At 39.0% G+C, this 538,660-nt stretch overlaps 2 protein-coding genes and 1 long non-coding RNA gene across 4 annotated transcripts; all 3 read right to left on the reverse strand.

Moving 5' to 3' along the window:
• Positions 1–2,630: 2,630 nt before the first annotated feature.
• Positions 2,631–356,388, reverse strand: VAV3 (vav guanine nucleotide exchange factor 3). Its single transcript, XM_045478481.1, has 27 exons — positions 356,071–356,388; positions 272,528–272,644; positions 196,162–196,220; positions 193,859–193,924; positions 186,921–187,029; positions 184,829–184,921; positions 182,581–182,649; positions 180,350–180,453; positions 178,822–178,921; positions 174,666–174,761; positions 171,507–171,575; positions 169,687–169,773; positions 165,263–165,348; positions 163,624–163,756; positions 163,126–163,235; positions 127,360–127,461; positions 126,953–127,053; positions 115,251–115,276; positions 109,372–109,417; positions 68,216–68,352; positions 44,952–45,017; positions 38,886–38,920; positions 32,466–32,582; positions 31,816–31,903; positions 25,665–25,794; positions 5,517–5,668; positions 2,631–4,864 (listed from the first exon to the last, which is right to left on the reverse strand). Exons 1-27 carry the CDS (start codon positions 356,272–356,274, stop codon positions 4,823–4,825), a joined length of 2,544 nt encoding a protein of 847 aa, XP_045334437.1. The 5' UTR covers positions 356,275–356,388; the 3' UTR covers positions 2,631–4,822.
• An 11,430-nt stretch (positions 356,389–367,818) lies between these two features.
• On the reverse strand, positions 367,819–386,583 carry LOC123600041. 2 transcript variants are annotated; one of them, XR_006713442.1, is made up of 5 exons: positions 386,483–386,583; positions 385,362–385,454; positions 384,237–384,529; positions 383,506–383,575; positions 367,819–368,507 (listed from the first exon to the last, which is right to left on the reverse strand). It is a non-coding gene; the product is annotated as an uncharacterized LOC123600041 (long non-coding RNA). The 2 variants fall into 2 exon arrangements; XR_006713443.1 differs by lacking the exon at positions 367,819–368,507 and adding an exon at positions 376,590–376,676.
• Positions 386,584–506,342: 119,759 nt separating this feature from the next.
• LOC123600042 (tripartite motif-containing protein 64-like) lies at positions 506,343–506,894 on the reverse strand. Its single transcript, XM_045482423.1, has one exon. It carries the CDS (start codon positions 506,836–506,838, stop codon positions 506,353–506,355), a length of 486 nt encoding a protein of 161 aa, XP_045338379.1. The 5' UTR covers positions 506,839–506,894; the 3' UTR covers positions 506,343–506,352.
• Positions 506,895–538,660: the final 31,766 nt, after the last annotated feature.

Raw genomic sequence — 538,660 nt, forward strand, 5'->3', positions numbered from 1 at the left:
GTGCCTCAGTTGGTTAAACATCCGACTTCGGCTCAGGTCATGATCTCACAGCTCGTGAGTTTTGAGCCTTGTGTCGGGGCTCTGTGCTGACAGCTCAGAGCCTGGAGCCTGCTTCGGATTCTGTGTCTCCTTCTCTCTGCCTCTCTCCCCACTCATGCTTGGTCTGTCAAAAATAAACATTAAAAAATTAAAAATAAAGCACAGGATGAGACTTTTGTGTACATTCTCTTTCTTCACTGAGGCCTCTCAACATCTGAGTTACTATATTTGTGCAGGATTCTCACACAGAGTCGTGACACGGAGGCTTTTCTTTCCAGGAAGCAACTTTATTCGTGCAGTCACTGCTCAGTTGGGATTTGTACCCAAAGAACTGAGCCCTGAATGCCACGTGGTGTAGTTTTTTGTATTGCTTTACTTCTTTGTCTCCCATATATGGTAATATACAAAAAAGCAGTCTGATATTGTGGTCTCATGTTACAAGGTCTTGAGGAATGTCATGTATGCACATAACCAGGTTGCCTTAAAGTGTTTTGTTTTTTGTTTTTCATTCCTTAGGGAGGGGACCCTACCACAGTTGCATTGTGCCTAGAAACTCTGGAACTCTCTGACAGAGTCAGAGTCTAGAATGCTTTAAATTTTGTGTAGGTCTTGTGTCACTGTTTCCCCAATCCTGATTGATGGCATCTAACTAGAGACAGGATTCCTTTTTGATCTTCTTTCTAGGATTTGTCCACTAGTTACAATAAGGAACCTTCCAAAGTCTGCCAGAGGTGAGTACATAACATTTCTCATCAGAGTCCACCCAATCCCAGAAAACTAGTTTCAGTGAGAAATGAAGTGACTAATGGACTGACTCTAAATGATTATGAGCTGGGTGAAAATTCCATTTTCCTAGTGAAAATAATGTGGAGCTATTAAACTCAACTTCTGAGATTGTTTGTGGGTTTGCATATTAATCTTCCTGAACACACACCTTTTATTCCATCTATAATTTGAATAAGCTCAAAATTAAACCATGCCTATGAAACAAAGCATTAGCTCCAATATTCAAAATAAAAGCTGAGTACTTTACAGTTCATAAAGGGAAGGAGACTTCTTGAGTACTCACCATGTGCCAGGCTCTTTGCTGGCATCCTTTTCACATGTTATGGTTTATCCTTCGTATTTATTCCTTTATTATAGACAATTGATTTCAGAAGAGTCAATGGCAGAGCTGGGGTTTGAACCCAGATCTGATGGATGCTAAAACTCCTACTCTTCCTAGGATATCAAATGGCTGAATTTCCTTCCTGGAGAGACTAATTTAGAATCTGCAGAGTTATGCTCCCTAATCCAATAAATGAGCCTGAATTATGTTAAAGGAATTCAAAGATTAATATGGCAACTACCCAAATCTGCCAGCAAATCCGCCTGATGACAACAGTGATGATAATGATGACAAAAATGGTTCAGAACAGGTCAGGCATTCTTTCACTTTATAGATATAACCTCAGTTGAGTCTCACAACCATCCTGTGAAACAGGTGCCATTGTTATACTGATTGGCTGAGGCCCTGTGTGGCCGGGATGGGATGTGCACCCATATGCAGTCTGATGTGTGGGGCCAAGCTCCTACCGCTCTTCTATACTGCTGTCAAATAGAGCAAGCACCAAGAGACTGATTCTAATTATCCACATATTTAACTCAACTACTTGATGGAAGACAAAATACAGGAATGTTATAAAGCATATGTTCCCATGTCAACGAATAAACACTGGGGGAATGAATTCTCAATGGTGGTGAGGATGGTGACAATTTGATGGAAGGTCTAAGAGACACGAAATGTTAGTATGTCGAAGAGAAAAACCAGACACCAAAGACTCTGAGTAAAGAGCATGAGAGCTGGATAACGCACTGTACTACAAGGAAATCGGGGGATTTTGTATTTCTGAGCACAGTTGTGCTGGTGATGTCAGGCCATACTACTACTGTGTACTCCTGGAACAAGCCTTTCCTGGCCCTTACAACAGGCTCCCACCCTCTCCTGAGCCAGCCTGCCCCCACCACTGAGGACAGTCCTCAGGCCTGCTCTGCCAAAGGAAACTTGCCTCCGTGCCTTTCTGGTTTAGCAGTTTGCTATTTTCTGTGCAAAATTTGAATCAAGACAGAAAAAAAACAAAAGTCAATCTCTGACATAGTCTCTCTAGGGAATATGTGTTGGAGGCTTTCTTTTACAAGGCAAAAACAGGCAAATGTTTCTAAGAGTAGTAGTGGCTATTCAGGCTCTGAGGCCGGACTGCCTATGTTGGAAGGAACCTCAGTCCTGACACTTACCAGCTGTATGATCTGGGTCAAGTTGCCACCTCTCATGATGCCTCAGTTTCTTCATATGAAAAATGGAGATAATAGGGGGTTCCACCTTCTGGAGTTGTTGTTAGTCCACACAAAACATTTAGAACAGTGTGTGGCACATAGTGAACACATCAGTAGATATTATTTGCCACTACTTGAGTATATCTTGTAGGTTCATAACTTTCAGATTTCATAAATCTGATCAAAATTAGGGCTTCCATTCCCTTGTTGATTATGAGGTAGATGTTGAATTATGGAATTGTTCAATAGACTCTTCAACTCTCAAGAAATCAATGTAATGCAAGTAGTAACTATTTTATTGACATATTTACAAAATATTACAAACTGAAATACCACTCTAATTCACCATATTACACAATGGCTGCATACAGGCAAGACAAAGCATATGGAAGAAACGTTTACTTCTGTCTTTGGTATTAGAAATCTACACAAATCCGCAGCATTTAAAATTTCCAATACAAAGTATTAAACACAGACAAAGATGTAGTTGGCAATGTCATGAAAAGGGGCTCTAATGTCCTCTGCTAGGAAACCCCCCAGGTCTATGAAATGCAACAGGAAAAGCAAACACCATTTGTAAGGGAGGGAGTCTCTTGGCTAAAATAACAATAAAAGAAACAATATAGGCTACAGTACTATACATAGGAGTATTTCAATTTGTGTGAAGTGACTTTCTCCGTAACAACATTTGGCTGACAGTAACAGACAAAACATTCCCAAGACACAGGATCGCAGGTAAGACTTCATAGGAAAGAATCCATTCTGAGAGTACACCTTGAGGGTATAACTTTACTGTACAGAACATTTTATAAAATTCATTTTTGTGATCATTTACACATATACAAAAACTTAACTGGTTTTAGCAAATAATTTTTCTAAAACACAATCACAGTTTACATAATTCTGAGGTAAAGGTCCTGAATCTATCTTTTGAGAAGTCCTAGCTCACGAGGGTCTCTGAAGGGGGATATGTCCTACTGAACATTAAGTTCTGACATTAAAGTGGGTTGGGGAGAGGGCAGGTCACACCTACCTACCTCATTTCAGAGATGATCCAGAATTTCAGAACTGAATGTCCCTAGTTTGGCTCTATTACATTAATGCTTCTCATGTTTTGTTTGGTTGTCTTCAAACATGAAACACTCTGAATCTTGTCAGAACAAGACTTCTGCTATGGAGAAAATATTTCATCAGCAAAGGGCCAAGTTAGTGTCTTAACCTGACTGTCTTGACTAAGGACTCTGTATGTCCCAGGAAGAACATATTTAACCTCCTCACATAAAAAGTAAAGGCTTGGTCAAATGCACTGCAAAACAGATCTTCCCACCAGTTAACGGACACCCCCCAAGGGGCCTGCAGGTGGGAAGATCCTAGTAAAAGGCTGGGAGCCCACAGTGAATAAGACTAGAAAAGTCTTAGTGACCCTCCTGTCCCAGAAATGCATATAGGACCCAGCTGGGCTTCCCTATCAAAATCCTCACCAAAGTTGTCTGTGCTACTGTAAATACTCCAGGAAAATGTGAGATTCATCAAATATGTCCTTTTTTGGGGGGGGGGGAGTTTATGTTAATAGATGTTGCTTCCATAAAATGACTTACAATCAGTTATAGCCCTTGATCTGTTTCTGTAAACAATGCCACCTTTCCCAGGTTACTTGAAATTACCCAGAACATACCCAGCCAAGATTATTTCATAGAGTGAATTACACATTTCCAAAATAACTCTATGAAATCATGAAGGCTGTGAAAATTTAATATGAAGACACTCTTTTATGTGCTTTTTTTTATATGAAGAAGTTTGCAAATATAATCAGAACATCAAATGAATAATTAAAACCCCTCTGGGATATATCACTTATGAAGCAAACCTGAGCGTTTGCCTCCTCTGTTTTATCATGAGTAACATCTGGGGGTAAAAGTGTCTGCCAGGTGATGAGTCACCTTGTGAGGCAATTTAAGACAAGGAGTGCTGGACCTTTCCCGGAAGCTGCCCAAAAAGCGAGACTCTGATTTTTCCTCATGCTGGGAAAAGCAAAATTAAACTTCGGCTTCTTTGTACCATCAAAGATTCTGGTGAATGGCACGTGAGAAGAAAGTAAATGTGTGTCCACCATTTACTGATAGCTGGCGTTCATGGTGCCTGACCACACATGGTAAAAAGAAATACGAACCAATGTGTTTGCAGGGCTCTTTTGGGAAAAAAAAAAAAAAGCTTTTGGCTGTGCCCTAGTCCCCGACAATGACAGACTGGCAGGCTGTTTCTTGCACAGCTCTAGGCAAGCCATTAATCTGTCAGTACCAGCATCTTTAGAAATCCCAGCATTAAGACTTAGGAGGGGAAAAGGAGGGAGGATGTTGAATAGCCAGAAATGTGGCTTTTTAAACACTTCAGTTAATTCACAATGCTGTGCAGGCTTCTGTTTATCCCTTCTCTGAAAGTTCTGGTGCAGGGTGTAACGCTGGAGTGGAATTTATTCATCCTCTTCCACATACGTGGATGGAAACCAGCCCACCTAAAAAAGAAAAGCAACCAACATAGCAACATGACTTCACATCTGGCATTTCAAAGGGCTCTACAAATAGAGCATTTAGTTTTTATAACACCCCGATTAAACTGGGGTTTTATGGCCACTGTAGGTAAAGGAGATTGATTTAACTGCCCTAGAAGCCCGACAGAATGAGTGATGGAGACAGAGGAATAAAAGAAGCCTAAAGAGTGTTCTAATGTGCTAGCACACAAATATGTAAATTAAGTGTACTAAGGGGCTCTACTATTTAACGCTTCCTATTTCTGCTATAGAACAGGATACAAAGGGGTACTATGTCCCCATTCTTTCCAATTTAGATCAGCAGCTCTTATAAATATTCTATGTTCCACATAAAATTTATGCTCTGAGGCTTATGGACTAAAAAGTACGGAAATGTTCCTCAATCCTTTTCCAAATAGGAAGCCATCAAACCTGCCTAGGTGAACTTTATTTATGCCACAATCATATTCATTCAACATCTTTTTCTTGAGTGTCTATTTTCAGTGAGGAAACACCACCACTCTCCAGAGCCTTGGCTCTGTGGGGTGAAGGCTTCTCCCCAGCCCCACGGCGGGTGCCCACGACAGCCCGGTCCCCTTCCTTCACCCGCACAAGCACATCGAGAGGGACAGCTCACCCTGCCATTTACTTCTCCTCTCCACCAGCCATTTGCACTCATCTTTGTGTAAATCTTCACCACGTCTCCTTTCAGCAAGGACAATTCTCGCATGTCTCTGGCACAGAAGTCATACCGAGCAACGGCGATGCCCAGCACTTTTGGACTTAGCACTGGAAAGAAATGATGGTGAGTCAGCAGTGATCTGTGGTCCCACGACCACCAGAGCCTAATCAGATGAATGTTATAGATGCAATCCAAATGCACAGCCATGATTTCACTACAGACTAGTGATAATGGTGGAGGACCTTGAAAGCAGCAGAGTTGCTGTTTCAATTCAGTCTGGTGTGGTCACGTTCATTTCAGGCAGTTTAAAGAACCGCTGTTCTGTTTCATTCTTCATCAGAACCCCAAAACAGGGACTAGCTTTTGTTAAAAAAAGAAAAGAACCTAAAATTACCAGCATGCATTCCCTACAGATGGCACAATGATCTATTTCTAACTAGAACCTCTAAGGTCAAAGGTTTACATTTTTATCTCATAATCTCTCCAACTAAGACTTAAAACAACCAAGACTTAAAACAACCAAATGCTTTGCTCTGAAATTCTCCTATTGAATCCATGTCATTGTCATTACTTCTAGTTAAAAGGCTCTTCCTTCCCCAACCAGCCCTTTTTGGTTAAAACTTCTTGGGGACAAACTCAATTGTTGCTTCATATAGAGTTTCACTATGTGAAGAAGCTTCAGTCAGGTTTCACTGAAAGAATGCATAAACACCATCAACTTATCCTCTTTCTTTCAAACAAATACTGTAGGTACAGAAAACCTTTACTGAAGGAATGAAGTGCTAACTTACTCCTTGTCCTAACCCACCCTGCCCCGAAAGAAAAACTCTATTCAAGCTGTACATTTTTTCTTCTCTAGTGTTTTATAACACATTTCATATTAACTTCTCTACCTGTTGCTCCTTGGGGTTATAAAGTGTTTTCAATTATATGTGCAGTGATTCTGAGAATCACTCACCTGGGAACGGTAGGACTTTATAAACCTTAAATGGGAGAGGAACACAAGTGTAAGAAAAACAAATAGGAAATGCCATCCATCTGTATTTTTAACTGTTCCTGGTGCCCAGGCAGCTGCGGTTATGACCTGCATTACCCTGGAAGAGCTTGCCCACGTGGAGACAGGGATCTCTAGCCTATTATTCAGGGCTCTGCAATGACAGGGTTTTTTTTTAGTCTCCAGGTGTCCATCATAAGATAAACGAATAGCAATGCTGTAGATTTCAGAACTGTAAAGGGAGTAAAAATGGGTCATTTTATTTTACTGTTCAGACACAAACCACTTTAATAGTTTTCTTACTGAAAACCGTCCCATTACCGGGGCGCTACTCTTAGAGTTGGCGCACATAAAGACACCCCTGTGACGGAAAAACCAATCATCACCTTAACTGTGTGACCTTGCGCAGGTCTTTTAACCCTTGAGGCCACACTTTTCTCACCTATAAAATGAAAACTCTATGCTAGATGACTTCCAAGGTCTTTCTAGTACTAAATGTTATGATTCCATTGGGACTTACAGGTTAATTTTTAAAAATCTGTAAGAAAACATACTTGACCTAGCCATAATGTACTCCCCTACATGTCACATCAACAGCCATTAAATTCTCAGACTAATGACTGAAATCAAGATCAGAATGCCCACACACAAACTGATGTGCACAGTCATCCTTCCAAGCAACATGAAATATGTTTTACTTTTATATTTGGAGACAAAGTTGGGATTGGGTTCTATTTATTTTCTTAATGGGAATAAGTAAGCATTGGCTTTTCTCAGCTAAAATTTCTGATCCTCAAGAAAACTAATGATTTTATAGAGTGTTTCATCTCCCGCTTTATACTTTCAGCCCTCAACCCTTTCCAACCTCTCCCCAAAAGACAAAACAAAAAAATGTCTAACGGAAATACATAACACGAGCACACACACAAAACCAGGAGAGTGAAATGTCATGACAGACAGTGACTATGACAGAGAAGAGGAAACTGCATGGTGGGAATGGGACTCTAGGGGCTATTTGTGAGAAGATGCATCTACATGAGAAGCTACACATAGAAGTCAAAGTATTTTATTTGCAAACAGAAGCAAGTTGAAAAGACATATAAAAGCAGTAAAGCAGTACCTGACCAGAAAGGAGTAGAAGAAGGGGGAACAAAGCTGTAGTCTGGAGGAGTTACAAAAGAAAACCCACAGAACAAAGAAGGGGCTTAGAGAAAGAAAAAGAGAGAAGCAAAAGAGCATTTAGGTAATGGCAAAAAATCTCAACACGGCTATTTCGTTGTCTATAATCCTAAGAAAATGGTCACATCAAATTTGGAGTATTAAGCTTCACTTTCACCCACTTCTCTCCTATCACCATTTCTAAATGAAGGACAAGCCAGATTTTTACATTTTGATTGACACTAGTTCTGAAATTTAGAGCTATCCCTTTAGTGGTGAACACAGCATACCCACTCTACCATGGTGCCATCTTTGAACCCCTCCCATCCAAGGATGGCCTTCTTTTGATGTGATACACAATTCCCACTTTGCTACACCAGTGGAAAAGAGGAGACTGTAAATTCTTAATGTAAAATATGCTTCACATCAAAACTGATATAAACAAGTAAGAGCCTACATAGAATAGGGTCAAGGAAACATGCAGAGCCCATAGGAAAGTCAAGGAAACACTCATACAATTTGTTAGAAACCATCCCCAACCCCTAACCAAGCATGCACATGCTAATTTATTACCACAAATAAAATGTAAATCACTTCAAATCTTACCATACCTGGACAAGTAAATACATCCGGAAATTTTGGGAATGTATGGAAAAGTTCTATGCAAAAACTCTACCCTCAGAAGCTTTTTACTTTACTTTTAATAATAAAAGCTAATAATCATCAAATGGTTCTGAAGTGTTAAATGTCCTGCTCAATGTTTTATATTCAATATTTAATTTAGCCATCACAACAATTCAAAGAGGAAGGTACTAATACCACTTTCCTTTGATAGTTTTAGAATAACCTAGATTCAAACCTAGGCAGTATGACTTTGGGGTCCAGGCTCATAACTGCTGCATTGCTCTGCATCTAGCACTCTGCTTCAGGTACCTCCATAAGCAGTTATAAAACTCTACCTGTTAATATCATGGTGCCATTGCAAAGGAAAAGAAAGGCATGGTTATAAATTTTCTTCCAATATTTATTCTCCCCCTTCATCCCTGCAATAGGTTATCTGGCCAGGCCAAGTTTGCCCAAAAGGAAGACTTCATTTCTCTGTCTTTATGCAGGTCTATGCAACTATATGACTAAGTTCTTGCCACTACGATATAATAAGCAAGGGTGTTGGAAGGTGTCCTGTGGTACCTTCCCTGGCAGGGCAGCTGGCACATGAATTCACCTTTCTTTTTGGTTGTTCATTCTACCCTGCTGTATGGAATTTACAAGCTACCATCTGGGTCCGTAAGAAAGGCCTCGCTTTAAGGACAGTAGCTCATGAGCTTCAGGGAAGCTGGAGTTCTGAAGATTTTATGGAAGAGGTGACCTGCCCTTTCCCCCAGCCTTGGTCTGGCCACTTTCAGGTTTTTATGAGAATGAGAAATAAATGTCTATCCTGTTTAAGCCAATGTTTTCTCGGATTTCTGTTACTTGTACCTGGACCTAATCTAAACTGTAACAAAAGTTTCTATAACCGAGGAGGAGGTGAAAGTGGGCTAAACAAACTGCAATGCATCCATATAACCTTGCAATACAGATTGTCTCTTTCAGACCATTGACTGATTTCATAGCCACAGAATTCTCCCAAAGTTAATACTCTTGTCAGGAAGGGCTTCTTTGATACCTGGGAACAGTCGTAACTCATTAAAGGGATCCTCAGATCCTATTTAAGTAGACTGGCTGTGGGAATTGGAGGAGATTCAGTTGCTCTTGCAACCATGGACTATGGATCTCTCATATAAGACACTTTCCTCATGAATGTCCTTACATATTTACTTTTAACCTACCCTGAAGTATATCCTTGTTGATAATCAAGGCTCTCTTCTAATCCATTACATCTCCCACATTACATTATTTTTGTTTTAAAACTCAGTGATACATGCCATTACAACTAATTTTACAATGTGCTCAATTCATTTATTGCCATGCAACATAACTGGTTTAATTTCCTTGAGATGTTATACACACTATTAGAGACAAGAGGGGATGCCATCTCTAATGAGAAAAATGGCTCACATCTAACTGTATCTTGACAATCTGCAAGATTCCTATCCCATGTTTGTGAGAACTTAAATTAGAACCCCCATTCTACACATTCCTTCTGGCAGGTACTAGAATTTTCTCCTTGGACTGCTTTCTAAGTGTCCATCCTTCACTATCTCTCTGGGACTATTTATCCATAAAGTAATAAAAAAAGACTGCATTTCTCCAAAATTTCTAATGAAGATAATTTAAGTCAGCAGTCTGAACTATAACAAGAGATAAGTTAGCTCTAGAAGGAAGATATAAGAAATCAATGAAAACACAATTAAATGAAATTTAAATAATCTCAATAGGTAGATACATTAGATCAGATAACCTGTCTCTACTTTAAAAATATCTAACATTCCTGAAGTGATATGGATAATACCTCACTATGCAGAGTGAACTTGAATCTGTTTCAGATACACAGTATCAGTGTGCTACCTTCTCTCTTATCTAACCCTCAAAGCCTTATAAGCACTGGCACTCATGTCAAATAGCTACAGTTGGAATCTTCCTCAATCTTATCTAAAATATTATAATCTTAGCTGAATGGTAGCTATTCCCCCAGGGTTAGGCCTTGGCTCCTCTACTGGCTTCAATGGGAACTAATTTTTTTCCCCAGTGAAGGGAACAGATTTTAAGATATGCCTTGGCTCCTCATCTGAATTCCAGTCTGTGATTTCAGATATTTTCATGACACTGCCATGAAGGACAACCACTATCTCCGATGCAACCTGCCTGAAACCAAAGTCATGATCCCCCACCCCATAACCTAGCTCAACCCTCCACATTTTTTTTTCAATGACTCTTGTGTTCTTTGCAAACTACCCTTGCAAAGTCAGTATGCTTTTTGCCTCTTCCTGTTCACTCTCTTCTTCCTCCGAAATATGAAGTTATTCCTTCACCAAATTCTCAGCTCCATCATTCCAACCCAGGTACTTACGCCATTTCTAAACTAAGACAACTGCCTCCCAGTTGGTCTTTTTGCTTTCAACATTTTTTCCATTCTATATGAAATACTGCCTCTCAGCTACTCACAATAGACAAGGATTCATCATTCCTTTCCCCAGATTAGGAAATCCAAACTCTTGCCCTGAATTCCATGGCTACTTATAGTCTGGCTGTTTTCTGTCTTTCTAACCAAATATTCCATCATTTTCTCATATAAATTCTTTACCCCTAGACCAGCTGGTGGGCATGCACACCAAGGCCCTCAGTATTGGTTTCTTTCTCGAATGTTTCTCCTCCATCTTGCCTCTGCTAACCTTAACCTCCTTGTCTCCAAGGCTCTGCTCAGGCCCTTTCCAGGAGTCTTCCATGACCAATCCCAACACTTGTCCTCTTCCCTATTCTTTCTAGTCATCTCTAGGCACTTACATCGTGGCACTCCCTGGCTCTACCGTTTAATTATTGCATGTGCTCCTGTGTTCTATCTCCAAAAAGTTGTTGATTCTGGAGAGCAGAGGCTAACTCTTACACTGCTTCTGCTTCTCCACAGGATCGGGCCCAGTGCTAAGCACTGAAGCTGCTGAATGGACAAGTGTCTCAGCAGGATATTTAATTTTGCAAGCTCCTTATGTCTCCTCTTCCTGTTCATTTAGCTCATCTTCTGCACACTTAACTGCCCAAAAAGACCTCCAACAAAAGCCAGCACAACACAAAGAAAAGAATGTGAAATATTTTCAGGTTTTATTCCCCAGGATCTCTGAGAACCATAATCTATTGATGATATTCTTACAATAACTAATTTTTTCTGAGATGCTGAACAGCTATTAAATACTGTACATCTCTTGGCATTAAGCATAGTGTATGCCTGAGGAATCCTCTTAGGGGTAAAAGGTTAATAAGTTTCTCCTACCACCCAGTGTATAGCTTTCAGCCAAATATTTTAAAAATTGGTAGGGATGCTTTCTAGTTTTCTATACATCGTAGCATGACTTACTGTTGCCATTCTTCCTATACATTAATTTTCATTGCCTTTGGGTCCTTAATTCTCAAAAGCTGCCAAAATAGCATCTGAATGTCTTGCATCTACAGAGACAAGAGTATAAAACAACATGTTTCCCTTGGAAAGTATGGGTTTAAATATAGATGTAAATGATGTCAGAATAAAGTATTTGATAAAAATTTTTTTTTGCAGAACGGCTTAACCTGCAAAACATATTTACATCCTTACCGAGAACATATCCACCTATTTCGAAACATATATAGAAATACATGTTTTCTTCATCAAACTCCTTCTCTCATACCAAGATGCCGCTAATTGAAGAATTATTGGCAGGTGCATATCCTGGAATGGAACTAGAAAGAGCCGAGTAACAGTGTATTCAAATGACGATGTTGGGGGAATGATTATCTCCCATTCCTTTCACTTCCCGGGCTCATACTCACTTCACCACCTAGTATTATAGATAGCCTATCTGCTAGTACATCACATCATTTTGGGAAGCTTCTTGAGAGAAACAACTCTTTTTATTCATATCTGTATCCTCTGAGACAATGTTAAGTCTATGTTGAGACCATTATCATTGAGTAGTCATTCGCAAACTGCAAGCTTTAATTAAGGGCCTAACTTCCCTCCTTTCTCAAACACTTTGAGCTCCTTATTAGCACAAACAAAGGAGAAGTTTACTCAGAGAGACCAACACATTCAGGCTGGTCTCTCTGGCTATTTTTCACACGATACCTGGTGCTCAGTTGGGCTAACATTGATGGGGCATTATGAAGTGAATGGCTCATACTTTAGTGACTTAATATTCCTCATTAGGAACTACTAAGGATGCAGTCAAATATTATTTATCAACTTTTCCAAGTTAAACAAAACCTAAAGTACAAACATTCTCTAACTGAAACAGAAGTTACCTGTTAATAAACTGGGAATAGAAACTATAAATCATTAGTGAATATTATTCAGTTCTGAGACTTGACTGACAAGACAGAACCACCGAACACAGAAGTGTATCAGTTAAGAAAAGAAGAACAGAGAGTTTAGTGTAGAATAAAAAGTGCTAGAGAATTGATACTTGATGCCTATACTTTTGTGGCAAGGCTAGTGAAACGTTGCTTTGAAGTTTTAGCTCTTCTTGATTAGGCCATTCATGTTCATGAGCAAATGAAAATCTACTCAACTTTCACTAATATTTGAAATGTATACCCTGTGGAGGCCAAGCTCAGTCAACACTCTTCCTTAAGATACTGGTTATCGAATCACAAAGTATTTTTGAACTACCACTTAATCAAGTATTACATGTATAACTGAATATGAGCCTAAGCATTTGCTAATTATTTTCTGAGACAGACATTGCCTAACACTCAGCTTTAAGTTGTAACAACCACAAGTGTTCACATTCACTTATGTAAAAAGAAGCTGTCAGTAAAGAGATCGGCAATGGTGCTACCATCAATAGAGTGATCTCTGGGAGTTTGCTGCGCAGCAGTGGCCTGGAGGAGAACCATGTTCCTATGTGGGACACTGTGACGAGCGATCCAGTAGATTCTTTTTACCAAGGCTGTCTACAGATGGCCTAGCAGCAGAGAACATGCTGAGAATTTAATGAATGTTTAATTTAAATTTGTGGTCCTTAACCTGGTTTTATTTTAGAACTTAGCCATGCCTTAGACATAGTGTCAAAGACTTGCTTCCCTGCCAAAGTTTATAATGTTTACTGTACATCTTATATATTGTCACTGAAAAAAAACTAAATAATTTAGATTGGTTTCATTTCATTGAATGCTGACATCTGGCAAATAGACCAATTTCCCTTAACCTGAAATCCAAAATTATAACAAGGAAAACTTAGGTCTAGAAATCCTGGAAAAAAAAAAAAAGAAGTCTGTAGTCAAGACTGCATAGTGTAAGCATAGAAAGCCAGTATCAAGAAAAAGATGAGTATAAGGCCTTTCCTGTTGTTACAGAAAATTAGACCATTTGACATTTCTAGGAATTTCGGATTATTTATAGACATCTAGATTATCAAAACATGAACTTAACTCTAACTCCTTAGTCTTTAAAGATAATTGGTAGAGGGGCACATGGGTGGCTCAGTTGGTTAAGTGTCTGACTTCGGCTCAGGTCATGATCTCATGGTTCATGATTTTGAGCCCTGCACTGGGCTCTGTGCTGGCAGCTCAGAGCCTGGAGCCTGCTTCAGATTACGTGTCTCCCTCTCTCTCTCTGCCCTTCCCCAACTCGTGCTCTGTCTCTCTCTCTCTTAAAAATAATCATTAAAAAAAAAAATTGGTAGACGTTTATTAAGCAACTGCTGATGAGTATTGTGCTAAGGTGCTATTGGAGATACAACAATAAGAACATCTGACTTCAAAAGAGCTTACAGATTGGTGAAAAGACAGACACATACAGAAATGATACAGAGATAGGGAAACCATTCATTTTGGATTAAGAATGTTAGGACTACACTTTAGGCTTCATCTGAGCCTCTCATTAAAAACAAAAACAAAAACAAAAAAAAACCTCCAGTCTTCCACTTGCTCAGGTCAAGAGCTTAGTTACCCTTGTGTCTTCTCTTGCTATTCAATTTCACATCCAGTGCAAATATCCTGTTGGATCACCTTCAGAATGTATCACCTATGCGGCTACACGTTGGTTCAAGTTGCTACCATCTCTTAGCTGAGGAGCCGCATGAGCCTCCTCACTGGTCTAGGGAGGCTTCTACCTTGTCCCGCATGTCTCCATGGTCTTTTGTCAACACAGAAGCCAAAATAATCCTATTAATACTTAAGGTTCAAATCATGTCTCTCCTTTGCTTAGATCCACCAGCAGCCTCTCATTTCCTCCAGGCTAAAAGCTAAAGTCCTAAAAAGCAGCACATGGTCTGGCTTCCCTTACCTGTCCTTCTGCTCTGGCCACATTGCACATGTCATGTCATATATGCTTTCTTTGCATTGGCTATTCCCTCTCACTTTTGTCTTTACTCAAGTGTTACCTTCACAATGAGGATTACTTTGATGCCCCATAAAAGAGTCATGGACATACATCACTAGTGCTTTGTGGCACAGAGAGAAAACAGGCTTTATTGGCCAGGGGGGATGACATGTAGGCAGAGAAGTAGGTAGAGTGCACCTCAAATTCCCGTTGTCCTATTGCTTAGGTTGGGCACGGATAGTCTGCACACACCATGGTCAAAGCTTCCAGCAGCCTGCTCTACAGACTGATAGGGTATTTATGCAACCTTATAATAACAGAAATTCCCTGTTATGGACTGAATGTTTGTGCTCCCCCTTTCTCCAAACTCATATGCTGGTATTAGGAAGTGGGGCTTTTGGGAGGTGCTTAGGTCATGAGGATAGAACCCTAATGAATGAGATTAATGCTCTTATTAAAGAGATCCCACAGAGTTCCCTCGCCCCCTTCCACCATGTGAAGATACGTGGTGTCTTCTATGAACCAGGAAACAGGCTCTCAGCAGATACTGAATCTGCTGGCACCTTGATCTTGGACTTCCCAGATTCCAGAGCTGTGAGCAATACATTTCTGTTGCTCATCAGCCATTCGGTCTATGTTATTTTGTTATAGCAGACTGAACAGACTAAGACACTGGTCATGTGAATGGCCTCGTTAGGGGAGCTTCTGGAGCAAGTGGCTGGTGTCAACCTCTTCTAATGTTGAGAAAACTCAGAACTGTTGAGCCAGCTTTCCGCTAAGCTACCAAAAGGAGGAAAAATGAGCCCCTTCTTATCTTCCTCATCTTCCTCCCATTCCCCAGTTAAAATAGTAAATCATCTCTAGCACTCCTGAGTACCATCGCCCTGTATATTATTTTTCCAGGGCACTGACCAACTTCTTTTTTTTTTTTTTAAATAGGACTCCTTGATTTACTTTAACGTTTATTTTATTTTTGGGACAGAGAGAGACAGAGCATGAACGGGGGAGGGGCAGAGAGAGAGGGAGACACAGAACCGGAAACAGGCTCCAGGCTCTGAGCCATCAGCCCAGAGCCTGACGCGGGGCTCGAACTCACGGACCGCGAGATCGTGACCTGGCTGAAGTCGGACGCTCAACCGACTGCGCCACCCAGGCGCCCCAGACCAACTTCTAATGTACTATATAATTTATTTTTACCTATTATCTGCCTTCCCCACTAGTGTGTAAGTTCCACAAAGGCAGAGACGTTTGTTTTTTTCACTCCTGTGCATCTCCAGCAATTTGAACAAGGCCCTCCCTACAGTAAGCTCCCAATAAAGATCTGTTGAATGAATGAATGTGGGGATCTATGGCGGGGGTTACTGGTGAGAAGAGATGAGGAAAGTTCTTGGATTCATCCAAATAGAAGTGTATCCTATGAGAAGGAAGGAGAAAGGGAAGAGGGAAATTAACAGAGAAGACTGAACTTTAAATAGAAAGGCAGCCTTGAATAGAGAAAAATCTGAACCAGCAAGTCAGTTAATATAGGAGGTTTTATGCTCAATTTTGACAAATTTGAGTGCATCCATAGCAGGCTGGCCAGGATGGTAACAGATTTGGCCACCAACAACTGAGAGTTCAAGCAAAGCCTGAGGATGATCTCTCAGGAATGTCATAAAAGGTACTTGTTTGGGGGTGCCTGGGAGCTCAGTCAGTTGAGCATCTGAGTTCGGCTCAGGTCATGATCCTGCGGTTCTGTGAGTTTGAGCCCTGCATCAGGCCCTGTGCTGACAGCTCAGAGCCTGGAACCTACTTTGGATTCCGTGTCTCTTTCTCTCTCTCTCTGACCCTCCCCAGCTTGCTCTCTCTCACTCTCAAAAGTAAATAAACATTTAAAAAAAATTTTTTTAAAAAGTACTTGTTTGAAAAAACCTTGACCAGGGCCAATATGGCTGTTAAGTTTAAGGAGCCTAGATACCAAGTACCCCTCTGCACCCCCATCTATCATTCAGACATTAAGCTAAATTTTATGTCACACTTAAGGGGTATGTGTGATACAGTACATGGTACAAATAGATGCTCATACATATTGAACGCAGAAAGGAACGAATGAAAGGAAAACCTAGTCACTTCCGTACTTAATTTCTCACGCTATTGGGAAAGAAGAGAGTTACAGAATTAAGACCTGCTACCTTATGCAGATTTGGAATGGGATCAGTGGGGTATCAAGAAAAGAGAGCTCTCAGCATTGTACCTCAAAGCTGGGAGCCTCATCCAAATTTTAGGACGGAAAAGAAGGAATTCTTCTCAATTTAGATAAGCTGCTGCTTGTTTTTCAGGAAAAAGAGATGAGAAAGACTACAGCCTTTGATCAGAGCTGCCATGGGAGGGTACTCTAGTCAGGGGACAGCACGTACATTGAGACTAGTTTTTAATTTAGAATATAAGGTCTATGGGGAGAGACAGTATAAAAGATGAAAAATATTAAAACATAAGGACTACTTTTTGAGCTTTTAAACATTAAACAAGATGGCTTTCACTGAGGTTATCTGAATCTGTAGAATTTCTATCTGCAAGCTATATTTCTGGAGGGACCCTGGGTACTGGCTACTAATTTTTAAAGCTATCAGGTTTGGGATAAAAATGCCTTATAGTAGCTAGTAAAGCTCTCAAAGTAAGTAAATAAAAAAGAGAAGTCCAGCATGACCTGATAACGAAGATGTGCAACTATAGTTGATCAGTTTCCCAAGAACAGTAAATTCTGTGGACATCATAGACACGCTGAGGAAAAAGAATTTTAGAATGTCCGCCATTTGTTGTAGCTCCTTTAGCCCATAGAAGGGAGTGGATACTGGGAGAATGTAGCTGAAGCCCAGGGAATGGCAGTAAGAAATCCAAGTCCCAAGGAGAAGAGCTTTATAAATGCATTAAAACATGTCAAATGAGGCTAAGGTAGCATTTCACACTGGACAGCAGTATTGGAAGTGGTGGCAGGAGTAGCGGGCACAGGAAGAGCTAAAGCATACAGAACTACCCACGTGCCAGACATTGTTCTAGGTACTTGACATATACCAACTCTTTTAAGGCTCATCAAATGGGCTTTAAACACTATGAGCCAGTATTGCATGATGAAGTAAACTAGGGAAACTGTCCCTTTCCTGTGTCATACAAGCAGCACTTGTGGGGTATCTGTTTGACAAAGGAAGCCTCTCATGACACTTCTTTTGGAGCTATTGCTTCACAGAATCACTGGAGACATTAATCTAATGTATGTAATAGGTCTTTGAAAACCACCGTATTCTATTAATCACAAAATTATTAAATATCAGAATTATTAGGTTCTCATTGTGTATCAAATATTTTATATGAAGGAAGTTTCAGACATAAGTCTTGGAAACTCTCATTGGCTAGACGCGCGTTCTCTTAGGAAGACAGTGCATTTTACTGCAGGAATGTTACGATCCATTTAAAACACTTGATTGTATTAAGGTAATGGTTCCCTTCTAACCCCCATCTACTGACTGCCTGTCTACCCTAATAATTTAAGTCCTCTTACCATGCTAACTTATAGACAACTGATAAATAATAAGCTATAAACAAACAAAATAAGGATGGAAAATTTAAAAATTTTTAAATTTTAAATTTTTAAAAATTTAAAATTTTAAATTGATTAAATTTTAAAATGGAAATTTTAAATTGATACTATGAGGTTGTAATGGGTTTGAATGGTTCCAAAAGACACGTCTACCTAGAACCTCTGAATATGATCTTATTTGTAAAATGGGTCTTTGTAGATATAAGCTAAGGATCTCCAGATGAGATCATCTCACATTCAAGTGGCCTCTAACTGCATTAGGGTGGGCTGTGAATGCAATGACAAGTATCTTTATAAGATACAAGAAAAGGGCAGGACACACAGAGGAGAAGGTAATGTGAAGACAAGGCAGAGACTGGAATCAAGTCTCTATAAGCCACGGGATGCCAGAGATTCCCAGTGGTCACCTGGAAACTATAAAAAAAAAAAAAAATACATAGAATGGATTCTACTTCAGAGCCTTTAGTAGAAACCAATCCTGCCAACACTTTGGTTTAAAATTTCTGGTCTCCAGGACTGTGACAGAGTAAATTTCTGTTTTTCTAAGCCACCCAGTTTATAGTAATTTTTATGGCAGCCCAAGGAAACTATTATAATAGGATTAAAACAAACATTTACATTATCAGAATAAAATTGAATCAAACCCAAATGCCAAGTGATCAGGGAAAGGGAGGACAAAAGACGGAGCATAAGATAAGGAGATCAGAAAATAAGGGTAGGTGAAAATGGGTATGTTGAATTACAAGCACAAGAAGGTAAAAACTAAATTAAGTGGATGTTTGAGGAGTTTGTATGTAAGAGGTAATAAATATTGTCCACTGTTATACTGTGATTAAACTAATAAATGGTAACTAAGGCATTGTCAGGATGTTTCAGGAATTATCAGAAATACAAAAGCTATATTATGCATACTGAGTTAAATATGAGTGATGCAAATTGTTTAAGTTTCTAACACAGTGTCTAAAATGAAGCTCATGCGCCTTGTCAGATGGTTAGTTGAATAATGGGGACACACGTGTGGAAGGAAAGAGACCACACCAGGGCAAAGCCACGCAGGCTCTGGCTCTTTGTCCTGCAAGGTCATTTGTATGGTCCCAGTGACCAAAGATTTTGTTGACTTCTGAGGGACTGCTATAGTATTTGTCCCCAAAAGGAACATACTGGTGTATATTTTATTTTCAAACTGACCTATTTACCCATGATTTTTCAAATATCAACTACACATAGTGCTTTAATACTTGCTATTGTCTCCCATGGACCTTATTTTCTGACTTCATTTATTTAGTCCTCTCTGAACACATGTTTCATGAAAGGCACTGTGCAAAGTGCAATTTGAGAATGAGGAGCAAAGAAGTCTGGTTCCTAAGGCTTGAGGGAACATAACACCAGAAGAAATCATTTAACCTATATAAAAATAATACTATATTCTATGTAAAGTATGAAACGAATGTGTTAATGATTCATAAAGCTCTATCTTCAACCCAGACCACTCCTTCTGGTGCCCACTGCCTACTGAACCATCGAGTATGCACAGGTAACTAAAACATCATGCAAAACTGAATGTTTTATCTTTTTCTCTATTCCTCTTATGTCTCTTCTGTTTCCTGGTCAGTCAGTGGCTTCACCATTTGCCAGTCGTCCAAGGCAAGTACTTGTGTTTCATGCTTGTACTACTGCTACCTCAATTCTCTTATCCAATCAATTCAACCTCCAGAAGATACCCAAATCTGCCACAGTTCTGTTCCACTTTGAACTCTGTCCAAACGAGCTTCATTCCTCTCTTAGATATCTGTAATAACTTCCTAACTCACCTCTGTTCTGTCCATGCTCCCTTCCAAGCCACTCTCATGGAGTAGATAGTGGTCTTTTAAAACAATGTAAACCAGTTCATATCATTTTTTGTTTATAAAGCTCAATACATTCCCGTTGTAGATATCAGAATGCACCTGCTATGCTCCAAACATGTTGGCCTTCCAATTCCTTAAACATACTACATTATTTCCTGATTAAGGGCCTTCACACAAGCTACCTCTCTACTGTGGAGTTTTCCTACTCTCTGCTACCTCACACCCTTTACACAGATCCTTTACATTTCACCTAGATGTCACTTTTTCTCAATGTCCTTCCCGGACACTGCAGGTTAAGTAGGCCCTCTTATCATACACTTTCATCTGTGCTTCTGTCTCACAAGACTTGTCAAAATTTCTGATGATTTTGTGAAGTTGTCTTCTGCTTGTCCCTGTCCACCAAACTGTCCATCTTATTTACTATTGTAACTCCAGCATGTGGCACAGGGCCTGGCACATGGTAAGTGGCTATGTAAATATTTATTCGATAAAAGAATAAATGAATAAGCAAATACAGTAAGGTCATATGTAAAGAATACATGGTTTCAAATATGACCTACTTAGTATTCTACATACCCCCAAATCCGTGTCCCAAGCTCCCCTTGCACCTAGAGCGGGGGGGAAAAGCAGGATGCTGCTGCCATTTTCTCTCAATCTTGTTACAGCTAATGGGACGATCTCTCCATTTAAAAATTTTAATGCTGAAATTATTCATCCTTACAGTAGCAAGAATAACATGAAGAATTCCCATATACTTTTCACTCAAACTCCTCAAATGCTAACATTTTACCATGATTGTTTTATCAATCTCTATTATTCTTCCTGAACCATTTTAGAATACACTGAAGACATAATGCCCTTTACCTCTAAATACTTCAGTGTGTATTTTCTAAAGCCAAAGACATTTGCTTCTCATATATAATCATGGTACAATTATCAGCAAAAACCTAACACTATTACTTAATCTAGAAACTTGAAAATTTGTTAACTGTCCTATGCATGTCCTTACAGCAAAAATAAATAAGTAAATAAAAATTATTTTTCAGGCACAGGATTTAATCCAATACATGCTGTGTGTACTCGTCTCTTCAGTCTCCTTACTTAAACTGAAACAACTCCTCAGTCTTTGTCTTTTAGGATGTTAACAGTTTTGAAGCATACAGGGCAATTATTTTGTAGACTGTCTTTCAAATTGGGTTTGTCTGACGTTTCCTCACAATTAGCTTCAACATATGCCTTGTGAGGGCAGGAATACTACCAAAGTGATACTGTATATTTCTTAGAACATCACATTATGAGGCACAAGTGATCTACTTCTTCTAGATCAAGTAGATGTTAACATTGATCACTTGATTAAGGTGCTTCTATTTTTCCCTTTGTTACTAACAAGTTCTTGTGAGAAGATACTTTGAGATTATGTGAATATAGGAATAACCAATTTTTTTTTTTTAAATTAGCCAGCTCTTCTCTATGGTCCAACTAATTCTCCCTAAATAAGAACTTGGGGAAATGTTTAACATCTCCTTATGGGTCATGAAATAGCTAATCATGCAACTTCTCCTAGTGTAATGGTCTATCAACATTCTTCCTTGCCTCCTTCTCTCATGCATACAAAGAAAGAAACCTAGGATGCTATTTCTTAAAGCACATAATAAAATATCTAATCTCATTCATCATTCATCAGATGAGAAAGCTGAATTCCAGACAGGCTAAGTGACTTGCCTAAGGTCAGACAGCTACTCAGTAGCAGACCTGAAAATAATTAAGTGCTCATTGTAGAGCATGAAAGGCAAAAGTCAGTTCAGTGCCCTTCAAATACATAAGCCTTACAGATATACTGGATGTGTTCTAAGCCAGACTTTCTGTGCCAGTTTTTGGCAAGTAAGATCCACAGGACAGAGCAGAACATCTTCCATGGAGTCACTGCAATTTCTAGGGAAAATTGCTATGCCCGAGTTCTCTGTGTTTTCTTTCTTTGTCACTTTCTTTTCTCTTGGCCACATTCATAAGTCATTTCAAAGGCAAAAATAAAGTCTCAGAGCCCTGGGAGAGAGCATTGCCTACAATGGGATCCTCACCTAGAAATGTTATATGCTTCTTGCCCAATCTGGACTCCTGTTTAATTCTGACCAGTATCTTTTTGTATGTTATTCTGCATTTGCGTGAGATAGTTCTGCTGTCATCTTATCATGTTTTACAAACTTGAAAAATAGTTGGTAATTTACCCAAGAATATTCTAACCTGGACTTGTATGGAAGCAAGCAGCCTCTTCTACAATGCCCTTGAACTTTCTTTTCCAAGGTGACTGTACTATTTCAGGAAAAAAAAAAAAAAAAGCAGGTTGCAGGAGCTGGAACTCTAATCTTAACCTCTACCCAGAACGTAGGGTGGACCTAGGCATTAGCTTGCCTGCTCTGCTTCCTCCAAAATCTTTTAGATGTAATGAAGAGGTCAGGGCACTGTCCAATCCAGTATCCCAAGGCAATACTTCCTGGTAAAAATTATTTCTAGATAATATGTAGCAGCATAGCCAAAGCTATGAACAGAGGTGAGGACTATAAAGACAACGTGCAAAATCTTTAGGTGGTGTTCTTCCTTCCCCCTTCTGAGAAGTAGGGTATGCAGAAAAATAGAAGCAGTGTTTTAATGAAGGGTTAACTCTCAACCAGGATCTGGTATATAATAGGCAAGGTATATTTGAATATCATAAAAGCAAAGATGTGAATTTCTATGAATTATAATTAGTAACTCAACTCAGAAATGTAGGAAAATGTTGCTGTGTGAGGAGTTACTAGTAGTGATGGTGGTGTTAGTAGTCATAGAATCAGTTGTAGTGGATATTTATTGAGTTTTTACCATGTACCAGCACTATGCTAAATGCTTTACAACTCCTCATTTAACTCTGAGAACCATCTTAGTATTCTTCCTGTTTTATACAAAAGTGAGCATAAAGTAAATAAAACACAGGGAGAGTATCATAAATTTGATCTAAGATTATAACCATGCTGCACGGTAATGACCGAATAATCTTGGAGTCCAGACCACTGTACCCTTATTTCTGACTGACATACTAACTTACTCCCTCCTTTCTTTCTGGTAAGTTTGTAAATGAGATATTCCCTGACCACCCTATATAAAAACAGCAAACTCCCATATTCCACACTTGGCTGAGTGTCCCCATTAAAACAGAAGCTCAGGGGCGCCTGGGTGGCTCAGTCGGTTGAGCGTCCGACTTCAGCTCAGGTCACGATCTCACGGTCCATGAGTTCGAGCCCCGCGTCGGGCTCTGGGCCGATGGCTCAGAGCCTGGAGCCTGCTTCCGATTCTGTGTCTCCCTCTCTCTCTGCCTCTCCCCCGTTCGTGCTCTGTCTCTCTCTGTCTCAAAAATAAATAAACGTTAAAAAAAAAAAACAAAAACCAAAAAACAAAAAAACAGAAGCTCCAGAAGGGCAGAGACTTGTCTTCTCAACTGCTGTATCCCAGTACCTAGAACAGTGCCTTGTCTGGGTCAGGTATTTAATGTCTATCTGTTGAAGGAATGAATAAATGGCTAACTGATAAACAAAACCAAACCCTGACAAAGATTAATTTTAAATGAAGATCTGCTTTTACTTCTTGACCTTCTTGTGCAGGTTTCTGTGTGACCTGCCCGAGTCTTTTAAGAACACCAGGCTTGGAGTATTTGAACACATAGCTCTATTTGTTGAAAAATTTCCTGTAGCTCTCATTGATGTTCAAAATCGTTCTGTTGGCTATTCTCTTTTTGTTTAAAAAAGAAAAAAAAAAAAGGCAAAATGTCTATAACTTCATTCCTAGTAGCTAAATAAGTCTGAGCATTAAATACTTTGTTGAACCCTAGAGACAAATTTTAGATTAGGCAACTCCGCTCATTGCTGGACAACATCCTCTGAACACCTACACGTGCCGAGCACAGAGAAAGTGCTGGGAGGAACCATGCAGGGCAATACGCGGGCTAATGACCTTCCACTAAGATGGGACATCTGCTCTCCCTGATTGCCAACCTCTCCCACCTTGGCTTTCTAGAACTAAGGGAACTCAAACAGGATTTTTAGTATAATTGACCTCCTTGGCAACATTTGTTATCTCCTGCTGCTAGCAAGGCAAAGTAAAGGACTAGTAGGAAATTATACTTTTCACGTAGGGAAAAATATCATTAACTTTGGTAGTCTTAAGAAATTTGTAGGAAAACACTAGACCAAAATACAGAAAGGTAACTTTGAATAGGTGTTTAAAGTTTCAAGATAAACTGTGCTCTATTTTTTATTTAAATTTTTTTTTCAACGTTTATTTATTTTTGGGACAGAGAGAGACAGAGCATGAACGGGGGAGGGGCAGAGAGAGAGGGAGACACAGAGTCGGAAACAGGCTCCAGGCTCCGAGCCATCAGCCCAGAGCCTGACGCGGGGCTCGAACTCCCGGACCGCGAGATCGTGACCTGGCTGAAGTCGGACGCTTAACCGACTGCGCCACCCAGGCGCCCCAACTGTGCTCTATTTTTATTACACAAGTTTGGATCATTTATTACCAATCCTTGTGAAGAGAACAACTATTCAGTTATTCAAATAAAAAAACCTGTTAGTTGATGTGACAAATTATTTGTATATTTACTTATATACAAGTGTATGAGATTTTACTGATGTTGTTAGAGTCCTGTGAGTGTTACCTGTTTGCTTTTCAGTTTCTGCTTTCGGGGCGGTGGGGCAGGTGTTGTGTGGGGGGCGGGGAGAGCTAAAGTTATATTGCACGACGTAATTCTTTTTTCCAATACCTCTGGATATTCCTGTTTTGCTTAGGATATTCTAAGAGTAATAAAATTGTATCCATTTCTCCTCCAAAAGAATGTTACTTAGAAAAATAATAATATAAGGGAAGAAAATCACACTTCCTTCATAGAGTTTTTCATCACAATGTTCTCTTTACATGCTGCATCTATCTCCAGGAAGATTATGTGACATTAAATGAGGATGAGAAAACAGTTTTGACTTGAACTCACACTCCAACTATAACATGCTAATCTTTTATGATTAGCTGTGGCACAGAGTTCATGCTGCAAGAAAGTGGCTTGGTTATACTTGTAAATACTGGCATCAGAGGAAACATGCTTTATCCATTTCAAAATTCTGAAAGTAATCACTGAAAGAGAACCATAAACAGATTTGGGATACCAGGTGAGAAGGGAGAGCTGCACACCAGCCTTTCTTAAATACTGTTAAACAGCATTATGACCACAAACATGTAGGAGTTAAAAAGTTTGGCTAATATAAATATCACCGAAAAGCATGAAACTTACATATTAACATACCCTTTACATTTCTAAACACAAATGTGACTTTTAATTTGGCACAAAAAGCTATGTCTAGACATGTTCATACACCTGTTGGTTCATCTGATTTTGCTTAGCTCCAAAAAACCAACAAAAACAAAACAAAACAAAACAAACTCTGGCTAAATACATCAGTGTATTAACTGGCTATATTTCAAAATTTGGAATAAAGATGTTTAATGTTACTGTGCCTCCAATCCTTATGTGACAGCAAATTGTATTCTTAATGGCAGTACTCACAGCTGTGGCCTGCTCTATTACCCCTCTGTCCAGCTGAATGTTCTGGCTCCTTGTATGGAAACTGTAGGGTCGTATCCAAGGTTCTAAAACCTTCTTTAAGAGAATGATGCTTGTAGTACTCCACAAGTTCCTTTAGGATAAAAGATTTGAAGATTATTTTTGATAAGGATAGTTTTGATTTCAAACACCTGAACATGAACACATAATTATATACAACATAAGGATGATCGAGTTAATGCCAAATTTTCAGTAAGTATATGGAAGGGTAAGTAAATGATAGTCTCTCCCTGCTTTCTGGATGTACATGACATCTAACAAGTAACTGTCCTTGTAACTCAGGCCACTGATAATATGAGTTACCTTTTATTGTTGTTCATGGATAGAGAACATCCTGTTAGTCTTCAGTCAGATGTGGTAAATGAAAAGAAATCATACTAACCTTCAATTTCAGAACAGTAATTATTGTTCTTATTTATATAATACTTGTTTTTCTAAACAAAAATGAAGGGACAGCTGTTTGCTGAATATATAGCAATTTCTAGTTTCCTGCATTTCTTTTTTTTTGTTTGTTTGTTTTTTTTTCAACGTTTATTTATTTTTGGGACAGAGAGAGACAGAGCATGAACGGGGGAGGGGCAGAGAGAGAGGGAGACACAGAATCGGAAACAGGCTCCAGGCTCTGAGCCATCAGCCCAGAGCCTGACGCGGGGCGCGAACCCACGGACTGCGAGATCGTGACCTGGCTGAAGTCAGACGCTCAACTGACTGCGCCACCCAGGCGCCCCAAGTTTCCTGCATTTCTTTCAACGTAGCAGGAAAACAAACTTTGATTCTAAATGTTCTTTTCCCATGGTAAACTCAAGTTCATAAACCACAAATGCTACTTGACATTATTTCTGGCTTACAATGAAGCATTAGTGCCCTTCCATAGCTCTGCATATCAACTGCTACTTACAGAGGTCAATGATGTAGTACTTTCCATTTTCCCTTATACCTAATTTTCCTTAAATGCACCCAAGCCTAATATAATAACCATCCACCATGTCCCATGCTAAAATTTCAGGAAATTTCTAAGACGTCAGTTTCATAGACTCTGCACAAATCTGAATCTCTCTACTTTAATCAGAAAATGAATAATAATTCATAATGAAAAAATAAATATTACTGGGTAATACTGTAGGTATTATAATGTTTCTTAGAAATACCTGGCATGAAAAGCAAAATCACTTTTAACCTTATTATTCATTACGTCTATTACTGTTTAGAACAAATACGGTAAAAGGAACTCATTTCCTCTAAAACCCATACTGTCATCAACTCAGTACCTCCATTCAGTGGTGATGTTCAAAGTTTCCAAAACAAATCAACTGAGCCAAAAATCACTCAAAAGAAGTCAAAAAGAATCATCAATGATTTATATCATTTATGATTTACATTATTTTTTACTAAACTCAGATAAGTTGTGGAATGAATTGTGAGGGGAGTTCCAGAGGTCACAAAGATTATGAAGGTAAAGCTACTGCCCTCTAGGACTGTTCACTGTTGAAGGAAAGTTAGGGGTTATGGGCACCCAAAGGTAAGAGAGAGAATTTCCTTTTGTGAGCCCAGGGGAGAGGTTGAGGGAACAGTTCATGATAGAAGTAGCCTGGCTTAAACTGAAGAACAGGCAAAATTTCAGAAGCCAGGAAGGAGGGAAAGATTATTTTAAGTAGAGTAGTCAGGCTGGAAACAGACATAAAGGTGACTGAGTAAAGGCCACATTCATAAATCAAAAGCAACAAGGTTCAACTGAAGCACTGGATAAAGCAAATGAAGATTCTTCAACTCCCACATCTGTAAAATGGGGATAATAAGCCATTTCACAGACTATAGTAAAGAATGTAGAAAGTGCCTGGTACATGTGAATAATCGTAACAGCTCCCATGAGCCCATGTGCCAAGCTTCTCACAATCTCCACACAGTTAACAAGAGCAAGGCTGAGTCCTCACTGATACTCAAATCTCAACTTGGGCAAGGTTGTCCAGCTGATGTCTGTCTCCAAAGCCTGTGCTCTTAACTACATCATACTATTAGCAAGTAGTGCCTGGCAAATGTTAATATACAAAAATGGAGGCAAAAGGGAAGGAGCATTTGCCAAGTGTCCATGATGTACCAAGAACTTCGTTTTCTGAGATCTAAGATGCTAGGGTTTTAGGCACTTTATCACTATTTATAGATATATGGAAATCTATTCATCTATCTACATATGTTTCTTCTTTCTTTTTTGAGCCCAAATTATGGGGTCCTTGATGAAGCGAAGGCATCTGGAATCTGACTGACTTAAAAAGAAAAAGAATCAAAATACCAGACAGAAGTTTATATCCTCAATGTGGCTTCAATGGTCAGAAAATGGCCTTCTTTATAATGTTTTTAAAAAATAAAAGGCAAAATTTTGTAAGGTCTCTGCAAGAACTGTACATATATATTGTGTTGCTGATGCAAATGACATCAAAGCAGTGTTCTCTTAGTCTTATTATTTAAATTGAGTAAAATGTGTTTTTTCTTTAACAAAAATATTAAAATAAACCTGAAAGTAACTCTAAGCCAATAAGATGAATTTCAATGTAATTTTGTTATAAATACTATGAATTTTATGCATTATATTATGGATTAGGATGAATTAAAGCTTATGTGAAGTTGGCTAGAAACCACGGAATTATCGCGCTGAAAAGGACTTGGTGATCATTTCATACCTAACCATCTCCAAATTTTATGGAAGGAGGAAAAAAATGACTTTTCCAAGGCCTAAGGGTCATGCGGCTTGGTAAGCTACAGATACTCTTTTATCACTTCACTAAGCATGGAAGAGATTTTAGCTCCACACTTACAGTCTTATGAGGGTAAATCTTCCTACATGTTTCTAACTGGGTAGAATTAAATTGTGCCACCATGGGTCTTTTCCAATTTATGCCTTTATGCTTTCTGTATTTTAGTCTAATCCACCCTTGCTTTAGCAGTCATTGACCTTCAGGTACTACAAGTAAATAAGAAGACTCTAAACAAAAGAAATCGCTAAGCTTTCCTTATCTCGCACTGACACAGCAGTGTCAACAATTCAAGCCTCTCTGAAAAATAATGAGTGAGAGAGCCCATCATTCCAATTACCAAGGAAACAGGCAATGGAGCTGATTTATAAACAGCATTTGGACATGGATTGTCTGGCATACATGAAAATTAGAACAAAATTAATGCCTTGTAATCTGGATATAGAAATTCATTTAGAATTTGAATTTAATGACTAAGAAAAACAAAGATTTTGATTAGCCAAGCTATTGAAACCCAAGGGGAAAGCTTCGGTCACAACCACCTAAGGTCAATCTTCTCTTTAAGAAACTGGTTAATTTAAAACAAGTTCTGGAGTCTGCTTGCATTTCACATCCTTTCCAAATTAAAATTTAATTCCAGGCCCTAGTAAGTTTCACAGGTAGAAGAATACAACTTTACCACCCATAATGGGAGGATACTGAACTATTCTCAAGAAGCAACTCAAACGCACAGACCATTATGTACTTTTAATGGAAACTGTATTGTATGACACCAACATGACAAAAGATCATTCCTTGAAGTTGTATGGGCCTGATTTAGAGAAGCCTCTATATTGCTGGAGTGAAATCAAAGGTGCCTATTAATTCTCTCTCTCCTTCTAAAGGGGCTGCTTACTAAAAGCGGACCCATTCCTGCTGATCAAATATCCATGTGGCGTTTCTGAGTTGAGGTTTAAAGGACAGCAACTACTGTGAGGTTCTTGCTACAGATGGATTTGCGAATCTGAAAGCTGCTTTAGAACAGTGGAGTCATTTTGAATTCTACAACAACGTAACGACTTCACAAGGTAAGGTCTCCATATAAGTTTGTTCAGCAAATGAACAGAAACAAAGGCGAGGGGCGGCTCCAGACTAGTTCCACTGTTTAGCAGTTTTTACAGTTATTTGCTAAACCTGACAAAGGGTTTGCCCAAGACAGAGTTTTCAGCTCCTTATCTTTCTTTTTACAATTATATCCCTTTGCTAATAGTTTTTAGTTTTGTTGGAGCTATGCTATTAATTGACTTCCCTTCCTTTAACCACTGTGCTATATGCTTCCTTACAGAAGGTGCATTCCTCTGGATATGGAGGAAAAGAAAAACTATGTATGTGTCTCTAGCAATGGCATTTCTGATATTTTATACCTACCATGTAAGGCAGAGTTTGCTTTAGCTCTGCGACAGTACTCTTAATTCCCTTTCCAGAACATCACTGCAGAAACTTTCACTACTCTCTGGTGCACATTATTTGAATTCTGAGGCTCTGTTGCTTATACTAGAATCACAGCTTTGTATGTAGATAGGAACTCGAGGACCTATGTCTGCTAATCCAGGTCATGAAGTATTTACTGGCTTTTTACTTCAAACCTTAGCTGCTGATGAACTTTCTAGAGCTGAACCCAGGGACACAAAGCTGAATTGATTGGCCCTTTCCAGTGACTATTCCTTTCATCCTCTTTGCTGGTCTCCTCGGATGGGAGTTCCTTTTGTTTCTTTCAAAGTCGGCGAAGCTGGTATTCATCTTTGGCCCTACAGCATTTTTTTTTTTAAGTCTCACGTATTAACTATAATACCGTGGAGCAGCCTCATTATCATCCATGGAAGTTCTGCAGGTGAAGACTCAAGCCAGTATGTCTCGCAGCGATGTGGAGACCCCCTGTGCATGCTTTCATCATGTCTCAGCTGGGGCTGCCATTCATTATTTGTGCACCCACTTGCCACCTCCCTCCTAAGGTTTTCATTTTAGGAAAAACCTCCTCAGGTCCAGTTCTCTCTCTGCTCAGCCTGCCTGTTCCAACAGAACGTAAGTCACTTCCAGCAGGGAGGATGCCTGCATCTTGGCTACTAATTTGACAGGGCTCACATTTTCCAGGACATAATCTTGATGCCGATCCTTAACTTGTGAATTGGAAATGTGATATTTATGTCCAGAGAGGTTTTCTGACTTTTCTTTCAACTCAAGACACTTCCATTTCTTTAAAACATGAATCCCTGTATCCCCGTCTTGAAGCAGTTCTAAATTTTTAGATAAGGCTTTCAAGCTGGCCTATTTTGTAAGACTCTCTTACGTTCAGTCTTCAACTTTAATGTTTAACATCTGCAAAGTGCTTTGAGATGTTTTCCGGAGGATGCAGAATGTATCATTTGATTGATGGTTCAATCAATGAGTGGTCCTTCCCAAAGTTACTCAAAGTACTTACAAGTACGTTTACAAATGCATCCTGTATCTCGTGTCCAAATTCTTCATTATTTCAAGAAACTCTCAAACTTGAGAAACAGACCTGAGACCACTTTTAAGGAACTTTGAACTTTTTCTTTACTGTCAGCAATGCCTATATTGTGCCATATACACACTGTCTTTATGACATACATAATATTATGCGCTAATAAAATTACTAAGTTGTACTTTTTTAAATTGTAAGACTAAAGTAATCTTTGTTCATTTGAAGCAACTTGGTAATATACTATTTCAATTTAAATATATAATGCCTATGATATGACAACTGTTGTTTGGTAAAAATGTTACCCTGTTAATATTTAATTTTCCAAGGTAATGAAGCAGAACTATGGCTCAGATGATTTAAAATAGCAGAAAATACAAAAAGCTTTTCCATTTGACATTATATTGCGTTTTGCATGAAATGAACCAGTGAGAGGTATTTCACCAATTACAATTTTTTGGTTATTATTAAAAATACCTTCCTTTGCCCAAATGAAGAGATAGAGGCAGAGAAAGGAAGAGGAGAAAAGATGCGTATGTGAAGATCTGCTCTGTCAAACACAAGGCAAAACACAAATAACAAAGTAGAGTCAATTTGTCTGATGCTCTAAGAATCATAAATAGTGTGGAACTCTGAAATATTACCTAAAACCTGCAAACTTAATTTACAGTGAAAAATGAGTGGGGCAATATACAACTTAATTGGAATTCTTAAAATTGGAATTTTCAGGATTCTGTTGCAAAATTACAGAATTTTCTTTAAACAACTTTCAGTGCATAAGATTTCTAAGAAATGATAGAATTAAACTGACCTTTCTAATAAGAGCAAAATAAGGACTACAGATTGAAAAGAACTAATCAATGCTTACCATTAAACTTTTAAATTTTCTATTTTCTGCAATGTGAAAAAAGCCATCTCTTGTTAAAATCTTGATGTGCTTTGCTTCATTATTGTACCTGTGGGCAACGAATAACGTATGAATATAAATGTGTTTTTAATCAGTAGAAATCAATAATTACCAGAGGGCATGCCCCAATAAAATTATAGGAATTAATTCTGAAGACAAAATATATACCTATGCCAATACACTGGCGACAGCTAATTAACAAAATATATTTACTAGATTGTTTGAAGATACAACCAATATTTGAAGTGGGGGGGGGGGTGTTAGATTTGACCAACCATTATGCCCAATTTATTAATTTCGAGAATATAGAAAAACAAAATAAAACAAAATCTAGTAATATCTATTTTTAGAATTTATAAGAAATAGACACACATCAAATCACCAAAATACAATGTTATGAAAGAAATCTAATATGTCAATTAGCAGTCTATAACACTTAATACTGTTTTTCTAACAGATATTTTCAAGTATTAATGAACTGTCTGGATGGATACATTATTTCAGCTGCAATTAGAACCTTGGTTTTTAACTTTAGTGTTATACATGTCAGATGGTCTATGCAATTATGAAAACAGGAAATCTATTTCTGTAAAAGGACTTGTCCTACTTACTTAATGCTAATTGCATATTCTCCTGACTCTTTGGTCCTGTGTCTCACAAGGTAAGTACTATTTACCCTATTAATAAGTTCAGTCTCTGCCTGCAATCTTTCCATTGCTCCAGCATACCTGAAAGAAAGAATGACACAGAAAAGTTGGGTAACGTACCTGGAACAGACAGAAGCTAAAATTAGGTATCTGTCAGGATTTTCATTTAGTGGCAGATCTGAGTTGTTTTTAACTTTACTTCTACACTAATTACATTGCTTCAAAAATAATGCAGAAAAAAAAGTCCTTTAATAAGAGAAAAACAAATGGTCTACAAAGTTAACCACGGTGAAGTGAATAGTGCCTAACACATGGTAAGCACCCAGTTAGTAAATAATTATCAAATAATAAATGGGACAAGAAAGGAGTGAGTAGGTATTGAGTTAGAGATTTATAGGTGGTTTGAGAACAAGAAGGAAAAAGACTTGTAGGGAGAGACTATCATGCATAGGACATACACACATGCACACACGTGTACACACTTACACACACACACACACACACATGCACACCCAGGACCCTCTGAACTTTCACCTTTTCTATATATAGTATGAAATTAAACCTACTTTGGCATCCTTTTAAGAAAATTCCAGTAACAATTTATTTAAAAAATTTTTAAACGTTTATTTATAATTAAGAAACAGAACATGAGCAGGGGAAGGGCAGAGAGAGGAGGAGACACAGAATCCAAAGCAGGCTCCCGGCTCTGACCTGCCAGCACAGTGCCGGATGTGGGGCTTGAACTCACGAACCATGAGATCATGACCTGAGCCGAAGTTGGACACTTAACCGACTGAGCCACCCAGGTGCCCCAGTAACAATTTATTTTTAAACAATTACTTTGGGGGATATAAGATTAATGCTTATGGTCCACAGTTTGGATAACCAATTTGCTTAAGAACTTAGTTGTAAGTAAAATTTAATTTTAAAAACCTTTTTTTTTTTTTTTTTTTTTTTTTGAGAGAGAGAGAAAGAGTGTGTGTGCAGGCACACGAGCAGGGGAGGAGCAGAGAGAGAATCTTGAGCAGGCTCCACGCCCAGCATGGAGCCCTCCATGGGGCTTGATCTCAAAACCATGAGATCATGACCTAAACCAAAATCAAGCGTCAGACACTCAAGTGAATGAGCCACCCAGGCACCCCTAAAATTTAATTTTAAAAGATAGTTATTTTCAATACCAGAATTTAATTCTTCCTAAACTATCTTCATCTTAAACATACCCAAATTCCATAACAGTAACAGTTATAGTAAAAGGCCCAAATTCAATGTTAAAATACTCTTTAGTGACCCGTTCACATCAAATATAGGTTTTACATATTTGCACAATATAGAGACTTTGGACAATAAAAGTCAAAAGGAAAAATTTTATGTTTCCACTGGCTCTCTTTCAAAACTTCATGAGTTAATATTCCAGAAAATTCTGTCATTCACTTACAGACTCGGATAACTTGGTATAAACACCTGCCTTTAACTCACACAAAAGTTTGTTGATGGAGGATATGTGAGATTTTCACCAAGTACAGAAGCAGAGCTGAGGGCATTTTATGCAGATGGTACCTTGGGTTAAGAGCAGTTATGATAACCCATGAACTATGAGTGCCTGGTAAGATCTGGTCACTCTTCAATCTTATCTCTCACAACCCCCTTCTTCACTAGTCTCTAGCCTTCTTTCAGGTCCAGAAATTCACCAACCGCTTTTTGATCTTAAGAATCTTCTCAGAGACTGTATTCTTGCCTGGAAAACTCACTCCACACACATTCCTTCTTATCATATAAGCTCAGAGTGAGGTCTTCTCTCACCATCCCATCTGAAGAATGTTGTCCTGCAACTCACATATTCCACTCCATGATTCTTATTACACTATCCTAATTTCTTTCATAGCACTTATCATAATTAGCATATAGTATATGCATTACTATCAAAGTAACACAGAAACAGTTTTAAAAATGCAATCTGTACAATAATAATGAAAAAACAGCATTACCCCATCTTAGCAGCTTTCTATCCCAAGTTCCATTTCAAAAGCATTTTATCAATTTTTTTATTTGTGCTTGCATATTTCTAAATAATATCATCAGACTACAATTTCTTAAATTATCAATTTTTAAGTGTCAGGAATGAAACTCCTTTCTCTTCCTTTCAGGCTCATTCTGTCAGTGTTGTTCCTCACTCTTCCTTTTGTAACCTCTACAAAGCCAAGCCATCATCTGGCTCAGTTTTGTCATGTTTGCATATTCAAAGAACACCTGACTCCAAAAAATAATTCAAGTTTTTGTTGGCTCAGGCTTTGTCTTACAAAATCTTTTCAAATTCTCCAAGAGAATGATAAACTCCTCAATGATACACTTCTCAACACCATATACTGAACCTGTCCATTTTTTATCATATGGAGACATTCATTTCTTCTGAGCCCTCCACCCTCTTGTTCTAATCCATATTACTTGTTCTCTAAACCTGCTCAATTATTATAGTACCGGGACATCCCTTTGCTCTCATTTCCTGGATTCCGTATTTCCCTCTTTTTGGTTTATTAGCCCATCCTTCAGCTTCCTATAAATGGATGCATGGGTTGTAATAATACTCAGAAAGCCTCACATCTAGAAAAATATTTTTATTTTACTTAATACAGAATTTGCCTGGGTATAGAATTCTAGGCGAGAAATTACTTAGCTTCTCAAATTTTGAGGCATTGTCCTATTGTCTTCTAACTTGGAATTCATTGCCATTCTATGTGATCTGATCTCTTTTTGTCCCTGAAAGCTTTCAGACTGTTTTCTCTATATTGCAAATTTCAAGATAATATGCCTTCAAGTTATGTACCATACATTTTAGTTCGATATTATCCTTAACTCTCAGTAACATCTTTGACTTGCAGCCATATATCCTTCAGTTCTAGGAAATTTCTGTCGTTTCTTTGATAATTGCTGCTCTCAGTTTTCTCTTTCTGGAGTTCTCACTAAATTAATGCTGTCCTTGCTGGATCAATTGTCTAACTTCTCTATCTTTTCTCCCATATTATCTATTTCTTTAATTTTCTGGAAGATTTGCTCAACTTTGTTTTCCAACTCCTCTACTCAATATTTAATTTAGAAGAGCTCTTTCTTGCTGTCTGATTTTTCCTTTTATAGCACATCCAGCTCATTTCCATGGATATATTGTCATCTCTTAATTCTGAGAATATAAATTAAAGGTTTTAAAAACACATCTTTCTACTGCTCATTCTAATGTCTGTGTTTTTCCTGGTTTCTTTTTCCCATTTAATCTATTTGTTTTCTAGTTCAAAGCTTTTCTCAAGTATCTGGTTGCTCTTTGTCATTTGCTTACATTTAGGAGAGAGACATCTCTGTGGGGACAGGAAGCACCAAATTAGACTTGCCAGGTAGGAACCTAATCATTTGGCAAGAACCTAATTTCACGGGGCAGGATAATATCCAAATGATTTTAGGTTTTTTGTTTTGTTTTGTTTTCCACTGAGTCTATTCAGTTTCTTTAGAGAAAAATCTTCCAGATCCTGTCTGGATGCAAGGAAAGGTAGTCTGCATGTATGAGACCCAGGTGTCACAGTACTGGAACTGAGCTATACAAAGGAACTGGGCATCCTCATCAGTCAGTATGGAGACCTTCCTTAATTTGACCACTCTGTTTGCAGTATACCATCTCTCCCAATCTCTGCTGGGATTGCTCTAAGTGTAAGCCCTACATGGCTCAATTTTTCCATATAATATACCTTCTAACTTCAGTGTCTCTTGCTCGGGTAGGGGGAAAACAGTTGTCTGACTACTTTGGAGAATGGGGTAAGGAACCTTGGCATCTGTATCCTGTTCTTCATATGGATTTCAGACAGTTCCCTGGTTTTAAGCCCCACACCTCATTCCTGCCTACATGATACCACCCACAAAATCAGATCACATACAAAGAATGAGAAATCAAAATGGCATTGGGGTGGAAGTTAGAAAACAACAGAGCAATACCTTAAGATTTAAAATGCAAAATGATTTTTCACCTAGGTTTCTATACCCAGGCAAATGAAGATAATCACCTTTTCTGTTTTATTTCATGGCCAACCCAGGAGACAAAGTTTACCTTGTGAGAACAAGTTGTTTTTACATGGACATGTAATGAACAGACAAGGTAATTGGTGAAAGCCAACTTCTTAATGACTTGAGAACCACGTCATCATTCAGTATAATTTTCTCTAAATGGTTTAGTTTTTCCAAAACTGAAGGTTCCATTTTCCAATATACTTGACCATTTTGTTCCCTAGCAGAAAGCATTTCACATGAAATTGTCTGCTTAGTGTGAATAAATTGTCCAAGTTTCCCAAGAAAAAGAAAAAAAAATTTTAATTTTACTACGAAATGTCTTTATTTGCTCCTATATTCAAGGCTCTTCCCTCATCTGAACATCTTCATTTTTTTTTTAATCCTTCAGGACAATACCATTTTCTTTTTCTTTCTTTCTTTCTTTCTTTCTTTCTTTCTTTCTTTCTTTCTTTCTTTCTTTCTTTCTCTCTCTCTCTCTCTCTCTCTCTCTCTTTTTCTTTCTTAATGTTTATTTTTGAGAGAGAGAGACAGAGTGCAAGCAGGGGAGGGGCAGAGAGAGAGGGGGACACAGAATCTGAAGCAGGCTCCAGGCTCTGACCTGTCAGCACAGAGCCTGACGCAAGGCTCAAACTCATGAACTGTGAGATCATGACCTGAGCTGAAGTCAGAGGTTTAACCGACTGAGCCACCCAGGTGCCCCGCAACAATACCATCTTCTAACTGGTTATATTTTCAGAATTTTACATACTGGCAAGAGTGCATTTTAAAACAAAGGGTTCAAAAGCTAATCTCCTGCGCCCTGAATGGTTCCAAGGTAACTTATCGGTTTATTTCAAAAAATCCATGCCTTAGTATTTATCTCTAACATCATTACCCTTGTAACTATTGTCTAGTTATGTGAAAAATAGTAGAAGAGAAGGAAGTTCATCATCACACTCTCATGATTTTACCAGTTCTCGGTGTTGTTCACTTTGATTATCCCCACTATTAGCTCTGTTCTCCAAATCGAATTCCTGCCAGGACTATGGTTTTTAATGCCATGTAGTTCTGACCTCAAATTTGTCTTAAACTAAGTAAAAACGTAGTAAAGATTCCCAGTTCTATCACAAGCCTGCTATAATTTCTTCAGCAAGCTCAGTGCTGAAGCCCAGGGAGGAGGTCGAGAAAACATAATAGCTACAGAGGACAGCCATGATGATGGAGGACACAGCAAGAGGGCTGATGGGAAGAATCCCACACTTGGGCCAGTGTAGTTCTATAGCAACCGGGCATTTTCTATGCTTTGGTTATATAATACAAAACAATCAAAACACAGAAAAATCAGGCAACTCAGGTGTTCTATCTACACCTGCAAACTGAACTAGTACTATATACTCTCAGAATATCTCATTTATATACATACACTATTACCTAATTTGGATGCATATATTTTGTATCAAGAAGAGGAAAACAGATGCAGTCATTTTAAGAGGAGCCAAACACAGAATTTAGGGAAACAAACATAAATAAGTAAATAAACCCACGTTTTGTACTTGGACAGGCAGTATGGCAATGTACAGATGGGATCCCTTGGAATCCTGGCTCTACTGCTTACTAGTTGCAGAGTCTTAACCTTTGTTTCCTCACTGTAAAGATAGTAACAACCTTCCTCATAAAGATATTGGAAAACAAAAATGAAACATGTAAAATACTAAGCACACAGCAGGTACTTGGTATATATTAGCTATTATATGATGATCATAACTATTCTGGATCCTAAATACATTTTTTCCAGTTGAAGATATCACTTCCACTTAAACTCATCATGTCTAAAAAGTAATAACCACTATCTTCTCTGCTTCCTTATTTCTATTAGTGAGAAGGCTAGCCTCTACGTGGTAAATGGGCTTCATGTAAACACAAAACTTTAGACATGGATACATCTTGTTCCTCTTATATTACAATTTAGGATCTACTGTCCTTTCTGGGCTAATTTTTAGTTTCAGACAATGGAAGTATGTCTTTTTCTCTGCTTCATGGAATCTACTCTTCTAAAATACAAGATACATAGTTGCCAACGTTCCATTCCTTTCTGTGGCTGTTATAAGCTTTGAATTTACAATCAAATACGTGTATGCATACACACACATGCACACACACACACACACACACACACCACTTTGATGAAATTATGGAAAGGTGAGCAATATATAAATTCATTATGGTGTTTTGTTGTATCTGAAAACACCTTTAGCCAGGACAATAGAAATGGAATGTGGTTTAGTACCCCTACATTTAAGGCATCCTCAAGCTAAGGGTATGGTATTTCAACTTAGCTACATAAACATTTCTAATACTTACCAGGGTTGGCAAGAATAATCTACTGGTTTGGGGACCTGAGATATAAAAAGGCAAAAAAATAGATTAAGTTTACTTAAGGGAAGCTTTTAGAAATCAATCATTAATTCCGTTCAGCTGACTCAGCTCTATAAAACCCTAAATAGCACACTCCTGGAACTATCCATCGGCAATTTTATACAGAGTGAATCATAGTATGTGTCAGATAAGTAGAAAATAATTCATTTCACTTTAATTCATTCTTTCATTCATTTTACCGCCACTGTACCTCCAAGAGGAGAGATAACAGGAAAAATATGAATTGGAAGCCGTTGGTATTTATTATTAAGGCAGTTCAATCCTATCATAGCAAATTAAAATGAAAATGTTAGGAAAACCAAATAGCACTCGGCTTTCCCAGAAAACAGGCAAAATAAACAATATATATTGGAAATAGACTCATATCACAAATTCTAAATTCTGATTTTGAAAACATTTTGATGCTGAAAAGTCATGGGAAATATTCATTTTTCCTTCGTCTATGGAGATTTGCAAAAGCGAAAAATGTTACATTTTTCTACACAAATGAAGACAGAAAAAGAAAAAAAACCTTCTAGTTGCTGATTGCAACCAGAAAATGAAAAAAGCCAAATAAGGTATGTTAATATTCAAGGAATAAGAAAGAAAATACATACTATTAGAGGGCAACAAAGTTTATAAATTCCTAAGAAAGGACAAGGAGTATAGATAGTTTGTTTTGTATTTAGAGATTTTTCATGAATCATCTGAGTCTTTGATGTATACATCCCATAGTATTCCTGGGCCTTTTTATATTAGGTGATTAAAAATACTATTATCCTTGGGGCGCCTGGGTGGCGCAGTCGGTTAAGCGTCCGACTTCAGCCAGGTCACGATCTCGCGGTCCGTGAGTTCGAGCCCCGCGTCGGGCTCTGGGCTGATGGCTCAGAGCCTGGAGCCTGCTTCCATTCTGTGTCTCCCTCTCTCTCTGCCCCTCCCCCATTCATGCTCTGTGTCTCTCTGTCCCAAAAATAAATAAACGTTGAAAAAAAAAATTTTTTAAAAAATACTATTATCCTTAATTTGCAACAGAGTTCTGATCAATGTAAATATGTCTCTTAGCTATGTCAGTTTTCATAAAGGGTTGTTACTATTTTGACCTTCCAAGATAATAGTTATATATAACAAAATTATCTTTCTGGACAGAACATCTCCAAAGTTATTAATATTTAAATATTTCTATACTGTGGATCACATTTTTAATGTCATCACCATATAAAATCCTGATACACAGAATATAATATACTACACCCATTCAAATCCTGCAAATATTTTTCTTATACGAGATGTTTTCACAAACAGTAATCAATCTTCAACGATTTCTCTTTAGATGATAAGATATACATGGCTTCTGAAACCTGAGGGAAAAGTAGTTCCTCCTTCCTTCTCCCTCTTTGTACCCTTTAAATTCATGTTTAGTCCTAAACCAATCTTTCTCCCTAGAGAGAAGAAACAAAAACCAAAACAACAAAACTCTCGCTCTTCTGTGAGTGTATTCTGATGTGTGAAGCACCAGGACTATCTTCTCAGCAATGATCCCCATAACCAGGGTGGGATCCTGTGTTTTTCCATCTGTCATAGGTCCTCCCCACTTCTTTTTTGGGACCCTTTCTTATATAAAACTATAGATGATTTTCTTCTGGATATTTTCCTATCTTTGAATATATTCTCATCTTTGACCATTTTTCCTGAATGCTTTTTTCTACCTTCATCACTGGCTGTTTACACTGTCAAACTTTGGCTATGGTCATACAGTTTTTAAAAATATTATACTGGGAATATAGCACACATGTAAAGTAATATATATAAGATATGTACTTCTTCCAGAAGTACATCTTATAGAAGTTAGATGGGACAGTTAGAAGTGAACTTTCTGTGTTTGTTTGGCTGGAAATGTCATTACTTCATCCTAATGGAGGAAGATAGATTTCTAAGTTAACTAATTTCCTATCAAAACTTTGAACATATTATTCTTATTGCTTCAGATATTCAAGTCTCACATTATAGAATCTCCATTTGGTTTTCTTTTCAATGGTTCCTATTTCTCTGCTGAGGTGTTCCTGTGCATTCATAATGAACATACTTTCCTTTATGTCCTTGAACTTAGTTATAACTGCTTTAAAAATCTTCTCCTGTAATTCCGTCATTTGGGACATCTCAAGGTTGTTCTCTCTTGATTGCCTTTTCTTTTTTGAGTATAGTTTGTGTTTTCCTGATTCTTTATGCATTGAGTAGTTTTGAACAATATCTGGGACAATTTGAACAATATGCTGTAGAAGTTCCGGATTCTGTGATGCTTCTACAAAGAGTGTGATTTTTCTTAAAGCGGGCAGTTAACTTGGCTGAACTCCAACTGCAAACTCTCTCCCCTGTGGTGACTGGCAGATGAATTCTCAGTGTAGTTCTTGCAGCCTGAACTGAGATCCTTGGGAGTCTGTACCACATGGCAAAACTGAGGCAAAGCTTATAACACAGAACTTGAGGTTCCTCCCTCTTTGACACTGTCCTTTCTAAGATTTCCTGCCTCCCTTTCCCCTTTGTTTCCTTCGAACTCCACACTCTGCTTCTTCAAGTCAGTGATGCTGTGAGGTTTCTATCTGAAGTTTAGCTCCCCTGCATAGCACAGCCCAGCCCAGTATCTGTCCTCAAGCCAGTCATAAAACCAGGAAACTAACCTAGCATCATCCCCTTTTTCTGAGTGTCAACTCTTCTCTTAGCCAGTGCCTTCAGATTGTTTTTGTTTTAGTATCTTGCCTGGGGTTTATAGTTGTTTTCTGTTGGAGGATTGATCCAAAAGGGGCTACTGGACAATTACCAAAAATGGAAAATTTTATTGCCTTCATTATTGCTGTTGTTAGATATGAGTCAAATGATCAACCCTTTATAGGTAATCTGCATTCTCTTTAAGGTTGGTTTTAATATTTTCTCCTTATTTTAGATGTTCTCAAGTTTCACTAAAATGCATCTAGCTGTTGTTTAATTTTATATATCCTTCTTGACTCTTAAGATTGGTTTTATTGTAAGTTCTGGAATATTTTCAGCCATTACTTATTTGAATAGTGCTTTTATTTTAATGTTTATTTTTGAGAGAGAGAGAGAGAGAGAGACAGACAGACAGACAAACAGAGCACAAGCAGGGGAGGAGCAGAGAGAGGGAGACACAAAATTTGAAGCAGGCTCCAGGCTGTCAGCACAGAGCCCGATGCGGGGTTTGAATTCACAAACCATGAACCCATGACCTGAGCAGAAGTCAGATGCTTAACTGACTGAGCCACCCAGGCACCCCTTGAATGTTGCTTTTTCACAATCATCTCTATTCTCTCTTTCAATAACATGCATATGAAATTTATCATTCCATTCTCTGTTAGATTTCCATTTCTTAATCTCTCTGGACTACTCATTGAGAAGTTTCTTCAGATTTGTCTTCCAATTTTCTATCCGATTGTGTCTAACATATGATGTAATGTTTCCATTAAAGTATTCATTTCACTTATTCTGTCTGATTCTTTGTGAAATATATCCAGTTAACTTAGTGACCTGTTCTCTTCTTAGACTTTTATTCTCTTATTTCTTCAGCCATATTAAATATAAAAATTTGAACTTCATATCTGATAATTACAGTATCTGCTGTCTTTGTGTGTCTAATTCTGAATTTTATTTTTCCTGCTGAACTTTGCTTAAGATGGTTTCTTTAATTAGGAATTTGATGATCCCATGTTGTGAACTTATATTCCCTAGGACTGTATCGATAGAAATCCTTTGAGGACCATGTGCAATGAGGCTCCAATCCAGAAACAATCTGCACCTGTATTGGAAACAATCAACGTGGAATCATTTTAAACTGTTTGTAGCTTACAGTTATTTAGGTCACAGAGCTGGTATGAATTCAAGCCCCACACCTGGGTGGTTTTTGGATCTAAGGCTAGGAATTCTTAGGGGAGACTGCTTTCTTTTTTCTTCCTAACCGAGGTCCAGGATGAGGAAAGGCATATCTTCCTCTATGGAACTGTTTTCTTCTTGTTCATCCACTGAGGACTCCTGGAGTCACAGAGATACCCAAATTTGCACTGTGCTGCAGCTCCAGGTTTGGTCTCCAGGTACCGTATTACCAGAAATAAAATTGTTTCATTTATGCTCCTGTGTTTTTCTCAGTTCTAACCTTCTCTTTGAACATTTGAAGAAACTAGCATAGCACATACAGAAGAATAACTCTTGAACTCAGAATGGAATATTCCATTCCCTGATAAACAAAATGTCCCAGGGTCAAAAGAGATACCACCTTCTAAACTCTTTCAATCTATCCTTCCTCCCATCTCTCCTCCTACTAATCTTCACCTAACATATCCTACCACCAACGAATGAATCTATAATTGTATTAAGCAAGCACTAAAATTTTAATAACTATTTATTAACTTTGAGCTATAAAACAGCATTTAGCTAGTAGCCCCATCCATAATTATGTATTCCTCTACAACTCCTTACCAGCTTTAAATTCTAAATGCGTTTTTCCTTCTAGTAACTGAGTCACCAAATACCATTAAATATAAGCTGATATAATTACTGTCTACCATTGTTAATTACCTAGGTTCAGCTAGGAACTTTGGCTTGCTTTTTCACCCCTTTGTTCATCCATACAACAAAATGTATTAAATATCTACTTATGTGCCAGAATATTCCTAAAGTAAAAATTCAAATGTTCATTTTATGCCTTATGTAAAAGGCTATACAAGCATAATAGCACTTGGTATATGAAATGTTTAATATTCTTGATTTGATGTCTTTAGGTTCCCAAACATCTTAATGTTAGAATGTAGGAGATTTCCTGCTACCTGCCTACATATAAATATCATTGTTTTAAGTATAGGAATCCTAAATCTTGTTCATACAAGCAACAGAAAACTAACTAAAAACTCATTTTACTTACACAATTAAATAAGAGTGGTATCAAAGTTCAACAGTTTTTAAAGATTATTGGATAAAAAAAACATGTGACATTAGATCACAGAATCAATAGAATAGCAAATGCTTTTTGGTTCCCTTCACTTTTGAAATTAATGAAGCTGGAATGAGTAGAGTGAATTAGTCTACAGACTACATTCTGAAATAAAGGATGGCAGACATGCACATTTATAATATTAAAGAGAGTCTGTAAATATAGAAAGGATTGAAATATTACAGCAAGCGAGATAATTTAAGGATAGTTTTCTTTAACCATTAACTCCATTATATTAGTAAAGGAATTTCATTTACTTCAAGCCATTATGAACTTCAAAAGTTTCATAGAAAAATCCACCCTAAACACCATATTATGATAAAATAATGTCACCTTAAACAGAAACTTATAAATCTAATAAGGTACCAGAGAGTACATTTTATGTTATACTCATCCATAATATTTGAGTAAATACTCATTCATTCTCCTTGTATCTAATGACATCCGAAAATGCCATTATGACATTAAAGAAATAGTAATGACAAACTAAAGCACAGAAAAACGTATTTAGAGATTTGATTAAAGATTTTGTGGACCTTCATGCTTTCTATTATGCTTTCAAACACACTAGTTGAAGTATAATATCTCTCTATAACCCAAAATGGCTAGGAATAAATTAAATCTCACCTCCATGGAAACTAACTAAAAAATAAAATAAAATAAAATAAAATAAAATAAAATAAAATAAATCTCATCTCCATGGAAAGGGGGAAAATGCATCTAATCTGTAGCTTTGGTTTATTCTTTCTAACACCCCACAGAAGTTTAATTTTGTAAATTCTACTGTTAAATTTTCCCCTTGCATATACCATTAAAAAGTATCTTTAATGGAGTGGAATCATAGTGATTTTAGAATTTTTAATAACATTGACCATGCATTCAAACTTGAAATAATATGATCCCTCTAGAAAACATTAATAAAATTATTGAGTGACAAGATTGTATCCTTTGTACATTCTTGCACAATTAATTATAGCATCAAAACCAGAAAAAAATGGAAAGAAAATACTCATACTTACACAGGGGCAAGGCTTGACAGCATCACTTGGAAAAAATCCAACCTCTCCAGATGCTAAATTTCTACCCTAAATTAGGGGGGAAATACCAGTGTTGAGAACCCACTTACCACAAATGATAATCTCATAATGCTGTATACATAGTGTTGTTACTCAGAGTTCTGAAAATTACTTACGTGTTTTATCCAGTCCTAAGCATTTATTTACTTATTATGGCTCAGGAAGAAAAGCAGAAGTAGAGAGATTTTGAAATTAAACTCTATATATTGTTTTACATGATAATTTTAAAATAAGAATTCAAGTTTGACTTTCCAAACTACCATTCAATCTTACTCACTTTACACTCCTCAATCGTATATAGAGAGAATAGCATATTTGATTTTTCTATTTTGTATTCACTAATACAAGTAGATACATTGGTTTTGTGCAGGCTCACAATTAATTAGAGATGTGATTTAAATGGTTACTATTGGTATCTTTAACAGAACTCCTAAGAGTTCTCCAATAAGACAGGAGACATTTCAAGACTTATGGAAAACAACATGATTTGACGTTTTAGGTGGTTTTCAGATTTAGGAGAAAGGCCAGGGCACTGATCAAGAAAAGAGGACAATTAAGATGTTAGAGGAAAGAATATGTAAAAATGACACTGTAAATGAGAAAAGGGAGGAAAGAAATTGGCAGAATAAGGAAAACATAAGCACTGAATGGACAAAAAAAATACTTAAGAATTTACTCTTGGAGACCCTTTATCAAATCCCTCTTTTAAAAATAACTCATCAGGGAATGTAAATTGGTAGAGACAGTGTAGAAAACAATATTGATTTTCTTCAAAAGATTAAAAAAAAAAAGTACCATATGATCCAGTAATTCCACTACTGGGTATTAACCCAAAAAACCCCAAAACACTAATTTGAAAAGATATATGCACCCCTAGGCTTATTCCAGTATTATTTACAATAGCCGAGATATGGAAGCAACCCAAGTGTCCACTGATAGATGAACGGATAAAGAAGATGTGGTGTATGCATACAATGAGATATTACTCAGACATAAAAACGGATGAGATCTGGCCATCTTCGGCAGCAAATTAAGTCACAGAAAGACCAACACCATATGATTTCACTTATGTAGACTCTAAATAAACAAATGAACAAACAAAAAGCAGAAATAAACCCATAAATACAGAGAACAAATTGGTCATTGCCAGTGGGAACAGGGTAGAGGGATGGGGATGGGCAAGTCACCAGAATACAAGGTACAACATAGAGAACACGGTCAATGGTATTGTAGTTGTGCTGTACGGTGACAGATGGTAGCACAGCGCAACATACAGACCTGTCAAATCACTATGTTGCACACCTGAAACAACGTAACATTCTATTTTACTTCACACACAAAGAATCTCATGACACTAAACCTACAGTTGTTTCCCTTCTCCGGAAAGACAAATTATACTCAAAACACAGGGTGACAATCAGAACATGGAATTTAAAAGTGCTTGGGAGATTACTTCTCCTTGTCTAAAAATTGGGCTTATTTTTATTTGCTATTTAACAATTGCCCTATTCTCAGTAATGCAGATGAGTAAATAGCATTATGACTGGATGTCACATGCTCAGTTATTTTTGACAAAGAAAAGTAACAAAATATGATAAAACATTTCCCCCCTGAAGCAGTATCCCTTTGTGCCTAGACAGCTTGGCTATGAGGTTGCTGAGAAAATTTTACAAAGTGGGAATACAGAGTTAAAGAAAATGAGGAGGAGGAAGAAAAGAAGAAAAGGGAAGAGGCAGGAAGGGAGTGGGGAAGAAAGGGGAAGTGTAGTTGAAAAGGGGAAGGGTGAGGTTAGGACAAAGAGAAATCAATTAAATAAGCAAAGAAAAGATGTTAATTTGGGCAAGTTTCTAAAACTGTATTGCACTTGTGTATCAGGGAAAAGGTAAGTGAACAAGTGGAATATTCATTTATTCAACAAATACAGTATCTAATATTAATTTGGTTAGGCACTGAGGAAAATGCACAATTTCATAGGTCAGTTTCTGTTTCCCCTATATTTTCAGAGGAAAGATACGTATACACATAATTATAATATAAGGTTGAAAGGGCGAAACACTGTTAGGTGCAGAAGAGAGGCTATGGAAATTGGAGAGATGTTTTCAATATTTGCCTGAAAGCTGCATGGAAGAGGGAGGGGGAATACGCACATAAAATGTGCAGGGTTTGAATGAATAGAGATGGAAATGGAGGAAAACATTCCAAAAACAAAATAAAGCATGAGAAAGGCATAGGGATATGAAAATACAGGTTGTGCATAGGAAAAGCAAATGGAGTCTAATAATGGCTTATACTCATTGGACCCTTTCTGTATGCTACACACTGCTCTGAGCATTTCATAATCCTTACAATGATTCTTTGTGATAGGCCCAATTACTATCCCCATTTTATGGGTGAGGAAAATGAGGCACAGAGAAGTTAAATGATCACCCCATGATCACAGAGCCAGAAAGTGACAGAACCAGATTTCAAATTCAGATGTTCTAAGTTCAGAGCTCAGCACTGACTCTCTACACAAGCATTAGACTCATAGAGGAGGACAGAGGAAAATAGAGCTAAAAGGTTGCAGGGAGCCAGTTTGACGGAGACATCTGAATTTATCACTGGTGAGGGGGTTTCCATGAAGGGGTTATGTGTTGTAGAAGAAGTACACTGGCATCCATGTGCAAGATGGGCATGGCTTGGTAGGTGAGAATATCATTAGAGGACTGTATCATGGTGAGAGAGAAAGGGGACCTTTGCTGGAGACATTACTGCACCACAGTCTGTGGGGCTTGCCTGAGGAGTGGGTGAGGAAGAGAAGACCATGGGAGTTAAAAACCAGGGGGAAAGTCAAGAATGGAAGTGATGATATAATCCATCCGAACACATAACCTGGATTTAATGGCAATTATACAGAGGGGAAACTTAAAGTCAATGGAGCAGGAGTGTCATGGTGGAAACTGTAGATAGAAGAAGATAGAAAACAGAACTTAAAGGAATTAGTGTAACCAGGAGGCAGGAAGGATGCACCAGAGGGAGGAGAGTCACAGACTAGAGGGTGATGAGAACACAGTAGCTCTAAGGTTGGAATGAAGTGTCACTCTCATTTGACTGCATCCTCTGAGTGCTTTATTTATTTTAGGCATGACACAGAGGTACAAGTAAACAAGTATGATATGTGGGGGGCTGTATGCCTTGCCAGACCTTTTTACATAAATGCACTGCAATGCTACTTGAGTACAATATATACGGGTATGTGTGTGGGAGCCATACACAGGAGAAGACTCAGAAGAGAAAAGGATAAGGGTGACTGTTTAAAAAGTAAAATAAGAGTGCACTAAGGGAAATAAGTCCATTTTGCAGGGGAGAAGCCAAAGAGAGAGCTTTATGATGGTCTTTCAAAACTGTAGTTGAAGATAAATCAACAAGATGGAAAATGATAGCTATTGTAAGAATGGTGAACTGTCAATTCACATTCTTCATCAGAAAAAGAACAAATGGTCTCATCTATGGAAAGTAAAGAGAAGCAGAGATATTTTGTGACAGCGCCTGTTGGCCAACATAATCCCACTTATTTCCCCAAAACAAAACTAACACAGGGTCCCCCAAATATAGAATGATACTTGGACTTATTCCTCCACCAAAGCTTGGTGCACACACTAATCTGTCATCTCTTCTCTAAAACCATCATCAGTCTGCAGGTGCAGATGTAATCTCACCCTGTTCTACTGCACCTTCACATACTAGGACTGCTATACCACCACATGGATGTCATTCTTGCTCTGCATGGTCTTCTCCATTACTCGACTGAATTCTTTGAAACCAGGACAATATCTTCATCATTTTTTTCTTTTACAAGAGAGTGCCAAATGCATAGTAAGCATTTAACAAATGTCTATAATTTGAGGTATTTCTCAATCTGATAGTCCCATGTCAATGAGTAGCATGACCTCCAAATCCTCTTAGCTGAAAAGAATAAAACACACCACACTTTCCTTTTATACTGTCAAGCACTGAGCAGCATTAAACTGTTTCTATATGAAAATATTCTTATAGTGGCATTGCTTGACCTGTCTCTGACATTTTATGTAAGTACACACTGTGTTGAAGAAGGCAATGCATAAAATAGAGAGAAAGGAGGCAAGAACACAAAGAATGCAAGAGTAAAAGACACAGTAACGAATTTTATAGTTTCTGAAGATGCATGGACTGGTGCCCCTTTTTTGTCTTTCTTCCTTTGTAAAACCAAGAGTTCTACCTGAAAAGCATGAATGGGAACTCTAACTGTCCTAGACAGTAGGGGAAGGGGCATAGTTGTGTAAGAAATGTTCTAAAACTAGGGTGAACATGCAATTTTCTGCCCAAACCAGGATCTTTTGAGAGGAAAGGGTAGTGATTAATAATGATGTCAGGACACAAGGTATAAATTGGGACCGTTATGGGTAAACCAGGACATATGGTTACTGTATCAACAACCATTTTGTTCTTTTTCACTGCATTTCAAGAACATGACTGGAGTTCTCTCAGGAGGGGGAAATTTTCACTCAACAGACTACCAAGGTCATTCTGAATTGTTCTTTCCTTAATGAAATGCCTTAGCATAGCAATGCAGGTTACATTTCTTTAATGGTCTTAGGTTTCCCTGAGATGACAAAGAAGTGAGAGATAATTTAACATATCTTAACACATGAATAAAACTGCATTTCCTCACTAATTCCTATGAGATGTCAGTTTTAGCTATGGGAGAGAATATGAGCTGTATTCAATGATTTTCCACTTATTAAGGTAATAACCATCCTACAACATTTGGAAGATTTAAAAACAAAGTAATGTGTAGGAGGAGTGTCTTTGCTTCCCTGGTGGATGTGTGTGGGATGTACATTGATAATTCATTAATGCCAATGGGTGGAGAAGCTGTCAATCCCCTACGCGTGGATGGAACACCAGACTGTTGCGATGAAATAAACCATTTTCAAAGCCAATGATTTTGTGCACTTTATGTGATGATCCATTTATGAAATTTTTACTAACTTTGATGAGAGGCATGCAGCTGAATTTTCTTCTTCTTTACATTCTGGTGTGGGCACTGTATTCTGGGTCAGAAAATCAACCTGTCGTTCCTTTTATGCCTCTTACAAATGCCAGGGATAGGACATCTTTCAGTTATCCTCCTGTCTGACATTCGTTCCTGGGAGTCCCTTAACTTCTTCAAGGTCAATTTGAAAACATTCCTGTTTCATTGCTACATGTCATCTGACGTACCATACAGTGCTGTCTTCATATGCATTTTTTCTGCAGGGCATTCTCTAAATTACGTGATGTGACTTTTGTAAATCTAACACAGTACAGATTAGTTAATTCTTAAGAACATATTTTCTTTGGAAAGTACTTGAGAAAACACGTCATGGGCTATACACAGTAAGAAAAGATGTACTTTTATAATTTTTATTAAATAAAAGTAGAGCAGACACAAAATACTATTGACATTTCATAAAATAATGCCTTCTGTCCTGAAAAGCGAGCAGCTTCCTTTACAAAAATGTGTTAAACTAGAATTATTGACAACTTTCTCTGAAATTCCTGAATATCACAAATGTAAATGCACATTCAGACACTTCCTTACTTCTAGCTGAAACTTTTTCATTTTTAGGTTATAGGTCATTTTTCCCCAACAAGAATCCACAGTGAACCATAACGAATTAAAAGGACTTTAAATTTGCTCATAGAAAGGTATTTACATCTACCCGTACAGAGTAAAACATTAATGTATGCTAGCAAGGCACAGCTAAAGCTACCTTTTTAAAACCCATAGACAAGGATGGCTTAAAATGATAGAGGATATCCTCCAAAAATCTTAATCGTAAATTGCTTGGCTCCTAACTTTGCAAAAAAGGAGCAAGAATTGCTTTAAGAAAAATACAGTGTCTTTTCCCTGTGGCTCATTTATCCCCTTAATACCACCTGGATTGGAGCTTTAATGCACTCCTGGAATAGCACTGAACAATTTGAAACAGATGTGGAAAGCTGAATTTAAAAGGGACAGATTAATGGTTATTTATGAAAGATTGGAAATTTTCCCCAGTTACAATGCCCTAAACACTTTCAACGTATGCATGAAGCTGCTGTGGAGATTACTAAGCAATTTATCACACATGGGTAAATGGCCAGAGCAACTGTCACCCTACCCAGTCCTCTCTCGCTGTCAGAAATGTACAGTCTGAGTATGTGGGGGAAGAAAACAGACAGGGTAGCCATGAATTGTGGGAATATAGGCAAATACACAAATTAATTTACTGACCAGATGGATGGAAAGATGACGGATAGCTTGTACCACACACTATTTTTGCAATTATCCTGACAGGCTTTGTGAGTACATGCAAAGGACAGGAAAAGGAGAGAAGACCAGGACAAAGATCCTGTCTGAAACTGACCTTTGGTTAAGGGGCCATCTGCGATCCTAGCTGCCATCATACTGTAACAATTGTTATCAGTTAGATATACACCAGTGCTAGTTCTTGGAAAACACAGAAAGTCATTACCACACAGTAGGGATGTGGCACTGGAAGAGGTCATTCTCTCTCCAGCTCTGCTATAAAAAAAACAACTGTGTAACCTTAGGCAAATCTCAGTGGTAAAACAAGAATGATGACAAGATCTGCCACACATGCCTCACTAGGGTAATACAAAGATCAAAGAATTAACATGTGCGAAAGCACTTGATGAATGCTAAAAATAACAATTTTCTATTTTTTCCCCACAATACTGCTTTTTGATTATTCCCAATCAATTTTCTCAGGTCAAAAGTTTTTTTTTTTGTTGGCTATTCATGTGTTATTACCACAGAAATGCCTAGCCTAGTGAATAGTCTCACCATCCTCCTTATACTTAAGACAGTTTGCTAGGCCACAAGTAACACAGATTCTCAAAATCTTGAACCATAAATACTACATTCAGAGAGTCCATTTCTTTATCTCAAATGTGCCCATGTTTTCTTCCAAGTACACACATTCTTTTATCATTAACTGTTTCTTACCTGATGAGTAAGGTATGCATTTTTCCACCAGTGAACAACTTGAAAATTTGCCAAGCATAATGCATAGGGTTATACTGAATGGTCATTACAATGATTTCCAAAATACTCATGCACGCACATAAGAACAAAACCACAGCCATGTGTTTTTATCATTAGCTAGTCAAAAGAGAATAGGATCTTTAACTGTTGTCCAATGCATACACTTCCAAAGTTTTTCAAAAGACTATATAAAATTCATATTCCTAGCCTTGTTCATTTGCAGTTAAGCGGCTGTCATGGGCTGAGAATTCCGAATAACTTTTAAAAGCTTGCATCTTGGTCTAGGATCTTTGAAATTAAATTTACCTCCAATCTGTAAGGGTTTATAATTGCATCGAATCATCAAAACATACGACAAAAGCCTCGATTATATGTGATGTCTTTTTGAATGCATGCAAAATTGTTTGTGTTTACTACATCACTGAGATTTTGGCAGAAGGAAGTGTCAAAAACTCTAAAAAAATTTTAAAGTTGTGAAATGTACACTAAGAAAAAACCCCACTAAAAAGCCATAAGCTATATTTCTACACTTATTATATGTGAGATGAATGTAACAGCAGCTTGAGACTTTGCAGAACATTTTTCTTGTTATCCAAAAAATGTATTCTATGGGGTTCCTGGATTTCTCTAGCAGGGAAGGGAACTCTCTTGTTTTGGGCGTCTTGAGGCTTTTCCTCTAAAGTCTCACTAGGTAAGATATTGTACATGATGTAATCCTGAACCAAAATCTTGTAACTCTGATTTTCTGGTCAATTAAACAAGAGAATATCTTTGATGAAATTAAAAAAAAAATTTTAGCAAGCAAAAACCAATCTGCATGTAGGTAAGCCAAATCCTAAGTGGTTACTTAATACAAAATCTGGATAGAAGAACAAGGTTCTACCACATCTTGGAAGAAATTCTATTTGGGGAGAAGCCATATAACTGAAAAAGTAAACCAGGCTTGACAAAGGTCCAAAATACAGAAAATTGTTTTTCTTGGCAAACTACTAATGGATGTTTTCTTATCCTTGGTGATTTTAGTCCTAAGTAATCACGAAGCACCATCCACGTCAAATGGTCATGGCGGCATTAGATATTTTTCTCCTAAGTAATTTTCTACTAAGAATTAGATATTTTAAAAGAATTTCCTTTCTACTAAGAACAAAATTACTGCTACAATGAAAAGTGTACTGACTACCTAATATGTGTGAGGCATTATGCTACATCCTAGGGGATTAAAAATGAATAAACTTGGTTACCATCTTCAAGGATCTCATTCAGATAATGTTTCCTTAATTAGCTTTGCTCTGGTTATTTTCGTAGATTTTTGCAGAATTCTGGATTAGAGAAAAAAACCTATGAGGTAATAATTTTATATGCATAGACAGTTGGGAGTCTGATGTTCTATTCCTATTCTTCTGATCCTTGAGTAAGTCATTTAACCTTTCATGGCTTCAATATTCTCCTCTGTGAAATGACAGAGTTTGACCCAAGGATTTCTGAGGTGTCTTTTACCACCAAAGTGCTTTGCTTATATGAGCACTTTTCCTAAGTCCCTATAGTTCTCCAGTCAGTTACTGTTACCAAGACGTATTTGATCCACAAATTTTTAATTAGGAATAGTATGTCAGTAATTTAATCTGATTACACTTATTTATAGAAGATAACGACATTTCAGGTCCTAAATGACTTTCATTTTAACTTGGTGTAAAGTCCTCTATTTTCCACGGTACACAGGATTGACTTTTTAGAAATTACATTCATTCATTCACTCTTCAGGAATTCAAATTACCATGAATAATTAAAATCCAATATGTTATAATTTGACAAATTATTTGAAACATAGCCTTAAGGCCACATGCCTGTGTACACTCTATTGAAACCACTCGTGCTGTCAAATCAACAGTTATATCAGATGTAATTTCAGATTGATGGTCCACTGAAGGTATTCTGTGATTGAAACACTTGTAGTAATTACGGCAGAATGCCGCTTATATGGTAATAAAATAATGGAAGAAAAAGTACACAACAGAATTTCTCAGAACTGTCCCCTTAATGATGTTACTTTCTATTGGGATAAAAAGGAGGTAATACTTCACGGTCTAAACTTCTCCTTAGACAGCAGTGTCCTCCTCCAGGTAGATTATAACCTACATTTTGCCCTGTACCAAACACAGGAAAAGTACAAGTTAAGAGCTGTTAACTAAAAATGCCCATCTTGAGAATTAACAATTAGGACCTCACCTACTTTGTCAGGAGGTTTGCCAATTCCCACAATACAGTGTGTATACTTGGAAACATTCCTGCAAACTCAGTTTATGATCTATTCAATCAAAGCCAGTTGGCATTCACCCAGGGACAATGTTTCTTACGGGCCTTCACTAATGTCTATTATCGTCTATAATCATCTCTCCCAGGCCTCCCCTGTTCTATTACAGTCACGCTCTGCCTTTTTCTTCTTCCCTGTAATTAGGGACTCTGATTTAATGCAATATTTTGAGGTAAACACCTGTCAAAATAAAGGTCTCATGACTGCATGACATACTATTACCAAATAAACTGTACTATTTTCACATAGCTTTTTAACCCCTACATCCACAATTTCAATTCTGCCTTGGCTTCTCCTGATTTTATAGAAGGGACGGACAAGTGCTGAGAGGCAGTTTAGAAGCAAAGCCAAGTTTAACTGGGGAATACCTTAAAATTGTGCTCTGGCACTGCTTAAAAAGGTATCACTAAGATGACCAAGACCAAGTTTGGGATTTCACAAAGAAATGCTCTGCAGTAGGAACCTGAGTGGGGAAAAACAGTTCCCAGAGATGTTTATTCTATGGATTACAATGACAAAGCAATGAGCCTTTTGGTGTCAAGAATCAGTTTTCTTCACAAAGATTTTTATTCTTTAAAAAAATTTTTGTCTGTGTTCTTATTTGCCTCTGATTATGATGCAGCCTAACACCCGAATTTTACGTCAGGAGAAAAAAATAGTTTTAGAAAATTCTATCGTAGCTAATAGTCTTGTGTGATCTAGAAGAAATCCATAAAGTCTTCATGTAGAGCAAAGGAGAAGTCTCCTTTGAAATGATTTGGCTACTATAAAGTTGCAGGGAGAGATGTTGGGAAAAAACACCTACTAACTCCATTCCACTGTAGCTCTCTTTCTGAGCCTTGGAGGATTTCTGGGCAGGCCTGGGTTACAGGACAGATTGCTTAAGGCTCTCAGCACAAAAGGTCAATACTTCCTACAGTTGAGTCCACAAGTAAGCAAACTATTCCCTAAGCCAAGTTTGTTTTCTGTAAACCCCTGTTCAGTTTCCTTCTCAATCTCCTTCACTCTCCTTGGGCTATCTTAGGCCTTCCTCATCCAACCTTGCTCTGAGTAAAGGGCTCATGATCTTACCTATTTGTTTACATTAACTATTCCCTTCAGAATTTATCACTTGTGCTTTTATATTTAATTATGAGTCAAAAGTTTAATACGTGATTAAAGAAATTTCAGGAATTGGGTACAGAAATTGGGAGGGCAGAGTAGTCGTCTATGAGCTTATATATGTTAGTAGGACTCTTCATATTAAACATGGGGAAGATAAATTTTTTTAATTAAAAAAAAAACAATTTTCCCACTTATGGAAAATGAAGTATATCTATCAACATCATTAGCCATACAGAAATACACTTTTTCTTCTTTTCAATTTTCTTTCAAGTTTACTTCCTATGATTTTTACAAAACCCTTGTGCGTCATTTAAGTACTAAAATCTCCATTTTATAGATGAGGAATTTGAGGACATAAGGTTAAATAGCTTTAAGACTATTCTGAGAGAACAAAGATAAATTTAAATCTGACAAGATGAATGAATATTTTAATCGTCTTTCAGATAACATCATAAAGTGTAATTTGGGTTCATAAACAATAAATTTGAAAACTTGTAAATAACATATTATAGAAATAGCAGCTCTGAACAGCTTTATTCATGGACTGAATGCCTACTTTATGCTCAACACTAAAGATATGAAAGCCATAGTTCCGATCTTTCTAGGGTGCTCTAACCAGGCAGGGAGAAGAATGAACAGACCATAAAGACACACTAAAAGTGTTACGATAGAAGCTCTCTGGTTCAGAGAAGACCTCAAAGGAGGTAACCTCAAAATCGAGCTTGATGATAAAGAAGGATTTAGCTAAGAGAGTGGGAGGTAGAAGGGAAAATTCAGGCAGAATGTAAACTATGAATCAATGGCTAAAGGTTTGAAAAAAAACATGTCTCCTATGAAAAAGATTCCTCCCAATTGAACCCTTATTTTTTTCCAGGTTAAAATGAGGAAAATATATCTGTTAAAAAATTGGATTGTCTGAACACTAAATATAGTAGGCATATGGGAAGTAAAATTTCTTGACATGGTAAACTAAGACAATGGTCCACCTGCTGCATGCAAACTTGACCATGACCACTGTGCTTGAGGGCTAAGATGATAGCAAAGGGGAATTTAACACCTTCTTGCCCGTGGCCAAGTCAAGAACCACCCTTCTCCCAGGCTCCTTGCCTATGGAGGCAGTATGAGTAGGAATGCTTCCCTGTGGAGAATCTCCCAAGCTTTCTCCAAGCTTTATTTATTGTCTGACTTTTTAGTTTTTCTTCTGAGGCAAAGAGTTAAAAAAAAAAATTAAAAAAGGAAGAACTTCTACATAAAGGAATGTTGTATTTCCTAATTGTTCTACCAAAAAAGAACTAAACTGCCTCTAAAAATCTGTTTTCTTTAGAGGTGTTAAAAATTATAACTGTCTCTCCCAAAACAAAGGTAGGATAGTCTAACAAACAGAACTAAGGCAGGAGACAACAAGTCTGAAACAGAGTCTAATTTTAATTCTACAAATGCCATCTTACATAGATGGATGACAAATCTGGCCCTTTAAAACCACAATTCTAATTTACCCTCTTTATGGAGATTTCTGTGAATTAATCAGAAGGTGTGTAAAAACATTTTCACTTCTTAGAATAAAGATCATGTAGATGCATGATTTGCAAGTGTGAAGTATCACAACTATTTTCTAGGTTATTTAACTTTCATTGTGGATAAAAATGTATATTTTTGGCACACTGATTACAGTTCTACTTCTTATAATTGCTTTTTGGTTCCAATTAGCTTACAAAATTCTCCCTGTGGAACATTTGGGTATTCATAAATGACAAAGGAGCAAATAAAACCCCATGAAATAGCACAGGATCCTCATTGTTTCATAAGCTTTATTCTAAGAAGAAAATACTTAAAACTCTCTATTGTAAAAAAAAAAAAAATCTAAAAACAAAAACAAAACCCATAGATGGCATGGCATGATTTTACATTTGTTTGTTTCTTTCTCTTGCCCTCTCTTCCTCTCTAGTAAGTTTAATCTGTATCTCTCCTGTGGAAAATAAAACTTTTAATAGGAACAGTCTCTTTTCAGCATGAAGGATGTTCTCCTTAGCCATTAAATCCTTATTATCACATACTGAAATCACTTAAAGCAACAGGTTTATGATCAGTTCAGTGACATGATCAGAATGGTTCCATATGTCCTTACTCTCCATAAAAACTATGCCTTACACCTGCAGTAGGAAACATACTCTAAATGGCCAATTTCCTACTTTACATTCATTTCACTTGAAGATAATTTTATAGAACTTTCAAGGAAAGAGAAAGAAGACAACAAAGATGACAAGAAAAAGCTGCCAAAATGAATCCCTTCAAAGACAGAACAGAGAATATTTTTACAGCTCAATTGTCAACTCATTGTTTGAAAGAAGTTATAATGAAAACGCAGATACCCACTCAGTTCGATAGCATTAGAAATTACTGTTGTTATAATAATAATACAGACTAGACTCTAATAGCTATTCATAGAAAGTTCCTGATAGAGGGTGGAGGATAATTTGTATTCTCTGGATACAGAGTATGTAGAAAACATGACAGTCTACAATAAAATCCAACTTTCTACCCTAATGAGTGAAGTAACTCACTTGAAAAAACAGACAACAGTTTAGTTTAAAAAGCATAATTTCTTGAAAATTTCCAAATAAGCCAAAGCGCTTATCTAGTACAAAAGACATTTTTGAAATTAAAATGCAAAGCCACTGTAACAACCCAGTAACTAATCTAGACTGTTATCCACAGTTTTAACTTTACATATATTTGTAACAATATGATGACAAACCCATTAATATAAAGCTCAACATGGAAACCAGCTGCATCACCTGTCCTGAGCTTTTATCATTCCTTAGGTCATTAAGCCACAAGGTTAGGAAACTTTTTTTGCGATCATCCCAGTACAGAACACAAAGTCAGACACATAGTAAGCATTTTGTTAGTATCTGGATGAATGAATAATAGAAGCTACTGTTTAATGAGCACTGGGCTAGACCTCTTTCATATATTATTTATTTTATTCTGTATGCATTTTATAGATGATAAAACTGAGGGTAATCTATTTAAGGTCATACTGCCAAAAGATGGCAAGGTCAGTATACACATACATACATACATACACACATACACACACAATATAGGAGTCCCATCCTTTGGGATGCAAACCATAAAGTACTTATCTTCTTTGAATATGAATACTGACAAATTAAAGTACATGGATCCACTGTAAGCACACCTACAAACTCTCATGACTTCAAAGGACCAAACCAGCAGTATTCTTTATACATTTAGACCCCGAAAGGAGGAAATATTTTTGTTTAGCATTTTTTTAAAACATGTCATTCTGAATCATGCCACTGAGTAAGGGTACATTCAGACCAGGTTCCTTTATGTACCTTCCATATGTACTATCTATAAAACAAAAGCTGATTTTATCATGATGGCTTTAGAGATGGCAAGATGTGAAGTACCTGTTGAATCAAAGAAAACACTTCTATCAAGTTCAGTACGAAGTTTGTTCAAATATATTTTAGTTGTATACTAATTCTTTGAAAATGCTCCCTTTATTTGGTAACTATCAGACACCAAGTATTGAGTTCACTATAAACCTTATCTTCTAGTTACGTTTAATAATTTGGTTTGCTATCAATGGCCAAAGATTAAACTGGGAATGCCATAACTTCATGGAATTAATTGGATCACCCTGGTCAATGTCTTACATGAAATTTTATCTAAGGTTCTAAAGAAACTACTCATTACTGGATTCAAAGCAAACCAACAGTACCCCAATTTCTGGAAATGGGGTTGTGTGTTGACATTATTGCAAAGCCTCAGGTGACTCAGAATGGTGAGCAGTGACTCAGAATGGTGAGCAGTGCTCTGGTCCAGCCCCATCATGTAACAAATGAAGAAACTAAGCCATATAGTGATGGTATAACTTGACCCAAGCCATACAGTTACTTGGCTACAGCTGCATGACCCGAATCGGGTTTTCCCACAGTGCCACTGCTTCTTTCACTAAGAATTTGTTGATTAAATTAGAATGTGTTGGCTAAAAAAAAAACAAAAAACAAAAAAAACCCTTTGATGGCTTAGAAGTACACATAAGACAATTTTGACTCATGCGACATCCTTGTTGAAAACATTAGATGAACTTTTAGCTTATCTCTGAAAATTCAAACAGACTGCTAGCTCCCAGCCAGCATGAATGGATCTTCTAAAGACAGGAGACATAATGTCGAACCAATAATTGGAGTTGATAATTGAATCATGAACAGTGTCTGAGTACTGACTATAGAGTTGACACTCAATATATATTTGCTGATCTGAAATAAATGTGCTAATTGTTTTGCTCTGTTCTAGACATTAGCCTTACTTGTTCCTATCAGACATCTTCCTCTCAACAGACATATGCATGCATTTTGTTATCCAATGGTCTCATTTCTCTTACAATTTTTCTGAGAGCTTCCAAAGTCATTGTACCCATCACACCAGAAAAGCTTCATGCTTCCAGGCTGCTGACAGGAAATGACAAATAATAATGTCTTTCTTATGGTCTAAAAAGAATAGGAGGCAATACAATTTAGTAAAGAGGGCTTCCACGTAAGGAGCGTGCAAGTCAACACTCTGCCCTAACAAGTAAAAGGCTGAACAGATTGAAAAAAAATCAACAATTCTTCTTAGATCCCTAAGAGAGGGGAGGACACAGGACAAATGTCAGCCCCCAGGACTGGAGAGATGGATAGGTGAATACAGGGAGTCACAGCTTGCCAAAGCAGAGCCTCACTAGCAGAAATTGCTGTGGGATTCGGTGCCAGCACTGGGGTAGCAAAACCTGAACTTAAATTGACAAATTGCTGGAGGCTCAGTGCTCACAGCTCTGAGAGTTAAAATTCCAGGGGGGATCAGTCTTAGGGGAGCCCCACAATATTTTAAGACTATGCTTAGGAGCTCAGTCAGATTCCTATAGTAAATATGGGAGAATAATCCCCTCAGTTTCTGGCAAAAGGGAAAAAGCACGCCGCTCTCTGGAGAAACTAGTTAAGGGGAGCCTGATCTCCTGGGGTGTTAACACATCCAACTGACCTGGGGAAAGGCTCACTCTAGCCATCCTGTCCCACCATCACAGGGAGAAAAAAGTTGAGAAACAGCACTTGTGAAGTTCATTGTCCAGAGGCATAGGCTTACTAAAAGACTGACACCTAATCATAGGGCCACAGAATACTTCCCCTCCCCCTCCATCTCACCACCACATCCCTAAGTCCTCTAGACAGCAGCTCCTTTCACCCAGCACATCATGTCTGGTTATGAAGAAAAAATTGCAAGGAACACCAACAGGCAAAAAACACAACCTGAAGAGACATGGAAAGCATCTGAAGCAGACATTCAGGAATGTTAGAATTATCAGACTGGCAGTTTAAAACAAACACAATTAATATGCTAAGGCCTCTAAAGGAGAAAGTGGACAAGATGTAACAATAGAGGGGCAATGTGAGCAGCGAGGTAGAAATCCTAAGAATGAACCAAAAACAAATGCTAGAAATAAACAACAACAACAACAACAACAACAATACTGTAACAGAAATGAAGAATGCTTTCTATGGGCTTAATAGCAGAATGGACATAGCCAAGCAAACAATCTCTGACCTTGAGATTATCTCAATAGTAACTGTCAAAGTGAGAAACAAAGAGGAAAAAAAAAACAACTGAGAAAAACAACAGAATATTCAAGACTTGGGAACAACTACAAAAGATGTAATATGTACATAATGGGCATATCAGAAGAAGAAACAAAGAGAAGAAATACCTGAAACAATAATGACTGAGATTTGTTAAAATTAATGTCAGACACGAGACCCAAGATTCAGGAAGTTCAGATGATAGTAAGCAGGATAAATGCCAAAAAACCCACCTGAGCATATCAGTTTCAAACTACAGAAACCCAAAGTACAAATCCTTAAAGATGCCAGACAAGCAATAACAAAAACACCTTACATATAAAGGAACAATGATGTATAGACTTCTCCTTGGAAACCATGCAAGCAAGAAGAGAGTGATGTGAAATAGTTAAGTCTGAGAGAAAAAAACCCCACCAATATAGAATTCTCTACCTTACAAAATTATTCTTCAAAACTGGGGAAAAAATAAAGACCTTCTCAGGCAAACAAAAACTGCAGGAATTTGTTGCCAGTAGACCTGCCTTGCAAGAATGTTCAAAGATGCTCCTTAGAGAGAATGAAAACCTATTGGTCAGGAACACAGATCTACTTAAAAAAAGGAAGATTCTCAAAGAAAAAATAAGTGAAGGTAAAAATAAAAACTATTTTCTTATTTTTAATTGATCTAACAGATAACAGTTTGTTCAAAAGAATAACAGTGGCAATGTATTCAATTATGTATGCTCATATCTATATATGCTTTCATATTACATACCTGATATGTATGTACATGCTATGTATGTTTGCATATAAGTGACATTCATGATAGCAATGATACAAGGGACAGGAGGGAGGAATTTGGATTACTCTGTTATTATAAGGTATGCACACTACCAGGAAGTGGTATAGTGCTATTTGAAACTGGACTTGGATTAGTTGTAATTTTATATAGTAACCTCTAGGGAAACCACTATAAAAATTAAAAAGAAGTATAACCGATATGCTAAGAAAGAAAACACAATCATATAAGATGATCAGTTTAAACCACCAAAGGCAGAAAAAGAGTAGAAGACAAAAAAGAATAATGAATAAGGTAGGTAGTAATCCAATATTTCAATAACTGCTTTGAATGGCAATGGTCTAAATGCACCCAAAAGACAGAGATTGTGAATGGCTCAAAAAACATGACCCAACCATATGCTGCCTCCAAAAAACACACATGCTTTGTGTTCATCATTCCTACACACCCGTGTCTGTCTCTCTCCACCAGTTCAAACAGAGCCTTCTCTGCATAACCCTTCCTGTCTTATGTATCCTCTTATTCCTATTGCCAGGCAAAAGTGGACAGAATTCTCTTTTATTCCTTTCTTATAATAATAATGACAACGAGAGCACTGACGACTAATGTTCCTTATACATTTTTTTATGTACAAAGTACAGTTCTAGGCTTACTTTAATATATTAACACATACAGTGCAAATGGAAATTCTATAAAATGAATACTATTATTACCCCATCTTATAGATGAGTGAATTGAGGCACTGAGAGGTTAAATATTGCACAAAGTCACACAGCTAGGAACCTGGCAGAGCTGGAATTTGAACCTAGGAATTCTTGCCTGAGTCCAAGTTCTTAAAAAGTACACTCTACTGCTTCTTTTAAAGGCATGTTATTTCTGATTAAGGTGTGTTTATTCACAACGCCTCCATTTAGGTTAAGAAATGTGAATTCTACATGGTCAGAAGCAAGACACTGCAAAACTTTAACAAGGAATTATATGTAATCGCATCTGAACTTTGCTGTGGTGTGCAGGATAACCAGGGTAAATGAAGTCTGGAGGGGAGAAGATCAGTTAGGAGGTGATCTCAGATGTCATGTAGCAGTTGATTAGAGTAAAAACTAGGCTGTGACAACAGAGATGAAGAGGACAAAACGCACTGAAAGTGATTTAGAAGGTACAATGAGAAGCATTTGATGATAAAAGAGATGTGGAAAGGGATGAGAGAGGGGGAGGAGAATATACAAAGATTTCAGACCTTATTATAGGATGGTGGTAGATTGAATGGTGATGCCCTTAATTGTTAAGAATATAGAACCAAGCTTGTGTGGCTCAGTTGGTTAAGTGTCTGACTCTTGGTTTTGGCTCAGGTCATGATCTCACAGTTCATCAGATGGAGTCCCACATCCATTTCTGCACTGACAGTGCAGAGCCTGCTTGGGATTCTCTCTCTCCCTATCACTCACCCACTCACACACCCAGCCCCCACCTCTGCTTATAGGCTCACTCTCTCTCTCAAAAAAAGAAGGATATAGAATATTTGAACAACACTATCAATTACTTTGACTTAATTGGCATTTGTAGAATATCCTAACCCACTCACCACCCAAAAAAGAAGAAAACATATTCTTTTCAAGTGTACACAGAACATTTATCAAGATATACCATATTTTGGGTCATAAAACAATTCCTAGTAAACTTAAAATTATTTAAGTCTTACAAACTACACTCTGTTATGATATGGAGCTAAATTAAAAATTAAAAAGAGAAATATATCTGGGAATCCCCAAATATTTGGAAACTAAGTAATGCACTTCTAAATGACTCAGAAGAAGAAAGTGAAAAAGTGAAATACTAGTAAGTATTTCAACATCAACAAAAATGAAAATGCAACACACACAAAAATTTTTTAGGTATCAGAAAAAGAACTTACAAATTTATAGCACTAAATGCCTATATTAGAAAAGGGAGTTCTCAAACCAATGAGTACCTTAAAAGACGAGAAAAATAAGAACATCTTAAACCCAAAATCAGAAGAAAGGGAGTAATAAAGAACAGAGAAGAAATCAGTGAAATAGGAAGCAGAAAAACAATAGAACCAATGAAACAAAACCTTGTTGTATGAGATCAATAAAATTCATAAGCGACGAATTAAACTGATTAGAAAAAAAAAAGCAAAGAAATAAATTACCTATGTTAGACATGAGAGGTGACATCACTATAGATTCTACACAAAAAATACCAAAGCTCACTCAAAAAAGAAATAGATAGCTCACATAGACATATATTTACTAAGGAAACTGAATTTGTAATTAAAAAAAAAAAATCTTCCTGCAAAGGAAATTCCAGACCTAGATAGCTTCCCTAATAAATTCTATAAAATACTTTAGGAAAAAAAAATGCTGATTCTATTCATCGAGTGTTAAACTATCACCAAACCTGGACAAAGACATTACAAGAAAATAACAATAAATAAAAAGGACAATATATCATTACCAGTTGGGGTTTATCTCTGGAAAGCAAGATTGGTTTGACATCTGAAAAATCAATCAGTGATTCACCATATTAACAAGCTTAAAAATGATAAAATCATTTCTACTGATGCAGAAAGAACATTTGGCAAAATCCAACATGAATTACTGATTAAAAACCAAAAAATCTTTCAACAAACTAGGTCTAGCATGGAACATCTTCAACTGGACAAAGGGTACATACCTAATGGTAAAGAACTTAATGCTTCCCCCCCTCCCCAAGATCAGAAATAAAGCAAGTATACCTTTTCCATAATTCTAGTCAACATTTCCTGGAGATTCTAGCCATTGTCACAAGGCAGGAAAAAGAAATAGAAAGCATCCAGATTTCAAAGGAAGAAATAGAACTCTGTTTATTCACTGACACTGTGTGTCTATTTAAAAAAAATCTACTAGAATTTATAGAAAAAATTTCCTGTGAATTTAACAAGTTTGCAGGATAAAGATCAATTTATAAAAATCAATTATATTTCTACACACTAGCAATAAACAAAAATTGAAATTTAAAACCATAATTTACAATAGTATCAAATAAAATATGAAATAGAGATAAATATGACAAAAGATATGTATATCCTTCCTTCACTGTAACAACTATAAAGCACTGCTGAGAAATCAAAGACCTAAATAAATGACAGATATACCACATTGAATGGTCAGAAGACTCAATATTGTTAAGATGTCAGTTTTCTTATATTGATCTATAATTCAACACAATCTCAATCAAAATCCTAGAAAGCTTGTATTGGTGAAACTGACAAGATGTTTCTAAAACCATATGAAATACAAAGCACCCAGAAGGGTCAAAACACCTTTGGAAAAAAAGAAAAGACATATCATCTACCCACATTCCCCTTTCAGTATTTACTTAAAAATGAGACCATATGTCCATACAAAGACTTATACTTGAAAGTTCATAGAAGCTTAATTTGTAATAGCCAAAAACTGGTAATATCATGAAATCCATCAGTAGGCTAAAGGATACATAAATTGTGCTATATCCATACAGGGAATAATAATAAGCAATAAAAAGAAAAAAACTTCATCCACTTAGCATAATTTCCTCCAAGTTCTTCCAAGATTTTACAAATGGCAGGATTTCCTTCTTTTGGAAGTCAAATAATATCCCATTGTGTATACATACCACATTTTATTTATCCATTAACCTACTGAGGGACATTAGGATACTTCCATGTCTTGGCTATGTCTACATGAAGAATCTAAAATAGTCAAACTCATAAAAATAGAGAACAGAATGGTGGTTGCCAGGGGCTGATGGAAAGTGGAAATGGGAAAAGTTTAGTCCAAGGGCACGAAGTTTAAGTCATGCAAGATGAATAGGTCCTAGAGATCTACTGCACAGCATAGAGTCTGTATTTAATAATACGGCATTATATACTTAAAAATTTGCTAAGTGGCTAGATGGTAATTATTCTTATCACAAAAATAAATAAAGAGGGCAGGGTGAAACTTTTGGAGGTAAAGGATAGATTTATGGCATAAATTGTGGTGATGGCCTCAAGGATTTATACTTATCTCCAAGCTTGTCAAGTTGCTTACATTAAATATGTATAGCTTTTTGTATGCCAATAATACAATCGATAAGTCAGTTTTTAAAAATAAGAGCCATTAGGGTGCCTGGGTGGCTCAGTTAAGTGTCTGACTTTGGCTCAGGTCATGACCTCACAGTTAGTGAGTTTGAGCTCCACGTCGGGCACTGTGCTGACAGCTCAGAGCCTGGAGCCTGCTTTGGATTCTGTGTCTCCATCTCCCTCTGCCCCTCCCCTGTTCGTACCCTGTCTGTCTGTCTGTCTGTCTCTCTCTCTCTCTCAAAAATAAGTAAACATTAAAAAACATTTTTTTAATAAGAATGATCTTACACAAAGCAACATGGTTTAATCTCAAAGAAGCCATACAAAAAAGAATGTACTATATGATGTACTATACAACATTAAAAAAAAATTCAAACTCATAGTCTGAAAGCAGAACAGTACTTGCCTGGGGACTGAGGAAGGACAACAGGTAGAGGCAAGAAGGAGAAATTACAAAGGGGCACACAAAAACTTTGGGGGCTGATTTTTATCATCTTGATCAGTGACATTTTGATTTGTACATTCATTTGTCAAAACATATCAAATTGTACACTTTAAATAAGTGCACTTTATTATATATTGCAACACTGTTGTTTTTTTAAGTGGCATTAGTGATCCAAGAAGTAGTTTCTGCAGCAGACTATATTATAAACAGGGTAGAAGGAGGGAGAAACCAAGTATAGGCTACTCTCTCAAGAAGCTTAGCTTTTTTATTAATGTTTATTAATTTTTGAGAGAGAGAGAGCGCAAGCACAAGCAGGAGAGGGGCAGAGAGAGAGGGAGACACAGAATCCAAAGGAGGCTCCAGGCTCTGAGCTGTCAGCACATGGCCCGAGGCGGGGCTCAAACTCACAAATGGTGAGATCGTGACCTGAGCCCGAAGTCTGATGCTCAACCAACTGAGCCACCCAGGTGCTCCAAAGCTTAGCTCTGAGAATAGAAGAGGGAGACTAACATAACCAGACAGAAGTTGAGTAAATGTATTTTAAGACGGGAGGAGCATATTTATTTGTCATAGAAAAGGAGCTAGTGGAGAGAATGAAGTTGAAAATGTAGGAATTAAGAACCAGCTGATGAAATGTGGGATGAAACACCCAAGAAGGAAAATAAGTCTTGAATAAGAGAAACCTTACAGGTACACATGTAGGTATGTTTTGAGGGTGGGATGTGCAGGACTGGACTGAAGAGTTAGTAGAATTTCAGTCTGACATTCTCTCTTCCTGTTTGGGGAAGGATGAGGTATGAGAGGGGTAGGATATTAAGAAGAGTGGAGTTTTGGAAAAGTCATTGGCCACAGCATTGGCTACAGTGGTTGTAGATAAATGTTCAATCTAGGGGCATTCATCTATAACAAGATGGCAGACCATAAAATAGTTTCAAGCAAAGAAAATAGCCATCATTTATACAGGTGTACAATGCATTATTATCTACCAGTCCTTCCCTACTCTCTCTCTCTCTCTCTCTCCCCCTGGCCAAATTTCACTCATGTGTGCTAATCTTTCTGTTGAGCTCATGCCCCTTACCCTCAGCACACAACAGATTTTTAACCAACTCTTTAATTTTGCTGGGAAATATTTCTAACACACATGAAGATACAGAATACTTTAATGAACAGCAATGTCCTACCATCTAGCTTTAACAACTCTTAACACTAGCCCGTATTTTCCTCAGTTAACACCATCCTTAAACCCAATATAGGCTTACCGGACAAGAGAGATTTCATCTCCAGCAAACATCAACATGCTCACTTACTTTTCACATTTCATACATTTCATGAATAATGCCCAGAGCACCTCTGAGAACGTCAGGTATTTCTGTGGGTAGGCACAAATCAAGTATGGCCAGAAATGGCCACTGGCAAGCTAATTAGGTAGTTCCCTTGAAATGAACTGTTAATATGTTAAAGCAGTGCAAATTAGATCACACCCACAGGTCCCAGGTTTGGAAAAAATGCTCTGGCAAAGTATGAATTTTTAATAAAAATGGTAATTATGATCCACAGCACTGATCCTATTTTTCTTTAGCGTTCTAATGTTCACTGCCACTTTGGCATTGGTAAATATGAGGAAGGCTAATCAAAGATATTTTCCCCCACATCATGTAAAATTTCTGAAGCTAAAAGCATGCAATCAATTCCTAAAGACAAGAGCTTTATTCTTTAAGCAGTAATAAATCATCGAGTAAAACAAAAACAAACACTGTAATGTGGATAGTACCTGCCAAAACAGACTGTGTGCGTCTCCTCTCAGAAGTTCAACTGTATCCCCTGCCTGGATATGTAACGGGGGTCCTTCATGAAGAGCCGGGGGTGGTGTCCCAGTATAGTTCTTAATGACCTGCATCTTTGGTAAACCTGAAAATAAGCAACACAACTTTTGGAATTGAAAGAATAATGACGCGTGAAGTCCAAATGTACTTTAAAATAAAAACAAGGCCATCATTAACATTAAAAAGTTGTAATAGCAACAAAGGCCAAGTAAACATGTGAAGTAACTACAATGGAATGCTTTTGAACTTTCTCATTATTTGAGAAAGTAATGGAATAAGACACATATTTATCCCCTGATCCCTTACATACTTTTCCTCTCCCTCACCATCCATCTCTTCGTAGTTGAAAAAATATTTCTTTCAGCCGATGCCTGCTTCATAAAAAACACATCACGTACAGTTTAATGGAAAAGAATCAATTTTTTCATCAACTCTATCCTTTCTGCCTATTACTTTCCTCTTGGGCATTGGCTGATTTCATCACTGAGGAGGCTCACCCTTTCTGTGTATGCATCACATTGCCCAGTATAAGGCTCATATCTTAAGGTTATCTTTGTAATTCAAAAGCAAAAATGTGATGGATGTGCCACTGCAATACTTAAGACATTTATATGGAGAAATTCTTCAGGCTCAAATTTAGGTTTGCAAAACAGACCCAATAAAGGGAACATGTCTAAGCCAATAGCATCAACAACACTTGAAATCCACATCTGTCCTTTTTCTTTGTATTTCTCAGAATGTGCAATGAAGGCCTCAGTTCAATATTTCATTTCTGAGAACAGCAGCTTCAATTGCACACAGGCCTAAATGTACCAGTATTGGTCACAAATGGACAACTTCACAGTCACCTTTTCATTTAGAGATGAAATGCTCCCTCCTGTGAGACGGGACACTCATAAACATGATATTTGGTGCACATTCAGGAACTTAAGCCATTGCCTATTACACTTGAAGATTTTTTATTCTAACGATTGACCACAGGGAAGTTGTAACTACCTGGAAACACCACGCTCAATAGAGTAGGAGGATGCATGATGGTCATTCAGTTCCAGATGCCCAAGTTACCTCAAAAATGTTGTTCAAGTTACACAGATCTCAGTATCTACATGAAATGCTTCCACAAACAATTTCATGAAGTCCTCACTATCCTTTTTCAACAACCACCCCAGATGGGAGGAAACAGTGTGACCATAAACTAAACAGAACTGAAAAGCTTTAGTCAACACTTTCCTTATCAACCCATCAGGCAGAAGGGCTGAAAAGAATTGGGCCCTTCACCCCAATTTAGCTGCTATAACTGCTGAGACATGTAGCAAGTTACTACATCTTCCCTTTGCTTCAGTTCTTGTGCCACAGAACCCCTGAAGGGATGGTGCTAATCCCACATCTCTCATGGAGTGTTTCCCTACCAGATGCAAGAAGGCAGCACCCGTACACAAAGAGCAGACTTTATTGTCTTTCCCAAAAAACAACACTTGACAGGAGAACTCTCGTCAGTCAAGTGTTTATCAGACTTGCTCTCAACACACTGTAGATGCCTTGAGTATAGAAAGAGCTTATTTTATACTTTCTATTAAGTTGCTATTGTTTATTTTACATGAAACCTAAATATCACATGCACATTTAGAAGTTCAATATACGGAAGAAGATGCACCCTGAAGTTGAATCTGGTTTGCAAGTTAGTTATTCCATGTTAGGGGGCCAAAGTCATGGTTAGCCTCAGTTTTACTGAGCATTTCTAGATCAAGGAAAGCATTTCATTTAGTATGCTCCCTTGATAATTTTGTTTTTACGCCAATTTTAAAATAAAGGCTGAAGACAAGAAACGGGAGTTTTTAAACCTGAAGTAACTGATGTGGCCTCAAATACTGGGCCCAGTGAAGTTCTCAGAAGGGCTCTGGCCTTCTCTGCAGTTGTCTCCTTGGCCAAGACCCACAGGGACAAAATGAAGCAGTGCCCGACGGACACAACAGTTCTGTTATTGCCAACATGCTCAAGTTAGTCATTCTTAAGAAAATGGTTGAAAATGCATAAAGTATTTAGGGGAAAAAATTAAGTTTGATGACATTTCACCAACCAAATATAAATTGGGGATTAACATATGGAATACCCAGGCTACAAAGAAGACTGTGAAATACAAGGCATGGAACAATGCTGCCTTATTTATCCTTTTTGACAGACTACAATGCCCATTACATATGACCTAGTAAAACCATATTTAAAATTTAAAGTATTACATATATTAATATACTGTGGCCAAGAAATGAGATCTTAGTGTCTTAAAACTTACTTATAAATAAGTAGTCCTTGAAATGATGAACTTGGTTTTTACAGTCTTACTGCTAGTTTTTTCATTTACTGTGTTTTTCTGCTATAACTTTCTTCTTGGCTATGAGCTTCATTTTAGAAGTTCATCCAGTAGTACACCAACACAGGGTATGTTACTGACTTTACTCCTAAAGCAAAATTGTGTGACCTTTGCCAAGAATTATGGTTGAGCCCAGGTAATAGTGAAAAAGACATTGCTACTAGCCTGAATTCAGCCATAAGTGACTTTCAAAATACAGCATTAATTTGATTCATATTTTTTGTGTGGGGATGAGTTAGGAGTTTACAATGGAATTTATATTTTTTAGTCATTTGTTAGAATAATTTCTGGCTATTTATTTCTGATAGGTCAGCACTTCCCATTTCAGGATGATCTGTCATCAGGACAATAGGGCTGTAGAGATCAAAGAATACAAGGGATAGAGGAAGGCCACTGTGACATGATGAATTCTGATACCTTGCCCCCTGCCTCTGATGTCTGAATATAAGAGGAGTTCTACAATACTGGTAGTACGAATGGTTTATTCCTTTCCTTTTATTGAAAAAAAAAAAAAAAAAAGACATGGTAACATTGCTAAGAAGGTGAATATAATCCCATTAATGGATAGATAAAAGTGCGATTAAAATAAGAATAGAGAGTGGGTTAAACTTCATGTCAGCACTCAACCATCAATATAATTGTTAACACAATCTCTCGCCACAGCAGGCATCACACACACCTCATAAATGAGATCAAGAATGGAGAAGAAATTAGATTTACAGATACTCATATTTCAAATAGCCATTTAGTGTTGATTTAGTGTAGGTTTTCTTCTCTCCCCGTAAAATATTCCTGACAAGTTTTGACCTTTCTTTAAAACGTCCAGCACAGAACATTCACTACACGTCCTTATGACAACTTATTGTTGTGTGTAGTTTATTAACAAACTCTATCTAAAATTTACTCTAAAATCTCTGTAACTTCTCTCTATTGACCTTCCTCCTTCCATCTAGAATTATGCAGAAGGTGGTAAATCTGCTTTTTATAGATTAGCCTTTCAAAATTTGTTTAGGCTTAAAATCCCTAGTTACTCATGTTTTCCTTTAGTTATCCATGTTTCCAGGAATTCTGAGATGCAACATGTTACAAAACTACAAAAGTGGAGGATAGTTTCCCTCATTAACTCTGGCCAATCAGAAACAACCAAAAGCTATTCTAAAAACTGATTTTAAAAATATAAATTCCATTCATTATATTGTCAAATCACAACTCATCCCAGAAAGCTGCCTCTTTCTTCTTGGGTAAACACAGACCGTTGTTGTTTAGTTTCTTTCTGCTCCAGAAAAGCATTTATAATGACTATGTTGTTATAGTTACAGGGCTACTTAGCAAAGTCTGAAAATTAAAAATGACTCTACCTTCAGATATTAAATGTGAAATAATCATATGTAATTTCAACATATACAGTTAAGCAACCTTGGAAGTTCCCAAAACTTTATATAATCTGTTATCTTTATCTAAAGGAATATAATTAAAATGGCTAAGACAAAATTAGATCTCCTGCCAAATGTCATTTTGGCTTGTTTCATTCCCTACAACAAATGCTTTGCTGCACAGCTCACTACGTTGCTGATATATAAAGTTCGGACAGTTTTACCCTTTAACTTTTGTTCATACTACTCATTATACTTAGTCTTAAATCAGACAAGGTCCCCAAGTCATCTTATGCATGAAGAATTAACAAACTGAAGAATCAGCAATACTTAAATTATGATTATATTCCAGTAATAGTCATCAGGTTCTAGTCAAATAAAACTGAAGCCAATATAATTACATGGAATACTAGAGTTTTCCAAAACAATATGGCAGTGAAAGGGCATCTGAATGAAGCAAGATTTCCTTTCAAATCTCAACTCAATGCAACTAAGAGTGACACATGCCAAGAAATTAAAAAAAAAAAAAATTAAGTTAATTCTAAGTAGAATCCTATTAGAAAGTTTGCCATAAATAAACCATTTCTCTAGTAATTCTCACATAAACCATCAAACTTCAATGAACTTAGCCTACTATATTACTATCAACCTCTTGGCTTCTAAGAAGAGTGATGGCTACAATATAGATTAGTATTTACACACGATGCTGATATCACTCCCCTAATGCAAAGGGCTTCCCCAAGGCAAAAACTTAGAGGTGAGTGCAGTGTACCAGATAAATGGGCTGTCAGTAATGTGCTGGCCTTTCACCTCTGAGGCCTAATTTAAAATCTAAACATAGCCACATTAAAAAATAATTAGTTTTACAAGATGTCAGAGAATGTAGCTGGTTTACCTGGGAAGCTGGTTACAAGCATAACATATTCATTCATTCCTTCAACATCCTGAATGCCACATAAGTTCTGGGCATGGTGGTTTGACAACAGAGCAAGGACACGCTTCCTGCCCTCAATGAGCCTATCATCTACTGAACAGGCAGGTGAACTCAAATACACTATAATTAGGCTTGGTCTCTTGTCCAGTGGGGCATTTTTCAAAATGAGCCTGTCAATAAAGTTTCCAGAGAGTTGTTTTTTTTTTTTTTGAAAAGCCTTCAGTAGGACCCTGAAATATGTATTTTATGTTTCTGTATGTTTCCTAGGTGTGGTTTCCAAATCCTAGCCAGGTTTGGAAATCATATTTTTGTGGGTACGTAAGCAATTCACCATGACCAGCCACCACTGGTTCCAAGCTTGCTTTTGACAAAGCTACAGTGAAGTAAGTGCTGTCTGGCACCCTGCCAGCTCAATCCTCTTTAAGTTAACATCTGGGCTCTTCCTGATAGAAGTTCCTAATCTAACCATCGCATCTGAGGAGCAGGCTGTGCAGAATGAACAGCCAGCAAGTTAGGTAGCTAGGATGCTGGGCTTCCCTGCCCGCCACACCTCCTTGGGCCCTTTCCTACTAACCAGTGCACTGTTCATTCATGGGTTGGTCTTCACAGAGAAGCAAAAGGAGCCTCATAATGGAAACCATCTGTTAACAACGGAAACAGACGATTTGGCGGAAAACAAACCGGTCTGAAGAACTAATTGTTCACAAAGGGAACACACCCCCATCAATGATTTCAAAAATTTTCACCCAGAGAAGGCTACTCTTTCCTTTTATAAACAATGATGAGTCAGATGAAGGAAACAGCATTGTCATCGCTCATACAAAAACAAGGATCAGATAAAGATATGTTTCTCCAACCTTATAAACACTGACTAGTCACCCTTTGGCACTACCTATAGGAATATTAGTAAATCAAAGGTTAAAGATAGAAACATCTTTTGAAAGTTCCCCCCCACACTTATTAAAAAGATTTTATAGGCTACCAAATATAAAAAGCACTACACAATTGCATGTGTTATTGTAAAATCCATGCAAATTTAATATTCTGTTCCATCAAATATGTACATTTCAGTAAGAAATGTTTCCCTAAAATCCTTAAATAAGGTCAAAGCTCTACAAGAATGTGCCAAGTATTTGTCAGAACTCTCAAAAACAACCACCCCTTAGGGGTGTGAGGAGTCCAGTTGAAAAACATAGACTGAATTAACTCCACCATCTTCTTTAAAGCTAGAAAAAGAACACAATCACACGATTTCAAAGTAAGAACATTACCACCTACTCCAACCACCTCATTTTCTACCTTATAAAACTAAGATTCAAAGTGGTCAATAAAAATGTCTGAAGTCAAAAAGCCAGCTAGAAGCAGAACTGGAACCAGAACCTGTATTCACCAACTGCTAGTTCAGTCCTCCTGGTTGAAGATGAGTAATTCTCTACAACCAGCAGGGAACAGGACTATGGCAGAAAACAGGTCTCCTATACAGACTGATATACGTTTGGGGGTCATCTAAACCCTGCTGGGTGTCCAGAGTTATCATGGGAAGCAGGAAGAGAGGAGGCAGAACTGCCCTTCAAGTGGGGAAAGATTGTGAGCTCTCCACGATAAGGTGAATTCTAGGAGGAAGTAGTAAGTCCCACTGGTACGTTCTAAAGACAGAGCTTCAAATCTCAATGCCAACAACAAAATGCACTGGACTCGACAATCCGTGGTGCTCTCTGTGCCTGACACGTCCACATGCAGTTCTGTGGCTCTGTGGACAAGTGGCCACGTGCAATTCTTTGTGCAGAAAGTTTTAATCACTTCAACCACATCATTCTGCTATTCTGACCACACCTGAGTGCATCGGGGAGGGTGATTAAACCAAAGGTTACGATAAATTGGCTGAATATGTGACGTGCCAGTGGCTGAGGAGGCTGCTAGAAGGGAGACAGTCCCAAGGGACAGTCCTCACTGGAAGGTAAGAAACAAGACAATCATGTTTGCTCCTCAGTCTGAAATCAAATAAATGTGTAACTATTGCTCAAAACCAGTGATGTTTCATAGGAGGAGGATAGCTGTGTATCTACATTTGAATGTGGAAAAATTTTTGTTGATATTCCTTTTCACTGGGGCCAAAGATCAACAACCAACACATCTACATAAGAATATACATATACAGAAAACATTGTCCCCTTCTCAGGAACGTTCTTTCTTGACACTATTGATAGTAAGGAGAGGGACAGAGAAGAGAAACTACACTGTATTGTATATTCTCTTGAAATACCAGTGTTCTGACAGTGGGAACTCTGTACACTAGCATGAATAGTGACTCTATCAAAGAAAGTTCTTAGGATATTTTAGTCAAACACTTTCACTTACATATGAAACAACTCAAGTCCAGTTGCACATAGCTAGCTAAAAGCCAAAAATGGTGTTCTCAACACGCATCTATCACCTAGTAAGGGTGTAATGCTGGGTTGACTAGGAAAAATAAGGGAAGATTCTAGAAAGGTTACACATGATTATTTCAGATCTTAATATTTAATGAATAAAACACTACCTTCCCCAAGGAAGCTGGGAAAGAATCAGATTCAAAATATTCCAGTTGAGTGGGCCTTGGGTGGCGAAGTCAGTTAAGTGTCTGACTCTTGATCTAGGCTTGGGTCATGATCTCACAGTTTGTGAGATTGAGCCCCATGTAGGGCTCTGCACTGACAGTGCAGAGCCTGCTTGGGATTCTCTCTCTCCCTCTCTCTCTCTCTGTACCTCCTCTGCTTGTGTGTGCATGTAGTCTCTCTCTCTCTCTCTCACAAAATAAATAAACATTAAAAATTTTTTTTTAATATTCCCCTGGGAATGCTAGTAAGCAACAGCAGACCCTTCAAACTGTTCCAGGAAGTTCAGAGATTCCATTTCAAAATCTCTACAGCCTTGCAATTATAATGGGAGTATATATTCTACCTCCTTCCTATAAATTGGGAATACTAAAAAAATAAGATACTAGCTTATAAATTTTTGTCTTTTATAATCTTCTAATTTAAGATATTTGGAAATGTTAAGTAGAATATACTGAGTTCAGGGACAGTGTAGGTTTTGTTTGTTTTTTTGCCGATCAAAATCTTCATTTTCCCCCCATCTCCCATCGATTCAAAATCTATTCTCTTCCTGGTCTCACCCCCCACCCCCAACTCCCCATTGTTCTTACTTTCCTTAAGGTTAGCCGTATCCTCTCCCTGAATTTTTAGCTTCCTATCTTTTTTTGTACATAAAAAGCTTCTTTCATCAACCTAAGGTATCAGAATTATGGTTTCAACTTGTTCAAATTTAGCATAATAAGCTATTTAAATAATTAGACATACGGTTGCTTGCAATCATCTGAAAAATAATAAAAATTAAATAGAACCCACATCCTAAGGATATAATAAAAATATAATAGTAGTAATTATTAAAATTTAGACTGTGGACCTTCAAAGAAAAATAAAAATACAAATGTCAAAATATTAAGAAATTGTGCCAAGAAGTTATGAATCGTCTAGAAGGCAGTTACACTGGTAAAAACAGAATTATGCATAGAAAACATACCAAAATAGAACTTTTAGTTCTGCCTTACTTCTCGATACACCAATGACACTTAACACAAAGTTCATATGCAATTACAGTTTACAAAAATACCTGAATATAACACATCATCCACTAATAGGACACTTAATTCTAAAACCAAACCATGGATTTCTCACTAACTTTATACAACATGAAAAATGACTGACCCTAAAAATGACCTTCTCCTGAGTTCTTGGACAGAGTCTGATCATTTCACTTATGTGTTTCTTGCTCCTCAATTAAGACAAACTCCCCCAGATAATGAATAAAACTTCTCTTTCCTTGCCAACATCTTGGTGTTATATACTGGATTGAACCATAGGAACTGGCTGCTGTTGAGTGTTTCTGAAGTACAAAAAGGCAATTTTTGACAGCTTAACCCAATATGTGCCAAAATATTATTTTTTAATATAAATGCATCGAATACCTAATATCAACAAAGTTAGAGCAAAAAGGTCCTACTGAGCTCAAGTATGGCAAAAGCTGGCATAACTCTGGGCAGAAAAGAAATCTGTATTTGGGCATTGGCTCTCTGAAGCAACATTAATTAGTAACTCTGTTAAGTAAATTCAATCAACATTTGTTAAGGCCTCTGTTTCCATCTCCCTTGGAGCTATAACTCTTTTGAAAAACCTAGTTACAGAATTTGTTTTCAGGTTTCAATAGTAAGGATATCCCAGTTTGCCCTTTGAGACTAGGGAGTAAAATCTGTGACAGCAGAGTTCCTATTTTTTTTTTCTGTAACTTTCTTTTTATCTCTATATAGAATAAATATATTTTATTCATTATAAAATCCCAAAATAATTATTTTTGTCTTTAGAGTAGACACTGTCTAAATCATTCATCTTTCTTTTATTAACCCTACTCACAGTGCTTAGCATGTGGTTAAAACTTGGTGACAAGGAGTGATTTAGTTTTCAGGAGAAATTTATACTTCATGAGAGTGTTAATTTTAAAATAAAGCTATGTGCTAAAAACTAGTATTTCTTTTTTATTATCTTAAAGTATTTAACAATTTATAATATTTGTTCTTACAAGCACTTTGATTTAACCACTGAGAAACCTAAGTTGTGGCAGTAACTTGTGCTTTTTAGTTACCAAATTTAATTAAACATCCAAGAGGGTATCACAGTAAACACATAGTTAAAAAAAAAAAATCCAGAGTGTCCACCTAAGCAACAGAAACAGTACACATTTCAAATTCTGAGATTTCTATAGGGGTTATTTCCTCAAACAGATAAACTCATAAGCTACTCCTCCAGGACACCAGATATATCAAGCTTTCCATTGTCTTCCAAATGCTTTTTCTGTCTCCTAAACAGAAAGATCCTTATAGAACACACCTTTGTTTTGGTCAAATTTTACTAAGACCAAATACAATGATTTTGCACAAAACTTGAGAAAATAAGTTTGAAAATCTTTTGAGAAGTTACAAGTACTTTCCTATGAATATGTTACTTTGGAGTTTAGAGCTATTTAAAACATGTTCATCTGTAAGTTTGGTTGGTTCCTTAACTTATTGTGAGTTGTTTCATTTAGTCCTGAAATATGAGAAATATTAGGGCTGCAATAATTACTAAGAGATAAGGTCCCTTCCCTTAAGGCACTTAGCATCTTGTAGGGATAGAGAGGAATACATACACTCTTACACAGTGTGATGTTGTTGTGCAAGTGCTCAGAGAAGACTTCTGGAAGAAAGAGACTCTAGGCTGAAACCAAAGTGTAAGTAGGCATCAGCCGGATATAGGGAGGGTATATAAATCTCTCCATTTTGGAGAGGCATAAACCTTTTGCTTGAATGACTTTCTTCAGCAGGACTGCACAATCCACCTAGATGGGTAAAGACAGGTTGACTCAGACATAAGCAGAAGACTGGCTCACATGTTGGGCCATGGAAACAAAGCTGATTAGCCAAGGGAGAAAACACAGGAGGGGACTGACCAATAGAAAGGTGGCAGAGGGGTCAATGAGCAGGAGGCCTCAAAGATTGGGGTGAGAGAGTGAGATACTTGAATTTAATGTTTCAGAAATGGAACAATTATGGGTGATGACAGGGCCCAAGGAGAGGCTGTGGCGATGTATGACTGAAATGGAGAAGGAGCAGAGGTCCCTAGAGATGAAAAGTCAGTGTCAGGTAAATTAAGGAGGCTGAGGTTTGGATGAGTCACCTACAATGTGAAGTCACCCAGGTTGGATACAGTAGGTTCTTTTTGTGTGGAAGATAAACTAGGGAGAGGAGCCCAAAGGAGAGGGCAATATGCATAATGGTCAAGAAGATAGGTTTTCTGTCAAAGAGGTCTAAGGTTGAATGCCATAAACACTTCATTTATACGTCTGGAAGATGGGTATATTAATATACTAATGAGGCTTTTGTGAGATAATTATGTATGTAGCATTTAGCACACTGCCTGCCACATGATATGGGTCAATGGATGGTTGGCCCTTAACTGGGTCTATGCAACCATTTTTGTTATAAATTACTTACATTGACCTAGTTTGCATAAGAAAGTTAGGTCCAGTGTTCCCTCTATGCCTAATAATGTTGCAGAAAATAAGAAAATATTTACATGTAAAAATAATATCAAATAATCTTCACACAAAATACTTTAATTTCAATGTAATTACTAAAAATTGTAGTAGTTAAAACTGTGTAGCATTAGAATAGGGATAGAGAAATAGACCAACGGAAAAAATAAGAGGACCTAGACCAAGTCAGATGAAATAAAGATGCAATGTGAAAAAACACAACTGTAAAGCTTTTAGAAGACAATATATCTAACCATTCTTAAGATATTGGGTAGAAAAAGATTTCTTACACAAGAAACAAAAGCACATAATGAAGATCAATAAATCTGTCCCCATTAAAATTTAAAACTCTGAAGAAGAAGCCATTAAAAAAGATGCATACATTGATATAAGCAAAGGATGAGGACTTCAAATGTCTAAAGGACTCCTAAAAATCAGAAGAATATAAACAGAGCAGTGGAAAAATGTGAAAAGAATATGGATGGCTAATTACACATGTGTGAAAAGATGCTCATTGTCGGGTATTTATTTTGGGGGGAGAAATCAAAATGATGAAACAGCAATTTATACTCTTTATATTGGCAAAATATTGCAAATCAGTAACACTAAGCATTGTTGAAGATTTAAGGAAATAGGAACTTTTTGAACAGGATCTAACAAATAGCAAAATGTTAATATCCATTTACTCTTGTTTCTTCAGATTGCATAAATCTTGTGCCTTTTATCATTTACTCTTAATAGTAAGCACATCTGCATCTATCGTATTATTTTGCCATGTCTGCAATGTTTCACAGATGTATTCTTAAATTTTATTTAACGCTTCTTTATCTAATAATATACTACTTTGAAGAGTTTTAAATGACCTTAAGTAGTTTATCGTATATTTATCAAGAATGCTATAAGAAACACAGATAAACCATATTTTTAGTGACTTACAAATTAGCAAACACAACTTGCTATGCATTGAAATACTGCTGTTGCTACTCTGTACTTTATATAAATCTTCATTATTTGATGATATCTGGATTTGTTGAATGCAAGAGAAGGTGCTGAACTCTTAATGAATGGGAGTTCCTATTACATAGAAATTAGCCTAGCTCCCTGTGCTGGCTGCAATGCCCTTTGTCCTCTGTGTCTCTGGTTACCTGTGGCAGTCCTTCAATAAAGCTCTCAGCAAGGGTCGCCATGGAGATCAGAAAATGAGTCATCATCACTCCTGCATACAAGCCTAACCTTACTCATCTCTATTCCTTGAATAATTAAAGTTAAGACTTCAGCTTATGAAGCAAAACCATCTAACAAAGGTTAGGCCAATATGGTACAAAGGTGATATTTACAAGCAAATTCCACATCTATAGAGTCATGGCCTAAAAAATAAAAAATAAAAAATAAATTTAAGCAGAATTTCAAATTTCATAGCCTATGTTCTCTGTACTTTCCCTTTCTGCCTATCTCAGGTAATAATGAGTGTTACAGAAGAGGGCGGCCAAGAAAGAACTGTTATACACAGGGACTTAATCCTTCCTGACATTTTGCCCTGAGACTTGCTTCTGGGTATAAATTCTCTGAGACACCACAGTGGTTCATATAACCTTGAACATATTACTTTTGATCTCGGCATGACACTGCCACAGAGGTCATCTGAAGTTTCACACAGCTACAGGAGGTACAGCAAAACACATGATTCAATGCAAAGATCATGACAGAATATTTTTTGTGTGTGATTCATACCACACATCTTATGATGAAAGTGTAAGTGTATTAAGTGTAAACATGAAACACAACTGAAAATTCAAACATTGTCTTCATGCTTGTTGTTTGCTGATAATTCCAGGTGCTTCACAGGTACTAATGAAAATGTACACCCAGTAACTTAAATGCTTGGCTTATTGGTACAATCACATGATAGAAACTGCTAACAACTTGCTGTTAGTACAGTCCCACAGGACAAATATAACTAGAAAAGCTTCCGTTAGGATCCCAGTTTTTATTCTGGCATAATATTTATATGAGGATGTATTTCATTAATGTCATTTTGCCTCAATTCTTCTGGGCACAATACTTCAAAACATCTTTTTAATAGAAAACACACTCCTCTTCAGATAAATGGCCTCAATAAAGTTACTAACATGTAAATATGGAAAATACCATTGTAAAACATATAGCTAGAGATTAAAAGGTTTGATGTGTTACTTCCGCAAAACTATACATACGAAATGAGATCAGATAAATTCAAAGAAATTCACTTTTGTAAAGAAATAAAGGGCTATAGAGGCTCATGTCAAAAAGAAGAACCACTTACACTTCTAAGCATCCTATAGATTCCAGCTCTTCACAATATCCATAAAACAAACAAAAAACACCTGGAATTCGGAAGTTTCTCTGATCAGGAATATTGACAATCCAACTGCTTGAGGAAGTGCTCACATTTTTATGTAAATATAACTATATATAAATACATAGATACAAAAATGTTTTCTATTTTCACGTAACATTCTTGGAATCTCTAGAAATGTATCCCAATTTAGTCTTATTTGTTAAGGAAATACTTACTAAGCAGCTATGTATCAGCTACTGTGTTAGGTCTTAGGGATACATGACTACCTGCTTTTTGTCCCTGTTGGTTTCTTTTCTCTATCTTCCCGAGCTTACTCTCTCTCTTAGTTTCAGGCTCTAGTATGTTGAACTTTGCAATGCTTAGAAAGGGGAATTCCTTTCTTTGCAGACCTTTTCCACACAGCTATTCTTCACATAACAGCATCGATGGTGAACACCACTTTTGAGATGCTAAAGTTGGAGGTATCTTTTTTTTTGCTAGGCTGAGTTATAAAATTGTTATTTTCATGTTAATTTTCATGAGGGGGAAGGCATTTGAAGGTTTATACATAGCTCCCTTGGTTTTGAAACAAGGTAAATCGAAAAGAAACCAACTCATGTGCCAGTTTTTCTAGACACCCATCCATCTCTTCACAGAAAGACACAAGCGCACACCAAGCCACCACAATCACTGGTGGTCGTACAGCTTCCTTCTTAAATGCAGGGTAGCTCTCACTTTACATCCATTTCCCCCTTTATGAAACTCATCATTCACTATGGCTACAAGGTAAAGGAGACCCTAAGGAGGTAATTTATTTGTTGGTGCTTTGGCTTTTCAGCTTCTGTTTGTCCATCTAAGATATGTTTATCCTTTATTTATTATTTAAAAAAAAATCTTCTAATGCTTACTTTGTGCTTAGAATGGAAGTAATAAACTAGATAGCTATGTCCTTGTCCTCACAAAAATTAGAATCTGACAGACAAAAAAAAATTATACAGGCAATTATAATAAAGCATTATGAGTTTTGTGGTAAAAAAATTCCAAGTATTATGGAAGCAAAAAGCAAGTGAACATGATATCATCAAGGTAATCTCATCAGGAGAGGTACCTACAATGGGGAGAAAACACCATTACTAAAAGAACTTGCCAATAGGACTATAGTTATGTAATGTGATATGGATGAAATTTTTTCATTAAGAAATGGGACTTTAAAAATTCCTCTTATTAAAATTACAAAAACCTATGGAATTTTAAATAAAAGTTAATTTCTAGAACATTAAGATTATCTTTCAAATATTCATTCCAATACAGTTTATGCTATAAAATAACTGAAAACAATTTAAAAGAATGGCAATAGGGAATTGGTTAAATTAAATCTAGGGTTCATCTTTATAATTAAATAGCAAGCTGGAATTTAAAAATAATGTTATAGAAGACGACTTAGAAATGTGGAATTATGTTCAAGTATGTTCTTGAGGCAGGGAAAAGCATATTACAAACCAGCAGTATATGCAATAAGACCTCATTTATGTTTTAAAAGGCAGTACACAGAAACTGAAGAAAGTCTGGGAAGACACATGTTAAATAGTAGTTACATTATGTAGTTACATTAAGTAGTTACATTAAGTTACAAAATTATGAGAACTTGTTGATTATCTAAATTTTCTACAGGCAACATGTTTCTTTTGTAAGATTCCTTAATTAACGTTTTTGTTGCTGTCATTAAACAAAATCCTTCAGTAACATCCTGGTTGCCTACAAAGTCAAGTCCCAAACTCCTTGTCCTGATCTTAACAGAAGTACAACCCAGTGCTCTCCTACCATGCCATTGCAAATTGCCAGCCCCCAGTCAGTACTTCACCCCTTTGTGACTCAGAACAAGCATCCTCCCCTGGGTGAGCCTGGCAGACCGATGGCACATTGGTGCAAGGAAAAAGCGGCCCTTCCTCTGGGAAGGCATGTTCCCATGCCAGGACCTTCAAGGCACTAAGGAATGCCGGTTGGCCCTTCCTCAGCCTGCTCCCTTCACTGGGCATCTTTGTGGCATGCTCACCTGCTGCCCCAGCCTTGCCGCTTCCCCACTCCCCATCATGCATGCAAGGTGCTGTCTACCTTCCTCTGCCGAGTAGCCCATGTACTCCCACAACACAGGGTCCCACTGATCCTTCCAGTTCTGTGATCCTTCTGGGATCACTCCAGTCCCTTCTGGGTGCCAACTCTAGATTGCCCTTCCCACCTACCCGGCAGAGATTTCCCTTGGTTCCACTGTGTTTCCATAACCTTTTGAATTACTCTTATAGAAATGATTGAATATAAATTGTGCATTATTATGTCTCCTCCCCACATAATTATAAACTTCACAAGGTCAGAGACCAACGAATTATCCCACTGACTATTCTTAGTATGGTGTGTGGTACCCAATAGTCTCTCAATAAATGTCTGCTGAATACATGAAAGGCTGTATGAATGTTCATTAAAAAACAAATTTCAGGGGAGTGTGGGTGGCTCAGTCAGTTGAGCACCTGACTTTGGCTCAGGTCATGATGTCACAGTTCGTGAGTTCAAGCCCCACATCAGGCTCGCTGCTGTCAGCCTGTCAGTGCAGAGCCTGCTTCAGATCCTCTGTCCCTCTCTCTCTGCCCCTCCCCTGCTTATACTCTGCTCTCTCAAAAAATAAATAAAAATATTTTAAAAAACAAATTAAAAAATAATTTGATAAAAAATTATTAATGTATTTCTTGACTAACTCTGCTTATACAAATATAATGGCAATCAGGGCCATTTTGTAAATTATACGTACTGTCAAATTCTCTATTTCAACTGAGGCACGGCTTTAGACTATACAGCCTTAGAACACAGATCACGACAACTATAGTCCTAGCCTATACCTAACATACTCTGGAACTCAGTAATAACCAATTTCTCTAACTGAATCTGCCAAGAAAAACAGAGTTGGCACACCAGACTGGTTGGGAGTATTTTTCTCTCCTAAATGAACAATAATTGTTTAGATTTTCAAGTCGTTATGTGCCTGTAAGCAAAAATTAAACATCTCTCAAAGCAAATTAAATTTTAATTAATAACATGAGTAACTACTTACATAATACAGATTTGAAATTTTAAAACCAGAGCACTGTATTTAAACTGATTGTATCATTTAAAAAATTTAAAAAAATGAGTTGGTATGTTTCTTTCCAGCACTGATCCACTTTGCAAAATAAGACTGTTGACAAATTTACATTCCCACTAGTTATTATGAATTCACCTCGTCTCCTTTCTCCAATTAAAATCATATTTTAAGATATAATAAATTGTTTTTAAAAAGGTTATAGCTAGGGCTGGAACTTTAGAGTAGCTCCAAAAACATGCATAGAAAACTATCTTCTCAATTCTTACTCCACTCAGTTTGGCTTTTTCCTTAAAGGACTTCTGTAGGAGGAAAAAAATATGTCCACGAAGTAGAAACAGCAAGGTAGCTGGGACCTAAGTTATCTCAGAGCTTTCTAGAGCCCAAATGCTGCCGTTCCTCAATGATCAATGTTTCGGAGGTCCAATAGTTATCTTTGCTATGTTAGTAAAAGCACTGAGAGTTGAACGATTTATTCAAGGCCACTGGTCTTAAAGTTTCTTATGTCCCCAATCCAGCCAGACTGACAGGTTATATGATGAGGTCTTAGCAAGAACATTTATTACCACAAAGGAAGCTCTGTGATATTGTATGCTTTAGAGAAAAATGCTAACAGAAGCATCTTCTCTGTGTGCCGAATGGGTAGAAAAAGACCTATTAGTCATAGAAATAACGGGCAAGGAAATGAAGCTAAAAGTTTCAAACTCTACCCAACTACTGTTTAAAACACTGGCAGTCAAAAGCACTTTCAGAATGAGGCAGATGTCAATCAGAAAGCAAGAATTCCCCAATCCCGAGTGAGGCTCTATTTATAGCAATGACACACCCATCTGCTTCCCAGGCTATCAGAGCTAACTTGGTCTTGCTGAAGACTCTCTGGGTTTTTCAACTATTGTTCTTAATAAACCTAATCCTATTTTAAATATGCTAAGGAATTTATGTTTTAAAGACATCTGTGGTAACTATTTTATGAACCAAGGAAAGCATTTATAATTGAGATATCTGTTACTAAAGTTCACCCAGTTAGTTAAGATCCATTGGAAACCCAAGGCAAAGTTTATTCAAGGACTTCAAAATATGCTTTCTATTCAAATGGAATTTGAATATGTGAACTTTTATCTTTTTTAAAAAGTCTCAGGTGAACCTGGGTTATCAAAAAACTTTCACGATAAAAAAGTTGAGAAATGCATTGTCCTTAATCAAGTATTTCTGGTGGAAAAAAATACTCTTAAAATAAATATGCATAATATTTCATTGGAGGGGCTTTGAAAATATCTCTGGGTCCCCTGTTACCTCTCTAAGCTTAAACTTTCTCTAGATTTTTGAAATCTAGGGAGATCTGGATTGAAAAATAAGCACGGGGAAAAACATGACTGTATAAATTCCTCTTTCACCAAACATATTAAAGTTAGAAGAGAGGGATAGGCAGAATTACATGCAACATGATTCAAGATAATTGCCAATAAAGTGGTCAGAGCTTCAAAAAAAATTGCCAATTTGCAAAATGAAGAGTTTGCTAGTGTTTTACTTCTGCTGAAAAATTTGATTGTCTTGCCTTTCTGTACCGGCAAATTCCCTTCTATAATTCCAGTAAATAGTGTTATAGTCATATTCTACCGCAGCTATTATAGATCCTAAATGAAACTCCTATTGTTTCAATTTGGCTCTGAGTGGTTGATATTAGAGACAAATGATTTTCACTTGAAGATTCTTGCAAAACTATCAAAATACCACTTTATAAACATGTCTGTGTTCTATATTGCTGTGGGCTTAGAATCTTTTATTCATTGTTCTTGTGTTCTGAAAAATAAATTAACAAAGTTAGTGTAGAATTACCATTATTCAAATGTAATACTTTTCACTTTTTATATACACTAATCAGAAAAGCAAGCATTTAATAAAAATAGGATCACTGGCCTCAATAGAAAACCATCTTCTTAACTTCCAAAGTATGTGTCTATATATAAATTCCTTAAGATATACAAATGTATGCATAGACGTATATGTGTACATGTGTATATATGTGTGTACATACATATATAAAAGTATACATCAGCTTATCATAGAAGTTAGAGGATTTGCACACCAGACACCAGTGTTCCCTTTGATAAAGTTGGACTTAACAATTCAGTTCAATACATATTTACTGAGTACCGACTATGTTCCAACTGCTACGGATAGAGGTCTGGAAAAGATGAGGTTCCAGATGTTAATTAAGGAGCTTGTAAAAATTTTTAGAAAGTAAACACATGTCCAGATCATTTCAAAAAACAAAAACATACTATGGCTTTGTTGTCATGGGAGAGGAACTCATATAGCACACCAGATACGAGGTACTAGAATATGGGCTTCTTGCAAGAGGGAATGACTGCACTGAGTTTAGACAGATAAATGAAAGAAAGAGGAGTAGGAGTTAACCAGATAAAGAAGTAGGGTAAGGTTATTTTGGCCAGAGGCAAGAACATGAGCCAAGACACAGAGGCAAGAAAGAATTCAGTGCATGTGGAAAATGACCAGATCTCTGCTACTGCAGAAGAGAAGAGCAGGAGTAAGTTCAGTGTGAACCGGACCTTGGGAGCCTTATATATTCAATACCCTGTCAACTGGTTCTGAGGATGGGCTAGAGTTTAAGCCAGAGAGGCCAGAGTCTCCTTTAGGTAAATCATTTTTCTGATAGTATGGAGGAGGCAATAAAGAAGTTGGGGTCAGAGGCAAGAGGAGCAGCTAAGAGACCATCATAATAGTCATAAGTTGACTAAAAATTTACAATTTACTAAATATCCATGGGGTGTATGTGGGACTGGAATAGGGAAAGCTGGGGGGTTGGGAGTCCATACCAGGTCAGATAATAAGGACTGCATTCTCTGGGGAGTATTTTAAAACAATAATAAAATGGACTAGAAGTCGGTTTGATTTTTCTTATCACCACAGACCAGCAATGCTAAGCAATATCAGTGATAAAATACTCCTCCCACCGCTGTGTGAACCACTCCCATTGCACCCATCCTCCTTGATGCTTAACTGCTGAACACTTTTGTGTGAGGGATCCTGCACTAAAACTATCTGAGGACTGTGAAGATATAAACCAGGTGCTCACCATTAAAGATGCTGTGGGTCTAGCGGGGTGATAAGGCACAGACCTTAATAACCAGAACTCACAAATATACTTTCTATAAATCTGTTTCTGGACAGTCACACCACAAGATCAGGGCTGGCAGCCAAACTAGTCTTATACTCCCTGATTGCACATGGCCATGTGAGGGCAGGACCAGTATCTTGCAGGTCACCACTGGGACACACATATTCCAACCTGATCCAGAGGGAGGGTGTGATCGTTCTATGTCAAGTCCTGCTGTGCTCCTACCACATTCCTCCCTGCTGAAAAGTCACAGAGTCAAAAGTTCATGGAAGCCTTTCCTATCTGTTTTGTACCCACACTAGCAATGCATAAATAAGGGAACAAAAGTCAATGGATATTATCTCTAAATGCAATTCTTCAAGGAAGGTGGTAATAACCTCGAGACAATGGCACATTTCAGAATCAAAGCTGGGAGGAGGAGAAGTATTTCTGGAGAAAGCTCTCAAGGTCTCTCACTCTGTTCGTAAGAAGCACCACATGCCCTGTGGAGAACTGGCTTTTGTGCCAGTGTTTTCTCCCCACACCTTCCTCTTCCTTCCACTTATCCTTCCTCTACACTACAGGGATAAATCTTGGAATAAAAAGAACAGGCATTAAAAATCACCAAATCTAACCCACCAGTTTTCCAGAGTAAAATAAAACTCGTAAAGTTAAATGACTTAAAAAGTCACACAACTGGCCGATGGCCATCAGGAATAACCGAGAAAGTGCTTATTCTCAAAGGCAGTAAAGAGACTTAATGCCTATTTGTCAAAAGCATAGGCCCTTGGAGAATACCAACGTGAACTGAAGGTGGTGTCTACAATTTGGAAAGGGGTGTGTGGGCCTCTAGGACTGTGATGGACACATGCAAGGCTGGTAAAATCCACAATGCCTGGACACACGCCACTACTTCAAGAGGCAGCACAGCAGATCACCATGGCTCCTGACTTCTCACTAGACCTTTTGTGCTTCTGGAGCAAGATCATTCCTTTGTAACTGTTCCCCCAGTATTTTCCCTCTCTCTTATAAGCCAGTAACTAACATCTTTGTTTTCTGGCCTTGGGGAACACTGCAGGGTAAAGAGCACAGGCTTTTAGAAATCACCAATTCTCCCTGCCTTCTGTAACATCTGAATTAGTGAAGAGAAGATACCGGGTAGGTCCCCGAGAGGAGGGGAAAGAACAGTCAATTTCTAACAAAACCAGCTAGTAGAGGGCCCAGTGTCCCCTGAGATAGTTGAGCTATACCTAGCTTCTCACCCTAAAAACGGGGCACTAAATGCCCAGCACACTGTCAGCTCTCTTTAAATACATATCTTTTAAATATTACAATTATTTCTATGCATAATACACTTCTACCACCATCTCAAGATAACTGAAAATATTTTCCTTAAAAAAAAAAATACTAGCTAAGACTTACATAGCACTTACCATGCGCCAGGCCCTAACAGCTCAATGTATATTAATTCATTTAAGCCTCCTGATAATCCTATAAAGTGAGTCTTACTGTGATCCCTCATTTTAAGGAAGAGGAAGTTAAAGCACAGAAGGGTTAAGGGACTTGAGCAAGGTCACAGGGCTGGCAAACGGTGCAGTCTGGATTGAATTCCAGGCAGCCTCGCTCTGGAATTCATGCACATTAAGTTTCACAAAAGCACGAGAAGCAAGACATGTGGGAGCTAGCAGCTTGTAGCACTGCCTCTGCTCTAATGGGACAAGATGCTTAAAAGCAGAACAAACAAGAGCACGGCATCGCCACCGGCCTCAGGAGTCTGGAGCCTGGGTCCCATCTCTACAGGTTCCAGCTTGCCTTCCACACCCACCCAGACCCAGGATCGTGAAGATAGAGGTGCTGACAGGAGCCATCATTCATTAAGTGTGTCGAAGGAGCCAGACATCATGCTAATGCTCTACAAATATACCAGCTCAGTTAATCTACACACAGCAATTCTGGAAGGTACATACAATATGACTCTATGCAACAGAAGGCAGACTGAGGCAAAAGAGGTTGACCAGCTTCCCAAGGGTGCACTGCTAAGTGGCAGAGCTAAGCACCGAGTTGGACAACACCAATGACGAAGCCTAATTTTTTAACCAGTTATATTTTCTGGGCTCCCACACACTGAATTTAAGATCATGCTTGTTATGGGACAATAATGCAGGAAATAAAATCCAACAAGGTCTCCACATCTGCCTAGAAGATGAGATGCAATTTTTATGTAAAATAGCGTAAACAGGTTGTAAGGAATTTTGCTGTAATTGAGGATTGAGACACTTGACTGATGATAGTTCACGTTAGGATTATATCCACACAGACATGACCAACAAGACGGATTAACAATCATCCTCTATAAATTATTTAAAATGCCAAAATCATGCTCAAACCCTGTTTTCTACACAAATCCTAATGAAGATATTAAGGAAAAAAGACAATATTTATAAAGAATAAACAGAAACAGCATTTATTACATTTGTTTGGGGTCATTTCCTGATATTTTCCTATGATCTTATTACCTAATTATATTAAAATCAAAGCAAAGACACACTAATGAAAGCTCTAGAATGCTGTAGGAAATGAGCTTCCTTTCTTGTCCAGAAATGGGAGTGACCCAAGGTTGGCAGGGACCTAAGAGGCCATCTCTGTGCCTCTTTGCCCCTGTTTGCCCCACTGAGGTCCTTCAGAGAAGCCCTTGATGGACTGTCAAATCACTTCAGGTGGGCCTCTCTCACCTGGGATACAGACATTGTCACGCAAGAGCAACGCCCTCCTGCCTAGGAGCCCTTACATCAAGGTCATATTCCTCCCTCCTAAGATTAGCAATTAAGAATGCTTATCCTTCTTTACTCTGACCAGGATTATTTCCCTGTAGCCTAACGCAGCTCACTTCATCCCTCCCCTGAGCACCTGGCATGATGCATGGCTGAGACTATTCTGGCTACAACATAAATCTCTTGATAAAATACACTAATTTTTAGTGGATTAACCGCCCACCCCCCAGCAAGACTCCTAAATGAGTTAAAAACATCTAATGCTTTAACTGGTTACGGAAACATATATATAAAATGTTTATTGTATTTTTATATAAAATATATAAAATTTTGGGGGCACCTGGGTGGCTCAGTCGGTTAAGCGTCTGACTTTGGCTCAAGTCATGATCTCGTGGTCTGTGGGTTCAAGCCCTGCGTCAGGCTCTGTGCTGACAGCTCAGAGCCTGGAGCCTGTTTCAGGTTCTGTGTCTCCCTCTTTCTCTGACCCTCCCCTGTTCATGCTCTCTCTCTCTGTCTCAAAAATAAATAAATTAAAAAAAAATTTTTTTAAATATATAAAATTTTTATGTGAACTCAGACACAGGCCTTAACCTCTCAGGGAAGCTTTCTTGTCTGTAAAAACAAGAATATCTACTCCACAGGTTTTGTTGCGCAAATTAAAAATAAAGTATATAAAAATTCTAGTACATGAATAAATAGCACTCTAATATTTATCCCTTGGTTACTTCACCAACATGCTGATGAACCTATAAATCACATCTAAAAATTTCAAGTTGTGACATACAATGAAATGTGTAGCATGAGAGATAAGCAAACCATCACCTTTTCCCTCATTGTAGAGAGAGAAGGAAAAACTGAGAGCAAGGTCCTGGGGTCTACGTGCAGATTGGAAAGGAGAGAAGTGACATTCAAGAAAGATTTATTGTCAAAGGAATGTCAACAGGTCAGTAGGAATTTCTAAGGCTTAATACTAACTTCGGTTTATATTTTTAAGTGAATCCTACCATGGGATTGGTACATGTTACATGGACTTTTTGGCTTCTAGCTGGCAGTGTCTTATTACAGAAACATCCTGGAACAATTAGTTCCCAAGCTACTTAGCAGAACATGTTTCTTTGAATTCTCTTCAACTCTTTTGCAATACGGGTGTGAGTCTCAAGATTTCAGATGGAGTCTGTGCTGACTATGCAAGGAATATCCCCAAGGAAGAAAGTCAAGCGCTGATAAGAAGGTCAAGAACAACACAGGAAAAAGAGACAGATGGGATAGGATGGTGTTCTTTAAAATTGAAGACAGAAAATAATTCTTGCCTACACTTTAATTCTACTTCATCTTACAAAAACCTCCTGCTGTGCTACTCTGCTCAACCTCTTCTTTCCAAACTATTTTGACTTTAAAAATGAACTAAGCTTTGCTACACATCCATATGATCTCTTCTTTATCCTTTACTGCTTTATGGGAGACAAAAAGAGCTCCCTGCCATTGTTGCCAGACCCGACCTTTACCTGTCTCCTGTGATCTTCCAAAGCCTCATGGCTGCATCTTCAGCAACAACCTTAGAAATGTTTGTTCTTCTTTCAGTTTTTAATGATGCTTTTAACAGAAGCCACAGAAATGAACAAGGGCATGTCTTCTAAAAGGGACAAGTAAGAAATCAACACTTCTCCATGGTGCCTAACAATTTCACCACAGATCCATTCTTACCCCCGATACTTGGTAGCAAACAGATTACAAACAAAGACAGAAGCCACCTTTTCTTGCACATGAGGATTTCCTTTTTTTTTTTTTCCTTCCCATTTATGATTGTCTAAATTTGTGCATCTAGGGGCGCCTGGGTGGCTCAGTCAGTTGAGCGTCAGGCTTCGGCTCAGGTCATGATCTCACGGTCCATGAGTTCGAGCCCCGCGTCGGGCTCTGTGCTGACAGCTCGGAGCCTGGAGCCTGTTTCGGATTCTGTGTCTCCCTCTCTCTGACCCTCCCCCGTTCATGCTCTCTGTCTCAAAAATAAATAAACGTTAAAAAAAAAATTAAATTTGTGCATCTGTTTTCTTACATGCAGCTTATATGGTTCCTTTCTTTTAGGCTGGCATTGCTTTCATCTATTGGCTCAATTCTGTAATACTCATTACTTTTTCTCATTTATAAATCATTTCTTTTTTAATTAGGAGACAGAAAAACAGATGTAAAGACAGTTACAAAGAAAGAGCAGTGAAATTTCCAGTGAATGGTAACAACTGCATGGCTGACCCTACAATTCCATCAAAAGCACTTATCAAACACATAACTCTAACATTGAGAGACTAAGATTTATGGCAAAAATAATGAAGATCTCACGACTTGGCACTGATTTTATCACACAGGTTAGTACATCATGACTAGATTTGGTTTTTCGATCCTGATTATCTCATTTGAGCCAAATGGTAACCCCGTGATGTACATAAGGTGACTATTTCCACTTTACATTTGAGAAACTGAAGCTATGAACTTGCCCAAAGATTTACACAGAAGCCTGGATTAAAAGCATATTTTCAAACCGCAGGCCCATATTGCTCTGTACCAGTGAGAGTAGGAATTTCTGTCACTGCCACTTATTGGCCAATCACCCTGTGTCAAGCACTGTGCCTGGAGTGTTCTGCATGTTATGACCACCTAGTCAGAAAGTTAACAAAACCAATAATCTGCATACAGATTTCCCTGATTCAGGAGTCCAAACTCCATCAATACCCTATATTGCTATGTACTACGCACACCCATTCTCACAGCATGTTAAACTTACATAACGTCATCACAAATTAAATAACAGCCAAATTAAAACCTTTTCAAATAAAGATAAAAAATTGAACATGGGTTTTTTTTTTTTTTTTTTGCCTTTCAAAAATGTTACTGAAAAAAATTGGCAAGAGACACGAAGTATGTTTGTTCTTGTGCTTCAATGATGATTAATGAACTCCTTTTTGGAGAAGGAAGATCTGCATTTGGCATTAATATTACAAACTTTTCCCATCCAGTAGCTTCTCTTTAGGTGGGAAAAGTGGTTACATAAGGCAGTGATTAATGAGATGCCACAAATGTTGATTTAGTTCCAGATACGGATTTTTTTTCCTCTCTCAAATCTAAATGCTTCACCAAAATTAATTTTAAGTCACACTACAAATATGAGTAAAGTGCGGATTCAAGTTGAAAATGTCTCATATGCTCAACCTGAGTCCATATGCTTTTTTTTCCCAATTTCTTCCTGTTTTTCTAGAAAAAAACATCCTCGAACAGTCTGAGATTCCAAGAAGGTGTTGCCATTTTGTATTTTCAAAACCAATGGCCAGATTCTGTTCTTGGATACTGCTTCAATTTAAATGGAAGATTCACAACTTTTTAAAAATGGGATCCCCAGAGCATAGCATTACATTTTTTAAATGGCAAGTTTCTTCCTCTAGGAGTTAAAAACTGTAATGTTAGCAATATAATAGGGGGTGGTAGTGGAGACATACATGAATATTTTTATTTTCATCCATCTAACCTGTCAATGTGCCCCAAACAAAGAAGAATTCTCCACCCCAAGAAGAAAAGTTCTGTCCTGATTTGAAGACATCACATGATTCCTTTGGGCCATTTAAAATACTAGGAAGAGGGGCACCTGGGTGGCTCAGTCTTGAAGCATCCGACTTCCACTCAGGTCATGATCTCATGGTTTGTGAGTTCAAGCCCCTTGTCAGGCACTGTGCTGACAGCTCAGAGCCTGGAGTCTGCTTCAGATTCTATGTCTCCCTCTCTTTCTCTCTGCCCCTTCCCTGCTTGTGCTCTGTCTCTCTCTCTCAAAAATAATAAAACATTAAAAAAAATTTTTTTTAAATATAACAGTAGGAAGCTACAAACAAAACTATTGATATCTGAAAATCCAGAGGCATGTTACCTGAACACATCATCAGGAGGAATATGCCAGATAGGATACTGAATTTGTTATTCTATCTGCTTACAACTGGATTCCCAAGGGAAGACTATTTATTAAACACTTAATGTTTTCATGGCATCATATAAAACTTTCCACATTGGAGCTCTAAAATACAGAATTTCCACATTGTTTTGAAAATAATATCTATAGCATCTTTCAAACAAAGAAGCTGAAATTTTCCTACTTTAATGAAAAATTATTCAAAACAAAAATCTTTTAAAATAGTAAGTCTAGTCACAGGCCCAGAAGCTGCTGTGTAAATTAACATGACCAGAGATCTGTAACATTAAGGAGGATGTAAATTTATAAAGGAAAAGGGAGCAATGGGAGGTGGGAGATACTCTGAACTCAAAACACAAAATATTTTTTCCTACTACTTCCAAAAAGGCTAGGAGAAGGAATATTAGTTTGTCATAGCTTACAAACAAAAAATGTTGAGTATCTCAATATTAAATACTTGTATTTGTTTCAAATACTATTCACTTATCATCTACACATTTTATGACAGATTTTGCACAAGATAATTATTTGAGCAAAAAATACATATATATTTACATATATAATAAAGCACAAAATAAAATGTATACAATATAAAATGGCTGTTAAGCAACATACAAAAAAAGGGTAAATTTAAATTTTGTAAAGCGTTGTACTGTGAATCCTTAAAATATTTTGATGTATATTTTGGAGCTGTTCACACAACTTTAATCTATTACTTACGTAAGAAGTCAAAAGACATAGGTTAAATGCTACATAAATTAATAAGACAAGAAGTATTTAACAGAATTCAGAAAGGGAGAACTTTCTGAGCACAAAATCAGAAAAAAAAAAGAATTCCATAAATATCAATAATTTTGACAGCAAATATTAAAACTTCATATAAAAATAACATAAGCCAGGTATCATTAATATTTATATAGTCTTACAAATAATCTTTACAAATAAATCTTTATTTGTAAAGATTATTTGTAAGACTATATCAATCCACTAAATCCTGAATAGAAAAATGGATAAGGTATAAACAGGTAATTCACAGAAGAGCAATATAAACATCCAATAAACATTAAAAAGGATCTATATTAATAGTAATCATATATCATAATAATTTACATTATATCAACTACAATGATATAAATAGTACTATGCTATTCCTTTCTCATCAAATGACTTAAAGTAAAAAGAAAAATACAGTGTCATTAAGCATAGGTTAAGACATGATCTCGTATGTCAAAAATGGTGGGGATATAATTCAATGTAAAGTTTCTAAAGGGCAATTTGGCAACATATATATCCTGAGTATAGGAATTCATTAAGTTTTGACCCAGAAATTACACTTCTGTGACTCCATTCTTAAACAGTAATAATCAGCCATATGGACAAATATATTCATGTATAAATACTCTTTAAATAGTATACATAAAAATGAAAATTAGACTATTGTCCAATAAGAAATGATTTTAAAACTACTTGATATTTTTAAGACTATTTAATGATTCAGTACACCCTTAACAGTATGGTTAGGATGATCTTTTCAACCAATCTTAGAAGACCATGTCCTCTAGCTGAAAGCCGCACTCTGCTCTTCAGAATAAAGTCAAATTTCTTGATGCAGAAATAAAGACCTTTACTCGGTTATTCTCATGGTACACAGCTCCCCCTTTTAAGCCCTAGCCATTCTGTGCTTCCTCCAACAAGGGGCCTTTGCTGGAGCTGTTCCCTCTTCCTGCAGCCTTCTTGTCTCCGTTCATATTCTGTCAATCCCCTACTCACATCCTTTCAGTTCACACATCATTCCCTGATGTCCACACATCTGAAACATGCACCCCTCTTAAGCATAGCCTCTGTATTATGCTGATCTCAAATCATACCTGATTACCTGATCTCAAATCTTACCTGATTACCTCATCTCAAATCTTCATGACACTGCTGTGTTAGGGAAAACACCTCTTATTCATCCCCGTAAATCTAACACTGTGCCTGCATACGTATCAAACGGTTGAATGAACAAGTGAATAAACAAATATGCTCATGACACAAAGTTAAGTGATAAAAGCAGAATACCATCTTGAAAATACAGACCTTTTATAAACATATGGTTACACACCAAGAAAATAAAAGTACTAGGAAAAATGTGTAACAAAATAACAACATAAAGGTGATTATCTGAGGGAGGGAATTCTAGGCAATTCATCCAGGAAGTTTTTCTGTACTTCCTTATATTTTCTGAATTTTTTAGAATCCTTCAAAATGCAAAACTCTATCAAACAAGATCAAGTGTTTTGTTTTTTTTTGTTTTTTTTTTTCAACGTTTATTTATTTTTGGGACAGAGAGAGACAGAGCATGAACGGGGGAGGGGCAGAGAGAGAGACAGAATCGGAAACAGGCTCCAGGCTCTGAGCCATCAGCCCAGAGCCTGACGTGGGGCTCGAACTCACGGACCGCGAGATCGTGACCTGGCTGAAGTCGGACGCTTAACCGACTGAGCCACCCAGGCGCCCCAAGTGTTTTGTTTTTTTAAGTCTGTGCTGTCTCACCTTTAAACTCAAAAAATAAACGGAAACAACATATAGAAAATGCATGAGATATGAGATACAAGAAAAATACCTGGACAACGAATGCCTATTGTATTTCTGTCACCAACTACAGCTACCCAAAACAATCTGAAGGCAGTTTTCTAGAAATGCACGATATTAAAAAATTATACATTCACTTAAATAATTAACTTCTTAAAATGGCTTTTAAAAAAAAGTCAAATGCACTCAAGTTTAATATTTAGACTGCCAGAAATTATTCTTTCCATTTCAAAACTGTTAAGCAGAGCGAGTTCCACCCAGCATGTTTCAGTGCCAGTGTCTACAGTTGTTTGTTTCAGAACCTCTAATTAGCTGCCTTATCTTCTGCTAGAGATTCTTCTGGTGCTAAGTTTTAATCATCCAAATTAATTGAAATACTGTAGCAATTTCAGATTAACATTTTCAAAATTAACAATGCATAAAATAAAATCACCCATAAATCTGCTTTGTAACAGCAGCCACTAATGAACTCTGCAAAACAGACCCGATCACACTGCTAATTTTCCACTGTACTATACAGCTGAACTCCAGGAAATAAGCTGTCCTCCATGCAAAAGCTGGCATAAAGTAGGGGACACAGAAGATCTCTAGAAGAGTGAGGTCTCTGGAGCCAAACTTTGCAATTAAGTCCTGGTACCAGCCAGGTGCTGTGTGACCTTGGGTAAATTACTTAAACCTCTCAGAGCTGAGGTTACTCCACTGAAAAATAGCAATATCTGAGTTTGTGGCAGACAGGCTAAGATGAAACTCAACAATCCCTGCTGATTAATAAATAATCCCTGCTGAACCCCAATAATACCTCCTGATATTCACAGACTTGTTAATCTCCTCCTCCAAATGTAGGCAGCACCTATGACTTGCCTCTAGCCAAGAAATAGGGGGTAGGATGTCATTTCCATGATTATGTTACATACGATTTGAATTTCCATCCTGCTTCCATCCAGACTCCATCACCTTCTTGCCTTGCACACTCTGATGAAGGAAATGGCCATGTTGGGGAGGCCCATGTGGCTAAGAACTGAGGACAGCCTCTGGCCAACAGTGAGCTAGGAATGGAGGAACTAATTCAACAGTCAAAAAGGAACTGAATCCTGCCAACAAGTATGTAAGCAAGCTGGGAAGTAGCTTTTTCCCAGTGAGCCTTCAGATCCTTCATATACAGCCCTAACATCCTGAGGGCTTGTGAGAAACCATATAGCAGGAGACCCAGCTAACTCATGCCCAGATTTCTGACCCACCGAAACCCTGAGGTAACAAATATGTACTGTTTTAAGCTGCTAAATTTATGGCAACTTGTTAGATAGCAATGGAAAATTAATACAGGAATGTTTAAGTATTAGTAATAACCATCATCACCACCATCATTTATAAAGCACTATGTGCTAAATCCCATTAATAAATGCTCTATTAGATCATATCATCTTTACAATGACATGAGGTCTGCTATTTGCCCCATTTTAGACAGGATAAAACAGGTTGACTTGCCCAAGACTGTACAACAGGTAAGCAGAGGGGCAGGACATAAGCCCAGATGTATGTCACTGCAGGGTCCTCGGCCCAAACCACTGCACAGGGCTGCCTCCAATGACTAAAAATGTTGATGTAGGTCAAAGTACCTAACACAGACAGAACTAGGAAGATTCTTCTTCCCTTTCTTCCCTCATTGTTCCTTTTTGCCAGAGGCAGGCTGTGGCTAACTTAATGCCTCAAGGGCTGCATTGTCTGCCTCTCCACCACTCTCACCCTATCCTTCCAATGGGTAAGGTTCCTTTCCTCCCATGTGCCTCCAAGGAACATGCTGTGTTAGGCCCCATTTCCTCAGTTCTCTAATCTAATGGACCAATCTACACTAACACTTGAGTAGAAAATGGTGGAGCGAAGGGATTACCTCCTTCTAAAAACATAGTACCTGCATCCAAAGGAGAATATCAAATGCATATATAGATACAGTGACAAGGTTACAAGAAGCTACTGGGAAAAAAGAAAGCTTCTTTTCTTTATACCCCTGCAAGTTAAAGCTATGAGTAGGGACGAGACTGGCAGAACTCCCCGCTTCCCATTTCAGGCCCATCCCTCCAGATTTACCTCTTTTGATACTAAGAAGACAATCAGAAGAGTGTACAAATGGAAAAAGGACAAAGTAGGAGAAGCAGAAAATCCAGCCATGGTATGCCCAAGGAGGAACATGTCTGACACTCGTACACAGTGACAGATGTACTGGCACACGCCTCAGAGAGACAGGAGATTCAGTTCCAGACCACCATGATAAAGTAACGCAACAGAGCCAAGCGAATCTCTGATTTCCCAGTGCGTATGAAAGTTGTGTTCACACCATACCAGAGTCTATTCAGTGTGCAAGAGCATTATGTCTGAACAAATCTATATACTTTAATTTTAGAATATTTTACTGCTAAAAATTGCTAACCACCATCTGAGCTCTTAACATGTCATCATGGTTTTGCTGGTGGAGGGTCTTGCCTTGATGTCGATGGCCACGGAGTGGTCAGGGTGGTGACTGCTGAAGGCTGGGGTGGCTGTGGCCATTTCTTCAACTAACACAGCAATGAAGTTTGCCTCCTCGATTGACTCTCCCTTTCACAAACAATTTCGATGCTGTTTGATAGCATTTTCCCCACGGTAGAACATCTTTCAAAGTGGGAGTCAATCTTCTCAAACCCTTGCACTGCATTATCAACTAAGGTTTATGGGATATTCTAAATCCTTTGTAATCATTTTAACATTCTTCATCAGGAGTAGATTCCATCTCAAGAAAACTCTCTGTTCATCCATCAACACTAGCTCCTCATCTCTTTGTGTTTGATCATGAAATTGCAGCAATTCACTCACATGTTCAGGCTCCATTTCTACTTCTAGTACTCTTGCTGTTTCCACTACATCTGCAGTTACTGCCTCCACTGAAGTCTTGACACCTTCAAATTCATCCATGAAGGTTGAAATAAACTTCTTCCAAGCTCCTGTTAATGTTGATAGTTTGACCTCTTCTCATGAATCATGAATGTTCTTAATAGTATCCTTTCCAGAAGGTTTTCAATTTACTTTGCCCAGATACATCAGAGGAATCACTATCACTATCTTATGTATTTCTTAAATAATAAGGCTGAACAGTCAAAATGAATCCTTGACCCATGAGTTGCAGAATGGATGTTGTGTCAGCAGGCACAAAAACAACACGAATCTTGTCACTCATTCCCATCAGAACTCTTGCATGACCAGATGCATTGTCAATGAGCAGTAAAATTATGAAAGGTATACTTTTTTCCTGAGCAATAGGTCTCAACAATGGGCGTAAAATATTCAGTAAACTAGGGTGCCTGGGTGGCTAAGTTGGTTAAGCATCAGACTTCAGCTCAGGTCATGGTCTCAACGCTTGGGCTCTGTGCTGACTGCTCAGAACCTGGAGCCTGCTTTGGATTCTGTGTCTTCTTCTCTCTCTGCCCCTCCTCTGTTTGTTCTTTCTCTCTCGCTCTCTCTCAAAAATAAATTTAAAAAAACCTTAAAAACATATTCAGTAAACCCTCTTGTAAAACAGATATGCAGTCATCCAGGCTTTGTTGTTCTCCTGACAGAGCCCAGAGTAAATTTAGCCTACTTCTTAAGGGCCCTAGGATTTTTGGAATGGTAAATTAACGTAGCTTCAATTTAAAGTTATCAGCTGCCTTCACGCCTAACAACCAAGTCAGCCTGTCCTTTCAAGCTTTGAAACCAGGCATTGACTTTTTCTAGTTATGAAGTCCTAGATGGTATCTTCCAATAGAAGCCTATTTCATCCAGGACGAAAATCTATTGTTTGTTGTATCCACCTTCACTCACTGTCTTAGCTAGACCTTCTGCATCACCTGCTGCAGCTCCGACATCAGCAGTTGCTGCTTCACCTTGTACTTCGATGCTATGGAAATGACTTCTTTCCTTAAACCTCATAAACCAAACTCTGCTAGCTTTCAACTTTTCTTCTGCGGCTTCCTCGCCTCTCTATTGAAGAGATGAGGGTTAAGGAGACTTAAGGTCTTGCTCTGGATTAGGGAAAGTTGTGGCTGGTTTGATCTTCTAATTCAGACCATTAAAACTTTATCCAGATCAGCAATAAGCCTGTTTCACCTTCTTATTATTCACGTGTTCACTGTAGCAGCACTTTTAATTTCCTTCAAGAACTTTTCCTTTACATCACAACGTGTCTAACTAATGCAAGAGCTCTAGTTTTTTACCTATCTGGGCTTTCCACATGCCTTCCTCTCTAAGCTTAATCATTTCTAGCTTTTGATTTCAAGTAAGATGTGTGGGACCCTTCCTTAGAGGCTATCATAGGGTTGTTACTTGACCTCATTGCAATATTGTTGTGTCTCAGGGAATAGGGAGGCCTGAGGAGAGGGAGAGCAATGGGGAACCGATGGTCAACGGAGCAGTCAGAAATAGACACATCTATCGATCAAGTTTGCTGTCTTTTATTTTTAATTTTTTTAAGTTTATTTGTTTTGAGAGAGAGAGAGAGAAGGGGGGAGGGGCAGTGGGAGAGGGGGAGAGAGAATCCCAAGCAGGCTCTGCTGACAGCACAGAGCCTGACACAAGTCTCGATCCCCATGAACCATGAGATTATGACCTAAGCCGAAATCGAGTCAGACGCTTAACCAACTGAGCTACCCAGGTGCCCCAAGCTTGTGGTCTTTTATAAGCATGGTTTGCAGCACCCCAAAACAACTCTAATAGTGACATCAAAGATCACTGACCACAGATCACCATGACAAATACAGTAATAATGAAAAAATTTTAAATATTGAAAGAATTACCAAAACATGACCCACAGACACGAAGTGAGCAGATGCTTTTGGAAAAATGGTTCCGGCAGACTTGCTCAATGCAGGGTTGCCACAAACCGTGAACTTGTGAAAAACACAGTATCTGGGAAGAGCAGTAAAGCAAAACACAATAAAACCAGATGTGCCCATACATTAAAGCCTGCTCAAACTCAACCTCTGCTTTTCCCCTCCACGATTCTCTCGTGAACATAGCCCTTCTTTCTTACCAAAAACAAATTTCACGTGGAAATCATCTTTTCTTTTTTCTTGTCTTCCTAGTTTGAAATGTGTGTCGCTTGACAATGCATACTGGGTGCTTAACGAACTGAGCTGACCCAAACCTAATAACAGACAGTTAACTTTATTTAAACATCTGCACTTTTGCCAAAATAAAATAAAATAAACATCTGTAGTTCCATATAAATTGTCTTTTCTTGATGTGCCTGTCAGATATTTTGCCTCCTTGTCTGTGTCCTTTGCTTCATATGAATTCTCCTTCATTTGCCCTCTCGGTCAACTATACCACTTATAACCTGCACGGCACATTTTGGTGGTTCATCATATACCACACAGTACACTGCTTGACATGTTATTTTTGTACATCTTACCTCTCCAACAAAACTCCAAGTTTCTCAAAGATGGGTTAACTTCCATCTATTTCTAATATCTACGCAGAAAAGAATGAATCCCAAAAGAAAAATTATCTGTAGAAAACAACTGTTAGTGGTGAACATAAATTCTTTTGTTTCAAATTAAAATTTTAAAACTCAACTTGATTTGAATATACTGAAAGATATATTTGCCAATGTGTCATTTTGATAGAAATTCCACAAACTGCCATCCAATATTCTAATTCACTTGCTAGTCATCCTATTTGTATATAAAACTACTATACAATTATAAGCCATTATCATATTAATGATTATTTTACCGATGTCCTGTTTTCCTGGTATCAGATATTATTTGTATCAATATTGTCATTTGAAGCCTATAGTTTTGACTTAACTGGTTCCTTCCATTTGCCTTACTTCAGACTAACACACTGGAACCAAGTTACTTGGTTCTCAGAGGACAATGACCCACAAGAAATTTCTCAAGTTTTTTTTGTGTGTGTGCACTTAGCCTTATATAGCACATTCTTTTTCTTTGGAAATTGAATATTATTTTATTACCAGGGCCATAGATATTGCAAAGGAAGCCCAAGACATCCTGACCTTCCAAGCAAGGAATACTTTATCAGTGATAAATGCTAAAAGCAGCTCACCACATTCAAGACTTCCTTTTTAGTGTATTTTTTCCAAGTATTTAATACATTATCTCCTGAAGACACGATTACTGTAACAGAAATTATAAATTACGGGGCATCTGGGTGGCTCAGTCGGTTCAGTGTCTGACTTCAGCTCAGGTCATGATCTCACAGCTTGTGATCTCCAGCCCCGCATCGGACTCGGTGCTGACAGCTCAGAGCCTGGAGCCTGCTTTGGATTCTGTGTCTCCCTCTTTCTCTGCCCCTCCCCTGCTCATGCTCTGTCTCTCTCTCAAATAAACAAATGTTAAAAAAACTTTTTTTAAAAAAGGAACTATAAATTAGAAGTGAATAAATGACCCAGAGGTAGGTTCTATATATACTTTTCCAAACGTTTTGTTGTTTCAATAATTACATTATTAATACTGTGTTTCCCACCTAAAACACCTTTGTGCATGTCTTCAAATATTCATCTCGCCTTGGTTCCTATGCTGGAGGTACCTGAGCAATGGAAAAAAAAAAAAAAAAACAACTTGGCAAGGTACCAGGTGCCAAAGCTGCCAGCCAATAGCAATAGTGACCCTTTGTGAGCTTTCCCTGAGACTCTAAGGGGCAAAACAAATCCTCTTCAAACCAAAAAGAGCTGTGAACATGGGACTATGATGCACACTATAGAAATCTGTCATCATTGTAAAGGGAATGAGAAAGGTACGAGGTGATCAATCGCCTTAGTGCAAAACTAGTCTTATCGTCTATAATTTAATAGAAGCTTGAGAACAAATCAACTGTTTTGAAAACCAGAGCAGGCTCCCAGCACTCATTCACAGCTTGGATTTCTCATTTCTGTGCAATGAATCTTAATCACTCACTGGGTTCTATTGTCCCAGCTTTCTCAAGTTCATTCTTTCAATGTGAAATATATTTTTACACATTTACAATTATGCTCCCAATATTTAGATTAGTATTTATATTTGATGAGAAATTAGTTTTAGGGGTGACAGAAAAGACAGAAGTAGGTCTGACTGATTAATATGGAAATATCAGAATCTATGGATATTTTATTATTTATTTATTATAGACAAAAGCTCATTTTTCTAAAGCCTTCAAGAATATACATCTGTCTCCCCCATGAGAAAGGAAAAAAAATGTATTTTTAGGTCTGTGAGTTTTAAAATCCTGGGCTGCTACTTTTCTTGTTAATGTTTTCTAGTTGGAAACTAAAAACACAAAATTTCCCTATTGAGCAAATTGACATTATGTTTAGAATCCAATCTAAAAGAAATCAATTATTCTGTTCAGATTTGGAATGAGTTCATCAATTGTTTGACATTAAAATATTAAGGAAAACTGTATTATTATAATTCAATACAATAAACCAGTGTAACAAAATTATTTATATAAATAAAAGCATATATAGACAACCCAGCCTAAAAGCAATATGAGCCCTCGTGAGCTTCTCTCTTCCAATTCCATTTGCTTCTTTGCACATACTACATAACTGGATTTGTTATATGTTTATCGGACTATTCACTGTTTTTATGGCAGTATGCCATAGCACAGTGAATCAGTATATAAAATAGTATATAATATTAAAATGTTTTCAAATGCACATTTATATATGCATTTATGCAATTAAGACTTTGCTCCTGTATCTATTCCTTCTTTAGGCAGACTATAAATTCCTTATAAAAAAGGGCCATGTTTTATAATTAATGATATTGCTGGTGCTTATTGTGATATAGGAAGCTGGTAATGAAAGAAAGATTTCTTGACATCCTTTCTTCATACAAGAAATAGAAATGGCATTACATATCAATCCTACCCACCTGAAAGAGAAAGTGACCATCTTTGAAGGGTCTCTGCTAAGAAACTGTAGGACATCTTCTCAGTGAATAAGAAAAGACAGTTTTTCCAAGCCACATGTTTCTCTTTGTAATCAAAAGTTACAATAAGCATATGAAAAGCACAGTTCTCAGAAAGAACTCTTTCATCATTTAAACCATTACCTGTTCATTTACTATTCAAGGTTATCATCAATCACATGGGTAACCTAAGATCAGAAAGACAATGTGAGCTACCTAAATATTTGCCATCTACTCCATCTACTCTTCAGGCAGCACTACCCAGAACATTGGCCTGATTTTTTTTTAAAGCCAGTGACTGCGGACTTAAATACAAGATGCAATGAGCTGCAAATAAGACAAAAACATGGGCTTGACCAAAAAGAACACATGTCCTGGAATACAGACTTGCCACATGCAAACAAAAATAAATCTTTCATCTTTCATACTTAGAAGGGAACGTTTAAAATTCAGTATTAAAATTTAATTAGTAACTTTGACCTTGAGTGCAACTTTTAGTGATAAATATTACACCAGTGCTCAGATTTTGAGATTTATGATCTCATGTTCTCGAAAAAGGCCTAGCACCTCCGTGTTCCTGAAATAATTGATCTGTCTCTTACAAGTGTTATTTTCCTGAAACCAACATCTGTCTTAGGAAGAAAAGTACAAACTGATGAAAATATCTGCTATATTTAAGATATCCAAAAGAGCTACCACAATTCGCATCTAACACATTACTATATTTATAAAAGCAGTCAAGATCATAAATTGGTAATTTTCTTAGCACACAATAGAAGACAAGAAAAAATAAACTGCAAAGCCATTTGCAAGTATTTCCCATAAAGATTAACCACAATTATTAATAAAGAGTCAATGTTTTATATGTGCTAACAACACACGATGCAAACCCATAGCTCACATTTTTCTTGGTTTGAGCAGAACCCCACAAACATGTTCTCAACTTGGGAGGTTTTTCTTTCTTTTGTTTCTATAATGCAATCACAAACACTATTCTAACTTCACCAAAAAACTCTCAACCACCAGTCTTGATTGTTTCTCTCTTTTTTTTTTTTAAATGTTTATTTATTTTTGACAGAGAGAGAGAGAGAGAGAGAGAGAGACAGACAGACACAGCATGAGCGGGGGAGGGGCAGAGAGAGAGAGGGAGACACAGAATCTGAAGCGGGCTCCAGGCTCCGAGCCGTCAGCACAGAGCCCGATGCGGGGCTCGAACTCACGGAGTAGGCGATCATGACCTGAGCCGAAGCCTGACGCTCAACCGACTGAGCCACCCAGGCGCCCCTGATTGTTTCTCTTCTTAAAGATACACAAAATATCATGGCCATCAGATAAGCAGGGAATACTGGCAAATCTGAAAGCAACTCTATTTATTTAACATCTAGCCTCAATGGAAGCTCAACATAAAAATCTGGGTCTGTGTGCAAAGAAATAACTGGCAAATATCACTGATTCTTCTATGCATGACAAAATGTCCGATATTAAGCTCCTTGCTCTACCATAAAGTAATTATTATAATAACTGCCACCCCTTATTATTTACTACATACTTGGGGCTGTTATAAAGTGCTTTATGCCTATTAACTCATGTAACAGTTATTACTCATGCTCACAACTCTGTAAGGTAGGTACTATTATTAGTATCCTTTCAATGAGGAAAGGACAGCAGAGAGAGGGGAAGAAATTGCCACAGGTCAACAGCAAGTGAGCACCTAAGCTGAGTCCCGAGTCACTGTGCCTCAGAGCCATGCTTCTTACCCCTAGATTATTCAATGCTCCGTTACTGTACTTGTGCACTTTGTCAGCAGGAGGAATTTATTTTATTATTTTTTTCAACGTTTTATTTATTTTTGGGACAGAGAGAGACAGAGCATGAACGGGGGAGGGGCAGAGAGAGAGGGAGACACAGAATCGGAAACAGGCTCCAGGCTCTGAGCCATCAGCCCAGAGCCCGAGGCGGGGCTCGAACTCACGGACCGCGAGATCGTGACCTGGCTGAAGTCGGACGCTTAACCGACTGCGCCACCCAGGCGCCCCTGTCAGCAGGAGGAATTTAAAAAGCAAGAGAGCCAACGCACGCACAAAAAGCATACAACAATTCATTAATTCACTTAACAAACACTTCTTAGGCACCTACCGCCCATATAACTATGCATTAAGTTCCTTTCCAAAACGAGAGGCCTTACAGTTAGTCAGTCTTTTGTACAAGCCACCCCAAGTGAGGCCCTGGAAAACACTAGATCACTAGATGTATTCTCACTCAGATATGTCAACTAAATCAGCTAGAAAAGATGAAAGGAATTTCCATGGTAAAAGCATGAGCAGCAAATAATGCCCCTTGCAAACAGTTTGTCCCTGCTGAGAAAGCCTCAATTTTACAGATTTCTCATTTAAACGTCTTGGAATGAATGTAAAAACTATGAAAATATGCTAAATGATACTCAAGACCAACTCAGTGCAGGGCAGTGATCAAGGAAGGGTTAACTTTGAACCAAAAAGCTAGCAACTTGCCAACAGAAAGAAACAAAGATGCACACATAACTCAGCCAGACATCAAAAGACACCTACAGAGAGAAACACTTGTTTTCACGTTAGCATCTACAACAAGCAAGATCAACGATTTGTTTTTGTTTTGTTTTGTTTTTTGTTTTCAAAAATGTAGAGAAACGAGAAAATGCTCATATATAATTACCATACCTAATGGAAAACTATATGATACACAATCTGTGTGTGTGTGGGTGTGTCTGCATGTTTCTACATGTTTCTTTCCCCTTACAAACATATCGGACCACATCTTTTGTATTTTTAAGTTTATTCTTCATGAAGTTCTAAAATCTGTGGACAATTAGGAATACCAGAGCCGCTGTACATATACAAAGCCATGAACTTGAGCATACACTATTATATTACTGGTCCACTTTGTTATACTTACCATCTGTGAATTCACTATACCTCTCTTTAGAAAAGCTAAGGGCTCCTAAAAATTCCATCTATAAAGTCAATTGTTAATAGTCAAATGTGTTCCTATTGACACATTACAGAAATGCATTTCCCTGGAAGAAAACAAATTAAAATGTCCACAGAAGAAAGAGAAAATATTTTTAAAATAACACTTGTAAAGGTTAGATCATTTTCTGAAATAAAAATAAATTACACCTCACACAAAATAAGAAGAAAAAAATCTGTTCACAGCCATGCACTCATACTAAATAGAACTGAAGAAGTCACTTCTAAATATTACTGCAGAATCCTCTGCAAAGGGTACTGTGTTGGGAATTTTGAACTATTAAAATAAACCAGAACACCTATTTTTTTTTTTAATGGCCTCAATTTTGTTCTGTAGTTAAAAGATTTAAACTGATCTCAGGACATAAGTGAGGCAATTTCTAGCCAGAGGCAACAAAGGTCCTATAAATCTTTTCCAACAGCTCATAAATTGGCATGGCTACCACGGGTGTGGTTTCAGTTAAAAGCTAGAATGCTTTGAAAGCTCAGGTTTACCACTAGGTGAATGCTGTTTATGATGAGAAAACAAAACACACAATCCAGATTATTTTCCAGCAAGGTTGCTTCATGCCCCACCTGATTTATTATCAAATTCATATATTTGGAATCCTTTGGCCATGAGTACCCTTTACCCACAATAGTAAGACCATTTACACAACAAACCTTTGGTAATTAAACTGAGGAAGGCATTGTTTAATGGGTGGAAAAATAATTATACTAAAATAATGATAAACCTCATGATGTTAAATAGAAAACAACTGTATGCTCTCTGCAGACAAATAATTGGTCTCAAAGGAGGATACTTGTTCACCAAGTCTTTAAATTCATTCTTCTATTATAAAATAGTACAGATGAAGGATGAAGAAAAGTATTTTCCCAAAAGAGGAGGGTACCAAAATTGTCTAGTTTATGAACTTCCTTCACCCCCTTAGAAAATGCTAATTTTGGGGGTGCCTGGGTGGTTCAGTCGGTTGAGCATCTGACTTCAGCTCAGGTCATGATCTCGCGGTTCATGGGTTCGAGCCCCGCATCAGGCTCTGTGCGGACAGTTCAGAGCCTGGAGCCTGCTTTGGATTCTGTGTCTCCCTCTCTCTCTGCCCCTCCCCTGCTCATGCTGTCTCCAACTCTCAAGAATAAACAAACATTAAACAAATTAAAAAAAACAAAAAAAAAAAAAAAAAAGAAAATGCTAATTTTTAAATGCTAGCTTGTTGGATGATTTTCTTTCCACATTTGGGAAGAAGGGGAGGGTGTTGGATATACTGGCATTAACCAGGGAGCCTGAAGCTGTTCAGCAAGTAAATACCCAGCTCAATGGCTGGTTCTTGAGTGCAGTACTGGTGGTTACTCATCACGTGAGCCTATCCCAGGAAGCACTGTCAGGTAAATGATTTACACAGTAGACTTGCACCTCCTGGTCACTCATCACATACCAAACTGCCAGGAACAAAGGCCAACAATCCGTCTGACCTTCTACAGCAATCCCCATATACTTTCATAATCACTTAACTGAAGTTATGACTACAGACAAGTAATCAAAAACACACCTGGATCCACCTGTCTCGGGTTTCTTCGTAGTCCATTGGTCCGTTTCTATGCAGAAAAGTGAAACAAAGCAAAACAAAGATTTTGCATTAGTAAAATTGTATTAATATGTGATACTTCGGAAGGCCAATAAATGTTTCACTTTTTCCATTTAAAAGTATGACTGAATTTGAGCGAAACGTGCTTCTACCGTGTTTGTAATTTAACATTTTTGTTTCTCTAATAAGTCTTTCACTTGAACATCTATAATTGATGTTGCTGATATAACACCACAGAAAAGATCTTTTCATTTGCCATCTCTGGGTATTATGGCACAAAAAAAATTTTTTTGGAAGTCATAGTGAACACAGGAATTATTAGAACAAAGCCCAAGTAGCTATTCTTGGTTGGAAAATGCTCCCAGCAAAGACATGTGATGTCTAAAACTCTAACTCAGCTATTTCTGAGGCCTGACAGGCCAGAGACTAGAGAAGATATACAACCTCAAAACCAAGATCTGAAGCTCTGACTTTAACAAACATTTAACTGAGAATGGTGTTTTAAATATGGTCACTTGCATCTCAATACTTTAAGAAATAAAACAGGCATGCAGCTTGTGAAACATGAAAGTTAATTTTTATCATAGAAAAGAAAGCCATATGAAAAATTGTGCATTACAAAAATTATAAATAAGATGCAAAACAAATTTTAAATGTTTGAAAATGCGTGGTTTTATGTTCCATTTCACAAATAATTAAATTCATTCCCACCTAATAAGTAATCTCACTAATTAATAAGGACTTATCACTTTTTACTATACAACTGGATGAAATGCTGAGTCTGTAACGACCACAAAATTTATATTTTTTTTCTCTCTGTGTTGGGGTTTTTGCCTGTGTTTGGAGGAGACTTGGGTTCATTCAGAGCACACGTGGCTTTGCTAAGCACATATTAACCATGGATTTTTCTTAGGGTTCTTCTTGTTGTTTTCATTCACAAGTTAAATGGGTGAAATAGGTTCTTACAGCCTTCCTGTCTCAAAGCTCATCGAGCAGACTTTCAGGATTCTCAAGGTGGGAGAAAACTGAAGAAATTTTTACAATTTTTGTTTTTAACCAAACTACTTTCACAATGGATTTGAAAAAGCCCAATATGATCCTTAAAATCAGCGGTGAACCTGTGTTGAGCAAGATGGGTAACTGTACTGGAAAAACTAGTATAAAGAGAACTGTTATAAGTGAGAAGAAAATGTCTCTCTGGGCTCTTGGTAGACAAGGCACAAAAAGGAGAAGCGTGAGAATCCAAGATTCATAGCTGATAATTTGGAAGAAAGCTGCTTTCAATGAAAATATCTGTTCTCCCTGAAATGTTGCAACATTTTGCAGAGCTCTCTCTATAAAGGACAATGACCACAACTGACAATACTTTCAACAGGAAAATATATAATGATGGATATCATGTTGCTACTTACTTCCTACATATCCCTTCACCTTCTTAATGTACAGTAGAAGCTGTCTTTCTGTGCTCTTATACCGTATACAATCAAAATGCTGGAGGCAAGAAAGGAATAAAACCTTAGGGCCTTATTCCTGGAATCCCCAAACTAGTACCATTTAAAAATCATAGATTTAAAATGTGGAAAAGAGCACTTGGGTTTAAGACCAATGCTATACTACCTGAAGTGAGGACTGAGATAGAGAATAATTTGCAACAACACAGATGGACCTAGATGGTATAATACTAAATGACGTAAGTCGGAGAAAGATAAAATACCATATGATTTCATTCACATGGGCAATTTAAAAACAAAAATGAACAAAGAAAAAAAGAGAAAATGAACATACAGATTGTTAAGTACAGAGAACAAACTGGTGGTTTCCAGAGGGGTGGTGGAGGTGGCTGAAATAAAGGGGATGAAGAGTACATTTATGTGGTGAACACTGAGTAATGAACAGGACTATGAATCGTTGCACTGTGCACCTGAAACTGATATAACACTGTATGAAAAAAACAATAGAGAAGGGAGCCTGGGAGGCTCAGTCAGTTAAGCATCTAACTCTTAACTTCAGCTCAGGTCATGCGCTGACAGTGTGGAGCCTGCTTGGGATTCTCTGTCTCCCTCTCTTTCTGCCTCTTCCCCTGCTCGTGTGCACACTCTATCCAAAAGAGAGAGAGTGAGAGAGAGAGATTGAACATGGTATAATTATTAAGAATATGGATTCTAGGGCCACCTGGGTGGCTTAGTCGGTTAAGCGGCCGACTTCACCTCAGGTCATGATCTCGCAGTCCATGAGTTCAAGCCCCGCATGGGGCTCTCTGCTGACAGCTCAGGCCTGGAGCCTGCTTCAGATTTGGTGTCTCCCTCTCTCTGCCCCTCCTCTGCTCACACTCTGTCTCTCTCAAATATAAATAAATATTTTAAAAAATTAAAAAAAAAAAAAAAAGAATATGGATTCCAGAATCAGACTGCCTGAGTTCCAGTTCAGAGCTTGTCACTTGGCACCTGCTGTTTGACTGTGAGCATCTCTGTGCCTCAGTTTTCTCACCTATAAAATGGGGATAATAATAGCAACTTCACAGCATTTGTAGTGAGAATTAAATGAGTCCTGTGAAATGCCTGGAACACTTCCAGCACACAGTTAAGTGACAACTTTACTGTTGTTGTTAATAATGATAATAACAATAATAATATCATCATCATCATTACTATTAACTTCATGGTATTTTGACTGTTTACATGCACACAAATTACAAACTGTTTTTCTAAAGTTATTGCCCTACTGCTTATGTTTTAGGTTTTTCCTCCTGAAAAATCAGTGACCCCGAAAACAAATTTTTCTACAGGAAGAATGAGTGTAATTATGATTTGTTGTATTGAAAAAAAATTTTTTTTCAGCTACTTATACCAAATGCCTTTGGAGATTTATTTTACTTTAAAAGCACCCAGGGGCTCCTGGGTGGCTCAGCTGGTTAAGCATCAGACTTCAGCTCAGTTGTGATCTCAGGGTTCGTGGGTTTGAGCCCCATGTCAGGCTCTGTGTTGACAGCTCAGAGCCTGGAGCCTGCTTTGGATTCTGTGTCCTCCTCTCTCTCTCTGCCCCTTCCCAGCTCATGCTCGGTCTCTCTCTCCAAAATAAACAAACATTAAAAAAAATTTTAAACAAAGCATCTAAAAACTATTCTACATTGTAAAAAAATTTGTAAATATTTAGCAGACCATAAACAATTTTAAAATGCTAATTTCAATTGTCATTCTGTCATATTCCATCCCACCTACTCCCCTCCCTCACCTATATTCTCAAAAGCTTGGACAGAGCTTTTGTCCCTAGCAGGGACAGGAGAGAAAACAGGAGTGCACACCTAGAGGCAATCCCTGGGAGCTGTCAAATGCAGCCCCATGAGATCAGGAGAAATGGTCTTTAGAACTTTCTCAATCTTCTTTGATCAAACTAGAAGGGGCAGGGGAGGGGACAACCAACCAACCTAATTTTAGAAGCATTTGAGTTATTTCTTGCTTCATTACCCATTACCTTGTCTTTCTCTAAAAGAAATACTTTTATCATCCAAGAATCTCTTCTTGCCTCTTGGGATAAACTTAATTCTCTGTTGATTTTACCAACAAAATAAGCAAAAGGTTCATTTGCTATGGAACTGGCTTTGGTTCCTCAGTTTTAAAAGTAAAAAAAAACAAAAACAAATTAAGGAATGGATTTAGAGTGCATATGTGTTAAAAAAGATAGGTAATAATAATCTTACTTCCCACAGCTGAAGGCAGCTTCTGAAGGCGCACTCCAGAATAGAACATGGGATGAACATGAAGAGGGCTCATGAAGGCCTACAGATCCTGTAGCTATTAAAAACTGACCTACCTTAAGAATAAAGTGTAAAATTAAAAATTACAAAGTCACAATCATAGCTACTGAAAGGGGAACAGAATAGGACTACAAACTGGTATATGGAGAGAAAGAACTTCAAGAGTGGGGAAACTACAGATGACAGAGCTTACAAAAGGGTTTTATTATTTACTACTAGGAAGACTCCTGAACATCATACAAGCCTCTGCCTCAGAGAATTAAACCACCCTCCACACAGTCTTGGTGGAAAAGCATAAAGTGAAAGATGCTTCTTAACGTTTTTTTGCTACATTTCTCCTTAAACCAAGTTAAGGTTTCCAAATAGATTGGGTAATATAAGAGCTTACTATAATTATGCACCCAAAATAAAGATGAGCAGAATCACACATTAAATAAAAATTGCACTTATTGTATTCAATACTTAAGCAAGTCGCAAAACCACTGATGCTGCATTAAAAAAAAGTCAACGTGAAAATTAATTCATTTCATAATAGGCTTCCGTGTCATTTTTTTAAAAGGATAAAATGCTTGGAGAGAATTATTTAGTATCATGTGAAAATTATTAACTACTTCTTATTAGCACACTTTCTGTAAATACACCCACTTCACATTACTTAAATAAAATCAAGTGAGATCATCTTCTTTGGAAAAAGTAATAATACATATAGCTAATAGGGTAAATGTAAAGTAATACTTCGTTCAAGTTCAGAGTTCTGTCTCAATAATCTAAGGAAGTGTGAGAATAAGAGAAAGCAGGCCACTTTCCAAAATCTTCATTGGCAGCATCCTTATAGTCCTGATGAAAAATCTGACCTGACAACTAAACAGTAAAAGAAATTTCACATTAATTAATTTTAGCCCTAGAAAAGCCTACATAAACGATTTTTATGATATTCCTTGATCTAGAGTCTAGACTAAAATTCTTAACTGAAACACTGAAGAAGTGCATATGAGCATCCCCATAGCACATTCTTGATACCCTATATGTGCAAATTATGCGCTTATGCAAAAGAGAAGCAGAAATAATTGCTTATTTAACCTTACTGTGCTTTTCATTATTTTCACAATATAAATGCCAGCCTACTAAAAAATATACCACCCTTAATGATACATAATTATTACATTAAAATAATTTTGTATAGAACATTTTTTTTGTCATTCTTTTACTCTGAAATTCTCAAATTACTGTACTTTTGATTCACATAACCAATCACATACATTTTATATTTTAATTTTCTCCGTGATACTATTTTTGGGAGGTCAGATGAGAAATCTGCTACTTTTGGTTAAAGGCCAAGGCAACGGTTGTCTGGAATCTGTCATATTTCTCATTCTTTCATATTTTTTTTAAATACCTTTATTCTGAGAGGTGACAGGGATCACACAGTTCTAAGCCATTAGACCTTAAACTGTGTTAAGCTGAAAGAAAATGCTATCAGATCTTGCTTTTGATCAATAAGACATGATACAAATCATGTTTGTGCTCAAATAGACAACTACTAGAAACATGAAACCACATTCTGAGATGAACGCTGTTAGAACTTTTCAGGACTAGAAAATGTTGGGCAGTCACGCAATGTTTCATGACAGGGACACATCTACCAACTCCCTGGGGTGAGGGCTACCTTCCTTCTGTGCTAGTAGGATCAAAGATATTTATTCCAAAGAAATGAATATAGTTGCATTAACTTTTACAAACCTCAGGGTTTTGTGGAATTCTGCAGGAAACTAGGGAAAAGTATCCCGATATTAGGGCCACACGTTGTTAGAGTATTTGAAATTTACCTGAATAAGTACCTAAGTATGATGTTCCATATCACACACATTCTTAAATATTCATTTTCCCTCTACCTAAGATCTCCAGACAGTGACTGAAAATTCCTCTGATTTAACCTGTGCATTTAATTCATAAGCACTTGATTTCTCTAGCTCTGTTTCTATCCATTTTAAGACACACATTTAGCATTCTAAAAGCTCAAGCTTGCTTAAGTTAACAAACAACCTGAAATGCAAAAGTTATATAAAAAAATTTTAAATGTTAATCTTACCTCCGGTGGTTTGAGCGTCCCTTGTTCTGAAACAAATGTAAAAATTGGCATTGTCAGTGTAAAGTTATTTTGTTTAGTTAGCAACCTTAGCTTGTTCTCTGCAGCTTGGTAAAACACTGCTGCTTTGTTTCCCTAACTAATACTTGTAATATATTTCCAGGGTCCCTCAGGCTGGGCTAGTAATTGTTTTGCAACCCAGGTTCTCTTGCCTTATTGGCTTGTCAGGAAAGTGACTCACAGTTCTAAATGACTTCTAGGTTATGCTTAACTTTTTCAATTGTTGATTAAGCAATGTCAATCCAACCACATAAAGCTCCTTGAAACAGAGGCTTGCACTAAATTTACATGCATGAGAAAAAGCTAGGTGGGAACCTTTCAACACACCTAGTTTTAAGTCTAAACGCACTAAGTTACAAAGGTATTTCATTGAGTATAACAACTGTGAATTTAACACTGTACAGTATTGCATATGAATTTTTTTTCATTAAGTGGCTGTAACTCATTTTTTTAATTTTTGGGGGGAAAGTTTAAAGATGGAAATAAAAAACTGACAGGATTCGACTCCAATGCTAATTTTTCCCTTTCATCTTTAGTTTCCTCGTCTGTAAGCAGAAAACAACAATCTACTCATTACATTTTAGTTCTTGAAAATGACTAACAGTTGTAAAGGACCCGGAGATCTGCAGGTGAGTACAGTGGCAGAAGGGTGAAGGGTTGTTCTGAAAGTAAAGGCAACACACTGCACGTGGACACCTGCTGGATATTTATGCTTCCTTTCTCCATACCCAAGAGCACCTACACACGTTATTGCTTTTCCAGGCTGTGATGGCAAACACCTTGTCATTTTGAGTCTATGCCTGACTGCTCCCATCCAAAATGATCTTCTAAAGAGGGATCTGAGAAGAAGAAGAAACTGAGGGAAACACCAGAAAAGAAAGGACAGGCCTAAATGAGAGCTTTGGAAGCTGTTTCAGTAAGACCATACAAGAAGTCCCACAACCCGAGTTCAAGGGGAAAATTCCAATCTGAACACCTGACTAGCTGCCACAAATTGCTTTACACAGGAAGCTGCCTGGGGCATGGAACAGAAGGTTGTTTTGTTTTGTTTTATAAAAGAGTACTTCTGATTAATGCAAATGGAAGACTCATGACCAAAGTCACCTTTCCATAGAAAAGTTAAGTGTGCACTCCCCTGTCAATTTCAAGCCCCACGCCACCAGCTTTCACAAATGACTGCCTTCTATGAAGGCATCTTTGCCAGGTTTGAAGTTGGCCTTTACAAAGGAGTATTCCTGGACAGAAAGCTATTTCACTTATTTTCCTCATTTAGAAATAAGCAATGTTTCAGAAGATAGACTGCCTAAGAGGTTTGTGGAAAGGGTCTCTATAGGTACCATTTGGCTGGATGCTGTGTCAAGACTAAGAACCCAGGTTAGGTGAACTTAGGTTCCTAAAAGCAGGTGTGACACCTGTTTTGCTGGTTTGACCAGATAGACTTATATTCCAGAATAGCCCTAAACTACTTTTTTTTTCTCCTACTGGTGCGTTAGAGAAAGAGCCTGAACTGAGAATCATAAACTGCAAGAAGCACCAAATGGGAGAGGAGTTTAAGTTTTCCATCTAAGGAGACTGAGAAAGGCTGGCTATTTCCAGATGTCCTCCAGAACGGAAAAACCTCAGATCTTTTGGGTTCAGTGTTCATAAATGAATATGCAACTTAATTTCAGTTCAAAATTACCATTTTTTTTCTGACTTTTTGCATATAAGTATTTTTAGGTCCTTGTGAGTAGGTCTTTTACAGCATGTTTTAAATGTATTATATTTTTGTATAAAACCTATGATCGCCGATGTGACAGTAAGTGAGACACTATGGTCCATGAGGGTCATCTGGTTGCTCCTCAGAAAGGGGAAAAGATGGCATCTAAGGTGGTCATCTAACTATGCAGACACTTGTACCTCTTTACCCAGAAACTAAGATCTAGGAATAGAAGACTCTCACTGACAGGCTCTTCACATTTTGTTATGTAGTCTGTAAGTTCAATGTGGCCAGCTCCCTGCATGAGTAAGCACCTATTACAGGACTCAAGAGAGTGAGAGGTCCCAGCAAGGCACACAGGTGACTGGTACAAAGCCAGAAGCAATCCAGACTGGGCTGACCACCTTACCCAATCTCTCTCTTTCATTTACGCACTTCCTGTTGGCTCCTGCTTTCTCTCTTTGATGTCTCATCAGCTTTCCTCGTAATTCTGATGAAATGTACTAAGAACTCCTCTACACAAAGCCTCTTCATTGTAATCCAAGTAGGAAAAATGGAAAAGAGGCTTTGTGCTGGATGTAACTCCAACTCTAAGGACCTGAGTTCTTATTTAGGGCTTACCTTTTCCTTGCCACCACTTCCTGTCCTCATGGCTACCGTATCTACCCTCTATACCCTGTCACCCAGGAAAGAGGCCCACTTCCTCCATAGAGTTGGTATGGAGAAGTTCACACTTTGATCTTCTCACACTGGGTCTAGCAGAGTGGCTCTTAAAAGTCTCAGCTTTTATTTACTTCTGTGTCATAGTAGGTTTCTGTAAATTTTCTAAGAATAGTGCAAAACCCAAAGGTCTTGAAATAACTCTTAGAACCTGTTTTAAGTTCAGCAATTCTTTTTTTTATTTATTTTTTTTAATTTAAAAAAAAAAAATTTTTTTTTTCAACGTTTATTTTTGGGACAGAGAGAGACAGAGCATCAACGGGGGAGGGGCAGAGAGAGAGGGAGACACAGAATCGGAAACAGGCTCCAGGCTCTGAGCCATCAGCCCAGAGCCCGACGCGGGGCTCGAACTCACGGACCGCGAGATCGTGACCTGGCTGAAGTCGGACGCCCAACCGACTGCGCCACCCAGGCGCCCCAAGTTCAGCAATTCTTATCTTATTACTTTTGTACTTACCCTAGTGGCCACAGCATTGAACTATTTGCCTCCTTTATAAACAAAATCTAAATTCTGATAACCATACTAATGCAACAGCTTGTTAACTTATACTAAAATAACAGTGATGAGAGAGGAAGACCCAACTGCCAAAATTGCTTTATACATTTTCAAAGTAAAGGCTCATTCTGGCTAGAAAAATAGAATAAGGGCCTCTTTCAATGAAATATTCTATGGAAAGGTTGCTTTAATTTTGAAGTCTCCAACACCATCTTCAATCTCCTCTTGATATGTACCCAAAACTACTATGGCAGGTACTTGGGTCCCTAAAAAAACACTTTGTGTGTCACAGTTCTGCATCAAGATCAAGATAATAAGGGCTGATGACCATCAAATCTATTTTAGCTGAATTCTGACCAAACAGAAAGGTTGCTGCTTGAGATCTGATGAAAAAGTCTTTCTTTCTGTCCTCTCTTTTTTCTCCTGGGAACTTCCTTAGGAGAGTAATTCAATTCTTCAAGTTTCCCAAAGTTTTTAATCCTCAACTTGTCTTTACCCCGCAGCCTATTCTCAGACTGCTATTGATCAAACTATAAAATGTTCTTACCCTTTCAAGAGCCTTTCTAGATGGTGACTCACAGGCCCTCAAGGGGTTTATACCTTGCATTCTTTCATCAAGTCCCGACTGGTTTAATGTAATTCAGAGAAGGGGTGTTACTGAGGTGCTTGGAGGCTTTGCAGAACTCCATCTTCAATGCCAGCACAGGGTTCACTGTGCATATTTGTGTAAAAGAATTGTTTTCCACCGAGGCTCTAGATTCACTTAATACAATTCATTTGTTTAAACAAAAAATTCAGTCCTATTATATTTGTTTTTCCAATACAAGTGGCTCTCAAAGCATACAATATTACACAATTTGCTCTCTTATCTGAAGTTCTATTTGTTAAGACTAAACAAATCAATGTCCAGTAAGATGGTTGGTCTCAAAAAAGGCCACAGAAAAGTAATAACCAGAATAGCTTTTGAAGGCGCCTTGTCATCATGGCTAACATGCTATTTTTGTCAAACATTAAAACTAAAAGACAGTTGAACTGATAAAATTTTGAAGTTAAACAAATGTTAAGTTCACCACTCAGATCTATAGCAATATTAGGAAGAAAAAAGTTTAAATACTTGCAAAGAGATTTTGATTTCAAGTCTTTTCAAGAGCTCTAACAGACCACATGATATTTTCCAGTTTACTTTAATAATCATTAGTATATCACTAAACTCACCCAAATAGTTAAGTGGAAGGAATAATAACCAACCATGAGAATAAAATTTTCTTGGTAAATTAAAAAAAGAGGGCTAATTTATGGGAAAGGCTTTAAGTCATATGAAGTAGAACCAAAGTCATTTTTTGGTAATGAAATCAATGACCAAGTCTCAGTTCATGTAAAAGCAGTCTGATAAAATGCCTAGTGGCACAAGGCTGAAATAAAACTATGCTCTAAGAGCTTACCTCTTATGATAAAATACTGCACTATTATTAATAAAAAAGGCATTTCAGATGCCTTTTGGGGTAGAGGTTCTAGGTAACAATCCTGCAGGTCTAAACCATTAGGATACCAAGGCAACTTCCTTGCAATTAGGAATGGCTATAGCAGCAGCAGGAGCAGGAGCTGGCCTAGATAAAAGAACGATTAAACAGAGAAGCAAATGGGGACCTGCTTTGGTTAAATATTAGAGCAGCTGAGGCTTGCATTCCCACTAAAGGAAAAGATGCATTAAACCAAAGTTTCTGCTCCAGCAATATTTGCCTTCCAGTGCGACTTTCTTTGTTTAAACTGAGAGGCTGCAAAGCAAGCTATTATTGATCAAAGTCAGAGTAAGAAGGGTTTAGCAGGGGAAAAACACAAGTGCTCCCAAAAGGTCGCAGTTTGGATGAGACCCTCTTGGTGGTGTGCTGTGAGAAAGAAATGCCATTCTAGAACTGCATCAGCTCTGCAGCGACTTGTTGAGAGAGTCTCATGTAATGGAGTCCATACCTATTCATTATTAAGGTTGGAAAGTTCTGGCAGCACACTTCAGAGGCCATGTACGTGTTGATCATTGAGGTTGCCATGGTGAATGTGAAGGCATCAACTCAAGTTCAGTGAAAATGAGAGAGGGAAATTGCCTGCTCTTCATATCCATGCAAATTCTCAAATGTTAAGACATAAACTAATCACCCAGCCTTCAAATTTGTTTCTAAGTTGCACAGTTTGTCTTATAAATACAAAACAGAAAACTAAAAACACCTTTTTAAAGTATTTCAAATGCACTTGAATTAATAATGTCATAGTTCAATATTAATATAAATGACTTACTTCATTCAGAAATGCACTGCATTTTTGCCAAGTAATTATTTCAAAGATGAATGAAAACTAGGTAAATTTAAGGGTGACAGAGCAAGAAACATAAAAGGTTTCTAAATTCAGGGAAGACAACATCCAAATAAGGCTTAAGTTCTACAAAAAGAAATGCCTAAGAGCTATTTCACATGCTGATTGGTTAGTGTCTAGCTACATCCAACACTATTAAAGATTGTATTGGAGCAGAGATATCCCTATCTGGGGAAAAGGGAATAACAACTTGAGGTTAAGCATCCTGACTTTGGACTTGGTACTAAGGGATGAATACAAAAGATGAGAAATATGTTCCCTACAGGAATGAACACATGCTCTACTAGAGGAAATGAAAAGTGCCCAAACCGTCCATGTATTCCACTACATTGTCTACCTCCCCATGTAATTAAGTTGAGGCTATGTAACTGTTTTTAACCAATACAGTGTGATTAAAAGGAAAAAAAAAGTGTTATTCATTTCAGTTTATGAGGTTTTAAGAACAGCTACTGGGAAGCCATGTGTTGAATTTGCAAAGTCCCAAGATGGAACCACCTCGGATCCCCAAGCCATTTCTTAGAAGGGAGCTACCTTGGAGGGCTTTGGAACTCACAGCCAAGAGTGCATGTGTGAAAAATCAATGTTTATGTAGTAAACCCAATGGGATTTGAAGTATTTTAGGAGTGTTTTAGTTGCTTAACAGCAAATACATAAAACCTACATACAAACTAATTAGAGAGCAATTTAATTCACACTACTGTTGGGTGGCTAAGGTGAGGTTAAATGATTGGCAAAGGGCTTGTAGAGGAAGTAAAGGAAGAATAGATCTTGGAACTGTTGGGAGAAAAGGGAGCGCATTTCAAGGAGAGGAAATAGTAAAACCCCAGCAAGAATTCTGAAAATGGGATTGACTGGATCAGGGAGTATACTTCCCTAGAAATTGAGACATTATTGTCATCAGGTGTTCTGTGATATGGTTCTGTTCCTCGCTACTTATTAACCTAACCTAGGCTCCCCTGTCAAAGGCCTGATGATTGATGCACAGAACATGAGCCTTTCCTTGCATAAATACTAGAAAGGAATGCAAAGGTCCTACCAAGTCTATCTTCAATTCTTAAAGTACCAGCCAGGGATTCAGAGAAGGTTTTCATTTCACTTATCCTTCATCGAGTTGGGCTCCAGTCTTTACAAGGGCAGAATCAAAACCTGTCCAATCTCCCACAGCCTCCTGTTTCTGGTTCCAACACTATAGTGATCCTCAGAGCCCAGAAACCCTAGTGCTATACTTCTACTCATTACACCATCCATCTGTTTGTCAGCCACTCATCACTTGTCACTCATACTTGTCACTGTCTGTCCACTCACTCATCCACCTACCATGGCTTTCCAAAGGTAAGGGCATCGCTTAAGTATGGTTCTTATCAGCGAGCAGCTCCAGTCTAACTGAAGTTTGGACACTACTCTGTAAGGAATGGAAAGTATAGGGAGCAGTAGAATCTTACAATCAGAATTGATTTTAATGAAGATCATGTTGGAAATCATATAGAAGGAGTATGACTGACAGCAAGGAGTTAGGAGACTTTTGCAGTTGTCCAAACAAATGACACTGAGATTTTTTTTTTAATCTATAGCAATACCCTATCAGTGGGTTCTAGAGAGCCTTAGGAGGAGAGCTAAGAACAATAGGCGAGTAAATGAAGATGAGAGAGGTGGGCACATCAAGGCACACATCCAGGTTCAGGTGAGTGCATGGATGCTGAACCTTTAACTAACACAAGGAGTAGGCAGAGGAAGCCTCTGTTAATGACTAACGAGGCTGGTTTTAGACATGTGAAATTTGAGGTCACTGCAGGACACCTGGGAAAGGAGATGGGAGAAGAAGATAGAAATTTTGAATCCAAAGTTCAGGAGAAAAGCCTTATGTGGAACTAGTGATTTATCTGCCTGGGTGTAGGTTATAGCTAATGCCAGGGAAATTAATCAGATAGCTAAAGGACAGCATGGGGGATGTGGTAGGATATGAAGGAAAGTGTCAAGGGGAATGGTTAAGAGTACTGAAGAATAGGGAAAACTCAAGTTAGGTAAGGCCTAGATTGTGATGACCAGTGTATTTGACAATTACAAGTAGAACGGAAGATTCTCTAACCTTCATCAACTCCTGGGCTACCGTGTCATTTTGTACAACTAGTCCCCCTTCTCCACCTGGACCAACGTTGAGAGAAAATGGCATGATCCACTTTCTGGAACTGCCTTCTACCCCAACTACCCAATGTTTATAATCTAACTATTCCTACTGGGCACAGCTTTCTGAGCTACAAGTAGCCTCCTGACTCATACTGAGCCTATCAGACTCTCTTTGTCTCCTAAGAATATAGTTAGACTACATTAAGCAATAGAGTTATAAAGGTCTGTAAAGTTGAGGTCAATCTCAAATCACCTAAGATAAAATTTTATGTGGGAACCTGGATTATCTAAGCATTTGTGTTTGCTGTAAATCAATACCATTGACTTGCTTTAAATTTAGCTGTTTAAATTTAGCTGATCCCACTCCCCCAAGTCAAGTTCTCCTGAAATGCTCTTCTCCAGAAAAAGCCCCATCCAAGTAAACTAGCTCTCCAGCCCTTGATACATCTTGTTCTCCCTCTTGCCCTCCTCCCCTACATCCACATTTCCCCCAATGTCATACCCATCATCGAAAACTATACTTTTGAACTAGTGTACTCTGTGCAAAACCTAAGCCAATGTTGATTCTCTGCTAGCTGGGAAACACCCATACATTCTAGCTTGCCCATGTCCTCAAAATTCTACCCATTTTACCACACTCACCAAGCTCAAACTCACACTCTATGTGCAGTTACTACCTACTACAGTGCAGGAAGGGGTGGGTTCGAGAACAGGATGTCATAACTTCCAACTTTTAGAGGGGCGTCTTTTTGGGAGTGGGGGGGGGACTGCTGACAGCTGTATCAGATTCCTCTTCACTCAGGATAAGCATGGCCCTTTAGTCATAGGGCTACCCACGAATGCTAATCTAGAGGCAAAACAGGGCAGCCTCCTGGGCAGGTTCTTAATACCTCACACCACTAATTAACAGACTAGGAGCATTCAATGCCATCAGTCTCTTAGAAATCTTGAGCAGGAAAGGATAGAAAGAGAGAATAAGACACAGTTGCATAAAACAGGAAAATGCAGGACAACTTTGAATGCAAGGCAGAAAACCAAGAGAGCAAGAGAATAATGTTTAAAACTCCAAGAAGTAAATTCAGACAGAGGCTTAAAATTTTTTTCCTGCTTTTGAGTACGATGAATTCTATAAAAGAGTTTAGAGGATGATGCTACCTTTAATCAAAGATATAGGTATAAATAACCATTATCTATAATCTGCAGGGCATGAACAGCCTTATTCTTAGTTACCTTGCTTTCATACTTTTATGACTCAGTTTTCTCATCTTAAAATAAGAGATCCTGGAACTGAAGGTGTCTAAATCTTCCAGCTCTGAGACAACCCATGGGGAAAGGGCAGGCATGGTCCTGGGGACGCCTGAATTTCTCACAGCACTTCAAAGCACTGAAACCTAAACATATTTGGTAGTTACTAATTTAACTAAATTCAGAAGTGTTTTTGCTAAAAAAAAAATTAAAAAATTGGAAAATCTCTCTTATACAAAAACCAAGCACATGATTTTAATCTGGTGGTTTACAAGGGTTAGGCACTGTGCATCTATCACATTTGCATATATCTTCACCACTAATTCACATGACTGGGAGCATAACTCAGGGGTAAAGAACAAACTCAGGAGCTGGACTGCCTGGACTTTCTTCACTCTATTGGTTAAGCAACTAAGGCAAGATACTTATTTCTCTATGCCTCAGTTTCTCCTATGTAAGAACAGCAGCAATGCCAACTTTAAAGGATCTGTATAGGTCTAAATGAGTTGACAGCAGTGATAAAACAGTACCTGGGACTTTGTATTTATTAAAAAAAAGATTTATTTTTTTTAACGTTTATTTATTTTTGAGACAGAGAGAGACAGAGCATGAACAGGGGAGGGTCAGAGAAAGAGGGAGACACAGAATCTGAAACAGGCTCCAGGGTCTGAGCTGTCAACACAGAGCCTGATGCAGGGCTCGAACTCACGGACCACGAGATCATGAGCTGAGCCGAAGTCGGACGCTTAACTGACTGAGCCACCCAGGCGCCCCCAAAAAAGGCTTTTAAAGGCTAGGTGTAATTATCCCCACCTTAGGAGGGAAGAAACAAAGACTTACGAAGGTTAAGTAAGTCACCCAGGTGGTAAGCTCTGGAGTGGGATTCAAACCAGACCAAGACTCCAGAGCTCATGGGCTTACTGCTATCACACACAGTCTCCCGGTCCAGAGGTACTCAGTGAAGGGCAGAGGATGCTGCAACTGTGAAGAGGAACAAACGGGGAATGCACCACTCTTGTATCTGCCTGACCAGGAGTTCCCAACTATTTCCTATTGACTTTTTTTTTTTTTAGTAAAAGTTGAAAATTTGAAGTCCTTTAGCATCACTTATTTATATCACTTCAAAGTTTGGTGCTCGCTATGTCTTCTATCCAAATTTTCTTCACATCATAAAAACAGCAGCAAAAATACAGATTAAGGCCATCCCTTTCAAAACAAACAAACAAACAAACAAACAAACAAACAAAAACCTGACTTCTCATCACAGCACCACGGATTAAACACTAAGCTTTTATTGTGCCCAGCACTGTGTTAGTAACATCAACATTATTCCATTTGATCTTCACGAGAATCCTCTAATTTCCATTTTACAGAAGAATAAACAAAATCTCATGCTTACGTAAAATTCCCAAGCTCATGTAGGTAACAAAAGGCAGAGCGAGATTTTCAACCATTTCTGCTTGACTCTCAACTACTGCCCTATACTCTTCCAGTAGAATGCAAGAACCATGCCAACTATGAGATCATTTTATATTCCTCACAGACTGAAACTCCTAAGACAGGGCTGGGGGGTTTACAAAAACACATTAGCCTACCATGCACACATAATATGTTAACTGTCCTCAAAGAGATTAAAGGAGGGAACAAATAAGGACAGAACAACAAAAATTTAAATAATAAGTTGTATCAGATGGTCAATTAAAGAATAACAATAATAATATATAACATTTCTGTTATATTTTACAACTCTGTAAACTGTTTCTGACCTTCAGAAAAATTAGTGGGTACTAATCTTGTCTCTTTGTCTTAGCAGACTTTGAGCACATTGCATGAACACTCTGATCCCCATCAGAAAATGGGAGGAGCTGTTCTGAGGATTGAACAGGTACGTGCAGGAAGGACCCAGCAGAGGGCCCTAACCAGACAGGCACAGTGCAGGTGCTCACCTAACTTTGGGATCCTTCTCGCGGCTGCCCATGCCTAGCACAGAGAGCTCATGGCTCACGGGAACCTTAAAAACCATCCACCGAAGGAGCAAAGTGAGAAGAATGTGCTGTGATCTTAGTCTCTAATGGAATTCACACCTTTTCTACAACTGCCCATTTTCTGAACTCAGCTCTGAAATGAGCTATTATTCTCTGTTTCACTCTTCTTCATATTATCCAAAATAATTCAATGTCCACCTTTTCCTTTGGGAAAATCAAAGGTTGACATGGCTACCTTTTGAACTCAAGCTGTTAAAGATCCCTTTCTTCTGTTCAAAAAGTTTTACTGATTTTGAAAGGTCTTATTGATAAAACACAAGAGAAACTCAGGGGAAAAGGACAAAGAGAAAGAAGAAGAAAGAGAAAGAATAAAGAGGCCAGAAAAGAAAGAGAAGGAAGAGAGCCCAAGAGGAGCAGGGAGAGGCAAAAGGCTATTGAATGCATAATTGCCAACAGCCTTAGCAACTGGCTCATGTAAGAATCATGGAGCATTATTTTTAAAAACCAAGGGGAAAATATTTACATGAAATCCAAAGGATATATGCTCTTTGTTGAATGCTGCAAAATGACAATGTATTCAATTCATTAATTCATGAATTAGTGTGTATGATGTTTACTTCTGGCATCATTAGCATTTCTGAGCTGAATATTTAAGAGAACAAGGGAGAAATTTAAGGACTAAAGACAGAAATGAAAAATAATTTTTTGTTTTTTTTATTCCACTTGTGTGCTTTGGCTTTATCTGTAAAGCAGTACTGAGATTCAGGGGCTGCGCTGAATGAAATGGGTGACACAAAACCTGCCAAGGCTCCCTTGCAGTCCTCTGCCCCCCAGGTATGTATAGAAGTCACAGGAATTTCAAGCAATTTTTTCTAATTGTCCGTATAAATGATAGTTTCAAAAGCAGGTATGTCACAATAAACACATATTAAGAGTAAATTAGGCCTTAATTATGTTTATCAAGGTTTATGTCCTAATTAAGAACAGAATGACAACAATAAACATGACTTACCAGCAGAATTAACTCTGCCACAATTGTCTACTCTTCCCAAACATTCTTTGTGTGCTCTCGCGCCACATTTAAAACATAAATAGCCTTGATAAAATGTTCCTCTGAAAGATAAAATTAGAGGGTGATATGTTAAAAGGTGCTAAGTTCTGCCTACAGGAAAGCACAAGCACGAGAAAGAAACTGAGGGAACATGATACTCTGTGAAGTCTTCTTAGCTGAGGGATGGGGCCTCCTGGGGCTTAGAAGGGAGTTCCTAGGTTCAACGCTGAGGAAAGATCTACTGACTCGAAACTGTTAAGGCAATTTCCCCACTTGAGAACATTTTGGCTGGTACATTAGAAAAGTCAGAGACACTGAGCAATTATACCAGCTCCTTTAAACTGAGAAACAGGACTGGGCAAGCCTACCTCAGGAGCATCTGGCAGACTTTGCAGGATGTAACCCGACTGAAGGTGTGCATCTTGAACTCATGGAAATTGGAGTCTGCGTAGTCTGGCCTTATGTTCGATCTATAAAAAGGAAAAGAAGGAACTTCTTCGAGAAAGTTTCACAACAAAATAGCAGTCATCTAAAACCGAGATTCATCAGCATTATGTTGGGTGGAGATCTGATTCAAGCAAAAAAGCTATTAAATATGCAATGTTTTCTAAGCCAAAAGTAGGCTTTGCATTAAAATATGCACTAAAATCTGGTTGTGTGCGAAGCAGCAACACGTAAGGATTTAAGCAAACTACTCCTCCTCAGAACTGAACTTTACAGAATGGCCACACGGGTCATCCTGCGAGGAAAAACACAAAAAAACATGCTGGATGTTCATGCTGCATGACAGATTCACCAGCCACGTCACTGAAATATAAACTAGATGGAGGGGGCAGGAGGAAAGAGAAAAGGGTGCCTCATTCCCACAGAGGCCATCTCTAGGTAAGCGGATGGTGTAATGACCTAGAAAAGTGAATAGTTTTATAAAACTTCTTGAAACAAAACATGAGTCCGATGTTTAAAAACTTCCTCAACAATTCACTTCCCGTGCAATCCAAATAAAAAATAAACAAAATTATTATGTTTTATATTTTACTTCTATTTTGTGCATATGCAAAAAATACATTAAGCATACCACAAACTACCATAACTGAGGTAACATAAAAAAATAATAAAAGTGACTCTGTGCCAACACTGTGACAACAACACGATGTTCATTACACCAACCCTAACTACTCAGCACTCATAACATCACTAATTTACAAACAAGGAAACTGAGGCTAACACTAAAATAAAGGAAACAGCAGAGTCGGACACCCCAGCCTAGGTCTGTTCTTTCTGCCCCAAAGCAACAACAGTACAAGCAGGAATTCAACAATATTCACCTTAATATAATTAGACTGTTGGAAAAAGTCAAACTTGGTCACTCCTAGAGGATTTTTTTATATTATTCACAATTTATGTCACAGAAGAAAACAGAAAAATTAGAAATGGACAAGTTAAAAAGCAGATACAAATCAGAGGTACACCGGAAAGCTAAGACTGTGCTCTCCAAGATGTTACAAGCAATTTGAGAGAGTGTAGGAAAAGTTTGAGATACTGATGAGCTAGGATTTCCCCTTTTATAGAATACAGCAACTCTCCACCACACAGAGGCTTGGTGTAATGAAGCATAACACAGGCGGGAGACCAGGCATCAATCTCCGAGGTACCAGGAGAAGCCTTATGAAAAAACATTCGCAAAGGCAATTGGAGTAGCAAGCAGTGATGCAGAAGTGTCAGAGAGGTCAGCTTTCCAATCCATCTGCTGAATATGAGCGTGCTAAAAATGAAATCAAATATTAGTGCCATCTGGGATTTCTCTGCTCCATGCTTCTGGTGACCTCACTTTTTAGGAAAATGTTCTGCTGCATGCTGAAAAGCATGGCCACTTCCATAGCGGTATTTTTGGGCACCTGATTAAAAATTATAGTTCTTCATGAATAGACAAGTAGAGAAAAGATAAGGGCCAAGAAACAAATCTCTTCACATTGTTCAGAAAACATTTGATTCTGGCACTGGAAAGAGCATCAAACCCCATTTCCTTAGCCAAGATGGCCTGTTGTTCATTTTTTTCTGAACATCAAGGTGATACAGTCATACGTGGATTGTCAAGTAACAGCTTCAGTCCTGGGAACTGGAAGAATTCATCAGGCTGGAGTTGTCATAGGTCTCCTTCGGAAACTAAGTGGGTTCCAATCAAGTAAGAATTTAATTAATTTTAGAAGCTTCCCTGGGACAGAGGTGCAACATCTTTCTCTAAGGGTCAACTCAAGTGATAGACAATCTTTCAACTATCAGTTAATTTCACCAACTAACCATGAAGAGCTGACTTTTCAGAAGACATAAGCTCAGAGGAGAATCACACTAAGAGGTTAAGAAGAAAAGTCTTACAATACAGAAAAAAAAAATTCTAAAAATGTTGTTAACAGTAGTCGCCATAAGTGAAATGAGACTTGAAATGGTAGGGTACATGGCAGGAAAGAAACGTTGGAATTCAAATTTAAAAAAAAAAACCGGAACTGCGTATTATTTTAAATTTAAAATCAAACACTCAAGAATAGACGTTAACTCTATGACCCCGAAACTGTTACTGGGGCACTATAGAATACAAAAGCATAGCTCAGTGCAGGAATCTGAAATTAGACCACCTGGGCTGAAGTCCTGACTTTCAAGTCACTAAACGCATGACCTTAGGCGAGTTAGTATGTGTAACACAGAAATACTAATAAAACCAAATTCACAAAGTGGGGTGATGTATGTAAAGTACATAGGACTCTGGCCCAGAGTTAGTGTTAAATAAGTATTGGCTACCATTTATGAACTGTTGATTCCAGATTCACAAAATAATGATGTGATCAAGACAGTGCTTTATGAGTTCTAAGAATCTCTTGGTAGTCTTGGGACCAGTCCCCAGAGGATTTCCATTCTGAGAATTTCATGCAGGAAGGCCATTATATGCTCAGTGTCCTTCAGACCAGGCATCTATATACAACTATTCAAGTACAATAAGAAATGGGGTTGCCCAGGAGAGGACATGTATGAAAAAGTCCAGGGTATTGGATGAAATCATATCAAGTGTCAACTGAAGAGAGATGTCAACACACATGGACACATGGACTCTGGGCTGCAAAAACCAAAGACAGTAAATTGGCTGGATGGGAAGAGTTGGAAAGGTATACTGGAATAGAAAAATATAGACAAACATCAGAACTATAGGTGGATAACAAAAGAAAAAAAATGATCCAAAGTGGCATTTATTGCAAACCAGGCACATTAACAGGCTCTTCACACAATTTTTTTACATTTACTTCTCACAAGAAACCTAGAAGGCAGGGTCATTCATTCATTTCATATTGATTAAGTACTCATCAGGTACACAGGACCTAAGGCCAGATAAAAAGAAGGATCCTTCCACCAGGGCCCAATGAGTTAAGAGGGCAGATATAAGAGATGAGTAAGAGAGGTTGGCAGGGGCCAAGGAAAGAGGTGAGATCTTATACAGAGATTAATACCACCTTTAGTTGACAAAAAAATAATAAAAATTAAAAAAAACCTCTGTGGCTACTATAAAGAGCATTCCTTGTAGTGAAGCAAGAGTGAACACAGCAAGACCATACAGGGTTGGGTTATCTACAGATGAGAACTGAGGATCAAATATTGGTTAGCTTACTTGTTCAGTCATGCAGCTCTACATAGAGGACGGACTCCATTTAAGTAACCTGTTTTGATACATGACAGTTTACTTATGAGAACCTGCACAGAATCTTGTAGATTTCTCAGTGAAATGTCCCCATTTCTTTTGCTTCATACATGGCCCATTATTAATACAATTAATCAGTCAATCAAAGGTCAGGTATACAATGCTCTCAGGCCACCTTTTAACTTGACATACTCTCCCTAGATCATCGCCTCTTCTCACCTGGCTTCATGCTATATTGAGGACCATGTGCCTCCCCTTAGCTTGGGTCTCTTCTCCATTCTCTGAATCTGCATTTCTAGTGGCTCCTCAGGCATCTCAAATGCAACACATACAACACACTGAACTCCACAACTTTCCTAACATATCGGATTCTGACCAAATTATGATTTTAATCCATCAACATTCACTCTATCTTCTAGCCTGGAATCTTCAAAGTTGCAATGAGTTTTTCCCTTTCCCTCATACCTTCTACATATTCATTTTCCTTTAACCCCTCCTCTGCTCCAATTTCTCCTCCCCCCAAACCATAACCAATTTCTGGTTTCTGACCTTAAACATACCTACTCAAAAATTCAGGTTCCATTCTTTCTCCTCACACCTAATTCAAGCCCTCAATATCTCTCAACTAAATTGTTAAAATGATCTTAATTATTCCATCTCCTACTTTCTCTTCCTACTTAAGGCCACGATCCATACTATTCCCAGAATTAACCTTCAAAAATTAAAAATATGGGAGCACCTGGGTAATTCAGTCAGTTAAGCATCTGACTTTGGCTCAGGTCATGATCTCACGGTTCATGAGTTAGAGCCCCGCATGGAGCTCTCTGTTGTCAGTGCAGAGCCTGCTTCCTCTCTTTCTCTCTCTCAAAAAATAAACATTAAAAAAATAATATATCACTCCTTTCCTTGAAGACTTCTGCTGGTTACTATTGCCTATGGAGACAAATGGCATACAAAGTGTTTTATGTTCTAGCGTGCCTCTTGTATGCCTCTTTTTCCCCACTCATAAGCCTTATACTAAGTTACACAGACCTTCTCACATTTCTTAAACATATTCTTCTCATCCATAATTCTGCACTTTTGTATTCCATTCATTCTGCCTAAAATGTTTCCCTCAACCTGCAGCTGTGAATGTACCTAGTTACTCATTTTTGACTAGATAAAAATGTGACTCCTTTGATAAAATCTTCTTTGAGTCCACCTGATAAAGACAATGATTATCAGGGCGCCTGGGTGGCTCAGTCGGTTGAGCATCTGATTCTTGATTTCCGCTCAGGTCACGATCCCAGGGTCATGGGATCGAGGCCCACATCAGGCTTCCCACTGAGCATGGAGCCTGCTTAGGATTCTGTCTCTCTCTCTGTCCATCTCCCCCACTCACACATTCTCTCTCTTTCTCTCTCTCAAAAAAAAAAAAAAAAAAAAAAAAGATGATCATTTCATCTGGGTTCCAAGTACTTTTCCAGCCCTCTACTATAGTACTTCATTGTATTGTAACCACTTATTATGTGTTTCCTACTACCAGAAAATTATTTCTGTGTTACTCATGTTTATATTGCCAGGGCCTACTTCAGTGTCTCACATTGAATACATATTGTTGTTGAATAAATCAAGGCTACTATCTATATATTCAATATTTACCACTTAAAGAGGAAAGAGCTAAAATAAAAAGCATACTTACTATCCCTAGAAAACCATCCACTGAGTTAAAGAAACAAAAACACACATCCATGAAATACCCAAAATATATAACTAAAGACAAAGGAAATACAAAGGAGATCAATTAGTGGCTACACTGGAGCAAGTCAGAAGAATAAGCAGTGCTTGGTAGATGAAAAGGGGAAAGTGACCCAAGTTTGGGGGAAAAACAAGATTGAAAGTTCAGAAATGAGTATCAGGTGTTCACAGAATGGTGGAGTGGTCAGGTTTACTACAGCATCTGTGACACCAACATGGTTAATTTTATGTGTCAGCTTGACTGGCCATTGGATACACAGATTTTTGGTCAAACATTTTTCCAAGTGTTTCTGTAAGAATGTTTTTGGATGAGCTTAACATTTAAAATGGGAAACTGAGCATTATCTTCAAGATATGTACTTACACCACACCTCTTTTTAAATAACATTTTAAAATACAGTAATTTATCTCATGAATAGCAGAACCAAAAAATGCCGTGGATCATCTCAACAGATGCCAAAAAAGACATTTAATAAAATGTACCATGTACTTCTGATGAAATTCTAAATAAATTAGATGCTGAGGGATACTTCCTTATAACATAATAAAGCATATCAAGCTAAAGACAATAAAAAAACGTATTTAATTTTAAACACTATCACTATCCTATTGAAGTTAAGCAAAGTTTGCTGATGTCAATTATATTATTCAACATTGCTCTCAAAGATCTGATCAATGTAATATGACAAAAATAAATTTGGAGGGATATTGTAAAAAAAAAAAAAAACACACACAGAATTATCATTTGGAGAGGACATTGTTGGGACAACTGGGAAACACCACAAGAAGAAATGCAAACTAATGAAACTAAGAAGCAGAAAAGACACATCAGTGGTATCTGGAAAAATGCATCTCTAAGCTTCCAACGTTCCCTAGCAGTGAAATGCAGGGACATGTGGGTTGTGTTTTCACACAGCAGAATTCCTTGAGACTCAAAGTTCAAGGATTTTTTCAGAGGCTGGTCACACACTCTGCCATCATGATCAGCCACAATCATTAAAAACCCCCAGAAGGAAAGGAGATGTTCACCATAAATCACATGGTGAAAAAAAAAAAAAAAAAAGAATGTAGGTAGGCTAGCACAGTGAAATTCAGTACCCTTGGCACACCAGATAACCTTACCACTTGGCACCACAGGGCACATTTCAAAACCTAAGTTCTCAGGTGGCAGCCAAGGGACAGCCAGGTAAGCAGACCCTTAAAACAACAGCAAACCCAAGCCTGCTGAGGTAACTCTTTGCTGCGTGAAAACATCCAAGAAAAATCCTAGCATGAAATGTTCAGGCTCTATAATAATAAAATTTAAAAATTAACTGAGGAAAATAAAAGTATTCAAGCAAATAAAAGCTGCATAACCCAAGTGCTGAATAAGAAGCTTGCATATTATAAACACACAATCTCTCAATTTATAAAGTTAAAACAATTCCTTTCCCCCAAACCAGCGTGCGCGCGCGCGCACACACACACACACACACACACTTTTTTCACTTGAGAAACGATTATCAAATTCAACTGGGAGAATAAACGTGTGAGGGTGATCAGGAAGATTTTAAAACCAAGACAAATTATTGTAGGCAAGTATGTGGGAAGTAATCTAAGAGACACTAAAATGTTTTTTAAAGGTTTGTTATTAGGGTGGGGCGCCTAGGTGACTCAGTTGGTTAAGCCTCTGACTTCAGCCTAGGTCATAATCTCGCCATTCTGAGTTTGAGCCCCGCATCAGGCTCTGTGCCGACAGCTCAGAGCCTGGAGTGTGCTTTGGATTCTGTGTCTCTCTCTCTCTCTCTCTCTCTCTCTCTCTCTCTCTCTGTCCCTCCCCTACTTGCACTCTGTCTCTCTCTCAAAAGTAAACATTAAAAAAATAATAAATAAAATAATAAAATAATAAAATTAAATTAAATTAAAAAATGAAATTAAAATAATAAAATAAAATAAAATAATAAAATAATAAAATAAAATAAAATAAAATAAAATAAAATAAAATAAAATAAAATAAAATAAAATAAAATAAAGGTTTGTCATTAGGGATGGCTGAGTTCAGGTCATGATCTCATGCTTCGGTTGACAGGGTCAAGCCCCACTTTGGACTTTGCGCTGATGGTGCAGAGCCTACTTAGGTTTCTCTCTCTCCCTCTCTCTGTCTCTCTCTCTCTCTGCCCCACCCCTGCTCTCACTCTCTCTCTCAAAATAAATGAACCTTTAAAAAAATACCTTATTAAAAAAATAAAGGGATGTTCTTAAATTTGTATGGAATTGACAACAAGACAAACAGAAAGACCAATAATACAGAAGACAGTCTTGGTGGGGATCAAGCATGTGCACACACTTGCTATGTGATTTTTGTGACAGTTTGTTCACTTATTTGCCTACTCAAAAAAATTAAAAACTTATTAAATACATAATATGTGCTAGGCAGTGGGGTAGAGTGATGAGAAGAAACAAGTCAAGTTTGTGCTTGTTTGGTATTGATGGGGAAAATAAGTATCTAAATAATTCCATAAACAACTATGAAACTAGAGGTGTGCCGAAGATAGTGTTAGGAAAACTTAACAGCTTGGAATGTGACCTTGTGAACAGATTACCACAGAAGGCTTTCCTACAGAAACAATGCTTGCACTGAGATCTGAAGATAATCAAGAATTCAGTAGGTGAAAGGAATAATGTGCTGGACAAAAAAAACACATTATAAATATATTTTAGAAAATGCATTCCCAGCTTTTTGAACAGATTAAGGAAATTACATTTCTACTACCTATTTTATAATGATATAAATTTTAAAGACTGATGTCATTTATTTAACAAATATGTATTACCTGCCTATGACATGCCACGAACACCGCCAGCAATAAGGAATTAGATGGACAACATTGCTGCCGTCATACAGCTTATTTCTACATTTGGATGTAAATTTTAGGCGGAAACTTGAAATTCTTTTTAAGAAAACAAAAACACAAAAGCAACTGAAAAAATATTGATGACTACGTAATCTTTAAATGTAAAAAAAAAGGCTGTATTTATTTTTAAAAACCAGAATTTTCCTTGAATCAAAAACAATTAAAAAAACAAAGTAGGAAAGTATCTCTAATATGTATAATAAAGGATTAATGTCCTTGCAATATATAAGTGTTCTTGAAAACGTATGAGAAAAAAAAAATGAATGGGGCGCCTGGGTGGCTCTGTCGGTTAAGCATCCGACTTTGGCTCAGGTCAGGATCTTGCAGTTTGTGGGTTTGAGCGCTGCCTCGGGCTCCATGCTGACAGCTGAGAACCTGGAGCCTGCTGCAGAGTCTGTGTCTCCCTCTCTCTCTGCCCCTCCTCTGTTCACGCTCTATCAAAATAAACACTTAAAAAAATTTTTTTAAAGAAAAATGAACACCCTAATTGAAAAATTAGCAAAAAAATTAACAGGGCAGTTTATTAAAAAAGAAACAAAACAATCAAATACATAAAACATGTTTGAGCTACTAGTAACCAAACAAAATGCAGATTTAAATAAGATACCATTTCACGTATCAAACTGGCAAAAAAAGACAAAGATAAAAGAAAACACATAATACTTAGTGCAGATGAAGCTACAGAATATCCAAAGGTTAACCTTAAAGATTTACTAACCCTTTGGCATAAATTTCTATTTATTAGACATAATCATGGAGCATTCATTATAACATTTTTAATAATTAAAAATGGAATTGATTTAATTAAAAAATAAGGAAACAGGGAAATTATAGCACATCTATGCAACCGAATACCGTAAAACAATCAGAAATGAAAACGTGAACATACATATTAGCCAAGAAAAGTATTTGCAATGTACTGTAGGAAAATAACTTATTACTAAACAGTATCCATAACTGTGATTTACATAACACTTAACTACTTGCTAACATACCTATGTGAAAATGAGAAAAAGAGGTAAAGGCATTATGCATGATTTTTTTAAAAGTTATCTGTGTTTTCCAAAGTTTCTACAGTGAACATGCATTATTCAATTTATTCTTTACATCTACCCTTTTTTGAAATGAAAAGAACAACAGAAATAACCACAACAATATGTACAAGCAAGTTGACTAAAGTACACAGATAATATGTCACTGAACAGGATCTGAGGCAAAGATGTGTCGCAAAGCCTCTGCTCTTAATCACTATGCTAAAAATATCACAAGGCAATTAAAAAGCAAAGACAAACAGAATTGTTTGCAACATATGTGAACATATTCTTGGTGTAAAAGGAGCCATTACAAATCAATGATACTATAATGATAAATTTGACCCATCGAAAACTTGGCAAAGGATACAACCAGGAAATTCATAAAGAAAAACAACTGATTGAGAAGCCTGTTCAGGCTTCAGTTTTTCTTTATGAAAATGTAAATGTAGAGCTATGGGTGCTCTGGAACATGGGAAGGCTACAGAAGCACACTGTTTAGAACAGTCATTCCTGGACACTAATTGCTTTGCTCTTCCCTTCTTGCCACACCGCCCCCTCCCCTCCTTAGGGATATGATTTTTGTGAGGCTACTTTCAGCCTATGAACCAACAGAGCTCATCATCTGTAAATATTTCCTTAAATGGAAGTATACATACTGTTAGGGCTTCAAAATGGCAGGCTAGCCCCAAGTATAAAAGCATAGCACTACAGCAGGAATTGAATTTTCTGGAAGAGGCAAGATGTTGCCCCATGAACTCCTGCAGACACAGTGACTGGCAGTTGTAGGCCCAGGAAAAGCTAGCTGAGTCGCATTTGTTCCTGCTCTATTTGCTATCAGTCACATCTTCTATCCCTGACTAATTAAACAGGATTCTATCCAAATTTCTTGAGTGTGGGGGTGGGGGGAGGAGGGTGAGATGTATTTTTTTTCTTGCTAATACATCACCCACTAGAAAACCCTGGTTTGCAAAACAGTAAAAATTAAAACATTTTGTTTATAATAGTGAATACCTGTAAATAAACTAAATATCCAATGATGAGGTATTGGGCAAATATATTGTGGTACCTCCACATAATGGAAGAATAATCAGCCATTTAACTGTATTCAAGAAGAGGTTTTACAAGAAAATACAAGTATAAAGGTATACTGTAAACAATACATATGTACATATGTATATTTCTGTTACTATAGAGGGTATAACACAGAAAAAAAGAGAAATTAGGACCATTTTAGAGTCTCATAGCATCACATAATGTTCCTTCACTGTACTTGTTTACAATATCAATTTTTACATTTATTGAATGATTATTTTATTAATGTTTCTCTTCCCCCAAATAATATAAGCTCCATGAGGCCGGGGCTCCATCAAATTGATTTAATCACTGTATCCCCAGCATCATACATGGCACCTAGCATAAACAGGCATTTAACAAATGCATTAAAGTTTAATGGAGGACAAAAGAAGATTAAAGATATAAGTGCAAAATGAAGTTAGTGTATAAAATATATTCCAAGATACAACCTATTGTTAAATACAGGTTACAAATTTAGTGCCAAACTTCCCAGAAACCAAAGCAAAGAGGAAAATAGGATAGCTTCTAAGATAAGTACACATATTTTCCTGGCACTACAGTGAAAGAAAAATCGCACTGATAGGTTTTCATAGAAGGGTTTTTCATAGAAGTGTGGTATGTAGCCAATGTCTTCAACAACATCCTTATATACACAAGTGTGCACCTGCCACTTCCACCTCTTCTTCCTATGAGCCCAGGTCATCATTCTAAAGTACAGCTCAGCAAAAGCAATTCTATGGGGGGCATCTTTCAGAACGTATTCCATCACATACCATCACTTAAAACAGTCCTCATCTCGCCTGAAGTCAGATATCAAGCTTTGGCTAGTCAAATATATTTCCAATATAACAATTACTAATTCCAAACATATGAAAATTATCTATAGAGAAGGCAAGCATTTGTGCCAAAACTTGAAATACTAGATCTAGAGGTACCAGTCCTTATAATTTCGAAGAAATTTCCATAACAAATACAAGGCTGTTACTATCTTAACTGATACTAGCTTATGCAACTCATTTCTCCAATGAGGACTGAAGATAGATCAGAAAATGCACAAATCCCACAGCTCAAAAGAGACCTAAAGTTGTATCAAATAGAGACCCCATTCCCCACTTAGTCCCCATGATGCAGGACAGATCACCAAGCTAGCTGGAAAATGGATCTAATTTAGGTTTTGGTATACTTTGAGATTTACCAACTAAAGAATATTAAGAACATGAGAACAGCATATCCACGTTGTTTTTGTAATGTCTCAAGTGATTCTGAATTCTCCAGTTCTAAAAAGGCATACTTAGAAGTCTTGGCAAAATATCAAAATATGATCATTTTATTACCTCAATGTAGGCTTTCCTATAAGATACCATTTTAAGAATTTCATTAAATTATGGGTTTTCCTTTCTTTTGTTACCATGAAAATTTTCAGAATATCCTATATTGTCAACTATCATATATTGTGAAAGTAAATCCACCAAAAAGCTAATAGATAAGTACAAATAAACTTATTCACACAATCTTTCGGTAAACAATACTAAATCCTTACTAGTTTTTTCATAATTTGTTCACTCAACACCACAGCATACTAATTACACTGCTAGCTATTGGAAAGGGCAATAAAATAAAAAACAAACAGGTTCTCCAAAAACCAAGTTAAAAAAATAGAGTTCAGAAGGGACACCTTCACCTATTCCTAAGGTTTCACAAAAGAGAAATTTATAAATCACATCCAAATCTTATTCTTTATATTCCAAATCACGTACAGTCTTTTATCTAGGGAAATGAATAGTTTCAAATACCAATAGTCTTATCTATTATATAGTGCACTTTTTTATTTCATTCCATGTTGACTTTATAGTAATTTTAAATATACATCCATCACTGAATTTGTGACATCTCAAGGAAAATATTGAACGAAATGTAAAGTCAGTTAAATCTATATTACGTTCAAAGTAGAAAAAATGTCAGACTACAAGTAATTTGGGTCTTTGTTGCAAACTTGATGTGTGGCTTTTGGCATATAACATCTTTCTATTTTTAGTCTCTTTGCTAATCAAAGAATTATATCTGTCATCCTTGCTATAGAAGGCCATGTGGGAGAAGGAAGGAGGATCACCAATTGTTGGTACCTATTCTATCATTCAGATTTGTCCTGAAAATAAAACATATATATACATATCATATTAACTTTTATTTATTAAATGAAAAGCATTATACAAATGCTGGATGGTACATCTATTCTTACTGTTATCGTTGGCTTAAATGACAACTATGTAGTGGAAAACCCAAAGGGCTCATAAACGCAGAAGAAAATCATGACCTACCCACACATATCCTGAATCAATGGAAATAAAGATTTTCTTGTAGTAGACATTTAATAAGCATATTAAAATTTATTTATTTAGTCATACATTCAACACATTAATTGAGTGCGTATTATATGCTAGTCACTTTCTAGAGCTGGGAATAGAACAGTGAATTTATCCACCCAAACAGTCACAGCTCTCCAGTTAATCTGGATTATCTTGCTTTAATTCTTCCATTAAAATATACTGTTTATACTCTTGATACTGAGTGAGTGAGAAAGGGAAAGAGAGAGGGGCCTACAGGCAGAGAGACTCTCAATTTTCAGGATTAAACACCAAGACATGTCCCACTGTATTAGGTATTCTATGTAAGGGATAGGTTTTAGGGAATTTGGATTTTCTCATTCTCTGGTCCAATAAATCTGTACCCTAAATTCAAACACTGAAGATAAAATGAATTAGGAGTACTGAGTTGGCATGGTGAATTTAAGTTCTTGTAGCACATTCTAAATTGTGGCTGATAATATGAAGTTTGCTGGTGAATGAATGTGTTTTATAAGCATACGGAAATGGAGATGCTATTGCTCCAAAGCAATACTGGGGAACAATAGAAGGAAATCTGAAAGATAATCTGACAAGCCTCATAGGGATTTCCTTTTCAAATTCTGTGATGATTATAGATGAAAACACCTTTTTTAATCATTTTAACTTTGCATTTCAAGTCTATGTTTTATACTAAACTCCACACACAAGTGTAAATTGAGCAGGATTTCAGTATAAATTTGGCATGAATTGAAGCTAGGATCTTTTATCAAAACCAAAACCTACACTCCACAAAAGTACTTTAAAACATTAAATATACTTATTAGAGGGAAAGGCATATTCATTATTAACACTACCGTGACAAAACAGATGACTGATAAAGGTTTTTAAGGTGGTTTGGTCTATTCTAGGCCCCGTGGAACTTCTGCATCATGAAGATGCCTGTCCTCTACCAGCTTGCCATAAAGACTCATGCATGCCATACTCACTCACTTGCCATAAAGACTCACATGGACAACTTGTGCAGGAGGGAAGAACTTGCACAGCACTTGGAGAATTATGTGAAAGCAGTCACAGAACAGCTTTGGGAGCAAAACACAAGAACTGGAGATAGGAGGACAGGTGGCTCATCAGAGTCCCCATTTCAGAGCAGGTGCAAGGAAAACTTTTATTAAAGTAGGAGAGAAGGGATTGGTGTTCCAAGTATAAGCTGGATAGAGTAAGGACTTGTTCAGGTGAACAGCTTGACAGTTGATGCCCCAAATTCTAGGGTGGACAAGAAAATCATTGATGGGTTCATGCTTCTAGACCAAATTTAGGCACCAAGAATTGAATCAGGGCACATGAAAACAGAAAGGTAACAAAAGTTATATAGATCTCGATAGGGGTGGGGGAGTGTACATTCAGTAGAATAACTAAAGTAAGATGATCTCAAGGTATGGGCTGCTGCTGTGTGTCCTTCCTTGTATTAAAGAACTTTCTGCAGCAGATCAGGGGCTACTGAGGCTGACAGATTAGAACCACATGGCCAATGACCTTTGCTAAGGTCTAGGACCTCGGGAAATGATTCAGCGTTCAAACTGGAAACAATGGATAAGTAGCACTGAGAAGGCAAGGCACTCCATTGTTGGGAACTAGTGCAGGATTAGCAGAATCAGAAAAAGGCTGGATAGGTAAGGAAAACAGAGGCTCCAGAGGGCAGCAAACACACTTGACCTTCAAGGAGAGAAACAAATTGGAAGCTGTGCTCTCCCCTTACGGCGGATGGGGAAACAGAAACACAAACGCATCGTTCTCCCCACAAGAGAAAACACAATGCTGCCCCTAATGGTATCAAGGCGACCTTCCAGGGAGGAAAAAAACTCATGCTTCTTCAGTCTATCCCCAAGACTGAAGAAAATCTGATGATGCCTTGACATCAAACAACACAAAATAATCAGGAAACCCAAGTAAACTCCTGGCTTCCTCCAGCCACAGAATGGCTGAGGGCTGCCCTTCACTACTACTTTACATCTCCAAGTATTTGGGTGATAGAATTTCCCAAATATTTCTGCAGAAAATGAATCCAAGCCTGCTATTACTCTCTGGGTGTCCCAAAGAACAGATAGCAAGAGGGAGACAGTGTTTTCTGTGGAGTCAGTTGTGCTTAGGAGTATCAGAATATGCAGAACGGCCCAAACACAGCCTCATTCTCCACCGTGAAGTATTAGATTGATCCTCTATTCCTGCCTTTGTGCTGAATTTTGGTTTCCCCCTGCTCCCTTCAAAACTAATTACATTAGAGAAACTCAGGGTAAAATATTCTGCAAAGCACACTTTTCTCACTATTCTTGTCAATGAACTTCAAATTGTACTGTGATTTGGGATTCTCTGTCCTACAGTCTCTATCCATTTTGAAATAATTTAAACTCCCAAATGAGGCCAAAGGCATACAGAACAGTGAAACTCAAGTAGCTACTCCTAAAACAAAAACAGTCTCACTGGCTTGAAATAGACACATGTGCCAGTCTACCTCAAAAACAAAAACAAAAAACACACAATCACCCTCAAAAAATATCAAGTCACTCCAGCAAATGGAGGCATCTCAAAAAAACATCTGAGCACCTTCCATGCTCTAACCAATGTGTAATAAATATACAATGAAATCCTGACCTTGAAGAGTTGTTTTGTGAGGGAAAGGGGACCTGCTTGAATATACAGAGTCTTCCAAACCCCAATGCTAGGTGAGGCCAGGGGTGAACAGCAGCATGAGGCACACCATCCTCCTTTACAAGTCCCTCCCATGGGCCTTGCTTCCCTTCTAGTCACAAGCATCATGGGCCTACATTACTGCCATAGCCTGTGGGCTCAGCCCAACTTATGCCTACGCCCTCAGGGTTCTCTTTCCATGCAGTCTGGGAAAGGGAAGCTGTAATCATCACCTAAGCTCCCAGTGAGTTCTCCACCGTTCGCAACCATCCTCCACATGCACTCCTGTTTCTTCTGTCAGCTTACAACTGGGTTCTCTCTCTGAGCCGAGTCCTTCAGATTGCCAGGTCAGTTAAGATAGGTAACTTGGTTCAATTTCCTTATATTCTCACAGATTGTGTTTTGGCCTCATGCATGAAAGCCTGTGGATGGCTCCCAGCCACAGCACAGCAACTCTGGCCAGAACCCTGGGCCTGCATTCATCTGGGAAGAGAAACTAAAACTGTTAGTATCAGCAACTTCTAAGTCCTTAAGATCTCTGGAGAATCGTGACACATGCTTTACTCATATTTTCTCATTCAACATCACAACAACTCAATGAAAAAAGCATTATCATCTCCATTTGCAGATTATGAAACTGAGGCTCAGAGAGCTTAAAGTTTGAGAGTCACCTAACTAGAAAATTTAAGTGTCGTGATTCAAATGTTGTCTATTGATTTCCAAAATTAATGCTTCTAACTTTTATCTTCTATGATCCTGAGTTTAACAGAAAAGAGAAAATCTTTAGGGGTCTTGGTTTTGGGGAACTTCCATCTGGCCCATGCCAGGATAATGATCAGAAGAGCAGCCCTAGCACATGGGGATGGTCCACAGCAGGGCATGGTCACATAAAAACCAGTGAGTTCAGAGCTCCAACCCCAGGATGTCCTCATTCTCACCATCCCTTTCCCTGTCCAATGCCAACTCCCAGAAAAAGGCATTCAGTATCACAAGGGGTCTCAGGGTAATGTTTAGCTTGGGAGCTGAAGCTACATCAGACTACAGGGCACACAGCAGCTTCATGTACCAGCTAATAACTTAGTAGGCCCAACTCATCCTTGAACCAGAGGGCACACTTGTACAACATTGCTGTCAGCCACAGTCGACGACAGGCTTGTTCCTTCCCAACCCCCAAAACAATTTGCGATCTTCCATTTTTCCATATTCATTAGTGGTGCCACCACGTTTTCAATGTTGTAAAGAAAGAACCCAAACAATATCTGGGGCACCTGGGTGGCTCAGTCAGTTAAGCACACAACTTTGGCTCAGGTCATGATCTCACGGTTTATGGGTTTGAGCCTCGTGTTGGGCTCTGCTGACAGCTCAGAGACTGGAGCCTGTTTCAGATTCTGTGCCTCCCTTCCTCTCTCTCTCTCTCTCTCTTTCTCTGCCCCTCCCCTGCTTATGTGCACTCTCTCTCTCTCAAAAATAAACATTAAAAAAAAGTAGCAAAACAATATCAACATGGAGCTGATATAAAAGTTTAATAAGTGAATACACACAAAAAACCCTGCACTGTGCCTGATACATGATAATACAGAATAAATGTTAGATAGTATTACTTTATTTAAATGTTATAACATTTAAATGCTGTAAGGTAGATATTATGTCTCCACTTTGTGATGTCCTAAATGAGGCTTAGAAAAGGAAGTTCAGCAACTTGCCCCAGCTCATGAAGCTATTAACGGGCGGAGCTCTGATTTGACTCTTTACAACCCAGAACTAAGGAGTTTGAAAATTATTATGTGGGTTATGAAGAGCAGCAGAAACATTTCAAATGGGAAAATTATATCTCTAACTATAGTATCCCATCATAAGCTCAAGAGACCCATTTATTCAAGGTATTTTAAAATGTTCATTTTGGTCTCAGCTTCAAACCATTGTCCCTGGTCATGACTATTCCTCCTTATTCCCACAACTCCAAGTCCTATCCATCCCTTAGCTTAGGCTCCATGCTTTGAGACCTTCCCAGATCACTGTAGCCCCTATAATCTTCTTTTCTCTAAAATTACATGGCACTTCCTCTTACATTGTTACTCAGTTTCTCCAGTCATTCTTTTATATGAACAGTATTTATTAAATGCCAAACATACATCAAGCACTGTGCTGGGGGTGGGAAGCATGGCCCCTGCCCTTAAGCTCCTTTCAATTTAGGATGAAGACACACAAAGAAGTAAAGTGTTCCCCAAAGGTATAAGATACAGTGGAGAATAAAGAAGAGATTGGTCAATCCTATAGTATAGACTGAAGGGAGGCAGGGCATGAGGGTGTGAAAAGAGAGCACCTGTCTTGGATCTGAGTCTTGAAAGATGAAAAGCTGTTCCCTTGTCGACCTCAGGAGAGGACAGGTCTCAGGCGAGTAAAGGACACTGTGATCAAAGGTCCAGAGGAATAAAGCAGGGTGGCATGTGCTGGCAGCCTGCAGGAGTTCAGTCTGGTTGCAGCACTCGAGTTGGGCATGGGCTGGACTGCAGATGCTGCTTGCATGTGCTCTAGGAGTCTGATCTTTTCTGTGGGCAGGGAGTGACCACATAAGGCCTGTGTGCACATAGCCAGATTATGTTGGCACGTTGGAAGGAAAACTCTGGCAGCTATGTCATAGAAAGGGTGAGACTAGAGCCAGGGAGATGGCTTCAGAGACTGCTGCAACAGGCTAGGCAGAGGAGTGTCAAGATGCAAACTGAGGCAGTGACACTGGGAATGAAAAACACAGTCGAAATCGAAGATAAAGCTCACAAGGGTCAGGGACGCAAGTTTAGAGATAAGTAATTTAGAAAGAACACTCTTATGAGCCTGTTAGGGCCTTCCAAGTGGCTGTGCAGGCAGCAGAAGGCCAGTGGAGAGGCTAACAGAAGCCCAAAAATAAATTATGAAGACTTTGTATTTCCCTTCTTCTGGATTCCACATAACTGGTGTCACCACTGGGCAGGGTCTTAGCCTCACAAGTGGTCATCTGAATCAAGGACTAATGATACTTCAATTGAACTTTCCTTAAAAATGACGAATGAGGGGCGCCTGGGTGGCACAGTCGGTTAAGCGTCTGACTTCAGCCAGGTGACGATCTCGCGGTCCGTGAGTTCGAGCCCCGCGTCGGGCTCTGGGCTGATGGCTCAGAGCCTGGAGCCTGTTTCCGATTCTGTGTCTCCCTCTCTCTCTGCCCCTCCCCCGTTCATGCTCTGTCTCTCTCTGTCCCAAAAATAAATAAACGTTGAAAAAAAAAATTAAAAAAAAATGACGAATGATAAATGGGAGCCTGCAATAAAATGTGAAGAAAAAGTGGGGAGGTTAACAAGCCACTCATGGCTTATGGACTTCAGACCAAACTTTAAAAATGCTGGTCATGCTGGGCAAATTTCAATAGCTAATCAGAGCCTGCTTCTTGGGTTTCCTGTGCAACTCTTTGGCTATAAAGGAATACTCTCACTCAATGATAATTTTATTGACACGCTCTTCCTTTCCCTTATAGCAACACGGCAACCATATTGTCCTGGGGAAGTATGTACTTTCAAATAGCAATTCTGATTAGATGAAGGCAAACACAAAAGTCATTTGAATTTAGGTTATTGCTGGACCAAAAAACCCCCAAAAAACAAAAAACAAAAAAACCCTCTAATGAAAGATTTTAATATATGCTATCAATATCCCTATCTCAAATAAATGATGATTTGTGACAGTCTACCTTCAGGGCTGTTGGAAAAAAAATCAATGATCTTTTTAAAATTCGAGCTCTGATATTTGCAAAGTGCTTTTGGTTTAGATGAGGAAAAGCACTAGAGGAGTACATAAATAGATAAATAAATCTATTAAAAAAAATTGCTCACAGAAGATAAACAAATCACCCCAAAGCAGAATTTTATTAAACTCTACTTAGGTCTGATCTTCACACAAAGCTACAATTCTCCCAGAAAGTCTCTCTGTGCTTTGACTGCAGGTACTGTGCGGATACTTTTCATGGAGCAGTGCTGACCACTAATGGCCGGTTAGCTCATTTTGGTTTTCCCAATCATGTCTCAGAACTGTCTCTGAAGAAGTCATTGATTAAAGTAATCAATCAATTCTCCACTCAATAATGCTCCGGCTTCTTCTGCTTTTAATATCAAAAAGCACTAAAAACTAGTAGTAATCAAGTTTCCTGGATCACACTCTATCTGTGCTTTTTGATCAAAGGTTCATAGATAATTTCTTTGGCTTTAAAAGATGACGTGTTCTACTGAATGAGCATAGACTATCAATCTCATTTCTTTATTAATTTTGAATGTAAGCAATGCCTTCATTTATAATTAAACTAAGTTAATTTTGAGTATTACTTTATCACCGCTGTATTTCCACAGAAGGAATAAGTCCTACTTATTGAATTTTCCTGGTGGTTTATAGACTAGATACACAGAATTTAAAGCATATCATCACCTTTAGGGCATGAAACATTCATCTTCCCAAAGAGATCACACTATCATCATCTAGTATGTACATCCACCCACACACACACACACACACACACACACACACACACACACACACAGAGTAATACCTATTTTTGTGAACCAAAAGAGAACAAGCACAAGAAAAAAAAATGTCATAACTGTTGGGTAGAAATAAAAGATGATGAGAGTACACTATTAATATTGTATCACATTGAGCTTCCACTCCTCCCCCATGTTCTTTATCCATTCAACAAGTCTTCAACATATTCAAGAAATAGGCTGCACAGAGTCCTACACAAGAGCAGAATTCTTAGTGATGTCAGAAAAGAATAGATCACAAATATTTTTAAACCCTCTCTTTAAGATGAATGAAGTTCTAGAGAAAAAAAGAGGATCTTTGCCTTGCCTGGGTCCTCTGGCCATGTTGGTGGTAGAACTTGGGTCCTTCCTTACCAATTTTCTGGTTGTCCAGCTGGTTGTCCAGCACTTGGTGAACTCCACTAAGTTGTCTTTTCCATTTGTTCTCCTTTTCTGTTTTTTGGATGCTGAATATGATCTCCACTATCAAATCTCAGAATCTTTAAACCTTCATTACTATTCATCACTAACATTATTCTCAGCTGTCTTACCTTTCCTCAAAATTATTAAAAATATTACTAAAGCATAAATTAATCATTAGGCATTTAACCTCCAAACACCTTTCTGAAACTAGGCTTATTGGTAATTTTACATAAGTGTGAATTCTCACTTTCCAAATAAATTTAAAAACCAACTGCAAATAGTCTACTAATAAACATTTAAAATTAATATTTGACTATTCCCCAACCAGTCAGGTATTCAGATTGTCAACCTATCTAGTACATTCAAAATGGCCAGCTAGCCATATTTTAAATTAAACATAAGCCCAGGGGATTTAGCTTTTGTGGGCTTTGCACATTTAGACTTGTGTCAATATCAAGAGTCAATACAAACCTAATACTAAAACACTCAATCTCTTATGTTGAAATTTTATAAAACCAAGGATTCTCTTAAAGCATCAATACCTTTTAGAGTCATTTTTAAACCCCCAAATAAACTCAGTCTAAGGGGAGTTTCATAATAATCGAATATGGAATTGCAAGTTAGACTGGGCAACACATTAAACAATTAAACAAGCAAGAAGTTTAATTAAATTTCTAATTCGCATTGGATTTCATTCTATCCTACAATTATAAGGTTTCAAGCCAGTATCAAGTATTCAGGAGTGCCCTGCTGAAAATATATCTGCAATGTCAATAGTGAGCAATATATTAATGTCAGATAGATGGTGGAATAATGGCTGTTATTGTTAAGATCACTGGAGGCTGGCTGACTTTTCCTTCTCCTCCTCTACCCCAAGTCCACTAGTCCCCAGACAGGGAAGTGGCAGCTTTTCCTGACAGAGATAATGGGAAAAGAGGTAAACTCCCTCATTTTATGGAAAAGGAACCTGATAAAAAGATTGTCCTTGAAAGAAGAGGAATTGCCAGGAATTGAAAAGGATGTGGGGTCTAGTATCAATCCTACCACTTGCCACTCCTGTGGCTTTGAACAAGTTCCTCTGTCGACAAAGTCACCCTAGATCCAATTGGATATGAAATTGGAGGTCATCCAGCACACAGACATTTAAGGGGGGGGGGGGGGAACAACCCACCATCTGTTAATTGATCTATCTGTCAAATGGCTGAGGCAAGAGAGGGGTGGGTGCTCTTGATCTTCGTGGTTCCAAAGTTAAGGCTCTTTATTACACTGCCCTAAAGTAAAACCTTCATGGCAAGAGCCTCACGTATATGGGCATGTATCATATGTAAACATGTATGTGTAGAATGTGTGTATGTGTATAATACAAAATGTTTCCAAATAAGCTGTACTGAGGAAAAGGCTTAGCATAGACTACTTACCAGCTTGCACAAGTTTAATGCCACGAGGAAAAAGAAGGCTCAGCTAAATAAACAGATGAAAAAGTATTTTCAAGACCAGAAACATTAACGCAAGCTTAGAGCTCGACGTACAGAGTCATCATTGTCACCAAGCATCATTTTAATCTTGAGACTTCCTATCTGGAAGGATTCAGAAGAGTTCCTAATTCATTATTCCAAGTCTGCATGGTATTTAGAAAATTGCTTTGTAGTGTTCCTTCTTAGTAGATCAAAGCCCTGTAAAACCATTTAGTTTTTTCTCAATCTGAAAGATGTTTAGGTCATGATAACTGGAAAATACAATGCAAACCCCTACTACAATTAAATAGGCCAGGAATAGTTTTGGCTTAGTAAACTACCTACAGCCTCAGATCTATTTTGTAGTGTATAAAGCACTATTTCCAAGCTATCTGGTTTTTAAAATGCACCAATAGCAACAGCATTAATTTAAAATACCAGTGTTCAATATGTCAAAGCTCAAATATTCTGAGAGGGAGCTTTAATGCGTATATATTATTAATGCACTATCAGAGAACAGATCCCTGAGTTGATTCTGACCAGTGAGTCATTAGAGACTACAAAAAAGCAAATTTGGAGTACGATAATAGATAGACAGAATTTTTTTCTGGGTGATCTCACTATCCAGGGGAGAAGAAACAAAGTACAAGAAGTTTGCAGCTTCAGGTTGGGGGATAGGAAAACAGACTTTAATAAAACATTGTTTTTATTCTTTACTAGCCACTTGGGCAAGAAACTCTTTAGAGAAAAGAACGGGAAAAGCATATCTTGAACCACGGTGGAAGCTCTATTATGAGCTGGGTGGCCCAGGTGGGTACTTATATCTCTGGTCCTTAGTTTTCTTATTTAAAAGAAAAAAAAAAAGGAGAGATAATTGTCACCATCATAACTTCCATGAAGATTTAATGAGACAAATATCAAAAAGCATAGCACTGTACTTGGAATACAATGTTAATGTCACTGAATATTAATTCTCTCATAGGATTGATGCAAGAGGGGAAGAATATAAAATAAGACAGTATTACTTTTATGAATTTTTCAATTTATAAAGCCCATTAATTTAGGGCACTTGTGACTTTTGACATTTTTCCCCTTTTCCTCAAAGGCCTGGCTACTTGGTGCAGATTGATTTTGCAAATATAAAGATGTGGATAGGACTAAAACCACGGCCCACTGGAATATTCTAATCACTTGTGAGGCAGATAATCTGAGCTCCCAAACTCAGTGTTTTCTTAGACAAAGGTGTTCAGAAGAAAGTGTGCTATTCTAAGAAGTAACAGAGAGGTCAGATGCTTCTGCTCAGTGCTTCAAATTGGGCTCTCCCCAGGAAGATGATTCAATGTTAGTCCAAAGTTCATCCTAAAGGAGAAAAATGACTGTTCTCACACTGTGCTCCTATCTCCAGTGACTTATGTAATGCACATCCAATGTTACCTCAGTACAAACACATATATTTAAAACTCATCTTAATCCACCCTGATAACTAACCAGGACTTAGTTTCAGACCACAGGTTTTTTTCTCCCCAATCCTCTTACCTCTAAAAGAGAATTTAGGGTTGCCTGGGTGGCTTAGTTGGTTAAGTGTCTGACTCTTGATTTCAGCTTAGGTCAGAATTTCACGGGTTCGTGAGTTTGAGTCCCACATCTGGCTCTGTGCTGACAGTGTGGGGCCTGCTTAAGGTTCTCTTTCTCTCCCTCTCCCTCTGCGCCCCCCCCTCCCAGAATACATACATAAACATAAAAAACTAAAAATAAAAAAGAATTTAAACTCTGAGACTAAAATCACATCATCTAGACAACTGGAAAAAGGAAACATCATCAAATTAAATCAAACAAAAACTTTGCATAGACTGTATTAAGCATGATTCTATAAGGTGACCAAAAATGTTGTTATACGTTAACTTGTAAATTAAGACTTAATTTACATTAAGGAAATTCTTTGAAGCCCAAATCATCCTTATACATTGTTAATAATATACACGATGTTATTATTTGATTCTGTAAAAATAACCAATTCTTATCCAATAGCATCACTACAAAATAAGGGGAAAGCATTTAAGTTCTAAATCATACTTTTCATCCAGTATGTGAATATACTACACAAAAATACCGCTTGCTTTTAAAACAAACTGAAGGAAACTTTCGTCTCTGGAGAACAACAGTAGGCATTCTTGTTATAAATGAGACAGCATGGGGTGAGGGAAAAAGCTCTGAATTGAGATTCAAGATCAGTCTCTGCCACTTGTTAACTAAAAAAGCACACACAAAACATTTAATCTCTATTTTTCTTTATTTTTTAAAGATAATACCTTCTGGCTATCTCACAGCATTCCTTAATCATCAAAGTATTATGGAAACTATAAAGCAGTATAAGAGTAAGGAATTATCCCTATATGCTACCAGACTCTAAATACTCTGACATGAAGGAATTAAAATCTGAAATCTTCCTTATAATTCTTAGAATCAGAAAAACATACTATGCATAATTCAATCAGAAGTCCCCAAATTGATTTCTCAATAACTTGGAGATAAAACTGTCTCATTTAGTTCTTCTGTGGGGATGTTAGCAGTTGGCATTGCACCCTGCCCATAATATTGGACTGAAATTCAGCATTAACTTACGCATAACTTTATACCTTTATATTAATCCAGGTTAGCATTCACCTCAACTAGTTAATGAAAGCATCTTTCGAAATTAAGTTTCTTTTCATTTAAGGTAAAGAATGTTTAAACCTTGAAGCTGGAGGAATAGCTACCTTCAAATGCCTGAAGGGTCACCACATAGAGGAAAGACACACGTTCTATTTGGGCCCAACAAGTGACATTACGAAATTATTCTCAAACAGGTTTCAACTCGTTGTAAGGAAGTGATTTCTACAATCAAAGGTAAGCAACGAGCAAATGAGTCCAGAAGTGGTGAGCTCATCACAAGAGGCATGTAAGCACAGACTACACTTGGAAAGAAATTGTAGGAAAGGGTTGAACACTAAATGGTTGGAATAGAGGAACACCAAACTCTTCTCAAAGTGTCCATCAAACAGTATGGTTTTTGAGGATCTTGATAATTATGAGCAGGTATTCAGAGTATATGAGAGAAAAATCACCTAGAACAAATTAATTTTTCTAAATTACATATCAGTGATATATGGCATTTTTTCCTAATTATTTAAAGTAAAATACATACACTCAACCTGTAATGACTTTTTCTGAATTAAGAGCAAAAACTTCAGTTGCCAATGCCTTTCTTAGATTCCCAGAAAGTCAGTAACTCTCAAAATTTTCCTGGTCGCATCACCTGCACTGGATTTTTCTCTGCTGAAATTTCCAATTCCATTCTCCTCACATCAAATAATGTGTGGCAATAAGCCAAGGGAGATAGGCTAGAGGAGTTCAATTTTTATTTATTTTTATTTTTTAAAGTTTCTTTATTGGGGGGGGGGAGGGACAGAGAGAGAGGGAGAAGGAGAATCCCAAGCAGGCTCCACACTGTCAGCAGGGAGCCTGACGCACGGCTGGATCTCAGGAACCCTGAGATCATGACCTGAGCTGAAATCAGGAGTCAGGCTCTTAACCAACTGAGCCACATAGATACCCCTCAAATAGGACTTTCTTATTTCTCCAACTACACTGCTATTGCTTACTGTCTTGTGAAGAGGAAAAACAAAGTTTCTTCTATTGCTTCCATTGTAAGGATAGCCAACCTTCTATCACTGTTTATTTTGTACTATAGAGCCCAAAGTAATAATTCCTATGATTTAATAATTTATCAAAAAAAATACCCTAAAGGTAGTACATATGACATTAACTATTAGGTTTAAATTTATAAATTAAAGCTTGCTCACTATTATAGAATTCACTAATTATGTCATTTTCTTAGAGGAAACCATGTATATACTTGCCTCGATACAATAAACAGTTCCAAAATAAACTTATTTTTTGCGTTATTCTCTACATTACCCAGACAAGCTGGAGTCAGCATAGTAACGACCACTGCCAGGTTCAACACTCCTGGTTGCACTATTATTCATATAAGGAGAAGGACAAAAGAAAAACACAATAGATCAAAGGGTCTGCAACAGAAGTTCAGGGAAACCAACATTAATTCAGCCTTTACAATGTTACTTGCATTTAGTTTTAACAGAATAATGCTTATTGGTTGGTGGAAATTTTGATATCTATCCCTTCTTCATGCCTATGATTTCTCCTTCTTTATAAGCATGGTCAGGGATGCCAGAAAAATGTCAAGCAAGTATTAAACATAACCAGGGGAGGAGGAGAGAGGTTGATCCCCACTAGGCAATAACAGAACAAGAATACTGTTTAATATTTACTAATGCTTTGTCATGCATGAAATGCTTTTACATGTTTCTGGATCAAACAGGCTACTGAAAGACTCCATTTAATGACAGCTGTGGTTTTTCTGAGCACTGTCCCGTGTCCTACTTCCTTTTATTGCTGCCAGGAAACTGCGGTTTAGTTCCCTACACTGACTTAACTGCCAATTTTGAAAGGTTATAGATAATACAACAGATTCAGGGAGAGTTGAGTTGGCTTCAACTTGGGAGATTAATGTGAATAGGTCAGTACCATAAGACTCAGTACAGCCCAGGGGTGATGGATCAAGTCAGCATGGGTCTCATATCCATAAACAAATTCTTCATATTAAAGACTTACAATGAAAGCCTTTTAAGAAGAAAAGGCTGTTTTTAGAGAAAATAACTTCTCCAAAAAACCAAAAATGTATGTGGATAGATAACACAGAGATGCTCTGCAGACTGCTATTTTTGTAGTATGTCTGTAAGGCTACCAGTTTCAAGTAGACCCCGACACGGGCTTTGGACACCCAGAAAATGCCAAAGAAGTGCCAACAAAGCCAAAATGTCACTCCCATATTTGGCTCATCCAAGAAGGCTCACCCTTGGGCCAACTCTTGACACCACCCTAGTCTTCCTTTGCCCCTTCTGGTTTTCTTGGTGTGCTCTCCAACGAGGAAATTTCAGAATAAATAACAAGCACAAACGTCAATACTGCTGGAAAGAAAATGCTCCAAGAGAACAAAGACCCATCACTTACTATAAAATTATCTCTGCTGATGTTGGTTGACTACTGGCCTGGATTCTTTGGGTCTCATAGTCCTTTCCAATAAACATTATAATAAAACCTAATGAAACCAGATACCCAAATAGGTGCAGTCTGCTTTTTGAGCATATATTTTTGATATTCATTTGGACAGAACAAAATAATGTCAAATACAGATAATTCGGTTTTGGTGGCTTAGAGAACATTTTGTAGCTAAATCATCATGATGGCCTAAACAGGAATTAGTGCTACTAAAAATTTTAAAAATAAAATAAAATAAAATAACACTACTACCAAAGGCCACAGGGTGGTTCCATTACAGCTGAGATCATTTAGTGGTAACACAGACTCACTACATTCCCTAGGCCTAATCATCATCTTTGGGCTGTAACACAGGGGTCACTAACTGCAGCTCATGAGCCAAATATGGCCCACCACCTGCTTTATTGGAACACACCACACATGTTCATTTATGTATCATCCATGGCTGTGCTACTACTGCAATGATAGAATTGAGTAATTGTGACAGAGACCATATGGTCCACAAAGTCTACCGTATTTACTTTCTGGCCCCTTACGAAAAAAAGTGGGTCGGTCCCTGTTCTAAGAGATGAAATTTGTAGTCCCAAAGGTACCTATTTATATATCTGAGAAGATCCAAACAGACCTCCTGATGAAGAAAATGGAGAAAAGGAGCGAGAGAAGAAAAGAAAAGGAGGAAGAAGTAACAGTACTACCATACTCGTGGTACCAGTAGTAGCAGCAGGAGTAGCAGCAGTAACTTGGGCTTGCTGTAGAAGTCTCTGACCTAGCTTCACGTAGATGGAAGAATCTCCCTCTAGGCAAAAGCATCAACAAAGTCAGTCTTTTAAATATGCGCAACAGAATGTCAAATTTGCTGTCGCAAATTTACTATTATATTATAAATATGGGTCACTCAACCAACCAATAGCAAAGGCCACCATCGCTTGAGACGCTCAGCAGATTTCTTAATCTTGAATTGATGTGATATAACACGGCTTTATTCCTTGAAATCCCAGGATGACTAGGGGAGGTGCACTCTCTCTGGCATGACTAGTCAGGCCTCATTGCAGAAGCAGTGAGCTCAGGATACCAGTCCACTACAGGGAGCAGTATATGGTGAGGAAGGTCATATTGAAGATGTCAACAAGACCAATAAAATGGCAGAGGGAAGAGGTGCATGAAATAAGCCTTCTTCATGACACCCGTGAGTATCACAAAATCTAGGCCATGACTGCGTTTCTTCTGGGTCAGAAGTTTGTACAGACAGAAATGTGAGGAAGTAGGTGGGCTTTGAGCACCTCAGACCCTAGAACTGGAGTTTGGGCCATGTTCTGCCCACCATCTCCCAGAGGCAAGGAGGCCCAGGTGGCATAGGTGGCATAGAACATTACATACTGTTCTGTACTTTTCAGCGTTAAGTATAGATTAGGTCAGCATTATGTGAAAGAGTCTAGGTAGTGTGAAAATTACCCATCTCAGTTGGTTAAGTTTTATCCAAAAATTGAGTCAGTCTGACGAAAAGAAAGATATATGGAAGGACAAAAAGAAACATAACCTGGAAGCATCAGGTTAGGTGGCTACAAAACTGCCTTCAGGAAATTGCAATCTCATTTTTTAATACTAATTTAAGAAAAAATTATTTTATGTGACATCAACTTCTAGTACTTCAAAAAATCTAATGCTGCTAGTGGAAAACATATGTTTTTCAGTATCTCCTAAGAATCCACGTTATAAAGCCTTCTTATCATACCAGAAAGTTTCTTTCCCTCAAGGGCTGTTGTGATATTTTGGCAGACAATATGAATTCCTTAACTCATCAAGTCTTTGTGGGGTTTTTTTAATTACCCTTATCAGAAAACTTGAGTCAAATTTCAAGTTTATAGTAAAAATATGATTATCCACTATGTGCTACAAGATGTGATAGGACCCCTCATGCATGTGAACAACACTGACAAGACGCCTGCCTTCTTGGTGTTTTTACCCAGGGGTAAATAGCCAGGAAATGGGCAGCTAGGTCTAAAGGTGATCTCACCAATCCAAGGGCCCAGGACTTGGTGCCTTAAAGGTACACATACAGAAACCACAATAACCAAAATGCAATTGCATTCTTTACTTAACATTTCAAAGAACTTTATAAAAGGGAATACAATTTGAATCCACAGGTATATATTTCAAAAGGTGCTTTTCCCTTCCCAAATTCCTCAAACTCCATAGCTATTCTAGAGCCTCATTCACACCAAAACCCCAAATTTTCTTTCCATTTCTGGAACCATGAAGCTTTCTTTTTTCCTTTCTCCCAGCATTAGCCAAGCAGTTCAATTTACCTTCTCTCTTAGTAAGCAGGAAAGAAATCCCTATTCTTTAGGAAGAGAAAAGACAGGCAAAATTGGGCAGGCAAATAGCAGATTCCCTTCAACAAACAGGGTGCAGAGGAGCAGAGTGAAAGCTATAAATACTACCCTTGGATAATTTCTGTAGGGCCATATAATTACAATTGTGAGAGAATACTGGAAAGGTAAGGTTACTAATTTAGCATTGTGGTCAGAAGAGACCTCTTTCACAAAGTCACATTTAAAGCTAAGATCTGTAGAATAAAAAACCAGCTAACCAAAGACCAAGAGGAAAGACCATCCTAGGTAGGAAAGCCTCAAGGGTGGTTGCCTGAGGCCTGTGCATTCTCCAGGAACTGAAATCCACCCAATCTAACTACAGCAAAAGGAACACAAGTGAAACTGATAAGAGATATGGCTGGAAGACAGGCAGGATAAAATCATGGAGGGCCTTCAGATCCTGGCAAGAATGTTGAGATTATAACAAGTGCTATACATAGCCAATGAAGGGTTTTAAGTAGGGCAAGACACAACTGGACCACCCTGAAGAGTAGACTAGTAAGGAGAGAGCAAGGAATGCAGAAGCTAATTAGAGATATGAAAGGCTTAGACCAGGGAGGTGAACATGAAGATTACAAGTGGTCAGATTCAATCTGTAGAGGTTGGTGAGATGTTGAACACATATGGAGGGAGAAGGGCAATTCCTAGGCTTCCTCTAGTTACACTTGAGTAAATGGGATTGGAAGAAAGGTATTATTTAGCTAGAAACATCAAGAGTTCAGTCTTTACATTCAATTCCTTATATATTTACTAAAAATTGTCACATTTATAAATTACACTATTTAAATTCAATTGCAATAGCTCCCTCATTGTTATATGCCCAGGGCTTCCAATAATATCTGTCAACAAGGCAAGTGCTAAGTACTTGTAGAATGAATGTAATTTCCTCCAGTAATTATCTCTCTGGTATTCAAAATATCTGAGCAACATCTTTAGATTAAAACAAATTTTATGTTTTTGAAGTTATGTTTGATAAGATATGATTTCATATTTAAAACGTAAAAAACACACTCATTGCTTTTAATAATACAAACTACAGAAGGTAAATTTCAAGAAAATATTCTTGTCTAGTAGATTCTAACTTTGAGGAAAATGTTTTGAAACATTGTTCTGTTTGACCTCTGATTATTTAAATTTTTCCTTTTAATTCTGTGGCATGTGTGCTTTTTATGGTGAGTGACCTCAAATTCCTTCTGGAAGTAAATGGGAGAATAAATTAGAAAGAAACACTGTAGCTCAGATCAAATGCGTTTTGTGCAGTTTAGTGGCTTGATTCTTGGCCCCTGACCCACCCTAGTTGGAGAGCACTCTTTTTCAGGGGTCCATCCTAGGAAACAAAGCTCAGGGGGCTGCGCTTCCAGACGACTAACAGGACAAGGCAGCCTGGCCCCAGAGCCTCTTCCTGGCTCTGTAATTTCCTTATCCCTTTCTCCTACTCTTCTCCCCACAACCAGAGTCTGAGCATTTAAGAGATAAATATCCTGGGCTAATCTTTGAGCACACGTTAATACCTCTCTGTTATTCTTCCTCTTGTGAAAACCATGTAGCATTGTACATATGGGACACAGTGAAGAAATCTTAGTGGGAATGATGGTATATTTATCTCTTAGAGAACTTTCTTTACTCAAAGGATTAAATATGAATTGTTAGAATTTCAAGAATTGGGTCAGTCCAAAGAAATTCCAAGCAACAGAACCTTGCAGTTCCCTTCAGTGAACACTCAGAGGCTGTTTAAGAATCTACCACTTTCTACCATTTGCGATGTTTTTTTCCACCTATTTTTTTCCCTCTTTCTCTTTCTTTAAAAAGCCTTTGTATTCTGTTATTCAATTTATTTATTTCATATTTTGCCCAACTTTGACTTATTTCTGGAACATTTAAGGAAACTGCCTGATCTTCTAGATCAGCGGGGGGGTTGAGGGAGAGGGAATAGAAAAAAGGAAACCTAGTTTTAGATAAAAGGATTTGAGTCCAGTTGCTTATTTTTAGCACCTTCATGGATAAAGACATGCTATGAACTGAGATCCTGAACTCTATTATAAATGATTTAACATTGAAGTTGTACAAATTTGGTCAAACACTCCTATGATTGCTAGTTTCCTGAACTATAAAGTGGGTATGACAACGTTTATCAATTTAAATCTAATAGGAGAAATTCTTAAAAACACATTGGGTATAAGGGATTCAGAGAAAACATATCCATAAGCTTCCTGACAGTATTTTGAAAACTGCTATAGACACATCCGTATTTTCCTGTATAATTATGAAAACTAGCTTAAGCTAATAAAAGTATTTGCCATCTTATTTCCAAGAAAACTAAAATGGAATTGTCAGAGACAATGATGAAAGCCCTTTTAGAAATAAGTAAGAATAAGCAATGTATATGTATCAGCCTCCTAAAGATTTAAATATGTTTTTCAGAGCATAGTCCCCCAGAAATATGACTTCCAACATCATCTGGTTCAGTAACTGCTCCAACAACCTCAACAGAAGTCAGTCCTGCTACCACTTCTCCTCACAGGAAGAAAAGAAAAAAACATTCTTCTCCCTGTCCCATCCAAGTGGATCACTGCTGCTTTTCTCTTTGTTCAGTCTTTCTTACAGAGGTTTGCCAAGTTCTGATGTGGTTCACTGCCGGAAGTGGTTATGGCCAAAGAAGGTCAGAGAACACAGCTACTGAGCAGGGACAGGGATGTGCTTGGGAAAGACACAGGCTGAGATTCAGGTCGCCTCTTGGGAGATGATTTGCGTTTACTGGATACTTACTGTTTATTGGTATTCAAACTTTTCTACGGTCTTTTATAATGTTCTAAATTAAAAACTATTTTAAACATCTTAAAGGTGATTTGCAATTTTTTAAAATAAAAATGATCCAATTATCCTATAAACAGCAGAATTGCCATCTTCTGTAAATAGAACTGGCAAGCATTTCATCAGTCTTAAAATATCACATCCCTTGATTTCCCACCACCCTCCTACCAATGCCTCCCTTTCCTTCTCTGAGCTCCTTAAAGCAGCACTCCAGAACGCTCTAGGAGGACCTATGTGTCCCATGTTAATGCTAAAGAGACTCGCAGAAGATGGCTTGTGGAGGTATCCAAGGCTTAGTGTTTTTCATGGGCTGTCATGAATGCTGCCAGATTTCTTAGTTTCCTTGGTTCTCCATAGCTTATAGATTAAGGGACTAGAACTTCAGATAATGGGTAAAATAGCAAAATTTGAACCATAGGTAGCATCTTAAGCTTCAGGACTTACCTAGATTATTCTATTGTCCTGAGCACAAGACAAGCAGGAGCTGTCTTACAAAGCTGGAAGCAGGGCTTTCCTGCATAAGGCGAGGAGGAAATAATGAAATATTCTGATGCTTTAGTAAAATCCTGACTAATTTTACTTTGCTGTAATTGGCACAATCACTCCTTATAGAAGCCCTCAACTTCGACTTTGAGCAATTCTCAAAAAAGGTACTTCCACCCTCTCACCATCTGCATGGGCAGTCAATGGAATTCTGAAATATAAACAGCCACTTGGATGTTTAATTATACTGTAGAAGTGCCTGGAAAATGAGCAAAGATTAAGACTCCCAGGGGGCACTTTGGTGGCTCAGTGGGTTGAGCATCTGACTCTTGGTTTTGGCTCAGGTCATGATCTCACGATCTGTGAGATGGAGCTCCTCCTTGGGCTGTGCATTGACAGTGCAAAGCCTGCTTAGGATTCTCTTTCTCTCTCTCTCTCTCTCTCTCTCTCTCTCTCTCTCTCTCTCTCTGCCCCTGCCCCACTCACACCCACATGCACCTGTGCACTCTCTCTCAAAATAAATAAACATAAAAAAAATAATCCCAGTTTCCCTGTGTGTGGTACAGCCATATTTATTGTGGTGGAACAATTTAAATCCATCCATACCTACCCCTATAAGTATACACCTATAAAGCAGTGATTGGTATTTATCTACAACTACAAATTTCTCCCGTCTTCCATATGAGAACCTGGAATCCCTAGCCAGGGACAGTCTCGCCTGGAATAAAGATTCTTTTTTTTGAAAGTTTATTTATTTGGGGGCGCCTAGGTGGCTCAGTCTGTTGAGTGTCCGACTTTAGCTCAGGTCGTGATCTCGCAGTTTGTGAGTTCGAGCCCCGTGTCGGGCTCTGTGCTGACAGCTCAGAGCCTGGAGCCTACTTCGGATTCTGTGTCTCCTTCGCTCTCTCCCCTCCCCCACTTGTGCTCTGTCTCTATCAAAAATAAATAAAATATAAAATCTTTTAAGTTTATTTATTTGGATAGAGAGAGAGCATACATGCAGGCGAGGGGCAGAGAGATAGAGAAAGTGAGAAAATCTCATGTAGGCTCCGCACTGTCAGTGAAGAGCCTGGTGCAGGGCTCAAACTCACAAACTGCGAGATCATGACCTGAGCTGAACTGAAGAGTTGGATGATTAAATGACTGAGCCACCCAGGTTCCCCTGGAATACAGATTCTATTTCCTAGGCTCCTTTGACAGATGTGGCCACATTACTAAGTTCTGGTCACTGTTAGCAAAAGAAGTTTGTGGCATATCTGCAAAGGATCCTTTTTTTTTTTTTTTTTTTTTTAATTTTTTCAACGTTTATTTATTTTGGGGACAGAGAGAGACAGAGCATGAACGGGGGAGGGGCAGAGAGAGAGGGAGACACAGACTCGGAAACAGGCTCCAGGCTCTGAGCCATCAGCCCAGAGCCCGATGCGGGGCTCGAACTCACGGACCGCGAGATCGTGACCTGGCTGAAGTCGGACGCTTAACCGACTGCGCCACCCAGGCGCCCCTGCAAAGGATCCTTAAAAGTGAGAGGTTACCTTCTCTTGCCTAGACTGTCTATTTTATAGGTGGAGCACCAGCAGCTACCTTGGACAACAAAGTGACCAACCTTGAGCATAGAAGCCAAATGCTGATAATGGAGAGCAGGAAGACCTAGGCCAGGTCCCTGATGATACCCCAGGGAGTCACCAGACCCCCTCTCACTACCTACCCAGATTTTTTACACAAAAGAAATAAAAACATCTTTCTTTCCGAACCTCTTTTACCAGTGTGAAGCTGATTAATGGAAACTGAACAAAATGTTAACTGATATGCCTGTCATATATAGTCCAAGGAGGCTGTCTGCTCTGGACAAGAAATTTAACTTTTCTCCTCTGCAGAAATTTCTTTACTCCTCTAAAGATTATACAGCCAAAGAGAACCCATAAGAAAATAGTAACCCTAGCATCATTCCCACAAAAGCAAAGGCTTGAGATCAGCTCTACTTTTGCCCATTGTCACCAACCCCAGGTAGACAATCTACCACTTGAAACCTCACTGAAACAACACACTAGGTTTATGATGTAGACCACTGCACATCAGAGACTGGGAAGAGGCCACTAACTTCATCATTTATGCCACAACCAAAGGGGTCCCTGTAGTATAGTCATGGCATAGATGCACATAACTACTAACTTTTCTTGTTTCATTATTGTAATTAATAATACATTATAAGGATGATAATGATATACTGGGACAATGCCTTTTGATTTTACAAGTCCTCATGGGTGTAGTAGGGTCTTAAATATAAAACAATATTAATAATAGTGACAACAATAGATATCACTTATTGTTCAGTGTCATATGACTACTGGGGTACTATTTGGCTAACACTCTGCCAGACACATATCTGGAATTCAAAATATTATTATCTTTACTTTACAGAGGAGGAAACCGAGGCTCTGAGAAATTAATCAATTTAGTTAAGACTATGTAGCCAGTTCATGGGGGTGATTAATGCTAAATCCAGAATTGTCTACGAGCTTAGAAATAATTTAGCAGCACAATCATTACTCTCAAAATGTTAGATAAAATAATCTTTAAAAAATCTGTTTTTCTCACTTCAGAACTACAATAAGACACTCTAATCTTACCTCCATTTTCCATTAACATGAGCATTTCTTAAAACAAAACAAAAGAACAAAAAGCCTGATAGAATTTGTCCACAAATGGTAAGCAGTGCTAGAATACAAATGAAGCAAATCACTAAAGGGTTTTTTTTTTTTTTCCTCCAGAATTTCACCTTTTGTTAACAGTTTCAATCTGAGGGTGACCTATATATATATTTCCATAACAAGGGTCACTATGTACCTTTTAATCCATGAACATCAAAACAAAAAGAAACCCCTATGATGGCATGTTCTTGTGTAATTACATCTCTTCATGCTCTTCCTTTTGAAACAGGTCGGACTTATTTCCCACCTCTTTCTTCAGCTTCCATTTTAATAAAAGAAAATAACACTGAAAGAAATCAAGCCCTTAAAACATTCATTGAATACATCAAGCAATTTATCTAGGACTCAAACAATAAATGAGTCAAACACAAGTGAGAGGAAGAAATGAATCTTTCTATTAAGAATAAGATATGTGTATGTTTGTGAGCTATCTCTATTTAAATAAAGATCTATATAAAAGATGGTAATCAAAAGTTTATCATTAGAATAGTTAATATTTTCATGGACTGCTGAAACCTAAAAAATTAAAATATGCTCATTAGAAGGAAGTCAAATAGAAGGCTAGAGCTCCCTCTCTCTTTTTCTTGAAGAAATTCACCAAAACCTCTTTCCTAGGAGACCCAAGTTATCAAGTAGACAGCTGAGTAGCACTCACACTGTTTCCACAGTCTCCATACACTCGCTACAAGCATTAGAGTACATTTACTGACAGTTCATTATTCGTAAGAGATTTAAGTAGCAGAAAAAGCACTTTTAAAAGTAGAAATACTCACAAAGCCATTTCAAACTGTTCCAGCCATTTTTTCTTTAAATCTTTTGTTTTGCAATAAAATTCTAACCCATTTTGTCCTTGGGTATGGATGAGGTAGAAGCCGTAAGACCACTGTTAAAATTAATATTCTGCAGGTTAATATGTACCATTCAGTAATAACATCATGCTTCCAAATTCACTAAAACACCACCATAATCATCCACAAACTTCTCATAACATATCAGCATACAGATTATAAGGAACCACATTTTTGTAGTTAACTTTACCTCCATCAGTTTCTACAACCAACACATTTTACTTGACCATCAAGGCATTAGAGATGATCATTATCAGTTGTGGGACTGTCTAATTATTTTTCACAGAGGCTTACTCCTAATAAATCTCTAGAAAGAAAAAAACACCTGCATTGATATGCCCTCTCATAGTAATGCATTAGCATGCTTTCCTGGAATATTCAAAGTTATGAGTAAATTACAGTAATTAATTTTCAAAACTTCACCTTTTTATTTTCTTTATCAGTTGTAGGATTGTTGGCTATTTTGTACTGCTGAAGATCTATTATTTCCTTCATTTCATAGTTATCGCCTTTCCTTTTACATACAATCACTGCCAAATCAAACAGGAAGATATGCCTGAGAGAGAGAGGGAGAGATTTCAAATGGTTTGGAAGCACGTATGTTAATTTTTCCCTGATAAAATGTAATTAAACCAACCCCAAATTTTTCCTTTGAGTTAATGACAAAGGCAGTGTTGCACATTGAAAAGAATGAACTGTGTCTGCCCCGGCACTACCCTTACTGAATGTAGGGCCTTAGTCTACCTCAGTTTCCCCATTTAAAACATACACAAAATTATAGTAAGAAAAGGCACGCTACAGAGCTGCTGTAAAGAACAACTGAGATTAGCCACAAAGCATTGTCCATGAGCAATTCTTCTTTTTTTTTTTCATTTAAAAGCTTAACATTTATAGAATACTGATGACAGCAATAGCAGTTAACTTATGATGTTCCTAGGAATCAGCCAGAAAAGTACTGACAAGTGTCCATCCCTTTGACAGAGATCACTCACTTAAAATAAATCCCCAGGACCATCTACTGAAGTATTATTTTCATCCTCATTGTATGAGGGAGGAAACTGAGGCTTAGCGAAGTTAATTGATTTGCTCAAGGTCACACTGCTTGTGAGGTGCAGAGCAAGATTCATACCCAGATCTAATTGTGGAATCTGCTCTTTTACCCTCTAGGTTGCTCCTCATGATTTTATGGACCACCTAAACCACAAATTGAGCAGTGTATGAGCAAAATGAAAACTAAAAAAATTATGATTAAATTTATGTGTTGATATTTCTCTTTCTTTTCAAAGATAATGTAATTGGGGGAGAACAACAAACTTTGTAATTCCTATTTCCAATACCAGTACTTGCATCTTTTCAAAAAGTCTCAGTAATTAATATGCATAGATCTTAAAAATAATAATGACAATGATACATTCATGTAGCTCTAATACTTGCATCACCTGCAAAGACAAATTTTCCTGGAGAGGCTAAAAAGTATCTATGTCTCCTGGGAACTACCTGTAGAGCCTGGGTATCAAGTTGGAAGTGAGAGCTGACACTGCCCCCTGCTGGCTGACTTTCTCATTGCAAAGATTCCAGAAAATGGCCTTTTCAACCAAATCAATCAGTTTAATAATCATACGTATATAATTTGGAATACCAGGCCAAGCTCACTAACCTGAATTTCCCTCAAGAATATTCACATATATTAATTGGTCCTCCCTTAGACTTCCTTCTTAGGACATTTTATATTTTTAAGTTAAAGTGTATACCAAAAAGAGAAGTCAAGCAATTGTATTTTTACAGTAGTTATCAATTGCTTTATCTCTACTCTCATCTTACTGTGTCCCTTGAGCCCCAGCTGACATTCTCTATTTGTCATATCCCTCTTAATAACTTAGACAAATCAACAGATACCAGAACCTAGAAACATATCTATGAGAAAATTGTAGAAAACCATAGGTTGGTCTGTCCCCTTGTTTTTCTTCTCCTTTTTCCCTCCCTTGTCCTGAAAGAACTGTTTTCTCAATCTTCTGATACTAACCACTTATTTTGAAAATAACTATTGCTCCTCTTTTCTCACCTTTCTTGCTTTGTATGCTTGTCTAGAGTGGTTATGCGAATTTCACCATCTCCCTGAGGTCGTCCAAAAAGCAAAACTGGTTGGTTCTAAAACATAAAATTTACATGTCTCAGTTTTTTTTTCTTTTTTGTAAACATATAAAAACAGAAAGAAATATTTGCTAGGGACAGCTACCTTATTACACTATAAGTTTTATCTTTTTGCATTTTTAGCATGCTTACTGCAAAAAGTTCAGGTCTATATGATACGCTTTCAAAACAGTCTGCCCTTGGACATCCTAGAAGGTACACTGAAAACATTAATTAATTTTATTTATAGTCTTAAGAGGAAAGTTAGCTCCCAAAAGCAAGAATTAACTGGAAGAATCAAAATCACAACAAAGATATACCAACTAATACTTATTAAGCACCCACTGTGTGCCAGACACTGTAGAAGATATAGGGCAAAATGTTCCCCATGCCCAGTGGGGGAAAAAATATTCACGGCAGTATATAATTATAGATGTGCAGTTGCCATGAAGAAAGAGTACAGGAAAAATGCATTGCCAGGGGCTTAATATGGTCAAGGGAGTCAAGGATGGCTTCCTTTAGCTAAGATCTCAAGAATGAAAAGTATGACTTAATGATTAAAAACAATGAACCATTTCCCCAGAGGCAAACAATAAAAACGTTAAGTATTTATGAACACCTACTGTATAAGGTGCTGAGGGAAAAAGAATTGACTGAAAATTATCACTAACATCAAGGGGATTACATTCTAATAAAGGATGCAGATAGGTAATTAATCAACTTGCTGCAAGAAAGTATAAAAATAGATGTTCCCTAGCAAACTCCCAAGATGTGTTTTGCAGAAATAGAAAACTCCATCCTAAAATTCATATGGAATCACAAGGGACCCTTAATAGGGGAACCAGTCTTGAAAAAGAACAAGGTCAGGGTCTTAGTCTTCCTGATTTCAAAACTTATTACAAAACTCTGGTAACAAAAACACTGTGGCACCTGCATAAAGACAGACTGCTAGACCAATGGAATAGAACATTTGGAAATAGGCCCTCATATATATATGGTCAAATGATTTTTGACAACAGTACCAAGACCATTCAATGGGGATAGGAGAGCCTTTCCAACAAATGATTCTGGGTAACTGGATATGCATAGGCAAAAGAATGAAGTTGGACCCTTACCTTGTACAATATACCAAATTGATCCAAGGGTTAAAAATATAAAACTCTTAGACAAAAACATAGGGGAAAATTTTTATGACATTAGATTTAGCAATGGTTTCTTAGATATACCACCAAAACCAACAAAAGAAAACCCAGTAAGTTAAAATTCTTTAAAATTAAAAATTTTGTGCAAAGGACAGTATCAACAGAGTGAAAAGGCAGCCTCCAGAATGATAGAGAATATTTGCAAACAAAATGTGTGATAAGAATTGATATCCAGAATATATAGAGAACTCCTATAACTCAACAAGCAACTCTTATCCAAAAACAGGCAAATAACTTTGTACATCTTTCTGCAGAGAGATATACAAATGGCCAATAAGTATATGAAAAGATATTCAATATCCCTAATCATTAGAGAAATACAAAATCAAAACCATAATAAGATACAACTTCATACACATTTGGATGGATATTAGTTTCAAAAGAAGAAAAAAGAAGAAAAGAACAAGTGTTGGTGTGGATTGGCATGTTCCACTTCTGGGTATATAACCAAAAAAAGTGAAAGCAGGGACTGGAGCGTGTATTTGCACACCCATGTTCATAGCAGTACTATTCACAACAGCCAAAAGGGGTAAGAAACCGAAGTGTCCACAGAGATGAATGGATAATCAAAATGTGAGGTATATACAACTAATGTTACACTTTAAAGCCTTAAAAAGGAAATTCTTTTAAAAAGAAATTCTGATACAAGCTACAAGGTTGAACACTGAAGACATTATGCTAAGTAAAATGCACCAGTCACAAAAGGACAAATATCACATGATTCCATTTATATGAGGTACCTAGAGTCGTCAAATTCACAAAGACAAAAAGTAAAATGGTGGTCGCCAGGGGCTGGGAGGAGGGGAGAATGGAGAGTTAGTGTCTAATGAGTACAGAACTTCAGTTTTACAAGATGAAGAGAGTTGTGGAGATGGACGGTGGTGATGGCTGGCTGCCCAACAACATGAATATATTTAATGTTACAAAACTATACACTTTAAAATGGTAAATGTCATATATATTTCACCACACACACACACACACACACAGAGCTGTCCAAGCAATGTGCTATGAAATTACAAAGAGAAAGTAATAATGGGAGATTATGGAAAGAATTATTTTAGTTGGACCTTGAAGGAATATGATAGGAAATAATGGGAAGACATTCTAGGCTCTGACATTATTATGATCAAAGGCAGAACTATAAAAATGTACAGCAAATTAGAGACCTTACAACACAGCAGGACACCTGCAAAGTAAAGTATGTGGGCAGGTATTAGCTGGATGAGTTCAGCAAAGTAGTTTCAGCCCAAATCATTGAGGGCTTTAAATATCATGCTAAGGATTGTTGACTGAATCCTGAAGGCAACAGCAAATACTGACAAGTTAGGGATAGAGAATGAACTGAGAAGTCCACCTTTTAGAAATGCAAGTTGGTGACGGGATGATGAGAGGCTTCCATGGTTGGAAAGGTGGCAGATGAGGTCCTGAAAGGAGAACATGACTATACATGTGAAAAGGAAGGCTCAAGATGTTTCAGAGAAAGCATCAGTAAAATTGCTCCACCAAGAAAAGTATCTTTCCTTCATTCATCCATCTCTGTTTTTGCTGCTCACAGCTTAATCCAGGCCTCTACCATCTCTCTTTTCTTTTTTAAATTATTTTTGTTTTATTTTATATTTGAGAGAGAGCAAGCACATGAGAGAGCAAGAGAGCGTGGGTGCATGAGTGAGCATGAGCAGGGAAAAGGCAGAGAGACAGAGACAGAATCTGAAGCAGGCTCCAGGCTCTGAGCTGTCAGCACAGAGCCCAACACGGGGCTCGAACTCACGGACCACCATCATGACCTGAGCCGAAGTTGGACACTTAACCAATTGAACCACTCAGGCGCCCCAAGACCATCTTGCTCTTGAAATCACCTCACAACTTTCCAGCAGGGTTTTCTTTAAATGTAAATCAGACTGAAACCTTTACTAGCTTCCCCCTGTAATGACTGTAAAATCCCAGCTCTGTGCCCTGGCCTACATTGCTGGGGGACATAGCTCTCCTCCCCCGCCTACCTCCTGCCCACCTCCCCCCCACTTCAGAGCCCATGATTTTTCTCCTCATTCACAATTCCCAACTCCTCTGGCCCATCTATGGCCATTTCATTTGCTATGGCTTCTGCCTGGAATCCTCTCCCCCAGATCACTGTACCACTGGCTTTCTTCTTATTCTTCAGGTTCAAGAGGCAAATGACTCCCTTCCCTTATGTTCAACTGTTTTGTATCTTAAAGTCCTCTTGTGAGTGAAGTCATATGATTTTTGTCTTTCTCTGACTAATTTCACTTAGCATAATACCCTCCAGTTTCATCCACGTAGTTGCAAATGGCAAGATTTCATTCTTTTTGATTGCTGAGTAATACTCCATTGTATATATATACCACATCTTCTTTATCCATTCATCCATCGATGGAAACAAAAATAATATAAAAATAGGGAGGGGGACAAAACAGAAGAGACTCATAAATATGGAGAACAAACTGAGGGTTACTGGAGGGGTTGTGGGAGGGGGGACGGGCTAAATAGGTAAGGGGCACTAAGGAATCTACTCCTGAAATCATTGTTGCACTATATGCTAACTAATTTGGATGTAAATTTTAAAAAATAAAAAATAAAATAAAAAAAAAAGAGACAAATGACTCAAGGAGTTTCTCTAATCATCTTATCTAAACTAGGATTCCCTTGATTATCCTCTGTTGCCCCACCCAGTTCACAGCAGGAATCTCCACAGAGCATTTTGAAAGTGTCTCCTCAATCAAGAGACCATGTTTTTCACAGTGAGAGCCCCAGCCCCAAGCCAGTGTCTGGCACACAGCAGTCACCCAGTAAATATAACTAAGATGAATAAATTAACAGGAAATCGGCCATGACTATGTATAGCGTAAGGGAAAGAAAAGAAAAAAATGCACTCTAATGTTTAGAATTTAGACTGCCAGGGGAAGAGGCATTGTGTGATTAAGGAGAGAGGGACAAGCAAGGGCAGAAAGTCCTGGGACACGATATACATATCACAGGTGCCACGGGAAATCCACGGGGATGCTGCCAAACAGGAATTGCAAAAAACCCTGAACAACAGAAACTTCAAGGTAAACTATCTTTGCTTCAAAAACAACTTGTAGAATTTCCTCTGATTTGTGGGTTAGGAAAGCTGGAAGGAATGGTAATTACATACCAGATTTTCTATAGATAGCTGAAACTGTTTAATTTCACGAAGGGTCTCATTATCTCTTTTCACTTCATTCACATATTGTGCCAAGTCCTAAAGAATAAAGGGAAGGGTACAAAAAGAAGTCACGCTAAGACTGGAAAAGAGATGCAAACTGTTTGAAAGAAAACACATCATTAATTTCATTAGTGGTAAAAGTAACCACCATAACTTTTCCATGACAATAAAAATGAATGACCCATCAATCAAAACTGCAACTCAAAAGCAATTTCAAAATGTCTGCAGTACAGCTGCGAAGACTAAAGAGTTGTCATTTGCCACACCTCGGAGAAGAGCAAGGATGAAAAACAAAAACAGACTATGACACGGTGCGGAACAAAAGGAAACTAGGTCAGGAGAATGCAAATTCCAAACACGTTAATAACTGACCTTGAGAGAATCACACTTTTACATGGGTTAGAATAAGGGTAACAATGCAATAATGAATGCTTAGCAGGGACAAAAAAGTAAAAGTTAGACAATGAATCCAGCTGGACCATTTTCTGCAACCAGTTAGTGTATTAGTTCCTGAGAGCATTCAGTCAAGTCAGCCAGTTCAATTTTAAAGAGTTAATGAAGGGGAAGAAAAGGAGAAGACAGAAACCCAAGGGCACTAAAATGGAGTCAAGCAAACAAACAATGCTGGACACGTTTCTCCATGGGCCTTCTTCACCTACTTTAAAATGTCTTTTCTCATATTTGAGGAAACATTAGCTAATCTTTCCATACTGTAAGTAGCTATTTTTATTACATGTGCTCTAGATTTTCCTGTTTTCTGGGTTTTCTTTTTTCTCTACCCTCTTAAATTCATCTGCAACAGCAGGAACAGAACTCTGACAAAAAGCAGTTCCTAACTTTGTTCTAAATGAAAGTCTGACGTTCCATAGGATGTATCTATTAACGATTTCTTTAAAAAGTGGAAATTTGGTATGAATTTCTAAAATAACAAATAGTTGTGCGATGTCTCCTAACGGGGTACTAAAATCAGCCCAATAGCGGAGCTAACACTGAAACTGGCACAGGGACATGGAGAAGTAATTAGCATTTTGCTCTATTGCTTCTGGGCCTTTTGGCTAAGATCAGGTACAGTAATTAGCATTGCTCTGATGACAGTCACATTGGCATTTTGTTCTTAAGAACAAATATTTGTTTATGTTTTAAGTTAGGGGCAAATATTTCTTTCAAAGTCAGAGTCCAGCACAAAATATAAACTGGGGTTTTACAGATCCCCCAGTATGTTTAAAAGTCTGCCTTTGTCCACTTGTAGTTCTTGATTTTCAGATTTACCTAGACATAGAAACCCAGACTGAAATCCATTTGTACTGATGCACAGCATCCACAAGGGTAAACCAGGCAGATATCCTCACTCGAGGAAAATAAGTCACACCACTGTTCTGAAGTCACCAGCTGACCTGCTGCTTACACAAGCCGACAGTTTTCTATTAGTAACCACAAAAAGAATGTGAAATAAAACCCTTATATTAAATCATTCCCAGTGGTTATAAAGGTTGTCATACTTTCATAAATAACAAGTTATTTTAATACACCTCTTGGTTTTATGTGTCTTTGTCTAACAATTAAATCCATGCAAGGGTATCTATTTCAGTTAAAAATATTCAGCTCTCCCCACCTAATACAAAACCATACAAATACATATACGCGCGCGTGCGCACACACACACACAATATACATTAGCATATCATACATATGTATTAGCGGTTTGTATTCTATCATTTTTTTGGGCAAGGATAAAAAACACAAAGAAGTTCATGGTACATTTGCCTTACCTTCATCGCATCAAGAGCCAGTTTCAGATTTGCCTTCTCCATAGGATCAGTGGTATGTTTGACCAGTTCCTATTTGAAAGATACAGTTTAGTGCTACTTTCATCAATTAAAACCAAAATATGAGAAACAGAACATTTAAAAACTAAACCATTTTTAATACTATTTGCATCATAATGTAATAAGTCTGATGTAATTTAACTAGGTTCTATTTTCATAAAAATATCTCTATCTGTAAGACCAACCAGACGGCAAAAGAACATGAGACGATGGTTGAAAACACTCTCCTTTCAAAGATGAACCTGATCTATCCCGCACGGTAACACTGACATCCTTCCCAAATGTCATGAAAGATCCTCTCATTGCCAACTGATTCTGATGTCTACTCCTCTCCCTTGGCTTTGGGGACAATTAGGATCACTTGTTGGCTGCTATTATTATTGTCTCTGAGTCCTTCTTAAATTTCTGCCTATTCACTAGTCTTTCATACTTTCTTCTTTATCTGTACCTTGGAAAGTTACTATTTCCTACATTTTCACCTTAGTCTTTTGTTATTCTTACTTTACTTATTCTACAAATTCTATCACAACCGTCGCCATAATGTCAACACACTCACTAATAAGACAATCACTCTCAAAGGAATGTGCTCAACCCAGAATTCATGGCTGAGTTCCAGACTCTTCCGTCCACCTACATAGTTCTACCTGGTTATCTCACAAGCCCATCTAACCCAACAACTCCCAACTTAGGGCACCTTCACCCACAACTCTCTTCTGGTTCCTGTTTACATTCTGTTGAATGAGGCACCTTCATCAGTAGAATCACTTAAGCCAAAACCTATAAAGTGTCCCAGGCACCCCTCTCTCATACTATGTTCTGCTGATACAGACTTTTATCTTTTCCCTGGAAACCATCCTCACTGCCACTACATTGGTGCAAGTCCTTACTCTTTTCACATGGGTCATTATAAATCAGCTTCTGATTAATCTTCTGACTTGTAGCCTCTCTGGACTACAAGCTATTTACTCTACTGACATCAAAGCTAGTTTCCTAATATATAAATCAGATCCTGTCTCTACCCTCTTTAGACTTCTGTAATGCCTGCAAAAGCTTCAGGTTGTTAACTACACCTCTTAGACCCTTCATGGTCTAAATTCTGCCAACCTCTCCCAACTTTTCTTTCCCACCCCAACAACTCCACCCAAACCACCTATATTCTATCCATACTAAATTAACTGCAATTCTCAAAATACATTCTAACGGCTGATTCCATTAAGCATGTGGTTTTGCTCCCCTTAGAAAGCCGTTCCTCTCTGATGCACCTAAAGGAACTCTTACTGTTTCCTGCACAGCCAGATCAAGAATCACTGTACAGCGAAGCTTTCTATGACAGAGGTCTCTACAAGTCCCCATCCTCCCCAGGCATAGTTAACTAGACCTTTATTTGTACTACCTCCATACTTTCTGCGTACCTATCATATCATACGGTACCTGGCAGCTTACACTTCATTTTCCCTACCTAAACAGTGAGCTTTATCAGTGCACGGGGGGAGGGGGTGCTGTTTAATATCATGAATGCCTAATCCTGTCTGTCAAACAGGGAGCCACTCAAAAATTTTTGCTGACTTCAATACCAATAATGTTTCTAGTTATAAAGAGGACCTACAGACATTAGATCTGTTAAGTATAAGGTTGTCCAAGTAATATTCTTTCACTTTGATTTTTGCTTTTCCTTTATCAAATAATGAGTGTAAATTATTCTCAAAGTTTCAAATTCTCCACTTTCATTCTGATTTTATAAATATGTAATTTCAAATCATAAAGCATTTCAAAAATTATTTCCCCACTAAAGTATAGCAGTAAGTAGGAAATGTTCAAATTAATATCACATTTATTCAAAAAATTTCTAAACATTAGATAAATACATTGTACACTATCAAGATGGAAAAACATTTGTAGAATTTTTAACTTCATATGGTATCCCAAATAAAAATTTTCCTATTTAAAAAAATTCATCACAGAACTAAACATTCTTTTGAAATTTAAAATAGAAAACAATCCAAGAGAAATTAAGGCAAAAGTCTGAATTTCAAAAAGGTATTGCCATATTTTATACTTCTGTAAGTCTAAAACTTTATAAATGACTAAGATAGATGTTTCTTGAAAACTGCACCTTTTAAATTCTTCATTTGCTATTTGACGATACCAAAGTTACAAAATAAATTATTAGCTTATTTTGGACATGTTTTTTAGTTCCATGATGTCTCAGAAACCGATTGCTTAAGTCTTCCTTATTATTTTTTCATAAAATCCAATTTGATTAAGTTGCTTTGAGTTTAGGTCTCATAAATGTTTTAATGTATTTTAAAGAAATAATCAGGGCTTGAATTCTTCTGATTTCTCAGTAGAACAAAAATAGAGATGACTAATAATTTTGCAACTACAGATCAAGAAATTTAATATACAAGATGTATAAAGCACGGCAGACTCAAAATTATATTTCACATACAGGTAGTAGATCTTTTTAAAATGACATTTTGCAAGCATCAGCAGAGTTGACAGACTAATACTGTGAGACATTTCCTTGGAGCAGAACTAATGAGCCTCCTGGTACAGCTATCAAATTAAATTTATAAGACTCTCCACCCTCATTAGAGGACTAACTGTGGAAACCATAAGCTTCGTGGTTATAAAAAGAATCACTTCAAAATAAATGTAGTCTTATTATAATTTACCCTAGCAGAAAGCAACAAAGAAGGTAACACAATTCTCTTCAGTTTATGGTTATAAGGCAAAAAGTCCAAAACACTTAACCTGCCAAAATTCAAGTGTATTACAACAGTGAGATTCTAATAAATGATTATAGCTAACCAAAGACTTGGTTAAAGGGATCTTTACATTTTGCCTTTTTCTCCCCCTAATTCTTTGGGGGCCAGTTCTGTTTGAAGGACACAAAATATGACTTTGTGGAAGATAACGAATGAATCTTTGCTAAAGGAAGAAAAAGTTTCCAGCTGTTCTGTTATTTCCCACTTAGCTATACTAATCATTGAAAATCATAGGGGGATATGGCCCCAAACATGGAGTATCTGGAGCATAATTGGTGCTTCATGAATATTTGGTTAAATGAATAAACAAAACAGATAGTTTTAAGTTACATACCTGGAGAAGAAGGTGATACTTTAAAACCCGTTGCATAGGAACCACAAGCAAATCTCGAAGAGTGAATTTTCCATTATTTGCTCTTTTGGAGCATTCCTAATGAAATGTTTTTTAAAAACTTTTTAAGAAAACTTTGCTTTATCAAAGGGAGTCATAAAGCCAACATTAAAAGATGCAGAGGCCATAAACAAAACTGTTATTATATAATAAATATTTTGTTGCTTTTATTAATAATTCTTTCTAAAAAATAGAAAGTATCTAATTAAAAAAAAAAACAACAACAAATAATCCTTGTAGCATTTCAACCCTAAAATGAATCATTAAGTACAACTGTTTTATGCAATGAAAATTATTTTTCCTAGTGGCCCTCTAGGGTCTTCCTCTACTTACCTTTATAGCTCTACCTTCCACCAACCACCCCCAGCTAGGCTGCGGGCCTGGCATCAAGAACAAGTCCCTACTTATCAAACTAGCCATGTGCCTTCGCCATGGCCATGACTTTGTTCATTCTCTTCTCTCCAACCGCCATGTGCTTTGTCCAGTTTCCAACAAAATTAATCATCCTCTTCAAGAACTATACATCTAAGCCTTTTGTAATAATCCCAATCAAAATTGTGCTCTCTGTACCTTGTGGACATTTTAATGATTGTTGTACATACTATCTTCCCCAATATATTCTGTCTTTTACAGCTTTAAGAATCTAGTGCTTGCTTAGTAAATATTTATTAAACTGAAGGAAATGGAATGATTGAGTCTAAAAATTTGCTAAAGTATAAACCTATTACTGAATTCAAACTTTCAAAAGCCTCAAATTTTAGGTTTTTTTTTTCATCTCACACTCTTCTTTCTTTAAAGTTGATCTAAAAATAGTACTGACTTGTGTTCACTCATCTGACATTAACTGTAACTTTAAGGAAAGTACTTTGAATTTGAAGTACTGAAGCCTGAATTCAAAGTTAGGCAACTCTTGGCTGTGTGACCTTGAACAAGTTGCTTTTCTGATTTTACTGTTTCTCACATATTTGTGATATAGTCTTAAAACAATAAAGTTCCATAAAATTATTATTATTAGTGAGAAACTAAATCCAAACTCCTCAGACAATTGTACATCCCAAACCAAGGAATTTTCCAGTTCATAAAGAGTTGTATTCAAGAAAACACTGCTTTGTTCATGGTTTGTTTCCCCTTTGCCCACACTTAACTTTTCTGGCACATGGAAGGATATATTATCAGGAGCTATAAAGTAAACACCATTAACTCTAATGACGATAGTGACTTAATGAGTATTTGACTACAGGTCTTAAGCAAGAACTGGGGACACATCGGGACATGTTAGCTCATGTCTTGTCAATTGCTGCAGTTCACTGGAAGAATAACTATTTCAACTGATTTCTTGCTTCTACAGATTATAGAGAGTTCTGGGTCATGGGTCTCAAATAGGAGGTTAAACTGTTAAGATTATTGTAATGAATGACTCTCATCGCCCCAGCTGCATTTCAAGCTCCTTAGAACTGAGGTTGTATCTTACACTTCGTGCATATATATGCCATCTTAACAGTGTTAGGAACAGAAATGTTATACATTTAAATTTTGCTTTGTTATGTTATGGAAGTCAGTTTAAAACTGTTGGGGAAATAATTAAGTTCCTTGAAGTTCTAAGTTACAGGCTCAGGAAGTAAAGAAACTAACATTGCAGGCATTTCCTACAACTGGGGGTCTAAGTTTGAGGTGTAAAATGCTTATTAGTATTGAAAGTAAATAAAGGGTAGAATAGAGTCTTCCAATACATCCGGCGACATGCTTAACCAAACTCCAATTTTAACTGAGAAGAAAATAAATGGAATCGGGATGAGCCAGCTTAGAGAACAAGATAAAGAGATTCTGTTACTGTTCGCCCTATGTTATCTTGGTTCCAAAGTAGAGAAGAAAAAGACAAAGACCAACAGGAGCAAAAATCACCACAAACTGAATACGCGAAGGAAGCAGAGACACCAAGAATAAGGCAGCTTCCCCTTTATCATACCAGGAGTTGCAGAGGACAGTCCCAGCAAAGAGTATCTGTTGAGGTGCCACAGTGTCTGATTAAATACTTGCCATTCAGGCCACTAGTCAGTAGTAGTACCTTTTCAGACAAAAAATGGGCAGCCAGCAGCCCCTCCCCCTGAGCTTTTCAAACTCAGCTTGAGGTTCTCTCTCTCCCTCAGATGGATAATGACCATAGAAAATATGTTCCTAGAGGCCCAGAGTATGTCATGTGTCATAGGGCAGGACTTTGACAGTGACTCTGAAAGAAGGGAAAAGAATATCCAAACAATACTGAGAGTACAATGGGAGTATGACTAACAACTTGTATACTCTCTTCTGGAGCCAGAACTTTATTTATTTATTTATATATATATATATATATATATATATATATATATATATATATATATATATATATATATATATATAAAGTTCTAATGGTAGAACTGATGGCATCTGTTCTAATGGTAGCTCTGTTATGAACTAGTTGTGTAAGTTGTAGAGTTTTATCTTACCATCATAATTTAATTGGAGTCAAGGTACTTTATAGCTCTATGCTTCTGAGGCTCTATTCTCCCAAGAGGAGCAGGAACCTTTTACACTAACAGGGTTATCAGGATGTTATTTAGTGGTGATTCAAGCCACCAGCAGACATAAGGTCCACATCATCAAAGGCTTATAAGAGCTAAGGAAAAATGATCCATGGTAGAGAGGACAGTTACCTGGTAGCCTGCTGATGTGTAAACTTTCTAACCACTAGTTCCCCGTTGTGAAAGTTATAAAATCATACCAAATATGCTAAAACAATGAAGGAGTTCTAATTGGAAAACCATCTGCCTCATTTTTTTCCCTTCATCGCCTGACCTCACTGCTGAATTGAGCAAAGACAGCAAAAGGGACACTACAGTGTCAAGTAAGGCAAACACAGCCATTTAAGAGTTGACTGTACGTTTGTACTCAACATTTAAGAAAATTCAAATATATGGATAACCTATTTGAGAAAATTACTCACTTAACACATCATCTTTTTCAAAAGTTCCCTAAAATTGCAAACTCCTATGAGAAAGAAAAATGATGTAAAAAAAAAAAAAAACTGACCATCATTTCCAGATTTATTTTCCATTGTTCCACGTGCTCTGTTTATTCTGGCCTACTCTCCATTTTTCAGACTTTTCCAGATTCATCTGGTCAGTCATGCTTATCTGGTCAGAATACTCTCCAGGGAATCTCACCTGTCAAAACTCCTCCCATTCCCTTGGGGACCTAAATCAAATACTACCTCTTCAGAGAAATCTTCCACATTCTACCTGTGCTGAGGTGATCACTCAATCTCACTCACGGAACGCTATCGATTACTGCTTGTCACATACAACTTAATCTTATTTGTGTCTGTCCTGTCTTTCTTCTTATGGGCAATATCCATACCCTTCCTATACACCTTATCTTAAATGTCTTACGTTTTTAATAAACATTTTTCATCTGCATGTACATTATCTCACATATATCTTACTTATCCTGTACTTCTTTCTACCTAGGTGACCCTGAGCAAATTACTCATAATCTCTCTCTGAACCTCAGGTTTCTCATCTGTAAGAGAAGAAAATTAATTGTACATATCTCATAGAGTCATGAGGACCTAATGACATAATGCATGTAAAACACAAAGCCAGAGTCTCAGATTTTACTATTATATTATTACTATCATATTATTTCATAGAGTCATTAAATATTTTATAAAACTGACATAACATTATGTTTAGAATACATGGAAAAACGTACTATTGCACTAATCTTGCAAAGAAATAGATCTATTTTTTCTTATTCTTTTTTTGAGTATAGTGGACATATAGTGTTACATAAGTTTCAGGTGTACAACTTAGTGATTTGACAAGTTTTTACATGATGCTATGTTCACAAGTGTAGCTACCCTCTGCCTCGTTACATTGTTATTACAATATCACTCACTGTATTTCTTATGCTGTGCCTTTTATTTCCAGGAATTATTTTTTCTGTAACTAGAAGCCTGTAAATCCTTCTCCCCCTCACCCATTTTGCCCATTCCCCACTCCCCTCCCCTTGCTTTTAGGTTTATCTTACTTTATTTCATAAGCTAACAAAAAATAAACAGTACCTCTAATTTCAGTTTTACATCTTCTTTTGTCTTAGAAATGTTGTCTAAACTAGAGATGGCCAACTCCACTCCACTACAGTACTGCCCATATATAACCAACCTGAAAGGGAAGAAGAGGAGAAATTTGTAGGACAAAAGAAATAAAGTAGAAGGGGAAGAGGCAGAATTACCATCATCTATTTAAAACCACAGTTAGGGAGAATCAAAGCAAATCTTACTTGTCCTGCATCTCTAGCTAGGTGACCCTGGGCAAATTACTTATCTCTCTGAGCCTCTGATTTCTTGTTTCTTTTTAACACAAATCACACATAGACTCATAATATGCTATTAAAAGGACTAATTTTTATTTCTAAATTTGAATGGGATTAATTTCCCATACATTTTTTCAGCAGGTAGATTTTACAAACTGGCTTGATAACTGTTTATGGTAAGTACACATGAATATCACAAAAACAAAATTAAAAATTTCTGTTTATGTTCCTACTAAAGATGAATGTTCTACTGTTTACCCATACTCAGAAAAATTTAACTCAATTTTATTGTCCTCACTAGTCATGACTCCACTCATCAATAAACCTAATCTTTCCTACTTTTTAATTAAGGAAAACACATTATCTGAAAATTGTGATTGAAGGAGCGACCTGAAGTGTGCTGGGTAGAAGGTACCTTGTACTACATGGAGTCTGAGCCTGCTTCAGGAACCGTAGCTCCTCAGTAATATAGGCACTTTGCAGAGAGGTTGGGTAATTTATCGTTTCTTTTAACTCTCCATTGGGGAAAAAGAAAACTACTCATAAGTTCATGTTTAACTGTTGTTGATGCAAAGCAATTCATTAGCCACTTCTTAGTAGTAGGAACTACAGTGCTTAATTTTAAGAGAGAGAATGATATCTTCAGTGAAATTCCTTGGTACTTTCATTAACGTGAGTTGTTCAGAAGAGGTTTTTTGTTTTTTTTTGTTTTTTTTTTTTTAGAAAGGGAAACTGCCTTCAGCCATGAATCTAATAATCCCAAATGGAGAATTATAAAATATGAGAGTTGGAACAAGCACTAGGCACCTGCTAATCTACCCCTAACATTTACAGATGGAGCAAAGGAAGCCAGAGAATTAAAATGACTTCCTGAAAACTACAGAACTCAGAGGTAAAAGGTCGATAACGTGAACTTCTGATTTGCAAGGCAAACATCTGGATCCTTTTCTTTCCCCCTTCCTTTTTCCTGATCCACATACAGAACTCAAACTACCACCCTGAGATTAACTGTCCTATGTTCTAGTTACTGCCCAGGTAGTAACTTAATGGACAGTAGAAATAGCTATTTATGAGCAATTTTACTTTTTTTTTTTTTAAGTAGGCTTCATGCCCAATGTGTCCAACTCATGACCCTGAGATCAAGACCCGAGTTTATATCAAGAGTCAGATGTTTAACTGACTCTTGAGCCACCAAGGTGCTTCCCAGAGGAATTTTAATACTAACCCTCACTATAATCACAAACTGATAGCCACAAAATTTAAAATTTAAAAGTTACCTTTCCTTGTAGTTAATGAAAACTTGATACAAGTTCTGGTCATTTTTATTTACAATGGAATCATGAATCTCTTGCATTAGGTTCCGATGAACTTTTACAAGTTCCTTAAGGAAAAAAATGTTAAAGGAAATTAGAAAACAGGACCAAAAATAAATCACCCCAAACCTAAAATCTCTACTGTTGCTAGACTTGTCATTCAAGGAAATGCTAATGCCCTCAAACTCTAAAGGGATGATACTAGGCCAGGAACTAACATTCCTACTAGGGATGATACTAGGGATGCTACTAGGGATGATAAAGAGAAAAGGAAGTGGAGGGGAAGAAGGGAGGAGAGAGAGGGGAAACAAAAAGGGAAGGAAAGAGAAGGGGACAGAAGAGGAGAGAGAGACAGACAAGCCATGTGCATGGGAAACAGCAATTTCAGATCTGACTTGAACTGTCACTGTCCTGTTGGGGAAAAAAAAATTATCTCACTACTTATTAAAGGGTAATTTATTCCTTGTATAAAAATATGTACAGCTCATTTTCATTATAGTCACTTTAACTTTTTAAATAAAACTATCCAAGTGCTTAATGTTTTATTGACGGGATAAAGTAATGATTCATGTCCTTGGGACATAAAAATGTAGATCTGTACTTTGGTCAATTAGTGGTGTCCTGGTGCTAAGCTAACAATAATCACACTAAATTACTTGAAACTAGACTACTAATGGCATAAATAAAGAGCAGATAAATTGTACTAGGCAGTTTACTAGAGCATCTCAGAAGTCAGAATTTTACCTTTTTCCTGATAAGCAAGTAATTTTCCGTCAGGCAGTAAATACACATCATAGCCAGAAAATGAGGAAATTCTAATCAAGGTGCCAATTCTCGCATTAGCTCTTCCCTGTACCTTGGTGCACACACCAACTTCACAGCATGCCCTTTCCTTAGAAGGATGGAAAGGAAACAGGAATATGCTGGCCCTGCCATTTTGCTGAAGAGCATGGAAAAGCCATAAGATTAAGGACTGTCAAAGAAGTCCTAAGTTACAGTGACCGTATTAAGGTGGTTCAAGATGCTCATCTTCCTAGAACGTGCAGTTTGTTTTATGCTAAACGTTCATCTCATATTGTGACCTTGTTCTTCCTGCTATGCTACAAATCAATGAGAATGTCTTCATCTGGCCATAATCGGGGACAAGGACAACAACCAGGTACGTGACTGATACACATCAAGACTGAATGCAACAGAACCAAAATAGCAGGAAACTTGCAGGTAAGACAAGCAAGCTTATGCATAAAAGCTTATATATAGTATACACAAACTATATATTAAAATCCGAGCCAGTTTTAAAGGTTTAAGAACTTGAATGTTGCCTAGCATGACCTCGGTTGGCATAGTATTTGGTCTGTTTCAATGCTTCTGCATAACTATACTCTAAGGATCATAAGATCATTGTAAGGTGCTCTGAAACCCAAAATGCTTACATAAATGTGAAGAAAAACACTTACAAATAACCACTAAAACGGATTTTAAAGTCATAAGGAAGTAGTGTATTTCAGAAATAGGAATTAAGGTTAGTACAACTGAAATCAGAGTAGAGGCAAGAAAGTGGAGGAAACGGATGCCCTCAGGACAGTGTATACAGGATGGGGTTGAGGGGCTGGCAGAATAGAGCAAGGAGTGGGACTGAAGGGGGCTCCCACAAGGCAAAGAGACAGTGGCACCAGGGATTATTTAACTAAGACTACCTCTTCTTGACAAGCAGTTAAGGATAATTTCATGAATCTTATCCACATGTTTTCAGCTTACATTCTGACTGACTTTGGTTGAAGATATGGTAAATCCCTTATTTCTAGAAAATAAGGATATAAGAACTCAAGAGGCAAAAAAGACTTAAAATTCTTTTATTTAAAAAGTTTTTTTTAATTTATTTTTTTAAAGTTTATTTACTTTGAAAAAGAGAGAGCAAGCTGGGGAGGGGCAGATAGAGGGATTGAGAATATCTCAAACAGGCTTCACACCCAGCGTGGAATCTGATGCAGGGCTCGAACCCACGAACCATGACATCATGACCTGAGCCAAAATCCAGAGTTGGACAATCAACCAACTGAGCCACCCAGGTGCCCCAAGATAGTTAAAACTCTTAAAGAATACAGGAGAATATTAAAATGGGAATCTAGAACCCATAAGATGATTGAGATTTTATAGTAATATACCACAATTTTAGCTAGTCTATTTTTACTTACAGGAATGTTGATGAATACTGAATCAAATTCTGCTGCTGTCAGAAATCTTTTTAGCGGTGCCATGAAATACTACAAGGATAGGACAGAGAAATAATAATTAAGCACAATTTATCCTAATCTATATAATAGTTTTTCATTAAGAAATGATCAATATTTATTGAAAGTCTATTGTTTATCTGTATAATGAATACCAAGAAAAAAGCAGAAACTATTTTCTCTATCTAAAAGATTTTATACTTAAACAGACATATAAAGACATAAACATAAGTTAATTCATTTAAAGTATAAAATAAAAGGTTTAGACAATGAATACTCCTGAAAGTAATAAAAAAAAGAACACTTTTGGCTGAATTGCCAAAAAAAAAAAAAAAAAAGGCAGTATTTTGGAGATACAGGACTGATACAAAATACTCTCAAATGCCTTGATCTTCCCCTTCATTCCTTGAGAATGTTAGTTCCTGGCCTACCATATCTCTTTCCATTACGACTCCCATGTCTGTTCTTGGCAATCTCAGTATCTGTGCAGATCATCCTTCCAATAGCCTGGCCTTTTAGATCCTTGACTGCCGGTAATCTTGTGCTCTATCCTAGCTCGGCTCTCTACTCTGGAGGTCATATTCCAAGACCTTCTCATTATCAACAACTACATAGGCTCTATAGCATTAATTTTAAGTAATCAACTCTCTGATCACTACCCCCTACCTTTATAGCTCATTCCTTTAAAGAATTCTTTAACCCCACCGGGTCTGCCAACCAACTGATCATTCTATATCTCTCATGTCCTCACTTCCTCCCCACCAAGTTTACACTCCATAAACCATCATGAGAATCACTTCCCTTACCCTTTCTTCTTCCAGCATGCTTTTCTGGAAGAACAAAAACCCTTGTTAAATCTAGCTTGCCATATATGTTGTGCCTATACCTAAGAAGTTAAATATGAACTAGATCAGTAGTCTAATTTTCAATTGAGCCTGTGATAATGCATAATCCTACATTTCCCTAGTCCATTTATTCCCCCTCTCTCCTAAACAACTCTGGAAAACCTTCAACTCTTTTCCTAAACATCCAGAACTATCTCCTTATTCTCATTTTCTTAACCTCTAAATGTAGAACTTGCCAGAGGTGGCCTCAAATCTCTCCTTCATCAACATTCATTCCCTAGGTAAATTCATACAGTACCACTGACCTTATAAGCCATTGTGTAATGATAATGGCCCCATCTATTTGTCAACCTCTCCCCTTAATGCCAGCCTCATGTATCTAACTCCCTCCTCAACACAGCCCCTTGGAAGCTAATAGATATTGCAAATGTAGAATGTCCCAACAGACTCGTGATTCCCAGACCTGTCCTCCTCAGCTCAGTAACCATCTTTACTACTCACACAACAACTATTCATGCTATAAGCCTAGCATTCTTGATTGCTCCCTTTCCCATATATCCTTCACCTAATTTATCATCTAATCTGCTCAGCTCTACTTTCAAAATGTATTCAGAATCTGACCATTCCCTACCAGCTCTACAAATACTGCCATGTTCTGTCAATCTGATTATTGCAATATCCTTCTAACTTTTCTCCCAAAAAGTCAGAATACGCTGTGAAGAAACTTACATTAGATCATGTCACTTCTACTCACACACTCCAGCTTTGAGCGAGGTGTTCTCTGTGCCCCCAACACGATACGGTAGCTCACCAGCTCTTTGCTCTCCCTGCTTCTCTTCACTCACGCTGCTTCAGACACCTGGACTACTGCTACTCCTTGAAACACACTGAACACTGTCTCATCTGAGGGCCTTTCTCCCAGGAACCATCATCTCTGGGATGTTGGCATGGCTTGCTCCCTCAATTTCCTTAGCTCTCTGCTAAAATGTGATCTTACTAAAGAGGCCTTCCAATACTGCTTTACATAAAATAATACCAGCCCACCCACATCACTCTCTGTCCTCTTTCCTTGACTGGTTTTTCTTCAGAGAATTTATCACCGCCTGGCCCACTTACTTGCTTAAATTATAAACCCTCCTATGAGACAGAAAGTGTCATGAGAACAAGAGTTTTGTTGTGTCTATTGATATATACTCAGTGCCTAGCACAGTGCCATTCAGATACTAAGAAATCAGTAACTAGTTGTGGAATAAGTAAGTCTGCTTGTTTTACTGAAAATTAGAAAGCATACAGAAGACACACTGAGTCTCATATATTAACTATAAAATGCACTATTTGGACATCAAAAATAATACCTGATAACTTACTTTTTCTATTGACTCCAACGTTTCTGTGTATTTTTCTTCTGTCTGCTTAATTTCTGCTAGGCAGCAACTTCGTATGTCATTTTCTGGACATTTCTGCAATTAGAGTTATAAAAAAAATTATTTAATCAAACACATGTATTAATTAATCTCTCTGGTAGTACAAAGAAAGAACTCAAAACTACTGATTTTCTTAAGCTTTCCATTTTAATAAAACACAACCAAAAGATCTATTTATGGCATTTAAGAAGTATCTGTTCTTAAAATTTTGAACAATGTAAATGAAAAAGGTTTAAATAATTAAAAATAAACTTCTGAGGATACACCCTCTTTATACTGAAAAAAAATCTCTTTCATTATAAATGTTATTCATTCTGGAAACATCACCCATGGTATCATATAGTGTTCTTAACGTACAGCGTACTTTACAAGTGCTGTAGAAATACTTGCAAAATATCAAAAGGACATTTGATAAATAAAAATCTTAAAATGCTTTTTGTGAAGAATTAACATTCTCGTGTTTGGCTCTTCCACTAGGTGTTAAGACTGGAGGTAGCAGAGCATAATATTAAGATGGAAGGTGTGGGCCTCAGGTAGAACTGGGCTCAAGTACCAGTTTTTCTGTAATTCGCTGGTTCTTGTGAATAAGTTACCTATTTTCTCCATGTCTCAGTCTTCTCCTCCACAAAACAGTGAGAACTACAGTTCCAACCCCAAGGAGCTGTAAATGAGCTATCCTGGTAGAGCACCTATAGCACCCTGAGAAGTACACAAGAAGGGCCCCATGCATTTAAATTATCACTGCTGTGAACCCTGCCCCATAGAAACAACCCAGCACTGTCAGCTGAATGAAGACTGTCCTTGGGAGACACACTCAAGACTTTGCTGGTACCCCGAGCAGATGATAATTATATTAGGAGATACAGATGATACCCTGTCACCTAAAAATAGTCAAAATACTGCCACAGGCAGCCTGTCGGCTCACACAGTGGGTTAAAGCTCATTCACTACCAAATATAGGCCAGGTAACTTGTTTCCATCCCACAGAAGCTACTCTCCCTATCTGGGGCACTGGACAACCCACCAGCCTTTTATCAAAGCCAAGACTACAAAGAGAGCTGAGGAAATTCATCACAGCACTAAAAAATCCCATACTACCACCTAGCTGATGAGGAAAGGGTTTTGTATAAAAAAAAAGATTAATAATGGGGTGCCTTGGTGGCTCAGTCAGTTAAGCGTCCGACTTCGGCTCAGGTCATGATCTCGCGGTTTGTGGGTTTGAGCCCCACATCAGGCTCTGTGCTAACAGCTCAGAGCCTGGAACCTGCTTTGGACTCTGTGTCTCCCTCTCTCTCTGCTCCTCCCCTGTTCATGCTCTGTCTCTCTCTCTCTCAAAAATAAATAAACATTAAAAAAATTTTTTTAAAGATTAATAAAAGCCTACACGACTGACCATTTTTTTTGTTTCAAATTATAGGTGAGAAAATAATTCAGAGTAATTCTTTCTGAATGTTTTAGATATTTTTGTGGTAGATTAACCTCTGTGTGTGCATACTGACTATGACAATACCTGAAACTAAATTTATAAAACAGTAAAAATACTAGGAAACCTATAATGAAACAAAAGTAAAAAATACCTCTTATCAACCCCCGAACAAATATGAAGAAATATTCTTTAACACATATTTTATGCTACATCAAATTTAAAGAAGATTAAACTGCTTTGTAAGAGAAGATTTCCTTTCATGATAAGAAGAATCCTTTCACAATTCCCTGAAATTACGTTCTACTGCCACTCTGGCACTATTTAGCTGGGTGGCATTTCTCTCTCAGACTTTCCTTCCTGACAAGTCCTGACAAGGACTAGACCAGAGATTCCCTCTGGCTGTTGTGAACTATAAAATGCTGGCTGTATGTGTCTCCAAATGCAGTAAATCATGATTATGTAGTTAAAAGCTAGCAAAGGTAAAAAGAAAACAAAAGCCTGTTCTAGCAGAAGTTACACAAATAATTTATATTAATTAGTCTTACAAGGAATCACTTTCCTAATAAAATACTCAAAGTAACTTTAACAATAAGGCAAGTGAGATCCTACGGCTTGATGTGCTTCCTCTGCCTTCATTAAGTCCTCATAGACTTCTCCACCTTCGTCTTCCCCATAAACACAGTCGTAGAGGCCTTCTTCATCTTCCACATGGGTTTCACTACAACAAAGGGTAGGATACTCAGGTCATTTTCTCTTATGCAGTAAATGCAACAGCTACATAGAGCCTAGTAGAAAACCCAGAGAGGAAATAAAACATAATTCATGGGAAGAGTCAAAAGGCTTTACATTACGGCTCTTTCCCTCCTAATGAGAACAATGCCAAACAACAGAATCCACCCAGGATGGCAGTGACAGCTAACATTCACTGGGTATTTACCATGTACAAGCACATAAATGATCACTCTGCACACACGACTTCATGTAGCTGGCCCAAGCCCAGTATTCACTACCTGTGCTATCAGGCATTACTATTTGATCCCTTATAGAGATAAGGAAGCTGAGAGAACTGAGGGTTATTTAACTTGCCCGTGGAAACACAGCTTGTCCATGGCAGATCCAGATTTAAAACTTAGTCTTACAGGGGTGCCTGGGTGGCTCACTCGGTTAAGCGTCCGACCTCGGCTCAGGTCATGATCTCGCGGTCTGTGAGTTCGAGCCCCACGTCACGCTCTGTGCTGAGCGCTCAGAGCCTGGAGCCTGTTTCCGATTCTGTGTCTGCCTCTGTCTATGACCCTCCCCCGTTCATGCTCTGTCTCTGTCTCTGTCTCAAAAATAAATAAAACATTAAAAAATAAATAAATAAAAAAGAGTCTCTTATAAAAAAATAAATAAATAAAATAAAACTTAGTCTTACATTCTAAATGTTTTCATTACTCTATCATATGGCCCACATTTTTCCTATTTCAAGGCCTGAGGTTGATCATATATATTAAGGGGTACAACATGGGGAACACAGGGGTGCTGGGGACAATCTCATAGTTTATAAATAGTCTTTTAAAAGCATCAGTTTCAGAACGCCTAGGTGGTTCAGTCGGTTAAGCAACTAACTCTTGATTTCGGCTCAGGTCACGATCTGACGGTTCTTGAGATCAAGCCCCGTGTTGGGCTCTGCACTGTCAGCGCAGAGCCTGCTTGGGATTCTCTCTCTCTACCCCTCTCCCACTTGTTCTCTTCCCCCTTCCAAAATAAGTAAACTTAAAAAAAAATAAGAAGAAAAGCATCAGTTTCTGCAGGGTTATTATTGCCAGTATCTAATGCAGTGGTTTTCCAACCACGCTCCATCCGGTCTACTCAGAGTATGTACAGGTCCCTGCGTCATCCAGATCCTACCATTATCTGTTTTATTTGCCTGTTTTCTATGTAAAAAAAATGGTTCCAAGGCCACAAGGCATTTGAAATCAGCTGATCTCCTCATAGTTGAAAAACATCCCAATTTTTAAAGCTTCCGTGGCACTTACACAGTAACTGACTGATGTATCTTTCCTAAATCCATCATATGATATTGTAAACCCATTCACTCAAAGTAGAAATAGCTGGTTGCACCTATCACATATTTTATTACTACTCAATTTTTTCCTTTCAGTTCAAGACTTCTATATATAGCTTCTATTCACTAATAATCCCAAAGAATTGAGATTAATACATTTAGACATGTTAGAAAGAAGCATTAACCTTTCTCTGAAAAAAAAAATCAACTCCTTCAATACTGCCAGCCCTTAGCACCTATCTTGGGCCTGTGCAGATAGAACAGTATAGAATTTATATGTACAAAAATAAGAACACTGTAACTGTAAATGTCACTCTACGACTTGGGAGCATTTTTCAAAATAGGTTCAATCACAAGGTTGTCTATGTTGTCATGAAGGATTATTTGGAAGCATTTGATAGGAATGAACTGTTTCAAACATTCAGAAGAAAGAAAGGCGCCTTAAGGGAGACTTATATGGTAGTAACAAATACGTCAGAGAAGTCTGCTTTCAGAAAAATTTGTTCTAGAGTTAGCGGTCTACCCAACCATTCACTCCACAGACATTTTCTAAGAACCTACTGAGGTCCAGACTCTTCAGTGCTAAGAATGCATAGATCAAGAAGATCTGAGGACTCTCCCATAGTCTAGTGTAGGTAACAGCATGTGAACACATAATTCTAGAAGTACAACAGAGCAGATGAATGCACAATGTAAGAGTAAGGGAAAGACTAACTCTGACTAAAGAAGTCCAGGAAGGCTTCACAACAGATATTACATCTGAACTGGATCTTGAATGTATTCATTTATTTAATAGGTATTTGCTAAATAAATACTACCATGTTCCAGGAGATATGGTTGTACACTAGGCAGACACAGTTTCTGCCCTCAGAGGTGACACATACTCAGTGAGGAGAAAGACATTCCAGAAAAGGACACTAACACGTGCAAAGGCAAAAGCTATGAAGAGCCTGGCAACATCATGAGTGGCATCTCATTCAGGTAAGTGAATGTGACCCCCAGAGGGACGAGCTAAAACCAACCTGAGAAAGGCAGTACACCCTGTAACCTCAACCTTACCTGGGCATTTGGGATACAAGAGGAGGTACAAGAGGAGGCTCTATACAGCAGGAGAGTGGAGGGAGGAAGAAGACACTAAGCCCCAAAATGAAACCCTGTGGGTAAGAGATAGCGAGAGCCATAACTAGAGTGAGTAAAGGCAAATGCGGAGAGAGAGAAAGACTGCATCAGGTGCAGTCAACCAGACTTGGCGACCAGTCAGAATTAGAGAGAGGGGGGAAAGGAGTGGAGGATGCCACTTAGCTTCCTACTTTGTAAAACTGGGCAGATGGCAAGTCACAGATAACAGGGGAGAGTTCAACCGGTCTGAACACTTTCTATAATGCAAAGGATAGGAAGGTTTGAGGAATCTATGAGGGAGCTAGGAAATGAAGGAAGAAGCTCTGCATCAAAGAGGACCTGTTCAACAAGAAGATAGGCTGTGAAATCCATTTCTCTGTTACTCCTAATCCCAGCTCTGCTGCCTTTGACCACCTCCTGCCCCCCCCCCCCACAATATACCTCATCTTGCTTAAGTGTTGCTTTTGACTATTTCCAGTGAGGGTAGAGGCACATACTGTATGAATACACATGGATTTTTCTTTAAGAATTGTAGGAGATAGGACATCTAAAGCACAAGCAACAAGATCTAAAAATAAACAAGCGGGACTGCATCAAACTAGAAAACTTCTGCACAGCAAAAGAAACCATCAACAAAGTGAAAAGGCAACCTATGGAGTAGGACAAAAATATTTACAAACCATCTATCTGATAAGCAACCCATACAACTCAAGAACAACAACAAAATAACCCAATTAAAAAATAGGCAAAGGATAGGACTAGACATTTCTCCAAAGACGATATATGAAGGGCCAACAGGTACGTGAAAAGATGCCCAACATCACTAGACATTAAGAAAATGCAACTTAAAACCACAACGTGATACCACCTCATGCCTGTTAGAATGGCCATCACCAAAAGACAAGAGATAAATGCTGGCGTGGATATGCAGAAAAGAAACCCTCATGCCCTGTTGGTGGGACTGTAAATTGGTGCCGTCACTGTGGAAAACAGTATGGAAGTTCTTCAAAAAATTAAAAATAGAAATACAATATGATCCAGCAATTCCACTTCTGGGATATATCCAAAGGAAACAAAAACACTAGTTCATAATGGTATCTGCGCCTTCATGTGCAGCATTATTTAGAATAACTAAGATATGGGAACAACCTAAGTGTCCACTGATTGATGAATGGATTAGGAAGTTGTGGTGTGTGTGTGTGTGTGTGTACATATATATACACACACACATATATATGTATATGTATATACATAAATTTGTATATATATGTATATATATCATCCACATATATATACATATACACACATATATAAGTATATATATAAATCTGTATATATATGTATATATATGTATACACACACATATATACATACACACACTGTAATATTCAGCATAAAAAATGAGGAAATTCTACCATTTAAAGTAACATGGATGGACCATGAGGGAATTATGCTGAATGAAATAAGTAAGACAGAGAAAGCCAAACACTGTGTGATCTCACTCCTGTGTGGAATCCAAAACAAAAACAAAACCAAACCAAAAAAAAAAAAAAAAAAACCTGTCATAGAAAAAGAGAGGAGATCAGACTTGGTGGGGATCAGAAGTGGAAGTGGGGGTGAGGGATAATTGGAGGAAAGTGATTAAAAGGTATAAAGTTCCAGCAATAAGGTAAATAAGTACTAGGGGTGGAATGTTCAACATGATGACTACAGCTAACACTGCTGCGTGGTATACAGAAAAGTTGTTAGGAGAGTAAACCTTAAGAGTTCTCATCACAAGGACAATTTTTTTTTTTACCTTTTTTCTTTCAATTGTGTCTATGTAAGTTGATAGGTGTTAGCTGACCCTACTGTGGCAATCATTTCATGATATATGTAAATAAAACTATATACTGTACTCCTTAAACTTACACAAGGATGTAGTTCAATTATTTCTCAATAAAACTGGAGAACAATTTTTAAAGAATCGTAGGAGTGACACACATGCATGTGTGTGCATGCAAATGCACCCACACACACACTCTCAAGATTGGGCTAGAATGGTTTGGGGTTATTTTTTACATTCAATCCCATACTAAGGGAGCTCTTCCTGCTAACAGTCTGGTCAATAATTCCTGACCTGTATAAAATGAAGCTGGGGGGAGTGGGAAAGGACACCTGTGATTCTTCCAGTGATCAACAATTCAACAATAATCTATGTTACTTCTCCCATGTCCAGGCCATTTATATATGGGCGAGAGTGACACCCTGATCATGAAGGTAGAAAAAGCAAAGACACTGTGCTGCCTAGCCACCTCACACCTTCATTTCGGCCTGTGTCTGTTTCTCTCCACGTGAGAAGAGAATGATTCCCACTGCAGTGTTTGTTCCAGGGGCTTCCCTTGGGGTGACTCACCCCCAAAAGTCAGAGTTAAGGATATGAGCCATAGAGATCTTAACAAAGCTAAGACTGAAAAGCAAGGTGTCATAGCAAACTCAAAAGCAAGCACCTGCAGGAATAACCATATTTAGACCTCCTACCACCAGATGGAAAGTTGAAGCAGGCTGCATCTCACAGAACATGAGCTGCTATCTCAGAGCAGCTGGATCAGGAACGCAGGTTTCTCCAAACTTAGCTAGGGATGCACCCTCACAGGGTTTATCCTGACAATCCACACAAAAAGATGGGGAAAAGCTAGGAAAATTAGTAGCTGTAAGCAACAATTGGCAGGGCTCAAAAAAGAACATCATAATAGCTCTAGAAATAATATAATCTTCCTAACATTTCAGAGGATTTGGTTATAATACCAGTAACCTTACAGTCACTTTATGAAGACTGTAGCCAATTCAATGAGATGATCAGCATCAATCTTGCTCAAGATCTGTGAGTTCTTAGAGGTGTTAACAAGAGATAAGAAACTATCCTTAATTCACATTTAAAATATAAGACTTCAAGGCCCATGCAAGTGAAACCTATTCTGGGAAGAGCAGCTCAGCAGCCATCCCAGAGTCTCCTGTCAGCACTGTCCTCTGCTCTTCTACAGGAAGTTCCCAGATGGGCAATTCAAGGTGCTTCCTGGGGTCACTGCCATGAGGAAGAGCCTCAGCTCTGGAGTAAGAACTGTTTGGGTTCAAATCCAAAGACTAAAATTTACTAGCTATGACCTTCAACAAGTTTCTTAGCTTTCCACAATTCAGTTTTCTCCTTCATAAATTGGGATACTAGGAACAACCTCATCGTGTGTGTATACCACAAAATAATGCATGTAACATGGTTATGGGCTCTCAATAAGCTCTTATTTATACAACTAAACAGCTTGGGCCTGAAGCATAATGCTGAAACAGTAGATGCTTAATGCAATTCTGCTTAGTCATTCAGAACACAAATATTTATCGAGGACCTACTATTCACCAGATGCTGTGTAAAGTTCTAGGACGACAGCCAAGAACAAGGTTAAGTCCCTGATCTCACCAAGTTGACCTTCGAACGAGGACGTGGACAACAAATGAAGCAAACAAAGATGGTCGCAGGCAGTAGTGATTGCCTTAAAACCACATAGCTAGGTAAAGGGCCCACAGCAATTTAGATGCAGTCGTCAGGAAGGCCTCTCTCTGGAGAGACATCCGAGCAAAAATGGCAAAGGTGACAGGTCAGCCATAAGGGCAGAAGGAGCAAGTGCAAAGGTCCTACAGCAAGAACAAGGTTGGAGTGCTAGTGTATTAGGATGGATTAATGGATGAATTTCCACAGAACCTGAATCCCTCCTGGAGCATAATATATTTCTTATTATAATTCTTTGCAAACAAGCCTGGTCTTTGTCATTAGTTCCTTGAGGGGTGGGGATCATGTCTTATATTTATTTGTAATCTGCACAAGTCACTCAATCAGCAGAAGATAATCAGGTGCAAAGGCCTTTGCCTTTCCTGACTATTAAATAATAAAACCCAAAAGGATTCTCTGTGCAGAACAAACACCATCTAATGAAACTCCCTAAATAACTCCAGCCCACACTAATCTCGCCCTTCCTTGAACAGACAAAGCACGCACTATCTGCCCTACAATTCTAGTAGATCCTGTTTCTTTGTCCTTGTTCCTTAATTGCCCACCCCAGTTTTACCCACCACCTCTAGTACGCCTTTGAGAAACTTCCAAATTCGACTTCATTGCAGTCTGTTTTCTTTACTTGTCTTAAGGACTGGCACGGTGTCGGGCACGCCATAGGAACTACAAAGTACGTTCTCTCGTGAAGCTTTCCATCACTAGTTTGAGGTGAATTCTTACACGTCTTAATCATTAAGCCACTTTTCCACTTCTGAAAGCTATTTTAACATCCATCGTTAAAATCCACCAAGAATGCAAAAACTGGCAGTGGTTTAATTTTGCTGAAGATGCCCAACATACTCTATTAAATCAGGAAGGCCTTTGTAAATGTCTTCATCATTAACACTTTCTTCTGTTGGGAAGGGCCTAGGAGAGAGGGAGAAGGGAGAAAAGGGTGAAATTATCAACAGCTAGGCTAGGCATTTACTTCTCACTAAATGCATGAGCTCAGCTGCCACCAAAGTGGTCAGGTCAGTCACCGTGTATAACACAACATCCTGGGGGTCTCCCAAAGTGCCTGTCCCGTGGCTGCCCAGGGAATCCCCCAGGAGGCTGTGACACCTGCTACCCCAAATTATCTGGAGCAATTACCAGTGGTCATCACAGTCACGTGAGCAGCTGTGGACATGCTAAGGTGCCCATCTGATGTGCCACACACCACTTACCTGCAGGCTCACCACAATGCAGCCACTTCAGCTCCCCAGTTCAGAGAACAGGCAGCCACCCAAGTGCCCCCGTGTTCAGCACCATCTCTTTTCACCTATGGAATCTGATCTGACTGACAGATAGTTTGGTAACAGTCATCTTCACGTGACTCAGCTCACCAAATATAGAGAAAAATTATTAGAAGACCAACATATCATGCCCTCAATATATGATTGATTCTCGCAGACTTCTCTACTTGGACAAGATATTTATGTTGTGTATTTTATTTTCATTTATTGGACAAAGGAGGAAACCCAGACCTTAGGAAGAGTAGGATGTTTTCTTTGTCCCCTATTAAAAGAAAAGCACTTTCATTTATTCCCTAATTCCTAGCCATTGACTTTCTTTTTTTGCCTACTGTACAATGAGCTTTTTCATAACACCCACATAATGCCCAAGTGCATGTCTAACACAGGCATCATTATACTATCATGCCAAAAGATTTACTTTCTTTACATGCAGCCAGCATGTCACATTTCACAAAAATAAGAGGATCCAACAAAATAATAAATGAGCACTAAGTGATAACTATATTTAATATACTGAAAAGCAGATTTTCATACTGCCTTATGGATTAATTGAATACTTAAGACATTTAAAGAAGCTACATTTTTCAAGTAAATTAAAATGTGAGAAATGCTAAAGTTTCAAAATACTTTTTTTTTAAATAAATTCCGGCACATTTGATTATGCTCTTATATGAAGTTCACTGCAGAAAACTTGAAAATATAGATAAGAATAATTAAGAAGGAAAGAAAAACCTTCTAATATATATGCTTTCAGAATCAAATATGCATAAATACATCAAAATAGAATCAGGCTATTGATTTCAAAATCTGTTTACATATAATGACATAAAATAAATATTAAGATGGAAAGATGAATCATGTAGAGCAAATTGCAAGGTGTTGAACATGTACGAAGCCTAGAGATTACTTCTGTAGGAAGCTGCCAAAGTCACAGCCCATTTCCAAAAAAAAGGGTACGCAGGGTATCCTCCCTGAGGTCATTAGGTTTTGTATCCAGGGAAGGGGCTGCCTAGTTACTGCTGATCAGTCCTGTAAAATGTGCTTATATCCTCTTCTTAAAACCTGAATGTGAGTTGGACACAGAAAAATAGAAGCAACAGAGGGAGAGAGACAGCATCACAGAGCCCCATAAAGGCTGGAGACTAAGGAATGGACCTCTGAGAAAACAAGGTAAAAAATGAGATCCATTCCATTTCTATGCGGCCTAGCTGTGTAGCTACTGAAACTTTCTATCATTAATGTTACTAAAAATATGATTTTCTGACTGATATAACTTGAGAATGTAGTAAACAGAAAAAGTCCAACATGATATACACATCTACATTTATTTCCATGCTTACTGACTGCATAATACTCCATTGCACAGAGATGGCACAATTAATTTAACCTATTTCCAACTTTTTCACTTAGTACCAATCCTCAACACATATCCTTGTACACATATTATTTTATATTTGTCTGATTTACTTTTTGAATTCCTAAAAGTTGTGAGTTATGGTTATGGACTATAGGAAATAAATGTACTACAACATCTTTTAAGTATGTATTTACTTGAGCATTTGTGTTTGTTTTGATGAATCGTATGTAATGAAATGAAATGTTGGAGGAAATTAAGAAAACAAAGAACCCTACCAGTAACAGTCAGTAGTGAATTGACAATGATGTTTAGCCAATGTATCTTATTCAACTCTATAAATAAGTTCTTACTTGCTCAATTGATTTCAAATGTGTAGTAGGCACTGAAATACCAGGCACTGTGTGTGCATGAATGAGATATGGTCCCTGTATGCAAAGTCCTTTACAAATAGTAACCATTCAGTAAATAATCATTACATTCATTGAGCAAATGAACACTTGAATCAAGCTTACCTGATTCCTGTGGCCAACGCTATAGGTGTGCGAGAAAGCCGTGACAGTGTTTCTATAACCTGAGAAAAAAAGGAAAGCGTTAATTAGACATGTACTTCGGGAAAGATAAGAATTTTTTTCAAAGATAATCTTACAATCTAAGATTAACTATGGCAGCAGAAATGTAAATTTGCAGATACCAACAAAAGTACAGAATGGGAAGAGCGGTTTCTGTAAATTATAAACTCCTGGGTTATAATCTGGTCCCTTCTTTAACTGTTACTCTAAGCAGATTGTTAAGCATCTGGTTTACAGTTTCCTTATCATTAAAGCAAGAAGTTAGATGAGGTAATACTAAAGGTCTTCTATCTCCACTTCTACAGAATCTGAAAGATCTTGTAAAGTTGTTCTGTCCAAGTACAGTAGCCACTGGCCACACGGACAAGCTATTTAAATGTTTCTTAGTTGTACTAGCCACATTTCAAGTGCCCAGTAGCCAAATCTGGCTAGTGGCTACTGTATTGCAATACACAGTCATCAAACATTTGCATCATCACAGAGAGTTCTACTGGAAAGCACTGCTATACAGCCAAGTGGTTTAGAGTGTGGGCTCTTGAGCTAGTTCAAACGAGTTCAAATCCTGACTTTACATTTCATTAGCCAAAAACCTCCAGCAAACTGCCTAACTACCCTAGGCTTCAGTTTTATCATCTGGATACTGCCTATAATCATAGTTAGGTAATTAATAATCATTAGGTTACTGTAAGAATTAAGAAGATAATACATGAAAACTGTTTAAATGATAGCTATTCTTTATAATTGCTAACTTTAAGAAAATTATTGAGTATTTTCAGAAAGAGTTTCCTAACCCCTTGACTATCTATCTATCTATCTATCTATCTATCTATCTATCTTAATGATTACTTATGAAGACCTTGGTACCTACGCCTAAATGTGCCCTGCTATAGTTTTAGAACCTAGTGATTTTACCCTTCCTTGCCACTTTTACACCTAAGATTATCTCACTCAAAGAGTTAGTGATGAACCCAAAGAGCTAAAATGTATTTTTTCTCATGAAACCTATTTCTATGATAACAGATATAATTTGTCCTAACTCTCAAAACTAAACAAAATTTAAAGAGGTTCTTCTATAAGTCCTATTCAAAATGAGGGGTGGGGAAGGCAAAAATCTCTCTCTGAGCTGAGTTCATCTTCTAATTCCTCAGTTCAAATACCAAGACCTACTAGCAACGTCTCAGTACGCCACAGAAGTCTCTTAAAGAGTATTAGCCACACGTGTACCTATCTCTTGCCTACTTCAGGAAGAAGTACACTGCTGAAGTTATAAACAGATAGTTCTGGAGCAAGAGAATCTGGTTGAGCCCTGGCTCACAGATTTTAGCTAAGCTCACCTTTCCTAAGCTCTATAAAATGTGGGTTAGGACAACTAACTACCAGCATCCCCATGGGGTTACTGAAAAGATTAAGTGAGATAATGCCCATCAAATGATTAACCCAGTAAAGGTGAACTTTTATTAGATAAAATTATCATTATAGACAAAGTTTAATTGAAAGACTATGCTATTTCTTCCTGGTTTAACTTTTTTGAACATCTGATATGAAAGCAAGACACAATCAGGTATCAATTAATTCCCCAAAATAAAGATAAAAGAATCTTCAGTGAATCTGTAAATTCAGAAGATCATGAATGAACAAATAAGTTTATCAAAATAAGCTAACTCAAAAATAACCATTTGCTAAAATTCCAAAATTATGCATTACTGAGAAATATCTAGCTTTTGGAAGATTCTGGAATAATCTAAGTAGTAGACACATGAATTAATAGTACTGTCAAATTTTAGCATCAACCTTATCCTGATGCACACCGTTTTAAACCTGTGGTGTGAAATCTGCTATCTGAAATTCTATTTTACGCTATGGTCCCAGCATTGCCATTACTCAGAAGAAAAACAGCAATAGCATTAGTATTAGGTATTTTACGTGATATATTTCACCACTGCTATTTAACATTATAATAGAAATATATTTTATTCTTTGAGATATTTTCTAAAATAACTATAATGTATCTAAAGGTAAGAATGTATTTTGTGTCCCTTTTCCCACCATTGGTACTATTCACAACCATCCCCATCCAAGGCCATTGAGTTTTGTGCACAATTGTCCGCCAGGGGGAGCCAAAAGACAGTCTATCACTTTAGTCCTGTATTACATGTTTATAAAGTACAAACATTTCTGAAAATCACCAAGATGAAATCAATTCCTATTATTTACTTAAAAGCATTACTTATTACCATTCGGTAATAGAAAAATAAAGATACAAATTCAGTGGACAGGAAGGATGGAAGAATAATACATAGCATGTCTTAAAGTAAATCTCTCAGGACCATCTCTCAGTTTTGAGTCTATCTGATCGTACATCAAGTCCATCCATTAATTCTAAGTTTAGCCAAAGCAAATAAGTCTGTTTAGTCAATGTAGTGTTTTTAGAACAGTGTGTATTCTATAAAGGTGGAGCATATCTGGATTTGGAATAGACAAGTATAAAAATTAATGCCAGATTCTCCTGACATTAGAAACATTCATTCAAGAATATTTACAAAAGAAAATATCCCCAAGGGCAGCAAGACTATTTTCCCTGAAATTTATTGATTTATAAATTGTTACCTCAACATAATATGAAATTACAGACATGAACTCACAAAGGGGTAACTAGTCAGAACATTTGCAAGTTAATAGGACAACCACCAACTACTAAATCCATGTTATTCCTTGTTTGTTAAGAAGAGCAGCATTTTTAAGGAAAGTAAAATACTTCCAGATAATATAAGTAACAGTTACTGTGGGAGGAAGGTGGAAGAGGTAAGAAGGGCTTCTATATGCTTGCTTTAGAAGGTGGGATTAGATCCCAAAATCTATGAAAGATCATTTATAAAGTTTAAAAAGGAAGATACCCAGGTCAAAACTGCATTTTTAGAAGATCATTCAGCACAGTGAAGGATAAACAGGAGTAGAAGGACATGGGATACAGACAAGGGGTCATGAGACCTGGGGGGGGGGGGGGGGTTCAATCATCCAGTTGAGAAATGAGAAGTCTACACGAGCAGCAGTTGAGATAGAGAAGAGGTGGAAATGGAAATGTGAGAAGTATTTAAGAAGAGTGGCTGATGTATTGTGGAGGCAAAGTGAAGAACTCAGGACAACCTGGATAAACCTTTAAAGTATAGAGGTGGCCAGCTCCAAAGCCATCTACTGGGATGCTCCTGAGCAGAACACTTATTCTGTGTCTCTCCTCATGCTGACCATGAACATCCTGAATTCAGACAGCCCATTCCCTCTACCACAGTCTTCTCTGACATCTCCCACTCCAGTCTGGGTCCTTTGTGTTCCCGTAGGACACAACTCTGCCCTCTACCTATCACCTTTGCTGTTTAAAACATCTGAAAAGGACTCATGTTTACTTAACACAGTAACACACAGAAGTTGTCTCCCCACTCCCACCATACACACACCTCTGCTTAAAGGGCACCAAAGCTAAAAATCTGGTGTGACTCCTGCACTATTCTGTTCCCTTTTCTTCATGATTATTATTTTAGGTAATATGTTTCTATTATACAGACTTTTCTACAACCTGAGTTTGTCATTTAGTAATATATCCCAGACAGCTGTGTCAACACATACAGATCTACCTCATTCACCTTAATGCTGTACAACATTACAGCATACGAGTGTAACAATGATTTGACCATTCTGCTGCCAATGAGCTTTCTCAACATTTGCCTATTAGAACAATGGTAGCATTACCATCCTTGCCAATTATCTCTTCAATTGTGTGCAGGTATTTCTAGAGGAAAGATTCTTAGACAAGATGAAGATGTCAAAAGTATAACCATTGCTCTTCAAAAACTTTTTATGCATTTATACACCGCTGAAGTGTATATTAAGATAACAAGGCACTCTAATGACCTATTTACTGTCTCTCCATTCAACAATGAACAACACCTCAAGGTAAGGGAACTCAAACTGCTTCTTCACTGTTCCACTCTTACCACCTAGCTCACAGCCAGGGTCATAACAACCACTTAACGCAAAAATATTTGTTGCTCAAACAAATGAATGACTAATACTTACCTTGCAAAATTGTTGCGAGGATTGGGGATAATATGTGTAAAAATATGTAAAGAGCTTAGCCTGGCACAAGCAGGGAATGAATGAATTGAAGAAGGAGCCCATTATGAAAATTAAATATTAAATATGAAAAAGAATTGCCTCTCTCCTCAAGTCTAGAGGCAGTATATACAGTGGCAACCCCTTCCCATCAAATTTCTCCCCTTAATGGTGATTTTAATTTAGTTTGAGCTCCTTACTTTTACCATCCCCATTAGTAAGTTTAAAAGCCATAAAAGTTTTCAATAAGAACTGTAAACTAATAAAGCTACCAATTTTAACTATTCTCTTCATGAGACTTTCAAGAAAATTCTTACTTTCTGCTTATCCAGCATATTCATGCTGTTGATAATGTAGTTTGTAATTAAAAGAAGTCATCCATGCAAAAGCAGTATGTTACAGTTACTTCTAAGTTCCTGAGTTAAGGAAGCCATGGCCATAGACAATAACCACAGACAGCCATAGGAACCAACACACACATCTGCCAAAAAGTGCTAGTTAATTGTGGATTTATCTACTTGAGTTCTCTACCTTGAAGTTTTACCTCTTAAACCTCTCCTTGGGGTGCCTGGGTGGTTCAGTTGGTGAAGCATCCAACTCTTAATTTCAGCTCAGGTCATGATCTCATGGTTCAAGCCCCACATTGGGCTCTGAGCTGACAGCACAGAGCCTGTTTGGGATCCAATCTCTCTGCCCCTCCCCTACTCATGCTCTCTCTCTTAAAATAAATAAACTTAAATATATATATGTGTGTGTGTGTGTATAATAAAACATATATATTATAATATATAAATATATTTATATCATATGCATACATATAATTATATATATATACACACACACACATATACATATATATACACATATATACATATATATACATACAGACATACTTCTCCCTGATCTAATGGAAAGGCTATTATCAAAATTCAGAAGCAGAGAGCTGAACTCAGCACAAGTTCCCAGGGAAGTGACACTTCAGGGAGGTGGGCTCTACAAGGCAATCTGGTGGCTGTAGACTTGAACCCCAAGTGCAAGACAAGCTTAGTCATTCAAGAAAGCTCTGTAGCACCAGAGCATCAAGTTATCATCCAGCAGCTGAAGCTATAGGCAGGAACGCCACATCATGGTTCTTCCAGGCTGAGAGTAAATGCCCCATGTGGTCATGGAGGAAAAGCTCAGAGGACATAACTCAGACAGAACTTGGCTGGGAGTGCTGGACTGAATAATTCAGACAGAAACACAGGCTTATAGACTCAATCAGGTGCAACCCAGAGACATGGTATTACCCAGGCACGCCAGACACCAGACTCTCAAAGAAGCCTAATTCTAAACCCAACCAGATGGTGACTATCAGACTAATATATTTTACCTTAAGCCTCCTAGGAAATCAACAGACCTCATTATCTTAATTTTCTTTGCAATTCTAATTTCACACAGTAAATTGCCCCATTAAGATACACTGCAGCTTAGTGTCATAGTTCTAGCAGCACATTTTACATCTTCCCTAAAACACCTGGTTGTTGCTTTGAATACTGTAGGATGCTGCTAGAAAATGTGTGGACCACCTCCCCTACAGGCAAAGCAAAGCGGAACAGCAAGATGAACTGAACAATATTTCTGTATCAAGAAGATTGTGCACCATGAGAAATGAAATTGAAGTGGACAAAGGAGTATCTATATGGGTTAAATGCATCCAAATTATGTATTGTTTGTGCAGGCCTTGGTAATGATCATAAAAGAAAGAATTAGTCTATACTTACTGTTTTGAAACCTCAAAAGTAAAGCCCTACAGAAAAAAAAAAGAACCTCCTTTTAGGAGGTTAGGGGACTCCTGGCCTGGTTAGGAGCACAAACTTAAGACTCAGATGTTCTAATGGAGATTAAAGAGTACACTAATCATGGTGAGCACTGAATAATGCATAGGATTGTTGAATCACTATTTGTACACCTGAAACTAATGTGACACTGTATGTTAACTATCCTAGAATTAAAATTAAAAACTTAATTAAAAAATCTGCTTGGCAGATAATTGAACTCTTCAAATGTTGCTTAAAAAAAAAAAAAAAAAAAAAGACCCAGATGTTCTGAGTTCAAATCTCAGCTCTGTCTCTCACTAGCTGGGTGGCCATGGGAGTTAAGCATATGCTCTGTGCCTTAGCTCCTTTACCTCTCTCAGTCTCTGTCTATAAAAAGCATATAAAAGGATGTCCCATACTTCTGCTATTTCCTAATGCCACTGTGGTCACTGTCATCATTAGTAAAATAACACATGGTCTTTGCAAAGCACTTCAGAAAACACAATGTGAGATATCTATCTCAAGTTAACACAGGATGTAACACGAAGCTTTCCAATGGCTGTGCATACATCTAAAAGGTTATACCTCTGTTCAAGTACATGATGGCCAGTGTCTAATACTTGCCAACAGTCACTAAGTTTATCTAACTATAGCATTCATTAGGTTCAAAAAAAAAAAAAAGATTGTGGATGGTAAATTTTTTTCCTTATTTATTCATTTTCTTCTCTCATATAATTAATTTTCCATGCAAATATTCAGAAAACAAAAACAAAAACTCCTGTCATGCAAAAGTAACTCTAAGAGCCCAAAAACAATCACACTTGACCTTGCCAAAGCAAATGTTAAAAAGAATGTCCCATGCCTAGTCAACTCATGAAGATAACACATAATAAGAACTATAATCACATACAGTTCACATAGAATTTAAAAAGCTCTAAGAAGTGACAGTACAAAGGGATGGGTTTAGAGAAGCTTTAGCATACATCTCCCCATAATCTCCATGCCTCATTGCCTCAAATAAATACAAAAATCCATGTAAGGAGGCTGTCATTTAATAGCAATTTCAAGACCAGTCCTTTGGTTAAACCTCACCCCCACAGGGCCACATCTCCTGTGGCCAAACTCCATCCAATACAGAAATTTTAAAGCTACCACATTTTATTCAATGGTTCTTAATTATTTTAAGTCATAGCTCCCTTTGAAGTACATTGAAAGTCCTTGGTTTTTTCCTTGGTGGTTGAAGTGGACCTGTGTGTATGTATGTGTATGTATGTGTATGTACGTGTGTGTGTCTGTGTGTGTGTGTGTGTGTGTGTGTATATATATATATATATATATATATATGTATATATATATATGTATATACACACCTACATAAGTATACACAACTCTGCATTTCATCTCAAGAAATCCAGGGATCTCTTGAAGACCATTCATGGATTTCCTAGACTCTTGTTCAACCTCCTTTGCCTATAAGGAAACCAAGGTCCAGCAAAATTAACTAGCTCGTTCAGGGTCAAAGAGCCAATAGCAGAATTGGTGTCATAACCCAGGTCCCCTCTCTTCTGTCCAGACTATTTCTCTTTCTACTTTACCACGCTGTATATAAATCCCCTGAATTTATTCAGTGAACATTTACTGAACACTCACTATAGGCTAGATATACCTGATACACTCCACATGTTGAAGGTAACAAAATAGAGATTATATACTTCCCCCTTTCAAAAAACCCACCATTCATTGGGAGGGAAAGAGCATATAGGTAGTAAGCAAAAACACAGACCTGGTATTACAAAGAACACCTGTAGCCCAGGGGAGAGAGCAAGGCCAGATGTCCCCCTCGGCCTGAAGGCTAGAGCAAGGATGGCTCAAAGGGCTTTTTAGAAAAGGTGACCTTGGAATACATCTTGAAAGGCAATCAGGAATTTCCCCGACTCTTTGTCTGCAGGTTAATAGAGAATTACCACCCTCTGAACCACCCACTCCATGAGAACACTTGCCTACTCAGAGCAGATTCACACGTACCTTACTGTCTGAGAAGCTTTTTGTAGTTGCCATTTCCTGAATAATATTTTTCTTACAGTGGGTATTTTGCAGGTTCCAAGAGATGACGTCATTAAGCAAAATTTTTTTAAATTTATTTTATTTTTTTAATTTACATCCAAATTAGTTAGCATATAGTGCAACAATGATTTCAGTAGATTCCTTAATGCCCCTTACCCATTTAGCCCATGCCCCCTCCCACAACCTCTCCAGGAACCCTCTGATTGTTCTCCATATTTAAGAGTCTCTTATGTTTTTGCCCCCTGTTTTTATATTTATATTAAGTGAAAAATTTTTTTCTAAACCAAATGGACCTGCACTTGTCTCAGGATCCATTTCTATACCACCATGGTCTTGCTGTCTGTGCATTCTGGGCCTCTGAGCTCTACCTCTAAGACCCCAAAAAGAGTACCTTTCCTTCAAACCTGCTTCCCCTTCCTATGCCCAGGGAGCCTACAGTCTCACTCCTGTCCCGACACTGGGAAATCTTTCAGACTTGTACTTGTCCTTCACACTGCACACCTAAATCCTATCACTTCATCCTTTTGCATCTCTCTCAGATCCAACTCCTTCTTTCTTCCACGTCTCTGGCTTATCCCAAGCTCTAATTCTTACTTCGTTTACTGGAACGGCCTTCCAATGTGTCTCCACGCCTTCAGCTTCACTCCCCTCAAACTCGTCTTCTACTCTGCTATCATACAGGCTGTGTGACACTTCAGAAGTGTCCATGCCATACACCACCACCAACTCCGTGTCTACCTTGAAATTCTTAAATGTTACCCCTCACGAAGAGATGAAGTCACCAGCACTGAGGAGTCTTCAGTAGATCTGATACACTCCCTATGCCCTTCCAGGCTCACCCTACTCTCCCCATACCTTCCATGTCTAGCCCTGCCCAACCACCTGGCTTGCTGTGCTCCAGAGATTCTAGAACCTTTCATAGAAACCCTACCAGAGCATAAAATTCATGTTACTACAATTCACAGATGGTGTCAAAATAAAAATATTTCTACTACAGCGTAGGCAGAAAAAAGGCAAACTGGCAGCAGCATTGTTAATTTTCTCCCACCAAGTAAAAGAAGCTGTAAGTAACTTTTCCCAAATGCTGTCTGAACCATCTTCTGGGTCCAAATACCAGAGATGAAACTTGGGATTCAGCAGTGCAGAATTAGCTGTCTGGAAGCACAGTATTTAGTTAGAAATCAGAACGAACACAAATATTCACTTTTCTCCTAAATTTACACTGGTGTGTTGCAGTATGTTGAACTTAGGAGGCAAATAATAAAGAATTAAATCGTTTGTACACAACTGTAAAACAAACGCTTTAGTTCTGAAAACATGGCCATATTTGCAAGTGATTTTCTGCCTCTAAGCAGAGCAGAGATATAATCCACAAAGACTAAGTGGCCATTTTAACGTTCACTACCAAGCATGGGAATTTCACCGTGGGTCCGGCAGGTAAACACTGATTACTCCCCACCCCATCTCAGTAACAACTCTAGCAGAGCAGCTCTGTCTTGCCAGCTCATTGGGAGCCTTGGTGCATTCAAACAACTCACTTGAAGCAGGCACATCCTGTGCGTTAGCATCAGGCCAGAGGAGAAATCGTTTATGTATCTCAAGTACACAGGGAACGTTCTATGTGACTTAAGGGACTTGGAAAATAAAATGAATTGTCAAAGCTGCCCACAAATCATACAGCTGGGTCAAAGTCAACACATTTTCCACACTTGACATACTTTCAATGTCATGCAACCCGCCTGCAAACATTTCTGCTACCTGAATGCTGCCCACACAGCTATTACCACTTTAAAGGATGAAATGGCAAAGAGTCCGGGAACAAAAAGGCAATGCCAGAATCTGACAGTGGAGCAGAACACATCCCTTGTGCCAACCTGGAAATGTCCCATTTTCAGTCCCAGCCTCAGAACTGCTCACAGAGAATAAGGAGGTGTAAGTTATTCTCACATTTCAAATCACTTAGGAGAACACACCTTTACCTGCAAGACTGGGAGAATAGCATGACACTCCTTTCACATCTCTATGTTCTGGTAACACTGGTCATTTCATACTTCTTAAAAGTACTCATTTTCATATACGCTTTAACAATTAAAAAGCAGGTAAACTAATTCTTCATTATGTAAGAAATGGAGTTTCCAGGGGCGCCTGGGTGGCTCAGTTGGTTAAGTATCTGACTTCCGCTTAGGTCGTGACTTCACGGTTCACAGGTGCGAGCCCCGCATCAGGCTCTGTGCTGACAGCTCAGAGCCTGGAGCCCGCTTCAGATTCTGTGTCTCCCTCTCTCTCTGCCCCTCCCCTTCCCGTGCTCTCTCTCTCTCAAAAATAAACAAACATTTTAAAAAATTTAAAAGAAGAAAAAGAAATTGAGTTTCTAGACCTGAGATGGCTGATAGAAATATGTGAGCCACATACACAACCTTAATATTCTAAGAAGCTACATAAAACATAAAACATAAAACCAGAAAACATAAAAACAGGTGAAATGAATTTTAATCATATATTTTATTTAGTTCATTATACCTATAACTTATAATTTCACTATGTAATCAAGATCTAAATCAAAACATTTTATACTGGTATTTTTTTCCACACTGAATCTTCAAAATCTGGTGTGTACTTTACAATTACAGGTCACCTAATTCTGACTAGGCATACTTCCTTTTTGGAGGGGGGGATGGAAAGGGAGTAGAAAGAAAGAACATGCACGTGCACAAGCTGTGGAGGAATAGAGGAAGAGAGAGAAGCTTAAGCATACCCCACATCTAGCATGAAGCCCAACGTGGGGCTTGATCTCACAACCATGAGATTATGACCTGAGCCGAAATCAAGAGTCAGATGCTTAACCGACTGAGCCACCCAAACACCCCCAGATTAGGCACATTTCAAATGCTCAATAGCCACATGTGGTTAAGGGCTACCACAGTGGACAGCATAAGTCTAGACAAAAGTTTTCAAAGTGCCTAGAGTTATGGCAGAAAAGGAAACAGATCCATGATGGAGAAAAGATTGGACCAAACTCCTCGGTTTACAAGTATAGGTGGTAGCTTAAGAGTGATGTGGCACTCCCAGGGTGTCAGAGCTTGATGTGGTCAAAGAGCCAGTGCCTACACTTCTTGATGCCTATGGCCATCTCCAGTGGAAGCAGCAGAAGCTAAAACAATGGACTTTAAAAGGGGAGTAGGGAGCCACTATGGTGAGGAAGAAACTACCACACACACAGACAGGCCTTTTCTACTTAACACATCCTCACTGTCTACACATGTCAATTATTTGACTGTTCTCTTAGTCAATCTGATGGCCACCCATCAGGACATTCATCACCTATCACATGCCCTTAGAACATTCATTGGATGAGTGTGAAATAGGGTTGGAGAGGCAAGTTGGAGGCAGACAGCTTCAAGTGCCTGGCTAGGGAGTCTGCATATATTATTTATATGGGGAGCCAGCAAAAATTTTTGAGCTGGAGAATGAACTGTCAAGAAGCAGTGTGTCAAGAATACTAATCTGTTGCGGCATAAAATAGCTCAGAGGAAGGAGCCTAAACCTAGGAAGTTGTTTCAACAAAAGCCTAGCTGTGCATTGATTTTAGGGGAGAAAAAGAATGTGACAAGCATTATGAAAAAGGGATCAACCCAACTTGAACATTACTAGATACACCAAATCCCAGAGGCAAGAGTCTAGCTTGAGCAAACTTTAGGAAATCTGATCTGACTTCAGTTCGTCAGAGTGTAGAAGATACACTAGAGAGAGGATTAAATCCAGGCATCATTTAGAAACTTGATGCTGCCCCAGTGGGGACCAATGATAGATAGCTGTGGTTGACAATGGTCAAAAAAATTGACCCAGAACTGTCAGGAGCCTCAAGTCCATGAGACTGGGATATGTCACCTCAGGGCTGCCAATATGAACCTGTGTTAGGCTGGATCTACAAATCTCAAACTGGCGCAGGGGTAGTCCGGTTTCCTACTGAGTGATTTGCAACTATTTGTGATGTGTGTGTGTGTGTGTGTGTGTGCGCACACATTCTACCACACATGAACCAGCAGTCATAAAATAAGGTTTCTATGGAAATACATCTGATGCAGTTTTTTCCCTTTATCTTGCTTTTCTACTTTTCAGTCTTTGCTGAGGAGCATGCACAATCATGATACATTAAGTTTTCCTTTCCAACTAAATTATATTGAATTTAATCAGCTTTTTCAAATTCACTTGCATTATGATTTAAGAAAAAAGATGAAGATTAACTTTTATTTTTATTATTTAAGTTCACTTTGAGAATCCTTCTCTCTTGCATTGCAAGTGCTTGCTGATTTTCTCTTTAGTAGTAACTTTAGTTGAATTACTTAAATAGTTATTTTTGAAGCAGTGTTAACTATCTGTCACTTTAGATCTCCACAACCTGTGGCCTTTAAATCCTGAAAGGGATATGACGTTAGGAGTCCTGGAAGACTTCTTTTTCTGGAACTTGGATATTTTGCAAGGAGTATTTTTTGGTCATTAGCTCCTGAGTGCAAGTGGTTATTCCAAGATAATCTGAATTTCCTCTAGGGTCTAGTGTTTATCAAGAAGTGGCTCAGAAAAAACAATCCAAGGCTGTAGAAATGTAGATCAGCCCAGATGGGCAAAATGACCCCAGTGAGCGTATGGTGCCAAACTCTGATGGTCCTGGTCCCAAGTTTGTTTGTTTGCTTTTCTTATACACTTTTCTGTTTCACATTTTATCTCAGGTTAACCTCAGATGAAGTATTTCACCTGAAGAATGAGTACAGTTTAATTATATGACAAAAGGGAAAAATAAAGTCACCAAAGTTGAAAATTCTTCATCAGAGTTATCCAGGGAGGCATCTGCTCTCTCTTCAGAAGCTGCTTCTCAGATCCTCCTTCCAGCCTACCTTTGAAAACAGACTCAGACATTGGAGGCACCAGAGGCACAGTGACCGGCTGCCAGAGGTGGTTGGTTTTATCTGTAAAGCCAATTCGCCTTCTGGCAAAGCACAGCTCCCGACTGAGAAAACATCTGTAAACAGATGAAATTACCAAGATAACTCATGTCTAAATACCTTAGTAATTCATGGCCTTTAAACCCTTGCCATGATGGCATCCTTCATGACCCACCGCGACATCAAAATCCCTATGGCACATTAGGTAATGAAATGCTTTAGAGAGAACCAAGCCAGATCTACTTTAAATTGGTTTCTGTGCAATTGTAGATCTAGTATTTCAGTGTTGATACTGTTTTCTTTTTATTATCGTCCTTTTTTAAAAAATTATTTTTTTAGCGTTTATTTTTGAGAGAGACAGAATGTGAGTGGGTTAGGGGCAGAGAGAGAGAGAGGGAGACAGAATCAGAAGCAGGATTGAGGCTCCAAGCTGTCAGCACAGAGCCTGACACAGGGCTTGAACTCACGAGCTATGAGATCATGACCTGAGCTGAAGTCAGAGGTTCAACTGACTGAGCCACCCAAGCACTCTTTATTATCCTCCTTTCTAACCCCCTCCCCCAAATAAATATCCTGTCAAAATATAACATATTTAACAAGTTTTGAAATCTACATGATCTTTTGGGGCGCCTGGGTGGCTCAGTCGGTTAAGTGTCCGACTTCAGCTCAGGACATGATCTCACGGTTGGTGGGTTCAAGCCCCGCGTCAGGCTCTGTGCTGACAGCTCAGAGCCTGGAGCCTGCTTCAGATTCTGTGTCTCCCCCTCTCTCTGCTCCTCCCCCACTCATGCTCTGTCTCGCTCTCAAAAAATAAATAAACATTAAAAGAATTAAAAAATCTACATGATCTTTTAAGGTTCTTTTCCCCAGAGAGTATTTGACAGCAACCTGAATTAGAAGAATAAAATCCTGGGGTGCCTGGGTGGCTCAGTCGGCTGAGTGTCCGACTTCGGCTTGGGTCATGATCTCGCAGTTAACGAGTTCAAGCCCCGCATCGGGCTCTGTGCTGACAGCTCAGAGCCTGGAGCCTACTTCTGATTCTGTGTCTCCCTCTCTCTCTGCCTGTCCCCCACTCATGCTCTGTCTCTGTCTCAAAAATAAAGATAAATGTAAAAAAAAAAAGAAGAAGAAGAAGAAAATCCTACAGTGGCAGCTGAAACTCAAACATTTATATCCAGTTATTAAAATGCACTTAAGTCATGAGTCTTTCACTGCTGAATAGAGAAAGGAAACCCAGACCAGTAGAAGGCCCTGCATGAAGTCAAACATTCATATCCTTAGAATTTCTCCAAAGGGACATCTTGAACTGGATGTTTCAAAGCAGCTATTCTGACAAGGCCAGGTCGAAACAGCCATGCTTATTAGGAAGTAATGAACCAAAACACCCTCCTGACTGCGTCACATCTCAGATGCCTATACTGATCCTCACCTCATCCCTAACTCCATGCCATCAGATCCTAAGCCTAAGAATGGGATAACTGATTATTTGAATTTAAAAAGCAAAACAACAGAAAAGTTTAACGTTTTTTTCAGGCCACATCAAAAAGTTCCTGGCATCAAATGGTATAGAGTGGCTCGTAGAAAATGACCTTGTCAGGGCACCTGAGCGGCTCAGTCGGTTAAGCATCCAGCTTCAGCTCAGGTCATGATCTCACACTTTGTGAATTCAAGCCCCACACTGGGCCGTGTGCTGACAGCTTTGGATTCTGTGTCTCCCTCTCTCTCTGCCCCTCCCTCACTTGTTCATTTTCTCCCCCTTTCCCCTCTCCAAAATAAACATTAAAAAAAAAAAAGACCTTGTCAATAGGACTACCTCAAAAAGGCATGTAGCCAGCATGGGACTGCATGGAGGTTATGATTCTGGTTCCAGCTGTGACCTTCCTTGAGACCATGATAGACTGTGTGGTTTCTCTGGGCTCCAGGCTTTCATCTCCAAAATTATGAGCTAGTTGGATCTCTAACCTCAACTCTACCCAACCAAGCTGTCGCACTCCCAACTCCAAACAGTGAGCCAATAGTGGTATAATCTTTGCCCGTTATTTTTTTAGAAACCAATTCTCTTAGAAACAAGATGTTACACCAGTGTGCTGGACTGGCCATAGATGTTCTATTCGTTGATGTAAATGATTCCATGGAAAGTCTCTATTTTTTTCCTACTAAAACATATAAATATTAGTTTCCCTCAATAGATGATGGGTATAATTTTTTGACCCATGACCCCTTTAAAAAGGATATATATCTGTTTGGGGCCTAAATAAGCATCAAAGACTTAGAGAGCACAGTATGTTTATAAGGTGTATGTAAAAATAAAAGCTGCCCAAATTCCTGGAAATCATGGCAGAGTCGATTTTTATGACAGTCTGACAAGTGCAACTCACAAAATGAACATGTATTGCTGTTTGTAAAATAAACGCTTAAGTTTATTTATGCTGATTTACCATGAGAGTCTTTTTCACATCCTAAGTGCATAGTGATTAAAATTTTTTTGCCACCAATACATTTGACTCATCTTTTTACCTTCTCTGCTTCAAAATCTTAAATAGTTTAATTCAATCAAGTTTATCTGCTTTTTGGTTCTAATGAGAAAAACGACTTTAAAAGTAAAAAAATGTATGACTTCAAGGTGGGATAATAAAAATCCTAAGATTACTGAAATGTACAAGGTACTAATTTTAGTAATTTAGTACTTTAGTAATTTTTAGTGACCATTTTTCTGTGTGTCAGGAACTCTACAAGAACCTGTGGGGTAGGAATTAAGCTAATTTTACAACGCAGGAAACAGTGATGGAGGAAGTTCACACACCATCTGACAGCTGAGGAGACTCACAGTCAACCACTTGAGCTTTAACACCAGTTTACCTTTCAGTAACACTCAGTCTTGGAGAAGTTACTCTTTTGTTCATTTTCAAGATATCCATCAATAAATACTTAGTTAGCGTCTACATATGCCATAAATCCCACTTGGTGTCAGGGATAGAAAGAACCGTTAACATGCTCAAGGCGTTCCATACACTACAGAAAAGAGAGAGATCGGTCAATAAACCATTGCAGTCAAGTGTGAGGAGCTAAGAACGAGGTGCTCATAGGGCTCCAAAAAGTCCAAAAGAGTCGAGACCAGGCAGATCTCTGGATCAGGGGAGGTTTTCCAGTGAATTATACTGGAATAAAGTTTGAAAGCAAGATTAGAGATGTGTTATGTGAACAACTGTAGTGAATGTCATTCAGGATATAAAAACAGCAGACATAGAATGCCTCAGTAATATCACTGCTTCTGAGTAGGGTAAAGAATGACAAAGGAGAAATACGAAGTTAAAAAAAATTTTTTTTTTTAATCTTTGCTTTTATATGGGGCAGGAGTCCTCAAACCTTGTCCGGCACCAATATCACCTGGATGACAGATTGCTGGGCCTCAGCTCCAGGGTTTCCTATTCAGTTGGCCTAGGGCAGGGCCTCAGATTTTGCATTTCTAAGAAGTTCTCAGATGCCAGTGATGCTCTTCATCTGGGGACCACAGTTTGGGAACCACTGATATAGAGAAACAACTCAAAGACAGATTTAATTCAAGAGTGCAGTTTTAAAATGTATTACCTTTCTGTATTAATCTAGATAAATTCTTTTTTAAGCTTTTTAAATGTTTATTTTTGAGAGAGAGAGAGAGAGAGAGAGAGAAAGAGAGAGAGAGAGAGAAAGAGAGAGACAAAGAGAACGTACACGCCCATGGGAGCACAAATAGGGGAGGGGCAGAGAAAGAGGGAGACACAGAATCCGAAGCAGACTCCAGGTTCTGAGCTGTCAGCATAGAGCCCAACTAGGGGGCTTGAATCCACGAACCACAAGATCATGACCTGAGCCAAAGTTGGACGCTCAACCAACTGACCCAGACGGATATCCCTGGATAAATTATTGATTTAAAAAATGGAAAGTAACTACATACAGGTCTATTTTGGGTTTTTTTGTTTGTTTTTATTTTTTTAAATTTTTTTTAACGTTTATTTATTTTTGAGACAGAGAGAGACAGAGCATGAACGAGGGAGGGTCAGAGAGAGGGAGACACAGAATCTGAAACAGGCTCTGGGCTCTGAGCTGTCAGCACAGAGCCCAACACGGGGCTCGAACTCACGGACCACGAGATCGTGACCTGAGCCAAAGTCGGCCACTCAACCGACTGAGCCACCCCGGCGCCCCTGTTTGTTTGTTTTTAGAGCGAGTGAGAACACAAGTGGTGAGAAGGGCAGAGGGATTGTTCTATGCTCTATGCAAAGCTACATGTGGGGCTGGATCCCACAACGCTGGGATCACAACCAACTCAAGAGTCAGATGCTCAAGTGACTGAGCCATGCAGGGGCCCCCATACAGGTCTATTTGATATAAACAGTATTGTGGAAGGAACAAAAACCAACAGAAGAGAATTCTAAGGAAGCTGAACATACAATTCAGTTCATACACTTTTGAGCATTTACTCTAATTGCACCTTCTAAAAGCCAGGTTGTTTGGAGTGTCTCTTGCTAATCCCACTGCTCTGTACAATGGAAGAGGCCTGTGCAGAATTAGGAAGGGGTACCCTCAGACACGGCTACTGAACCATCATAGTCCTCTGCCCACATTCCTTCCTTCCCAACCCCCAGCTGGACAGGTGCTTGTGCACTGATAAACAGGATACTCAAGGACATACACTGAACTCTCAATAATGGTGGCTATTTATCGAGGAAGTAAAACTTCCACGGAATTTCAGTTTTGTTTTTCTTTTTTTTTTTTTTTTTTTTTTGACATTTCCTGTTTATTTAGCAAATTATCACAGGTCAGGCACTGCTCTATTGCTTTATGTATTTAATTTATTTTATCCTCTTAACATCTTTATTGCTAGTCCCATTTCACGGACAATGAAACTGAGTCATAGTGAGGTTAAACAACTTGCCCTTGATCCACACAACTGCAGGGCACAGAGTTGGGTTTCAAACCCAGGCAAAATGCTCTTATTGACTATTTAGGCAAAGGAATACATTTAAACTTCCATATTTTCCATCTCAAATGATTCCCACTCAATTCAAATAGTGATGTAAATACTCTTTGAAAAATAGTTTAATATTTTTATATTGTTGGAAGTTTTACTAATAAGCGTACACAGAACTTCTCAATGCAAAGATGTTTTCAGAATTGTACAACAAACAGAAATGGTTTTCACACTTTCTCTTCATAAGCTCTGTGAAGCCAGTCCTTTGTTCAAACAAAATATTATCAGAAGCCCAAAACTGAAAACTGATGAAAGCAAAGCCAATCAGAAAAAAGTAATAACATGGAGGTGAGAGACCCAAAAATTCCAGGAGTAGCAACCTGTTTCTTGGGATAATTATAGTACTTTGAAAGAGTGCCAATTGTGAGAAATTTCCTGATTCAAAATCAGTTTCCTTATTTCCCTTTTCTGTTTATGGTCTTCACTCATGGAAGAGAGAAAGATGTCAAGTCCTGGCAGATTGAAAAAAAATCCAGAATCAAAGTAACACAAATATGACCCCCAATGTCCTCCATTTAATTTTTTCATATCCAAATGTGTTAAAATCGTAAGTGAACGGAACATAAACCAAGTCACCCCCCAAAAAATTGTCTGGCATAAATACAGAATAACATGTAAATTAATAACATAACTTACTTGCCACCAATAATGACTTCTTACCATTTTCAGTCCTTAAGGGTACGAACATATTTTGGAATATTTGACACAATTTTCCATCCTGTGAAAACACTAATTCTAATTTGAATCCTATATAATAAAGCATGGCAACAAATCGTAACCACTGGTTATCTTTTTTCTCCAAATGAGTTGTCATTCATTCTAACGCTATAGGGCAAACTTGATGTAACCACAACATAATGATGCACAGTGAATTTTATTTTCTGGTGCTCATGATTGTCACCCAAAAAAAGAACTACTTTAAAGCCACTGAAACTCTTGTTTTTTTTTGTGTCAGAATGATCACATCAAATCAGAGTACTTTTGTAAGAAAGAATATTTCAATCCAAATGCTAATGCTTTCTTCTTGCTCCTTTTTCAAATATTTTATTTCAAATAGATGTTTCAAAGGGCAAGACTAGATACTACAGAAACTTTCTTTCCACTGTAGTTTAGACTCAATACTTAGCACTTAACTCTGCTGCTTATCTCTTTATATAGTGGAGACTTTATTCATCCCTATACTAAAAAAAATCTGATTTATCTTCTGCTCTTAAATATTGAGACAAGGATTTTTAGAGAGACTCATGAGATTGGATTATGTAGTGCCTATTTGATTCCATCTAATATCCCTGCTCCTCTGAGGGACAAGTCAGAAGGGAGGGCAGGGTAATGATGCTCCAGGGCCATGCACACGGTCTGGTACATTGAGCACATAGTAAATCTCTGTCAAGAGTGCCCTCTGGCATTCCCCGGTATACAACTGGCATGACATGCCAGCCCCATTATTCTTCCTTTACATTCCTAACCTCTAAATCTGACTAAGCTTTGTGAACACCTGAGCCCTAAAAGATACTAGCAATCCATGTAAATCCTTGGCCTTTTGGCACCACCTTAAGGAAGCATTAGATGAAACTTATTAACTTTAACGAAATGTTCCTTTAAAAGCAATGGAAAATGCCTGCTGGATTTTCCTTTTCCTCTTTTGTAGTGAATGTGGCAACATATTTCAGTGTCAAAGTCCAGGATCAGTAGGAACAGAAACTGAGCAAATTCTGATTGTTCCCCTAAAAAAACTTTTACATGTACAAATAAGAGGCAAGTGTTGGGATTTAATAATTTACAGAAATATAGTGCTCAGGTGATCAGTCAAGACCCAATTTTGGCTATTTTCACACACTTGAACAATGATGATGGATTTCAGAATCCAAATGCCTGTTTAGAAAAATGCTTTCAACATACATATTTAATTAGGTCTTAAAATAGAGATTTTACACAATGACCTAGGAGGCTTAGCTGACAGGATTTCTTAAAGTTTTCATGCTAAAATGTCCATTTTTAGTAAAAATATGGAACACATGTGGGCTAAGTAATGCTAATGCTTAGAAAATGCTCATGAACAAGGGCCATTGCTGAACACAGGATTAACACATATGGATGAAGAAAGCACTCACACTAAGCTTAAGAAAGTGCTTCCAATGAAAAGTGATTAGAAAAGACAAAAGCAGTGAACACACATAAAAAGCAAATTCCCAACAGCCACATCCTTTTTCAGATTGCTTTTAAAATTATAAACACTATTTTCCTACAGTCTCTTTTCCTTGGCATATATTTTTTATCATGACTACTAGAAAAAGGAAATTATACTAACTGTAAAAAGTAAGAAAGGCCCCTGCTCTCAAACCCCACCACAGTGGGACACTTCATGATCCAAATCCCCACTAATGGTCAGCTTGCCCCTACAACTTGTCCTCAGTTCCCACACAGTAAGATACAAGGCAGGAGAGACTCTAGATAGATCTCTTCCAATTTCAGATGTTGCCTCAATGACCCATGGCATATACTTTTTCACATAAAATGTTTTTTTTTAGGGTTACAACAGGTGCATTTAATAAATAAAATGTGTCCTATTGTTGGACACATGAGTTTTTCTCCCCAACTTCTCACAATTCTCACAATTATAATTCTCACAATTATAAACAATGATGAGAATGCTTTTGTATCTAAATATTTATCCATGCATCTAATTATTTCCTGATAATAATTCCTAGCAGGGAAGCTGATGGGCCAAAGGGTATGAACATTTTAAAAGTTTTAATGTATACTGCAAACCTCAGAGGATTTATTTTTTTTATAACTTCCCTACAGATAAGCTATTCTAAACTGCTCACAAGCCTGAATGAAACCTGCCCAGAGGGAAGGGTACTGTTGTATTATCAGATTGTGCCTTTGATCCTCAGGAAGAATTCCGAGGTGCTCTTATGATCTTTTTTTCCTCCTTAGTGCGATTCTTACGTTGCTCTTGGCAACTGAAAAATAAGCAAAACGATACAGTTCCTTTCTTAGAGCTACTTCTTGAAGGTTTCCTTTGTCCACTGTCAATTCAGCAACATCTTGGGGTGGAGTCATGACTATAATTAGATACAACCTAAGAATATAAGATTCTGACTCCCAATGAAAAGAAGATCACAGAATGAATAAAATATGTAACTCATTGAACAAGGGAGATCACATTTCTAGAAAGAAAAGAACATTGCTGTGTCAGCACCAGGTTTGTAGTCCCTGGACAATATACTTGACATGGCACAGACATCAACTGGATTCTTAGAATCCTTAATACATTTCTAATTTATAGTCAAGTCAAATCACAAATATTTTATGAGCATTTGCAGTGTGCAAGACTCCATTCTAAATATTATGAAGGAAACAAATCTATAAACCAAGGGGCTTACAGGTTAGGGGAAGAGACCAGAAAAATACATTCAAAATGCATTAAAACAGGGTAAAAGATATTTAAACAACACTCCAAAAACATTAACATAAAAGTCACTTGGCAAAGGCCCTAACTCATGCAATTACTGTGGATTACAAACAGTTTTTATAAACAAATCCCATTTTATCCTATAATTTAGGATACCAAATTTGCACCCACATTACAGTTCCTTCCCAAATTACTCAAAACATTATGAAACTGTGAAAGCTAGAAAAAAATTTTTTACAAAATACCTTTTTATTTTTATTTCTTTAGAGCAAAGAAAATTATTTGTGAAGAGTGCAAGGATTTGAATTTCCTAGAGAAACACTGCTAGAAAGCTTTTCAGAAATAGGCTACAGCAGGGCACCTGGGTGGCTCAGTCAGTTAAGTGTCCAACCTCAGGTCACAATCTCACAGTTCGTGGGTTCCAGCCTCGTGTTGGGTTCTGTGCTGACAGCTCAGAGACTGGAACCTGCTTCAGATTCTGTGTCTCCCTCTCTAACCCTCTCCCACTTGTGCACGTGCACGTACTGTCTCTCAAATAAGTAAATGAACTTAAAAATATAGGCTCCAGCATAATTTATTACTACTAGAAAATGACATGTAGTAACAACATATTGTCCACTATAAAATGTTTCTAAAAGTTTATGTTTATAAAAACCATATTTTCTGAAATAATCTCTCCTCTACTAATTAGCATATCGCCACACAAGAAAAAGTTGATAAAATTCTGCTGATAAATTGCCACTAATTAGGCAAGCCCTAGAGACTCTTGGATGTCAACCGCAGCAGCCTGGACTGTGATTCTCAACCTGGAACCGCAACTCCAGCTTCTGGGAGTCTGGGAACAGTCATGATACAGGTGTGGATGGCACGCTGGCATTCCTGCTCTTATCCATCTCCCTCCATCAGCATGCTCCCTAGACCTTCAGAGACACAGAGGACCACTGGGTGAGAACAGAACAGAAATACACAGAAAAGGGTGGCGGAAGCTATAGGTGTTCTCAAAACCAGAGGAGAATGAAGATCTTATGTAGGGAATTGAGCAAATCAGACTTTGTAGCCACACTTTGTTTCAAACACTCTATTTTCATCTGTAACTAAGGAAATTATGATCGTTTAGATTGGTATGAACCAATTTTGCTATTTCATGAAAATTCTGTATTTTCATAAAATATAGTCTCATATGAATGTTGTTTTAATCCTTATATTTACATGACAAGACTAAAACATGTTTTGTTACCCCTTGGGCTTTTTCGGTTAGTAAATCTATGGGATATTTCTCCCCTCAGTGCTTCAGTTGAACAATTTTATCTTTCTATCCAAACATAACCACCAAATAGATAATCATGTTACAGCGAGCCTTCCCAACACATTTTTTCCATTCATCTGGATGTCCTGCGATCATCCCACTATGAACAGTAAAAAGACACCAGGAAAATGGGTGAAAAACAGGAACATCTGGCAAGAGGACCAGACATCAAGGAGGAAAATGGACAACAAGGGAAAGAAAGGCAGCATGGAGAACTATCAGGACAAAAGAAAATTAAAACAAAAAGGCCAAACATATAGAAAGTCAAAAAGCAATTTAAAAAGGAAATAAGAGATTAGAAAACAGTATTCTCAAAAATGTCTTTTCATTTCTGGAATGTGCAGAGTTCCACTTTTGAAAGTCCTTTCCTCACTCATGAATGTGTTTGAATTTAACACATAATTTTCTTCTAAGATATAAGGCCACATAGAGAAGATGAAAGAAATAACATTGGCAAGGTTTTTATTTTTTATTTTTCCTTTTTAAATCTCTGTCCACACTCGGGAAGCAGGGTCTTAATAATTCTAAAGCTGTATGGAAGGTGAACACATATTTTGAAGAGAGAGCACCATATCAAGCGATGCCCCAAGACTCAGTCTATGCCTTATACTCACAGATGATGTGGACAAAGAAACAGTAAGCCTGACAACCACACCTGTATAGGATGCACTACTGAGCATGATTACTGACCTGCACACCAGAAGAAGTAGGCTGACATTTCAAAGTAGGATGACATTTTGGGAAAATCTCACACAGAAAAGCAAACTAGAAAGAAATGTGGCCAGACATAAATATAAAGGGAGAACTGACTGAACATGATCAGATTTGTGAAAAATTAATGACCTCCTCACCCAACACCAGAGAAATTGCACGTTAAAATTTTTTGAAAAAATTTTTATAAGATAAATGTCTCATGATTGGGAGAAATCATAATGGAACATTTCAAGAGACTAGAACCCATAAAAATGTAAAACTATCATCTAGCAAAATAATCATAAACAGACTCAAAAGTATTAAAGACAAAGAGTTAATGCTTTTATTATCCAAATACCTCTTACAAATCAATATGAGTAACAACCACAAAGAAAAGCAGAAAAGGACAAATTCAAGGGAAAGAAATACAAATGGCTGTTAACATTCTATGAATCAGGACTCCTCCAAAAAACAAGTGCCTTTTGTCACTTCTAAAAGGGATTCCTATGTATCAAGAAGAATACAGGCTGGAATTTTTGTTTTAACATTTTTCAAGTTGCAACAGGAAGTCATAAGCACCACATCTTTTTCTCTGAGTGGACAAATCAACTATGCTCAAATCAAAATGCTTGCCTTAAAAAAATACTTCCTCTTATAGGAGGAAACAACAAAATTAATAATGGTCAGCATAAAACTATACAAATCACCTATTCTTAGAATATTAACTTTAAGAAGAAATATTAGATTATCACTAACAAAAGTTTAGAGGGAAGCACAGCTCTACAAGTTCTGGTTTACAGGAAGTTACTTAGCACAAAGGCTGAATACATTAAATTATAATTCTGTCAGAGGCTGCTGACAAAAATGAAACCCCTGTGCACAGTAACAATCTCAATGTGGAGATGTCTCAAAGAAATATATTAAGTGGGAAATCCTGTAACAGATGCAAGAAGAAATCCTAGGAAAAATAACCAGTCAATTCCTGCATGTGTTGCATATAGGTCTCTTCCTATTACCTAAAATACCCTGATAACTGCTGCGCTTTCTCATTTCTTATACTGATTTCCAAAGAGGAGGAAGAGTGAAAATTAATTGTATGCACCTGTTCAGTTCCAGATGTGAACAAGTGTGGTTCAGGTCATGTATAGAGTACTATTTTTAATGTACTTAGCATTAAATTCTATATGGAGAATAATGTGCACAGAACTCAAAAGCCCAAGTAGTGGTTGATTCAGAATGGTTAAATTAGGTTCCTTTCTTCCAATGTCATTAACACACTTTACACTAACTAGTAATCTACATCCAAGGTTATAAATTTCCCTACTGATCATCAACCAAGAACCTCTTATGGGTTTAACACCAAGAATAGGATAAACAGAAGTATATGTTATGGTTCTTCCCTTAAGGACTTCAGGGTAGAGAGGATATAAGAATACGATCATTAGAACACTTGTTGCAATTAGAAAATGCCACTAAATAATGAAGTGTAGATTATAAATATTTAAGTAACAAAGAAAGTACAGGAAGGAAGTCTGGAACACTGTGGGGACTTCATGGAAAAGGAGAAAGAAACTGTGCTCAATAAAAGGTAGAATTTGACATTTGAAAGAATAAGGCTCACATTCTAAACAGGAGACAGCATAAGCAAAAGTAAACTTCGTCCTTGATACTCTCTGTCATCAGCCACTAAAGGGATCCAAGTCAGATACAATTCAAAGTGGCACATCATTTAATAAAGGTGACTGAGTCCTAAATCAGCCAATGATAATAATCATAATAATTCTAAGCAATGAAGAAGCATGATGAAAACAGTACTTACGGAAGAGTACTCTGGCAACAACTTGTAGAATGGATCCAAGAGAAGAAAGTGGCATGGGAGAAACCAAAGAGGTTCTTGAGAAAATCTAACCTAAAGGTCTCAAACACCCAGACTGAAGTCATGGCCCTGGTAACAGAGAGAAAGTGGTAGACCTGAAACTGATTTATAACCATCAGTAGAATTTGGTGATAATTGATTCCAAATGATGCATGAGAGAAAATGCCAAAGTTTCTAGCCCAAGGGAATGACAAATTCCATCTATTTTTTTATTCTAAAAATGAGAAAACACAGAAGACTAAGTATACTGTGAACATGATTGGATGCTGCAGTGTCTATCTTTTGCTCAGGCTACTGTGTATTTGAATTACCTTCCTATGTTTGGAGAATCTCTTAGGAGGAAGAGCCTCCCTTCTACACTAAAAATAAAAATGTCCAACACTCACATCTCAGCCTCCACTGCAGCTATGGTCTGGGCTCATGAGCTGCTTTCTGCCAATCAGGTGCACTAGCCCTAGACTTTGATGTGGAAGTTAGAAAAATGAAAAGGCAAGGCAAGTAGGGACTCTCATGACAACTGGTAGCAGTATCCAGCAGCAGTGGCTGGAGCCCGGGACAACTGTCAAGTGGCAAGAACAGTGTGCCCTGGAAGCCTTCATCACCAGACAGGTTCAATGGTATGATCTCAGGCACTGATCCTGGCTGCCTGGTTTTAAGGCCCTCCCAGACATTGTGTGAGCCACTCAACGTGCTTTAAGTAACTTCCCTTTCTATTTATATCAGAAACTGTTTCTGTGGCATATAATTAAGAATCCTGATTGACAAGTGACACTAATGGAAAGAGCTTGTGAAATGGTAGTAGTAAAGTACTTTTTTCAAGAAGATGGGATATTTGGAGTGAAATTCAGGAATCAGGAATGTCAGTCATAAGGGTACTATATGTTTAAGATACAGGTTGCAAAGGAGCAATATCTCAAAATTCCTGGTCTCTTCCACAGTTGCACATACGCATTTAGTCCATTGTCTAACAGAGAGGCAATGTGATGTGTTAACAAAAATGAATACGGGCTTTGGACACTGATGAGCCAGCCTACGCTTGAATAACAACTCGAGGATTAGGTGCTTTAGTGACTTTAGGTATGTAACTTTACCTCTCTGAGCCTGTTTCTAACATATAAAGTTGAAATAACCCTGTCAATTCGTCAAAGTGGTTGTTGGAATTAAGTGAGATCGTTGATCCCAAAACCCCCATCTCTTGCCAAGTATATAGGTGTGCTCAATTAAATAACTGCCAATTTCTTAATCGATTTATACCAGCCACATGCAGTCTTTCATAGCACGATCCTGTCCTGACTTGGCTAATACAATCCCACCTCTGCCCCTGATTTTGCTAACCTCCTGGCATCGTAAAATTAGTCACTTAGTAACTTCACTCCAATGTCCAATGGGCCTGCCTGTAGATGCTCAATGATATTTAGGCTTTATGGTTTTTCCTTTGACTCATTTACTTTTGCCTGCTTTGAGTCGTAAGAACTTCAACCTGACAGCTCAAGTTTTTAAAGTAATACATTCTCATTGTCAAGAATTTGGAAAGTATATCAAGTGTACAAAAGATGAAATATCATGAAACTATTAGAGCCGGAAGAAATCTAAAAGAAGGTCTTTTCAAACCCTCTTGTTTTCCAAATGAACACACTGAAGCACAGAGAGGTTGGAGGATGGTTCCAAATTCACACGGGAATCATTTCACATATCAACAAACCTGTACTGAGCATCATGGAACAGGGCCAGGGCCCAGGCTTTAGCTGGGTCTCCTGATTCTACTGCCAATACACACTCCACTGCATGTCCAAAGGCTGAAGTTCTATACCTCCCACCAAAGCCCCACAGCAACAGACCTTCAATAACAGCTGTTAAATCTGAAGACCAAGTAGGATTTCCATAGACAGCAAAGGGCATTGGTGCAGAGGCAGCAGCACAACTAGAGGCATGAGGCATGCCAGTGCAGAGCAGGTCTGGGGAACAGTAAACCATCAGCCACAGTAGCCCATGTGGCAGAAAAGAGAAACACGAAACTGGCCAAGCTGGCCAGGGACAGATTAGAAGACCCTTCAGGCTGTGTCAGTGAGGTGGGCCTTTTCCTCTGCAGAAGGAGCCATCAAAGGCTCATGGAGAGCAGAGGCGAGTCAGAAAAAGAGCTGAGTTGCAATTACTCCAGATTGGAGGGAAACTAAGGGAATTAGGGAGGCCAGGCAAGTGACCACTGCAATGGCCTGGATAGTAAGAAGGGACACGCTTCCTCAGGCAGAGGATGAGTAGACCAGAAGAACACTTCTCAAATGGCTGGCAGAACATAAGAAGGCACTCACCACAGGACAGGACAATCACTCTCAGAGCTACCACAAACCTATTGCTGGGCCAGGGCCTAAAACTAAAGAAGGGCGAGGGAAAAAAGGAAAAGGCAAAAACCTCACATATTGGCAATGGCTTTCAGAAACAAAACAAATGCAATTTATTGCTCTGCGTTCACTCTCTGGACTCAACTTCACAATTCCATCTGACTGCTAAAGACTTAGGAGACCAGATCCCCAAGGGCCACCCCACAACTCTAAACACCATTCACACAGATGCAATTAATTCCGAAAGGATAGCAGGGGACACACTGGTCATTAAATGGCACAGGGGGAACTCCTGACAAGGCCAACTTCTCTGATCAGGTTCCCACTGGGCCAGGTTGTAGGGATGAGGAGAGCCGGGCAGGTTCATCTGGACCTTGTGGTAGAAGCAACCCTCACTCAGAGCTGATGTGAATGCTGTCTTGGTTTAGGAGATTATAGACACACCCTAAGGCAAGTCTCCCAGAGGAAACAACATCCACCTCCCTGTTTAATCTCATAGTCTCCACGGGCCCAACACCAATCAATCAGGATCCATCTGGAACAAAGCTGCATTCTCTCAAATGTATTCTCCTCAATTAGGTTTAATGGAAATGCATCCAGAGCGTTTTTTTACCATAAAATGCTGACCACGCTTTCAGTAATAACTACTGAGGAATCACACAGAGAGACACAAGTTTATTTGCTTCCTCTGAAGGAAGGAAGGAAGGAAGACCAGAAAAACAAACTGATATATTCTATATTGGTATTATCTAGAGCCATTAAAATAATATATGAGAACTATAAATACCACCAGGACTCATCTCAAAAACGTTTCTAAAAACATAGGTTAAACTGTGTCATTATGTAAATAACATATGTATCTAAAACAGGGGGGCCTGGAAGGCTCAGTTGGTCAAGCGTCTGACTTCGGCTCAGGTCATGATCTTACCATCCATGAGTTCGAGCCTCGCATCAGGCTCTGTGCTGACAGCTTGGAGCCTGGAGCCTGCTTGAGATTCTGTCTGTCTCTCCCTGCCTGTCTCTCTCTCTCAAAATATAAACAAAACATTTTTAAACATACACAGTATAACCAACATTTATGAATACATAAGCAGTTAAAATACAAAATAATACGACACAGGTGAAGGCTGAGGACACTCCCAAGAAGCCAGGTCTCCTGGCAAGCTATTCTTCAGTCTCCTTTGTGACCCTGCACTCTTGCAAACTTACCCTCATTAGGGAGAAAATTAAAAAGGAGTTTACTATATAAACCTCCAGTTAAGTGCCTGACTTCCCCAAGAAGTTTGATTCTTTCAATCAACATGTATAATGGAGCTATGTTCAGTTAAATTTTCTAACACCAGAATTGTCTAAAAAAAAGAAAAAGAAAGAGAAAAAATAACTTATTATCCTGTAGTTTTTTCTGTTTTTTTTTAACCTTAAATATTAGTTATAATCTGTTTTTAACTCAAGTTTGGGGAACAAAATAGGCTATGAACTTTCCTGTGCCTTTGATACAAGTCTCCAATGAACTAGCAAAACATACTTCAAAGAAACTAAATATTTTGTGTGTAACAGTTTAACTTTCTAGCTTTCTCCTTTAAAATGTATTACTATCAGAGTGCCTGGGTGGCTCAGTTGGTTGGGCGTCCGGCTTCGGATCAGGTCATGATCTCACGGTTCCTGGGTTCAAGCCCCTAGGTGGGCTCTATACTGACATCTCAGATCCTGGAGCCTATCTTCAGATTCTTTGTCTCCCTCTCTCTGTCCTTCCCCTGCTCATGCTGTGTCTGTCTGTCTGTCTCTCTCTCTCTCTCAAATAAAACATAAAAAATATTTTTAAAAATACATAAAATATATTACTATCAACTTCCTACAAATGTACTATTTCTTTTCTTGGTATCACACAGATTGAATGCAGACACAGACAGACATATATATATTCAACTCAAAAGAGAAAAAGAATAAAAATCATGCATAGTATCCAAGATTTAGCTGCATATGTAACATACTTATAGAAAAAAGAACAAAAATGATATGAAACAAATATAACAAAATGTTAATACCTCTTAAATTTCGGTGAGAAGAACACGGATGCCTCAAATTCTACTTTTCAGAGTAATGGAAATATCTTTTTTAAGTTTTAAGTGGAAAAACATGAGGGTGGGGGAATTTGTTACATGACTTTCTGTAGTGCCTTAAAATATATATATACATACATACACACACACACACACACACACACACACACACACACACACACACCCAAGTACTTCCTCTAAACTGTTTTATCAACAGGGAAGTGTGATGATTGTAGGATTAAACTCTATGACAACAGTGATAACAACAACTGCCTTGTCCTTTTCTCAAGTCTGGGGTTGCCAGACAAAAATATCTGACCTTCATTTCTCTGATAACCAATTTTTAAAAATCTTTCCAATCCAATATACTTAAAGAAACAGTAGTCTGGTTTCTTTTAAATTTGCAGTCAGGGGCAGGTGCTCCTTAATACCTACATAAAAGAAAGAAAACAATGCAAACTTCCTAATGACTTAGATGACTAAAGGCATGAAAAGGCAGTTAGTATAATGCCACTGTGTTGTATAAGTCATGTGTTGGAGGCACCTCTCTGGCTCACAAAGCAGTCTCTGGAGAAATAAAATATAAACAAACAATCTTCTACTTTAGACTTACTACAGATAAAAAACCAAGAGAAGGCATTACTAATCTTAGCATTCAAGTTCCTTGAAGTAATCATCTCCGTGATTATGCCCTTAGAAGACAAAATTCTGAAGACAAAGTGCTTTCAGATACCTAAAAAGAAATATAAATGTCATCATACCTATATTCACTGATTTTTCAAATAATCATGGATTGCCAGGAAGTGTGATAGGCACTAAGATACAATCAAGAATAAGGAGACAATGTCCTATCCTCATCAAGCCAAGGAAAGAAAGATAATAAAAATATGAAATAATTATAAATAATACTTAGTGCTGCAAAGAAAATTTTCTTGATGCTACATTAGTGAAGGATGAAAAACCAAACTCAGAAGGGGCCTCTCTGATGAGATGACATTTGAACTGTGACAGGAAGCTTCAAAGAGAAGGGGCCAGACGTTCCTCTGGAGAAGAATGTTCCAGAAAGATGACTAGCAAGTGCAAAGACCCAGAGTTGGGAGAGAGTGACTGGTGTGTTGCAGGAAATGGCAGCCAGCACAGAGTAGATGAGAGGAAGTGACTTGAGGTTGGAGGGGTATGCAGGAGCCACATCACTCATGGAGAAGCCACTGAAAAGCTTCCAGGTGTGGAGACCATGGCTTGAGATGCACTTTTAGACGATCACATTGTCTACTTTATGGAGATGGACTGGAGGAAGGCACAAGCTGAAGTAGGAAAACTAAAGTTAGGGTGCTATTCTAATGGTCCAGGCAAAAGACAGATGATGTTGACTTGGACTAAGCTGGTAGTAATAGGAGACTCATTCCTTCTATAATAATTAGTTTTGGGGGGTACCTACTGCACACTGAGCACCTTTCTAAAGGTGCATGTACTGAAGAATGAGGCTAACAAGGTGCAGAGGTCTCATCAAGGTGACATTCTCAACGGAGGAGACAAAAAAAAAAGGTAAAACAAAAAAATAAACCATAGCATTTTATATGCTATGACAAAAAAAGAAAAAGAAAAAAAGTGGGGTTCGTGGGGACTATTTAGCCTGGAAAGTCAAGGAAGATAATTAATCTGTTATCTGAGATCCAGTTGATGAGAAAGTACCCAGAAGTACAAAAGAACTGGAGAAAGCTGAAGTAAATCCAAAACGAATCTTAGAGATAAATCAGCCCAACTTGCTTATATGGAGTGGTATATGGGAAATAATTATGGAAACTGCACTAATGGTGCCATTTCCTAAGACTGGGGCGGGGGGGCGGGGGGGAGGAGTATCCACAGAGATTCTGGAATTAAGAGTTCTGTTTTGGACATACTAACTTTGAGATCATATGAGACATACATTGGGAGTAAATCTGGTGCTTTGAGAAGAGGCACAGGCTGAAGATTAAATCCAGGACAATGTCTGTAGAGATGGCAAGTGAAGCCATGGGGATGGAGGAAACTGTACTAGTGGGCTGTGTAGCATGAAAAAAGAAAAGGGCTTAGAATAAAGCCTGAGAAACTCCAAATTTTAGAGATCAGAACAGAAGCCAAGAAGAGAGATGAGGAATGACCAGGGAGGGAGAAGGAAAGCCAAGAAAATGTCTGTTATGGACCAGGTATTTGTGGTCCCCTTGCACAAAACTCTGATTGTGAAGCCCTAACACCAATGTGGCTGCATAGCTTTATTTAGAGATGGGGCCTCTAAGGAAGCAACAAAAGTTAAATAAAGCCCTAAGAGTGAGGTTCTGATAGAACAGGATTAATGTCCTTATAAGAAGAGATACCAGAGAGCTCCCACTCCCCCTTTTCCCTGTTTTTGTAAATAAACTTTTATTGAAATAAAGCCATGCTCAGTGTGTACTGCCTAAGGGAGCTTTCCTACTACAATGGTAGATTTGAGTAGTTGTAATAGAGACTAGATGGTCCAAAAGCCTAAAATCTTTACTACCTTATCTTCCACAGGAAAAGTTTGCTGATCCTTGATCTAGATAGTTTGCAAAAAGGCAGGGCCACTGCATACAGACAGGTCAGTCTAGATTGGCCATGTAGTGAACAGCATCAAGCTTATCACAATAGGTGGTCATTGCTTACTTATGTGACTTTTCTGTAGGTTTTAAGGTTTCTAAAATAAAATGATAGAAGGGGAGAAAAACAACAAAACAGATAAAAAGAAAAATGAGAATCCATACAATTACCCTTGACAAAACACCACGATTAATTTCCAAGACAATACCCCAGTAGAAACATCTTCTACAGCCTATTCTTAATAGACTGAGGAGGAAGGTGATACAGGAAGATTCAGGATAGAGAAAAATCCAGGACTTTCTCATTCCCGTATGAATAATTATAACTACTCTCCTACAGAAATCTTCCCATTCTGTCAAATTAGTCTGTTTTATCCACAGCACTTTGACTTTTTCCACCTCAGTGCCTTTGCCCAAATAGAATTCTATTATTCTCCATCAAAATAAAATAGCTTTCCACAAAATGTCTGTCAGTCTAAATCTGTCACCTTTCAAAGCTCACTTAAATGTCATCTGCTACCCAGATCTCTCTCCCCATTCTTCTTGACAAAAGGCTGACCCTTCCCTGCTGGGACTTAGGTGTCCTAAGAAAGGCAGAGATAACCTAAAAAACACTGCTTTACACTGCTGTAAATTATGTTCATGTCTGCACAAGCCGGTTATAATAGACAAGCTGGAAGAAAAGAAATTGTCGATCTCTCTACCCAATAGCAACAATCATAGAGGAAAATACAAGACATATATCCTCTTGATTAAATGGGAAATTAGTGTTAACAGGCTCTCTAGTTGTAAATGCTTACCTTGTTGCTGTCTTAAGATTAGTGGTTTTACCTTAAGAAGTTTCAATGGTATGAAATGTTAGATTTTCAAATGTAATTGTAATTTACACGCTTAAGGCTGAATATTTGTTTCTCTTCCCCACTGCTTACTAGCCTTAGAGAATCAATAACCCTTCTGAGTTTTATTTGTAAACCAAGATAGTGAGAATATGAGCCCTTCTGCCTAATGGTCCACAGTGGGGCTCAATGCAATCATCTCAGTGCAAGTGTCCAGAAAACCTCAAAATGCCACACAAGACATAAGGTGGTCTTTTCATTAGCGCCCTAGCCTGCTGCAACTCTACAAACAACCTGCTGATTGATGTTATGTGAATGATGCTCAGTGGGAATCTCCTTCCAATCTTAGTGAGAAGTCAAGGGCTCTTCTGGGCACTTAAGCTTTATGATGCTTAACAGACAGGTCAACTGATGATTCCAGCCAAAGTGCTCTCACTAAAGGCCTTGTTACAGAGGCCATGAAAGTGAAGTCTTTGAGATGGTGTTGTATTAATCAAATTGATCTTCCCAACAGGATCTGAAACCAGTATTAATATAAAAAAAGGCAACAAATGGAAAGTAAAGGGCATGATGCCATCCTGGATCTGTTTTTTTAAAGCAGATAAAAACAGTATCTAAACACTAAGTATTATCACTTTGTTCTAGTTTTTGTGTTAAAAATGTTAAGGTTTTCATTGTACTTACCATTTGCTCTATAAATCTTACAAAAAAATCTTTAGTAAAAATTATTAATGACCTACAATTTTATACTACAAATCTCGTATATAAACTGTCACATATTTCTTGTCTTCTCTCCAGTGTTTTAATACAAATATACCTTTAGCTTTATCCAGTTTTTTCTACTCTGAATCGTCCAGATGACAACCAGTCAAGGCTTCTCGAAGCAAAATAAAATTTGTCGTGACTAAGAGAAAATGAACAAACTGCCTGCTATAGGTATGAATGGAAAGAAAAGCACTATTTGCCATTCACTCATCTTGGCTTCTTTCAAAGCCCCGTCTCTATTCACTAGGTGTGAGTTTATAGAACTAACCCAAAAATGAAGTTTGTACTCCCTGTACTTCACATTGTCAAACTGTCATCACACCGATCAGGATCTATCCACCCATCCAGACCCAATGAAGAAATGAGGGTGGGATGCAGTTCATTCACTGGATTTATAACTGGCTAAAAAAAATCACACCCAAGAAATGATTAAAGACCTGATGGATATCTGGAGAGAAATCACTAGGAAGTAAATTAGTATTATCCCAGCTGTCCAAATCAGTCATGATCCAAGAACTCCTCTTACTTGATCAAGGACATGGCCACAGAATCCTTTCAACAGTGCTCCAGAGAGCTATTACCAACAGATCATACTTGGCAGAGGAGATGAAACATATTTGAAGTCCCTGGATTAGGTTTCCAGGGGAAATGTACTTGGCCTTATCAAATATTGTATTTTTTTCACTGATTTTGAGATACTCTTATTCTTTCTGTCAATGACTAAATTTCAAGAACCTAATGGCAAATCAGAATCAAAATGCAAAAGAAAGCTAGAAGTTTTTAATATCTTGAATTTATTTCACATTTATTCATGGCCACTCTGTTCTAGACAAACTGAGGGTTCTAGACTGATTCACAACTGTATATCCATCCACAGATTATCTGGAACATGGGATTTAAGACAAAACTAGATTGGACACACCTCAAGACAGGCAGTCACAAACCACAGGTACTCAGAGCAGAGCTCTAGATACTCCTAAATCAAAAAGGTGTGGGTGAGTTTGGAGAATTAAACAGTGCGGCAGGATTCATTGCCATTTAGTTTCCCTCTGCAGCATGTGGTGCCTGGCATCTGGTCCAAGCACTTTGAGTGGCTTCCACTTGCCTAATCCTTGGTTAAATCTTGGGGACAAAGAGCAGTTTCTGCTCTTCAGGAGTACATGATTCAATGATATATTAGGACCTTATCACTTGAGAAAAGAACTGAACAGTAAGGCAGAAGGTCTGGGTTCTAGACTGTTCTATCCCTAATTTGGTGAGTTTATTAGTTTTCTATAACTGTTCTAAGAAATTACCACAAACTTAGTGGCTTAAAACAAGACAGATTTATTACCTTACATATCTGTAGGTCAGAAATTCAACATGGGTCTCACTGGACCAAGTTCAAGATGTCAGCAAGGCAGTGGTCCTTTCTAGAGTCCATGACCTTGTCCTCTCCAGCTTCTAGAGGCTGCTCACATTCTTTGGCTCAAGGCCCTCTTCTTCCATCTTCAAAGTCAGCAATGTTGCATTTCTCTGACCCAGATGGGAAAGATTCTTTGCTTTTAAGGACCTATGTGATCATACTGCACCCCCACAGATAAACCAAAATAATCTTCCTGTCTCAAGATCCTTAATCATATCTGCACAATCCCTTTTGCCATGTATGGTAATATGTTCACAGTTTCCAGATATTAGGACATGAACGTTGGGAGGCCATTACTCTCCTTACCACAATGAGCAATCTTGAAAACATAAGTTTACCTCTCTGGAATACATCTGCAAAATTAAATGTCTGGAACACATCAGTTCCAAAGCTCCTCTCAACCCTATTTTACACAGGTGTGTACACACTAAGAATTCTAACAGGCAGCTTCTCGCATCACAAATTATAGATGCTGGAGAGCAGCAGGCACCCTATGCTGTCCCTTCCAGCAGAGATCCATCTGCCATGATGAGCCAATTACACAGAGAAATGTTAGTAAAACAGACTAAATGATTTGTGAAAAGAATTACAATAGGGCAATTATAAATCAACTGCTAGTCTCCAGAGCAAATGAAAAGGGTGACCATGCTGCTTACTACAGCACTATTGTGTTTTAAATCTGGGTTGACTCATTATGTGATACTGTCAAAGTCAAACAATTGTCCCTCAACCATCTGTTCCTATTATTTACATAAGCTTTTATGTGGTCTCCTCTCCTAGCTGCATTGTTAGTAAGCCATATAAAAATACAAAGTCACTACCATGGTCTACATTAGTGTGTATGAGAATTAATTCTGAACATAAAATCTAGGAGGAATGCTTATTTATACCAGCCCATTTTTACCGCAAGCATAAAGTACACCATTAAGTACTGACAGTATTTTAGTTTCTTGGTGGGCATTTCCTTTACATAAACCACAGTCCTATACAGTATTTCCTGTAAAATAACCACATCATTTTTTTTTCTCAAAGTGGGGATATTTGGCTGAAGTTGCAAGGAACCAAAGTTTACTCCATTTACATTAGTCCAAAGCATCCACCAAAAACGTTGACTGCACGTGAGAACAAAATTTTAAATGTTAAAATCTTGGTTTTTTAATCTTAAGAAATACCTTTATAATGTCAAAGTATGGCTTACAATTTTTTCATATAGTTTTTTAATGTTTATTTATTTTTGAGAGAGAGAGAGAGAGACAGACAGTGTAAGCAGGGGAGGGGCAGAGAGAGAAGGAGACACAGAACCCAAAGCAGGCTCCAGCCTCTGAACTGTCAGCATACAGCCCAACGCGGGGCTTGAACTCACGAGCCATGAGATCATAACCTGAGCCAATGTTGGAGGTTTAACCGACTGAGCCACCCAGGCACCCCATTACAATTTTTTTCTAATATAAGTGAAAGAACGCATTTATTGTCAAAATAGACCATGGTCTTTCTCTGTATCTTTTAATCAGAACAAATAGGGGGCCTTTTACATGCCCTTTTGAATGAGATTTAGGCATCTGAGTTAAGATATCTGCTATTTCCCACCTTATATATATGTTTTATTTCTTTTAAAGAACTAAAATTTAATTGGAACTTTAACTTTACTGTTCCCTGTTAATGTAGCAAAAACTACTTGTAACTCCTTCACCAAAGATTATACCCTCTGCTCAAGGTAAGTTCCCCTCCAACCCCTGTATGCAGCTTCAAGAGAAATGTCAATCGAGTACAGGAACGTACAGCCGGGAAAAACCAACCGCCCTCACGTTCAAAATAAATACTCAGCATGTTAAAAGCAGGTTTCTCATGACTTATTCTATAGACTCATTTTGAAGATAGCCAAGATAATTGTAAAGATTAAGTATTTCTACATAAACTTTTTAATTTCGGTTTTGAGTATCAAGCAGAAAATAGCCATTCAGATGATTTGTGATAGATTAGGGAGGAAAAGTAGAAAGAAAGGGAAAAAAAGTTGTACCCAAGTATCAAGAGAGGAAAGGCAGGAGTACTAAAATGATAAAGGCAAGAGACTATTTAGGAAGAGTTACAAGCATGGCTTTCTTCCATTGAGATGGAGAAAACATCTAGAGTTTAAGAAAAACAACAACCGATTAGAGGCTGGGGGAGACTATCATTTGTAGAAGGTATATCAACTATTTTTAGCACCCACGAGAAAGAGTTTAAGTATATAATTACCAAAAATATCAGCCTTGATAAGAGATGTGTGATGTCTAAAAATTAACACTAAAGGAACCTTTTCCAAATCTAAAATTTCATGATCCTATGATCTTACTGAAGACTCACTTTAAAAGAATAAGACCAACTCCTGATTACATGTGCTTGACACACTCCATGGCACGTGCGCGTGCGCACACACACACGCCTGATATATTTCATGGAACACACACACATGCCTGACAGACTCCATGGAAACACACACACACATGCTTGACTCCATGGAATGAACACACACACACACACACACACACACACACACACACACACACCAAACAAGCAGACATGCTTTTCATTCTGTTAACTGAGCCCACAACTTCCAAAAGCAGAGCTGATGATGGTCACTGCTAGATGATGAGTACATGAGTATCTGTTGTACTATTCCATTTTGTGTGTTTGGAAGGTTCCACTATTACAAGATACTCCAATTGGTTTACTGTAGCAATGACACTGCAGAAAACGACAGAGGTGAGCAAAGAGCTGGGGTATGATCGCAACTATTTTCATTAACTGCAATAAATTCCAGTTGCAAATTATGTTTCTGAGACCAACAATTTAAGTCATTTGATCATTTTACACAGAATGAAAACTCTCAAATAATGATTCAAAACAAAATATTCAAAAGTTCCCAGGTGGGGGAAAAGTACCTTTTGTCCTTGAATAATCTAAGTCACAACATGCTTAATAGATGGAAGAAATCTGACAAAACACAAAATAATCCCTAGTAAAAACAAACAGAAATATAAAAACTGTGACAATAGTACTATCCTTTGGTTTTATAAAAACACATTTATGATCCAACTTCCAAGATAAAGTCCCCATCTTCTTATATTCTCACTTTATCTTCCAACTAGACATTATAAACTCTTACTCACCTGAAACTAAACCCAGACCCGAATAGCCTTTTCTTTTATCGATTTAGTTCAACACACATTTAATGTCAGTTATACTCCAGGCACCATACCGAGCACAAAAAATGAATAAGACACTGGAGAAACCAGGGGTTCACTGCTCATGACGTTCCTGTCTGTCCAGGTTTGGCTTTGGCTAGACCTACTTCAGTGGCATTATTCAAGGCTGACCTATTTGCAGGTCTGTTTACATAATACAGAAATAGCACAAGAATTCTATTCGAAGTGATATTTCTATAAACATTTGTACAGCTATGAAATCAAGATAAGGGTTTGGCTTCATCTAAAAGTATAACAAGGTTAGTCTCAACATGTCTGTACCATGAACCTAGATCATGTCCAGTTCTGCTAGTGTGCAGAATACAAAAGAAAATGAGGTGGTGTTCTCTCCCTCCACTAACAAGGTCTCAGTAAAGCTCCCTCCATTCTGTGTATCTGGACAATCCCTACCTCCTTTAGGACTCATTTCTAGAACTATCTATGCCAGGAAGAATTTGCTAGCCAGATTAGGTAAAGTCCCACTTTTTCTTGGATTCCTTAGCATTTTGTATACCTCTGTTATTACTTTTGCGTCTTCTCTTTCACAAGCAAGATCTTGGATTCTTTCAGAACAGAAATGAATTTTTCATTATATTTCCCTAACACCTGGCACTAAACCTAAGACACAGAGAACACTCAGTAAGTATTTAAAGAACAGATAAATTAGGGTTTTTAATAATTGTGATAGTTCTTGGGCACTATAATAACTAAGCATATGTTACTCATTATGAAACATGTAAAATTAAATAGTATCATACACAGTGATAATTGTCATAAACACTACTGGTTCATGTCTAAGTATCAATTGAACTACATTGGAAAACAAATAGAGAACAAGAAAAATATAAAAAAGCTAAATTTCCAGTTATTAGTCAATAAAGTCTTTTAAATTAGTAAATAAAAAATACCTAGTATAAATAGATTATTTATATGATACAACAGCAAATAGAACATTTAAGTAAGAATAACTAAAAGTAGTTACTGGGGAGCAGGATAAGGGAAGGAAGAGTGGCACAGGAGACCACTGTTTTTGGTTTTTAATTTTTAAAATTGTAACAGGTACTTCATTGACAATCTAAAATTTTCTTAAATTTTCTAAATAAATGAATGGGGTAAAGAAGATCATAGAAGTCCTTCTACAAATAATTAGTCACAAATATAGAAGCCTAGTTCAAGTTATCTTTGATGCATAAAACACTGAAACTACATTACCTTAAATGTAGTCTACCATTTCTGGCTTATTTAGTAAGACTGTTCTACCCTCTTCCCATTGAGAACTGTATATATTCAAAGTTAACCCCAAACCATTTTTACAAATAAAGTTTTATTGGAAAAGTTAACCCAGGACCAAAGCTATTGAACACATAAGACTCCTAACTGGATTCTAAGATGCAAAGAATTAACTTCATAGTAAGTTCTGTGTTCAAATAAAGAACCTATATGGAGGTCTCTTACTAAATATTAAAGGAAAAATGAATGAGGAGGCTAATTTCTCTGAGTCCACCCATTCAGTTGAAATTCCCTACTGTTCTTAGTATTTGACCTAACACAAAATCAGACAAGGAAACCCAGCCATGTATGACACCATTTCCTGGTTTGTTACACAAATACAACTTCAGGGTTTTCATAATAGTATAGGGGATCTATGAAATTTAGTACTTGGTAAATGAGGAACATATTACGTGTACCTACTACATGCCAGATACTGGGGGGCAGGGTGACTCAAAAACAGAAGTCAGACCAATTATTTCAGAAATAAAATATTACTATGCATTTACCCATGTCTCTTTTTTTATTTTTTTTTAATTTTTTTTTTCAACGTTTATTTATTTTTGGGACAGAGAGAGACAGAGCATGAACAGGGGAGGGGCAGAGAGAGAGGGAGACACAGAATCGGAAACAGGCTCCAGGCTCTGAGCCATCAGCCCAGAGTCCGACGCAGGGCTCGAACTCACGGACCGCGAGATCGTGACCTGGCTGAAGTCGGACTCTTAACCGACTGCGCCACCCAGGCGCCCCCCATGTCTCTTTTTCTGCACACTCTCACTTATAGCTGAGATTGGGGGAGAAATTTTTTAAATTTGACCTTAATACTTACCTACCAATATTCTAGATTTATGCATTCCAAAAGCTCACATTCCTTTGCAAAATAAATAAATTAAGCTGTCAATACTCAGGAATCAATTACGGGACATATTTATTATTTGTGGTCAGTGCCCATTTTACCCCCAGGCCAACCTTTTGCAGCCCTATTAGACATGGTGAAATTTCAATCATTCCACTGTCTTTGCCTTATTTTGAAGTTACAAAGGTTTGATGAACCAACCAGGTGACAATAATGGCTTCAAAAAAGGGGGCAGGAATTATAGACAGGATTTTAATTAACTCTTCCATTTCAACTCTTCCCTGACTACTATGGATAACAAAGCACTGGCCATCAAAATGCTTATTCACAGAAATTTTACTCATAGTATCCACTCCTTAGGTTCATTCCACACATGACATGGTATCAAATCTCAACAAACCATAATGAACTTTTTGTCCTTTTTTGAAAAGTAACAAGTCCACACATAATCAGCATGGAGATTTACAAACTATAGGGAAGTGTAAAGAAGAAAAACTTAAAACACTTGTAATCCCAAGACCCAGGGGTTATAACTGCGGTCAATATTTTGATGTAAATTCTTCTCTTTTCACTATCCATTTGTGTATGGACATGTATAAACCCATTTTACATTTTTAAAATGGTATCATTATATACATACTCACAACAAACAGCTCTTAAGGGTAAGTAAGTACATCATACACCCATGAATAGGTCAAACAGCACACACATTCGTTGTAAGTATCCTTAGTGTACAATACCTTGATGTTTTCAACTAATAAATTAACCACTTTCAAAAATGGCTCTCATACTTTTAAACCATTGAGTCCCTTGTAGTGCTCAAAAGCAGCTACTTTTAAAGTGTCCCATAAGGGAGACTGAGTGGCTCGGTCAATTGAGCATCCTACTCTTGATTTCAGCTCAGGTCATGATCCCAGTGTTGTGCTATCAAGCCCCATGTCAGGCTCCATGCTGAATGTGGAGCCTGCTTAAGATTCATTCTCTCTCTCTCTCTCTCTCTCTCTCTCTCTCTCTCTCTCTCTCTGCTCCCTTCTCCTGCTTGCGCTCCCTCTCTTTCTAGAATTAAAAAAAATAAGGGGCGCCTGGGTGGCTCAGTCGGCTAAGTGCTCAATTTTGGCTCAGGTCGTGATCTTGAGGTTTGTGAGTTCAAGCCCCGCATCAGGCTCTGTGCTGATGGCTCAGAGCCTGGAGCCTGCTTCAGATTCTGTGTCTCCCTCTCTCTCTCCCCCTCTCCTGCTCAGGCTGTGTGTTTCTCTGTCTCTCAATAAATAAAAATGTTTTAAAAAATTCAAAACAATGAAATTTAAAAAATAATGAAATAAAAAATAAACTAAACTTTTAAGAAATTTAAAAAGTAAAATGTCCCATTGTAGAAAGTCAGTAAGAACATAGTTCTATCTAATAATTTGGTCTGCCATTTATAGACTACTCCATTCAACAATAGCAAAATACATTCTTCTCAAAATCATATGGAATATTTATGGTAATAGGCCACTTTTGAAGTCTAACAAAAGTTCACAGAATAGAAAGCATACAAGTTATATTCTCAGACATAACAGAATCAAACTACAGATCAATAACAAAGATAGCTGAAAATTAGACAACACACTTCTTAGAAATCCATGTGTCAGAGATAATGTTGCAGGGGTGCCTTGGTGGCTCAGTCAGTTAAGCAGCCAACTTTGGCTTAGGTCATCATCTTGCAGTTCATGGGTTCAAGCCCCGCATCAGGCTCTGTGCTTACATCTCAGAGCCCGGAGCCTGCTTCTGATCCTGTGTCGCCCTCTGTCTCTGTCCCTCCCCAACTCATGCTCTGCCTCTCTATTAAATATGAATAAACATTTAAAAAAATTTTTTTAAAGATGTTGCAAGTAAAACTTAAAATATTTTAATGGCATGTAAATCAAACTACAACTTACCAACATATGTAGGTTACAACAAAAGGAGTGATTAGAGGGGAATTTATAGCACTAAATATATATGTTAAAAAAGAAAGGGGCGCCTGGGTGGCGCAGTCGGTTAAGCGTCCGACTTCAGCCAGGTCACGATCTCGCGGTCCGTGAGTTCGAGCCCCGCGTCGGGCTCTGGGCTGATGGCTCAGAGCCTGGAGCCTGTTTCCGAGTCTGTGTCTCCCTCTCTCTCTGCCCCTCCCCCGTTCATGCTCTGTCTCTCTCTGTCCCAAAAATAAATAAACGTTGAAAAAAAAAAAAAAATTTAATAAAAAAAAAAAAAAAAAGAAAGACCAAGAATCAATAACCTAAGCTTCCACCTTAGGAAACTAAAGAAAGAAGAGCAATTTAAGCCTGGAGCAAACAAAAGAACAGACATAATAAAAATCTGAACAGAAATCAATGAAACTAAAAACAGAAAATCAATTTTTATTTTTATTTTTTTAATTTTTTTTTTCCAACGTTTATTTATTTTTGGGACAGAGAGAGACAGAGCATGAACGGGGCAGGGGCAGAGAGAGAGGGAGACACAGAATGGGAAGCAGGCTCCAGGCTCTGAGCCATCAGCCCAGAGCCTGACGCGGGGCTCGAACTCACGGACCGCGAGATTGTGACCTGGCTGAAGTCGGACACTTAACCGACTGCGCCACCCAGGCGCCCCCAGAAAATCAATTTTTAAAGTCAAAACTAAAAGCTGGCTCTTTGAAAAGATCAAATTCATAAACCTAGCTAGGCTAAGCAAGGAAAAAGAGAGTTAACACAAATTACCACCATCAGAAATCAAGAAGGGGCCATTACTACTGATGCTGTGGATATCAAAAGGATAATAAAGGAATATCTTCAACAACTCCATGCCCACAGATTTGGTAACTTGGATGAAATGGACCAATCCTTGAAAGACACAAATGACAAAATGTGCACAAGGAGAAATAGACAATATTCTTCTTTCAGCTAAAGAAACTGAATAATTAATCATCTCTCAAGAACACTAGGCCCAGATGGTTTTACTGGTGAATTCTACCAAACATTTAAAGAATGTTATACTACCAACTCTCCAATATCTTACAGATTACAGGGGCAGAGAAAACATTTCCTAAAGTGCCCTATTGAACATTATAAATGTTCTGCTGTTGGGGAAGTAGGTGTGACTGCTTTAAATTGAACCAATGAAAAGATGCTGCTTCAGTATGGTGAATGCAGAAGGTATGTGGGTCACTTTTTGCTTCCTATGGGACAATATGGGAGTGGGGGAGAGGCAGAGAGAGAAGGGGACAGAGGATCTGATGCAGGCTCTGTACCGACAGCAGTGAGCCCAATCTGGGGCTCAAACTTACAAACCGTAAGACTATGACCTGAGTCAAATTCAGACACTCAACCAACTGAGCCCCCCAGGTGCCCCTAGTGATTTAGAAATGAATGCAACAAACCTGTTGCCCTAACAGCTCAAAAACTGTGTGTGTTGGGGCGGGGGGGGGGGGGGGGGGGGGGGGGAGGTTGGTAGAGAAAGAAATTAAGCCATTTTTAAAGTATATATGATACAACCAATGTTACAGGAATTACAGAAAAATAACTAAAGCAACGTAAAGAACATAGGAATTGTCAAAGGGGATGGGGAAAATGGGAGATGTTGCTATTTTGTTTTAAATGTCCAGAAAAGGAATGTGCAACGAAGACATTAAAATAGAAATCCATGGGGCACCTGGGTGGCTCAGTCAGTTTAGTGTCCAACTCTTGATTTTGGCTCAGGTCATGATTCTAGCCTTGTCGGACTGAGCCCTGCATCACACTCCACATTGAGCTTGAGCCTGCTTAATATTCTCTCTCTCTCTTGCCTTCTGCCCCTCTCTCTCTCTCTCCTACCCTCTAAAAAACAAAACAAAACAAAACAAAACAAAAAAACAAAAAGAGATCCAAGGAAGCCAAGGAATGTGGTGAATTTATTTCAAAATTAAAAGAAAGTAGCATTAATATTTGGCTACAGGCCAAGCTAATAATTATTATATTAACATATAATTAATATAATAATTATTATATTAACGTATAAAAGCACACAATAAAAGCATTAAAAAGGGCATACTTTACCTAGGCCAAAAAGTATAAATGTATTACCACATACATAAACACACTTTATATTTAAAGTATTACTTTTCATTCATTATATTAAAATGTCCAGAAGACTAACCTTTTCTCTAGATTTGAACTGTCCAATACAACCAAACACTCAAAATGAAGCTGGGCTGAATTGGGATATGCTGTAAGTGTAAATACAAACTGGATATTGAAGAATAATGAGAAAAGAATGTAAAGTAACTCATTTATACTTTCTATATTGATTACATGTTGAAATGATGTAGTTTAGAGGAACTGGATTAAATAAGATGTATTATTAAACTAATTTCACCTATTTCTTTACTTTTTTAATGTGGTACCTGGAAAATTTTAAATTTAATATTACATACAGCTTGCATTTGTGGCTTACATGTCTGTTGGATAGCACTGTTCTAAACAGTTTCATTACCTATTAATCAACTTTTTTATACTCCTGTTGCTCATGCAGCAAATCACTTTAAAACAATTACCAATTTAGCAAAAATAAGAAAATCAGAGAGAGGGGTCCCTGGCTGGCTCAGTTGGGAGAACATGCAACTCTTGATCTCAGGGTTATGAGTTTGAGCCCCAAGTGGTGTGCAGAGATTAAAACTAAAACTTTAAAAAAAAAAGAAAAAATCAGACACCGTACTGAAACACAATTTCCAGAAAAAAAATTATTATCTATATTATCTAATACTTCTCTCTTCTCCTGAAGACAGAATCTTTCTTTTAGACACTGCTATACACATTTAGTTTCAGAGGAAGCTACCAAATTCTAAGAGCCCACTACCTGGACATAGCTGAGTGGCCAAGGAAGGGAAGAGGGGAATGGAATGGCTGAGCAAAAGCACACTATATTGTTGGGCATGGTGGGCGTGGGGAAAACAGCTGACATAAGCTGCAGCAAAATAGTCTCTCCCACCGATTTTTAGTCTTTCTTAATTATTCTATTTCAGGTCTGTCTCTTTTATACAGTGTATAGTCAGGTTTTTCCTCATGAGTCAAACTGGAAACATTTTAAGGATTTTTACTCAAGTGGACTTTCTCTTTGGCAGTATTTTTACATCAATCATGGGCTCCTCTTCTCTGTTGCATTTTTTTTTTTTTGAAACATTCTTGCTTATGCCAAAGGTTTGAGGTAAGAGTATGAGAGAAAGCTTAACGAGATTTGTTTTTTTATTTTTACTTAATTTGAAATTTGATCCTTGATCCTCATTTTTAAATGTTTTTCTTCTTATAGCTCTGTACTGTATGGAGGATATATTGAGAGAGAGCACAGATTTAGGCAGCAGGTATCATCTATCTGGAAGTTTTCCCCACTGATTTTGTTTTTAATACCTATAAGGGTGAAGTGGCAAAATATTAAGGTCAAGGTCTACCAGCAGCTATCTACCATGTTTTCTACCATGTCGAGGATACAGTCTATAATGAGAGCTGAAGCAAGCATACTGAGAAAAAGTAGAGATAAATGACAGTGAGGAAAATAATGGCTTTTGAATTTCTGGTTCCAATGTTCCTGAGTCCCACCTCTAGGCTGCACTACCCAACAGTTTGGGCTGTTGAAATTTATAGTAGGATATAGGAGTCAACAAATTCTTCACATTACACCCAACCTGGGGCCTAAGGCTCTGAAGTCAGACTACCTGGATTCAAATCCTGGCTCAAACATGTGCCATTCTGAGTAAGTTACCTACAACCTCTTCATGCCCCAGTTTTCTCATATATGAAATTGGGACAACTAAAGCACCTGCATAATAAGCTGTTACCAGAATTTGACTAGATAATATATGCAAAGCCGTTAACATACTACAACTGCATACAGCTAGTGCTTAATTAATACTAGCTCTTAATAGTACTAGGAGTAACTCAAATTGGATTTCCATTATTTACAAATCTGAGTCCTCACTAATCTAATATTGATTTAGATTATTATCTCTTAGAGTTACTGTTTGGTATGGGGGTGGATACATTTATATATGTATGTTTTTTGGAAGGTGGTTCAATTAACTAGCAATCTTCTGGAAGAATGAGGAGGCACATTCAAATCTCCACATTAGCAAAGAGAGGCAGAAAGGGTTGGAACCTATAAAGCCAAACATCATCCCATGCTATCTGTGCCAAATTTCTTCACCCACCCCCTCTCTTTCCATTGTGTTATTCTCAACTGATAAACTCAGACATTGGAACGCATGTTGCTAGACAAGGCTTGTGTCGCATGAACTGTGGTAGATAATCCTAGAGTAAAACATACCTCTACAAAGGGTGGAGGCTGAAAGAATATTCCTCCTAGAAAACAGAGAAAGAACTTCAACAAAGGTAGAGGCCAGGAACTGAGGAGCATCAATGATGAGACAGCCATGTAAGAGGTTTTAACTTTCATGCAAGTTTTCCTTTTTTTTAATTTATACAACTATCAAATTACTCAACCAAAATTTTTCTTCCAGTTATTCCTTGCTGATATCTAACATCTGACAAAATCAATCAATCAACCTCTGTCTCTGTCTCTGTCTCTCTCTCTCTCTCTCTCTCTCTCTCTCTCTCACACACACACACACACACACACACACACACACACACACACACACTTCCTTTTGGAAAGGTGCATGGTAGGAAACCAAGCTATAACCAGGGTAAACATGCCCTTGGCAGCACCCTCCACAACAATGAGACTTGGAAGAGAAGAGTTCTCCTAGCATTCTAGGTCATGACCATCAACAAAAGCAGAAAAGGCCCAAGGCAGTTGGAAACAAGGTATGCTGAGATGTAGTGTAGAGAAGAATGTGTCACATGGAAACTGAAGAGATCTTCTTCATCCCCAAAGTTAGAGGAAGAAGAACAGGGAGAGAAGGTTAAAGGGGTGGGCTGACTTTTGGCTTACACACATTTCCAATCATCAATATCATCTGGACATGAAAAGATGTTTTCTCAGTCACTCTCCTATTTTTATTTTCATTCGATTATAAGACCTAGCCAGACCACCTGAACTAGAAATAAACTAAAGCAAAAAAAAAAAAAAAAAAAAAAAAAAAAAAAAAAAAAAAGGCAGCAGCAAATTTAATGTCTCAATAGGGAATTTTTATTTTACATTTAATTTTAAATGCTCTTGCCAATTAAGTTGGAAAGCATTTTATTCATAGACTCTCAAGATAAGAATATTTTCTTCTTTATTTACAAGGGGAAAAAGCATCACAACACACCCTATAATTGCGCGTAAGAGTTCTGAATACATGGGAAGTCAGAGGGAAAGAAATACTCCCAGGGGATGCTGTCCCCAAAGGGGACCAGCTCTGAAAAATAATTCCTCCCCAATCAGGATGTTGCTGGAAGTCAACAGATAACAGATCAGTCTTTTTCTTTTTTTAATGTCTCTAATGTCACCATTAGGCAACATCAACTAATTGTGTTTCAACAAACACATGAATCTATACCACTTACAAAATGTGTTATCAAATCAATAAAGTGCTTTTTAAATAATATTTTGAGAAATAGAGAAGTTGCTTCCTTTTTACTAATTTGCTGATTTTGAAAAAAGGCACTTTTCAAAAGTATCAGGTTTTATTAGACACAATGAAATGGAACTATGATTTTCAATTACACTACAGCGATTTTTTTTTTTAATCTGTAACTCTCAACAAGGTGGAACTGATTGCTGGAAGGGCCAGACCTAAGAGGCACAAATGAATTATACCTCCAACCAGGGATTCTGATGGTAATGCCAGAGGTGACTACCAGACATTTGAACTTTTATTAAAATTGAATGGAGATCACGCCTATACCTTTAATACAAATTGTTGACAGGAATATATAGAAAGTATTGTTCCTGTGTAAAGATAATAAAAATCCAAATTTCTCACCCCTTTTTTTGTTCTTTTCTAAGAATATACAACTTCCCCCCAAAAAAATTGAATTCACAAGTATTTGCCTAAATGATTATTCAAAATCTTTCCTAAGTGTTTTTGAAATAAAATTTCTGATTAACAAAAGGCATATTCAGGGGCACCTGGGTGGCTTAGCTGGTTATGTGTCCAACTCTTAGTTTCATTTCAGGTCATGATCTCATGGTTTATGAGACTGAGCCCTGCATTGGGCTCCATGATAACAGCATAGAGTATGCCTGGGATTCTCTTCCTCTCTCTGTGCCCTTCCCTCCCCTGCTCACATGTGCATGTACTCTTTCTCTCTCAAAATAAACAAACTTTAAATAATAATAAAAATAGTAAAAACCTATTCATTGCATATAATTTGTAAAATAGAAAAAATTTAAAATCATCTGTAATCTAACCACTTAAATAAACACAATTAACATTTTGGTAAACTACCATCCAGGTTTACACATATATCCTTAGAAAACCTGGGATCACAGCCTACATGCTGTTTTATAACCTACTTTTCCTTAATATATTGTAAGGCTTTTTAAAAATATGACTCTATTAGTCTACCAAAATATTTAAATGCTGCAAAGTATTCCATTGTACTTTCTCCACTCACTTAACCAACTCTCTTCTATCAAATGGCTATTTGATTTGCTTCCATTTTTTATAGTAAATTATTAAATTGACACTGCATCTATCAACCAGTATCTAAGTATATGAGATTTTGAGTATTTCCCTAGATAAATTCTTAAAAGTATAACTACTATGTCAAACACCATTCTAAAGTTTTGTGTATATCATGACAAATCCTGACCAAAAATGGTGTCCCAGAAACCATTCTATGAGTAACAGAAAAATAACATTTCGGACCACAGACCACAACAGCAATATAGGAGACTCCTGAATTTCCTTTGTCCCATGATGCACCAAATATACAGCTATACACAGAGCAATGCCTTCTGAGAGAAACCCAGAAAAGAGTTGAGTAATTTCTATACTTCAGGAGACTGAGAAAATACTCAAACAGAAACACGTGGGAAAGGCTGAGACACATACTCACCATGAACCCCACCCCTGGCACAGCCTCATACGATTAGGATGGAATGCTAAATCCTAGCTTCTCCCAGAATAATGAAGGGTTTGGACCAGACATCTAACTTCTAGCACCCCAATTTTAAGGCTCCTACCCAAGGGATGAACCCCAGATAACCTAGTTCTGGAAGCTGACAGGGCTTGCATTCATAAGTTCCTCAGGACTTTAGCAAACAAAATGGTTGTTAATGGGTGTACAAGCACTTGCCACAGCTATCCTGCCAGGGCTCAGAAAAGAAGAAAGCAAAAATGCCTATCTCTCTCTTTCTCTGAAAGGAGCCCAACCTCATACTTTATAAGCTGCTACCTGAGGGTCCACCTTCTTATTAGCAACTTCCAAGGCTCCAAATTCAATTCTCACCAAAGCACAGAAGAGATAGTAGGCATTTCCCCCACATTCTCCCTCCAACTCACTCAAACAATAAAACCAAGTCACCAGTAACTCCCTGGAAGGAACTCATCCACACATCAACCACTCCAACTTTTATGGCTGCTACTAAAGACACAAGCCCCCAAATAACCTGGCTGATGGCCAACATGGCTTGCATTCATGAGTGCCACAGGATTACAGAGAACAAAGAGGCCATTTTTTTTAAAGAACAGAGAAATACCACCCATGGCTATACACACTGTCTCAAAACAGAGGAAGCAGGCAAAAATGCCTATCTCCCAGTTTTTCCCTAGAAGGGGTATGAATGCATACCTTTCCAGCTGCTGCTTGAAGGTACAGTTTCTAATAGCCTGCATCTAGGTGCTGACTGTAATGCTGTCCTTTGGCACAATGACAGATCTTACAACACCCTCAACTATTCAGAACCACTAAGAAGAACAAAGACAATTACTTAGACAATCACAAAGGATTGAGAGGCAACTGGGAACTTGGGCCAGGTTCACTGATAGGTACATCCTCTACACAACACCACTCTGTCAAGCCTGGGAGAGGTGGCTGTTTAATATGCAGAAGCCAACACAGAGAGTCAAGGAAAATGAATAAACACAGGAATATGTTTCAAACACAAGAACAAGATAAATCTCAAAAAAATCAATCTTAGTGAAAAAGAGGTAAGTGGTTTACCTGGTAGCAAATTCAAAATAACAGTTAAAAAGATGTTCATAGAGGGAAGGGAGCACAATGAATGAACATTGTGTGAAAGTGAGAACTGCAAGAGAGAAAATATTAAAAAGTACAAAACAGATCACAGAGGTGACGAATACAATAATTGAACTGAAAAATACACTAGAGAGATTCAACAGCAGACTCAATGAGGCAGAAGAAAAGATCAGTGAATTCAAAGAGAGGGCAATGGAAGTCACACAGTGAGACTAGCAAAAATAAGAATGAAAAGCAATCACAATAGCTTAAGAAATCAAGGGCGTCAATATTCACATTACAGGGGTCCCAGAAGAGAAAGGGGCAGAAAACTTATTTGAAGAAATAATGGTTGAAAACTTCCCTCATCTGAGGAAGGAAACAGATATCCAGATCAGGAAATTCAGAGAGTTCCAATGAAGATGAACTCAAAGAGATCCACACCAAGACAATTTATAATTAAAGTATCCAAATTTAGAGAATATTAACAGCAAGTGAAAAGCAACTTGTTATGTATAAAAGGAACCACTATAAAACTAGGAGATTTATCAGCAGAAACATTGCAGCCCAGGAGGTAGTGATATGATGTATTTAAAGTTCAGGGCGGGGGGGGGGGGGGGGAATTACCAAGCCAGAATACCCTACCCAGCAAAGTTGTTCTTCAGAACTGAAGAAGAGACAAAGAAATTCCCAAACAACATCTGTAGGAGTTCACCAACAGACCAGCCTTAAAAGAAACTTTAAAGGGAATTCTTCAAGCTGAAACAAAAAGATGCTAATTAGTAATATGAAAGTATAACACTCACAGGTAAAGGTAAATTTATAATTAAATTCATAATACTATAATCTTCTAAGAGTGGTAGGAAAGTCACTTATAACTCCAGTATAGGATTAAAATACACAAGTATTAAAATTAACTATAACTACAGAGAGCCTGGGTGGTTTAGTCAGTTAAATGTCTGACTTCAGCTTAAGTCATGATCCCATAGTTCTTAAGTCTGAGCCCTGTTTCAGGCTCTCTGCTGTCAGGACAGAGCCCACTTTGGATCCTTGCTCTGTGCCCCTCCCTCTCCCTCTCAAAAATAAACATTAAAAAAAAAAAAAAAAAGAAATTAAGAAAGAAAGAAGTAGCCAGGCCACCACTGATGTTTCAAAACACAATACAGGGGCGCCTGGGTGGCTCAGTTGGTTGAGCGTCCGACTTCAGCTCAGGTCATGATCTCGCAGTTCGTGAGCTCAAGCCCCGTGTCGGGCTCTGTGCTGACAGCTCAGAGCCTGGAGCCTGCTTCAGATTCTGCGTCTCCCTCTCTTTTGGCCCCTTCCCCGTTCATGCTCTGTCTCTCTCTGTCTCTCAAAAATGAATAAATGTTAAAAAAATTTTTTTAATAAAAAATAAAAACACAATACAATAAACTAAAATTACAAAAATTTTAATGGCTACACATTATAAAAAGATGTAAATAGTGATATAAACATAAAATATGGCATAGAGAATATAAAACTTTAAGCCTTTTGTAGATGTTCACAGTTGTTATTAGCCAAAAATAAACTGGTATACCTATAAGACATTTTATGTAAGCCTTATGTTAACCACAAAGCAAAACCTGTAATAGTTATACAGAAATAAGGTAATCAAAGTAACCAGATAAAGGACAGATAGGAATGAAAGCATACAACTACAGAAAATCATCAAATCACAAGACAGCAAGAGAGCAAGAACAGAACAAAGGAACTATAAACAACCAGAAAATAATTAACAAAATGGCAATGGTAAGTCCTTATATATCAATAATTACTTTTTTTTTTTAATTTTTTTTTAACGTTTTTATTTATTTTTGAGACAGAGAGAGACAGAGCATGAACGGGGGAGGGTCAGAGAGAGGGAGACACAGAATCTGAAACAGGCTCCAGGCTCTGAGCTGTCAGCACAGAGCCCGACGCAGGGCTCGAACCCACGGACCGTGAGATCATGACCTGAGCCGAAGTCGGACGCTTAACCGACCAAGCCACCCAGGCGCCCCAATAATTACTTTAAATGTAAATGGATTAAATTCTCCAAAAGACACAGATGACTGAATGGATTAAAAAACAAGACCCAACTATATGCTGTGTACAAGAGTCTCACTTCAGACACATAGAGCCTGAATGTGAAGGAATGGAGAGATACCCATGCAAATGGAAGCCAAAAGCAAGCAGGGTGGATATACTTTTACTGGACAAAATAGACTTTAGGCCAAAAGTGTAGCAAGAGAAAAAACAAGCCCATTATATAATGATAAAGGACTCAATTCATCAAAAACTATATGTAACAATTGTAAACACTTATGCACCCAACATTGGAGAACTATATAAAGTAAATATTAGCTGACATGAAGGTAGATAGACAGTACTACAGTAATGGTAGAAGACTTCAATAAGCCATTTTCAATAACAAATGGACCATCCATACACAAAATCAACAAAGCAACACTGGATGACCAGATGGACTTAACAGGTATACACAAAACATTCCACCCAATAGCAGAAAAATATTCTTCCCAAGTACACATTGGACATTCTCCACAACAGATCCTATGTTAGGCCAAAAAACATGTCTTAATTTAAGACATCTGAAATTATAGCAACTATCTTTTCTGACCACAATGGTGTGAAAATGGAAAAGTCACAAATATGTGGAGATTAAACATGTTCTTGAACAATCTTTGGGTCAAGAAAAAAATCAAAAGAGATATAAAGTATTTTGAAATTGATCCAAATAGAAATACAACATACTAAAACTTATGAAAGGCAGCAAAAGCAATTCTAAGAAGAAAGTATACAGTGATAAACACCTACATTAGAGAAAAGATCTCAAACAATCCAACCTAACACCTCAATCAATCAATCAATCAATCAATAACTGAACCCGAAGTCAATAAAAGGAAGCAAATAACAAAGATCAGATTAGGAATAAATGAAATACAGGCTAGAAAGACAATAGAAAAGATCAAACTAAGAGTTAGGTTCTTTGAAAAGTTAAAATCGACAAACTTTTAGCTAGACTAAGGAAAAAAAGTGAAGAAATTCTAATAAAATCAGAAATGAAACAAGAAACATTACAACCAATAAGAAATACTAAGGATCATGAGAAACTATTATGAAGGATTAAATGCCAAAAAATATATAACCTAAAAGAAATGAATAAATTCCTAGAAACATACAACCTATCAAGACTGGATCAGAAGAAAGTGAAAATCTAAGAAGACCAACTACAGGGAAGGAGACTGAATCAGTAATCAAAAACCTCCCAACAAAGAAAAATCCAAGACCAGATGGCTTCACTGGTAAATTCTACTAAACATTTAAAGAAAAACTATACCATTCTCTCTCAAAGTCTTAAAGAAGAAGAAGAAGAAGAAGAAGAAGAAGAAGAAGAAGAAGAAGAAGAAGAAGAAGAAAATAATAGAAGAGGAGGGAACACTTCCAAATTCAGTGTGTGATGCTGGCATTATCCCTAACCGTGTAATAACCAGACAAGGACCCCTAAACTGGACAAGGATACCACAAGTAAAGAAAATTATAGGTCAATATCTGATAAACATAGATGCCAAAATCCTCAAAATATTAGCAAGCCAAATATGTATGTTTGTGTACACACAAAACTCTTTCTATAAAATATAAATATAAAAAAGTTTTAAGTTAATATAAGTTATAAATATGCTTATATTTATAAATATACATTATGAATAAATAATAAGAGAAATATTTTAAAAATTAATAGATCATCAGAAGCAGCAAAAAATATCCTACATTCTAGTTCCTAAATATAGTCCCATATTAGGGCTAATTCTGCAATGTTATAAAGTAAGACAGGAAAAAAATCTTTCAACTCCCTCATAAAATGTAACTTAAAAATATTCCAAGGATGCAAAGGTAACTTATTCATGAGTTCAATTCCTATGTGTTTAACAGCTACTTGCATACTCAGATGAAGCAGTGATAGTATTATGGTCGCTGTATATTTTTACCCAAACCAGGCCACTTAAGAATCAAAGGGCACGATTAATAATTACACTCAGTCAACAGGCATAAACCAAGTACATCATGAGCAAACATGACTATATGGTCTCCCTATCACCATGTCAGGGAAGATCTTTACCTTTGCAGCTTTTAGCAAATGGCTTCAAAAATAAACAATTCCCTTGTTTCCATGAATGTTACAATCCTATGAATGCGCTGATAGAATCAATTATATTCAATAAATTCATTCACTAGTCGCCACTTGTTCATCCACCATTCACTTTTCACCTTTCTGCAATTTGGTCACCTGTCACTTTCTCTGTTAAAACTGTTCTAATGGCGGTCTAGTTACTACTAAATCTAAGGACATTTCTCTGCAATTTTGCAGCTCAACATTTTTGCAACATGTGATTGTAGTGATCTCTTTGCCCACCTCGAAAATATCTTCTCTCTGCCATAGTGAATCATGAATATTGATGTGTCTCATCTCTCAGGTATTTAAGGCAAAGAAGGTATTTTTATAACTACTGAAAAATGCTATGAAAAAGTAACACTAACTTCAGTAACAAACCACCATGCTCCAGTGTTTAACACACTCAGAGTTTATTTTTGTTCACCTAATAATCCAACGATGGTGTTCTTGGTCAATAGTCAACTTTTCCCTACATACACAGTGATTCGGGAACCCAAGATCCAACCATTCTGCAGCTGCACCACCCTCTAAGGACTCAAGGACCTTTGTATCCAGTTGGTAGATGGGAAAAACAAACACACAAACATGGAGGATAACAGCTGGAATGTATTTAATGGGCCAGGCCTGAAAATGGTACACATTACTCCACACACATAAATGTGGTCCCACGGGCACATCGAACTGCAAGGGAGGCTAGAGGATGCAGTCTCAATATGTGGCCCAAAAGAAGAAATAGGTTTGCTAAATTAGCACAACAGTATCATCACAAATAAGGCTTTTCATGAAATCTGTGTTATTTAAACTCCATTTATATGGTAAAACCCTAAAGAGGGGCAGGGATTATGTTACCACTAGAACCTACACAAATCTTTGTGTTTCAACCATGCCTGATTTTCTTGCTATTGCTGGTAGGTGACCAACAAGAAATCATTAAGGGACTGAGGAACCTAATGAAAAAACCATTCATCCTAGAGACAGCGCTACCAAGAAAAAAAAAAAAAAAAAAAGACTCCAGAGCAAGACTCCAAACACAGAGGGAGGAAATCCCACAACATGGTGTGCTCACTCTTATTCCTTTGTCTCTACCCTAGGAATATGATGAGCCCAGGGAGGGTACAGCCCTTAAGAGAGGAAGAAAGTACTAAGAGAGCCGAGAAAGGCAGTATCCCTGCACTGTGCCCAAAACAATGTGGCTCTGGCCACCCTGAGGTCTTCAGATGGCCAGCTCATCCTCAAAGGCTTCACTACCATGGTGGTAATCCAACAGCCTTTCCTGACAGGGAAACTCACAGAGCAACACAAGAGCCTGGAGTCTTCTGGAGCTTCAGAGCATCCCATCCACACTCACAAGCAAGCTCAGAGAGGACACTGACGCTAACAGGTGGAGAAGGAAGAAGCAGGACGACAGCCAACCCCATACTAACCAACAGAACTCCTCAAGAGCTGACATGAGATACTGGACTTCCAGGAGGAACAAGGGAAGAAGTAAAGGTGAAAGTGCTGCTGAGAGCCATAGACATAGGATTACAATGATGTCACTCCACATCTCAACATGGCTGTGTGGCTGGAAACCAGGGGTTATATTTATAATATTTTGAAGAGCTGAGAGCTATTAGGCAGAGAATATCACATTACTCTAGGAATTTTTACATATCAATTTTCCGGCTTGAACCAAAAGTCAAGATAGGAAGATGGCAGATAACTGAAATTTCTATCCAACATACTGATTTCCTGATTGAAAGACACATGCAACTTCAAGTAGCACTCTCCCTCCAGGACAGGCATCATAAAAATCAAAATGACTATGTTCAATAAGGGAAGGGAAACAAAAATAATATAAAAACAGGGAGGGGAACAAAACATAAGAGACTCTTAAACATGGAGAAGAAACAGAGGGTTACTGGAGAGGTTGTGGGGGGGGGGTGGGCTAAATGGGTAAGGGGCACTAAGGAATCTACTCCTGAAAACTAACTTGGATGTAAATTAAAAAAAAATAAATTAAACAAAATGACTATGTTCAAAGTTAATTTAAAGGGCCTATCAAGCCTATAACAGACAAGACTTTGATTTGTTCTCTTGTTAACTAATTTTTATCTTAAGGGTTGGCCTAAAATGAAAGATAATAGAATTTTAATTATCACTTTAAAAATCTAACAAGTAATTTGTAAGTATGAAGGTAAAAATGCAAGCATTTTTTCAAAAATAATACATATTTTGAAGACATATAAAAACCTTCTAATCAACCACAAGAATGGACACAAATTCCTTCCCATGTTCTGGTAATCAACAGTCCCAGAATTACTATTCTAGAAAATTCATGCTAAAGGGCCAGGACTACCAACTCAAATATTCAATACTCTGAACAAGATTCATCTACCTGAAAAGCTATCTAGAGAACTATTTCAAATTCTCCACATCATCAAGGGAAACAGAATTAAGTAAAGGGAACATCTTTAAACTTATGTCATTTGATCTTCCTTTGCACTCAAGAAGTTTATCTTCAAAAAATGAACCGTTGGGACACCCGGGCGGTTCAATCAGTTAGGTGTCCAACTCTTGATTTCAGCTTAGGTCATGATCTCACAGTTCTGAGGATCAAACCCATGTTGGGCTCAGGGCAATGTCTGCTTAAGATTCTCCCCCTCCATCACCCTCTTCTCCTTCCCCACAAGGGAGTATACACGCTTCCTCCCTCCCTCTCTCTCCCTCTCTCAAAAAAAAAAAAAGTAAATAATATATAATCATTAAATTTGGTCTTAATTGAACTTTTTTTTTTTTTAATTTTTTTTTTCAACGTTTATTTATTTTTGGGACAGAGAGAGACAGAGCATGAACGGGGGAGGGGCAGAGAGAGAGGGAGACACAGAATCGGAAACAGGCTCCAGGCTCTGAGCCATCAGCCCAGAGCCCGACGCGGGGCTCGAACTCACGGACCGCGAGATCGTGACCTGGCTGAAGTCGGATGCTTAACCGACTGCGCCACCCAGGCGCCCCTTAATTGAACTTTTTAAAGACTGACACAGTTGCATGAAGCAGAAAAATTCATTTGCAATGTGATATTGATATAAAAGATGTCAAAGACCTATAATATATTCTTTATTGATTTTCAGCGTTATTTTAATAACATCCTGTGAGGCACAGTAAGGTTTTGGCACTTGCAAAATGGAATGTGCTATTGGTTGTTACCACTGATGAACACGGGGAGCAGCAAAAAATGTTTTCCCAAGTCCTTACTCTCAATTCGTATCTTAGAATGTTTTTACTTCAGGAAAAAAGTCTAGGAAAAAAATTCTATCTTTGATACCATGAGTCACTATTTTTGAGGGATTTAAAATTTGGCAACATACTGATATTACATAGTAATCTAAGGTGTATACACTTACCAACAAAGAAGTACTGTTTCACAGAGAATCAGAGGAGTACAGATTTTATGCTAATTAACACAGGCTACTAAAAGCAAGCCCAATTCATGATAATTTGAAGTTCCAAATAGTCAACGCTAATTTTTTGTTTATTAGCCAAGAGATCATTTAACAAGTGAGAAGTCAAGTAATCCTAAGAAACAGAACTGGAGAACTCTTTATTAAATCCAGGTCTCCTGACTAATTCCAAGAAGTTTTTTCAATTACAAAAACAGAAGCAATACTGTTATTGTTTCTAAGTTCCTCTTTATGCTAAAGGAAAAACATACTCATTTGGTTCTAGTTTTACAAAAAAAAAAAAAAAAAAAAGCATGCAGAAACCAACTATTATTTATACAGACAGCTCTTCTCATTTTAAAACAATCATCTACTTCAGAAGCCATCTAGAGCCAAAATACTAGGTTAAGCCACATCAAACTTTAAGTTTTGTGAAATATTAGAAATTTCATATGGTTCAGCATATATATAAAATTCTAAATGGGTCATGAATTATAACAAGGCTGCTGATTATTACTGAGCTATCAAATGTTTTACATATTGTTTTATCTATGTTTTTATACCTCTATTATTTATTCTTCAGAAAGATTAGACTTACACCTTTGACCTCAATTTGATGCAAATTATGCAATGCAAACTGTACTGAAAAGAGGAATATGTAAACATATGAAAATAACAGCCTCTGTCCAATAAATGTCTAAACATATTTTATCAGTTAATATTTTTCTAGCACACACTCATGTGTCAAGCATTATGCCGAAGATCTCCCATACAACATTATCAGTTTTAATCCTCTCAGAAACTGTACCAACTAGGTAAAATAATTTGATTCTAGTGAGGAAACTGAAGACCCATTCTTTCTCTCCTTAAATTGGTATTCTCGGTTAATTAGTTGATATCATTGATAAACTCCTGACTTCAGATTTTAATCATACTGACCTATCTTCACTTAGCTCAAATTTTAAAAGTTAATAAACCATCACAGATGTTAAGTATAGGCACTACATAAAAGCTACCTATGAAGAAAAGATTGCCTTGGTATTACATTAAAATTACTAATGTGTTACTCTTTTCTTTTCAACCAAAAAAAAAATCCCTTTTACTATATGGTAATAAATCAGTGTAATTTCTAGTGTCTCACTGTGCTTATTAGAAACCCTAAATGTGGATTTTGAATTTTGTTGAATGTTTCAAAAGTACAGTAACACTTTCCATGGCAATGAATAGTGTAGGTTCAGGAATAGTAGAAAATATGAAGTGTAGAAGAGATTATATTTCTGCACATTTCAACTGCTGTTTCATTATTGTAAACTTTCTTGAGGGCATTTGTACAGTTTGGGGGGCAAATATGTCTTCCCTGAAACAAAACTAAAAGTTTTTTCATGAAATACTCAATGAATACACAATGAAGGGGGGGGGGGGGGGAACTACTGACTGACTGTCCCTGATTCCCGTCTCAGAAAAAGGACTGTCAACTTCACTAAGAGACAGTACTGAACTTCCTACTGAGGGAATAAAGAATGCTTTTCAGAGTCCTTCTAGATCAGCTGGGCTAGGGAGAGAAAAAATGTGGAAGAAAGTTGTATGGATTACATAGGTAATTTTTTATGGAAAAGAGAAGACTATAACTATTACATTACTGACCAGACCCAAATTAGGGACAGGTTTTGTTTATTTAACTAATGCTACCTAACAACAACAGATAGAGAAATGGTTATCCTGAACAAGCTACAACCACTCTGGCCATAAATGAAGAAAATATGCTTATAAAATTTTGATTTTTGAATTGGGGGAATTCTTGTCAACGTAGTAACATACTCTTACTATTAAAGATACAATAATACAATTTAAAGGGGGAAACTCACCCAATTTTAAGAAAATTCTTTTGTCCATTCCATTTTTTTGCTCCTAAGAGAGTAAGGTTTAAACAGCATCTTCATTTTAAGATTGACATTTGGTACAACTGAAATATGGGATCCCTCTAAAAAATATTTCTATTTTCTCCTAATCTATTCCCTAAAAACTATTACTTTCAAAATTTTAACCATTATCTTCCCTAAAAATCATAATTTAATAAAATTTTAAATATAATACCATGGAAGAAAAAAAAATCAGTTGAACCTCTAGATCAGAATATCCTGGAAGTGTGAGATATACCTAATAATATTTGGGTAAATTCTCCATGGAAATGAAACCCCATGGGCAGGAGCAGGACATCTAATTCTTTAAATGTTCCTAAAATTACAGGGTTCTTTATGCAGAACTAGATCAGAATGCTGACATTTTTCACAATGTCTGAATGACTGAAACGCCTTTTTTTTTTTTTTTTTTGAGTCAGATGAAAATCTTAGAGCTCAAACACCTCTGACCCAAGGATGCCCGAGGTTTCTTGACGAAAGAGATGTTTCACTGATGTATCTACAAGAGTATATTCACTGTATTTAACTCTGTATGAAAACATATTGAGTAACTCCATATGGTTGTTTCAGAACTTGGTACGTAATAGTCCTAAAGGACTTGTAAGTTGTTTGACATTATAAGACAAGTTATTTGATTCTTACAAAAAACTTTACTGAGCCCCCTCCTATAGTGAATGCAGCCAAAGCTTTTAATTTTAATGCTTATTTATTTTTTAGAAAGAGAGAGAGACAGAGCATGAGTGGGAGAGGGACAGAGAAGGGGAGATATAGAATCCAAAGCAGGCTCCAGGCTCTGAATTGTCATAGAGTCCACCAAGGGGCTCAAACTCACAAGCAGTGAGATCATGACCTGAACTGAAATCAGATGCTTAACCAACTGAGCCACCCAGGCGCCCCCAGACAAAGCTTTTAAAAGTGCCTTAGATTATGTCAACTATACTTCATTTAAAAAAAGAGTGTACTGGATTATAGAAAACTCAAGCCTTATTCTAATTTTAACCAAAAATGGTAGGTTAAATCCAATAAAAACCCAGTAGAAATGATCATCACCATAAGCACGTTATCAGAAAGTTATTAAACACAAAACAAAATGTGCATAAAATTGAAGAGACAACAGCCAAATACAATGGCTAAATGCTGAATCAATCCTAGTTCAAAGAAACCAGCTATAAAAGATATTTTAGGGATACAGGTAAAATTTGAGTATGGTCTAGATATTAAATGATATTAAAAAATTATCACTCATTTTGTTATGTATGATAAAGATATTATGGCTACATAGGAAACAACCATATTTTGGGAGCTATAAAACTTGAAGTATTTAGGAAACAAATGTCATGGTGCTTACCTACAATTTACTTTGAAATGGTTCATCAGAAATAGCAGTACAGGCTTTCCCATATCCAAAAGTAAAGTGTTCCTATGAAGCCATTCATAAGCCAAAACGGCACAGAGCAAAGCAACAATTAACATTTCCTAAAAGCAAAAACCCTCTTCAGATATTTTTCAGGTAACTAAAAACAGTTACTAATGTAGGTCTTTCATAAAAGCAGAGAGGCATAAAGTGAACTTTTGGATAGCAAGGAAACCTGTGTTACATAGAATAAAGCAAACATGATCAAGTGTCAACAATTCCTGAATAGTGGATATAGGAATGATCACTGTGATAGTCTTTCTACATTTCCATATATTATTTCTATAATAATTTTTTTTAAATATTGGGCTTATATTTTTTTTTCCAAATTCCACTTGGCACAAAGACTAGTTCCAAAGCTCACTTTCTGAATTAACATTTTTTTGTTTTTGTTTCCCCCACCCCCCGTGACTTTGGGACAGCTGAGAGATAAATGTAATCCTCAAACTAGCTGGTATGATGATAGTTTCCCTTCCTCTACATCACTTCCAATTTCCTTTTCAATTTTAAATGTTTTGATCTTTAACTCCTTTTTTCATATGTGTTATCATAAGACAAGACATCTCAAGGGGTTGCGAAAAGGGAAAATGGGTGATGGGCATTGAGGAGGGCACTTGTTGGGATGAGCACCGGGTGTTGTATGTAAGCCAATTTGACAATAAATTATATTCATAAAAAAATACATCTCACATTATTAGAAGTGGGTACACTACAAAGAAAAAGGAAACAACTGAGCATATTAGGTCTATTTCATTTTAAGAAGACTTTGAGGAGAATAAAAACCTTCACATATTTAGAGGATTGTCCTTTAGAAGAGTTAGTTATAAATTCTATGCTGCTACAGGATCCATCAGACAATTTAGGAAGACAGATTATGATTTATTATTAGTGATGATCTTCTAAATAATTCATTATCCATAATTGAAACGGTTGCTATTCAGAAATTTCTGTGCCATCACCAGGAATCTTTCAAATACTGTAGAAGGGAGTCCTGTCATCAGCCCAAAACAGTGTGGGAAAAACGATACATATGTTTGATTGCTTATTTATCTAGATGAGGATCTATCCACTTATGAAAGTCTTGGTGGGGGGGGTGGGGAGGGTGTATTGATCAAATCCAAGTTACAACAAATATAAAAAGTCCTCTGCAATTTTTTTTTTTTTTGGAAAACCAATGCTAATTAATACCATCCTTTTGCTACATTTTATACTCGTTTCACTATAATGCCATGCAATTTTAAATTACTAGCTCCCTAAGAAATCGTCCTTTATTATCTGGAAGTCAGTAAGTTCACACTGTTCTGCTGCTTCACCCCAGAAACTAATAGGCTATTAGAAGAACATCAGCAGTGATATTTGCTAATGCAAGGTAAAGCTTTACAGACATAACAAGCGGACACAGTTCATTCTAACCTGAATCTGGCCTTCTATCCATTTTTTTTTATTACTTTACCCAAACCACACAACCAATGAAATCAGTCTTCAAAACCTGACTTAGGGGTGCCTGGGTGGCTCAGTCAGTTAAGCATCCAACTCTTGATTTTGGCTCAGGTCATGATCTCGTGGTTTATGAGATCAAGTCCTGCATCAGGCTCTGTGCTGTCAGCCTGTAATTCTTCCTCTCCCTCTCTCTGCCCCTCCTCTGCTTATGCACTCTCTCTCAAAATAAACAAAAAAACCAAGCTTCACTTAGACTGATCAATAAAAATGGTGTATTACATATCCTCCCATGTCATAAAACAACCATTCTAGATGATCACTTTGTCTGAGATGAACTATGAGTAGTCAGCTACTTTAAAAAGACAGCCTGAAGGGCAGGAATGATCTACAAGGTACCTCCCCATCCAGAAGCAGCAAGCATCATCCTTCCTATCCTTTACACAGAAACACAGGAGGACAGTAGCAAGGTAAAGCCTACACCTAAGGTCACCAAGCACATTTAGTGTGAAATTGCTTGTGTGCACACAGGCACACACAGTTCCAGGGGGAATATTCTGGAAGATATAAATGCCGTTCATTCATTCCAACCTAATGATTTTTGTTGGCTCTGTGCCTGGCTTGTCCAGACACTGTTAGTCCTTGGACAGTATGTTGATTCAGCAGGATTTTTACTGGCCAAAGGGCATTATAACTGGCATTGAGGCAAATCAAAGAAAGGCCCATAATCAATTAATATTTCTCCAATGCAGTCCTCCAAAGACATAGGCGCTTTAGGTGGAAAATAAGCAACTCAGAAACTAAACTCTGTCCAGAGGAAGCTTGCATGGCTGGTCTCCACACAGCTGCAGCAACTACCAGGTATTGTTTCCTGTAGTTGTTTGGTGTTCATAACACTCCTGACACACACTTCCTCTGCTAGCCTGTGCAGATGAGAGCATTCATCCACTGCTACCTCCCTACCACTCCTCTGAGCATGGGATGCAAACACCAGCATTCTTTTATTGCCACAGATGTGCGTAAGTCATTTAAAAAAACAGGGAGAATAAATATGGAAAATACCATCCTTCTTTTCCAGAAGATCCCGTTGATAGGAAATACATAAGCACAACAGTAGAAGCACAAAAGACCAAGAGTTTTCCACCACTGCTGCTTGTACAGAAGAGTAAGTTGGCTATTAGATCACCTACTGGAGTTAACCAGTTAATTCTCCTTGCAGATTTCTCAAACATCACATTCACAGTAACAGTTTACCAAAAGCAAATCAGACTCAATGAATTGCTTACGTCTTGGATAACCTACCCCTTAAGGTAATATAATAACAGGGTTAAGGAGGTTATGGATCCCTGGACACAGCTGAGATGGGATGTGGGCCAGAAGCTAATATAGGAATAAGAATGTGTGTACTGGTCAGCATATATCTGTCATAGCCTTGGAACAGACAAATACTCCTAAAAAGTGTACTATTACAAAAATTTAAGTATTATAGTTATTTTTTTAAATAATTAAACCCCAAAAAGTTTTTAAGTGTTCTACTAGAGAGCAAATCTCTACTAGATAATCAGCAAATGCCAAAAGACATCAAAAATGAAATACAGGGAAAATTAACGTCAAATATAGTAAAAATGTTTGCAAAATAAAACATAGTAAGTTGCAAAATATATCTACAGAAATGAGTGTAAATGCCATTAGGATTCTTATGCTAAACAAACACTGTAAGTTGTGCCTGCTGCTGCCCTATTATTTCCACTTACAGTGAGCTCCACTTCCCCTCCAGGCACTCAGGAGAATCTCAGGAGTCCATGTTCTCTCTTCCCTCTGCTTGCTCTTTCACTGGTCACGTCAATTCCTAAATGGTGAAAAGCTTTCAAACTCTGGGCCTCTCTTGCCATCGCTCTGGAAAGGTCTGCAATAGTTTTCAACCACATCGCTTTCCTTTCACCTGCCCTTCCGATTGCTGGCATTACAACAATCCTATACAGTCTCCCCTCCATGGTAGTGATTAGGTCAAAGGGCACAACGGGTCATCTCAAGTCTATCTGTTAAGAACTGTTCTCTGGCCCTTCATCAGAATCAGTGCAGACCATGCAAGACCCCAGAGCCCACACACCCTGGCCCCAATCTCTGCTGGACCTCAAGGTCCTGCTCACCCCAACTGCATCTCATATAAAGCTACAGGACTCTCTGAAGAACCACAAATATTCCACATGGATCCCCCCCTTCTGTATCTTTCTATATGACTTTCCCCCTATCCAGAAAGCTCTTTCCCACTTCTGCTTGGAAGCAGTGCAGTAAGACCATTAAGACCATGACCTCTGGAGTTGTCTCAGATCCATGCTGCATCATCTATAAGCTATGATTTGTTTTTTTAACTCTGAATTTCAGTCTCTTCAGCCATCAAATGGAAGCAAATACCAACATTATAGTGTTGCTGTGAGGATAAAGTAAGATGGTACCAAAGACATGGTCTTGGTAAGTTCTTAACAACAGCCAGCAGCAGCAGCACCAACACCCCCTCCTGGTTTTGTATTGTTTGTTGTTGTTGTTTTTGTCTAGATTAAGCATAAGGATAAACTCTGAGGCACCTTCCTTAACCACATTTAGGAACTGCAGAACCCTTTCTCTTGCATAGCATCTTTTCATTTGTCCATTATTGCACTTAGCATGCTATACTACAATAATTTCATTACTTATACCTTCTGCAATATGGCGCATTCCTTCAAGAGAGGATTAAAAACACCTTTGGTTTAAAAGCCTTAGAAGGAAAAAAAAAAGGCTTATACATAAACAAGGTTAACCAAAGATATAACGAAGCTCACATAGATCATCATGTAACAGGAATTACAATATGCAGCTATATGGTACTTAAATTATATGCATGCAAGTTAAAAAAATCATAAATTACATTTATGCATATACTTATAAACAAAAGGTACAATAAATAAATTACTACAGATGGTATGTATGTAGATATGTCTAGTAATCTTGGTATATCTATAAACCCGTACCTGTGTGCTTATTTACATATATATTAAGAATATAGTAGAATTGAAAAAAACTACCACTCAAAAGATTTGAGGTTCATCTTTGGAGGAAACCTTGGCACAGCAAAGAGAAGCTCAGTTTCAGTTCTCAAACTAAATTCCCACTTCTAGATAACCAATGTTCTCCTAACTTTACCAAGTAAAGATGCAAAATCAAAGCAACATTCTTTAACATGCTTTCATCTCTTTATAATGCCTTTATATATGTATATAAGTGTATATGTACAGTTAAATATATATTCTCAAGATTTTAAAGGAATGCCAATATTACCGAAAATAGAATAGACCTGGGCTAAAAGCCTAAGTATTTTCAGAGAGGATTATACAACTAAGAATTATCAAAATAAAGCATTACTTTATAAAATGTAATGTGCTCCTATTACCTTTACCAGTAAGTGACAATTTAGAATCAGAAGAGATTTGAGAGTTGATGAAGCAGAGACTAGGTTAAAGGACTATTCCAAGGGGTTCTGCTGGAAGAAGTGGGGTTAGAATCTATTTAAAGCATGCTTACCTAAAACTTAATTTTTATTAAATATCCAATACTAATATCTGCCTTCACTGGGTCTCCGGGATTTCAAAGAGATTTTTCTTACCACCTTGTCCAAAGTGGCTTCTTCCAGTAGTTCATCATTCTACTGTTTATTTCCTCAATGGTACTTATCATTGGTTGTGATTGTCTTGTTTATTTATGCCTTACTTGTTTTGTTTCCTGAACTCAAACAGCAACTCGAGGGCAGGAGACTGTCTGCCCATGTTGATTAAGCAGCACTTGGCAGTGCCTGGCAGAAAAAGCTCACAAACATTCGCAGAATGAAGAAATAATGGGTGAATTGCTCAAGAGATGGTACCACTGAGCCTACGGCCCACACTGTGCTAACTGTGCAAACCACCAGAGAATCAAATGCATACTCCTCACCACAGCTCATTAGGGCTGTTTTATATGAAGTCCCTGGGAAGTTGGGTAACTTTCCTACATTGGTAACTAGGGACAGGGGAGGGGGAAAACCAGGTTTACTTGATCTCAAAGTCTCAAAATGAGCTGAGGAAGAGAGCAGATTTAATGTGTCAAGGTTAAATTTCTGCAGGACAGAGGAGGACCACAAAGGTTCAGCTGGAACTGAAGAAAGAGGCAGAGAGACATTAGCAAAGTCAGGCCCCAGGGGGTATTCAATATATCCAAGAATCAACTACACACAGAGCTCTAGATAAATCATCCATTCTCAGACTTCAAGCAGTGTATTTCTGTGTGTAATCTTAAAATAAGTCACTAAAGACTAGGGGTCAGGGATATGGGGAGGAAAGAGCACTCTAGACAAAGGAAACAATATTAATAAGTATTAACTGGAGAGTGATGATGACTTTAGTGATTTCATGTGACTGAGGCAAGGTGGGTAATAGAAGTAGGAAAGCAAGAAATAAGGTTAGAAAGGCACACAAGGGGTCTGATCACAAATAACCTTGTGTGACCTGTAAAAGGGTTTGGACTTTATTCTCTTGTAAGCAACAGCGATCCACTGTCAAGTTTTAAACCTAAGAGTAAAATGATCAGTTCTGCATTTTTTGTTATGATTACTCTGAAAGTAAAATCTGGAGTGGTTCAAACCTGAAGGTAGGGAGCTACTTAGAAGCTTCTAAGCTTAGAAGTTAAAATAACTCCAGTGACAAGGGCTGTAACAGAGGCATTTGTAACTTTAGTCCCTGGCAGTGTGAATAAAGCAATAGCTTTACCCAAATAGAAATGGGTGAAGAAAATAAAAGACTAGTTCAATTTTATACATAGTGAGTTTGAAGAGATTGTGTGGTATCTAAATAGTTACTTATATACAAGTTTTAGAAACCCTAGATTTAAGCAAAACCTTAACTATTTTCCTCACTGCAGGACTCATCAGTGCCTCTACTATACTATATCCCATAGAGAATATGCAGTTTAACAAATGTATTTGTACAAGAATATTTTTCCCATGCTATCTATTAATATTTCTCAAGACAATGGGGTTCTTTGGGAAATGCTATTCTAGGAATTTTCAACTGTACTAAGGTTGGAGAGCAGTGCAGAGTTTTTTTGAACCGGCTCAAAAACAATCAGCAGACAAAAAGAAAAGGAAGGAAAAGAAAAAGAACTTGAAAAATCACTAAGGTGTAAAGAATGATCCTGCATGTCTCAGGTACCAGAGTTCTTTGAGGTGCCGTAAAAATGGGAAATCTGCCTGGCATTAAGTACCCTGTGAAATATACTGGCAAACAGACTGAAATAGATGTAGAGGTTGCTAAAAAGGTCAGCTGTGTAAAAAGACAAAAAAAGAATACTGCTAATGATGTAGAGATTGTATTAAAAGCCAACCAGACAGACACATTAGGGAAGGCCAGAAGCTGTTCCCTCCTTCTAGGCTTAAGGAGACACAAATGGAGGTCTTGAACAAGCTTTCTTTGTTCAGGAAGGAATCACTGGAAAGCTCTCCCTTAGTTATGTAAATACAAGCAAACCACCCACTGCTCAAGGGGGAGAAAGTAAAGAAGGCTTTTGTGGGCTGACAGAGGTTGACTCCTCACAATAGCCCTGATAGGCTAGCCTGCTCTAGGCTGGAAGCTGGCTGATTTTGCAGGACAAATCCAGGGCCTTCTTGAAGGAAAGGAACCAGAGATTCCAAATGCTGCTTTATCAGGTTGAAGTTAGTACCTCTGTGAAGGCTGAATAAGGACGCTTTGACTCAAGCCTCCTGGCTGGAAAGTATTCCATGAGCTTCTGAACAGCATTCACTGCTAAAACTGGGAAATGTGGCCTGACCAGGTTCAATGCAGAGGCTAAAATTTGGTGGGGGGGGGGGGGGGGGGGGTGTTGGTAGTGCCTGGTTGAGTGACACTGGACCTACAGTAACATGCCAGCATCAGAGAACAAGAGCTATTGAAGAAGCCCTTGGGACCAGTCTTCAATAGAACCATGCTGGCCAACCATCCACTGGACAGACGTTGAGCTCCTTCTGGTATTTTGAACCAAGGCTGATTAGGGCTCTATGACTGCAAAAGCCCCAAAGACTTGAATAATTTGGGATGAGAGATACTTCAAGCACTGTCAAACTTCTCAAGAGTGGGAGTTCAAAAAGAGAAATTACGTTTATGTGCCAAGATAATTCATCTTAGTTACATACAGATCTTTGAAAAATGTTTCCAGTTGTTGATCAGTGCACATGCACAAGCCAATATGAATTTTTCAAACCACGCCAACATGAGATCTCTGAAGCTACCCAGACCCAAGTGAGGCTCATGCATCTTTGGTAGGGAGGGTTTTCTTGTGACCGGGAAAACCAGGTAAAGTTCCAAGGAGATGCATAGGTAGTAGGAAACCAATTACAGGTCCTCCAGTATTGCTGTGTTGGGATGTATGTGGTGCTTCAGAGGGTAAGCTCCCCAGCACCCACAAGGACTGTAAGCAGGGACGAGAACATGGAGCTTAGCCAGCATCCAGGTAAAAGTGCTGAGAGGCTAGCCTGGGCTAACAGCACAGGCTGGGCAGGAAGAGGTCCTTGAACCTTTTAACATACACCCTGAGGTAAACATGTTAGGCTAAAAAGGATGAAAAAGTGAAAACACACAAACTATAGGATACAACCAAGCAAATACTCTCAGAAGATGATAAGGCATTACAGATGGGCCAGAAATTTGAGCTCACAATGTCAAGGCAGCTTGATAGCAGGTGCTAATAAACTGTTGGCGGTGGGGGACACACACTAATGCCTCTTAGTGGAGATGGTACAGACTGTTGTGAATTTTCATTACACAGACAACATTTTTTCAACATTAAGTTAACCATATACCCCTCGGTTTTTCTCAGCAAGTTCATTTTTAAATGGCCATGTATTTAAGGTGAAGAACTCAACCATTTCTATCTTGAATCTGATGTAGCTGCTAATTTGGTTTATGTGGGGGAGGGGCATTTAATGAGTGTTAAGGTATCAACTACCTTCAGGGAAAGTTTCACTGCAAATCTCTCAACTAATCTCTGCACGCGCATGTGTGCACACGCACAAAGTTAAACGTATTCTTACCAAAAAAAACTAGGAAAACATAAGGTATAAATAACCATTTGTGTGCATACATGCACACACACATGTGCATTGTAACTTTCTTAATAACCTGAGCCAGAAAAGTATCAAACCAAATAAACTTTCAAAAAATGCCCCTAGAATCCTCTTTTGGACTTTACACATATCCACATTCAGAACCGTGAATGATCTGTATCTATCCCAACTACTGGTTCCATACTCAATCTACTTGTTCATTCAATTATTTATTAAGCAATATGCCAGGCATTTTACATAAATGAACTCTGTTTTCATAATAATTCTGTATGGTAGAAATTATTATCCTATTTATAGATGAGGAATCCAAGGTCAGAGGAGTAAAGTAAAAAACTTAGAGGGCACATAGAATCCTGTAGGGTTTTCTGACTTCTTGGACCATTTTATCCAAATCAATAAGTATCTCCAAGCCCTACTAATCCCCAGATGAATGTGTTGGCCTTGTTTAGTCCTTTCTACCCTGTGGTTTTAAGGTCATCTTTAAATCTTTCTGTATGTCCCAACACATAAATACAGCTGGGGGCCTCAGGAGGAAGTGAGCTCCCTGTCTACAGAGGCATGAATGACCACCTGATACCATACAGCACAGATAAACTGGAGAAGAATTTCTGATGCCTTTGAGAGTCTCTTCCAAACCTGAAGATCTAGCAATACTGCTTGAGTCAATGGAAAGGAACAGAAAGCATTTTTTTTTTAATTTTTTTCAACGTTTATTTATTTTTGGGACAGAGAGAGACAGAGCATGAACGGGGGAGGGGCAGAGAGAGAGGGAGACACAGAATCGGAAACAGGCTCCAGGCTCTGAGCCATCAGCCCAGAGCCTGACGCGGGGCTCGAACTCCCGGACCGTGAGATCGTGACCTGGCTGAAGTCGGACGCTCAACCAACTGCACCACCCAGGCGCCCCGGAACAGAAAGCATTTAACACAAAGCTGGGACCATACTTCTACTTATTTACATGCTGCAAAACAGATGTTCTGGGATTCTGTCCTCATACCTCCTTTTCTATATATGATAAAACACATAGAGGCTACCATATGGTGTGCAAGTTGTGTGGACTTTGGTAAGAGAAGAAAAGTTAACTTATCTACACAACTGAAATCAATGGACAGACAAAACCAGGTCAATCACTTAGTTCTCTCAACCAAAAGTGAGAGAAATCTAAGGCAAACTGGCTTGAAGAAAAGAGGAAGAATATACTGGCTCATGTCATGGAAAAAATCCAGAGATATATGTATTTGTCTTTGGGCACAGCATGATTCCAGCCTCACATGTGGGATCCTCCTCAGCTCTGCTCCCTCTAAACTTGATCTGTTTTGAAACTCCACGTGGTACCCAGATGGCTGTGGCTACCCCACGCTTCATAATAGCTGGAGGAGATCACAATAGAATTGCCCCTACAAATGTCTCAACACATCATCTTGGTCCCAAATGAGTGATCTGCCCCATCCCCGAACCTTTCCCTCTGGCCAAAAGGATGGGATATTCTCACTGACCAAACCATCCAAACTATGTGACTGGAAAAGGGTGGTTTCTCAAAGGAGATGCAAGCCCACAGAAGAAGGGACAAGGACAGGATAAAACAGACCAATGCTATGCTACATTAGAAAAAACAAAGTTTATTTCTTCACCTTGCCCCTGCAATGTCATTAATTCTTGCACTCAATTCAAAATTCAACCCCTATGCCTACCGCTGAATTGGAACCCAATTAACACTAGTAATGACAGTTGTAATACTGGTAACAGTAATAGTAGTAACAGCTAGTATTTACAAGTACATACTTTAAATCTAGATACTCTGTTAAGCACTTTACATACATTATCTCTCTAACTTCAATTTATAGATGAGAAAACTGAAACTCAATGAGGTTAAGTATAACTTGTCTTAGATGACATACTAGTAAGGAGTATAACCAGAACTCAAACCAAGATCCAACTCAGAAACCATATTCTTAACCCAAACACAAAATGACCTCTCAATAATGCTCTTACCTGTATCCTGTACTCCCAATGCATTGAACTCCCTTTTGACAATACATGCCCTGAACCTTAACACATTGCTACTACCCTACTGCTACTAGAAGCAGCTAGAACTACCTTTAGCCAGGTGTGATTCTCTTTGATTCAAGAACATAGCACCTTACACTTGAAAGGTGTTTAACAAAGCTTGAAACAACAGATGCGAAGTTCGTTGGTAGCAAGAAGCAGGCCCTTATACCACCCAGAACAACCAAAGGAAGAAGCTGACTTCATCACTCATCTGGACAACAGCAGCAACAGGATTTCTATTACTCACTAGAAATGGTCTCATTCAAGAAAAATCCCATGTACTTCCGCACTATAAATGTGCCAACAGACAGCTCAGTAGGAAACATTTCCAAACAGCAGAATTGTTAATCAGAACATGACAGTCTGCACACAGGAATAGAAGAATAATTTATATACAGCATGGAAATGAGCAAATTTGCAGATCCTGTTGCAATGTAAAAAGTATTTTAATTAGTAACCTTTAATTTTCTAGGTAAAGAAGTTCTTTATTACAATACTTAAAGAAGCCAACTAAGATTACTTTTTTGTTATTATAAAGTCAGAAAAAGATCAATCTTCTTTAAAAGAAAGTAAACTTACTAAGCCAACTTACTAAATTCATCCCCATCCTTGTGAGATTTAATTTAAAAAAAATCAAATTATAGGAAATGTTCATAAGTATTCTTTTGTTGACATATGAGTTTGAAGTGAAATGGATATTATGTTAACATTGGGTAAAGCACTCAATACTAGGAATTAAAGGTAATGCTGAAAGGCAAAATTATTGTTAAGCCCATCTAGAGTGCCCAAAATATTTGTGTTCTTCACTATCTCAAAAACTAAGAGAAAAACTTTCATTCATTTTTGTTAACACCTACAGTATGCTAAACATCTTTCCTCTCTTTCTAAAGATAAAGTATAATTAGATGTCAAATGACAGATCACTTGTACTTTTTAATGTCATGCATTCCTTTAGTTTTCCCAGGATTTGGCTAATTTCTAAAAGAAAATCTATCCATATCAAAGCCTATGATTTAGGGTAGAGTTCCTGAACCCAGAACCAAGGGAGAACTAAGATAAAGATTAGGGAGCAGACTACACCAGAGGGAAGGGAGGGAGGGTTAGCTCAAAACTGACTACATGGCTAGAGACATGAATCGGTCAAACATTTGTAAAGGTAGAGTTCTTAATTTCAACCAGCATTATACTGCAACTCATGCAGTATCCTAAATCTTTCCTCTCTTTCATAAAAAAAAAAAAAATAAAAGTGCAATTAGATTCCAAGTCACAGATCACTTGTACTTTTCAATCTCATATTGTCCCTTGGTTTTCTCCCATGAGTTCATCCTTCTCCCTGAGCATTCACATAGCAGCAAGACCCAAACATAGACAGTAGCCAAGAAAAACAAAGGGCTAAGAGGTCAGAAGGCCTGATACAGATCCAGATCCTGCTCTGTCCCCAACCAAGGAAACCTTTAAATTGCTGTTAAACCTCCATCTCTTGGTTTCCTTATTTGGAATATTTGCTTGCTTCCTTCCTAAGACTATCATGAGAATCAGATGAGGTCTAGATATGAAGCACACTCAAAGTTTCAAAATGAAATAAAAACTTTAGATACTATTATTACAATTAATATATTCCTAGGCAAAAAGGTGTCAAATATATATGAATCCTAGATTCACTATTTATACGAATTGAGGCAGACAGGGGAGCATACATATAAGGATATTTTCTTTTTAGGTTAATCGAAAATTTAATTAAATCCTTAAGAATGAAGAAAAATAAACTAAGCTGTCTACATCCTGTTAAAATTTATCATCACAATTCCAGAAATTATTTGGTCTCCAACACCTTATTCACATTTTTTAAACTTAAAAATTAAAATATGGATAATGATAGCTACCTGGCAGGACTGATACGAAGATTGAGCCAGTATGTACAAAGCACTGGAACCTGCTATGTGAATGTTGCACGATGGTAGCAGTGAGAATCAGTCAGATCTGGGTTCAAACCACTGTTCCAATCTCTACTACATATATAATTTGAACAGAACTTGCATGTCAGAGGGCAGGTATGAGGATTCGTGTGTGTGTGTGTGTGTGTGTGTGTGTGTACACATATATAAAGATTGAAAAGATAGAAGTTATCTCCAAAGTTTTCATTGAGTGATAGTATTGATGTTTTTGCTTAGAGTAATAATGTTTAATAGTAGTAACCCTGGTAAATTATGGCCCACCATCCTAAATTCTTTAACTTTCACTGGTTTATTTAAGTCAAATGTAGTTTGGACACTGCACCAGTCTTGGCAGCAAAAATGTATGATTTTAAAGTGGTAAGTACAGGATCAAGTTCTCAATGACATCCTCAAGTTCAACTCTGCTTCAAATTTATCACTTTCAAAATATTTTAAGTAGCCATAAATACATTTACCCTTGAGAAGCACACAGTTTACTCCTTTATTATTAAGTCTTTAATTTCTCAGCTCCTACAAAGCTTCCATTATGGAAGCACATAGTGGCATTCCACTAGAACAAGGCCATGTATTTCCAAAGAATTTAGATGATGTCCTAATCTTTGTACACACCATTTCTTGAAAATATGAATGAAAAGTGAAGAGCTCCTTAAAAAACTTTAAAAAAATCTGGACTTTTTTTTTCATTTTTAATTTCCCTAATTCATTTTCATTTTTCATTTCCCCAACAGACAGTGAAAAGAAAAGAAAAATCAAAGAAGACTTTTTAAAAGTAGGGGGAAGGGTCAAATAATAAAGGAAACCTGTTTTTAGGCTATTAAGACTTTTTTTTTTAGGGCCAAAAACTTAAAGGACTATCCACCTTACCTGGGATTCTAGTTGATTCCTCTTTGTCTTCAAGGCTTCACATCATGGCCTTAGACAAATGTGTTACCAATCTCTCCACCAGAAGGATTGGTTTTCATTTGATTTGTTACCATGCTATCCTCCATCACATTTTTGGACCTCAAAAGAGTTAAATCACAGCTTGCCAAAGGAAAAAGGAATCTTAGAAACCACAGTCTTACACCCATTTCATTTTGTATAGGCTTCGAGGCTGACAGTCTGATGAGTGTGACTTCCAGAAGATGACCAAGTGACTCTGAGTCAAGAAGCCAAGGCTTCTCTCTTCCTGGGCAGGATGGCTTCCCCGTACTTGCATCAGATTTCAGCATCAAATTTCTTATGAGTCTGTTTCAAGTTTGTGCTATTTATTCCCATGGTCAAGCAAACCAATCCATTGCTTGGTTTTCATTTCATAACCAAAATATTACATCTTAGAAACAAAATGAAGTGTCACTGTCAAAGAGCCTTCTGATGAAATACTAGCACCTGAATTATAAGAGCAAGGGCAAACTTCTCAGTTCCATTTAGTTATCTCCCTTTCTATTTGTTTATTTTCATAATACAATTATGTCAGCAGGAGCAAAAATAAAGTCACCTTAATTATGGCTCTTTATGGCTTCTGACATGTCAAAGTTTAACTTTATGTCCAATCACTTTGAAATTAATATCCATAACTTTTGAAACAATAATCTCTCACCTACTACACACAAGCGTTTAGTATACATACAGATAATACCAAACATTGTAACAATTTACATGTGACAAACATCACTGAAGTCCAACAATCTAACATGTATACACTGAAATCCAAACAATAGAATTACTTGACAATGTCAAACATTTCGGATTCATGTCTCCCCCAACACTTGCCCAAGGGTCAAAATAGGGAGAGGGACAGCAGAACATTCTCAACCTCCAAAACTTAGGTGCCTCTCAGATATAGAAAAGACCAGAGGGGAAAAAATACTGTTCCTACTATCTGTCGCATGTAAAAGAGTAATCCTGCCCTCTGAAATAGCCAACAGGTTACTTCTGGATAAAAGACTCTCCTTATACTGCTTTAAATGAAAAATAATTCTCATTTGGACAATGTTGTTATTTGGGTTTTTTTTGCTAAGTCATTTACCTGCGAAGTTTAACTACCTAATGCACATACCTAGGCCACTTAAGTCACATGTCCTACTTCAACAAGAAATTACAAGTATTAGATAAAATGGTCCCCACTAAAAAAAAAATAATACATAAAAAAATAAATGTAATTACCTTTCCAAAGTCACGAACATCAAACAGGTCAAATGCTTCAAAGAGTTCACTCTTTCTCATTCCAAATGTCTCGCAACAGGCCGTGAGGAATGTCCTTATGTTCTTCAAACAGAGAAACTGAGGAATGGGAAATAGCTATTAGTATATAGTGAATCATTCTGAATGCTCTATATCCTCTATCTACCCAGAATGCTTAAAAAAAAAAAAAAAAAAAAAGTTGACAAGGAAAAAAGTCAATCAACTTTTGAGGTTGCTTTTCAATTAATCCTTCAGCAATATTTGAGTACCTATTTTCATAGGCACAGGTGGCACAGCTATGAAGAAGGTTGACAAAATTTCTTCCCTTGGGAACCTTACATTCTAGTAAGAGCAGACAGATTAAAAAAAAAAAAAAAAAAAAAAAAAAACGAAAGAAAATTCAGCAACAGAAACAACAAAGTAAATATTTTATTTTCATGTGATGGTAAGTGCAGTGGAGAAAAAGCCAGGAAGAGGGACAGGATGCACTGATGGGGATGGGGTGGGGGGTGGGGGGGCATTTAAATGGATGGTTAGAGGAGGTATCAGTGGGAAGAGGGCAAATAAGCAGAGATTTGAAAGTGGTGAAGGAGCAAGCCACACAGAAGTACAGGACAGGTCATTCTAGTATCATTCCATGCTAAAGCCCTGAGGCAAAAGTGTCTGATGTATGTCTAAGGAAGGGACCAGTGTGGCTGGAGCAGAGTGGGTGACAGGGAGAAAGGTAGGAGATGAGCTAGAAAGGTAATGGGGTCAGATGATGAAAGGAACTTGTTGGACCAGCTTTTATGCTGACCAGGACAGAAGTCATTGGAGGGCTTGGGGCAGATGAGGGATATGATCTGATGTTTTATTAGGGGTCTTTCAAGCTGTTGTTTTTAATATAGACTGAAAGGGGCTGGAGCAAAGATGGAGACATGAAAAGCAGATAGGAAGCTATTGCAATAACCAGGTAAGGGACAACTGTGAGAAGACCAGGTGTTTCATTTTGACTATGTTAAATTTGAGACACCCATTAGTCATCCAATGGGATGTGGGGCAGCAGGCAACTAGACAGACAAGTCTGTAGTCCGGGGTACAGGTATGTACTGCAGATATAAATGTGGGAGTCTTTAGAGTATACAGAAGATTTTTAACCATGATAATGCCAGATATGACTTCGGGAGAAAGCAGAAGAGGGGAGAGGACCTGGGACTGAGTAATCCTATGAGATCAGGAAAAGAGCCCACCAAAAGGCTGAGCACAAGTGACTGGTGAGGAAGGGAAAACCAGAACAGGTTTTCCCTAACTCAAGTATAGAAAGTGTTTCTAGAACGAAGGACTGATAAACTGTTAGCTGCTGATAGTAAGATTTGACCAAGTGCTGTCCATGGAACCTGGCTGTGTGAAGGTCACAGGTACACCTTCACAAAAGCAAGTTCCATGTCAACTGGGGAGCTTGGAAAAGGTTTAAGAGACAATGGGAAGAGAGGAAGTGAAAACAGAATATAGAAGATAGACTCTTGAGTTTGCTGCAAAGGGGAAAGAGCATTAAGGATGTAGTTAGAGAAGTCAAGGAAGGGCTTTTTAAAAACAATGGAAGCTGTTACATGTTTTTATTTTGATGGGAATAACTTGGTAGAGAGGGAAAAGTTGGTCATGCAAGAGAGAAGGAGAGTCACCCAGAATGAGGTCCTTGAGTAGGCAAAGGGGTGGGAGTGGGGACTCTGCTGCTCAACTGGAAAAGTCAACTTTGGAAAAGAACATGCACATTTCATCAACACTAATAGGAAGAACAAGAGGGAAGGCAGATCTGTCGACAATTTTAAAACCATAATTTACTTTCAGTATCCAAAAGACTCAGACCCACCAAAGTACACACATACACTGAAAGCAACTTACTTTTTAAAAATATTTTTATGTGTGCCATTGCAGCTCATAAGACTACTATCCTCCAATAAGCGAGAAACCCATTAGCTAATTCAAGCATTCCTTAAGCACTGTCAATGTTTTATTCTGTTGTTTTGTTTTTCATATCGGTTTTTTTACTTTACAGAAAGAACACTTTACTTCCTCTGTATTTGAAATATTCAGACTTTTCACAGGCTTAACTCAGATGCAGTTTGACAATTTACAGGAATCCTTCTCAGAGGTTTAAATATTTCAGGAGGGGTTAAAACCACAGGGGAAGCATCATCAACCCTTTGAAGCACAAAGGCAGAGGCCAATCAGCATATGGAGCTTCCACTTTCACTTTAAAAAATTCATAAGAGACCTTTACAACACAGCATCACTCTACATGTAGCTCTTCCACATAGGATTGCTTATTTACAGATTAAAAGAGTCTTGCATTCTGCCAAGATAGACAATAATTACTCTCTTGGGGATTATGCAACTGCTCTCTTACAATATTTTTTACATAATTAAGTGCCCAACTCATAGCTCACCAAGGAGAAGCATAATTGCACATGCCAACCTCTGAAGATTTCTCACCAAACTCAGATGTCCCCCTGTGTGGGAAAAACTACAGTAGACTTCCACTCAAGTGTTTTCATTATTAACTCAGAAAAGCAATATTGTTTCTGAAACTTAAAAAAAAAAATGTAGTCATTATTGCATACATAATACACACAGATGTAAAAGTGGGTTCCCTTACTTCTGGAACCAACCTTAATCTTATTTGCCCCTTAACTAGTTCAGTTCTATTAAACTCCACAAATATTTAGCGGATTTGGATAAGGTCACTGGCATGCTCTCACTTTTCTAGGTAATCTTCAAATGTGGTCTTCCCTGTAGGTATCTTTTCAGTCAACAGTTTTTGAATGCCCACAACATTCCAGACACTGGAAATGCTGAAAATGAGTACACAAGGTTCTGCCCTCAAACTCCTCTATTAATCTTATCTGGAGATTTTCATAGCTATCCAAAGTTTGGCTAATAACACTAGGATCACACTTCTCATGTTCATGGGTGTTCAGCTCTATGCAGGCACAGGAACAAAGTTGAAGGATGGAGAAGTGGGCCTTAACACTATTGCAGAAGCCCTGGGACTGACAGCTTGCCTGACATTCCCAAGACTTGGGCTTTGTTTTCATCATGCTGAACTTGTTATTTTTCCAGTCGATTCTTTAAAATTTCAAACCAAAAGAAATGTTGAAAAAAAATAGTACAATGAACATTCCATCTACTCAACTGGAACATACGGCCATATCTATGTTTTTCTATGCCAACACTTTATTTACTTATAAAACGTATACTGCTGAAGCAGGTTACAGACATGGCAGCAGTTCACTCCTAAATAACTCAACATGCATTTCCTAGGAATAAAGATAATTTTCCTACATACCTACAATACTATTACCACATCTGAGTAAATTAACAATTCTATATTATCTAATATCTTTTTCATATTCTAATTTCCTCAACTGCCCACACTATGTCTCTTTATGATATCCCCACTCCAGTCTAGGATCTCATTAAAATTTACCTGTTGCATTTGGTTGTTTTATTTTTTGCAGTATCTTTTAATTGAGATATCCTGCTCTATTTTTAACACATTGACTTTTTGAAGATTCCAGACGAGTTGTCTTATAGAATGTCCCACATTTTGGATTTGTCTTACTACTTCCTCATGATATCATTAAACCTGTCCCTCCATGTTGTGTATTTCCAGTGAACCAAAAGCTGAATCTAGATACAAATTAAACAGCTCTGGCAAAAATACTTCATACTGTGAACTTCATATTTCATAACCTCTAAAGATACAAAAAGTTAAACAATTACTGTTGATGCTAAGTTTGATTGCTTGGTTAAGATGGTTTCTGCCACATCTATTGTAAAGGTAAATGTCCCCTTTTATATCAATAAAAATAGTACCAAATGATAATTTGGTACTATTCAGCTGTCCAATTTCCCAATAATTTTTCACCATGATTTACCATCCACTAATAACCCTTGCTTTGATTATTCCATTTGGGACTGCAAAATAGTGATTTTTTTCTAATTCCATCATTCCTTCCTTAATTATTAGCTGATATTCTTACAAAAAAAAAAAAAAAAAAAAGCTTTTGCTGCCCTTCCTCCCAGACCCCTCTTCTTTGCTTGTATAATAATCAATCGTCATTTTTTTCTGATGTTCATATTGTCCCAAGTTTGTCCATTTTGGGGTTCCTTCAAACTTGTTCCAGTGTCCTTTTTAAAAGAACACCATTTTCTTCATTTTCTTATATCAAATTGCCCCAAATCTACATCATATGTTCTTTGCTCCAGTTCTGGAGTTAGCCATTTCTCCAAGCAAATCCATTTCCACTTATATGGTAAATGGTATTTAGAAACCAAAGTCTGAGCACCAGGCTGCTCCCAGATTATGTGGGCCAATTTTAGCAAATAGACCAATAACTCCACCCTTTGCTTAAGCAATCTATCACTTACAACAGAGTTAATTTAATAAGTCAGCCCTTATCTTACTCTGTTAAGATGAAATTTCAATTTATTTTAGATGACTGATGAACACATGACCTTGTTTCATGCTTAGAGATGTGACTGGGGTTTTAACACTATTATTTCAGTATAAGTGTTTTTCTCCCCAGTTTACAAATTCTTTCAGATTAGCAGCCATCTGATAGTCCTTGGTATCATCCGCAGTAGTTTAAAACATTCTGCCTTCAGAGATGGTTTATGATACACAAGGACAAAAACATCTCATTTCCTAATCAAACCCCATGTTTGATAAAAAATTATACAACTTTGTTAAATCATTTTATTTATATGAGATAACTTTAGGAGTGTTTAGAATTTAGGATTCAAATTTTAAAAATCAGAATTTTAAATAACTTCAGGATTTTTAAAATATTAAATGTATCCACACAAGATAGTTACCAAAATTAAAGATACACACAAGTCTAAAAATCATTTTCTCACCTAACAAATGTTACTGAGGTACAGATTATATACGAGGCATCATAAAATTTCACCAAACATACTTCCAGCTGGATACTGATTTTTTTTTTTTTTTTTTTTTTTTTTTTTTTACTTATTAAACACATGTTAATGGAATGAAACTTCTAAGGACTAGGTACTAGAAAAAAGCAAGCATGACCCAAACTGCCTGCAGAAGACTTATCCTGGTCAGGCAGAGTATTCAGACCAGTGGATGCACAATTACACGGTATGTGGCCACTGCCATGAGGAAAGCATTCAAAGGTTCTTTGGGAGTCCTGGAGTATCAGAGACAGCTTTCTGGAATAAGTGACAGGTGAAAAGAGAACTGAAGGACGAGAGCCACGAAAACAGGAAGAATGGATGATGTTCACGGAGGAGAAATGAAGTCATCAGATTTGGGGTACAAGGGAGTGCCAAATAAATGGCACAGCATGTGCATGAGCACAAGACAAGGCATGGACTGCTGGGGGCAGGGGAAGTGGTAGCGAATGGACACAACTCTCTGGAGGGCAGCAGTGAGAGTGAGGCTAGAGAGGGGAGCCTAGGTTTTCAAGGCATGCCAAAGGGATGTGGCTTTATCCTAGAAAACGTGGTGAGGTTTAAGGGTTTTTAACAGAAGAGCAGAACACTCAGCTTGCATTTCATGAGTACAGTAATCTCTGAGTGTTCACTATGTACCAAGCTCTATACTAATGTATGTCATTTAATCCTCATGACAACTCAATCAAGAGGTTTTTTTTCTTTTATATATACTTTGTTTACTCAAGTTTATGTAACTGCATTTGTCAAAGTAATAGAGTCATGAATCAAACAGATATTCTTGCTACAGAGCCCACATCCTTAACTATTGTATTACACTAGCTCCCTTTACAGTGTACAGAGTCAAATGTTTTCTTTTCTCTTTATTAGAGATGGATTAGGTAGGCAAGACAGGACAGTTAGGATGCTGCCATTTTATTTTAACAAAAAGATTATGGTGATCTGGACTAGGATGGTAGAAGGTAGAATGGAAAGAACTCTAGGAAGTAATATGGAAAGCAAATACCCAGTAATTGATTGAGTATGTGTGGGGTTGGGAGAGTGGGAGAGAAAAGAGAAGAACGAGGAATTGTATCTATAGCTCTGTCTTGGGCACTGCACACACTCAGTGGAGACACTCACTGAAAATGTTAGCGTAGCACTTGGGGGACAAGGCATATGAAAAGGAGCCACAGATGCAGACAATTAACTCTTGTCTTCACATATGGAAAGACCCAGTAATGACAGAGGAGCTAGGCAGCACCTCTGGCATACCCGGTGATAAGTGACATATTCTAACAGCACAGCCACCAGTCTTCAACACCATGATCACCTTCTCTGCCCCTTCAGAAACACAGCTTGTTTTTGTTTTTTACAAGTTGAAGAATTAAAATGGTAGAAAGGCACTCAGTAGATGCAGGTAACCTTGAAAGAAATTTTAACACCATCAAGGTCTAAGACATCCTAAAATTATACAGAGCTCTCTAGATTAGGTAATGTTTCATAAGACATGACCACTTCAATGCTAGCAATACTGATGCTCCAAAAAGAAAACATTTAAAGGTCAGACTGCGAAAATTCACTATAAAGCTCTGAGACAATCTTTCTCTTCCCTCTACTCCTTTTATAAGGCGTATTGTTGCCTTTTTCTCTAAGGGTATAAGAGCCATTTTGACTTTCTCAATGATATGAAAACAAGCAGGATCATTTCCCCTTTTTATTTGAAAAACTAAGCATCTACTTCTCTAAAACTGTTAGCAAAAAAATGGGCTCATTATGTTAACTGACACTACATTACAGGAAAAACCTCCACAGCTTATTGTGAAATGAGCTATTTCAATCCCAATCTAAAAACATTATCTGTGGGAAAGATGATTTCTAATATAGCTTCACAGCCATGTACACTTGCTGACTTACTGCAATTTTCACAAGGACCACCAGCAGCCAAGCCGCCTGATGAACAAAGTAGTTCTCAGGGTCTCATTCTTGATGGGACACTCATTATTCCATTTGAAGGAGAGACTGAATTTGAGAGTTTGCCATAATTCGAATTCTGGGTGGCCATTAATGAGCTGATTGACAGTTCTGAAAGGCACAGTAGAGATTCTGATGAAGCCTGTTTACAAACATCAATGTACAAGAAGAGTTTTATCTACTTATTAATTTTAGCTCACTACTCATCTTAGACTTTATCAACATCCACCTAGTACCCCCGTCATACTAACTCCATCCCTTTCCAAAGCATCAATCATCCTTTGCAGAACTAGTAGGCAGGAGGGCATGAAGGGAAGTAGTAATAAATCAAGTTTCTCTCTTATTGGAATTTTTTGCATTTCTGTCCCTTTAACCATATCTCTCTCTCCCTCTATATCGGTCTTTTAAAATTAGAAATTAGAGCTAAAATCTACATCTTTTGGAAAGAAAAGAAGAAAAGAAAAGGAAAAAAATGAAAAAAAAATGTTATGGGGACTTTGTCCTTTTTTCTTCTGAGTCAGTGGATCCCACCAGAAGGGGCATCATCACCACTGCTCTATAAAGAAATTATATCTGTATATGCCTTCTGAATAATTATAAAATAATTATGCTGCACTTAGCATCAGTTCAGGACTGCAGAGTACCTTCAAATAATTTTCTTATCGATCCTATTATTATAAATAAATGAAGACCCTAAAGAACACACAGGGAAGAAGTCCAGAAAGGGAGGGGAGTTGTTTTCATAGCTCCCATCTTGTGCCCAAATCACTGAACAAAAACTCCCCTATTTTCAGTAAACCAGAAGCCAATATTTCCTTGTTGATTGCTCTCCAGGTCACATGGCATTTTCAAAAGATTAAAAAAATTTTAATTAATCAAAAATATAGCCATTTAATAACCTTTAAAAGTTACAAGGTTTTTTTTCCATTTTCTTCAATGGTTAAAACTTTTATGGGTTATATGTAACTTTATGGAAGTAATCAAGCTCCAAAATGTAGGGCTAACCTCTAAGAACACATGCATCCTTACCTGTTCTGTAGCACTGTGGCTCACACCTGTGATAATAACCATCTTGGCTATAATAGATCTGTTCTCCCAACTACTGCCACAGGTAATTTGAAAGTACAGATTACATTTATTTCATTTATGTATCCATACAGCTTTTATAACAGACAAGTGTTTTTAATAAATAATAAATGAATGATGAGGCAGGTTAGGTTTAAAAAAAAAAAATAGCAACCATCCCTTGGTAGCCAAAGAACTCATGGTGAAACTTTACATTAAATTGTCGTTATATCCTCTTACTTACCTATTAGTGTATAAATAGGTACTTTTTTTAGGGAATTACCCCAAGAACTTTTTTAGAATTTGGCAATGTTAATAATTAGGAGTAATATAAAGATTTTAAATTATTAAGCAGTTACATTCTTAAACATCATCTCTACTCTGGGTTGCCAGCCTCTGGTATATATTCAATAGTAGCCTGCTACCAGATTTTCATGATTTCTAGCCAGATGTCATCGTAATAGACACACACAAGCCCTCTGCTGTTTTCAACAGCCCTTGCCCTCATAAGAGAGAGCATTGTACCCCTCTCCTTTGGCAGGAACTTAGACCCGCAGTTACAAAGGTTATCTGTCAACCTCAGCATTAGCCCTTGCACACAAAAAAGGTTAGCCAACAGCATTCAATTCCCCTTATGTGTTTCTGGTCTTTGCACTAAAAAAACTGAATGCCTGGGATGTGCAGAGGTCAAAATTGGCCTGAAACATCTATTTTACTAAATTCATTAACTTGCTAATAAAAGCAACGCACGCCATTGCCTTTAAGGAGAAAAGGTAACACCCAACATATTGTGATCTGGAACATAGCTAGCCCAAATCACACTAAAAATGGTACAGTCTATATTCTAGAGAAAACTTGCTTGCAAAGTTCCCTATTACAGGTATAGAAAAAATAGCATTTATTTTTGCCAAGACCAGTAAGATAGCAGAATGCAGTAGCTAAAAGTCAGGATTTTGAAATTGGTGGGAATAACAACAGTTTAGTAATGGTAGCAGTGACAGTTAATAATCATAGTAGAATGTAAGCAGTTGCACTAACAGTTCAGCAAAAGCAGCAGTGATAGTAATCACAGCAGAATGCAAGTAGTGGTAGTAGGCAGAAGGGCAACAATGTGGTAGCAGCTGCTCAGGCAATCCATCATTGAGCTGAAAATCAGTCTCATGTGCCCTGATCTAGGTGAGAAATGAACCATCCTTCCAAGGCAGAGAATCCTTGGAATAGCACACAGCCAGAAAAGCCACTTCCTGCAGGAATTAGAATCCTGTGACTGTGTTACCCCACAAGGAGGGGAGCTGTGCTAATTCTCCATTAGAGACAACATTCAAAATGAGGAAAAAGCCTGTAGTGACACAAATCTGTGTTGTTTTTAGAGAAAAGCCTTACAAATCCGTTAATCCGGATAATGAGAATGAAACTTAGTGTTCAAGTCTGACCTAAAAGAAAAAGAGCTGTATGCAAATGAAAACAAGGAGGTCTGACAGAAAGTAACCCCGCCTCATGCACTTCCCTCCCCCCACAAAGAGCCACCTGAGAAAGCAGCCCCAGAGCTCCTCACATGCCCCTGAAGAGTCCCCACCCTTCCATCCTTTGCTGCTTAGCCCCCTGTGGCCAGAATGCTTCCCTTCTACCTCACTCTATGGTACAGCCAGAGCAGGACTTGAGTAGCAGGAGATCCAGAAAGGAAGGAAAGAGTGGAAGACAATGTAAAGCGTTTCTTTACTCAATCTCTTCTTTCTCATTTTATCTGCCCTTGATGCTATGGGGTAAGTATTACTATAATTCCCATCTACTAAGGCAACTGAGGCACAGACGGGTAAAATAAGTGGCCCTAAGTCACATGGCTGGTAAATGGTGGAGTAAGGTTTCAAACCCAGGCTGCGAGCTCCAAAGTCCATGACTTCCACAACTATGATATTCTGGCAGATACTGCCCCAAGCCGGTAAGCTGGGGGATGAGATCCTCCCCTCCAGGAGAGGAGAGTCTCGTAAAGGAGGGATACAAAGGAGCAGAGAGAGCATTTTGATCCCAGTGTAGTAAGTAGAGAGGCAAGCACCAGGTTTAGTAGGAGCACAAAGAAAGAACTCCCATCTAATCAAAGAGGTAGGTTGACACACTCAGATATCACCTCACGCCAGTCAGAGTGGCCAAAATGAACAAATCAGGAGACTATAGATGCTGGAGAGGATGTGGAGAAACGGGAACCCTCTTGCACTGTTGGTGGGAATGCAAATTGGTGCAGCCACTCTGGAAAACAGAGTGGAGATTCCTCAAAAAATTAAAAATAGACCTACCTTATGACCCAGCAATAGCACTGCTAGGAATTTACCCAAGGGATACAGGAGTACTGATGCATAGGGGCACTTGTACCCCAATGTTTATAGCAGCACTCTCAACAATAGCCAAATTATGGAAAGAGCCTAAATGTCCATCAACTGATGAATGGATAAAGAAATTGTGGTTTATATACACAATGGAATACTACGTGGCAATGAGAAAAAATGAAATATGGCCTTTTGTAGCAACGTGGATGGAACTGGAGAGTGTGATGCTAAGTGAAATAAGCCATACAGAGAAAGACAGATACCATATGGTTTCACTCTTATGTGGATCCTGAGAAACTTAACGGAAACCCATGGGGGAGGGGAAGGAAAAAAAAAGAGGTTAGAGTGGGAGAGAGCCAAAGCATAAGAGACTCTTAAAAAACTGAGAACAAACTGAGGGTTGATGGGGGGTGGGAGGGAGGAGAGGGTGGGTGATGGGTATTGAGTAGGGCACCTTTTGGGATGAGCACTGGGTGTTTTATGGAAACCAATTTGGACAATAAATTTCATATATTATAAAAAAAAAAAAACTGAGAACAAACTGAGGGTTGATGGGGGGTGGGAGGGAGGGGAGGGTGGGTGATGGGTATTGAGGAGGGCACCTTTTGGGATGAGCACTGGGTGTTGTATGGAAACCAATTTGACAATAAACTTCATATATTGAAGAAAAAAAAAAAAAAACAAAGAGGTAGGTTGAGATTCACTCCTCCAAGTAAGTGGCTGGACTGAGTATCCAAGAAGGAGCAAAAGGTCATGATAAATGGTATAGTGAGAAGGAAAGACCTAGCCTTTTGGAGAAAATGCAGTCGTTCACATGGCCTTCACAGCCAGTGCAGTAAAGAGAGCCTAAAGGATGAATGGGGCTGGAAAAGTAGGCAGGAGCCAGATCGCAAATGGAACTCAGACTTCATTTCTCTGAGAAATCAAGGCAATGCCTCCTAATAATGCCTGGTTCTACAAACAATAGCAAGTGATAAATGTGTATGTCCCACATAAGGCACTAAGCACTTTCCATAGAGTATCTCAGTAAATACATGTAACAACTCTGTGAGGAAGACAATATTATTCTACACTATCCATAAGGAATGGAGATACGGTAAATAATCCAAGGTCAAGGTAGCTAACAAGTGGTACAGCCAAAACATCCCCCTGCCAGCACTCTTCTCTGCCAAGTTATGCTGCGTTCTTGAGCATGGGGTTAATGGGGTGAGGTGATGATGGGCTCTAAAGCAGCAGTAAGACCAGACTTCAGGTAACTGCAGGCTTAAGCAGACCTCAGGGTCTGCCTCAAGGAAACCAACTAAAATGAAGTGTAACCCATTTCCCCGAGTAATATCAACTTCAGGAAAAAGATGCGTTAAAAAAAAAAATAGATGCAGGGCACTTGGGTGGTTTAGTTGGTTAAGCGTGCAACCAGCTCAGGTCATGATCTCATGGCTTGTGGGTTCGAGCCGTGTATCGGGCTCTGTGCTGACAGCTCAGAGCCTGGAACCGGCTTCGGATTCTGTATCTTCCTCTCTCTCTGCCCCTCCCCCCACTCATGCTCTGTCTCTCTCTCAAAAATAAATAAAAAACAATTTAAAAAAAAAAAAAAGATACACTCTGGAGAAAAACATTTCTAGAAATACCAGAAAAGTGATTTAATTTCCATTCAGTTCAGAATATTTAGCTCTAGACCATGCAACCTACCTTCCTCTCTTTCTTCCCTTACCTACAAAAGAGAACATCCCTCACTTTATCTCTTAGTGCCTTCCAGTAGGCTTCTTCTACACACTGAGTAACTTTGAACAAACTTGAAATGACTGGACAAATTTAGAACAGTATTATTCTCCTATAGATCATTGTTTATTGTAACAAAGTACATTCTATTTTCTACCCACATTTCTAACCTAATTGTTATTCTATTTGCACCCACACTCCTTCCAATTCAGTATCACCCCAATTTTATGCAAATTATGCTTATTACTTTTGATTTTACTACCTGAGTTCCTTATGATTTATGATCCAGGTTTTAGCTCTGCCCACTATATCGCAATTTACTTTGTTAAAAGAAGTTGTAGTTTTTTCCAAGTTAAATAAGAGTAGACTAGATGTGCACTAAAAACACTGTATTAACAAGATCTGAAATAAAGCTCAGATTTGTATCTGAGCTATATATTTATCATATATATTATCCATATGTGTATATACATACACATGCACACAACTTTTTGTTAATACCACTACTTCCATATAATATTTCCTTCTGGAAAACACTTAACCAAGTAGAAATATATCCTAATTGAGTACAGAAAATGCTCCTTGGTCTTTTCTTTTTCCCCACCCTTTTCTTAGCCTTCCAATAAACTCTGCCATCTTTACACCCAGGAGATTTGTACTCTGTTTAGAAAACATACTTGGGAATGCAAGCTGGTGCAGCCACTCTGGAAAACAGTATGGAGGTTCCTCAAAAAAACTAAAAAATAAAACTACCCTACGACCCAGCAATTGCACTACTAGGTATTTATCCAAGGGATACAGGTGTGTTGTTTCAAAGGGACACATGCACCCCCATGTTTATAGCAGCACTATCAGCAATAGCCAAAGTATGGAAAGAGCCCAAATGTCCATCGATGGATGAATGGATAAAGAAAATGTGATACACACACGCGCACACACACACACACACACTGGAGTATAACTCAGCAATCAAAAAGAATGAAATCTTGCCATTTGCAACTACGTGGATGGAACTGGAGGGTATTATGCTACGTGAAATTAGTCAGAGAAAGACAAAAATCATATGACTTCACTCATATGAGGACTTTAAGAGACAAAACAGATGAACATAAAGGAAGGGAAACAAAAATAATATTAAAACAGGGAGGGGGACAAAACAGAAAAGACTCATAAATATGGAGAACAAACTGAGGGTTATGGGAGGGGTTGTGGGAGGGGGGATGGGCTAAATGGGTAAGGGGCATTAAGGAATCTACTCCTGAAATCATTGTTGCACTGTATGCTAATTAATTTAGATGTAAATTTAAAAAAATAAAAAGTTAAAAATTTAAAAAATTTTAATAGAAAAAAAAAGAAAACATGCTAACCAATCACTAATACCTCTTACCACATTGTCACCATACCTGTCTTGAACTCAATCTCATATTAAGTGTTTTTAGTGACAATAGAAAAATGTAAAAAGAAAAAAAAATGGATGTATTAACCCAAGTCCTCTCAACTCCCACAGGCAGATACCTTGAGTCTTCCCTTTGAGTCATACCTCCCAGTGAATTTAATTCCAATGAATTAAGTGTTTTATCCTTTAATTTTTTTAATTTAAATGTAGTTGACATTCAGTGTTACATTTGTTTCAGGTGTATGACACCCTGATTCAACTTCTCTATTTGTTATGCTATTTTCACCACAAGTGTAGCTACCATCTGTCACCATACAGCATTATTACAGTATCATTGAATGCATTCCCTATGCTCTACTTTTTAATCCTGTAATTTATTCATTTCATAACTGGAAGTCTGTCTCCCACTCCTTCACCCATTTTGTCCATCCCCCTCACTCCCCTCTGCCAACAATCAGTTCATTCTCTGTATTTTCAAGTGATTCTGCTTTTTGTTTTGTTGTAGATTCCACATTAGTGAAATCCTATATTATTTGTCTTTCTCAGCCTTATTTCACTTAATGTTATACCCTGTAGATCCATCCATGTTGTTGCAAACGACAGGATTTCATTTTTTTTTTATGGCTGAGTGATATTCCACTGTGTGTGTATGAATTTTCTTTATCCACTCATCTATCAAAGGATACTTAGTTTGCTTCCGTATCTTGGCTATCGCAAGATACGGCTTCCCTATCTTGTGAAGAATGTTGAAATAAACATAGGGGTCCATGTATCTTTCCAAATTAGTGTTTTCCTTTTATCTGAATAAATAACAAGTAGTGGAATTACTGGATCATATGGTATTTCTATGTTTAATGATTTGAGAAACCTCCATACTGTGTTCTACAGTGGCTGTACTAATTTGCATTCCCACCAACAGTGCACAAGGATTCCTTTTTCTCCACATCCTCGCCAACACCTATTGTTTATGTTTGACACCAGCCATTCTGACTGGTATAAGGAGATCTCTCATTGTGGTTTTGATTTTCATTTCCCTGATGATTAGTGATGTTGAGTGTCTTTCCATGTGTCTGTTGGCCATCTGTAGGTCTTCTTTGAAAAAATGTCTATTCAGGTCCTGTACCCATTTTTTACTTGGACTATTTGTGGGTTTTTTGGTATTGGGTTGTGTAAGTTCTTTATATATTTTGGATATTAAGCTCCTATTGGATATGTCATGTGTGAATATTCTCTCCCATTCAGTAGGTTGATGGTTTCCTCAACTGGACAGATGCTTTTTATTTTGATGTAATCCCAATAGTTTTTGTTTGTTTCTCTTGCCTTAAGAGATATATCTAGAAAAATGCAGCTACAGCCAATGTCAAACTTACCACCTATGTTCTCTTCTAGGATTTTTATGATTTCAGGTCTTATATTTAGGTCTTTAACCCATTTTGAGTTTATTTTTGTATATGGTGTAAAAGTAGCCAAGTTTCGGGGCGCCTGGGTGGCGCAGTCGGTTAAGCATCCGACTTCAGCCAGGTCACGATCTCGCGGTCCGTGAGTTCGAGCCCCGCGTCGGGCTCTGGGCTGATGGCTCAGAGCCTGGAGCCTGTTTCCGATTCTGTGTCTCCCTCTCTCTCTGCCCCTCCCCCGTTCATGCTCTGTCTCTCTCTGTCCCGAAAATAAATAAAGGTTGAAAAAAAAAAAATTAAAAAAAAAAAAAAAAAGCAGCCAAGTTTCTCCAGCACCATTGTTGAAGAGAAGGTCTTTTCCCCATTGTATATCCTTCTTTGTCATAAATTGACCATATAAGCATGGGTTCATTTCTGTTTTTTTTATTCTGTTCCATTGATCTATGTGCCTATTCTTGTGCCAGTAGCATACTGTTTAATTATTACAGCTTTGTAGAATATCTTGAAATCTGAAATTCTAATACTTCCAAGCTTTGTTTTTCTTTCTCACGATTGCTTTAGCTATTAGGGGTCTTTATGGTTCCACATAAATCTTAGTATTACTTGTTCTAGTTCTGTGAAAAGTGTCATTGGTATTTTGATAGTCTAAGAAAAATACAAAGGCAATCCCTAAATCTAATGTCTTTAGACCTGAAGTCTCCAAATCTGCACCCATCTCAGCCATATTTCCACCAAAAATTGAAGACCCTCTTAGTTCAACACAGGATTTCTTAAACCGTTATCTTGTTGCTACACATACAATTACAGGCTAGTTCTTCAGCAATATTTATCTTTTGCCACTCTAGTCTGTAAGGCAGGTGTGGAGGTTTTTGTGACGGTTTTAAGTTTATTTATTTGAGAGAGAGAGAGAGAGAGAGAGAGAGAGAGAGAGAGAGAGAGAGAGAGAGAAAGCACATGGCCAAGGGAGGGACAGAGAGAGAGAATCCTAAGCAGGCTCTGCACTGTCAGCCTAGAGCCTTGAACATAGGGCTCTCAATCTCACAAACCATGAGAACGTGACCTGATCCCGATGCTTAACGGACTGAGCACATTCATCAGGGTCTTTATCTCAATCTCACAAACCATGAGAACATGACCTGATCCCGATGCTTAACGGACTGTGCACATTCATCAGGGTCTTTAATTTTGTTTATCTAATACCGATTAAATGCTGTGCTATATTATTTTAACTAATTTGCAAATGTAGTTCTCGTTACTTAGCCTTTCCATAGGAAGACCACGGTCCTGATTTAATATAGATGCTCTGTAAGCCCTTTACCTTCTGCAATTATTGGTAGTGTTCCTTTCATTAAAAAAAAAAAAAAAAAAAAAAATTGGGATGCCCAGTTCGGCATCCAACTTCGGCTCAGGTCATGATCTTGCAGTTTGGTTTGTGAGTTTAAGTCCCGTGTCATGCTCTGTGCTGACAGCTCAGAGCCTGGAGCCTGTTTCAGCTTCTGTGTCTCCCTCTCTCTCTGCCCCTCCCCTGCTCAGGCTCTGTCTCTGTCAAAAATTAAAAAATAAACAAAAAAATTACAGAAATTCTATGAAATTATTTTGTGAGTAAATGTTTTCTCCTGAATTGCAAGTATTAGGTTTCCTCATATTATATTCCATACTTGAGTCTGGAGAAGATAACACCTTTTCTTATCCTAGATGTTTCCCCATTGCTACACCTGTTTTATTCTTTTTGCCAGCTTCACTCAGATATTTTAATACATAACATGGTATAAGTTTGAGATGTGTAATATATTGATTTGATACACCAACACATTGCAAAGCAATTACCATCATGACATCACCCAACACCTCCATCACGTAACATAATTTCCATCTCTTTTTTGTCCTATACCCATTTTAAAAGTCAGCATTAGTATTTCAGTCTTAGGTTTATTGGTCACTTTCCCAGATACCAGCCTATATGGGGTCTAGGATTAGGCTAAGTACTATCTGGCCTCTAGACCTTGGCTAATATAAAAGATCTTCTAGATGATTCCATATGGGAACAACTAAAATATTTCAACCAAAACCAGTAAGTGCAACAACAAAAAACGCATTTATAGTAAAAACCTTGGTCAAAGTTGCCAAAGCTCATTAGAAGTTTCTACAAAGAAAATACTCAGCATAACTGACTCTGCAGACATGTGATTTATCTATCACTAAACATTTTCATTTTGGCACCATAATTTCATCCTGGGACTTATTTTGTCATCAAGATTCTATAAGAGTATTTCACATGATTTTCAGGTAATACTTTGCTAGACTAAATGTTAAATATTTGCTACTTTTTAACATTTGATTTCTATAGGTCTAGGAAATCATATTCCTGAGACTATTCATCTCCCTCTTTATAATAAAAATCACAGGGTAAAAAAGAGCTTGCTCAAATGAAATCTACTTTTGTAGAATCCACGTGTTCTTTTGAGCAAGGTTACCTGGAACCTATTTTTAAAAGATCAGGCCCCAGGGGCACCTGGGTGGCTCAGTCAGTTAAGCCTCCTATTCTTAATTTCTGCTCAAGTCATGATCTCACGGTTGGTGAGATGAAGCAAGGCCTCACCAAGTGGGGCTCTGTGCTGACAGAATGGAACCTGCTTGGGATTCTCTCTCTCCCCCTCTCTGCCCCTCCCTTGCATATACACATGCATGCTTTCTCTCAAAATAAAAAGGATTAAGCACCAAATGTGGCATTGTTCTTACTCATCGTATCCAACTTTTTTCTAAGTAGGCTGCTACATTGCTACATTCATTAATGTTCCCACAGGATCACAATGTAACACAACTTCTGCGTGAGATGAAGGTCAAAGCCACCTCCATGCAAGAACAGCACATCACAAGCAAATAAAGTCTGCCCATCAGTCAAGGTAAGTAAGTAGAGTCAGCCAACACACACGCAGAATGCCGATTTGGGCCGCAACAATCTTATGACTGCCAATGCCCCTCCTTTAAAAGCATTCTTATAAACAGTCAAATCATTTTCCATAATTAATCTTAAATGGACGTTCCTTAGCATTTCAGGCTAGAATCTTCATTAAAGCCCAAATTTCAAGTAATAGCACATTAAATCTTATTCCTTTAAACTTCCACACAAAGACAACTTTGAGGGGGAAAAAAAAAAATCACAGTAGCTCTCACTACACAGAGTGAATTTGAAAAACTAGCTAAAAATGCAACTCTTAGTACTCAAGAAAATGTAGGAGAAAAAATGGAAGGCACCAATTTATTAAGAGACAGGTCTTAGATTTTTTTTTTCCTAACTGCAATTTCAGTCGAGGTTCTGAAACACCCCAATTAAAATCAGCCAAGATCTCATTAATAAGTGATACAAAATCTCATTACACAAGAAATGTCATTATGATAAATTAAGTGTCCAGAAAAATTAAATTATTCCTAAATCTTGCCAGGTAACCCACAAAAAATGGAGTTGGGGGGGACCAAGAGAGAAAGAGATTGGGTGGGGAAAGGGATCTGGTTTTATTACCCTACATAATTAAAAATTAAAGACAATAAATGCTTTTGTAGTAGTTCATATATTTTTAATGGTAGATGTCAAATACTACAGTGTTTTACCTGTAAGTGATAAGATGTCTTTCAGCCATTGTTTTAAGTTTCAATTTGCTCACAACTTAATGCAATTATCAAACATTTTCTCCACAGAGGTATGCCCATTGGCAAAGGGAATAAACTGCTACCTCTGGGGTTCTGGTTGCCTGAAACTGGCCAGCCCACCACATGCTCAGAATTCCTTTATCATGTGTCAACTCTGCCTTCTAGCTCATTAGGTATTATGCTTAATATAAAAGATGTTGTCAATTATTTACCAATGCTTCAAGCCCCTGTCCCTTCTGTGGCCCAAACTTCCCATAAAGTCTGCTACCACCAACCCAAGTACCTACTGTGAGGGGCTGGGAGAGCAAGGAGAAACCAAGAGGAAGGGACTGATTGCCTCTGGCAGTTTGAGATCTGGAGAACAAAAGAATTAGGGAAGCAGGAGCTGGAACCAGGGGCTGCCATGACTGTAAGAATATAAGCCTCAAGGCTTCAGAGACTTCTTACAGAAGCATTGGGCTCTTACCTATAGGACAAAAGAAGGGAGCTAAAGTCAACCTGATTTCCTCAAAGGTGAAGGAAACCATCGTGGGCATCTAGATTCTATTTATATTATACTTATAAAAGTGTTCCTTCACATCACTTGTCTGTGTAAAAATAACACAAGAATTTGAATAACAGTATTTAGTAGAACTAACATTTATACAGGCCTGTGTGCTAGGCAGAAGAGTGTGCATACACACACACACACACTCACTCACAGAGGTCCTTGAGGAAGCTATCCCACATTAGAGAGGAAGAAACAGAGGCAAAGAAAGGTTCAACTCTTGCCAGAGGTCACACAGCCAATAAGTGGAGGAAGAGGGATTCAAACTGAAGCCTATGCTTCATAGTTACTACTCTACCTACCACATCATGTTTTTTTGACATTCTATGACACAGAGAAGGAAATTTTAAGTGACTAGCTCCTTCACTGATTTCTGAGCACTTTTGAAAGATTTATAATAAAAATAATCTTTTATAATTATTTATATTTGATTAATCTTACCCTGATCATGTGTTCTCCTTCCTCAAAAATCAGTTACATGTGGATTTGGCATACTTTTGCATAACTGTTACAATTTAAATCTAGTCAACATGAATCACACAAATACAAAAATGCTTTATTGTTACTGTGCATGTCAAGCTCATAACAATTTACCAATGAAGCAATTAGCAGTAACACCAGGAAACTGCTGTTGAACAGATGGGTATTTAGTGAGGTGAGACAAAAATGTTAAGCACCTGCCCCAATGGGGATCCACTTTTACCTAGGACTCCACGTATAAAGTGACTCTCCCTACCAGAGGGGGTGCAACATACTCCCCCCACACACAATGGCCATAGATATGCAAAACTGATTCCACCAAAACAATGCAGACACATAGTGTTCAATCTGGAGAAGCCAGAGAGCTGCAGAACCACAGCGCCATTTCTGTAAAATATTAGTAGGCAACCTACATTTGGTAAAACACTCCGGACATGAAATCAAGTATTAAAAAGAAATCAATTGATAAAGCTCTCCACTTAGACTCAGAATTTACTTGAGCAAGTCCTTAAGAACTGACCCTTTCAAAAAAGACAAGCCAGGTTGCCCCCAATACCATCCCCAATCTATAACTATCCATCTTCCAACATCATTGGGATCACTATTTTCCTCATTCATCAAATTGCATAGCAGCCAATATTACCAATTTGATATCTAAAATGTCAGATATAGGCTCTTTATTTAGTATACTACTTTTATTGTTCAACCTTAGTCAATGAAAAAAAATTATTTAAAACTTTAAGCTGATTACTCACAATTAGCTACCCTATAATCTATATTTACTATAAAATCCTTTGATTCCTCGGGGCGCCTGGGTGGCGCAGTCGGTTAAGCGTCCGACTTCAGCCAGGTCACGATCTCGTGGTCTGTGAGTTCGAGCCCCGCGTCAGGCTCTGGGCTGATGGCTCAGAGCCTGGAGCCTGTTTCCGATTCTGTGTCTCCCTCTCTCTCTGCCCCTCCCCCGTTCATGCTCTGTCTCTCTCTGTCCCAAAAATAAATAAACGTTGAAAAAAAAATTTATAAAAAATCCTTTGATTCCTCAACACTAAATCTACCACAAGAAACCTAACCATAATCCAAGCCTAAGATACTAGAATGAAGGAAAGAGGAGTGTGGAAGAAGGTATTTTCTACATGGTGCTTGTAATCCTCCTATTTTTAAAAATACTGGCATTCAATTATTAGTCAGGGATACAATCTCTAATGTCTATAGGAATGTCAGATTCTGTTTAGAACACCTTTCCAGACCTATACTCCACTGTTTTTTATGTATTAGAGACGAAACTGGATGCATTTACAACTTGGTCCATAATTTAGGCCATTTGTGGGTCTGAAGTGTTGGACTCCAAACATCGATCAGGTCCTCAAAGAGCCCATTCCCAGAAATAGACAGGAAAAGAAGTTTACTCTGTACAAGACACTGCTCCACAGCCAACAGATGTCAGAGGGGAGAAAAAAAACGCACTGACCCAAAGAAATCTGTAATCTACTGTAAGAATTCAATTAGTACACAGGGAACAATATTTGACCTAAGGAACAGGGAAGAGGAAGGACAGCTGTCCAAACGTGCTAGAGACCCAAAGCAACCACCACTGTACAGAGAACTCCTCAGGGTGGAGACTCCGGCTTTCTTTGCAACACTGTTGCCTAAAGAGACATGGTAATAAGTGTGTTCAACAAACAGCTTAATAAATGCCTTTGATTACTTCACTACATAGGTCAACTGTAGTCATTATTTGACTACATAGGTAGGCAGAATTGTCTTAAAAGATCAGCTTTTCTCTGCAGGGAAAACTTTTAGAATAAGAAAAAGCAGAAAAAGGGGAGGGGGGAAGACAGGAGAGGCAAATAAGAAAAGCAACAGAAGGAGAAGCAGCAACATGGATGGACAGGAGCAGATGGAAAGCTGAGAAAGCCAGTACAAGAGGAAAGAGAGGAAGGGGAGGAAGAGAGGGGCTCACCGGAGGCAATAGGGACCCCTCAGTCCCACTAAGTCCAGAGGCTTTTTTCCTCCTGGACCAAGTCCCATCATTTGGCCCCCTATACCACGTCATGCATGTGCGTCCTGCATAGCGCACAGTAGCTAAGTACAACCGCAGTGGTTCCTCAGAGCTGATTGGAGGCCCTGTGTAGTCTTGATGACTGTCTGGAATTCTAAGGTTCTATCCTTCCCACATGTATGGTGTTGGAATCGGTCTTCTCCTTTATGAAATGAAGGGGAGAGTAGACACTGAGACATCTTATATGATGTTATTACTGCCGTAACTTGCTAAAACGGTCCTGCGCTCTTTTCCCCACACAGGTGAATAAAACCCAAAATCTTAGAACCACTTTTGTTTGCCACATTTTTGACATTTTTTTCATTAAAATTTTTGGAAAGTTCAAAAAGTAAGGAACCCCTTACTTAGGTAGAATCTTTTATTCCCCTATGATTTTAGAGAAAGGCTTTAGGATTCTTCTGAGTAAAGAATGTCTCATAGTTTAAAAAAAAAAAAAAAATGACAGAATCACTGACATTGTTAAGTATAAAAAGAAAGACAGAAACTCAGTACCTATTGTACAACCTCATTTTCTAAACTATGGATGGATGGGTGTGAGCATGTAAACATGCATATGTATAACATACACATATATATGTGTATACATTTGTAGAACTATACATAACAAATTCAGTAATGGCTACTTTTGGATAGTGACATTTCATCTTATTTCTTTCCTCTTAAGTAGAAATTACTAAATCATTACGTCCTTCATCTATAAATCTGAAAAATAAATCTGTTTTAACTTTGAAAAAAAGCACTTCCCTTCTGAGTAAAGCAAGCCTGGTGGACAAAAGTCTCTATCAGTGCAGTGTTACTTAATACTTCAGTTTACCTTAATAACATAAAGATCACTTTTCCAATAAAAAGCTTTCAACCTCTAGGGTCCCTGCAGGGCAACAGGAAACAGCAGATTCCTGGATTATTATGCTTTATTGCATTTAACAACTCATATACTTCACAGTACTGAGAGTTCTGTTGGTATTTAAAATACATCTCCAGGAAACACATCTTCCATAAAATGTAATAAAATGTGCATGCAATAGATTATATACTATACATGAATATAAATAACCAAGTGTTATGTTTGGATGTGTTCCATAAGGAGGGAACTCACATAAAACATCTTTTAAACTATTATGTACAATGTAGATCAATTTTTAAGTCTTCTAAGCAATGGGAAGATTCTTCGTCCTAACAAAATTAACAAATCAACATTTCAGTCTGAGAAAAGAAACACTCAGGCCATCCACAATTCCCTCTGAGTACTGAAAATCAAAGATGAACTAGACACAACGCCAACCTTCAAGGAGTTTATTATCCATCAGGAAAGCAAACACAAACAAATAGGAGTTCAACAAGGCAGTTCAAGTAAATGCTGGAGGATGAGCGAAGTGTGTACATGGTTCTCTGAAGGCACAAACAACTGAATGGTTATTCTACCTAGAAGGGTGGGTTGGAAAAGTTTCCTCAAGAACCTTTTTCAATGTAATTATTATTTTCTACAACTGAGTGATACAAGCATCTCTTTCTTTCATGAAGCACTGAGAAGCATAGAGTAGGATGTCTAGGGCACAGTCACCTAGACATATTAATACAGAGACTCTAGGGGCACCTGGGTGGCTCAGTCTCAGGTGAAGCTTCCAACTTCAGCACAGGTCATGATCTCGCGGTCTGTGAGTTTGAGCCCCACATCTGGCTCTGTGCTGACAGCTCAGAGCCTGGAGCCTACTTCTATGTCTCCCTCTCTCTCTGCCCCTCCCCTGCTCATGCTCTCTGTCTCTCAAAAATGAATAAATGTTTAAAAAAATATTTAAAAAAATACAGAGCCTCTACATGAGCTAATAGAGGTAAGCAGCCATCTAGTCAAACTGTCTACTTCCTATCATTTTTGAGAACTTATTAAATTCTGTGCAAAGTATTGAATAAGACATGTTCTCTCCTCAAGGACGGTGCACCCTGCTAGAGGAGACAGGAACAAAGCATTACAGTACAATTTGGTAATTACTTTAATAGGGATTTGTTCATGGCTACGGAAGCACAGCAGATGACAGTTAACTAAAATGTGAGAGTTCAGGGAAGGCTTAACAAATAAGGAGCCATGTGTGAGCTCTGAAGGACAGGACAAAGCTGGCTCAGTGAACTTTCTCAGGCAGTAGGATGTATCAGGGCTGAATGAGGTCCTCTGTGCTATTACTTAATCTAAATGTGAGGATCTTTCTATGAAACAGGTATCATTCCCATTTTCTACATAGGTACACAGGTGACATAACTTGTCCAAACCCAAACTAAAGTAACAGGTGAAGTTGGGTTTTGAATGCAGATCAGAAGTCTTATTTGGCTTCTTTGGCTTTTCCCAGAATAGGTAAGCAAAAAAAAAAAAAAAAAAAAAAAAGACTTACTTTGATCTGTATCTCCACTGGTTGAAATCTGATCTCTTCAGCAATCTCCTTAGATCTTTCAACAGTTCCTTTTCTGTAAAGTTTCTATTTCTTCTGTATACATACATTTTCAGCATGATTTCTATTTCTTCTGTATTCATACATTTTCAGCATGATTATATAATCAAGCAGGCATTTGTAACTCACTAAAATGATCTCAAATTCCTCTACTTTTCAAGGAGCTCAAACCTACATTAGACACTAGCAAAGCGTAACTCAACACTTAATATTTTCAATAATTTAAAAGAAACATTTATGGAAAGACATCCGTTTGAACATAACATACAAGCTCTAATACTTAGACAACCGATTGAAAAGAAAGAGGGTACGTGAAGTGAAGACATGGCATAGTGTAGCCACAAAGTCATCACGCCTAGTACGTAGGAGTGGGCTGTATGTTCCCACCACTATATACAAATTTGATATATTCCCTACAGCCTTCTGGCAAAGGTCTGTGTTAATCACTGGAAGCCATTAGTGCTGTGTTTTGAAGTTGTTTTTAGGGCTTCATTACTAAACAGGTGAAGATGAGAAATTTTCTGTTCCACATATACATAAAACATCAGACCTTAATCAAGTCTAGATACGGAAGGGGCCATACTCTATCAGACCCATATCTAATCTGTTGTCAAGATAAGTTTCTAAAATGTGAGAACAGGATCAGATTTGAGGAGTGCAGTCTTGTTACAGAATGATCACTGCCTCTAAACCACAAACGAAGCTGGTAAAATCAGCAGTGTGATTGACACTGTATTTTTCCAAAGGGCCCTAAAAACTATCTTCTGAAATAGCTTCCCCCATGTCATGGTGAAGACAGCTATCACTCAGTTAACAGAAGTTACAATAATTATCACATTAGGGACTATGTGACCTTTGTGAACTTACCAGACTTATATATTGCACACAACTATTTATGTTGCTGTTGTGTGATAAAACGCTCAGGAAAACAGTATATACTGAGTCTTACGTAAATGAAGATTTCTTTGCTTATGTTTTATGTACATACAGTTTTTATAAGGCCATCTGCTTTACAGAAGAGATTGTAAGTGGGTGACATAGTCATTACCAAATAAAATCATACAATTGGCAATAAATTATATGATGCTGTACTTAGTAAAGATTACTAGACTGTAAATATAAATCAAACCCTGAGAGGGGAAATATGACTATAAAAGCTGTTGATATGACAAGGGAAAAATAATTTATATTGGCTGAGCACCCAGGCATTATATTTGACAATTTACCTATTATTACATAGTACCAGGAGGGAGGCAAGTAATTTCCAGTTTCCCTCCAGTGATCTACTTACTGCAAGATTATTGATCTATGTATCCCAAATTACACACCAAGGTGCTCACCAAGGTGAGCAAACTCACAGGGACAGTGCAGGAGATTTTACATTTTCAAAAAATAGTAATAATTAACAGGAATACTCCCACCTGTCAGGTATTGTATGAACTACTGGCTCAAATCAGTGTATAGTTTCAACATTAGATCATACCACATTCCTTTCAAAGACATGTATTTGTGAAGCTGGACATTCGGCAGTTGCTATAAGTGATTATAAAGTAAATACAGTACCTCAATGTGGAACAGAAAACGAGGGTGTGGTGGTATGTAATCTTATTCCAAGATTTGAGAAGTTGTATAGTGCCCATCAGGCATGCACATCTCATTAGAGAGTAATTGCAGGTATTTAAGATAAAAATTGGTTTTTCCTTTCAGTTTATGTGTATTCTCTTTTTAAACAACTAGTAAGTTGTCTCCAGCTAACTACCTAAAAATGAAAATGCTGGGGTTTTTCACTTTGTTATTCTGGCTGAGGGGTAAAGTGGAAAAAAAAAAATCACACATTCAACATGCCATAAATCGAGGAAGTTTGAGAACTTCTGTTATAGGTGAATTCTAACCTTCCAAGCCAAAGGAAAGGAGGCTGGCTGACCTGAGGGTCTTTAAAGGCTTCACCTAGTTCTCTGAGCAAAGTTTTTGAAGTGATTAATAAAAAGGTCACCTGTGATTGAATGTACAAAATATTTTATATGATCAGTGTGACAGATGGAAATGTTAATTGTCACCATATACTTCCCACTCTTACAATAGCTTTGCTCACCTTCCATTGTGTGTCACTTGACTAAATATGATGATTGTGTAATGTGTGTTTCATATTCAGGAAGAATAAATTATACCTATTTTCGGTAATATCCCCTCTCCTGCCCTTTCACTACTGAAATACACATAAGTACTGCTTAGATAATCTAACACAGGGGTTTTTAGATGAATTTCCTCTACAGTATGATCTATACGTAGGCAGTTATGATTTTCTCTTGTATTCTACATATTTTAGAGCAACCTGAGGTCCTACATGTTCAGACCTCCAAAAAAAGAAAAATGAAATGTTTATGTAATTATGCCAAATACTTGGGAAATTATACAAAGCATAGTATCACCTGCCATGAGATTATAAATCTTATATATAGAAGGCCAGTAAGATACCAACAAAGTTAAAACTAAAAACCACCACCTTACTGGCATTTGTGGAATCTTCTGAAATAAGGATGAGGGCTCCAGAAGCAGGCAGACCCTAGTATGACCTCCAGCTTCATGATTTTTAAACTGTGCGATGCCAGGCAAATGACAAAATCTCTCTAGCTTCAAACAGAAATAACAATACCAATCTCGCAGGGTGAAGACTAGTGAGGACTTAAAATACTTAAGCTAGCTTAAGTATTAAAATACTTAAAATACTACAGAAGCTAGCACTGAGTAACTTTACCATCATCTCATAACATCAACTAAAAGCAGATACAACTGATTCCTCTTCTTTTAGTTTGTTCAAAAACTATGTTAAAAAAAACTCCTAGCTTAACTTCCCCTAGCCATCTCAAACTAAGCATGGCTAAAATGAAACTCACATTTCCTGAGAATCAACACCTACAGTTGTGTAAAAAAAAAGAAATTTGCGTCTTCCCCCACCTTTATGACCTTGAAATCATTCTTGACCCCCTTGCTGTCACACTCAAGCTGTCGCCAGATGCTGTCAAGCCTTTTCAGCGGTCTCACTTTATTCCTCTACTTTCCCTCATCGCCCTGCAAGCTGGGTACTATAATATTTTCATTATTAGCCTCTGCTTTTGGCTCCTTCTCAGCTAACCTATCTTAACACCAAAACCTGTAGATAACATGGTTCTCCTGTAACTTTCTGCCATACATCACCACTTTCCTCTTCTACATCAAAAAAAATGAGTTCAGGGCACCTGGGTGACTCGGTTAAGCATCCAACTCTTGATTCCAGCTCAGGTCATGATCTCACAGTTTGGGAGTTCAAGCCCCGCATTGGGCTCTGCACTGATGGTGCAGAGCCTGCTTGAGATTCTCGCTCTCTCTCCCTCTGACTCTGCCTGCTCTTTCTTGCTCTCAAAATAAACTTTAAAATTTTCTTTAAAAAAAAAAAAAATGAGTTCCAGTAAGACCTTGTGGAGGGGCGCCTGGGTGGCTCAGTTGGTTACGTGTCAGACTTCGGCTCAGGTCATGATCTCTCAGTCCATGAGTTCGAGCCCCGTGTCAGGTCTGTGCTGACAGCTCAGAGCCTGGAGCCTGTTTCAGATTCTGTGTCTCCCTCTCTCTCTGACCCTCCCCCATTTGTGCTCTGTCTCTGTCTCAAAAATAAATAAACGTTAAAAAAATTTTTTAAAAAGACCTTGTGGAGTTGTATCCACACAGAGCCACTGAGTAGACACTGCTCACATGGCCCTTTGCAAACCACAAAAGGGACCCTTCCTTCCTCACGATACTTTACTTCCATCTCCTAGAAAACTGAGCTCAGGTGCTGATTTCATTAAAGACATATTGATACTATATGCAGAGACGTGAGTCTAAATAAATACAAACATATAATGTGATTAGATCATGTCCAGCAGATATGGTGCCCATCATGAACAATCTAAGAGTGGTATCTTCATGTTCCTAGTTCTTTTCCTGTACCAACCCCTATGCTATCCACACTATCCAACAGACAAAAATCAATCACTAATGACCTCCCAGTTGCCAAATCTGATGGCTGAATTTTTATTACTTTTCTTATTTGATTTTGTACCAGGATCACAATCTTTTTCTTTCCATGGTCTTTAGGACAACACTTTTTCCTGGATCTCTTCCTACCCTCTGACTACCATGTCACTCTTTCCCTTACTGCCTCCTACCCTTTTTGTTTCTTAAATGTCACTCCTCAGTTTTCCATCCATGGCCTTCCATTTTATCAAGGGTAACAATTTCAGTCATGACTTCAGTCCTATACCCTTGACCAAAGAATGGTCCTGCTCTATAGAGGAAGGTCATCCTCTTCAACAGAGCATGCAACTTTAGGAGGGATGCACATGGAGGGGTGAGAGGAAGGGAACAGCTGCCTAGCCAGCCAGATCAGCCAAATCAAACCTGGGGATCAATGGGGTAACTGACGTCAGAGCCAGATCACCATCACTGCACGTTATATTCAACATTTACAAATCAATGTTGTATCATGGGAATATGAGGGAGCAGGTAAAGGGCATTTTTATTTTAGATAAGGTGGACAGGGTAAGCATTGTAATTAAAGTGCCATCTTAAGTAAAGACTTGAAGTAGGTGATGGAGTTGACCGCATGGACATCTATGAAGCAAGCATTCCAGGCAGAATAAATAGCCAGTGCAAAGGCCTTAAGAACCTACATGATATATTCAACGAACATCAACAAACCAAAGCATTTGGAGTAGATAGACTACTATCTACCTGAAATTGTCATAAACATACAAATGTGTGATATCTGTGATGAGCCATCTTGAATGAGACCCTTGAAATGTAGTGCCCTTGTGCATTATACAATCTGCTATGTCAGCCTGATATAGGATTCCTCCTCCTCTCTATTTGTCTTAGGTCAACCCTCATTTCATATACCATTTCACAATGAAGCGTTCCTACCCAAATCACAGCCATCACCAAATCCTCTTAACTGCAGTTTGTACACAGTTAACCACTGGCATATGCTACCATGTATTTATATGCAGTATTTTTCCTTCTAGGTATAGTCTTTGGTTTGTCTCTGACTAAAAAAAAAAAAAAAAAAACAAAACCAAAAAAAAATCACTCTAGAACAACAATGCTTCCCCATTACCTATCAATGTGATTATATCTAACAGGCCCATAATAACCATTCATTGCAAATAAACAGTTTATTGAGAATATTTTTCATAAATGCAACTTTACATTGACACCCAGATTGCAATCCCACTGAGCCAATATACTCACCACAGTGATATAGGAAATAATTTAGAAGGCATATTTGATTTTTAATAATTTAAATTTAATAATTTAATAGGCACATTGATTTTTCAGTTCATTCCATTCCACTGACTTAATGAAATAATCGTTCATATTTCATTTCAGATCAAGTTTTGCTACTGGTTTTAATATTGCTTTCTAAGATACAAAGTCTCTAATCTCCCTAATAAAATTAAGCCATTTCTTAAAAAAAAAAAAAAGAAAAGAAAAATAAGAGAAAAATAATGTGTTCCCTTCCAGTAAGAAAATGTTAAGGATTATTCCAAGTCAAGCATAGCTACCATGTAAACAATGGACAAAAGCTGGTATTGTAGAGTTGCTTGAACTACAAGTGAACAGTCTATTGAAGACAAGGGGGCTGTCAGAACGTTGACATTACCAAAAGATTTTTCTTTTATCATAAAACTATATTTCCTAGGTCAGACATTGCTCAGCATTTTCTGATTACCTGAAGTATTAGCACCAATGATGAAGTGCTTTCCCAGCAGATCCACTGATGATCCCCAAGAAAAGCTGGGAAGGAGATCTTCCAGCAACCCCTGCTCATCAGAGCCACTTCCAGAAACACCGAGGACTTGTCATTGTGGCTACAAGCCACAACCAAGCCAAAGCCTCTTAATCACAGATGGCTTCCCCAGGCCTGCTTTCTTACTGTTAGAAATGGCCAGCAGGCCAGGTCATATGTCAAAGTAAGCTCTACAGCTGGGGAGTCTTGTCTAAGATGACTGAAGCCATGTCTAAATACGTAGCACCTCGCTCAGGACCCTTAACAAATGTCTGATTTGTCTTTAACAACCTCAAAAGAAAAGACGACAGAATGGCAGACAGAACAAAAGATCCAAGTGTGTGGCATGGTATCCAGAGTCAATGGGAAATGCTTAAAAGCATCTCTCATTACATTCCTGAGGAGAGCCTCAGTGATCATTATAGTAAGAATTACTACAATCAGAATTTATAAAACTGGTATTTAAATGACAAACATCCTAAGGGTGCCTGGGTGGTTTGGTCAGTTAAGCAAGCGATTTTAGCTCAAGTCATGATCTCATGGTCTGTGGGTTCAAGCCCCACATCAGGCTTTGTGCTGACTGCTCAGAGCCTGGAGCCTGCTTGGGATTCTGTGTCTCCCTCTCTCTCTACCCCTCCCCACTCATTCATATTCATTCTCTCTCCCTCTCTTTCTCTCTCTCTCAAAATAGAACATTGAAATTTTTTTTTAAATAAAATTGAATAAATGACAAATATCCTGTATATCACTTTAACAAAACACAGATGATATAAATTTAAGGTTTCTTATTTGTGCAAAATCTGATATCTTTCAGAGCCCACATGACAAGCTAGAGACCCCATTGCCTCTAAATAAAACTTTAAAAAATAATTTTCAAAAATAAAGGCAACTGTCACCATTGCCTTCTACCTCCGGGCAGGCCTATCAAGCTATTCAAAACTAACAGCTTCTCATTTTATGGTTAATGCCATTTAAACAAAATACTATCTGAAATATGGGAGTTCACTCCTACCTTCACAGCCAACTCTAACAGTTTCCTAATTTGAAGGGTAAATCAATTGAGCTGTAGTTAAAAAATAAGTTCTCTTATTCTATTGCTAGGACAGAGAAGCCCTATTAGTTTCTGTGTAGGTATTAAACTTTACTGTTACCCATAATGCCCTCTCGCTGCCCTGGAGAGACTGGAATGGACAGAGACTCCAGGAAAGCAGGTCTACTGTGGGAATCTTTAGTTGGTTGAATGATAATGATAGCTTTCCTGGATATTATTTCTTTCCTCACCTAAAGTATCTTCCCCTTGACAGCTTATACATTCCTTTTTCCTTTCCCAGCACTCAAATTAGCAAATAGCAGGCCGTGATGATATCAACACCCTCTCTCTCTCTCTCTCTCTCTCTCTCTCTCTCTCACACACACACACACACATACACACACACACACACACACACACACTCAGAACTACATCATTTCCACCAAAGGCATGAGGTAAAAAGATCAGTGTAGCTCTCAGGGAACAAAGAAAATTCACCGTTAGAAGATACTGGCACACTCTGTCTATAATTAACATTGTATAAAACACTTTTGTGAATTCTAACTTCAAACATAATTCATAAAAAGGAAAGCTATCATTATCACCCAACCAACTACAGATTCCCACATTAGACCTGCTCTCCCAGAGTCTCTGTCCATCCCAATCCCTCTGGGGCAGCAAGAGGGCACAACTGGACCCATTCCCTTAGCCCAGCACAATGCAGGGCATAGAGTACATCCCCATAAATGTAGTGAGTCTCATGATAGGTCAGAAATCATACCTCTAGCTACTTAGCTGGCCTTTGTTGAGAGTTTATCATGTGCTGTACATCGGATTACCTAAAAAGATGTTCATAATAACTAAGATCTTATTTTCCTCATTTTACAGAAAAGAAAACTAAGCAACTGACCCAAGATCACGTAGCTTTAAGAATGACACAGAGATTTGAAACTTACTTCGCTGATTTCATTTGCAGTTTCATTTTCATTGCTGCTTGAAACAAATTAGTAACACTATAAAACTGTAGCATAATCTTTAACCTCATAGCACCCTTCCATTTAATTTTGTTTTTAACCACCATATCATACTCCCTGTCTTTGCCCTTGAAAGACACACAGAGTTGTGCTGTTAGGAACCACAGACACAATGCCCAGGACCAGTGAGATGTTCAGGAGCCTATAGAAAACAGTAGGCCTGGTGGAGAGGAAGGGGGTAGGATCTCAAAATTATGAAAAGAAAATTACCAAATTGAAGTTAATAAGTGTTTACTTTAAAGGTCATAAATGTTATGGGATTTAACAGTAATTACTTGAATTAGCATTAATGAAAATTATATTTGAAAACAATTTCTAACTCAAATTGTTCTTACTCTAAACGGATCCCCAGGGGTGCCTGGGTGGCTCAGTCAGTTAAGCATCCAACTATTGGTTTGGATTCAGGTTATGATCTTACAGTTTGTGGGATCAGCCCTGTATCCAGCTCTGTGCTGAGAGCTCAGAGACTGCTTGGGATTCATATTCATTCATTCTCATTCTCTCTCTCTCTCTCTCAAAATAAATACACTAAAAAGTTTTTTTAAATAAAGGGAGCCCCAAGTATATATAACAATTGTAGAGAATTATAGCCGATTGCATGTTGCATCCAAATTTGAAAGCAAAATTATGTTTAAAATCCTTTATACTTCTTTAACAAAATCATATCCGATGTGATACATGGGTAACTAATGTGCTCCATTTCCCAGATTCCTTGTCAAGACATTTTGGGTTAGGCTCTGCTGATGAGAAGTACTCCTGTGAAAGAAAAGGCTGGATATAAGAAGCCATAAACTCCTCCAACAGTAGTGAGCAGACGCCGGGACACATGTTAGATGGACACATGTGTGGCTTCTGGAGAAAGCTGTTAGCTAGGGAACCTCCACTTTGGGGCTGCAGGTGGCTAAGCCACAGGCTAGCCGTTCTCAAATTCCTCCAAGTAGTATCAGTTATGGCCAATATTCACTCCTTGTATAATCCCTCTATTAAACCTCTCCCTGCTAAAACACTTAGAATGGTTACGGTCCTCCTGTTTTATCCAAAAAACCAAACAATAATCTCTAGTAGGTAAGATAATATATGACCTTTTTTCTTCTTGTTCGCATTTTCTGGCTTTTTAAAATGAACATGTGCTGCCTTTGTTAACATACACTAACTCCCTGCACCACGCACCTAAAAAAATATTCTCAAATTATTTAGTGTAAGACGGAAGTTCCTGGGGCGCCTGGGTGGCTCAGTCAGTTAAGCAGTTGACTTCACCTCAGGTCATGATCCCAGGGTTCAAGAGTTTGAGCTCCACGTCAGGCTCTGTGCTGACAGCTCAGAGCCTGGACCCTGCTTCAGATTCTGTGTCTCCCTCTCTGCACCTCCCCCGCTCACACTCTGTCTCTCCGTTTTAAAATTAATGAATACATTTTTTAAAATTTTTTTTAAAAAAGGAAGTTCCCTACATACCTCAGCAAATACTTGCTATACATAACAACTGGTATTTGTATAAATTACTCTGGTTGTTTTTAAAGTTTAAATTAGGTACCAAACACCCTGTTTAAAAAAAAAAAAATCAGGAAAATATTCTACAAATTGATATCCCTACTAAGGGCTAAAGGGAAAATAACCACTTGCTATCAGAAGAGTTACTTTTCAGAATAATTCATGTATTGCAGTCACTTTTATCACCTTTTCACTGAGCAACACCTTAAGAATTTTTGTATTCCGAGAGGTTCTATTATCCTGTCCATTTTGATTTCCAAGATGTAGCCAAAACAGTCTATCCAAGGACATTTAACACATAGAAAACTATCCTCCAGATGGTCAAAAACAAAAAAATGAGTAATTGAAGATTGCTTCACATCCTCTTTCAGCTACTCCAAAGGCAGGTGTCGTGTAAATAAAACATAAGAATATTTACATTAACAGACTGTAATAGCAGTTGGTTCATAACTCCACTAAAATATTTTAAATGCAACAAAAGTTAAATAATGGTAAGCAAAGACTAGGGGGAAATATTGGTCACAATTATTTTCAGATCTTAATGTTTTCATCATCAAAGATAAATTACATAATCTGTTGCAACCATATTAATCCAATTGGCACAAATTAGGGGCAAATTCCATATCCATAACATACAGTTAAGTATGGAAATTCATTAAAATTTTTATATAAAAATGTGGAGAATTTCCTGAAAAGTCATGGTATAATCTCTTTTCTTGCTGCTTTAAACAGATTATCAAGACTACACAATTACAGACTATAGTGCTAACTTCACAGAACTCTAAATTGTCTGCAAACAATCCTTTCAAAGTCATAATGCAATAGGTGTACCAGCCCCTTTGTCATGTATAGACATTGTCTGATTGTGATATCTTCTTTGTGGGATGGTGAGCCAATCTTTATAATCAGTGGGAAAACATATATACATTAAGTATTCCATAACAGTCTTTTGAATATCAAGTTTGATCAATGGAGGAATGTTTGAATAATGAAATTAAGAACTGGCAAAAAAGTAATCAAGGCCAAATTAATTAAATCTACAATTATTACTGGTAGCACTTACTGAGCAATTACTATGTGCAGGCATTATGCTAAGCACATTGTGCAGATTATGTAATACAACAACCCCACGAGGAAAGCACGACCATCCTCATTTCGCAGGTGAGGAAACATGCTTGCAGAGGCTGAGAGGAATGCCCAAGATCACACAGCCATTCGGCCGTTAGTGGAATTTACACACAGGCCTATTTAATTCCAAAGCCCTACTTGCACCAAATCTAAATCTTTCCATACACAGTTAAGAAAATAAACAAGCAAAAATAAATACCCTCCCTGGATCATTAGTTATGAAAACACTTAAAGGAAAATAAATCACAAAGCTCCCTCTCCCGGATGCTGAGGACAGCAACCACATACATTTCACTCTAAGAAGGAAGCCTTCACACCATCCTTCAGAATTTAGTAAAACAACCTACATAAAATGTTAGGCCCTATGTGTTTTCTCAAAGTTACATGATTAAAAGCCCCAGATTAGCACTGCTGCAGTGACATCTGACAGCAAGCAGAAAGCAGAAGGACAATAACTGAAGGTCACAGTACTGACCCTGATTCCAGAAAAAAAGCCAAACTCAATTAAATACATGGTCTTTAATCACAGTAGATTTAAACATATGCAACACCATTAATATAAGGTTATTACCTCAAGTTTCACAATTTTAACATTTCAGCCTCTAAAGAGTAGGGCTGGAGTCCTATGAAATTCCCAGGCAGAATCTGACTATTCGACACCAGACAAACACATCATTCAATTGCTTATTGTCCCGAAAATAAAGCAAACTGTCTCCTTCTAAATTCTGTAACACAATAGTAGCACATAAAAGTACATTTCATTAAAATTAGTTATAGTTAGAGGCTTTTAACAATTTTTTCTGATTATAAAAGGAATTATGAGTCGAGCATATAAGATTTGAAAATAAAAGTATATATTAGAACACAAATGTTACCTATAGTCCTATTAATGTTAGCATCTCTATCTGTATATTATACTCCTTAGTTTGCTTTATCTTCCCTGTGAGCTATATGGAACGCATAAGCTAAACGTAAGTAACTTGCAGACAAAGTTAAGGAGTTCAACACAGGGGAAAAAGAAATTCAAGATTACAGTGGATCACCCAGGTAGAGCTTTCTAGTAGCGTAAAAATGCTAGGAACACTACTAAGGGCAAACAGATGTTGAGCATACTATAGGAGTGGTATTAATCTCTGAAAACTGGTTAACTAATTTTAAATCTTCAAAAATGGTTCTAATGAATAAAATGTAAGTCCAATTCAGGGTACATTCAGTTTCCTCATTATATTTTGAAGAGAAGATATTCTATTACAAGAATCTGAGAACAATAAGCCACCACAGAGATAGCTGCTAGAGCAAGAAAAGTAATGCTTTATTATCTAGGGGAGAATTAACTGTTAGCAGATTGGCCACGTGAGAATCAAACAGGTTCCGTTATCAATGGTCAACCAATCCAGATCTAGTATCAAGGAAAGAATAAAATAAAACCTGTTTATCAGCCTGAGCTTAAATACTCTTATCCATAAACTTAGCTTATACATTTGGACAGGCCCTTTCAGTTCCTCCGTTCAATTACATTATCTAGAAACAAATGCTCTAATTTTACCACAAACAGCACTAGTTTAGACAAAAATGTATGTTGATAAGATGTCTCAAATGCCATGATATATAGGTAAGAAGATGAGGCAGCAACGCAAGCACTCAACAGTTTGGAACTTTTTTTTTTTTTAATGTTTATTTTGAGAGAGAGGGACAGAGCACATGCACGTGAGCAGGGAGGGGCAGAGACAGAATTCCAAGCAGGCTCCATGCTCACCACACAGTGGACACAGGGCTCAATCCCTTTAATTCGAGATCACAACCTGATCTCTTGATCAAAGATCAAGAGTCAGACACTCAACCGAGCCACCCTGGGGCCCCAACAATTTAGAACTTTGGTAGAAGATAACTATCACATACTTTGTATTGTTTTCTTATGACGAGTGAAAGCTTTATGACATTTGTGGAACATACTGAAAATATACCTCAAACTACAATTTTCACAAAAAATGTTTTAACACAGAAACAATCTCAAGGACAGATTGAGAATCCATCAGTTACAAAAATAAAATAATCAAACTATTGGGTTTTTTTTTTTTTCTGATTCTTGGTAAACAACCTGGGGTTTTAAATATACATAAAGGGTACCTGGGTGGCGCAATTGGTTAAACATCTGACTCCTGATCTCGGCTCAGGTCATGATCTCCTGGTTTGTGAGCTTAAGCCCTGCAAGGAGCTTAAGCTGACAGTGTGAAGCCCGCTTGGGATTTGGTCTCTCCTTCTCTCTGCCCCTCCCCCACTTGTATGCTCTCTCTTTCTCTCGCTCCTCTCTCAAAATAAACTTAACAAATGGAGAAATCAAAAAACGAAAATAAAAATACATAAGGAAAGGGGCACCTGGGTGGCTTGGTTTGGTTAAGCATCCGACTTGATCTGGGTTCATGTCATGAACTCACAATGCAGAGCCTGCTTGGGATTCTCTCCATCCCTCCCTCTCTGCCCCTCCCCTGCTCATGTTCTCTTTCTCTCAAAATAAATAATAAAAATCTTTTTAAATAAAAATACTTAAGAAAATACCAAGGGCGGGCAGTGACTAATATTTAATAATTTACATCACTGAAATTTTTTTCTCTCAACAACCCGGTACCAGGAACTCAAGGGCTTATCCCCTGACTTTTCAATAGGTCCTGGAAAATAAAGTCCCCAGAATATTAAGAGGTGTATGCAGAGAACAGACAGGATCTCAGGACTCTAGTCTGCTTGTACAAACTGTAGAGAGAAGAATCAATAAATGCTCCTGCCTGAGAACCAGTTTCCCAGCCAATCTTTCTGAATGTTCTACCTCCACTACCCTCTCCCTTTTCTTATCTCTCACATCACTAATACTAAGCACCACAGGCTTATAATTTTTCTTATTTTGTTAAACTTTTATCTTTCGAGGAGTGTCTGGATGGTTTAGTCGGTTAAGCATCTGACTCTTCATTTCAGCTCAGGTCTCAATCTCATGGTTTGTGAGATCGAGCTTCCTCTTTCTCCCCTCTCAAAATAAATATTTTTAAAAAGTCTTATCTTTCTAAAATATCTGCCAGCTCCTCCAGGGCAAGGACGAGATATCTAGATCCACACCTAAACTGATACAGGGTCCCTCCCAAAGCACCAGGCACAGGCTAGTAACTCTAAGCTTGGTTGACCCTCAGGAACTTCATCTTTCAAACTCTGTGAAAAGGTGGTTTCAACTACTTGTCTCCAGCTGACATTGAGAAACCTCAGCCACACTTTCCAAAACACCAAAACCACTTGGTACAGCAGCATTCTAACTTAGAATCCAGTAAGCCGACATGCCTCTTTCTTGTTTATTTGTCTCTGGGGCTGAATGAAGACTGCAGTCTCCTGTTTATTCTACCACTAAGCTAACCTATTACCGTCTCTTCTCTCGTAGGTTAAACACTATAAATAGATTATATCCCATCAAGAACACAAACAAGGCTTTTTTTTTTTGTAGGGTTCATACTGTCTACAGAAATCCAACCTTAATGTTTTTAAAATTTAATAATTTTAAAAATGCTTCTGGCATCCAGCGATACAAATCAAAAGCAAAGGAAATGTGTAAGATGAATTTCACACGCTAATGTTCCCCTAGAGAAATCTCACAAGGCCACAGACCTAAAATGCTGATGTAGCCAGCTTCAGTGTCAACCGCCCAGTTTGACAGTCCTTTGGCATTTCCTCGTGTCCAGAGAGCAGAAAAATTAAATTTCACTGTTACTCATGGAGGTAATAATTAAAAGTCCTAAATGCTACAAATTATAATCAGTTAACTAGAGAAATATTTTCCTATTCTGCAGCAAGAACTCAATTCATAAGGAAAGGGGGGAAAAGGAAAGGAAATGAAAAGGGATAGACACAGAGAGGCAGGCAGGCAGAGAGACAGAGAGGCAGGCAGGCAGAGAGACAGAGAGGCAGGCAGGCAGAGAGACAGAGAGGCAGGCAGGCAGAGAGACAGAGAGGCAGGCAGGCAGAGAGACAGAGAGGCAGGCAGGCAGAGAGACAGAGAGGCAGGCAGAGAGAGAGAGACAGAGAGGCAGGCAGAGAGAGAGAGACAGAGAGGCAGGCAGAGAGAGAGAGACAGAGAGGCAGGCAGAGAGAGAGAGGCAGGCAGAGACAGAGAGGCAGGCAGAGAGAGAGAGACAGAGAGGCAGGCAGAGAGAGAGAGACAGAGAGGCAGGCAGAGAGAGAGAGACAGAGAGGCAGGCAGGCAGAGAGACAGAGAGGCAGGCAGAGAGAGAGACAGAGAGGCAGGCAGAGAGAGAGACAGAGAGGCAGGCAGAGAGAGAGACAGAGAGGCAGGCAGAGAGAGAGACAGAGAGGCAGGCAGAGAGAGAGACAGAGAGGCAGGCAGAGAGAGAGACAGAGAGGCAGGCAGAGAGAGAGACAGAGAGGCAGGCAGAGAGAGAGACAGAGAGGCAGGCAGAGAGAGAGACAGAGAGGCAGGCAGAGAGAGAGACAGAGAGGCAGGCAGAGAGAGAGACAGAGAGGCAGGCAGAGAGAGAAACAGAGAGGCAGGCAGAAAGAAAATGCATTTGACCTTAAAGGTATTCATAAATTTCTAAGCATAGATCCCAAAGATGATGAGGGCTTTCTACTATTCAAGTACTGTATGAGTGCATTGAAGGATATCTTGTTCTCAGAATAAAGCTCTGTGAGTTTTCTAGCCCAATGCTGTCAACATGGTTGTCCACCAGCCCATACACAGTAATCCTCAAAAGTACCAGAATAGAATTAAGGAAGCAGTAACAAAAAGTTTACAGTCATCACAACTAGCTTTTTTCTCTAAAATTTTTTAAGACTCCAGGTTGTCTTACAAATAACTCTGTCTATTTATACACATATACAAATAATGATGATAACGATGATGAAGAAGAGAAGAAGGAAAGACATAATAGATAGCTAGCTAATTGGTAACGAAGTTCCAGCAGGAGAAAAACTTAGTTGCACCAGCAGAGTGGGACAGATCAGAAGTACGTTCAGGGGCACGTAGGTGGGTCAGAAGGTTAAGCGTCCGACTCTTGGCTTCAGCTCTGGTCACGATCTCATCATTTGTGAGTTCAAGCCCCACATAGGGCTCCTTGCTGACAGCTCAGAGCCTGCTTGAGATTCTTTCTCTCTCCCTCTCTCTCTGCCCCTGCCCCACTTGTGCACTCTCCCTACCTCTCAAAAAGGAAAAAAAATTTTAAGAAGTGCATGCATAGAAAGATTCAGGGCAGCTAAACCCAAGAACCTCAATTTTATCTTGCAACAGTGATGTGCAATAAACATTCTGGGCCTTGCCCTCTGGAGCTTGCAACCTGGTCCCTCCTATGTGCTCTGGAGTCACACAAGTTGGCTTTTAGTCCCAGCTCCAGCCTTTTGCTTCTATAGGCAAGTTATCTGGGTCCTAAAGTGGTCGTCCCCCAATGAGGATCAATAATGAGCATGAAACACTTTGTAACCCTTTACACGCAACACAAATAAGACATGTCCGGTTTCAACAGAAAAGATGGTCTCCTCCAGCCACCTTTCCCCAGGGTACCATAATGTTTGCTAACTACTGAGGCCTTTAGATATAATTACCAAGTAGAAACTCTGTAATTAAAGTTCCTTCAGCCAACATTTGAGTTCTTACTTAGTAGGCAAGATCATACGCCCAGCACTCTACCAGACATTGTGGGAGACAAAAGAAAAACAGGATTTTCCCCTTGGGATCCAAAAATAAAAACCCTCACTACAGAAACAAAAGCAGTACACATGAAATAACAGCAAGGCATAGAGGCCAGCACATCACTAAGGGGTTAAACTTATAGGTAGGACTTCAAAAACTCAAAGAAGGGAAGGGTTTTTACTGTAGTGGACAAAAAGTTTATGGAACACATTTCAGCTGGGAGACAGTAAAAAGGAATGTATCTGGGGGTCTGATTAGAGATTCCCTTACATATTGAGTGGTAAAAAGTCAGATATTCTCAGACTATGGGGAACTCAAATTCCAATCAAAGGTTTTTTGTGGTTTTTTTTTAAGTTTGCTTATTTATTTTAGTAATCTCTATACCCAACATGTTGTAGAACCCATGGCCCCAAGACCAAGAGTAAGATGCTCTTCCAACTGAGCCCCCGCAATAGAATATTTTTAAACTTAATCCTGTAGATCTAAAATGAAGTCACACTAAAATAGTACCATGCAAAATATCGCCAATACTGAGTCTCAAAGGAAAAAAGGCAGAGACTGATCAGAACAGGCTTAAGGAGATGCAAAACCTCAATCAGCAGGTTAAGTTCCAGACTTAATCCCTACCCCATTTTTTAATGCAAATCCAAAAGCACAGGAGTCAGAAGAAAATGATAAAATTTCTGATAAGCTACGGTTGATGTGAAGTGTGATGGTCACTGCCAGCTGGAGGCAGCACACATTTAAGGAAAAGCATCTTAAGATCAGAAGTAGGTCCCAAACCTATGTGAACCTAAGTAAGTTACTGGATCTCTGTTCCCCAATTTAGTCATCTATAAAGCAAAACAGTACATCTTCACAGGGTTATTCTGAGGTTTAAGTTCAAAAAGAAAATTCTGGAGACTTTAGGCAATATGTAAATGCTAGCACATTTTGCTAGCTGACGAGTACCCTGAGGACAAGCTGTGTTTTGCTGTCCAGCGCAAACCCTGAGCCTGGCTCAGTCCCTACTATCTATAGGAATGCAATGTGTCTTGGCTTATTGAGTGAGTGTCAAATTTAATGCAATGCCTTTTTGTTGAGTATCCCCTGTGTTCTGTGTACTGAAAAGGTCCTCAGGGTAAACAGAAAACAGAAAGGGCCCCTGCCCTCATGGAGCTTGTGGTCTACAGGGGAGGACAAGTAGTATACAAATAATTACAGGAAGAATCATAAAGCAGGGCTATAGAAGAAGTCTAGCACAATGAAGGGAGCATTTAGCCTAGTCTATGAGGTCAGAGAAGATCTTCAGAACCAAGCAAGTAACAGTCATGAAGTACTTCTATAATTCCCCAGAGTAACAAAAGCTATTAAGAATTCACCATCTGTTAATTTTTTTTTCAAATATTGATTCAGACATCACACTAAAGGGGAGTGGGTGGAGAGGTAAGGGGTTGAGGGTTTGCACAAAAAAGTTAGATGAAGAAAGTCTTGCATTTAAGTTCACATGATATCAAGTGTGTCCTACTTTCCACAGGTAGAAATAGAAGTATGACAATCACCCACAATCAATGTTTTACCAGAAAAAAAAACTTAATTACTATAAGCCATCTGCCTGTGTAGTTAGATCTTTCTTAAAAAGCAGCATGTACCTAAGAGTGTCTGGGTGGCTCCGTCGGTTAAGCATCCAATTCTTGATTTCTGTAGTTGTAATTATTTGTATAGTATCTCTCTTCCCCTATATACCACATGATCTTGCAGTCGTGATCTCATGGTCGTGAGATGGGGCCCTGCGTGGGACTCCACGCTGGGCATGGAGCCTGCTTGGGATTCTCTTTCCCTCTCCCTCTCCCCCTTCCCCACTTGCTCTTGCTCACATGGTCTCCCTCCCTCCCCCCTCTCACACACACACACACAAAGCAACATGTACCTCAAGTATTAAGATGCACAGATCTCTTATTTCAAATATATTCCAAGTAATACTTTGATTTGAAAGCTGTATTTGTAAAACCCAAGCCATGAACATGACTCTCCAAAATTAAGTGGTATTTGAGTTCCTCCTCTGTGTTAAACATCAGGTAAGACAAAATACTAAAAGCTTTAAAATACCCAACTATCAAGAAATTTATAATTCATTTAGGAAAAAAATGCTACAGGAATTCGATAACTAAGTGTAAACTACACATAGATGTCATAAGACAGGTTTTCCAGTCAAATCTGATACAAAACTGAGTGCCATGGAGGCGGAGATCCTTGTGATTTTTGTTCATTGGTCTATCCAGGTGCCTAGTGTCCATCTCAGCAGGCAGAGTGAGTGAATGAATGAAATTCATGTATTAAACAGAGAAAAATGTCACAAGAGGGAATTCAGTGAAAGCTACATGGAGAACAAGAATCAGAGGCCTTAAATGATGGTTAGAAAAAACTAAACAGAAAGCTCAGGGAAGAGAAAGGAGTATGAGGCACTAAAGACACGCTGAGGAGACACAAAGTTTGAAAGTAGTGACTGTAAATTGCACAGAAGAGTCTAGGTTAACAATGTTGAAGGTCAGGTGGTCCAAAAACTTAAATGTCAAACTTAAATGATGACCGTGTTGGCTACAGAAAGTCATCCCAGTTTCTTGAGAGAAGGACCATATGATCACAGTCTGCCTATTGGTGGAGTCCTGCATGGACTGGAGTGGAAAGCACTACTACAGCCATCCATGCAAGAGGGGAGAACCTGCCCTAGGCACAGGAGCAGCCTGACTAGAAATAGTAGGCTAGCTCAAAAATACTAACACATTTTTCTCCTGACACTGGAAATCACAACTGTAAGCAGACAATTTACTGATCATTTAGCATGTGCCAGATACCTCACTAAGCACTTTTATGCATATTTTGACATAATCAACTCCAAGGTGATAGGAATTTTAGGAAACTAAGATTGAAAACAATTAGGGGTGCCTGGGTGGCTCAGGCAGTTGAGTGTCCAACTTCAGCTCAGATCATGATCTTACAGTTGGTGAGTTCGAGCCCTGCATCAAATTCGAAATCGAAGCCTGCTTTGGATTCTGTGTCTCCCTCTCTCTCTGACCTCCCTTGGTCGCGCTCTATCAAAAATCAACATTAAAAATTAAAAACGAAAAAAATTAAGTAACTGCCTGGAATCTAGCCATGATCTATCTGACTCTCAGCTTACTGATCTGAACCACTATTGCTGTAAGTTATGAAGGGGCACCCAAGATTTTTTTTTTAATTACTAGGCAATTTTAAATATAACGGACTTGGAGAAAGAGGATATCATCTATAGAAATAGAACACAAGAAAGACACAAAACACGTTAAGTCAGGTGGACCTACCAGATACTTACTGAAAATTCCATCCAAAAGCAGTGGTATAATCTCAAAAGATGCAGAAAAAGCATTTGACCAAATACAATATCCATTCCTGATAAAAAAAAAAAAAAAAAAACCTCACAACAAAGTGGATTTAGAGGAACATACGTCAACATGCTAAAAGTCATATATAAAAACCTACAGCTAACATCATACTCAATGGTGAAAAACTAAAAGCTTTTCCCCCAAGACCAGGAACAAGACAACGATGTCCACTCTCACCACTTTTATTCAACACAGTACTGAAAGTCCTAGCCATAGCAATCAGACAAGAAAAAGAGATAAAAGACATTTGAACTGGTAAGGAAGAAGTCAAACTGTCATTATTTGCAGATGACATGATACTGCATATAAAAAACCCTAAAGACTCCACCAAAAAACTTTTAGAATGGGTTCAGTAAAGTTGCAGCATATACAATCAATATATAAAAATAAATTGCATTTCCATACACAAATAATGAAGTAGCAGAAATAGAAAATTAAGAAAACAAACCCATTTACAACTGCATCAGAAAGAATAAAATATCTAGGAATAAATTTAACCAAGGAGGTGAAAGGCACTGTAAACCATAAGACACTGATGAAAGAAATTGAAGAAGACACAAATGGAAAGATGTACCATGCTTGTGGATTGGAAGAATTTATACTGTTAGAATGTCTGTACTACCCAAAGTAACCTACAGATTCAGTGCAATTCCTGTCAAAATTCCAAAAGGTGTTTTCCACAGAAATAGGACAAGCAAGCCTAAAACTTGTATGGAACCACAGAAGACCCTTACTAACCAAAGCAATCTTGAGAAAGAAGAACAAAGTTGGAGGCATCATGATTTTTCTGTCAAACTATATTATAAAGCTATAGTAAACAACACACTGTGGTATTGGCATTTAAAAAAAAAAAAAAAAAAAAAGACAGCCCTGGGGCACCTGGGTGGCTCGGTCGGTTAAGCATCCGACTTCGGCTCAGATCCTGATCTCATGGTCTGTGAGTTCGAGCCCTGCATCAGGCTCTGTGCTAATGGCTCAGAGCCTAGGGCCTGCTTCAGATTCTGTGTCTCCTTCTCTCTCTGCCCCTCCCCCAACTTGTGCTCTGTCTCTCAAAAATAAACAAAATGTAAAAAAAATAAAAAGTTTAAAAAAATTTAAAAAACAGCCCAGAAATAAACCCATGCATGTATGGTCAATTTAGGACAATGGGGCCAAGAACATACAGTGGGGAAAGGACGGTTTCTTCAGCAAACTGTGCTGGGAAAACTGGACACATACATGCAAAAGAATCAAAGTGGGCCACTACTTTACGCCATACCCAAAAATTAACTCAAAATGGATTAAAGACTTGAATCCATGTAACACCTACAAGAAAACATAGGTGTTAAGCTTCTTGAAATCATTCCTGGGGAGGTTTTTAAATTTGACGTCAAAAGCAAAGACAGCAAAAGCAAAAACAAACAATTGGGACTACATCAACAAAAAGCTTCTACACAGCAAAGGAAACCACCAAGGAAATAAAAAAGCAGCCTATGGAATGCAAGAAAGTATTTGCAAGTCATGCATCTGGTAAGAGGTCAATATGTAAAATATGTAAAGAACCCATATAACTCAATAGAAAACACACGCAAATAACCCGATTTTAAAATGGACAGAGGAACTGAATGGACGCTTTTTCAAAGAGGACATACAAAGGGCCAACAGGTACATTTAAAAGTGCTCAACATCACTAATCATAGGAAAATACAAATCAAAACCACAGCACATCGCACCTCATACTTGTTAGAATGGTGATTATCAAAAGATACGAAATAAAAAGCATTGGTGAGGATGGGGAGTAAAGAGAACCCTTGTGTACTATAGGAATGTAAGCTGGTGCAGCCACTATGGAAAACAGTAAGGAGGTTCCTCAAAGTATTAAAAATACAACTACTAGAAGATCCAGCCATTTCACTTCTGGGTGTTTATCCAAAAGAAACTAATCACTACATCAAGAAGTTACCTATCCCCATATTTACTGCAGCATTAGCTACAGTAGCCAAGATATGGAAACAACCTAAGTGTCCATCACAGATGAATGGAAAAAGAAAATGCAGTGTATATACATATAAAATGAACTATTATTCAGCTAGAAGAGATGAAAATCCTGCCATTTGTGACAACATTACACTTAGGTGAAATAATCAGAAAGATAAATACTGTATGATCTCATTTATATGTGGAATCTAAAAATATACATAAGATATAAAACAAAAAACAGAGACACAGAACAGATTGGTGGGTGCCAGAGGTGGAAAGTTAGGAGTAGATAAAATGGTTAAAGATAGTTAAAACAGAAGGTACAAACTTCCAGTTATAAGATAAATAAATCCTGGTGATATCATGTACAGCATGGTGACTATAGTTAACAATACTGTATTACACATTTCAAAGTTGCTAAGAAGGCAGATCTTAAAAGTTCTCATCACAAGAAAAATTATTTTTAACTATGTGCAGTGATGGATGTTAACTAAACTTATTGTGATTATCATTTCACAAAATATCAATACATCAAATTATTACCTTGTACACCTATAAATAAAATGCTGTGTATTATATCTCGGTTAAAAATAAATCAATACCCACCAGAATGAACATAACAAAATGACAGAATGAACAAAACAGACAAATCAAAGAACAAATGACACAGAGTTTCAGACTTAGGAGACTTTATGTTTGGGGTTACAGAAGAACAGCCAAGAAGAATCTGTCCAGCAGGAAGTCAGGAATGAAGTTCAAGATCAAAGGTGGATTATGTACTAGGACTAGGAGATATACCCCCAGGTGTTAATTAAAAATAGGTAACAGAACAACATCCAATTGCTTCATCAACAAGTATTTGGGAAGCACCTTTCCAATGCCAAGCTAGCATTCCCCAAGGCTAACTTGGGGAAAAAAATAAAACTGAAAGTTTCTGTTCTGGTGTAGCGCTTACAGACTGGCTAAAAGGGAGTTAATGAGATCTGAATATACAGTGTGCCAATCACCTTTGGGGAACATCTACATGAAGGGGTGGCAAAGACAGCACAGGAAGCAGAGAACACCAGACTGGAAACTAAAATAGTATAGAGTGAGGTGAAAAACCCAAATACCATGATTTCAATAAAGAAATAAAAGCCAGCGGGGCGCCTGGGTGGCGCAGTCGGTTAAGCGTCCGACTTCAGCCAGGTCACGATCTCGCGGTCCGTGAGTTCGAGCCCCGCGTCGGGCTCTGGGCTGATGGCTCAGAGCCTGGAGCCTGTTTCCGATTCTGCGTCTCCCTCTCTCTCTGCCCCTCCCCTGTTCATGCTCTGTCTCTCTCTGTCCCAAAAATGAATAAACGTTGAAAAAAAATTAAAAAAAATAAAAATAAAGAAATAAAAGCCAGAGTACGAATAGCAGTGAATTTAGTAATAGCAGACCTGGTAAATTGGATCAGGGAACTCAGAAGTTCTCTTTACAAAGCTGAGCAGACATAGACAAAACCTTAGCTCTCTGTGAACACTATAATGCTTCAAAAATGTAATACAAACCAAACCAGGATTAACATAAGGATGCTGAGAATAAAAGATATACAACGCAGAAGAAACAAAGTTTATGTTGGCACATCCTATTTCAAAAAGATTTTCTGGGTCTCTGGATTAAAGTAACTGGATATTTTGAAAGGAAAAAAAGCTATGTCATGTAAACAAACCATGAAATAAAAAGTAGTTTTAAGTCATATTTAAAAAAAAAATCTATTCCCACAGTTACAGGTACCAAATGAAGAAACACTGTATCAAACACCAACCTCAAATTATCGGCATCTACTAATAACCTGGATACAGCTTATCACTGTTATTCTCCAGTGTACACTTTAGTTGTAATTCACAAAAAATAAACCATTAGTCAGTTACAAGTTTATATTTAAGAAAACTAAAAACAAATCACAGTCTTGAAATGTACTCTAGATTTGTCCTAAAAAATGAAATTTACATCTACCTTTAGATAACAATATATTAAAGTTTTATTGAACAGTAATGTATTTTTGTAGAGAAAATTTAATACAACTATTGCTTAAATCAAATTCACTATGAATTTATTACTGCACTGCTCAATTTAAACACGTGATTTCATTCCTAAAGGAAAGAAATATAAAATATATCAAATCTAGACCAATTCTATTATATGGCTCCAGTGAACTTACTTTAATGAAATTTCCATGTAGCACATCAGTTCCGAGTTTATCTTTTAGTCTACTCTTAATATCAACTGGGAAGCTGTCTATAATCCTAGGTAAATCAGACATCTTGAAGTACAAAAAGCCTAAGAGATTATCTTTTCTAACCCATCATATGAAAGATGAGAAACCAATTCTAGGGAAGTTGAATGATTTCTTAAGCAGGCAGACCTGGATGATGGATGGATGGATGGATGGATGGGAGTTATACACCTTATACATATATTTCCTTTAAATATTGTAAAATACTTTGTAAGCTCTATATATTTGATCACAGTTATACATGTAAACATAAATACCAACATGTTTATACAAAGACACATGTTTTTCCATAAATATGTGATATATTAACATTTAAACCATCTTATAAAACCACAATAAACCACACAGTACCCCATCAAAAATAGACAGAAAATTAGGAGAAACCGAATCCATGTCCCAGAAACAGAACTCAGAAAAGTTAAGTATTTGATATTTAAAAATGGAAACCGCCCCCCCCCCCAAAAAAATAGTGAGGGAAGAATTAATTTATCACTGCTTCCCAAAGGCTGTCTTATGGAAGAATTCCTTGAAATCACTTGAAAAAAAGCAAGGGGGGGCGGGGAAGAGATCAGTGATAATCTTTTCTTTAAGAATGTCTAGTCTTCTCTTCATTTGTCTCCATATTACAGAAGCAGTTGCAAGGTCTTCGGTTTGTATTTAAACCGGACAAGAAACAGCCACGCTTTCCTTGCAGAATACTTTGTGTGAAAACTTCAAGATCTATAACTCAGGAGAGGGGAAGGTTAGCAAGATGCTCTGAAGTAGGAGGCTCAGTGTAAAGCAGGTGATAAAGTGAGAACAGTACTGATACAATGTTATCGTGTAAGAGGTTTATCCAACAAGAATTCATTTGACAGTTTAAAAGCTAGATAAAAAGCATAGGAGGTCACTACCACTACCAACAAGGTTTATAAACATGGTCATACACTACCAAAACCTAGGGACAAGTAATAGACACAAAACTCTTCTCCACTAACTGAGTAAAAGATTTTAAAAACAAAATACCTGGGAGAAATGTCAACTATAAAATTAACACTGAGTTGAGACCACTTAAGGATAGGTAGTAAGCATGTCCACCAACTACTGCCTTGAAGGGAGAGACAGGGCATTTGTTTATCTAAAAAGCTACGAAACGATGCTCTTTAAAAATGTATACATCTTTGGATAACCTAATCTACTTTTAAATCAGAGAAACTGTACCCCAACTAGAGTTTGTACTCTCCAAACTTTCTTTTTAACAAAGAAGTTCCCCACCTACTAGCGCTTATGTTTTACCGCAAAGTTCTATAATATTTAATGATTTTTTTTAATGTAAAGTGAATGCAAAGTAAATACAAACATTTCCCTCCTCTCTAGTCAGAAGGAATCCTCCCTTCACTGAATTTCCCAGCAAATTGTTTGTACCTCTTATAGTGATGATCACATTACTAAGCGCTCCCTTATGATCGTGTGTGCGCACATGCACCTCATCTCCCTTCCAGCTTTTAAGTTAGCCAAGAACAGAGAGCCTTATTTACATTTTCTTCACTAAATAGCTTACATTGTATGATGTACATATGAATAACAAAATGCTTAGGTCTATTAATTAATACTGTAATTTGTATATACCATCATAAAACTTTGAACTGACTCCCATCGCTACTGCAGTTCACCTTCACACTGCTCCTCGAATGATTATTCTAAAACAAAATTCCAATTATTCTGCTACTTAAAAAATCCTTCTGCAACAACCTACTTCCCACAATGTCAAGTTTATATGCATGTCCTATGTGGCTATTACAATCCCATCTCCCACTGAGATGTCCTAGAGCCTGGCTTTAGGGAACCATGGATCACTCCTCTAGGTCCGTGCTCTCTTGTCCTGATCTACCAGGTAAATTCCTACACATAACACTCATTTCTAATCCTCAAACTTCATCATGCACCTCCCTCAAACACTGCATAATACTTCACTATGCCTCTCCTACCTCACTTCTCACATTGCAGAAGACAGGGAATTAGGAAGAATAAATATGACTTTTCCCCCTCCATGTAAGTTGGAAGAGGGCCATAGGTTTTCAAAACTTTAGAAACCATCTGCAGCAATGTTTACCTAAAAAACAAAATCCCAGAACTATACACAAGACCTGGCACCAAGAAAGTTCTAGAAGGTGGTAGAGAAGTTCATTCTACTCAAACATAGGACCTGACAACTGAGCCGCCACACTGTCACCAGTCATCCCTTATGAACACATTCCTTAATTTCAAAGCACCCAGATGAAAAAAATCTTAAATGGAAATTATGATGTTAACTGTTCTATTAACATATAAAATTATCTTTTTAATCCTCCAAATATTTAGTTTTTAAGGTGAACTTCTCTACTCTAACATTCTAGAAGAATTTGCAAACACGAAGGCATTGTATATGTGGTCTTGATTTTTTAAATCTCCAAAAAACAGTAAGTATTAAAAGTATAAGCAATTAGAAATACTAGTGCTGTTCCTTGCTGTAACACTTAGGTAACAGAGGAAAACCTGTTTTAGTAATTTCAGGTCTTAGCTTTTTGTGTGTAAACCAGCCTTCCCCCGCCTCACGAATCTGACTCCACAGAATAGACACCATGTTCTTCTGAGAATAGTTCAATGCTCATGAAATGCATGCATCATTTATCTACTTGATCTGTCAAAACTGTATTTGGAAAAAGAACCATTTCTTTATATATCCCATCACACCCCCTCTAGTCAGAAGGTTGATCATGCTCCCACTGTACCTCACACACATCAAGTTGCCCATATGAAGTTGTATCATAATCCTTATTTATGTATCTGCTAAAAAAAAAATATATCTCTATGGCAGTGAAAGTTAATGTCCTTTCTTTGTATCTCAGGATCCAGAAAAATAAATAAATAACTGCTTATCCAGGCAGTAGGACATCAAGGGATATTTTGAGGTACATTTTACCAAACTAAGTTAAAAATTCGAAGTGTATTATCTAAAACAAATCACAACAGGCTGATCACACTCGGCGATTTATGTTGGGTCTTGCACTTTTTAGAGATTTATATGGATATACACCTATACAAATTATGCTGTATATAATTAAACACATTAGCCTAACTCTGTTCTTACAATAGGGCCTACAAGACAGTGATTTCCTAAGTGTCACTATCAACTTCATTTTTACAAATATTAGGAATCACAAAAAGGTTTTCCTTATTCTAGGACTTAATACTCATACCTAACTAACAAATGAATGGTTAAAAATTCAGAAGAATTTTGACTGTTACTACATGATATCCAATCAACTTGGTAATTCTGACTGGAAGGTAAAATTGGTTATGACAAAACTATTAACCTACAAAGTTTTTTCAAAAATGCTTTCTGATTTTTCTGCATGGCTAGTGGCATAAAAGGTGCCAGGTCGGCAAAAACAAAGTAGTGTTTTCTCACTCTCTCTCAGCTTATGCCAACTTCTCAGCAAATCATCACCAAAAATATCTATGGCATTTGAATTTCTGATCATGCAAGTACAAAGTGTACTAAAAAAAAAAGTTAAGCTTTAAAAAGCTACATATATAACTACATTAACTTTACTGGCAGCATCTATAAATAGTGCCTTCATACCTATTTGGAAGATTGAGGCTATGGTGAAATTGTTTCTTTAAAGATTCTAGTGGGGTGTGGGGGGGGGGTGGATAGGACTTGTCTTGTAAGTATTAAGGAACATTGAAGAATGCAAAGAAATTGAGAGTGATGACAGAAACTGGCAAATGCTATGTGGGATAATAATACATGCAGAGTTACAGGATAAAGCCACTCCTAATTCTATACCCAACAGAAATGTGTACCTATGTCCACCAAAATATATGTACAGGATGTTCAAAGAAGCACTATTCATAACACCAAAAACTGGAAAAAGCAGAATGAGTTGTGATATATTCATAAAATAAAAAAATAGCACTGTAAGAAACAATACGGATAAACCTCAAAACCTGACTGGACAAAGATGTCCAACACTAGAGTATGTTATGTGTGCTTCCATTTACATAAAGTTTAAAATGACAAAGAAGAAAAACTCCTCTATAGGGCCAAAGATCAAGACAGGAGTGCCTCTGAGGGATGGGGAGGGACAAAAGTGGGATTCTGGGGTGCTGGTAGTATTCTATGCCCATTATATAAGTGAGTCAGTTTGTGACAATTCAGTGAGCTATCTAGATACAGAAAAGTGCACAAGTATACTTTCTTACAAGTATTCTACTTTAATAAAACATTGAAGCTGTACACCTAGGTCCATAACAGCACTATTCACAATGGCCAAAAGGTAGAAGCCACCCTGAGGCCCATACCTTGCTTTCCTCCCCCTTTCAACAACACCACCTGACATTATTTCATACCGTAGTGACAACTTTAACTCACGGTGACAGCTAACAAAAGGCATGCAAGTTGTAGTACCAGACATCCCATACAAGTGCCAAAACGGATATTCAGACATAACTTTGCGAAGTTCAAGGCAAAGGGCACTGCAGAGGGGGCAGGAAAGACTGAAGAAGGGACTGATCTGGTGAGCTGTGCAGACGTCAAAGGTGCTGGCAGGAGTCCTCCGCCCAGGAGGGAGGGAGGAAGAGAGGGAGGAAGGGTAGTTTGCATGGACAGAACCTTAAAAAAAATACACAGAGCCATGTCAGACTTGAGGTGATTTGAAAGGAACAAAACAGCAACTGTGAAGTATGATTGGAGGAACCCAGCTCTGCAGGGACTATGCCGTGAAGTCCTTGTCAAGTATTCTGGGGTAGGGCTGAATCAAGGCCAAGACACCCACATCCTAATTCCTGGAACCTGTCAATGTGACTACGTAGCAGAAAGGACTCTGCAGACATGATTAGATCAGGATCTTGTGATGGTCAGATTATCCTGGATTATCTGGGTGGTTCCTAAATGCAATCACAAGCGTCCTTATAAAATGGGAGGCAGAGGGGTATTTGAGCACAGAAGAGCTGTCAAGATACAAGCAGAGTCTGAAGTGATACACTGAAAACGCATGCAAGGCCACAGGGTGAAGCATGCATGTGGCCACCAGAAGCCGGAAAAAGCAAGGAAATGGTCTCTGCCCTTGGAGCTTTTAGAAGCACTAGCCCTGCCAACACCTGGTCTGTAGCCCAGTGAAACTGATTTTGGACTTCTGGACTCCAGAACTGTGAGGTAACTTGAGTTATTCTGAGCCACTAAGTTGGTAGCAATTTGTTAAAGCAGCAACAGGAAATGAATACATACTCCAGTGTTGAGGAACACAGCCCCACAATAAATAGAATTTGCCTGTGTGAAAAATTTATAACAAAGTAAGAAGTGTGTGAATGTATCAATAACCTCTTAATAGTTTGAGGCTTAAATGAAAACAGCTTTTTTCAAGATTATTTAGTTGGTGGGGGGAGGCTGTTATTTGTTGTCTTCTTTTGTTTATTTGCAGTACTCCTATTTGAGAGAGAGCTTTAAGAACCTGCATTTTGTTGGGGGCAGCATAGTGGTGGTTTTACAGTAAAAAAAGACTATCTTTGTGCAGAAACTACGTGTACTCCTCTACCTTCACCAGAAAAGATATCTTGGACCCAATGTTGTATAAAATCTGCTCATTTCAGGGGCATCTGGGTGGCTCGGTAGGTTTAGCATCAGACTTCAGCTCAGGTCATGATCTCACAGTTCACAGGTTTGAGCCCCATGTCGAGCTCTGTGTTAGTGGCTCAGAGCCTCAAGCCTTCTTAAGATTGTGTCTCCCTCTCTGTTTATTTTTGAGAGAGAGAGAGGGAGAGCGAGAGCAAGAGCGAGAGAAAGTCAGTAGGGGAGAGACAAAAATTTTAAATCTGCTCATTTCAGGGGCAAATGGGTGGCTCAGTGAGTTAAGCATCAGATTTTTGATTTCAGCTCAGAGGGGGAGAGGGGGAGAGGGGAAAAAGAAAATCTCATTTCCAGTTATGGAGACCAAGGTTCTCAGAGTTGACCTATGTTAATTAGCTCACTTCCAAGTTTAGAGATTGGTAAGAGGATGGGAAAAAGTTATGGCTCATCTACCCTTATCCTATAGTTGCATTTGCAAATGCTTTAATTTTTTTTTAATGTTTATTTATTTTTGAGACAGAGACAGCACATGAGCAGGTGAGGGGCAAAGAGAGAGGGAGACACAGAATGCAAAGCAGGCTCCAGGCTCTGAGCTGACAGCACAGAGCCCGATGTGGGGCTCAAATCCACGAACTACAAGATCATGACCGGAGTCGAAGTTGGACCCTCAACCAACTAAGCCATCCAGGCACCCCAGCAAATGCTTTAAATTTCAATCAAAACAAAATTTGAATCTCATTACTAGAAAAATGGAGAGAAAAAAAATAAAGCACACAATCTCTAAATAAAGCCATGTCCCCACAGTCATAAGAGGAGTACGTATGTTCCATTTTCTTCTTAAGCCCTCAGCAGAAGCTCCATTCACCAAAGTCATCAGGTTAAAATAGGAGAACAGTACCACAGGTCTTAGGACTGCCTTGTGCGAACAGTAAATACAAAATGGTTTTTGACATTATACTTATGACCAGGCTCAGAAGTTTCTATTTCTTAATCCCAATGCAAGAAACTTCAATTTATTCAGGAAAATTTTGAAAGAGATTTATATGTTTATCTTGGGAATCTAACAGTTCTATGGTTTATTTTTTTAAATATTGATATCCTTTAAATTTGTTTAATGTTTATTCATTTTCTGAGAGAGAGAGAGACAAAGCATGAGCAGGGGAGGGGCAGAGAGAGAGAGGGAGACACAGAATCCCAAGCAGGCTCCAGGCTCTGAGCTGTCAGCACAGAGCCCAATGCAGGGCTCGAACCCACAAACTGTGAGATCATGACCTGAGCCAACATAGGATGTTTAACCGACTCAGCCACCCAGGTGCCCCAAAAATATTGATATCTTTTTATACGTAGTAAGAATAAACTCTCTAAAGTTATTTTACGAAATGGCTAGATATAAAAATTGCAAAACTCCTGACTGTCCTGCATATCATCTCTAGGACAAGAAACAGATATACCTCTATTTAGCTTGAAATCAAATTCTTTAGCTGCTAAGAAAGAATCCTGAAAAATGTGGATCAGGACCACAGCTCTTAGAACAGAGCAGAATATTTTGCCATTCTTTCTCCTATAAAAACAAATAAAACTAGGGGCACCTGGGTGGCTCAGTCGGTTAAGCGTCCGACTTCGGCTCAGGTCATGATCTTGTGGTTTATGAGTTCAAGCCCCGTGTCAGGCTCTGTGCTGACAGCTCAGAGCCTGAACCCTGCTTCAGATTCTGTGTCTCCCTCTCTCTCTACCCCTCCCCTGCTTGTGCTCGGTCTCTCCCAAAAATGAATGTAAAAAAAAAGTTTTTTTAATTAAAAAAAATAAACAGGGGCGCCTGGGTGGCGCAGTCGGTTAAGCGTCCGACTTCAGCCAGGTCACAATCTCGCGGTCCGTGAGTTCGAGCCCCGCGTCGGGCTCTGGGCTGATGGCTCAGAGCCTGGAGCCTGTTTCCGATTCTGTGTCTCCCTCTCTCTCTGCCCCTCCCCCGTTCATGCTCTGTCTCTCTCTGTCCCAAAAATAAATAAAAAACGAAAAAAAAAAATGTTTAAAAAAAAAATAAAAAAATAAAAAATAAAAATAAAAAAAATAAACAGATTCTGTATGTATCTTTCATATGGGGCATTTTATTTTGAGCCACATATGTGGAATTATTCATATGTGACATTATTTTTGAGCCATTACTACTAAATCATAGTAATGGTTAATCTCTATTTCAGGCAAAGATGTGTCCCCAGAAGGAATGACACCTAAGACAAGCATAGTTTTAACCAAAAAGTCACAAACAGCTTAGTTAAAAACTGTATCCATCTTACACATCAAAAAAGTCTCTAGAGAAAAAATCTGTGCCCCAAAAACAAGTTATGATGAAGACATAACCACTTCCATTTTAATTACATGGTGTTTTTAGCATTTCCAAATAACACATTCAGAAAATTTCTGACTGAATACATGTTCTTCGGGGGATTTATTAAGTCATTGGGGTGAGAAATGCATATGCTAAATAAAATATACCTGTGTACCCAGGCAAAGGAGAGAAAAAGCACTGCAAGAAACTCAAAAAATAAAAAATAATTAAAAATTAACTACAAGGTATCTATAGCTCTGAACAGACTACAGGAGGGCAAAAATCTCCCAAGGCACTCAGTTTGTCTAAGAACTCCTCACACACTAGGAAGAAGAGCCTCTAAATTTCCTCTCTCAGCTTTCTTCCATACAATACATTCACATCTCATGGATTAAACTAATTGATGAAGACAGGTTACACTTAGCAAACATCTGTGTCAGCCAATGTGCCAATGAGCATGTCGGTAGAATTGTACTTTCAAGATAAATTCCTAAGGTTTCTCCTTGGGCAATAACAGATGCACAACTTCAGTTTCCTACAGTTCTTGAAGTAAGTAAATCTAACAGGATTTATTTCCATTCAATTCAATATACACTGAATCCTCCTAAAAAAAAGAAAAAAAAACTAGAAAAACAGAGTTTACACTCCCAGCAGCAACTAAAATGCAGAATGACGAGGTTTATAAAAGAAGTAAATGCATAATTCCATAGGAGTCAGGAGGAGCATAGCTTCATCCCTGGTGTAGAGACCACAGTCGTCTCTAACACAGGGGCAGTAGAAAAGTCAAGGAGAGGCGAAAAGGAGAAGGGTCTGACAAATACAAAGTTCGTCCTCAGTCTGGAAATTGGGAATAAGTTTCCTCATCACAACAATGAAAGCTAGCATTTCATGCATTCATTAACTCATTCACTGCAGTTACAGAAAGAAGAAACCGTCTATCTGCACCCTGAAGTTCACAGTCCAGCTCTGGAGAGGCAGGGACAGCAGTGTGTGAGGGGCACCTGCCAGGACAAAGGGCGGCTGCTAGGGGAGCATACTGGAGATGCAGCTAAAATATAGCAGCCCGTCAATGAAGGCCATCACCAGGATTGAGTTCCAAAGACATGAGGGAGTTAGCCAAAAAAAACCTGAAGTGAAAGGTGCTCCTGTTATAAGGATTAGCATACACAAGGAGATGAAAGAAGACAGGGCCTATTCCGGCCATGAGCTACTAGAAGGGAGGCAAGTGAGGAAGCCAGTAATGTGGACAGGGATTTGAGGAGTTAAATGCGTTGGATTTTATCCTGAGGACATGGAAGCATTTCACTCAAGAGATTAAAAAAAAAAAAAAAGGCAAAGGTTTTAGAAGCAATTCATTCCAGAGTGTGGAGAACCAAGAGGTAGAAACACCATGAGAAGAGAAAAAAAAACGAGGCTCCCAACTACAGCAAGAGCAGAACAGCAGTGACAGAAAGAAGGTAAAAGTATCTGAACTCCATGTGTTGCTAAATTTGAGGGTGAAAAATGTGAAGGAGAATTTTGTTTTTTCAATATGTGAGACATGAGGGCACATTTATGCCCTTTTGGAATGTAATTCTATGGGGAGGGGGGAAATTAGTGAAGGACATAATTAAAGTTCCTAGTTTTAAAGAGTTACTTTTTCAGTGTTAATTGCTAAACGAAGTACTCTGAAAGTATACCAACAAAACAAACAACAAAAAAACTGGAAAATAAGCCTGAAAACAACTTAAATAATCAACTAATGCCTTAACCCAACTTCCATGACAACACTTGGAATTTCTTTTAAGTCCTAGAAGTTGCCATCAGATCAATTTAAGTAGGCTGTGCATAGGATTAGAATTAGAATAGAATTACATTAGAACCAAAAAGGTCAGATTCCTGGTCTGATTTTTAGATTACAAACAAGAGATCTAAATTTTAACATGCACAAATTTTTCTGACAGAATTTTTTAAAATAGGGTTATCTAATATAGTTTTAGGGTGCCTGGATGGCTCAGTTGGTTGAGCGACTTCGGCTCAGGTCATGATCTGGTGGTCTGTGAGTTCGAGCCCCACGTTGGGCTCTATGCTGACAGCTCAGAACCTGGAACCTGCTTTGGATTCTGTGTCTCCCTCTTTCTCTGCCCCTCCCCTGCCCATGCTCTGTCTCTGTCAAAAATAAATATTAAAAAAAATTTTTTTAATAAATAAAATACATACTTTTAGGGACACCTGGGTGGCTCAGTCTGGTGGGCATCCAACTTTGGCTCAGGTCGTGATCTCATGGTTTGTGAGTTTGAGTCCCATGTCAGGCTCTTTGCTGACAGTTCAGAGCCTGGAGACTGCTTCAGGTTCTGTGTCTCCCTCTCTCTCTCTGCCCCTCCTCTGCTCATGCTCTGTCTCTCTCATAAAGAAATAAGTATTTAAAAAATTAAAAATAAGATAGTTTAAAAAAAATTTTTTTTTTTAAATAGGACCATCTGGACAACAGGAGTGACTCTACACAAATCACTATCCTCTTGTCATTAGCTTTACTTTGCAACTTGTGCTTTTGGTTATTTCATTCATTTGAATAATTGACTGTAAGGAAACCAGAGCTGGCCAAGTGAGTCATGAATGAGTCACAGCTCACCTCCTGGAGTAGCCACAAGCCTGACTGTGGCTTACTGCACTAAGCCTGAAATTCAAGTTGAAGAATGCTGAGTGAAAGAAAGCCAAGGACTACTAAGGATGCCAAAGAAATCATTGGGGAATAAGGACGTCTTGAGAGCAGACTTGCCTGCACTTCCTTTCCAGGTTGGAATTTATGGGCTTATACGTCATTCATACCACAGAAAAGATAAACCCGCATCACAGGCTGCTCCTTCCCCAACTCATCTTGTGACTTCATACACAGTCATTCATTAAAAGGGACAACTGAGTGTGCCTCCTTTTTACTCCCTTCTTAATGCTGCCAATCAGATTTCCGTGCACAATGGGAGGACCACAGTAGTCATGCAGATTGCCACACCTCACAGAACAGGTGGGTAAAAGATGCCAAGCAAAGGTGACACAGAGTCTATATACAACCACCACCACCACCCACCCTGGGCAAACAGAAGCTCCATCATTCACACTATAATTCTGTGTTCATAAATAATGCACATGGAACCCACAAAAAAAAAAAATCACAGTATTTGAGGATTTGAAAGACCGATCACTAAATATATGTGATGATTTCCCAAAAAAGCACCACTCCCACTGAGGTGTTACCTAGAGAGGCAGGGATGAAACCAGTACATGATTAATTGGTTCCTTCCACGCTGACTGGGGAACGTATGTCCCAGCCTTTGTACAATGAGTGTGGCTAGTGACGGCAGCAGCTATAAACATTAGCACAGAGTTTTTCTTCAAACCAAACTTCCATCTCTGCCTGCCAAATACCAATGTCATTTCCTTCCTGCTGCACTCTATGGCTTTGAGAACAAGGACCATGTAATTCTTAAATGGTAGAGGATACCAACAGTGGAAGTAAAAAGCATTCAACAAATGTACGTCAAATGCAAAAAGGAGTAGGGAATACCTAACAACTATTCCTTGGCTATCTATCCCCCAACCATATGCTAACACAATGCTAAAGAAAATATAACATTTTCCTACTTGCAAACATTAAAGCCAAGAAAGACCTTAAAGGTCATCCTACAGTTTTCAGAGGCAGATCCACCAACTTCATAAAACAGTTCAAGACTGAGGAGGAGACTTATAGTTACAATCATTAGTATGATATGGGTATTATAATTTTACCTGAATAGGTGTAGGTAGGCCTCAATTTCACACACACAAAAATTTAAGTTGTAATCCATTAAGATTTCTAGTCCAAAGAATTTAGAATACGTTTTCCCCACATCAACAAAACCAAGGTGATCAAGCTTTTGGGCCAGCGCCCTCACTTCAGGTTTATTTTTTGTATTTTTTCTTTAAATTTTTTTTTTGTTTGAAAAGTGAAATAATTTTGGCTTCACTTTTTCAACATCATAAAATGCACTCTTTTCACACCAGAGCATGACTATAGTCTCCTTGGCATGTCTGATGTGAACCTAAGCCCTGATTCTCATGGGAAGCCAGATAAGGGGCATTCTTGGTCTATAACCATCCTGGACCCCTCAAATATGAACAGGTTTGAGGAGGGAGAGGAAGAGAATGAAAATGGGAAAACGTTAATTCACTAGAAAAAAGATCATTGACCCACAAGACCAGCTAACTAACCTCAAGAAAGGCCTCTCCCTCTACCCTCCAGGCACAGGGCCAAGGGAACCCTTTGTCCAAGGAAGGCTGAGGAGGGAAAGAGCTGCTAGATGAGAACATAAAGGGCCAGAGGCAAGAGGCACTCAGGGATCTAGATTCTCTGACAGGGGAGCCTAGGACTACTCTAGGGATAGTTGGAGACAGAGGGTGAATTCCCAGAAGACTGAAATAACTGTTCCCTGCAGAAGCAGGGGTGTGATTAGGAAAGGGAAAGAACAGGAGAAAGAAGAGGAAGCAGACATGGAGCAAAGAGCAATTCCTACACTTCAAGTGGTGAGTTTGAGACTTGGGGAGGTGCCCAGTCCAGGAATGGCTGCTCCTTTCTTCCATGTTTCCTGTTTAGATAAACCCAGAACATTTGTGTGCTATTAGCTTCTAGCACTAAACCCATAATGTGCTCAAATATCTTCATGTGTCCAAGTATGTAGGTAACTTTGATTACCTCAAGCATATGTAACGTACTGGACAATAAATACATAGAAAAATGAAAAAGGAAGATAGACATTTTGCTCCTTGTGTAAAATGAGGTGCTTTAGAAGGATCTCAGCAAAACTGCAAGTGAACTTGCATATTTTAACACTGAGTAGTCAAACTAATTACCATGTTAACCAGCTCCCTCTCAAAAAACAAACAAACAAAAAAAAAAAAAAAAAACCAGAACAAACACCAGCAGGGAAGGAGGGAAGTATGAATAACTTTGAATCCCTTTGTTTTCATAGACCAATTTTCCATTATATTACATCACATATACATTTCAACTATATATCAGCACATTCATTCTTCAAAAAGGCTTTTCCTCCTCAGACACCAATCACCACCATTTTTATAATTTCAAAACTTGGCTTTAATGTCCTTTCCACAGGAACACCCCAAGAATGGCCCTTAGCCTTTCAGCCTCAAGTGTTGAAATACTGAGAACTTACTGGATCCATTGAATAATATTCCTTTTTTTTCCATCTGACTTTTTTTTTTTTTTAAGTGTTTATTTTTGAGAGATAGAGTGAGCAAGCAAACAGGGGAGGAGCAGAGAGATGGGGGGGGGGGAGGGAGGACAGAGAATCCAAAGCAGGCCTCCAGCTGTCTGCGCAGAGCCCTAAGTGGAACTCAAACTCATGAACTACAAGATCATGACCTGAGCCAAAGTCAGACGCTTAACTGACTGAGCCACCCAGTCACCTCTCCATCTGACTTTAAAACCAAATGAGAAGTAGATGTCTGAGCCAGATAGACATTAAAAATGTCAGTTTTTTATTCTTACAAACTGTTACGAAGAAGGGCTTAGGTGCACAGTCCAATGAGGACAGACTCCACTCCTACAACTGAAGAACACACCCAGTGGAGCAGAGCCTGCTCCATAACTTACCCTCATGGCAGAGAATAGAGTAGAATGTACCTTCTCTGCAGGCAGGTAGCTCTGAACTAGAGGCCCATAGTGGGCTGCCACACGAGCCCAAAGTCCTACTCCCAAAGAAATTGCAAATCAGGGGCGCTTGGGTGGCTCCATCGGTTGAGCTTCCAACTTTGGCTCAGGTCATGATCTCAGTGTCTGTGAGTTCGAGCCCCACATCAGGCTCTGTGCTGACAGCTCAGAGCCTAGAGCCTGGAGCCTGCTTCAGAGTCTGTGTCTCCCTCTCTCTCTGATCCTCCCCCGTTCATGCTCTGTCTCTATCTCAAAAGTAAACAAACATTAAAAAAAATTTTAAGAAACTACAAATAGGGGGGTGCCTGGGTGGCTCAGTCGGTTGAGCTTCTGACTGTGGCTCAGGTCATGATCTCACGGTCTGTGAGTTCGAGCCCCACTTCAGGCTCCTCTGTGCTGTCAGCTCAGAGCCTGGAGCCTGCTTCAGAGTCTGTGTCTCCCTCTCTCTCTCTCTCTCTCTCTCTCTGACCCTCCCCCATTCATGCTGTGTCTCTATCTCAAAAATAAATAAACATTAAAAAAAATTAAAGAAATTAAGAATCAGGTACATCATTCATCTACTGGAGAAGAATGAAGAAAAGCCAGAGACATTACTCAAATGGAAGTCCCTCTTTATGAACACATTAATAGTCTCCTTAACATCCCCTGGCATTTTTTTTCTTACTCATTAGACCCTGGGCTACCAGAGGTGTGGCAGTACCTCAAAGGAGAAAAAGATCAGTCCTCTACAGTAGCCCTGTCTCCACTTTCCAATTCCAACCACTGTCTTTTGGGTACTCTCTCAGGATCACAGAAGCAGAAAGGGAAGATTCTAAAACACATCAAAGATGTCTATCACACAAAATACTGTTAAGGCCATGCTGAATCCCAAGTTGAAATCTACTCTCTATTGCCTGGCCTTATTGTTCAACCTGGGTCTCCAGGGGTTCTGCAATGAACTTAAGTTACAATACTTAGGTAACTAAAAAATAAAATGCAACAAATACAGAGGTCCAAAATATAAACCTTCTTCCAGTATGAGTTTCTCATTAAGACAATAAAGCCCAAAAATAGAGTTCAAGCCCACTGTTAGCACAGAGCAGGCTTCAGATCCTCTGTCTCCCGGTCTCTCTGTCCCCCCTCCCCCAACCTCGCTCTCTCAAAAAAAAAAAAAAAAAAAAAAAGACAGTGACAAACTCCAGGGTACCTGAGAGATAGGTCAACAAACAAGAGCAGTCTTTTGCCAGGATGCCCATAACACTATGCCAATGGCACAAGTACCCACGGATAGATCAATGGATAAACAAAATGTGGTATAGATACAATGGATTACATAGCCTTTAAAAAGAAGGAAATGCTATAACATGGATTTTGACGATATTATGCTAGGTGAAATAAGCCAGTCACAAAAGTGCAAACGTTGTAGGATTCTACTTATGTGAGAAACCCAGAATGGTCCAATTTGGGAGGCAGAAAGATGTGTCTTCACTCTCAGAACGGCCCTGAGGTATCACTGTCTGCTTCAAAATGTAGTAGTTTGCATTGAGGCCAGTCCCTGTCCCCTCAGGCCATAACTAGGTCATCTTTCTTTCCCCACCTGCATGTTCAAAACTTCTTATCTTCTACTTCCTCTCTGAACCCATGTTTCTGGCACTCAGGTGCTGAACTCAACATGCACTCTGCCTAGTACAGTCATCTCCACAATCTATTATAAGCAGGAATTTTTAGTCTTGGGCCACAGATGCTGTTGCAACTGCCTTTTCTGTGTAATTGCAGTGGGCTGTGAGGAATGTCTAAGGAAGACTATCCATTAGTCCTCACATTTGTTCCATCTGAACGAGAAGATTCTATATCTGTTCCTACTGTTTCTGAAGTCCATGTCCCTGGAGGCCTGTGAGGACCTACAACTTTGCATGGACATCTCCAGACATAAAATTCCTGTGCGTTTTTATGACCAGGTCCTCGGTACCTTTCTTTTGCCAGAAGTAAGGCTTAGCCCACGTTTAATTTTTCTCTGCCAATCTAATTATCTGTTAAGATGATCTTTCAGGGTACAGGCAATACCTGTTTGCCCAATGATAGCAACCTGTCACCTTGGAACTCAGTCTTCAGTATTTTATGCTGATACCTTAGGGCTTTCCCTCTTAAATGCAAATTTTCCATAATCAGGGCCACCACCACAACCTCTGTGGGACAGAAAAACACTTTATACATAGAAGGTGCCTTCTCAAGGCACATGTCATCACTGGCCAAACTCCACAGTGAAAAGAAAACCCACTGCATTTCAACCTCTACTGGCAAAAATCTCTATGCAGTGCACATGATGCACAACTGTCCACACCCTGGAGCTATGCAAGTTTCTAGCTGTTCCTACTTCAAACTCTAGCTGAACGTTTGAAGCGGCACTTTGCAATTTCCTGGATTGTCTGTGAAAAACTTTCAGATCTTTGCTGTATTTCTAGAAGCCTGTTACTAAGTAGTACGAAGACAGTGAATCTCCTTTTCTTTTAAAGATCTCCTTTTCCCTGCATATCCCACCTATCAACCTTTTTCCTGGCTTAATTAGACTTTTCAGTCTACCACTGTTCCTTTTCTGTTAAGACTATTATTTCTCCAAACCACTCTAGTTCCTTGATTTCCTTAAAAAAAAAAAAAAAAAAAAAAAAAAAAAAAAAAGTCTCTAGAATCTGAGCATTGCAGGCACAGGGCTTAGTAATCATCTTCTTAATAATTCGGCTTACAATTATTTCACTCATCTATCCAAACCCAAGAACACAGCCCATACTTCTTAGATAAGGAGGCTCCCATTCCTTTTTAGTTTTAAGTAATAAAATCTACAACTCTTCCATAGATGAAGCCTCAGTTCTATGATCCAATGGCCAGGACTTAATCAACAAAGCTAGAGTAAGCATAAAGTGTGTTTCCATGTGGAGGAACTTCTGCTTAAGTATTAAAGTACTGCTTCTGTCCTTGTAGGCAGTATGTAGCTCTGTTCCTTCCAGCTGCTGGTCTTGGAGACCCACCCGTCTACAGAGAGGGTGCTTTCTTGGTCTGCTTGCAGTGGGTCAATTGAGGTTGGTTGTATGATTGGTAGTCTATTAAGATCTTAGATAAACTACACCATTATGTAAGATTTGTCCCTCCAGGGCCTTCCTTTGGCCTGGAATGAAATTAACTGAATGTGGTAAAGCCAATTTATCACTTCCTACCTTGGCCTCATTCACAGAATTTAAAGGAGCAAACTCATAGAACAGCATTCTTGGAACACTGTCCCTTTTGAAATTTGAAGTCCTGGCCAGCAGCTTTTGCTAAAATACATTAAAAACAGCAAATGCTAGTCCACCCTAAATGACTAAAAGGAGCAATACCTTCCTCAACCTCACCCACAACACCCATCCAAGCAGGACCCACCAATCCTCAAGTCAAAGGGTCTCAGCCCACCCACAAAGCCCAGCTAGGATCAGGGCACCCTGCACTTGCTAAGGCCTAAATGCTTATCACAAACCGCTGTGCCACGTTAAGCCTCTTGCCTGCGGACTAGACCACCTTAAGCTTTCCAGGCCCCAAAGATCAATGTTCCTCTTCCTACTGAGAAACCTGATGAGCAATAGATAACAGAAATCAAATGAAAATGTGAACTTTTAGGGATGCCAGCTCTCCTCTTGGTCCCCTTGACCAGCCCCATCCCCCAAATATACAAAGAATTTAAAAAACCACACACACATTGGAGTCCTCCCCTTGAAGACAGACCTGCTCTGCTTAGCCTACCTGATGAATGAGAATACACCAGACAACAACCACCCTCTCTGCAAGTAAATAGGTCTCAAAGAAAACACCCAGAAGTTGAGTCACATGCATAGGTATTACTCTAATGTTTTAACTAGAAAGTTTTTTCCATAGGGAACATGAAATATGAAGATAAGAGTTTATCCTCCAAAAGGTACCTTTCTTGTAAGGTCAGTTCATTAAATCTTCCGTGCCTAATCAGAGCTTTGGATACGGGAGTTCAACCAACTGTTTGAATAGATGAGAGAATGAACTCGCTTTCTGAATGAACAAAGTGCACTTTTGAACTCACAGAGGTTAACGATGTAATACATAATAGCCTGCACGTCTGGGAAAGGCAAAACAAAATGGTTGGTGTTCTCAAGTGGAGGAAATGTATTGGGCATAATGTAATCTTTAAGGAATGCTCATCTTCGTCATTAAGGCCTGCTGCAATTTGGGTTAAGACGATTCTCCACCCAGCCTCCTGGCTGATTCAGGTGATGTTATTATAGGTCTTGGGTGAAGAGTGTTGGCCAAGAGGAAGGACTACTTGATGCTAAACTACGCTTGCTACAACCATTTGCCACTTCTCTTCAGACTTGCCCTCATTAACGTGAAAGATTATGTAAGAAAAAAGTAGGCAAGATCTAAATTACAGGGCATATTTAGGTTTTTAAAAAGGTCCTTGGAAAACATTTCAATATTTAATTTCACAGAGCAATATGAAATCACAAAGGCTTTTAATTATACCTAAAATTCTTCTGTGTTTATTGCTAATAAGTTACTATACATTTATTGCTAATAAATTATATTATTTATACATTCCTCAAGATTTACTGAGCATTACGTGCTGGGTATTGTGTTCATCCCCAGGAATTCAGCAGTGAATAAATCTAAGTGGGCTCTGCCATCATGAGGCTTAGGTCTAGCAGGAACATCAATTCCTGAAACAAATATTTCTAAGGATGGTAAGCTGAATAAATGGAGATATTGTGAGGTGGCTACCTGCATCCCATCTTACAGATGAGAAAACAGATTTAGTGAGATTAGTTTGCTCAGAGCCATCCAAGCAAATAAATAAGAATCAAACCTAAAGGATACCAAAGTCCTTGTTTTTAACCAAGACTTCAGGAATCTACCTTTATGTCAGTTAGAAATACTTTTCTGCAAACCATCTGGCAGCATATTAACAAAAGCTGCAAAAATGTTTATAACTTTTGACATAGAAGATTCATTTTAGCAAATAAAGCTGAAAGCAATAACCCAAAATTGGGAAACAATCTATACAAAGACCATTGTAATCATGCTACCTATAAAAGGTAAGAACTGGGGTGCCTGGGTGACTCAGTCAGTTAGGCATCTGACTCTTGGTTTGGGGTCAAGTCATGATCTCACAGTTCGTGGGTTCGAGCCCTACATCAGGCTCTGTGCCTGCTTGGGATTCTTTCTCTCCCCTCTCTCTGCCCCTACCCCACCCTCTCGCTCTCTCTACATAAACTTTAAAAAAATTTTTTTTAATAAAAATAGAAGATAAGAACTGGAAGTAATCCAAGTGACCGACTACAGAAACAGGGAGTATATCAAGTGGACTATTCATTGTTTTCACAACTGCATACTATTTCATTAGCACTTCCTATGTGATCCTGAGAAAATTACTCAGTCTTTTCTACAATTCTTCAGCTATAATTATTATATTCTCTTAATGGATCGCTCAACTATCTACAGAAACAAACATTAATAATACTACCTATAATTGTAATTAGTGGAAGCACTGTCCTCACCACTTTCTGATTAAGAGTTTACAATGTGCAAAGCTGAGAGGCAGGAACTTGTTGAAGATTATCTCATTTAATCCTCAAAACAACCTACAGTATAGATCATGTTATTCTCTGGAGGCCACTAAGGGAAGGGAGAAATGAAAGGGCCTACCGTAGATCATACAGTTTATTAGTAGCACACACAATATTTTAACTGTAAAGCCGGTAACTTTAACTGTAAAGTTCCTTTCAGTACACAACACCAATCCCTGCTTATCACGGAGAAATATCAAGGTTCAGAGAAACTGAGCCCAAAGAGGCTCAGAGGTCACAAAGCTAATTAGTGACAGAGCCAGGATTTGAATCCAAGTCTCCCAATTCCTGGTAGAGTGTCTTCTCTTTTTAACGGCACAGCAGTCAAATATGAAATCACCAACAGGGAGATGAAATTGTGTAGGTTAAATTATTTTTAAAGTTCTAATATTCTAAGGGCTTTAGTTTCTATTAGCCTAAATAAAATATCTGAAGATAGAATACAACAGAAGAGAAAAATTTGCCAAAGACCAACAAGATCTTATTTCAAAAGGACTGTGGGAAAAGCCCTGTACCACACAAAGACTCGATGCGGTGGGAGAAGGAAAGAATCCCATATTATCACTAAGTGCCTACCCTGCCCCCAGTGCGATGCCATTTTGCCTCGGAGTGCATTTGCCCTCCAAAACACTATGCAGGAGGGATCATCCCTATTTCACAAGCAAGAAAACTAAGATGCTGAGAGATTAAGGGATTTGCCTGCAGTTGCTCAACTAGTGGGGTGTGATTTGAACTCAGTCCTGTCTGATGCTAAAGTCCATGTTTTTTCAATACATCATGCTGCCTGCCACTGCAAGACAATTGGCGGGGTGTGAATTATATTTTTTTGCATCCTGTGATTAAGATGAGGGACAATCTGGTATTCCTGCTCAACCAATACTAAAGTTGGTGGCAGGGATTCATTAGTTATTCAATAGTCATTCATAGGAGCTCTCACTCTGTGCCAGGTACTAAGCTAAGAACAAAGCTGAAGAGCAAATGGACTGCAATTCCACAGAACTCATGATTTAGGAGAAATAACTTGTTTTGCTGTTGCCAAAAATATTTGTATTCCTGGGAATTTGAAACACCATTATCTGGCTTAAAAGATCAAAACCTCAATTCTCTTAGGAACTGAGTGTGTGTGGTTCAGTTTCTGGATGATGGAGGTTTACTCCTTTAAGCAACAGATCTCATTTCACAATTTTTATTATTTATAATTGACCATTGAATAACAGGGGTTTGAAGTACATGGGTCCACTTACATGCAGATTTTGTGAATACATATATGTATAGTACTGTATTTTCCTTATGATTTTCTTAACATTTTTTTCTCTAGCTTACTTTATTGTACGAATATAGTATGATACATATGTGTTAATCAACAGGAGGGCTTCTGATCAACAGGCTATTAGTGGTTAAGTTTTTGGGAAGTCAAAAGTTATACACAGATTTTCAACTGCACAGGGGTGACGGGGGGGGGGGGGAGGGTCAATGCCCTAACTCCCGTGTTGTTCAAGAGTCAACTGTAATCATTTTTCAATGCTTTGTCAATTCTTCTAGGACATTCTGAGCTCCAAAATCTGAGACCTTGTATCCCCATCCCCACGGATTCCCCTATACTACTGTATCCATGGGATGGATGGATAGAGGAAGGTAGAGAGCAAAGCAGAGACAGCTGAATACAAGACAGTAAGACCTTTATAATAAGTACTTCACATAAATTCTAAATTCAAGCATTTTCCAATTTTCCCCAATTTTTTTTTTAATGATTAACATGATTTAAACTTCTCTTGAGGGGGCAGCTGGGTGGCTGTCGGTTAAGGGTCTCTTGACTTCTGCTCAGGTCACAATCTTGTGGTTTGTGAGTTTGAGCCCCATGTCAGGCTCCATGCTAACAGTACAGAGACTGCTTGGGATTCTCTCTCCTCTCTCTCTCTGCCCCTCCCCTGCTGGTGCTAGCTCTCTGTCAAAATAAATCAACACTTTAAAAATAAATACACAAACAAACTTCCCTTGAGGGCCTGGGTCTTAAGTATTCTAAGAAAAGTAATGCCCTGTTATTCAGGAAACCAGGTAACCTTGGGCAAATCATTGCACAAATCAGAGGCCTGAGACAGCCAATTTTTAAAACCAAGGCGCAGAGCTAAAATTACTTCTAAGGACTTTTCCAGCTCCATAATTGTAGAACTCTTTGAACAATACAATCAGTTGCTATAATGGTCCATTCAAACAGGACCATCCTTCCCCACAGCCTAGTGCAGCATGTGGGCTACTTTGGCAGGATTCTCCATAGTCCAAGATTAATATAGTTTGAGTTCAGTCCATGGTTTATGGTTTTTTACTACTGTCCATTTAACTTTCAGCTGTTCCTCCTCATTTTAACTTGCAACATGTAATCTTCTTGGATTTATTAAAAAAAAAAAACAGGCTTAAAATAAAAATAAAAAACAGGCTTAATGAAAAGGAATGGCATATTTATTGAGTACCTAAGTGCCAAACACCAAATGTGCATTACTATAATTAATTTCATCCCTAAAACACTGCAAAAAGGAAAAAATGTAGAGAAGATCAGAGTGGTTAGGTTGCCCAAGATTATAAGTGGAACAGCTAGGACCCAAAGCCAGGCTGATGCATTAAAGGCCCAGGTGCTTTTCACTACACAACGCTACCTCACAGGTTTATTAGAATAGTGTGTAAATGAAAAGTCCTTAGTCTTCAAGTCAGAATCTAGGAACCCTCTAATGGGTAGCGTAAATGAAGTTTAACGTACTGCATTTACATGGGATATAAGAAATCTATTTGATCTCTTCTCTAGAGAGGTGAGGGTATTATTACTATTAAACACATTTTTTCCATTTATTTATTTAAAACCCAGCAAGGCTTTAGGTGATGCCACATGGGCAAGCTTGTCAAATAGCTTAGGGCTAGCTCGATAGGTGAGAAGTTAATTCATGTGCATCATGGAAACTGGTGAACCATTTTTGTTTAAACATGGAAGGGAAAAAAAAAACAGATCCTTTACCAAATTTCTCGTTACTCTTCACTATGGTCATTAAATGGAACTATATATTCAGAAAGATGGAAATTTAATAAGGATTTAACCATCAGAACTACCACATAAATACTCCCAAGAGTCCAGCTTCACATTTTCGAATTTACAGGTATGAAATGGATGTTAACCACAATTATGACATTCTCCCCTTAAATGGGGTCTCTGGAAGCGCCCAAATTTTCCACGTTAGTGCTCATCCTGAACTCTGGAGATTTCAACTCCTGCTTCTTCCTTACTGAGGAACTGCTATATTCTACTGAATCCCCAAGTACAGTTTACGGGAAAACACAAGGTTTTATTTTCAAGTACTCTGTCATCATAAATAATCTCAACTCAAGCATTTCTTGTGTCGCTGACCATGGCCTAAGCTTACTAACTTCCTTTAGCCAACAAATACCTTTTCACATTTGAAGGTCAAATGCCAGGGAATTTAATACTTTTCTGCCCAATCTACATGTTGTAGTATCAATAAGTAGCAGAATTATCCTTTCTCTGTCAGGCACCGCACACATGATTAAGTTATATTAATTAACCCCCACCGCCCCCCCAACCCCCTTGCAAAAAAAGGCTTGCAAATAGCAGGTGCTGTAAGCTGGCTGCAAGAGGGGACAGGCAGCCTTGTTGCCACTGGGAAGTGAAAAAGGTGACAGGTTTCTGGTTCACTGGTGGATGTTCACTCGAGCACACCACTGGGGTCTGGAGACCACAAACCAAGAAGAGTAGGTCTAGCATGCAGTGCCCAATTTCTCAGAATCAAAGTTTTCGTAACACCCGGTCCTCTCTGGGCCTCTAACTTATTAAACACACACTCTTCAAGACCCAAAACTCTCTCCCAAGAAAGCAGCAATAATCTGTAAAGTTTGGGACAGTTGCTACTTCTAGTAACAGTGGTCACCATCATGGGGAGTAAATGGGACAGACTGAGGATAAGACTCAGGAAGACTGGTAATGATAAAAATCAAGTGAACTTGCAGGGACCGAGGGAGAGTTGGGGACTCAATGTCTGGGATTTAGAGAGCTGGAGCCTCACTGGGGGGAATAAGAAGCCTAGAGGATCACAGAAGGCACTGCAACGAGGTGACATACACAGCAGCTGGTGCAGTGAGGCTGGGCAGTAAAAACCCACTGGTGAGCAAGCTTCTCCAACAGCTCTCTTCAGCTTAGAGGCAAGAGCAGGAAAGCCAGTGAAGGAGGGCACTGCAGGGTGGGGGTCACCGGCGCATGTGACATCACAGAAGGTGAAGGGAACTGGGGATGAAAGTAGAACGTATTGGAGCAGGACTCAGGAACACGCAGCTAAGAACAAATGGACCAAGGAAGGAAGAGGTATCAGTCAAGTAAAGAGCACTGGGAGGATACTGAATGGTACACTAGGTATGAGGGAGTGAGAGGTAGCAAGTCAGGAGCTTCCAGACAGAGCAAGAACAGGCTTTGGACATGGCTTTAGATGCCTATTATGCAACCTGACTATAGTCTACTCCCTCAATGTTTAAGATATTCAAGAGAATAGGCCACCATCTGATATCCAGGCCACACACCAAAGTCCTATGACTTAATATCTTCCTGCCAGGTGCAAATGGTGCAGCCACATTCCAGTATGAATGCTATGGAGGATATTCCATCACTGCTCAGAGTAACTGTCCTCTTGGGGACATCACTGAGGTCTGAATGTCTTTGCACATTCTTCGTCTCACACACACTCTCCCCTCACACACACTCTCCCCACTCCGTTTCTCAAGCCTTCTTCCTCTCCTGTAACCACTCAGGTCTCTGTCCTCTTCCTGGTCTCATCTCGCTCACCCAGCTGCATGCACTTCTGCACCTGCCTTGCGGCATCCGATGACTTACTTTATCCTCTCTGCATTCTTGCAAGACCTGACTCCAAGGTCAAATCTACTTTCTTCCAGCCCTATAAAAGCATAAAGTTCCTAGGATTTAGCTTTAGGACTCCAGTGTCCTGCACATAGGAGGTACTGGACAAATGTCTGTGGAAAGGACAGAAATATCTTGAGCCATGCAAACACATGAACATGTCATTCCCTGCACATCAGCAAAATTAACGATGCGTCCAAGAGAGCATTACCCCCTACCAAGCATTTGCCGTGCTCATTCACTGTAACTCCTGTCTCCCATCCCACCCCCTGTTTTATAAGGACATGTCTGAAGTAAAATCCATGCTGTACAGACCAAAAGCCACACAGGATCAGGGACTGAGTTTTATTTACCTTTGAGTTCTCTGTTTCTACTACAAAACCTAATATTTAGTAGACAAATTGATGACTTAATGAACTCATATGCACAAATTCCCATAAAAACAAAACCAAACTAAGAGCTATGAAATTACCAAAAAGCAAATAATCGTGAACTAATCTGACTCTAAAATAAATGAAAACAGGTTTCATTATTCTAGATGTTTCTGTTCTAAATGTAGTAAATTTCAGTGCAAAATAATACAATGTAATTTTGTACTTGCAGGGCAGGCCTTGCTTTTTCCAAGCATTTTCCTAGTCATTTCCTCATGCAATTCACCATCTAACCACTCAGCTTGGTAGCAGGAATGGGAAACTTCACTGCATTTGGAATTAGGACAATTGGACTCAAGTCCTGTCTTCACCACTTCCTGTCTGTGTGACCTTGAGAAAAATCCTTTATCCACTACACATTTCAATTTCCTTCTCTGTAGAGCAGTGATAAGATCTTGTTCTTCCTGGCTCTTAGACTTAGGAGGATCAAGGATGTGGGAGAGGAAGAAGGAAATAAAATCTTGCTGAATACCTACTATGCCCCAAGCATTTTACAAATATTATTTCTCACCACAACCCTGCAAAGTAGGTTTTACTATTTCTTGCCTTTAATATGAGAAAATGGAGACTCAACAACTAAAATAATTTTCCCAAATTTATCAAGTGCCAGAGCTGGGATTCAAACATATCTGCCTTGTCCCAAAGCTCTCTTCGTGAAATTATAATGCCTCCTTAATGAACTCTAAACATGTATGAAAAAATTTTTAGCTGCTATTCAGCATATTACTGATATGTCAGTATTTACTGTTCTTGCTGTAAGTATGGAAGGCAGAGAAAAAGAAAAGCAGGTATTTGGTAAGGCCACATGTTAGAGACAGAGCTGGGCCTCTCATTCAGGTCTCCTGACTCCTGGCCTAAAGCCTTTTCATTAAACCATATTGCCCCCATGCTCCCAGGAAAAGGCTGCTGACATTAGTGGGCACAGGCATGATGCTTGTTTATTCAAGCCAGCTGTTACTGATCTATTTTGAGACAAGTACTTTGAAAATCATGGAAGGTGAGTATCAAGTGTTTCATTGACTATTCCATATTAATTGACCCTTTAGAGAACTCCCATGTGAGTAGCATATCCTGCTGGCTTCCTGTTAAGCAAGCAACTCAAAGGCTAACTACAATTCTTGCAACACATATTTTGAAAGCACACTCAGAGAGCAGCACAAAATACAATTCTAAAATAATTTTCTACAAAAAAATTATCTACTTTTCTGTTCATGGTTCTGTCCACTAAATGCAGAAGATTGGGGGAAGGCAGAATGCCAACTTGCGACTAGCCTTAATGTAATGCAGGATCTGTGTTAACAGTTGGAGGGGGCAGGGGGTAATAGAGTATTCTAAATAACAGCTAATAGGTGTGAATTTACAAGAATGGTTATAATAATGAAAGGGAGAAAAGACAACCATTTGAAAGCATGTCATTTAGAACAATGGTGTTCCTGCTGCCCAGGGAAATAAACATAGGCATGCAAAATACCACGTGCTCAGGACCCGGTGTCACCAGGCACAGTATTAAAAGGCCAAAAAAGACCAGCTACACTCATCCTCCTGCTCTCTCATTACCTTTCCTCAGTTTTTCTACCTGATTTTATTTCCTTTCACCATCTATACCTATCAAAGGTCTATCTCCCATTTTACACTGCTTAGGATGACAACTGTATAAAATTAACCAGTTGATATTCAATACCCTGAAACCAAAACTATTACTCAATAACTAGTATAGAGATACTATTATTGATAACCACAAAACCAATCTGAGAACATTCCTCCAAGCAAAGGCTACAAAAGAACAATGGAGGGGGGTGTCGGTTCACTGCAATTCACATTCAGATGTAACAATAGCCTTGCTAAAGGAATTCAGTTTGCTTTAAACATTCTAATTCTAATCTTGTCTTCACCACAAGACTGTTCAACAACTACCTGTTAGTATGTTACTAAACTCTTAGCCTTGGAGAGTAGCTACCTCATGAAGATAAGTGATTGTTTCACATTGGTGTGACAAGGAGATATTTCATGGAAGGTGTAAACACTCTGCCTTGTATGTTTCTGCAGAAGTAGTAGTGACAATCATAGTAAAAATCATTCAAATTTATTGAGTATTTGTTATGTGCCAGTCACAGAGCTAATTCATTCATTCAGCCCTTACAGCCACAGTAGGGGGCAGGTTCCTTTATTATGCCTCTTTTAGAAATGAGGAAGCAGAAGAACAGACAGGTCTAGACACTTTAAGTCACTCAGGTGGTAACTCATGAAACAATGTTATCCGTTATTAGTAATGTCACTCAATGAACACCCGTTTTGGTTTTTTTTTTTTTTTTAATGTTTATTATTTAGTTTTGAGAGAGAGAGAGAGCGAGCGAGCACTCATGGGTAGGGGAGGGTTAGAGAGAGAAGGAGACACAGAATCAGAACCAGGCTCCAGGCTCTGAGCTGTCAGCACAGAGGCCGACACGAGGCTCAAACCCACGAACCGTGAGATCATGACTTGAGCTGAAGTCAGACGCTTAACTGACTGAGCCACCCAGGTGCCCCACACGTTTTTGATTTTTAATGACACAGTGCCAAGTACATCTTATTAAAGATGTATAGATATATTTGAAAAGGTAGTAAATAAAGTCATCATTTCCCATCCATCCATGAATTTACTTTATGCCTATTTGGGTGTATCATGTATGAGTCCTGGTGTCAATTTCTAGAGATGTACATAAATGAATAAGCCTATGGCAGCCTCAAGCAGGTCACAGCCTGGAAAGGGCCACAAAATACTACAAGATGGTACAAGGAGGGCTATGCTCCACCTGTGTACACTATACAGTGGGGCACAAAGCAGCAGGTGATCAGCCAGGGGGACTCTTGAATGGAATCTTCAATCACACAAATAAGGGCATTTCAAGCAGAGAAATGGGCACATGCAGTAACCCAGGACATTTAACAGCACAGTTCATTTGAGAAGCCACAAAAAGTTTACAAGTACAGAGTAGAAGAAAACTTTGAGAGGTGGAGCAGGATTAGACGACAGGTCCTTGCATGCTTACTAAGGAATCTGGATTTTATCCCATTGTCCATAAGGAATCATTGGACAGTTATAAGGAGGTTGACTGACCACTTGCCCCAGTAGTTCAGATAAACCCTAGGAAACCTCGGTCACTCTCCATCATCACACCCAATATCCAAGCAAGCTTTTGCAGCTCCACCTTGAAAATACATTCTGAATCAAATGAGGGAAATAACAGCATATGTGCATTCAAATGGAAAGGTTAAGCAGAGAACTGAAGATGCAGGAAAGTATGGGGACAGAGTGATGAAGGGACTGACCATGGCTGTGGGAACGCTGATAATCTGCCCATAGAACATGAGAGAAAGCCCCATCTACAGGCACGGATGCAAGAACCTGAGAATCTGAGGAAGCGATCCTCTGTTTTCTCAGTTGAGCAGGAAGCAAGGCCACCAGAAGAGAGGGAAAAGTGGAGACAAAGGTGAACGGGTTTCCACAAGAAAAGGTACCAAGGAGGTGAGAGGATAGGCAAAATGGGTGAAAGGGAGTGGGAGATACAGACTTGCACTTGTGAAAGGAGTAAGTCACAGGGATGAGATGAGAGGTATAGTATAGGGAATATAGTCAATGGCATTGTAATAATGTATGGTGACAGATGGTGGGTACACTTGTGGCAAGCACGGCATAGTGTACAGACTTGTCCAATTACTATGTTGTACACATGAAATTAATTTAACTGTGTGTCAACTACAATTAAAAGAAGGAAAAAAAAAAAAGGTACAAGTGGTCATCTGGGTGAGTCGGAAAGTGAATGGTCTAGGGCAGTTCCCAAAGTTTTCGGTCCCAGGATGTTATTACACTGGCCATTATTGATCAGCCTCAGCAGCTTCTGTTCGTGGGGGTCACATCTATCAACATTTAACATATTAGAATCCTCAACTGAGAAATCTTTAAAGTATCTACAAGCCCATAATCCATGGTCCACCTCAGCAATGACATCAGTGGCGTCATGCAGCCTTTGAAAAACTCCACTATACACCTGTGAGAAAATTAGAGAAAAGGCAAATCATGTCTTCATTATAAAAGAGACGTTTGACCTTACGGAACTCCTAGAGTTATCTATGGCCCTGTCAGGAGTCCCCAGACCGTCCTTTGAGAACATCTGGTCTAGAGCACTGGGTAAAGCTGGGTAGCCTAGGTGCCTGCTGTGGTTAGGGATGATGAATTTAAAGTGAGAATAGTCTGAGTGATACAGGTTTTTCCTCCATCAGATCCAGCAGCCAAGTTGCAGGCAGGAGTAAGTGGAGAGCTGGATTTAACCAGGGTTGCACTTTACTCAAATGAGTATTGCAAATCAAGAGAAACTGGTATCATAATGGCTGCAGTATTTAAAATCAGGAGGAAGGAAATGAAGACATGAAGGCAGGGAAGAGGTGGCAGGAGCTCAGAAGCTTGTTGGAGTTTAGGTAGAAAGAAAAGTGTAGCAGGAGAATATGACACTTGACACTGAGAATACAAAAGGTAACTATTAATAGTTTCGAACTCATCATTTAAAACTGAATGCACTCCCTCTCGCTCTGAAATCTGTACCTCCTCTATATTACCCTCCCTCCCAAATCCCCCCAGAAAGAGAGGCTCATCCTAGATACTCCTGACTCTCACTGCATTGAAGAGGCCCCAAAGCCTTGTCCATTCCAACTCTCCATCATGTCCATCTTTTTGTCCTTCTCTAGCCTTGCTGTCCTGCCCTTTCTCTGCCATGGCATTCACTGGCCCCTCCCTCCCCTGACTGAACTTCAGCAGCAGCCCTGTTCATGCCCAGTTCTGCTTCATCAAGCTCACCCTTCACTCTGCTGGGGGTGAACTTTGCACAATGAAGTTCATCATGTGATTGTCCGCACTCCATCCATGAAATGATTGTACCAACAGAGGTGGAGGTGTCAAACAGGCAGGTACAGGCTATGTGAATTTGGAGTTCATCGAGGTATGAAAAGTAGGTGACACTACAGTGACATGACAGGATACAGGAAAAGAGAATATGAACAAAGACAATGAAAGAGGCAACTCAAATTTCCTCAGAATGTTTAAAGAGAAACCAGCAAAGGAAACAGGAGATACTAAGTCATGAGAGAGTGAGGAAATGTGTAGTGTGGTGGTAATCAAGGGAGAGTTTCAGAAGCAGCAGAAAAGGCCATGTTAAATGCCATAGAGAGTTTTAGAAAAATAATTTTCAAAAGGGTTGTATTTGAAAATGAGGAAATTGGTATCCACACTGAATCAAAACTGCATAATAAACATGATATAATTTTCCCCACCAAAAAAACAAAAAACAAAAAAAAAAAACCCACCAAACTACTTTCCCATTTTCCTCACCCTGGTAGGCATGGGATTATACCTCACCACCAATAATGTCTCAGCATTTTAATCCTTTATCTCAGGCTCTGGTTCCTAGAGAGCCCAGGTTAAGCCATCAAGTATCCTACAGAACCAGTCCTTAAGATACCTTAATATGCCTTAACATTGTATCAAGTTTAACATTATGCTGACAGATTATCCAAAAGAATAATCTAACAAATGGCAAAGAGGTTAGTGACTTCTGTGAAGCCATGACATTATTTTGAACTGATTGACCAAAACCGTAATAGAGCACAGCACTCTTTTCGGACAACGAACGCCATTTTTCCTCCCTTCAGTATAACCCAATCATCTTCACACAGCACCATCTGGGGTGAGTATAGGCATGTGTTTGGAATGTACACCTTAATGCTAAAATTAACATAATCATGGTTTTTCAAACTATGTACAGTTATGTATAGCAAAAATAGAGTTCTCTTTGCCTTTTTTGAAAAAGTAGGAACAGCATTAAAACCCAACTGCAGGTTAATAGCCTGGAAGGAAATCCTGGGGACAATACTAGTATACTCTTTTAGAAATGCTGTATCACCAACACTTGATGCTCAGAGGTTTAAAAAAAAAAAAAAAAAAGTAAAGAAAAGAAAACTAACAATGATTGAGAGGAAATGGGGATATGGTATTAAGAGGAGCAATCAGTGAAAAATTTTAGGAACACATTAAGTTTTATATTTTCTTATACACATATTTTTTCACACATACATATACAAGACTTCCATATGATAAAATTTATCTAAATCTAAAAGAGCTCTTTTAATAGGTATAGAATTAAAATTCTACTGGACAAGAAAATAACCCTCTACATCTCTTTTCCCTAAAAGCCACCACCATAGCAACAATATTCCTGGAGAGGGGTATAGCACTCTGTACTGATCATCTCCTACCTGTTCTTCTCCAATGGGGTGTTTGCCCATCACACACCAAATCTGTTTCTCTCAAATCACCAAAATATTTCATTTGACAGTCCATCTTCCATCCTTGTTTTACTTCATCTATCAGCAGCATTGACATGTCTGCTCACTCTGTCTCCCAGAAACATTTTATTTGCTTGGTTTCCTGAAACCACACTCTGCTGACTTCCCTCCTGCCTCATGGCCATTCTCTCTCAGCTCCTTTTTGGTTCTCATCTTTCTACCCTTGACACACAGGTAGGCCCAATAGCTTACTCCTTTGACCTCTTCTTTCTAAACACTACTTTTTGGGTGATTTCACCCAATCTCATGATTTTGAATACCACCTATACCCGACTCCAAAATTCACATCTACATTCCCAACTTCTCCGCTGCCTGCTCAGTCTCTCCACCTACATGTCTACAGGGCATTTCAAACATAACTAACTCCAAGTCTCCCCCCTCCCCGAACATCCACCCAGAGCTATCCTAGCTCTAGTTTTCCCCATCTCAGTAATAGCAACTCCCTCTTTCCAATTTCTTAAGCCAAAATTCTGGAGTCATTCTTGGCTCCTCCCTTCTCATACACATAATCTGGTTCCATCAATAAACTCCTAGGGCACCTGAATGGCTCAGTTAAGTGTTCAACTCTTGATTTCGGCTCCGGTCATGTTCTCATGGTCATGAGACTGAACCCTGCACCAAGCTCTCTGTTAAGTATGGAGCCTGCTTAAGATTCTTTCTCTGCCCCCTCTCCCCCACCCACACTCTAAGATAAATAAACATTAAAAAAATAAAATAAACAAACTACTGCCCCTCACTTCAGAATATATCCAGAACTTAATTATTTGTCACCATCTGCCCTGCTATCACTCTGGTCAGAGTTGCCGTCATCTCTTGCCAAAGTGACTATATGAACCTGACGGCTTCCATTCTTGCTGTTCTACAGCACAGTGGCCAGAGTGTCCCTGTTCAAAGGTAAGTCAGGTCAGGGGACTTCCCATTTCACTCAGAGTGAAAGTCAAAGTCCTTACAATGACACATTAGGCTTAAAAAGCTGGCTCCTATTTTCTCTGACCTCATCATGACCACTCTTTCCCACACTCTCCTCCAGTCACAATGGTCTTGCTTTTCCTCCAGTATACCCACCATTTAATTGACCTCAGGACCTCTGCACTTGGTATTCCCTTGCCAGGCATATTCTTCTTTCAAAACATCCATATTCCTACATTCCTTCACTCTCTTCAGGTCCCTGCTCACCTGTTATCCCCTCAGAGAAGCCTTTCTTGACTACCTTCTTAAAAAAAAAAAAAAAAAAAATCAAATGATATTTTGCTCTAGTCCCTTAGTGGGTTGAAATCTCTTCATATGACATTATATAGCCATTTAATTCTTTATTGTCCATCTCCCCCACTAAAATATAAATCCTTTTAGGGCAGGGATTTTGTTGTGTTTATTGCTCCAAGCCAGTATCTACAACAGTTCCTAGGACACAGAACCAGATATTTGTTGAAAGAACCCTGGAAGCCTGAATAATTCATTTTAAGACAATTCAAAGTTTACCCATACCATACACAAATGGTCAGTAAATTCAAATATATTATCATCCCAAGACATAGAATAAAGAAAAATTTTAAATTACAAAACAGTAGGATTAAGATAATCTCATTGATAGATCTCGGGGCCCCTGGGGGGCTCAGTCAATTAAGCATCCAACCCTTGGTTTCAGCTCAGGTCATGATCTCATGGTTTGTAAGTTCAATCCCCACATCAGGCACAGAGCCTGCTTGGGATTCTCTCTTACCCTCTGCTCCCTCCCCTGTGTTCTCTCTCTAAAACAAAGAAAAATGAAAAATATATATATATATATATATTTATATGTATTTTTGAACTGAAGAAGATCCTCCTCCTCCTCCTCCTATATAGCAAGACTAAAAAGACCGGTAGCACAGCCAGGAAGAACAATTGGAGACTGGGATCCCATTTATAATTCTATTTTGAAGGATTATTAATTTAAGACCTCAAGATTCAAACATATAATTGAGAAATTATTTGCAGGTTTTTTAACGCAAACAAGGCAGAAGGCTAACAATAAGAGAATGGAAGAAATCACACTCATTGGAGATAAATACTCTTATCAAAAGGGGCTACTCACTGTATAGCCTGTTACAGGATAATTAAAAACAGCCAATAAGCAAAACATCAACAAACTAAAATTCCCTTTGTCAACAACTGTTCATCACAGTCTCAAATGCGACAAAACTCTGAGGTGAGACTTTATAGTTATTTCCTGGCTTGGAAGATCATGTGCTGTAAAGAAATTCAAATTAATATCATCTTCAACAGAACCTAAATCAGGTAGACAGAAGGACTCGTAGACACTAGAAATGGCAAAAGCCTTTACAGTAATGACATCTCTAAATTCAGAAGAATAAAGTCTGATGGGATGCAGGTCAGGATTTCACTGGGCTACCAGGTTATTTACCATACCATGAATACTGCTGATGGGGTAGGAGCCTTAGAACCAGAAGCAGCTAGAAAGACAGAAGTTAGATCCAGAAATAGAGAGGTCTGCCCAAAGGGGTTTATGGACTTTACAATTGTTTTAAATTTTTCATTGTAACCTTCTAACTCTTTATATGACAATAGCAAAAAAACAAGAAAATGTTTTAATTTTACTACTAGTGAACACCTATAGGTGAGCACTGTAGGCATGTTAAATAGATCACCTTGCTTAATGAAACCGTTAATAAGTGTCACTTAAGGATTTAACAACAATCTGTATAATACAGACTCAGCTGTTCAGCCACCTTCTCTCTCTGCAAAGTGGTCAAGAACCAAGAAGGAAGCCACAACAGACATCACCGTATTCAGGCAGTAGCCTCCCAGGGTTCACTTTTGAGAAAAGCCCTCACTCGCAGGACATTACAGAGGAAACTGCATTGAATTTGGAACCAGAAAGCTCAGGGCTGGACAGACTTAAGAATCCAAAAGCAAAATAGCCTAAGGAAAGCCATTTAGCTGTTTACCTCGTTATAACCCAGTAGCTTATCTGATAGCACAGTGCTGTAATTCCTTTACAGGGCAAGGATCCTGATGTGTTCACTGTGGTACCCCCAGTAGGGATTTCAGTTCTCAGAGTATCAGCTGTGCTCCATTTTCATTAGTGATACTTACAATGATTATCCTCAGTCACCAAAAATTTATATTACAAATATATTCTACAAAGACCAAAATCACATTTGAAAATATTTTCATCCATTGTTAACAATCAAATAAAGGTTAGAAGATCAAAAGAGGGAGATTCTCAGCTGTCCAGAGAGATTGATTATTAGGAACAACTTATTGAACAGCCCCCGAGGGTTCCAGGAAACTGAAGTTTCAGGAAGTGCACACAATACTGTATTCCCTGCTGGTGGGCCAAGCCATCCTGACCCACACTGCCTCCTGAGGCTACTGGCCAGGTGGAAAATAGTGATCTGTAAACTCGATAGCCAAGTGCAGCTCCAGTAGAACTTTGCTCAGAACAACAACTTCCAGTTTAATGAAAATGTCTGTTAACCCCTTAACAGGATATCCAGAATTGAGACAACTTTGAAGAGGTCCATAGAGTTAGCAATCACCACCCAGGATTATGGGAAAGTATGAAATAATTTACCCACTTCTGAAATCATATGGTTCTCACCACTTACAAGCCTGTTTTGTCTTGGGGACTGCTAACCAGCTGACTGAAGACAGGATAGGCGAGGAATATAGAATTTGGGGTGCAGAGGGCCCCTGATGAAATACCGACATCAAGATGAAGAGATGAATGTGTGTGCTCTAACTTTAAATCCACGATTATCTTATGAGTCAATTATACTGTAAAAGGCACTGCTCTAGTTGCTAAGTGGTTGAGACTATCATTCAGGAGTAGTGATAAAATGTCATGGAAGGGGGCTCCTCCTCCCTGTTAAGTTGAACGTGGTTTTTTTATATAATGGGAAAAAGCAAAGAGACGTGCTGAACCGTGTTCAAGATCTGTCCGCATGGAAACTTTCTGACGGGACCAAAAAAAAAAAAAACTACTATTCCTCTGAGCCGTGACTTTTGAGTGGACTCGGACGCATGTAGCCTTCCAGAGTTGTTTTTAACCCCTCGAAGAGGCACCGCCAGGCAAAGCTCCAACCTCAGGAGCCAAGCGTGCACCAACCACACCACCTGAGCAAGCACCGAACGAAGGAAAAGCAGAAGGTCTTAGCGAAACTTGTTTCCTGTCGCCGCTGAGAGACTGGACTCGCTCCTTCTCACATGGCTTCGGAGAAGCTGTAAACACAACCTCGCTGGCCAGCTGGCCACAAGCTCCGGGGGCTTTCGGGAGCAACCGCTGCACGGTGCTCCCTTTTCCTCCCTTTGACCAGTGTCATTCCCGTACAGATAACGGTACCGGAACGCCCTCCACTTCCTAGAGTCATCATTTATGTCATGGTTCCTCTTTCAAGAAAACATGGGGACGACACGCAAAGCAAAAGAACAGAATAAGAGCAAAATTACCCCCATCATCTCCCTGTATCCCTCTCCATTGTTACTGTAAAAGAGCTGGAGCAAATTCCTTTTGTTGTCCTACACGCACACACACGCGCGCGCGCACACACACACACACACACACACAAAAGTAGGTGAAGGGCACCCTAAGACAGTTTATTTTTTCCCGCCTCGCAGAAAGCCTTTACGAAATCCTCATTACCGTCTCCGGACGCAGGACTTCAGCATTCAGCTGAAGACCTAAACCACCCAGACCATTCCAGGCCAAGGTACAAAAAGCCGAAGCGGTTCCCAAAGCAGAAGGCTGGGAGGCAGGGCAAGCTGAGCGCACCTAGACGTTTGCATTTACACAAAGAAATTAGCCGGATGATTAATGGGAGATGCCGGCTGCAGGCGGAGGCGCCCGCGCCGGCTTCCTTACCTGGGACATCTGCGGCCTCAGGTTGATCTCCTTCAGGTTGATGGAGTGCGCCCGGAGGTTGTTGAGCAGCTGGCAGAGCAGGACTCCATCGCGAAGGGTCTGCGCCAGGTCAAACACCTGCGCCGAGTCCCAGGTCACCCGGTGGTTGGCCGGCAGCACCTTGCAGTGGATGAGCCACTGCGCGCACTGCTTCCAGGGCTCCATGCCCGACGGCTCCGGGACACGGCCCGGCCGGGGCAGGCGGCGAGGATGGGGCCGCCGCCGCCGCGGTTCCTCCGCGCCCCGCCGACGCCAGCCACGGCCCGCCGCTGCCCTGCGGGGGTGCGGGGAAGCAGGCGCCGCGGCGGGCGGGTCGGGGGCTCCGCGCGGGGCTCGGCTCCAGTCCCGGCCCGGCTCCTCCGCCGCCCGGCCGCCGCTGCAGCGAGTCCCGCGCGCTCTCCGTGCGCCCCGGCCGGCTCGGCGGCGGCGGCGCACAGGCTTCCGACTCGCGAGCCCGGCGCCCGGCGACTGAGCATGCCCAGCGCGCCGGCCGCTCTCGCTGCCGTCTGCGAGTCCCAAGAGGCGCGGTGGGAGAGCGCCGCCGCCCCGGCCTGGGGTCTGTGCCCGCGGCGGGAAGGGGGGGCGCCCAGCGCCCCCGCCCACTAAGAGCCCGCAGGTGCCCAGGGAGTTTTCCCTCGGGCTGGCTTCCCGGTTTGGGGAGAGTGGGGCTGAACACTAATACAGAGGGGTCTCCTACTGAGACCCCTCGATGGCTACATAAAATTTTTTAAAGGGTCCGAGGGGAGTAAAGGATTAATTAGGGCCCCTGGACTCCCCAGAGAAACGAAAAAATGGCCCAAAGCATCTTGAGAGCGCAGTGCTTAAAGTTTTAGAGATCGTCACCCCTCACCCCTTTCTGTTCTAGCCCCTGAATTCTCTTCCTAGAGATAACTACTGTTTCTCCAAGTTAGTTGCTGGTAAGGATGTTTTGGCACCTTAAAAGTGTGTGGGGAAACGCCTGCGGGAACCTGCCCCTAACCCCTGAGCCTATTTCGATGCCAGGTGTTTTTCACTTAGACGGTTTCCCTCTCAACCTCGTAACTGCTCCTCGTCGCAATCCTAACGCTTTTCTGATCGCAAAGAAACCTTCGGGGGAGAAATAGGCGGGTGAGACGCCCCCGGAGCGCAGGCGGCCACACTGCGCATGCACCGGCGAGCCAGGCCCAGGTGGCTGGGAGAGCAATTAGCATCAGTCCTCAGCTGCGCGGGTCAGGCTAAGCTCTGAGACCCTTAGCAAAGTTGTACCGTGCCCCCCCGAAACTCACAGCTGACTCAAGCACAGCAGTCACATTTCTTAAATCCTCTGGGGACTCCTAACTGGGCCCCGTTTACTCCCGCTGCCCCTCAAAACCAAAAACAGTGTTTAAACTACTCATGGCAAGATACCACCACATTGAACTCTTACTGTTTTATATAAATGTGGTTGGGGCTCACCATTTCGAGACGTATCCTTTGAAAATTTAAAAATAAAAAGTAATGAAACCCAATAGGTGGGATTTTAGATTTTTTTTCTATTGTATTACAGTTCCGTAGCTCAAATTTCTATTATGAACCATATTAATTTTATAAAAAAGGTCAAAATGTTTTTTAAAGCATATCTGATCTGTTAAGGACAGGGACTGTGTCCTTTTCCATTAGCCTGTGAAAATCGTAGCACACTGTGTACGCTGAGCATTAAACAATAAATCAGCCTGAGGATTTCCTTTCCTCACATGCATCCTTCCCCAGCAGTTTCCCCTTGTGTTCAACCCAGATTACATCAATGGCACCATGTTTCCTAAACTACAATTTTGGCAAATAAATCATACTAAGCTTTACATATCTTTAGAAACAAAACCAACACATATGAATCACCATGTAATACACAATCTTGCATAAAGAGAAATTAAAATGAAAAAGAAGTTGCACTTGAAAAAGAATAACAAGGTATAAATTCCATTTCAGGTAGCAATGGATCATTCTTGGGTCTTGTAGGATATTTCCAAAGCCCAGGTAATATACACTATACCAAGAGGCAGACCTGGGTTTAGAGTTTGAGCTCGGCTGGTTTCTAGCAACATGACCTTCAGAAAATTACCAAATTCCTCTAACCTTCAGTTTCCACGTATGTAAAAGGGGAAAAATAATACCTCATAGTGTTGGCAGAATCTAATGATACAATGCCTTGCTCTTCAAAATGCAGTCCATGGGCCAGCAGCACCACTCAGGAGCTTGTTAGATATGTAAACTCTTGAGGTCTACCCCCAGACCAAATGAATCAAAGCCTACCTTTTAACAAGATCCCCAGGTGCTACATATTTATGTTAAAGTCTGAGAAGCACTGATATAATGCATAAAACGTGTGCTGCCTAACACTTAGAGCTCCATAATCATTAACCAATAGCTTTGAGTTCACAGATAGGCAGCAATGACCAAACAAGTTCTATTTAACTTTTTTTTTACAATTAATATATACTGTATCATAATATATAATATGACTTCAAAATATAAAACCAGAGAGTAGAGAGAAGGGCAAGAGGAAAAGATATGGAAGGCCTAGAAGGTAAGGAGGCTAGAGAAATAGAGTTACTCAAGCAAACAAGGGGCTAAGTGTCAAAATGTGAATCATGTGGAACTCATTAAAGTGTCAGAAATTGGGCAAGAACAAAAATGACAATGGGCTTTTTTGAGCTGTCAGCCAAATCCCTTTTCCTTTACAATCTTACCACCTAGTGACAGTGAAAGCTGGGAGATAAGGACTAAATTCCATCAGTGGCACTCTTTGCTAGTCCAGCGCCCCAGCGTTCGAGTGAAGGCCATTCTTGCACGCGTAACTTGTGACTAGGACTCAACGACCCACTGCCCTGAGGCCTGCATTAGTTCCTGAGGCACATCCACACTCTACCATTTACTGAACGCCAAGCCCTCTGTCGGCCACTTCACAAACATTAACTGCAAGTTAGAAGATGTTCCCCTTTCCTAACAGATGAAGAAAGGATATCAAAGGCACTAAGCACCCTTCTTCTGGGTTACTAAGCTCTCAAAACAGGGTGAATTTGGGCTCCACAACTGTGTTTTTTCTATTCAAAGCTGCTCCCCATTATAATAATCACTTTAGTGAATTTAATTACTAGTTTAAATCTCTCCCCACTAGACTGAAACACCTTGAAGGTAAGGATGGTGACTTATTCATCTCCACATTCCCAGAACTAACCTTGGTGATTGGCATACCATAAGCGCTCAATAAATATTAGTTGAGTAAGTGAGTAATGAGTGAGCAAATGAGCTATGTTGCCTCTTTCTACTCTCTCTGTCCTCTCTTCCTGGTAGTGAAAAGATCAGGAAACATTCATGGTGTTACTATCAGGCCACATGAAGAGAAGGTCTCCTCCATCCTGTGTGTCTCGCTAGCCTTTCTGGGCCCTCCAGCATATCAGGCGCCCTTTCTTCTCTCTTGCATTGCTCTGAACTTTGGATCTTTGCCTCAGCCTTACTTAGTATAAAAATGGGAAACAGTATGGGTGGCATCTGAGCTTCAGGAAAGACAAGACAGCAATAGATAAAGGATATCACACTCCAGGTCTCTTTCCACATTCACATTACCCCATAATCAGAAAGTAAGGATTAGAGAATTCACTAGGTTATGCATCAGTCCTAACATACCACAGAACTATAAAGTAAAGGAGATGAGAGCCACATAAAGTCATTTCTTGCTACAATCTGTGCTGTCACTCAGTCTTTGCCAATTTTTTTCTTTTTATTCTTTCAACTGTTAAGTTTACAAAAGCACTAAGATCTACCACCAAGAAATTCTGAAACCTAAATTTCTTATTCCTTATTTTACTTGTTTTGTATCACAGAAGTGAATCACTGATGCTATAAAGCATATCAAAGGTAAATCGATTTGGAGTGCTTAGGTGACTCAGTTGGTTAAGCGTCCAACTTCGACTCAGGTCATGATCTGTGATCTGTGAGTTCGAGCCCCACATTGGACTCTGTGCTAACAGCTCGGAGCCTGGAGCCTGCTTTGGATTCTGTGTCTCCCTCTCTCTTTGCTCCTCCACCACTCACACTCTGTCTCTCCCTCTCTTGAAAATAAACAAACATTAAAAAAAAAAGATAAATCTATTCATGAAAGCATTAAAAAGGCAAAAACAGAAATAATGTAGACTACAAACTGAATTCCAGACTCTGTGTCTGTTAGGTTAATTTTCTTCAGCTACAATCAAATGTAGTTTTGTTTCACAAACATTAGGGATGTAGGCTTTAAGTTTCTAGTAATTTGATAGTGTTTTAAAATAAACACCAAAGAACCACTGCAAAGATAGGATGGGTTAGAGTGACATTTCTATAACAACCATTCTTCTAATAAATATGAATGTAGTTATTCAAATAAGTGTGAATTTAAATATTTTTAGGTATAACTGAGCAAGATCTCATTAGGATCATAGGATTTTCTTTTCTCTTCTAACATGTTTAAGCCCTGATAATAACAACAACAACAACAACAACAACCATGATGTTGATGATGAAGATGATGACAATGATGATAATGGCCCTTATTCAAACTGTCACTTAGCATCTAACAAAAGAAATTTACGTGAGATAATTTATGACACAGATAGGCTCCATAGAAGCAGCCTAAAAAGGAGCATAAGAACATGACTCAAAGTCTTTGTGTTACAAGGGATAGACCAATAAAATGCTAATTAGCTAACTCATGTCCAAATAAATGAAAATATAAGTGTTCTCACTCTCTCCACTGTGGATACACACACACACACACACACTCACACAATGAAGCTCCAAAGGTTTAACTCACCAAATGAACCTCACCTCAGCTGCATCTTCTGGTTCACATCAAACATGCTGCAGCCCTCACGCCCTGGTTAGACAACAGTCCACTGTGGAACATTAGCAGTAACACGTGTACACGTTATGTTTTAAATATGACTGAGAAGGCTGGACTTGCAGGGGAAAGCTCACTAGCTAAAATAGCTATGTGATCAATTAGGGGCCTTGATCTAATTTGTGGAACATTTCAATTTTATTTGGGTGTTGATAAAAATAAATTGTCAAAGAGAGAGCTCTTCATACCAAGATGGTGAATATCAAAATCCAATGTGAGAAGCCTGTGGTGTCCCTTTTTCCAAAAAATCCTTATTCATATCACAATCATAATACTGAGTTGGTTGTAGAATAATTATCTAAGTGTCTGACATCACAACTACCAGCACCTTCCCTGAACCTACACCCTGCTCCTCTTAAGAGCTCCTCAGGAACAGGGAATAAATATATCTAATTCATGTCATATCTCCGGTGCCTAGCACTTAGTAGGGGATGGGTGGATGGACGAATGAATGGATGGACGGGTGGGATGGATAAATGAAATGAATAAGATATAAACCACATGATGATAGTAATTCTGAGAAAGGAGAAAGCAAGGCTAAAAGTTCCATTTGCCATTTCCACATGTCACCCAGATTTATTCCAGCCACCAACAATGTCCTTGGGAAAATAAAGCAATACTGCAGGACTGATTGACTTTACCCACATGAAGAGACTATAGGAATACTAGAAAGTGTCCCATTCCCCATTCCAAATAATTCAGAACACCTATTTAATTTATTTTTGTTTGAATGTTTTTTAACAATTAAAATCCATTATCACACAATTAGGAACTACCTGAGAAAGCTAATATATTTACTGATGCCTGATAGCAACAGCTACTATTTATTGAGTTCTTAGAAGCACTGACAGCTAGCTATTGAACTATGTGCTTTCTATGCTTCGTTTTATTTGATTATCATAATCTCTCTAAGATAGGTGCTATTATTTACTTCATCTTATAGGTGAGGAAACCAAGACTAAAGAAGCTCAACTGTCTTTCCTAAATTCAAGCAGCCAGTAAGGGGCAGAACCAGTGTGAGAACCCAAACACTGTGATGCTAAGTTACACACATATCATTGTGATGCCATTCTCCCTCCCTGGAGACTGAAGGTACAGAGAGATTCCCAAGAGAAGACTCCAAAAAGATGGCTTTATACACAGCCAAGTTTGAATGCTCCATGCCTATGCAAACCCAGTAACAAAGTACAGCTTCAATATTTACATAAATGAAATTCCCTTCTATTGCCATTCAAATATCAGGAAAAGAAGCGAAATCTGTTTGATACAGTAATGTTGTTTTAATTCTTTATTTGTTTTTTTAAATATTCCGATTTTGGGGGTGCCTGGGTGGCTCATTCGGTTAAGCATCTGACTCTTGTTGGCTCAGGTCATAATCTCATGGTTTTGTGAGTTCAAGTCTCACGTCAGGCTCCATGCTGGCAGGGCACAGCCTGCTTGGGATTCTCTGTCTCCCTCTCTCTCTGGCCCTCCCTCATGCTGTCTCTATCTCTTTCAGAATAAATTAACTTAAAAAATAAATAAATAAAATATTCTGATTAATGTGTTTTAAAGTTTGTTAAGTATTCATTTATTCTTTTCAGATGTAAGGCTTTTGTTTTATTTTGTTGTGTTGTGCTATGTTCCAGAATGACATGAGGTTTTTTGTTTTTGTTTTAATCTGGGGGATGGGGAGAGGGGTCAGAGGGAGATTTAGAGAATCTTAAGCAGGCTCCATGCCCAGCATAGAGCCCCACACAGGGTTCAATCCCACAACCCTCGAATCATGACCTGAGCTGAAATCGAGAATCAGATGGTCAATCAACTGAAACATCCAGGGACCCCAACATGTGATTTTGAAGTTTAGAAGGTTTAGAAAACTATCTTTTTTGATCATCAGACCCACAATGACAATGCGGGAGTGATTTAACAAGAAAGCTAGCTAGTTTTGTGGGAAACTGACATGAGAATGCTAAAAAGCACCAAAATAAAAATCTAATGTGCCTTATTAGATCACATGTGCACCCAGACAGACATTCTCCCATTTATGTATTTTCACAGACTGTTTATGCTCTACTTTGCAATCCTGGCATTAGGTTACCTGTAAAATCACACACTTGTTTTTATTGCACACACAAACACAAAGGGAGTCTCACTGTCGGCACTAGAAGAACAGCATGTATCCGGCCAGAATGAAAATACAATAACCATTTCTGTTTCAAACTGTTTGGTTTGTTGCTGGCAAAACTTTTAAGTTATTCTCACAGAAATTTCCTAGATTTGGGAAATAATTCATGTGTTCTTCCTGCTTTCTTCTCTCTTCTCTCTGACATTTCTCAGGAACTAAAATTTAGGGCTGTTTAGATCATAATATAGAATTAGGGTATAAGAAAGAAAGGGATAAATCTAAGGAAGATTGCTCTGAGAGAACAACGATAATTGAGATTATTTTAAAGAGAGAGGAGGATGAAATGGTAAACCTAAACAAAATAGGAAAATTATTTTCATGTTTTCAAAAAATGAAAAACTATGATTCACCAACAATGAAGCAACAGAAAGAGAAATCAAGGAATTGATCCCATTTACAATTGCACCAAAACCCATAAAATACCTAGGAATAAATCTAACCAAAGAGGTGAAAAATCTATACGCTGGAAACTGTAGAAAGCTTATGAAAGAAATTGAAGAAGACACAAAAAAATGGAAAAAGATTCCATGCTCCTGGATAGGAAGAACAAATATTGTTAAAATGTCGATACTACCCAAAGCAATCTACATATTCAATGCAAACCCTATCAAAATAATACCAGCATTCTTCACAGAGCTAGAACAAATAATCCTAAAATTTGTATGGAACCAGAAAGACCCCAAATAGCCAAAGCAATCTTGAAAAAGAAAACCAAAGCAGGAGTCATCACAATCCCGAACTTCAAGCTATACTACAAAGCTGTAATCATCAAGACAGTATTGTCCTGGCACAAGGACAGACACTCAGATCAATGGAACAGAATAGAGAACCCAGAAATGGACCCACACATGTATGGCCAACTAATCTTTGACAAAGCAGGAAAGAATATCCAAGTGGTGCTGGGAAAACTGGACAGAGACATGCAGAAGAATGAACCTGGACCACTTTCTTACACCATACACAAAAATAAATTCAAAATGGATGTAAGACCTAAACGTAAGACAGGAAGTCATCAAAATCCTAAAGGAGAAAGCAGGCAAAAACTTCTTTGATCTTGGCCGCAGCAACTTCTTACTCAACATGTCTCCAGAGGCAAGGGAAACAAAAGCAAAAATGAAATACTGGGACCTCATCAAAATAAAAAGCGTCTGCACAGTGAAGGAAATAATCAGCAAAACTAAAAGGCAACCGACAGAATGGGAGAAGATATTTGCAAACAACATATCAGATAAAGGGTTAGTATCCAAAATCTATAAAGAACTTATCAAACTCAACACCCTTAAAAACAAATAATCCAGTGAAGAAATGGGCAAAAGACATGAATAGACACTTCTCCAAAGACATCCAGATGGCCAACCGACACATGAAAAAATGCTCAACATCACTCATCATCAGGGAAATACAAATCAAAACCACCATGAGATACCACCTCACACCTGTCAGAATGGCTAACATTAACAACTCGGGCAACAACAGGTGTTGGTGAGGATGCAGAGAAAGAGGATCTCTTTTGCACTGTTGGTGGCAATGCAAGCTGGTGCAGCCACTTGCAGTATGGAGGTTCCTCAAAAAATTAAAAATAGAACTGCCTTACGACCCAGCAATTGCACTACTAGTATTTATCCAAGGGATACAGATGTGCTGTTTTGAAGGGACACATACACCCCCATGTTTATAGCAGCACTATCAACAATAGCCAAAGTATGGAAAGAGCCCAAATGTCCACTGATAGATGAATGGATAAAGAAGATGTAGTATATACATACAATGGAGTATTACTTGGCAATCAAAAAGAATGAAATCTTGCCAGGGGCGCCTGGGTGGCGCAGTCAGTTAAGCGTCCGACTTCAGCCAGGTCACGATCTCACGGTCCGTGAGTTCGAGCCCCGCGTCAGGCTCTGGGCTCATGGCTCAGAGCCTGGAGCCTGTTTCCGATTCTGTGTCTCCCTCTCTCTCTGTCCCTTCCCCATTCATGCTCTGTCTCTCTCTGTCCCAAAAATAAATAAACGTTGAAAAAAAAAATTAAAAAAAAAAAAAGAATGAAATCTTGCCATTTGCAACTACATGGATGGAACTGGAGGGTATTATGCTCAGCGAAATTAGTCAGAGAAAGACAAATATTATATGACTTCACTCATGAGAACTTTAAGAGACAAAACAGATGAACATAAGGGAAGGGAAACAAAAATAATATAAAAACGGGGAGGGGACAAAACATAAGAGACTCAAATATGGAGAACAAACAGAGGGTTACTGGAGGGATTGTGGGAGGGGGGATGGGCTAAATGGGTAAGGGTCATTAAGGCATCTACTCCTGAAATCATTGTTGCACTATATGTTAATTTGATGTAAATTAAAAAAAATAAAAAATAAATGAAAAACTATGGTCCATTACCAAAAACATCTGCCAGTATATCAAATCTGATTTACTTCCTCATTTAACAAATGTTTAGCACTTCCTAAGTACCAAACTCTCCTCTAAAGTTCATGTGGAATTACAGAGTAAAAGTAAAACGGGATCCCCTACTAAATCTCTGTGAAAATTTAGTTACCGTTATAAGACAGGATATGAAAGATGGCACAAAGATCCAGGATGTTTCTATGCAGTGGTGGTGTTTTTATATTTAATGTTAACTGCTTATGACAGTAGTTAGTAAAATAACAAACAGGTACAGAACTGGAAGGATTGCTAGATAGGCAGAACACAGAATACCTTTCTCTTGAGGTCTGCCCCAGGCCTAGAAGAGCAGCCAGCTAAATGAAGTCTATTCTCTTCTAGAATCCTGGTATCTCCACATTTGTGGCCCCTTCCCTCCCTCTTCTTAATCACTGCAAGTGCCCAGGACAGAAATAACTTCTGGGGTGTCCCCAGGACCCAAAAGAGTTAACACTGATGCAACTTAATAAAGCAAAAAGAGCTGAAGGCATTAATTAGAAACTCCAAAATATTGAACATCCTAACTAACCAAGGTAATTCACAGTGAACCCCCTCCCGCGCCCCCCCCCCCCCGCCAAGTATCTGCATGAATCTCCCACACTGCCCTGCGTCTCTGCTAAGTGGTTCAGTTTTCTCACCAAACAATGGGAGAGGAGCTGCCATAGGCTGCTAGAGAAGACAGGTGATCAATATGAGCACAAGGGCTGTGGTCTCCCAGCCTGTTTCCATCACATTGATGGTGAACTGAGTTACTTGAATCAAAGCAAATGATATTTGGCTGCTGGCTGTCTATCAGTGCCTTTCATTTTGATCTGTCCCTTATTTGAAAGTGCCGGGGAGGATGTGCCTGCTGGCTGAAATCTCTCTTTACAGCTGCTTGCTGTGATGTGCATGTAGATGGTAGAAACTGTGACCCCACACCTCTGTGGAAGCTACCAGTTTAATTTTTAGTTGAGGTGAAAAAGAGGCAGATACTGCTGACCCAAAACCAGTGGTTCTCTGGCACTGGAATGAGGATCATCAGGAAGGTCTTTGCTTTGCAACCACATTTGATTTGGACATTCCGTATCAGATCTCTGCCTAATAATTGCTTTTCTCATACTTATTACATATCTCACATTCAGAGATTAAAAGCTTAACTGTTCTTTAATAATGTCCTATAATTATGTCTCAATAGTTATAATTCCATTATAGATTAAAAAGTTTTTTGCATCTCTAAAGAGCCAGAAACTAGTATCAGTGAGGAAATTCTCATGTAGCTTTTAAATAAAATCTAATTATTTGGGGAGTCAGCTTTAACTACCCTTTTTTGCATTTAAAGGTATAGGTAATATTTTGCTATTTGGGGAAACTGATCCAAACGAGATACAGGTTTAAAGATATTCTCTACTTTTGATCTGTCTTTCCCTCTAGGTTTTCTACACAAAAGTTCTCCACAATGTTCTCATACTCTGCAGATAAACCGGAGAAAATCCAAGCCTTGAATTTCACTTTTCAAAGGATCTTTCAGGAATGAGCTAAGCAATGGTCATTTTGCAAGAGGATTAAAAACCAAATTGCCATCTCATTCCAGTTACACACTGTGGCAAATGAGAGCAGCTGTTAAATAAATGTTGCCAGTGTACTCAGATCCTACATCAGCCATGCAAGCCCTGCTGTGCTCCATGGCCACAAAACGTGGCTCGAAACTAAGCCAGATCTGTAGCCAATGCATATGATGAATGGGTAGGAGGGTTCCGGCACATCCCTTTGCCCACATTAGATTCCTGCAAGCCCAGGTAAAGGGCCACCTCCTCAGAAAGGCCTTCCCTGATAATGAGGGACAACCCCATCCTCAAACCACCCCCACCAGTATAATTTCTACTTCGTCTGATAGTTATTTTTATTGGTCTTAAGAAGAATCCTTAAGGAAACAGTGTCTAGTTCATCTGGGAATTCCCAAGAGCTCACTAAATACTGATGAATGAACAAATGAATGAGCAGTCTCTGACCTATCACTGTAGACATGCTACCTTTAGTCTTTAGCTACAAAAAGCTTTCATATTACTTACAGCATTCTTGTGCATATTTAACTTTCTGTTGCCTAGACTTTACCTTCTTGAAACAGTTTTCTTTAAAAGTTTTGAGTAGAGTGTAAGAAGCAGTCTAGAAGGGGTAAAGTGTGGGTGTAGACGGGGTAGTGGTGACTGGAGACAGGGGACAAATATAACTCAGGAATGGTGTGATCCATTTGATTTTTAAAACAAATTCATTCCAAAAGTGCTGAAGAAGATAAAGTATCTAGTACAACCATCGTGTTAAATGCTATCTATTTAGTTATCAATAAGCGATTACTATGAGCAAATAAAAATGTGACCTAAAACAAAAATATGTTCAATAAAAGTCTCAGAATTCTTCCTCAATAATCCTAAATCACACTTCACTTACAGAAGGTGTATAGTCTGTTTTTCAGAATGATTTTCTCCATAATGTCTGAACTATACATGATTTATGTGTGAGAGGTAAGTCCTTCCAGCTGTTGAAAATTAGCTTAGTCACCAGTCTAGTGAGACCAGCCATGAAATGCCCTGGTTATTGGCAATTTGTTATCTCTGAGCTCTTCAAATTAAGTCTGGTTGCAGGTCATTCCGAGAAGGGGTCAAATCACTTAGCAGAGCATGAGAAAGAGAGGACGTGTCAGACTACTCTTAATCAAATTCTTTCACTTCTTTCATTCTTTTTCATTCTTGGCCTTGGTTGTCTAAATTAATCTTCTGGGTTATAAATGGTCATTGGCCATTTATGAGAGCAGAAGTCCTTCCTAACGGGTCCAGGATAATGTTATTTTAAACATATACTGGGCTTCAGATTGTGAGCCAGGAACTGAACTTCATGTTCTTACACAGCTTATTTTACTCACAGTAGACCTGCGGAGTAGATATATTACAGGTTAGGAAAAAAAAAGGTTCAGAGAGCTAGAGCAATGTTTATAACAGCATGACTTCAATCCACAAAATCAGAATTTATGAGGGATATCTAGGAATCTGTTAAATCAGAATTTCTGCATTTTTCACTGCTGCTCCAGGATGATGATGATTGCCTTTTATTATGAAAAATTTTGAACCTATACCAAAGTGGAAGGGATAGTCACTACACATCCTGTACCCATCACCAAGATTCAACAGTTATCACCCAAAGGGGTGAGTATCTCTTCAATTTTTTAGACTCTGCCCTGTGATACTCTAATTTCTAGGTCCCTTGGATGAAACATCCAGATGCTTCTCTGAAAATAATAAAATTTGAGAATCAGTGGAGTTGTGTGACTCTCCCGTATTACATGGCTATGGAGCAGCAGAGATCAGAAGCAAATCTGAAATCAGAAGTTTCTTTCCATTCCATTCCATTCCATTCCATTCCATTCTGAAAACAGAAGTTTCTTTTCATTAAACCACAGCGGTATTCATCAAGTACATAAGTGTTTATTGAGTTTCTTTATGTTTATATAGCACCAGACTGAGGACTAGAACATGTATAAAGAAGTGAATAATGTATGATGGAAATGATGAAATAGGAACATGTAGTAATCAAATCATATTGCGAAATGACCTGTGAGCAATGACCAAAATGAATTATACAGATAATAAACACATTATTGGAAATGGGAGAACAAAGAAACATGAAACCATTTAAAGAGTCTTTACACAAGAGGTAAGATTTGACCTGGGCCTGTAGCAAGGAAGGGCTCTCCAAGTGAAGAATCACATGAGCAAAAAAGAAATTCAGAACAAACAAAGCTTTTTTTGGAGGAACAGGGAATGAGAAGCAGGCTGGCTGGTCCAGAGGGATGGTATCAGGAAGCCACATTGGATTGTTAGCAGGGCCAGATCATGGAGGTTCTCAAAGGCAGGATAGAATAGGGATACCAGGAAGCCACCAGGAATTTTTGAAGAGGAGAGAAATGTGATTCAAAGCAGGAACTTGGGATGGAAACTCTTGACCTCGGTATGCCTGAAAATGACAGTTTTAGGAGGCCGGGTGTCCAGATAAGCAGAAGACAAAAAAGACCCAGACTGAGAAACAACTATGGAGCATTTTATAGAATCAACTGGACTTGGTGGAGACAACAGGCAGGAATAAGTTAAAAATGCTCTGAGGCTTTGTAACTGGGGAGTTAGAAGAACTGAGGAATACCAAAATGAGTTTTCCTGGAGACAGCGGAAGATTTTAAATTTGCATTGGAGGAGAATTAGGGTAGGAAGCAGGGGCCGAGAGCATAGGGAACAGTGGAGAAAGCAGTAGATACAGGATCAAGGGAAAGACTCTTTGGAAACTAATAACAGAAATTACGAGGTTGGACAGCCCAGTGGAGCTGCCACTCTGTATTACCTGAATCCAGGGCGGTGCCCACCAGAAGACCGGTTGGACGTTAGTCCCTGTGAAGATGCCCTTTATAACACTGCCCCCGAGTGAGGGGTAGAACCCCTGCTACAGCACTTCGAAGTGCTTTCCAGTTAGTCAGTTAGGGCCAATCCTGATTCAATATCTGATTTACAGAGCATAAAAATGTCTTATTAAATTTGGAGGGTAGGGGTGCCTGGGTGGCTCAGTGGGTTGAGCATCCCACTTCAGCTCAGGTCATGATCTCACGTTTGTGGGTTCGAGCCCCACGTGGGGCTCTGTGCTGACAACTCAGAGCCTGGAGCCTACTTTGGGTTCTGTGTCTGCCGCTCTCTCTGCCCCTCCCCTGCTTGCACTCAGTCTCTCTCTCTCTCTCTCAAAAATAAAATAAAACGTAAAAGGTTTTTTTTTTTTTTTCAATTTGGACTGTAGAGGGAAAAAACACTAGTGAAAAATTATTGAAGCAACTTAACAGCAGACTATACATGCTTCATAAAATATTCATTGAGGCCCATTCCATATGTCTTCTACAGGTGTGGTTTTATGGAACTGTAATCCCTCCTTCCCTAGGGATTATGAAATCTACAATGGGAGTATCTAGAGGCTGGTCTCAATTCCACTTTAGGGATTTACTTTCCTTATCTGAGTCTGTTTGTTCCCCTTCTAAGGTTCCAAATTGGTCTTTGATAATTAACTCATTTATTAAACAAATATTTATTGATCATCCATTTTTTTCTAATGCTAGAGATTCAGCGACAAATAAGACAGACAAAAATCTTTACCTTGATGGACTTTGCTCAATGACTAATGACTTATAAAAGTGTGCATCCAAAATGAAGTATGCTATTCTTTTTTTTTTTTTTTTTTCAACGTTTATTTATTTTTGGGACAGAGAGAGACAGAGCATGAATGGGGGAGGGGCAGAGAGAGAGAGGGAGACACAGAATCGGAAACAGGCTCCAGGCTCTGAGCCATCAGCCCAGAGCCCGACGCGGGGCTCGAACTCACGGACCGCGAGATCGTGACCTGGCTGAAGTCGGACGCTTTACCGACTGCGCCACCCAGGCGCCCCGAAGTATGCTATTCTTAACTGTACAAATTGTATTTGCTATTCTCACTATTGCGTTTTTGGCCATGTGCACATTTAAACTCTGTGTCCCCTCTCAAAGCCCTACTTCCCCTCTACCTGCTAGAAATAACATTAGATCTAATGATTTCTAAAGCATCTACATGTAGTTACACTGCTACAGGGTCAGTAGAATCGCATCCCCAGTCCCCTGAGCATCCTCTCTTCTGTTAATACCAATGATACCAACAACCCCTGACCCCTCATTGTTACCACACCTTGGTGCTTCTCTCCCTCCTCCTTCCCCCGATTAACCCCCTACCCTTCACCCTCCCACCCCTATGGTCCCATGACGCCTATGGTTGTCTCATGCTGTCACCTACTAGAACAAATAGTCTCTGAGACCTCAGTGGAGCACTACTAGGGAGAGTAACACCCACCAGCAAACCCTTCTCATATTCTGAGCCCATAGGAGAGAATTTAAAATCAAAGTTTCTGGCTACAAACAACACAGAGTTTATTTGTTTATTTCTTCTAATATATAGGTTGCAGGGACTCAGAGAACTCATCTCTACTTTAGCAGGGCTCTCTGGCATCATCCCCACTTTCCCACCCATGTATTAAAATCTATAGTAAACCAATCCATAGGCTTTTTTTTAAGGTTTATTTATTTTGGGGAGACAGAGACAGAGAGTGAGAGAGAGAGAGAGAGAGAGAGAGCAAGAGGGGGAGGGGCAGAGAGTGAGGGGGACAGAGAATCCAAAGTGGGCTCTTTACTGACAGCACAGAGCCCCATATGGGGCTCGAACTCACAAACCCGGAGATCATGACCTGGGCCAAAGTTGGATGCTCAACCAACTGAGCCACCCAGGTCCCCATAGGCTCTTTTTAAAAAAAACCAAAGAAGTATTGTCACTTTTAATCAATTGGATTCTGTTTAGCCAGGAAAATAACTATTGCCAGGAAAAAAGCACAGTACTTAGGATGTCTACCCACCCTGCTAATCCTTTAAAAAAAGAATGTTTCATTTTAGTAAGGATGCATTTTTGAATCTTATAATTTTAGGAACAAGCATTTATATTTTTTCCTATTTTTCCTAATCATGAAATTTTTTGCCACTCACTTAGGGACGATTCCCTGCTTAAGCTATCTAGATATATTTTCCTTTCTTCTGACCAACACTGATTAAAAAATCATAGAGTGTTTCTAATTAATAAATGATGAATAAAAATCCTAAAAAATATTACTGAAAAAAAAAACATTATTTTATGCTGAAAAAACAATAGGGCTAAAATCCAAGTCCAATCATTCTCAAATGAATGGTTTCAAAAGGAACAATATTTCCTTTCAAGAAGCACCCATGAGAAGTAAGTGGTTTGCTTCAAAGGCTCCCAAGGGAAAAGGATTGCCCACAGATCTTAGGTTTAATATGGGAAATAAATGTTGTTTTAGACTTCAAGTTTTGTTCTTTTTTTAATTTTTGAGGAAGTTCAGAAGCTTAAATTTTTTATTAAAAATGTATATGGTGGGGCGCCTGGGTGGCGCAGTCGGTTAAGCGTCCGACTTCAGCCGGGTCACGATCTCACGGTCCGTGAGTTCGAGCCCCGCGTCGGGCTCTGGGCTGATGGCTCAGAGCCTGGAGCCTGTTTCCGATTCTGTGTCTCCCTCTCTCTCTGCCCCTCCCCCGTTCATGCTCTGTCTCTCTCTGTCCCAAAAATAAATAAACATTGAAAAAAAAAATGTATATGGCAATTGTTACTATCTTATCTCATCTGTTGTTTTCTTTTTCTCTTATCTTTCATAAATTTTGTATGATGAGGAAGCAAATTCTCTGCTATTAACAATTCCTTTTAACAAGAAAGGGATATTATCAAATATAAGAGGAGGAAAGCAAATGATAGATTTAATTCTAGTGTGGACAGGAGAGATCTTGTGGTCAAGAAAAGTAACCGTTTAAAACATAAAATCAGTTTTGCTGTTCTTGTGGCTTTACACCAGTTAGGCTCCCATCAATAACATGTTTTACATTAGAACTTATAAAGTTCACAGCCCAAGATAAAAAGGTTTTTTTCCCATAAAGAAAAACCAGTGCCCAAGTTCCCACCAACACATGCCAAAAGGATACTTTCATGTCAACATGGAATACTTTATCTTGATTTATTTCAGACAAAGAACTTGTAACTTCAATTAAATAAGGAATAAATATTCAATTATGAAGTGTTTTAAACCCTGAGGCTTCCATGAAGAAGAAAAGTAATAAATTAATCTTGTAGAACCAAGATTACACATTACTGTCCTCTGACTCTACCTAATTATCTCAGAAGATAAAATGTATTTGAAATTCAACAGAGGATTATACAGAATTATCAGGAAATATAGAAAATCATTCATTAACATCCTCTTCAAGTAAAAGTGAATTTTGGAGAGTCTCTAAGTGAATAATTGTCTCATCAATGCTTAGTGAAATTTCATGCAAAACATCTAAAGTTCCTAGTCTCCAAAATGAAAAGAAAAACATTCTCCCTTAAAAATAAACTAGTTTCAGTCAATACTCGTCCAAATCTGCTTACTTTTGAGAACAAACTATAACACAGTTGACATTTCTTTTCTACATTCAAAGAAACTATGAAGTGCAAAGTCATTATTAACAATCTATTCCTTCCTCTCCCATCAAAAAATGACCTGGTTAAAAAAAAAAAAATACACACACACACGTGCACACACATACATACATATATGGTAAGTTTTCCCTAAAATGGCTCCTCTTATCAATTTCCCACTTCAGTCAAACTGCTGGTCATGACTGTCGCAAGTACGGTCCTAAATGCCTCATGGGCTTCACACACAGCCCATCCACACGCATCCACTTGCAGCCATATTGTAAGTTCTAGAGAGCATCTGCTAAGCTATAGAAGCTCAGTGTCTGGGTAACACACTGAACCACTGGCAGAAAACCAGGGTCCTACCCTTAATTCCCCACATCTGCCCTTGTGCCCTAGGGCAATCTCTTGGGCTTTGGTTTTTCTTGACAAACTGGTTAAGTCAGTTGGACTAGATTTTTTTCTAAAGTCTCTTCCAACTCAAAATTCTGATTCTGAAGGCACCCACACTCTTTCCCAGTCCATCAGATTCAAAACCATGAAAGATTTGACTGCATTGTGTTCATCTTAATTATCATCAAGCATTTTTGGATTGTTGGTTTTGTTTTTTCGTCTTACCTGGACCTTATCCTTTCAGGTGTGATCTGTAACCTTATTAATTCATTCTCCCACGGGATCAACTTCTCATCATGTTTCCTAGCCCTGAATCTCCAGGAGTTCCTTATAACCTATCCTATTTGAGACTCTTCATAAAAGAGTATAATGTCACACATTTTGAGAAATAATTTGTCTCCAAATTGTCAATCCAATCTTATTTTTCACTTCTCCAATGCAATAGAGATCATCAGCTCCTGTCACCCCCATGAAACTACTCCATTCCCACTTCCACCCCCAGCTTGTCAAATAAATCTCTACACATTTGCCAAATTATTTATTCAAGTACTCAAGACCTAGTGTCTTTAGTGTGAGGTCAAATAACCCAGTGGTTACAAGTGCCTTTGCTGAAGTCAGATGGTGAAGGTTCAACTCCCATGTCTGTCACTTGCTAGTTCTGTATCTTTGGATACATTATATAACCTCTCTGTACTTCAGTCTGTGGAGTGGGGATAAAATAGTATACACTGGATTGAGTTGCTGTGAGGTTACTAAATTAGTATGTATAAAATACCTAGACCAGTGCCTGGCACACGGGAGGTACTCTAAAAGTGTCAGCAATCACTACTACACCAGCTCTTTGCAACGTACTTGGTCAGTAACATATACTTAGGCACATATATTTAAAGTTCATTTATTTTGAGAGAGAGCAGGTGCAGAGAGAGAGAGAGAGAGAGAGAGAGAATCCCAAGCAGGCTCCTCACTGCAGCACAGAGTCTGACACAGGGCTCAAATTCTCGAACCATGAGATCATGACCTGAGCTGAAACCAACAGTCAGACACTTAGCCTTTGACTGAGCCCACCCAGGCACCCCTAGCAACATATATTTAAACTGTCCTCTGCTGCTCACTTCTCTTTCTCTTGACTAATTACAGAGAAGCGGAGAGCAAGAGTGATGTCATTCTTATTTCCACTCTCTTCATGGGCATTGAGGACTGTTCAAACTCCCAGTATCCACACCCAGAGAGAGACGTATGAAACTACGGGAGGAAAGCCATGACGATTAAGGGGTTGAAAATGGAGGTTGTGAGGAAACACTAGTTAGGAAAAACTAGTTAAAAGAACAAGGACTAGTCATCCCCCCAAAAGGAAAGTTAAAGGTTATTTAAATAAAGATCTTTAGAATACAAGAGCCTTTGAAACCCCACTGGGAATAGTTTGCTGTTCATTTTCAACTACCGAATCTTTCCTCCTTTGTTTCCCTTCCCATGACTGCTTTTGTGCTGTTTCTCATTCTGTTCCTCTCCCCTGGCTTTACCTCCACCAAGTGTCAGATACTCACATGCACTATGTTCACTCCTAGTCTGAAAGGTGGATTTTATTAAGCTTTTCAGTAGAGCTTTTGACAACTAAATAAACTGCCCATAGTCACACAATTGAGCCAATAAGTAGCAGAACCAGAATTCAAACCGATGTCTGCCTGATGCCAAAACCCAAGAGCAGCCCATGACACATGCCATCACCCCAATTTGTTCTGCTGCCTTTTGTTTCCAGTTTTCCTAACTCCTCCAGCCTTGCATAGTAATAGGAACATAAAATATATTCACTAAGAGCTTGTTACTTCAAAAGAAAATAATGAGAGTTTGAAATACTGCAGTATTCAAGAAGGTAAAGTTGAGAAATCTTTTTTTGAATCGTCAACATTAATAAATCAACTAATTAACTAGTTAATTGGCTCTCCCATGTGTCAGGCAGATTAAGGAAGGGTCTCTCTAATAGGGGAGCATCTGGCTTGACAATTTTTTAAGTATTGTTTGGAACCAAAGCTTTTATGTTCATAAAAAATCCAAGTTGTACAACATTCTTTAGCCAATAAAATGCAATGGCTGAAGAGGTCACCAATTTATAAAATCACATGAGCTCTATTAGGAGTTGATAGAGATAATTAGTAAAAAAATGTCTTTTAATCTAAGTATTTTAATTGTCTTAACAAGAACAACAGAAAGCTGATGAATAATCTGTTTATGATAACCACTCATGCAAAGGCTAGTAGGTCTGTGAACTATAGTGCTGTCTCAGTAAATCAAATATTTATAACCTTTGTTCAAGTTTCAGGAAAATCTGTGTAGCAGTTACAAAAACACATGCCAATCTGAGTAGGTCCCACCATTTTGTTTAATGACCACAAAATAAATAAAATGCAATGGAAACCTTGATGCTCTTTTATCATATGTGAAATTCTGAGTCCACTAACTTCTTTGTATTTAAAAGAAGCCAGAAAACATCTCAACACAGGAGGTCCAGATAAAGTGAAAAGCTTCCTTTATTGCATCAATGTGTGTTGACTTGATCCTTTGACCCTCTGTAAAATTGAAATTAAATTAAACATACACTGTATAAACTCAGCAGAAACCTCCCAGGCCCTACAGATCTGACCCTGTAAAAAAGAAAAAATTTCCTTGAGTGAAACATAGAACAAAATATAACCATTTTATTGTTATATAATCAACAGGGGAAAGAAATCCAACAATGTCTTTTACTACCTTGGCTTTCAAGCACTTTCTTCCTGTACTGTTATTTTAATTTTATTTTACAAAAGTAATACATGATCAGTGCAGATTTCAAAAGATACAAAATATAAAATAACCAAGAATTCCATCCAAAGACCTTCTATTCCATTTAGGTATGTACTCTTTCCTTTTTGTGTGTGTGGTAAATATTTTTTTAATGTTTATTTATTTTTGAGAGAGAGAGAAAGACAGCAGGGGAGGCGCATAAAGAGAAGGGGAAACACAGAATCCGAAGCAGGCCCCAGGCTCCAAGCTGTCAGCACAGAGCCTGATGCAGGGCTCAAACTCATGAGCTGCGAAATCATGACCTGATCCAAAGTTGGACATTTAACCGACTGAACCACCCAGGGGCCACATTTTTTTTAAAAATAAAAGTGCCACTTTGTTCTATACCCTATTGTATAACTTATTTTTTTCATTTAGCACTCTATTAAAGTTTTCTCAGATTTATATAACCTATAAATAATTTATATAATTATTCATTTCATAAACTCTCTTGATTCATTTAATAGGATATATACCAGTAGTTGCATTTTGTATTTTTAATGTATCTTATATGTGAAGGTCTCAATAAGTTGTTTAGAAACACAATTAGCTTAGCAGCATCAAGATTCTCTGGTTATTTATAAATACTCCATCTGGCTTTTAAATCTGGGGGTATCCTCCTTTAAGCAAACCCACATATCATGAGATGGGAAAAAACTGTTATAGTCTGAACATCTAGAAGGAAAATATATTTTAAGTACAGCAGGCCAGCCTGGGGCAAAAGTACAAATAGAAGTCACACATCATATATCTAAATATTTAAAAGTTATAAATCAGACTAACAAGCAGTTGAATAAAATATACTCTACACGTCTACCTTGATAAATGCACTTTGTTGATGATCTGGGAGTCCAGGTTAGAATTAAGAACTCTCAGACAATTTGGAGTTTCTCAACAAAATGTGAAGGCCCAGGAGATCTGGCCTGGCCCCTGTTCATGACCCATAGCCTATGGCCCACTTCTCACACCCCTGGCTCTGTGCCATTCCACAGAGGCCTTACTCACATGGATATCTCAGTTCTGTCCACAAGTCTGCCCACACAGCTGACCCCTGACCATCCACCAGTCCTGGGAATGAGCATATCAGCAGCACACCAGCCCTCGAGAAGACAAAAGACGTGAGCCAAAGAGCCGGTGCAGGCCTTTGGAAGCAAGCCAGAGGGAGTTCTGGCAGGGTAGTTGGGGATCCTAGGTACCTGAAGCACAGTGTAAAAGAAGGGGATGCAGATTCCCCAGTGACACATCCCCCGGCTCTATGACTTCCTGCCCTTCATGTGGAATGCAGCCACAGAAGGGCCAGGATGGGCCTGTTAAGCACAGGGCCTAAGGCAAGTGCCTCTTCTGGGCAGTACTGAGGCAAGCCCCACTTTTTTTTGAGAAGATTTCTTGATAAGTCCATTTGAAGTAGAAGCCAACACCCTAAAGGACAAAGTTTGGGGAGAAAAGAACTAACAGAGGGAGAATGATTAGAAGTCTTAGGGCAGAGCCAATGGGATTAGGTGATATATCACAAAACCTTCTGTTACTCACAAAACACTTGCTGGAAATGGGAATTTTTTGCACCCAAATGGAAACCCATGGAAGAGTTTGACCCTAGTTGACTTAGGGATATATTAGATTGACTTAGAATAGGTCAAGAGGAAATAAGCTCTCTGGAACTTTCAAGCATCCTAAGGAAATCTCGGACCTCAAAGACCATGAAACAGTGGGCTGCAGGAGGGAGAATGTTGAACTGGTATTATCTGACTTAATGAGGGACATAGACATGCCACCTATACAAAAATCTGCCTTTGAATAAAGAAAGTATGAATGCTTTTTTACTTTGTGACTATTGTGTGATTATTTTAAAATGGGATGGTTTAGTGCTTTTAAAGTGATTACATTTTAAAGTGAGGATGCCATGTAAGTTACATGCAGAAATGTCAGAATCAGAGATAAAGAGGACTCTGAATTCCTTTGTGCTACATTAAATCCAAACCTCGCTCTTCCTCTTCTCCCTTTAGGGTACTAAAACTTTTGCCAGCTGAAGCTAAGGTTTTCCAAAAAACTTCAAGAAGCAGTTTCCAAGATTTAAATCGAAGATAAAAAACCATCTGCATTCTCACGAAACCGGCTATCTCTAACAAGTTTTTAGGGATGCTCTTTCCTTTCCTAGAGCAGAGTCGTAAACCACAGAGTGAAGGGTTAGCTCCAGCAGCGAAGTGGGAAGCACAATATGTTGTTCACTTTCTTTAATAGTACCTTTTGATTGTGGCCATCACGGACATGAGTTTTATAGCACCAACGGCTGGGGCTTGTTTCCATTCGTTTCTCAGCCTCCAAACACAGCTCCTGCAAAAGAGCTCTTAATAAATACTACTTATTACCAAAGGGGAAAAAAAATACAGGACACATCAAGCTCCTGAGTCAAGACATCTCATTTTCAAATACTGTTGTCACTAGCTTTGGGTTCTGACAATCACTTTGGACCATTCATAACTTCTAATAATCTATGTTGACTGTATTTTGCCTAAATGCTTTCCCACTGTGAGCATTCGGAGTTACTGAACATGTGCCATGTGCCCAGGCTCATTGTCTAGTGGAGGAGACAACCCAAAAGCATGATTATGAACAAAGGAGTGTCAGGGTAGAGGTAGATTCAGATTGGTACAGAGGCACAGAAGAAGGGAGCAAGCAGCTGCTGGGGCAGAGGTGGGTGATGCGGTTGGGGGTGGAGTGATGGGTGAAGAGGTGGGAAGAGAAGAAGGTGTGCACTTAATGGGAAAGCAGATGGATGGGCATTAAAGGAATAAAACAGTGGGGTGCCTGGGTGGCTCAGTTGGTTGAGTGTCCAACTCTTGATTTTAGTTCAGGTCATGATCCCAGAGTCCTGGGATTGAGTTCTTAAGATTCTCTCTCTCTCTCTCTCTCTCTCTCTCTCAAATAAATAAAAATAAAAATAAAAATAAAAATAAAAAAGAATAAAACAGCATATACAAAAACCCAGAGGCCTAAGGATGTACAAGAAGGTCACAGACCAGTAAGTTTTGTGGAGGGACAGAAATACTGTGTGTATGAAGTGAGCAGGAAGGATTGTGTGAAGCTAGTGGTTAGAAATGAGGGCAGAAGACAGGGCCAGACTGTAAAAAGGTCTGCAGAGGAATCTGAAGACTCACAAGAAGGTTGTTCTCAAAGCCCATGCCTGACAGGTAAAACCACCTTAGAATGAGATTCTTTTGACATCTTGCTAATGAGACTTCTTAATAGAATTCAAGATTTATGCTTAATTTCATTTTCTAATGAATTGTGTTAGAACTAGTTTCCACAGCCCTTTCAGAGGAGCCAGCAAACTGCAGACTGTAAGACCTCACTACGCCTGGCTTCTTAGAGGAAGAAAGCTGAACAAACCAACTGTTAAAAAGACCTTTGTTAACTAACTCGGGAACATAGGGGAATTGATAACAGAGCTGGAGAGGCCCACAGCCAAGATCCTGGGAGAGACTCCAGGAAAGGCAGTCCTCTAATAGGTTGGATTTTTTTTGTGTTTTTTTTTTGTTTTTTTTTTTTGTTTTTGCATAAGGCCATACTTGCCCAAGGCAAAATTACTAATGCGAACAGTGAGCATGTGCGTGGGCACTCATGATAGATGGAGAAATTCAACATCAAGCATGTCTGTCTAAGCATCTTCAAGCTGTCTAAACTAACAGGATACAAAAAACTTATGCAGGCAGCCCTGGAGCACACAGGTTCTGACATGTCCCTATTCAGTTATGCTCATAAATGCCACCAGCAATCTTGAAATGGTCAAATATTAAATTTTGAGTTAAAGCCATAATTCACTAGCAAGTTTTATTCTTAGAGCAATTTGTTTATTTTTACTACCAAAAAGTTGAACCCTAGGTTATGAAGAAACTAAAGCTAGGGAAAGTTTTTACAGTAACGTTTAGAAATGCTTTGGAAAGAGATCAAGGTATCTCCACTTGCCTTTGGTGGACATTTGTGCCTGGGCGGCATTTACCTCCCTTTCATCTAAAGACTCCTTTAGTGCATGTCCTATATCCCATAGCACATGGTCTTGGTGGATGGTCAACAAAGGTGTCCTACCAAGGGTATGTGACAGACCAGTCTCCTTTCTGAAAACGAAGTATCTAGTAGAATAATAGAAAATAGCACTGGTTGGAGTTTTCTCCTTCCCTCTCCCCTCCTACTCCCTCTCCCTTTCTCTCCAGACAGTCCCTCTCTAGAGTATTCATGGTGTTACATTAGCCAGGTTTAGGTTCTTTGCTTGCAACCAAACAATCCTAAATCATACATTGTAGTCCATGCATCTCTGTAATCTTGTGATTCTAGTTTAATGGTCAGAAAGGCAACCACAAGGGAAAGACTGTCAAGTCTTTGGGACAAAGACACCAAGTTTATAGCTTTTTGCAAAGTTCATTAGAATTTCCGAGTTGCTTCAAAATGGTTTGAGAGGAGAAGGAGGCAGATGGTAAGGACTGGGTGTGGAATGGAAAGTTCTGCAAACATGTGCTAACAGAGGTTCTCTCGGGTGCTAATCCAGGTTTTGAGAAGCATTATGGGCAAACCACAGCAGGCATGTGGGGTGGGCAATACCATGGACCAGCTGAGTCACCACTGAGACCAAGGTAAGGGCAGCAGCAATAAGGTGGAGTCCATTCACCAAAGTGGCATTCTGGAATTATTCAGGACAATATCAGATGGATGAGGCAGAGTACCCTGGAGCAGCCACCCACAGCAACCAGAGGACGCACAGCAGTATTTGCTGCAGCAAGAAGCAGCCGCTGAGGGCTACTGGAACCTTCCTGTCATTTCTGACATGGTATCCCCGCTGGCAATTTCCCCAGAGAATGGCAGAGTTCTAAGGGAAATTCAGGTGCCTTGGGTGGGTCAGGGGGGCTCTTCTGCATCACTGCTGTTGCCCTCCAGTGGCTAGGAGGGATTCCAACCTCAGGACTTTTCTGGCTCCTCCACAACCCACACGTTCAGACTTACAAACAGCAAGATTTCCTCGCACCTCACATTCTAGATTTTTTCTCTATAAAGGGAAGTAATACAGCACAGTGGACCTGGAGTTTAAAACCTGCCTTTCCTGCCACCACTATAAAGTCCAAAGGACTTTATAGTAGGTATATTAGTAGGTATCTCCTAGGGTTGTTGTGAAGGTAAATGAGATGATGCATATCCAGGAGTTAGCACAGAGTCCCACACACAGTAAATGCTCAACGATGTTAGAGAACGTGCCCACAAAGATGCTCACTGATGTGACTCAGAGCAACTCCAGCCCCTTCATTGTTACTTTCAAAGCCCTATAACATTCTGCACGAGAGAAAAACCTGCTGCTGTACCCTGAATGCCCTGCGACAGTCAAGTGGCCCTAGAAGACATCTACTGCAGGTGGAGAGGTCAGGAGGGGATTTGGCTGCCGCTTCAAGAAGGGGGAAGGGGAGTGAGCATCTGGCAGCAAAGTCCCTTGAGGCCAAGTGGCAGCTGATTCACACAAATGGTATTTGGATCTAGGCGAGGGGAATAAGAGAGGAGCCTTCCCCTGCCTCCCGGAAACTGACTCCTCTCCCATCATCTCAGCTGCCATCTTTCATCACTCGGGCCTCCCCCAGATGTGGCAGCCAGCTTGCTCACACAGAATCCCCTCCCACACCAGCAGCATGTTGAGACTTTGCTGCCTGCCCAGCACTCGTAGGGGCTGGGCTCTGGTCCCTTGTATGAGAGGCGGAGAGCTACAGCAGAAAAAAGTGGGGATGAGGGAAAGGACTAAAAATCGTGGGTTTTTTTTTAATGCATCTGGAGAAAAAATATACCTCACATGTAGGTAGTTTGGGTATTGTGGCAAGAAAAAATGCCCATGTTTAGCAGAGACTAGGACCCATGTTCACAGAGAAAAATCAAAGGTTGGGACAGCTAACTGCAGAAAGGCAAAATTCTCCCACTTAAACAAGTGCTCCCAGTGAGTCATGGTTGGGGCAGCGTTGGCTCCAGCATCAGTGAGACAGTGATGTTTAGCTGCACACAGTGGGAATTAATTGGTTTCATTCAAAGTCACAGTGTAGCCACAGGGGAAAAAATTAATCTTCATTTAAGTATTACCACTACATTTTTCAAAATGCAGAAACTTTTTTTTTCCTCTGTTCACATGCAGTTGTTTTCACATGAGCGAAATCCCACTTGGAAATTGTTCTGCCATCACACAACCCTTCTGAAAGTGGTCCATGGTAAATTAGTGTTGCTGAATTCCCACCTCATTCTAAAATGTTTTCTGGAAGAACTTCAGCACTCGTTTCCAGTGGCTTCATACAGGGACTCCAATACCAATGTTCACTTTTGGTGCATGGATGGGAAAATAAATGCTATTATTTACTAGGAGTCCCAGACCCCGTGCCTAGCATTAGAGGCTTTGCCTAATTTTGCAGATTACAAACATTAATCTCAGAGAGGTGACATCACAGATCTGGGATTCAAACCCGCCCTAGTTCTATGCAACTGTTATGTGACCTTGATAGAAGGTCATGTTCCACAGCTCCAGTCTTTATATTACAGTCTCGATGGCCAGAGTATCCAGCACATATTAGATTCTCAATAAATATTTATTCTTGGTCATCGGTTTTACTTCTTTAGGTAGGATGCACCTGAACTTACCTCCTCCTGGGTATTTTATCTTAGGCTAACTGAAGTAAAGCACTCAGCATCTGTAGTTCTCTCCAGAATTCTAAGAGTAAGATTAGAGTATAAAATGAGAATTATATAAAAAACACCAAATGAATCCTGTTTATTGGTTACTGAGAGAAGTAACAAAACTTGTGAATTCACATTGCTACTTTGTTGTCCTAGGTTTCTTCATAGCTTTTCAGTAGTCTCAAACGTGGGAAGGGAAATGGGTGAAGGATGAGGAGAACCCAATGGAGAACTATTGGGTCTAGATGGTGGCTGGCTGCAAGCATTGGGATGCAGGTGCCAGCCATCCAGGTATCCAGTCATTTAGTTGCATGTTCTCCTTCCAGATGCCAGCACAGGCATTAGAGTCTCTTCCCGCCTCATCCCTGCCCATATCTCATGGCAATCCTAATCCTGTGAGGATGAAAATATTGTTACCCCTTTTTACAGATGAAATAACTGGCTTAAAGGACTCAAATAAGTTTGTCCAAGATCTCAGAGCCACTGAGTGGCAGAGCTGGGTTACAACCAATTCCCTCTGAGCTCTTAGACTATTAGCTAATACCCTGTTCCAAATAAAACCTTATCAAAATTACACCTCAGGAACCTTCCTGGCTGAGATGGGTAATGACCTACAGAGACTGCATTTCTGATCCAAATCAAACTTAGGCTGAAGGAGACAAAGCAAGGGCCAAAAACAATGATTCATTGCCTACCTTGTGAAAGATGATAGTAATTCTAGGTCAAAGTCTAATGAACGGATGTCTGCATAGCAATTAGCACTGCCAGGCACCCTGGCTGGCAGTCTTGGCAGAACGGCCATGGATTGTCATAGAAACCGGACTTCTCTCTGTCCCAAAGAGGAATCCACTTAGCTGGTCCAGGACAGAGCAGGCTGCTGCTGAGGGCTACACTTCTCTCCCAAGCTGGAATTCTGCTCCTTTAATATCTCCCCAGAGAGAAGCAACTCAAGAAGTTGGGGGAGGGGGATCACAGCAAGACAGGATAGCTGTATATGAATATATTAGTAAAAATATACTAGTAAAATGTATAAAAAATATATATTTATATAAATATTTGTAATATATATTTTATGTATTATATGTTACAATATATAAATATATTACTTTATAATATATAAATTATTATATATTTATTAGTATATAAACTAATATAATATATATTAAATTATTACATTAGTATATAAATATTAGCATATAAACTATATTAGTATATTAGTATAATAATATTAGTATAAAAATAATGGATCATATATCATATATATTTATGTAAAATATAAATTATATGATTATATAAATATATAAATAAAATATAAAATATATATTATATATAAAATAGTATTATTATATATAAAGTATAATAAAATATATTACATATAAAACATAATTTATATATTATTATATTACATATTATTACATATTATTATATTACATATGTTTATTATTATAAAACATATGAATTATATATATTATATAAAATATATAAATTATATATAATATAAAATATCTATAAATATATATTATATATATAAACACATATATAAATTATATATAAAATATACATTATATATAAAATATGTAATATAAATATGTATCATAAAATAAAATTATATATTATATATAAAATAAATATATTATATATATAATACATTATATATTATATATAAAACACATATAATTATACATAGTTATTTTTATTTCTTTATTTTATTATTAATTTATTTATATATTTATAATAAAATATATAATACATTATATGTAATATATAAAATTATTATATATAAAATATAACCAATTGCTTTGAAACTTCAGACAACTCACACATGTCTTCAAGAGCAGCTTCTCAAAAACTACCAACTTTGTTCATGATCTCCCCTTCTGCAAGATTCCTCATTTGTAGTCAAGATGACAACACTAATGGAACCAAAGAAGATATCCCATTAACATTTTGTCTTATCTATAAAATGTCTGAGTCTTCCTAATCCCTTAAAAAATTTTCAAGCAATTTAATCTAGCATTCTAGTTGAGCCATCAGTTATATACAAAATCAACATTATATCTTTTACCATTATTTACAGTGTGTGACATTCCATTATAAATCTACCTTCTATTTTACGGGGAAGACAGGGAGTGAAGGATTTAGGGAAGGAAACTACAATTTATAGAATGCCTAGCATGAATTGAGCATTTTATTTAATCTGCATGACACCTCTATGAGATACTTACTATCTCCATTTTACAGGAAAGAAAATGAGATTCAAAAAAGTTAAATAACTAGTCCTACATCTCACACACAGTGTAGAGCTGAGATGCAAAGTCAGGGCTGTGGACTCCAAAACCTCTGCTCTTTCTACCAAATTTCACATATATTTATTCTACTTTGCATGCATCTGTATCTGGGATTACTCTTCAATAAACAAATTACAGAAAAATTCCAAGATTTAAGCTAGTCAGAATTCAATTAATTAGAATTTTGAATTAAATGATTCTTCCTCTCCCATCCCCCCAATTCTCTGCTACCAGTGTGTGGGAACAATAATTAAATAGTGACCAAACAACCATGATTGTTTTTAATCCTTAAGGTATTCCATAGAGTAAGATAAAATTTAGCTCATCATCCTAAACCAATTCCATTACACTGTTGGGCAGGAATTGTTGATATGAGCCCAAGGCATTATGAGATTCTAAATTATTGAAGTAAGATTCAGTAAAGTTCAGAATATACAACTTAGGCAGGGAACGGACTGATGAATTTACCAAAGATTTTTGGTAGCAAGCTGAATGAAAGGTAATTCAGGGGCGGCAGCGGGGGCTATCGAAAAACCTTTATTTCATAGTTCCTTGAATGTGTCAGTTAGTCTATGTAATTAAATGCATTTTAAAAAGAACCCCTTATTTCCTTCCAAAGGCCCAGATTTTATTATGTGGATGAGCACAAGTACCGTGAGCAATGAAGCAAAATGCCTGGGTTTGAATCTCAGCTCCATCACGACTCAGCCTCCAGACCACTGGCAATGCCTTAACTCTTCACATATCAGATTCCCTGCCAGTGAAATAATGGTAAGAATAAATTAGAGTAAGATAATCTCTAAGTCCCCATCTAAGGGTATGTATTAATTTCATAAGTATAAGTAATCTTACAGATACAATGTTCCAGTGTTTGGCGATACCATCTTGACATTATCACTACCATCAATATCACATATTTATATTTTAAAGCACTTGTCATTTTAGACATAGTCAATACAAAGAAATGACTCAGCCCTGTCCAAGGAGATCACAAGGGGAAACATGACATACATACAACTGCGGAAGGTAGCCCAAGGAAAGCACCAATGATTAGTGTGCCCAGGAAGCACTATAGGATTTCCCAAGAATTATTTAAAATTTTTCATTGTTTCAGTAGTTATGTTGAGACAAAGATGATGATCTATGGAGCACCCCTTAGCCTCCACATTGGATGTGAGACTATACTTGATATTTCGTCTGCATCTCCACCTCATTGTGAAAAGCACACATATCCAGACTAGTAACTACACACAATGAGAAGCAAATAGCTATATGCACATAGAGACTCTGCATGAGAAACGTAAATAATTATGTACTGAACATTCATACACATTTGCTTTCAATTTGGTACTGAGTGGGCTATAGAGGTAGAAAAGAAAAGACCCTGTCCCCTAGGATCTCACTATTTACTGCACTTATTCAGGAAGACAGAAATATAAACAATTGCAACAGGTGCAGTTAACAGTGGTCCTAACAATAATGCTCTGGACTGTAAGAAATGTGAAACACTGCTGCCTGAAGAATCTGGAAAGAATCTGGAGAGAAAAGATAGGACTTTATCTGAGCTCTCAAGAAAGAGCAGGACTTTGACAGAGTGATGTATATGCAAGGAAGCAAGAAGACTTGTCCCTTCAAGTTGCAGCAATAGGTCCTAGACTCTGTGTCATGATCGCTGTGGGCCAGAATAAGTAAATCCATATGACTGCAGCAGCAGGTACTTGAGGAATTCAGTGAAAGTCAAGGTTAGAAGTAAAAACCAAATCCACAGACCTTCCCTTCATATTGAGTAGCAATGAAGAGCATGGGACCTAAAGCCAGACTTTATGAGTGTGAGTCCTGACTCTAGGTGACCCTGGGCAAGTTACTTAACCTCTCTGTTCTGTTGTGAGTGTTAAATGAGTTTATGTGTGGAAGTTAAATGAGTTTATGTGTGGAACAGTGCTTGGCACTTACCAAGGGTCATATAAATATTTGCTATTCAATACACAATGGGGAGCCACTAAAGGCAATGAAATTAGCATGCGAGCTGGTCTACTTACAGTTATCCTTACTGTGAGGTGGCCATATTAAGGGGTTGAAAAAGTAGTTTGTAGTTGTAATTGTATTGCAAGGTTTAGAGGACTATATATTTAATCCATATAACTAGTTAATGAGTCTCTCAGCCTTGGGAGCTCTCAGCTTCTCTGGATTCCAAAGACATACCATAGAGGATAGTTCACATTCTCAGGAACTCCTGGGATTTGGAAGGGATATTTCTTTTTGTTAAAACAGTCAGGGTAAGTGCATGCTTTAAAATGAAATGATTTTCCTATTTCTCATTTACTTTTCCATTGTTTTTATTAGATTTTCTTGGAAAATACGAATGTATTGGAAAATAAAATTATGACTCATAAAAAAGAACATAAGATGTCTAGGCAGATTGGCACACATGATTCTTTTAAGAGATGCCAAGGGCATTTTCTTCGTAGGACAACCAGGAGCAACAGGCTTAAGGATATTCTAGAGATTGTATCTATAATTATAAAGACACTCTTCATCCCTCTGTTCTCTATGCACAGGTGACCAAACTTAAAGAGAAAAGACATTGTCACAAAAAGGAAGAAAAGAGAACTTAAGGTTAGAATTGTCTTGGAAGGCTCCAAAAATGTAATTTTCTTTCCTTTGAGGAATAGTAAATATAGGTATTATAATTCATATGGGTTATTCCTTTAGAAAATTCTGAATCAAAATCCCATTATTCTCATCATCACATTTTCAACAAGAATCGAATTTCTGGATTATGTAAATTTTAACTATAAACTCTGCTCAAAGTTCTGCAGGTTGGGAAAAAAAAATAGTAAGTAGGGCAGCATTTCTATTCCATGCACTGAAGGAGGCCTGGAAAAGGAAGCAAAAAAGCCATCAACCTCCAGGAACTGTAGCAAGGCAGTATGACCTAGTTGTAGACCCAGACACCTGGCATTCTGTTCCAGTCTTGCTACTATTGGGGCCACATCATTTATTAACTTCCCTGGCCCTGGTTTTCTTTCTCTGTTGAAATGTATATTAATGCAGGGGATTTACTATTGTGGTTATGCTCTTGTTGCTTTGGAAATACCAAAGTAGTCAGGTTGGTTCTCTCTCTCTTTCTCTTTCTCTCTCTCTCTAGTTCCTATTTTGCTTTATAAAGGCTCAGACTAGGAAGACGTTAGATTTCACATATACAGTTACAAATATGTGTGTATGCATTTATGATGAAAGTATACCATATATGGTGATCATATTTATCATTACCATGTCATGTATATATATATCGTATATAATCATTTTGTAGATGCTTACGAACCATGCTTCCTCTATGTAATGTTATTGTCTAAATGTTGAGGAAAGATCATTTTACACCAGGGAGTATTGATGGGATGACAAGGTCCAGCTCCTTTCATCTCTAGGATAACTTTCTAAAAAATTCCATTGATGCAGATTAAGGGGGTTCTTCTCCTGCAAAAGTCTGCCTAGGGAGCTACAGCATTTCCCTTGTGTTTTCTGGGCTCCCCCTGCTCCATGAGCTCCTCATCAGCAGTGGTTCTGAAAGAGAGCCTCTGCACCAACAGCATTAGCATCAGCATGACTTGAGAACTTGTTAGAAATGCAAATTCTCATATCCCACTCCAGATCCACTGAGTCAGAAACTCTAGGGGTAAGGCCCAGAACCTGTATTTTCAGAAACCCTTCAGCTAATTGTTATGGATGCCAAAGTTGAGAACCTCTGTTTACAGTTTTAAAATGCACAACCAGACATTTGGGGAATACAAGAAACTATTACAGGGAATAATAATCTGCTGGTACAAGTCATATACTAAGTATGATATTACAGTGCATTCTCTTCAAATGTTATTGCGGCATCCTCCATTTAAAGCCAAAATTTTGATACAATTTTATTCATAGTTTTATTTCATTTCTTAAGTCAAGAAACATTTATTGAGCCCCACCATGTGCCAAGTATTGGGGGGATAGAGATTAAAAAGACACAGTCCCTGTCCTTAGTAACTTACATTCTCCTCTAGTAATCCAGAAGAGGGGGGAAAAGTATGTAATGAATATTTATTAAATCCTTGCTACATGTTCTTAGCAAGTGTGATACTAGTTAGCAAGGCAATTCTATAAGGTCTCTACTATCACTACAGGAAAGGAGATAATCTTGGTGAGGTTTAAAAGTTTTCCCAAGGTTAGAACATTTTTTTCCTTCCAATTTTTTATTTAAAAAAAATTCAAGCCTATGGAAAAGATGAAAGAATACTATAATTAGACACTTCACCTGGATTCACCAATTGTTAACATTTCATCCCTAAATACATCATCATGTACCTTCTTAGACATCCTCTTACATACCACAGCACCATTATAACACCCAGGAAATGTATTTTTGATTCAATAATATGTCTCATAATCTACAATTGGCTAAAATATATCCTAGATAGCTGGGATATTTTCCCAAATTATGTTCTAATCAAGGATTAAGCATTGTTTTTGGTTATCATGTTTCTTCTGTTTCAGTTTCCTTTAATCTAGAATAGACCCCTGCTTTTTTTTTCTTAATTTTTCATGACTTTCACTTTTTACTGAAGTATAGTTGACACACAATAGTACATTAGTTTCAGGTGTACAACATAGTGATTACATTATGCTGTGCTCCACAAGTATAGCTACATCTGTCACCATACAACCTTATTACAATATCATTGACTATATTCCCTATGCTGTACCTTCCATCCCCTATTCATTCCATAACTGGAAGCTTGGACACAACCATCAGTTTGTTCTTTGTATTTAGGAGTCTGTTTCTGCTTGTTTACTCATTTGTTTTGATTTTTTAGATCCCACACATAAGTAAATCCTACAGTATTTGTCTTTCTCTGTCTGACTTACTTCATGTAACCTAATACCTTCTAGGTCCATCCATGTTGTTGCAAATGGCAAGATCCCATCCTTTTTATGTCAGAGTAATATTCCAGTGTGTGTGTGTGTGTGTGTGTGTGTGTGTGTGTGTGTGTGTACCACATCTTTATCCATTTATCTGTTGATGGACATTTGGGTTGCTTCCATATCTTGGCTATTGTAAATAGTGCTGCAGTAAATATAAGGCTGCATATACCTTTTTGAATTAGTGTTTTCCTTTCCTTTGGGTAATACCCAGTAGTAGAATTACTGGATCATATGGTATTCTGTTTTTAATGTTTTGTGGAAGCTCCATACTGTTTTCCACAGTAGCTGTACCAATTTACACTCCCACCAACAGTGCACAATGGTTCCTTTTTCTCCACATCCTGCTAACACTTGTTTCTTGTATTTTTGATACTAGCCATTCTGACTGGTGTGAGGTGATATCTTATTTGCTTTTCATTTCCCTGATGATGAGTGCTGTTGAGCATCTTTTCATGTGTCTTTGGAAAAATGACATTGACCTTTCTGAAGTATGTAGGTCAGTTGTTTACGAGAATGCACTATATTTTGGATCTGGCTGATTACTTCTTTATTTTGGCAAGAATTTTATATAGATATTATGTATTTAATTTTATATCAAACTTGGTACCTAATATCAGTTTGGCCCAATACTAGACATGCTAATTTTGATCCTGTGGTTCAAGTAGTATCCAGTAGACATCTCATTGCAAAAGTACCTGTTCCCCTTTGTAATATTTAAGTGATCTGTGGGATGATGTTTCCAAATACTTTCTGTTCTTCATAAATGTTTTTTTCAATGACATTCAGTACCCATCAATGACACTTATCTGAATAACGTATTACACTGTTGGCTACCAAATGGAGATTTTTCTAGTTCTATCATTTCTTCTAAATTTATCAGCTGTCATTCTTTTATGAAAACACAGCTTTCTCTTTCCACCTCTCACTTCCTCTTTAGAGTATTGTATGGATTTGATTCTTTTTTTTAAAATCAATATATTATAACTGAGTACCACCACTTTTTTAGTGCTCAAATATTCCCAGACTGGGCTTCCTAAATGGAGCCCAGGGCAGTTCCTTACCCTTTGGCCACGTCCTCGTTGTTTCTTTCAGCCCTTCCCTGCTTTCTGGCATAGTAACTCATTCCAAGAGCATCTTTCCATGCCCCATACCTGAAATCAACCATTTCCCCCAAGAAATTCTGGTTCCCTTTAGTAGGCAATGGTCTTTTGAAATCAACATCTGGGAGTCACAGCTGGAATTTGAACCCAGACCATGGAACCCTTGAGCTTGAGCTCTAAATACTCTACTGTATGACTACAGTTAAGTATGGTGCCCTCTAAGGAGTGAGGGAAGGAAGGGGAAGGAAAGGAAGCCAAGAAAGGAAAGGAAGGGGAGGGTTTGTCAGGGAAGATTTGCCTTACTAATCCACCTTCACTGTTATTTTCATGCAGATGCCAGAGCTGTTTCATTTAACCACCTGCTCACTGTGGAAGCCAAGTGTCTCTTATCTGGGCCCCAAGTCTGTAAGTTTTGGTTTTCCTTTTCACTCTGGTCCCAAAAAATTCTCTGAAAGAGCTCTTCTTCCTGGGCATTCAGAAAGGTCTAAGAGAAGCCACTCTTCTCTCTCATTCCACTCCTGCTCCTCCCTTGACACTGATTCATTCATTCTTCTGGGACTTCACTGTTCCCGCCAAGCACATATAGTTTATTTTCTAAGTAATTCTCTTTCCCCAGAGTCATCTTTTGAGAGCTTCTAATTTCTACCCTCCTGGTAATAGAACTCTCCAGACCTCACTGTCTTAGCACAAGGGTTAGTACAGAGTTTTAGCATGCTCAAGACTCAATTCCATGTTTTCACTATCCTGCCTCAGCCACACAGGGGTACCTCTTACACTACATATATTTTAGGAGGACAATTATTATTACCCCGGCTAAGTTTATATTTGCATAGAGAGGGAGTATAGGAAAAAGTGGGCAGCTTAGAGTTAACACCAGGCCAGATTTCCTTAAAAGGGGCAGCAAAAGTAAGCCAGCTGAGAACTCACCTGGACTGTCTAACTGAAAATACACAGTGTTGGTGGGTTTGGGCGCTTCTGGATGGAGCCTCTTCCCAGGCATCTTTCATTTGTGCCGCCTTGCACTTCTTTATCACTGTGACTACTGTTGCTGCTGCTACCACTAATGAAATTAATAACACCATCTTGGGCTCTTCAGCCATCTCAAATGTCTGTCCATTTTAGCCCACAGGAGAGATGGCCAGCCTGTGACACAGCAGTTGAATAGTAATTAAGTGATCTTTCAATGGCACAAAGGAAAGAATCAAGGGCCTGTTTAAAACCATTCCATTAGATTTATTTCAGATAGAAATCAATAAAGCATCCTTGCTTAGGATCACAAATTGGCCTGGAAAACAGATCCACAACTTAGAAGCCTGGCCTGCACAGCAGACCAGATCTCTCTCTGTCTGCTAATGAACTCCAAGAGCCAGGGTAACCCATTACTCACTCCTAACCTGTTTTTTTTTTTTTTTCTGTTGCTTGACCACAAGCCAAGCAAAATGAACATTCATGTGGTGGATTTGGCAGCCGCCCTGCTCCAGACTGTGCTTTTCCACAGGCTGAGAAAGGCTTTGAAGCTGGTCTCCCCTCCACTCTGCCTCAAGCTGGGGAATCACCCTTGGAGGAGCAGAGATCAGCCAACACTGAGTCACGCCGCCCTTCAGGTCAGGCGACATTCAGGAAGGGCCTGGCCTTATGGCCTCATGACTGAGCAGAATGACTCGGCCTATTCCTTGTGTTTCAAAATGGGTCAGACATCATGCAAGAGCTTTTCTGCTGCACCTCTAGGGTAAACAGCAACATTTTATACTCACACTTTAACATAAGAATGTTAATCCTTTTGCCCATATGTATTACATCAGAAGAGTGCCTCGGTGCAAAGGTTTAGAAATGTTTTGTAAACTCACAGCTTACCAATAATTAATTACAGAATATGGACTCATATATGGTCAGGATTCAATACAAAAGAGCACTGGAGTGAATGGATGGATAAATGAACAGATGAAATTAGAATACCAAATGAGGGAATAGAATAAATCAATGGAAACTGAATGAATGTGCAGAAATCTGGATTTTGGTCCTGGCTTTGTCTCTTCCTGGCCTTTCATTTAACTACTTGGATGTCAACAGCCCCATCTAGAAAAAAAAAAAAAAAAGGTTTGGGGAAATGATTGCTTATATCTCTTCCAAGCAATTATTATTTCACTTGTGTGCACACACAGGTCAATAGTCAGGAATCAAACCAATTTATAATTCATAGCCATTAATGACATTCAAACAGCTTCTGAATAAGCCACAATCCAAAAGCATCCCCAAATTGAGTTATACCACATGATCAACAAATTGTGAATTTGAATTTTGATGCTGTCACAGGGTCAAATAACTTAATCTCTGTGATACATGTCATCACATATATTCTAGACACACTCACTCCCAAAGGACAGTGTTTAGAAAATGGCAAAAAAAAGTTTACTCCTTACCCGAGGCTTACTGTCCCAAGATAGACACAGATAAGCTCTTCAAAACTGGCTCCTATTTGAAGACTCTAATGCTGGAGGAAATAATGAGTTTGAGTCATACTAAAGGTCTTCCAGTTAAGGAACAATTAAAGGAGTCCTCTACAAAATGCTCGTATGCCACAGTTAGCATGAATGCTTACGGTTACCTAGATTGTGGTTTTTCTACTGCTATTACAGAAATGCTACTACTTCTAGCTATCCTTTTTCCTCTATCTTCATGCTCTGTTAATATAAATGACTCTCAGAGTTGACATTTCAAAGAAGTTGAGGATAAAAACATCTTCAGGGCACCAAAAAAGATCATCAATCTATAAAATGGACCTTGGACTCTCCCACATCTTCCAACTGATGTTTCCTTCTTCTGAGTTGTCCTACCTATAGTTAAACCATGAGAGCAAAAGGGCCCCCTGCATCCAATGCACAACCTTTCTTGGCACATCCAGGTCCGATGGAAATCCAACCAGTTATTGGAAGGGAATAGGAATGGAATCTATCATGTCTTCAGGATCAAAAGCCTCCAGCACTTACTGTAATAAGAATTTTTTAGCAAATATTAAATTGTTAAATTTTACCTCCCCTAAAATGTTTCACTTCGTCATTCTACTTTTGACATTAAGTCACAAAAGTCCTGTGGAAGAGTGGTGCCTGGGTAGCTCAGTCAGTTAGGTGTCTGACTCTTGATCTCAGCTCAGGTCTTGATCTCTGTAAGTTCAAGCCCTGCATTGGGTTCCATTCTGGCCATGAAGCCTATTTAAAAAAAATCCTGGGGCAGAATAAAGCAGGCACACTAAAGGAATTTAGACATCCTCTCTTATGCCCACACAAGGCCATAGCCCTTGTCAGAAGATGTTTGAAATTTCTTTATGATATCAAGAACCAAACCTGGAAGACCTAGGTCATATAGTTTCTCCAATCATGTATAGAATTCTTCTCCACCAAAGCATAATCACAAGCTGCAGCTGGAGCAAAGGAGGCATGGAGTTGAGAAGGCAAGCGTGAAACCCTTCCCCTCTGGGGACTGTGGGACTGTGGTTGGATGAAGGAAGGCAGTTAGAGGGAGGAGATTCGGACAGTACAGAAACCATAATAAAACCTATATTCTCTGACTCAGTGTGTGTTGAAAGGACAAGGCTGAAGTGCAGGTAGGAGTGACATAGAGTGAGAAAACGTAGGAGGAAAGAATCCTTTTGTCACACACACGTTAAGTTCTCAAGGAGGTATATTCTCAGAAGATAATAGGATGCTCTACAACACTTAACATGCTGTGCCTACGGGAACAGAGAACAAAGAGCCCTAGTAAGAGACGAGGCAGGTGAGGAAACAATATGAATCTGAACAAACCTTGACCTGTGAGGTTTGTGGAGAAGCAAGATGCCTCCAGAGATAAGCAACTTTTAAGCACAGAGGTTTTGTTTAATCCTCCAGGGAGGAACCTTCCATTGCAAAGCACATGATAACCACAAAGCTTGTAGAACATATTGGGTATAGATGCACATTATGGGAAACAGAAGCTATTCATCTGAAGTGTAAATGTAATCACCAGCTTGAGTCAACTGACACACCACTATGTAAATTACATAGATTCTTTTGTAAATGAGAGAACATTTCCCTTGCAGATTGAAGGAAATAAATGTTCCTTCCAGACATTTCCAATCTTAATACAATGTGAAGCTTTGTTCTCCTTCAATGGTTTGTATGTAGAATGAACCACTTGGTCCGGGAGGCCAGATGGAGGATACGGAAGAAACCCGTAAGTAAGGCATATCTCACAAGCTGGGGTGTGGTCAAGTGGCAGCCCCAGAACATAGGGCCCTAAGAGAAGTGAGCAGGAATAGCTCAGTTCACTGGCCTCAAACATCTGCACCAGGTGCCAGAAGGAGACCAAATCAGCCAAACTCCACTGTACCTCTCTGCCACCCTAAGTTTACACAAATCACCCCATGCTTGCAAATATACCCAGGAGCCATGGATCTTGCACTGTGCACCTTCAAAGAGGATATAGAAGTGAAAATATAACTGAGTAAGCAATTATTCCAAAGAGAAAGACTGAAAATTACCCAAAGGGCTGCTTAAATTATTAATAAGACTAAATTTTTTTTCAGGCCAAATTTAAAATGATTGAGGACTAAAAGTTAATTCAGTTTTTTCCCCTGCTACGTAGTAAATGGGGATCACCAGGAAGGCTAGATCAGTTATAGACAAAAGAAAGAATATATTTACTTTGCAGTTAGAGAGCGAATGAATTTGCAACTTGACTACATTATTTATGAAATTAGAGACACAATGACCCATGAAGCCTCACCTTCCCCCCAAATCTTTATTAGCTTGGTACAGGGTAAGCAAACTCCTTCTTATCCTGGCCTGAAAGAATAATCCCCTGAACTTTTCAGTAAGTAACAAAGGTAGATGCCTTAAGTCCAGGCAGTGGTGTTGAAAATGGATCTCGGAGGGTGGGAAATAAGCCCAATTAATTAACTGAAATTAGTCTTAATCTGCAATTAATTCAGGAGGATTGTTATCCAGCTAGTCTCTGTGAAGCCCTGCCCCAGAGGAACAAGATATAAGGAAAGCAATGAATTGTTGAGCACCTACTGTGCACTAAATGCTATCCAATAGAACTTTCTGTGATGATGGGAATGATCTATCTCCACATTGTCCAGGATGTTAGTCATGGCCACATGTTGCTTTTGAGCACTTGAAATGTGGCTACCATAACTGAGGACATAAAGTTTTAATTTTAATTAATTGAAATAGCCACATGTAGCTAGTTGCTAGTGCTATTGTACTGGACAATGAAGGTTTATGTCAAAGTTAAGGTATTTGAGGCTCTAAAGTTGTAAGGATATTCGGGGATGTTAACAACGGATCTTTGGTATTTGAAAAACAAAGCATAGATTAAGTTTAAATCAGAAATAGTGCCTTTTCCCAATTTGTATAAAGCTAGCTCTTCCCTAAAATACTAATACCTTGGTTTAAGAAGTAAGTGTTTAGGGCAATTATATGAATCTCTTATATGTATTCGTTCACTGAATTCTGGTTATGAGCAGAAATGGGTTAAAGTTCTGCTCTTGAAATTGCTTGAAAATGCTTGGAGCAGTAAAATACCACAAGTAGCAAAGAGATGCTTTTGATTCTGAATTTCAAATAGTTTCTTCTTTTTCTCACCCCTGCCTCACTCCTGGGTGTTTATTTTTTCTTATTCCTTTGCTTTTATTTTTCAGAAACTAGTTAGAAATAAAATAAGAAAAGCTAAGCATGTAAAGTTTATCATACAGCTTCACGTAGCTCAAATGATAAAGAGCCATTTTGAATATCACCTACCGAGCCACGATGCTCCTCTATCCTAGAATTATATTTTACCGTCTGGGTGACTCTGAACCTTTACAGTTCAGTTTGGATTTGGTAAGTAAATAGGCAGCATGGGAATGTTAGCATCAGGTTTGATAGGCCAGGACATGAAAAAGGAGATATTCAATAAGAAGGCTGGCATATTTTTTCCTTCTATATTTGAGAACCAAAAATTAAAGTAAAAAGGCAAAATGGGAATAAGAACATTCTAGAAACAATAGTACAAGTACTACCCTGCATATAATATTGATCATCCAATTAAAACAGTCAAAGGAATTTCATTGATCAGCAAAAGGAATTGGGGAACATATTAAACAATAAGGGCTCTGTATGTAAATTTTTAGACCAACTGGGTGATGGCCTCAATTAGACAGAAGCACCCTAATGTTGCATTTGATATTTACTCCATCTGTCTGGTTTCTGGAAATTTTCTTTAAGTGTAGATGGAGAAATTATTCTAAATAATAGTTGGGGTTGGGGCTGGGGCAGGGGCGGGGTGGGGGGTGGGGGGGGGTAGCACCTGAAATCCATTTCCTACCATCTGGAGAACTTGGCCCAGCACAGATTCTAGTGTTTCTTTTTTTTTTTTTTTTTCCCAACGTTTTTATTTATTTTTGGGACAGAGAGAGACAGAGCATGAACGGGGGAGGGGCAGAGAGAGAGGGAGACACAGAATCGGAAACAGGCTCCAGGCTCTGAGCCATCAGCCCAGAGCCCGACGCGGGGCTCGAACTCACGGACCGCGAGATCGTGACCTGGCTGAAGTCGGACGCTTAACCGACTGCGCCACCCAGGCGCCCCCAGATTCTAGTGTTTCAAATAGGATCATCAGCACATCCTTGACAGAAATCTACCAGGAATCTCAGTAAAGATAGGGAGTTTTCATTGTCTTAAGCAACACAGTCAGTCTCCATCTATCTGTGTGTTCCTTGTATCCTCCACTACAGGAAACTGCAGCTCACCCAACCACACTTGCTCAAGATCCGTCACTCAGTGTGTCATTCCTAATTTTCACACCATGCCTTTAATCAACTCTGCATCAAAATGACTCAGGAAGTAGGTGGATTAAAATGGTTCATGTGGTGGAAAATGTCATGGGTTTTGAAGCCTGCGATGTGGAGGAAAAAATACACACAAACACCACACACACATTTTACAAAGGATTTTCTCTCACATTTTACAAAGGAAATCTACTAGCCAAGTCTTTATTTATAATGTTCATAACATCATATTTTTCTGAATATGTTCATGCCGCCCCAAAGTTCCAGAATAATAAAAGTAAAGGTTTGCTTCAAAGTCTTTTCAAAAATGTAAAAGTTCAAAGTACCTACTGAACACTGATCTATTTGGTTCCTTCTTAGATATTCCATTTAAAGAGTGCAAGCAGAGTCCGGATAAAAGACAAATGGAGGAAGTAAAGGAAACCTAACCACCACGTCCATGACCTCCGATGGTGTGTGTGTTCTCTCCTATTTTCTTTGATCAGGAGCACATGCTGCCAGCCTAGACACTTAAATGCAACTGATGGTCGAGTTGAGATATAAATTTAAAAAGGTAACTCTTTGGGGAAGAAAGTGGGTAAAACACCTCTAGATAATTTAATTAAGAATAACGACATAAAACACATGGATTTAATGACAGATTTAAAAATCATTTTAAAAGAAATCACAAATATTATGCAAAATGCTATGCTAAAACTTTTAAAAACCTTGATGAAATTGATGATTTCCTGGAAAATTTAAAATTAAAATGGACCCAAATTTATGAATCCAAAGAATAGACTACCCCCCCCAAAAAAGTCCATGACTCTTAGTCAATAATCAAGAAATAAAGAGAAAGTGTTTAAGATTTCTCTTTCAAACAGGCTCAAGGACCGTATTAGTGAGTAAATAATTATGATTACATTTATTAGATATATTTTTTAGACACTTACCATCTGCTTGAGATTGCATTAAGTCATTTACATGCCTTATCTCTTTAATTTTTCAAACCTTATGATAGGAATTATTACTTTACAAGCTCCATAAAAAAAACTTGCAGCTTATATACTAGCTTATAAAGCTAGTATATACCTCATCCTGGATTCAAACACAATGTACAAAGAATTCCTTAATAGATAAATTATTCTATAACATGGAAACCTATGGAAAGCTACCTAACTCACTGGTTGAAATACAAACGCCTGAAAAGAATAGCTTGCTGCTGGAGTACTCAGACAGGCTGGCCTGGAGCCTGAATCAGTGGGTGGACAGGCTTGTTGTCTGGGTTCACATGGGCCAGCCTAGTGCCTGTCTATGGAGATGGTCCTAGAGCCTGGAGCTGCAGGGATCATCCTGATCCCTGCATCCATGGGGGCCAGCCTCACACTTAAGTGGCCCCTCAGTCTGAATTTACAGGGGTCAGTCCAGTGCCTGGGTCCATAGGAATAGGCCTGGTCCTAAGTCCATGGGGGTCAGCCTGGCACCACTAAGATCCACTTGGGAGGGCTTGATGTCTGGGTCCATAAGGATAGGTCTCGTGCCAAGAATCCTAGTTTTGGGCCTGGAGCCTGGCCACAAGGACATGCCTGGAATCTGGGTCCTGCGGGCTTGGCACGTAGCCTTGGTCTTTAGGGACTGACCTAGCTCTAGGCCTGGAACTCTGGGACATCAAGGCTGGCCTGGCACTGTAATGTGTCTGGAGTCTGGGGCTGTAGGGTCAACCTGGTACGGTGGCTGGCCTGGAGCCTGCGTCCATGTGGACTGACCTGGTGCTAGAAGCTGAAACTTGCTATTGGCTGAAGACTCAGTACAGATGGTCTCCTAGAATATCTACCTTGGTCTCTCACCATGGCCTAGGCTTCTCACAGTATAGCAGCTGGTTTCCAAGAAGGACCATCTGAAGAGTGAGTATTCCAAGAAACTAAGGCAGAAGCTACAAGGCTTCTCTGACTAAGCCTTGAAAGTATCACTTCTACCACATTTTACTGGTTCCAAACTAATCATGAGGGCCAGGCTAGATTGAAGGGGAGGGGAATTAAACTCACCTCTATACAGGAGGAGTATCAAAGAATTTGTGACTACCTTTAACCTACCACATTCCTTTAATATAATAATTTATTTCCTTAAACAAGTAGCCAATATCATACTTAGTGTAGAAACAATATTGTAGAAACAATTCCTACTGAAAATCAAAAACAAAAACGTGAATGTTACTACTATTTTAAAAAATGCTCTGGAGGGGTGCCTGGGTGGCTCAGTCAGTTGAGGATCCAACTTTGGCATAGGTCACAATCTCACGGTTCATGGTTTTGAGCCCCATGACAGCTCAGAGCCTGGAGCTGCTTCGGATTCTGTGCCTCCCTCTCTCTCTGCTCCTCCCTCATTCTGTCTCTCTCTCTCTCTCAAAAATAAACATTAAACTTTTTTTTAAATTGCTCTACAAATAATTTCCAGAATAATAAGAAATATAATGGAAATGAGAGACATGGAAAGGGAGAGATGGAATTGATTACTATTCACTAATGGTATACATGTTATACTTAGAAATTTTAGGAAAACCAATGAAAAGTTAAATGAGAGAGTTCATTGAAGTGTCTGAAACAAAAGGATCCTAAAAATCAAAGGTTTTCTTATGTGCTTGAAATCATTAATTATTATATATAATAGAACAAAAAGATTTCAGTTCACAACAGTAACAACAACAAAAAATGTAGCTATAAATAATCTTAAAAAGAATATACGCCCAGTATTAAGAATACCATTGATATACATTAAAAAAGACTTGACACAGAAAAACATGATGTCCCTAAATCAGCAGATATAATAACTAAAGATGATAGTTCTCCCCTAATTCAGTTATAAACAATGCCATGTCAATCAAAATCACTATAGAATTGTCTGGAACAAGAGAAAACCACTGTGACAATCATCTGGAAGAATAAATGAATAAAAATGCCCAGTAAATTTTTAAGGAAGAAAAGGGGGAAAATATACTGTAATATTGATTACACTATGAGATACAACAAGAAAATTTCAAAGTTGGGAAACTTCAAAGGACAAAAAAAACCAAAAAACAAAAACCCAACAATATAATTACCAAGTTAATTTCAAGAAGAAGAAAAGAGAAAGACGGAGAGGGAAAACTAGGGTTAGGAGAGACTTCAAAGACATTAATTAATTGCAAAGTGTGGACTTTATTTGAATTCCAATTCAAACTTTTATATTGATGTTAAGAAATTATTATAAATTTTTAGATGTGATAAAAATACTGTGATCATATTTTTAAAGGTGTTTATCTTTTTATAGACATATACTGATAAATTTGCAGATGAAATGATATGATGGTAGATATACAACAAGACAGCCCAAGAGTTGACAATTATTGAAGTGACGCAATGGGTACATGTAGATTTGTATAACCATATATGTATGTGGCTCACATTTGTCATAATAAAAAGTTTTTTTAAAACTACTATGAGGTGATAATAATTAAAAATCCTATGCCCCTGGAATAAGTAGAGATTGAAGAATCAATGGAACAGATCTGTTCAGTAACAGATCCAAGCATGTTTGCTGTATGTAAAAGGATAAATTAATGATCAATTCTGAAAAATAGATTATGTAATGCAACTTGCTGGGGAAACTGGCCAGCTTTTTTCCCCCCAAAAAAAGTCAACTTAGATCCACCATTCATTAAAAATTAAGTACAAGTGGATTAAATAAAGAAGAAATGCAAATGATGGGATCTGATATCTGAACAAGGAATGACTATCCATGTACAAAAGCAATAAAAGAAATTACAAAAGAAGTCAAAAGATTTGAACATGCAAAACTTGTAAATGTCACCATTTACAAAGATGATCGTAAAATGTCATGATGCACCCAACAAACTGAAAAAAATGCATGGTGAAATAGCAGCTAAAGGGAAAATATTCTTAATACATTACACACTTAATCCAAGTTAAAAATAAAAACATAAAATCACTGCAGAAGATGGACAAAGCATGTAAACAGACAATTCACAGAAGAGAAATTTTAAGTGTCTACTAAATAAAGTTTTAAAAATCAATCTTGCAATGTAATCAAAGAAGTAAAAAATTAAAACATTAAGAGATATTATTTTAATTTGTCAAATTATCAAAAATAATATGAATTCTGATAAGACTATGAGGAAAAAGAAGTTTCATACATTGTGAATAGAAGTCGGTATAATTTATCCAAAAGCCATTTGGCAATGTAGCATGAAATGTTTTAAAATATGGTTTCACTCTTATGTGGATCCTGAGAAACTTAACAGAAACCCATGGGGGAGGGGAAGAAAAAAAAAAAAAAAGAGGTTAGAGTGGGAGAGAGCCAAAGCATGAGACTCTTAAAAACTGAGAACAAACTGAGGGTTGATGGGGGGTGGGAGGGAGGGGAGGGTGGGTGATGGGTATTGAGGAGGGCACCTTTTGGGATGAGCACTTGGTGTTGTATGGAAACCAATTTGACAATAAATTTCATATATTGGAAAAAAAAATGTTTGTACATTTTAACCCAATCATTCCAAGCCTGGGTTTATCACAAACAAATAATTTGAAATGCAAACAGAACTTTATGTAATACACATAGCATTATTCATGACATACACCCATATGGTGTAGCTATTACAAATTATATTCCAGGAAATATTTACTAACACCAAAATCTTCACATCATTAAGTTCATGTTCACACAATAATGTTCATGCTATAAATATACAAGAAAAGACTAGAAAGAAATCACCTGAATGTTTATAGGATAAAAATCAATGAAATCAACTTAAATATTATGAATAAATTTTTAAAGTTTATTTATTTATTTTGAAAGGGGGAGAGGCAGAGAGAGAGGGAGAGAGAGAATCACAAGCAGGCTCCACGTTGTCAGCACAGAGCCTGACAAAGGGCTTGATCTCACAAACCATGAGATCATGACATGAGCTAAAATCAAGAGTGAGACGCTTAACCGACTAAGCCACCCAGGGACCCCAGAATAATTTTTAATAAAAAGAAAAAAATACTCATAATATGTAGTTTTTAAAAATGGAGTATAAAATATGTACAAATAAATGCACAGAAAGATGATCATAAAATTCAGTCTCTAGCTACACACAGATCAAGCAGCAATCCAAACAGCTTGGGATTCCAGGTAGCCAAGAAAAAGGCCTAGGGGACCCAGTTACCCACGTCAGGAACAGGTGAGGAGTTTGAATCCCGGAAGGGAAATACTAGAGATAGATATGGGACCACACTGCTTAAGAACTGCCTGACACCAGAGCAAAGGGCATCTGGGGTAGCAGCTCCTACTATATTATTTCCTGTAAGGGCAAGAATTGGGGTCTGCGTGGGGCTAAGTCTGAATGTGCAGCTGTTTGAAGAATGAGAGAACCGATACTGGATAAGACACACACAAAAAGAAGAGGTTTACTATTGCAGGTGGTCTCTGACGGATATAGAAAGCAAGCCTTAAACAAAAGGCTTAAACTTTCTACTGAGAAAAGAGAGAATTATTGATACCAAACAGTTCAACGAGCCTTGTAGTGCAGCCAAGTAAATCAGCACAGCTCAGGATCAGAATGAATCAGGCCAGGTGTGCCATGAAATAAACAAATAGCCTGAACTAGCCTTACAGAACTGGCTCTGTGAGGCTTCAGGCTCAAGGATGTCCTGGTGAATATGGAGTGTGCTGATGGAGGGGCTACAGACTGGCTGCTTTTTTAATCAACAGAATAATTTTTTAATGCTCCTTTAGTGCTGTCATTGAATGCCTAGCAGGCATGACAGCTACAGGTCCCTCGATCCCAACACCTAACAGGTAGGAAAAATCCAATTATTATCCTGCTGAATTACCCTGAATAAGATTCCAATGGCTTACTTGAGAGTCAGTCAGAAAAAAATGAATTTACCTGTTTTGCTCAAACTTTTGAAAGAAAGATAGAAATGAAAATACCTGTAAGCAAAGAATTGCTTAATCCTTTCTTCATCCCCATAGTATAGAGACTGAATTAATTTTTTTTCTACCACACTTAAGTCCTTTCTATACCGTAGTCTTTTCTTTTTTACCTTTTGAGAGACAGAGAGCGAGCGAGGGAGGAGGAGAGAGAGAGTCTCAAGCAGGCTCCACACCCAGCAGAGGCCAGACTTGGGGCCGATCTCACAGCCCTGAGATCAGACCTGAGCTGAAATTGGACGCTTATCTGACTGAGCCACCCAGGTGCCTCTATACCATGGTCTTTTAAAATGTCTCTCAGAGGGGTGCCTGGGTGGCTCAGTCAGTTAAGTGTCTGACTTCGGCTCAGGTCACGATCTCACAGTTCGTGGGTTCCAGCCCCGCATCAGGCTCTATGCTGACAGTTCAGAGCCTGGAGCCTGCTTCAGGTTCTGTGTCTCCTCTCTCTCTCTGCCCCTCCTCTACTCACGCTCTGTCTCACTCTGTCATTCATAAATAAATACATACACACGTACATACATACATAAAATGTATCTCTGACCCACCACATACCTGGGGGGTGGAGGAGGAGGTAGGCCGACTGTTTACCTTTATGAACTTGTTAAGAGGTTTGTGGTATTATACTTTGGGGAGTTTAATCTCAGCAGCTATTGCATACAATTGCTATTGACTGCAATTGTATCAGATAGTGCTTTACCTTTTATAGGACCAGTTATATCATTCCTTTCTCCCCGGGATGATTTTTAACATTTCTTATGCCCAGAAACTAATAGACAACCTTGATAAGATGCCAGGAAATGCCTTGCTTTGTTTTTTTAGATTTACAGATGGTACTGAACCAAGATAGCAGACATCTCAGGGGTGGATTACCCCAGGGGATGCTACAACCACCCCTACCACCCAGCCACTTGTTTTTAGAAGTAAGCGAGTGACTTTAACCTTATAGATGATTGACTCAGAAATACAGAATATATGGTTACACCTAATATAACCTGTCTGGTTAAGACCTGTCTGGGCAGTGGAGAAAACTGTAATAACATAAAGCTTCAAAGTGAAATTACCCCCTAGGACTCACTAAGAGCTCATTGTACATAGAACCAGAGTGGAAGGGGCCTTACATAACCACATAATCTCACTTTCTGTGCCCAAGCAGAACTGAAACTGAAATTAAATAAACGTAGGCATTCAACATTTAATAGGGAGTTTTGCCAAAAAATTGAAACTAGACCACCCAGGGGGAAATTGAAACTAGACCACCCCTGCCACAAAGGGGATATTTCTTTAACTAAAAGGCTTAGATACCCATAACACCTAAAATTGGATCCTTAGTCTTCCGTGAAATATCAGCAGCTCCCCTAAAATGAGCATTTATAATGAGCTGTCTACCCTGTATTTATTTATCAGCACCTGTGCAAGATCCTGAATCATGTACTCTAATTACATATCAATGGAGTAACTGTCTTATCCACTAGCCCAATGTAATATCTATAATGTTGCTAGAAACGTCTACAAGGGAGGAAGTTTTACCTTTTCTCTGATAAATGAAAACATATAAGTAACCATAAACATCCTAGAAGTACTGTCTTCTTTTTTTTTTAATGTTTATTTATTTATTTTGAGAGAGAGAGAGAGAGCACATGTGCATATGCATGCATGAGCAGGGGAGGGGCAGAGAGAGGGGAGAAAGAATTTCAAGCAGGCTCCACGCCTTCAGCACAGAGCCTGATGTGCGGGTCAATCCCACCAACCATGAGATCATGACCTGAGCCGAAATCAAGAGTCGGATGCTTAACCCACTGAGCCGCCCAGGAGCCCTTGGAAGTACTTTCACCTAACCTAAAATTTCTACCTTCTTATTAATAAATACTAATTTACAATACATAATTCTGAGTTAAGAAGTATAAAGCAGTAGTCTTTATTATTACTTTATAGTCAAAATACTCACAGGAAAAACAAAGAACAATAGTGGTTTTCCACCTTTCCAAGCCATTTTCTAGAATTACTCATTCACTCACTCAAGTATTTATTAAGCCAGGCACTATTCTTGTAGTAGAGACAAAACAGTAAACAAAACAGCTTATGTTCAACAGGGGTTAGGGTGGGTGTGCTTTATTCAATCGATTGCAATGTACACTGTATACCTTTTCTAGAATGCATTTACTACTTAAAGTACAATTCAAAATTACAAAATTATCATTTCTAGAATTATAAAGGATATAAGTGCTCATGAGATCTGTCCAGCTTGGAATGTGGTAACAAATGGCAGGAATGCTCTCAATTTAGTCCTTCTCTTAACATTATATAAATGAGTTCTTTTAACATGGAAATTTATTTCCCAGAGTCTCTTCTGGGAAAGTGGGAGCCTATGCTGGACCTAAAACATCAGAATTTCTGAGTCAAAAATAAGCACATTTTCAGATTTATAGTATACAGTCTGAATCAATTCTAACAGCAGCTCATGAATACCCAGCTCACTCATAGATGTGCCCTCACAAGTACTGGATGTTTTTCACTGGATCTTTTTCATTATGATAGGTGAAAACAGTAGCATATAGTTATCATAATTTGCATATAGCATGGACAGTTGTTGCAGACAGACTTAGCTTTTGAAGAATCAGACAAAAGTGAGTGAGCTTTGAAAACTTCAAAGAAAGGTCGAGGGAAATCAATGGGATATGCACTTCCCTGATGGTAGCTCCACTTGCCTTTTCCCCAAAGACCCACCCCAGCAGGAGCCCTGAGCACTCTGCCCTAAGCAAGTGAGGGAGCATGAGCGGGGGAGGGGCAGAGAGAGAGAGAGGGAGACAGAGAAGTAGGCTCCTTGCTGTTAGCACAGAGCCCGTAGCAGGGCTCCATCCCATAAACTGTAAGATCATGACCTGAGCTGAAATTAAAAGTGGGCACTTAACCGACTGAGCCACCCAGGTGCCCCTAAAAAGTTGTTATTTTAATTCCAGTTAGTTAACATACAGTGTTATATTAGTTTAAGGTGTACATATAGTGATTCAACAATTCCCTATCTCACCTGGTGCTTATCACAAGTGTACTCCTTAACCCCCATCACCTATTTAATCCATCCCCCACCTACCTCTTCTCTGGTAACCATCATCTCTCTGTAGTTAAAAGTCTTTCTTGGTTTCTCTCTTTCTCTCATTCTCTCTCTTCTCTCTCTCTCCTTTTTCCTTTTGCTCATTTGTTTTGTTTCTTAAATTCCACATATGAGCAAAATCATATGGTATTTGTCTTTCTCTGATTTATTTCACTTAGCATTATACTCTTTAGTTCAATCCAGGTCTTTGCAAATGGCAACATTTCATTCTTTTTTTATGGCTGAATAATATCCTATCATGTATACATATACCACATCTTCTTTTTTATAAAAATAAATCAACTGGTATTTTATTTTATTTTTACTTATTTAGTTTGGTTTCAGGAGTAGAATTTAGTGATTCATCATTTATACATAACAGCCAGTGCTCATCCCAAGTGCCCTTCTTAATGCCCATCACCCATTTAGCCCATCCCTCACCCACATCCTCTCCAGCAAGCCTTAGTTTGTTCTCAGCAGTTAAGACTTTTTTATGATTTGCCTCCCTCTCTGTTTTTATATTATTTTTCCTTCCCTTCCCCTATGTTCATCTGTTTTGTTTCTTAAAGTCCACATATGAATGAAACCATATGGTATTGCCTTTCTCTGGCTGACTTATTTTTCTTAGCATAACACATTCTAGCTCTATTCATGTCATTGCAAATGGCAAAATTTCATTCTTTTTGATTGCCAAATGATTTTCCATTGTATATGTATACCACATATTCTTTATCCATTCATCAGTCAATGGTCATTTGGGCTATTTCCATAATTTGTCTGCTATAAACATTGGGGTGCATGTGCCCCTTCAAATCAGTATTTTTGCATTCTTTGGATAAATACGTGCTGGTGCAATTGCTGGGTCATAGGATAGTTCTATTTTTAACTTTTTGAGGAACCTCCATACTGTTTTCCAGAGTGCCTGCACCAGTTTGCATTCCCACCAACAGTGTGAGTGTTCCCCTTTCTCCACATCCTTGCCAACATCTGTTGTTTCCTGAGTTGTTAATTTTAGCCATTCTGACAGGTGTGAGGTGGTATCTCATTGTGGTTTTGATTTGTGTTTTCCTGATGATGAGTGATGTTGAGCATTTTTTGATGTGTCTGTTAACCATTTGTATGTCTTCTTTGGAGAAATATCTGTTCATGTCTTCTGCCCATTTCTTAAATGGATTGTTTATTTGGGGGGTGTTGAGTTTGATAAATTCTTTATAGATTCTGGATACTATCTCTTTACCTGATACATCATTTGCAAATATCTTCTCCCACTCCATAGGTTGTCTTTTAGTTTTGTTGATTGTTTCCTTCACTGTGCAGAAGCTTTTTATTTTGATGAAATCCTAATAGTTCATTTTTGCTTTTGTTCCCTTGCCCCCCAGAGACATGTCTAGTAAGAAGTTGCTGTGGCCGAGGTCAAAGAGGTTGCTGCCTGTGTTCTCTTCTAGGATTCTGATGGTTCCTATCTCACATTTAGGTCTTTCATCCATTTTGAATTTATTTTTGTATATGGTGTAAGAAAGTGGTCCAGTTTCATTCTTCTGCATGTTGCAGTCCAGTTTTCCCAACACCATTTGTTGAAGAGATTATCTTTTTTCCATTGGATAGTCTCTCCACCTCTTCTTTTTCTATTCATCAATCAATGGATACTGGGCTGCTTCCATATCTTGGCTATTGTAAATAATACTGCTATAAACATAGGAGTGCATGTTTCTCCATTATTTTTATCCTTTTAAATGAGGAACAAGAAAAAGGCATAGCCCACATTAACTCCATACCCCAAAGGAGGGAAGCTAGATGTCCCTTCTCTGGTTTCCTCTTTTCTCAATGGCCACACCTCCCTCGCCCATCTGACCCTTCCAGCCAGTCTCTGAATTGAGCCTGCCAGTACCCTTCAGTCAGTCAGTAACTCAACAAATGCTGTGTATCTACCAATTGCCAGGGCTGGGGTTTCAGATGTAAGCTCAGCTCATAATTACAAGGGATCCCCATTCAAGTCATTTTGACCTGAAAAACCCATTTCTGGAGAGATCATATTATTTGTAGTGATCATATTACTTGTAATCTTACAAATGTGGAAATTGAGATACAGAGAGGTTAAGTAACTTGTCTAAAATAAGAACCCAGCAGAGTATTTAGGTGAGGTATTTCTTCCAAATCCCCTGCTCTTTCCCTCCACTTAATAGTGCAATATCTTTAAATATGCAAGCTCACTGGAGATGGGTTGCATTTGACAGGGGCTAAGATTTTAATTCCACGTTTCTTTCTTTCCAGGTATTCTGTCTATAATTCTGTCACTGAATGAGGCAGTCTGCCAGGTTGAGGATAACTGAGAGCAATTCTCAAATCCCCCTGGGTTTTATCTAGAAATAAAACAATTCATAGTGATTTTCTAATATTACCCTTTAAGTAGCACATTGACATGTATGAATCAAAGGTTTAAGTAACACATTGATATGCATGAGTCCAAGAAACAATTTAAAGAAATAGAAAAAAATTTCAGATAAGGTCAACAGAAAGAGCACTATAATTGGAATTAATGGATCTAGGCTTAATTCTCAGTTCTACCATTGCTGTGTCGGGCAATTTATTTCCACCTCTTGAGGCCTCTGTTGCAAAAAAAAAAAAAAAAAAAAAAGATAGAGACTTTTAATTAGATTCTCTCTAATACCCCTTCCAGCTCTAAAATTCTATGATCTTGATATATACTTTATGAAATGTAATTTATCTTTCATTTCCCTTTTTTCTCCTCTAAGGAGAGACTTTCAACTTTTTCTCAGTTAAGGTACCTGGGACACTGACAAGCCTCAGAGTTTAAGGAACCATTTTCTCCCACTGGAAATCTGTCAGGTAGCAGCATTAACTGCCCCTGGAAATATCATCACCTGTAAGTCCATCCCTTGTTCCACTGTCACTTAAACACACAGGTGTTCCCACCCCAGCAGCAGCCTGATCCCCTTAAAACATCAGGCGGTAAGTATGGAAGCAACCTCAGTGTCCACAGATAGATGATGGATGAAGAAGCCATGGTATATATGCAATGGGATATTACTCAGCCATCAAAAAGAACGAGATCTTGCCATTTGTGACAACATGAATGGATCCAGAGGGTATAGTGATAAATGAAATAAGTCAGACAGCAGAATCAGACCTATAACTACAGAGAACAACCTTATGGTTGTCAGAGGGGAAGGGGGTGGGGGTAGGAGCAAAATAGATAAAAGAGATTAAGAGGTACAAATTTCCAGTTATAAAATAAATAAGTCACAAAGATGAAAAGTACAGCACAGGGAATATAGTTAATGGTATTGTGTAGTTAACGGTATTGTAATAACACATGTAACACCATAACAGATGGTGACTACACTTATTATGGTGCACACCGAGTAATGTATAAAATTGTTGAATCAATGTTGTACACCCAAAACTAATATAATGCTGTATGCTTATAAAATAAGTCAGACAGAGCAGGGGTTCTGAATCAGGTACACTCTGCTACTCTCATAGCTGCGAGATTAACATATAGTAGATGTGGGCTCTCCACTCTATCCCTCCTATTCTTCCTGGGGAAGAGATTGTGGGGAGATTGTGGAGAGATTAGAAAGAATGCTGGTGAAGTCTGTGGGGTTCTTTATATGCCCCCAAAGTGGCAGTTTTTCCTTTCCTGACAAAGGGGCCCTACTCTTTGGGTTTAGGGTTCTCCCTTTAATCCAGTCTATCCTAATAACGGTATAATTGAATTAAAAACTAAAGGCTTTTAAACCACTAATTTTCTTTCTTTTTTTTTCATTTACCATTGTTGATTTAATACAAAATGTATTTTAAAGGATCTGAATGAACAGAAAGATGAAGAGATATATAGGGCAAGGTCTGGAAGGTTCCCAAACCCATGGGTTTCTGTCTCTCTGGAGTTGGGGTGCACTACCTTCCCAACACATGGAGGTGTTCACCAGCCTGGAAGAAGCTCTCTGAAGCCTGTACTTTTGGGAATTTTTATGGAGGCTTCATCATATAGGAATGATTGATTATTGATTCCATTTCTAGCCCCTCCTTTCTCTAAAGAATAGGGGCTGAAAGTTCCAAGTTTCTAATCACGGCTTCATCTTTCTAGTGAACAACTCCCATCCAGGAGCCCACCACCAAGAGTCACCTCATTAGAACAAAAGATATTCCTATCACCCAAGAGATCCCAAGGGATTTAGGATTTCTGTAGTAGACACTTCTATCACTTAGGAAATTATAATGTTGTTATCAGGAACCGGGGTCAAAGACCAAGTATCAGTAGGAAAGAGGGACAGAGACAAATATATGTATTTCTTATTATTTCACAATATTGCATTCATCAAGTAACTTTTAAAACTGAATTATTTCTAGGGTGCCTGGGTGGCTCTGTCGGTTGAGTGCCCGACTTTGGCTCACGTCATGATCTCCCAGTTCATGAGTTCGAGTCCCACACTGGGCTCTGTGCTGACAGCTCAGAGCCTGGAGCCTGCTTCAGATTCTGTGTCTCCCTCTTTCTCGCCCCTCCCCCGCTCGCACTCTGTCTGTCTCTCTCAAAAATAAATAAACATTAAAAAAAATATTTTTAAACTAGAACAAAACTGAATTATTTCACTTAGCATAATACCCTCTAGTGTATGTTAGCCAATATGACAATAAATTATATTTAAAAAATAAAAATAAATAAAAAATAAAAAGAGAGGAGAAAAAAATAAAATAAAACTGAATTAGAAAGTCACTTTAAATTGTTTTAAGATAAGAAATACAAATGCCCATTCTAAAATGGTTGTCTTATACTTATTTCCTTCACTTCTATGTGTTTTTTAATTGAAGTGTAGTTGACACACAATGTTACATTAGTTTCAGGTGTACAGCATAGTGATTCAAGAACTATATGCCTTATGCTATACTCACCACAAGTGTAGCTACCTACCATCTGTCAGCAAACAACAATACCATACCATTGACTGTATTCCCTATGCTGTACCGTTTATCCCTGTGACTTATTCATTCCATAACTGGAAGCCTGTATCTCCCACTTCCCTTCAGCCACTTTGCCTATCCTTGCCCTCTGCTCCTCTCTGGCAACCATCAGTTTGTTCTCTGTATTTATGGCTCTGTTTCTGCTTTGTTTGTTAGTTTGTTTATTTGTTCATTTGTTTTGTTTTTTAGATTCCGTATGTGAGTAAAATCCTATGGTATTTGTTGTTCTCTGTCTGACTTATTTCACTTAAGCCTAATAACCTCTAGGTCCATCCATGATGTTACAAATGGGAAGATCTCATTCTTTTTTATGACTGAGCAATTTTCCTTTGACTATTCATATTGTGTCTTCTTTATCCATTCATTTATCAATGGACATTTAGGTTGCTTCCATACCTTGGCTATTACAAATAATGCAATAAACATAGGGGTTCGTGTATCTTTCTGAATTAGTGTTTTGGTTTTCTCTGGGTAAATATTTAGTAGTTAAGCTACTCGTTTTCACCTGAAGTTTCCACGTAAACTAGTATTATACTTTAAACATATGTAGCAGTTAAATTAGCCTAGACTTAACCAGTTGTGTCCAAACATGAGCACACTTAGGTTCAACAAATGTATTCCCAACTGGAAAAAGACAGCCACATTTGTAAAAGAAATTTCTTAACTTCCTTTAATTGGATGCTGATCAGAAAATGGGACTGGTTTTAGGAGTAAAAAGAACTGAGGTATAAGAGATGGTTTACCTGGGGATATGGGAGTCACCTTTGGAGCTCTGAATCAGACCTCCATATTCAAATCTGCTGATGCCTTTGCCCAAATGCATCAGTTTCTCATCTAGCAAATAACTTTCATATGACCTTAGTCCTCCAAAATTTGGTAGCACACACCCTCACTTTAACATATCAAAATGGATCTCATGGCCAGTCCTCTCAGAACACTGCCCTTGACTTGGGAAAATGAGCTAATCTGAAAAATCAAGCAGGAGGCCACAGAGAGTACTAAAGGCTTCTCTTCCCCTCCAGTTATCTGAGTGCACTTCACTTTGGTCAACTCGGGCACTTCTACATGCAGTTGCCTCTGTCTGGAACAATTCCCACTCCCCCAGCCTGGACACTCTAATTTATCTTCCAAGTCTCAATTTAGATGTCATACCTTCTGGAAGTGTGCCCTGACTCTTTAAGTCTGGGTCAGATCCTGAGTGACCCTCTAATGTCCTGGCTTATATCATCTACAGCATGTATTCTCTGTTGCACCTGCATTTGACCTATCCAGACAAACACTGTTTAACAAAAGTTTCTGCAATAATGGAAATGTTTTATATCTGCACTGTCCAAAAAGGGTGGCCATCAACCACATGTGGCTATTGGGACACTTGAAATGTGGCTAGTATGGTTGAGTAAATAAACGTTAACTTATTTAAATTTACTTAGTTCAATGTAAATCACCACATATGGCTAGTGGTTGCCATATTCGATGATGCAAGTTTAGACTTTATGTTTCTTAAGTATTAGGGCTGTACTTTGTTCACCTTTAAATCCCAGGCAACTAGTAGGTACTGTGTAAATATTTGTAGAATGAATGAACTTAGGGAACAACAACAACAACAACAAAAACACCTGACTTTTTTTTTTCTCTTTCTCACCAAAAGAGCTTTCACAATGGGACCTCTAAGCCAGGTAAAAAAGAAAGGCAATGCCTTGACTGACAAGGAGGAAGCTTTTAAAGGGCAAATAAGATTGTTACCTGGAGGCATCTCTAGGCAAAATTCTGAAGGACAAGAGTGCCCACTGGTGCTTCCCTCTTCTTCTCTCAGTGCCCTCTGCCAACCTCTCAAGATGTTTCACTTGACTCCTTGATCTCCCAGGGTCTGTCCACTGCCTCCTGCCTACCCAAGGCCTCATACAGATGCATCCCAGTGTCAGGGAAATTATTTGGTTGCAACAAGCAAATGCTAACTCAGGCTTAGTTAGTCAAAAACAAACAAAAACAAGAATCAACTAGAAGGATATGGGTTAATTCACATAACTGAAGAAGAATTGGAGGCTCGGGCTTCAGAATTGGTAGGAACTAGAGCAGCTAGGAATCTTGGGGATAGGATCTAAGGAAGAACCTCTGAATGGTGCTCTTGGGATGAAAGGATCCAGCTGTTTCTTTCCATTTCCCCCCAAGATTCAAATCTAGGAAGAGTATATTTGACTGGCCCAGCCTTGGACAAGGAAGAGTAGGTACTTTCACTGAATGTTGTTAGACATAAACCCAATGGGAGGCAGGGGTTCCCCCAAAGCAAAATCAGAGTGCTCAAACTAGAATAGATGTTGGCAGGCAAAAAGGATAGACGTCCATGGTGACTTCCATTGTAATTAGTGCCCCATGGGAACGTGCTGCCAGGTCTTCCCTCTGCTGCTCCACCTTTACCTTACCCTCCAGCCTGGTCCACCCAAGAAGAAGACCCAAACATCCAGCATCTCAATTCCTCTTAGTTCATGGTGTTGAAAACCTGCCTATAAGGTCTTTGACAAACTTGGGTTTTTTTCTAGAAAATCTATGGTTAAAAAAAATTAATTAGAGTATATAGTCAATGATATTGTAATAGCATTGCATGGGAACAGATGGTAGCTATACTTGGAGTGAGCATAGCATAACCTTTAGAGAAGCTGAACCACTACGCATACACCTGAAACCAATGTAAATGTGGGTCAACTATACTCAAAATTAAAAAAAAAAATTAATTAGGGTACTACCCATACCAAGATTACTTTCATTTCTTAAAATTATCTTCTTTAAAACTCAAAGAATTTTAAATATCAGCCATTGTGCAGGGCAAGGTGGATAAAGATGTGAGGGCAGAGGGACTCTCAGACCACTCCTTCAAATCAAGCACTTGGTCTACAATTAGGTTTCATCTCGGTTCTTACTTTCTTCATCTCCTCACTCTAAGGGGGAAAAAATCCTACGTAACTACTTCTTTAAGGATAATAGCTACAAATATCAACTATAACATTTGTTACAGCATGTGGTTTACAAATAAAAGATTCTACACTTGTGCTTAATTTTGGTAATACAACGGTGAGAATCATTGGTCAGTGTAGGTGTCCATCATCAGAAGAGAGGGCTGAGAAGGTTTAAGAGAAACATCCAAATAGAAGGTGACATGTGAGAAACCAGGACAACTCTGCCAGGAGCGTGGTCTCTGCTTTATCAGGCATAAACACTCTACATCTTTAAGTTCAGGAGCCCTCAACGTTGAGAAATGCCCAAAATAAATAGCGCCTTGAGCTCCAAAATTATTCTTGGGGACGCATCCACCCAGGTCTCTGCTGAAAGTAGTGGGACCATGACAAGGAGAAAATGGTTCTCTACACTATGACCAAAACGATGGCTGACAATTAACAACCAATTCAGCTTCTGGCTTCACTATCCCAGCACTGGAATAGAGGAGCAGCAGGAAAGGAAAGGCTAGCAGAAGCCGATGATAAAAACTCACCAGACCATCAGATTTGCTTACACATTCACTGAAGATAATCTAAACCCAGCTGCTTAATCTCTGGCGGGGTGGCTGGCCTATCTCTCCTACCCACAATTGTTCCAGCTGTCAGTTATGGCCAGTGAGTCACCACTGCAGAGAGATAAGCATCCTGCTAGAGACAAACCCAAGTGTCATCCTGGGAATGCTTATCATTTTTTTCTCACACCACAAAACGTTCCACTCAGCTTTTTCCATCTGGCATTTCAGCACCTGAAAAGTTTCAGACTTGGAGTGCAATCCACATCCAGCTTCTGAGAGCTTTAAATCTCTTTGGAGGCTTCTGATTCTTACAGTGCTACAGGGTAATCACCAAGAAGACCAGTGATCAATGCACAATAGTCAGCAAGGCCTGCTATGAGCAAAGCCCTGGGTTGTAGTGGGGATGCACACAGAATGGTATCCAGCATTATAATGTAGTAGGAAGAGATGAAGAAAGTTAATAAAACTACCTAACAAATGAGCATTAAATGAACAATAGAGATCTTGTATGCTATAGAAACTTAAGCAACAGACGGACATAACTCAGGATGAGATTATTAAGAGAAAGGAGAGTAAACAAAAGAAGTAAGAACATGACATACACTGAAACATACTTTGGCACGGATGACCTAAGAAAACATCACACTGAAAGAAGCTAGCCACAAGGAATCACATATTGTATGGTTTCATTTATACGAAATGTCCAGAATAAGCAAATCCATAGAAACAGAAACTAATTAGTGGTTTCCGGGGCCTGGGGAGAGGAGGGATTTGGGGAGTGATGGCTAATGGGTATGGGTCTCTCTTAGGGGGAGAGGAAAGTATTCTAAAATTAGATTGTGGTGATGGTTGTGAATATACTAAAAAAAACATCGACTTGTACACTTTAAATCGGTAAATTGTATGGTATGTGCCATACATATCCACAAAGTTGTCTGAAAATATATCCTGGCAAGTTTTTTAATAGCAAATAAACATTTGCTCATTCCAATTGTTTTCGTACTATTTGTTTCATTTTTCTAAAACTCAAATTAACCACAATTTTATTTTATATTTTCTATATCCAGAGCAAGGAAAGGTCTCCAGAGCCGCCAATTGTCCCTGGGCATCCCACCACACAGCTGCCAGATCTATGAGCTGCCCCTTCTAGCCCATAACACTCACGGTCTTTCATTCTTTCAATAACTTATCCAAGAAATCATGTGCCTGTAATACATGAGGTCCTGAGGAGAGAGTGCTGAATGAGAAACAAAGTCTCTGGCCACTCAGAGCTTCAATTTCAGTGAAAGAGAGGTGAGAAGAGGCAAAGAGCATGTCAAACAATCCCTTGGAATCTGAGGTGTGGCCAGCAGTGTATAGAGCATTCAGTAAGCCCATGAGTTTCATCATCCACTGTTACCTTCTGCTACAGATTGAATGTTTGTGGTCCTTTGCTCTCACTTAATTCTCAATGTGATAGTGTTTGGAGATGGAGCTTTGGGGGAGAAATTAGGTCTTGTGGATGGAGCCCTCATGAATGGTTTAGAGTCCTTGTAAGAAGAGACACAAGAGAGACTTGCTTTCTCTCTCTCTCTTCTCTGCCATGTGAGAACACAGCAAGAAGATGGCCGTCTGCAAGCCAGGAAGAGGGTCCCCAGCAGAACCTGACCATGCTGGCACCCTGATCTCGGACTTTCAGCCTCCCACACTATGAGAAATAAATTTCTGTGGTTTAAGCCACTCAGTCTATCGTAATTTGTTTTAACAGCCTGCGAAGACTCAGACATCCTCTCCGTGGAAAATGGAGCTGAGGCATTCCAGGGTCTGAGCAGAGCTGATAGAAGAAAACAGTGTATAGGTGCAGACCAGAAACCCAGGTGAAGGGTGCAGGAGTCAACAAAGGCCAGTAATCAGGTCTGTGTGCCTCCTTGAAAATAGAAACCACGGTCTTTAATCTGGGTGAAAATAATCAAGGGAATAAGATACAGGAAAGCCAAGATATCTGACTAAATCTTCCCAGTAGTCCTGTGATTGTGCCAGTAGTCCTACCCATGGCATCAGTTTCCTCATCTATAAAACAGGTGTAATAGTAACACCTTGGGAACACCTTGTTGGGAGGATTGAATGAAATAAAGCAAACTCAAGATGAACATAAAGGAAGGGAAGCAAAAATAATATAAAAACAGGGAGGGGGACAAGACATAAGAGATTCGTAAATACAGAGAACAAACAGGCTTGGAGCAAGGGGATGGGCTAAATGGGCAAGGGGAATTAAGGTAGACACTTGTTGGGATGAGCACTGGATGTTATACATAGGGGATGAATCACCGGATTCTACTCCTGAAATCATTATTGCACTACGTGCTAACTAACTTGGATGTAAATTTAAACAAACAAATAAATAAGTAAGTAAGTAAATAAATAAATAAATAAATAAATAAATAAAAGCAAACAGATACCCCCTGGAATTAGATGTAAAAAAAATGTTTTAAAAATTCAATAATTTTAGGTTTTTTATGTTAAAATATTCTATTATATATTCTATATTAATTATAAGGTATTATTCAATTACATAATAATGAAGCCAAAAGCTTCCATTCCCCCCCCCAAAATGTACAAGTACACTGCCATATTTTACTTTCATTCCCCATCTCCTGGTAAATATTATATTCAACTTCTTTCCCAACTACTGCTTATCATCTCTCTATACTTACTGATGTATAAGTATGCTGTCATAATAGTTTGATAAACTATTTACTATGTGTAAGAAACTAAATAAAGCAAAGACAGACCTCTGGATTATCCTAGTAGGACCTCACAGCCTTTAAAGAACAATGAAGACCATGGACATTCAGGGGTCATTCACTGACGACAGGCATTGCTTTAGGCTGAGGATAAATTCTATCCTCTCAAAGAGTAGAGAAGGAATAGGGGATGCTATTTTAGATAGGTGGTCAGGGGAAGGTCTGAGATGGCAATACTTGAGTTGAGATCTGAACGCTAAGAGGCATTGTGGTTATTTGGAAAAGTCTTTGAGACATGGGAAATGCAAGTGTAAATACCTGAGGCCAATATGAATTTGGGTCACAGCAAAAATCCTACGTGGCTGGAGCATGGTGGTAGTGACAGAAGAGATCAGAGGCAGGCAGGCGTCAGAATTTAATCTAAATGTCAAGGGTCAGTTCACTGAAGAAGAGCTGACTTTAAGGGTAAATTTGTAGGTAGGTTAGTAGAGTGGGGGTGGGAATATAAAGAATCTTCAGTAATAATAAAAAAAAGTTGGTCTAAGGAAAGTGAGAAGGAGCAAGGAGAAGTAAGACTGCAGGGATAAGAGGTAACGTCATGGCCTGATTTTCCATCTCCCCCAGAGGTCTATAACTCCACCTTATTGATCACTTAGTCTGGATCTTGAAATGCATACCTTTGTTTTTCTTTTAACTATGAAGTCCCTTGAATTTGAAGGGAACTTTAAGCCTACATAAATATACTTTTTTCTTAACTTGACAGAATCTTGCACTTTCATATTCTTTTGATGAAACATCTCTTACCAATATTTAAAAAGAAATTCCACCGAATTTTGGATGCATCAAATGGCTTTGTCTGTTAAAACTGACTCTGTTAAAACTTGTGAGGCCATCTTACTGACAAGTTAAAAAGGCAAAGAAGTCAATGGTATGCACAAGCTGAGAGGCGCATAGAGTAGTGGTTGAGGGCACAGACTCCAGAAACTGGCTGCCTTGCTTCACCTTTTACTGGTTATATGACCCTGGGCAGGTTATTTAATACCTCTATGCCTCACTTTTCCAATACAGAAAATGGGGTTGTAAGGAAATGTATGAGTGTAGGTGTCTCCACCACCTTTACGCATCACTCCCAGTCTTTTGGGACCTTCCCCTTTCTTCAGCTATCTCTGTAGCAACTAATTCCCTTCAGGTTTGACTGACTTCACCTAGGAGCAACTCGACAGCACCTCACTTCTGGAACTTGTTATATACCTACTGCTTCCTGTTGCATAGCTTCTCTGATGACCCAGTGAAGGACACCCATGGGAACACACTCTTCAGCTCTTATGTGTATAATCTCGAAGTGCAGGGGAGTTAAAGCTGTAAGCCCATCCTTGACCTATGAGGAATAGAAATCTCTGCCCTTTTTTCCTGGGCAGACAGTTCTGAGAAGCATTTTATAAAGCACCAGTTGCCCATGGTGGTAACCTACTCAATAAGGCATCCTTGTAATGACTTTTCCTCCTTTTGTATTTCATTGGCCTTTGTCCCTCACTCCCATTCTCTGGAATCATTTCCCAAATAAACTACCTGCGTGCAAGTTTTTGGCTCAGGCTCAGATTTGGGGAACCCAAGTGAAAACCACATGGAAAATGCTTAGCACAGTGCCTGGCACATGGTAAACCTGACATAAGAGCTAGCTATCATTATTTTGCAAAGGAGTAACTATGGTGATGCGCCATGAGGCTTATTAAGCTGGGTTAGGTGGGAAGTGAAGAAATAATAGAGATGCTAGAAAGAGAAAGCATTGTCAGGCCAGTGGACTGAAGGTTGCATAAGGTGCTAGGGCATGAATAGGGAGGGGTAACAGAGCAAGTGAGCTGAAAGGAGGTGGTCAGAGAGTGAGACTCTTGAAATCAGTGTCATGGTGGTGCAGTTACTGATGGTAACATAGTCTAGAATATGGCCAAGGAAATGGGTGGCTATGGTGAGATAAAGAAAAGATCATTAGAGGCAAGGAGACCGGTGGCTGAGAGGTCACAGTATTTTACATAGAAATTAGTCAGCTATTACTGCAACTGCGCTATATAATAAACCATCTCAAAACTCAATGATATGCACCACCACTGAGCACTTGGCATCATGTTCACAGGTCTGAAAATCAGTTGGCTCATGTGGGCTGGGCTCAGCTGGGTGGTGTATTGGGTTTGGTGCAGGTCTGCTTACTGCAAATGCACCTGTTCTGGGGCCAAGGCAGAAGGGGTGCTACCAACTCGAGGTGCTGATCTCATGTATCCCACCATGGCGAGAGCCAAGCCAACGCCTGCAGGCATATTCATCACGTCCTCTAACATTACACTGGCTGAGACATGTCACATAGTGCCAAAAAAGTCCAACACCAACAGTTCAGGGAAAAGAGTGGATGTTTGCTGAATGATCATCCAACTATCACAATAGATGGTGTAGTCACAAGGATGATGACATGAATCATGGTGAGGAAGAGGACAGTAAAGCAGGACTAAGGTCACCCAAGCATGCACTGAATAAGGGGACTCGTGGGGACAATTAAGCACAATTTCCCTTCCCACACAGCCCGTTTAAACACATTTCGTGGACCTGGATTTTTCCCTACCTCTTTATGAAATCTTAGGCACAAATTTTTCAGTTAGCATTAGATAATAAAGTCCTCTGTTTGCTTTTAATTACAGAAAGTCTGATTTTCAGTCTTTAATAGGTCCAATTCTGTGTAATAACCAAAACTCCAGATTGTATTCAAAATTCAAGTTTCTCTCCTTCCTGATTTAGACCTGCTGAAGGTGAGAAATCTGTGGTGAGAAAAGAGAGGTGGGATTGGCTCCCTTAGTTCTCTGCCTCCTTCCTTCTTACTTGGATGCTCCGGGCTGGTCCAGGATTGATGCGGTGACCAGGGGGGAGAGCAGAGACATGGAGGCAGGCAAAGCCTCATTTGACAGGCTGGTGAGACTGGCATTGGCCTCCTTTGACCATGGTGGGTGTTTAGAGCTAACTGGTATTGACAGATGTTTAAAGTTGCCTCTTTCTGGGACACACTAGTGGTTTCTTCAAAGACACCCCCTCCTCCTCTTATTTCCTGGGATTTCTCACTTTCCTTTTCTTTGGAAAGCTGTCCCTCTTCCATCACTTGCTTACAAGTCCCCTCAAGCCTCTAGAGATTCTCTGTTGGGGTCCCATTGCCTTGCACATTTAGGCTTCTTGATCACAGGTCCAGCATCAACTCGGTGCCCCCAGAGGCTCCCGGGTACATAGGTCAAGTTCTCTGAGTGATTTCCTTGAAGCTTTTCTCACCAGGCTTAAAGAGAAGGGAGTCACACCCACCTCTCCGCCATGGGGAAGATTGAGACTTTACAACACACTAACAGTTGTCTCCAAAGAAATTCTGCCTATAATCTTCCACTCCTTTCTTGGAAATGGATGGTCATTGACAGTTGCAAACCCAGTTCTCAGTACTCCTTTGCATACCTTGTTTGGGTGACCTAGTACCCTACTCTGATTTGGGGAGCAAGTGCATCCACTGTCTTGGAGCCAGTGTACAAACTGAGGCAAGAGAGACTCATTTTGACGTCCTGCTGCTTGTGAATGCAGGAGAGTAACTGAGCAGTCACAAATGGGGTGCGGAGTGGCAGCATGGGTGGAGGTAAGATTTTCACTCTGCGAAAGCACTTTTCCGGAAGAGAACTGATTCTCCCCTTTGGAATCTTGTTCCTCTATTCCTAGTCATTGGACTCCTGCATGAAGAATGAGAACAGAGCTACATGAGGTTACATTAACTGCCCATAATAGAAAATGTAGAAGACAAGGGTGGCTCAGTCAGTTAAACATCTGACTTTGACTCAGGTCATGATCTCATGGTTCATGAGTTTGAGCCCTACATTGGGCTCTGTGCTGACAGTGCAGAGCCCACTTCAGATTCTCTCTCTCTCTCTCTCTCTCTCTGCCCCTCCCCTATGCGCTCTCTCTCTCTTTCTCTCTCTCAGAAATAAATAATAAAACATTTTCAAAAGAAAGGAAATGTAGAAGGCTATATTATTGTTTGCTAGTAGAAGACGTGCCAAGATCTGAGCTGTGGGGACTCAAGTAAGAACTATGATGAAAGCTCTGAGTCATGAGATGGGAAAGACAAGGGCTGTGTTGGCCACCATGAAGAAAAGAGGAAACTTACAGTCTGCACAGTTTATATATAGGTTACCAGAAACGTGGACACCACATGAAGCAAAAATTCAGGGTCAGCACCTGGAAAAACTGTAGGGTAGAGGAAGCCAGTTCTATGAGTGCACCCATTATCCTTTCTGATGTTGACTTTCATTCCCTTGCACTCAGGAAACTCTTCCTTTTGGGAAAGTCCTTTCCAAGAAGATAGGTGAGAGCCCTAAATATTTCACTCCATCCAAGGCACTCTGTTGACAAAGAAAGTGTCCCAGAATCAAAGCGGTTGGAGGTCTCAATAGAATTTAAGCCAGGTCAAGACATAGTCACATATTTTCAAATGACTACTCTGATTCCAGTGTGGTAAAACTGGGGAGCTATCTGGGGTGCCTGGCCGCCTAAGTCAGTAGAGCATGTGACTCTTGATCTCAGGGTTGTAAGTTCAAGCCCCATATTGGGTGTAGAGATTACTTAAAAATAAAATCTTAAAAAAAAAAAAAGAAGAATTGGGGAATTTTCAAGAGATAGAGAAAAGGACTCTGTAATTCAGATCACATGTAAGTTCAGTTCTATGCGCTTTGGGAGCAAATATATAATGATATCTACAAAGTGACTATAAAACAAGACAAAGCCATGAGACATGTGAATCTTAAATCATTCATATTTCATTTGCAAAAGCAGGTATGATGTCCTGTTTGTCTTTCAACCTTTAGTACCTAGTACAGTGCCTGACCCACAACAGCTGACAGATGGTTGTGAAACTGAATTGAACACATGGAATGATCAGTATACCACAAAAAAGTAAAAACTCAGGTGGCATTTAAAATGTTGTTCTTATGAATTGCTACGTTTGCTCTTTTCTCATGGTGAGAGTTGTTGTTTATATAGTTTCCCCTTTTGCCTTGGTTGCCAGGGAGCTTAGAGTCATTATTTTAGCCCTCAAGTTCAGTACATTTGCTTTCTTCTTTCTTTGAAGGGTCTCAATAGTTCTTTCTATCTTATTAACTTTATAATGTTGCTTTATATAATCTTAGAAAGAAGGCAGGACACAAATAAATTAAGTCATATCTCTGACTGTGTTCTTTGCTCTAGAATGAGGGTGAACATCAAAGCCTGATTGGTGGCCAATTCCTGGAATTGAGGTGGCCACTTTAAGACAAAGGCAGGGCAACAGGAGACAGAGGTGGTTTTATTTTGGGGAGACCTATCTGGTGCTCTGCTGGAAATCTGGCCCTTCCAACCTCAACTCTGGGACATCCAGAGAGATTAAGAAATGGTTTTCTTCTTAGAGAAGAACCACAGGAAGACAAATAGAACATGGGCTCACTAACGCACAGCAAGCTGCCAGAGTGAACACTGACTGCCCTAGGGGAGAAGAGGGGTGGGGGTAGGGAAGCAGAAGGAAAAATGACAGGAGAGGCAGCAGAGTGGCATTAGCCTTTGAAGGGGTGGGAGGGGACAAAACAGAAAAAAAGAAAGCGAGAAGGAGAAGGGGGAGGGGGAAGAATAATCACTTATCAAGTACTATAAATTCCTTGAATAAATACTGAATAAATGCCTTCTTTGTGCCAGGAACTAAGGCTACAATGATAACAAGACGGAACAATTGTCTGCCCTCGTGCAGTTCACATTCTAGCTAGGGAGAGGGTGGGAAAGACTTTTAACAAGTTGTGACAGATTAGTGACTTAATCAAACTCGGTGAGTTGAGGACGAGATGTATAGGTAAGACCAAAGGATGATGAGGAACTGGGTGGAGACAGAGTGAGAGAACACGCTCCACAGAGAACAGCAGGTACCCGGCAGTGAGGGATGACAGTGAGGGAGGACCGACTGGGGGCACAGGGGAGGCAGGAACTGCCCAGGGCCTGGAGGTCAGGGTGAGGATGCCCCACAGTACACTAAAAGCAGTGGGAGGCCATCAAAGGGTTTGAGCAAAGTAATGACCTGGTAAATTTACATGTCAAAGGATCACTCCAGCTGTGGAGCGGAGGATAAGCTGAAGTGGTGGGCGTGGAGGCAGGGAGATGGGAGCTCTCAAGCTTATCAAGCTCAATGCATCAGAGGAGGGTGGTGCCAGTGGGGCCAGAGGGAGTGGTCAGATTCAAGGCAGACCGGATTCAAGGTAAGGATGGGTTACAGGTTTCCTGTGGAGAGTGTAGGAGAGGGATGAAGCAAGAATGTCAGATTTCTAGCTGAAGCCTTGGGGCGAAGGGCGAGGTCATTTTCTTAGAAAGGGAAACCTGGAAGAGAAAGAAGTCGGAGTGAAGACAGAGGGAAAGATCACACGTTCTGTTCCATACGAGCTGACTTTGAGGATCCTATGAAACAGTCAAGTGGACCCACAATATAAAATTGAATGTATGGATTTGTATCTCAAAGGAGAGTCTGGGCTTGAGATACAGCTAGTAAGTTGTTGGACCACAGAAAGTAAATGAAAGATTTAGAATTTAATAAATTCACTTAGAGAATATCCTTGAAAAGGATCTACAACAAAATCCAGAACCTCTGACTTTTAGTGGTCAGGGAAAGGTGGCAAGGGATACTAAAAAGTAGCTTCCAGAAAGCTTTCGGTGGGTGTTTGGTCAGGAAAACAGGCATTACTTTAGATATCTTAAGTAGGAAGGTATAGATACAGGAAGTGAGGTGCTCAAAATCTCTTGGAATTTACAGAAAGCAGGAAACGCTGCTCTCAGGTTTACTGCTGTCAGAAAATTAGGAACTTGCAAGAAATTGCAAAATCTCTAGAGGCCATGGCATCTACACTTGTGCCTGTGCCTACCGTTGTTGGAGGGAAAATAACTTCTGTTTCTCCTCTGCCTTCCAAATCTCACACAACGGATTCTCATTGATGGGACCTAAGGCAGAATGGCTGACAAGGGATGCTGGAAACTGAGTTGTTGAGACTTGGAGTCCCTTGTAATACAGGGAAAGCATAAAAATCAGTGGGGTTGGATGCTGAATGACAAACAAAATTCAAAACCAGGCCAAAAACTGCAGCAGCAGAAATAACAAAAGTAACAATAATATTAGTAACAGTATTCAGCCTAGGCAGGAAAGTATAGTGTCCCCAACGCTCAGGAAAGAGTGTTTCAAAGAGTGAACCTTGCTCCTCTGGTCTCTCCACATGTTTCCTACATTGCCAGCCTCCTGCCATAAACTCCTTACTGTTTGAAATACCCAGAGTGATTCCTATTTTCCTGACAAAAACTCTCTCTCTGACAACAGCATCTCCTTTGCTGTTCTCCCTCCTCTACACACGTGATTGTTACTATTTCACAGAAGAAGAAAGGAAGGAGGAGAAATAGGAAATAATTTGCCCCAGATTATAAAGCTAGTCCTAGCGAAGCTGACATTTTAATCCAAACTCACATCAATCCAAATCCCACACTCTATCACACTAATATTTTGTACACAGAGTGTGGAAAACAGACTGAGAGAGACAGAAGGGGGGAGGAGGAAAGCAAGAGTCGGGGAGGAGCAGGAGGGTGGAGGAAGGGGCATAAAAGAAAAAAAAAAGCAAGAGAGACAACAGCATCAGGAAAAGAGAAAGAAAGAAGGAAACACAGCAATCCTTTCTGTTCTCCCCCCACCCCCAACTTGCTTCGTTTTCATTCTTGTTTGCTGGCACCAGATCACTCTGACTTCCTTTACTGAGCTCTCTCCAGTCCCCTTCCTCTCTGGTGAACCCCACCCTCCTTTCTCTATTGCCCTCACTTCAGTTCAGGTCTTCATCATTTCTTGTCTCAATGACCGCAGACTTGTCCCTAGCCAATTCATCCTCCACATCGCTGCCAGAGCGATCTCCTAAAGCAGAAAATTGACCTCATCTGTCATCTTCCAAAAGGGTCTCATCATCTTTTGTAAGAAGTGAAAATGCCTTGGCATGGCCCAGTCTTGTCCTGGCCTGCCTCTCCATCTTCATGGCATCCATCCCCCTGCAACGTGTCTCGTGGGCCAACAACACCAGCTTATTCACTATTCGTGCCCAAGTCACAATTCCTTTGACTCCAAACATCTGCTGATGCTATTCTCTTGGCCTGGAATGTCCTTCCCTTTCCCTTGCTTGTCTGACTCTTACTCCTGCTTCCTTCAGTTCTTTGCTCAGGGAGCTTTTGCTGACTTCTCGAGCCGTGTTGGGTGTCTCTCTGGCACCTTCTGCTAATCTATATAGGGCGCTCACCACACTCTGCAGTAACTACTGGGTAGTTTTTCTGTTTCTCGTGAGCTCTTTAAGGCAAGGAATCATCTGTTTCCGAGCAACAGGTATTTTCTATCTATTTGACATTTAAAGAGGGAGTGAATGGGGGCACCTGGGTGGCTCAGTCGGTTGAGCATCCAACTTTGGCTCAGGTCATGATCTCACGGTTCATGGGCTTGGGCCCTGCACAGGGCTCTGCACTGACAGTGCAGAGCCTGCTTGGGATTCTCTCTCTCCCATCCCTCTCTGCTTTCCCCCTGCCCTCTCTCTCTCTCTCAAAAATAAAACATTTTTTAAAAACAATATTTAAATAAATAAATAAATAAAGAGTGAGTGGATGGATGAATGAAGTGATAAGGATTGTGCAATACGGACAGAATAACTGTTGCCACAGTAACCCGCTGATGTGAAGAAAAATACCCTCATGAGATGATGATCAATACAGTGAATGAAATCAATGAGGATAACACGGCATATAAAAAAGAAGTTGACCAAAGGCCAAGAGGCCAAAGAACTGGTCTGAAACACAGGCTTCTTACTCTCAGCCACCCATCAGCTGACAGCTCCCAAGCAAGGAGGAACTGGCGAAAGCTCAGCTTACATTCATGCGTTCCGTTCACGGTAATATAAGAATATAATGAGCTACACATGTTTGTTTTGGTTGCTTAGTAAATCTGTTTATGATTTTGTCCATGTTGTAGAAATCGAATTATTGTGAAGTAATCCAATTTGTCAAAATTGTGAAGTTGAAATCTCTAACTAGGTACTGAAATCAAAAACCAGTGACTCCAGATGCAGCCTATCAACCACCTAGTGGGTCCCTCCTGGGCAAGAATAGACCATTCTAAAGGCAACCCCAACTCCGTACATCCCTACCTAGTGGTTAGGGAAGCAGAGAGGGAGGAGGTAACAACATTTGTATCTGAGCAGTAATGATACAGCATTTACTGAGGACTTTCTAGATGCCAGTGGGCTAAATCCTTTCTATTCATTATCTCACTGAAGCCTCATACCAGTCCTATGGGATTTGTGTTGTTATGTCACTTTACTGAGGGAGAAAGAGAGGCTTTGAGGGGTTAGGCAAATTTCCTGAAGTCAGGGAGGCACAAGTGGCAGAGCTAGAATTCCAGCGTTTCTGACCCCAAATGACTTCCACCGCTCATTTGCTACACTCGCCTGCCTCTCTGAAACGACTCACTCAGGGGTCTCTATAATGGGCAGCGGAGATGTTTGGCTAAGAGCGAAAGAAAGCATGATACAATGAGGTACCGAAGTATCATTGACTGCTACCGCAGAAGTCACCTAATGAGAAAAGGATTTTGTTCAGCCTAGCAAACTAAAATTCATTCTCTAACATTCAGCTCAAAGGGCCCCTCTGCCGTGGGTGGGCCTTCGTCAGTCCTCAGACATAAAGCTGACTGCTCCCTCCTCTGTTCATACTTCTACATACCTCTAGAAGGACGCTTTCTTTTCTTTCTTTCTTTTTTTTTTTTTTTTTTTTTTAATTTTAATCTTCTATTGTTGTGGTCTGTGTGTCTGTCTCCTTAATGGAACTGTGAGCTTCTGGAAGAACAGAATGATGCCTCATTCATCTCCCATCCCCAGCTTCTCTCATGGTGCCCAGTGCATGCCAACCTTGCACATGTTTGCAGAGTGATTCGAGGCGGGAGTTATATAAACAATGAGGGCTGTGGTGCGATCTGAGATAAGGGGGAGAAAACAAGAGTGAGCCTCTGCCCGCTTGTGCACACAGGATGTGACCTAGACATCCTCTGCTTGAAAGATGATGTTCGTATTTTGAGTTGTTGCAGGAACAAAGGGAAGAGAATGGAAGAGAGAAGTAAGAGTTTTCCTGTTCCTGGGGCTCTCGGTGGGTGGCCGGGCTCCTGGCTGGGATTAGATTAGCACCTTCCACCTCTGCAATGCTGTTGCTACACGGAGGGGCTCGTAGTCACCTTCTAGTTATGAAACATAACACAAAGATTCTGATAACAGGCCTCGAAGCAAAACAACACATGCACACTCACTCGCTCACAAAATCCAAAGCAAACTTAGCACAATTTGGAGTACAAGCTAATCCATCATTTCCATGTTTGCTCACTCTGTCTGTAAGTACCTTGTGGACAGATGATGTAGCAGGTTTGCAGTGGGCTCTCTCTTCACAGCCATGCATCATGCCAATTTGGAAAACCTGCAGTCACCCAAAAGGACAAACTCTTAAATTAGTCAAGACCCCATTTTAAAAGACAAGGAGAGGCCTTCTGGACCCCAAGCCTTGCAGGGCGCATACGAGAAAAGCCTTCTGTCATCATACTTGGCACAGAGATTTGCACTTGAACTGCGTAATGTTACAACTACAATTTTCAGCCCCACAGACTAAACTCTGGAGGGAAAAAATGAATGCTAAGTACCTGCTGTCAGTTCTGGCACTTGATGCTGGAAATGAGTCTCTTTCCCACAAGAAGTGGAAATAAAAACAAACCACTCAGACAGTTTTGGCCTTTACATGGATTTATGAGCATAATCTCTCTCTCTCTCTGTTTCTTGCTCGCACGCAAACTCACACACACACACACTCTCCACATCGTGATCCCTAAGTGGAACAGGTTCATATTAAGGAGCAGTCTTGAAAATCTGACCAAAACAGAAAAGAAAGCCATCCCGGTCTCAAGGACTTTGCCATACCCAACATGATGTGTATTTCTGGTGCTTTTATGAGCACTTGCTTTTCCAGCAAGAAGTACAAATACACATGATACCATGAACAGCACTACTTATGAAGCCCTTTCCTTCCAATTGAAAAGGAAATAGGACCACGTTTTTTTTTCTTGAATAAGTTAAATCATTGAGTTATCACGTCATGTAATTGTTCAGTCTTTTAAGGTCTTTGTTGTGTTGCTCAATAAAAAAATATAATTTTCTCAGTAAAGGCTAGTGCCTGGCACAGAGCAAACATTCAATAAACGTTCGTGAATGAATGAATAAACAAACAGATGAGAGGGAATAGTCAACTATAAAGATAAGGATGACAGATTTCATTAAAATGCAGTAATGTTTTTATGGTCTTTTATTGACTGGAACACAGACAAGGGAGCCACCTGAACAGGATCATAATTATAGACCTGCCACAAATTTTCAAGGTTTTATGGGAAATGTTTTTTGGTTTTTTGGTTTTGGTTTTTTTTTTTTTTTTTTTTTTTTTTTTGGCTCTACCAAGACTTTCTATAATGTGGGCAAAGTATTTATCTCTTTTTCCCTCACAAGGATGTTATAATTCACCATGTAAGTTGTATTTTTTTTTTATTTCGACCTGTAGCTTAAAACCGCCACAAGCTGAAAAGTCAGCTCACAGGTAACAGTAATACTAGTGGGGCCTTTAATATATTGGACACCGGCTTAAAAATCCCACTGTGAACTCAGTCTCCTCAGGTCGCCAGACCTCCTAGGAGTCAATAACAAGTCCAGCTCAGTGCAGAGCCCCAGGACTCTCCCTAAAAGTCCAACAAGTCTCAGAAATGACTGTCCTTGGATCAGGAAGGCCAACACTCCACAACCTACCATTGTAAGGATTCTGAGGCACACTGGGATTATCAGGGAATCTTGTTATAAGGCAGATTTGGACTTAATAGGACCAGGATAGGGCCTGAGATTTTGCTTTGCTAATAAACTCCCAAGCGATGGTGATGCCATTGGTCCATGGATGGGCCACCTGTAGTAACAGGAGACTGGAGATTTCTGCAGCCACAGAGGTGGCTCATTTACTCAGATCAGAGAGAGTATTTGGAACAACTTCCTATCTTACTACCAGCCCTTTACAGCACAGTCTCTGGAGTCAAACAGACATGAACTGGAAATCCTGATGTTGCCACACTCGGGAGCTTTGGGACTTTCGGCCAATTTTTCATTGTTTTTCAAGTTTCTTCATCTGTAAAATGGGGATGATAATACTCACTTAATAGAACTATTGTGAAAGTTAGTAGTCAAACAGACTTAAATTTGAATTCCAACTCTCCCCTTAACACCTACTGACTATGAGATTTTAGGGAAATCACCCAACTCCATCAAGCTTCAGTTTTCTCATCTGAAAAAGGAAAGACACTAATCCCTAATTTGCAAGGTTGTTTTGAATATTAAGGGAAATAAGGCAATGTCCCCAACATAGGACACATTCCTGGGGTTCACATTTACTTTTTTAAATTATTGAATGTAGGGGTTCAGAAGAAATAAGTCATAAAATTAAAATATTCAGAGAAAGTTCTTGGAGAAAGTGGACTTTTATCTGAGTCTTAAAAGAATATAAGGATCTATAGAGTGGACGGGAACACTGCTATGTCATAGACCAGTCAGAGCAGAGACTGATTCCTACCCTCTTCACCTGACTAATTCTTACTTCCCCCTTAGACCTCAGTTTAGATGCCATTATCTCAGGCAAAGCTTTCCTCCCCACAGGCCAACCTAGTCCCTACACTCGCCATCATTACAATATTCAGTACCTACTGCCATAATTAGATACTCAGCTCCCCACACTAGTCACTAAGGTCCTATAATGTTGGGACTGTGTCTGCTTTGCTCACAGTTGTAACCCTCGACCTAGCACAGTGTTAGCCATTCTGTTCCTATTTTATGCATAATTTAATGAAATTGAATTGAGAACTCAATTGGTCAGGTCTCAAAATACATTTGAAATGAGATGTAATTTCCTTCTAAAAATTATACATGAAATGTCAGAATTTCCACTCAACAACAGGAATTACTGAGAAACAACAGCCCTTTAGACCTTGCAGGAGATAGTAGGTCACAGGCATGAGTCACAGGCTTACTCTCAGCCTAGCAGGATGATTAATGCATCAACCATGGTGGGATAAGCATTATTATCAAGGTGTATATGAGGTATTACTGGAGCGCAGATAAAGCAGCAATTTCCTCCTCAGGAAGGAGTGGGAAGGAAAGCAGGCGGAGCTGCAAAGACGAGGACAGTCGAGCTGGTTGTGAATCCTCAGGAGGATGGGTCGAGAGCACAAATTCTGAAATGTAGCTCCGCCACTTACTATTTGCGGAAACTTAGGCAAGTGACTTGCCTTCTCTGTGCCTCAGTTTCCTCGTCTGAAAATGGGATTAATAATAGAATGTCCTTCACTGGATCCTTCATGTGGATTAAATAAATTGATATACGTCAAGTGCTTAGGGCAGTGCCTGGCACTTAGGAAGGGTCATATAAATGTTAGCTGCTGTTGTTGTTACGGTTCTATTTAGCTGTAGCCAAAAATTATTTTCACCTGCTAATCAAAATTTGGCTTTCTACCTATAACGGGTTCAAGTCCACTGTGTGTCCGGGCACAGCAGCTGAAAACAGCCCATCTAAAGAGAAGGGAATAGAGACAAAGGCAATCAGAGGCAGACGAATCAGGTATTAGCTGACTGCAGTAATCTAGATGAACAGTGATGAACAGCGATGTTTTCTCACATTCCGCAAAGAGAGCAATCAGCCCATGCCAGGGTTTTGGGGTGTTTCACTGGAGACAGCTAGGAGGAGAGAGGCATGAAATCTGTCTTGTATATTTAAGTGTGAGTGCCAATCAAGTGAGGAGTCCTTCTAAGAATGGCTTCTTCTAAGGGCTATTTTTTCCCTCACAGTCTTTTAAGGCAGGAAGACGGCTTAACACATCAAAGAAGCATCATTCATTCTATGCGTTGCTCTGGAGTCATCTTCTCTATCAATATTTCATGAAACAGACTCCCCAGAACCAGCATGCAGACTGAAGGTCAAGAGAGGGTTATTTGCCGCAGACGCTGGAAGGTTCCACTAAAACCCACTGATGTCATATTCTGAGGCTGTCTACAATTGAGACAAAGAATACTACATCCTAGAGCAGAGTTTTAAGCAAAGAATTCTAGAAAAGATATCTATTTTAGAAACAAGCAAAAAGCCCTGCAGTGTCTTACATTCGTTACACGATCCAGTTCCCTGCTCCAAACAGTGATGTTCCTCTGATTACTCAGCTCTTGGTTTTTCTTATCTCCACTCAATTAATTGTCAGATGATTCTTAGTCATAAGACAATTTTGTCACATGATAAGATGGTATGTGATTGCTTCACACTTCCTCTCTCCAGCCCAAAATTTCACCATTGTGACAGAATAATTCTGGTGAGAATCTCAGAATTTATGACAACTTCAATCTCAGCAATAGTTCTGTTTTCTGAGTCTTTTCTGGAGTAAAAACAGTAGACAGTCCACTAGAAATAAACTGAAGAATGGTCAGTTACCCATTCCATCCTATCCCAAGGCATCACCATGAACTCCCCAGAGCAAGGAGTCATGTCCAATTAAATGCTTCTGTCATATCTTCAGCTTAGGTCATGATCTCACAGCTTGTGAGTTCGAGCCCCGTGTCAGAGCTGTGCTGACAGCTCAGAGGTTGGAGCCTGCTTCGGATTCTGTGTCTCCCTCGCTCTCTGCCCCTCCCCCGCTCACACTCTGTCTCTTTCTCCTTCAAAAATAAACATTTAAAAAAAATTTTTTTAATATTTATTTTTGGGACAGAGAGAGACAGAGCATGAACGGGGGAGGGGCAGAGAGAGAGGGAGACACAGAATTGGAAACAGGCTCCAGGCTCTGAGCCATCAGCCCCAGAGCCTGATGCGGGGCTCGAACCCACAGACCGCGAGATCATGACCTGGCTGAAGTCGGACGCTTAACCGACTGCGCCAACCAGGCGCCCCACATTTAAAATAATTTTTAACAAAATGCTTCTGTCATATAGCATTCAGCACAGTGCCTCACGCATAATTCTATTTTTTACATTATTTGATGATGATTGCAATCCTTGGTTCAGATATTTTTAGAAAATCTTTATTGTATCTCAAATGCCTGAAAAAATAAATCACAAATGACTTAGCAGCACCAGTGTCACCTGGGAACTTGTTAAATATGTAAATTTTCTAACCCCACACAGCCCTACTGAATCAGAAGCTGTGGGGTACAAGCCAGCGATCCACCTCTGAATAAGCCCTCTCGATAATTCTAGTACATACCAACATTTGAGAACCACCACACTACATGTATACAAATTAATTTTCAAACAAGTTCTTCGAGTCCCAAAAGGTTAAAACAACAATATGCCCATTTTGTCGCATCTTCCTCTACACATCAAGTTACCTGCTGAAAATCCTCTGGTGGTCCGCTAGCACCAACGTGATAAAATACAAATTCCTTAACTTGGTCTACAAAGATTTTTACAAGCCTTCCCTCCCTACCACATACAGCAGGCTTCAGACCACTGTGCACAGTCTTCACTCCATGTGACACATGCTCTGGACCCTCTCCCTAGAACATTCTTGCCCCTCCTTTGCTTGGCAGACCCCTCTCCTCCTCGGAGACAAAGCTCTGATATCACCTCCTTCCCCGACTCCCCCAGGTAGAATTGGGTGCTGTGTCCTCAGTCTTGTTCATTTATCTCCATGGGCATCTAGTAAATCATTTCGTAATTTATCTTCCCATGTCCAAGAACCCTGGGATAAACAATAAGCAATTCAAGAGCAAAGACTGCATCATCAGAGCTAAGTTCAGTGCCTGACTCTATCAGATGTTCAACATGTTTGTTGAATAAGTGCTCAATGCCACAGCCACAGAAAGGTAATCCAAACATTTATACACTCTATACTAAGACAAATACAACTCAGATCAGGAAAGGAGTTCATGTGATAAAGTCTTTAGCTGGGGCTGAAAGCCCTTGTGAATGGAAATTTAACGGCAGAAAAAGGAAGTGTGGCCAAGTCAGAAAACATGGTTTTTGACTCCATCTCTTACAGCCATTTAACCTTGAACAAATGAGTCCCTGGGTCTCAGTTTCCTCATATGTAGAATGGGATGGAATAACACCTGCCCTGTTTACCTTACTGGTTGTTGTGATGATGTCGTGAAAGATATCATTAATGTATCAAGTCCTATCCTTATGCAGTTTGATCTTCTTCTTAAATATTACATTAATGAAAACATTAAATCACATTAAAGTTTGAAGATTTCAATGCATTCACTAAACATGAGGTGTTGTGATAAGAGGAGGAGGAAAGGAAAAAAGAAGTTCACCAGTTCAAAAACCTTCCTTTGAACTTAGCTTAGCAGAGGTGTCTCAACCCAGGAAAACTTCCTGCGGATACTTGCTCTAACCATGGGTTTGTTTGTCTGTTTGTTTTCTATCAATCTCCATGCTCCCACCCTTCAAATATCTTCCAACTTCTGATTTCTGAAGGTGAAAGCAACAAGGGCGGCTTGTGCTTGTTGTCTCCTTCCCCACCTCCCTTCCACATAGTCTCTATTCCCATTTTCTACCTCTCGCCAAGGCAGGGGAAGTCTGCCAATTAGGTTTATCATCATTCTCCCAAGGGCCTCATGTCATACAATTATGCCAAGCTTCAGACTGCCTGCAGTCAGGTTATCAGACCACTTTCAACTTCAGTGTTTTTGGCAGCTATAAGGCATTTGGTGGGACTGGGCAGGGCCTTTAACTCACAGGTTGCTCACCAAGTACAGTTAATGCTTAAGACAAGAGTAAAGGAATGTGAAACGGAGTCTGGCTTTGGAAATTCTGCTTAAGGGATGTCAGCAGTTTATAAAATTTAGTCATGTTTTAGATTAAGTTTACTGCTTTTTTTGTATGTGCTAATCCATAATCTCCTTTCATTGGCAGTATGTTCAGTCTATTTTGACAGTCCTGTTCAGACTCTATTAATCATATGATGTGATGACTTTCCTACTTTTCAATGTTTAAGATGCTCCGAGGAAAGTCTGTCTCCCCAAACATTTATGTGCTACACTGTAAGTCATTTTTGCTATGAAGAGAGTTGTAAGATCAAATATGGGCTTTATAGTGCTGACAATGAATACAGATATGGGCAGGCAGGCTTGACCTCTTGCAACAAGGATGGTGAGCAAACAGCCTAAGCAAAATTGAGAGGAAATGAAGCAAAAAAGAGGAAACAAAAAGGTGAGAAAATAGAAGGCTGGAGGCTAGACAGGCGATCCATGAGGCCACAACAAAAGGAATGTGTTATATGACCAAAGTAAGACCTCTAGAAAGGGCTCGTGTGCATAGAGAACACATAGGGCTCTTCTCTGATGTAAGAGGTAAACGCTGAAGAAAAGAGAATAACTTGTTCTGAGAAATTTCTGGACTGAGGGAGAGTCCAGGAAATCTGCTAAAGTTTAAATAGTCATGACACCAGACCGTTTCAGCCTGGAACCGAGAGGCAGACCCAAAACCCTAAGAAAGTGTGCTTCTTCCTTGACAAAAATGGATTAAAATAGCTTAGAATACATATAGGAACAGGGAGAAGTAGCAGTCTTGGAAGGGCCAACTGGCCTATTAACGTATGCTACCTAAAATAAATAATGTAAGATATTATAATTATATCCCCATATGTAGCTTCTTCCATGAGCTCTCGCCAACCTGCCATTGTTTTCATCCTCTAATAGGGTTGATGATGGATGTGTTCTGCCAAAGAGGACACTGGAGAGTAGGGGATCTCTTACACAGTGAGGGGAAGCTCCCCTTTCCATTGGTTGATGATGGCAAAGATACACATAAATACCACTGGTCAACTGGTGTCCCCCTAATAAACACACAAGATTGACCTGATTCCCTGTTCTACTAATTGGGAAGTTTCCATGGCCTATGTAACATTTCTGAATTGCTAGGGGAATGGAGGTTGAACCTCTAGTAGTCACTTCCAGATATGAGCTCCCATTTGCACTGAAATGTTCATTTCAAGGATCATCATAGATAATCTCATCTGTCAACTATGGGTCCCAATTCTTCCTCATACTGACCAGATATTGAATTCAACCCCTTTTGCTTAATTTTCATCACCCCCAGTCAATAAACCAACAAAATAAATAAAACCAACGGAGGGGCATTTGTGTGAATAGCAGACTGTCAAAGAATGAGGCAATGGCAGGATATACACCACAGATCTGCAACTTAAAATTCCTTGATTGTATCCCTACTCCCAGAAGTCTCTAGGCCCCTTCTCAGAATGGACTCCAGTCTTCCACCATCCTGCTTCAACCTCGTCTCTCTTCTCTCTCAATCACACACTCCAAAAATTCTGTTCATTTATATAATGTAAAGGTCAATTATCTATTTTTTTACTCTGGTTCTTACCAATCCATCTTATTCTGGGCTCATCTTCTACTACAAGAAGCAAGGTGTTGCCTTATTATATGGAGGCTTAGATCTCACACACAAGCTATTCTACATTCCCAGTGAATATGCCAGTTCAAAGAAGAACTATTTGTTTTAGTGTCTCCTGTGTGCCACAAGTTTAAATGCATAAAGTTCATACGACATCTCTAACAATGCAAAACTGGAGAAACTTAAATTCCAAACAGAAGGGAATGGGAGAAATTCACTATATTTAGTCACTTAGTGAAGTATTGTATTCAGTAGGGATCACAAAATACAAATCACATTTCAACTCATATGTGCAAAAGTTGTAATCGTAATTTATTTAACCTCTAATTCCTCTAGTTTGACTCTACTGATTAGTGGGGAAAGATTAACTCACTGTCCAATCTCATTTAAAGTTTAGTCTGCATTGATAATTTAGGTGGTGGTCAGACGCCTTGGATAAAAAGGTTAAATCTCTCACACACTGCCTCTCTCATTAAGATGGCATCTGACTAGAGAGGGGCATCCTATGTGTCCTTTTGGCATCAGAAATGAAGAGGTGCCCTTGAGTGCAGTGTTGCTTCCTCCTTTGGTCTCTGGAGCAGACCCAAGGCTGCTCTGTGATTTGCCAACATTCACTGATGGAGGCTGCTGCTAGTTTAGCTCAACCTCATCTCTTGGTTTTGCCAAGCCCCTGTTTGCACCTTGCTTGATTAGGCCTTGCCTTGGCTTCTGATGGCTGAACACCTCTTAAGCAGTTGTCAAAGACCCCATCCAGCCCCTGACTTACAGTCCACCCCCAGGCCTCGCTGCTTGCTTACCTTGGTCCACCACAACAAATCACACAGGCTCGCTGGCTTTCAACTCAGTATGGACACCTCTGGGAGTAGAGAGGTATTCCAGAAAGTGGCAGCCAGACCCTTTGCTGGTGCAGTATAACCAGATAGCCCCTCTTCCTAATCAGACAGAGCTACCCTACTATGCACAGAGGTCTCCTCCCAAATTCTTAAACATAAGTGATCAGTGGGGGGAGGCGCAGGGTAGGTTTTCTCCAGTTATAAAATGCACAGTAAATTGAGAACCACGCTTAATTCTTTCACTTTCCTCCCTTCTCTCTCCTCTCTGTCCCATCTGCATCTGAGATTGAAAGGGAGCAAACTTTTATCTTGCTTCCTTTTGTGTTAAACATAGCCCTGCATCTACTGAGCAGCAAGCTTCCTGCTTTGCTGTTGAGGCCAAAACGAGCATCTTCTTCACACCATAGGAAAACTCTATGGTCTGGGTCATCCAGGCTTGGTGGTAATGTGCAAGAGAGGGCTTTGGCCAAAGGAATAGCAAATCCTTTCTCCTTGTAGCATAATCCTATCTGAATGTCAGATGCTAAGTATTACCTCACTCTTGCTCCTGACATCACTCCCACAAGCAGGAGGTACCTCGGCCAAGGCGAAAAGATGAAGGTCAAGTACTCAGGAAGACAGAAAAGTATATGAATAATTAAAAATGTATCACCATTATAGAATAACCATTTCAAAATATGCTTATGAAGTTCTTAATAAAGATGCGCATGTTAGAATGCTATTGGAAAGAAAGCAGGATAAAAATGTATGGGGAAAATAAAATCACAGTTACACTAAAATGTATACAGAGGAAAGGTTAACAGGAAAGATACTGAAATGTTAACAGTGGTGGTCTCTGAGCAGCTGGTCTACGATTCTTCTCAATTTTCCTAATTTTTCAAACTTTCATAATGAGGATATATTTTTACAATGTTTACAATCATAAAAATTTTATAATTTTTAAAAATTTGTTGGCTGTAAATAAAAAATTTTTTTAAGTTTTTTTAAAAGTAAATTTAAATAAATATTTTTCCTGCAATTTATTAACTCTTTTACCAAATATTTATTGAACACTTGCCACATTCCAGCTACTGTTCACGTGGGTTCTGGGTACAAATGAGACAAAGTCTCTGCTTTTGTGGAGTTTTACTCTTTAATAGGAGAGGAGGGAGATGATAGTGGTGTCAAAACTAGTCCAAGGTTAAATGAATTATGGAACATCAATACAAAGAACTACTATGCAGAGTATATTAAGTATATACTATACCCTGCATAATTGTATACTAGTATAGTATATACCATACTATATGTATATCAATACAGTACATACTATATGTGTATATCAATACAAAGAACTACTCTGCATAGTGTGTGTATATATATATGTATATATACACACACACTCTGCATAGTATATATACATATATATATAGTATAGTATAATATGTATATTATATATATATGCTCTGCAGAGTAGTTCTTTGTATTGATATATATATATATATATATATATATAGTATACTCTACCATATATAGTATATTCTACATAGTAGTATATGTAGTATAGTACACTATACTATATATTATAATGTACTATATTATACAGTAGTATACTATACTATATATACTATACTATATATATATATATATATATATATACATATATACACACTATGTTATACTATATGGTACCTAATGATAGCATAGTATACTATAAATATAGATATATCAAAAATACACAGTATATAGTATACAAAAATACTACGCGGCTATTAGATATAATCAAGCAACGATACAGAAAAATTTTCAAAATATAATCTTTAGAACAGTATACAGAGCATTGCTGCACACACACATACTTGTTTAGTATCTCTTTCTCAAGGAATACATAAGAAGCTGTTAACAGTGGCTGCCCTTGGGAAAGATCCTTAGAGAATTAGAGGGCAGAGGTGGCAAGCAGATTTGCTGGGTATATTTGAATTATTTAAGATGTGCTTGTATTGCCTATTTTAAAAAAGAATAACTTAACTACATTTTAAAAAATGCTATCTTTCCTTACCAACCATGCAGTTTGCTGCATCTTTTTGGAACATTTAAGAATAATTTTGACTCTCTCAACCTTCAATTCTATTTAAGTTTTTTCTATGAAAAGAGTGTCAATTTACATAGAAGGCTATATTTAGAGAATGCTACATATTCATTTAGTCTCCTGATACAAAAAAAAAAAAAAAAACACTTTTAGCCTCTTAAATTATCTTTGCATATTTTCATTCAACGATCCCCTTAGCAAGCTAACATGTTCAGTGGGGGAAAAAAGTCATCTTGAAGGGCTTGAAAAATAAAAACTAAGTAGGAGGGGACTCTGCAGGGCATGAAGTCCAAACCTCAAAGTGAGAACCCCCTTAACATGTGGTCTTCTGTTCTTTATGTAAATACCACAGAAGTTTTACTCTCTCATGAGACTACTCACCCGGTCTGGAGACAGCTCAAATTACCATAAAGGCCTTCATGTATTAGGTAGAAACCTTCAATTACCAACTGAGGTTTTTTTCTATACCTGGAATACCCACCCTGTCTGACAACCCCCTTTCAGAATCCTACCAGGTTTTCTGAATGCATTAGGCTTATCACATAATCACATCCCCCTCAGACCCTAGCCCCTGAGGGCAGATCTGCACTTCCTTCTTGTTTGAAGCTCCTTCTGCACAAGGAGACACAGTAGGTGTCTGAATGTGACCCTGGAATGTTGCACTGAATGTGAGCTCACTACTTCAGCAGGTGCCTTCTGGGCCCTGAAATTACATCTGAAGCAAACGGCTCAGCAGTGCAGTAGAGAAGGTAGCCGGGAGGCAGTGGGACCCATCCCAAGCACAAGCACGAAGTGGGTGTGACAGACAGGAAGATGGCCATAGTTTCTGTTCCTTGTGCAGCTGAGCCACTGGCTGCTGCATCTTCAGCAGGCTGGGCAACCGGGGTATTTGTCTGCGGTGGCCTGCACACCGGGCGCTGTATTTAATGTTCTTCAGCTGTGCAACAGGACCGCCAACTATGACCCTGCCTTCATCCTTATCTAATCATTTTATGGGGCATTAAGCTGCCTTTGGCTAAACCAGTTGCCAGCTGCAACAACACTCCAGGAAAGGACACAGCCCCCTCTTAGGATAAAGTGCGTTGCACTAGTGGCACCCGCCTGTACATAGCTCTGATCCAGAGCTTATATAACTTATCTTAGGCTCATCCTCCCTCTCTTCTCCTCGCAGGGCCGTGGAACTACACCCACTTGCTGGAGGCAATTGCTTTCTGAAGGTACCTGTGCTATGCAAAAGCACTGGGAGGATTGTAGAGATAAAGTTGGTGAGCGTTTTTCACTTGGCATCATAAAGTTCACAGTCTTGGGTGAAAGGCAGACAGCTCATTGTTTAACTTTAGGGCCAAGTTTTCCTGGGCGGTAAATATTAATGATCCTGGTTTTGCTACAGTCAGTGGTTACCTGTGTGGAGAGATGCAGAACCGTGGGCAACCTGAAGGCATCTCGGACATGTTTTTGCTTGAAAGGGGAATTGCCGCATGCCTGTCTTCATCCTCACCCTCTTCTCCATGTGCCTCGCTTTGCTGCCGGCACATGTTTGTTCTGCAGCTTCTGGCAGCTGCTACTCAAGGCAGTGGGATTCCAGCAGGTGAGGAATGTATATTATGCAAACCATGGCAACCAGAAACACCAACATCCCCTATACCTCCCTGAAAACCAATGGCACGGCTTTTGCAACAAAGTGCGTATGTTAGAACAGTCTCCGTCCCAGGAATAAGCTATGAGCCTTGACAGAGAGGGGCAGTATGGCAAAGGGGGTAATGACACTGGTGCAGGAGACCGCCTGGGTTTGGACCTTGGTTCCGAGACTGTTTTACCTCAAGCAGGTATGGCAACACTCTATTGCCTCAGTTTCCTCATCTGTAAAATAGGGGAAGTATCTCAAAAGGAAGTTATGGAGAGTAGAAGAGTTAATACAAGTAAAGTGCTTAGAATTGTGCCTGGCACAGAATAAACCCTCCTTACATGTTAGCTTATCTGAAAGACAATTGTATCTATGCCCAAGTAGTTACTATTTATAAGCCCATGATGCCCAAAGCTCTAACTCCAGAGCAGACCTCTCCTGAGTGGCTCATGGAACATCTCCTCCTGGCTGTTATCCCAGCTCCTCAAACTCAGCATATCTAGCACCAAATTCATGATTGGTGCCCATCCAGGATGAGCTCTCTCTAGGACCCTCTGCCTCTAAGAGCAGCACCACTATTCACCCCGGGTGCAAGCTGACACCCTGCGTCTCCTTTGCCCTTCGTGCTCACCTAATCCAAGCCATCACCCAGCCTCTGATTTAGGCCATGTCAGTCCCTCCCAATTGGTCCACCCTCATCTTCTCTCAACCCTCTCCAGTCTGTCCTCCATGCAGTAGCCAGAGTGATCGGCTAAATCATAAAGCTGTTGAGACACAGACACACATGCACTTCCCAAAATCCCTCAGTGTCTCCCCATGGGCTCTCTCATAAGAACTAAAATCCTTCCAAGGTCTTACACGGTCTGTCCCTACCTGCCTCCTCTACCTCACCTTGTACTGCTTTTTCTCTTTGGGCTTCCTCCATGTCGTTGGACACCATGTGCCACTCTACCCCAGGGCCTTTGTACATGCTGTTTCCCCAATCCCTTTACATTTCATTTATAATTAACTTTTGCTCATCCTTCAAATTATAGCCCAGATGCTTTCCTGAGGCCCTGGTTACAGTCAGGCTTCTTTCTCATATGTCCTCAAAGAACCACGTACCTATCAAGCCATGCTCATAATTAGATATACATTAGTGTGATTATTTGAGTAATGTCTATCTTCACAACAGACAGAAAACTTAACAAAAGCAGGAAGTTAGGATAGTAACCAGCCCATGGGAGGTGCTCAGAATTTTTAGAATTAACCAACAGAAGACTTACATTATTTAGTGATTCCTCCTGCCCCACCCTGTATATCATCCCCACTGAACCCGCATGCAGACCTTTGAAATTAAGTACGATTGTCTCATTTTAACAGATGAAGACAGTGAGTCTGAGAAACTAGATCATTTGTTCACGATCATGCAGAAAATAAATGGAAGAGCTTCAGACTTTTCAGAAATAAAGCCTCTTCCCACAAATGCTTTGACAGCTTGTCTTAAATAGTCCTTTTTAATAGACCAGAACCTTTGGTTAGGGAGCTATTCCTATCTGCGCTCTGATACTGGACTGGTCTCAACCAGAGGCCCCACACATCTCAAATCACTGCTGTCCTGGCAGCTCCACCTTGCCTGCACATCCTGGCCCAGAGAGGGAGAGAGCTCTTGCCAAATGGAAGGCGAGGCCTCTGCTAATCTTCAAGTCACTGCCCAAAGCAAAGAGATTCCCCCACGTGCCCCCGGCTCCAATCTCCAGCAGAGACCATCAGCACCCAGGTATCACCCCTCTACCTTATCAGTCGGGGTCAAACCAGGAAAACAGAAAGCAAATTTCCATATTTCAAACAAAGAGAATTTTTTACACAGGTGACAAAAAAGAGGCTGATTAGCCAATCTGGGCACAAGGCAGCACCGGGGGAATTAGCAGCAGTGGGAAGCCACTGTCACCCTTAGGCCACAAGGGCTAAGGGAGGAGGAGCCTTACCAGAGCCCACGGGCCTAGATCATCTTTGGTATGGAGGAGAACCCCGATGTGGTAGGGAGGATGATGGCCCCTTCAACAATGTTCACATTCTAATCCCCAGGACTTATAAACATGTCCTCTTACAGGGCAAAAGGGACTTTGCAGCTGTGATTAGGTAAAAGGTCGTCAGATGGAGAGCTGACCCTAGATTATTCAGGTGGACCTAGTGTAATCACAAGATTCCTCACAAGAGGGAGTAAGGAAAGTCAGAGTCAGAGAAAGCAATGTGACAATGGAGGCAGCAGTTGAAGTGATGTGGCCACAAGTCAAGGAACATAGGCAGCCTCTGGGAACTGGAAAAGGAAAGGAAACAAGAACTTCCAGAAGGAGGGTGGCCCTGCTGACTCCTTGATTTTACTCCCATAAGGCTTCATTCAGACCTCCAGAACTGTAAGATATTAACCTTGTGCTGTTTACGTCCCAAAGTTTGTGGTAATTTCTTATAGCGGACATAGGAAACTAATGCACCCAGCTTATCCGTTCTTCCCATGCTGCAGTCTGTCCACTAGCTGAATCCAACAGGGAGCCAAGTGACAGAGAAGCCAGGGAAACAGCCTGCAAGGGAAGGACAAGGAAAGGATCTGGGGGGAGAAGGCCGAGGACCACTGCAATCCATTTATCACCCCTGTGGGAAATGTGTACTTCAACACACATCTGAGACTCATTTTTCTGAGTTAGTTTAACATATTATGCATATACATCATCCTGTTGAGTTTATTCTAATCTAAGTGGAAAAATCACTAACCTATTGAAGCCTGTGCTGTATCAGAAGCACCACAGACACAAGGCTTATTCTCTCCTGAGCTGTTCAAATTCATTATCAGTCGTGAGCACCAAGGAATAACATTTGGTCAAGGAGTACTTTTCATAAGATGGTCTAGTAATTTTATGGACCCCCCCTTTGATTTTTCCAATTTTATTAGCATGTAAATCAAAACAGATGACATCACCTTATCTTTCTCAACTGTACCAATAACGGACTACAATCTATAAAAGGAAAGTTCTGTATACAAAACAAGCACTACCTGGGTTATCATGTGAGCGGGGTCCTGCCCACTGCTCCCCGTCTCTGAGTCAGTCCCCCAGTGTGATGTGTCAGCCCATCTCCATCAGCTCTGTGGTCAGAAAAACAAAATGGGTCATTGCCCTGTGACAAAAGGACTTTCACTGAAAATACAGCAATTAAGAGAAGTTTGAGCTCCAATGGTCTCAAATGCACAGAGGAAGCTTGTGCCCACAGTGCGTGGGTGCCAGGAGCAGACAGACGGACAAAGCAGCACAAGCCCACCAACAGCCCACCAGGAACACGTTTAAGGATTCAATCAGACAGAAGGAAGTGGCTGAGAGCCACTGATGGAGGGGACATGAGGCCTTGGAAAAAAGCTGTTTTCTACATTACTAGCATTTAATTGAAACATTCTGTAACCGCCAGTCCCAGGACCTAAAAATAGGGCATCACAACAAAAGATTCAATAGTAAAGTTTTCAATTGTGAGATTTTCTTTTTACCCAAATGATATGGAAATATCTAGAACTCATGTTAGGTAAGGCAAAGTTTCCCTCACACACAAACACACATAACTGGAGGAAGTTCCTAAATGAAACTAGCAAAAACCAGATGGCAGTTGAAGCTAGATGATGGGTACACAAATGTTCCTTGTATTCATCCTTGCTCAGTCTTTTTTTTTTTTTTTTAATGTTTTTATTTATTTTTGAGAGAGAGAGTGAGCACATGAGGGCGGCGGGGGGCAGAGAGAGAGGGAGACACAGAATCTGAAGCAGGCTCCAGGCTCTGAGCTGTCAGCACAGAGCCCGAGGACGCAGGGCTGGAACCCAGGAACCGGGAGATTATGCCCTCAGGCGAAGTCTGACACTTAACGGACTGAGCCAGCCAGGCGCCCCTCATCCTTGCTCAGTCTTTATGAGTGTTTTAAAATTTCCATGAAAAAAAGGAGGGAGGGAGGTAGTTTTGGTTTCATTGGGTGCAGGAGATTTTCATAGCTATTTTTCCTTCACACGGCTCATTTCATAAAAACTTTCACCAAGTTCTGCTATGTCTCTAAGTCGTGGGACCCAGGGATATCGTCAGGCCTGCTCTGATTCTCTCCATCCCTGTGGGGAAAACAGAAGCCAGCTCTGGCAGAGGGCATGGGAAATGAGTGGGCAGCAGGCTGAAAGGGGTGAGAAACGCAGGCCAGGAGCAGCCCCTCCACTGCAATGAGCTGGGAAGATCCACACTCTGGGACCAGCTCACCTGTACTGGAGGGCCACCAGCACCCCAAGGGACATTTAGACACTAACTCCAGTTCAATTCACAAAGCGCGTACTGAACACTGACCACGAGCCAGGACTGGGTGCTAAGCACAGAGCAGGACACCATGAATAAGTGCCACCATCTGCAACAGTTAAAGTCTCATTGTCTTTAAAGGTTGAAGGATGTTGGCTGGATCATCTGCAGAGTCAGTCACCTTAGCAACATTAAACTTAGTAAAGAAAAATCTTAAAATATAAATTCTCTAAATGTTGTGGCTCAGCACCAGCTATGTGTAGAGAAGGTGAGTTGAAGATATGCTAGGAGCCTCGTTTATTAGCAACAATTTTTTCAAAAGCAAGGCAAAACTTTGTTTTTCTAGAGAGTCCCAAGATGGACAAGATCTACGTCCTTGGTGGGCTGACTGTACATAAAAACAAAGTGGAACACAGTGAGAGAGACTCATGCCAATCCTGTTTTGGGACAAACATCTGAAAAAATCACAAGGGTCATGAGCTCTGGTGCTGCATGGTTCTGTCGTGGTAGGGAATGGGACACAGAGCAGGGAGGAAATCAGCCAGGATTGATAATGGGCAGTGCAGCACCTTATCCGTCTAAAGCAATGTTCCCTTCCCCCTTCTTTTCCTTCTTAACAGCTGGCCTAAAGGACCTAAACTTAGCAAGGGCGAGGTGTAGGAAACTAGATAGTGCATTCTGCAGTTGGATAGGAAATACTGGGCTCAATGTGTTTAAGGTTAAGATTAATTCCTCACTTCCTCTGAATCTATTTTAGAAACAGAGCAAAGGATGGCATATGCTTTCTTCTAACAAAATGACAGATGATCAAAGAGTAAACATGACCCGTATGTCAAACCCTCCTACTGACATGGCCCTTTGCCTACAGAATTAAAAAAAAAAAAAAAAAAAAAAAAAAAAAAAAGAGTATTTTATCACTGCGGTTAAAACGTGGTTGCCTGTGTTTATTCAGAAAATTCAGTATGGCAACAGCTAGAAAAACAGTGACTCCTGATTGGCTGGCCTGACACAAGGCAGCAGAACAAAGGGAAAATTTAGTGGTATTGTTCTTAAACATCTTCTTCTTCACAGCAGTAAACAAAGACCACAAGGCCTCTCTCTCTCAAGTCTGAGACTTGGTGCTTGAAAGAAGAAATCTGCCCACTGTCGAGGTGGAGAATCATTTTTTCTCATCTGATATAACAATCCTAATTAATGTTGCTCATTATTGTTCCCTGTGTTTTGTAAACAAGAGCCCTCTTTCTGCATAGCCACTCATTAGGGCTGATTTAATTGAATTTCAGAAGGAAGAGATGATTGCCTTGGGAAGCAAAGGACTGAAGCCTTCTGAAAGAGCAGTGTTTCACAAGTGACACACAAGTCACACTGTGTCAGAAACATGCAGAGGGGGGATAAGCACAGGTCCTCTCCCCTCCCCTTTTCTCACCAGAGTAGTTTATATGGCTCATCACTAATTATTTTCACCACAGTCTGCCTTTGCCTGGCTCCTCTGAGTTTGTCATTTTTTATGTCCCTCGAGTTATGGCCCTCTTTGTGCTTTTCAAAATCCCCATGTCCAGGAGAAATGCCATTTAATCCATGACCCTTTCAGTATAAAGAAAATCAGAAATTGGCAGGCCCTAAGATTCCATTGACCCCAAGTTCCATCATCAGTGCTCCAACTGAAATGCTTTTTCAATCAAAGCACTTTTTAATTGTAGATGGAACCTGATCTTTCTTTGAATAGGGTGTAATTATTAAGACCATTCATTCCATCATTCGTTCACTTTACAAATAGTTTTTGAGCTCCTAATCTGTGTTGGGCTCAGCTCTGGATGCCAGGGGTTAGTGCCAAACAAGATACAAAGTGTGCCTGCTCTCAGGGAGAGTATACCCCACTGCAAAAGACAGACAATAAATGTGAAGTCAAATAAATGAACAGAAGGATGATGCCAGGAAGAAAACAAAACAAAAGGATGTGATTATAACTGCCAGGTGAGTCACTTAGACTGGGGGGCCAGCCAGGGAACACTCTTGAGGAGGTGCCATCTGAGCCAAGATGTAGATGATATGAAAAAGTCAGCCCTGTGGAGGTGGGGGCCACACATTGCAGGTGGGGGCAGAACAGGTGCAAAGTCTACAAGGAAAGAACAAGCACAGGATGTTCAAGGACCAGCAAGCAGGCCTGTGGGGCTGGAGCACCGGAAGTATGGTGAAGGAAGGGAGGGCTGTCACAGAGGGCGCAATGCCAAATCCTGCATGCCTTCCTTCTAGACCATGGCAAAGAGTTTGGCTATGGGTTTTATCTTCAGTGCAATGGGAGAGCAGTGGGGGAAGGGCCTTAAACAGGGGAGTGACATGATCAGGTTTGAATTTTTAAATTTCTGGCTGCTTTGTGGAGAATGTATTGGAGAAAGAGGAGGAGTGGAGGTAATGAGACCCATTAGGAAGCTATTATAACACACTTGACAAATAATATAAAGATAATAATGTAAGAACAGCAATTAGTATGTATTGAGCATATGCCAGACATTGTGCTAAGCCCTTTGTATTTGCTACTGCATTTATTTCTCCTAAAGCCCCTATGAGAAGTTAGGAGGCATTGGGCAACCTGTGCAAAATCACCAGTGGTTGGATCTGCGTTTATACCCAAGCAATCTGGGGTGCCTGGGTGGCTCAGTCGGTTAAGCAGCCAACTTCAGCTCAGGTCATGATCTTATGGTTCGCGAGTTCAAGCCCGCGTCGGGCTCTGTGCTGACTGCTCAGATCCTGGAGCCTGCTTCAGATTCTGTGTGTGTGTCTCTCTCTCTGCTCCACCCCCTCTCACACTCTGCGTCTGTCTCTCAAAATAAATAAACATTAAAGAAAAAAAATTAAACCCAAGCAGTCTGACTGCAGCATTCGCCTGCTTTGGAACTTCAGCAATGAACACTATATGAACCCTGAAAAGATACCCATTTAAGACAACCACACTTACCCCCCTTTTGTATCTCTGATGTAATCCTGGAGTTAGAAATTATTTGTGTTAAGCATCTGACTTCTGCTCAGGTCATGATCTCACAGTTTGTGAGTTTGAGCCCCATGTTGGGCTTGCTGCTGTTCAGCACAGAGTTTGCTTTGGATCCTCTGTCCCCCTCTCTCTAAACCCCTGCCTATCTCTCTCTCTCTCTATGTCACAAAAATAAACATTTTTTTAAATGAAGACTTTTTTAAAAAAAGAAATTTTTTAAAAAGAAATTATTTGCTATGATGGTTCTGGTTTAACCATTATTATATTGTGTGTTTGTGGATAGATGTATAATTAAATAAACTGCACAGTTTCCTGCCTAGGGACACCTTTAGCTTTGAGTATTTCCCCAAGTGACTTGATTTGAGCCTCTGATGGAAGCAGACGACCACGGTTGGAAATCTCAGCCATTTTTTAGCCCAAGCAGTCAGTGGCTTAACAGTCTCTGGCTGAGGAGTACCAAGACCACACTGCCCACTATGGAGTGCCCCCCAAGTATTCCTGGGGCTCTCTGAGGTCAGAGCACACTCTATCATCCCTGCAGGGATGCAATGATCACCTCTGCCGGCCATGTGTACTCCAAAAGATGACTGTCTGGCACTCTGAGATTTCCTGCTGCTCTCTCCCTTGCCTGCATCCCTGAGCTGGGACCCATTCCCCTCCATGGTCATCAGGACCTCAACCCCACCTGAGGGTGCCTGGCTCCCAGCAACACTCCACAGGGGAGGAGAGGGGTTCCCTTCACAAAGAGAAGACCCAGAGTCTCACCACCCAGAAATCCATCTCGCAAGAAGGTGGTAGTTGTCCAAGTTAGAAATACTTACCATCTGAGTCTGAAGCATTTGTTTTGGTTTGCAGCACTAACTTCTGCTTTTCCCAGGGATAACTAGTGGATATATACTCTGAAATTATGCGACAATTGTGTGACAGGATGGGCTCCTCTGTGGGCTCCTCTGTGACTGACCTGCTCCTTCCATAGCTAGAAAATGTTAACATCTTTAAATATGGTCCTCTCTCCAAAAACCCCTTTAAATTCCCTCTTAGCAAGCATTCTGCCTCATTTACAACAGAAAAATTCAAAAATACTGCCCACTTAGCAAAGACTGCAAAATAAATTAGGGTATATACCCTTATAAGAAAATGTCAGCCAACCATTTAAAAAACTGTCACAGGAGAATGCATAATGACACAGGAAGATGGTTACAATGCTGAAAATTATAATAAGTAACAAAAAAAGTAACATATACCCTTTCATATATGTATGATTTCTGGGCACTTATTAATATTTTATTATCTGCATTTTCTGTTAATTTATAATGAAAATTCTTTACCTTATATTTAATATATATTTACATATAAAATATCAATAAATATATTTATAATATATATTTATAACATATTTAAAAATCAATGAAGGTTTTCTTAATTCATAAAAAATGCCTAAGCCAGGACACTGAAATCATGAAGGAGCTGGATGAAGACTTATAGGCCAGAGTCTGATGTCCACATAGGACCTGGAAGTGCTTAGACCAGAGTTAGTCAATAGAAATATAATGACAAAAGTCACAAATAGGGGCCATTTATGTAATTAAAATTTCCTCAGTAGTCACATTTAAGAAATAAGAAGGAGCAAGTAAAATTAATTTTAATAATTTATTTTACCCAAGATATCCAAAGCATTCTCACATTTCAGTACGTAACCAATTTAAATCTATTGAGACATTTTATATTCTCATTTACTGAGACTTGGAAAATATTCACCCTGACAGCACTTTTCAAGTGTTGTGTTGGCATGTGGCCAGTGAGGACGGGGGAGGGTGTGACAGGACTAGAGAGCCTCAGAGAAAGAGGGGGTTTCCCAAGCAAGTACCAGAGAAAAGACACCAAGTAGCAGAGGGGGCTGAGAGGATGCTCCTGCTGCCTTCCAGCTCTTTGGTCTTTGGGGCCAGGGAGAAAGAGCAAGCTCTCTTTGTGACCCCTGACCTTGGAGAGAGCTGGGTTTGGGTGAAGGCGAGGAAGTGGAGGGGACATTCTGTGACAAGTGTGTGAGGGGGCGGGGGTTGTACAGCTGAATGGGGATTGCAGAGGACAAGCTGGGAAGACTGGCAGAAGGCACAGCACTGGGAGGATGAGTCAGGGGCTAAAATGCACAAAACAACCTAGGAATGAGCACATGTAAGTGTGTCCAGGAGGCCTTCCATGTTGGGCAGCGGCCAGGTCTGACACGGATGAGAAGCAGGAAACTAACAGGGCTTGTGGTTCCAAACCGAAGTTGGGCCAGCAGGTCCTGCCCTGCCCTGTTGCAGGAGGGCTCAAGGCATGTGGAAGCCTCTGCAGCCTCTGCAGTCCTGCTGTCACTTGCCTGCCACACGATGCTGATATCAGGGTGACACCCATAATTTGCGCCCTTGAAAGGGTCAGATGTCCCACAGAGCTCTGTATGTATGATCTAAGCAACCTGAAGCTCAGTTTTAGAGGCTAAATCCTCTCAAAGCATTCTGTATCTCCCTACTCTTGATATCGGCCTATATCGATCAAGGCCTGTATCGGCTTGTTTCATCAAAGAGCATGAACCTAAACTTAATTTGGAAAATATCACCAACTACACATGAACACAGAGGGCAATGGGATAGAATGGAGCCAGACACTGGCAAATTTTTTTCTGCTTTTCTAAAATTATAGATCTATACAACTGACACCCTAAATCACCAATTTTCCCAATAAATTCAGGAACTCACATAGTAACTTAAGGTAATCCTGGTGTATATCAGGTGCTCAATAAATATCTGAAAAAGGAATAAAGTAAACTTGCATGTTTATGGTCTATGTCTGGTTGCATCAAATGACTGCATGGGTGTTATTACAGGCTACTGCCATTTTACTCAGGCACATTATAGGGAAAAAGTCCAAGTCAAGTAAACAGCACTTTTGTATGTGTTAACAAACTCCAGTAGAGAACAATGTTCATCGTATGGTTCAATTTTCCTTAAAAGATCCCACAGAGAATTGTTAGAAATTGTGACCCCCCAAAACCTATAACTTTCTGATGGAACTGGTTTCTTCTTCCTTAGTGATCAGAAAAACCTCCAAGTGAAGGATACAACTAAATTTTTAAGAGACGCCTGGGTGGCTCAGTCGGTTAAGCATCTGACTTGAGCTCAGGTCATGAGCTCACGGTTTGTGGGTTTGAGCCCCGCGTCGGGCCCTGTGCTGACAGTTCAGAGCCTGCAGCCTGCTTCAGATTCTGTGTCTCCCTCTCTCTCTCTGCCCCTCCCCTGCTTGCACTCTGTCTCTGTCTCTCAAAAATAAACAACAAAACATTAAAAAATTAATTTAGAAAAATTTTAAGTGATGGGGCACCTAGGTGGCTCAGTCAGTTAAGCGGCTGACTTCGGCTCAGGTCATGATCTCATGGTTCATGGGTTCGAGCCCCGCGGTGGGCTCTGTGCTGACAGCTCTGAGCCTGGAGCCTGCTTCGGATTCTGTGTGTGTGTCTCTCTCTCTGTTCCTCCCCCGCTCACACTCTGTCTCTGTCTCTGTCAAAAATAAATAAAGCATAAAAAAAATTAAAAAAAAAAGATTTTAAGTGAATTGCTGCACAATGCAATGCACACCCTATTTGCACTGAGGAGGACTCACTGTGAGGCTCAGTTTGCCCAGCAACCATAGGCAGTTCCCTTACTTTCTCTATGTTTCTGGTCCACAAACCAGATGGATAATCTCTCCCTCACAGTTCTGAAGCTTAAATGAGGTAACATATATGAAAATAAGTAGCAGACAGTGCTGTTTCTCCCAGTACCCTCTGCTCCAGCCATTCGTCCACCCCGGCTACACCTCAGAACCAGCTTCTGCAGACTCCACTCCAGATCTACTGGACCAAAATCCAAGGGCTGTGGCTTAGGCATGTGGACTTTTCATAGATTTTCCTAAAACAACCACCATGATGCAGTGTGTGCCCAGGAGAGGGGGCCACACGGAGGCTCCTGATACAAATTTTATAGCCAAAAACCCCACAACAAGATGAATAATGGCTGCTCTTTGGCTCTCTTCAGGACTTCTGGGGAAAGCGACATCTTCTATTTCAATCTCCCTCTTCTGTGAGCAAGGGTCCTGAGGGCTGAAGCCTGGCAGAAGTGTTAGAGCCAAACCCCCAGCACAAGGTATCATTGGCCCAAGGGAGACTCCCTGATGGCCCTCCTCTGCCCACCCCCGCCATCCAGTGTAAACTAGGCACCCCTTCTAAGTGCACACCTGCACCTCATGCAAGATTCTGTCCTCATGTTCCTCAAATCTCATATTCTTTCTCCCTACACCTCTCTTCCCAGACCGTGAGCTCCTTCAGATAGGAATGTGTCTTAACTCATCTTAGAATCCCTAACACATGTATTACAGGTGCTCAGCACATGATAAAGGAATCCTTCCCTTCTTGCTGTCTTTTCATTTCTTATTATCTTGTCTTGGATTAGTGGTTATACCCTTCCTGGTCTTATGGGAAAGGGGTAGGGGATGCTCCAAAATAGAGGATGAGATCATTTTGCTGAGAATTTTGGGAAATGGTAATCAGGAAGAAAGCTAAATGAGGTAAGGAAACTAACATGTATTGAGTGTGCACTACATGCCAAGAAACATGGTAGAGAGCCTCATCAGTGTTTCTTATTTACTTCCTTCAACCCTTCATTCCTAAAAGCGTGTGCTCTCACTAAAGCACTCACACATTAATCCACACAATGACTTCAAGTCAAAAACTTGACTGAACTTGAGCAAATTACATAAGCAAATTAATTACATGTTACAGGGATACCAAGATAGGTTTTTAAAATAGAATGACACCCATGCTGCTGATCCCTAATCCCAAGAAAGCAAATCCAACATCAGAAGTCAAGAGCCCATTATTTGTATCTGCATCACCTACCCCTAGGCAATAGGTCAGAGAATTGAGATAATTATATGCCTTCTGGTTAATTATCTGAGATGAAACATCCTACAGATATGTAAAATGTCAGTGGATCCTGCATTTTGGTGCCAGCTATCACAGGAATCTCTTACAAATTTCCCTGCTGCTCAGCAAGGGTCAAGCAGACCATATATCAGAGCGTGCCGGACTAGAGAATTCCCATACTCTGCCTGCAGCCCTTCTCCTACTACCATTAGCTTCAGCGTCACTCTCAACCTCCACCTGGGCCTCTACTTGTTCATTATTTCAGTGTGGGTCCCTATCCCTTGCTCTTACATCACGCCATCCATAAGCCCAATCTCACCTTTACCAGTGGCTATCTAGGGTCCCTGGAAATTAAGGGTAGTGGGCTAAAAGCATGAAGAGAGGGACACCCCTATGTATATACTTGTGAACAAAATACCTTCTATACCTTCCCTTCCAATTAGATCTGTTGTGAAATTTTTGGCCAGAACAGATGAGGCAGATGTTACTGACTGCCTCCTCAATGTATTCAGACAACCCTCTCCTTTACTAATAGAATGTCCATGAAGCCATGGTCTCAGGAAAGCAACATAGTACTAACCTACAAGAGGAAGTCTGCTGGAAGCTTCAAAGAAAGGTTTCCTCCATAATATAAAGAAGATAATGGAGATGAAGTATCCTTTCTGCCTTTGGATATTGTCATGTGAGGACATTATGCTTGTAGCTGCTGTAGCTATTTTGTTCCCAGGAAAGGAAAGCCAAGAAATCTGAAAGAAGCTGACCTGGAGCCCAATTAACCAATTCTAATACTATGTGAGAAAATTAATTCTTTATTGGTTAAGTTGCTTTTAGCTGGGTATTCTGTTACAGTCAAAAACATCCTCACCAATTCAATGGAAAAGCCAAGAACGTCTAGTCCATCAGTCACACTTAGGGCCTGCATAGACGACAAGACATACACAACAGGAATACATTTGTGCTTTCAATATTTCTGGTTTCGTGGCCAGCATAAGTTTGTTTGAGGGGACTTAAACCAGGCCCCTCCAATAAGCTTGTGGAAATGGTCCAAAACATCCTGAGATATATATTAAGATGAATATTAACTATGACCAGCTTCTGTCTGGCAACCTCAGCATCTTAGAACCCTGTGCAATATTGAAAAAATAGGCCTATGTGCCTTACAACAGATTTTTCAGTTGGGAAAGAATTCTATGCCATAAGCATCAATTATATTTGAACCTATTCCTCTAGGGTATAGAAATCAAGACAGAGATTACAGACTCCTATAATTTTAAAGTGGGAAAAAAGTTGGAGATCATCTATACCAAACATTTTATTTTACAGGTGAGGAAACAAATTGCCTGACCTATTTCCTACAAACAATTACTGACACCATTAAAACTAACAAAATTCTCACTTTTTAGTATGAGGGAGAATTTCTTCAATAACTTTCAGACCATCTATTTCTAACAAGACAGTTTATTTCTACTAGGTGCTTGGAATGTAGGATTCTTTTTTTAGTGTCTGTCGAGCAGCCCAGAAAGAATGAACTCATGCAAAAGGAAAATAATCTGGCTACTGTATGCTCTCAAGATGTCATATGAAAGAGAGGCTGGGTTGCTGTCCCAGGCTGTCATGTTTGTGAATGAGTGTGTCAGGATAAATTATTCCTTCAAGCGATTAAACCAGAATGAGTAAACTAAATCTGCATTTGTGCGTAGTTGAGTCCTTCCTTTCCTAGTACTTTACAAACATGTGAGTGTATGTTTGTTAACCACGTATAGAATATTGTCTTCCTACACCCATTTTACCAAATACTTATATCTCCACTCACTGGGGAGGATTTGGGCCCTGCTCCCCCCTCAATTCTAAAATGAAATAATTCTGTCTTTAAGTCTCTAAGTCAAACTCAGTTGCCCTTCTCGCCCTGGGAAACTAGGAAGAGAACAGCCCCACCCCCAACTCTATTTCCTGCCTCCTCCTCTGTGCTGTTCCCAGTAAGCTGCCTGCCCTCAGCAATCACAAGTTTCAATGCCTGGAGGGAAGGCAAGACCTAGATAGTTAGTGTTCACCGTTTACAACAAGCAACATGGGTAACGTCCCTATCAAAGGAATGACATTTGTACTTTGGGAAGGTATATACACACTGAAAAACTGGAATGAATTTGAGAAGTTTTACAATGCTTCAGCTGAAACAATATAACTTGTAATGGGAAAAAAAATGAAAAGTATCACTTACCCTTCAGTGAGCATAAACCTCACCCTCAGAAAGCCACCACCCTTGGGTGACTTCAAGAGTATAAGTATGTGGGAAAAATAAAACTTGAGTGCAAATCTCTTAGGAAGAGGTAACAGGTTGATTTACATGCATAGTCAGATCGAATATGAATAACATTGTACTGGAAACTGTGTTTGGATAATGGGGTCAAAAGAGCCTGGTGGGAGTAAGAAGCCTGGTGGTGTGTACATGCCAAAAAGTGAAGAAATCAACAACAGAAAGAGGATCTGAAATAAAGGAAGTCTCCCTTCGGCTCCCTCCCAGATTTTGCCTGTGAACAGAATTAAACATGACACTTCTCAGGGGCTTCAGAATATGAGTTAGAGAAGCAGACAGTGTGTTTCCTTCCAAAAAGGTGGTCTGCCCCACCTCTCTCTAGGCAGCAAACCAAAACCACTTGTTTGCATCCATCTCTATCATATGGTTTTTAACCAAAGCTTAGAGGTGTTTCTCTAAAGAAGATGTGCGACTTGAATATGTAACGGATCTGGTCTGTGTTCCTGGTTCCTAACACAGAGCTTTGAAATCTCTTTGAGTTTTGTTAGTGTTATAGGCCGAATTGTGTCACCTCCAAATTCATGGTCAACCTAAGACTTCAGCAGTCCTAACCCCCATTCCTTCAGAATGTGACTGCATTTGGAGATAGGATCTTTAGAGAGGTAAATTAAATGAGGTCCTAGGGTGGGCTCTAATCCAATATGGCTGGTGTCCTTATAAGAATAGGATATGATGGGGCGCCTGGGTGGCGCAGTCGGTTAAGTGTCCGACTTCAGCCAGGTCACGATCTCGCGGTCCGTGAGTTCGAGCCCCGCGTTGGGCTCTGGGCTGATGGCTCAGAGCCTGGAGCCTGTTTCCGATTCTGTGTCTCCCTCTCTCTCTGCCCCTCCCCCGTTCATGCTCTGTCTCTCTCTGTCCCAAAAATAAATAAACATTGAAAAAAAAATTAAAAAAAAAAAAAGAATAGGATATGAGTACATGAAAGCACATAGAGGGGGGAAGACCCTGTGAAGACAGAGAGAGAAGATGGCCATCTACAAGCCAAGGAGAGAGGCCTCAGAAGAAACTGGCCTTGCCAGGGCTTTGATCTTAGACTTCTAGCCTCCAGAATTATGAGAAAATATATTTCCATTATTTAAGCCATGTGTTATGGCACACTAATACACTGACTGATAGAAGTGTCTCTGTAATGCTGTGACTCCTGGTGGATGCCTAGATAACTTCAGGGTGAGAGCTGGCCACCAGAAAGACCAATCACATGATTAGAGGGTTGGAACTTTGGACAGATGGACCTCCAGAGAGGGCAGGGGTGCTAGAGATTGAGTTCAATCATGTGTCCAATGATTTAACCAATCATGACTAAGTAATGAAACCCCGGTAAAAACTATGGACTCAATCTTGGAGGAGCTTCCTGATTGATGAACATATTGGTGTGCTGGGAAGCTCATATGCCAGGATTCCATGAGGAAAGGACACAAAGAAGCTCTATAGCCCCTTCCCCAGATCTTGTCCTATGTGTGTCTTCCGTATGGCCATTCCTGATTTATAGCCTTTATAATGAAACTATAATGGTAAATAGTAACAGTTTTAGTGAGTTCAGTGAGGTATTCTAGCAAATTATTGAACCTGAAGGGGTCACAGGAACCCCAGCATTTATGGCTGGCCTTCAGAAGTAATAGGAGCCCCTGAGACTTGTGGCTGGTATCTGAAGAGGGGCAGTCCTGTGAAAGACTGAGCCTTTAAACACGTGGGTTCTGGTGCTAACTCTGGGTGGTTAGTGCCAGAACTGAACTGAAGGACACCCAGAGGGTGTCAAAGACTTGAAGTCAGAATAATAATAGTCTGAGAACTCGGTCATTTGAACTCTTTCCACAGTGTATTTTTCCTACTGTTCTAAGTGCAAAGCATTCTTTTCTTAGAAGAAACATTCCTCTGAAATTATTTAAGGTTCCTCAGACTGCAAAGTGAAGCTGAGTAGACATTAAATGCGGCTGACCAGATGATTTTTGTGGTCTCATATGAAATCAAATACTGAAAATATAATACCAATTCTGGATTATTTTGAAAATTCTTCAAACACTCATAGTTTAATATGAATAAAAATAATATTTACTATTATATAAAATTTGCTTATAATATCATAGTGAGATGGTCTTATGTCAAGTAACTCTCTGATAAACATTTCACACAGATTACAGCCTTTTTATGATATTACCTAAAGTTTCATGGTAGAAACTTAGATCATTTTTTTTCAAGATCTGGCTTCTGATCAACATTTATGGTGGGAAACAATAAATTCTAACTCTGATGTTTATTATTTTTCTTCAAAGATAAAATAAGAACACTTAAAAACAAAAAAGGATGGTTTTAGACTAATAAAGAATTACCTGAGACAATAAAAGATCTAGACTACTTTGTAAAGTATGTTAAATAACAACACTGTTAAAATTTTCCTATAATTGTTGGGTAAACAGAAGTGTACTGTCTTGAGATGGAAAGAGGAAATAGAGTTTGGGAATGTCTTCGATAAAGCACAGAAAGGGATATACATTTAGAAAGACAAACCATTTAATAGAATAATGACCATGAAAGTTCTCACCTAGGCATGGGGTGATGCTGCTCTAGGAATCGTCCTCCTAACCAGAAGTGGAGAACAACAGAAAGAGAAAGGAAGAATACTAATCGTTCTACCTCCCAAATATTTTCATAAGCAATATGTTGCTCATCCAGACAATCCAAAATGCTGGTGAAAGCAACAATCTGACTTGCTAATAACAAAAGTCTCTAACCTTGAGATTTTTGCTGAACTTACATTTTCAAGTGAAGAAGGTGTGAGTTTCAGGGATAATTTGTTGCTATCTGAAATGAGAGCGTTAGAGTAAAACTTCCAATGCTTTCCATGCTTGAAAGCTACACTTTCATTATTTTTAAGGTTGACACTCGGTAGTTCTAAGATTGCCAAAAATTCTTGGAAATAGTCAGGAAGAACACTCATGATTTCCCTCAGCAGAAGCAAAAGAATTGTATAAGTGGATTTTAAGTCAAATGACGTCCAAACTCTTTTCTTCTGGGAAAGAAACAAAGCAGCCCAAACCTGGTATAGATGTGGCACAAATGGGAAAACATCAAGGTCAAAACCATTACTCCTTTAGTCTCCTAGCCTAAGAACATAGCTGTAGTGAGTTGGAATAAGATTTGACTCCAAATAAAATGAGAATGAAGTGATGTTTTTCCAGGAAACTAGTTAAGGAATTAAGAGGAATGTGGAGGCTATGGCTATTAAAATAAAATTTAGTCGAAGTCAATCAAGTATTTAAAAGATAAAAACAATTGTTTACAGTGAGTGAGAAGGCCCCAGTCTATAGTGACCCAAAGGGAAAATTTACAATATAATGAGGTGTCCTCCAACTCCAATCATAATTTGAGGAGTCTCAAGAAACAGAAGAAATGTACATAAGCTGTCACTTTTTACGGCAGTGAGTAACAATCAGTTATTTGTAATTACCTTAGAATGGGTTGGCTCCCCAAAATCAGGTATATATGCATACATTGCTCAATTTAGGTTATGGCTACATGGATAGTCACTGAACAATTCATTTTACTTTTCTATGTTGAAATTTTTTCATGATAAAATATGTCAAAAATTTTTAAAGGTAAAAAGCTAATTGAACAAGAAGGATTTGAAAACAAACTGTATAATGGCTAAATAATTCAAATATCCCAGTAGCTGGTGCCAAAAAGAACCAAATATGATTAAGACTCTTCCTAAAACTTGGTTAAAAGGCACTAATGAAGACTACTTTCTCTCCTAGGCTTATTATAAGGGCTTACATATTTTTATTATATGCTGAGAACTGAGACCCCTGGGAAATGAGGGAAGTGAATAAATTTTCACTGTAGTCTATTAAACATAAAGATGTTTTGGTGTTTGTGTTTACACTAAAGAGATATACAGTATCTGTCAATGAAAATAAGGAAATTCTAAGACCATCAGGTATGTGCCCAGCTCTGCAGATGATACACGCCCCCAGAGGATTCATACTCGGGCAAGAAAATGAGACTATACACAACATAATTAGAAATTATATAAAATACAGAGCTAAATTAAATACAATTTTGGATTAAAATGTACTCCAGATACACAAACATAGGGCTTATCTGGTAGACATTAGAATAATGGTCCCTAAAAGATACCCATGTCTTAATCTCTGAGAACATGTTACTTGCCATGGCAGAAGAGAATCTGTAGGTGTGATTAAATTAAGGATGTTGAGATGAAGAGATTACCTGATATTATTATGGTGGTATTACTACAATCACAAAGGACCTTGTAAGAGGGCAGCAGGAGATTCAGAGATGTGACAAAAGAAGCAGATGTTGGAATGATGTGGGACAACAAGCCAAAGAATGTGAGCAGCCTCTAGAAACTAGAAAAGGGAAAGAAACTGATTCTTCCCCAGAATCTCCATAAGGAACTTAACCTTGCCAACTCCTTTTAGATTTCTAACTTCCAGAAGTGTAAAATAATAGATTTCTGTTGTTTTTAAGCCACTAAATATATGGTAATTTGTTTAGCAGCAATCAAAAACTAATACATCATATTATAAATGGGGTGCTATAGCAGTCCGGAAGGAGAGAGATTAATATTTATTAAATAGAGAGGAATTTATGGGGGAGAGGAGATATGTGAAAGGCTTTAAAGACCATGTCTTTTGGGGATTCCCTTTGAATGCATGTAACAGAAAGCTATTATGATGTTGTAAACAGTAGAGCCACTTATTGTTTCCATACTACAAGGAATCTGAAAGAGAACAAGCTACACTGGCAAGTGACTCTATGACATCAAATCTTCAGGCTCCTTTTAACTTTTGGTTCCTCCATCCTTAGCTTGTGGTTTTCAGTTTTATGGTTGCCTCATAGCCACAAGGCGGCTGCTCCTTCTCTGGCCTAATATCTTCATCCCAGATAGGAAGAAGAAAGCAAAAAGAGGAAGAAGTGGTATCTGTATCAGGAAAGCAAAAATTTCCTGACAGTCTCCAGCAGATAAACCAGACTTGTGTTATATAACCTCTCTTAGCCCCAAGGAAAACTGGCAAAATAAAAATGCTCCAAATAAAACTAGGATTTTGTTAGTAATGAAGAAGAGGAGAATATACGCTAGGTAGGCAACTAAGAGTATCTGAAACAAAGGACTTACAAGTTTTGAATAGTTGCAGAAGCCAAGATGGCATTTTAAATAAGACAGAGCATCACAAACTCAGGTGGAAGTAAACTTTGAAGTGGGTAAGAGAGAAGACCACTATCACTGACTCCAGCACCTGATTCTCCTATCTTAGCATGGTTCTCATGCCCATAAATTTCCTGTGTCTTTATGCTTTGTGGTATTATCAACAAGAAAGCACTCTTTCTCCTTCCCCACCACGTGAAAACTCCCCGAGCTAGAGAAACTTCCAGGATCCTCTTCCCTCTTCTCTCTTCCATTTTCTTCTTCCCAAAAAGAGAGGGTATGCTGATATGGACAGGTAAAGAGCAAGGACATTTCCTGGGCAACCATTTTAGGAGCATAATCAAAGTATGATCAGTCTCTCTCTCTCTCTTTCTCTCTCTCTCTACCCCCTCCACCTCCCAACATCCTCCTCTGTCTCTTGTTCTCTCTCTCTCTCCTGAGCCCATCATGAAAAAATATTTTTAGGGTGCCTGGGTGGCTCAGTCAGTTAAGTGCTTGACTCCTGATTTTGGCTTAGATCATGATCTCACAGTTGTGAGATCGGCTCTGTGCTGGGTGTGGAGACTGCTTAAGATTCTCCCTCTCCCTCTCCTGCCCCTCCCCGTCTCGTGTTTCTCCCCCTCCTTCTCTCCCTCTCTCCCTCTCTCTCCCTTCCTCCCTTCCCATCCCCCCCCCCACCAAAAAAAAGAATTTTTTTTTTCCTGGTGATTTCCCTTAGGGATAACTAGAGTGGATAGCTTAAGCCAGATGTGTTTTCAGTTAACAGGAACGTCTCCTTTACTTTTCTTCAGACTGCTTGTTAAGATGATGCCAGAAGAGATGGTAAAAGAATTTGTGCATTGGAGTTTGCCATTTCTTGCTGCTGGAAATCCCCTTGCCACCGTATGAACAGTCCAGGCCACCCTCAGGAGGAAGAGAGACAATGTAGAAATGGGCCCAAGCTATTCCCTGCCATCCTTGCCTGACAATCCCCTGACGTGTGAGCAAGGTCATTCTAGACCATCCACTCCAGCTGAGCCAGTCTAGACCAGAAGAACTGTCCAGCCAACCCACCAAATCCTGAGGAATAACAAATGTTTATTGCTTTAAGTCACTAAGTTTTTGAATCATTTGTTATGTAGCAAAAATTAACTGATATACTGATTCTCCTTGGATTCAGCTTTCTCCACTAGCAGAACAGTAAAATGCTCAGGGCCAAGAGTCGGGTATGGACAGAGGGAAAGAGTCCAGGGAGGCCACTCATAGACCATGTATACCTAAGACTCTGCCTGAGCAAAGGGACTTCTGCATAGTCTGGTCTTCTTCTAGGAAGGAATTTGCAGTTTGAGTCCGAAGCTCAAAATATTAAAGAATGTCATTTCCTTGGCCTTGTACTATGGATTGGAATTAAGGAAGAGGACTGTAGCAACAAAGGACTTAGGTGTTTGGATCCCAGACCAAATACCACCACCCCGCCCATAAACTTACAATTATGAGTAGGAATTTATGGGAAAAAAGATTAGATAAATAAAATGGATCCAAATTACAGAGAACTTATGAAAAGCTAGCATGAGGAAAGACAGGAAAAGGAAAGCAGGATTTTTTTTTTTAATTTTTTTTTTAATGTTTATTTATTTTTGAGACAGAGAGAGACAGAGCATGAATGGGGGAGGAGCAGAGAGAGAGGGAGACACAGAATCTGAAACAGGCTCCAGGCTCCGAACTGTCAGCACAGAGTCCAACGCAGGGCTCAAACTCACGGACCGTGAGATCATGACCTGAGCCGACGGCAGCCGCCCAACCGACTGACCCACCCAGGCGCCCCGGAAAGCAGGATTTTTTAAAGACTCATCTACTGGAGCTTTGCAGGGTGTATTTTCAGAAATATAAACTGAAAACAAGGAAGCCACTATGACATTGTCACCATGATTCAGGCATGAAGAGGAAATATAAAAGGCCACTAGAAAATCACTTTAAAGCAAAATGTAGAACTCTCAACAAATACTTTATATAACTATATAAATTAAACGAAGCAGAGACTGGATGCTATTTACCAATTCTGTTTCTCTTTCCTCTTAGGCCCATAGCTAGTCTACATTTCCCAGACTCCTTTGCAGTTAGGTGTAGCCATGTGACTGCATTCTCATTACTGCCCATGTCATGAGGGGAAAAGTGAGGTACTCCACTTCCAGATCTGATCCATAAAGACTTTGGTGGGATTCTCTGCCTTCTCTCTCTTTCCTTATCTACTGGCTAAATGGACAGGATTCCAAGAATATAGAAAAGGGAGGATCTGCAAGATGAAGGAGAGTAGGTCTGCAAACAACCATATGGAAGGCTACCCCCTAAGCAGAAACATCTGCTTTGAACTCTGCGGGAGCAAGAATTAAATCTATATTGTATTAAGCCACTGAGATTTGGTGGTTTCTTTGACATAACAGCTAGCATTTCTTACCCTACATAACACAACTATATAACTTCAAACCTAATGATTTATAATATTTTAACAACAAAAAAGTGGAGAGGGTGCTATATTTTAAAGCACAAGGAATAAAGAACAGGCTAACTTAACAGGAAATGTTAATGGAGAACAGCAAATACAATCTGAGACTTTTAAAGATGGAACTTAAAACCCAATATTGGAAGGGCTTATCTCATTAATAAAAATCAGATACACAAGAAAGGGGGCAGAGAAATGGCAACACTCCAGAGTAAATCACTCCAGAGTAAAGCCCTGTCTGGGAATCCAGGATTCTGATAATACATGCAAATTAGAAAGTATTTAGTCGGGGATAAAAAGAGAAAGAAGACAAATTAAATGGCTGTGGGCATGCTCCATAGAGCACCAAGCTAGATGAAAGTCACTGCTTTCCTAATAAAAATTAAAAATTCAGTGTAGAGTACAATTGCACTAATGACATCAACAGCTTCTAAAAGTCCCCTTCTGCTGCAAATCAAGTATCAGACTCAGTCTTTACTTGTCCTCCCTATAATTTCATCTCTTGGAAGACAGAGGAAGCCACAAAGGGAACTCATGTTCCAGATCTAATTCTGAGAACTAAGGGGAATGTGGTGGGTGATGGAATATGACAGGAAGTAACTATGTCACTTTGAATTTTTAATATGGAAGGAAAGGAAAGCTGCAAAATTTTGGATGTGTACCATCAGCTAGAAAAAATAGGGTATTTGATTATTTTAGAGAAAAGATAGCTATGACCAGAGACCCTAAAGAGGAATTTGACACAAGAGAGTTCCAATATTTTCAAAGCATTAAATTCTAGGTACACAGCCCTGAAAACCCTGTCCTCGGAGGGAGAAAAGTGGAGAGACATTTAAATAAATCAATGAGATTGCATCAAAGCTCTCTGATTAGCTCAGATTTAAAACTATATGTTGGGGGGGGGGAGGTGGGAATGGATAGAAATATAGATATAAAACCTGGAATAAATAGCTACAGATATAGACTTGGTGAGGGTAGAAATTGCACCTATTGTCCTTAATTCTCTATCTGTAAAAACTGCACCAGAAAATATAAAACCTCCATAAATAGACCAAAAACTCTAAGGTAACTACTGTTTCAATAATATGGTATAATCTCAATAGATGGTAGAAAGAAGACATCTCCACTTTTGCTTCCATATTTTCCATCAAAAAGAATGATCTTCAAATATTTAAACTGGGATAAGCAAGTCAAATATTGTAATAAAGGGGAATGATTTTTTTTTTAATTTTTTTTAACGTTTATTTATTCTTGAGACAGAGAGAGACAGAACATGAACAGGGGAGGGGCAGAGAGAGGGAGACACAGAATCTGAAACAGGCTCCAGGCTCTGAGCTGTCAGCACAGACCCCGACACGGGGCTCGAACCCACGGACCGTGAGATCATGACCTGAGCCGAAGTCGGACGCTTAACCGACCAAGCCACCCAGGCACCCCGGAATGATTCTTAAAGTAAATAAGAAGATAGTAATAAGTCATCAGATTTTTTCAATATGTTTAATTTAAAAACAGTTCAAGAGGACAGACTGTGCATATGTTTGGCTCCCTTTCCACTAGGTCCCGTTGATATAGAATAAAAATATACAAATGTAACCCAGGTAAATGCCTGGGTTCTTAGTTACATCTTCAATATGGTGTCTTCTTCTAAGAAAAAAATTCTGACATGTAAGTAAAACAGTGAAGAGTGCATTCTTAATTAACAGCAAACATCTGTAATGTCCTTTTTTTCTATCACTTCTTCATCTTCTCCACTTCTTCACCTAAGCAGCATCTATCCCTAAAACTCCCAATGTCCCATCTCTCTCTCTCCCCTCTCTTTCTCTACCCCTCTGTGTGTGTATGTGTCTGTGTGTGTGTGAGTGTCAACTTTCCCAGATACCTACTCCCTCAGATTCTTGTATTCCCTCCCCTCCCTACACCCCTGCCGTAATATCTCACCACTCTGCAGCTGGAATGTCTGCCTTCCATGTGAACTGCATCAGATCACTACAGAATTTCTGCAAGACCTATTGTCTCCATTTTTTCCTCAAAGAAGGAAATGCATAGAGTTCCCTGAGAAGTATAATTTTCTCACACTAACACATCTTCAAATCTTTGTGGAGAATTTGTGATGAAGAAAATCCTCATTATCCAAAAAGAATAATCTATAGATGTGATGAAGTAAGACAAGGTAGCAATCAAATGTTTTTGACAGTTTTTGATGGAAAGTGAGTCAAATCACACTGACAGAGTTGGAAAAAAAACTAATGAACAAGCAAATAAAACTCCCAGAAGCTTAGAATGCCAGAGGCAGCAGACTAATTTTTCTTTACAGAACCAAGAGGTCCAACTCAAGGATGGCAGGCAGAGAATGCAGCATTCCAACTGGGGCAACAATCAGGTAAGAAGTCAGTGAGATGCACTACCGTCCCTGTCAGGTAAAAGCAAACCACTCTGCTGGTCTTTGCTACTCAGTTGAGAGAAACAACATATTTTCCAGATCAATAGGTGCACACCAGATGTGAGACACTGTGTCAATTGATTCTAGCAAAAAGAAAGTATTAGGAACAATAGATGAAATTAAACTCACAACCTTATTAAGTTTACGATATTTTACTGTCATCACCTAGGATCCATCTGTCTTCTGCATGGGCCAAATAGACAAGATAAATGAAGAAGTAATAGGAATCACCATCCATGCATCTTTCAAGCCCTTGATGGGAGCATTAATCTCTGTAGTTACCCTATATATTCAATATTGCTTTCGGTTTATAAATTTGTGCTTTCTACTGAAATAAATCTTAAATTACACTTCAGAATGAATATTTTGCTAGTTTTTTAATATGTCTATTCAAACTACACATTCAGGTCCTGGGGAAATAACCACAAGACAGATCTGTGGATCCACTGGGCCCACTGTGATAGACACCTGGGGGAAACTCCATTTAACATCTGCATTAGTCAAGACTGTCAATGCTATGCAGCAGTAACAACTCCAAATACTGGTGCCTTACAAAAACAAAGAATAATTTCCTATTCATGTTATATATCACCATTGATTGGGTATAGCTCTATCCTACACTGTCTTCACTCCAGGAGTCAGGCTAATAGCTGCTATCTGGAGCATTGTCTATCTTGTGAGAGAAGAAAAAGAACATGGCAAAACATTTTTAAAAATGTGTCTGAAGGCTGTTATCCAGAAGTGACATATGTCACTCCTGCCCTAATTTCATCAGTCAAAGCAAATCACACGGCCAAACATGGCATAATATAATCATTCCATCATGAAGGCACTTCAAGGAGAAAAAATGTAGTATTTGGCAAATAGTAATATAATCCACTACATCATCTGACCTGTATGATGATGGATACAGATCCATCACTGTGACTGATGGATCACAGTGGCATTTGGATCCCTAGGAAGTAGTTTTAGCCCAGAGGCAGTGGACAGTAATCCCAGAAAAGTCTGGGAAATTTTCGATAGAAGATGTACAATATACAGTTATAGAAATGTCATAGGAGTCTTCCTCCAGGAGATAGACCTTCCCTTCTAATCAAGGGGTTCCAGATTTGAGAACCAGCTCAGGTCTAGAAATAGTAAATACCATTAGCTCGCCACTGTGATTAAAATTAAGCCTCTACTCACAGAACTACAACTTTTCTATTTCATATATGAGGTAAAACCTTGCCACATAAAAATAAAGTTTCCCATCTCTATCAGTCTTAGAGATCAATTTTTCATGTCTTCATGATCATTTAGCCATCTTTAAAAATGCCTGTAGATTAAACCATTCTAATTATCACTATTCGGTCTCAGGCTCACCTTGTCTTGGCATTATCCACTGCCACTCTATCACTGAGATCCATCATCCACATGGAAATCAAAGAGTCTATTTCTATGGCAGCATCTTCAGCTGTCACCTCTATCCTTCAAGGACAGACACTAGAGCACTTTGAAAGTGCTCCTCTAACTAATGTCTTTCCCCAAGTTTTGATAAAGGTAAAATCCTCTGAAAGGATGTTATTAGTTTACTAGGGTTGTCATAACAAAATATCACAGATGGGATGACTGAAACAACATAAATTTGTTTTCTCATAGTTCTGGAAGCTGGAAGTCAAGATGGAGGTTTCAGCAGGCTTGGTTTTTGTTGAGACCTATTTCTTGCATCCCTGGTATCTCTTCCTCTTCTTATAAGAATACCAGTTATATTGGGTTAGGGCACCACCCTTTATGACCTCATTTAACCTTAACTGCCTCTTTAAAGGCCCTGGCTCCAAATATAGTCACATTGGGTGTTAGGGCTTTGACACATGAATGGGGAGAGGGGCACAGTTCAGTCCATAATACACTCTTTCCTAATACGTCCTAACTTTCAAATATTAGAGTTCTTGAGGTAGTGAATTCATTTGTTTTGCAGTTCTTCAGTATGCAAGATCAAAGTTTTGGTCTGAATTTCGTAATATTGGTCCTATAATTCTAAAAGATGAGATTTTATTTTGGGCAGCCACAGAAACACTCTGTAGTTTTCTGAGAATGTCTTAAGCAGTAATTTTACAACCCTGGGGTCATCATTTCTTTCTGTAACCTCTCCAGTGCACTCAGAAATATCCAATCTACTAGTTTCTTTAGTCCTCACTCCAACAGCATCCAAATATTGCAGCAGCTAAAACTGTACCATTGGCCTCCCAAAACTGTACCATTAATATTAGGCACTTCATGCTATGCAAGTACAGGTAATAATTTATGCAACTATTTTGTCAGTAGTTAATAATAATCACACTAAGTAGGTCATCACTATTTCAAATCTTAGCAATTCCAAATAACAAAGCCTAAATTCTCCTATTTTTGAGGCTCTTTTTCTTGAAACCCCTCTTAATAAGTATTCAATCAGAAAAAAAAAAATCTATTATAGGCAGTCCAAGCAGGAAATGATCTAATACAGTGATCTCACGTTGTTAAAAGGGGCTAGAGGGTGGGAAGGAGCTACCCAGCAATCAGGAAACCACATAAATCTGCTGGTAGAACTATAATTGCTAGGTCTAATGGTAAAATGTAAGAAAGACACTGCAGAAGCTCATGTTAATCTATCACCATTTCTGATGGGAGAAAAATAAACCCCATCTACTTCTTCCTTCAAAATGTCATATGAGTACCTTGAATTGGCCTACTCTAAACAAGAATATTGCTGGCAAGGAATTCTGGTAAATGTAGTTCCCTGGCTTCCAGCCTCTACCATGCAAGGGCAAACCATGAAAGTTACTGAAAGCCAGTACATATATCTAGCATACACCTCTTTCCAGAAGCTTTTGAAAGATATGCTCCATAAAAATGAAAAATTACACCAAAAAGGAGGAAATCATGAGATCCTAGAAACTGAGAATTCAGAACAGAAGAGAGACAAAAGAACTTTCCAGGAAAATGGAAACAAGAAATTCTAGAATGACAGCTGTGTTAGCTGCCTAAAGAGCAGCCAATCCAGATTAGAATGAGAGGTTATAGGATTTTTATAAAGGACTCCAAGGAAAACAAATGAAATTGATAGAATAATTTGACTACATTCAGAGGATTTTTACAGCACTGTTGGAGAGATAAGGAAGAATTAGGTATAAGTATAGGTACATAAAAATCTAAACAAATTAACAAAGCAAGGCAATAATTAACTCCAGGAAAAAATTTTAAAGTATACTACTTGGTTTAACAAATAATGTTTACAGTCACAATACTATAAACACTAAATATTAGTTTAATCAAAATTGTATTATAATTATGTTGGGTGGAGGGGAAGGAAGGAAAGTCAAGGTGGTTGTTTAAAAGTTAAATTCTTACCTTTTGTGATAAGAAATACATGTTAGTTCTAAAATTAGTAAATCTATAAATAATGACATGATCATATTAATTTTTGTCTTAGAGGTAAACATTAGAAGAAATGGTTAAAAGATCCAAAAGTGGTTGATTCTAGGGGTGCCTGGGTGGCTCAGTCAGTTAAGCATCTGACTTCAGCTCAGGTCATGATCTCACGGTTCGTGAGTTCGAGCCCCGTGTCAGGCTTGGGCTGACACTCAGAGCCTGGAGCCTGCTTCGGATTCTGTGTCTCCCTTTCTCTCTGCCCCTCCTCCACTCAGGTTTTTTCTCTCTCTCTTTCTCTCTCCCTATCAAAAAAAAAATAATAAACATTAAAAAAAAATTTAAAGAAAACCAAAGCGGGAGGCATCACAATCCCAGACTTTAGCCTCTACTACAAAGCTGTAATCATCAAGACAGTATGGTATTGGGACAAAAAACAGACATACAGACCAACGGAATAGAATAGAGAACCCAGAATTGGACCCACAAATGTATGGCTAACTAATCTTTGACAAAGCAGGAAAGAGGGTCCAATGGACAAAACTCTCTTTAGCAAATGGTGCTGGGAGAACTGGACAGCAACACGCAGAAGAACAAAACTAGACCATTTTCTTACACCATACACAAAAATAAACTCAAAATGGATGAAAGACCTGAATGTGAGACAGGAAACCATCAAAACCCTAGAGGAGGAAACAAGCAACAACCTCTTTGACCTCAGCTGCAGCAATTTCTTGCTTGACACATCTCCAAAGGCAAGGGAATTAAAAGCAAAAATGAACTATTGGGACCTCATCAAGATAAAAAGCTTCTGCATAGTGAAGGAAACAATCAGCAAAACTAAAAGGCAACTGACAAAACGGGAGAAGATATTTGCAAATGACATATTGGATAAAGGGTTAGTATCCAAAACCTATAAAGAACTTATCAAACTCAACACCCAAAAAACAAAGAATCCAGTGAAGAAATGGGCAGAAGACATGAATAGACACTTTTTCAAAGAAGACATCTAGATGGCCGACACATGAAAAGATGCTCAATGTCACTCATCATCAAAGTTAAAAGTAGAACTACCCTGTGACCCAGTAATAGCACTACTAGGAATTTATCCAAAGGATACAGGAGTGCTGATTCATAGGGGCACATGTACCCCAATATTTATAGCAGCACTTCCAACAATAGCCAAATTACGGAAAGAGCCCAAATGCCCATCAACTGATGAATGGATAAAGATGTGGTTGAATGGATAAAGAAGATGTGGTTTATACATACAATGGAATACTACTTGGCAATGAGAAAGAATGAAGTCCTGCCATTTGCAGCAACGTGGATAGAACCGGAGGGTATTATGCTAAGTGAAACAAGTCAGTCAGAGAAAGACAGATATCATGTTTTCACTCATATGTGGAACTTGAGAAATTTAACAGAAGGCCATGGGGGTAGAGAAGAGAAAAAAATAGTTACAAGCAGAGAGGGAGGAAGCCAAACCATAAGAGACTCTTAAATACAGAGAAAAGACTGAGGGTTGATGGGGCAGGGGGGCAGGCAGGGAAAAGGGGAAAATGGGTGATAGGCATTGAGGACGGCACGTGTTGGGATGAGCACTGGATGTTGTATGTAAGCGATGAATCACAGGAATCTACCCCCAAAACCAAGAGCACACTGTACACACTGTATATTAGCCAATTTGACAATAAATTATATTTAATAAAATAAAATAAAATAAAAAATAATTTAAATAAATAAAAATGGTTGATTCTAGGAAGTGATTAGTGGGAATGGAGAAGGATAAAAAAAGGGGTCTGCCATTTTTGCCATGAACCTTGTAAACCTTGTATTATTTGACCACTAAAACCACGTACATGCATTAGTTACTTATAAAATACAGTCTTTTTAAAAGATCAAATGGGAGATAAGGAAGATATCTTATAGATAAGGAAGATAAGGGAGATAAGGGAGACACTAGTTGTAGCCTAGTGCTTCTCAAACTGTAATCTACATACAACTTACCTGAGGCTTTTGCTTCAGTAGATCTGGTGGGATCTAATAGTCTACATTTCTTTGGAGCTCCTGGTCCATGGACCATATTTTGAGTAACAAAATTGCATACTATTCTTCGTCTTAGGGAAAGGGGGACAGAGAGAAATAATTAGAAGTATACCAAGGATAAAAGTGAGGTTTTTGTTGTGAGAGTTTCTATGGTATCCCCATTACCTTCTCCCCACTCTACCTTTTCTGCCTGAAAATCTGATTCTTTAAGACCTAATTCACATATCATCTTCTCTAGGAAACTTCCCTGATCTTTTGCCCTCTCCCAGTCCCAATCAAAATTAATTACTTCCCAGTGAAGGGACTTCCAGAAAAATCTACACCTATAGTTGCATTTGTCTCACTGTATTGCTACAGTTGGTATCTTGTCACTCTTCTCCCACTAACTATATAAATCATGATTTCCCCTCCCCCATATCTGTGTAATCCTTGAATTCAGCATAGGTATTAGAAATATTGAAATCTAAATGCGTGTAAGAAACAAATCATGATGAATGAACAGAACAACAAATTATAGTCACTAGAAATGTTTGAATGACAGATGTATGCTCATAGAAGAGATTCATTTATTCCATAGGAAGTTGATCATCCTATAAATCCCCTCCAGGATTCCATAATTCTATACCCTGGATGTTATGAAATAATAATAATATGAATATATGAAATAATATTCCAAAGGAGATATGTTATCATTCTCTCATTGACTTATTTGTGGAATATTTTAAGCTTTTAACATAGCTGATTACAGTTGATGACTAAGTAATAGGAAAAAATATCCTCTAATATGATAGAAATAGGCTTAGGGAATCTACACAAGGTTTTAGCTGTCAAGGTCACTTTGGTAAGATTCAGATCCCACAAACAAAACTGACCTCAACTTGGCAGCTTCTGTACCCTAAATTACAGGGCTGAAAAGAAAGTCAACACTCATTCTAATTAGGGTGATAACCAGCTGTTAGCAATGAGCAAATGGCCTAGAGAGGGTACACTGCCAGCACAATTTTTAAATTGCAGGAAGTTCATTAAAATGATAAGGGAAGAGCAGTAAGAGACTGACACATTTTTCCAGCTAGTCCTGGGAGGTGGGAAGTGCAGGCCCCAGCTGGATATATCATTCCAGATCCTGGATTTAAGGCTACAGAGGTCTGCTGATACAGGAGCTAATTATCATAACCGGAAAAAAAATTAACAACAAAACTAAACTACCACAAGATGACAGGTAAAGCCCTGTCATCTGCCAAAATTTAGGCTTCAATTTATACCCCAAGGTCTAGAAGGGAACTTACACATCAGTTATTAGTCAGTGGTTCTCATGCCTGGAAACAAGTTAGAATCACCAGGATGCTTTAAAAAAAATTACTAATGCTCAATCCCACAACCAGGGATTCCCATTTACTAGGTCCCTGCTGAGGTCTAGTCTCAAGGTCATTAATTTGCTCAAGATCATCCAGTTTTTAGTTAGTTCCAGGCTAGAGATGATCATCGTTGGTCTCCAGATCTGCACATGCTTTCTGCTACCCAGCTTCTGTTGCAAATATCCCCTGATAGGCTACAGATGCAATGCATAAACAGCCTTGCTCAGCATTTCAAGAACATCTTTCATGGTGAGATCAAAAGGGCACTCAAAGCCATGTGTGGCTCAGTCCAACTAGAGAGACCATGTCAAAAGAGTCTTGTTTCTATCAGGTAGAGTACTGTCTATTCCTATTTACTCATATCACAAGCCAATCTTGCAGAAGCCAGGAAGTTCTGAGTAAGGTCTGGGCAAAGAAATAATAATTCTATAATTCCCAATTGGCCTGCTTCATCCTGCAACCAAACAGCTGTTGTCTGTTTGCTGAGTGTGCGTGCCCCCACCCCACACGAACCACAACTCACACTCAGCTACAACCAGTTTTCTCATGCCATTTGCAGCTGCCTCTAAAATCCAGAATGATTTTAGCATTGATGTATTAGCACTTTCCTAAAAATATCAGTATTTAATTCCATTAATGTACATTCCTGACAAATACCTTGACACCTAAATTATAAATAAAGAAATCTATGTGGCCAATAATTTTTAAATATATTCCAAATGGACAAAAACATATCATGGTAGCCATGACTCATCATGTTACCATTACTGTGACACAGAACCTTCTCTCCCTCTCCAGATGGCAGTTGGGCCCCCTTTCCTTCACCACGGCCTGAGGACTCCCAGTTAGTCTGCTGGGGTGATCCCGGGGCTCACCTCAGTTCCTTCCCATTCCTCAAGGATCACCGTTCCTTGTTGCCAGATATTTCAATCTTGAAACATATTGAAAACCGTTATTTCATATATTTTGTTCTACTTTTTTAGTTCTTTCAGGCAAGGGTTAAATATAGTCCCTCTTATTTTATCTTGGCCCTAAAGTAAAATCCTTGGATGCAATTTTAGTTTAAAAAGAGAAAATATTAAATGTATCATGTTTAGAGTTTGATGAAGAGAAAATAAAATTGCTTCCTAACTGTCCTTACTAGATTCACAGGGGAAAACGATTCAGAGGCTATTCTTTTCACTTTTCATAGCACATTCTGACTGCCAGATTTTCTCACTTCTAAGGTGGGTCAATTGTAAGACACATCATTAATTTAAAAATAGTATTAGAGGGTCTGGTGAGAAACACCACACTGAATGTATACACCAAGTGTAAGGTATATCTTTTTTTCAGAAATATTAACCTGTGGAAAACTATTCATCTTAAAATGGAGGAAATGTGGTGATTTCCTTTTAACCTTGCATTTTTGTTACCCTCATTGCAAATGCACCCTTGGCAGGCCATAGCACTACTGATATGGCAAAATGACATGACAGGACCCCGGGATCCTAAACTTTGATGACTAGGTTGGTATGAGTATTTCACTCACATTGTGGATGAAATAATCTACTGTGGACCTTCTTAAGATCCTAATCGGCATATGTAACATTGTTTGAATGGAAAAAATGGTTTCTGGGCAAAGAGACAACCACGTTCTTCCCCCATCCTCCCGAAGTCTCCAGGTTGCTTAGGTGGCAAGAGGGGTACTGGTGGTACTAAGACCATTTCTCCCCCACCTCTTGGATTAGTGGTTCTCAAACTTCACTGTGGGTCAGAATTATTTGGAAGGTATGTTATCACACACATCGTTGGACCCCACTCCAGAATTTCAGATGTGGGAAGTCTGATATGAGGCCTCCGTACTTGCATGTCTAACAAGTTCCCAGATGGTGCTGATGCAGATGGTCCTGGGACCACACCTTAAGAATTAATGGTCTGGAGCTTTGCAAGCACGTAAGAGAAAGATAATCCACTGTCTTGGGAACTCCACTCCCTCTTCTAGATCCACAGGGCATTTATAAATCAGATGTTGCCACTTTGAGGAATCCCCATCCTTAGGGACCCAAGATCATTTATCCTACAATTTTGATACATTTTACCTTTTTGCTTTTTAAAGAAAAAAAAAAAAAAAAAGAATGAGTTTAAGATTACCATTTTCCATTACAATACTGCAGGGGAAATATATATAGGTTGCTTTTACCCAAGAGAAAAGAAGATGCCAAGCCAATTATTTCTTCTAATCTCTTCCAGTTTTGTTATCCTGTTATTCAATAATCAACAGCCAGTAGTGAAAATGGAAACTGTTGGCTCCTGAAGTCAGGAGTATCTTTATTACTACATATTGCTGGTGACAATTTTAACACAAATCTCATACAGTAACAAACAGTCCCACCAGCTGTCTCTTACTTCTAAATTGTGGGAGGCTCAAAACCTTCATGTCTCTTCTCACCTCCCTGCTGCAAAGCTATCATCTGCTTCGCTTTCCAGCATCAGGCAACTTCTTGCACCTGATCTGTCCAGCTGAGGAGACAGATGTTTTTAAAAATGCAAAATTCGCTAAGATCTTATGTTTGCTTTTTAGTTTATTAAAAAATATACATTGACCCAGTAAAAGGCCTAGAATTCAAGCCTTCTCTTGGCTTTGGAATATTTTGGTGATAAGTAGTTTTCATATTTTGATGTATATCAGAATCACCTTGGGAGTGGGAGCTGGATATGTGTATTTTTTAATTTTTTTATTAAAAGACTTTATTTTCTACCACAGTTTTAGATTTACAGAAAATTAAGGCAATAATACAGGGGGTTACCTGTGCTCCCCTACACAAACACAGTTTCCACTATTAGCATCTTACATCATATGGTGCATTTGTTAATATTAAGTAACCAAAACTGGTGCATTATTATTAACCAAGGCCACATAGTTTACTTATATTTCCTTTGTTTTTTTAATTTTTTAAAAAATTTTATTTTAGAAAGAAAGAGCACAAGTAGGAGAGAGGGGCAGAGGGAAAGGGAGTGAGAGAAAGAGAGAGAGAGAGAGAGAGAGAGAATCCAAGCAGGCTCCACACTCAGCACAGAGCCAACAGGGGGCCTGATTCCACAACCCTGGGATCATGATCTGAGCTGAAATCAAGAGTCAGATGCTCAACCAACTGAGCCACTCATGCTCCCCTAGATTTCCTTAGTTTTTACTTAGTGTCCTTCCTCTGTTCCAGGAGACTACATTATAATATAGTTGTCATGTAATCTTAGGTTCCTCTTAGCTGTGACAGTTTCTCAGAGTTGTTTTTGATGCCCTTGACAGTTTTTTAAAAAAGTACCAGTCAGCTATTTTGTAGGAAGGTCCTCTATTGGAATCTATCCAATATTTTTCTCATGATTATATTGTGGATTATGAGTTTGGGGAAGGAGAATCACAGAGGTAAATTTCCATTTTCATCACAGCATGTCAAGGGTAAATACTGTCAACATGATTTATGACTGTTGTTGACCTTGATCATCTGGCTTATAGAGTGTTTATCAGGTTTCTCTTCTATAAAGTTACTCCTCCCCCTCCTTCCATATTGTACTCTTTGGAAGGAAGTCACTATGTGCAGCCCACAAGTGAGGAGTGGGAATATATGGTCCCCCTCCTTTAGGATGGAGAATCTACATAATTATTTGAACTCTTTCTGCATGGAAAATTTATCTCTTCTCCCCAATTTATTAATTTATTCAATAATTTATTTATATCAGTATGTACTCATGGGTATTTATTTTAATACTTTGGGTTATAATCTAAAGCCACTCTATTTTGTTGCCCAAAACATTCTGGCTTTGGCCATTGGGAGTTCTTTCAGTTGGCCCCTGTGCACCTTTGACATACTCCTTCAGTGTGTGTGTATACATATCTATAAATATTTCTATGTTAACCATCTGTATAAATACTACCCTGTTTTTACTGAAGCCCCCCATTCTAATCCATTATTACATCCCTTCTCTGAAAACATCCATTCCAACAGTAAAAAATGGTCCCTACCCAGCCACCGTTCATTTACTTTATTGTTCTATTCCTGCATACATCTACAGCAGTATCAGAATCAGTAATGCTCACCTCTGTGAGAAACGATCTTCTGACTAGAGGCCAGTACTCATGTGCACTCCTTCTTGCCTTTGATCTTAAAGACTCCACTCACTTTCAAAGTTACCAGGTCACACACCAGTGAGGGGGTTTCACACTTACGTAACACACTTAGATTGTCTCGTACTGGCCTGTCTTCTTCCCTGGGACCCCCTAACCTCCTAAATGATTTTTTTTTAATTTGCATACACTAAGGTTTACTCTTGTGTTGTAAAGCTATAACAGGTTTTGACAAATGCATAATAGCACGTATAAATCATTACAGTATCATATAGAATAGTGTTACCACCCTAAAAATTCCCCAGGCTCTGCCTATTCATGCTGTTCTTTCCACCCCCAAGGCCCTGGCAGCTACTGGCTTAGGCTGGCTTCTTTCACTTAGCAATGTACATTAAACACTCTTCCAAGTCTTTTCACGGCTTGACAGTTCATTTCTTTTTACTGCTGAATAATATTCCATCGCATGGAAACCACAGTTTGTTTATACATCCACCTATTAAAAAAACACCTTGGCTGCTTCTAGTTTGGGGTGATTATAACCAAAGCTGCTACAAACATCTGTACACAGGTTTTCAGGTGGACGTAAGTTTTCAAGTCAGTTGAATGAATACCTCCTCAGTTGGGTTGAAGAGTGTGATTGCTGAATCGTATAGTAAGACTATATCTAGTTTTGTAAGAAACTGTTAAACTGTCTTCCAAAGTGGTTGTATGTGTTGCATTCCCACCAGGATGAATGAAAGTCCCTGTTGCTCTGCATCCTTATCAGCATTGGGGTTTTCCGTTTTCTTTCTTTCTTTTTTAATTTTAACAATTCTAAAAGGTATGTAGTGATATCTCGTTTTAATGTGCAGTGCCTTAATGATAAATGACATTGGGCATCTGTTCACATGCTTCTTTGCCATCTGTATGTCTTCTCTGGTAATGTCTGGGAATGTGTATTTTTTTTTAACAAGTCTTCTAAGTGATTCTAATGAAAACCAAATTTGAGGGCCATCATTCCATAACCATCATTTGCCACTCTCATCTCACCTTAACTGCTTGTCCCTCATTACTATCATCCTAGACAACAACAGGGGCATATTTCCTTTTGCCTGATTTCAGAGCTAAACATTTTTTGTCTTTGAAATGTTACCACTTGCCTCTTCATTAACAATCTATTTAAATAGAAAAGTAATCAACTCCTGAAGGGCTGAGATGGAGGTAAATATGAGGATGCCTATGCCTGAGGACGGGCTCTCAGCTTATACCTCCAGCTTATAGACAACACTAGTTTCTATAGTTTGGTGAATCTGTACCCAGAGAAGTGTGATTCCATGGGCCATGGCCACCTGGTCCACTGTCCAGGATCTCCCTAGGTGGAGATTTCTGGTTCCACAGCTTTCAGTTCACAATTTACAACACATGCTTCTTTTGTGGAAATACAGTTTCTTAAACAAAATAGAACATGTATGTCCATTTGTGAACAGCATGACACGCAATTTAAAATAAGGCTTCAAACTTAAGTATAAACAAATGGCTTCTCACACTATAAACATCAATCCTTGAACACTGATCAGTCAATCCAACACTGCTTCTATTTTTTGCCTTAAGAACTTTCAACTTTGTCTTATGCTTTGGATATCTGAAGTCAGGGCCTGTGCAACTCAGACTTTCTGGGGACTTGTCATTTCACACACCCATTCTCAGGAGCTTCAGAGGGTATTATGGCCTTCATAGAGGAGGGGCTGTCACCGAATCAGCAGCAAGCTGTCCTTATATCCACTCAGATCCTCTCAAAAGGGATTAGTAGTTTGCCTCACATGTTCTATTTAGTCTCTTTAAAAGGTGAGACCACAACAAAATAACAATAATCGTCTGGTTACCCTTATGCATTCCTAAACATTGGCAGGTATCACCAACTGCTTTCTCTTCGCATCTCCCAGAAAGGGTGTGTCCTCATTCTTGAAGACCAAGTTCCTACTGTCAGTTACCAGCCCCCATGTTTTGCAGCACTGGACAGCTGTGAATGTTTCTGTAACTAATTCCTTAAAATTATCTGGTAATTAGCCCTACCACCTCCTCTTAAAGCTACCTCTTTTGACTAGTTATTCCTTAAAACCCGTTTTTTTTAATATCTCCAAAAAAATTTTTTTTAATCTCTCCAAAATGTTTAACGTTTGAGTAGAGCCATTTTTTAAGGATTATGATGTAGTTTCCTCACAAGGACCCAGCAGTGGAAAACAAGGTCATAGCTACTGCTTTCCCCTAAGGAACACAATCCATCTTCTTTCTGTATTAATTGTCATCTGCCTTGGTTTATGTGGGAATCCATTTGAACAGGGACTATATTTGTCTCTATGCTCTGTATTACATATTCAGTCTGGGCACACTGTTAGAGATGTGTACCTGTCAAATTATGGCCATTGGTTATTCTTGGCTGCAGTGCTGACTTCAGCTATGACCTTCCTCAAGTCACACACATTTCTCTGTTTTTCAAGTTTCTCCTCCTGTAAAAATACTGACCTATTTAAATAGAAACACTCTGAGGCTTAACCAATAGATTGTTCTGAAAATGTCAGGGTCTATAAATATTGTTATTAATGTGTTAAGCTATAAATATATATATCGAAGAAAGCCCTTGATTTTTAATTTAAAAAAAAAAAACCTGTCAGCTTGAATAGTTTGATATTGTTACCTCTATTTCCCAAGTATAATGCCAGATTAAAAAAAAAAACAAAACTACTAACACTTTGTTTCTCCCAAGACAATGGCCAATATACACCAAGGAATTTTTTTTAGCTGTTGTTTTTAATTTTTTAATGATCTTTAATGTTCACGTCGAATAGTTTCCTAGAATTTAAAACTAGGAAGAGATAATAATGATGATATCAAGCCTCCTACCCAAAGTAGGGCTATATTGTTATTAAACCATTTAAATATATGGTCATCCACCCTCTTGATAAACTCTAGGCAATTGCCTCACTTCATATGGTGCCCTCCCAAGTGAGGTAGAAGCTAATTATTAGCAATATCTTCCTTCATACCGAGATGATTTCGTCTTTCTTTGAATTTCTCCTCTTTGGTCTGCCTCCTAGAGCTAAACCCACTAAATCTAATCACTCTTCTACAGGAAAGCCTTTCAAGGGGACAGTTGTCAGAAGCACCCAAAGGTTTTTCTTCTCCCAGTTTCTAGTTCCTTCTCTCATTCCTAAAGCGACATAGCTTCCTGAACTCAGCCTTCTTCCTGTTTACCCTTTCAAAACAGGCCCCAGTTTCTCATGCTACTTTTCAAATGTAGCATCAAGGGCTGATGACAGAATTCTACAAGTAGCCTCCCTCCCAGTGGGAAATAACGCTGGGGCCACCCCCCTTCCTGTCCTCTCCCTCATGACGCCCAGCTGCAGGCAGTGATAAGATGCTGTGCACCTGGGCCCTATTCACTTCCACCCACTGGCTAAGGGCTTCAGCTGCAGACCATCAGAGCTCCCTAGAGGCAGGGGCCCCACTATACATCCTGCTGCCTGGGTGCCAAATGCAGGTGCCACTCAGCACCTACCCCACCTCCAGCTTCTGGATGCCCACGTCAGCTTCAGCACTGAAACCTCTTTATGCCCAAGGACTCCTTGCTAATCAGTGACCTGCCAGCCTGACTGCATACTGGAAATCCCTGGGGACTTTACAAACTGCTGCTGTGCCCTACTGATGATGCTATAAGATTCTGATAGAACTGGACTGGCATAGGACCTAGGCATGTTGCATTTTAAAAGCCCCCTCCCACCCCCCCAGGAGTTATAATGTGTAGCCAGGATTAAAAACCACTGAGGAGGGATGCCTGGGTGGCTCAGTCTGTTAAGCGTCCGACTTCAGCTCAGGTCATGATCTCACGGTTCGTGGGTTCGAGCCCTGCATCAGGCTCTGTGCTGACAGCTCAGAGCCTGGAGCCTGTTTCAGATTCTGTGTCTTCCTCTCTCTCTGCCCCTCCTCCACTTGCACTCTGTCTCCCTCTGTCTCAAAAATTAACATTAAAAAAAATTTTTTTTAAACCACTGAGGAAATCTGGATCTTTCCTAAGCCTACTCCTTCCCAAGTGAAGGTATTTTATCTCCCTCTTACAACTGAGTCAGTAGGCGGCTCCACTGATACACCCAGTCGTAATTGAAGACACTTAATATTGAGCCTTAAATGAACAACCTCATGTTGCTTTGAGACCCATACCCTCAAGAGTGACAACCTCTTCTCCACTTCACTTCTGCAACATGCCCATCTCTTGTCTACTCGCTCACATTCACCATGAACTTCACGTTGTCGTCTTTCTCACCATCTCGCTTTTATCTGCTTGAGGATCATTGGGCATTGATACACTGTTTCCACACGTGGGCTTCGACTTCCTTGATCTTACTCCAGGGACTTCATCTCATGCCCCTCAGCCACCCACTCCCAAGCCTACATGCAGACCTTGTCATCACTCAGAATAGCTCCCTCAGAGATTTTAAACCCCACTGTCCTAGTCCGACCATTTTCTGTCTGGTTCTCATTCTCTTTTCACTCCTATCCCAAATCCCTCTTTCTTGCACAACAAGCTTTTAAAAAGCACTCTGTTTACTCACCAACAAACACTCAGTTCGCTACCTCCCAGCTATTCCCAACCCGCCTCACCCTGGCTTCTCAGCCAAATGTGTCCCAGAAAATACTCTTCCTGGGGACACTTCTGTGTTCACTTACCTGAATGCTTCACAGCAGATGGTGCTTCTCTTGAAACTATTTCCTCCCTCAGCTTCTAGAACCACACTCTCCTGGCTCACCTGTTACTTCACTGACCACTGTCTTAAGTGTCCTTTGCTCTTAAGTGTCCAGGCTCTTCTCATGCAGACTCTTTTTTTCTCTTAAAGAAAGAGAGAGAGGGTGAGTGGGGAAGAGAGGCAGAGGGAGACAGAATCATAAGCAGGCTCCATGCTCAGTTCATACCCCAACTCAGGGCTCCATCCCATGACCCTGGGATCATGATTTACACCAAAATCAAGAGTTGAGAGCTTAACCAACTGAGCTAGCCAGGCTCCCCTCTCCTGCCAGACTCTTAACATTGCTGGTCCCTAAGTCTCCAGTCTGGTCTCCTAATAACCTTTAAACTCATTTAAACATGCCCATCGCCTCAACTACTGCTCTTATACAGATGACTCCCAAAACTAAATCCCCAGCCAAGACCCCTTATCTGATATATGAACTGAATTTCAGTTTACTACATATCTCCAAAAGAATATCCCACAGTCTCCTCAAATCCTGTATATTCAAAGCAGAATTCATTATCTCCATACTAACATAGGATTCTAAGGCCAAAAGGAACTGCAGAGGCTGTCTCATTCAACCCCTGATTCCACAGCTTTGAGAGTCTCTACAAATACAAGTATTACTGCACAAGAGCTACCTTGTGGTTTATTCAACTTAATACCATCCTGGGAAGAGCCCTTTTGGAAAGTACACCCCAAATTGATCCCTTCCTAGATTCCCTATCTTAGCCTATGGCACCAAACTCACCCCGTTGCAAAAGGCAAAACAAAACAAAACAAAACAAAACAAAAAACCATGAGGTCCTGCTAGTTGTACCCTTCCCTCTTAATTCCCCATTCAAGCAATTACCAAGTCCTATTAATTCTGCCTCTCAAAGTTCTCACAGTATTTATCCTCTTCAGTTGTTTCATTTAAAAGTATTTATTGAGATGCAGCACCTGGGTGGTTCAGTCGGTGAAGTGTCTAATTCTTGATCTCAGCTCAGGTCATGATCTCATGGTTGGTGAAATCGAGCCCTGCATCAAGCTCTCTGCTGTCAGCACAGAGCCTACTTCAGATCCTCCGTCTCCCTCTCTTTCTGACCCTCCCTGCTTGCTTACTCGCTCCTCTTTATCTCTCCCTATCTCTCTCTCAAAAATAAATAAACATTTTGGGGCGCCTGGGTGGCGCAGTCGGTTAAGCGTCCGACTTCAGCCAGGTCACGATCTCGCGGTCCGTGAGTTCGAGCCCCGCGTCGGGCTCTGGGCTGATGGCTCAGAGCCTGGAGCCTGTTTCTGATTCTGTGTCTCCCTCTCTCTCTGCCCCTCCCCCGTTCATGCTCTGTCTCTCTCTGTCCCAAAAATAAATAAACGTTGGAAAAAAAATTTAAAAAAAATAAATAAATAAATAAACATTTAAAAAATAAAAATAAAAATAAATATTTATTGAGCATCTACAATCTTCCAGGCACTGTTCCTAACTCTGGGGACACAGTGGTAAATAAGAAAGTTATAGTTTTGCCCTCTCCATCTTCATTCTCAGTATCACTCAGGGTTCAATCAGAAAAGCAAAACCATTCAGAGTGATGGGACCAATTATAGCGAGTTGACTGTATGCAGTTTTGGGGACCTGGTTAAGGAGTTTATGTACAGCTGTTGCTTCTTCATTTGGTGCAGGCCTGAAGTCAGCAGGGCAGGCAGCTGGGAAGGAAAGGTAGACAGGAAGTGGGGGAGAGCAAGGACAAACTGGAACCCACAGGGTAGGTTGGAGCCCAAGAGGACAAGCCGAAACTCTCCTCATTTCCCAGCACCTCTAAGTTTTCACCCTTTATCCGGAATCTAAACCACAGCTGGCCCAGAAGCAGAGGAGCTGAAAGAGGAGATCAACAATAGTTGGACTAAACACAGGCCCAGCTGCTGCCTGGAGCCAAGAATGTGAACGAGCAGATTCCCAACTATGTGTGAGCTGCAACAGCGCCCAACCCTACATCCACTTCCCATGTAAACATGGCTGCTGCTTCCTTCTCCCCTTCCAAATCTTGTGAAAGTTCTCTTGAAGCCAGTCCTAACAACCACACAGAGAAGGGAAGTATAATCCCAGTTTAGCTAGTTTGACCCAGTACGAAGCCACTATATCACCACTGAGTGGCTCTACCCACCCCATGTGTGCTCTAATCCACCTTCACAGCGTCCTGAGGGGGTAGTTCTTTTACATGACTCTGACTGTGTTGCTGTCCCAGCAGTTCTCCGCTCAAGTTTCCCACTGCCTCTCTATCAGCAATGGTACAAAATCTAAACTCCTTTGCAGAATGTATTAGTTAGGGTTAGATATGTTTGCAAGAGACAGAAAACTCAAAATAACAGTTGTTTAAACAGAATAGGAAGTTTATTTCTCTCTCAGGTAGAAATCTGGTAGATGGTCTGGAGCTGTAAGGTTACCCAAGGCACCAATGACCCAGCAAAAAAAAAAAAATTTGTTGACATTATTTGCTTTCCAGAGTTTATGTAGAAAAAGGGACAAAGATGGGGCGCCTGGGTGGCGCAGTCGGTTAAGCGTCCGACTTCAGCCAGGTCACGATCTCGCGGTCCGTGAGTTCGAGCCCCGCGTCGGGCTCTGGGCTGATGGCTCAGAGCCTGGAGCCTGTTTCCGATTCTGTGTCTCCCTCTCTCTCTGCCCCTCCCCCGTTCATGCTCTGTCTCTCTCTGTCCCAAAAATAAATAAACGTTGAAAAAAAAAAAAGAAGAAGAAAAAGAAAAAGGGACAAAGACAAAACAAACAAAAAGGATACTCTCATCCTCACTGTCTTAAAGGGCCAAGGCAGAATCCCTGGAATGGCCACATGATATTCTATTTATAGAACTAAGTCAACTGGCCACACCTAGCTTCAAGGAAGTGTGGGAAATGTAGTCTTCAATCTGAGCTGCCATGTGCCCAGCTAATTGAAGAAGGGAGAAAACAAATATTGGGGGACAATTAATAGTCCCTCCCACATGTGACATATGAGACCCCTCATTGCCTGACCCTGACTACTCCCCTAACCTCATTTCCTGCCCATCTACCCTTCATATTTTAATAGCAAAACTAGAATACTTGATGTTTCTGAAATTTCATGTTTGGTGTTTCTGAACACTTCATGAACCATTACAATTTCATGATTTTGCACATGGTGTTCCTTTGCCTGGAATTCCCTCATCCATTCACCTGCTGGGCAAATACCTATTTATGCTCCAAGAAAAGCTCACTGGCTCTTTGTAACAGGTGTTCCATCTCCTTACATACCTCCTGCCTTTTGAACAAATATTCATTAAAATAATTATAGTATCATATGATAATAGTTTGTGGCTATATTTGCCTCCCTTCTGAGTTCCTTAAGTGTGGGAACTGTCTTTTCAGCCCCGAATCTCAACATTTGGCCAAGTGTCCAGTGCATAACGCGTAGGAAATGTCTGCAGAAGATTTGCAGAGTTCAAAGGGATTGGCATTTTATCCCATCCATATGCTGTATTTCTATTAATGCAGTCTAAAGTTGCTGGGGTGGCAGCCAGCCACAGGCTTCTATGGTTGTGGAATTGCTACATTGCTTCTACTGTTTACTGAGGAGAGATCAAGGCAGAGTCTTCCTGACAGAAAATGAGCTTGCCGGAGGAGAGAAGTAATTGCTTCTTTATCTTTTAAACACAGTATTGAGGACAAGCACAGATGGTTCCCTAACTCTTCCTATGCCTTCAGAGAAAAAGATAATAATGTCACAAGTCTAGAGCCAACATGCTACAGGGTGCATAAGAAGGTTAGAAGAGGGTCCCAGGAGGCAAACTAACAGCCAAAATGATGAACATCACCATCATTAAGACATAGTATTCTTAAGGCTACAATCTGGTGGCGGTGGGGGGGGGGGGGGAGGATAGCCAGACCCACCCCTGCCAGGAAATACTAACCTCTCTAGGCATCTCCCCAAGAACAGGAAAGCCTTTGAGATGCAACTTTGTCCCCACCCTCACCCCACTGTATTTGCTGTTCTTTTGGAAGGATATAAAGGCTCTTCTTTTGACACACAAATACTCAGAGCATTAGGGGAAACCCTTCCTGGCAATTATTAGTATTACAACTGTCATTATGTTTTGCTGAAAAGCAAATATTAAAGATAAATTCAATAAAAGATATTTTGAGAGAAAGCAGTTAACTGTACTATCTAGTTTGTTATCCAGGGACTCAGAAGTAGCTGTTGTATGTGAATAATTCTAAGCTTTGATTGTATTCTCTTATGGACCATTTAAAAGAAAAGCCACAAGAGAATGTATCCTGAATTATTTTCGATGCCTGTGGACAGCCCTCTGCAAAGCCCTATACTCTGTTGGTGTTGGAGTAAACTGGAGTGCCCTTTTACCCAGCAAATTCCACTTCTAGGAAATCATCCCAAGGAAATAATCAGTGATGTACACAAAGATGTTTGTAAAAGGATATTTATCTCACCATTATTCATGATGTGAAAAAACTAGAAATAAGTATCTCCAATTGTTGTAGCAAGATGTTCATGAAGTTAGGTGAAAACTTGAAGGTCATAAAAGAGAATCTTCAGTGTGATCCAAATTTTATTTTTAAATTCAAATTATTGTATCAGGTATTACAAGACACTTTGGCTAGGCATGTGCTGGCCCAGACTCAGGATGATGACAGATTTGCATAATGCCCTTCCCAATATATCCATTTGTGTTAAAGCTTAAGAATTCCTAAGTGTCTGACCAGTCTTTATGTATCCATAAATTAAGAGAAGGAGTAAAGATTCTGGAAGACCCAAATCCTTCCTTTTGAGATTCAGAGTTTTTGCAGATTGTCTGATGGGTTAGAAGTGAGAGGGCCTGAGTTTGAATTTTACGAAATAGTGAGACTACTAAAAGGAACTTACTATGTAGATGGAAGGAATCAAGAGCAGTGGACTGGTCTTGGCATCAAGGGTTAAGGATCAGGATAGTAACCTCTGCCTCAGAACTCCTCCCAACTCAGCTACCCTGGAGGCAGATGTATATTAAAAGAGCTTTAACCCTTGGAGCCCAGTTATATTTCTGTAGGGCACAAAAGGTAAGGCAGAGAGAAAATGAGTAGTCCCTCATCCAGTGAGGTACCACAGATGATTGTTCAGTGGTGGGTGGATAACAGAACAGGACAATGGGGCCAGCAGGAGTGGGGGTTCAACTAGGTCTGCCAGGGCCTCCACAAAGCTGGCAGTGACCGCCCAGCCTGTCCCAGTGGTAGGTGTAAGAGCTACAGAAACAAGGAGCCTTGGGGGACAAAGAACCTTGCTTTGAGGCTGCCCTCCACCACCACCTCTCATTTAATTGAGTCTATCATAGAAACTTTCTCTATGAGAGTGATATTTGGATCTCTGTATTAATAGGCAATACCAATATTTCTGTCCTGCCACCTTCAGAGCAAGCTATTCTTGGCTGATGGAGGACTCTCTGGAGAACCAGACTCATGGCCAACAGTAGCCTCAAGGGGACATCTGAGTTCCTACACTACCTGTAAGTAGCAGAAAGACTAGGACAATTTTTAGGAACAAATTAGCCCCCGCAGTAATTCCAGAAATACCAGAGAAGAAAAAGGCTGAGCAAAGCTCAACTTCTGCTAATTTGGCCAATGGGATCCAGGAGTCATTACTACTTGAGGTATCGATGTGAGGATGACGGGCAGGGAAGAGGATGGAGCACTGTCCAGAATGATAATGGATCTTTGCCCAGTATATTTACCCCACAGACTAATTACCTAGAACAAGAAATATGTTGGGAACAATTGTATGCACTTTTAAGTATGCAGGAAAGAGTAAAGATTCTCAGAGGGGACTGGTGGACCCCACTGAAAGTGAAATTCAAGGGATATTACCAACCTTTCAAATGTTTACTTATAAGAGGTTCAAAAGAAACAAGTAAGTTGGTTAACCCAATTAGAAAAATAGAGGGATGTGGTACTCTGTAGGGCTTAACTGCAACAAATGGCCATAATTTTGAAATCACCTTCATGACCACCTAAGTCCCTCCTGTTGCGAGCACTGTTATAGGTGGGGACTCCGTGCCCAAGTCCAAATGCCTGCCTCTACTTCAGGCATGTGAGGGGGGTATCTCCTGAAGAAGGGGTGGGAGTAAGGAGGAGATGTTTGCATGACTGGATTGGGGATGGGTATGAAACGGGGGACGGGTTCACCAATAGAGTACAACCCTGGTGCATCTCAAGTACCTGCCCAGTACTATACGTGAGAGGCTGGGAAGCTGCTGGATATTCTTCTCATCCGTGTCTGGAGTGCAGAGTCTAACAAAAGACAGAAACCACTTCTCCTGAAGCTTTCACAACTGAGACACCTTGTTTAAATCTTGAAAACTTTTGATTTAAAGACTCTTCAATCCCCAGAGCATGGAAGAAAAGACAGGAGGAAAATACAAATAAGGAATAAGGTTATGTCCTTCCTGAGTATAACAGAATCTGTGTTCAGGGCAACAGCATAAAATAGAGACAGTAGAAACTAGACCCTGAAAATAACACCATAAAAAGAGTTCTCTGCCTTAAGTAACCAGTTAACATCTGGTTACAACCAGCAATTAATGACATCATCTCAAGGGTGATCATATACTTTATTATCTAAATCAGGATAACTTGAATACGAAAGGGGACCCTATTAATATTTATACCCAAGTAACAGGCATAAAATCAAGGCTGTCTTAGACCAACCAGAATGTATGGTCACCCAATTGTTTCTAAGTCCTATAGACCATATGCTTCTATTGGGTTATTGCAGAAAATCAAGACAAAACTTGGAGATAATATGAACTACTGCATTCTGAGTAAATGCACCAAAATAGATCTGTGTACCGAAGCCACAAAGCCAGGATACTCCAGACAAGGTGCTAGGAAGCCAGTTGTTCTAAAAAATTGTCTTAAGAAGTAGGTATTTTTTAAATGTTTATTTATTTTTCAGAGAGAGAGAGAGAGAGAGAGAGAGAGAGTGGGGGAGGGGCAGAGAGACAGGGAGACACAGAATCTGAAGCAGGCTCCAGGCTCTGAGCTGTCAGCACAGACCCTGACGCAGGGCTCGAACCCATGAACTGTGAGATCATGACCTGAACTGAAGTTGGACGCTTAACCGACTGAACAACCCAGATGCCCCAAGAAGTAGATATTAATCAAACGTATAGGACTAACCAAGATAAAGAAAAGATACTACTCTTGTGTCCCATAAGAGTCCAATTTAAAATGATAGCCCAAGGGATCTTGGAGTAACTGCTATTTTCTAGAAATTGATGATAAAATGGTAAAATGATGTTTGTTTCTATGACCTAATTTTATCTGGCAAGACCTTAGAGGATTGTGAACATAATCACTCTCCATCTGGGAGACACAGGCTTATACTTATACCTTGACAAATACCAATGCTGGTAGGTCCTTATTTTAAAAACATGTAAGACATATAGAATTGCAGCAATGATAAAAATATCTCTGCCATCACTGTCAGCCTAGGTCCATCAATGATAGAGAATTAAAAACCTTCAAGTTCAAGGGTCTGAGTCAAAGTGATCAGGTCAGAACTGTGGCGCTATTGCAGAACAGTGGGCAAAAGGGACAACCCAAGGACAGGAGCTCCTAGAACCCTACAGCTCCAGTCCTTCTGGAAGAAGCCCTCCAGGGAAAGATATGTGAGTATGTATAAAAGGCCTCAGCCAACTTTGAAATCTGAGTTCATATTTTATTTTCTTTTATACCCTCATATTATCTCTGGGGGCTAGGAACTATTTTGTCCAGATAATTCAAAGAAGAAGAAACCCAAGGTTTCTGTCTACGAGTTTCTCCAAGACTGAAACTCAATATGTTCATCACAGATTAACCTTCCTGCTGCCAAAGTGCAAGTACAGCTGAGAGTCAGAGCTGTGTTGATGGAGCACCTCTCTGGACGTGGAATGATAACAATCCCCTAAAGTACGAATTCATTACCAGTGTCAAACTAGACATTACTGCGAGATGGCAGAACCTCAGGTAAAAGGTGACAAAGTTGTTTTTATAAACACAAAGGGAAAGTTGAGTCTAAAACTGCGTTAAGACTCAGCTAAGAATGTTTGATGCCATAGTGAGGGAAGGGATTCTCTCCACTTCACATTAGATGAGATGAACGGTTGCCTCATGGAGGACACATGAGGTGCCTCAGCACAACAACACACGGGCACAGGGAGACAGACAGCATGGGAGACAGTATCCCAGCAGCAGAGAAATACCTGCTCAGGGCTTACTGGTCACCTGCAGCCCCGGCAGCAGACAACACCCTGGGAAGTAAGATACAAGGCAGAAGAAAATGGCACAGGGGATGCTATAGACTAAATGTTGTCCTTGCAAAATTCATACATTGAAATCCAGTCCCTGATGTGATGGTATTTGGGGGTAGAGCCTTTGGGAGGTGATTAGGTCGTGAGGTAGAGCATCATGAATGGGATCAGTGCTCTAATAAGAGACCCCAGAGAGCTCCCTTGTCCCTTCTGCCATGTGAGGACACTGCAATAAGACAGCTGTCTATAATCCAGAAAGTGGGCTCTCAGTAGACATCAAATTGGCCAGCACCTTGATCTTGGACTTGACTTTGAGAAATAAAATTTCTGTTTATAAGCCACTCAGTCTGTGAGAAATCGTTACAGCAGTTCAAACAGACTAAGTCAGGGGACACAACAGCTGAGCTTGCTGGCTTCCCAAACACCTACGAGATGTCCCAAGGGCTCCATAACCAGGTATAAACTTCTTTCAAACAACGGAAATTCTGAAAAAGCAAGAGGGGCAAATTTTAAAATTTTTTTTTTTCAACGTTTATTTATTTTTGGGACAGAGAGAGACAGAGCATGAACGGGGGAGGGGCAGAGAGAGAGGGAGACACAGAATCGGAAACAGGCTCCAGGCTCTGAGCCATCAGCCCAGAGCCTGATGCGGGGCTCGAACTCACGGACTGCGAGATCGTGACCTGGCTGAAGTCGGACGCTTAACCGACTGCGCCACCCAGGCGGAGGGGCAAATTTTAAAATGCTGTACTGATGCAGCTTGCTAAATACAGGTTCTACACATCAGACACTCTGTTTTCTTTCTTTTTTCTCCAACTTGTATGATTTTATAAATGATGTTTTTAGTTATAGTTAGATTCAAAAGAATTATGTTTTGATTATGGTACTTATTATCTTATCTCCTATTGCCAAAACAAAGAATGCAAACAATATGTGCACTGTTATTACAACTATCTGAAAATATGCAAGTATAAGGGCAAAGACCAAAAGGTAAGATACAGAGAAAGGAAACTTAGAGACATGATAATTAAAACCCAAATTATTATCTATCTATCTATCTATATATATATATATATATATATACATATTTCTAGTTATGCTAAGTCTTAGTCACTGATATTTCAGAACAAGCTTTATTCAAAAATCTTTTATCAAAAACAGTTTAGATATAATACGATTACTTTTGCAATAAAAAATGTCAGATTTGGCAATTAATTATACTAATATTTCAGTGAGTTCTCACCAGTTTCTAAGTATTGGGTGCTAGCTTCAAATGTGTTAGGAAATAGGATATACATCTGAGTGAAGAAGCAATGGTCCTTGAAGGAAAAAAAGCCTTTCTCTTGGAATGTTATCATCTTAATATTGATAGTTACAAAAGTTCTACCTAGAAATTGGTTTTAAAAATATGACTCCTGTTTTAAAAATGGGGTGCCTGGGTGGCTCAGTTGGTTAAGCATCTGACTTCAGCTCAGGTCATGATCTCACCATTCGTGAGTTCGAGCTCCCCATTAGGCTCTGTGCTGACAGCTTGGAGCCTGGAGCCTGCTTCAGATTCTGTGTGTGTGTGTCTCTCTCTGCCCCTCCCCTGCTCATGCTCTGTCTCTCTCTCTCTTTCTCTCTCTCTCTCAAAAATAAATAAACATTAAATTTAACATTCAATATTTTAATAAACATTAAAAAAATTTTTTAATAAAATAAAATAAAAATATGACTCCAAGTCCATTGATTATTAAGTGAAAGAACAAAGCTGAAATTCTGGCCTCCTATCTCCTTCCCCAGCACCATTCCTTAGTCCTTCACTGCTTTGAAACACAGCTAAACTCCCTGTTCTTGTGCTATCAGAGAAGAAACATTCTTACTCTAAAAGATGTATACATTCCTCATTAGACCTTGCCAAACTTGATGGCCAAATAGTACAAGAGGAAGTTCTTGTGCCTTTCACAATGAGAGAGGTTTCTAGAAACAAAACATATCCATTCAGCTCCAGTAGAGTAACTGCTGAGAATGGATGGGCAATACTGGATATTAGGGTATTTAGATGTACGGGAATTCTCCAGAGACGGTGAAATGGCAAAAAGACTTTTCTAGGAAACACATCTGTTTATAATATTAGGAATCCAGGGCACTGGCCTCATGAGAAGCAACTTAAACCACTTCTCACTCTAGCAAATAGCAAGGCCCAAAGGTTGGGTCAACAAAGGGGACTCCAAGGAATTGTTTTACATCCATGCAAGGTCAAGGCCTGAAGACAACAAGCCATCAGCTGGATGTTGCACTTGGAAGTCTAACATGTAAGTTAGCCTGAATCCCAATTCCCTTGCCAAACAGTACTACATGCTCCTTTCCTGACGCTCTGGGTTCCTCTGTATCTGTTTAAATATTGGATTCAGGAAATTCCAAAAAAAATCAAGACTTTAAGACAAAATAAATCAATAGATAAATGAGCTGTTATTTCATTGTGCTCAATGCTCGCCACAAACAGAAAACCTGAAAGAAATGAGAAAGCATTCCTGTGGGAAGGGAATGCAACATTGGAATCAAAGTTATTTTCAGGGACAGTGAGTGACAAAGCCCACCCTCCCTTCATCAGATAGGTGAGCGATGACCCAGAAAGGCAGCTGGAAGGATGGGGGAACCAAAATATTTTTTGTTTGTGTATAAAATAATCCTAAATCACCTCTTTATCTGAATTCGCTCCCTTCTTCCCTTACCACCCACCAAAGTGAAAAGGGACAGTGGAAGAAAGTTAAGAAGTAATCTTATTGTATACCTAGTAAGTGCCAGAAATTCTAATAAATTCTTCATTCGTTTACTCAAAAATATTTTTTAAATTTTTTTAATGTTTATTTATTTTTGAGAGATAGAGAGAGACAGAGAGAGAGCGTGAGTGGGGGAGGGGCAGAGAGAGAGGGAGAATCCAAAGCAGGCTTCAGGCTCTGAGCTGTCAACACAGAACCCAATATGGGGCTTGAACCCATGAACCATGAGATCATGACCTGAGCCGAAATTGGATGCTCAACTGACTGAGGGGTATATTATACCCCTATAATATTTTAAATTGTGAGAGAAGGGCTCTTTCGGCAAAACATGAAACTCAGAAGTCATAAAAATAAATAGATATCACAGTATAATTTTTTAAATTCTATATAGTGGAAGATGGTATAAGCAAAGTTACTTGACAAATAACAGATTTGGAATATGGTTAATACACAAAGAATTAATATCTATAATATGCAAGAGTTTCTGTAAGATAATAAGATAAAAATTCAATAGAAAAATATACACAGTATTTTTAAAGGAAATTTACAGCTAAGTGATGGTGCCCAATAAATATTTGAAAAGACAATCACCCTTGCTAACGAGGCAACTTTATAACTGAATGTGATATTTTTTGCCCTTCGTGTCAGCAAATATTTTTTAAAGACATAATCATCTGGAGAAATAAGTGCTCACACACTATTGGTATGAGGGTAAACTGATAACCATTTTTGGGGGAGCAATTTGGTTTTTCCTTTTAAAATGTTCATATTTTATTCCTATGAATTTATGTGTCAGAAATACTCCCACAACTGCCCAAAAACATACATTTAAAACTCTTCTTTACAACACTATTTGTAATTACAAAAGTTGGAAGCCGTGCTAATATTCATCAAGCATGGAAATGGTTAAATACACTTTAGTTCGCCCACACCATGAGCCATGTGTTCTAAGGTAGAAAGATGCCCAGGAAATATTACTTAACTTAAAAAGCAAGCTGCAGAAAAATATGTATATAGCATAATCCCATTTTGACAAAATTATAATATGTTTAGAAGATAATCGGGGAAACGTGGGCTAAAATGTTGATTGTGGTTATTTTGGGGGTTGGATTTGTTGGGATTTATTTTGCTATTATGTTTTGCTAATGTTTGAATATTGCCTATGTATTGTATTTGTAATCAGAAAAAACAAATGTCACGGCTTAGGAAACTCTTCATGATCTCGAAATATCTATCTCTCCAATCATTTTTACTTCTCGCCACCTGCCAATTTATGCTCTAGGTCACATGGAATTACATACAACTTGTTCCTTACCTTCTTGCCTTTGTTTATGCAATAACTCCCACCCCCTGAGCCACAAAAGAGTCATAAAAACATACCCAGCTGTTATTCATCACTTTACACTCAGCTGAGCTGTGTCCATATCCAGAACCCCCCCCCCCCCGCCCTTAGAACTCCACTCTCCACTCTGGCTGGCTTAGGAACTCCTCATCAAAAACATCACAGCACACACTTTTTTGTTATACTCAACATTATATTGTAACTATCACTTAATGTGTCCACCTCCTCCACTACACTGGGAGATCTTGAGGGTAGGGATTTACTGAGTGCTCAGAGCTCTTAGGTTATAAATTCCATGAAAGCATGGGACACAGCACCATTATTCACTAACCTAGTAGCTGATAGATAGTAGGCACACTGATGAATGAATAATGAATCGTGAGTGAATTAACTGTCAACCTACCCACTGTACCTTTATAGTCATCTCTTCAGTTGGCCTGAGTCAATGCCCAGCCCCTATTCAAGAACTTGAGTTTCAGGATTTTATGCCATAGACTTAAAGCAGCAAGAGATTAAAAAAAAATTGAGGGAGAATGCACATTTGTTCACAGCAATACTTTCAATAATAGAGGGGGGAAATGCAGGTAAGCAGACAACCAAAATGTCTAACTGTAAACACGGGTCTTAACCAAGCAAACATTTACCAAGCATCTACTCTGTAGTAAAAGAAAAGTGAGACAGAGTCCCTGTTATGGGTTGAATTATATTCTCTAAAAATATATGCTGAAGTCCTAAACCCTAGCACCTCAGAATGTGACCTTATTTAGTATTAGGATGCTTGCAGGTGTAATTAGTTAAGATGAGGTTATACTGGAGTGAGGAGGCTCCTTAATACAATATGACTGGTGTCCTTATAAGAAGAAGAGAGAAATACACAGAGAGAAGGCCATGTAATCACAGAGGCAGACTGGAGCATCACAGCTGCAGACCAGAGAACACCAAGGATTGACAGCCAACAGAAGTTAGGAAGAGGCAAGGAAGGGTTCCCCTAGAGATTTCAGAGGGAGCATGGCTCTGCTGACACCTGGATTCCAGACTGCAAGCCTCCAGAACCGCAAGACAATAAAGTTCTGTTCTTTACAAGCCACCCAGTTTGTGGTACTTTTTTTACTGCAGCCCTAGGAAACTTATATAGTCTCTATCTTTAGAAACCCATGATAAGAGACACACACATAAACAAATATTTACACATTGGAGTGACAAGACAAAAATAAAATAAAATTATATACAACATTCAAGTGTAACAAAAAGTAGCAGTTAACTTACTGGGGATCTAGGTGTGGGGGGAATTCATGTAAGACTTCACAGATATAGTGATGTTAATTTAGGGCATGGATGATGGCTACAGGAAGGCAAGGTGGGGATGGAGAATGAGAGGATATTCTTCCAGGCATAGGGACCAGCCTGTACAAAGCCTGCAAGGTGTGAAATGGCATTGTGGGTCCAAAAACTGCAAGTAATTCATTACTGCTCTAGTACAAGTTGAATGGGGAGAGAAAATATTGGCCAAAGAAAAAAAATGCAAGAAGCAAAGACCAGATCCTGCAGCACTTTCTATGCCTTGCCAAGGAAACTGAAATTTATCCATTCCATGATGGGAAGCACTGGCATTTTGAAAGGAAAAACAGGGTGCGATTAGAAAGGTTACTCTATGGGGCAAAGCGAAGAAGGAATTGGGCAGAATATGGAGTCTCACAGCCCAACAGAAAGACAAATTGATAAGGTGACTTTTTTCCTATCCCTCATGATGCTTGTCTTTCCCTCAACAGCTTTCACCCATTACCCACTACCAGTACTAAGTGACCACCATACATCAGATCTTTATGTGGAAAGTATTCATTTTTCTCTGTTGCTCCAGGTCACAATTAAGACTAATTGGTGTAAGTGTGAGAGAAGATACAAAAACAAAAAATTCTCTCACTATATAGAGCTTTATAATTATTGTAGCTTATAATTACTGCAAATTACATATTTTCCAAATGTGTCCTCAGATCACTTCTATGAAGAGGTAGAAAAAATTTCATGGTTAAATGTTTGGAAAATTTGGTTTAAACAAAATTTTTTTTAATCTCCTGATTTTTGCAGAGCTCTTGTTACTCTAATTCAGATGATGGCTCTCCAAGACGGGGCAATTCTGTAAAACATTTTCCTAATGCATTTAATCTCAGGACCTTCTTATGCAAATTATCACTTGCTAAAATGGAACACACTTCAGGAAATGTTGAGTTAGAATTTTCGAATGAGGTGGCAGTCCCTGCTTTGGTGCATGTTTTATGAGAGATCAGCCCTCTAAAGGATGATGTAAAAGATCTCTCCATTGAGTGGGATGTTAGATTAAACTACTTCTGAAGTCACTTTCAACTCAACATGCCAGTATTCTGTAACTAGCGATGATTTCTTCATGCCTGAAATCTGATTTGTTCTATCTTCAAGATTTCATTGTATTATTGTTTTTTTTAAAGGGGGGAGGAAGTTTCACCCATTAATTAAATGGTAAACATAGCTGGGCAATGATGAGTGGATTTTTTTTCCCTATGTAAGGTCACTTACCCCTGGGATCAGACCACGAGGGTTTCCTTAGTGAAGAAACCCAATGCTTTCTGCCCCAGAGAGCCAGCCAGCTCCAACTCCATGCCCAATTGTGTAGCTTCCTTTCAGACATGCACCTCCAAGATTCATAGTAACTTAAGCTACTCTTGACTTTTCCCAGGGAAAATGAGATTTAAATACTTGACTGCCTCAAAGGAATGCTGTCATCAATAATGTGAGGAGGGCTGAAAAAAAGGTAGCCACTGTCTAAAGGCAGACTGGCAGAACATACCTGCTGCCACCAGAATAACCAGAGAGGTTGTGTGGAATAGAACTGAGGATGATAGGTTGGAAGAAGGGAAGGAAGAAATCAAGGAAGAAAAATAATTTCTTTGCTGACTGAAGAACGTGCTGCTCCATCAGAATCCTGATCAGCCCAATGGAGGCTTCAGAGATCCTGACTCTCTTCCCACTTAACTCAGTTCTAAATTACAAGTACATCTGATTGGCAAAACCTAAATTACAACCAGAACCTTTTAAGAGCCCATCTTAAAGATGTGATTTTTAGTTTTCTAGCCTCTGATGTACAGGAAAACATGATAGAAACACAATGGTTGTGGAGAAGGCCAAACAAACTGCGATATGTGACACACCACAGATAGATACAATAATACCTAGAGGAAGCAGATGTTTTTGAAAGAAAACAAAACACAAAATAGAAAGAGTCTAGTGAGATTCAATGACAAGTCATAATCCACTTCAGAAAGCTCCTGGTGATCCACTTACCCTACCAGTCAGTCATGAATAGCCAGTCTCACCTGAGTTGAGTCTGAGTAAGGATGGAGGATATATAGCATACAGCCTTCCACTTTCCCTTCCTATTCCTGTGGCAGACATTAATAATCAATGACATCACTTTTGTGTTAAACCTAGATTCAATTTCAGATTTTTGTTTTGAGAACAATGCACCCAGCAGCTGGTAACATCAGTCAGAATTAACAGGTGACTTGGAAACTGTCATCCTTCATTCAGAGTCTTCACAACATTTTGCTTTTAAAAATTTTTAAACATTTTACATTTAAAAATTAGGAAGCTGCTGGTCTGTTGGGTATTTCCACAAAAATTATACACGAAAACAAAACAAACAAATAAAAGACAACTCCCCCAAATTCAGTGATTCAAAGCAACACTCATTTATTATTGTTAATGCATGTTGGCTGACCTACACTGAGCATGTCTGGACCAGCTCTGTTCCACATGTCCCTCATCCTCTCTGGACCAATGGGCTAGTCTGGGCATGTTCTTCTCATGGGACAGCCAAGGCACAAGAGGGGCTACAGAAATGCACAGCCCAAGATTTGGAACTGGCACGCTATCACTTCTGTGCACAGGTCATTTGCAAGAAAAAAAAAATCACGAAGTTGAGCTCAAGATGAAAAGAAGGAGATACAGTTCAGCCATGATGAGGCTCCCACAAGGGTGCAGAAGCAAGGGGTAACAGAGAATTGGGTACAATAAAGCAATCTACCACAAGCCCTTATTAAAGGTCATTGTCAGCTCACAATAAAATTGAGTGTAATCTCTAAGTTTCATTGCCAACAACCTCGAAAAATTCTGCCCTACTTTGTAAGACATTGGTTCTTATCAACTAAGAATGTAGATCCACATCAGAGGCCCAGGGTGACAGCACTTTTATATAAAGGCACCAATTTGCTCCCATTACTCAGTGCTATTTATGAAGGAGGTTAATACATTTAAATGTGTGATTTTGGTAGTCTCAGAAAACATATACAGCTTGATGGTAGTAAGTCCTAGAGTATATTGAGTGCTATAAATTTTTGGTTTATTGATGCCATGACTAAAAGAATTGCTAACAAAATATCTTTTCACCATATAATACTGTGAAAACATGCCACTTAACTATAAATCTCCAACATGGAAAGCAACTAAGTAATTTGGTATTATGTATTACATTCATAATCACTATTTTGGCACCAGTAAGAAAACTATGAATACATTTACTGAATCCACCAATGCGATAAATGCCTTTGAATAATTTTTCTTCCAAGAAAGCTACATTTCAAAATACTTCGTGTTCCAGATTCCTTTCAACACAGCTCAGTCCTAGTATTTCCATTAAAGATTTTCTTTCCTCTTTATCCCTTCATGCTCAAATCTATAATCACCAATGATCAGGTAGAGTGGGGAAAAGGGAAGGAAAAGATGTTGGCTTAAAAAACTAAGTGAGAGAGAGGCACCTGGGTGGCTCAGTAGGTTAAGCGTCCAACTTCGGCTCAGGTCATGATCTCACCATTCTGGAGTTTGAGCCCCATGCTGGGCTCTGGGCTGACAGTTCAGAGCCTAGAGCCTGCTTCAGATTCTGTGTCTCCCCCTCTCTCTGCCCCTCCCCCCGTCATGCTCCATCTCTCTCTCTCTCAAAAATAAATAAACATTAAACATTTTTTTAAAAACTAAGTGAGAGGATACTTTTAAGGGAAAATGATCTTTTATTTAATATCTTGATTGGCCTTTTGTTGTAGAAAGATATCCCTTAAGATGACGCAGGATGGGCCACGAGTGAAGAAAAAAGAATTAAATTGTTCTACACAGTAAATAAGTTTTTGTGGAAGGGGTTGGGGGTGTGTCTGTGAACATGAGAGAAACTGGGAGAAGAGATATAAGAGGATGAAGAGAGAAAAAGAGGTACAGTGGCCGAGAACAGATTGCTATGCAGAAACTCAAAGTTGTGGCCTAGCTATTGATCTTGAAGAAAAGGGGTAGTTAATATTCTATTTTAAATTGCCTGCTGGGCTCTGCTGCAATATCACACAAACCTGACATCAACCTCCAAGTCATCAGTATAAGTCCACGAAGTATTTCATAGAAATCAGAAAAAGGAATTGTTCCCTTGAGGGTAACCAAAAGCAGAAAGAAGGGAATATCTATGAAAAATGAAACAAAGAGAAGCAGAATTCAGTGGAAGCAGAAAATGTGAGCAAGAGGTGACTAGAAGAAATGACAGCAGGGTTTCCAGATGAAATAAAGGACACCAGCTTAAATCTTAATTTATGATAACAAACATTTTTGGAATATGTATTATCTCAAATATTGCCTGCGATATACCAATACTTTAAAAAGTAGTATTGTTACTTATTAAATTTAGCAATACTGAATGCAAGCCACTTCTACCCCCAAATACTTAGCTCTACTGTAGCAAGTATGTGTTTCTGTTTTTAATTTGAGATGGGGTTTCAAACCAGTTTTATTTAAATTCATTAAACATAATTCCCCACCTTCCAGCAGACAAGAGGACCTGAGGAATTCCAGACAAGGGAATAAATGACTAACCTTATCAATTTACTTGTTACTATCTAGTAATCAATACTAACCCAGGCATCTATTTCCCCTGTCTTTTTGGTATAGTCATAGCACTTTAAAATAGGGACTACTGTCCCAATGACTTTTCCTACTGTGCTACAGAAAGAATAAAAAGACCAGAAGTAGGCTTCTTTTTATGGCATTAGGAACAGATTAGATACTCAGAATAACCTTCACAATCGAATAAGCTGAAATGCAGGATAAAATGTTTCTTAAAATATTTTAAATGCATCACTGAAGTGTCACAAAGGAATCTATAGAGTCCAAAAATGAAATGAGAGCAGGAACTCTAGGTGGTAAGCAAGTATGAAATTCTGTATGGAAGGTTTGTGCTAAATCCTAGAGACACATTTAATAAAACTGCAGAGTACATGGCCAGGGGTGAGTGGGGAGTATAAATCCTAGCTACTACCCAGGGTAGGCATCAAATGGAAAACCCTGCACAAAGCTGAGATTGCAAAGGCCTACATCCTCAGGATGAAATAAAAACCAAACCCCTCCATGCTGAAAGGGATAGTCCGCCTCCATCTGGATGGTGGGTGGAACAGGAAAAAATATTCTCCTTGAGATCTCATAACCACAGAGTGCTCTCATGGGTTCACAGCCTAAATCCACATCAACTCTGTGGTCCAAACACCCAAGCAGAGAATTTAAAGTGGCCCCAGGGGACTTCTGAAAAAGAACAATGGTAGCAGCATGAAGTTGTTAAGTCTCCCTCAAACTCATCCTGAAAGCAAACCAAACAAACCAAAAAGGCTGGCAAAGACTCACCACCAAAAGAAGACTCCACCCAAGTGGAAACCTAGGGAATAGGTGTAAGGGCCACCTGCTGAAACTGAGAGGAGCCCTCCCAGGCTTTAAGCCTCAGCTCAAGAACTACATGTGGGATGGGAGAGGACAGACCCTGTTATGGTAGTCTCAGCCATCTCAGATTCCTTTCAGAATCTCAGAAATACCCAGTCCTTTCCCCCCAGTACCTCTCACTGGAAAACCGATGAGAAGCCAGCTGACATGCGAACCTGTGTCAGCTTCCTACACTACAGAGCAAAACAAGGGAAGGATGAAGAATAGGGCCATGAGCAGCCAGGCAAGCCACTCTTTTCCCTGCTGCTGTGATCATGGCAACATTTGTCAAAGAGTGACTATGAGGGGCAGAGCCTCTGCCGACCTACACTGAACTTGTCAAGTTTGAAGTCATTTAGCATTGCAGCGCAACCTAGGCTTCCCTTGACAGGCACAGAAGTTAGTATCAGAAGGGGGACTCTGCTAATAAGAAAAATAATAACAAATACCCTCAATGGGTGACACTGGCTTAGTGGTCACTGGCAAGGAAACTGAGTAGAGGCTAGAATAGCAATCTGTTTTATACATTAGGAAGCATTTGGTAGAACTGTCACTACAGGAACCTGGAAGGCAGCTCATGTACCTAGTGAATTTGTAACCCTAGGGAAAAAGCTCAGAAGACAAAATGTTACCTACATGTTTTGGTTACGGTTGGCTGCATTCAGAAAGTGCCAACAGGAAGAAAGGAGCTCAAGGAAGATTTGGTTGGCTTTCAGAAAGGGGTGAAAGAGAACAAAGCCCACAAATTCAGGGACTTGTATAGTACAGGAGGCAACCACTTCTCACCCATAAACAGTAAAAGGTAATACTGAAGAAGTTTGGGCACACAAAGGTCAATAAAAACTCAGTTTAGGGGCAAACACCAGGCAAAGTATAGACATCAGAATTCAGAGATCAGGTCCTTCAAAAATTGATAATAGTGGCTGGAAGTAGAGGTTGAATTAGCAGTGTGGCAATCAAGAAATCCTTTCACTGGAAAATTGGTTCAGGGAAAAGATATTGTGCCTATCTGGGATTTGGGGTTGTTTATTAAAACACAGATACTAAGATCAGAAAATGATAAACAACTTTTTGTAAATTTGAAAACCAGATGAAACATATCAGTTCTGGAGGATGGAGGGGAGTCCTTACCTACAATAACTGAAGAAACAGAAAATCTGAATATGCTTATAACCATGACATAAATTTAATCAACATTTTAAAACCTTCCCCAAAAGAAAACTAGGCCCAGAGAACTTCAGAGGCAAATTCTATCAAATATTCAAGTAAAAAATAACTCTAATCTTACATAAGCTCTTCCAGAAAACACAGAAAGAAGAAATGGGGGCACCTGGGTGGCTCAGTCAGTTAAGTGTCCAACTCTTGGTTTTGACTTAGGCTTTGATCTCACAGTTTCATGAGTTTAAGCCCCGAGTCAGGCTCTGCACTGGCAGCCCAGAGCCTGCTTGGGATTCTCTCTCTCCCTCTGTCTCTTCCCCTCCCCCACTTGCACTGTCTCTGTCTCAAAATAAATAAACTTTAAATATTTTTTAGAAATGCTCACAAGGGACGGAGGGAAGATGGCGGCGTAGGAGGACGCTGGGCTCACTGCGCGTCCTGCTGATCAATTAGATTCCACCTACACCTGCCTAAATAACCCAGAAAACTGCCAGAGGATTAGCAGAACGGAGTCTGCTACATTGCAATCAAATACATTGCAATCCAGGCCTATCTCAAGAAACAAGAAAAATCCCAAACACAAAATCTAACAGCACACCTAAAGGAAATAGAAGCAGAACAGCAAAGACACCCCAAACCCAGCAGAAGAAGAGAAATAATAAAGATCAGAGCAGAAATAAACAATATAGAGTCTAAAAAAACTGTAGAGCAGATCAACGAAACCAAGAGTTGGTTTTTTGAAAAAATAAACAAAATTGACAAACCTCTAGCCAGGCTTCTCAAAAAGAAAAGGGAGATGACCCAAATAGATAAAATCATGAATGAAAATGGAATGATTACAACCAATCCCTCAGAGATACAAACGATTATCAGGGAATACTATGAAAAATTATATGCCAACAAATTGGACAACCTGGAAGAAATGGACAAATTCCTGAACACCCACACTCTTCCAAAACTCCATCAGGAGGAAATAGAAAGCTTGAACAGACCCATAACCAGCGAAGAAATTGAATCGGTTATCAAAAATCTCCCAACAAATAAGAGTCCAGGACCAGATGGCTTCCCAGGGGAGTTCTACCAGACGTTTAAAGCAGAGATAATACCTATCCTTCTCAAGCTATTCCAAGAAATAGAAAGGGAAGGAAAACTTCCAGACTCATTCTATGAAGCCAGTATTACTTTGATTCCTAAACCAGACAGAGACCCAGTAAAAAAAGAGAACTACCGGCCAATATCCCTGATGAATATGGATGCAAAAATTCTCAATAAGATACTAGCAAATCGAATTCAATGGCATATAAAAAGAATTATTCACCATGATCAAGTGGGATTCATTCCTGGGATGCAGGGCTGGTTCAACATTCGCAAATCAATCAACGTGATACATCACATTAACAAAAAAAAAGAGAAGAACCATATGATCCTGTCAATCGATGCAGAAAAGGCCTTTGACAAAATCCAGCACCCTTTCTTAATAAAAACCCTTGAGAAAGTCGGGATAGAAGGAACATACTTAAAGATCATAAAAGCCATTTATGAAAAGCCCACAGCTAACATCATCCTCAACGGGGAAAAACTGAGAGCTTTTTCCCTGAGATCAGGAACACGACAGGGATGCCCACTCTCACCGCTGTTGTTTAACATAGTGCTGGAAGTTCTAGCATCAGCAATCAGACAACAAAAGGAAATCAAAGGCATCAAAATTGGCAAAGATGAAGTCAAGCTTTCGCTTTTTGCAGATGACATGATATTATACATGCAAAATCCAATAGACTCCACCAAAAGTCTGCTAGAATTGATACATGAATTAAGCAAAGTCGCAGGATACAAAATCAATGTACAGAAATCAGTTGCATTCTTATACACTAACAATGAAGCAACAGAAAGACAAATAAAAAGACTGATCCCATTCACAATTGCACCAAGAAGCATAAAATACCTAGGAATAAATCTAACCAAAGATGTAAAGGATCTGTATGCTGAAAACTATAGAAAGCTTACGAAGGAAATTGAAGAAGATTTAAAGAAATGGAAAGACATTCCCTGCTCATGGATTGGAAAAATAAATATTGTCAAAATGTCAATACTACCCAAAGCTATCTACACATTCAATGCAATCCCAATCAAAATTGCACCGGCATTCTTCTCGAAACTAGAACAAGCAATCCTAAAATTCATATGGAACCACAAAAGGCCCCGAATAGCCAAAGGAATTTTGAAGAAGAAGACCAAAGCAGGAGGCATCACAATCCCAGACTTTAGCCTCTACTACAAAGCTGTCATCATCAAGACAGCATGGTATTGGCACAAAAACAGACACATAGACCAATGGAATAGAATAGAAACCCCAGAACTAGACCCACAAACGTATGGCCAACTCATCTTTGACAAAGCAGGAAAGAACATCCAATGGAAAAAAGACAGTCTCTTTAACAAATGGTGCTGGGAGAACTGGACAGCAACATGCAGAAGGTTGAAACTAGACCACTTTCTCACACCATTCACAAAAATAAACTCAAAATGGATAAAGGACCTGAATGTGAGACAGGAAACCATCAAAACCTTAGAGGAGAAAGCAGGAAAAGACCTCTCTGACCTCAGCCGTAGCAATCTCTTACTCGACACATCCCCAAAGGCAAGGGAATTAAAAGCAAAAGTGAATTACTGGGACCTTATGAAGATAAAAAGCTTCTGCACAGCAAAGGAAACAACCAACAAAACTAAAAGGCAACCAACGGAATGGGAAAAGATATTCGCAAATGATATATCAGACAAAGGGCTAGTATCCAAAATCTATAAAGAGCTCACCAAACTCCACACCCGAAAAACAAATAACCCAGTGAAGAAATGGGCAGAAAACATGAAAAGACACTTCTCTAAAGAAGACATCCAGATGGCCAACAGGCACATGAAAAGATGTTCAGCGTCGCTCCTTATCAGGGAAATACAAATCAAAACCACACTCAGGTATCACCTCACGCCAGTCAGAGTGGCCAAAATGAACAAATCAGGAGACTATAGATGCTGGCGAGGATGTGGAGAAACGGGAACCCTCTTGCACTGTTGGTGGGAATGCAAATTGGTGCAGCCGCTCTGGAAAGCAGTGTGGAGGTTCCTCAGAAAATTAAAAATAGACCTACCCTATGACCCAGCAATAGCACTGCTAGGAATTTATCCAAGGGATACAGGAGTACTGATGCATAGGGGCACTTGTACCCCAATGTTCATAGCAGCACTCTCAACAATAGCCAAATTATGGAAAGCGCCTAAATGTCCATCAACTGATGAATGGGTAAAGAAATTGTGGTTTATATACACAATGGAATACTACGTGGCAATGAGAAAAAATGAAATATGGCCTTTTGTAGCAACGTGGATGGAACTGGAGAGTGTGATGCTAAGTGAAATAAGCCATACAGAGAAAGACAGATACCATATGGTTTCACTCTTATGTGGATCCTGAGAAAGGTAACAGGAACCCATGGGGGAGGGGGAGGAAAAAAGAAAAAAAAAAAAAAAAGAGGTTAGAGTGGGAGAGAGCCAAAGCATAAGAGACTGTTAAATACTGAGAACAAACTGAGGGTTGATGGGGGGTGGGAGGGAGGAGAGGGTGGGTGATGGGTATTGAGGAGGGCACCTTTTGGGATGAGCACTGGGTGTTTAATGGAAACCAATTTGACAATAAATTTCATATATTATAAAAAAAAAATAAAAATAAAAATAAAATTGTTAGAAAAAAAAATAAATAAATGCTCACAAAACTTGTTTTTTCAGAGGGAACCAAAGCAAAGGAAAGGCTTCAGAGGGAAAGAGAAGGAGGAAGGAAGGAAACTGTATATGAGGGAACTTTTGCAAACATCATAGAAGCTCACAGTTCCGTTGTCGTAATCCAGAAATACTCCAATCTGACCCAGAGGACTTTCCACATACTGAATTAATGGCGGGGAGTTGGTGGAGAGACTATAACGATTGTTTATCTTCAAAGAAAACAGAAGAAATGCTGCCTCAGGATCACTAATGATATCAGTATCACTCATCAAGGAATCTTTACAGACTCCCAGAATCCAATTTGGGGAGCATGTGACATCCACCTCCCAGTAATGTTTACCAGAGGTGAAGACCTGAGGTCCCCAGGCTGCAAAGCTCGCCAGGCTCTCAGGCTCTCTGGACACACCAGGATGGGTGACTCCAAACATCACACTTCCAGCATCCTCAGAAACGCACATGTAACGACCGGTGGCTTCCTGACTCAGCATATTACCCACTACAAAGAGAGGCAAAAATTAGGTCAGTGAATGGGTTTCCATGTCCTGAGGGGCAAAGATTTTCTACCCACCAATGACCTCTTCATTTCTCCTCCTTCAAGGAAATATAAAAGAAAAGAGTGAAGACAGTTCAGATGGCTTATCTATGAAGAGCAAGAGTTGTGACTGCCTCTATAGCACAGAAACCCTTCAAATCATACAGAAAAAGGAAAAACATCCAGACATATTGTGAACTGTGTGAAGCAGTCATTTAATGTCAGTCTGGATAATTTATTTCAGGACACACCTCATTTTTTGTCTTTACTTCAGAAAACTCTTCCTGTGTTGTTTATCTTTAATACTATTTAATAAATAAATAGCACCTAAAAAAAATAAATAAAATAAATAAATAAATATTTTTTAAAAAGAAGAAATGTTAGTTACCCAACTCATATTCTCAAGCTACCATATTTCGTACCCAACCCAGACAAAGACAGAACAAAAAGGAAATCAGAGGTGCCTGGGTGGCTCAGTCGGTTAAGCATCTGACTCTTGATTTTGGCTCAGGTCATAATCTCATGATTCGTGAGCTGGAGCTCTGCATCGGGCTCTGTGCTAACAGCATGGAGTCTGCCTGGGATTCTCTCTGCCTCTCCCCTGCTCATACTCTTTCTCTCTCTCTCTCTCCCTCCCCACCCTCCGCCCTCTCTGAAAATAAATAAATAAACTTTAAAAAACAGGAAATAAATCACCCAGGTCAGGTAAATTCATGAACACAAATGTAAATACCTTAAGGAAAATATTATAATTCTGAATCCCAAAATGCATAAAATAATAATGTAACATGATCAAGTTGGTTTTCTTTCTCAGGAATGAAAGTTTGACTTAAAATTAAGTATCAATTAATCGAAATGATTATTTCAATAGATATGAGAAAAGCATTCAATAAAATTCCATATCCACTCATGATTAAAAAAAAAAAAAACCTAAGAAAATGGAAATAGAAAGTCTCTAACTTGTCAAAGGATCTCTAAAAATAACTGGTAGTCTGGTAGCAAAGCATACTTAAATGTACTGCTTCCAGCATTTCACTGTTAGGCACTGTCTGTTACAAGACACAGATGCCTATTTAATACTGCTTCCACTGAACACTGTACTAGAGATCTTAGCTTGTACAGTAAGACAAGAAAAATATGCCAAAAATGGATTTGAAAGGGATAAAATTGTCAGTATTTGCATCTCCTATCACTGTCTACATGTAAGCCATAGGAAATTATTAATTAGTAACAGGGTTTAACAATTGCTGCTTACAAAACCCATATGAAAATGCCAATGGCATTGCTCTACACCCTCAACAATTAGTCAAGAAATCATAATTTTTTTTTTTCAACGTTTATTCATTTTTGGGACAGAGAGAGACAGAGCATGAACGGGGGAGGGGCAGAGAGAGAGGGAGACACAGAATCGGAAACAGGCTCCAGGCTCTGAGCCATCAGCCCAGAGCCTGACGCGGGGCTCGAACTCCCGGACCGTGAGATCGTGACCTGGCTGAAGTCGGACGCCTAACCGACTGCGCCACCCAGGCGCCCCAAGAAATCATAATTTTTTAAGATACTTTTTTTAAGATGTAGTTAGCTAGGGAAAAAAAAACTAACAAAAGATGTAACACATTGTGCTGAAAAAATATAAAACTTTATTGCAATACTGAAAACCCTAAACAAATGGAGAGATATGTAATATTCCTGGATAGAAAGATTTAATATCATAATGCATTCTCACCAAAATGATTTTTAGATTCACTTACATACTTTTTGGATTCCCAAAATATTTTTCAGAAAAACATGCAAAAGGAAAACAATTAGGAAGAAGTAAGTTAACACCAATATCAAGGTAGTTTCCTTTAGGTGGGGTTGAGATGAGAATTAAATTAGGAAGGGGTTCACAGGAGGCTTGAGATTTTAGTAATGTTCTGTTCCTTAAACTGAAACACAGCTGTGCAGGTCTTTGTTTTATTATTTTTCATTAAACTTTACATTAGTGTTTTATATACTCTGTACATTTCAAAATAGAGATTTTAAGGGGTGGCTGGGTGGCTTAGTTGGTTAAGTGTCCAACTTCAGCTCAGGTCATGATCTCATAGGTCATGTGTTCAAGCCCCACGTTGGGCTCTGTGCTGACAGCTTGGAGCCTGGAGCCTGCTTCAGATTCTGTGTCTCCTGCTCTCTCTGCCCCTCCCCAACTCATGCTCTTTCTTTTTATCTCAAAAACAAACATTAAAAAATTCAAAACAGAGATTTTAAAAATAATATTAGTAAATAATTTGCCCAAACTGTCTACTTGCCTATAGTTGTTTAAAAACTTCCTGAAAATGTTAATCCATTACGTTTGGTAAGTACCAAGAAGGCCAATACTAGATCTTATTGTTCATCCCATTTTCCATTGTCTAGTACAGTACCTGGGATGGAAAAAATAGCTCTATAAATATTTTTTTTTAATGAGTGAATAAACAAAGCCTCATTACTCCTCTATACTGGCATGCATCCATGCCAAAGCCAATTATTCTCATCTTTACAACTATGCTTCATGTTCATGTATCTCTAAGCCCTGCTGGTGTTCCTATTATTTCCTGCCCACTGTCTACTGGATTTCCTCTCTGCTGAAATGCTTGACTCACTTCCTCATATATGTTTAATGAAGTTGTCAGCAAAGCACTTTCTCATCAGACAGCCTGGCTTATGTTTCACTTAAGGTCTGATTAGCATGCCTAATTCTACTTCCAGAAAACACAGTTAATTAAACTACCAAATCTGTGAATATGGCCTGGTATCACTTGGCATTTAGTAGCATTTACACATCGAGAGAAATTGAGGAACCCAATCTGTCTGCTGGGACTTGAGTAGCATGGCAAGAGTCCCTGGGCTTTGTCCATGAAGAAGGAACTGAAGCAGTAGTTGGACCACCAAAGGAGCTTGGGCACAAATACCAGCAGCAATAGCAGCAGGAGCCCAGTTACTGCAGCCTCCAGCAACAAACTGGAGGCTCAGGGCTCTGGGTTCAGTCCCTATGAAAAGCTGCCATTGCACACAGTATTTCTCCCCAGGAGGTTAGTGCATTTTTAAAAAGAGACTTATGGTACCTTTCATATTTCCCAGGGGCTCATATTCATGAGTGGCTTTGGATGGGGAATCTTCTGATGACCTGGACAGGGTAACATCAAGCAACTTGGGGATTTCTAGGCCATTTTGGGAGAAACTGAGGCTCTGGGGAAGATGAGGCAAAGTTGACACATATCCAGACTAGCCCATTCTCAGGCAGCCACGGAGACCACCTAATTTTATCAGATGCTCCTCCTCCTACCATTCCTCCCCATGCTTCCCTCCAGATCCAAGGCTACATATGTAAACTGAGTTCCTGCCATAGACCCAAAACTCCCTAAGGAAGATCTGCAGATTAAACTCTAAATGTAGCTCTGAGCTAATTAGATACAGAAACATAAATTCAGAATAGGAAAATAAACTTCACAGAATTCTAGTTCTTGGGTCTCAATTACTTCCCAAGGTGGCTTATGTCACAGTCATGAAGCTGAGGCTCCTTCTTGCCTCCAACAGCATGTCCTCCAAACAATACCAGCAGTTTATGGCCCTGGTGATGGAATTCAGGGGGTACCATTTTGCCTGGGAATCCAAGCTGTCTTCTGACCCCCAAAGCTATACAAAGATGTATAGCTTTGAGTATGGTCATGCCTCCCTTTCTTCATTTGTACAATGGGGATCACAAGGCTCTCCTTGTAGGGTTATTAAGGGGGTTAAGGATATGACATATAGGAGATGAGTTGCACACAGTAGGTACCCAATAAGCTGAAGCTACATGTGTGTTAATATTATCATTATTATTCCATTACTCTCTCACCCTGCCTCATGACCTTGCAGAGATGATCTCTCCCTTCCTTCCCAGAAGTGCTCAGCAAGACTTAAGCACTGACTTGATTCTGAAGTCAGAATATTCTGGGTTCCAATTATGACTCTGCCAATTAATAGGGAGGGCTATGACTGTAAGCAAGTCACTTACTTTCTTGAAATCCATTGGAATGGTAACAGTACCAACCTCAAAAAATCCTTTATCACCTAATTCATGGCATCAGTTCTTTCAGTTCTCCATAAACAATAATCATTATTATTATTTTCTCAATTCCTCAACTCAAATTCCTAGTATCCCAATACAGATAATCTTAATTTATACTAAGAAAGAAATTATTAACAGATTTAACCCTAAGAATAGGTTATTTGCTAACCAAGAAAAAATTCTAGTTAGTGGGAACATTGAAAAGACGCTTTTGAATGGGAGGCTCTCCCGGCCTCATGGGTCCCTCTCTCCATACCCACATACTTTACAGCACAGCTTAGGAATTGCTCCTGACTTCCGAGAGGAGCCTGACGCCTGCTCTGAACCCTTAGAGACCAAAAAGAATGTTCCTGTTCATATTCTTGGAAGAGTACAACAGGGGTTATTAAGCAATTATTTCCTTGATGTGATCCTCTCCTCAACTTTTTTTTTTTTTTTTTGGCAATTGTTTCCTCTTAATTTGGCAATTTAACATCTCTAATTAAAGATATTTCTGTAATGCAGAACCACTGTGAGTATAACTTGCATATCTACCCTGGGGATGCATAGGGTATTACCAAGGCTCACTTTGCACAGTGTCCCTGTGCCTTGTGGGAAACAGGATATTGAGGTGAGGAGGGTGGCAGGGTGGCAGCCTCTTTGAGGCTGTTTGAGGACAGGCTGATCTGGCTGAGCAGCAACAGTGACTCTTAAAATTTTTTTTTTAACATTTATTTATTTTTGAGAGACACAGAATAAGCAGGGAGGGACAGAGAGAGAGGGAGACACAGAATCTGAAGCAGGATCCAGGCTCTGAGCTGCCAGCACAGAGCCCGAAGTGGGACTCAAACTCACTAGCCATGAGATCATGACCTGAGCCAAAGTCGGACGCTCAACCGACTGAGCCACCCAGGCACCCCAACAGTACTCTTATAGCACTTTTCTTTCATAGTAAAATTCCTTAACATTTATAATAAATGAATTGGGGGATTATCTGTTTATTGACCAAACACACACACCCACACACACACACACACACACACACACACAAGTACACACACACAGGATATTATCTCCATGAGGCTGGAATTTGACCCCACAACATGTCCAGCACCTACCACCATACTGTCCACCAAATATGACTTTAATACATGTCTACTGAATAAATGAGTAAATTTAAAGGCCCCAGTGGAAGGAGTTTCTTTATGTCCTTTTTTCCTTTGGAATAAATTCCATTGTTGGGTTAGGGTTTTAGGGGCCAATAATTCAGAACCGTTGTAAGAGAGGGGGAAAAAAGGGAATCAGACATCTTTACTACTTACATAGCTGGAGTGAAGCATGTAGCCTAGATGTGAACTGCAATGACTTACAAGCACCCACCCCTCATCCCCAGCTGAGCCATCAGAAGCCTCCATGACTGGGTCAGGGCAAATGGTATACAGCAGAAAGCAGATCAAAATAAGTCCATTCCATAGATAGGTGGCTCCAAAAGAGACTGAGAAGTGGAGGGTGGCTGGCCAGGCCACAAGTGTCCAGTGCCTCCCAAAGGCAATCAAATAAATTGCCTCCCCCCACCCCCCATGCCTGGGGAGGAATGAGTGGAGGGTCAGATTAAGAACAAGGCTGGACGCATCACTTCAAACTGGCAAGACTGGCTTCATTGAGATCAGCAAGCAGTCAGCATGGGTCCAGTGAGCCCCAGACTGCAGTCATGATCCTGAGCCTACAAAGAGCCAGACTAATTCAGTGTGACAGGTAACCAAAAGAGGATCGTCCAGACCTGGCCTGGACTGTCCCATTAGGAGACAGGGAGGATGAGGTTTTCATGCTGTGAGCCATCATTGCCACCAGAGAAACACCCTGCCACACACACACAGCACTATCACTTTCCTAGGACCCTGCCTAGCCAGCTTAGAAAATGTCCCCAAGTTTCCATGTAAATAGCACTGGAGCAGTCAAAAGAATGGCCACATCCTGAAGGTCAAATGACAGCTTAGGCCTGTCTGGAAATGGGACTCTTATCAAAGGTCCCTGAGGGTGTGGAGGAGCAGGGCAGGTCCTATATACTGTCCAGAGACATTACTCAGCCCCCTTTTCTTGTACCTCTCTCTCATTCCCCTCCCTTCCTCTGGCATGTGGTCTCCCCCACAGAGTTCCCAGTGCTCTTGCATTTCCTCTAGCTTCCCAGAGCCTACTCAGAACCGCTTTCCCTGAAGTGTCCCCCACATCACAAAATTAAGGCTCCATTTTTCCTATCATTATTCTCATCCTCAAAACTCAGTCTTTCAGGAAAGCTAAACCATGTTTGGGAAGAAAACATGTCATTGAACTAATTCACACAAAACTTCCTCGTTTTTGTCCAAAACACAGCTGAGTAGAATTCCACCAGAAGGTGGGTCCCTTCTTTGCCTCTGCACTAGTCACCTCTGAATGTAATTCCTGGAATGCTGCCTAAGTTACAATCCCATGGGAAACCAGCCTTGAGCTGTAGCTGATATTGAAGGCAGAAGAACAGAAGACGAAAGGCATCTGGTCCTGGAGGACACAGCTGAGCTAATGATTTTAAGGAGCCTGGAGCCTTCCCTTTTCTTCCTATAGATTTCTTGTTATGTAATATAGGAATTTCTCATTAAGGGCCAGGATTAGGAGGAAGTGAGTAAATCAAGCAGGTGTAGGATCAGATTCTGCCCTCATTTAAAATTTTTATATTTTGCTCATCATGGATTTTTTTGCATTAATGTTGATGTTTTAAAACCCTACATTAAAATGGTATAAATCTTTATTACTGTTTTTTGGTGCCCCCCCCCCCGTCCCAAATCTGCACCCAAGGTGAGTCCCTCAGTTGTCTGACTCAAGTCCTGGCCCTGCTACTTTCAGTTGCAACTTCTGTTACTTGCAGCTGAAATCATCTTCAAGGTGGAAAAAAAAAATGAAGAGTTTGATAAAAGCTGTTAGAGAAATTAGTTATCCACATGGGATAAAGGTTCAAGTAAGATTCTAGCTCCAGACAGACCCCACGAAGAGCCAATATGCTAACCCTGCACTGTGGGAAAAAGTGAGAGCAGATGCATGGAGGTGAGTTAGTGAGCTGGCTGCAGCTTTGCCATCAACACAGCTCATCACTTGGTCTCACACCATGTCTCCAAAGAGGCCAAATGAAACCACTGCATCTTGACAAAAAGAGAAATCAAGGAATCGATCCCATTTACCACTGCACCAAAACCCATAAAATACCTAGGAATAAACCTAACCAAAGAGGTGAAAAATCTATACACTGGCAACTATAGAAAGCTTATGAAAGAAATTGAAGAAGATTGAAGAAGACACAAAAAAATGGAAAAACATTCCATGCTCATGGATTGGGAGAACAAATATTGTTAAAACGTCAAGACCACCCAAACAAATCTACATATTCAATGCAGTCCCTATCAAAATAACACCAGCATTCTTCACAGAGCTAGAACAAACACTCCTAAAATGTATATGGAACCAGAAAAGACCCCAAATAGCCAAAGCAGTCCTGAATAAGAAAACCAAACCTGGAGGCATCACAATTCCGGACTTCACGCTGTATTACAAAGCTGTAATCATCAAGACAGTACGGTACTGGCACAAAAACAGACACACAGATCAATGGAACAGAACAGAGAACCCAGAAATAGACCCACAGACATATGGCCAACTGATCTTTGACAATGCAGAAAAGAATATCCAATGAAATAAAGACAGTCTTTTCAGCAAATGGTGCTGGGAAAACTGGAAAGCAACATGCAGAAGAATGAACCTGGACCACTTTATTACACTATACACAAAAATAAACTCAAAATGAATGAAAGACCTAAACATAAGACAGGAAGCCATCAAAATCCTAGAGGACAAAGCAGGCAAAAACCTCTTTGATCTCAGCTGCAGCAACTTCTTATGCAACACATCTCTGGAGGCAAGGGAAATAAAAGCAAAAATGAACTACTGGGACCTCATCAAAATAAAACGCTTCTGCACTGCAAAGGAGACAACCAGCAAAACTAAAAGGCAACCAATGGAATGGGAGAAGATATTCGCAAATGACATGTCGGATAAAGGGATAGTATCCAAAATCTATAAAGAACTTATCAAACTCAACACCCTTAAAAACAAATAATCCAGTGAAGAAATGGGCAAAAGACATGAATAGACACTTTTCCAAAGAAGACATCCAAATGGCTAATAGACACATGAGAAGATGCTCAACATGACTCATCATCAGGGAAATACAAATCAAAAGCACCATGAGATACCACCTCACACCTGTCAGAATGGCTAACATTAACAACTCAGGCAACAACAGATGTTGGTGAGGATGCAGAAAAAGAGGATCTCTTTTGCACTGTTGGTGGGAATGCAAACTGGGGCAGCTGCTCTGCAAAACACTATGGAAGTTCCTCAAAAAGTTAAAAATAGAACTACCCTACAACCCAGCAATTGCACTACTGAGTATTTATCCGAGGGATACAAGTGTGCTGATTTGAAGGGACACATGCACCCCAATGTTTATAGCAGCACTATCGACAATAGCCAAAGTATGGAAGGAGCCCAAATGTCCATCGACTGATGAATGGATATAGAAGGTGTGGTTTATATATACAATGGAGTATTACTCATCAATCAAAAAGAATGAAATCTTGCTATTTGCAACTACGTGGATGGAACTAGAGGGTATGCTAAGCAAAATAAGTCAGTCAGACAAAGACAAATATCATGACTTACTCATATGTGGAATTTAAGATACAAAACAGATGAACATAAGGAAAGGGAAGCAAAAATAATATAAAAACAGGGAGGAGGACAAAACATAAGAGACTTTTAAATACAGAGAACAAACTGAGTGTTCCTGGATGGGTGAAACAGGCAAGGAGCATTAAGGGAGACACTTGGGATGAACACTGGGTGTTATATGTAGGGGGTGAATCACCGGAATGTACTCCTGAAAACATTATTGTACTATATGCTAACTAACTCAGATGTAAATTAAAAATAAATTAAATCAATCAATCAATCAATCAATCTTAGAATGAGCACTGGAATTTAAAAAAGAAAAGAAAAAAAAAGAAAAAGAAACCACTGCATCTTGGAGCTCCATGGGATGAGGACAGGCAACCACACTTCCCCTTCCCCTCTTCTCTTCCTTTATAGAAGTCCACCTACTAGGGCCTTGACTCCCTTACACTTCTTGATTGTGCCCCCTCCAGGCAGCCACTGGAGAAGTCCGAGCATCCACATATCCCATCTAACCAAGGTGCAGGGATGATGGACTCTCTTTGTCAGTCAGTGCTACAAGGGGCTCCTCAGGCTATGGGATCAGTGGCTATGGCTTTATGACCATGAGAACAAAGTGAGCCATTTCCAGGGTCCCTCTGGCCAGGCAACAGGGCAGATGGCCAGCATCCTGGCTGCTCCTGGCAGACCTGGAATGCACAGAAACTGGCTTTGCTACAAATCCACACTTTCCATTTCACACGAAAATAATTTCTGGGGCATTAGAGACCTAAATACTTTTTAAAGAACAATAAACTATAAAAGTACTAGAAGAAAATTTAAAAAGCATGCCTTTATTATCTGGGGGTTAAGAAAGGCTTCCTTAAATAAGTCACAAAAAAGCAAAATCGTAAGAAAAAGCCTTATCAATATAATCATACTAAGAATTAAGCTTTGTATAAACAATAGTTCTTGACTGGGGACAATTGTGCTTCCCAAGGGACATTTGGCAATACCTGGTGACATTTTTGCCTGCCAAAACTGGGGAGGGGAGGTTGGATATTACAGACATCTAAGATAATGAGGCCAGGGTCACTGCCAAGAATCCTACAGTGCACAGGACAACCCCCACAACAATCATCTCTCTAATTCATATCTCTAATAAAATATTAGAGTCTAATATGGAGAAAGAATTACAAAGCAGTAAAAAAAAAAAAAATTCAACAGAACAAAATGAAATCAGGACATCTGGGTGGCTCGGTTGGTTAAGCGTCTGACTCCAGTTCAGGTCATCAATCTCCTGGTTTGTGTGTTCGAGCCCCACGTCAGACTCTGCTACAGCTCAGAGCCTGGAGCCTGCTTCAGATTCTGTGTCTCTATCTCTCTCTCTCTGCCCCTCCCCTGTTCGTGCTCTGTCTCTCCCAAAAATAAATAAACATTAAAACAAATTTTTTAATTTAAAAATAAAGGAAAAAATGAGATCATTACTCATCCTTTCAATTGCTAAAATGTTTTCAATCCAATAATATCAAGTGATAATGAGAATATCAGAAAAGAAGACTCTCATATACTGCTGGCAATCATGTAAATAAGTACAACTACCCAGTACAATAAGTTATTCAACAGAATTTTCTAAGCTTTGGTATGTTCATATCCAACTAGTTGAAAAGCAGTAAAAGTGAGGTTTGCCCCTTTTAGTTCTATTCCTTACAACACCAGGTGTCAGCTCCTCCATGCATTTCCTCTCTTCCTGATGATGTGATTTAGAGCTACCATTGACCTATCTTCAATCATGCAGAGAAGGGTAGCACACAAGGAAGGTCTGTGATTGGCCATGTGGACAAAGCCATCTTTCTACATGAACTCTTCACTTTGGGACTATTATGTGAGAGAACAAAAGCGTTGACTTTCTTTAATCAACTATCTTTGGGGGCCTCTTTGCTGAACTAGCTTGCTTTTATCCTAATTAATACACTGCAAGTGTGTACTATGTGTGTAAAAGCACAGGGAAAGATCTGGAAGACTACACACAAAACTCAGTAGTGTCTTTTTGGCTACGGGATGGGTTTGGGAATCAGCAGTCAAAGAACTCTTTCTGTGATGTTTTCCTTTTAAACAAGAGAAGGTATTCACATACCGTGCATTTTAAAAACTGCATATTTAGGGGCATTCAGGTGACTCAGTCAGTTAAATGTCCAACTCTTCATTTCAGCTCAGGTCATGATCTCACTGTCATGGGATTGAGCCCACGTGGGGTTCCACGCTAAGCATGGAGCCTGCTTTGGATTCTCTCTCTCCTTCTTTTTCTGCTCCTCCCCAGCACTCTCATGTGCTCTCCCTCTTTCTCTCTCAAAATAAATAAATAAACTTAGAAAAACTGCATTTTTAAAACAATTGACTGATATTACGTTGCCAAAGCACATTCAACACATGATAACAGCGATTAGTAAGAGGCAGATGCAAGATAAAAAAGCATATGCTTTGCTCTCAGGAGACCCAGGTCTGCAGCCATGTTCTGTTTGCTGCTGGACCTTGGTCAAGTTGCTTCATCTCTGAAGCTAAGACCTTTCATGCAGAGAATAAAGACAATAATACCTCCCTCACATGACTGTTGTGAGGAATAAAGGAAATAGTGTATGTAAAATTCTTAGAAAGGTGCCTGGTATTCGGAAAACACTCAACAAATGAAACATTTGCTATTATTAATATTAGGACATGTGTGAAAAGTGAAAAAAAGTTCTCTATTCTTCTAGAAACATATTTTTGAAAATAAAAATAAAAGGGTTATATGGCTGGTGAAGAAGGAAAGAATAAAATAAAATTTAGTTCCATTTAACGTGCATACAGTGAGCACCTATTATGTGCTAAAATGTCAGGACAGGGGCAGTACAGGCAAGCAGGAGGCATGTAGAAATAGATGAAACAGGGAACCACCAGTGTTGCTGGAATCTAGGCATGAAGGTAGTAAGAGTGAGAAGTGAGACTCTGGGGGTATCAGAGGCCAAAAAAGGAAGGGCCTTGAATGCCATGTTGAAGAATCTAGCAGCACTGTGGAGGGTGGATATGGAGAGGGCATGGCTGGGAAGCAGGAGAGGCTCTTGCCAGAGTTACATCAGTGAGAATAGTAAGCACAAAGGGGACCCAGAAGAAAGACTATCTAGGTGGCAAAAACCCTCTTGGACATGAGGGAGGAGAAAAGAGAGGAGCTCAGGATGGCTGTCAGGTTTCTAGCAGGTTGTGTCTCTGAAATACAGAGTTCAGGCTGCAGGAGAGAGCTGTTCAGTGGGTCTATTCAGAAAGCCAGCCAGTTCCTGTGCTGCCAGGTCTGAGGGTGTGAATGCTTGAGTGGCACTCCCAAGTCCTGTGGAGGGGTGCTTACAGGCAGGATTAGGAATACGTCAGAAGAGGGAAAAGACAGCTGTTGGCCTCTGCCCTCCATAGACTCCTAGAGTCTCCTAAGCTTACATACACCACAGCATGGCCCACCTCCACGCCTCAGTTCAGCCCCATCTTTCCCGGGCATTTCTATTTGCATTTAAACCTTACAGGCTGTGAGGGCTATAGAGACAAAAGATGGAAATGTGTTATCCTGTATTAGAGTCCCTGGTATCTGTGTGCCTCATCTTTCATATTTTCAATTAAATCATGAGGAAATAATTATGCAAACCAGAATTTCACCATCCATAGGGAAATGGTTAGTTTATTATCCTTGAGAGGTTTATGCCAGGGCATCTAAATCTTTAGATAAGGGGCTAATTTAATTTTGGTTCCCCCTTCTGCTAAGATTTCATACTCCAGGGTAATATATCCAAAGAGAGAGAGAAAAAGAGAGAGAGAGAGAGAGAGAGAGAGAGAGAGAAAACACGTGAGGTCTCTGGGTCAAAAAAATTAGCATGATTATTAATAAATAGAAATGTAGCCGTTGTACCTCATAAGTCTACAGAGTTCTTTCTCACATCTCCTCTTAAATAATACACGTTTATTCTTAAAGTTAGTATAAAGCAAACACTCCAAAAACAAAACATCTAAGTTATACTCGAGGCCAACTATTTTAGGAAAAGATATGTTTATATTACCAAATTTATAACACCTTGAATCATAGAGTTTTCAGGCTGAAAGAGACCACTGCACAGGAACTTAACTCGTTTGAGAGGTGAAATGAAGACTTCAAGCAGAGCAATAGCTTGGCAAGTCTCACTCAGCAGGTCAGTAGCAGAGCCGGGGCGGGAAGCCAGGTTCCCTATTCTCAATCCAGCATTCTATCCTCTACACCATACTATTTCCACGACTGACATCTAGTCATTTGTCTCAAAGATAAATTTTAAATTGCAGTTTAGATTCTTGTACTTCCCACTTTATACAGAAATTGGGTTTTTTTTTTTTGTGCGTGTGTGTATCAGCCTTTCCAATAGATGGTGAACTATGAGAACAAAAAGGACCTATTATTTATTTATTTTTAATTTTTAACATTTTTTTAATTAAAAAAAATTTTTGTAAGTTTATTCATTTTTGAGAGAGAGAGATAGAGCGTGAGCAAGGGAGGGGCAGAGAGAGAGGGAGACATAGAATCCAAAACTGGCTCCAGGCTCTAAGCCACAGGAGCTCTAAGAGCCACAGGGCTCTAAGCCCTGTCAGCACAGGGCCCGACTCGGGGCTTGAACTCACGAATCACGAGATCATGACCCGAGCTGAAGTTGGGACGCTTAACTGAATGAGCCACCCAGGCACCCCAGTACCTCTTATTTATTTTTTATATATGCCTAATGCCTGGCAAAGTCTCTGGCATGTTGTTAGCACACATCAACAAAAAATTGCTGTTCTCAGTGGGACCGTGAATGCTTGGTGCTGGTGCTTCCCATCAATATCTAGTATATTCCAGGTTGATTTTATGTATTTACAGTTGTCCACATCTCACAACTTCTTCTTTGTTCTATTTATGTACTTTAAGTGGAAAAAGCAAAACCTGACCTCTTTTCTGATCCCTCAGGCTTCTCTTCTTTATTAAGTTGAAATCAAAAATATTAAAACCACAAAAAGACTTTTGGCTCACACCCCTCCTCCTGTAGATAGCAATGAGGACAGTTGTTCTTTCACTGGATTTGATTAATTCTTTCATAATGGAATCAAAATTAACTTCACAGAAATGGTACATACAGCCAGAGGTAATTCAATGCCTAATGAATGAAATATTACATAACCAAACAGCTTAAGTGGCTATTCTTGATTCAAAAGGCACGGCCTCTGTATTTTACAACGTTTAATTTCCTTTCATTCTTTCTAATTTTGTCATTGTGTAGTAATTACTACTCTTTGAAAACCATGCCTTCCGCTGATTCCATTCCTGCCCTTGTAAATGAACCACGCCCACCCACGCTAGACTTCATTGGGGTTGATTTGAAGAGTCCCAGCACAAAAAAGCAGGTCATTGCTCTGTCTCCAGGAAACTCCCAGGCCCCCTCCTCCTTGCCCATACCACTGTCTCTCCCACTCAGTTTCCAGGTTCCTCCACACCCTGACATTTGGGGTTTGTACGTGGTCCCTAACGTGGACTGATGATTCAGTTTGGACTTCCCTCCAGGATGGAATTTCTCAGATCTGCCTTCTTGCTCCCCTCTGTGACAGCCAGCAAGCAGTGCTCTTCTGCCTCTGGCCATAGCACCCCTGGGAACACAAGCTCCCAAGAGCCCTCACCTGACAGGGAGGGAGACTGGCAGGCTTCAACGCTGCTCGCGTTCCTATTTCTACCCATCATCCTCATGCATCTTAAATTCTGTCCCTCATCATCTTCCTTCTGTCATCAACATTTTTTCCCCACTTCCTAGTTACTCACTTTCATTCATTAAAGACTAGGTAACTAGGTCACCAGAAACTGCCCTCACCCCACACTGTTTCTCTGTCTCAAAATCTCAGTCTGGCCCAACTGCTCTCCTCCCAGGTGATCTGCGATCATTCCCCCAACCTGTGCTCTTCAGATCTTTTAAGACCCATGGACCATCAACCCACACCCTCCTCAATGCAACAGTCTCCCCTCCGTTATGCTACTTTGATTCCAAGGTCCTAATGTGCAAAATTCCCTCTCTGGGACTCCCACCTTCCCTTCCTGTCTGTGCTTTCACACCCCTGCCTGTTGAACCCTAGTCCAATCAAGCTATCTGATGTTAAACACTGCTGGAAAAAATCCGGTGCACTACGGCAGAATTTTCTCTCCTGTCATACACTTCTCTTCCTCTCCTTCCTCTAGCAACCTCCATGAAGTGAAAGCCAAGGGTCCACTCTCAGTCCTCACCTTACCTAACATGGCCTCTCCACGTTCCGGCTGTCCTCCTACCTCGCCACTGCTCCTTCTCATCACCCCACCTGCTCCCTCCTCATCCCTCTGACCTCCTACAGGGTGTGCCAGGCCCTGGTCTTCAGCTCTTAATTCCTCTCCCTTGTCTACACTTACTGCTTAGGTAACCATCAGATCTCCAGGCCTTAAATACCATCTCGATGCTGAAGACTCCCAGATGTGTGCGTCTAGCCTGGATTCCAGAACTGCCTTCTTGGATTTTTGCCTCAGCTACCTCTTGGGCATCTCAAATTTCATATGTTCCAAACCCAGTTCTCCCCCCACCCCCGCGAATCAGCCCCACCTTTTGGGGGGATTTGTGCAGTCTGCCCATGTCAATAAAAGGCAGCTTCATCATTCTATCTCTCTTGGGTCAAAAACTTGACTCAACAGTTTCTGTTAAACTTCTACCGTATCTGTCAGCAAATCCTGTTGACTCCCTTCCAGTCTCCTCTCTGTAGGAGGGCACTGGAGAGCCTGTCTTTTTTCTTTTTTTAATGTTTATTTATTTTTGAGAGACAGAACACAAGCAGGGGAGGGAGCAGAGAGAGAGGGAGAGACACAGAGCCTGAAAGCAGGCTCTAGGCTCCAGGCTCCAAGCTGTCAGCACAGACCCCTATGTGGGGCTAGAACTCACAAGCCCTGAGATCTTGACCTGAGCCGAAGTTGGACATTTAGCCCACTGAGCCACCCAGACTCCCCGAGCCTGTCTTCTTTATATCCTTTTATCTCAACCATTCACAATGTCATTTATACGCAGTGGTCAGGAGGCAACCAGTTTGCAATGGTTCTCAGCCTTGGCTACACACTGGAATCATCTGGGGTGGCAGCACCTTTAAAAAATTCTGGTGTCCCTGTCTCAACCCTCCACCTGAGATTCTTATTTAAATAGTCTGGGGTGTGGCCTGGGATTTTTAAAAGCCACGCCAGACCCCCACCCAGGTGGTTCTAATGTGCTGGTAAATTTTCTAGCCACTGTGTCAGGGCTTAACAAAAAGAGACCTGGTGAAAATCATTAGTATTTATCAGTGCTTATCAAGTAGATTTTAGAATCAGCATTATACACTAAAAAAAAAAAAAAAAATCCCCCAAATCTAAATAAACAATAAGAATTAAAACTGGGAAGCTATAGCATTTTCTATTCTCTTGAACAAGACTTATAATCCCAATCTTTCCTTTTATATTCTTTTCTTTCTCATTTTTATAAGAATCTTTTTTATTCGTTTTAAAATAGGGATCACTGGGTGAGAAAATCTTACCCTGGCTAAAAAACTGGCCAGAATATCACCAGATCTTAGCTCTGGATCCTCTGTGCCTCTCTTCAGGCACAGACATTTTTCTGTGAATTTGGAGGGAAATGAGCTGAAAAGCTCATCTCAGTTTTAGGCAGGGTTGAAGGAGTTTAACAATTTAATGAGGTCAGTTTCATCACCTTGATTTTCCTCTTCAATTTTCATTCACTTTTCCTGCAAAGGCCTGCAGGCTGCGGGGTACAGACTTCTCACTGGTAACCTGTCTGCAGTTTTTTTATTACTAAGTTAACAAACAAGGGGAAAGAGATAATTGGGAAGTAAAGAAGGATCACCAAAAAACACCAGAGGACTGGTGGGTGGGAGGGAGGAGAAAGGAAGAGGAAAAGGAGGCCAGGGCCTGGCGCCTCTTCTCAGTTCCTATGAAGGGGGTGTGGGGAGCAGGTAAACATCTGGTAGACCCTGTAAGAGGGGAGGGGCCCACATCACATCAGAATCTAACAGTTCTCTTCCCCATCCTAATTTCTACTTTTCTCTGATCGAAATTTGTGAATATTTCCACCTGTTTACTAGAATTAATGACTACTCCAGATTAATCCAAAAATTCAGGTTGAGTTGCCTTATCTTCTTATTAAATTCTTCTTCTGATGCTTATACACCAGAGAAAATATATCTCAATGTGAAATCTAAACTGTATTTCTTTCAAAACATGTCAACCAGAGTACTACACGAATCAATGAAAACAACTTCTTGTAAAAAAAAAAAAAATCCCTTACAGGTGTGCTGTTTCTAAGAGGTACATGCACCCCAATGTTTATAGCAGCACTATTGACAATAGCCAAAGTATGGAAAAAGCCACTGACAGGTGAATGGATAAAGAAGATGTGGTTTATATACACAATGGAATATTACTTGGCAATAAAAAAGAATGAAATCTTGGGGCACCTGGGTGGTTCAGTCGGTTGAGCGTCCAACTTCAGCTCAGGTCATGATCTCACACCTTGTGAGTTCGAGCCCAGAGTTGGGCTCTGTGCTGACAGCTCGGAGCCTGGAGCCTACTTCGGATTCTGTGTCTCCCTCTCTCTCTCTCTGCCCCTAACCCACTCATATTCTGTCTCTGTCTCTCTCAAAAATAAATAAACATTAAAAAAATTTTTTTTAAAGAATGAAATCTTGCCATTTGCAATTACATGGATGGAACTAGAGGGTATTATGCTAAGCAAAATTAGTCAGAGAAAGATAAATATCATACGACTTCACTCATATGTGGAGTTTAAGATACAAAACAGACGAAGATAAGGGAAAGGAAGCAAAAATAAAATAAAAACAGGGAGGGGGACAAAACAAGAGACTCAAGTAGAATCACTGAGGGTTGCTGGAGGGGTTGTGGGTGGGGGGATGGGCTAAATGGTAAGGGGCATTAGGGAGGACACTTGTTGGGATGAGCACTGGGTGTTATACATAGGGGATGAATCACTGGAATCTGCTCCTGAAATCATTATAGCACTATATGCTAGCTAACTTGGTGTAAATTAATTTTTAAAATTAAAAAAAAATCCCTAAAAGAGAATAGAGCAAATTCAATTTTGTGGTGCATTTTGCTTGTTTGTTTTATTTTATTTTTACAGTTATTTTACCGCACTTGCACTTCATGCTGGAATTATGAGTACACCTCTCAAATTATTTTAAGTGAATGAAAAAATATTCATCACACTGTGAAAACAAATGTCTCAAAATATCTTCTATGGTCACAATGCTCATATCTGAACATTTAGCTATAACCCTGTATAGGACCAGTAATACTTGTGTGTGGTTTTTTTTTCAATCATTTGTAATTTTACTTGTAAAACATGAAATTTTTTTCTATTTTTGAAAAACTGTCTAAAAAAATTAGAACAAGCCTTTCTCTCCAGTGCTACATATAAAGGATCTTTGTCACCTTCTCTCCTGGAATGCTAACAGACCGACCTTACCTTCACTCCTCTAACCAAGGTAATGATGGCTTGTGCTGGAAATCTAAATCTGGCCAGAAGCAGCCCAGTGATTTTCCAGATGGAAGCAAAGGGAGAAAGCGGCCCAAAGAGGCTCTGTGTCCCTCTCCTGGCACCTGCTGTCGGCAGAACTGGGAGACGTCTGCCACCTAGTGGAAGACAGAGGCCAAGGCTGGTTATTTGCAATAGTTTTGTGCCAGGGCCTCAAGGCCATCAAGAACGGCTTCTATACACGGACACCTGGGCCACAGCTTCCCCTTGGGACATGATGTACTATCAAGAAACCACCCACTACCAACTACAAACAATATTCAAACCCAAGACACAAACCATACCTTCCTATAAACGAAAGTACACAACACCACCTCTTCATATACAAAGTGCCTCTTCATAAAGTAGTACCACTTAAAGTACTATTCTACTTAACAAATCCCATTTCTACTTAACAAATCTCATTTCCAGTGGTTACCAATGTATTTTGTGTGTCTTTTCCTACACGGTGAAAACACAGGTGGGAAGTATACCTATCCCCCATTATAATGATTAAAGTTGTACTTATGAATTTTCTGTACAGAGAATATTTTTCAGCTGTTCATACCTGTGCAATAATTTATCCCAGTTTATGGCTGCAACTCAAAAATGATTGACATGTGCAAGTAAAGTTAAGGGATTGGGAGGTGTACCCCAAGTCAGGCCATGAAGATATGTTAGTGCTCTCTTCTTTTGATTCCATTTGTCACAGTATTCTAGTTTGCTCTATGTTTCAAATGATTATTTTAAATTGAAACTAAAATAGCATATGTACAGTTATCTATTTGAGTGCATCAGTCCCCTGTTCTACTCACTCCTACTCTAGTCCTGTTCCCTAGAAGTAATTACTTATAGGTCTGTTAGATGCTTCTTTTGCTATGTTCCTCCATAATCTCTAAATAAAATGCGTTTGCTGCTTATCTGGATCTATTGGTGGTGGACTGCTCTGGTTTGGGTTCTTTTGGAAGCAGACCATGAGGTTAAGGATTCCTTGGCAGGATGGGGAAGTGAGATGACACAGGAAAGGAAGCCAGGAAAGGGAATGGCATCAAACCAGCTGCTACTGCAAGCACCTAGAGCCAGACCCCAGTGCAGAAATAGGAGCCAGTGAAAAACAGAGCCTGGGATTGCCAGTTTAGGGCTGCTTTTGTCACATGGGCAGCTGAGTGAGCTTCAGCTGCAGGAGAAACTCCAAAGCAAAGACATGCAGAAGCTGCCTCATTGGACACAGAGCTGCTGTATGCAGCCATGGTCAGGGTCAGGTATCTGGGCAAGGCACTGTTGGCACTCACTTAAGGCCATCTCACCTAGAAGAGCAAGCCACTAACACACACAGCCATCTCCCCTTCCCATCTTCCCGATTCATCATTTTAAGTCCTTCCTTGGAAACCTCCATCACTTTCAGGATATGCTAACAGCTTCCTTTGGGGTTCCATCCACAATAGCCAGCATCTTATCCTCTAAGATGAAGACTTTAGGGCCCCCATACTTCCCTTCAGCTGTTCCTCCTCTTTCCTACAGCTCTGCTTCTGATTATATTTGATTTCTCATTTACCTTATTCTATAGCTATGTTTTAAGTCCCAGACGCTCAGCCTATAGTTTGATTCTAAAAAACACACTGATGTGATTCCGTAGTATCTTTCACTGCGGAGCTAATGTTCATAGAGAAAGACAGAGCATGAACGGGGGAGGGTCAGAGAGAGGGAGACACAGAAACTGAAACAGGCTCCAGGCTCTGAGCTGTCAGCACAGAGCCCAACACGGGGCTCGAACCCACGGACCGCGAGATCATGACCTGAGCCGAAGTCGGCCGCTTAACCGACTGAGCCACCCAGCGCCCCTCATTACATTTCTTTTGTATCTGAGCTTTTAAATGTTTCCTGAAGTTTCTAACCACCTTTTAATGTTCTTGCCCTTTTTGCCTTTATTTGACATTTTCCCCTACCCTCTTGTGCCAATCAGGGATTGGTATTCTTTTGAGCCCCTCTTTCTCTGTAGAGTTTCTATGTATGCCCTCCATCTTACTGCTCCATTGTGGAGTCCTTCTCTGTACCCGTTGTTATCCTGAGACCTTCTGACACTGCTTTCCCAGGTTGAGGCCACTGTTGCCTGTATCCCATTCCCTCTTTTTTCTTGATATATTTACTCCCTCATTTTGCTTGACTATATCCTAAAAAAAACTGTGTGGGAAGTAAATTTCCTTTCACTTTGGACGTGTATTTTTCTTGTCTTTAGCTTAGCAAATTAATGCTTTTAACTCTAAATTAAAAATAACTTTTCTACTTTCTAAAGATACAATTGCAAAATCTGATATATTTTGATTCTTATTCCTTTGCAGATGATCTGTGTTTCCCCTTCTACCTCAGAAGCTTTTAAGATCTTTTCTTTTCATCCTTGGTGTTCTGAATTTTGCAACTGTGGTGTAGATATGTGTGTCTTTTGTCATTTATTGTGCGGGGCAGTGGGGGAAAGTGGAGACAGGGGAAAAATATCCTCCCTTCTCCCTTCCTCTGCCCTCCAACCTACTGCCACTGGCCAGCTCCAGCTGGGGGCAGCAGACCCAGGAGCCCGGGAAACAAGTTTGGAGGAGTTTGGCCCCATGATACAGAGCACGGCAGGGGGAAGATAAGGAATGGATCTGGCAGCAGACACATTCAGGACTAGACAGTTAAGAGGACAGAATGTCACACAGAATATAATCTAATATTGCTTTTTACAGTTTTAAAGATTATAAAAGTAAAACATATGTAAAAACATATTGCTGTTGACACTTTTAAAGATTATAAAAGTAAAAGAATTTAAAAAGTAAAACACGTAGGGGCACCTGGGTGCCTCAGTCAGTTAAGTGGCCAGCTCTTGATTTCAGCTCAGATCATGATCTCACTGCTGGGGAGCTGGAGCCACGCCTGAGGTTCTGTGCTGACAGCGCAGAGCCTGCTTGGGATTTCTCTCTCCCTCTCTCTCTGCCCCTCCCCAGTTTGTCTCTTTCTCTCTCTCTCAAAAGATAAATAAACATTAAAAAAAAATTTTTTTAAGTAAAACATGTAGAAATTTGAATATGTAAGTTTACATTTAAAAGTGAAAGTTCGGGGCGCCTGGGTGGCTCAGTCAGTTGAGCATCCGACTTTGGCTCAGGTCATGATCTCATGGCTCCTGGGTTTGAGCCCCTCATCGGGCTCTGTACTGACAGCTGGGAGCCTGGAGCCTGCTTCAGATTCTGTGTCTCCTTCTCTCTCTGCCCCTCCCCCGCTCGCACTCTGTGTCTCTCTCTCAAAAATAAATACACATTAAAAAAAAAAAGTTTAAAATAATAAATAAATAAATAAATAAATAAATAAATAAATAAATAAAAGTGAAAGTTCTGGGGCGCCTGGATGGCTCAGTCAGTTAAGCATCTGACTTCAACACAGGTCACAGCTTGCGAGTTTGATCTCCAGGTCAGGCTCTGTGCTGACAGCTCAGAGCCAGAAGCCTGCTTGGATTCTGTGTCTCCCTCTCTCTCTCCCCCTCCCCTGCTCACACACTGTCTCTCTCTCTCTCTCTCAAATATAAACATTAAATAAATAAATAAATAAATAAATAAGAAAGTTCTTATGCACATGCTCTGAGTTTTTCACTAGAGATTCTTATCTATGCATGTACAAACTTTAGAAATACATGTATATACACCATCTGTACATAATATGTTCTCATTGTTTCTTTCACATCCCCTTTGCTCAATTTTGTTAGGCTGGTTAAATTCTCATTTTCTGTTCTTTTCTTTGGGGAGATTAGAAATTATACAGCTATTTCCAGTCTTGTGGATTTGATTCTTAAATATTTCAGTGAAATATTCTATATGAAAAAAATGTATATATAAAATACGATGACTGTGTCTCCATTACTCAGCCTAAGATACCACAGTATTATTGACTATCCAGAATGCCCTCTAAATCATAATCCCCTCCCACTCAGCAGTACTCACTAATCTGAATCTTGCTTTTCTTAAAACCGTACTTTATTTTCATTTTATTTTTTCGTTTATTTATTTATTTTGTGAGAGAGAGTGGGGGAGGGGCAGAGAAAGGGAGGGACAGAATTCCAAGCATGGACCCAGTGCAGGACTCAATCCCATGAACTGTGAGATCATGACCTGAGCTGAAATCAAGAGTCTGACATTCAACCAATTGAGCCATCAGGTACCACTTAAAACTGTATTTTAAACAATTTCAAAGACTATCTTGGTAACTGATTGTGGTGGGAGTTTTTTTAACTTTATATAAAAGGTGACATATCAGAAACCTTCTGCAACTTGCATTTTTCAAAGTTATGGGTTTTTGTTAGCTTTGTACATATTGCTATGAAACTATAAAACACTACCGTGAGAAATTTTAAAAATTAATATATGGAAAGGTATACATTCTTCATGTGTCAAAAAATGTCATTTCTCCCCCAAATTAATCCATAGATTCAATGTAATACCAAATCAGATTTCCCACAGGCTTTATTGTAGACACTGACAAACTAATTCCAAAATTCATATAGAAATGCAAAGAACCTAAAATAGCCAAAACAACCTTGAAAAAGAAGAAAAAAAAAAGAATAAAGTTGAATGATTTATAGTACTTGATTTCAAGACTTACAAAGCCACAGTGATAAAGACAGTGTCTCACTGACTTAAAATACACAAACAGATCAACAGAACAGAGTCCAACAATAAAAGTGCATATCTAAGGACAAATAATTTTCAACAAAGGTACAACGGCTACTCAGTAAAGAAAAAATAGTTCTTTCAACAAATGAGCCAAGAACAATTGAATAAATGTATGCAAAAACATGAGCTTCAATTCACACCTTGTACCACACAGAAAAATTAACTTGAAACATATCATAGACCTACATGTAAGGTCTTTACACAGCTTCTCAAAAAAAATACAATAGAAAATTCTTGTGACCTTCGTTTAAGCAAAGGTTTCTTAGGTATAATACTATAATTCACAAAGAAAAACTTAATTAAATTTCATCAAAATTTAAAACTGAGCAAATTGATACACTGAACTGGATTAAAATTAAAAACTGTTCGTCAAAGACACAGCTATGAAAATGAAAAGACAAGCACAGACTAGGAGAAAATACTTGCAACCTTATATATCTTACAAAGGACTTTTACACAGGATATATCAGAAAAAAAAAAAAACCTCTCACTATTCAATAATAAGCAAACAATTCCCCCCAAAATGGTCAAAAGACCTGAAAAACTACTTCAGAAAAGTGAAATTTTTTTTTTAAAGTTTTGACTTAGGTATACACCCATAAACACAGTGGCAAAAAACTAATGGCAAAAAAAAAAAAAAAAAAAAAAAAAAAAAAGCACATACGAAAATCATCATTAGTCATTAGGGAAATATAAATTAAAAGCACAAGGAGATGGCACTTCTCATATTAGAATGGTTCAAATGTTAAAAGACAGGCCACAAGGCAAGAATGTAGAGTAAATAGGACTCTCAGTGATGGGAATATAAAATAATAAATATATGACCACTTTGGGAAATAGTCTGGCAATTTATTAAAAAGTTAAATGTATACTACCATATGATCCAGCCATGCCACTCCTAGGTATTTACCCAAAAGAAATAAAAACATATGTCCACATAAAGCTTGTACATGAATGTTCGTAGCACCTTTATTTGTAATAGCTGGAAAAAATAGCTGGAAAAAATTCTAACATTCATCAATAGTTCAGTGTCCATAAACAAACTGTAGAGTAGCCCTACAACAGAACACTACTCAGCAAGAGAAAGGAATGGACTGTTGGTACTTGAAGAAACACAGAAGAAACAGAGTCAAAGAAGCCAGACATTTCGTCAAATTTATAAAATCCAAGTTAATCTATAGTGATAGCAAGAAAGATCAGTGGTTTCCTGGTGGAGTAGGAAACTCTGAAGGCTGATGGTATGTTCATCATCTTGATTGTGCTTATAGGGATTTGTTTAAACTCATCATATTATACACTTTAAATACGTGCAGTTTATTGTATTTCAATTACACGCCAATTAGGGCTGTGTAAAAAACACTACTTACGAAGACTCAACTGTGTCTAAGATCTGCTTAAGAAGTTACAATGGCTAGAAGCACCTGAATGGCTCAGTCTGTTAAGCACCTAATTCTTGATTTTGACTCCTCTGGTCACGATCTCACAGTTTGTGAGTTGGAGCCCTGCGGTGAGCTCCGTGCTCCTGTTTGGGATTCTTTCTGCCCCTCCCTCACTTGCGCATGTGTGTTTGTGCTCACGCGCACACGCTCTCAAAATAAGCTTTTTAAAAAAATTACAATGTCTAAAGGTGATCCCTATCAATATTAGCTCACTTTTGTTCTCCCAAGCAATTTTATTAAATTTATAATGTCCTCGTTAATCTCCATTATAGTTCTCCCTTATCCCAAGGAGGATATGTTGCAAGACCTCCAGTGAATGCCGGGATAGTACGGAACCCTATATATACTGTTTTGGGTTTTTTTTTTTTCCCCTATCTATACATAGGAACATGTGATAAAGTTTAACTTATAAATTAGGCACAGTAAGAGATTAACGACAATAGCTAATAAAATAGGACAATTATAATAACAAACACTAACAACAGTTATGTGAACACGGTCTCTCTTATCACAGGAACTCATTGTACTGTACTTACCCTTCCTGTGATGATGTGAGAGGATAAAATGCCTGCGCGACGAGATGGAGTGAAGTGAATGACGCAGTTATTGAGACTTCAGCGAGTTAGACTACTATTGACCTTACGATTCGTCAGAAAAAAAGATCAGTTGCTTCCGGACCACCGCTGCCGGCGCAGCTGAAACTGCTGAGAGCGAAACCACAGATAGGTAAGGGGAGACTCACTTTGCATATCTTCTACATGTTATTGGCGTGATTTACATAATTACTGGCTCACTTTGGAAGTACTGGAGGTTCAATAAAAATACCGATCTTTCCTCTAAATGGAAATATGTGGTGCAGTGGGTGACGCTGAACGGTGAAGGAAGCCTGGACAGGGCATCCTAACACTAGCTTGGCAATTACGTATATGCATTCAGTTTACCCAACCACAGCTGTCAGCGTCTCTATGAGGGCTGCAGTCCACAAGGATGCCGAGACATCCCCATCTTCCAATTAGATGCTCCATTCTATTGCCTGGGAAAAAAAAAAGACACCTCTCAGAAGAAGCATATAGCATTTTGATTAAAATTTATGTGCCTGGAGAGGCGCCTAGGTGGCTCAGTTGGTTAAGCATCCAACCCTGGCTCAGATCATGATGTCATGGTTGGTATGTTCCAGCCATGTATCAGGCTCTGTGCTGACAGCTCAGAGCCTGGAACCTGCTTCAGATTCTGTGTCTCCCTCTCTCTCTCTGCCCTTCCGGCAAACTCACTCTCTCTCTCTCTCTCTCTCTCTCTCTCTCTCTCAAAACTAAATAAACATTAAAATTTTTTTTAAAAAAATTACCTGCATCAGGAGTATAAACTTTAGACCCAACAGACTGAGATAAACTTGGCCCTACCTCAATTTGTATATCATCATAAGCTGGATCAACTCAAATGTAGCAGTCTTATCTGTGACTGTGTGAAAAACTAATGCGATATAGACTATGGTGTTGAAAAGTAAATTAAAAATTGGGTTTTAACAGTTCATACTTTTTAAATGGTGGTCACTAGGCTGCTATGGGGAAAGTTCTCATGACCAGCACCTTCAAAGCCTTATGGTTGTGGGCCAGGTGTTATTATTTTACTGGTCCAGTGCTATTGCTACAACAGGCAAAAAATAGCCTTCCTATTTCACTTTGCATTGGATGATAGAATCTACAGAGTTTTGTAACTCCTCTGTTCACAGTCAGTAAAACAAAGGGTAGACTATGGCAAGAAACCCTTGGAAAATACTACCTTTGGGATGAGGCTTTTGGCCATTTATCATGTAACCATCCATCTAGGAATAGTTGAGCTTGATTGTATTAGTGTTCCCAAAGCATTTGTTTCCAAAGAGATAATTTATACACGATCAACAAGGGAAGAGATGAAATGAGCTGCAAAAGTCATAAATCATCCCCCTCTCTCCCTTTCCCTCTCTCTCTGTCAGAAATTATGCATACTTGACACTTGCAATGCCTGTATTAAATAGAGAACCATATTTATGGTCCTTGGTGCCCCAAACAGGCAAATCTATAATTGAATAACATCATGAGAAATTATCAGTTATAAATCAGGATGTCAGTTCACTGCTTACCTTAAGGCCATGTCCACAGAGCTGCACTGAGGCCAATTCCCATGCTCCCTCTGCCCAGCCCTCCTGACCAAGGAGACCTCCACTGTGCAGAATCTGAAAAGGGGATGGAAATACCTCACCAGAAGTTACCATCTGATTATCAGTTAATAGTACCATGAAAAAAAAAAATAGGAAGAACTTTGCTGAATGACCCTCTTGACCAATGTATGTCTCTTGATGTTCCGAATCTTTTTGCTCATGCCTTATATAAATAATAAGTGAACTATCAAGGCTTGGCATAGAGAGGAAAGTCTCCCATAATCTCTGGTCAAAATTCCCTAAAATAATAGTCATATATTTTTACTAGTCATAGAAAACACACATAAAAAAGCAAAAATTTAAAACTATAGCAGGGGCGCCTGGGTGGCTCAGTCGGTTGAGCGTCCAGCTTCAGCTCAGGTCATGATCTCACAGTTTGCCCGCATCGGGCTCTGTGCTGACAGCTTACAGCCTGGAGCCTGCTTCTGATTCTGTTTCCCTCTCTGCTCCTCCCCCGCTCATGCTCTGTCTCTCTCTCACCTTCAAAAATAAATAAAAACATTAAAAAAAATTTTTTTTAACTATAGCAAAATTCTTCTATTGTCTGACTCTTTCCTCTCCTTAACATAGTTTTATTACCTTATGGAAAATTTTTTCGTATCTCACCAGGAGGAACATCTCAGCAAATAACAAAGTGGGAAGGAAACAAAATCAGAAGAACAAAGATCACAAATGGATAGACTTTAAAAATTCTTCCTTGGGGTGCCTGGGTGGTGGCTCAGTTGCTTGAAGGTCCCACTTCAGCTCAGGTCATCATCTCTTGGTTCATGAGTTTGTGGGTTCGTGCCCCACATCGGGCTTTGTGCTGAGAGCACAGAGCCTGCTTAGGATTCTCTGTCTCCCTCTCTCTCTGCCCCTCCACCACTCATGCTCTGTCTCTCTCTCTCTCAAAAATAAACATGAAAGAAAGTTAAAAATTCTTCCTCACCTTTAGGTTTCTTCCAGATTCTTCTACCATAAAAAGTCTCAAGCACCTGAACTTATTAATACTACCTACACTTGCACTGTATCATTTATGTATTCCCTATATCATCCAAAACAAAAGATTCAGAAACAGTTCTAGACTCCAAGTTACTCTTTTCCATATTACAACTAATTTTTCCCTCTATTTCCTTTCTCCTCCCACGCCTTTGAAAAGTGTCGACTCTCAATGATATTGCTGACTTTTCCTTTTAGACACTGTTTATTGAGCTGTCTGGCTATAAAGCTACTTTGCCATGTACTAATAAAGTTTTGGAGATTCAGAGATTCAGTAAGTGGAACAATGTGGTGTTTCCCTGCCTAGAGAGAGCCCCCTGCTCCATGGCACAGTAAGACTTACCCCTGAGAGAGACTGCCAAGGAGCAGGAGGAATTTGAGAGCCTATAGCAGGATAACTTAATGAAATACTAATTTGTGTTTATTCCCCTATATGTTCCCTTTCAATTCACTTCAGACAAGGAGCCAAGCCTTTAGTATTTCCTTCTCTGAGTGATTTTTAAAAGTGGAAAATAGAAGTCACTTTGATCAAAGTCTGTTCTGTCTTTTGCAAACATCTAAGTTACCTGGAGAGAGGATGCCAGGGGTCCCAGGGGGAAGAGGACAGGAATACTTTTAAGAGCAAAGAGATAAAGAGGCAAACCCAGAGTCTGGGAAGGAGACAAAGGTTGAAGTTCCTAGGGTTAAAAGAGATTTATATTGGACACCTCACCCCTTCAGAATGGAAAGGCCAGACCCCAGGTACAGATGCCCCACAGGTTCCCAGCTACTCCCTTGCCAAGCATGGCACGGATGCTGGATCATGACCTGCGTCCAGTGAGGCTAAGACCCCGGGTCGCTGGCACAACACTGAGTGGTATCAGAGCTTTCAAATGGATTTAAGCTGATATAAAGAAAATTAGGAAATACCATATTTTTTGCACAAGCCAGTTGGTGCAGTAAGATTCTTATAGGGAGGGGTACCTGGGTGACTTAGTCAACTGAGTGTCTGACTCTTGATTTTGGCTTCACACTGAGCGTGGAGGCTGCTTCGGATTCTCTCTCTCTCCTTCTGCTCCTCTCTTCCACTCACACACTCTTTCTAAAAGTAAAAATTAAAAAAAAAAAAAAGATTCATGTGAGGACCTCCTGTGGGGGCTGACTGATGCATACCTACAGCCCAGACTGATTATAGGTGCTTGGATTTGGGCTAATTCATCTTGAGTTATTCGTCTTGACTGTGTTGTACAACTGGTATATATAGAGACAAGTATAAACTCTTGGAAAACATGACTGATGAGCGAATGCTGAGGGTGGTGGTAAGTTTAAGTTTTTGAAAGAGTACTTTATAATGTTTTAAAATCCCTGGCAAGACCAGCACCTTTTCCAGGAGTAACAAAACACAAATCACTTTTTTGTTACTATTATCTTGATTTTGTGGAAGTGAATTCAAAGCAGGACAATATCAACTAACAAAAAATAAATAAAAGGATTGTTTCCAATATTGAACAACTTGTATAAATGATAAACAAATCCTAGGCAGATACAAGGTGGTCAGAGAAGAACATGAAAAGAGCTATAGCCTTGCTAGTTTGCTGAAATTGAAGTTCTCTGTAATTCTCCGGGAAATATCTAGAAAAATTTTAGGATCTCTAATATCTTTTTTAAAAAATTAAATTTCTCAGGGCACCTGGGTGGCTCAGCCAGTTGAGCGGCCGATTTTGGCTTAGGTCATGACCTCATGGTTCATGAGTTCAAGCCCCGCATCCAGCTCTGTGCTGACAGCTCAGAGCCCACTTCGGATCCTCTGTCCCCCGTCCCCCCTCTCTCTCTCTGCCCCTCCCCCACTCACGCTCTCTCTCTTTCTCTCTCAAAAATAAACATTTTTTAAAAATTAAAATTCTCTCTGGAGAGGGACAGGCATACAGCAGCCAATAGACATGCTGCCTGGGAAGGGGTCCATGTGTTGGACTACTTTAGGGACAACTGTACAGATGGACATGAAGGTTACCAGAAATGGCTGGCATTTTCCAACAAGGTTCCAATAATGAAAGTCCCACCCCCAGAGGGGAGACATTTGAATCTTGTCCTGGAGTCCTAGAGACTGAGAACTAGACAAACGCACTGTTGATATGCCTCCCACGGCAGCCCCTTGGCCGCATGGCTTACACCCTCCCCTCCCCCTTGCTCACTCGGCTCCACTGCACCTGCGGCCTGTATCTGCATTCCCTCTGCTTGGAATGCCCTCCCCAGATATTGGTATGACCCATTCCCAGACCTCCTTTGTGTCCCTACTCAAAAAGCACCTTCTGGGCCAGGCCTTCTCTACCTCAAATTACGGCCCCGACCCCAACACTGCCTTCTGTGCTTACACCATCAGACATATTACTTATTTTACTCTGTGAATTTCTTGTCTGTCTCTTCCTTCCAGGTGATCTCCATGAGGAAAGGTGCTGTGTCTTCTGTTCAATGCTGTGTCCTCAGCCGCTGAAAGTGACTGGCACAAAGTAGTGTTTAATAAATACTGAAATTAAAAATGACAGGGGCGCCTGGGTGGCGCAGTCGGTTAAGCGTCCGACTTCAGCCAGGTCACGATCTCGCGGTCCGTGAGTTCGAGCCCCGCGTCGGGCTCTGGGCTGATGGCTCAGAGCCTGGAGCCTGTTTCCGATTCTGTGTCTCCCTCTCTCTCTGCCCCTCCCCCGTTCATGCTCTGTCTCTCTCTGTCCCAAAAATAAATAAACGTTGAAAAAAAAAAATTAAAAATGACACAGAAGTTCTTATGGAATAAGATGCCCAAGTGGCCCAGGCTTGAGGTCCTTCTTTCACAGAAAACCATGCTGCAGTGGCTGTGGCTGAGCATCTGAGTTCATGGCCATGGGACCCAGTGACAACCAGGGAACATGCACATCTGGTAAAAAAAAAACAAAAACAACACACACACACACACACACACACACACACACACACAGAAGAAAAACAACTTTCCCACCAGCCAGAGGGCTGTGAATAGGCATCTTCAATCGCACTGTGGCCAGAGGGCAGCGGTGGGTCCAGGCTGGGGCAGCCTGGACTTCAGCACAGCTCTGGGCTGCACTGGAGGGAGAACGTGGCAGGGCATGCTCTCCCAGAGAGCAGTCTAAAGGAGTTCAGTCCACCCCACGCTAATCCCAACAAGGGAACACAGCAAAGCAGGAGAGGAGGGTTGCTGCTTGCTCCTCCCCACAAATATCAATACTCCTGTGGTGCACATCTAAAGAAAGAAAGAAAGAAAGAAAGAAAGAAAGAAAGAAAGAAAGAAAGGAAGAAAGGAAGAAAGGAAGGAAGGAAGGAAGGAAGAAAGAAAGAAAGAAAGAAAGAAAGAAAGGAAGGAAGAAAGAAAGGAAAAAAAGAAAAGAAAAAAGAAAAGAAGAGAAAAGAAAAGAAAATTCCATGAGAACAAAAGGGCAAGTAAAATTCCTATCTGGAGAGAAGTAAACCAGGACATACTTTTATACATGTGTCCTGATATAAAGCTCAAGGTATAAAATAGCATAAAATATGATCCCTGTTTACATGAAGCTTCTCTTGATGTGGATACAAGGTTGAGAAGTAAATGCAGCAGCATTTTTCTAACCAAGGGTTCCTGAAAACAGAGGAGGGTTCATATGCTTATTCTTGGAGTCTGAGTGGCATCTGAGTTGGAGCACAGAAATGTCTTTGCAGTCTTATGTTTTATTATTTTATTTTTTAAAATCAAATTTTGTATTTAATTGTAATCTGCACTGTAAAAAAGTGTTTTAATCACCACTAAACTTACTTAGCTTTGCTTCCCACAGCTTGAAGACAAACTGATACTCCACCAAGATGTGTCAAGAAGTCCTATGATTTTGGGAGCATCTGGGTAGCTTAGTCAGTTGAGCGTCTGACTCTTGATTTGGCTCAGGTCATGATCTCATGTTTCATGAGATCGAGTTCCTACAAGTTTGAGCCCCTGCATCTGGCTCTGTGCTGACAGTGCAGAGCCTGCTTGGGATTCTCCCTCTCCTTCTCTCTCTGCCCTTACCCTGCTCTCTCGCTCTCTCTCTCTCACAAAAAAAAAAAAAAAAAGTCATCCCATGATTTTGAATTCTCCTT

Source organism: Leopardus geoffroyi, chromosome C1 (assembly GCF_018350155.1).
Source record: "Leopardus geoffroyi isolate Oge1 chromosome C1, O.geoffroyi_Oge1_pat1.0, whole genome shotgun sequence".
Taxonomy (NCBI): Eukaryota; Metazoa; Chordata; class Mammalia; order Carnivora; family Felidae; genus Leopardus; species Leopardus geoffroyi.

Bases quoted from the DNA above. Each gene is read 5' to 3' on its own strand.
- VAV3 (XM_045478481.1), bottom strand. From the start codon at position 356,274: ATGGAGCCCTGGAAGCAGTGCGCGCAGTGGCTCATCCACTGCAAGGTG. The intron at 109,418-115,250 runs GTAAGATTAACA...TTTTCTGCATAG, and splicing joins GGACGCTCAAACCACCGGAG to AAACGGACCAATGGACTACG. The intron at 38,921-44,951 runs GTAAGTATGAGT...TTTATATCTCAG, and splicing joins CTGTCAAGCCTTGCCCCTGT to GTCCCCAAACCAGTAGATTA.
- LOC123600042 (XM_045482423.1), bottom strand. From the start codon at position 506,838: ATGCTGAGTCAGGAAGCCACCGGTCGTTACATGTGCGTTTCTGAGGAT.